The sequence below is a fragment of the Callithrix jacchus genome, chromosome 8 (assembly GCF_049354715.1).
Source record: "Callithrix jacchus isolate 240 chromosome 8, calJac240_pri, whole genome shotgun sequence".
Classification (NCBI taxonomy): Eukaryota; Metazoa; Chordata; class Mammalia; order Primates; family Cebidae; genus Callithrix; species Callithrix jacchus.
In genome coordinates, this window is record NC_133509.1 from 12,823,979 (window position 1) to 13,337,746 (window position 513,768).

Consider the following 513,768-nt stretch of genomic DNA (forward strand, 5'->3'; position numbering starts at 1 on the left):
CACGAGGATACTTGCTGGCTGTGAAACCTTCGATAATGTTCAGGCTTTCTGGGCACTGGTTGCTTCCTCTGCTAAATGGAAAACTATTTTACCTGCTCAAAGATAGAGGAAAGGATCAAGTGATCTCTTAAGGCTCTTTCAAGCTTGTAAAATATTTGGCTCACGAAAATTGAAACTGTAAAGAACCAACTGTGAGCCAGGCACAGTGGCTCATGCCTGTAATCCCAGCACTTTAGGAGGCTGAGGCAGGTGGATCACCAGAGGTCAGGAGTTCAAGACCAGCCTGGCTAACCTGGTGAAACCCCATCTCTACTAAAAATACAAAAATTAGCTAGGTGTGGTGGCATGCACTGTAATCCCAGCTACTTGGGAGGCTGAGGCAGGAGAATCGCTTGAACCCGGGAGGAGGAGGCTGCAGTGAGCCAAGATCCTGCCACTGCACTCCAGCCTGGGCAACAGAGACCCTGTCTCAAAAAAAAAAAAAATCTGTAGTAATAAAATCTGTAAAAGTCTGTAATAGGCAACAATGTAGGTGGCCACATGAAACAGAGAGGCAGGCAGAAAATACCTTTTCAGATACAGTGAGCTACCTGAGAGTTTACCTAACAATACTTTACAAAAAAGATAAGGGAACAGTTTTAGACCCCAATCAAGTAAAGCATTAATTATATATGGTGAGTTTGTCTCTTATGAGTTCACATTTGCAGAGACTAAATATGCAGAAAGTGGTATTTTGTAAAATATCTGAGCAGAAAAAAATTTATATATATGAGCAGAGAAGGAGTACTAGTCTAAGTTCGGCTCACAATCTCACAGCTAGGTGGCTGAGTGAGGTGGCTCGCTCCTGTAATCCCAGCACTTTGGGAGGCCGAGGCGGGCAGATCACTTGAGCCCAGGAGTTCCAGATCAGTCTGGCCAGCATGGTTAAATCCCATCTCTTCTAAAAATATAAAAATTATCCAGTGTGGTGTGGCATGCTCCTATAGTCCCAGCTATTTGGGGGGCTGAGGTGGGAGGATCACTTGAACCCTGGAGGCAGAGGTTGGATCTGAGATCACACAATACTCCAGCCTAAGCAACAGAATGAGACTGTCTAAAAACAAAAACAACAAAAACCTCACAGCTAGGAGGAACTGCATGGCATCGTCTCTGCTTTCAGTACTAGTAAGCAAGTGTCATCGCTTCATCTCTATTTTTTTTTTTTTTTTTGAGACTGAGTCTTACTCTGTTGCCCAGGCTGGAGTGCGGTGGCGTGAACTTGGCTCACTGTAATCTCTGCCTCCCGGATTCAAGCAGTTCCTCTGCCTCAACCTCCTGAATAACCTGGATTACGCCACCATGCCCAGCTAATTTTTGTATTTTTAGTAGAGACCAGGTTTCACCATCATGGTCAGGCTAGTCTTGAACTCCTGACCTCTCGATCCACCTGAATTGGCTTCCCAAAGTGCTGGGATTACAGGGCAGCATCTCTGCTTTCAACACTAGTAAGCAAGTGTCATCTCTTGATCTCTATCTCTATTTTTCTAAAGAGACCAGTGAGGCTCCATAAGGCTAAATCACTTGCCCATGGGCACACAATTGGGAGAAGCACAGAGTGGGGAAAAAAACAGTTCTCAGGCTTCCAGCTAGTTGTATCTTCCACTGCACCATTCTGCCCCTTCTGGTTTCTTTTGGATTGTCCACGGCCCTCCACTGTGCTTTGTTTGAAAAGCAACTGAGAAAATGGGAAACTGGTGGAACTGGGAGTCAGAGGACCTGAGCCCCTCCACCTATTAGTGACTGTGTGACCGTGGAAAATCATTTAACTTCTCTGAGACTCAAATTCCTCATCTGGGGCCAGGCGCGGTGGCTCAAGCCTGTAATCCCAGCACTTTGGGAGGCTGAAGCGGGTGGATCACGAGGTCAAGAGATCGAGACCATCCTGGTCAACAAAGTGAAACCCCATCTCTACTAAAAATACAAAAAATTAGCTGGGCATGGTGGCGCATGCCTGTAATCCCAGCTACTCGGGAGGCTGAGGCAGGAGAATTGCCTGAACCCAGAAGGCGGAGGTTGCGGTGAGCCGAGATCGTGCCATTGCACTCCAGCCTGGGTAACAAGAGCAAAACTCCGTCTCAAAAAAAAAAAAAAAAAAAAAAAAAAAAAAAAAATTCCTCATCTGAAAATAGCACCTCCCACTGTCACTGAAATAGAAATAAATTGAAGTAATTGATGGAAAGTGTTGTGTAAATGGTAAACTAAACTATAGCTATTTAAATAGAGAAATTTGACAGGGGCAGTTGCTCATGCCTGTAATTCTAGCACTTTGGAAGGCTGAGTGAGGTAGGATGATGAGCCCAGGAGTTCCAGACCAGCCTGGGCAGCATACCAAGACCCTGTCTCTATTATTTTAAAAATAGATAATAGAAGATGAAATAGAGAAATTTGTGTCTATTTAGTGAATTAATGAATTAGTGATTAGAAAACAATTATACAAAAAAAATTTTTTAATGAAAAGTGAAAAAAGCAGAAAAGAAAACAATGACACAAGATAAAAATGCTCAATGGATACATGGTAACAGCAGGGCTGCTATTAGCACACTTAAAATAACCAATGATCCTGTAATAGAAATGTCCTTTGTTTATCACGACGATCTAGCATAATATAATAACTTTTAATGTGTTTTTAGGAACACTCCCTAATGTGTAGATGGTCATTGTAAAAAGAACCTTTATACAAGGACAGATGTCTCTATCTCCCTCCATACTTTGCATTATCAATCTTTTTACATTTGTGAACCCAAATGGGAACAAAATGGTGTCCTGTTGTTATTTTAATTTGGATAATTCCTTTATCCCTAGGAATGGTAACTGCTTCCCACTGCTGCTCTTCTCTGGGTGCCTGAACATTCCTGTTTACCCCTTAGCCCAGCCTACCTGTCTGTAAGTAGTTCATTTTCCTGATGACAAGTGAAGCTTAGCATCTTTTCATCCTTTTATTGGAAGTGTAAATTGATTCAGCTTTATGGAAGGCTAATGGTCAGTACCAAGTAAAAAAAATATTTTTGAAGGGGGTGTCAGCCAGGCTGGAGTGCAGTTGCACAATCTCGGCCCATTGCAGCCAACAGCTCACTGCATGGCCTCCCAGGTTCAAACAATTCTCATGCCTCAGCCTCCCAAGTAGCTGGAATTACAAGTGTGCACCACTATGCCCAGCTAATTTTTGTGTTTTTTAGTAGAGACTGATTTCACTATGCTGGCCAAGCTAGTCTCACTATGTTGGCCAAGCTGGTCTCAAACTCCTGGACTCAAACAACGCACACGTGTTGGCCTCCCAAAGTGCTGGGATAACAGGTGTGAGCCACCATGCCTGACGCCACAGTTGTGGGGGGAAAAAAAAAACTTTTTTCTTAGATTTTTCAGAGTTGTAAGATGAGTGAGTCCAGTTGAATTGATCTCATAACTGTCACTAAATCAAGAATCAAAATCATTTTAAATATCTGCGAGTGTATATATGTATGTGTGTGTGTGTTTTTAAGACAGGGTCTCATGCTATTGCCCAGGCTGGAGTGCAGTGGCTCAATCTCAGCTCACTACTGCCTGAGCCTCCCCAGGCTTAGGTGATCCTCCCACCTCAGTCTCCCTGGTAGCTGGGACTATAGGCATGTACTACCATGCCAGGCTAATTTTTCTAATTTTTGTGGAGACAGAGTTTTGCCATGTTGCCCAAGCTAAAAAATCTAGACATTTAATATGTAGAAATTGACTGATTTTTCTTTCACTTTTTGTCCAGATATCAAATGGAGACAGATTGAAGTTCACCTTTCATGTCACTGGTTTTAATTCACTTAAGCAATTGTTATATCTTTTATTAATATTTTCAATTGAGCAGAGTCCATTTCAATAAGAAAGGCTTTCCTTTTTGGCACTGGCTTTTTTTCCTTGATCACAAAACTATTACATGCTTAATGTGAAAAAAAAGGAAAGACATTGAAAGCTACTAAGGAAAAAAAAGCAATCCCATCATCGAAAGTAAATACTGTTCACATTTTTTAGATATTTTTCTTTTTGCATATAGGTGTTCAAGGAATTGGGTTAACACTGTGCATAGAGGTTTGTGTCTTTGCTTTTTCAATTAACATTTTATTGTAAGCATTTCTGCACATCATCATAGGTTCTTTAAAAATGTTTATTGTGGCATGATGATATTCCAAAGTATGGATATACCATAATTTATCCCTTTATTATAGGAAATTTCACTTATTTTTTCTTTTTCTTTTCTTTCTTTCCTTTATTTTCTTTTTACTATTATACTTAACTCTGTGAAGAACATTCATGTATATAATTCTTTGCTTCCATTTTGATTATGCCCCTAGGATATATTCCAAGGAATGGAACTATAGGATTGTGTAGGTTATTTTTCACTTCTGCCCCCACCCCTACCACATTCTCTGCCTTTCTTCATTCCAAAGAATTACATCTCCAGCATTCTTTGACCCTTGGCTTGCTTGGGATTTAGTCAGGGGTGGCACTAGTCAGAAATCATATATGCTAGAAGAGAGAGAAGTCAGGGTATTTCCTCCTTACTCTCTTCCTGCTTTGAGCCAGCTAGCTGTTTACCCCTCCCATCCCCAACCTGGCCTCCTTTCTTGGGGGGTCCCGCCTTCACCATTCCTTGCTCTTACTGGATTCTGTGAGATCATTTCCTCCCTCTGTTCCTTTATCCCTAGGAATGGTAACTGCTTTCTGCTGTGGCTTTCCTTTGGGTGTCTGAACATCCCTGTTTACCCCTTAGTCCAGCCTACCTGTCTGTAAGTAGTTCTTTCATTAATGTCTCGTCATTGCCAGGCACAGTGGCTCATGCCTGTAATCCCAGCACTGTGGGAGACCAAGGCAGGCAGATAACTTGAGGTCAGGAGTTCAAGACCAGCCTGACCAACATAGTGAAACCTCCCTCTCTGCTAAAAATACAAAAATTATCCCTGGCATGGTGGGAGGTGCCTATAATCCCAGGTACTCAGCAAGCTGAGGCAGGAGAATCGCTTGAACCCAGGAGGCAGAGGTTGCAGTAAGCCTAGGTTGTGCCACTGCATTCCAGCCTGGCTAACAGAGTGAAACACTGTCTCAAAAAAAAAAAAAAAAGTCTCTCCATCGGAACCATCCTGACTCAAACCCTTTTTCTTTCTTTTCTTTTTTACTTTTTTTTTTTTGTTTGAAGATGGAGTATCACCGTGATGGCCAGGCTGGTGTTGAACTCCTGACCTCAGGTGATCCACCCACCTCTGCCTCCCAAAGTGCTAGGATTACTCGCAAGTGTGAGCCACTGTGCCCGGCTCTTTTTTACTTTTTCTTTTCTTTTCTTTTTTTCTCTTTTATTTTCTTTCTTTTGTTGTTATTATTATTTTTTTTTTTGACAGGCTCACTGCAACCTCAGTATTCTGGGCTCAAGTGATCCTTCCATCTCAGCCTCTTGAGCAGCTGAGACTACACGTGCGTGTCGCCATGCCTGGCTAATTTTTGTATTTTTAGTAGAGATGGGGTTTCTTATGTATATGGTTAGGCTTTGTGTCCCTACCCAAATCTCATCTTGAATTGTAATCCCCACAGTCCCCATGTGTCAAGGGAGAGACCAGGTGGAGGTTAATTGAATCATGGGGGCAGTTTTCCACATGCTGTTCTTGTAATAATGAGTGAGTTCTCACGAGGTCTGTTTTTTTTTTTTGAGCCAGAGTCTCTGTTGCCCAGGCTGAAGTGCAGTGGTACAATCTTGGCTCACTGCAACCTCTGCCTCCTGGGTTCAAGCATTTTCTTGCCTCAGTTTCCAATGTAGCTGGGATTACAGGCCTGCACCACCACACTTGGCTATTTTTTCTTTTTCTTTCTTTTTTTTTTTTTTTAAGTAGACACAGGGTTGGCCAGGCTGGTCTTGAACTACCGGCCTCAAGTGATCCACCTGCCTTGGCCTCCCAAAGTGCTGAGATTACAGGCATGAGCCACCACGCCCAGCAAAATCTGGTGGTTTTATAGGGGCTCTTTCCCCCTTACTCAGCACTTCTTCCTACTGCCATTTGAAGAAGGTACCTTGCTTACCCTTAACCTTCTGCCATGATTGTAAGTTTCCTGAGGCATACCCAGCCATGCTGATGTGTAAATCAATTAAACCTCTTTCCTTTATAAAATACCCAGTTTTGGGCAGTTCTTTATAGCAATATGAAAACAGACTAATACACCATGTTGCACAAGCTGGTCCTGAACTCCTGGGCTCAAGCAATCTATTCATCTCAGCCTCCCAGAGTGCTGGGATTATAGGCGTGAGCCACTGCTGCCAGCTGAAATCCTTTTTCTTTTCTTTTTTATTGAGATGGGATTTCACCATCTTGGTCAGGCTTGTCTCGAACTCCTGACCTCAGATGATCTGCCCGCCTTGGGCCTCCCAAAGTGCTGGGATTACAGGTGTGAGCCACTGCGCCTGGCCTGAAATCCTTTTTCTTTTGGGATCCTGACAGACACAGGGTTAAAGAGTATATATATATATATATTTTTTTTTTTTAGAGACGGGATTTCACCAGGTTGGCCAGGCTGGTCTCAAACTCCTGACCTCAGGTGATCCACCCGCCTTGGCCTCTGAAAGTGCTGGGATTACAGGCATGAGCCATAAACTTTTAAAATACATTCTTGATAGATACTGCCAAATTATATTTCAGAAAGGTCCTATTAGTTTACACTCCTTCTAGTAGAGTATGAAAGCCTAATGAGATAGGATCTTGAGGTTACAATAGATTTTTGAAGGCACTCAGTTTCCTGTTTGTTATTTAGTGCCTTCCCCTCTGGTGTCACTCATATACAGAAGGTTCTGTGTAGGCCATCTAAAGAAAAGTCATTCATAACACAGGTGAAAATATTGAAGTAAGCAATTGTGTATCATCTACAAACCTGAAAGTCTAAGTGCAAGAAGAGCCCCTGGATTGTGTTGTGAAAACAACTCTTTTGATTGATGTATAGGGAAGAACACATTCTGGCTGGGCACACAAATAGCATGGTGTGGTTTGGGAATGTCAGCTCACGTGCAGGTCACAGCTTAAACATTAACCCAGGAAACCAACGGGGACGCAGTGCTGTTACCCTTAAGGTCTTAGTACTCATGTTGTGGAAGAAGTCCTACTTCTAGTCCTGACTTTAAGAGAATAGCTTTTAGGTGGATGAATTATAAGAATGACAAGCCATAAAAACCTTCCCTTACTTCTTCTCAAATAGGAGGTAAGCACTGGCATTTTAATCAATGATTGCTAGAATGGGGCTGAGATTTCAGCTAAGTGATTCCCATGTTTATACTATAGCTGACTGGTAACACAGGTAGAAACATTGTGCTTTACCATTTCCTTTCAAAATAATGAGACACCTAGTGGACACAACATGAAAATACCATCATGGGAGATGGCGAATTCAATCAATACCCAGGTAAATAATATTTAATAACTGCCGAGTGTTTAATTCTACAAAAGTAGTTTGGACCAGATGTGGGGGCTCATGCCTGTTATCCCAGCACTTTGGGAGGCTTAGGCTGGCGGATTGCCCGAGCTCAGGAGTTAGAAACCAGCCTGGGCAACATGATAAAACCCTGTTTCCACAAAAAATACAAAAATTAATTGGGTGCGGTGACATGCGTGTGTGCACCTAGATTTCCAGCTACCTGGGAGGCTGAAGTGGGAGGATCACCTGGGGAGCCTGTGGAGGTTGAAGCTGCAGTGAGCCTAGGTCACGCCACTGCACTTCAGTCTGGGTGACAGAGCAAAACCTAATCTTCTTAGAGAAATACCTAGATCCAGAAATCAGATCAACCATTGACTCATACTGGATGATTAAAATATATTTCTTGGGGATTTGGCGGGGGGAAAAAAATATACACACACACACACACACACACACACACACACACACATATTTCTTGTCATATATTTTAAAGCACTCAGTAGTTTTCAAAGTTTTTGAACGCAGTTTCTTTCCATAACACTAAGTACATGCAATAGTCTCCCCCACAGGACTGTGGGCTCCCTTAGAAAAGAGGCCACACCAGTTTCCTCCCAGCACAAGCCTAGTGTGTAGTACATAAAGAATAAGGGTTTGGTAGCAGTTTGATGACTGAACTACCCTAATAGGTGGGATAGTTTCTGATTTTTTTCTAGGTGAGAAAACAAAAATTCAGGCCAGGCACAGTGGCTCAGGCCTGTAATCCCAGCACTTTGGGAGGCCGGGGGCGGGGGGGGCGGATCATGAGGTCAGGAGTTCGAGACCAGCCTGGCCAACATGGTGAAACCCTGTCTCTACTAAAAATACAAAAATTAACTGGGTATGGTAGCACGCGCCTGTAGTCCCAGCTACTCGGGAGGCTGAGGCAGGAGAATTGCTTGAACCCAGGAGGTAGAGGTTACGGAGAGCCGAGATCGTGCCACTGCACTCCAGCCTGGGTAACAAGAGTGAAACTCCGTCTCAAAAAAAAAAAAAAAGAGACAAAAAACTAGCCAGGCATAGTGGCACGCACCTGTAATCCCAGCTACTAGGGAGGTTGAGGCAGGAGAATCGCCTGAACCCAGTAGGCGGAGGTTTCAGTGAGCTGAGATCATGCCATTGCACTCCAGCCTGGGCAACAGGGTCAGACTCTATCTCAAAAAAAAAAAAAAAAAAAAAATTGGAGTCTGCAAGTCTTTAGATATGTTCTTGGGGCTCTGTGACTTCTCAAATTGAGAAATACTGAACCAGACTCCATGGCTTAATAAAGGAAGACATTGATCAGGTCCCACTCACAGTCAATGGAAGCTTCTATGACTAGATTTGTAGCACAAGCTTGCTGCTGTCTTTCTTATCTATAAGGAGTGGACTTCTTGTTTCAGGGCCTTCCCAAATCATGTGTTCAATTCTCTCCAGGAAAGGGCTGCGACTAGCGGTGTGGTTAACATTTAACTAATAATACTGATGTATGTTGGTTCAGCCCAGATGCTGGCAGCTTTTAATTCTCTAAACTCCTGGCCTGAATACTGGTCATGTTTCCTCAGGCTAAAAGCCAGCAAAAAGAATCACCTGGCCAAACATCCCCATTCAGCCTGCTTTCCTTAGAATGGTCTCCCAGGGGAGCTCTCTGGGCAAACAAAGCTGTTGACCTAGTTTGAAGGCCTGGAAAATCATCATGTGAGTCACTGGGACAACAGAGCAAAGTGCCAGGTCCCTGAGAAACTGTAAGCACAGGTTTCCGATGTCATCTGTGTCCTCATAGGCTGAGAGTAGGAGTCCCACGGCGGCCTGCCACTTTTCACCCAGCTCCTCCCAGTGGTTTCCAAGCCCCTTGGCACTGTGTATGGTGCCTCAGGGGCCCATTCATGTTTTCTCCAAGAAGGCTCTGTAAACAGCAACTTAGAGAGTGACAGCTCAGTTGTAGGAAACCAAAACAAAACCAGATACTTAGAGGAAGTCCTGTCGTGGAGCAAGGCCAAAAGCTCTCTCTGGGAAGGAAGTGCTGAAGCAGCTACAAAAAGTTTCAAACTGAAGACCAGGAATCCAGAGGCAGTATTTTAAAATAATACTCACACAAGCGTGGCAGGGCCTTGCAAAAGAGCACCTAGATATTACTTAAGGAGTGTTTTATAATGTTCTGAAGATGCTACTTCCTAAATTACACAAAGAGCTAGAGAAACTTAGCCAGAAAAGCAATGTGGCTAAAACTGCTGTTAAATTTAGAGGGGCTGGACAGTTTGTAGCCCAGATGTCAGAAAGAGTGCTAAAACCTCCGTGGGTCCTCATATAACTTCCCTGGGCATCAAGGACTCCTTGAGGCTGGGTATCAAAGTAGGGGCTTCTAATATTCAGGATAGCATGAGGGCAGGAGTACATGTTGACAGGACTAGGTGAGGAGAAAGTTTATCATGGTTTTTTTTTTTTCTTTTTGGATAACACTTGATTTTTTCAACACGTATACTAGGGTCTTCATCATCAGGAGGATGTGGATGTTTAACAAGTCATTAGGCTCAGGATTATTTATCAATTTACTTTTTGAGAGTGAGTCTATCGCCCAGGCTGGAGTGCAATGGCATCATCTCGGCTCCCTGCCACCTCCACCTCCCAGGTTCAAGCAATTCTTCTGCCTCAGCCTCCTGAGTAGCTGGGATTACAGGCTCCTGCCATCATGCTGTTGTATCGGACCGAGCACAGAAAGTCAAAACCAAGACAAAAGTATGCCAAATTGCAGGGTTTATTGCTGGCGACCACGGAGGACTCACGTCTCTCCAACCCGTGGCAGAGAAAGAAGGACGACAAGACATTTTTATACCCGCAAAACCACCTTGGGAGTGGGGGTGAAGAGTGGAGATGGGGATGAAAGGCTATAAATCACCTCCTGGGCAGAGAGGAGGTTGAGGGGGCTCTGGACATTCCAAGGGCTAGGGGACTTTTGTCATTCCGATTGCCACTTAAGTGGTTTACAGAAGTCAAGATAAACATTAGTTTATACATTATTTGGGCAGGTGTGGGGTCCACAGATTTTTTAGTTGCTTGGGGCCAGGATGGAATTATCTGGGGGTGCTTGTTCTGGTCAGTACCGGTAAACAAAGGCCAGCAATTCTGGCAATTACAGATAAGAGAAGGTATGAGCTTTACCTCTCTGCATTCTGCAAAGTCAATTAGCAGTTTACAAAAGCCAAGGTTAGCAGTCCTTGTGAGGAGAATAGAAACAGTTTTGTCTCTTTATAAAATGGCATTGTATAGGTTCTAACTCTAGGCCAGCTATATCACAATGCCTGGCTAATTTTTGTATTTTTAGTAGAGACAGGGCCTCACCATGTTGGCCAGGCTGGTCTTGAAATCCTGATCTCAAGTGATCTGCCCACCTCAGCCTCCCAAAGTGCTGGGATTACAGGCTTGAGTCACCACGCCTGGCCAGGCTCTGGATCATTTAAATTCATGTTTGGTTAGTGCTTTAAGACAGTGAGTGATTATTAAATTCCTCCCATTGTAGGCATGGCAAATTACATCTCCTTAATGGTTTTAGAGGATAAGCTTTTGTGCTTTTGAGCCTGGAAGAACCAGAAGACAATTCAGTCATCCAGTTTTGGTGTCTTTAGCCCCAATCTTCTCGTCTCCTCACTTCACTTCTTCTTTCCTTTTTCCTTTCTGCCTCTGTCAACTTCTGACAAAGCTGGTAAATAAACAGCAGATGTGCAGAAAGAGGGTGTTCACTTCCCACACTGGTGCTGTGCTGAAGACTGCTTCAGAGCCGCTGTCTCCTGGGCTCAGGCAAAATGCCAGCATCAATCTTTGTCATCAAAATCCCAGTGTCTGCCCTGTGTGCTGGGTGCCCTGCAGAGCCAGCGGACCAGCCCCAGGCATGCATTTAGGCAGAAGACTGAAGGGAGCACTAGAGAGAACATTCAGAATTAGACAATAAAGATAAAAGATGGGCAGAATCAGGTAAAAGTAAATATTTTATCTGTCTGACTGTGTCTTACTGATGCACACAGTAGTATGTCAGTAATGCTGTTCATTTCAACTTCTTCAGTGATGGAAATATTCTATATCCATGCTGTCTGATACAGTAGCTGCACATGGGTACTGAACACTTGGAATGTGGAAAGTGAGGATGTTTTTATTCAGTTTAATTAATTAATTTTTTTGGGGGGGGATGGAGTCTTGCTCTGTCACTCAGGCTAGAGTGCAGTGGTGCCACCTCAACTCATTGCAACCTCTGCTTCCCAGGTTCAAGCAATTCTTGTGCCTCATCCTCCCCAATAGCTGGGATGACTGGTGCACACCACCATACCTGGCTAATTTTTGTATTTTTAGTAGAGACAGGGTTTTACCATATTGGCCAGGCTGGTCTTGAACTCCTGACCTCAAGTGATCAGCTCACCTTGGCCTCCCAAAGTGCTGGGATTATAGGTGTGAGCCACCGCACCCAGCCCAATTTAATTTTAATTAATTTAAATGCAAATAGTCAGTTGTGGCTGGTGACTATTATATTAGGGACACTAATGTTTTGTTGTATGTTTGTTGTTTTGAAATAAGGTCTCTCTGTGTTGCCTAGTATAGAGTACAGTGCTGTGATCATGGCTCACTGCAACCTCCGTCGTCTCCTGGGCTCAACCTATCCTCCCACCTCAGCCTGCTGAGTAGCTGGGACTACTGGTGAATGCCACCATGTGTAGCTAATTTTTGTATTTTTAGTACAGATGGGGTTTCACTGTGTTGCTCAAGCTGGTCTTGTATTCCTGGGCTCAGGTGATCTGCCCCCCTTGGCCTCCCAAAGTGTTGGGAGTACCCTGACAAATGTACTCTATCAACGAAACTGGCCGTAAGTATACAGAAGAGGCAGAGGCCCAGGGAATGTGTAACTTTTCACAAACCAGGCAGCCCTGGACTAAGAATTGTGTTGCCAAATTGTTGCCGTTGCATGATGTCACATTCATAGCTCTTTTTACTTTTTCAATGTTTTCATTGGAATCTTCCACTTTTGTTCTGAGAAACAGATGTTGAAAGAAAAACTGTAGCCAAATTAAATTTAAAAGAGTTTAATTGAGCAAAGAACAACTTGTGAATCTGGCAGCCTCCAGAGCCAGCGTAGTCTCAGAGACTCCAGAGCAGCCACATGGTGGAAGATTTCTGGACAGAAAAAGGAAAATGACAGACAAAACTGAAGTGACGAACAGAAACAGCTGGATTGGTTCAGTGTTTGCCCTATTTGAACACGGTTCGAACAGTTGGCCACCCTGATTGGCCAAAACTCAGTGATTGACACAAAAGTAGACTACAGCCTGTATACAACTCCATTTAGGTAATAGTTCATAATATACAGGGAAACCTTTAGGCCGAACTTAAGATACGTAAGGAGGCAGCTTTACACTAAACTTGATTTGACACTGTTAAGGCAAAGGCTACCAATTGGAATTTCCAGATGAGAACACAGGTCAGACATGGGGCTCACGCCTGTCATCCCAGCACTGTAGGAAGCCAAGGTGGGAGGATCACTTGAGGCTAGGAGTTTGAGACCAGCCTGGGCAACGTGGTAAAACCCCGTCTCTACTAAAAATAGAAAAATTAGTCAGGCGTGGTGGCGCATGCGTGTCATCCCAGCTACTTGGGAGGCTGAGGCAGGAGAGTAGCTTGAACTGGGGAGGCTGAGGTTGCGCCACTGCATACCAGCCTGGGTGACAGAGCAAGACTCCTTCTCAGAAAAAAAAAGTGCATAATAAAACTCTGCTCTCTGGAAGACAGCAACTGCAGTATTTACCACCAGAGAATCCCATACATGCGGGGCACAGTGGCGCGTGCCTATAATCCCAGCTACTCGGGAGGCTGAGGTGGGAGGATCGCTTGAGTCCAGGAGTTCTGGGCTGTAGTGCGCTATGCCAATCAGGTGTCCGCATTAAGTTCGGCATCAGTATGGTGACCTGGAGCGGGAGACCACCAGGCTGCCTAAGGAGGATTGAACTGGCCCAGGTCAGAAATGGAGCAGGTCAAAACTCCAGTGCTGATCAGCAGTGGGATCGCGCCTGTGAATAGCCACTGCACTCCAGCCTGGGCAACAACAATAGGGAGACCCCTGTCTAAAAAAACAAAAACAAAAACAAAAACAAAAAACAGCTGAGCGCGGTGGCTCACGCCTGTAATCCTAGCACTTTGGGAGGCCCAGGTGGATGGATCACCTGAGGTCAGGAGTTCAAGACCAGCCTGGCCATCATCGTGAAACCCCATCTTAAAACAAAAAGCAAACAAACAAAAAAAACCAGAATCCCATACATGGCTTCCACATGGCTGTGAAGAAATGCTTGTGTCCTGCAGTCTCATCCTTTGACTGAGTCTATGCTTGCTACTCAGACATCAAGAGCATTTCAGCAGACCTCTGCACATCCATTTGCTTATATTTTCATGCCTATAATTATTTAATTACCTTCCTTTAGTGCCTATAAATAAGCGCTCTGTCATCTGAGAAAAGCCTTGAAAAAACAGGACCATAGAATTGATTTTATTTATTTATTTTTTTTAGAGACAGGGTTTCACCATGTTGACCAGCATGGTCTTGATCTCTTGACCTTGTGATCCGCCCGCCTTGGCCTCCCAAAGTGCTGGGATTATAGGCGTGAGCCACTGCGCCTGGCCCCAAATTTTATTTTTTTATTTATATTTTTGAGACAGAGTTTTGCTCTTGTCGCCTAGGCTGGGGTGCAATGGCACAAACTCGACTCACTGCAAACTCTGCCACCGGGGTTCAAGTGATTCTCCTACCTCAGCTTCCAGAGTAGCTGGAACTACAGGCGTGCACCACTACGCCCGGCTAATTATGTATTTTTAGTTGACATCGGGTGATCCGCCTGCCTCAGCCTCCCAGAGTGCTGGGATTACAGGTGTGAGCCACCATGCCTGGGCAGAAGGACCATAGAATTGAAATTCAGGTAGGAAAACCACTTTCCCATCTTGGCATGCACAACAACGCCCCCTGTCGACTGAAGCATGCCAGCTTAAAAAAATAATAAATAAAAGAGGAAGGAAAAAAACAAAACAAAACAATCCTTTCCACAATAACAACCAGCTTTTTTGAGGTATAATTGATGTAAAATAAATTGCCCTACTTTAAGTACAATTTGGTGAGTTTTAACATGCACATATGCTGATGAAACCACCATAGACAAGATAATGAATGTTTCTATCCCAGACAGCTTTTCCATTTCAGGGCAAACAGGGTGAGCACACCTAGTTCAATACTATGTGGTAAAAGCTATACCTTCCTTTTACAAATAATAGCCCCAGCCTCTGCAAGGCCTTGTTTATTTATGTATTTATTTAATTTAATTTTTTCTTTTTCGAAATGGAGTCTTGCTTTGTCATCCAGGCTAGAGTGCAATGGCACGATCTGGGCTCACTGCAACCTCTGCCGCCCAGGTTCAAGCAGTTCTCCTGCCTCAGGCTCCCAAGTAACTGGGATTACAGGTGCCTGCCACCACACCTGGCTAAGTTTTTTTTTTTTTTTGTATTTTTAGTAGAGATGGGGGTTTCACCATGTTGGCCAGAATGGTCTTGATCTCCTGACCTCGTGATTTGCCCATTTCAGCCTCCCAAAGTGCTGGGTTTACAGGCCTGAGCTACTGAGCCCAGACTTTTTACATTTTTTTTGTAAGAGATTTTTACATTATTTTGTAAGAGAGATAAGGTCTTCCTATGTTGCCCAGGCTGGTCTCAAACTCCTAGGCTCAAGTGATCTTCCCACCTTAGTATCCCAAAGTGCTGGGATTACTGGTGTGAGCCACCACACCTGGCTAAGGGCCCTCTTTATTTCATTGTCTGTTCTCATTGGAAGGAGAGCCCTCCATTTGATCTGCATGTGGCCTTTCCTCCTCCCTTCCAGTTACAAGGCTTGTCATTCTGTTTAAGGTCAACTTCTGTGGTGCTCTGGTTCTTGGCCTCTTCCACCTTTCTAGAGATTCCTTGTTAGGGAGCAGTCTCTCTTGTCTGCTGAATCATCCACTTATACACTAGCTCCTTTTCAATTGCAAAAACAAACACAAATCAAACAAACAAGATTAGTACCCTCTTTTTTTTTTTGAGACAGAGTTTCACTCTTGTTACCCAGGCTGGAGTGCAATGGTGCGATCTCAGCTCACCATAACCTCTGCCTCCTGTGTTCAAGCAATTCTCTTGCCTCAGCCTCCTGAGCAGCTGGGACTACAGGCGCGCACCACCATGCCCAGCTAATTTTTGTATTTTTAGTAGAGACGGGGTTTCACCTTGTTGACCAGGATGGTCTCCATCTCTTGAACTCGTGATCCACCCACCTCGGCCTCCCAAAGTGCTGGGATTATAGGCGTGAGCCACCGCGCCCGGCCAATGAGTACCCTCTTTCTGCCTCCCCCTTCCTGCCTTTAGGCACTCCTTGCTGTATCTCATACCTTCTCTTCTCAGCCAAACTTCCAGAAATAATTGTCCAAACTCATTCTCTCTCTCTCCATTTCCTCATTTCTCTAGCTCTCTTAAAGCCACTCCCGCCACCATCACCACCACACAGATAGTATTCTTGACTAGGTCACTCACTACTTCCCTGTTGCTAAGTCCACTGTGGACCCGATTCAGTCCTTATCATACTTAGACACTGCTGACCACTCTGTCCTTTAAAAAATAGCTTTGTTTTTACAAAAGCAATTGGTGCTTTAAAAAAAAAAAAGCAAACAATAAATAAAAGCATTAGGAGGCTCCTCCGTGGCTCACTGTGTGTCACTGCTGCAGACAGGACCAGTACTTCGAGAACTCTCAGTGGCCAGACAGCCACTCTGTGCAGCTGTCCAATTCACAGAGCAGCCCAGGAAGTCCCAGAAATTAGTCACTCTAACCTTCTAATTTGGGGAAATTCCCATACTTGCTCTATCACAGACATTATGGAAGCTATGGACAACTTTTTTTTCTTTTAAGATGGAGTCTTGCTCTGTTGCCCAGGCTGGAGTGCAGTGGCATGATCTCAGCTCACTGCAACCTCCACCTCTAGGGTTCAAGTGAGTCTCCTGCCTCAGCCTCCTGAGTAGCTAGGATTACAGGCGTGTGCCACCATGCCTGGCTAATTTTTGTAATTTTTAGTAGCGATGGGGTTTCATCATGTTGGTCAGGCTGGTCTCGAACTGCTGACCTTGTGATCTGCCTGCCTCGGCCTCCCAAAGTGCTGGGATTACAGGCATGAGTCATTGCACCCGGCCAGAAAAATTTTAAATACATGCATACATACATGGCTAGGCGCAGTGGCTCATGCCTGTAATCCTGATACTTTGGGAGGCTGAGGTGGTTGGATCACCTGAGGTCGGGAATTTGAGACTAGTCTGACCAATATGTTGAAACAATGTCTCTACTAAAAATTAAAAAAAAATTAGCTGGACTCAGGAGGTGGAGGTTGCAGTGAGCTGAGATATGCCACTGCACTGCAACCTGGGCCACAGAGGGAGACTCTGTCTGAAAAACAAAACAAAACAAAAGAATGAATGCCATCATCCGGAACCAGATGCTCTGGGGATAGGGTTGGCAGATTTTTTTTTTTTAACATGTAAAAATTATGTACATACATATATAAGCAAACAAAGAAGGGCCTAGATTCAGTAATTCTTCAATTCTGGTTCTAAGAGTGTCTTTCAATCCTGCCCTAGAGATGACATGGTCCTGGATCGACATAACTAGCCCATGTTGGTATCTTCGGGCAGGAAGCCAGTTGGGGCATGGCTTTCCTGATAGCTACCAGTTGTGTTCCCCTCCTGAAAGCTTATCTTTAAGAGAATGACAGGAGGGAAGCACACAGACATATGGGGTCTTGGGAGGCTGACCAAGTCATTTTAAAGGCTGATGCATTTTTAGACACATACAGAAAAATGGATTTCTCATGACCAATGTTTTTTTTACCCAACATAAAAAGGAAATACGGCCGGGTGCGGTGGCTTACACCTGTAATCCCAGCACTTTGGGAGGCCCAGGCGGGCAGATCACGAGGTCAAGAAATCGAGACTATCCTGGCCAACACGGTGAAACCCTGTCACTACTAACAATTAGCCGGGCGTTTGGCATGTGCCTGTAGTCCCAGCTATTCGGGAGGCTGAGGCGGAAGAAGCACTTGAACCCGGGAGGCGGAGGTTGCAGTGAGCCAAGACTGCACCACTGTGCTCCAGCCTGGTGACAGAGCAAGATTCTGTCTCAAAAAAAAAAAGGAAAAGTCACCTACAAAATCCTGTCACTCATAACAGCCATACCAATTTTAGTGAATGTCCTTTAGACAGCTTTATGCAGTAGATATACTTAGAGGGAGATGAATATAGTTTCACATACATGAGACGATAATTCATATGTTATTCTGTAGTCACTACATTTACTGAGACTATGCAATGGGTAGGTTTCCAAGTCAATAACCGTGGACTAACAGCATGATCGTTCATGACAACAGCTATTTGTAATACTTACAAACCATGATTGTAACAACCTTTCTCCTATCCTTAGCCATTTCGGTTGTTTGCATTGTTTGATACTAAAAACTACTCAGTGGAAAACATCCTGTGTTCTGCTTTTGTGCAATTTTCTCCTCAGGGTAATTTCTAGAAGTGGACTAGTTCTATACAATGGTGTGTCCTTTTTATGATACAGTTACCCAACTGTTTTCTGGAAATTTTATACCAATTTTTACTTCTACCAACACTAGATATAAGGACATGTTTGTCCCATTGTCAACAACATTGATTTTTATTGATTTCTGATTTTAGATATGGGTCTTGTAGTCTGATTCTGTTTTTGGACCAATTTAAATATTTTTCCTTCAATGACTTGGTTTATTTCATTCACACAATTTTTTTTTCTTTTTTTGAGACAGAGTTTTGCTCTTGTTACCCAGGCTGGAGTGCAATGGCGCCATCTCGGCTGCAACCTCCGCCTCCTGGGTTCAAACGATTCTCCTGTCTCAGCCTCCCAAGTAGCTGGGATTACAGGCATGTACCACCATGCCTGGCTAATTTTTTGTGTGTTTAGTAGAGACAGGGTTTCACCATGTTGGCCAGGATGGTCTCGATCTCTTGACCTCATGATCCACCTGCCTCGGCCTCCTAAAGTGCTGGGCCCGGCCTTCATTCACACAATTTTAATTGTTAAATGTGACTTTAGTTCTTTCTGTTTTGTTTTCTATTGTTATGCTTGCTTGGCATATCTGGTTTTTTATCTTTCAGTCAAGTAAATGCATTCTTCAGATTTTTTTTTTCTTCTGGTAATTTTGATAGAATTTTACCTGATTTTAAAAAGTTCTGGCTGGGCGCAGTGTCTCATGCCTGTAATCCCAGCACTTTGGGAGACTGAGGCAGGCAGATCATGAGGTAAGGAGTTTCAGACCAGCCTAGCTAACATAGTGAAACCCTGTCTCTAGTAAAAATACAAAAAATTAATTGGGTGTGGTAGTGGGCGTCTGTAATACCAGCTACTTGGGATGCCAAGGCGGAAGAATAGCTTGAACCTGGGAGGCAGAGGTTGCAGTGAGCCGAGATCGTGCCACTGCACTCCAGCTTGGGCGACAGGGTGAGACTGTGTCTCAAAAAAATTTTTTTTTAATTCTGTAAGTGGACATTTATGCCTGTCATATATACTTATTTTTTTCTCAAACAATGCAATATTTACTCCACTCTAATAATAATAGCTAACATTAACTGTATGTTTACGGTGTCTTCATCATAACCCTACGAAGTGGATGAAAATGTGTTTTCCTTCCTTCCTCCAACTTGCTCCTATCTCTAGGCCTGGGTCATCTAATCCCAGTGCTTTGTGTACTCCTAAAATCTCTTTGGCTGAGTGCGAGAGAATGAGACGGGAGGATCCTTGAGCCCAGGAGTTGGAGTCCAGCCTGGGCAAAATAGTAAGATGTTATCTCTATAAAAAGTAAATAATTTTTTTTCTTCAGGGTGTAATGGCTCGTGCCTGTAATCCCAGCACTTTGGGAGGCAGCACTCAGGAGGCAGGCATGAGAATCTCTTGAACCCGGGAAGTAGAAAATGCAGTGGCCCGAGACTGTACCACCGTACTCCAGCCTGGGCAATAGAGCGAGACTTCATCTCAAAAAAAAAAAAAAATACAAAAAATTAGGGGGCACAGTGGAGTGCGCCTGTGGTCCCAGCTACTTAAGAGGCTAAGGGGAGAGGATCACTGGAGCCCAGGAAGTTGAGGTTACAGTGAGCTGAGATAGTGCCACTGGACTCCAGCCTGGGTGACAAAAAGTAAGACGCTGTTTCAAAAAAATAAAAAGGGGAAAAGAAAAGAAAATCCCTTTGGAAAGAAAAGTCATACTCTGGTTGGGTCTGAGCTGAAGTAGCTCTCCCTTGCGCTACTGAGCAGCCATGATTGTCTCTGTTTAGAATTATAAAATGTCCCTCCTTCACTTCCATCCCCATAATCAGTGGCATCCCAAAGACACTGTTTTTTAATCAATCCAGGCTATGCTGGTATAGACTGCACATTCACTTGGGTAATCTCATTCAGTCCTCACAGCAATCCTGTAAAAATGTCTCTAATTTTCCACATTAGTGACAAGAAAGCTGAGGTTTGAAAAAATAGCTTGTGTGATGTGTCTTTGTGCTCAATACCTGGTAAGTGTTGTTAGCTACTGTCCTTTGACGGATCACCACATTTTATTTATTTACTTGTTTTCTTTCTTTCCTTCTCTTTCTCTATTCCTTCCTTTCTTCCTTTTTTTTTTTTTTTTTTTAAGTCTTGCTCTGTCACCCAGACTGGAGTGCAGTGGTGCAATCTTGGCTTCCTACAACCTCCGCCTCGTGGGTTCAAGCAATTTTCCTGCCTCAGCCTCCCAAGTAGCTGGTACTACAGGCATGTACCACCCCCACAACCCCCGGCTAATTTTTTAGTATTTTTTAGTAGAGATGATGTTTTGCCATGTTGGCCAGGCTGGTCTTGAACTCCTGACTTCAGGTGATCCACCTGCCTCCGTCTCCCAAAGTGTGGTGATTACAGGCATAAGCCACCAGCCTGGCCTACTTGTTTATTTAGTTATTTATTTGAGATAGGGTTTCCTTTGTTGCCCAGGCTGGAGTGCACTGATGCAATCACAGTTCATTGTAGCCTTGAACTCCTGGGCACAAGTGATCCTCCCATGCCAGCCTCTTAAGTAGCTGGGACTACAGGGGTGTACTACCACACCTGGCTAATATTTTAATTTTTTGTAGAGATCAGGTCTCCCTATGTTGCCCAGGCTGGTCTCAAACTCTTGGCCTGAAGGGATCCTCGTGTTTCAGCCTCCCAAAGTGCGGGGATTACAGGTATAAGCCACTGCATCTGGACCATATTTTTTTTTTTTTTTTTTTGAGACGGAGTTTCGCTCTTGTTACCCAGGCTGGAGTGCAATGGCGCCATCTTGGCTCACCGCAACCTCCGCCTCCTGGGTTCAGGCAATTCTCCTGCCTCAGCCTCCCGAGTAGCCGGGATTACAAGCACGCGCCACCATGCCCAGCTAATCTTTTGTATTTTTAGTAGAGACGGGGTTTCACCATGTTGACCAGGATGGTCTCGATCTCTTGACCTCGTGATCCACCGACCTCGGCCTCCCAAAGTGCTGGGATTACAGGCTTGAGCCACCGCGCCCAGCCTGACCACATTTTAAAAAATAGGATAAAGTAATCAAAACCAAGACAATCTAAAACATCAAATAAAGGTCTTCAGGCTTTTGCCAAAGAATATACTTTTTTTTTTTTTTTTTCAGATGGAGTCTTACTCTGTCATCCAGGCTGGAGTGCAGTGGTAGGATCTTGGCTCACTGCAACCTCCGCCTCCCTGGTTCAAGTGATTCTCCTGCCTCAGCCTCCTGAGCAGCTGGAATTACAAGTGCGCAGCACCACCATGCCCAGCTGATTTTTGTATTTTTAGTAGAAATGGGGTTTCACCACGTTGGCCAGGCTGGTCTCAAACTCCTGAGCTCAATTGATCTGCCTGCCTCAGCCTCCCAAAGTGCTGGGATTACAGGCATGAGCCACCACACCTGGCCCAGAATATGCTTTTATTTTATTTTATTTTATTTTTTTCATGTTTTAAAAAAGTGACATTGTCTCATTACTATCCACAGGTGGGGTCTGCATGAGGTGGTTGGTGTGCTGGGCTCAGGGGATAATCCGTGGGCTGTGGAGATGATGACAGAAAGGCTGGAAGGAAATGGGGTGGATTTGAAGGCCAGGCCTAAGGGGTCCTCAGGTCCGCTTCTGGGAAGGGAAAGCCTTGAGGCAAGGGAAAGTCATGGCAAGCCATAGCTAGGCCACCAATCAGATTAAGAAATTCTGAGAAATCTAGCTGCCCATCACTGTTGGTGTCCAGTTTCTTCATCAGGCGGTCAAGGACACTGGGGTCCTTCTGGTTCTTTGTGGAGGCAGCCAGTTCTGTATTCATGAAGCTCAGGAACTCCGTCTTGGAGAGAGTGTAGTTATAACCATCTTTTCCAGCATACTTCTGGAAAACAGCAATCAGGGACTCAATGCACGCTCAGTCTCTGTAGGGCTGGAGATTTTTGCCATGTTGGAGCAGAGCAAGGCATGCAGGAGGCCATGGCTGGGAATGGCACTGAGAGCTCTGGGCGCATGGCATGTGGGTCTGGAGCCTCTCCAGAATATGCTTTTAATTGGATGCTATTTAGCACTTGTCTCTCTGTTGAAAGAATTTCTATTTATGAAATATTGCTTAAAGTAACTTTTTGCATCATAGGATGATTTTACAACTGCATGCATCTGTCAGAATATTTTATTCTCTTTTTTCTTAATTTCTAAGGTATTATCAGCTAGTGATACTTTCTTTAAGCTATTAGCAGATTTACCAATACTACTTTTTTTTTTTTTTTTTTGAGACGGAGTTTCAATCTTGTTACCCAGGCTGGAGTGCAATGGCACGATCTAAGCTCACAGCAACCTCCGCCTCCTGGGTTCAGGCAATTCTCCTGCCTCAGCCTCCTGAGTAGCTGGGATTACAGGGACACGCCACCATGCCCAGCTAATTTTTTTTGTATTTTTAGTAGAGACAGGGTTTCACCATGTTTACCAGGATGGTCTCGATCTCTTGACCTCATGATCCACCCGGCTCAGCCTCCCAAAGTGCTGGGATTACAGGCGTGAGCCACTGTGCCCGGCCCAGATTTACCAACACTTCTACTAGTTCCTTTGCTCACCATTGCATTTGGCTCCCCCTTTTTCTTCACAGTTCAATTTCTTTCTTTCTGAACATATCCTTTAACAGCTCTTTCAGCAAGAATCTGTAAAAAGCAAACTTGGGCTAACTTTGGCAGCATGTACACTAAAATTAGAGCAATACAAAGATTAGTATGGTTCTGTGCAAAGATGACATACAAATTCGTGATGCAAAAAAAAATTCCTTTTTAAACAAACAACTATATAAAAAAGTGGGCAAAAGATATGAACAGGTACTTCTCAAAAGAAGACATTTATGTGGCCAATAAACATGAAAAAAAGCTCATCATCACTGGTCATTAGCGAAATGCAAATCAGAACCACAATGAGATACCATCTCATGCCAGTTAGAATGGTGATCATTAAAAAGTCAGGAAACAACAGATGCTGGAAACAATGTAGAGAAATAGGTACGCTTTCTTTTCTTTTTTTTTTTTTTTTTTTTGAGACAGAGTCTTGCTCTGTCACCCAGGCAGGAATGCAGCGGTGCTGTCTTAGCTCACTGCAACCTCCACCTCCTAGGTTCAAGTGATTCTCCTGTCTCACCCTCACAAGTAGCTGGGATTACAGGCACACACCACCATGCCCGGCTAATTTTTGTATTTTTAGTAGAAATGGGGTTTCACCATGTTGTCCAAGATGATCTTGATCTCCTGACCTCCTGATCTACCTGCCTTGACCTCCCAAAGTGCTGGGATTACAGGTGTGAGCCACCACACCCAGCCAGGAATGCTTTTACATTGTTGGTGGGAGTGTAAATTCAACCATTGTAGAAGATAGTGTGGCAGTTCCTCAAGGATCTAGAACCATCTGACCCAGCAAACCCATTACTGGGTATATACTCAAAGGATTATAAATCATTCTACTATAAAGACACGTGCACATCTATGTTTATTTATTTATTTATTTTTGAGACGGAGTTTTGCTCTTGTTACCCAGGCTGGAGTGCAATAGCGCGATCTCGGCTCACCACAACCTCCACCTCCTGGGTTCAGGCAATTTTCCTGCCTCCGCCTCCTGCGTAGCTGGGATTACAGGCACGCGCCACTGTGCCCAGCTAATTTTTTTTTGTATTTTTAGTAGAGACGGGGTTTCACCATGTTGACCAGGATGGTCTCGATCTCTTGACCTCGTGATCCACCTGCCTCGGCCTTCCAAAGTGCTGGGATTATAGGCGTGAGCCACCGTGCCCAGCCACATCTATGTTTATTACAGCACTGTTTACAATAGCAAAGACTTGGAACCAACCCAAATGCCCATCAATGATAGACTGGATAAAGAAAATGTGGCATACATACGCCATGAAATATTATGCAGCCATAAAAAAAGATGTGTTCATGTCCTTTGCAGGGACATGGATGAAGCTGGAAACCATCATTCTCAGCAAAGTAACACAGGAACAGAAAACCAAACTTCACATGTTCTCACTCATAAGTGGAAGTTGATCAATGAGAACACATGACACAGGGAGGGGAATATCACACACCAGGGCCTGTCAGCAGGTGAGGGGCAAGGAAAGGGATAACATTAGGAGAAATACCTAATGTAGATGGGTTGATGGGTGCAGCAAACCACCATGGCACATATATGCCTATGTAACAAATCTGAATGTTCTGCACATGTATCCCAGAACTTAAAGTATAATTTTAAAAAATTAAAATAAGCCAGGTGTGGTGGCTCATGCCTGTAATCCCAGCACTTTGGGAGGCTGAGGCGGGTGGATTACCTGAGGTTGGGAGTTCGAGAGCAGCCTGACCAACATGGAGAAACCTAGTCTTTAAAAAAAAAAATTAAATTAAATTAAAATAAATTCTATTCTGTCAAAAAAAATCATTAAAAAAAAATCCTTGAGCACCCCTAGTAAGAAAAATTTGAAATGAAGAAAAAACAATAGGCTGGGTACGGTGGCTCACGCCTATAATTCCAGCACTTTGGGAGGCCAAGGAGGGGGGTGAATCATGAAGTCATAAGATCGAGACCATCATGGCCAGAATGGTGAAACCCTGTCTCTACTAAAAATACAAAAAATTAACTGGGTGTGGTGGAATGCACCCGTAGTCCCAGCTGCTCAGGAGGCTGAGGCAGCAGACTCACTTGAACTTGGGAGGCAGAAGTTGCAGTGAGCTGAGATTACGCCACTGCACTCCATCCTGGCAACAGAACGAGACTCTGTCTCAAAAATAATAAAGTAAAGCAAAATAAAATAAAAATAAAATAAAGTCAATCTTTTTTTTTTTTTTCAGATAGGGTCTCACTTTGTCACACAGGGCACAGACTGGAGTGCAGTGGTGTGAGCACAGCTCACAGCTGTCTCTATCTCCTGAGCTTCAGCCATCCTTCTGTCTCAGCCCCGCCAAGTAGGTGAAATTACAAAAGCCCACTACCATGCCTGGATAATTTTGTGTAGAGACAGGGTTTCGCCACATTTCCCAGGCTGGTCTTCACCTCCTGAGCTCAAGTGCTCAGCCTTGGCCTCCCAAAGGCTTAATCTTCATTATGTCTAGAAATGTCTTGAGTGAGAGTATAGAAGTGTTTGGTTCTGTCGCTGTTCTCAGCACTTGGAAGGTGATAGTCCACAGTCTGGCCTCTACTATTGCTCATGAGAAGTCTGCTGTAAGTCTAATAACTGTCATGCCTTTGTAAGATAAGTTTATCATCTCTGGTAATTTTAAGATTTTTCTCTTTGACTTTGATGTTCTACAATTCCACTCTAATATGTTTAGGTGAGATGTGTTGTTATTTTCCTGTTTGGCCAGGAGACTTCTTCAATTTGAAAAACTAAATATTTAAAATTTCCCTCATTATTTCTCTAAATATTGTCTCTTTTTTATTTTCTTTATTTGTAACTTCTATTATATGGATATATGTGGAGTCTTCTCATTTTATTCTCCACATCTCTGGGTTTTTAAAAGTTTCCTTATCTCATTATCTATTTTGCTGCATTTTGTATGATTTTTTTGAATCCAGTTTCCGATTCATTAATTTCACTTTAGCAATGTCTAATATACTATATAATTTGTCTGTTAAGTGCTTTTCACAATTATTATTATTATTATTAATATTTTAGATGGAGTTTTGCTCTTGTAACCCAGGCTGGAGTGCAATGGCGCGATCTCGGCTCACCACAACCTCCGCCTCCTAGGTTCAAGCAATTCTCCTGCCTCAGCCTCCTGAGTAGCTGGGACTACAGGCGCATGCCACCATGCCCAGCTAATTTTTGTATTTTTAGTAGAGACGGGGTTTCACCATGTTGACCAAGATGATCTCGATCTCTTGACCTTGTGATCCACCCACCTCGGCCTCCCAAAGCGCTGGGATTATAGGCATGAGCCACTGCACCGGCTATTATTATTATTTTTGAGACAGAGTCTCACTCTGTGGCCCAGGCTGGAGTACAGTGGTGCAATCTCAGCTCACTGCAACCTCTGCCTCTTGGGTTCAAGAGATTCTCATGCCTCAGCCTCCTCAGTAGCTAGGATTACAGGCACCTGCCACCATGCCTGGCTAAATTTTGCATGTTTAGTAGAGACAGGGTTTCACCATGTTGGTCAGGCTCGTCTCGAACTCCTGACCTCAAGTGATCCGGCTGCCTTGGCCTCCCAAAGTGCTGGGATGACAGATCCCCACCACTGCTCCAGGCCCACAATGATTATATTTTTTTACTTCCGAAATTTCTAATTGGTTCTTTTACCATATTGGTACTTTTAAATATAGTGCCTTGTTTATGCCCTAAGGTATTCATTCCTTAAAGATTTTAAAGAAACTTCTTTAAAAATCTCTGTAGATTGAGAACGATCCAAGATGGCTGATCGCTAACGTTTCGGGATTGCAGCTCCCAGTGAAAGTGCAGAGAACGAGAGGATGCCACACTTTCAGGCAAATCTTTGTTGCTCACGGAGCAGAAGATTCCCAGTGGAGGAGCCGCACCAGTCGCCAGCGCGACTCTTGTGGCCGGCACAGCGGTTTTGCCAGCACCTTGGCACGGCAGCTCTTGGTGCAGAGTAAATGGGACTGGTTCCCCTTCTGACCAAGGTTTGGAGCTCAGGGAAGGCAGAGTCGCCTATTATGGACTCAAGAAGGAAGCCAGACTGGAGATTCCCGGGCAGAAAAGCACCATCAGCCTAATGCCGCTGTTTTGGCCGGTGCAGTGGGTTGCTCATATTTCGGCCCTGGGAACTAACAACTTGGACATCCACTCAGAGACCTAATTTGAAAGTTGGTAATTACAAAGACGACAGGTGAATAAATTTACAATGATGGGAAGAAACCAGCGTAAAAAGGCTGAGAATACTCAAAATCAGAATGCCTCTCCCTCTAAAGAGGATCACAGTTCCTCATCAACAAGGGAACAAGGCCTGATGGAGAACGAGTGCATCCCATTAACAGACTCAGGCTTCAGAAGATGAATAATGAGAAACTTCTGTGAGTTAAAAGAACATGTTGTAGCCCAATGTAAAGAAACTAAGAACCTTGAAAAAAGGTTTGACGAAATCCTAATGAGAATAGACAATTTAGAGAGGAATATAAGTGAATTAATAGAACTGAAGAATACAATACGGGAACTCTGAGAAGTATGCACAGGTTTAAACACTCGAATTGTTCAAGCAGAATAAAGGATATCAGAGGTCGAAGTCCAACTTAATGAAATAAAACGAGAAGACAAGATTAGAGAAAAAAGGATAAAAAGGAATGAGCAAAGTCTCCAAGAAATGTGGGACTATGTGAAAAGACCAAATTTACGTTTGATAGGTGTACCTGAATGCGACGGAGAGAATGAATCCAAGCTGGAAAATATTCTTCAGGACATTATTCAGGAAAATTTTCCTAACCTAGCAAAGCAGATCAATATTTAACCCCAGGTAATACAGAGAACACCACAAAGATATTCCTCAAGAAGAGCAACCCCAAGGCACATAATCGTTAGATTCACCAGGGTTGAAACGAAGGAGAAAATACTAAGGGCAGCCAAAGAAAAAGGTCAGGTTACCCACAAAGGCAAGCCTATCAGACTTAGAGCAGATCTCTCAGCAGAAACTCTACAAGCCAGAAGAGAGTGGGGGCCGATATTCAACATCCTTAAAGAACAGAACTTTCAGCCCAGAATTTCATATCCAGCCAAACTAAACTTCAGAACTGAAGGAAAAATAAAATGTTTTATGAACAAGCAGGTACTCAGAGATTTTATTACCACCAGGCCTGCTTTACAAGAGCTTCTGAAAGAAGCATTACACATAGAAAGAAACAACCAGTGTTAGCCTTTCTAAAAATATACCAAAAAGTAAAGAGCATCAACATAAAGAAGAATTTACATCAACGAATGGATAAAACAGCCAGTTAACATCAAATGGCAGTAATCCTAAATTTAAATCGACTAAATCCCCCAATCAAAAGATACAGCCAAAACCCAACTGTATACTACATCCAGACCCATTTCACATGCAAGGATACACAAAGACTCAAAACAAAGGGATGGAGAAAGATTTACCAACCAAATGGAGAGCAAAAATAAATAAATAAATAAAAAGCAGGAGTTGCAATTCTCATATCTGATAAAATAGATTTTAAAGCAACAAAGATATAGTGGTAAAAGGGTCAATGCAACAATAAGAGCTAACGATCCTAACACCCAGATACATAGAGACTTAGACTCAATGAGACAGAAAATTAATAAGGATATTCAGGACTCGAACTCAGATCTGGAACAAGTAAACTTAATAAATATTTATAGAGCTCCCCACTTCAAATACACAAAATATACATTCTTGTCAATACCACATCACACCTACTCATAGGTTTAAATGAAATATTGATTGGCCATTATTAATACCCATTTTTTCTTAGAATAAAGCAACATTTCCATTCTCTTTCCCTCTTTTTCTTCCTCTTTCTTCCTCTCCTTCACTCCTTTTTTTTTCTTTCCTTCTCTCACAAAAAAAAAAAAAAAAAAAAATCAACTTGTAGACCTCTAGATCCAGGTCGGCAATGTCTCTCTCACTACCTGATTTCCTTCCTTCCCTTCTCTCCCTCCCTCCCTCCCTCTCTCCCTCCCTGCCTCCCTCCCTTCCTCATTTCCTCCCTTCCTCCCGGAAAGAAAAAAAAACCTCTGTAGATTGTTCTATTTTGAGTTTTCGGGGTATATATTTTCTTGTTTGTTGTTTCTGCCTCACCCTCTTATAGTCTCTCTCCGTGACATCTCCTTATGTGATTTGCAATTTTTCACTTTGAGCATCTATGTGGCAGGATTGTTTCCAAAGGAGTTCTGTGTGCCATTTGAAGATGTTTCTAATAGGTCAGTTTCAAAATTTGCTATTTCCAAGGCCCTGCAAGTGTCACTAACCATGGAAGATATATATATATATTTTGAGATAGAGTCTTACTCTGTCGTGCAGTAGTTCGATCTCAGCTCACTGCAACCTCCTTCTCCCAGGTTCAAGTGATTCTCCTGTCTCAGCCCCCTGACCCCAGTGGCTGGGACTACAGGCATGTGTCATCATGCCCAGCTATATGGAAGAATTTTTATGTGAAATTTTGAGTTCAAGATTTCTGCATCAGATACAAAATTTTGAGTGTGTGTGTGTGTGTGTGTATGTACAAGTGTGCATGTGTGAGTGTGTAGTGCCTGCCTAAGGACATGGATAAATTAGTTCTTTATTTCCTTTTGCATTGTGTAGGTACAGAATTAGTAAAATGGAGTTCACGGTTTTAAAATGTCTCATTTTTCTCAAAGCTCTTTCAGCTCAATTTTTCAATTTTGTTTCAAAGTAGTAAAAATTGAGCATGTACTTTCACTCCTTTATGTCGTAAAAAGCAGGATTTGTTGTTTTAAATGAAATCAACAGTTCAATACTTGGGTACTTTTTTCATGCTTTCTCTGTTAGCTGTTTCTGTTTTCTCCTCCGGGATGGAAGGCAGTGAGGCTTGAAGAATAGACTTCTTGTCTACAGTTTACAGACTTTATTGGAATGCACTGTGAATTACCCTTATCAAAACATAATGATTCACTGCTTGTTGGGGAACTGGAAACTATTGATTTATGTTCTGCCCCAGGAGATATTGCTTCTCTTTGCTAAGGGTGCATTATAGTGTTTAGTTTGAGTTTGCATTCTCTGCCGACAGGCAGACTATATGCCTACTTTTAAATCCAGAATGCAAGAAAGTCTTCCTTAGCTCTGGCAGGTGATGTTTTAATACAGAACTGCATATATTCCCACATCTTTCCCTCAGATGTTAGCCCATTAGACCAAACTTTCCAGAAAATGACGGATTTCTTTGTGCAAATAAGGACGTCACTAACCACATGTCTCCCTTATGCACTTGAGATGTGGTCAGCTGGAATTGAGATGCATTGTAAGTACAAAATACACACTGAATAAAAAAAGATGCAAAATACACCATTAATAATTGTTATACTGATTACACGTTGATAATATATATATATTTTTTTGAGATGGAATTTCTTTCACTCTTGTTACCCAGCCTGGAGTGCAATGGCGTGATCTCGGCTCACCGCAACCTCCGCCTCCTGGGTTCAGGCAATTCTCCTGCCTCAGCCTCCTGAGTAGCTGGGATTACAGGCACGTGCCACCATGCCCAGCTAATTTTTTGTGTTTTTAGTAGAGACGGGGTTTCACCATGTTGACCAGGATGGTCTCGATCTCTTGACCTCGTGATCCACCCGCCTCGGCCTCCCAAAGTGCTGGGATTATAGGTGTGAGCCACCGCGCCTGGCCCAATATTTTTGATATATGGCTGGGCACGGTGGCTCACACCTGTAATCCTTGGACTTCGGGAGGCCAACGTGGGTGGATCACCTGAGGTCAGGAGTTCGAGACCAGCCTGACCAACATGGTGAAACCCAGTCTCTATTAAAAATACAAAAAATTGGCCGACATGGTGGCTCACGCCTGTAATCCCAGCACTTCGGGAGGCCGAGGCAGTTGGATCACCTGAGGTCAGGAGTTTGAGACCAGCCTGACCAACATGGAGAAACCTCATCTCAACTAAAAATACAAAATTAGCTGGGTGTGGCAGTGCACACCTGTAATCCCAGCTACTTGGTAGGCTGACACAGGAGAATCACTTGAACTCAGGAGGCAGAGGTTGCAGTGAACTGAGATTGTGCTACTGTACTCCAGCCTGGTGTCAGAGCGAGACACTGCCTCAAAAAACAGACAAACAAACAACAAAAAAAATGTGGTTTTAACTGGCAGCTCTGGCGTAATTGTTTTAAAAAGTGGCTGCAAGAAAATTTAAAATTACTTATGTGGCCTACCTTCTGTTTCTATTGGACAGTGCTGCTATAGAATTTCCTACAAACAAGAAATTCTCTACTAAAAACTTCTGTCATTTTTTTCCTATACTCCCATTCGCCAATTTTTTTACAATGTCATGATTTTTGGTATAAATTAATGCTGTACTACTGCAATCCAGGCAAATGTGCAGGGGGTGGTATCTCACCTGAGTGAAGTCCAAAGGTCAGCATATAGATGGACATTGAATAAAGTAAAACTTGCCCTTGGAAGTCTTTAGAAGGCCTCAAGCTGTCCCAATCTTTTATTAACTCTCAACCAGTTTTTCTACTAGCATTAGGGCAGATCATTGTTTTTTCAGATAGTATTACTAGTCGGAGAAGTACTTGGCTTGTGTTTGGTGCAGTATTATAGCGAAACACAAATCTGAAGCTCAGAATCCCCCTCAGCCTGGAGAGATGTCGACTGTGAGAAGCAGAAGCTTCCTGTGGGTGCCTGAGGCTTACATTTCTTGTTCACTTGGGGTGCACATTCACTGAGTGCCAGGGAGGAGGGCCTTGCCTACTCTGTTTATTTCTCTCTCCTATCTCCTATCAATTTTTCCGTTTCCCTAATTTTCTGTTTGCGAAGTTCCAATAGTTGGATTTGCATACTTTAGTATGTAACGATCTCGCTCTTCTCCAGACCCTGTAGATCTATGATTTGAAAGGTACCATTAAAGGCCACAAATGAGATTGCAAAGCAATGTGAATGTCCTCAATTCCACTGAAATGTACACTTAAACATTGTTAAAATGGTAAAGTTATGTTCTGTATTACTGGGCACAGTGGCTCACGCCTGTAATCCCAACACTTTGGGAAGCCAAGGCAGGTAGATGGCTTGAGTCCAGGAGTTTGAAACCAGCCTGGGCAACATGGCAAAACCCTGTCTTTCAAAAAAAAAAAAAAAAAAAAAATTAGCTGTGTGTGGTTGTGTGCACCTTTAGTCCCAGCTACTCAGGAGGCTGAGATGGGAGGATCACTTAAGCCTGGGAAGTCAAGGCTGCAGTGAGCCATGATAGTGCCCCTGCACTCCAGCCCGTGCAAGAGTGAGACCCTGTCTCAAAACAAACAAGCAAACAAACAAAAACAAAAGTTATGTTATATATTTTTTACTACAATTTTTTTTTTTTTTTTTTAGATGGAGTTTCGCTCTTGTTACCCAGACTGGAGTGCAATGTCACCATCCTGGCTCACCGCAACCTCTGCCTTCTGGGTTCAAGCAATTCTCCTGTCTCAGCCTCCTGAGTAGCTGGGATTACAGATGTGCGCCGCCATGCCAGCTAATTTTTTTTGTATTTTTAGTAGAGACAGGGTTTCACCATGTTGACCAGGATGGTCTCGATCTCTTGACCTTGTGATCCACCCACCTCGGCCTCCCTAAATGCTGGGATTACAGGCGTGATCCACCATGCCTGGCCAATTTTTTTTTTTTTTTTTTTTTGAGAAGGAGTCTCACTCTGTTGGCCAGGCCAGAGTGCAGTGGTGCGATCTTGGCTCATTGCAACCTCCGCCTCCTGGGTTCAAGTGATTCTCTTGCCTCAGCCTCCCAAGTAGCTGGGATTACAGGCATGTGCCACCATGCCTGGCTAATTTTTGTATTTTTTTAAGTAGAGGCAGGGTTTCACCATGTTGGCCAGGCTGGTCTCAAGCTCCTGACCTTGTAATCTGCCCGCCTTGGCCCCCCAAAGTGCTGGGATTACAGGCATGAGCCACGTGCCTGGCCTAAAATTTGTTTTGATGATTACTTCAGTCCATGTTACATTGTTGTGTATTTGATAACACATGGAATTTTAATGGGATCTCCTGCACTTTGCCACACAAAGCAGGATGGGAATAAAATGAAAAGACTCAATAATAAAGCTCTCCAAATGCTGTAGCTTTTATACAGTCCTCCTTTGCCCTCCAAATCAACTCTTACTGCCAATATTGGAATACTTAAAAATGTTTTAGTTGAATTATTTATGTCTTTGTCTTCCTTAGGCTACAAGTGGAAAAAGCTGAATGAAAAATGGAAGAGTTACTACTGAAATATTTACAGATGGAAGGATATGATATCTAGAATTTGTTTCAAACAGTGAGTATGTGGGTGGGGCAAGTGGCTGGTGATGTAGATGGGATAGGACTGGTAACAGGTTAATGTTTTAAGGTGCTGTGTACTAGTACATGGGGTTCATTATTTTATTCGGTCTACTTTGCATATGTTTAAAATTTGTCACAATATTTTTAAAAATTGGATAAATATACTACTTAAAATATGCATGTGTGAAGCAAAGACTGAAAGGGAACACAAAAAAATAAAGTTATGTGGGTTTAGAGTAGTTGAATTACCAGTGAATTACCTTTTAAAACTTTAATATTATTCTAATATTATCTTTCAATAAATAAAAATCCAAAGGAAAAACACACACAAAAACTCTTTGAAGGTAAGGACCAGTGGTGCTGGAGCTGGCTTGTATCAGCTTGAGAGAACTGATGGTTAAATTTTCAGGAATTTTTGCCTCCTTGCTAATGTTATGTGGGCAGCTTGAAATTGGCCATGGTGGGAGTATTTATACCTGTAAATCAGCAAATACTAGAAATCAGTACTCCCAAAAGCCAGTTGTTAAACATTTATCAATGCGGACTGTATTGTAAGGACTGTGTTACATACTTTTCTACCTCAAATTATCTAAAAGGTCCCGAAATCAGTGAGCAGGTACTTACTAATTTATTTTACACATATTTAATGAGGTTCTACCATGGGCAAGAATTTGTGCTAGGTACTTTGGGGGATACAAAGAGTTATTTTGGGAGGCGAAGGTGGGTGGATCATGAGGTCAGAAGTTCGAGACCAGCCTGACCAACATGGTAAAACCCCATCTCTACTAAAAATACAAAAATTAGCTGAATGTGGTGGTGCACGCCTGTAATCGCAGCCACTCAGGAGGCTGAGGCAGGGAATCACTTGAACCTGGGAGGCAGAGGTTGGAGTGAGCTGAGATCACACCACTACAATCCAGCCTGGGCAACAGAGCAAGACTCTCTCTCAAAAAAGAAAAAAAAAATCACAATACAAATATGGCAACTTTACGGGTGCTGAAGCAGGAGGACTACTTGAGGCCAGGAGTTCCAGACCATCCTGTGCAACATAGTGAGACTCCCTGACTCTATATTTTTTTTATTTATTTGAGACAGGGTCTTCCTGGGTCACCCAGGCTGGAGTGCAGTGGCGCAATCTCAGGTTACTGCAGCCTTGACCTCCTGGGCTGAAGCAATCTTCCCACTTCATCCTTCCAAGTAGGTGGGACTACAGGTGTGCTATCACACCTGGCCCATTTTTGTATACTTTGTAGAGATGGGGTTTCACTATGTAGCCAAGGCTGGGTTCGAACTGTTAGACTCAATCCATCCTCCAACCTCAGCCTTCTAAAGTGTTGGGATTACAGGTGTGAGCCACCTCACCCAGCCTGCCCTGATTCTCTTAAGAAAAAAGAAAACTTGGGGCCGGGCGCGGTGGCTCACGCCTGTAATCCCACCACTTTGGGAGGCCAAGGCGGGTGGGTCACGAGGTCAACAGATCGAGACCATCCTGGTCAACATGGTGAAACCCTGTCTCTACTAAAAATACAAAAAAATTAGCTGGGCATGGTGGCGCGTGCCTGTAATCCCAGCTACTCAGGAGGCTGAGGCAGGAGAATTGCCTGAACCCAGGAGGCAGAGGTTGCGGTGAGCCGAGATCGCGCCATTGCACTCCAGCCTGGGTAAGGAGAGCGAAACTCCATCTCAAAAAAAAAAAAAGAAAAGAAAAGAAAATTTGCCATTTAGCTACAAGGAATGTAGTTGGTGGATAGCCTCCAGCTGCTAGTGACTTTAGGAGCCATCTCAGCTTTCTAAAAAACACTGAATTGTCATGCCAGGTGTATTGGCATATGCCTATAATCCCAGCTACTCAGAAGGCTGAGGTGGGAGGATTTTTTTGGTAAGTGAGTTGTGTCTCAAGAAAACTGTTATTAACAAAAGGAAGGAGGTTGGGCATAGTGGCTCACGCCTGTAATCCCAGCACTTTATGAGGCCAAGGCAGGCATATCAGTTGAGGCCAGGAGTTCAAGACCAACTTGAGCAACATAGGGAGCCCCCCATCTCTACAAAAAATTTGAAAATTAGCCATTTGTGGTGGTGTATGCCTGTAATCCCAGCTGCTTGGGAGGCTGAGGCAGGAGGATTGTTCAAGCCCAGGATGTGGAGATTGCAGTGAGGAAAAATCATGTCACTGCACTCCTGCCTGGGTGACAGAAGGAGATGCTCTTTCAAAAAGAAAAAATGGAAGGAAACAAGACAAAGATGTCAAGATGTCAGCCACTAGTTCTATTTTTAAATTAAAAAAAAAAAAAGTTTTTTCTGGAAGGCCTAGCTAATGCAATAGGACAATAAACCTAACTTTTGAAAGAGTTTAAAAAATCATTATTTGGAGACTATTTGGTTATCTACTGAGAAAATGTCAAGAAAGAAAATCATATTAGTTCAGTAGGGTGGCTAAGTGGATATGTACTTTATATATGTGTGTATGTCTTAGTCTTTTTGTGCTGCTATAACAAAATATTGAGAACTGGGTAATTTATAAATAATAGAATTTTCAGTCTCACAGTTCTGAAGGCTGGGAAGTTCAAGATCAAGGGGCAGGTCTGATATCTGGTGAAGGCTGCTCTCTCTCCTTTTAAGAGGGCGCCTTGTTGCTGTGTCCTCCAAAGAGGACGAATGCTGTATCCTCACATGGTGGAAGATGAGAGGGCAGAAAGGAAGCAAACTCTCTCTGAAGCCTCTTTTATAAGGACATTAATCTATTCATGAGGAGTCCTTGTGACTTAATCACCTCCACAAAAGCTTCACCTTTTCATTCCACCAGAATGGGGATTACGTTTCCACATGAACTTTGGAGGAGACACATGTTCAAACCATAGCAATATGTTTATAAACACACACACACACACACACACACACACCCCTTACGCCAGTTAGAAAAATACTTGATTTACAGTAATAGCAACAGCTCTGAAATACCTCTGATAAAACTTAATCTAAAATGCATAAGACCTTTACAGAAAAAACAAAAATTTTGCTGAAATACATGAAATAAAACTTGAATAATAGACATATATTTATGGAAGGGAAAACTCAATATATAAATCAACTCAAAAATAAATCACTTCCTCACATAATATTATATTGCAATGGAATTCCAAAGAAAATCCTAATAGATATTTTAAAATTTGTCACATTGTTTCTAAAGTTCATCTGAAAACACAGATGTAAGATAAGCCTAGAAAAATTTGAAAGAAAAGAATTATGAGAAGCACTGCCACATGGGTAGAAAAAAAATAATAGAACAAAACAGAAAGTCCAAAAGCTAATCCATGTACTATGGATTCTTAGAGTGGGAACCGAAGATATAAAAATGGCATTTCAAAACAATGGGATAGGATGGGTGTGGTGGCTTATGCCCGGTAACCCCAGTACTATGAGAGGCTGAGACAGGTGGATCACTTGAGGTCAGGAGTTTGAGACCATCCTGGCCAACATGGTGAAACCCCATCTCTACTAAAAATACAAATGTCAGCTGGATGTGGTGGCACGCACCTGTAATCCCAGCTACTTGGGAGGCTAAGGCAGGAGAATAGCTTTATTTTATTTATTTATTTATTTTTTTGAGACGGAGTTTCGCTCTTGTTACCCAGGCTGGAGTGCAATGGCGCGATCTCGGCTCACCGCAACCTCCGCCTCCTGGGTTCAGTCAATTCTCCTGCCTCAGCCTCCTGAGTAGCTGGGATTACAGGTATGCACCACCGTGCCCAGCTAATTTTTTTTTTTGTATTTTTAGTAGAAACGAGGTTTCATCATGCTGACCAGGACGGTCTCGATCTCTTGACCTCGTGATCCACCCGCCTCGGCCTCCCAAAGTGCAGGGACTACAGGCGTGAGCCACCGCGCCCGGCCGAGAATAGCTTTAACCTGGGTAGTGGAGGTTGCAGTGAGCTGAGATGGTGCCATTGCACTCCAGCCTGGGCAACAAGAGTGAAACTCCATCTGAAAAAAAAATTCGCCTGGACCATCCAAAAGGAAAAAAATATTTAAAAAATAATAATAAAAAAAGAAAAAATTATATTGCGTAAAAAGGTATAAAAGCCTCATCCCAAGGCTAGCTCCCCCTGGTGGTGTGAGAGTTGCAGCACATTGAGGCTACAGGTGGCTTCACTAAAGTGCTTGGTGTCTGGCTTCACCCATCATGCAGCCGACCCAGGCTTCGCTCTGATTGGAGCATAATAGTATGTTTCTGAATCATGCGTTCTGCTGGCATTACATTCTAGGCCCCTCTTTGGAAATTTGGGGAGTAACTCTTTTCTTTTTTGAAACGGAGTTTCACTCTTGTCACCCAGGCTGGAGCGCAAGGGTGCAATCTTGGGCTCACCGCAACCTCCGCCTCCCAGGTTCAAGTGATTCTACTGCCTCAGCCTCCCGAGTAGTTGGGATTACAGGTGTGTGCCATCACGCCTAGGTAATTTTTGTATTTTTGGTAGCAACGGGATTTCACCATGATGGCCAGGCTGGTCTCTTAACTCCTGACCTCCAGTGATCCGCCATCCTCAGCCTCCCAAAGTGCTGGAATTGTAGGCATGAGTTACTGCGCCCGGCCTTGGGGATGTGAGAGATGGGAAAGTTTTTCTTCAAAGTTTACATTTTAGACTACATTATAAGGAGTTACAATCTCTTGCTATATGGCCATTATCCACTATTAGCATAAGCATATACCCATGTATATATATTTTCTAAATCAGCTCTGTCTTAAATCAGCTACCTTGGCTCGCTCTGGCATGGGCTGGGTAAGCTCCAAACCCTGGTGCATGCCATTCCTAATTTGGAAACCCTCCTGATCTCCTGACTAGCTTCCTCTTTTTCCTTGTCTTCTTCCTGCTTTCCCCCTTATCTATTCAGGAAATTTCCAAGTGTTTAGCCAGTCGGGTCAAGCATAGACCGTGAGGTCCTGTTCCGGCCAATGGAAACTGGACACAGCAGTAGGGCGATGGCGTCAAGTTATGAAAGTGATAAATGTCCCTGTCTCCTTTGTTCACGTGTGCTCTCATGGCAAGACTGCTGGCAAGCTGCACCCTTCCTGCAGGAAGTAAACTAGCCTTGCTGAGTGATCCATTGTCTCCGTGTTGATTCTTCCCAATGTTACAGATCCATGTCCAACAGGAAGAAATTCTGACTGTCAAAATGATTGGTCATTTAAAGGATGAGGGCCAGGGCATTATATTTCTGATAATGTATGGGCAAATACATTATAGAATTTTCCTACATTTCACACAACTTTTAGTGCCCTGCTCGACATTAATGTAGATTTTTTAAAAAACTTGTGTATAATAATTTAAACCTAGTCTCTCATTCCATTTTATGTATAAATATGAACCGCACTTTGGGAGGCCGAGGCGGGTGGATCACGAGGTCAAGAGATCGAGACCATCCTGGTCAACAAGGTGAAACCCCGTCTCTACTAAAAATACAAAAAATTAGCTGGGCACGGTGGCGCGTGCCTGTAATCCCAGCTACTCAGGAGGCTGAGGGAGGAGAATTGCCTGAACCCAGGAGGCGGAGGTTGCGGTGAGCCGAGATTGCGCCATTGCCCTCCAGCCTGGGTAACAAGAGTGAAACTCCGCCTCAAAAAAAAAAAAAAAAAATATGAACCGTTTTTGCATGGTTTTAATGTAAATGGAATGTCTAAATATGAGGCTAATGGGTAAATTGACAGAAAATAGTACTTAGCTGCATTTGGAACTTTACCAAAAGTTGTTCACTGTTTCAGAAATTCCTGTCTTCAACAACCAACACTTGTGGTATTTGAGTCACGGATTCAGCCCTGCATAATGCAATTCACACTGCATATTTTAACATCTCTGAAATCAGGATATATCCTACAATCAATGACGTCTTAGAGTCTATGAAATACACTAGTGGATATTAGTCTGCATTTGAAGCTGTTGTGTTGATTTCTTTTTTTAAAATTATTATTATTTTATTATTTATTTCTTTATTTATTTTTAAAGACGGGGTTTCACCATGTTGGCCAGGCTGGTCTTGAACTCCTGACCTCAGCTGATCCACCCCCCTCCCCAGCCTCCAAAAGTGCTGAGATTACAGGCGTGAGCCACTGTGCCCGGCCGATTTCTTGCTTGGATTCTTATAAAAACCTCCCAACTGATCTCCCTGCTTCCACCCTTCTCCTCCTACCATGTTTCCAACAGAGCAGCGGATTTTTCCTTTTAAAATGTAGGTCAGATCATGTCACTTCTCTGCTCAAAACCTTCTCATGTTTCACCAATTTACTCAGAGTACAAGTCTTACAATGGCCCGTGAGGCCCTTCAAGATCTGGCTTTTAAACTTCTCTGACCCATCTCCTGCTTCTGCTTTTATTTACAGTACCTGCTCGAATCCACCTCCCTGGTTTGCTTACAGACCACGCAGTTGCTAGACAAGATTCTGCCTTAGGGTCTTTGCATTAGGCATTCCACCTGCCTGCATACTTTCCCCCTAGATAATCTGTGTGATTCATTTCCTCACCTCCTTTAAATCTTTTATTTATTTATTTTAAGAGGGAGTCTTTCTTGTTCTGTCACCCAGGCTGGAGTGCAGTGGCATGATCTTGGCTCACTGCAACCTCTGCCTCCCAGGTTCAAGTGATTCTCCTGCCTCAGCCTCCTGAGTAGCTGGGACTACAGGGGCATGCCACCATGCCTGGCTACTTTTTTTTTTTTTTTTTGGTAATATATATTTTTTGTAGAGATGGAGTTTCACTGTGTTAGCCAGGATGGTCTCAATATCCTGACCTCCTGATCCTCCCGCCTCGGCCTCCCAAAGTGCTGGAATTACAGGTGTGAGCCACAGTGCCCAATCATCTCCTTCAAATCTTTGCTGAAACGTACCTTCTAGTGAGGCTTGCCTTTACTACTCTATTTTGAACTGCAACTCACTACCCAGCTCCCTACTGTTGTGAATTCTTAATTCCTTTCCCTTTTGTACTTTTAAAAAGTCCTAACAGTAATCACCTTCTAATGTAATATATAACTTATTTATTATGTTGATTGTTTGTGGTCTATCCCATACCACCCTGCTAGAATTTTTGCTCCATGAGGCAGAAATTTCTTTCTTTCTCTCCCTCCCTCTCTGCATTGTCCTGCCCTTGCCTCCCCTCCCCATCCTCTCCCTCTTTTTAAATTTTTATTTATTTTTATGTTTTTTTTGAGACGGAGTCTTGCTCTGTCACCCAGGCTGGAGTGCAGTGGTGTGATTTCAGTTCACTGCAACTTCCGCCTCCTGGGTTCAAGTGATTCTCCTGCCTCAGCCTCCTGAGTAGCTGAGACTACAGACGGGCACCACCACACCCAGCTAATTTTGTATTTTTAGTAGAGACGGGGTTTCTTCATGTTGGTCAGGCTGGTCTTGAACTCTTGACCTCATGATCCACCCACCTTGGCCTCCCAAAGTGCTGAAATTACAGGTGTGAGCCACCATGCCTGGCCCCTCCCCCCCCCCCCCCCTCTCTCTCTCTCTCTCTCTCTCTCTCTCTCCCTCCCTCCCTCCCTCCCTCCCTCTCTCTCTCTCTCTCTCTCCTCTCTCTTTCTCTCTCTCTCTCTCTCTTCATGGTCTCACTCTGTGGCCCAGCTGGAGTGCAGTGGTGTGATCTTGCTCATTGCAACCTTTGCCTCCCAGGCTCAGATGATCCTCCCACCTCAGCTACCTGAATAGCTTGGACCACAGGCATGCACCACCATGCCCGGCTTTTTTTTCCTTTTTTTTCTTGTATTTTTAGTAGAGACAGTCTTGCCATGTTGCCCATGCTGGTCTCTAATGTCTGAGCTCAAGTGATCCACCCACCTTGGGCCCCCAAAGTGCTGGGATTATAGGTATGAGCCACTGTGTCCACCCTAAGCCAAGGATTCCTGCCTGTATCCCTAGTAAATAGTGCCCAGCACATAGTAGGTGCTCAGTAAACATTGTTACATAAATAGTGATTCTGTTAGGTGCAAGTATCTAATTATTTCATTATGTTTTCTATTATAATAGTTATGCTCAAGAATTTACTTATTGTATTTTTTTTTTTTTTTTTTGTAGAAATGAGGCCTTACTACATAACCCAGGCTGGTGTTGAAGGGCTGGGTGCAAGTAATCCTCCAGCCTCAGCCTCCCAAAGTGCTGGGATTACAGGTGTGAGCCACCATGCCTGGCCATCAAGCATTTACTTATTGAAACACATATCACTTTATAATGCACTATTTTCTTAGTTATCCTTTATACTTATAACATTATATTAAGGCCGGGTGCAGTGGCTCACGCCTATAATCCCAGCACTTTGGGAGGCCGAGGCGGGTGGATCACGAGGTCAAGAGATCGAGACCATCCTGATCAAGGTCAACAAGGTGAAACCCCGACTCTACTAAAAATACAAAAAAAAATTAGCTGGGCATGGTGGCGTGCACCTGTAGTCCCAGCTACTTGGGAGGCTGAGGTAGGAAAATTACTTGAACCCAGGAGACAGAAGTTGCAGTGAGCCGAGATCGCGCCATTGCACTCCAGCCTGGGTAACAAGAGCGAAACTCCATCTCAAAAAAAAAAATAATAAATAAATAATCAATAATAATATTTTATTGATTATTTATTTATTAATAATATAAATATTATTAATTTATATAATATTTTAAAAATATTTAAATATTAATATTTAAAAATAATATTAATATAAATATTATATAAATATATAAAATCAATAATATAAATTATTAATGATTTTATTGATTATTTATTTATTTATTTTATTTTTTTTTGAGATGGAGTTTCGCTCTTGTTACCCAGGCTGGAGTGCAATGGCGCGATCTCGGCTCACCGCAACTTCTGTCTCCTGGGTTCAAGCAATTTTCCTACCTCAGCCTCCCAAGTAGCTGGGACTACAGGTGCGCGCCACCATGCCCAGCTAATTTTTTTTTGTATTTTTAGTAGAGACGGGGTTTCACCTTGTTGACCTTGATCAGGATGGTCTCGATCTCTTGACCTCGTGATCCACCCGCCTCGGCCTCCCGAAGTGCTGGGATTATAGGCGTGAGCCACTGCACCCAGCCCATTATATTGATTTTTTTTTTTTGAGACGATGTTTCACTGTTGTTACCCAGACTGGAGTGCAATGGCATGATCTCGGCTCACCGCAACCTCCGCCTTCTGGGTTCAAGCAATTCTCCTGCCTCAGCCTCCTGAGTAGCTGGGACTACAGGTGCGCACCACCATGCCCAGCTAATTTTTGTATTTTTAGTAGAGACGGGGTTTCACCTTGTTGACCAGGATGGTCTCGATCTCTTGACCTCGTGATCCACCCGCCTCGTCTTCTCAAAGTGCTGGGATTATAGGCGTGAGTATATTGATTTTTAAAGTATGTGTGCACTCACCTATGCAGCACTTAAAAGGTTCTCTAAAATGATGGCTGACATCTTTCTTTAGCTCTGGTGTTTTCCTATGTAACTTTTTCTAAGTGTAATATGTACTCAGTAGCTAAAATAGGATGTATGATATACACATGCCTGCATGGACATACAAGGACACACATACAATATATAAAATAAAGCAAAATGCTAAAGTAAATATCAGCAAGCTTGACTCCCAATTAAAAAAAATTATGCTTGCAGGAAGGTATATCATAACATAAGATCTATTGATAAGTCCTGATGGTAAAGACAGTGTTATGAAATGTTTGCTCTAATATGAGGGTTTGGATGTTACTATTGAGAGCCTCAGGGTTAGATAATTCCAGAAGGCACTCCTGGAGCTGTGGGTAGGGATAATCCCACCCAAACTGCCTGGTTGTTTTCTGGATGGAAGGGGTGGGTTGGTGCTGGGGAGGAAACCATAATGTTGGTGACCAGGAGGAAACAAACTGCACTTTCCAGGTTTACTGTACTTTTACATTGTCTGTGTTATTTGAATATTTTACACTGACTGTTCACTCCTTTTGTAACAAGCAAGGCCAGTAAGGTTTTTTTTTTAAACTCCTATAAGGCCAGGCACAGTGGCTCATGGCTATAATCCCACGCGTTGGGAGGCCGAGATGGGCGTATCATCTGAGATCAGGAGTTTGAGACCAGCCTGACCAACATGGAGAAACCCCGTCTCTACTAAAAATACAAAATTAGCCAGGTGTGGTGGCGCATGCCTGTAATTCTAGCTACTCAGGAGGCTGAGGCAGGAGAATCGCTTGAACCTGGGAGGCGGAGATTGTGGTTAGCTGAGATTGTGTCATTGCACTCCAGCCTGGACAACAGAGTGAGACTCCATTAAAAAAAACAACAACAACTACAACAACAAACCTCCTATAAAATATAGGAAACAGATAAACAAAAGAATGAAAATCACCCTAATTCTACTCTGCAGGAATAACCACTGCTAATATTTGATTTTTATAACCTTTTGTTTTCGGGCCTGTGTGGGGTTACATAGATATTCCAATGATGGCTCTGTATAATAGGAGTCATGTGGTTGGAGGTGTCAGTTAAGATTATTCTGGCAGCCACTAACATGTTGAAGTGGGAGAAAACTGAGGGTAGGGTTAGATTGTAACCGAACAGTGGAGAAGAAAATCAGACCAGAGCAGTGGCTATGGGAATGGAAAGAAACATACGAAGAGATATTGTAAAGAAAGGAATCGTGAAGGCCAGGCAAGGTGGTTCATGCCTTATCCCAGCACTTTGGGAGGCCGAAGCAGGCAGATCACGAGGTTAAGAGATCGAGACCATCCCGGCCAACATGGTGAAACCCTGTCTCTACTAAAAATACCAAAATTAGCTGGGCGTGGTAGCATGCATCTGTAGTCCCAGCTACTTGGGAGGATGAGGCAGGAGAATAGCTTGAAACTGGGAGGTGGAGGTTGCAGTGAGCTGAGATCACGCCACTGCACTCTAGCCTGGTGACATAGCAAGACTCCAACTGAAAAAAAAAAAAAGCAAAAGAAAGGAACCATGTAGGTGACTTAGTGGTTTGTATGTGTGAGAGAAGTGATAAAGATTTTTGGCATCTGAGTATTCCAACCCTGCATTCAAGAATATCAAAGATGAGGGAGGAGTTTCTGTTTTTGTGCCCTCCTTTTCTTTCTTGATCTTGCTCTCGTTCCAAAAAAACAATACAGCACACCTGTTTAAAATGTGAAATTAAAAAGTTTTGAGATATGTATACACCTGTGAAACCATCAGCACAATAAAGATAATGAGGCCGGGCGTGGTGGCTCACACCTGTAATCTCAGCATTTTGGGAGGCCAAGGTGGGTGGATCACCTGAGGTCAGGAGTTCATGACCAGCCTGGCCAACATGGTGAAACCCTGTCTTTTAATCAATCAATCAATCAAGCAAGCAAGCAAGCAATAAAGGTAATGAACATATCCATCATCCCTGCAAGTGTCAGCTGGGCTCAATGGCTCACACCTGTAATCCCAGTACTTTAGGAGGCTGAGGCGAGCAAATCACTTGAACCCAGGAGTTTGAGATCAGCCTGGGCGATACAGAGATCCCCGTCTCTACAAACATAACAAAGATTATCTGAGTGGGGTGGCATGCACTTGTAGTCCCAGATACTTTGGAGGCTTGGGTGGGGAGGATCACTTGAGACTGGGAGGTTGAGGCTGGTCTTGCCGCTGACTCCAGCCTGGATGATAAACCAGACCCTGTCTTCATACTTTGTAATCCTTCCTGCCTTTCTCTACTCTGTCCCCAGACAACCAGCAGTCTGCTTTCTGTCACCATAAGTCAGTTTGCATTCTATAGATTTTTATATAAATGATATCATACAATATGTACTCTTTTTTTCCCGTCTGGCTTCTTTCATTTTGATTATTTTTAGATTCATTCACATTGTTATATTTATCAATGTTTGTCAGTAGTTGATTCTTTTATTTTTCTGAGATGGAGTCTTGCTTTGTCACCCAGGCTGGAGTGCAGTGGTGAGATCTCGGCTCACTGCTACCTCCGCCTCTTCAGGGTTCAGGCAATTCTCCTGCCTCAGCCTCCCAAGTAGCTGGGATTATAGGCGTTCACCACCACACCTGGCTAATTTCTGTATTTTTAGTAGAGACGGGGTTTCACCATTTTGGCCAGGCTGGTCTTGAACTCCTGACCTCATGATTCACCTGCCTTGGCCTCCCGAAGTGTTGAGATTACAGGCGTGAGCCACCGTGCCCATCTAGTTGATTCTTTTTTGTTGGCAAATAAGTCCATTGTGTGGAGTTACCAAAATTTGCTTCTCTATTCACTTGTTCATGGACATCTGGGCTACTTCCAGTTTTTTTCTATTGCAAATAAGACTGTTATGTGAGAACTGCTGGAACCCAGGAGGCAGAGGCTTCAGTGAGCTGAGATCGTACCTCTGCACTACAGCATGGGTGACAGAATGATACTCTGTCTCAAAAAAAAATTTTTTTTAAGGCTGCTATGAATATTTTTGAACAGCTTTTTATATGGATATAGACTGTCTTTTCTTTTGGGTAAATACCTAGGGGTGGATTGATGAGGTTGTACAGTAATTATTCCCCTGTTCTAAGCCTCGGCTCCACATCTAGAAACGTCATCTTTATCTTTTTTTTTTTTTTAATTTATTTTACTTTAAGTTCTGGGGTATATGTGTAGATCATTCAGGTTTGTTGCATAGGTATACACATGCCATGGTGGTGGTTTCGTAGATCCATTGTCCTGTCATCTGCATTAAGCATTTCTCGTAATGCTAACCCTCCCCCAATTTTTTTTTTTTTGAGGAGTCAGTCTTGCTTTGTTGCCGAGGCTGTAGGGCCCTGGCGCAATCTTTGCTCACTACAACCTCCACTGCCCAGGTTTAATGATTCTCCTGCCTCAGCCTCCCAAGTAGCTGGGATTACAGGCGCCCACCACCATGCCCTTCAAATTGTTGTATTTTTAGTAAAGATAGGGTTTCCCCATATTGGCCAGGCTGGTCTTGAACTCCTAACCTCAGATGATCCTCCTGCCTTGGCCTTCCAAAGTGCTGGGATTACAGGCATAAGCCACCGTCGTGGCCTAAGCAGTATCGTATTTATCTTCTTTTTGCTCACCTGACAATTTAGTATTGTGGTATTTTTATTTTTATATTACCAAAAGGTCTAGTAATTTCTGAATTAATGATTAAGAAACAAAAATGAGACTATTAGTTCTTTTCTTTTCCTTTGAGTGAGCATGGTTCTTATCCACATGAGAGAGTGCAGGAACTTGATGGGGTCCCACAGTGCCAAGGCCAGTTCACGCCTCTGGGAGGCAGTAGTAAACACACAGCCATATACAGAGGCACATGGTGGGGGTGTGGGGAAAGGGGAGGAGCTGGCAATCAGTACATATCTAAAGAAATGACTCTAGTGGTGGGATTTCAGAGGCCAATGGAGTTGTCTTTCTGGGCTGGGTGTGGGCAAGGGTGAACAAGCTGATTTTGGTCTGGAAAGCCAGCCAGTCCACAGGAATTCTGGGAGGCTGTCAGGAAAGAGGCAAACAGCCCAGATAGACAGGGATCTTTTGAAGACTAAGGACCTCACAGGAGCCTGTCCCAGTCTTGCACCATTATCAGCCTCTTCATCCTAACCACCTTTTCTGTCTTTATTATGATTTTTTAAAATCTGGGATCTAAGTTCCTTTTAGCTTTCTTTTCTTTGTGGTAAAATATACATAACAAAATTTACCATTTTAGCCATTTAAGTGTATAATTCAGTGACATTAGGTACATTCACAATGCAATCATAGCCGTGCAATCATCACCACTACCTATATTCTTTTCTTTTTTTGAGATGGTCTCACTCTGTCATCCAGGATGGAGTGCACTGGTGCCATCCTGGCTCACTGCAGCTTCTGTCTCCCATGTTCAAGCAATTCTCGTGCCTCACCCACCTGAGTGGCTGGGATTACAGGCATGCACCACCACACCAGCTAATTTTTGTGTTTTTAGTAGGGACGGGTTTCACCACGTTGGCCGGGCTGGTCTCAAACTCCTGGCCCCAAGCGATCCTCCTGCTTTGGCCTCCCAATGTGCTGGGATTGAAGGCCTAAGCCACCACGCCTGGCCTAATACATATCTTTATATGTAAATATGTATATTTTATCACTCTTTAAGACTAGTTGATACTTTAGTGACTATAAACCAGGTGCGGTGGCTCACACTTGTAATCTCAGCACTTTGGGAAGCCAAGGTGGGGTGGATCACTTGAGGTCAGGAGTTCGAGACCAGCCTGGCCAACATGGTGAAATTCCATCTCTACTAAAAATATAAAAATTAGTTGAGTGTGGTAGCGCACGCCTATAATGCCAGCTACTCAGGAGGCTGAGGCAGGAGAATCACTGGAACCTGGAAGGCAGAGGTTGCAGTGAACTGAGATGGAGCCACTGCACTTCAGCCTGGGTGACAAAGCAAGACTCCATCTCAGAAAAAAAAAAAAAGAAAGAAAAGAAAAAAAGAAGTAGAACACTGAGATCTATTTAACAAATGGAAACCATTATGGGAGCATTTTGTGTCAGGCTGGTGGACTCCCAGGCTCTGCTTTATGGGATACTGAAGGGAGTAATGTCTGTCCCTGGACATTCTTCCTGAGACCTAGGGAGTGAGATTCGCTTTCTTCAAATGAGCTAGGACAGGGAGGTGAGGCTTATGGCACCCTGTCGCTTTCCCATCATAGGCTCCGGCCTGGCATCTAGCTAATACTGACAATAATAACTCATGACTCTCAACCTTCGTACTACTGACATTTTGGGCCATATAATTCTTTTTGTTGGGAAGGCTATCCTGCGTGTTGTAGAAGGTTTAGCAGCATCCCTGGTCTCTACCCACTAGATACCAGTAGCATCCCCTAGTAGTGACACTAAAAATGTCTCCGGATATTGTCAAATGTCTCTGGGGACAAAACTGACCCCTGTTGAAAATCGTTGCATTTGGCCAGGCGAGGAGGCTCATTCCTGTAATCTCAGCACATTTGGAGGCTGAAGTGGGAGGATTGCTTGAGCTTAGGAGTTCAAGACCAGCCTGGGCAATGTGGTGAAACCCCATCTCTACAAATAATACAAATATTAGCCAAATGTGATGGTGCACACCTGTAGTCCCAGCTGCTCCAGGGAAGGGGGTGAGAAAATTGCTTGAGCCCAGGATACAGAGGTTGCAGTAAGCTGATACTGCACTACTGCACTCCAGAGCCTGGGTGACACTGGAGACCCTGACTCAAAATAAATAAATAAATAAATGGAAAAAGAAAATCAATGCATTCATAAATATTTATTATATGCCATGCATGATGTTAAGAGCTATACATATGTTACTTATGTTTGTCCTTCATGTTTGTCCCCATTTTGTAGATAAGAAACTGGGATTCAGCAGGATTAGGTAAATTATTGAAATTGACACAGCTTTAGTGAATGTCTGAGCTGAAGGTTAAACACAGCCTTATCAGTCGTCACTTTGTTTTTAACAAACATGTAAACATGTATCTCCCCAGATGTGAAAGGTGAGATATACGTAAACATGTAAGCATGTTCCTCCCCAGATGTGGAAGGTGAGATATATTTCAGGTCTTGCTTCTCCTACATAGTCTAAAGCTATGGCACTTCTAAATTTGTGATTCCAGGCTTTTCATTAGAGAGTTCCTTTTGATTTTCTTAGAACTGTATTAGGGTTCTCTAGAGGAAGAGAACTAATAGGATAGGCATATATATAAAGGGGAGTTTATTAAGTAGTAGTAACTCACATGATCACAAGGTCCCACAATAGGCCATCTGCAAGCTGAAGGGCAAGGAAGCCAGTCCGAATCTCAAAGCTGAAGAAATTGAAGTTTGATGCATCCAGCATGGGAGAAAGATGTAGGCTGGGAGGCTAGGCCAGTTTAGCCTTTTCACATTTTTTTTTTTTGAGACAGAGTCTCACTCTGTCACCCAGGCTGGAGTGCAATGGTGCGATTTCAGCTCACTGCAACCTCTGCCTCCCAGGTTCAAGCAACTCTCTTGCCTTAGCCTCCTAAGTCGCTGGGATTACAGGCGTGTGCCTTCACGCCCAGCTAATTTTTGTATTTATAGTAGAGACAGGGTTTCAACGTCTTGGCCAGGCTGGTATCGAACTCCTGACCTTGTGATCCACCCGCCTCGGCCTCCCAAAGTGCTGGGATTACAGGTGTGAGCCACCGCGCCCGACATGTTTTTTTTTTTATAAAGATGGGGTTTCACCATGTTGGTCAGGCTGGTCTTGAACTCCCAACCTCAAGTGATCCGCCCGCCTTGGCCTCCAAAGTGCTTGGATTACAGGCATGAACCACCAAGCCCGGCCACCTTTTTACGTTTTCCCACATGCTTTATATTTGCTGGCAGCTGATTAGATGGTGCCCACCCAGGTTAAGGGTGGGCCTGGGCCTGCCTTTCCAAGCTCCTTGACTCAAATGTTAATTTCCGTTGGCAACACCCTCACAGACACACCCAGGATCAATACTTTTCATTCTTCGATCCAATCAAGTTGGCACTCAGTATTAACCATCACGCCATCTGTTTATATTAGTCATGCTTGAGACTAAACGTTATTGTTCTTTTTCTGTTTTGTTGTTGTTGTTTGTTTTAGGCAGAGTCTCCCTGTTGCCCAGGCTGGAGTCCAGTGGCACAATCTTGAGTTACTGCAATCTCTGCCTCCCAGGCTCAAGTGATTCTCATGTCTCAGCCTCCTGAGTAGCTAGGGCTACGGGCACAGGCCTGTAGCTAAATTAAAATACTTAGCTAATACAATAATTAGCTAAAATGCTAATTTTTGTGTTTTTAGTAGAGACAGGTTTTGCAATGTTGGCCAGGCTGGTCTCAAACCCCTAAGCTCTAGTGATCTGCCTTCCACGGCCTCCCAAAGTGCAGGGACTACTGGCATAAGCCAGTACACCCAGCTCATGTGATTTTTTGTTTGTTTGTTTTTTGAGATGGAGTCTCTCTCTGTTGCCCAGGCTGGAGTGCCGTGGCACAATACAGGCTCACTGCAACCTTTGCCTCCTGGGTTCAACCAATTCTCCTGCCTCAGCCCCCTGAGTAGCTGGCATTACAGGCACATGCCACCAGGCCTGGCTAATTTTTGTATTTTTAGTAGAGACGGGGTTTCACCATGTTAGCCAGGCTGGTCTTGAACTCCTGACCTCGTGATCTGCCCACCTGACTCCTAAAGTGCTGGGATTACAGACATGAGCCACTGCGCTCTGCCCGTTTGTTTTTTAAGAGACAGTCTCTACTCTATTGCCCAGGCTGGAGTGCCTGGCATGATCACAGCTTATTGCAGTTCATACTCCTGGGCTCAAACTTCTAGCACCAGCCTCCAGAGTAGCTAGGACTATAGGTAAGTGCCACCACACCTGGTTAATTTTTTCATTTTTTTGTAGAGTCAGGGTCTCGCTATGTTGCCCAGGCTGGTCTTGATCTCCTTCAGCTCAAGCCATCCTCCAACTTGTCCTCCTAAAGTGCTGGGATTACTGGCATGAGTCACCTTTCCTGGCCTCTTACTGTTTTTTATTCTCACTTCTCTTTTTCTATTACTCATTCTTTTCAATAGATATTAAACCTGACTATATGTGGTGGCTCTCCGACTGCAGGTACGTGCCACCATGCCTGGCTAATTTTTTTTTTCTGAGATGGAATCTCACTCTATTACCCAGGCTGGAGTGCAGTGGCACAATCTCTACTCACTGCAACCTCCGCCTCCCAGGTTCAAGTGATTCTCTTGCCTCAGCCTCCTGAGTAGCTGGGATTACAGGTGCCTGTCACCATGCCTGGCTAATTTTTCTATTTTTAGTACAGACAGTGTTTCGCCATGTTGGTCAGGCTGGTGTGGAACTGCTGACCTCATGATCCACCTGCCTTGGCCTCCCAAAGTGCTAGGATTACAGGTGTGAGCCACCATACCTGGTTATTTTTTTATTTTTTGTAGAGATGACGTCTGACTCTGTTGCCCAGGCTGGTCTTGTACTCCTGGGCTGAAGCAGTCCTGCTAGCTCAGCCTCCCAAAGGGATGACAGCTATGAGCCTCCACACCCAGCCTGCAATAGCCTTCTGATACTTATACTTCTAGTCCTTCTTTATGCCAGTCTCGTAGGCTACAGCCAGGTTACTTTTACTAAGACCACGTTTACTTCAATCACCCCTCTGTCCACAAATCTTTTTTTCACTCCCCCTAAAAATTCAGAGGGATGTGAATAGTGTTCCATGCAAAAAATATTCTGTGTTCTGGTGAATTTCGGAAACGCTGTGTGAGTGTCCTAAGGAAAAACTTACCGTAGGACTTACTTGACCATGTAGCCCCTCCTGCCTTTTTTTTTTTTTTTTTTTGGTTATTAGCTAAATTTAAGATTCAGTTCTTCTTTTGAGGAATACTATGTCCTTTTCAGAGTACACATTAAGAGTGAATGACTGAAGGAGAAAAATTGGTAATTCTTCTAGCATGAATGGCCTTGCTGAATACGCTCTTACAATCTAATTCCTCCACTTCAGGGGTCCGTGCCTCGTCCTCCTCCTCCTCAGTGTCTTCTCCGGTACCTCCTCCTCCTCCAGTACCTCCTCCTCCTCCACCTCTGGCCTAGGCTGGAGAGCAGTGGTACGATCTTGTCTCACTGCAACCTCCATCTCCTGGGTTCATCAGGCTGGGTTCCTGCCTCAGCCTCCCGAGTAGCTGAGATTACAGGACCTTACTATCACTTTATAGTGACAGAGAAAGCACTGAAATTGGCACTGTATTCATTTTCTATTGCTTCCATAACAAATTACCATAAACTTGGTGACTTAAAACAACACAAATTTATTATTTATAGTAGTGTAGGTCACAACTCTGACAAGAGTCTCACTGGGCTAAAATCAAGTTGTCAGCAGGGCTGTGTTGCTTCTGGGGGCCTTATGAAATAATCTGCTACCATGCCTTTCCCAGCTTCTAGAACCCTCCGGATTCCTAGTCTCCTGGGCCCCTTTCCTCCATCTTCAAAGCCAGCAAGGGCAGGTTGAGGTTTTTTTTTTTTTTTTTTGGATGGAGTCTCACACTGTCGCCTGGGCGGGAGTGCAATGGTGAGATCTCAGCTCACTACAACCTCTGCCTCCTGGGTTCATGGGATTCTCCTGCCTCAGCCTCCTGAATAGCTGGGATTACAGGTGTACACTACCAAACCCGTCTAACTTTTTTGTGTTTTTTTAGTAGAGAAGGGTTTTTAACATGTTGGCCAGACTGGTCTCGATCGAACTCCTGACCTCGTGATCCACCCACCTCGGCCTCCCAAAGTGCTGGGATTACAGGTGTCAGCCGCTGTGCCTGGCCCATTTTCCTCTTTTAAGGACCCTTAAGACAACACTGGGGCCACCCAAATAATCCAGGATATATCCCTAATTTAATGTCAGTTGATTGGCAACCTTAATTCCATCTGTAACCTCTATTCTCCTTTGCCATGTAACCTAACCTATTCAGTCTTCAGGAATTGGAAAATGGACATCATTGGCAGGGGTCAATATTCTGCCTGTTATAGGCACTCCTTCCCACAATTCTAAATTGAGAGTTTGCATATAGGAGGTAGGAGGTGTGACAATAATTGGAAAAAGGCTTTTCTGGAATTACAAAATTCTCTTCAAATACAGGGAGGCCCCACAGCATGATATCCGACAAATCACTTGAGTCTTAGTATCCAAATTTCCGCTAAAATGGAAATTGCCATCCTTAGCCCAGCATGTTAAATGAAATACTTATGTAAAAGGACTTAGATTAGAGGCCTACAAATAGGACTCAAGTTCTTGATGAATCTTGATGAGGAGGGTGGGCGAAGTACTCTAAATGTTTGAAAGATTTCCAGAGAGGAATGAGTGACAAAAGCGCCTACCCTTGCATGAAGCTGGAGGTAGAAAATTCCAGCAAAAGAAATTTTCAAGTTTCATTGAAGCTTCTGAACTAAGGTTTGAGGGACCAGGCTAAAAAATAGGCAAAGAGAAGAGGCTCAGTAAGACAACCCCCACCAAGTAGCAGACAGTACCTGAAATGCAGTGGGAAATTTGTGAGGTCTTCATAGGCAAGGGTTAAGTTTTACATCTCCATCTTAATTCTAGTGAAGATATATCATAGTTGTTCAATTACTTAGTGAACAAAAATGTGAATTAAAAATGTCAAGAGGGCTGGGCACGGTAGCTCACGCCTATAATCCCAGCGCTTTGGGAGGCCGAGGCGGGTAGATCACGAGGTCAAAAGATCGAGACCATCCTGGTCAACATGGTGAAACCCCGTCTCTACTAAAAATATAAAAATTAGCTGGGCATGGTGGTGCGCACCTGTAGTCCCAGCTACTCTGGAGGCTGAGGCAGGAGAATTGCTTGAACCCAGGAGGCGGAGGTTGCTGTGAGCCGAGATCGTGCCATTGCACTCCAGCCTGGGTAACTCCTTGTCAAGAAAAAACTATATACATTGTCAAGGAAAAAAATGAAGCAGTGCAGGTTCCACCGAGATTTGAACTCGGATCGCTGGATTCAGAGTCCAGAGTGCTAACCATTACACCATGGAACCTCCACGAATGTGTAGCTGCCTTGGGCTCACTAACCCTTAGAGAACCCCGCCCCCATCCACAAACTCTCCACCCAGAGGCGGTCTGGCCGGTTCCAGCGAGCCGCTTCCGGGCACGGTAGCTCGAGAAATGAGCAAGAGGCCACTAAGACCATGGTGAACTAGTAATTCTAGGGCTCAATTTCCCCTCTGAGCTTCTTTTAGCAGCGAAAGTTTGAAGTCTTAAGCCATGCGACTCTCGCGCACACCGCCCTTCTTGAGCTCAGGGGCGGGGCGCCGCCCCCGGAAGTACTTCCTCTTAGAGGCTGGGGCCTGTCGGAAGTGGCGCAGCTGCAGGGAGGGGCTCTCCACCCAGTCCGGCCGCTGAAGCTCGGCGTTCGGGTTACCCCTGCAGCGACGCCCCCTGGTCCCACAGATACCACTGCTGCTCCCGCCCTTTCGCTCCACGGCCGCGCAATGGGCACCCGCGACGACGAGTACGACTACCTCTTTAAAGGTGAGGCCATGGGCTCTCGCACTCTACACAGTCCCCGTTGGGGGACCTCGGACGCTCCCGGCGGACCCGCCTGCCGGCCACCCCGGCGCTGATATAGGCCTGCCTCAGCCCCTCCTTTCTGTGCGGTTCCGGCTCCTACCCAGCTCGGCGTCTTCTCCCCGCTCAGACAGGGGTCCGCGTCACTTGCCGCTCTGAGCGACCTCCATGGAGGCCTTCGCTGGCCTTAGAGCCCCTCCCTGCGTGTCCTTCCCCCGGTGAACTGCCTTCTCCCCACATCGTGGAATTCCTTTCCCCGGGTTCCACGGCCCCGCCGCTCCTCCCACCGTCTCTCTTTTTGGGTGTAGCGCCCCCTCCCACTCGGTGTACAACCTTCCCGGCTCGCGTCCTCTCTCGAAGCCCCTCTGACGGGTTCTTCGCTTCCCTCCTTGCCTTTCCTTCGGCGCAGACTCCCACTACAGGTCTTTTTCTTATCTGCCCCCTTTCCTCCCTCCCTTCGGACTGCCGCCCGCTCTTAGCTTCGCCCATCCCGGGTCCAGGACCCCGTAAAATGTGAGCGGACCGGGGGCCCCAACTACCAACCCCTCCCCCGCCCCGCGCCCTCCACCCCCACCTCTCGCCGGGCGGTTCTCGCGGTCCTTAACCTTCTCTGACCGCTCCCTCCCCCACTCCCCATTTGGCAACTCTTTCTCTACCTTCCCTCCCCAAATTGTGTTTAGAGCTCCCGTGTCTCCATTGCGACCCGGGTAGTGGGAGGGAGGGTAAGAGGGATCGCCCGTCACCCACGCGCGCACTTGTCGCAGTGACCCGGCAGGCTGACATTACTTCCCACCTAGCCTTTCATTCTCTTGCCTTCCCCATCCAGTAGCACCCAACCCTGGGTAACTCTTGACTCGGTTCGCGAGAAGGGTTTGCGGATGGGTGGTGGCTGTTATCCTTGCCAGACCTGAAGGCCCGGTTCCTGAGCAGGAAAGGTTGTGCGCTGCACAAATACTAGCTTGCTTTATCTCTCTGGACTGGTTGCTTCCTGCTGCAACACTGGGAGGATCCAACAGGAAGGGAAGAGCCCTAGTTGGCCACATACCTTTCCCAAAAGGTTGGGGGTGGGAGGAAGTTGTGTACTCTTTTGGTCACATTAGATATTTGTTATAAGATATGGAAACATGTAGGGTCCTTGGCTAAAACATAAAGGAGGGTCGGGGTGGTTAGAAAGAGTTGCTTATTGGTTGAGTCCGGAAAGAATCCAGATAGTTTTTTTTAAATCGACGAAGATAAAGGGTACATTTTTCAGTGAGAAGAGAGTACAGTAGATGCTTTTTTTGTTCAGTGAATGCGCTCTCACTCTGATGCTCTTTCTCTGCTCCTGAATTGGGAAGGTAGCCATCAGTAGCGTGCCGAACAAAGATCATTAGCAGTGAGGAAGAAGCTATTGCTATTAAAGCTTTACTGTGGAGGGTGGAGTTTAAAGAGTGTTAAGCATGGTGACTGTTGACTTTGCCATTGGGTGCTAAGAATGATTGACCAAACCAGGGAGGAAAGATTTCTTTGCTTTCCCAGTACTTTGCAAATCTTGTTATGCTAGCCTGCTGTCATACATACTCTTCCTCTGACCCAGAATATACTATTGTATAGGGTGAACACTTTCAGTATCCACCCTCACCCCCATACTGGAAAGTACTTTCAGGGTACTTAATTCATTTTACAAATACAAAACTGAGGCCTGGATTACAGAAAGTATACTACAACATACCTTTTGCCGAAGGCATCTGAGATGATGTGAAATTATTTGAGTCTTTTGAGGCTTTGGGGTTAAAGGGAGGTTTGTGTTTTAAAATATGTTGTGGTGGTAGTATGCCACTGACTGCCTTTGAAGTAATTAATTCAGAACAAAATGGACCCTCGGGGTATTTCTCTTGTTTGGTTTCAACTTGAATGTTGGTTATAGAAGGTCTATTTATTTATTTATTTGCGACAGAGTTTTGCTTTGTCGCCAGGCGCCGGGCTGGAGTGCAGTGGCCGATCTCGGCTCACTTCAACCTCCGCCTCCCGGGTTCAAGCAATTCTCCTACCTCAGCCTCCTGAGTAGCTGAGACTACAGCTGCGGACGACCACGCCTAATTTTTTTTTTTTTTTTTTTTTTTTAAAGTAGAGACGGGGTTTCACCATGTTGGCCAGGATGGTCTTGATCTCTTGACCTCATGATCCGACCACCTCAGCCTCCCAAATTGCTGGGATTACAGGCATGAGCCTCCACGCCCGGCTGGTCTTTTAATTTTTTAAGCAAAGAATGTTAAATATTCTAAATTGGCCTAAGGTTTTTCAACTTTTTGATTAGACCATCCTTCTAACAACGATTGAGAGCACTGAGCTTTGGAATCACGTAGACCTCAGTTTAGATCCTGACTCAGGTCTTAAATTTACTTTGTGACCTTGGAAAAGTTCCCTTTTCTGAGTCTCAGATATCTCATGTATAAAAAGAAAAATACCTGCCTCTTAAGATTGTTGTGAGAATTAAATGAGACTGTAAACTTTTAACCATGAGGACTCAATAAATAGTAATGTGAAAGAAGTTATTGTGGTTTTGTGTGTGTGTGTGTGTGTGTGTATTTTGAAACAGGGTCTCCCTCTGTCCCCCAGGCTGGAGTGCAGTGGTGCAATCAAGGCTCACTGCAGTCTCCACCTCCCCAGGCTCAGGTGACCCTCCCACCTCTGCCTCCCTAGCTACTCCCTCGCTCCTAGGAGTAGCTGAGACTAGAAGACTGGCACTACCACACCCAGCTAATTTTTTTTTTTTTTTTTTTGAAAGACAGGGTTTTGCTGTGTTGCCCACGCTGTTCTCACACTCCTGGACTTAAGCAGTCCACCTGTCTCAGCATCCCAGAGTGCTGAGATTACAGGCGTGAGCCTGGCCTTTGTCAGTTTTTTGAACCTTAAATGTAGTTTCAACTACAAGAGCATTTAAATATTATTAAAGAAACATAAAACCAGGAAATTCTAATGCATTTTATGTTTCCATGGATTATGATTGCATTTTATTGTGCATTTTGCTGTTTAAGATAGGGTGTTGAAAATTCTGCTGAGGAGGAGCTCTACTTTTCTTTTTTTTTTAAATTGAGATGGACTTTTACTCTTGTTGCCCAGGCTGGAGTGCAGTGGCGAGATCTCGGTTCACTGCAACCTCCGCCTCCTGTGTTCAAGTGAGTAGCTGGGATTATAGGCATGTACCACCACGCCCGTCTAATTTTGTATTTTTAGTAGAGGCAGAATTTCTCCATGTTGGTCAGGCTGATCTTGAACTCCTGACCTCAGGTGATCCGCCTGCCTCAGCCTCCAAAGTGCTGGGGTTATAGGCATGGGCCACCATGCCTGGCTGGATTTCTGTTTTTTTAAAGCTCTTACAGGATATGAGTCACTTTTTTTTTTTTTTTTTTTACTTTAATGCTGATTAGCCAATTTCTTATTTATACAAGTACCCTACTTTAAAGTGAAGCAAGAATGATTTTATTTTAAAATGGCTTTATTGTACGGAGATTTATTCACTGAGATAGACTGCAGCTGTCTCTACTTAGAAGATTTACCTAGCAAATGCAGTAGTTGAGGGAATTGGAGTTAGTTTCTAACTAACCAGTTGAAAATAAAGGGATATTTTGAGTAGTATGGGATGGAGTGGTTTAAATAGAAATGTAATGTGGGGGAAGCAGGACGGTTATTCTAAATTATGTATTTTTTCTTGAATATTAACCTTTAGTTAAGCCCAATAGTGAGACATTTCGTGGGAGGGAATTACTTTTATTAAACTTGACTTTTTATTTTTAAAACTTTAGTAAGTATTTACAAACAATATGGTTAAGGTCCTGTGGGACCTTATAAGTAAGCATCAGTTATAATTTCTATTTATAAATATTGTGTGGCAGACATCAATCTAAAGTTACATTTTCTGAAAATACCTTGTTATATAGTCTATTGCTTAAGACATTTTCTTGGCCAGGTGTGGTGGCTCATGCCTGTAATCCCAGCACTTTGGGAGGCCAAGGCGTGCCGATGACGAGGTCGGGAGATGTAGACCATCCTGGTCAACATGGTGAAACCCCGTCTCTACTAAAAATACAAAAATTAGCTGGGTGTGGTGGCTCCCACCTGTAATCCCAGCTACTAGATAGGCTGAGGCAGGAGAATTGCTTGAACCTGGGAGGTGGAGGTTGTGGTGAGCCGAGATGGTGCCATTGCGCTCCAGCCTGAGTGAAACTCCTTCTCAAAAAAAAAAAAAGATGTTTTCTTTTCAATCACATTGGAGGTCAGTAGTAATTAACCATCAGCTGATTGTCAGTAGAAATTATCAGAGGTACTTTGCTGCTTTGTATCTTGGTAATAGTTTTTCTTTAACAAGTTTTAGTTGAGCAACTCCAGATTCTGCTGAATCTGGAAAAACTTGTCTAGACTGGAGTCTTATTGTATGCATTTTTTTTTTTTTTTTTTAAGGCAGGCTTTTCCTCTGTCGCCCAGGCTTGAGTACCACCACCAAGTTTTTTTTTTTTTTTTTTTTTTTGGTAGAGACAGGGTCACCCTACACTGCCCAGGCTGTTCTCCAACTCCTGGGCTCAAGGGATCCTCCCACCTTGGCCTCCCAGAATGCTGAGTTTATAGGCATTAGCCACTGCGCCCTGCCTTGAATGCATTGTATATTAAAAACTTTTGAGCAGGTTGGACTATGAATATAGTTTAAAGAATAGAAATGTCTCCAAATTTGAAAACCAGAATGAAAATTCCCAGTTATTCTCTCAGGTGATAACTTTTAGGATTGAGGTACTGTCTTTGATGAATTGAATTTTAGTTCAGTAAATTAGTTTGCAAGAGAAAGTATAAAACAATGTGGTTGAAGAGGTAGAAATTTCAATTAAACAATGAATAATTAATATGTGTATTCTGCTTTTATGTATTTGGCAGCTTGATACTTAGGTATTTGTATTTAGTATTAGGTATTTGTAATGATACTCAACAACAGATGTCTAGTTAACTGTTTTTTTTTTTTAGACCCCACCCCTCGAGATAACTGTTTTATACTGTATAAAACATTCATGAGTTTTGAGTTATTTTCAGATTCGAGTGCTATTTTTTATGGTGTAAACATTAATTGGTTACATTAAGAAAAAAGTTCCTGGCCGGGTGTGGTGGCTCACGCCTGTAATCCCGGCACTTTCAGAGGCTGAGGTGGGCCGATCACAAGGTCAGGAATTTGAGAACAGCCTGATCAACATAGTGAAACTCCATCTCTACTAAAAATACAAAAATTAGCTGGGCGTGGTGGTGTGCACCTGTAATCCTAGCTACTTGGGAGGCTGAGGCAGGAGAATCGCTTGAACCTAGTAGGTAGAGCTTGCAGTGAACCAAGATTGCACTCCAGCCTGGGCCACAGAGTGAGACTCTGACACACACACACACACACACACACACACACACACACAGAGAGAGAGAGAGAGAGAGAGAGAGAACAAAAAAATAAGAAAAAAGTTTCCTTACTATCATCTTTATGATGGCATAAGGAGTTGAGATTGGTGAGATAATGAAAATAATCATAAGTTAAGAGTGAGGTCAAAAGGGAGGAAACCAAAACTTGAAAGTGCTGGTGTTGGCCAGGCATGGTAGCTCATGCCTGTAGTCCCAGGTCTTTGGGAGGCCAAGGCAGGTGGATCTTCTGAGCCCAAGAGTTTGAGACCAGCCTGGGCAACATAGCCAAACCCTATCTCAGACAATACAAAAAATTAGCTGAGCATGTTGGCATGTGCCTGTAGTTCTAGCTACTAAGGAGGCTGTGGTGGGAGGATCCTCTGAGCCTGGGAGGTCTAGGCCGCAGTGAGCCTTGCTTGTGCTGCTGCATGCACTCCAGCCTGGGCGACAGTGAGACCATCTCAAAAAAAAAAGAAAGTGCTGGATTTTTTTTTTTGAAACAAGTTCTAGCTCTATTACCCAGGCTAGAGTGCAGTGGCACAATCCAGGCTTACCTCAACCTCTGCCTCCCAGGCTCAAGCCATTCTTCCACCTCAGCCTCCTGAGTAGTTGGGACTAGAGGCAATGTACCACCATGCCCAGCTAATTTTTTGTTTGTGTTTATTTATGTATTTTTTGTGTATTTAATTTTTTTTTTTTTTGTATAAGTGATTCAAAGGCCGTTTCCTTAGCAAACATCCAGGATTTTGTACTAAGAAGCAACAGTCAATGTATCTTGTTAATCGTAGACCATAAAACAAAATAGTAGACTATTACTGAAACTGAGATTTGACTTCATAGCTGAACCAAGGTGGACCTTGGAAACTAATATATCAACTAACCATCCTGTAAAATTAGAAGTGCATTCTTTTGTACATAACTTTAATAACTGACATTTTCTTCTGTCAAATAAAAGCTTATAATGTATGTGTTTGCCACAGCACCGTTGACACCCTCTAGGTGACTCTCTAGTTAGAAATAACCACTCTTTGTGCTTCATTGGAGTCATTGCCTCCTGAATGATTTCTTGCTGAATCAGCTGACTGAGGAAGCCAGAAAGATATACGTTTGATAATGTACTCTGTCCAAGACTGTCAAAAGGCCAGCTTATATCTGCTCCTGTGGCAGAGAGGGAATGTATATGGACTCTCTTTGCCCTTTGTCCAGAGTTCAGTGAGGTCTCAGTTTTCACCTTTCTTTCTACTCTTACCACCAAATCCTGGTCTCTTTAGTAAGGAATGGTCTTATTTCTTGGCCTTATTTTTGTATGTTTGATTTTCTAGTCCTGGTGTCTAAATCAGTTAGCTAGTTTAGATAGATAAGAAGTCTTAGTAGTCAAAAGTAGGAATGAATATAATGTTTCCCGAAATGCTGATACAAATTTTTACAAAGGAAAAATGTCTGTCTCAGATTCTGTAAACCTGTGAACTCATTGTGAACTTTAAATTCAAAATAGAAAATGCATTAAAACAACGTAACTGCCTATTTGTCCATTGTTTTAAAAATTTTTTTTTTTTTGAGACGGAGTCTCGCTCTTGTTACCCAGGCTGGGGAGCAATGGTGCAATCTCGGCTCACCGCAACCTCTGCCTCCTGGGTTCAGGCAATTCTCCTGCCTCAGCCTCCTGAGTAGCTGGGATTACAGGCACGCGCCACCATGCCCAACTAATTTTTTGTATTTTTAGTAGAGACGGGGTTTCACCATGTTGACCAGGATGGTCTCGATCTGTTGACCTCGTGATCCACCAGCCTCAGCCTCCCAAAGTTCTGGGATTACAGGCGTGAGCCACTGCACCCGGTCTTTAAAATTCTTAAGTGTAATATCACCTTTGGTGAAAAAGAATCTCTATGTATTTAGTTAGCAAATAAACTGCCTCCTTAATAGAAATCACAGAAAGCAAATTCATCTAATCAAGTCCTATTTAAAAAAAAAATCAGGGAGTTATAAGTGAAAGTATATGCCCTCCTTGTTTTTTGTTCTTTTTCTTTTTTTTTTTTTTTTTTTGAGACAAAGTGTCAGTGTGGTCCAGGCTGGAGTGCAGTGGCACAATCTCAGCTTACTGCAACCTCGGCTTCCTGGGTTGAAGTGATTCTCATGCCTCAGGCCCCCAAGTAGTTGGTATTACAGGCTCCCCCCCACCATGCCTTGGCTAATTTTTGTATTTTTAGTGGAGACAGCCACCATCTTGGCCAGGCTGATCTCGAGCTCTTGGCCTCAAGCAATCTGCCCATCTTGGCCTCCCAAAGTGTTGGTATTACAGGCGTGAGTTACCACGCCCGGCACTTGCTTTGGTTTTGATTCACAGTATGTCAGAATTATTAGTTAGCTTCCTAGCTCCCCTGTTTATCCTTAGTGGGGTGGAGTTTTTGGCAGAGGGGGTCTTTAACTTTGTACCAATCTGATAAATCCAACTCTTAAGGTCATTTTAGTTCCTGTGATCTGTGTGGTGAAGTTTACAAACCCTATGCCTCATACATTAAATGTTTTTCATTTTGCCTCAGTGTGAGTCCTGAGGTCACATCCAGTCTTTGATGAAACTAAGTATATTCATTTTGTCCTTCGCTACCCACTAATAGCCTTTGTTGTTTTCCTGTCTGCTACATTTTAATACCATAAATTGTTCATTTACTTTAGGATTTATCCTTGATGTTATCTTCTAAAGTAGTAAGATTGGCGTAGCATTGATGGTAATTAATGCTCGTCATCAGTGCCAAGTGCATCTGTGATTAAAACTACATGTTTAAGACAGGGACCGTATCTGCGTTAAGCAGATGATGTGTAGAAGTCATTATGCAGGTAGAAACAGGCTGAAAAGATAAATTGGTTTTATTGATTGGTCAAGAACATGGGCTCTTCAACTCCCTGCCCCCATTCCTTTTTAAAAATCATATACCTTATTTTTCTTGCTTTATTTATTCTGAAGCCAGACTTCATTCTGTCGAAAGTATAGTGGTATTCTGAATATGTTGGCCTCATTCATCTGACATTAAGTTCTTTGTCTTTCCAGTTGTCCTTATTGGAGATTCTGGTGTTGGAAAGAGTAATCTCCTGTCTCGATTTACTCGAAATGAATTCAATCTGGAAAGCAAGAGCACCATTGGAGTAGAGTTTGCAACAAGAAGCATCCAGGTTGATGGAAAAACAATAAAGGCACAGATATGGGACACAGCAGGGCAAGAGCGATACCGAGCTATAACATCAGCGTAAGTCTCCCAGTTTTTAAGTTATGTGAAATGGGTTGCCATCAGGTGAATTAGTTGACCGTTGTTTTTTTTTTCTTTTAAGAATTCTAGTATTAGTAATCCTTAGAACTTTATTTATGAGTGTATTTTTAAAACTCATAATCCATATTTGAGTTCTTCTTGGTGTTTGTTTCCATCTTGTGGTGGTTTTCTAATATTAAATATGTTCTGCTTTCAGATATTACCGTGGAGCTGTAGGTGCCTTATTGGTTTATGACATTGCTAAACATCTCACATATGAAAATGTAGAGCGATGGCTGAAAGAACTGAGAGATCATGCTGATAGTAACATTGTTATCATGCTTGTGGGCAATAAGAGTGATCTACGTCACCTCAGGGCAGTTCCTACAGATGAAGCAAGAGCTTTTGCAGGTTAGTGATAGGAATTCCATGATACTTCTTACCATTGTGTCTTGTGGTTTTGATACCTTTCCAGTGAGAGTAATAGGTTATAATAGTTTCAGGAAGGTAAGCATGAATGCTTAGCAAGAATTGTTTTGAAAGTTTGTGATGACTGTATAGCTTTTTTGCTTTGAGTCATTTAAGTACGAATATTTTGCTGCCAAAAAAATGAATATAAACATTGTATTTCCTTTCTCTTTTTCTATTATGTTCCTGTGTTTACAAAGTGGGAGTGAAAGGTAGAGGCTCAGGGAATGTCAGGGACCAACAGGGATGCAGCTGCTTAGGAGCTATAACTTTTTGGCTTCATAAAGAATTCACACGTCTTTTGCCCCTGTTCTGGTAGGGACAGCGTGCCAGAAGACAACCTTGTGCATTCGTGCCTCATGAAAGTCTTACCTTTGCACTAGTATTTATGCTGTGAATAACTTTCTATAACAGTTTTTAAATTTTCCATGCAAGAATAGCTTTATTGTAAATAATATGACTACGACATTCTGACTGAATACTGTAGCTAATGTGGTTGGTGGGAGGATAGCAAGAGGTGGAAATAGCTGGGTATTTGATAAATTTTTACCACATTTTAGGTGGTATCATTCATTGCTAGTGAGCAGTAGTATTTAGATATAACAAGTATTTATTTTAATTAAGACACCAATGACAGTTTCTCACTTTTGTTTTGTTTTGTTTTGAGAGCCAGGATCTCATTCTGTCACCCAGGCTATAGGACAGTGGCACAATCAAGGCTTACTTCAGCCTTGATCTCCTGGGCTCAAGTAATCTTCTACCTCAGTCTGCCAAGTAGCTGGGATTATGGATGTGTGCCACGACACTCAGCTAATTGTTTTGTATTTTTTGTAGAGGTAGATTTTTGCCTTGTTGCCCAAGCTGGTCTCAAACTCCTGGGCTCAAGCAGTCTGCTTGCCTTGGCCTGCCAAAGTGCTGGGATTATAGGAGTGAGCCACCATGCCCAGCCCTCTACTATTTTTAATCTATTAAAGTGTAAATATTAAAGTGTAAGTAGGGTTGGGCATGATGACTCATGCCTGTAATCTCAGCATTTTGGGAGACTGAGACAGGAGAAACACTTGAGGCCAGAAGTTCAAGACCAGGCTGGGCAACATAGTTTAAGTAAGAAGTAAATAAATAAATAAAGTGTAAATAAAATGGTGCCCTTACTGTCCCAGAAGTTGAGACAGTAGATTTTAAAAAGTTCTGTTATTTTTCCTTTTGAGGGCTTGCATATATCCTATTCCTTGTTTTAACACTTGACAGCACTGAATTTTTTTTTGTCTTTTTTAAGACTGATTTTTTTTGTGTCTCCCCATAGAAAAGAATGGTTTATCATTCATTGAGACTTCTGCTCTAGACTCTACAAATGTAGAAGCTGCTTTTCAGACAATTTTAACAGGTAAGAGTTATATTTTCAGATTACACCAGTAGGAACTGGAAGTTTTTGGAAGCTAATTTAAACAAACTGATCAGTAACTGAACTATATAGTAGCTGAAAATGATGATCGTTTGAGAGCTACTGTAGCAAAAGCTGTTTAGAGTTCAAAATTATAACCCTTGCTCATTGAGCTTCAGTTGTCCCAATTCATCTGATTTATAGTGGAAAAACTTTTGAACAAAATTCATTCACTTCCATTATTACTTCAGTCCAGGTATTCCGTTGTTCATGGTCACAAACATAAAGTAATGTTTAAATGTACTTTTATAAGGTATATATTGAGATCTCAGCTATAGAAAGATATAAACGCCCTTTTGAAATTCAGTAAAGAAAAAGCTAGGGAAAAAATATATTTTAAAAAATTATAGTGACAAAATTCTCTCATGATGTATTATAGAAGAAAGGTATCACTTGCCTCTTCTATATTGTATCATGGGAGATAATTGGTAGATAAAAGCAGCCAATGATTATTACATACAGAAAAGTTTTAAAAAGTAGTGGGAAAGAGATAGAATTCATGCTGTTTTGGAATGTGAATGACCAGGTCAGCCTCTGAGATAAGAAGTGTTCACTCATATTTATTCTGACACTATTAGAATAACCAGATTATTAGTAAGATCAGTCTTAATCTTCTTTTTTTTTTTTTTTTTTTTTGATTAATCTTTCTAATGAGTACTTTGATGGGTTGTTTTTAAGTACTTTAAAATTGTATATTTTAAGAACTCATGATTTAAATTGTGGTCTTTTTTTAATTAAAATACATATTTTATTGTTACTATTAAAATATAGGTTTATATTTAAAAACATTTTGCGAAAATTACAGGAAAACTTTCACAGTGATTGCTAACAAAAACAACATTTGAAACTTTCCTACTGGTGTTATGAGACCATCTAGGAATTAAGATACATCCTGATAAAGAAAAAATACATACTCACAAATACAGATCTGTATAAAAATAATACACTCTAATTAAAGAGGAAACTATCAAAGAATGCAAAGATAGTGCAGATCAGACACTGTGCTGATTCATTACATCAGCAACTAAAAGGAGAAAATTATGATCATATCAAGGGATTTTAAAAAGATATTTAAGAAAATTTATTACTAATTTTATTCAAATTTCTAAGTAAATTTTTTAAATGTAAATATAAAAAGCCTTTCTAGAGAAAAAATAGCAGAAATTAGTCTTAAGATGGAACATAAATATCAATTTCATTAACATGAAGAACAAGATGAGGATGCCAAAAGTAAAATTATTCTTCAGTTCTTAAAAAAAATTTCTAGGGATTACAAAGAGACAAAAATAAAATAATTGTAGTATGTTTTATATGATTATGAACCTAAAAGGAATAGTAGAGTTGAGCTAAAAAAACAAAAATGAAAGTCAGTTTATGAAGGAAGATAATAAGATGATTGGATGCAAGATATACACAAAAACAAATCAAGTTATTTTCTATTTTTACAATAACAAATACAAATTTGACGTATGTATATTAAATTCACAGCATTAAAACTTCCTAAAAGTAATAATAAATATATTTGATAAGAAAGGTATTATGTAAATACAAATTCTAAATTGTATATTTAAGGACATAAAAATATTTGAATAATATAAATAATACCATTGATTTGGTTGGGAAAATATTATGTTTAACATGAATAATTATTCAAAGTGAATATATTTATAATGTTATTTCAATTTATATGTCTATACATTATTTCCAAATATACTATATTTTTATTGTGTAAGAGATAATTAAAATATTTTGAATGAAAAATCTCTGAAAAATACAAGAGAGACTTACAAACTTTTAGTATCAAACTACTAAAATTGGGTTGAGAATAGACACATATATAAGTATAAAAGAAATTAAAGTTTAAAAATAGTTCTAGTACTGTGTATTCATAAATGTATAACAAATATAGGGTTTCAATTATAATAGAAATTGACTATTTCAAAAGTAATTTAAATTAGTATGTAATAACAAGGGTTCTACAGAGATTTTCAACCATACTTCCTTAGTCTGCACACATTAAATTGTGGTCTTAATATATAATACAGTTTTACATGGCCGTGTTCTAAAAAGTCTATATGGAGATATGGTTAAATGAGTTTACAATGGGGTCCAAAGTCGCTCCGGCCGGATGTTGTGGTGCTTGCGAAGGCGAGGTCATGAGTTCAAGGCTAACCTGAGCAACCTTACAAGCTCACACTGATTGGCAAAAAAAAAAAAAAATGAGTTTACAATTATAATGTAACACGTTTTGATTTATTGTTTGTATGCAGCCCCTGTATTAGAGATTAACAGATTTTAACTTTAACATATTATCTTCTTTTACTGTAAAAATGTAAGAGTAAAGTCAAGGAGTTAAAATTTGGAAGCCTGACTTGGGTTCTAGTCCTGGCTCCTCCACTTATTAATTGTGTAATCTTAGGCAAGTTACCTAACCCTTTTAGGCCTTAATTTCTCCATTTGTAAAATTCATACATATTTTGAGGAGTTTTGTTAATTCATTTTTGAGAGAAGGCTTATATTTATAAAATCTTGTGATAGGATTTGGCTTTACTTTTGGGACCTAAAGGTTTTTTGTCTCAGTAACCCTCATCAAAGAATGATCTGTTACTGCCCTAGACTCCAAAAATGAGTACCTGTAAAGTACTCATTTTGAATACTTGTAAAGTACTTATCTACTCCTGTTATATGGAGAACATTTGGTAAGTCAGTAGCTAAATAGCAATTAAGGGATGAGAAAATTGGTTATTTATGGACCTATTTTATTATTGTTTTCTGTTACGGAAGAATAGTGTCTTTGGAATATAGTAGCTTTCCTTTAGAAGGTTCTCTGTCAAAGTTTCACTGCAGATTGTTTTAAGCAAGCAAGATTTGATTAAATTTGCAGTGTGTCTGCAAGTCCTTGTTTTCTTTATAGCCATTTGTATGGATTTCATTGAGTTAACATGTAGAGTACTAGATTGAGACCCAGGAGTTCTAGAACATTACATTTTTATCACTTTGCTTCTACTCCTTGTTTAGTTAAAATCACTGAACCTCCCTGTTCCTCATAGTCTTAAAACATGTGAATTTAATCACCTTATACCTCTGTGAGCCTTTTAAGGCCTCAGAAAATCTCATCTGAAAACACTTTTTATTCAGTCCTCATTGTTGGGATGTTTTTAATGTTCCATCATATCTCCTCTGCTGTAATTCTGGCCCGTTTATTCTGATATTAAGAGAAGATGAGCCCAAGTCTTCCACCTGTGGTTAATTATCTTATGCGTCGTTTTGTAACACTGAGCTTCTCATCCACTTAAACATGAACTAGTCAGTACTTAAAATTGAGCCATTTTGTCTTTAAAGATGAAAGCGGGCACGGTGATGGCACGCCTGTAATCCCAGCACTTTGGGAGGCTGAGGCAGGCAGATTGCTTGAGCTCAAACATCCTAACACGTGTAGAATAACACAGATGTCTACTGTCACATGCAGTGATCTCAAAAGTTCAAGACCAGACTGGGCAACATGGTGAAACCCTGTCTCTACAAAAAGACACAAAAAATTAGCTGGGTGTGGTAGTGTATGTGCCTGTAGTCCCAGCTGAGGTGGGAGGATTGCTTGAGCCTGGGAGGTTTAGGCTGCAGTGAGCTGAGATCATGCCACTGCACTCCAGCCTGGGGGGGCAGAGTCAGACCCTGCAGACCCTGTCTCAAAAAAAAAAAAAAAAAAAAAGAATAAATAAAGAGGATGAACATATGTGTATTTTTCTTAAAAATTTACTCTAAATTGAACTTTTGTTACTGCTTAATTGTTGCTTGAAAGCAAAGAAGAGTTTAGTTTCACTTGCTACCACTTTCCTTTCTATATTCACTATTTCCTCAGCTTCCTACATAAATCTCACTGTTGGTCTGTTGGATCAGAGATCACTACATGTGGCAGCAGCCATCTGTGTTATTCTGCAGGTGTTAGGATGTTTGTTCTAAACTTTTTTCCCCTTATATGCAAATGGAAGTATTAATGCATAGAGAAAATAGTAAAGAGTTCAGTAACTACATTGCACTTGATTCTACCTTAAATGTTAACAGTCTTAAGGGAGTATTTACATTGTATTTTGATATTGCTGAAAGATAAAGCTGAAAGCTTTACATTTTTTAAAAGTTGAAATGGGGTCTTACTGGGGTGTTGCTCAGTCTGGTCTTAAACTCCTGAGCTCAAGCCATCTGCCTGCCTTGGCCTACCAAAGTGCTGGGATTATAGGCATGAGCCACCATGCCTGGCCAAAAATTTTAAGTTGTAAAATTATTATTGGAAAATTGACATTACTTCAGAGTTAATTGTGTTGTCTATTTTAGTATAGACCCATGGCATTCTTGACACTCATGAATTTGAAAGTCACTCCATGAGATTTTTTGCTGATGGTATTTTTTTTTTTTTTTTAAGATGAATCTTTGCTCTTGTTGGCTGGAGTGCAATGGTATGATCTCTGCTCACTGCAACCTCCAACTCCCAGGCCGAAGCAATTCTCCTGCCTTGGCCTCCTATGTAGCTGGGATTACAGACGCCTGCTATCATGTCCAGCTAATTTTTTGTATTTTTTCATAGAGATGGGATTTTACCATGTCGACCATGGCTGGTCTTGAATGCCTAACCTTAGGTGATCCACCCACCTCCAGCCTCCCAAAGTGCTGGGATTACAGGCATGAGCCACCATGCCTGTCCGCTGATGGTATTTTTTTTAGAGGTAGTTTACTAGTATGAGAGTGAGACTGGTAGATTGCTCAGCCTCTGAATTTCAGTGCAGCTTTGTCTTTTCTCCTTAAGTTCACTGAAGGGTGTTTTTAATGCATACCTTTTACTTCTTTTAATTTCGCATTTTGACAGTTTCAAATTTAAAGAGGTTAAAATCATAGTATAAAGAATGTGCAAATAGTGTTCACCCATATTCCTCAAATGTTGATATTTTACCACATCTACTTTATTCTTTTCTCTCTCTTCTCTCTAAATGTATATATATATTTCTGCACCATGTGAGGTTAAGTGGTAGACATGATGCCTCTCATCTTTGAGTACTTTTAAGTGTATATTTGTAAAAACAAGGACAATCTCTTTTATAGCCACAGTATAATTACCAAAATCAGAGACATAATAGTGCCACATCAGTGTTTAATTACAAACCTTATTCAGATTTTGCCAGTTGTTCCAATAATACCCTTATTAGCCAAAGAAAGCTCAAGATTAGATCACGCATTTCATTCAGCACTCATATCTCTTTAGTCTTCTCTAATCTGGAATAGCTCCTCAATCTTTTGTTTATTGACCTTGACCTTCTGTAGTCCAGTTATTTTGTTGTGTACCTCAGTTTGGGTTTATCTGATGTTTCCTCATGATTAAACTCAGGTTATACACTTTTCACTGAAGCCACAGAAGTGTTCTCAGGGCACCATATTAGGAGGTTTGTGATAATGGGATGTCTTCTTAATTACTAGTGATGTTAACTTTGACTACTTGATTAAGGTGATATCTGCTAAGTTTCTCCACGTAATTAATATGTCCAGGATATCTTTTTAGTATAAAGACTAAATTCTTTTTTTCAATCCCCCTGAGTCGTGCTCTGTCAACCCAGGAAGGAGTGCAGTGGTGCCATCTTGGCTCACTGCAACCTCTACCTCCCAGATTCAAGCAATTCTCCTGTCTCAGCCCCGCGAGTAGCTGGGAGCATAGGCCTGAGCCACAATGCCCTACTAATTTTGTATCTTAAGTAGAGATGGCTTTTCACCATGTTGGCCAGGCTGGTCTCTAACTCCTGACCTCTTGTGATCTGCCTGCCTCAGCCTCCCAAAGTGCTGAGATTACAGGTGAGAGCCCCAGAGCCTGTCCTTATTCTAGTTTTGGTATGTCAGAAACTTTCCATGACAAAAAGTTAAAGAAAAAGAGACATATTAACTGAATTACTTACATTTTTTCCAAATTAAGAAATAATTTTTCAGAGGTTGAAAAACAGTAAGCTGTAGTCAACTGAATATGTAAACTAACAAAAACAAACAGCAACTGTTTCTTATACTCTTTTGGGGGAGGCGGGGAGTGGCTAAAACCTGAGAAGGTTGACAGTGGTTCAGATGTGAAGAGACATTAAGGAAAAACAACTAGGATACAATAAAGACAGGCTACAAAAATTAAAAAAAGGATATGAAATCTTTATTTAGATTCTTTTCAGTGGAAGAGGATGGGATGGGAGCGTGCCAAGGGTAAAGAAAAGGGTTTACCCTTCAGTCATTCAATCAGATGAGTGGCTAAGGAATAAAGATAATTATTATTTTTTTTAAAGATGGAGTTTCACCATGATGGCCAGGCTGGTCTTGAACTCTTGACCTCAGGTGATCCACCCACCTTGGCCTCCCAAAGTGCTAGGCTTACAGGCCTGAGCCACGAGCCTGGCCAGATAATTATCTTTAAGCTTTCTCTCTAATCTCAAACTGGGAGGCTCCTCTTCTTCAAGTGTAAATTATGTGTGTAGATTAAGATGAAATAATATGACCCACTCTTAAGTTTTAACTTTTTTATAAATTATTTTGAAAATTAAGTTAGGGGAACCAAAGCAAAATTAATATTCTTACATAAAAAACAAATATACGTAATACTGGAAGAGAGGGAAAAGCAGACTTCTCAAAGAATAGAGAAGTAAATAATTAAAGAGATCTCATTACAAAGCAAGAAATTTGAGCAATGTTGGTGTCTACAAATACAGCATACTGTTTCTTAGAAATGGATTACTGCTGCATTTATTCCAGTTACTAAAACGGAGGATGTCTGCTAATAAAAATGTCACCGAAGCAGTAAAGAGTGACTGGCTTTAAGAGGTTCCTGAAGTAATTTACATAGAGTCTCTTGTGGCTGGGCGTGTCATTAAAAAAAAAAACAAAAACCGATAAGAAAGTAGGAAGCAGGTAACATCTAGCTAGCTGATTAGAGAAGGTTATTTCATTGGGAGTTTTGTGGGGGAGGTGGGTAGGAACTTGCTAAACTAGATCTATTTCCTTCTTTCAAAGGCATATTCTCCTTTAGAACCAAATGAATGTAACAATTCCTATGCAGTTCTCCCCTCTACCCCCCCAAACCCCCACCTTTTTTTGGGAGAGGGAGTCTCACTCTGTTGCCCAGGCTGGAGTGCAGTGGTGTGATCTCAGCTCACTGCGACCTCAGCTTCCTGGATTCAAGCAGTTCTCCTGCCTCAGCCTCCCGAGTACCTGGGACTACAGGTGCACGCCACCACATCCAGCAATTTTTTGTATTGAGAAGGGGTTTCACCTTGTTGCCCAGGCTGGTCTCGAACCATTGAGCTCAGGCAGTCTGCCCACTTTGGCCTCCCAAAGTGTAAGGATTACACGCGTGAGCTATGGCACCTGGCCTTTTAAGAGGTACAAAGGATAGGTAAAAGGAAGAAAAATAATCATGCTTTATCAATCTTTTATCATTTAGATTTCTCTTGTAGGAGATCTAAATTAAAGTAAAATGGTAATATCAGATGGCTTTAAATATAATGAGGTAAGCTTTATTAGCTTTATTTAGCTAAATAAAAAGGACAGGCTGGCATGGTGGCTCACGCTTGTAATTCCAGCATTTGGGAGGCCAGGGCGGGCGGATCACCTGAGGTCAGGAGTTCAAGCCTGGCCAACATGGGAAACCCTGTCTCTACTAAAAATAATGAATGAATGAATGAATGAATGAATGAATGAATGAATGAGCAAGCAAGCAAGCGAGCGAGCCAGGCATAGTGGTGGGCACCTGTAATCCCAGCCACTTGGGAGGCCGAGGCTAGCGAATCGCTTGACCCAGGAGGTGGAGATTGCAGTGACTGGAGATTGTGCCATTGCACTCCAGCCTGGGTGATGAGTGAAACTCTGGTCTCAAAAATAAGTAAGTAAAATAAAAATAAGAAAAGGACATACGACTGTTTCTACTGTAATGGAAGTGTGGATCCAGTTGCAAAGTAATTCTAAGGCAGTTAAATGCAACCGTTCCAAATTAGGTAACGAGTTAAAATTTTTTAGTCTCTCCAAAAATTGTGAAATCAGCAGAGGCCTAAGATATTCCATTACAGCCTAAGGTGGACTTGTCAGATCTCTTGAAACCCAGTTCACCATACAAGTTTCTTTTATCGAGGCAGGGTCTCCCTCTGTTGTCCAGGATGGAGTATAGTGGCGCTATCACAGCATACTGCAGCCTCACCTCCTGGGCTCAAGTGATTGTCCCACCTCAGCCTCCCAAGTAGCTGGGTCTATAGGTGTGCCACCATGTCCAACTAATTTTTAAACTTTTTGTAGACGCAGGGTCTTGCCATGTTACCGAGACTGGTGTCAAACTCCTGGGCTCAAAGGAATTCTCCCGCACCAGCCTCCCAAAGTGTGCTAGGATTATAGGTGTGAGCCCCTGAGCCTGACTCATGTAAGCTTCTTGAAGGTAAAAAAAAAATACTCTAGTTTAATAAACTGACATGTATTTAAAGTATTGCCATTTGCCAAGAACAGAGCTACAACTACACCTAATTAAAAGATTCTCACTACTCTAATAAAATTAATACCTCAAAACTTTAGCCCCACTTTACAGAGTATATATGCTAAGTCAGGTAAAATAAATGGGGTCGTGGCTTATGCCTATAATCCCAAAGCGGGTGGATCACGAGGTCAAGAGATAGAGACCATCCTGGCCAACATGGTGAAACCTTGTCTTTACTAAAAATAACAAAAGTTAGCTGGGTGTGGTAGCGCAGGCCTGTAGTCCCAAGGTACTCTGGAGGCTGAGGCAGAAGAATCGCTTGAACCTGGGAAGCAGAGGTTACAGTGAGCCAAGAATGTGCCACTGCATTCCAGCCTGGCAACTAAGTGAGACTATCTCTTTCATTTTTTTTTTTCTTTTTTCTTTATGGTCCCATTCTTTTCTAAGAGACTCTGTCTGAAAAAACAAACAAACAAACCAAAAAAAACCCCAAACAACTTTCAACTACAGAATTAAGAATTTAGGCTCTGTGCCTGTAATTGCAGCACTTTGGGGGGGCCCAGGCGTGTGGATCACCTGAGGTCAGGAGTTCAAGACCAGCCTGGCCAACATGGTGAAACCCCATCTCTACTAAAAATACACAAATTAGCCAGATGTAGTGGCATGCAACTGTAATCCCAGCTACTTGGGAAGTGGAGGCAGGAGAATCACTTGAACTTGGGAGGTGGAGGTTGCAGTGAGCCAAGATCACGCCACTGCATTCGAGCCTGGGTGACAGAGCAAGACTCTGTCTCAAAAAGAAAAAAAAAAAGAAACGCAAAAGCAGAATAGTATCATGAAATCCCCTGTAGCCATCAACAACCACCAGCTAATAACCAGTCTTTCCTCTACCTCCTTCCTCCATTACTTTGAAACAAATCCCAGCTATTACTTCATTTCATTTGTAGACATTTTGGGATGTATATCTAAAAATTAGAATGTAAACTCATAACAAAACCACTTAATTGGCAATAAAAAATAGAAAGAAAGAAAAATTGGCAATAATTCCCTATCCTATTATCTAAGCAATATTAAAATTTCCTGTATCAACTTTTTTATTGACGGTGGTTGATACGTTCTCAGAGCAGCTCAAAAATATGCATCTTTCTCTTTTTTCTCTATAACTTTAAAAGATTTACAAGTGTTATGGAATAAATACAGTGGACACGAATCTTCCTTTGGAATCATCAGCTGTTAACATTTTGCCACATTTTAAAATCTTTCTGTATGTTTCACCTCTTATTCAGTCTTTGAAAGTAAATTGTAGACATTGTGGCACTTTGCTACTAAATACTTACACATTTTATCTCTTAAGAACAAGGTATTCTCAGTGGGCATGGTAGTTTACGCCTGTAATCTCAGCACTTTGGGAGGCCGAGGTGGGTGGATCACCTGAGGTCAGGAGTTTGAGACCAGCCTGGCCAACATGGTGAAACCCCGTCTCTACTAAAAATACAAAAATTAGCCGGGTGTGGTGACACAGGCCTGTAGTCCCAGCTACTCGGGAGGCTGAAATAGGAGAATCACTTGAACCTGGGAGGTGGCCTCCACTTACCTTGGCCTCCCAAAGTGCTGGGATTACAGGTGTGAGCTACCACAGCCCAACCTGGTTTACTTCTTTAAACAAAGATTGACTGGGTGAACCTTTCCCTCTGAAATGGAAAAATTTTTGTTTCTTATCTTACCCCAAGGGCAATTGTTAAAATAAGGGGTTGACTATAATCAGTGGCTGTTTGAAAAATAAAGCTTTATGTATTCTGTTTAATTTCCTTATGGTCTTGGATGCAAGTGTATCTCCTACCTCTACGTATCTTTTATCCTATTGATAGGTTTATTCACACTAAGTCTTGTGGTTTCTTTTTTCCTTCAGAGATTTACCGCATCGTTTCTCAGAAGCAAATGTCAGACAGACGGGAAAATGACATGTCTCCAAGCAACAATGTGGTTCCTATTCATGTTCCACCAACCACTGAAAACAAGCCAAAGGTGCAGTGCTGTCAGAACATCTAAGGCATTTCTCTTCTCCCTTAGAAGGCTGTGTATAGTCCATTTCCCAGGTCTGAGATTTAAATATATTTGTAATTCCTGTGTCACCTTTGTGTTTTATTACTTCCTACTTAGGAATTTTTCCATGTCTTAAGTCTTTTGATTTTAGCTTTATAAAATCATCCACTTGTCCCGAATGACTGCAGCTTTTTTTTCATGCTATGGCTTCACTAGCCTTAGTTTAATAAACTGAATGTTTGGATTCCTCAATTATTGTTTACTTTTCATCATGGAAGCCTGTCATTGTAGGACATAATAGAACTTGATCACTTGAAGCTCAGACCTATTGGTCTTGATCAAATCAAACTCAGAAGACCTTAGAAATAAGCTACCATTTTGCCACAGAGCAGCTTACAGGTAATACACTCTTCTCTCAGTGCAGTGTATATTTCCACAAATCTATGAATTGCCCTATAAACATAGCAAGATTTTGAGAGCTTGACAATTTTCCATTGTTCTGGACATCAATTTCTAAAATGCCTTAATGGGTTTATGTAGTTGAGTAAATTTTGTTTTTAAATTTTTGTAAGCGTCAAAGTTGATTAGAGAAGGGGGCACTTTTTCTGGAGAAGAATTCTCTTAATAAACACAAGATTGTTACGGTTTCATTAGTAATATGGTTATGGGGCCATAAGTTAAACAGTGCTGCCTGTCAGGCTTGAACTGGAGAGACTTGTGGAATTCCATCTCAGGTGCCTCTGTTGCAATGATCAGGCAGCCCAGAACATTTAAATGATCTATAATAATTTCCAAGCAGTAGATTATGTGGCATTTTATTGCTCAGGCAATAACTGGTTTAATGCTGGTAGTATCAAAATTTGAAGTGTTAATTTTGTCTTAAAACCTTCCAGTAAGTGAAATGCAACCTAGTTTTATCACCATATCCACCAGCAGGCATGGATAATTATTTTAACAATGCTAATATTTTGAGTTTTGCAGTATATTATGGAATACAGTCCAGTTAAATCTTGGTTTCAGTATGTCTAAAGAATACAGTGAGAGGTTAATTTCTGCTCAAGTGGTACCACTTAAAGGCATGTATTCTTTTAGTATGCAAAATGAATTAGTACCTTGAGTTTAAATAGAATGCATTTAGGCATTGTGGAGACCTGCAATAGTTTTCTTCCACTACATTGTTGAAATCAGTGAAGCAATTAGTTTCTCATTCAGAAATGTGCACACTGATACTTAGTTTTGCTTTCTCGTGGATAATATTAAGTACTTACTCTGCAGTTTTCTGGAAGTTGTGTCAACTGCAGTGATACTATTCAGGATGGTGGGAAGGGAAATCCCCAAAACTATGTATGTGTGGGCTTGCTTAGATTACTATATTTCATAGTTAATCTTTTGTCTTTTGCGGTGCTCATGATGTGTGGGGCACATGGAAGGCATTGCTGTAGTCAGTCATTTTGGTTTTCTTCTATAGCCATTTTATTATTTTAGTGTGTTGGTTATGAAGATAATATCTATTTGTAAATTGCTACTTTGTATTTTATGCATGCTCTGTAATTTGATTTTTTTTTTTTTTTAGTAATTGATTTGGAATATATTCACATTCTAATAAACAGTTATAGGGGGATTATTTCTAATGTTGTCAGATTACATTTTTCCTTTGAGTGCTTTGGATGCAGCTGTGGAATCCTGATGTAAAAGCATAGGTTCTTGCATTACTGAGTAAACATTGAATTGACAGCATCAGTGTGTGAATTCAGCTTTGATTTTAGACCTGCAGTTCAATTATGCTCTTCTTGGAAAAAGTATGTTCCAAAACATTAGGAAAGTAGTGTGTACTTTCATATATAACAGTGTCACCATACCCAGGAAAATAGTCCATCTCCATTTTATTGAAAGTTGGTGGTAAATTTTTTTACAAAGTAAGAAAAGAGAAAAACTAAATAGTAAATTGAAAATAAATAAAGTAACTTAGGATTTTTACCCCAGTGTAGACTTAAATGTTGCCTTGGGTATGGTTGGATCTTGGGAGAATTCCAAGGAATACTAAGTATTAGAAAATGACTTTGATTGCATTTTAACAATTATCTTTATTCTGAGTAGTATATTAGGAGACAAACTGTCTCAAGCAAGAAACAAAAAATTTTAAAATGTTGTGACAATTCAAGGCTTGAGGCAATTTAGAAGTATTTTGCTACTTAACCTCGATTTTCAGTTATTTAACTTTGAATTTTTTTAACCTTTTAGGTAGTCTTCTGAAAAGTCAGCCATAGTGCCTTGATTTAATCTTCTGTCATTGTTCTCAAATGCTATGATTTCTCTTTAATAGTAGTTGTCATTATGTAAGGGTCAGTTATTAGCCATTGCATTGAATATGCTAAATTGTAATTATAAGAAGAGGTGCCAGCTAGTGACCTTACATTAGTGATCTTTTAAGTTCTGAAGGGTTCTGCAGAAAATTAGACTTCGTGAGTTTGGATTGCCCATCAGAGCTAGCCACATGTCCTTGATCATTGAGAAAATGAATATCTTAATTTTTGTCTTTGCTGACTTGTATTTATAAAATACAAATGCTTTCAGTGGTTTGTGCTATTGCGATAATCGCTTCTGTCTACCTTAGAGAAGAAGCTGTACCATTTAGACAGTTTTGGCCAATACCAGAAGTGAAAGAATTCAAAGGCTGAGTGGACAATTAACAACTTATTCTAACCTGCTAGGTTTCAATTTTGGGGGCTTTGTTTTAACAGGAAAAAATATAAATTGATTTTCTTGATGTTTCACAGATAAACCCGGAAAAAAAGTTAAAAAATGAATTTTGTGAAAGGTTATGTATGGCTCCCATTTGCTGTGTAAAAGAATGCACAAAGATTGTGGAAGGATCCTTTTCCACCACATCATTTGATGGGTTAGTGCAACAGTCAGAGAGCTATGACACTAGCGCCAGAGAGACTTTTCTCCTGGTTGGGTGGTGCTGGTGCCACACTGCTTTCTGGGATTTGACAGGTCTTTCCTACTCGCCTCATACAATAGGCCAAATAAACTGGAGCTGTCATTCTAATGTTTTAAAGAATGATTGGGTTTCCCCAAACTGTAGGAGGTTGATGGTAACCATAAAGTGATACAAAGGGCTAATGTCATTACAAGTTATGTAAGGGAGATGATTAGGCTGAGAATCAGTATAATTGAGGGTATCTATTCTCCTGAAAGGTGAGTTGGAGAATAAAGAATATCTAAAAGGATGTTTATACTAGCATATATTAGAAAATATGGTAAACTATGTGGGTTAAAAGAGTGAAAGTAGCGGGTATAATATAGCACTGGACTGAGTAATGAAGAGTTTCTAGTCATGGCTCTTGTGGTCATTTCATTTCTGAGCCTCATTCTTCCAATTAATAGATAAATTCTGGGGTTCATCCCAACTCTAACTCTCCAATTCTGTGAATGAACGCTCTCTCTTCTATTAAAGTCAAATTATTAACATTCTAACTCAAGTTTAAAATTTTTTTTCCCTTTATTTTTTTTTGTTACTCAAGTTTAAATTTAATAGAGAAGTCAAAATGAGGTATACACTTTGTAGAATGTTTTTGGTCTTATCACAATAACTTGATTTAAATGCTACCTTTATTTCCATGTTTACTCCATTAAATAAGATGAAAGCTTTCAGAACATTTATTTGCAAAATGACTGTCAGTATCAACCATATTCATCAAAGTACCATATGTGCTGAGGGGGAGGAGCACTTGATGGGCTGCTTGTTTTATGGCTTTTGCTGTTAAAAAAAAAAATGCTGGCTTTTAATATGTACTTTAAAATATACTCATGTCTGGGAGAGAACTTTTAAAAACATTTTGTGTTTAATTTTTTTAAAATTATTTTTTTAATAGGATCTACAAGAAGGTAGATCAATCCTCAAGGCTAGCTATCCAGTAGAACCAGTGATTAAATCCAAGTGTATAGGTTTATGTGTGCGTGTGCATGATATATGTAGTATTTTTGGGTTGTTGATATAGTGATCTAATTATTAATAGTCTAAACATTATTTGAATTCAATTCTTTGACGTTTATTAATTATAGGATTGATAGTTCCTGACACAGGTGTGAGCACAAAATGTTGTGTGTGTTGGCTAACTGCTCTGTTACCAGTACCAGGGATGGTAGTGAGAATTAGCAGCCAGCAGGATTCCTTTACTATGATTGAATTGGTGGAACTTAACCTTGCTCCAAACCACATAATCTCTGGTCTTTTGAACTCCTATCCCAATGCGTAAATGTACTATTTTTAGTGCCTGTTCCCCTGTAGACAACCTCTTAATCTCTCAGCATACCATTTTCTCAGGAATCTCTAGGGAAGAGATACCGTTCCTTGTCATATCTTTTAAGAAGTTGCTGAGCATTGTATTAGCCTCTGTGCCAAAGTCTTTCATCATATGGGCCGAAGAATACTGCAGGTCATGCCTGAGACGGGACAGTCTGGGAAGCCCTAAGAAGCAACACTTTCCATAGGCTATCTCTGATGTGAAACTAATTCTGGAGGAGACAGTTAGGGTCCTAAGTTACTAGTTTTGGTTTACATTAGAGTGGATGCCTAAATAACAGGACTGTACAAAGTACAGTCCCCATGCTTTCTCTTATCCAAGGATCTGGAGGGCCATCTGCTAGGCTGGACAGTGGCTCGGGAAGCATAAGCTGGAATGAGGAGGGAATCTGACAACTGAAGCTAAAGACCAGAGCTTCCACTTTCTGTGGGGTTGGATTAGAGCATTGTTTAGTCTTTCTAGCTCTGCAAGCCCAGGGAAGAAAATACATAATCAGCACCCCACTAATCACCAGGGCTCTCCATTTATCTCTCCCCTTTTGTAATCACTACATTGTAAGATCCACAAGGGCAGGGAACATGCTTTTATCATACAGGTTGAGCATCCCTAATCTCAAAATTCAAAATGCTCTAAATTGGAAACATGAGCATTAACATGATGTCACAAATGGAAAGTTTCACACCTGACTGCATTGTGACCGGTCACAATCAAACCATGGGCATGTAACACACAGTTTATTCAGTGTTCCCACACAGGCATACAATAACCTTTTAATCAAAACAGCTTCATAGGTGGAGACTGAAAGCCAGCTGCTGGTGGTGTGGTGGTGGTTTAACTACTGGTACAGATACTCTGTGATGCTACTGTGCTGCTTAGTTACCCTGAACACGTTCTTTTTCACTGTATTAATGATACATTTTTTTTTTTAATACAGAGTTTCGCTCTTATTACCCAGGCTGGAGTGCAGTGGCGTGATCTGAGCTCACTACAACCTCTACCTTCCAGGTTCAAGCGATTCTCTTGCCTCAGCCTCCCAAGTAGCTGGGATTACAGGCATGCACCACCACGGCCGGCTAATTTTGTGTTTTTAGTAGAGATGAGCCTTCTCCATGTTGATCTTGAACTCCTGGCCTCAGATGATCTGCCCACCTCTGCCTCCCAAAGTCCTGGGATTACAAGTGTGAGCCACTGTGCCCGGCCAGGACACCTTTTTTTAAATTAAATACTAGTGTGGATGTGTAATAAGCCTAAGAAAATGAATTGCTTATTGGTAGCATAGAAATTTAGTGGTAGGAATGACGGTGTTGCAAACCTCCACAGATTGCCTACATGGGTGGCTGAGACAATGACACCTTTGCTTTCTGATGGTTCAGTATACACAAACTTTGTTTCATGTACAAATTTATTAAAAATACTGTATAAAATTACTTTTGGGCTGTGTGTACAAGGTGTGTATGAAATGCAAAATGAATTTAAACTTGGGTTCCATTCCAAAGATAGCTCATTCTGTATATGCAAATATTCCAAAATTTGAAAAAATCCCAAATTTGAAACACTTCTGGTTCCAAGCATTTTGGATAGGGATACTCAACCTGTATTTACATTCATAGTATCTCTCTCTCTCTCCCCTCGACAACTCCACGTCAGGACAATTAGGGAGGGCTGTCTAAAAGAGTGAGAGAGCTAATCTAGGGTTCATTCTGGTGTAGCTTGGGGAGCTATGAGAATTATTACTATTCAGATTTTAAAGTTGTTTTTTATTAAAAATTATACAGAATTATATTACAATTATAAGTATATATATATAATATTTAGATTATATACTCATATATAATCTAAGTAAGTATAAAAGTACAACGAACCCCCTATGTATCCATCCATGCGCCCATCATGGAAAGATTTTCCATCTCCTGTTGCTGTATATTGATTAAATGGACCTCTTCATTCTTCCCTCCGGTTAGATGAATAGCTAATGTGTCATTCCTGAGTCCACAACTTGTAGCAATTGGCCTTTAGTTACTCATAGTATTGAGTAATATTCTGAGACTTGCAGTGAATCATCTTACACTACTGTCGGTAAATATCTTTTTTAGTTTTAAAACTCTTGATTATGTTTTGTCTTTCACTGAGATGTCAACTCATAGCTCTTGAGAATTACCTATTAGTACTCTCTTCTGAATGGATCTTCAGAATATGAGGGTTATATACGTATGAGGATAATATACAAACCTTTGGAAGAATGAAGGAGGAATTTAAAACTTAATGATCCCAGTAAGCTACGTTTCAGCATCTGTATTATATTACAAAATTAATCCTCTTGCTGCTTTACCAGTTCAGTCACAAGTTTATGTCTTTAAAGTTCGTAAAACAGATGGACCTATAATAACTATACTGATTGATAACTTCTACTAGTGGAAAGCTGTTCATTGCATTTATAGAAATTAAGTAGCCCTTACACTGGCCCTTATACATTCTATAGAAGTACCTTTGTGCCTCTGAAACTGAGCACAAACTGTAATAGTTGGCTTTGAGTCCAAATATTTGTGAAAGCTGAGAAACCCTATAATTTGAGTTACTGATGTATATGAGTTTTTTTGGTGTTTTATATTTATTTCTTTTTTAAAATATATATTTTATAGATTTTAATATGAGATTTTAAAATAAGTTTTGAACATGTATAAAAATATGGTGCTCACATTTATTACTTTAAACAAAGAGACTCTTCTGTTAAAAATTCATTACAAGTTCTTCACTTATTTTCAAGCATCTATTAGAATAATTTTCATTCTTCCTGCTGCTTGAAGTACCCAAGCAGGATGTAGGTTAGTTCTACCCTTAAACCTAAGGTGTATATTATAAACAGGTTTTCCATTTGCAACACAACAGTACACATTCTTGTTAAATTAGTTTGAGAAGTGTGTTTTATTTTGTACAAGGTACAATCCCTCTGCACAGTGAACAAATATATTACAGATCTGTAACTTAAAGTATTGCCATTTCATAGTCATTAATGCTGTACAATAATGGTTTTTCTTTCATTCATTTTAATTGCACACACATGAATTTGAAAATTTAGTTTCTGAAAAATGACTGATCTTTCAAAGTCACCCATAAAATGCACAGTGCACATGTCTAGGGTGACCATGAACCTATTTGTGATGGTGTTAGAAGTTTCTAACAGTTGCTTTGTAAGATTGAAATATGTTATGCTTTCGTTAGGTGAAGGCAGCTATTGTTACCATAGATTAATCACACCCTCTGCCTTTCCCTTCTGCTCTGTATTGCCTAGTTTGACTTGTATTACATTTCCTTAAAAACTCATGGAATGCTAGAGCTGAAGGGTTATTAGAACTGTCTTTCTACTCTCTGCTTCTCCCCTTTTTTTTGCATAGAAAAAAAAGGAGCCCAGAGGGGGCAACTAATTTGACCAGAGTATCACTGAAATCTCTTGATTCAGTGCATTAGCCATTCAACCCACCTTTTGCTGAGTAATACCTTTGCCTAGAGGATAGTTGACAAAAGAGGCGAAACTTGAAGAGTGATGCTGCTTGTTTGCAGTTTGCCTGGCAGCAGCTATTATACATGCAGGATAAGGGAAGAAGAGAAAACCTGGGATTGAGGTGAAGTTCTCGCTGATCTGACTTCTTCATGCTTCATCCTTGCTTCACAAACACTTGCTGCCCTGAAATACTGAGGTAAGCCTCTTACCTATATCTCTTTCTACATATGTATGAGAAGTATTTACTTGGGTTTTACAAAGTAATTTCCTAGTATTTATATTTTAATAAGGCTTCTTTGGAAAGTAAGTTTACTATTGCTAATCAGTTGCTCCCATGCACACATGCAGCATTCATGTAAGTATTGTATATTTTCCTCTAACAGTAAAATTTGCTTATTCCTTGAGTGACGTGGGAAGGGGAGATGTACTCATTTATTTATTCTCTTGCTTTTTCTGATAATTGCCCAAAGTATTGTGTTCCATGACAGGCTTCCAATTTCTATCAAGGTTTCAGAATTCTCATATTCTCATAGCAATATTCCAGCTTTGCCTTTAGTTCCTCTTTTGTACATCGTTTTGGAACTGGCTGGACTGTGCCAGTGGATAGAGTGGTATAGGAGTTGCCATCAGCTTCCTAGGTGTGTCCTTTTCATTTGTTTGTTTTTCTTTTTTTCTTTCTTTGCCCTTTTTGTTTTTAATTCTTGTGAGAAGGTTCCCCCTTTTTTTTTGAGACGGAGTTTCGCTCTTGTTACCCAGGCTGGAGTGCAATGGCACGATCTCGGCTCACCGCAACCTCCGCCTCCTGGGTTCAGGCAATTCTCCTCCCTCAGCCTCCTGGGTAGCTGGGATTACAGGCACGTGCCACCATGCCCAGCTAATTTTTTGTATTTTTAGTAGAGACGGGGTTTCACCATGTTGACCAGGATGGTCTCGATCTCTTGATCTCATGATCCACCCGCCTCGGCCTCCCAAAGTGCTGGGATTACAGGCTTGAGCCACCGCGCCCAGCCGAGAAGGTTCTCTTTAGGGCCTGGGAGTTGACTTAATTTTGACTCATCTGAGCGTCAGTTTATCTATGTTCATAGTGGGAGGTATAGACATATCTGAATACTGGGATCTGGAGCATTTATTGTAAGCATACTGAGCTAGCTTAGTAAATAGTAGTTTAAGATAGAAGGTGGAATGCCTTCATGTCCTCATACGCTGTTTACAGTAACATTTTTACATCATGTTACAGCAACTGGTTAGAGTCCATTCTTTTCTTGATCATTTCATTTCATTCTGTTAAAGAGCATAATGTACTTTAAGCAATGTAAACTTGCCGTATCCACATTTGTCCAATTTCCTGCACACACTTAGGTTTCATACTACATCAGTCTCAGATTTATGAAGAACTACTTGAAAGCAGGTACTCTTGAGTCAAGGGGTGCTGTCCAAATAAAATAAGGAGGCCAGGTAGCAGTCTTTAGGGAAACTTAATCCCTGCCAGTCTGTGACTGCTTACTTAAAGGATCATCTTAGAGCTCTGTTGTACATGGAATGATTCAGGCATTAGATGGACTAAGTAGCTATGACAAAGCGTAGATGGACTAAGTAGATATGACAAAGGTACACACACACACAGTGCAGCAGTGTCTCTTTCAGTGTGTGTGTGTCTGTGTGTACCCTTGTCATATCTGACACGATAAGGGACACTGCTGCACTGTGTGTGTGTGTATACCTATCACTTGGGGCAGAAGAAAGTAATCACGGGGCAGAAGAAAATCAAGTCTTGTTTTTTAAAATGGAAGTTGTCAGCATTAGATTATATACTAGATACTGTAATCCTGGCTGTTGTAATTTGATGGACCAGACATTTATGTACAGATATTTTAAAACTGTTATTAGAACAGTTCATGTCTATGTATTAATTGTCTTCGATAATAAACCAGATGTTGATGGTAACAGCAACCAAAAGTACATATACATTTCAGGTGCTTTAAAGTAATCCTCTTCCCTCCCCAGTCACCTTTTTGTCCTAGGAAGGTTTGTTAAACCTACATGTTTTTTTAAATATTATGTTTCAGATAAATATATGTATATATATTTGTATCAGCTGTATTTAGCTGATGTTGATGAGTAGATGTATCTTAAAATCTTTTAAAAATTATATAATCCAGGGCATTTGGGGCTGAGTGGGTGATAAGATTTGCCTTTAAGAACACAATTCCTTGAATAGTTATCCCAGTCCCACCTGGACGCTCTTCTTTAGTTCCAGGTGAACGCAATAACTAACATGCAGCTGGAGCCAGTCTGTACCATTACTTCAAGGGATTGTCTTCTTTCAGAGTCAGAATATTCAGTGGAGCACACTGCCAGAGAGAAGCTTATCCCTCTTAAGATTGCGTGTCCTGGGAGGGCCCATTGGCAGGGCTCTGTCTTACTGGGAGGAGGTCATAATGACCAGGAATATGGCTGTTCCTAGGTAAGTCGTATGGATTCTGGATATAGCTGGAGTTATGACCGCGACCTTCTTGGACCACACTGACTGTGGGCTCTAAGAAATATAGTGAAAAATGAGTTCAGAGAACAGATTAGCTTTGGTTTCCTTGTTGGAGAGGAAGAGAGTTCTACTTAACCTGGGGAAAGGAGCTAGGGATTTATAAGTCTATGACAAATACGTGAGGGTGAGGAGTGAGCCTTGCTCAGGAGATGGAACACTAAGTGAAAATGCTGTCAAGAAGGGTTTAAAATATCCTAGAGGTAGGAGTCTTATCAGTGAGCTCAGGGACATAGGAAACTGGGAGAAGGTAGAAGGTGATTTAGAAACTTGTCAGTGTCTCCGCTTTTTTTTTTTTTTTTGAGATTCGTATCAATAGTTGAAGTGTGTGTGTGTGTGTATGTGTGTGTGTGTGTGCAAGAAAGGCAGCCTAGGAAAGACAGTTTACCTTAGAGATTCCTTAAAAAGCAACGAAAGAATGATATGTTGTCAAGACGGGGTGAATGGAGAGGGGTTGCTTTCACTTCAGATGCTGCACTGTTGCCCTAATTTCACTAAGTTACTTATTTGAGACACCTACCAACTTCATATATATTTTTATTAGATGTCGACAAGGATGGCCCATCTGTGTACGGAGACCCCATGTGCACAGGCGACTTCATTTCTACATAGCTGCTTTCTGGAAGCTTGCAGGTGAGGATGGGTGGGTCCTTAATTGTGGCGTAAGGATTTTCACTGCTATTCAAGGAACAAGTACTAGAACTGCACACGGATTCTTTCATGTAATCTGCAAGGCAAGAGAGATTTCTTAGGACAAGCAAGAGCACAAGTCTTCATGTTAATACTAGAAGCAGACTGCAGTCGAGTTTATGTGCCTTCGGGATCCTAGGGCTGGAAAAGCCAGGATAATCCAAGATTTATTTACTTATTAAATGTGTTGAGAAATGCTCTCCCAGGTAGGCAGAGTTCATTTTCCAAGGAGACTTACTTTTTTGGAGGACAGGAACATTTTTATTTTTAGTGATCAGGTATTCAAGATATGAATAATATGCTTTGACATGTATTATTTAATTTATGTAAATTCCTGGAAGGATTGCTGATGGTTACATTTTATGAGATGAAGGCTCAGAGATACGAGTGACTTGGCTAAAGTCACACAGCTAGTAAGTTAAGTAGCAGTGCCAACATTTGAATCCATGCCTTTGCCCTCCTTGGCCTGTGCATTTTCTGTGATATTCTTGTGAATTCTTCTTTTTTGAGATGTCTAGGCTGGTCTCAAACTCTTGGGCTTAAGTGATTCTCCTGCCTCAGCCTCCTGAGTAGCTGGTATTATAGGTACGTGCCACCACACCTGGCTTGAATTCTTTTCAGTGACTGAGAGGCTTAGGTTCAGAAGAAGAAGGTGTGTGTTTTAGCACAGATGTCAGCAATTTGACAGCCTATAAGTGGCAGACTCTTAACAGTATCCCTGTACTCCAGGAGCTTGTGATCAGAATAGGGTAGACTGAAGTGTACTTGAGGTGTAAAAAGCATGTCAGTCTTAAGCTAGCCTTTGGAAAGTTCCTGTTTTCTAGCAAACCTGTAACATGTCCTTGGGATGCTTATCCTGTTCTTGTGAATGCTAACTAAAACCTGTTTCAATCGTACCTTTCTGATACCAGAGCTCATGCTTCCTCGCCTGCCACCTCTCAGCTGTATAGTTGTACCATCCCCAAGACTTCACAGTACAAAAGGATGCAGACTAGTTTCCAAATAACTAGCTTCACTGGGGGAAGAAAGGTTCTTTAGTGACTGGGAGTCACAGAAGGAAAGGGGATTCCTTCTTTCATCCCTACTCCATTCTCCTTTTGGGGAAGATCACTGCCCTCTGCAGAGAGTCCCAAGCAAGGCAGGATTTACCTGGAAAGAGCAGTAAACTCTAATCTGGCAGCTCTGACCTTCACCTGTGAGGCTCTGCTAGACAAGGGATGCAGACACAAGTACTGAGTTGCTTGACTTGATAGTTAAAAGATGCTAAAAGGCGTCTCAGCACTACATTTCTGTGAAAGGTAGCGGATGGTGAAATTCTTGGATGATCAGTAGAACTACCACAGTTTACATTTTGGGCCGCTGTTTGTTTATGCTGTCTCCAACTTCTAAGAGTAATGAAAATGGTAAAAAGTGAAAGTGATAATATAATTCAATGGATGACTTAGATGTACCTTGGGACCCTGAAAGCAGAGCACTCCATATGGCTCAAGTAGCTAGATGTGTGCCACCGCAAGTATTCTTTTATCTCCCATGAAAGGTAACTGGTTGGAAGAGGATTTACTTTTCTGTTAAAGTAGGTTGTTTCAGCAGGTAGTATTTCCTCAGTCTTGGACAAAAATATGTTCACTCATTAGTTCTTTCGAGTGTTCACAACACTCTGTGGTATAGGTAGAGCAATAATTATCTCTCTCCTCTTATTGCTTATGAGGAAGTCATTGCTTATGAGATTTAGAGTGGGACTTGACTTCCTCAGGATCACACTGCTTATCAGTAGCAGAGCAAACACTGTAGAACCAGGCTCAGAGCACTTTCCATCACAACTTAGCCCAGAAGGAGTGAGGGGTGTTGCCTTTAGCCACATCTTAGGATTGTGGCCTCGTTAGCATATGACTCAAGAGAGGAGAAAACATCGTTGCTAGACATTGAATGGTCTCAGCCATCACCAGCAAGGCCTAAACGGAGGCTAGATAGACCCAGATGCTGGTTGAGGCTCATGTGGGGAAAAGTGGCTGTGGGCCCTTGACTGTGACCTGCCCAAGCCACATAAATTTGCCTTAGTGGGTACTTAGTTTTTAGTACAAGGGATTGGTGGTAAGTCCAGAACCCCAGCCAGCCTGGCCTATCTGTCCCACTTTGGGTTCTCTGAACTCATCAGCCAAGCAGTAAGGCACAGAGCTTCCGTTGTGGAAGCTGAAGACTAGTAGTATTTAAAGAAAGTCTGTTGCAGCTGTCTCAGCTGCGTATTTTCTAACATGAGGAATAACGATAGTTGACTTTATGTAGCACTTACAGTCTTCATTCCAATTAGGTCATTTGAAATTTGTTATATCGTGAGTAGGGCTGGGCAGAAAGAACTATTATTACTACTTTACAATGAGGAATCTGAAGCTCAGAAAATTTGCTAATATAATTCCTAATGTTAGTAACTAGTCAGGACTCAACCCCTATCTTCTCTTGATACCAATCAAGATGTTTTCCCTCACTACGTCTTGTTATCCATTGCCCCGTCCTTATCTCTAAAGGCAAACTGTGTCTGCAGCAGCTCCACCTTACCCTTAACAAGGAATGCTCTTCATCTGTGGGGCCAAGCCCAGCTGAGAGAAGGCTGAACTCTTAAGCTTTTTGTGGATATCCCAAGACTGACTTGAGTTACGGCAGTGGGAGTATCTTGAAGCTCAATGCCTAAAAGAACGTCAGCCAGTTGATAGTGCCTCTCTTCTCATTTTCACCAGAAAAGTCAGGGCTACTTTCAAGTTTTGGGGACTAAATTGTTGCCTCTGGAGCAGGGGATGATCCTAAATGGATAAAAGAGAAGTTGACGTTTGTGGGGAAGGGATTAAGCTCAGGTAGAAGTATCCTCCACACGGGCAGAGGATAGAGAAATGCATGTGTGTGTTGGCTGGGTGGTGAGAAAAGGGCGTTGAATTATGGACTAATCTGTATGCCGTCTACTGGGACTGGAGAATGGGGAAGGGCTAGGCAAGTTGGAAACTCCACCTCAGGAAGCCACTTTCTTCTCCAGCTGAGTCATCCACCTGCCTGCAAGAGGGGAGGGCAGGGTTGAGTGGAAGAATAACCAGCTGCTCTTAGATACTTCCTCATCCTTTTACAGCCCCACCCCTGTCCCTAGTCCCAGCCCTTGGGGCATTTTGCAAAGAGGGAGCATCAACTCAGGCTACCTAAGCTCTGGGAGTCACTCCTCCAAGGCTTGCAATTCACATCACGGTTGGCGGTTTGGTCCTGTAATGCCCTGACATCTCCTCTTATCTGGTTCCTATTTCCCCACCTAGTCATACACTATCAGAGACAGGGGGCGCTTCTGAGATGAACTAAACATTTTCATTTTATAAAGCATGCATTAAATCCAGAGGGAGGCAGTGACTTTCTAGGGCCAGCTTGTATGTGGGATCTGAACCCACTTTAGCTTCTAGGGGCATGCTAACCTCCACTAAAGCCTAACAACTGTTAGGGATAAACTCAGGCACTGAACATCCATCTCTTGCTTCTTGGCTTGTTACTATTAATAGAAGGCCACACTGCCTCTTCTCTTCCTGGGCCATAAATTAGCATCCTTATCTTGATTAACAGATAGGAGGAGGAGGAGGTCTCAGGGTCAGAACATTGGCTTTTTTTTTTTTTTTTTTTTTTGAGACAGGTCTTGCTCTGTCGCCAGGGTGCAGTGGCACCATCTCGGCACACTGCAACCTCCCAGGTTCAAGTGATTCTCCTGCCTCAGCCTCCCAAGTAGCTGGGACTACAGGTGCCTGCCACCATGCCCGGCTAATTTTTGGATTTTTAGTAGAGACGGGGTTTCACCATGTTGGCCAGGATGGTCTCCGTCTCTTGACCTTGTGATCTGCCTGCCTCAGCCTCCCAAAATGCTGGGATTACAGGTGTGAGCCACTGCGCCCAGCCAGAACACTGGCTTTAAGAAGTAATCAATATGTCATTGGGCTCCTAACCCGAAGAGCCCAAGTTCATGCAAAGAGAGATTTGGAAATTAGATGGCAAGGAGCACACAGTGGGGGAAAGCAGCAGCAACAGTGAGCTCAAGGATTGCAGCATCATAAAGGCGATGGAGAATAGCCAGGAGGATTCCTTCTTTAGCACTTTGAAATGCCTGACAAGGAACTGAACACCAGGCACTTTGTTCCAGGATCATTGTGCTGGAGTGAGAAAGGGAAATAGAAGGGTGTTCAGCAGTGTAAGCAGTCTCACTTAACCTCCAGGATGACAGGGGAAAGGGCAGGCATTGATTAAAGGCTTTTAGAATGTCAGAGCTTGAAGGGGGCCTTAGAGATGCTGCTAGTACAACTCCATCATTTTATAGTGGAAGAAGCCGAGACCCAGAAAACAGTGCTGTCACCTAGTTATCACCATACAGCAAGAACTACAACTCAAATTCCTTAACTCCTAGGCTAGGGCTTTTTCCCATTGAGTTCAGAGAACACTGAGACTCATAATTCTTAGTGGTTCTGATTTGGTTTGGGCCAATAGATTTAGGAACTAGTTTCATTTGTCTACAAACTAGTATATTAAATGTTTATTTGGGGGGCGTTAGCCAATTGGTGGGATTTATTCCATGTTTTGGTATTTCTGTAAAATTCTGAACGGTGACATTACATTTTCTCCTTTTCAGTTCTCTTATTCTGATGTATTGGTCCCTAACACCTGCTGGTACATTTGCTTACGTGGCTCTTTTTTACTCTTTAAAGGATGCTTATAGCCAGAGTGGTAAAATAAAATCTGGCTGCCTGCCTGCTGAGCTGTCCCTTGCACTCAGAGGTCAGATATATGATTCCATAAAATAGGAATGAAGAGAATGCTGAGGCAGAGACACTATTTTTCTGAGATTTGTTTTACATTTATGATTGTGAATCTGAAAGTGACCACCCTAATCACAATGTACAGGACAATACAATGCATAGGACAGTTGTGTGTTCATTTATCGAGGTGTCTGGGCCTGTCCAAGCTTATTCACGCTTGAGTCATGCATAGTCTTGAGCTAGAAAGGCTCTTAGAGATCTTTCTGCCCAATCCCCATACCTTTTTGAGAAAGAAACTGAGGTGCCAGGTCATAGTCATGAAATAGTAGAGCTGTTCTTTGTTTTCATCCTTACCTACTGTAATGGTGCTTCTCTTCATTTGGATGGTTTTAGTCAAAACTCACAGAAAATTGCCAAAATAATGTTTCCAAGGAAGTAATGTCTGTGGTCTGACTGGGAGGCTGGGGATGACCTTTTGTCCTCAGACAGTTCTCTTGGGCTGCACATACCCTAACAAAGGCCGATAGTGAGTCAGCCTCACTGCTCTTGTTCAGAACACAATACTCACCACCACCCCTACCCTGAGCTCACCCCCACATCTAATAACCATCTCCCCAAAAGGACTGTAGTCGACTAGCTGTTCTTGGTTAAGGAATGGTTGTGTCTTGATGTATGTAAGTCTAGGTCTGAAAGACTAGAATAATCAGGTATATCTGGATTAGTTTAGACTACTGGTTTCCACATGATAGTTGGGGAGTAAGCTTCATAAGGATACCAAGGGTGCTCTTCACAGATGCAGATTCCAGGGCCCCACTCTAGATCTGCATCAGTCTTGAGATGGAGTGTGAACATCTGTATTTTTAATAAGCTTTCCAGGTGATTCTGGTGCACTGTTAGATACAGGATATCCACTGGGACCTTTCCTGTCATCTCTCTTTCAGTTTAGCTTAAGCTCTTTTTTTTTTTTTTTTTTTTTTTTTTGAGGTGGTTTCTCTCTTGTTGCCCAGGCTAGATGGAGTGCAATGGCATGATCTTGGCTCACTGCAACTTCCACCTTCCAGGTTCAAGCGATTCCCCTGCCTCAGCCTCCCGAGTAGCTGGGATCACAGGTGTGTGCTACCAGGCCTGGCTAATTTTGTACTTTTAATAGAGACAGGGTTTCACCATGTTGCCCAGGCTGGTCTTGAACTCCCGACCTCAGGTCATCTGCCTATCCCTCAAAGTGCTGAGCCACCATGCCTGGCCTTTTTTAAAAAAAATTTTTTATTTTTGTTTTTAAGACACAGTCTTGCTCTATAACCTAGGCTGGACTGCAGTGGAGCAATCTTAGTGCTCCACTTCAGGCAATTCTCATGCCTTAGCTTCCCAAGTAGCTGGGATTATAGGTGTGTGCCACCATGCGCAGCTAGTTTTTGTATGTTTAGTAGAGACAGGGTGTTGCCACGTTGGCCAGACTGGTCTTGAACTCCTGACCTCAGGTGATCTGCCTATCCCTCAAAGTGCTGAACCACCATGCCTGGCTTTTTTTTTTTCTTTGAGACAGAGTTTCGCTCTTGTTACCCAGGCTGGAGTGCAATGGCACGATCTCGGCTCACCGCAACCTCCGCCTCCTGGGTTCAGGCAATTCTCCTCCCTCAGCCTCCTGAGTAGCTGGGATTACAGGCACATGCCACCATGCCCAGCTAATTTTTTGTATTTTTCGTAGAGATGGGGTTTCACCATGTTGACCAGAATGATCTCGATCTCTTGACCTCGTGATCCACCCGCCTTGGCCTCCCAAAGTGCTGGGATTACAGGCTTGAGCCACTGCGCCTGGCCTATCTGGCCTTTTTAAAAAAAAAAAAAAAAAAATTTATTTTTGTTTTTGAGACACAGTCTGGCTCTGTAACCCAGGCTGGACTGCAGTGGAGCAATGTTGGTGCACTGCAACCTTTGCCTCCCGGGTTCAGGCAATTCTCATGCCCAAGTAGCTGGGATTATAGGTGTGTGCCACCATGCGCAGCTAGTTTTTGTATGTTTAGTAGAGACAAGGTTTTGCCATGTTGGCCAGACTGGTCTTGAACTCCTGACCTCAGGTGATCTGCCTGCCTTTCGAAGTGCTGAGATCACAGACGTCAGCCACCACACCCAACCTTAGGCTCTTTTAAATAGACCTCTGAGACGGAAGGAAAACCCCATTACATTAGTATAATCTTTACAATATGCAAAAACACTTCCCATCTATGATTTTATTGGTTAATCATGGTAACTTTGTTAGACAGTAGGACAGGTATTAGACAATAGGATAGGCATTATTATCCCAACCTTGCAGATGAGGAAACTGAGCCTTGGAGAGCTCACAGTTAAGTCGCAGTTAATAAACAGACTGGCAAGTGACAGAGTTGCAAAGCCCCCTATTTCACATATTCTGGCATTTAAACCTAGGGCAGGACCTGACCTTTCATCTTTGGCTTCACCTGTAGACTTCTTAGAGGGATGATCCAGCTTGCAGTTCCCATGTGTTAGGGATTTGTCCTCTGCCTCTAAGAGCAGAGAAGCCAGATCTCTTGAGGTTGGAGTGCCGTACAATATTGACACTGCATATCATTTTCATTCCTCGTGCCCCCAGAAAGCCAGCAGGTGCAGGGTGGCATTCCTCACTAGTGCAACGACAGGAGGCTTCTGGGGCAGGTAGATCAACTTTATTTCAGATTTTATAATCAATTTAGCTCGTACTAATTGGTTGGATAATGACGCTTTACATTTCCGAAGACATTTAGTTGGCATCTATAAAAAACCCACAAGCATTTGCTAAGCAGGTGCAACTGAAATCGAAACATGAATTCATTATTATGATGATTGCTTCTCTTGGGCACAGCTACGCAGCAGCCCAGACCCTGTGGTCTTTTAACCTTTTGTGGGGGCAGGCACAAGCAATTTCTCTCACATGGAATTCCTGGCCATTTCAGATCTGTGCTCTATCTTGCTAAGCCCTTTGTAATGAGACATCAGGATCGGATACTCTACCTTTGAAGCCTTTGTCCATAACGTATGTGTTCTGACGTCTATCCATTCCACAAACACCTGTGTAAAAATATCATGTAAGGAAAGAAAATATGGGGGTGAGGTTTACTTAGACTGGTTGAGTTCTTTCTTCTTTTTTCTTGCTTTCCCCCCCTTTCTCCCCTACCCAGAAAATAAATAGTTGTTTATTGCTAGAAAATGATTCTGGGTTTAAGCTATCTGGAATTGTTCTGATTATAGGAATTCTTCAAAGGCTCATAAGCATTAAGGCGAGCTACAGCGACCCCTGGCATATTCAGCACTCCTTCCCTTTAACCTTCACCATAGGGGAATGTCTTTCAGGAAGTAGTAAAAGGCTGTTCTGATGCCACCTGGAGTCCCTGAAGGTGAAACTCCAGGCTCCAAGGGTATAGGATAAGGAATGAAGCAGAACCAGTTCTTTGCCTGAGGGCAGGCTGTATGACATTCCAAGTCACAGTTCTGTTGGAATTTGGAATGGGTTTGAAGACAGTATTTATCACCTCAGCAGCTCTGGTCCTCTCCTCTCCTGGATCCAAGGCTCATCTGAGGGGAGCCAGAGAGAAAGAGAGGGGGACAGGTGGCTGAGGTTCTTGATTAGTCATCTTTATATAGGACGTACAAGACACTTCCTTCCACAGCCAGTTCTCTTACTCATTTTTTGGGGTGGACCATTTATACATAATGTAGAGTTGTTTTTGAAAAGTATGACCAATGTTTTTAGCCCTAAGGATTTTTTTTCTATCATTTGGCTGTCAGTTTTTTCCTAGGCTCCAACAACACATGATGGCCCTCAGTCTCAGCCAGAGGCTTCAGGGACTAAGCTTGGGCTCTTTGCTGCTGGTGATCCAGAAAAGAAATTGTTTGACATGTCTAAGTTGGGACAGGAATGACTCTGGCTCAGTCAGAGCCATTTTACTTCCAGCTTTAACTGAGGGCACAGGGCCAAGCAAGGCCTGCAGCAAGTGCTTACTGAAATACAGCGTGACTCCCCTCGACTCTTCCCGGTTTCTGACAGTGAAGGCCAACCTGGTGCTGTTTTCATTCCTTCCTGTAGCTCTTACATAGTTGTCATGTTGAATTTGAAAGGGTCTACTCCCATCTGCCTACCTTCCACAGAATTACTGAGAGACATGGCAGAACCAGGCCCAAGATTTTCTTTCAAGTTTGCTTTTTTTGAGATGGAGTCTCGCTCTGTCACCTAGGCTGAAGTGCAGTGGCACAATCTCCGCTCACTGCAACCTCCACCTCCCGGGTTCAAGCGATTCTCTTGTCTCAGCCTCCCTAGTAGCTGGGATTACAGGCATGTGGCACATGCCTAATTTTTTTTTTTTTTTAAGTAGAGATGGGGTCTCACCATATTGGCCAGGCTGGTCTTGAACTCTTGACTTCAAGTGATCTGCCCGCCTCAGCCTCCCAAAGTGTTGGGACTATAGGCATGAGCCATTGTGCCTGACCTCAAATTTGCTATTTTTCTAAAAGGCTTATAGGAACCTGTGCCCTTCAGAATCATGACTGCAACTGTCTATATACAGACATCAGTTCAGCACTTTATACCATAGGAGGACTTTTTTTTGCCCTCTCTGAGGGAGGGGGGCTAGGCTAACTTTTCTTCCTTTTTACAGAACAGGGAACAGGCCCAAAGAGCAAGAGTGACTTGTCCAAAACCACACCAGCTAGTGAGAAGTTGAGTTACAGCTAGAGCCCGATCCCTCCAGCTATTCTTTCCCATTGGACACCAGCCTGCTTGGGTGTAAGACAAAAAATAACAGCGCATGGTGCTCTGGCCACATTAGTTAAAGAGTGAGATCTGTAAAGCTGGGAGAAATCTGGCCTAGCTCAGAGGACGTTCCCTTGTGGAAAGAGATATAGGGTGGTGGTGGTAGGGCTGTATGTGTGTATATGTTGGTAGAATGAGGGAGATTATAGTTGGTGGGGTTACTAAATGCCCTGGATACTGTCCAGGGAACCCACAGCTAAGAACACAGCCTCCTGAGTATAAGCCCAGGGTCAATGCAGCCCATGGCTGCTCAGTGGGCAGATGAATTCAGAACCTTCACTCTTCTTAGTGTTGCTGGGCCCAGGACCTGCAGGGATTGGTAGAGCAGCTCAGTTTCCTTAGAGTTCTAGAAACCAGCTAGAGCCTCAGGTCAGGCCCAGAGTTGTCTGGTATGCTAAGGCCCTGCCCCAGGGTGCCCTAGAGGAGCTACTTTGTAGGGAGGCCACATTCTCTGTTCATTCATTGCACTTATTCCTATGACACCTTCTGTAACTCCTACCCACATGTTCCCATCTCAGGGCTAACCTTCCAAGTCTCTTCTCTGTGTCTCTCCCAAGCCACCAAGTTTCAGCCCAGGCTGTACTCAGTACATGAATACAGATGATGCTGGTTGATACATCCTGTCCCAGCCTCTCCAGATCCCTGCTTGACAACCCTACCTAGTGATCTGAGAAAGCTTAGCCTGGGTTACTGGGGTTTCTGGAGTCTCTGGGAGACATTGGACTTAGTGGCCAGAGAGCTAACTCCCTGTTACCCACTCCAACAGGGCCCAGAGAACCCCAAAGATGTCACCATCCCCAAGTTATTTTCGAATGGTTTTGGGTGGTATTTTGTGGCCTGTAGGGAGGGCAGTTTTTTTGGTATCTTCTCCACCCCAGGCAGCCTGTTTGTCCACATCCACTGTCCACTATCGGAACAGAATGGGGAAGATCCAGACAGGTTTCCATCTTTAGATAGGGGATTGGGCTGGTAGACATGTCAGGAAGGAAGAGGGCTTAAGAGGGAGAGTTCTGGGACCATGAGGTAGGGGTAAAGGTGCAGGGATGGGGATTAGGGCAGGTGCTGGGTCTGTCTGGCATGAGAGGGTGGAGGGTAGGGCTGGGGTCTGACCTGGTGAGTGTGGCTCAGCGGGGCGGCTGAGTTGTCTAAGTTCAATGTAGAAGTCCTCGGGTGGGTACCTGGCCTCCAGGGCACTGATCTGGAAATGGGAGTCTAATGAGAGGAATGACAGGGAGGAGCCATTATTCCCAGGGCCCTGGTATGGCAGGGGAAGGGGTAGGAAGTACACAAGTGGGTCAGGGCCTCTGTGTATAGCATCCAAAGGCTCCAGGGCCAGCGGGGCCAGGGGGATCTTCTAGAGCCAAGGTCATCTGCCTTGTTTCCCTTCTCCCTCCCTCCTTCCCTCCCTCCCTCTGCAAGAATTAGTGCTCCTCCACCAAGGCGGAGGCAGAGGGAAGAAGCCCTTTAAAGGGGTACCTTGGTAGGGCCTGGGTCAGGCAAACATTCCTATCCAGATGGTGAGTGTGTCTTTTGCTTCCATCTGGAATCTCTAGATCCTGGCCCTGGTTTTCTCCCTTGTGGTCCCTGGGTCATAGCAGGGACTTATCCCCTAATATAGTAATGGGAGGGAGTCTTGGGCGTCATCTGCTTGTGACAGCCAAAATTTCTCCCTGGGGGAAACCATGTTCAGGACTCATACCCCTTTCCCTTTGAGCTGGGTCCCTCTCAATATGGAAGAATAGGGTGGGACATGATGGTGGGGACCAGACTCAAACCACTACTGACCTAACACGTTCACATAGCTGTAAGGGGTCCAGCCTGCTGTGTCTCTGTCAAGGGACTTGTTACTGAGCTGTTTGGAGAGTAGGAGAGCCAGTTAATATCTAGTGCCCCTGGTGCCCCTCCCCAGTCTTCACTTTGCCTAGCTTCAGTGCACCCACCCTGTGATAATCCTGATACACCTGGGTCCTAGGCCACTGAGAGAAAGGGGGAGCTAGGTGTCCCATGACAGGCCACCATGGTGTGGTAGGTGCCAGTAGGAACAGAACATTCCCCACTCAAGCTGTTGGGCTGAAGTGTAGGTTTCCCAGGCCTTCTGGGGTAGATTGAACAAAGCTGGCGGCAACAGAGGAAGCAGATTAGTTGCTGGTGGGGCTGAGCTTTAGGAGAGGGGCCTCTGTTGCTGTCTCAGCTGCAACATGAGGCCATCTCCAGCAGAGGGAAGTCTTGAGGCTGCCTGCAATATCACTGTCACCTCTGCCACCTGACCCTGATTTGGGCTGAATGTGAGATTTTCCTTTTCCTGTGACCAAAGGAAAGCTTCGGAACAGGGTGTCTTGAGGCTCACATTGCATTCCTTTCTTTCTCTGCATCCTCACAGCTGCCCTTCATATGATATGAGGCAAGGACAGTTATCCTCATTTCACAGATGGCTACCTGAGTCCTGACTTGTGTGCTTTGCTGGTGAACACACAAGGAGTCAGGGACAGAGCTGTGCCTGGAGCTCAGGTCTCAGCTCCCAGTGCCATGTCCTTTCCATGTCATCACAGCTGCCTGCCTCTGCTGCAGATGCCCTATCTGTTAGACTGAGGGATCCTTAACCACAGAAAGCCACTCTGGGTCCTTGGGCTGAGGCGGCCCCGAGGGTCACCAAGTTGGCTACTCTGCAGTAATTCTAGCCCCTTAGCAAAAGAGGGTGGCGGCTGAGAGTGGCGCTGGGGTGTTGGCTTGATAGTGGTTGCCCTTGAGGCTGTATAGTATCTGTTGCTGTTGCTGCACCAGGTCTGTGGCAGAAAGCATGGTCTGTGGGCTGGTGGTCATTCTCCATGAGACAGATAGGGAAGAAAGGACTCTGGGGCATAGCTTTGGACTGTGAAAGCCATGCTATTGGCCCTGAATGGATATTATGGGAAGCCAGGAGTCCCGAGATTCCCACTCCCACCATGGCCCCGCTCCCCACTGTTCTACGTCTAAGGCACAGGTGGGTGTCTGGAGGTATGCAGCATGAGCCTCTCAGACCTGCCCTTGGGGCTGTTCTTCCTCACTTTCCGTTTCCCACTGTGCCTGGTATGGGTCTGGGCACATTAAGGGAGCTCTCTAAATTATCTATACAAAGGTGCCGAGACATCCCTGCTCAAGGGCCTGTGACTGTAAGGAGGACATCTTGCCAACAGCCAGGGTTATGCTGGAAGCTGTCAGGGAAAGTCCTGTCCAGGAGCGTGCACACCTGCCGTGAAGATCTACAGAACTCACTGTCCATGGAACACTGGCTATGGCTGAAGTTTGGGTTCCACAGCCCTTGTGTTGATTCCGATTTCAGCAAATGATTATGAGTGGGTACTGATGACATGGTGTGTTCAGGTAAAAGAAACATTGTTAGGTGGCTATCTGAATAATAGTGGTTATTCTATAATATGCCAGTTAGACTGATTGTGTTGGTAGCACACTACAGTGATTTGTGGTAGGTGGTCTAGTGTTTGGATTACATGTTGACCTGTGGCAAAAGTGTCTACATGATATACATGATTCCATGACTTGGTACCAGCTGGTTGTGCACAGGGTGCAGGGGTTTATGTTAGACTGAGTGATGCTATGGGTGGTTTACACAGCACTGGGCTCCACGACATGCTTCAGAGTGTTTACATGTACCATGGATCACAGGGTTGCTTTTAATATGTTGGTCAGTTCTACATGTACCCTCCATGTGGGGGTGCAATTCCTTCCTGGGCAGAGTAGGGTTAAATGAGAGGGCAGTGGGGGGGGGGCTGGGGAGTCAGGGGCCCGGTACCTTGGTGGGGCTGTTCCTGTCCAGAGTGCTGGCCTGGCTGGTGGCAGGCCCCCCACACGCCAGTGCGTGGTAGCTGGAATTGGAAAAGCAGTGGGCATGGCTGCTACTTTGAGACAAATCTGGGAAGAGAACAAGGTGCCACATACCATCATACCCATGCACCTGGCATGAGATACCCCCAGTACTAATGCTTGGGCTGGGAGCCTTGAGAGAGCCCTGCAAAGACAAATAGCCAAGTACCCCATTCCCTACGCTTCCTGGCATCCACTACCACTACTGAAATCTGGAGAGCCTGATTTACTCTTTCCCTTATGCTGGCCCTCCCTGCAGCATTCAGGTTAGGCTCACCAGTGAAAAGGGGGGCACCACCAACTGGAGCCTGGATGGGGCATGTTGGCTTTGATAGCCTCTCATGTCCCTGGGTCCCTATTTAGGGCTAGGCTGACCCTCTCCTGCTTCCTTTTAGGGTTACATCCTGGTAATGAGATCATACAGAGAATCTCATTCTTCTTGACCCTGCCTTTCCCTCCAAAGGGAACCAGAACCTCCTCACAGGGCTGGGGAATACCAGAGGAATGGCATAGGAAACCATAGCCAACCTTCTCAGTATAGTCCTAGAAGAAAATCCCCAAATCTCCTGTGTGGGAGATGTCTGCTTTGGCTGAAGCCAGTGTGGCACGTAGACCAGGAGCTCCTTGAAGGCATGGTGTGCACTGGCCTGCCTCTGTCTATCCTGCAGTGCCTTGCATGAAGCTGGACACACAGAAGGTAGTGCTTGGCAGGAATGGGCTGAAGTGATCTGGGTTTTCTAAGCACAAGATGCAGGAGGCTGCAGATGAGCCATGTGCCATGGAGCCAGCTGGAGAGAGCTGTCAGGTTGTGCTCACCCAGACAGGCTCGGCCTCTTACGGCCCAGGGTTACACGGCAATTTCAGAGCATTTTGGCCTCTACTGTTTAAATATGAAGCAAAAAACCTTATTTCTAAGGCAGCAGTCCAGGGTTCAGGGGAAAGGAAGGATATCACCCAGCAGCCCCACCTCCACCCCACTCAGACTCCCAAATAAAATACCTGTTGGAGCTGTTCACCACATTGGTGGATGCACTCGGCTCTGGCACACTTGCCAGAGTGACATTGTCCAGACTTTCAGACCTCCCCCAAGTCAGGTACTGTCCTCTTCTGCTGTACCAATAGTGCCCTCCTAACTGGGAACTGGGAGGGAGGGTTGTCCTGAAGCCTTTACTAGGGAATCAGAAATGGACAGGCTCTGGGCAGTGGGCTCCAAGGTCTAGCTTCCTGAGGTGGTACTGACATCAGGTTGGGGAGATGGTTCCCTGGAGAGCTTAGGGAAGTGACTGCTTAGTGTGAGTGCTCCGGAGGCCAAAGCCTAGTAAGGATAGGGAAGCTCTGGGAAGGTGGGAGGAGGCTCCCAACCATAGCTGCTCAGAGCTAGGGACCCAAGAAACAATATCCCCTTGGAACTCCAGGTACCTTTCCTAGGTAGGCTCCTGCTCCCCACCTCCACTGTCACTCTAGGGGAGACTGAGCTTCCACATCCAGCCCCAGCAGCCAACCCGACAGGCACAGCCGTTCCTGGGCTGTGTGTGTATGGAGGGGAAGAAGAGGGAGGCCAGGAGCATGGCCCTTACCTGAGAGGGAGTAGTCAGTGCTGGTCATCCTCATAGCAGGTGTGTAGGAGACGCGGGGAGCTAGGTCTCGGCCCTTCTCTTTCTGCCGCCGCCGATGCCAGGCAAACAGGCCCAGCAGCACCACAATGAGGAATAACAGCAGCATGATGCCTGTGACAGCACCCACCGAGTGCTGCTCTGCACCCAGGGCTGGGCTGATCTTGGTGTAGGGATTCAGCTCCTCCATCATGAGGGCAGCTGCGGGCAGAGGGAGGGCCTGAGCCTGGGGCTGGCCTGCTTGCACTTCAGATCTCCTGGGGCTGGGCTCAGATGCCCATAACCCCTCTAATACTAGGAGACCTGGTTCTGGCATTGGCCCGATTCCTCAGTCCCTATGTGACTACCCCCAGCCCTCACCAGTAAAGGGGATGGAGTCCCAGGGTCATGACAAGAAGTGAATGTGACTGTGGCTGTGATTTTACTATGTTCCAAAAATGAGTTACAGATATTTACTCTCTCCGGCAGCCCTATGAAGGGACTAGTATTTTCCTTTCACAGATGAGAAAACCAAGTTCCCAAAAGGAATGTGCCCAAGATTACATAACCTGTAATTGGCAGAGTCAGGTTTCTCAGGAGTCAGGAAAAAAAAGAACACAGCCCCTCTCCCTGCTTACCAATTGTGTGGCTCAGAGTCCCTAGTTTGCTCATTTGTAGCATAGAACAATCATCTCACCCACCCCGGTGGTTGTGAGCACCAAGTGATAGACTGGCAAGGAAAGCTCTAAGGGCTGTGCTAGTATTTCCAGGATTACTGCCCATAGGACCCCTCTAGGTTATACATATATATATATATATAATTTTTCTTTATATGTGTGTATGTGTGTGCGTGTGCGTGTGCTGCCTGCGCCCTCCGTGCTGATGCTTAGTCTAGAGGGCTGTCCTGCCAGGCCCGCAGTGTCTAGACTCCTCCTTGGCTGTTGGCTGCTGGCTGAACTGAGCTGGCCAACATCCCTAGGGAGGTAAAAGTGCTGCATTATCGTTCTCTGATTTATCCTCAGAACGTAAGGGAAATCTGTCTTTTGGCTCCTTTTCTATAACGTGGATAATTGAGATCCCATTTTCATCCCCCGTCTCCTAGAACCAACATGTTTGCAGCACGTTATAAAGGGCTTTTATATAACAAAGCCAGCATTTATGGAGTGTTCACTTACGTGTCAGGGACCATGCTGAATCCTTTACTCATACTGTCTCCACAACTGGACCCTGGGACTCCATCTCCTTTAGGCACTATGAGGTGTCATCTGACTGCAGTGTTACAACCAAGATCGAGCCCCTATGAGCTCCTTGACCTTCAGAGTAATTGTGCGTCATGGGGGAAGACAGTGATTAATCTTCTCTTCCCACTTTGCACGTGGAGTAAGGCCTAGCAAAACAAAATGACCCACTCAACAACACCTAATGGGTAATGGCCAAACTAGAACTTGGCAGATATTCTAACTTGGTCTGGTGGCCTTTCCACAGTACTAGCTTGTGGTTACCCTTGCTTGGCTCATGGGAAACTTGCCAAGGATGAGCCCAGGGAAGCTGTGACTGAGGACTGCCTGCTCTTTATGTCTCTCCCGCACTTGGAGCCTCTGCAGCCCACCCTGTTCCTGCTGTCCTCACAAATGTGAATAAAGGGAGTTGTCATCAAATCCAGCTGTTCCAGTTGGAATCTCCCCAGAACCTCCATGGGGCCCTTTCCACAGAGCCAAGGGGCTCTGCCACCTGTGTATTACCTTGGTCACACCTGATTCCTTTGAAGCCAGGGCTGCAGTAACAGGTGCCGGTGACATGGTCACAAGTGGAGTTGTTCATGCACTCACATAGCTGCTGACAGCCGTAGCCAAAGGTTCCTGGGGCACATCCTGTGTGGCACAAAGAGTTAGGGTAGAGGACCCACTCACTCTCCACCCCTCCCATTCCATGTGTAGACAGCTATGGCAGTAAGCCTATTCCCTTAGCTCCTGTTGTGCTTTGGCTAGATACTTGGGGGTGGACAGAGCATTTATAGCACTGAGTGGGGGACACAAGGACTGAGGAGGAGAGAGCAGGGCCCACTTACCCCTACTTTCTCCTCATGCAACACATTAGAGCAGTATCTTCCACCCGCTAGGCCCTAATCTGAGTGCACAGGGACTTCAAAGATTAATTAAAAAAAGATCCTGCCTCCCACTATTTTCTCATTACCTGCTACGGCCTTTGCCCTGCCCTAAATGCCCCCCATCTCCCAACTGAAGGGAGACATTCTTCAAACAACAATGTAGGCACAACCTTCCTCAGCATTTTTCCTTGGAAGTAGCCCCCAAAGTCAAGGGTCCACGGGGTACAGAGCCCTGAGTGAGTGGCCCTTGAAGCAGGAGGCATCCTCTGCAGGAGGCGATGCAGCAGCATCACCCCGGATCCGGGGTCAGGGCAGCTTACTCTGCTCACAATGTTGTCCAGTGAAGCCTGTGCGGCAGGTGCACTTGCCACTGATGTGGTCACAGCTGGCGCCATTCTGACACTGGCATACGCGTCCACAGTCCTTCCCAAAAAATGCTGCTGGGCAGCCTAGAGAAACAGGATTTCCGGTCACAAGAGTTGCTGCTGGATGGGGACAAGGGCAGAGGTGTAGCGGGGACCAGACCTGTCTTCTTTTTTTTTTTTTTTTGCGAAGCGTGGGATGAAGACTAGAGCTGTCTCCCTGCTCAGGCTTTTCATGCTGAAGGGGTAGGGGCAAGGTGATCCTTGCCTTTCCAAGACAGAGGGGCCTAGGAACCACAGGCCAGGCTAGGGTCTCCTTCCTGTGTGGCCACAGGCTGTTCCTCCCCACTCTGGGCCCCAATGTCCAAGGAGGGTCTGGTCTTGGTGATTGCCGGGGTACCTTACAGCCCTGACCTTTCAGGAGTTTGGGCTTGTTCATCCCCTGAACCCCGTCAGGTCTGGAGCTGCCCCTGCAGAGCTCCTCAATTCTCATAGGGCAGGAGTTGGGTACCAGTCCTGGGGCCGGCTTCCTCCCTCCCTGCTGGTTTGGACAATGCCCCGTGGCCAGTAGGCCGCAGCATGGGATTCTAAGTGGCTGGGAGGCCAGGAGGTGGGGCTTACGCTGTGTGCAGAAGAGTCCAGTCCAGCCAGGGGTGCAGTGGCATGCCCCGTCCTCGACGCTGCAGCTTGCCCCGTTGTGGCAGCTGCATGTGTGGAAGCAGGCAGGGCCCCAGAACCCGGGTGGGCAAGCTAGGATGTGGGTGGAATGCAGAGGGTGAGGGGAAGGCAGAGGGGCAGACGGAAAGGGAGAAGAAGGGGGAGTACCTGTCAGCCAAGGTGCCACAATGGACCTGGCTGACATTTCCTGGCTTTCAGAGGCTTCACACACTGTTCCCAGAGTTCCTGCACTTACCTCTTGGTTTAGTTACCCAGGATTCCCATTAAGCCCAGGTTCTCTGCCTGTCTGCCCACTCTCCAAGGCTTTGATGATTGACTCAGCACGGCTCTGAGGGCCCCTGAGCCTCCCCTCTCAGGGGACTGACTGATTTGGAGCATGTGGGTAAACACTGTGGTTTACCATGTATGTACTGTGTGTGCTTTCCCCACAAGAATGGGCACTTCGCTGAGGCAGGAGCTTTCTCCTCTTTTAGCTGGTGGGCTCCCAAGGATGGAGCCTGTGTCTCCCCATCATAATAGAAACTCCTTCAGCCATCTAACTAGAACCTCTCCAAGGGTACTGGCTAGGTCTCACCTGTCAGACAAGGAGCTCCACAGGGTCTCTGTCCTTAGTTTGGGGGCTTCTGGAGATGGGCTGTTCCCTCCACATCAGGTTGGTGCACTTTACATGGCCCCTAGGACATCATTCACATGGGCCATCCAGAGGGCACCGTACCCTCCTGAGGTGGCTGCCCTGGCCCCGTCTCACTTCCCTACTCCCAAACTCAAGCACGCTGGTCCTTGCCCAGGTGTCAATGGAGTGTTAAGTCTCAGAATTCATAGCATTAATGGTACCATCAACAATATCAATTACCTTTAATATCAGTAATACCAATGATCCATCCTGATAATCCATCATGTTAGCTATAGAGCTAAATGGGGCTCATTCCTACATGCAGGAGATTTCATCCCTGGGAAGTGGAGGTACCAGGGCAGAGAGGTTTTGGGCAACAAAGGGAGAATTTTTGGGTCTGACCCCAGGTAGGGGCATTCCCAGATGGCAGCAGCTTACCCTGTGAGCAGTCCTTGCCAATCCATCCAGGGAAGCACTGGCAGGAGCCATCGATAGGGCTGCAGGTCCCGTTGTTGGCACAGGAACAGAGCTGGGCACAGTCCTGCCCAAAGTGTCCTCCAGCACACACTGTGGGCACAGGGCAGCCTGGCACCCGTCCTCCCACCTGTGTTCCTCTGACTTCCACCAACAGCCTCATCCCTAGATGTTCCCAAGCCAAAGCCATGATCACCCCAAGGTCATGGATCTGGATAGAAACTGCTCACCTTGGCACCCTCATCACCCTCCATTTGCACATGAATGAGTTGCCCCTCTCATGCCTACAGCTGCATTCTTCAGGAGACTCTATAATGATTGCCTTTGATTAAGAACAGCCTAAGGCCCATGGAGGTAGAATCACCTGACTTAGGTCTCACAGATGAGAAGTGGGAGGCTGAGCACTATACTTATGGACTCATAGTCCAGTGCTCCGTGTACTGTTCCACAGCCTTCTGCTTTCTATTACCACTTTCGCCAGCATCACTGATTCCACAACCACGAGGGTAGAGAATATATACAGCTGGAAGAAGAGGGACAAATGCTGTGTGGCAGGCATGCCTGCAGCTTGACTGTCAAGAGAACCAGCCCTGAATGTCCCTGCCTGCCTCTTCCCTCTGACCTGTTGCTAAAGCTTCTCAGCTTAACATCCTCCTCAGGAAAGCCCTCCTGAGCTCACAAGGCTCTCTCCACCACTGCTATTTCCAATTTGAGTCACTTGGAGGATTTTGGTCACACGACCAAGGAGTCACTCCTTGGTCCCTGGAGTAAGAGCTGGTTTCCTCAGTCAGGCTGCAAAGCTCTTTTAGAAGTAGGTTTCAGTATTCATTGAGCATTTAACCTTTTGTTTCCCCTGCAGTTCATCCCCCACCTGCTTCCTATAGCTTGAGCTCTCTAAAGCACAGCTTTCTTCATGGCAATCCTATGTCCTGCTCAGACAACCTCAGTGGGTCCCCATTGCTGCAAAATAAAGTCAGTCCTTGGAGATCAGCACAGAGGATTCACAGGAAGGTGTTGATTCTTGAAGAGACGTGACTTCTCCAGGACCCAGGTCCCCCACATTTTGGGCTGAAACCCTCTGCTTTACACCACAGTGCCTCATATCGGTAGTCCTTCCCCAGCCAGACTGTGGGCAGCTAGAGGCTGCGATCTGCATCTACTCAGTGCCTTTCCTAAATCTGATTAGTAGTTGAGACAAATGAGAAAGGTAGCATGGTGGACCAGACTCTCCAGTCCAAAGCCTTGGATTTAGGTCCAAGTTTTCTTTATGTATTCAACAAACATATACATGGCACTTAAATGCACCAGACACTCTTCAGTGTGCTTCACAAATACAGGCATACCTTAGAGATGTGGGTTTGGTTCCAGACCACTGCAAGTGAATATTGTAAAGTGAGTCACACAGAGTTTTCGGTTTCCCAGAGCAGATAAAAATTATGGTAACATTATACCATAGTCTATTAAGTGTGCAATAGCCTTATTTCTAAATAACAATGTACATGCCTTGATTTAAAAACATGTTATTCCAAAAAATGCCGACAAAGACATGAAGTGTGTACATGATATTGGAACGTGGCACCGACAGGCTTGCTTAAGGCAGGGTTGCCACAAAGCTTTGTTTTTTTTGTTTTTTGTTTTGAGATGGAGTCTCACTGCATTGCCCAAGCTGGAGTGCAGTGGTGCAGTCTCAGCTCACTGCAACTTCTGCCTCCCAGGTTCAAGTGATTCTCCTGGCTCAGCCTCCCCAGTAGCTGGGATTATAGGCGCATGCTACCTCATCTGGCTAATTTTTGTATTTTTAGTAGAGACAGGGTTTTACAGTGTTGGCTAGGCTGGTCTTGAACTCCTGACCTCAAGCAATCCACCCACCGTGGCCTCCCAAAGTGCTGTGATTATAGGCTTGAACCACTGCATCCGGCCAAACCTTTAATTTGTTAAAAGCAACAAATAAAATGCAGTTTCTGTGAAACACAATAAAACAAGGTATGCCTGTATTTAGTTCACTTAATCTTGGAATACTCTTATTATATAGTCTCATTATGCCTTATCATTAACTCTACTTTATAGATGAGAAACTGAGGCAAGTTAAGTAACTTGCCCAAGGTCACACACAACTAGGAAGTTGTACCACTGGCTAAGTGCCTTTGAGGAAATCATAACACCTGTCTTGGTCTCTGTTTCCTCATCTTTGAGATGGGAATGGAAACCCTCACCAGTTGTCCTAGGGCCATGGTTAGTAGCTGTGGCAGGCTGCCTGCTTCAGGGCCCTGTGCTTCCCTTGGCAGAAACCTTAGCTCCCCTCCAGAAAATTCCACTGCCAAAGGGTGACATGCATCTCACCTGTCTGCAGCTCAGGCTCCAGCTTTTTGAAAAGCAGGCGGCCCACCCTCTTCTTTCCTGCCACTGCGAGGTGCTTGATTTGGGGAACTCATCCCTCTGTGGGGATTAGGGTGCCAGAGCTGCTCTCCCTACCCCTCCCCCAAAACGAACTCTTGAGCTTCTCTAACAAGATGGTCTTATCCTTGAAGCCTTTCTCACATACGTGAGGCCAATGAATTTACCCAAAGATCTGCTAATACGATCAATCTAATACATTAATTGGTCGACTTCATAGCTGAATCAAGAGTAAGGCAAAGAGAGGGGCGGTGGACAGAATAAGGGTTGGTGAAAAGAAAACATCTGGTTATATTTAATCTATGTTTAATGATTCTGCATAAGCAGTGTCTGTAATTTGTAACTCGCTGGAAAGCCAGTCATTAGAAAGTGTCAGTTCAATTTTTTACAATGTTTGAGACTTAACCAGGGCAGTTGCCATTAATAGCAAACTCTGTTAGATCTATATGTGGGAAATACTCATTAGGCCAGTGGGCGATAAATCAGACAATGCAGCATCTGAGAGTTACTCCTCAGGCTACATAGGTCCTAATTTAGACCCAGACTATCTGTATTGATGGCCGGGTCTCCTGTGTTTGATAAGTAAACCTCAACATGTCAAGTTGTGATTAAACCGTCCTAGGAGGGCTGCAGGTAAATGAAACTGTCACATATGTTTCCCTGGGGCTCAAATTTCTCATGACCTCAAAGCATCATCTAGTAAACTTTTCACTCATACATATTAACAGCCCACACACTGCAAAAATAGTGCAGCTTAGCAGTGATTATTCATCAAAAAAATAGGTTCCCCTGGGAGGTAGTGAGCTCTCAGTCAACAGAAGTATTTCAGCAGAGTCCAGAGGAGATTTCTTGTATAGATGACCTTGAAGTTGCTTTTAGCCCTAAGTTTAACTTGTTCTAAGATCTCTTGACTCCTTTCAGGTTAGAATGAAAGTTTTGTAACCTTGTGTTCAAACCTGCTCTGAAAGCCCCGCCTACCTTTTGATCCCCTTTTCCCACCCCCAGCTACCATATTCATCCATCAGCTATTCCCTGTAGCATGCCCATGTGTCTGTGCTTTGCCTAAGCTGCTTCCTCTACAAAGAATGCTTTTCTTCCTTTTCCACCTTTTCTTAAAAAATTTCTTCTTCTTTTTATTATTTTTTGAGATGGAGTTTTGCTCTTTTGCCCAGGCTAGAGTGCAATGGTGTGATCTCAGCTCACCGCAACCTCCACCTCCTGGGTTCAAGTGATTCTCCTGCCTCTGCCTCTCGAGTACCTGGGATTACTGGCATGTGCTACCATGCTTGGCTAATTTTTGTATTTTTAGTAGAGACAGGGTTTCTCCATGTAGGTCAGGCTGGTCTCAACTTCCCGACCTCAGATTATCTGCCCACCTCGGCCTCTCAAAGTGCTGGGATTACAGGCATGAACCACCATGCCCAGCCGTCCTTTTCCATCTTTCAAGCTAAGGCCTAGCTGAAGTCCTGCAGCCTGGTCCATGGAGCCTTCCCCCAAATCCACACTGTCTTGTTTTAAGGAAGCCAGGGATGGCAATAGGCAATGATGTGTGGAGGCAGCTCCTACCTTCCCACTGGTTGTTCAATATTTGGGAATTTTGTAAATGATGTTAGACATTGGTACCTTGACATCAGCCATAGGAGGAATGTTCTATTTTAAAAATCTGCAAATGATACAAATCAGGGTTTTTTCCCCCTACAAAGAGCTGGTTTAGCAGAACACCAATATAAGCTTTATCTCTCTTTTCTTTTCTTTTTTTTTTTTAAGATGGAGTTTTGCTCTTGTTACCCAGGCTGGAGTGCAATGGTGCGATCTTGGCTTACCGCAACCTCTGCCTCCCAGGTTCAGGCAATTCTCCTGCCTCAGCCTCCTGAGTAGCTGGGATTACAGGCACCACTGTGCCCAGCTAATTTTTTGTATTTTTAGTAGAGACGGGGTTTTACCATGTTGACCCAGGATGGTCTCGATCTCTTGACCTCGTGATCCACCCGCCTCGGCCTCCCAAAGTGCTGGGATTACAGGCGTGAGCCACCGCGCCCGGCTATCTCTCTTTTCAACTGGTAAGTGGCAGCAGTTCTTGGAGTTGGTATTCTGAAGGATTCTGAGATCAAGTCAGTAAAGTGTATGGGGAGGGATTAGGGATGGTGGCCTGAATATGATGGGAGGAGAGCTTGGAAGTTACCATCTCCAGCCAAAGCCAGAGCCAGTTCCTCTGCACTCCCACAGCGTTCTCTGCCTTTACCCGTGGCACTTGGCAAAGACCACATGCTGCCACTTCTAATGCAGATCTCCTCTATGCTTATTTCACTTTTCATCCCTTTGGCATGCATGTTGGAACCAGAATTTGTTTCTGCCACTTGCTAGCTGTGAAATCAGACAAATCATCTCACCTCTCTGAGCCTGTTGACTGTGTTAGGGCCTTTGTCTCATGCCATGTGGGGCTCAATTCTCATAAAGGCAGCCCAATCCCTGAAGACGGAAGGAGCTACCTCCAGAGTGTGATGAAAATCTCCAAATCCCTCCACCCCTGCCACTTTCCTCCCAGAACCTCTCACCTCCCTGCCCAGTCCTTCCCACTGGAGACGTACCTTGGTTGCAGAGGGCTCCAGAGAATCCTGGGAGGCACTCACAGATACCGCTGACATGGTGGCAGGGCCCGCTGCTGTGCACGCAGAGGGGGCATGGCTGGGCGCAGCTGTGGCCATAGAACCCAGGGGGACAGACTGAGGGTGAAGGGGAGATGGTGGTCAGCAGCCCAAGGAACCAGCCTAGCTAGCTAGGTACCCATCCTAGCTACCCATCCTGTTCCACACTTTTCAAAAACATGGGGAGACCTGCGTCCTTCCCACATCTTGAAGGGCTCATCCCTTTCTGTAGAGAAGAGCTGTGGTGTGGCCGTGTTTCCATTGAGTAGCTGAGCTGGGTCCCAAACTTGGGGACAGAACAGCCAGTGCAGAGAGTGGGGAGACTAGAGGGAGGGAAGAGATGGGGGCTGATTCAAGAGCCCAGCCTCTCTCAGGCCAGGCCTAGTTCCAATTGGGGAGGGCAAGGGAGAATGAAGCCCTCTGAGCCCTTCGAGGTCAGGGGATCAGCCTTACTTCTCTGGCATAAGGGTCCTCGGAAGCCAGGGGCACACTCGCAGCTCCCATCCTCTGGAGAGCAGGAGCCTCCATTCTCACAGCTGCAGGAGACGGAGCAGTTGGGGCCCCAGCGGCCAGGTGGACATGTGCTGTCACAGCGGATGCCTGTGGGCCAGAGGCAGACTCAGGTCAGTGGTGAGAGAGGTGAGGGTGGAAAGAAGAATGGAGGTAAGGGGGACAGTGTAGTAAGAAGAGGTGGAGACGAGCATAGTGTATCCAGGAATGTGGAGGAGAAACCCGGCTGAGGCTTGGCTGGTCATGGAGGACTCAGGAAGAAATGATGTCCAGAGTTCTAAAGGTCAAGGAGGAATTGACCAAGCAAAGGACATTATATATGCAAACAACAGGAGGCAGGAGAAAGAATCATGTCTTGAAAGAAATTAAAAACAGCGAGTGTGGCTGAACCTACGATGTGCAAGAGGTGAGACTGTGGGAATAAGAAGGGACCAGATCACAAGGGCCTCTGAATGGCATCCAAGAACAGAACCAGGAGAAACCAATTATGGGCAAGTGAGTGCCAGCTGGGAGTGAGCCACACATGCCCACCCACGTTAGCTCAGGAGCCACTGGTGCTGCTGGGTCTCTGCCAACCCAGCCAGGGAGGGGCTCAGAGAGTAGGTGGAGTCATTTCAGATTCTTTTGACCAGAGTCCTCAGCGCACTATGTGTATCATTCATGCACACATACAATAGAAACCAGTGCTTTGCAAAATCACATTTACTGTCACTATGGATGATGGACTCTGATGTTTTCTCTGTACTATGATGTATTCGATTTCATTTTTTAAAATGCTAGTTGTAACCCAACAATTTGATTTAATGACCCTCAGTTTGACAGTGGCCCAGTGGGGAATGGATGGAATTTCTCAATAAGAAAAAGGAACAAAGTCTGTATAGTCTTTTTCGGCTGAGGCAGCGGAAATGTGTGTGTTAGGTTCTCTACAGCCTGAAGGCGAAGAAGGAATTTTAAAAGACCTGCGGCTGGATGCCCCAGCTATGGGGTAGGTTTTCTTCCCAGGCAGAAAGGCTTCCAGTCTGACATGCATTAGGGAAATGGAACACGTGAGCCCAGGAGACTGGCTTGGCTTCGGAAGGTGAATATCAGAGGCTCAGAGAGGGGCAGAATTAGTTGAAAAATCATGTCTGCCTTGTTATTAGGACAGGGATTGTGGGAAAGAGAAAAAAAGAAAGGAGAAAGACACTCATGCCCAGTGAACAGAGCAAGCTTTAACAGCAGCAAGAGAGCAGCGGGACCAATTTAGAGGCAGGTTGGAATTGTACAAGCCCACCTGGGCTGGCAGGGAGACGGGAGGGAGGGTGGAACCGTCAGAGAGGAGAGAAGGAGGGGATGCAACAGGCTTTACTCATCCTCCTGTTCCTCAGTCTAGCCCAGCATCTGTGCTTCCTCCCTATGCGGTCTCCATTTTGCAGCAGGGTAGAGGCTTCAGATGTCACTCTTTGGGAAATGGTGGTGGGTGGGTAGTTGGGGTGGCGGGTTGCAAGTGGTTTCCTCCCCAGGGAATGGGATCTGGCAGCCACATTTGCCATATTTTACCCATTGATTGGGGTCTCTCCCCGTGGTGTTTCAGGCACCCAAGAGGTGAACCTGGACAGGCATCATAGATTGATTAAAGGGAGCTTGGGAAAGTAGAAACCATGAAACTATTCAAAGTTTTGGATCCATCTTCAAGTGTCTCCTCTTCCTGGGCATAACAAAAGCTGTGATCTGACATAAGGCTTTTCTTTTTTGAAGACGGTCTCTATTGCCCAGGCTGGAGTGCAGTGGCGCAATCTCCGCTCACGGCAACCTCTACATCCTGGGTTCAAGCAGTTCTTCTGCCTCAGCCTCACAAGTAGCTGGGATTACAGGCATGAGCCACCACAGCTGGCCAATTTTTGTATTTTTAGTAGAGACGGGGTTTCTCCATGCTGGCCAGGAGGGTCTCAAACCCCTGGTCTCAAGTGATCCACCGGCCTCAGCCTCCCAAACTGCTGGGATTAGAGTCGTGAGCCACTGCGCCGGCCTAGGACTTCTTTTGCCTGTGGTTGTTGGAAACCCAGGATTCAGACCACAGGCCTAGGGACACAGCTGTTCCTTGGACTGAGGTAGAGCTTTGCTGCCCACAGGGCCTCCAATTCCACTGCACACCGAGCACTCTTTGCCAGTTGACCAGGGCACATGTGTCACATGTAGACACTACTCTTTCCTAAACTATAGGTATTACTGTATTCATAAAACACTGTATGCGAAAGCCCCACTGAATTCACAGCAGCTGGTTGCTATTGTGTTTGTCCCAGCCAATGACTATTAAAAGTACAGCTACTCTCACTGTGGAATCCCTAGTGTTTCCATGTAAAAAAGGGGCTCTCTTTTATGGAGATTGAGAGCCATGAGTGTACCATGTTTATTCTCAGACTGAAGGTGGCTGCAAAGTCCCACTGGGTTCTAGGACTTGGCAGTTACTATATTCTGGGCCTGTTTCTGTGGGAGTGGGGCTCCTGTTTGTGGTTCTTAAATATCCCAAGAGCTTCTTAGAGCTTAAGACATGGGATCTAAGGCCAGGTGCGGTGGCTCATGCCTGTAATCCCAGCACTTTGGGAGGCTGAGGCGGGTAGATCACAAGGTCAAGAGATCGAGACCATCCTGGTCAACATGGTGAAACCCCGTCTCTACTAAAAATACAAAAATTAGCTGGGCGTGGTAGTGCACGCCTGTAATCCCAGCTACTCAGGAGGCTGAGGCAGGAGAATTGCCTGAACTCAGGAGGCAGAGGTTGCGGTGAGCTGAGATCATGCCATTGCACTCCAGCCTGGGTAACTCCGTCTCAAAAAAAAAAAAGACATGGGATCTAAGTGGAAAGAAGGGTCAAGGATTTCCCCATGTGGAATGCCCAGTTTCAGAAGCAACTTACTGGTATGATCAAAGGGGCTGGCCTTGGCCTTGTGGGAGGCTCCCAGTTATAGCTTCTGAAGAAGCAGTTTCAGTTACCTTCCTGGGCCCCAGTTTTCCCCACAGTTGGATAGGGATAATAATCCCCCTCAGAGGTCCTTTCTTACTCTCGGGAATCCCCTTGCTTTATTTTCCAGGACTCCCCCTGACCCGCACATCTATACTGGCAGGTAAACCTAGGCTAGGAATCCATACATTATGAGCTCTAGTTCATGCAGTGAACCCAGTAGCCACTCAGCAGCCCATATCCTTCAGGGTAAGCTTAGGGTCCTCCTTCTCCAGGAAGCCTTCTTGGATGTCTGCCCAGGGAGACAAGCATCTCTTTGATAATCAGCAGCATACAGTTTTGTCTCTACCTGTTCCTTGAAAGCTTCATACACATGAGTCCTGTCTCTCCTGCCAGCAATTTGAAGACAGGGAACACAGGTTATTAACACTTCTGACTTTGCTTACCTAAGTGCTCCTCATGGACAGGATACCATCTTGGTCATTTTTGTATCTTTGGTGCTTAACACAGTGTTTGGCACACAGTAGGTACTCAGAAACTTGCTTTTTACCATTTACTGCTGAGTCTGGCATGGTGCTAGGCACAAGGTAGCTGCCGAATAAAGACTTGGTAATTGGCTTGAGTCAATAAATGCTAGTTGATTGAATAAATGGTTCCCCCTAAAGATACAGTTCTGAGTCTCTCATCCTATTGGCACTAATGTCCTGACAACTCCTTTTCCCTATCTGTGGCATGAGAAGGTTGGAGGAGATCATCTTTAAAGCCACATTAAGGGGAAAAACCATGAATGGTTATAGGCCAACTTCTTCCAAATTATTTCAGTAAACATTTAATAAGCGTATACTATGTGCAGGGCAAGATGAGTAAGACAAAACGCCAGTTGTCAGTAAGTGTGTGGCTAACGAGGGCAAGGGGGAGACAGGTACACAGCTCAGGGAAGCCCCAACCCTGTGCCAAGCCAAGGTATGAACAATGTGCCGGGAACTTGAAAGTTAGGCACAGATTATTTTTTTTAGATGGAGTTTTGCTCTTGTTGCCCAGGCTGGAGGGCAGTTGTGCAATCTTGGCTCACCACAACCTCCGCCTCCTGGGTCCATGTGATTTTACTGCCTCAGCCTCCCGAGTAGCTGGGATTACAGGCATGCACCATCACACCTGGCACTATTTTGTATTTTTAGTAGAGACAGGGTTTCTCCACATTGGTCAGGCTGGTCTCAAACAGTGATCCACCCGCCTCAGCCTCCCAAAGTGCTGGGATTACAGGCTTGAGCCACCATGCACAGCCCCAGGCACAGATTTTTCTTGAGGCAGAAGTGAGTGGGGAGGGCTCACTGAGTGGGAGGCCCTTCTTTGTCTCTCATTGGCCACCTTCTGCATGACAAACTTCAGGACATCAATTGCTTCTTTGAACCGTGGGGTGGCTCACACCTGTAATCCCAGCTCTTTGGGAGGCCGAGGCAGGTGGATCATGAGGTCAAGAGATCGAGACCATCCTGGTCAACATGGTGAAATCCCGTCTCTACTAAAAATACAAAAAAAAATTAGCTGGGCATGGTGGCGCACACCTGTAGTCCCAGCTACTCGGGAGGCTGAGGCAGGAGAATTGCTTGAACCCAGGAGGTGGAGGTGGAGGTTGCGGTGAGCTGAGATCATGCCATTGCACTCCAGCCTGGGTAACGAGCAAAACTCCATCTCAAAAAAAAAAAAAAAAAAGACTTCAGGACCACATTTGGAGAAATTAGGTTTAGAACAGCAGAGGCCTTGCGAAAGGTTGTTAACCAAAGACAGAATTTTTAAGCACTAGATGTCATTAAAATCTTCTTCAGCTTACGCAAAATTAAGGCAATGAAAAATTAAAGTGGATTTCCACTTGGCTCCTGCTGAGATTCTAGGGTGCCAGTGACCAGGGTGGAGCCTTATTCTGTACTGAGGAGCAGGAGCCAGCAGGGAAGGGGAAGCTAGGCCAGAGATACTGCAGAGGAAGCAGTGTCCCTGGCTCTTGGCTACTTAGAAATTTTCTGGTTGTGAACACAGGCTGTGGAGCAACCTGGTGTTAATTATTTATCTGAGAATCTATACTGCCAGAAATGACTGCATTTCTTTCTCTTTGCTGTTCATCACCTTGGGACGAGCTAGTAGGTTCACTCCTGAAATGCTCATTAAGCACTTCCTGTTTTGATGGCTTACACTTACTGAGCACTTACTATGTGCCAGGCACTGTTGGCACTTTATAGGTAGTAACTCAATCAAGCTTCAAAACAACCCTATAGTTGCAAGGATAATTATCTGTATTTTACAGATGGAGAGTTCACGCCCTGAGAAGTTAAAAGACTTGCTCAAGGTCATAAACCCAGGCAGTCTGGCTCCAGAGCTGGGTTTTTTAACTACTGTGTGGCAGGCAATGGATACAATGGTGAATAAGGCATCTGCCTCCTTAGAGCTGATGGCCATGTGAGGGAGGCAGATAATAAACAGTTATTACAATTGTCACTGAATTCTGATTTAAGTAACACAATAGGAAAAGTGTAGGGTAGAAGAATTAGTAAAGGGGATGCTTTTGTTTTGGCCAGGTCGGGGGTGGGCATCGTAGCAGGGAGAGCGCCTTCCCAGAGGAGGAAAGGTTTACACTGAAATCTAGTAGATGAGGAATTATCACGTGAAAAGAAGGGGAGGGAATGATCCAGGCAAGGAGGGAATAGCACGTACAAAGGCCAGGAGTCAGGAATGTAGTTGGCTTCCCAAAGAAGTAGACTATGGCCCTGGTGGCTGTAATGTAGTAAGTGACAAAGTGAGCAGAGCGAGGTGGCAGAGGCAGATCCTGTGAGCCCTGGGCCCGGTAAGGATTTAAAATTGTATGTAAGACTCGTGGGAAGCCATTGAGGCATTCTGAACAGGGACTGACATGGCAGATCTGGGTTTGAAAAAACTTTACTCTGGGGCCGGGCACGGTGGCTCAAGCCTGTAATCCCAGCACTTTGGGAGGCCAAGGCGGGTGGATCACGAGGTCAAGAGATCGAGACCATCCTGGTCAACATGGTGAAACCCCGTCTCTACTAGAAATACAAAAAATTAGCTGGGTATGGTGGCGCGTGCCTGTAATCCCAGCTACTCAGGAGGCTGAGGCAGGAGAATTGCCTGAACCCAGGAGGTGGAGGTTGTGGTGAGCCGAGATCATGCTATTGCACTCCAGACTGGGTAACAAGAGCGAAACTCTGTCTCAAAAAAAAAAAAAGTTTACTCTGGACACCAGGTGCAGAATGAATGCAGCTGGGCAAGAGCGGAGGCCGAGGCATTGCCAGATGTGGGATAGTGCCCAGCAGACTGCATGGTGGCAGTGGGATGAAGAGAAGTAGATGGATTTACCTTGTGTTTAGGAGGCAGGCTGACAGGATAGATATAAGGACCAGGATTCTTAGACTGGACTAAGGAGAAAGTCCCTTGTCCCCTTCTCCATCATATTCTCGAGATTGAGCACTTAAACCCACCATGTGTCAGCTTTTGACCTTCTACTGGAGTGACTACAGTGCCTTGGACACAGCTTATACCTAATAGATAGATATTCAGTAAATACTTACTTGACTTGAATGGAATGGAGAACTGGAAGCCAGAGCAGATATAGGGAAAGATGCATATTCAGGGAGCAAGAAGAAACATATTGAAGGAGGAAGAAGGGTCAAGACAATCAGAATACCAAGAACCCAGTTTTACAGTACCTGGGTGCTGGCACAGCAAGGGAAGGTTACCTGTCCATCCGGCCAGGCAGCAGCAGTGGCCTGTGACGGGGTCACACCCATCAGCATGGCTGCAGTCACAGTGTTCACTGCAGTTCAGCCCAAATGTGCCATCCTGTGGAGAAGACCAGGAGAGAGAAATGATCAGACCCAAACTTCCAGAGGTTTGTGTACTTCTACTGGATCTTTCTTTTAAAAATTTTTTACTTTTGGAGGGTCCAGTAGGATCTCCTGGATCTTGATGACAAAACTGAGCCCCAACCCCACAGGGATGCAGGGAGACTGGGGCTGGGGCACAATGGGGCCACGTTTTGAAAGTGGAGATCAATACAGGCATGAAAACACAGGAGTATGAGGTTCGGAGGGAGGGAGGTGATATTCTTACTCTACTTTTCACTGGTCAAGCTCAGAGGCCTGTCATGGCCATGAACTAAAATTCAAACTAAAATGCACTTTGCAGATTGTAACACGTTGATCACATGTGAGGAAAGACTATGATTTATCCTTTGTTGATGGGAAAGAAGGTGGTCACCAATTCTTATATGCTCATTAGGTATCAGGAGTTTCATATCCTCATTTTTCTTAATCCTCACCAGTTCCATGATATGATTCCATTATATTCCCACTTTAAAGATGAGACACAAAGTTAGAGAGGTGAAGTAACATGCTCAAGGTAACAAAGGCTGTGACAGAGCCAAGATTTGAACCCAAGATTGCGGGACTCCAAATTGCTCATTAAGGACTGCATTGCTCATTCAACAATAACATCCGTTGGTTTAACTTATTTGTATCTTTTTTTGAGTTATCGCCAGGCTGGAGTGCAGTCATGCGATCTTGGCTCACCACAACCTCAACCTCCTGCGTTCAAGCAATTCTCCTGCTTCAGCCTCCTGAGTAGCTGGGATTACAGGCATGTGCCACCATACCCAGCTAATTTTGTATTTTTAGTAGAGATGGAGTTGTTCCATGTTGATCAGGCTGGTCTCGATCAGGCAGGTGATCCACCTGCCTCGGCCTCTCAATGTGCTGGGATTACAGGTGTGAGCCACCATGCCCAGCCCATTTGTATCTCAGATCTATAAGATCCAGTGATTAAGTCTGGGTGGTTATTGTTGAACAGTGCTTGTGTTAGTCACCACACAGTCTGATCATAAAAATATAGGAAGCTGAGACATTACCAAGGAATGGCAACTCTCGTGGATTAGTAGGGGCTGTCTCGTAGCACTGTGTTACAACGGAATCTGATGCTGCATTTGAGCTCGAGTGCCAGAGTCAGTAATGTTTACCAAGAGCAGCAAGGGAAGGAAAAGTGATGCCATGTCACCACATCTGCCAGATACTTGCCATTTTATACATGAGAGGGATGAGGACCAAAGCAGTAAAATAGCCACAGAGAGCTCCGGACTAGGATTGTGACCTGAATCCGAGTGTCCCATCACCTAGCTTAGTGCTCTTTCCTGTGCACTCCTGTGGACAAACTAACACCAGGGAAATGGCGGGCATAAGGGGATGCTGAACCCCATGTGTCCCTCCCCATGTTGGCACTCACCGGGCAAGGCAGCTCACAGGTATCTCCCAGCCAGCCAGGGGTGCAGGAGCAAGAGCCATCTATGGGGCTGCATGCTGCCCCATTGGCACAGGTGCAGCTCTCATTGCAGTTCAGGCCCCACGTCCCACTGGGACACGGCAGGTTGCAGTCCGGGCCCTGCCACCCTGAGGGGAGGGAAAGGGACCGTCACTTCTCCATTCAGGTCCAGTGTGTCCTTTTACCCACTTTCCCCAGCTCTACACACAGCATCCTACCCAAACCACTGCTTTCCTGAGGGCTGGTTAGAACACACATTCCACACAGTCAGCTCAGAAATACAACAGAGCCGTTAGGAGAGCTGGGGCGAGAACCCAGGTCTCCTAGCTCTGGGTGCTCATGGTTTGTGCTGCAGGCAGATGATCCCATCTGGAACAGGCACCAGCTCAGGTGGAGAGTGCTGTCTCTACCCAGGGTGGAGTCTGGAAGCTTATCTCAGGGCCCTCTGTTCGAGGGACAGGCTGATTCTTCGTTCTTAGGCTGTTCACTGGCCTCTTTGTCTACCGTACCATTTTTCCCCTTCCCTGTTCTGTGACGGGGGCTGCCCCCTGCCCTGCAGGCTGCATATCCCAGGATCCCCCTCAGCTGGCTCCCAGCTCGGCTGCCTATGGGAGACCTGCCCACAGGCTGGAGGGCAGAAGCAGGAGAGACAGGTGTGTCCTCTTCCTCTTTCTCTGCCTGGGGCCTCTGGTGGTGGCGAAGCCCCTTTCTCCATGTCCCAGCTCCCACCAGGTGGCCCTCACTCCCAAGCTCTGGGAACTCTTCCTTTTGTCCCTCCGACCCTAGGAGTGATAGCAGCTTCCCCTACAGGTGTAATACCTGGGTTGCACACCTTCCCTGTGTGCTCTTCAGCTCTTCCAGCAACATTGCAGTGAATCCCCTCATTACATTCCTGCTACTGAAGTTCCTGGCATGGGTTTCCTTGCCTGGAACCCAACCAGTAGAAGCTCCCTGACCTTGCATGTGGGTGGGATTGGGGCAGCCCCACCTGAAACCCCTCGGCTGGCAACCCACCTGGGCAGTGTGCTCATGTGGGGGATGGGCTTGGGAGAGAGGGCCCATTACCTTCCTTGCAGGTACAGGAGCCATCTACTGGGGAGCAGGTGCCACCATTGTTACAGCTACAGATGGACGAGCAGTTGGGGCCGTAAGTCCCTGCTGCACAGGAAATGGCACAGACCTCTCCCTGGAAAGGGAGGGGGGAATTTTGGATCAAAGGTTGCTCCACGTTGGATGGAGGTAGTAGGCAGGTTAATGACCCCGCCACCCCCAACACATCCATGTCCTAACCCTTGGGATCTGCGAATACCTTACCTTACATGGCAAAAAGGGACTTTGCAGATGTGATTAAGGCCTTGGAGATGGGGAGAATGTCAGGGGTTATCCAGGAGGGCCCAATATAATCATGAGTCCTCGAGTAAAAGACGACCAAAGAAGGTAGGTCAGAGAGATAGACCATGGGAAGTCCTCCACCCGCCTGTGCTGACTTTGAAGATGGAGGAAGGGGCCACGAGCTGAGGAATGCAGTGGCCTCTGGAACCTGGGATCAACAGCCCCTTTACAGCTAGCAAGAAAATGAGGACCTCAGCCCTGCAACCAGAGGAACTGAATTCTGCCAACATGAGTGAGTGGGAAATAGACCCTCTCCTAAAACTTCAGGAAGGAACACAGCCTGCCGGCGGCACCTTGGCTTCAGTCTTGTGAAACCCACACCAGACTTCTGACCTTCAGGACTATCAGATAATAAATTTGTGCTGTTTAAAGCCACTAAATTGTGATTTTTTTTTACAACAGCAAGGGAAAACTAATATTATAACCCTTATCAGTTATTGGAGGGGTCAGGCCTCCAGACCACAACTTAAGGGTGGGCAAAGCCCCTGGGGACCTTGACCCCAAAGTCTGTATTAGGCTGAAGCAGCACTGAATCTAACCCTTTGCCTCCCAATCTTGTTTCTTACCCACAACCCCATGACACGAGTAGTAATATCCTATCCCCATTTGCCGGAGCCTCAGAGAAGTTAAATGTAAGTGACAGCTAATCATATGGAGTGCTTTCTTGATATCATGTACCGCACACATAGCATCTCATCTAATTGTCTCAGCCCTCATAGGAGACAGAAGCTATTGTCTCAGCAGTATTCTCACCTAACAGGTAACACAACTGCATGGAGAAGTTACTTCACTCTGCCAAGGTCACAGAACTAAACCCAGTTGCTCCTATTTGGAAGCCAGGGTGGCTGCTTAACCATTAGATTACCGGGGACCCTAAACTGGCTACCCTGCAAAGCATTCTGAGATGGAGATTAACGAGCTCAATAGTCCCGATAAGGGATCAGGGAGGAGGTCTGGGCTGAGGAAAAGTTGAACTGAGGCATAGTAACAGTAACCTCCGCTGGTCTGGCAGGAAGCTCTGAAGCTGAGACGACCCCTGGAGTGGTGCCGGGGGGGCAAAGGGAGGGAGATCCTTTATGCCCCCATCAATCACTGGCCATCCACTGGGGTGGGGGAAGGGGCCATGGCTCTTCAGATGAGTCCGCTGACTTGGAGGGCAATTTCTACAGAGGCCCTCACCCGGGAGCCACTAACCTTTCAGCAGCTGGGGAGGAATGGGTGCTTCTGTCCTGAGGGGTGAATCTGGGCGTCCATCTACGGGTAAGTGGGTGTGCTGTTAGCTCCAGTAAGGAATTTGGAAAAGGGGCAAGTTACAGAGTAGGGGGACCAGGAATGGAGGCCTCAGAGGCCTTGAGGGGTGGGAGCATTCAGTTAATCAGAGAAGAGTGGGGTAAAGGCCATCCAGGTGGGAAGAGGGGTGTGGACAAGAGCTCAGGGGAGTATAAGCCGGGAATGCTCTATGGGTGACTGAAGCAGGGAGTGAAGGAGATACCTAAAAGGGGATCTGGGAGCCTAGAATGCCAGGGGAGGGAGTTTGGGCTTTCCTCCCTGAGGTCCCTACTTAGGAACCTACAGTGGGGCTGTCTACACTGGAGCAAGTGGGCAGTGGCTGTTGAATTCCCACCTCCCGCCCCTAGGGAGTATCCCCAGCCAGGGTCTCAGGTCTTACACCTAAGCTTTCTATGGGAATCCTGGTAAAAAATCTGTCTGGGCTGAGAGACCAGGGCTTGTCTGGGCCCCACTAGCTGTGTGACACGGGGTAAGTAATGCCCCTTTCTGAGTCTCAGTTCCTCCATCTCTAAAATGACAGGCTTGACGCAAAGGAGCTCCCTTCTCAATCTAAGGGTCTAGGCCTCTGGCTTTACTCCCATGTGGGCCACAGAGAGACTAGAGGGTGTGGGTCTTTGCCACGGAGAGGCTCTCATCCAGCCCTTTTCTGCTTCTGTCCCGTCCTCAGGGTCAGGGACTGTGGAGTCCTTCCCTGAAGGACCCACAGTTCCTGCTCTTTCCCCTGAGTCCCCAGCAGGCCTGACCAGCTGGAGTTTGTCAGCTTTCCCATTACCCAGAAAATTTCAATTTCTCCAAGACGACAAATAGCACATAAGAATCTATTTGACCTCTGAGGGCCTTGGCCTGGGTGCAGACAGTGGGCACAGCCAATGCCTTTCCCTGCATGCATGAATCTGCTATCAGAGAGAAGCAGGTTCTTTCCCAGCATTCTCATTAGTGTCCCCAACCCTGATCACCCTGCAAGGCCTCGGGTTGCCTGTGAGCCCTATTGTGGGCTTGCCGATGGGGCTGAGTGCCCTGATCCATGGAACAGGATGCCGGGAGCCCAGCTTGACACATCTGCTCCCCACAATGCTGTGTCAGTTTCCTCCCAGAGAAGCTTACACTTGGTCTTTGTAACAGTCCTGGGAGGCCACTGGGCTGAGATGGCTTTCTGATTCTGAGAGAAGAAAAGGGAGACTCAGAGAGGGGCAGTGGCTTATCCAGGACCCCTGGTGTGTTAGTGCCAGTAAAGGTGAAGGAGAAAGAATCAGATCTTCCATCCCGAGAGGCAGCAGAGGTGAGGAATCAGAGGGTGGACTCTGGCACCATCCTGCTTCCACAGCTCATTCACTGTGATCATAGGCAATTTACTAAATCCCCTGAGCCTCAGTTCCCACATCTGTAAAATGGGAATTAAAATGTCCCCTTCTCGTAGGATTATTAAGAGTATTAAATTAGTTATTATTTGTGTAGCAGTTAGAATAGTGCCTGATAGGGAGAAAGCACTATACAAGCTACTAGTACAAAGATACAGTTATCTTTTAGCGAAAGAATACACAAAATCCTCCTAGGTTTAAGAAGGAAGTTCTAGAGGAGGAGGCAGGGTGGGTTCCCCTGGCAGGGGGGGCAGGTAGAGTCCTGACTCCATGTCCCTTGTTTACCTTTTGATCACCTTCTCTGGGCTTGGCTCCCTGTTCCCCCTCAGGTGACACAGGCTGGAACTTTTATCACCACACACTATGGGTATGGTCTTGGGGAACAGAATGTTGACTCCCTGAGGGCCACTGTTCCAAACACTCCATTTGTCAGTTCCTCTGATACTATGAAATATATATTAGGTTTTCATCCAGTTTCCTGCCAACCAACTCCTGGAACCCTTAGAATTTCCAAAGTGAGGTCATCTTGTGTGCTAATGATTGACTGATAGCTGCTTCAGGATAGGGGCTGGTCACTAGAAAGACCAAGGCAGATTAGAAAGGTTAGGACTTGCGGCCCCACCCCCCACTGAAGGAAGAGGGCATAAGGAAGAGGGGCTGAAGGTGAAGTTGACCACCAAAGGCCAATGATGTGACCAGTGATTCTCCATTAAAACTCTAAAGGACAGGATTTAGAGAGCTTCTGGATAGCTGAACATATGGAGGTTTCTGGAAGGTTGTGCACCTGGAGAGGGCATGGAAGCTCCACACCCCTTCCTACACCAGAGTGGGTGTACACACCCCTTCCTACATGTCTTGCCTTCTGCATCTTTTGTAATATCCTTTATAATAAACTAGTAATGTGCTTCCCTGAATTCTGTGAACCTATCTTGCAAATTAATCGATTCCAAGGAGGGAGTTGCAGGAACCCTGATTTATAGCCCGTCAGAAGCACAGGCAAACCAGCCTGGAACTTGTGACTGGCATCTGAAGACAGGAGGGCCTGAGCCCTCCACCTGGGGGATCTGATGCTGTCTCCAGGTAGACAGAATTGAAGGGCACCCAGCTGATGTTTGCTGCAGAACTGACTGTTTGCTAGTCTTCTGTGTTGAGTAGGAGAAGAGAAGAAACTCTTTGTGTTTTTTTCCACTCAGCTCCTAATAGCAAAAAGTCCCAATGGAGAATCAGATAGTTTCTAAAGTGCACAGATCTGCCCTGAAGGAATGTAACCTTCGCACAACTCGCTTCAAGCACTCTCCTCTTCCACCTCACTGTCCTTGCCCCCTGGCCTCAGCACCAGTGCCTACTGGATTCTAACTCAACAAGCACAAATTTTACACTAACAGTTAAAGTTTTTCTCAAATTCCCTAACTTCTAGCCTCTAATCTGAGGGTGAAGCCTGGTCTGTAATTGACTGGCCGGCCAGTCTCTGGTGATTGATGTTCAAAGCAAGCCAATCACCAGCCTATCTCAGACGAGACTATCAGCTCTGCCCACCCCGGGGCATCCCCTGGCCCAAGGTGTAGTGATACCTTTTTAATTTGGGGTACCACTAACAAGCAAGCCTTAATCATGATGGTCTGCATGGGACCCAGGTCTACATGGGTCACCATGTGCTCAGACTAGACTACATATGTCCGCAAGTGCTCAGGCAGCGGGTGTAGACACCTGTGTGTTTCTTTGGGTGTTTGTGTTGGGTAGGTGTGTGTAGATTTTCTCCTGGTGTCTTCCCTGACACCCCTCCCCAGCCCACCAGCCCTACCCTGGTGGGAACTGGGTGCATACATAGCAACCATCATCCTAGCACCCGAAGGTTGTGGTTGGCTTGGTGCCTTCCTCAACCTTAGGCTGTGAGCTCCATGGGGATGGATCTGATTGCATTCATGTCTAGATTCGCAGTGCTTGGGCCCCTGCTGGTACATAATGGATTCTCGATAAATGTTTAATTGAAATGAGATGTTTGTGTGTACTTGCTGGCTTCTACTGTGGACAGAACCAGAAGGACTGGGCACTTTCCATATGCTTTCTCTCGTATGCCAGGCAATTCAGCAAATGTTTGCTGAGTGAGGGCCAACTCTGAGCTAGCCATGTTGCAGGCTCCAAGGGCACAGAAGAGACTGGGACCCAGTCTCTGCCCTTGAGCAACTCCCAGGCAGTGTCCACACATTCATGCCCACATCCAGGTATGTTTCTTGTTTTCTTTTTTTTGAGACTAAGTTTTGCTCTTGTTGCCCAGGCTGGAGTGCAATGGCGCGATCTCGGCTCACTGCAACCTCCACTTCCTGGGTTCAAGCAATTCTCCTGCCTCAGCCTCCTGGGATTACAGGCGCCTGCCACTATGGCTGGCTAATTTTTTTTATTTTTAGTAGAGATGGGGTTTCACTATGTTGGCCAGGCTGGTCTTGAACTCCTGGCTTCAGGCAGTCTGCCCACCTCGGCCTCCCAGAGTGCTGGGATTACAGGTGTGAACCACTGCACCTGGCCCCAGGTATGTTTCTTTGTCCACTTATTTACGCTCTGCCTCTCCCAGAGAGACTAGATGCTTCATGAGACGAGGGACTTTATCTGTCTGCGTTCCCCAGTACCTGGCAGAGAGTATAGGAATTTTGTAAATAATGTGACTGGCATCTGAAGGCAGAAGGGCCTGAGCCCTGGGAGGGGCCCTGCACACACAGGCAACAGAATATTGTCTAGTCTGAGGATGAGCCCCATGCTAACACACTGACTGTGAGCCTCCATGGGGGCTCTTGTGAGAAGGAAAACCCAGGAGATCCCGGTCTATGTTTCCATGCCTCATCCCATTATCCCCTGCCCAACTCTGCCTCCCAGAGCATAAGAAGCACAGGCAAAAATTATCCAGTTGGCCTCTAGAGCATCCACTCAGGGAGTTAAGACCTTCTGAGCTGAACAGTTATTAGAGGTGGTCAAATCCACCATGAGCCAAAGTGGGCCCATAAGGCAGAGCTGGGACTTGCAGGTCTGTGCTCCCAGGGAACTGGCTGCAAGGGTTGTGCCGTCTACACTTGCCTCCCTCCAGCCTAGTGGCTGACCCAAACCAGCCCAGTTCATGTCAGTTGATCTTGTCACACACTGGAGGAAAGGCCAGGATGAGAGTCAGGGTTGTGAGCTGGGGAGTTTGCATTTGGCACGTCATGCGCTTTGCTTAGCCTAGCAACTCTGCCCACTCCCCCAAACAGACCTGTTCCCTAAGGCCCTTAATTGAGGTTGTTCCCCCAAAATCACCATCCAGAATTCCTGCTGGAAGTAGTCTATGTTCTCTTCTGGTAGACTCATGTGAATGCAAGGTAATGTATAAGACTTGGTTGATCAATCATCTGCAGCTATTGAAACCAGTCTCCCCAACTTTTCATCACTAAGAACCCTTTTTAGTATGCTCCCCCTAAAAAGCCCTCTCCATTTGAAAGACGCCGCAGTCACTCTGGGCTGGTGTCCAAGGCCAGTCACGTATTGGACAAGTACAATCTGACCAGTAACCACATGCCATGTGATGCCGGTGGCAGCTTCTTGTCCACCAACCATGACCTAGATATTCCTATGATGTCACCTATGACCAATCACAGCTTCTGAACAGCACAAACTAACCTGGGGTATCACAGAGTTAATTTAATTCTAATTAAAAGCAAAAGAAAAGCCTTGGTGTTTCAGTCAGCCTCATCACGGGTAATACAGGATTTCCCGTAGGTTTTGTGAACTGTTCCAAACTGCTCTTGGCAACCTGCTGCAGCCTTTACAAGTGTCCAGCTGAAGCCGGGTGCGGTGGCTCACGCCTGTAATCCCAGCACTTTGGGAGGCCGAGACGGGCAGCTCACGAAGTCAGAGATTTGAGACCAGCCTGGCCAACATGGTGAAACCCCGACTCTACTAAAAATACAAAAATTAGCTGGGCATGGTGGTGCGCACCTGTAGTCCCAGCTACTTGGGAGGCTGAGGCAGGAGAATTGCTTGAACCTGGGAGGCGGAGGTTGCGGTGAGCCAAGATCGTGCTACTGCACTCTGGCCTAAGTGACAAAGCAAGACTCAGTCTCAAAAACAAAACAAGTGTTTAGCTGAGAACCACTGGCTACGTCACCTCTAAGGGCCCATCTCTGAGTATCTTCTTGTCTGGAGTGGGGTTCTTACCAAAAGGGGTGAGCAATGGTAGGAGGCAGGGGCAGAGATGGGGAGCCCTCTTGGGCCTCTAAGAATCACACCAGCTGTGGTCCACCTGCTCTGCTAATGCATGGCCTGTCCTAATGGTGGGCACACAGCTGTCCTAATGGTGGGTAGAAAGCCCATAGTGCTGGAGCTGAAAGGGACACTGAGAATCATCTGGATCAGCTGCCTTGTTTTATAGGTGAGGAAACTGAGGCCAAAAAAGGGAAAGTGACTTGCCCAAGATCACATAACCAATGCAAGGTGAACACTCATTTGGAGCTCAAATCTCCTGGCTCCCATTCGATCACAGAACGCTAACAGCCCAAGTACGGGAATTCTGGGTTGGCCTGTGCCATCCCCATTCATGTGGAAAGCACACTTGCCACCTAAGCACAGAGCAAGACATCCAGAGAACATGGCCCTGATCTTGAGGGAGCACCCCCACCAAGGCCTAGATGCTCTGACCCTTTCTTAGCACCTGGAAATGGATGCTTGGGTGTCTGTCTTCATCTATCCCATCTCCCCAGTCCACACCACCCACAGGGCAGGTCCCCCTGCTTCTGCTGGGGATACCTGCCAGTCCTGTTCAGCATCTTCATTCTGTGAATGCAGAATGAATGTGAATCCTTCCTCCCCTCCAAAGGCCTGTTCATTATAGATGCCACATTGGCTATTAACATCTTGAACTTGATTTGAAAACACTACTAACAAATCCTCGATGCTGGTCCCACAAAAGATGCAAAACGCTCCTCTACCTTCCACCTGCCTCCATGCATAATGTGGTGGCACAGGCCCAGACCCCGGTGGGTAATGAGTTATATGTTCTATTAAATTTGTTTCAAATATTGTTTATTGGATTTTTCTCCCCTGCAATATGCTGCTTTGTAGTTTGGCCCTATTTGGGAAAATTAATCTACAGCTGAGCTTCTCATGTTGATTATCCATTTACCTTGCAATGAACAGGAGGTTAATGAGTATTTTTTGGAGGAGAAGGAGGATGGAAAGTGGTGGATCCTCCCTTACACAAAAGAGGGAGGCAATCGTGTGAATTTGTCTTCTAGTCCCCTTAAATATGCTCTGTAGGTAGGAGGCAGTGTACACGGAACGGAAATGAATTCTCTAGATCCGGGCCAAGGTGGCACGAGCCTGCCAGCCTGTGGGAGCTCAGCAGACACCACTCTGGGACCAGCAACGTAGGAAGTTGCCCTGGCTTACCTATCCTTTTGTTGGAGGAGTAGGTGGGATAGCTCAAGGCAAGAATGGGCCCTGGACCTGGGGTCCGAGTACATAAGTTCAAGTGAGGCAAAAGCACTAGCCCAAGGTGACTTCCTTATTCATCCATTCATTCATCCGTTATTCATTCAGTCTGTAAGTGTTTCTTCAGTAACTATGACAGGCAAGGCACTGATAGGCCCTGGGTCTTGCTAACCATTAATTACGCTAGAGTAGATGAGACCTAAGGTCCCTTCCAGCTCCCACACTCTTTTTCTTTTTCTTTTTCTGAGACTCTTTCTGTCACCCAGACTGGGGTGCAGTGGTGTGATCTCAGCTCACTGCAACCTCCGCCTCCTGGATTCAAGTGATTCTCCTGCCTCAGCTTCCTGAGTAGCTGGGACTACAGGTGTGTGCCACCATGCCTGGCTAATTTTTGTATTTAGTAGATATGGGGGTTTCAGCATGCTGGTCAGGCTGGTCTCAAACTCCTGACCTCATGATCTGCCCACCTCAGCCTCCCAAAGAGCTGGGATTAAAGATGTGAGCCACCACGCCTGGCCCTCACTCTTTAACTCTCCCCAAGCCCTCCCACTTTCAGGGCAGGTTTCCCTGTTACTGCTCCTTTGTGTCACCACAATTGTAATGAAATAATCATTTAAAAAAATTCGGCTCTCATTGACTAGATTGCACGTTCCTTGAGGATGAGGAATGAGTCATTCATGCTCAGTACACATGGGTTGAATTATTCAGACATTCAGGAAATGCTTCTTAAGTGCCAGTATGTGTCAGACACTGTGCTAGATCAGGGGATACACAGGCAACAGAACAGAGCTTGTCAGCACTGGCTAGTGACTAGACAGGGTGGGGCATAAAACAAGGCTGTGGCATGAGAGGGGCACAAGCTAGTCCTGCCCTACTTCCAGGAGTTCTGCAGGAAGCCTGAAGTGGCTCTGGTTGCTTCTGTTCCATCACTCCAGCCATTCTTGGGAGTTCCAGAGCAACTAATGGGGACTGCTTGGGGTGTCCAATGCCACATCCATGCCAGCAGCACACAAGAGTTGCATGCTTGACTATTTACAAAGCCCCCTGCCAGGCAAGTGCCTGCTCCTTGTTAAGCAGAATACCAGCCCTGGGCCGCTGCACTCTCCTGCCCATCCTTGTCAGTCACACCCCACTCCCAGCTCTAAGCACTAGGACAGTGGGAGTCCCAAGTGGGAAGCCTCATTTGTAATTTCCTAGGGAGAAAGAGTAACATGTGGCCCACGAGGCAAAGAGAGAATAGCTTGTCCAAACGGCAACCTCTCCAATGCAGAGCAAACCTCGCTGGACCTAATTAGTGCATCACTGATAAGGCAGCAACTGACGGCAGGTGTATGCTGGGGAAAAGAAACGCTGCATAAGCTATGAGGAACAGAGAGCCACAGGGACGAGAGAGAGAGACACGGAGGCTACTTGTCATATCCATCCTGAACCTGCCTCGCTGTGCTGAGGAAGAAATGCCCACAGCCTGTGGGGCTGCGTTATTCTGTCTGGCTCCCACTCAGGGGGAAGGAGGACAAAGGTTAGCACCGGAAGCCCCTTTAATACTCACTCTCACCTATGTTTGTCAAAAATGAATAGGTTGCCAGTGATCTCAGGTTACTCTGCACAGTTGTGTAGGATGTGCACTGCACAACTCTAGAGGTTTTATTCGAATGACAGTCATTACAGATTTGTGTATATATTACATCAGTTTTCTGGCAGATGTCAGTAGAATGTCTTGAGAAAGGGGTAACTTATTCTAATTTGCACAAATATGCAATATGGCTCTGATATCTCAGGAGGTCTCTTTGGAGGAGCACAGACGCCTTCCAACAGTTCCCAAACAGACACCAATACATTTCAGAGAGACCTCTCGGGGTGCAGTTGAGTCATGCTTCGAATCCCTGCAGTTTGGGAGGCCAAGGCAGGTGGACTGCTTGATGTCAGGGGTTCAAGACCAGCCTGGCTAACATGGTAAAACCCTGTTTTTACTAAAAATATAAAAATTAGCTGGGTGTGGTGGCAGGTGCCTGTAATCCCAGCTACTTGGGAGGCTGAGGCATGAGAATAGCTTAAACCCAGGAGGTGGAGATTGCAGCGAGCCAAAATTGCCCCACTGCACTCCAGCTTGGGTGACAAAGTGAGACTCCATCTCAAAAAAATATATATATATTTTTCAGGGAGACCCAAGAGGCAATCCATGTGGCCAAGGAAAGATGTTTTAGATCAAGTTCAGGCCATGCCACTTACTGGCTGTGTCATCTGGGGTATTCCTGGGGACTCAGCTGCAGTGCTGGTGGAGCAGTCTCTTTTCTCCTCTGTAGCCCCTTCTCCTTTCTAACTATTCTTCTTTCCTGAGATTCTCGACTGAGTTTAGAGAAGGCATTACGGGCTAATATGGGCTTACTGAGCAAACTCAGGAGAGGTATTTGTACCTTATCAGGAGACCCAGAATCTAAAATCTCTGGAGACGTTTGCACAGTACATGCATAATGGGCAGCCCTGGAGGAAACGGGGAGCAGGACTCTGGTCCTCACCACTGACCACACCCCTTCACCCCTCCAGACAGGGCTAGCCCAGTGCCTTAGGGCAGACACCCCCATCCCTAGTGCTGATGCCAGGACAAAGGAAACTATACTTTTCACACCTTCTTGATGACAGGCTTCTCCCAGGCATTTTTTTTTTTTTTTTTTTTGAGATGGAGCCTCACACTGTCATCCAGGCTGGAATGCAATGGCATAATCTCAGCTCAATGCAGCCTCCACCTCCTGGGTTTAAAGGATTCTCCTACCTCAGCCTCCTGAGTAGCTGGGATTACAGGCACCTGCCACCACACCCAGCTAATTTTGTATTTTTAGTAGAGATGCGGTGTCACTATTTTGGCCAGGCTGGTCTTGAACTCCTGACCTTGTGATCCACCCCCCCGCCCCCGGCCTCCCAAAGTGCTGGGATTACAGGCATGAGCCACCTCGTCCCGCCTGGCACTTTTTTTTTTTTCTCTGATTTCCTTTTGCTCGGTAACAGCACTGCAGGGAGAGAATTCCCTTCCTAGAGAGAGAACTATCCTAGAGAGGGGCTAAACCAAGGCCAAAGAGGTCAATTTGCCCTAAGTCACAGCATGGGAAAAGGAAGGAGCAACTGATTGCAAAGCTCAAGTTTTCTTCCCTAGAGCAGGCTGCCTTGACTGCACAGGCCGGAAGTGATGGGGACTCACGTCCTGAGCACCTGCAGCGTACCAGGCTTGCTACCAGGAGCCTGTGATATGCCATTTCATAATCTCCTGTCTTACCTGTTTGTTGTTAAATGTATGTAGACAGTGAATGCAGAAATGGCTAACAGGGGTGATGGTGGAAACTCTTAGGGGGCATTTGTGTCTTTTGTTGTTAGGAAGCTCCTGAAGTACAAAAGGTTTCAAGACTTTAGGGTCTAAAGCTAAGACGATGGAATAACAGGCAGTGGGAGTGAGTTCGTATTTAATAATGTATATCTTTTGAATGAGATGAAGCTGGTTAGAGTGATGATGATGCTGATGATGACGACGACCTCGGACACTATCAGCATCCCACACCCAGGCAGGCCCTGCCCTTATTTAGAAGGAAGGGCCTTCCTGCTGCAGCTTGGATTCCCCGTGCCTGGCCTCATCTCTCCCTGCTTCCCTGGGGCTGAGCCCTGTCCAGAGCTCTTGTGGTCCCTGAGGGGCTGGGGGTGAGGATGGTAAAGGTGACAGGGTTTTAGGGCATCTCCTACAGGTCTGTTGGGACCTGCTCCCTTTGGGAACAGAATGAAGCTTCCCTGCAAAGCCTGGGCCTCATTCTTCAGAGGTCTCTGTGCAAATTGATAGCATATGACTCTAATCAATCTATGTTAGGTTTCATGATTTCCACAGTGCTAAAAAAAAAACAAAACAAAACTTTTTTTTTTTTTTAGACAGAGTTTTGCTTTTTCACCCAGGCTAGAGTGCGATCTCGGCTCACTGCAACCTCTGCCCTCCCCGGGTTCAAGTGATTCTCCTGCCTCAGCCTGCCGAGTAGCTGGGATTACAGGCACCCGCCACTACGTCTGGCTAATTTTTGTGATTTTAGTAGAGATGGGGTTTCACCATGTTGGCCAGGCTGGTCTCAAACTCTTGACCTCAGGTAATCCACCCACCTGGGCCTCCGAGCCTCATCTCTCTCTGCTTCCCTGGGGCTGGCCGAAGCTGTGGCATTTTTGAATCTCAAAAAAAAACTGCCTCTAAAATTCTGGGAAAACCTATGTTGGGTGCTGGGGGAGGTCTTTCTGGGCATTTAGAGGAGTGTGTGTATGGACCATGGAGGCAGGGAGGGGCAGAGGCTGGCCACTTTCCCACATGCATGTTCTGCAGGCTGTTTTCGGTGAGCTTAAGAGTGTGTGTGCTAGCAGTGGTATATATTCCTGATGTATTTCATGTGATTAACACATGTGGGCCCTATGTGTGTCATATGTACTAGATGTACATGTGCTTCAATGGACTGACAGAAGGTTAGCGATAGGATTTGGGTCTGCTCTCCCAGTGTCCTGGTTTGCATGGTAGTTTAGAGGGGTCCCCACTGTGTGATCCATGTCGTACAGTATGTGAGTTTGGTATGTGTGTGTGATGTGTATTGGTGGTGTGACAGCTCAGGGGCAAGCTTAGTATCTGCATGTCAGACATCCAGGCTGATCCTGGCCATAGAGCCCCAGGGGTGATTTGATTATGGTGGCTTGGAGAATGGTATGGCCCAAAGTCAGGGAGGGGTGGGTTGAATCTATAGGGTGTATATGAGTTCATATTCTAAAAGAGCCAGCTCCCTGGGGGTGAGGGATGTGTAAGGTGCACCTGGGGCAGTGGCCTGCAGAGCCAGAGTCTGCCAAAAGTGATGGTGACAATGTCCCAGGTGGGATCCAGAATGTGGGGGACAGAGGGTCCTAAAGAGGCTAATAAGGAAAACTAGGGTCCAAGTAAAATGTGATGCATTCACATTTACTGACACTGTGCAGAGGACTGTGCCAGGCTTGGACAGGCTGGGGGTTAGGAGGTGGCAGGGTGGGAAAAAGAGTAGACACACAGGAATACACTGGACAGACCCCTGGAGCTTTCTGTTTAGTAGAGGGGAGAAAAATGTCCAGAGTGTGCCACCAGACTGGGGAAGTCCGTGTCCTGTAGAAAGGCTCTGTCCCATAGGGAAGAAAGCAAGGCGGCTTTAGAAGGAGCTGGTAACTGGAGACTGGAAGGTGCATGGGCAGGATTTGGCCTAGGGGAATGGAGAGCAAGGGCATTTGGGGGAAGGGGCAGACTGAACAAAGGTGTGGTGGTGGGGCCACATGTGGGTGGGAGGGCTGCAGGGTAAGGCAGTTTGGATTTGCTGGAGCTCAGGGGTTAGGGGAGGGTGATGAGGGGCAGCAGTAGGAGCCTGGAGGTCAGGGTGGGCCCAGCCAGGATGGCCTTGAGCACCAGGTGTCAACTTTGCTTGGGAAAGATAAAGGAGGGCCCCCAAGAGCAGGTGAGTGACTGTTTTAGAAAGGCATCTGGGCCCTTCCCCTCTGGCTGAGGGTCCAGACTCAGGGAAATTCAATTGCTGATTGACTGCAGAATCATTATAAAAACAATTATAGACTGAATATAAAGACAGCCTAGAAGTTAACACCAGAGAGGCTTTTACTAGAGAACAAAAAAGGAGTGGGGGTGGGGAAGGCGGCCTGTATTGTCCAGTGTCCTCTGGTCCATCCCCATCTCCAACTCCCCAACTCCTATAAACTATCAGGTCTTTTTTTTTTGTTTGAGACGAAGTCTTGCTCTGTTGCCCAGGCTGGAGTGCAGTGGTGCAATCTCAGCTCACTTCAACCTCCATCTCCCGGGTTCAAGTGATTCTCCTGCCTCAGCCTCCCGAGTAGTTGGGATTACAGTCACACACCATGCCCGGCTAATTTTTGTATTTTTAATAGAGTCACGGCTTCACCACATTGGCTAGGCAGGTCTTGAACGCCTGACCTCAAGTGGTCTGCCCACCTCGGCCTCCCAAAGTGCTGGGATTGCAGGTGTGAGCCACCATGGCCAGTCTCTTGGGTCTTTAAAGCTAGTTTCCTCTAGATTTTTCTGGCCCTAGAGGTTTCTTAGTCAAGTTCTCACAGAGTACCTCACCACACAGAACATGGCGCAGTGTGCCCCCATGAAGGCACCCAAACCTGGGAAGGGGCAGGTTTGAGGGGAGCTCAGGTCAAACTTCCCTGCAGGAAAAGGCGGTAGTGGCTTCAGGTCTAGGACAGACCCTGCGTGGGGCTGCAAGCCTGAGGCAGGAGAGGGGAGCAGGGTCCCTGAGGGAGATGGGGTGGGAACGGGTACCCTGAGGAGCAGTGAGGGCCTGGCGAGGGGCTCAGCCCTGGGCTGGGGCGTGCTGAGATGTGCCAGAGACTACGTAACCTTGCAACGCCAGTTTCCTTATTTGTAAAATGTCAGCAGTGACATCACAGTCCTCAGAGGGCAGTGAGAGCACATGAGATGGTGCTTATGAGTGTTTTGTATTGGAAAACAGGGATGCGGATGGACAGCATGTGACTGGGCACTCCATCCCCACCACCACCTGGGGAACAGACGCCTCCCCTGCGCTGCCTGACACGTGCCCGATTTCCCCATGGTTTGTTAGCCACTTCCAAGTTCAGCCCTCCTGGCTGCAGCACCCCCAAGGCCACGGTTAGGGTTTCATCCTGTAGCGGGCAATGAGGATCACTCTGGGTTTGCCCTCAGCTCACAGGCAGGGGCAGGCAGGAGTGCCAAGCCCATGGACTCTACAACCTGACTACTGGGTTCAGGTCCTGGCCCTACGGCTTTTTGGACCTTGTGCAAGGTGTTAACTTCTCTGTGTCTTAGTTTCCCTATCTGCAAAATGGGAATTACAGTAGTACCTTTTCCAAGGATACTGGTGAAGACGAAATAAAATACATAATGTTCTTAGAACAGTGCCTGATCTAGAGTAAGTGCTACAGATGCTTTCAGCGTTTTTATTAATACACACGACCCACCAGGCCCAAGCCACACTGCAGGTGCAAGCAGCAGCTACGATTCACCTGCTCTGTGCCAAACACTTCTGTGGCGCTTGCCCTGTTTCATGTCAAAACCATCCTACAAAAAAATCCACATGCAAGGTGAGCAAAGGGGGAACCTGCCCTAAGTCACCCAGGAAGAGAATGGCAAGGCTGAGATGCAAACTCAGGTTTCCCTGACTCGAAGTCCATGCTCTCCCCACTCTGCCAAGCAGCCTCCACTGAAGACGTGGGGAGTGATGGGATCCAGCATCCATTGAGCACCTACTACATGCTGGGGTGTTTTTTTTTTCGTGTGTGAGACAGAATCTCGCTCTGTCACCCAGTCTGGAGTGCAGTGATCTCTACTCACTGCAATCTCTGCCTCCCGGGTTCAAGCAATTCTCCTGCCTCAGCCTAGAATAGCTGAGATTACCGACGCTGGCCACCATGCACAGCTAATTATTGTATTTTTAATAAAGACAGGGTTTCACCATGTTGGCCAGGCTGGTCTCAATCTCTGATCTCAGGTGATCCAACTACCTCAGCCTCCCAAAGTGCTAGGATTACAGGCATGAACCATCGCACCGGCCTGCATGCTGGTTCTTATTCTGTGACATTACCATCTCCCTACACAGAGAATGCAGGTCAAATACAGCACTGTTTTGTCACACCCCTGCTCCAGATGGCAGTGACTCCCTCTTGCCTGCTGACTTAAGCATGAGACCCCGCCCTGGCACGCAGGGCCCACCTGCGCTGCTCCCACTCTTTTCCTTCCATTCCCTATGCCTTCCTCGACACCTGTGCTTCATGGCTAGGGAGCCCCTGCCTGGCTTCCCTGGGCCCGTCTCAGGGAATTAAATCTCCCTCCCAGAACTTTCAGGAGACGCAAGAACACTTATTTTTTAGTGTTTTTGGGAGATCACTTTTAAATAGATTTTGTTTTGTTTTTTGCATTTACCCCCATTGTTAGTTTTCTTATTAGCCCCACCTTGAAATAATTTATTCATGACCTTTTTCTGCAATATCCTTCATTTTCCAGACATAATCACATCTTCTGGCAGGAATCCCTTCCCCTCCTGGGGTTGATAATTACTCTTGCAGATGGGATTATTGGTGCTAATGACTAGGGGAGAGGTGGCTGGGAGGGGCCGGGCGGGGGCACTGAAGCTTGAGCACAAGGGTAGCGGGAGCTTTCTTTGTTCTAAACCTACGGATTTTGTTGGAGGAGTAGAGCCCGTGGGCTCTTCTGCACAATGAGGGTGCCAACCCTGACCCCGTGTCCTGGGGCTGGTTAAAGTTCCAGTGAAAAAGGTGTTGGGAAGGATGGGTAGAATCCCAGAGAACAAACTGGGGTCCTACAGCTCCCACTGCAGGGTTGTTGTGAGGATTAAGAAGAACATATAGAGAACAGAGTGCCTGGCCTAGGGCCCACTGCGAAATATGAGCCATCATCACCCTCATTTGGTTATCTACTTTCTCCAGACCTTTCAGAAAGGCCTCTCTGACTTGTGGCCCTATCTCCACCCTCTAGAATTGGTGAAGTCAGGCCCTGGGCGCTGGCTAGGACTGAGAGCCCGCAGAAGCTCCATCTATGCTAGAGACTTGGAGAAAAAGAAAACTGGGTATACTTAAACCGTAGATGCCTCAGATCTGCTCCAGCAGCTTTTTTTGCAGCACAGAGATTGCTGCAGCCACTAGGTCTGAGACAAAGTCCCAGCCCAGATCCCAGTAATGAGGGCACTGATAATAAGGACATCAGGAACATGACAGCAAGAGGGTGGTCTGATATGGCAAATGTTTATTTTTTAGAGTAGAAGAGTCAGCAGTTTTCCCTAATAAGCTGTACGGTGGGGTCCCAGAGGGGTAAGGCTGGACTTATCTTAGTGACATCAAACCAATTTTCCCTACTTTGCTCTGTGAATTAATTGACAACATGATTTAACCCCCTGGTGACTCCCCTCAGGCCCCCACCGACCTGCCACCCTCACCATCCCTCCCTGTGCAGGGAAATATCAGAAGGTAGCTGCTCTGGGTACAGCAAGCACGAGATGGAGGTGAAGGGGGAAAGAACAGTGGGCTGGGAGTCATGTCGCCTGTATTCCATCCCAGCTCTGTTAAGATATACTGTGTGACCTGAGGTAGGTTCACCTTCCCTTTCTGTCCTTGGTTTCTTTTGCTGTGCACTATGGAAGCACTGAGTGTTCTTCCACCTCCCCCATTATGAAAACCAATTCCTGTTTCACAGCATTACACATTGCACCTCGCTCAGTGGGCCCACCAACCTGGAGGGACTAGCATTATTAATCCACCTCACCGATGAGACACAGGCTCTAAGATGCTATGTTTCCTAAGGTCACACAGCTACTGAGTGACGGCTGTGGGATTCCAAGCCAGGACAGTCCGATTCCAAAGTCCATGTCCTTTTGCTTGCAGTCTTCTCTCCACAACCATATAATAAACCTCGACAAACATTTATTGAACACTTGCTATGTGCCAGGCTTTGTTCTACATATTTTATCTAATTCAATCCTCAGCATAGTGCCATTAATTATCCTGTTTTATTGATGAAAAAAAAAGGCTCGAGAAGCTTAAGTAACTCCAACAAGACCACACAGCAGGTGATAACAGAGCTGGGATTTGGGTGCTGAATTGAGTGTGTGTGTGTGTGTGTGTGTGTGTGTGTGTGTGTGTGTATCAATATTTTTGGACCCTTTCTGCTATTCTGCAGTATCTGTACTCCTCTGCTCACACAGGCATGGCAACTAGAGGGTGAATGCCTCATTCCCAGTGCCACATTCAGGAAAATATTTTACTACAATAATTGGGAAATTAGTCAATAGTGGGGGCTGAGGGATGAGAAGCTAGTTTTCTGTTCTTAGGGCTAACAGTCTAGATCTCACCTTGATGAAGAGTGAAACAATTAGAAGAGAAAATGCACATATATTATATTCATGTCACCTGGCTATAACTTTCAGTCTGCATTCTCCACCGGCTACACTCCTGTCACTCCCTAGTTCCAGCTTAGGAGCCACCCAAGAGGCAGACACGCACTCTGCCCAGCTGGGGGAGGGTGACATCTTTAAAGGACATTGGAAACCTTGGAGGGAAATTCAATCACTGCTCCACTGATCTGGATTTTCATAACTCTTGCCCCCCCTCTCCTGCCTTCCCTGGTCAGAGCAGCTGAGGTTTCTGTATGACCTACCAATGGCACAGAGAAAGGGGAGAAAAATGCAGAAACAAGTTTGTTCATTTGGGTGATGGAGTGCCCGCTCCCCTCGACAGCGTGCAGGGTTCAATAATGGCAGACAGGGCTTCAAAAAATTGCGGCATAAATAGATGAGCCCTTTAAGGTAATAGAAATGCTGTCATCCTGGGGAGAAATATGGACCCTGAATCCCATGGGAGGGGACACTGGGGCCCCTCTCCTCTGCTTCCGCATTTCCGTCCCCATCTCAGTGCAGCTGAAAGGGAGCATCTGGGCTGAGGAATGGCCAGAGGGCCCCTTATCTCCCAGCCACACGGGATCCATGCATCCATGTGGGAGGAGGCAGCTGTGAGGGGGTCTGAGAAATCAAGTCTTTGCAGCCCTGGCAGTGACCTCACAGATGGTTACTGCAGGCACCAAGGTGGCAGCAATTAGTGCTACAGCAGTGGAGGAGGCTCCAGCAGGCTGGCTGCCTAGGTGAGCCTTAATTAAGGAAAGGAATGCTGGTCAGCAGAGGAACATGGTGGGGCTGAGGAATCGGCCTTCTTCCCCCACATGATGAGGAAGTCTATTCTCGGTTCTGTGTCTGCTCTTGGGAACCTAGGAGCCCTTGGCAACCCTGCCATTCCCTGCCAGGGGAAAGATTCAACTAACTGCCTCCTTCCTCTCAACCCCATTTCCACCTCTACCCCCAAACAGGGCACTCAGGCCAGGACCAGTCAGCCTCTTCAAGTGAGTGATCCTTGGTGTAAATAACAGCAGCGGCATCATCAACAATAATAGCTGATGCTTGTTGAAAGATTACTAATATGAGAGACATTCTAAGTGCCTTATATGTGCTAATTAATTTAGTCAGCTCAATAATCCTATGAGGCTATGTTATTATTCCTTTTCACATATAAGAAACTAGCAGCAGGCTAGGCATAGCGGCTTGTGCCTGTAATTCCAACACTTTGGGAGGCCAGGATGGGCAGATCATGAGAGGCCAGGAATTCAAGACCAGGCTGGGCAAAATGGCAAAACCCCATCTCTATAAAAATTTACCTGGGCATGATGGTGTGTAACTTAGACCCAGCTACTCGGGAGGCTGAGGTGGGATGATCGCCTAAAGCCCAGAGAGGTCAAGGCTGCAGAGTGACTGAAGACTGCACCACTACACTCCACCCTGGGCAATAGAGTGAAACTTTGTCTCAAAAAAAAAAAAAAAGAAAGAAAAAGAAAAGAAATGAAACAAGGGGCAGGAGCACAGAGAGGTACAGTATCTTGTCCAAGGTCACACAGCTAATACGCAGCAAAGCTGGTATTTGAAGGCAGGGAATCTGGCTCCAGAGTCTCTGCAAACCACTGCACAAAATTTCATAAGGCAGAAGCTCATGCCATTGCTCAAAGAATCTGGAGATGGTGTCAGGGATCAGCTGCTCCAGTCCTGCTGCAGCTATCTGTTTATCTACATTTCAGAGAAGCCAACAGGTAGAGTCAAGTCCCAGCACTTCTGGCAAAGGCCCTTGGGACATGCCATGAATTTCCTTATTGTAAAGGAAAGGAGATCGAGACCATCCTGGCCAACATGGTAAAACCCCATCTCTACTAAAAATACAAAAGCAGCTGGGCATGGCAGTGCATGCCTGTAGTCCCAGCTACGCGGGAGGCTGAGGCAGGAAAATCACTTGAACCCAGGAGGTGGAGGTTGCAGTGAGCCGAGATCGGGCCACTGCACTCCAGCCTGGCGACAGGGCAAGACTCTGTCTCCCCCAACACCGCTAAAAAAAAAACCAGCCAGGCATGGTGGCACGTGCCTGTGTTCTCAGCTGCTCAGGAGTCTGATGCAGGAACGTCACTTGAGTCCAGGTGTTTGAGGTTGCAGTGAGCTATGACTGTGACACTGCACTACAGCCTGGCCAACAGAACAAGACCCTATCTCTAAAAAACTGTTTTGAAGGTATTTCGAGAGAGAGGCCACATTCACATAACTTTTATAGCATACTATTATAATTGTTCTATTATTATTACTGTTAATCTCTTACTATGCCTAATAAGTTAGACTTTATTGTAGGGGTATATATGTATAGGAAAAAAATAGTATATACAGAATTCAGGACTACCCACAATTTCAGGCATCCACTGAGATCTTGGAATGGATCCCTCATGGAAAAGGGGGACCACTGTACTGCGTTTGGGGGAAATGAGTCATGTGTGCTGCACAAGTTGTGGCAGGACTTTGTGGGAGATGAGATTAGGGTAGACTACTTTGAGGGCATGTTACAAAGGCCTGGGATTTGAGGTTTCTTTGGTGGGCAGTGGGGAGCCACAGAAAGGGCTGATGGGATGCTAACCTGCAAGTGGGTGGGTGGACAGCTCCACTCAGTCCCCTCATCCGCAATGCAGCTACTTCCCTAGCTCAGGAAGGTGGGAAGAAACGTCCTCACCTTCTGGATCAGGTCATCTTCCCAGAGACAGGTATTCCAGGACTCTGCTGGTCTGACCACTGTGTAATGTGACCCCTCACTCTGCCTTCTCCCATCCCTGTTCACCCTGGTGTTCTGTGTCTGGGTGAGGACCCTGGGTTCTCAGAAGGTCGGGAGCAGCTTTGAAACAGTGGCTCACGATGCTGTCCAAGGTGCTGAAACGATGCCATTTCCATTTGTCAGCACTCCCACTGGAATGACTAGCTCCCATACCACTGTTTCCGTTAGGCAGAGAATTTCATTCCCATTTTATAGATGAGAAATAGAAGCCCAGAAAGGTAGCAGAGCTAGAGCTACAAACTCATTTCTTGTTTTCTGGTCGAGGACTCTTGAACCGCACGGGGCCGCCATAGTGTAATTTACCAGTGCACACCTCAAGTGATTCTATCACTGCTGCTAGGTGAACATGTAAAATGCCCAGGTTCTCTTCCCACCTCCATCTCTATCTCCATTTCCCCAGATGTTGAGAGGCTTGTCCACCCCCACAGTGCTTCCTGAGACCCACCACTCAGGGTGATCCACAGGTGCTTGGGTGGACCTCGCTAGAACAGCAGCTGTGTATATTCATGCCTCTGATCCATTGGGTATCCCTGGGTACAACTCATCCCAACATCCTCCTGCTGGTATGCTGGGCATGGGGGAAGCAACATTCCCCCACTACTCTCATATCTTACCAGTAATTGCTACCATTTCACCAGGTGTCTGTTGTATTTCAGGCACTGGGTTTTGAACTTCCCTATAAAATTCCTAATTCTCACAAGCAAACTCTTGTTTTAGCAGATGAGGAAGTACAGTGTTAGGCAGGGTAAGTGAGTTGCCAGTAGTCAGTGTGGGGATTGGAGAGCTAGGATTTGAACTGAGATTTGTCTGGTTCCACAGTGATCCTTCAATCAAAGCTCATCAACTAACATGAGAGTTCAGTGTCTCCCACCACCATTGGCTTTGTGGTTCTGGGCAAGTCACTCATCCTGTTTAAACTCCAGCTCCTCATTTGCAAATTGCAGAAAGTGAAAGTGCACCTTCTTAGGGCCCTTGTGAGGCATAAGTCAGATGAAGCATGCAGCCAGGATTCAGTGAGTGTTCGCTGCGAGTGTGCATATGATTATTACTGGAACACAGGTTCCTGGATGGCTGGATGGGAGTCTGATTAGTCTTTCCACATCCCCACCTGGCCCCTATGTCCTAGCAGAGGAAATATCCAGTGTCCTGGGAGGGAAGAGGTGGTGTGTGAAGGCCAGCCCAGAGCCCCAAGCAGGGGCCTGCTTCTGCCCCATGTCCCTGTGCACTCGGGGGTGGGGACCACGTGGCTGGGGCAGGCATGTCACTGAGCTCACAGTGTGGTTCTGCATTACTTCATCAGCACTCCTCATGTGGATATTGAGCCCGAGACCATTCTCAGCCCCCAGAATCTGCTTTCATAAAGCTGCCCCAATATCCTTCCTAAAGACCCTGGGCAGGGAGAGCTGGGGTCGGAGGAGAGAGCTGAGAATGCGGTTTCACATCCACTCCATGGGGGCTACACATATCCAATAGCAGGCAAAACTGATTTAGTTCTCCCATCGTTCAGATAGGGAAATGGAGGTCCAGCAAGGTGAAGTGACATGCCCAAGATTACTGAGCCCAGAATGAAGGTCTCCAAACACCCAGAAAAGGGTTCCTTTAATGAGTCCATAACTGACTACACAACCTAAAATCATTCAAGGATAAAGGCAGGATACATACATTCACAAACTGACCCACCAACAAAGGCATTGCTAATTATTACCGACTGTGGGACATCTTGGGTCCAGTCTCTGCTGAGTCTGCTCTGCAGACTGCCCCCACTAGCTGGCTAATTGTGGGAAGCTGCATTCATTCAGAAGCTGGAGTGAGGGTGAGAGTAACGGCTTCCCCCTCAGGGCTCGGTGCACGCAGAAATGAGTCATGCTGGTTGAGAACAATGAACTGTTCTGTAATCACCTCCTGTAGTCCCTGCCCAGTGTCCAACAGAGCCCTAGAAGAGCCTTTCCAGGAATAATGAGGCTGGGCGGGAAGAGATGGATGGGAATTTACTGGGTCTCACCAGGGCAGCTTGACTCACAATCTGTCTTAGCCCTGAGCCCCAGGCAGGGGGGACTCCACAGTGAGATGACTCTGGCATGCACCATGTGCCCCAAAGTTCAAGGACAGGAAGTCATTTGCATCTCAGGTGCAAGGAAGAGAGGCAGTGGCCTGGCCACCAGACTGTTGGAGCACTGGGGGCAGTGGGCAAACAGATGCTAGCCTCCTAGGCCTTCCCAGGGCCCTGATTTTCCCTTTTTCTGAGGATCAGTGAGTAGGCAGGCAGCTGGGGATAAAGAAGGGCAAACAGGGAGGCAAGGCTCCCAGCAGATGCATAGACAACGTATATGACCAGACCGTACAACCCTCAGTGAGCTTCCCACGCCCATGTATGCACATATCTCCTTGCTCCTACTTTTCTCCCTTTTCCCCAGACTTGATCCACGGAGTCCATATAGTAGACCATCTTAGACGTTAATAGGTTCTTCTCTCTCCCTAACTCCCCATCCACATATGCCCAAAGTCCTAGAGCTATGCTAGAAGCCAAGCTGGGACAGGGGTGTCACCCATGAGCAGTTCGGTGCAGTCAGCTTCAGTCACCTGACCACTTGGTTATGTGAGATGTTTAATCCCAAACAATTATTCTCTCCTACCCAAATTCAAAACCCAGGGCACCTCCATTTTGCTGTGGAAATTACAGCAAAAATTCAGACCAACAAAGCTAAATTAAAGAGGAAACCAGGCTTCCTTCTCTTTCAAAGATGCCGAGGAATTCATTTTTATCGGCATTGGGGAAGTTTTATCTGCACTGGGGAAAGAGGAAAGGAGAGCTGAACTGTTTTTAAAAAAATCTTAGTAAAATGTTTTGATTTCAACAAATATATTTAGACTAGGTGGTGGCTCATGCCTATAATCTCAGCACTTTGGGAAGCCAAGGTAGGTGGATCACTTGAAACCAGGAGTTCGAGATCAGCCTGGCCAACATGACAAAACCCTGTCTCTACTAAAAATACAAAAATTAGCCAGGCATGGTGGCACATGCTTGTAATGCCAACTACTCAGGAGGCTGAGGCATGACGATTGCTTGAACCCTGAAGTCGGAGGTTGCAGTGAGCTGAGATTACACCACTGCAATTCAGCTGGGTGACAAAGCAAGACTCTTTCTTAAAAAAAAAAAAAAAAAAAAAATATATATATATATATATGTATAGATAATACTTTAAATATATAAAAATATATGTAATACTTTAAACACAGAACTGATACCCTAAATATATATAAATGCATATATATATATTTAAGGTATCAGTTCAACATATAATTAACATAACAAAATTATTGAGATGTTTTATATTCACCTTTTCATACTAAGTCTTGGAAATCCAATGTGTATTTCCCACTTCACATCTCAATTCAGAACTAGCCACATTTTATTTTGAACAGTGTTTTGTCCTGGGCCTTGCTCTGCAGACCACAGGCAGCCCATCTTTAAAAGACATTGTCACCAAGCAAACCCTCACTTGATCTACAAACAATTCCCTGCAGATGAGTGGATCTCCACCTTGGCGGCACACTGGCCTCAGTCAGACCATGCCTAGAGCAAATACATCAGAATCTCTGGGAACGGGGCCCTGGCACTGACGTCTATGAAGCATTCCTGGTGACTTCAGTGTGCTGCCCAAGTTGAGACCCGTGGCTACCTCTGAGCATCCTACTCAAAGTGAAAACCACTGACCAGCATTATTGGTATCACCTGGGAGCTTGTTAGAACGGCACACCCTCAGGCCCCATCCCAGACCCACTGAATCAGAACCTGCAAGTGAACAAGGGCCACAGGTGCTTAGAAAATTTACTACCGCCTGAAAAGCCTGCTAAAATGCACTCTATATGTCCCATCTTGACACCTGACAGCAACCTTACAAGGCAGGCGTTCCCTTTCACAGGTGAGGAAACCGAACCTAAGAGAGGTTGACTCATTGGTCCAAGATCACATGACTGGTGAGTAGGATAGCCAGGGTGCAACCCAGGTCTGGTTCCAAAGGCCACACTCTTTCAACTGCACCGTTGTATCACTTCCTACAGCACAATGAAACATAAGGCCACAGAGAAGCCCTGAGTGTTTGACTCCTTGAACCTGCTGGGCATGCCTTACCTTTGAATAGGATTCCACTTATAATGTCAAGTTCCCCAGAACCAAACCTCATAAAGACCACATAATTCATGAGAAAATACAGATAGTAAACAAACGTAGGGAAGATGTTCACTCTCCCTCATAATCAGAGAAATGCAAATTAGAGCAACAGTGAGGAGCCATTTTCTACCTATGTAATTAGCAAAAATTAAAAACATGTTAGCAAAGTTATTCTGAAATCGGTACACTCATACACAGTTGGTGGTGGTGTAGATTTATAGAACCCTTGAGCAAAGTAATACGGCTACATCCATCAAGAACCATCAATATATTATGCCCACTGACCCTGGGAATTCACCCTCAGGAAATAATTCATGAGAATGAGGACACACAGGAAAAGAAGAAGAAAAAAAAAAAGGAAATAATTCAATAGGCAGGAGGAACGCTATTTGCACAAAGATGCTCATTGCAACATTCACTGTGAACATTGGAAACAGCTTAATATTCAGCAGTAAGAGAATGGCTGAGGAAACCTGGGGTGCATCTGCTCCTACATGTTATACAGCCATTTAAAGTGATAATTAAGAAGCCCAAGCAGCAACACAGAAATGTGGGTGAAAGAAGGCAGAGTGCAAAACTGTCTATGTGTATTGTGTTTTTTTCTGATGTAAAATATTGTGTGCATAAGGATATAGGCAAGGAGGAGCTGGGCACAAAGGAAGGCAACCTTCAGAGCTGGGGGTGATGGGAAGACCCCTTCTCCTGTTATTGGTAATATTACAAACCCTGGCCCTTTGAGACTAGCTTCAGGGGCCCTCCCTTCATGGAATCTATCTCTGAGGGGGACACAAGGAAGCACCTGGGTGCAGGGCCACATTCCTGATTGCACCAGGAGGTGAAGGGAGCTGGCCGGATCGGGGGTCAGGAAGGCCATGAGAGGCCCCTCCCATCTTACCATGAAGCCTGGGGCACAAGTGCAGCCCCCAGTGATGCTGTGGCAGTCGGCGCCGTTCTGACAGGTGCAAGGCAGCTGGCAGCCATCGCCATAGTAGCCAGCAGGGCAGGATTCATTGCAGTGGCGGCCAGACCAGCCTGGCTGGCAGGTACAAGCTCCAGTTACTGGGTGGCAGCTGTGCAGATGAGAGAAGGGTGAGAAGACAGTTCGTTCTGGGAAGCAGCCCTGTCCCACCCCAAGCCTGGCTTGCCCAGGGTAGCAGGATCGAAGGACCTCTGGGATTGAACTGCTTACTGCCCTGTTTGTCAGAAGATGCTAAGGCCACATGGTCTTATTAGCACCCAGAAGCTGAGGCTCGTGGTGATTATATAACTACCCAGATGTCACACAACAAGAGATGACAAGATCAGGATGAGAACACAGGTCTCCTGACTCTCAAACGCATCTTCTTTATAATTCGAATACACCGAAAGCAAAACAGAGGGTGGCCTCTTTAGTCCCTTGGCTTATAGACTATGTGGTCCAAGTCTTCATCCATCCCTTACCCAAGGCAAATGCCTAGTGTGGGAACATCATGAGAAGGTAGCGATGATACCCAGTGGCTCTCCATATCGCAGGTGTTCAATGAATGCTGTCTGAGTGAAAACAAGGGCCAGATGTGGCCTCCCCTCTCTGGCAACGTCTGCCCTGGAGAGAACAACCTCCAACCTATGCTTTGCCAGGCTCTTTTACAGTGAGCAAGCTCTTCTCCATCTCCTGTCTAGGCTAGAGAAAGGACCTGGCATGACCTCCAGAGAATGGGGCAACCTCTAGCCAGCAGCCATCTGATCCAACAGCCCATGTCCATTCATGGTCAGCGGGATGCCAGGTGTAACCATGTGCTGCTTAGAACTCCTGCAGGAGTGTAATTGACCTATGGCCCCAGCTGCTGAGTCTGAAATCCAGAGGCCACATTTCCCCTGGGCCACTCCCAGCTGGAGCACAGCAGGGATACTACTAACGTGGGCACACTCTTGGGATCTGGGACTCCTCTGATAGGTACCTTGGCTTTAAGATGTCCCATCCTGGCAGACTTTCTTAGAACTGTGCTGTGGGTTAAGATTCTTCCTTCCTCCCTCCCTCCTTCCCTCCTTCCCTCCCTTTCTCCCTTCCTTCCTTTTTCCCTTTCTGTGATCTGACAGCGTTCTCAGCCTCCCGAGCTTCCTCCCCTCTTTCCCTCACAGATTCTTCCCCTAGTAAACCACTTGCCCTTGCTATCTGCTTCTGGAGGGGCTCAGAATAACACACCAATGAAGTGCTGGGTGGTAGAGACAAGCCTCGTAGATTCCCTGTGGCACTTGCCTCCCCGCTCTGGAGCCCAGTTCAGAGGATAAGGTCAAGAGAAACATGCCCTGGGCTGGCAGGGGGAACCTGGGGCAAGTCTTAATTCCGCTACCTTCCATGGGGCCTTGGCGCCTTGCCCCGCTGGGCCATGGGTGAGTCCCCAATGCCTGGCTCATATTCACTGCCCTGGTGAATATTTGGAAATGAATATGGCTTCCCCTAAATATAATTATTTTCCATTGATTCTTTATTCTTATCTGCTGACTAATCATCTGTCTTCTCCAGAAGTTTGCAGCTCCATGGCGGGGAGTCCTTTGTCTTAGTCCCTTCTCGGGGCCCAACAGAGTCCCTGGCACACTGGAGGTGCTTAATATATATTTTGAAAATTAATTAATGAGCAAGCTAATTGTGTGAAGTGTAGCCAAGCTGCTCCTCTTCTAGGGATCCTGGTTTTCTCACAGAAAATGAGGGGGTGGACAGGAACAGGCAATTCCTGAATAATAGGTGCAAGTAGCTAATCATCACTTCAGAAAAGGGTTTTCTGTCATTCTCATCAAGTCTAAACAGCAACTGGACACCACTTTTCCTGTATCCAAACAGCGAAGATGTTTTAAAATGCCGGTAAAGGCTTCAAAACAATCTGAGGTTACGTATCAAGAGACTTAAAAGTATTCAGACTCTGGTCTTGTAACTCCATTTCTAAGACTCTATCCTAAGGAAATAATCATAGTTGTGGAGAAAGATTTATGCACAGAGATGTTCCCCGAAGCACTATTTATAACAGTGGGAAATGGAAGCAATTTAAATAATAATAAATAATATGTGACCAGGCTATTGAGGCACCAGGCACTTTATACATATATTTCTAAATCTTCAAATAAGCCTGGGAATTAGGCATCTGAGCCTCTGTTTCACAGGTGGCATTTAGAGGTTATGTGACTTGCCCAAGGTCAGTGAGCGGCAGAGCTGGGATTCAAACCCAGGTTTGTCTAGTCATATTTTATTCTCTGCCTCATGCCACCTCTCCCCACAGGGCACTGGTTAAAGGAATTAGAGCATTCATATGAAGCAATGCTAAGACACACATTCATTTGCCTTTCAAAGTGTTGACTGGTATAAGATTAAGAAATGAGCACCCTGCATACGAAGCCATTTCTACCGATGCTGCATCTGTTGGCTGAATCAAATCTTTCAAATATGAAAATATATCAAATCTATGACAACAATATAGACATCGACAGATGAGCAAATGAAAACAAAGTGGCTTCTGTGCTGACCTCTGGATGGAGAAACTGATTCTAAGTTTTTTCTTTAAATGTCTATGTATTCCCTAACTTACCAAAACTGAGCATCCATTGTATTTGTAAACAGATGTAAAGCAATGAAAAATCATAAATCTATAACAAAGAAGAATGGGTGTAAGGGATGAGTGTTTGAAGACTTTCTGACCTTTACAGTTTGAGAGAAATTCCTTAAGCCCCAAGGCACTGGAAGGGGACACAGAGACTTGCACGGGTGTCATGGGGAAAGAGTGCCTCTTGGTGGCCCTGATGCTCTGCCAGATGGTTTTGGGGCACTGTTCTTTCTCTCTAGGTGGCACCTTTCCAAGAGCACCCTCTGAGGTTTAGGGTTAGCATAGAGAGACTGGCTCAGTCACGGTTGTGGGGACCGACATGCTTGAACCTAGGAATGACCTGACAGGTCTTGGCTGTAGCCATCAGCTCAGCCGAGCACTGGAGATTCTAAAAGGTCTCAGGCACCCTTCTGCTTCTTCCATCAATAGATCCTCCTGCTTTCTCTGCCTACAAATGGTCATGCTGGAGTTCACCCATTACACACTTTTACTTTGGTGAGGTACCACCCTGTGAAAAGCACACTCCACACACAATGAGCTGGCAAACGCTGACTTTTTTTTTCTTTTTTTTTGAGATCGAGTCTTGCACTGTCACCCAGGCTGGAGTGCAGTGGTGCAATCTCCGTTCACTGCAACCTCTGCCTCCTGGGTTCAAACGATTCTCCTGCCTCAACCTCCAGAGTAGCTGGGATTACAGGTGCCTGCCACCACCCCCAGCTAATTTTCTTGCATTTTTAGTAGGGACAGGGTTTTACTATGTTGGCCAGGCTGGCCTCGAACTCCTGACCTTGTGATCCACCCACCTCGGCCTCCGAAAGTGCTGGGATTACAGGTGTCAGCCACCACGCCTTGCTCAGCAAATGCTGACTTCTAAGTTCTCTCTGCATTTCCTGCTTTTGATCTCTGCTGCTGTCATTCTGACTACTCAGGGGTATGTCAGGAGCTAATCTTACTCTTTACTCTGAGAACCAGAAGGCTCAACACCAAATCTAAAATCATTCCTTTCCTTTTTTTTCATATCCCTACAATCCTATTTCTAGAAGTGGGATATTTATTTTCTTAATATGATTACTCATCTTACAGAAACTCTAAAAGTCCCTTTGAAAAGAGGATGGAGAGTGACAGCTGACAGTGATCATGATGGAGAGCTGTGATCGCTATGCCTAGAACCTTTGTCCCTCAGCAGAGGGACTTTCACAGCTCCTCTCCCAGGCATCCCTTCTTCCCAGTGGTGGTTCCCATTCTCTTGAGTCACATGGCAGGCCAGGGACTGCTGTTTTTGGCTCAGGCACATGTTACAATCACTGGTGTTTAGGCTGGTTCCATTCCATTTTTTTTTTCTTTTCTCCCATTTCCCCCAGACATAGATTAATCAAAAGTTAACAGGAGCCGAAAGCAGAACAATACAGGATTCCTTCCAGAGTGGATTTTTCTGCCTTTCTTTCAGCTGCTAAGAGATTTCTATCAATGCTCCATCTGTTGGCTAAATCAAATCTTTCAAAGGTAATAACACAATCATGGCTGCTGGAATTAGTCTATGACAATCCAATTGTGGAGGGGACATTTAAGAGCACTGACACACAGGAGCTTTCTTTCTCAAGGTTATTCCTGTATAAAGGAGGATGGTTTCTTTGTGTGTGCTACAAAGAGTTGATAAAGGGAATGAAGAGTTGATAAAGGGTTGGGGAATCTCACCAGCCACTTCTTCTTTCCCAGGGCATGGACTCAACCTCTGTGCAGCAGCCTTGCCGGAAGGGCACAAGCCAGAGTGAGGCAGAGCTAGGTGGAAGGGCTTTCTTTAGCTGGGGGCTGGCATTACCTTGCTGCCCTCGGAAAGATGCTCAAGACTGCACGCTGCTGTGGTCAGGGGTTTGTTGTAAGCTCTGCAGAAGGCAGGGAGCTTTGACGCTAGGCTTCTAGGGATCCCAGGTTCCTTCTCTGAGGGAGTTGGATGGAAGCTTCACTTTCAAAGACCCAAAGGAAAACATCTCCCCTGACTGGGTTAATGAAAAGTGACAGCAGACAGATTGGGAAACTTACGCAGAGAGAGGAGAAGGGCATCTATCAGGCACTTGCTTAGGCAGAGGTAGGTTGGAGGCCAGGACTCGGAAGTCCCAATCCCCACCCAGTACCTGAACTTTAACTGTGTGAAGATTAGAAGTCACAGATTCATTCCTTTGCTTTTCTTGCATCACAAGAGAAGTCTCTATAATAGGCCAAAAAAGGCTCAGGGGAAGAGAGGGGCTGCCCTCTGTCCACAGAGAGGAAGAGAGCTGTTTTCTGATGTCCATAAGAACAAGGGCAAGAGCAGCCTGACAGAGTTCATTTAGACCAGACGCTCTCAACCTCAGGGAATTTTTCCTGCCCCACCCCACTCTGGGATATCTGGCAATGTCTGGCAGTAGTTTTGGTTGTCAGAACTTGGGCAGGGGCAGTGGGATGCTACTGGCATCTAGTGGGTAGAGGCCAGGGATGCTGCTCCACATTCTACAAAGCACAGGACAGGCCTCGACAACAAAGAGTTACCCAGCACACGTTCATGGTGGCCAGGGCGAGACATCCTAACCTCAAGTGAACTTTGTGCCACGGGCTCTGTCACTGGGCCAGTGTGCCAAAAGAAAAGGGGAAATATGTATTTTTTAAAAAAACAGGGCTGACTTCAGCTAATGGGCAGAAGCTGTTTGATGAGTTGAGGACTCTTCTTACTGAAGGCGGCCTACTCTGTGCAGGCACCGTGCGGCGCTGAGGCTAGAGGCCACAGGGATGGATAAGCCAGGCTGCTGGTGCCCTCAGGGAGCCAGGCTGTGACAAAGCTCCCCTCAGACTTGGAGGAGACCGAGCTGGGGAGGAGACCGGCAGGCAAACTCAAGAGCCCCTACTCTGAAGAACCACGAATCCCTCCCAGTCCCTGAAACTTCATGTGCGTTTAAGACAGTAAAGCAAATAATCATCAATACTGGATGGGCTGAGATTAGCAGGAGAGAAGAGGGAGTCCTTCCAGATTAATAATGCATCGAGGACTCCTTCAGAGGAAGGATGACTGATACAGGGCATGGTTGCCCAGGCACAGGAGGAAAACAATAGCCCTTTAATTTGGGGCTCGATTGGGATTTCTGTGGCAGGGGCTCCCTGCAATAAACCCCAGCATCAGCCTTGCTTCCTGTCTTGGAGAAGGTCCTCCCCTCAGCTTCCCAGCAGGAGTGATGGATCCTGGAATATTAATATTTAGACACATAGAACAGTCTGAGCCAGCTACCCAGTCTCCTGACCGGCCACGTGGGACTTCTGTAATTAGCACCTTGGAGCTGCCACTCTGCTCCCCAGACCCAGCCCAGATGCCGCCTCCTCCAAGAAGCCTTCCCTGACCAGCATCACGTAGTTCTGAATCACAGTTACTTGGGTACATGCTGGAACCCAACAAGGCCAGCTCCATATATTTTATCAATTCTAAGAGGTACTTCTCCTCTACATTAGCAGGGCCAGCCCCATATATTTTATCAATTCTAAGAGGTACTTCTCCTCTACATTTTTACATCTCTGATATTGGAAAGATACACATATATATATATATTTCCTGAGACAGAGACAGACTGGAGTGCAACGGTGCAATCTCAGCTCACTGCAACCTCTGCCTCCTGGGTTCAAGCAATTGTCCAGCCTCAGCCTCCCAAGTAGCTGGGATTATAGGCACATGCCACCACACCCAGATACTTTTTTGTATTTTTAGTATAGAGGGGGTTTCATCATGTTGGACAGGCTGGTCTCAAACTCCTGACCTCAGGTAATCCACCTGCCTTGGCCTCCTAGAGTGCTGGATTACAGGCGTGAGCCACCGTTCCCAGCAAGCCCTACTGATTTTTGAGGTCCCTTCCAGCCCTGACCTTCTGCAGCTCAAGCCCCTACTTCTGCCCTAGTGGCCCTGTCTCTGGTTGGATGCCAAGCAAGCGGAGGGGAAATGTCGTCCAGGACAATGTGCTCAGAACCTGTGGCACCTGAGTCCTGCCATCCCAGCCCTCGGGGCCTTGCAGCTGTGCTCCACCCCGCCTCCTTGCTCTCTCCTTGCCTGCATGTGTGGAGTCTCGGTTGGGCACATTTTGAAATGCAGGCAGCCAGGTGCGGTTGGCAGCGGTGAGTGACCTAGCTCTGGGTATGCGGCCTTGGCTTCCCCTTCTTTTCATCAAAGTGGTTCTCGGGGCTCAGTGCTGAGGTCCTAGCTCTTTCCCCACCACCCTGCCTGGATGTTTGTGCTGGAGGCGGGGGGCCACATCTTATCAAGCCTCCTCTCTACCTGAGCCCACACCCACCCGCCACCCTTGTCCCATGCTCACCTGTTCCCAGTTCATACCTGATAGTGTTGTCAGCATCACAGGGGCAGGGGAGGGTGCAGCCTGGGCCATGCAGACCCTCGGGGCACAGCCGCTCCTGGCAGCGCGGACCCTTGTAGCCAGGCTCACACTCGCAGGCGCCCGTGGTGGGTGAGCACTGCCCCCCATTGTGGCAGTCGCAGCGCTGAGAGCACTGGAAGCCGAAGGTCCCGAAGGGGCACTCCTCTTGGCACCTATGGGATAGCAGAGTGGGGCTGAGGCTGTGGATCCTCTAGGATGCTATTCTCCTTGCCTTCCAGCCAGGCCTGGAATGCTCTGCCTTGCTCACAGCCTCCTCCCCCTTCTCTCTCCTCCTCCAGGAAGTATTCCAAGGTTTAGCTTGCCCCAGTCATTTCCCCAGGTCTCCTCAGTCGCCCCAGCAATGAGTTTGTACTACCATTTTACTAGCATACCCTAGTAGCTGGGATTACAGGCACCTGCCACCATATTTTGATTCCAAGCCTAATATTTTTTAAAAAATTAAAAAAGTTGTGGTGAAATATACAGGTTATGGTTTAAACAGTTCTCTCAAAATTCTCATTGAAACTTAACATCCAATGCAACAGTAGTAAGAGGTGTGGCCTTTGGGAGGTGATGAGGGCGTGAATGGATTAGTGCTCTTATAAAAGGGCTGGAGGGAGCAGGAAGCTCCTATTTTTTTAGAGGGGGGGGTTTTCTATTCCTTTCACCCTCTGAGGATACAGTCACCATTTTTGGAAGCAGAGATCTGAGCCCGCATCAGACACCAAACCTGCCCGCCCCTTGATCTTGAACTTCTCAGCCTCCAAAACTGTGAGAATAAATGTCTGTTGTTTATAAATTACTCAGTCTGGTATTTTGTTACAGCAGCATGAGCACACTGGGACAGTACCCAGTATAGAACTTACTGTTTTAACCACGTATGGTTCAGTGGCATTAACCTCATTCACACTGTTATGCTACATCACCACCCATCTCTGGAAGTTTTCCATCTTCCCAAAGTGAAACTCCTCACCCATTAAACAAAAAAAAAACCTAGGTAGGTTTAAAAACACCCTCCCCCTGCCCCCCTTTTTTTTTTTTTGAGATGGAGTCTTGCACTGTTGCCCAGCTGGAGTGCAATGGTGCAGTCTTCACTCACTGCACCTCCGCCTCCCAGGTTCAAGTGATTCTCCTGCCTCAGCCTCCCCAGCAGCTGGGAGTACAGGCACCCGCCACTACACCTGGCTAATTTTTTGTATTTTTAGTAGAGATGGGGTTTCACTATGTTGGCCAGGCTGGTCTTGAACTCCTGACCTCATGATTTGCCCGGCTCGGCCTCCCAAAGTGCTGGGATTACAGGTGTGAGCCACCACGCGTGGCGAAAAACATCTTGTTATTAAAATATGTTTTTATGTCTCTGAAATTAGATGTCTTATAACTGATGACATGTCATATTTAATTGCCAGTGTTTTTCATTCTTCCCAGCATGTGAAATAAGGATGCATCTCACGATCAGTGGCACCTTAGATTTGATGAAATGGGGTGATTTTGTTTCTATACAGCGTCTCTGGTTTTTGAGCTTTTTGGGCAGATGCACAGTCTCTCTTGTCCTATTGGGAGCTGTGTCTCCTCCCTGACTGTGGAATCTCCCTCGAGTAGAGAAAGCATCCTTCTTCATTGGACTATAGAATTCCCTGTGACAGGGGCTATTTTCCCTTCCTTGGAAAAGCGTTCCCTCAAGGCAGGGGCTGAGTCTCTTCCATCAGCCTGTGAGCCCCCAAGGAGGAAGCCTGGGACCTCCTTTGTGTCCTGTGCGTGTCTGGCCCGGAACTTGGAGCTCCCAATATCAGGATAATTATTCAACTTCATTGAACTCACAGCCATGGGTGTGGCTCCTCCGTAGGTGAGTGTGACCCCCACTGCTGACTGCCTGGTTTCCTGAACGTGCCTCAGTACTCCTTCCCCCTGCCCTGGGCTCTTTTCCAGGGGATGCAAACTTATTGTCACAGCAACTAGATCCGGATAAGTCCAGGGGTAAATCCAAGGCAATAAGAGGTAAAAGAGGTGGGGGGTGACCTCCTGCACTCCAAAGACAAATAGAAATGGCCTCTGGCCTCTAGGGTTCTCGGGTATCTTTGTCCCAGCACTGATTCAAGAGTGCGGATAATGGAGAACCAACCTAAAGCTCTGACTTCCTCTTCTTTTTCTTTTTCCTCTTCTTTTTCATAAAACGGGACAATATTTACTAAACCTCATCGGGTCGTATAAGAATTAAACGGGATACTGTGTGTAAACATTTAGAAAGGTGCCCAGCCCACAACTAGGGCTCGATTAGAAAAGTTAGTGATTTTCATAGGACTCAGGTTAATATTGTTTTTCACACTTCTTAGAACAGAGCCCACCTGACCTTCTGGCCTTAAATTCAGGCATAAAAAAGCCCAAGGGGAAAAATTCTAAAATGCTGATAGAGTGGATTTGATGAATTGGTGTTTTAATTATGTTTCCATTTTCCAGGTTTTCTGTGTATCTTCTACAGTAATCAGAGGAGAAAAGCAATTTAAAAAAATGCAGCTCTAACTTCTTTGTTATGAATTTGGAGGATCATGGGGTGGATTCTTCTTCCACAGACTAGGCAGGGAGATTCTGTGCCTGGGTGACCTCAGTTGTTTACGGTGAGGGTGAGTGGCCAGATCCCTGAGGATATGGCAGGGCCAGCTAGCAAGTGTGTGGGGGACGAGGGGAACCAGTGTGTGGGCACTAGCCTTGGCAACTTGAGGTATCCTTGGCAACTGGGATATCTTTGTCTCTGTCCTCTGCCTTCGTTGCTCTGTGCGCACAATGACAAGGAGAAGAGGACAGTGACTGGGCTCTGGCCTTGAGTGCTTCCTTCCCAAGCAGATGCCCCAGTTCTCCCCTCTCAGAGCCACTGTGGCAAAGGAGTGATCCAGCAGCATAGAGGGGCAGAAGGGATCATGATGATAACGCCCCTGGGCACTGTAGAGCGAGGGGCTTTCAGCTGCTTAGGCTCCAGAGCCTGTCCCCAGCCCATGAAGCACCAGATATTGTCATCACCCTCGCTTTGACATTAAGGAGGCTGCCAGCAGACAAGTGAGGCAACTTTTCCAAGCTCATGCAGCCTGTGTGTGGCTAAGATGACCCCAGATTGTCTTCCTGCAAATCTCTCTGCGGGTCAGCCAATCTGAGGCCTCATGAAGGAAACGAGACCAGAAAAGAGAGGGACGAGGAGGCAGGAAAGAAGGTGATGTCTGGAGAAGGAAAAGTGGAAGACAGAGGAGAGGAGAGAAACTGAGGCAGAAGGGGAGGAAAAAGGGCAGCTGAAGACCTGGATAATCACTATCTGAATTGCCAGCCCCTGTTCAGCCTGCAAATCGATTTCTCCGGAAGTCTCTGTGCTTTGTTGGCCTCAAATATCTCAGATGTCAGGTGAAAAAAACTCCAGACACTTCCTGATCCCTGTTTATTTTCAAACATTCCTGCTCCCTCCTGCTTAGCAGGACCAGGCAGAGCCCTGAACCCTAAGCTCCTCTGATGGGCAATTCCCTGGCCCACTATTTTTTGGGGGGGGGGGGGTGACAATCTACAGCCCCAGAAAAACAATCTGGAAATGAAATATTGACAACCTAATTCATTTACATAATCAGCCTCTTTTCTTTTTCTACTCACAATTTAAACAACTTATTTATTTAGAGATCAAGCAACGACGGCTAATGAATTTTACACAAAGCATGCTAATAACCAGGCCTGTGGAACAGAAGGGTAATCACAGCAGGAATTAGTTTTCCACTTAAACATCCTTTCTTTGCACCATATCAATCTAATATGTCCGATACTGCCATTAACAACCAGATACATTGCTCAATTAAATTACAAAATGAGCTGCAAAGCCCTCGTTACATTTCGCGTTTAATTTGCACTGGTTTCTTCCTATCCGGGGAGGCCTGCATTATTACACCCACTCAACTTTAATATGCTCGTGATGATATGGGGTGGGTTAATGCAGCTGTCACCTACGAAATTAATGGAGGCAATTTTACAAAATATTAAACACGAGGCAGCCCATTTAGGTGAGAAGCCCAAATGCGACCTGGCCTCCCACCGAACTCTCCTGTGGTTGATTGGCAAAGCTTGCCAGAAGGCCCTTCGGCTTTAAGGCTTCCTCTCTGCCCAAGATTATGCACCAAGCTCCAACAAGCAGAGATTTTGGATTCTCTCTCACTCCCGCTCTCTTTTTTTTTTTTTGAGATGGAGTCTCGTTTGTTGCCAGGCTGGAGTGCAGTGGCACAATCTTGCCTCACTGCAACCTCTGCCTCTCGGGTTCAAGTGATTCTCCTGCCTCAGCCTCCCGAGTAGCTGGGACTACAGGCACTCGCCACCACGCCCAGCTAATTTTTATATTTTATATAAAATTTATATAAAGACAGGGTTTCACCATGTTGGCCAGGATGGTCTCAATCTCTTGATCTTGTAATCCGTCCGACTTGACTGCCAAAGTGCTGGGATTACAGGCATGAGCCACTGTGCCCGGCCGTGGATTATTTCTCTACTTGGCACATTTTGACAGCGAAAATCGAGAGCACCAATGAGCTAGGGTCTACTGGTGTAGAGTCCAGCTGGCTAGAGCCCTAGGCCTGCTCATTTCCAACAACAAGTGGGCAGTTTGCACTCTCATGAGAAAGTGGTCTGACAAAGGAGTCATGTGCTGGCTTGAGGGTCTTCCTGGTTCCAGTCCATGCTGGCTCATCCTGAGCATTTCCTGATTTAGGGAGATGGTGAGGACGGAAACATGCCTTTAGTGTTTCAGTCCTCCCTCTCAAGGCTCAGGGAGGGAGGGGTCCTCAGATGCCAGACCCCATGTTCTATGCTGGGGAAGCTTATGTAGATGAACACTGGATCACAAAGAGATCAGATCTGGCTTAAAAGACTTCCAGCTGGAGGTAAATAAGCCCAAGGGTAATGGACAATCTCTTTTCTGGACATCACTAAGGATTCGGGGCTGATTACAGGGAGAGCCAGAGGAGCCCCGATTTTGTCTATTAGAGATGGAGGGACTCATTGGTTAACTCAGCCGTGATGCCACTCAGGCAGGGAAGGATGAAAAATGTTCCCTCATTTTGTCCGAGGAAAGTATACAAATCCAGGAGCTAGAAATGAAACATGGATCCCCACGGAACCAGGCAATGGGTGTGGGGGCCGCCTCCGTGCAGCCCTTCTCTCTGTTTGAAGAGACCCATGTGGTCAAGAGTGAGAGGAAGGAGACTTGGCCCGGGTTCTGTGGGTTTCAAATATCTTTTTCCAGCTCCCTCCCCACTCACCCTCACACACGCTGGCTGCCTGCCGTTTGTCCCTGTTCCTTTGCACCTGCCCTGTCAACATGGGATTCCTCTTCCAGCTGGGCCACGTGTGCACGCACAGCGATTGCCCAGTTCCATGTGTTTTGGTTATCCACTCTGCAAGGCTGGTTTCATTCCAGGACATTAGTGCCCTCCTTCAGTCTGCGGTTAGGCTGCAGGCCTTCAGAGGATGTAAACGGATGCCAGTATCCTTTTGTTGGAACGCAAATTAGGACTAAAAATCCCCTTCCAGAAGAAACCATGCAAAACACGTGAAGTGATTTTGTCCTCTCAGCTTGCTTGGATTATCTGTGCCATTGCCTCCTCCATGAGTGTAAAGAGTAGAGAGTGGGGGCAGGTGCTCACCTCCTTCCCCCAGCTGAGCCCATGCAAATTCAGGGCGGGGGCCACTAGGCTAGAGAAGAGGGTGTGCTGGTGTGCTCTGCAGGCCGAGGGCAAGGAGGCATCAGTTGCTGGCTCTTCCTGGCAGGAGAGCTCAGATGCTTTCTGAGAAGGAACTGGAAGGCTGACAGAGAGGGCTATGAGCTGTTCTCTACAAGGCTTCTGTGAATATGAGCAAAATGGACAGCAAAGACAACAGTTAACGCCATCCTTACCTGTCCCCCATGTATCCAGCTGTACAGTGGCACTGTCCAGTCACGTGGTCACACTGCCCTCCATGGTGGCAAGGACAGTCCTGGCTGCAGTTCTGGCCAAATGTCCCTGGTGGGCAGGGCTGGGCACACACTGCTCCCTGAAATAGAGATGGGAAGACATGCATGGTGGTGCTCCAGAGATGCTAAACTCTCCTGGGAATGGCACAGCTGCTGTGACCCCAGGGACCACCCGACTTCCCAGAAGAAGTACAGACAGCTGCACACCAGGGCTCCAAAGCCCTCCTCTTAGAGGGAGGCTGAGGCCAAATTGCTCATCCAGTTATTCAGCACTGTTTAGGAACTAAGTACAAGGCAGTAAGTACTCTCACATGGGTACACAGTAAAGCACTGAGGAGGCTTCGCTGCTGCGGAGACATGCACTTTGCTCGACTTCTTTCCCAAACCCAGCAGCCATGAGAGTTAAAGGGGTAAAGGTATAAATCTACGAGGAAAAGAGGAAGAGGAGACTAGAAATGTCACACACTGGAAGATGGAAAAGCAGGTGGAGGGGCGCTGACTGCTTTGCTTTCTACTTCCCAGGCAATGCGAAGTGCCTGCAAAGGGAGTGTTCCAATGCTGGGCAATGAGGTCCTTTGTAACCTCAGAAAGCTCAGGAATCAGAGACACTGGGACCCTCTGAAGGGGAAGGTGCAGGTATGATGAAAACAGGACTGTCTGAAAGTTTATAAAATAGGGAATTGGATGCCCAATCTCTGCCCCACCTTGAAGAGCCAGGTGAATTGCCCGCATCTTTCAGAGAGGTTGGTCTCACAGGCTGTGGACAAGGGACACAGGCACAGAAGAAGGTGGGGGTAGGACTCTCCTGCTGCTTTCTCCCCCACTGCGCTCCCAGAAGGCTGACTGAGGGACTGGACTCCCTGTGGCAGGAGGTTGGAGGATTCCTTTCTAGGGACACTGAGGAGCTCAAGAGAAATGACCTAAAGATATTGATAGTTGAGGGTCCCATCAGTCAACATCTCCCTCCACCCCCAGGTGTCCAATTAGCTTTTCTGAGGCTTACTGTGAAACATGAACAGATGGCCAAGGCTCACCAGATATTTGAAACAGGCCCTCACATGAAAGAGAAACACTGAAATAAACAAATAGACAACAGGAACACAGAGGAAATAAGAACCATGCCTGGAGCAAGGAAAACCTAAAAAAAAAAAAAAAGAAGAAGGAAAAAAGCCTCTATCTTAATTAAAATGAACATGCTCAAGTAGCTATAAGAGAGTATTGCACCTTACTTTTGCACTGACCTAGTAGCAGAAAAAAGTAACAAAAAAAATTTAAAAAAATAAAAAAGAAAGTATCGTACCTATGAAAAAATAGAGTGCTATAAAAGAGAATATCACAGAACAGAAAAGAGGTCTTGAAAATTAAAAATAATACGAAGGATGTTAAAATGTTGCGACAGAGTATAAGGAATCTCCTATAAAGTACACAAGAGACCTGTAATGCCAGCACTTTGGGAGGCAGAGGCAGGTGGATCATGAGGCCTAGAGATCGAGACCATCCTGGTCAACATGGTGAAACCCCGTCTCTACTAAAAATACAAAAAATGAGCTGGGCATGGTGGTGCGTTCCTGTAGTCCCAGCTACTCGGGAGGCTGAGGCAGGAGAATTGCCTGAACCCAGGAGGCGGAGGTTGCGGTGAGCCGAGACTGCGCCATTGCACTCCAGCCTGGGTAACGAGCAAAACTCCATCTCAAAAAAAAAAAAAAAAAAAAAGTATGAGAGAGAGAGAGAGAGAATATTTAAAATAATAGAGAAAATATAATGAAATTAGAGGACCAATTCAGGTGGTCTGACATCTTATTAACAGGAGTTCCAGGCAGTAGAACAGGAAAAATGGAGGTAAGTAAATTAATGGAAAATATAATAAAAGAAAATTTCCCAGAATGGAAGGATGGAGAACCTGGGTTTCTGAACTGAAAAGGCCTACAAAGTCTCCAGCAAGAAAATGAAACAAGACCCGCATCAAGCCATGTTATCGTAAACTTTTATATCTCTACGGATAAAGAAATGATGTTAGAAAGAGGAAGACAGGCTGGGTGTGGTGGCTCACGCCTGCAATCCTAGTACTTTGGGAGGCCAAGGTGGGAGGATCTCTTGAGCCCAGGGGTTGGAGACCAGCCCCTGGTCTCTAACATCTAGGCAACAAAGCAGGATCTCATCTCTACAGAAACAAATAAAAATGAAAATAGAGAAAAACAACATACAAAAATCAGGAATTAAAGGTTTTAGACTTCTTAACTAGAAGCCGGAAAACAATGGAGCAATGCTTTAAAAATCCAGAGGAAAAATATGATTTCCAACTTAGAATTCTACACCCAACTAAACTAACACTCAAGTGAGGGATTCAATAAAGACATTTTCAGATTTGAACAGCCTCAAAAAGTTAACCTTCCATAAACACTTTCTCAGAAAGCTACTGGAGGATTTTTTTTTCTATCAAAAAGAATTACCCAAGAAAAAGAAAGGCATGAATTTCAGCAACTAGGGACTCTAACAGAAGAGGGGGTGAAAGGAAGTCCCAGATGACAGCTACGCTGCAGGCCTCGAGAGCAAAGAGTTCAGACTGGAGCAGAAGATGCAGGCTTCTATGAAACTTGCCTCAAAAACAAAAGCAAAAACCGGAGAGTTTCACTCTTGTTGCTTATGCTGGAGTGCAGTGGCATGATCTCGGCTCACCACAACCTCTGCCTCCTGGGTTCAAGCGATTCTTCCGCCTCAGCCTCCTGAATAGGTAGGATTACAGGCATCTGCCACCATGCCAGGCTAATTTTGTATTTTTAGTAGAGATGGTGTTTTCTCCATTTTGATCAGCCTAGTCTCGAAATCCCAACCTCAGGTGATCTGCTTGCCTCGGCCTCCCAAAGTGCTAGGGTTACAGCCATGAGCCACCACACCAGGCCAAACAGAGAGACTTCTGATGCATCTGACTTTACTGAGAGGAGCTTGAGAGCTCCATCAGAGAGTTTTAAGGATAAATTAGTAAAAATACATGTGTATATTAACAAATATTAAAATATAATTTAACCAAGCTGGGCATGGTGGCACCTGTCTGTAGTCCCAGCTACTCAGGAGGCTGAGGAAGGAGGATTGCTTGAGTCCAGGAGTTCAAGGCTGAAAGTGAGCTATGATCGTGCTTGTGAATAGTCATTGCCCTCCAGTCTGGGTGACACAGCCAGATCCCGTGTCTTAAATATTTTTTTCAATAACTGAACCACAAACTGTAATACAACTCCATTGGGAGGTGTGGGAGAAGAGTTGTTTGTGTTTGCATGTGTGTCTATGGCTGAATCTTATTCTATGTCAGGAAGTCAATGGATTCAATGACTAAAATGGAAAAGTCAGGAAACAGCTATAAAGGATGTTATGTAGAAAAATGGAGGGCGATTCCAGAGAAATACCTAAAAGATTTGAGAGTAGTTGCCTTTAGGGAGTAGGATTTGTAAATGGAGTAGGAACTCCCTGGCCCTTCAGTATTGCCTTGTGGTATTTCATCACTTAAAATTACACGAGTCTTAGGTCTTTAACTCACAAATCTGAGCCTGCTCTTGACTCCTGCTGCCCTTCCAGCCCCCCACACACCCAACAGTCATTTCTCTTCTGGAGATTAAGGATGTTCCTCCAATTAATTAATCAATTAGTTCAACACACAATTATTAAGCATCAATAATCGCCAACCCTGCAGAAGCTAGTTTATTTAGGAAAATTCTGCCAGACCAGAGTCATCTTTCAAGATCATTCAATTTACTTGTAATGAGTTAAACAGGAGGCCGTCAAGCTCAGACTCTCCATCCACAAGTCAGAGGTAGGGGAGCTGAGGGGAGGGGCTGAGACGGGGAGGGGAGGGAGGAGTGAGGGGCAGAGGCAGCCAAGGACAGTGTGAGAGACAGAGAGAGAGAGTGTGTGTGTGAGAGAGAGAGAGAGAGAGAGAGAGAGAGAGAGTGTGTGTGTGTGTGTGTGTGTGTGTGTGTGTGTATGAAGAAGGGAGAGAAAAGTCACTCAGGCCAGGTGCAGTGGCTCAGGCCTGTAATCCCAGCACTTTGGGAGGTCAAGGCAGGTAGTTAAAACACAAAAATTGGCCTGGCACGGTGGCTCAAGCCTGTAATCCCAGCACTTCGGGAGGTCGAGGCGGGTGGATCACGAGGTCAAGAGATCGAGACCATCCTGGTCAACATGGTGAAACCCCGTCTCTACTAAAAATACAAAAAATTAGCTGGGCATGGTGGCACGTGCCTGTGATCCCAGCTACTCGGGAGGCTGAGGCAGGACAATCGCTTGAACCCAGGAGGTGGAAGTTGCAGTGAGCTGAGATCGTGCCACTGCACTCCAGCCTGGGCAACAGAGCAAGACTCTGTGTCAGATAATAATAATAATAATAATAAAAGTCACTCAGAATAGGGGTCCCTCTTCCTCCTGGAGGTGGTGGGGGTACCCCAGGCATGGCAGGGGCCTGTCTTTCTCAGTGCACAGTATAAGTTCTAGGTATTCATGAGGGAGGGAAGTCCTTCTGGCTTCTGTCTGACTCAGTCTTCTACAGTCCTGGGCTGGATAAGGACACTCTTGAAAAAACATTTTTTTTTTTTTTTTTTTTGAGACAGAGTTTCGCTCTTGTTGCCCAGGCTGGAGTGCAATGGCATGATCTCAGCTCACTGCAACCTCTGCCTCCCAGGTTCAAGTGATTCTCCTATCTCAGCCTCCTGAGTAGGTGGGATTACAGGCGCCCACCACTACGCCCGGCTAATTTTTGGTAGTTTTAGGAGAAATGGGGTTTCACTACATTGGCCAGGCTGGTCTCGAACTCCTGACCTCAGGTGATCCACACACCTCGGCCTCCCAAAGTGCTGGGATTATGGGGTGAGCCACCGTGCCCGGCCAACATTCATAGGTTGAAGTTTTAACAACCTCCAGTACCTCAGAATGTGACTGCATTTGGAGCTAGGATCTTGCATAGGTAATCAAGTTAAGATGAGGTCATATGGGTGGGCCCTCATCCAGTGTGACTCATGTCCTTACAAGAAGAGGAGATTAAGACAGACCCAGAAAAAAGACTACATGAAGACACAGGGGGAAGATGGCCATCTACAAGCCAAGGAAAGTGGCTCAGAAGGAACCAACCCTGCTGACACCTTGATCTTGAACTTTCAACCTCCAGCATTGTGAGAATCAGTTTCTGTTGTTCCAGCTGCCTAGTCTGTGGGACCTTGTTATGGCAGCCCCAGAGGACTCATGTATTTGCCCTGTGGTCAGCTGAGTATGTATCTCCAACTGTAGTGGGATCTTGGACTGCTGTGTCAAGTAGAAAGTTGGACATGGGGTAAGGTGACACTTTCTGCTCCTCTCAGAACTGGTTAGACCAAATGGCTTTGTCAAAATCTGGAAAACAATCACACTTTAAAAGGATCTTGGCTAAATGGAACATATGAAGAGAAGAGGCCAAGATGGGGAAAGGACGGGAGGCTGTGCTGGTTCCCCTGGAGAGGAGGCACCTCAGCCTCTCCAAGCACCTGAAGGCATTTCTAACGACCAGTGATGCTCCAGGGTGGCATGGACACCCTCAGGGGACTGTGAGCTGTGGTTGGTGTGGGTGCTATGGAGGTGATCTAGGCCACAGGCCTGGAAGTGGGGGCTCCATGAATCTTCCTTCTCAAAGTTGAGTACCTGTGATGCTATATAGCCTCAGCTCCTAAACCTCTGCTTTTTTTTTTTTTTTTTTTGAGATGGAGTCTTCCTCTGTCACCCAGGCTGGAGTGCAGTGGCACAATCTTGACTCACTGTAACCTCTGCCTCCTGGGTTCAAGTGATTCTCCTGCCTCAGCCTCTGAATAGCTGGGATTATAGAGGCCCACCACTACCCTGGCTGACTTTTTCTGTTTTTAGTAGAGATAGGATTTCACCATGCAAAACCTCTCTTCGGCCCTCTAGGATAACTAGTTCTATTTCCCAGCCCCTCAGTCTCCTCTCTTCCAGTCTCTTTTCTGTGTGTGCGTATGCATGTGGGCACACACACGCTGTATCCAGCCCCCAGCATCAGACTGGGGACTACTACGGGTGTGGAATGTCAATCCTATTTCCTTGTCCCTCTATGTCTCTAGTGCCCACTCGCATCAAACTACTCACACCTGGCTTCTCTGCTTTGCAAGGTCTCAGAGTTAAGAAAATGAGGGGGAATGATTCCCCAGGCTCTTTTGCAAAGACCCCTACTGAAACAGGCTTCATGTTGGGCTGGCAGACCATCCTGTGTGCATGCTCAGGGCCTGGTGGCCAGGAATCTCTGGGGAGGGGCCTGGAGGACCAGAGTTCCTGGCAGCTCCTCTCTCCAGTTCACACAATGGCCCAGTCTTTGGGGAGGTACATGGTGCGAATCACCAATCTTTTTATCTCTGAGTTGGAAAATGTGAGGTTGAAGTCACAAAGGGCCCACTGTGTGACTGTGGGAAAGTCAGGCACCAGAGGATGCTAAAGTGGGGAGCCTTCTTCCCAGTATCCATTCCTTGGTCCCAGCTCTCCCTGGGAAGAGCCTCAGGCATGAGTGTGACTTCATTATACGGTGACTGTGCATGCACAAGGGGTATTAATAATTCATACAAATCTGCAAGTTAAATGCTATGTCAAAAATAGAAATGCAATTGTCTACAATAAAATTAAAAACATAAAGTCCTCAAGTCCAAAGGCTTCTATTGACAGAGTTTCCTGTCATCTGGAAGAACAAACCTCTCGCTGTGCTGGGGAGAAATACAATCCCTGCATGTGCTGGCTTCTCACCTTCCCCCTCTTTGACCACCAGAGCCTTAGCAGTGTCTCCAGAGAGGCCTTTACAGGCACGGGGATGCTGTGGCTCTGTTCTCCCCAGCACGTCCTGATCCAACCTCTCTGCTGCTGCTGGGCCTCTGAGGACCCGGTCTACTGGGTGAATTTCCGAAAGCTGGTTGGAGATGAGAGGGTCTTTCTAGAGACTGGTTTAGGGTGGGAGAAATGGGCAGGTATGGGAGAGGTGGCGGCAGTCCCTTTTTCCTCCTCAGAGAAAACAGACAGATGGACAGACAGATGCCAAGGGCTGGGAGTCAGGAGAGCTGGACTCTAGCTCCACCTCACTCCTAACTACCAGTGTGGTCTTGAACGGGTCCCTTACCCTCTCTGAGTCTCAGCGTCCTCATCTGAGAAAGGAAAGTACTGACAAACCAGGGGGGTTCAAATCTCTTAAAGCTGGGAAACCCTATTTTTACATGAAATCTTACCTAGAGCACTTCAAAATGTAAAATAGATCGAATGGAGAGGTGGGGGTGGGGTGGGCACCAGAGTCCTCATGATTGGGCTCTTGCCCCCATTCTCCCTCAAGAAACCCTAGGGTTCCGTGAAACACAGAAGGAAATCCTATGGTCTGGATCCATTTTTTCCAAATGCAGACCTGCAGTCAGGACTGGCTGCCTCAGAACCACCTGGGGAGCTTATTAAAAATAGAGATCCCCCAGTCCCAGGAGGTCACAAATGGAGCCTGGGAATCTGCATTTTAACCTCCGCCACCCCCATGTCAGCTCCGGTGTACAGCCAGGTTTGGATACTGTGGGACCAAGTGGTCCCCAAGGTCCTTTCCTGCCCTAAAAACATTCTGACAAGACTGTGCCTGCATTGATGGGCCCTGCAGGTGTCCTCCCGTCTGTCCCTGTGACCTCTGCATTCACAGCCTCCTAAAATATCCTGCTTCTGCTCAACAGCCCTGTCCTCTCTGGCTTTGCAAAGCCTCAGGCCACAGGGGAGGTGTCGGACTGTGTCGCTGAGCTTCCCCTGAAATGGGGCGTGTTACTGGAGAGTCCGAGGCAGGGACACAGCCCAGGAAGGTCAGCTCCAGCTGACTCACTGCCTCTAACGACTTGGTCTGCAGGGGAGGCGCTGATAGACAGGGTGTGTTGGCTAAAGGGAGGCTTGTAGAGGATCTCTGGTACCCAGGGACAGAAGTGAAGCCATCATAGAGACCTTCAGAGTTTGCAAAGGACTTCGGACATGCACAGCCTCACCTGAGCCAGCCACCAACCACGGCAGCCAGGCAGGGCAGGGCTCACTGGTGGTACATCAGTGTTGTACTTGGGGAAGCGGAGTAATTGAGGCTCTTTTCAGGGTTAACATTGGATGTGAGACCTGAATTTAGACCCATGAGGTTACAAATCCCTTTCCCACAATGGTTGTTCCCAGAGGGGGAGACCTGGGCTGCTGAGGCTGCATCATATCACCTGCAGCACTTGCTAAAATACAAACGCTGGGGCCCACAGAATCCGAATGCGTGTGTGCACGAGTACAGGGGGTGACGTTAGATAAACTCAGGTCATTCATACCTGCTGTTTCTCTTCTTTTCCCAGCCTTTTCTGCCACCTCTGGCCCAGGACCCAGGGCAGCTCATGTGGGTGTTTACACACAAAGACAGCCAATCTTACAAGAATTCAATTTCTTTGCACATGAGACCACAGGCTTCGAGAGGTGAGGAACTGGCTTCAGGCAACGCAGCACTTACAGACGGCAGACCTGGGATTCAAAGCTGTGTCCATGGCACCACTGGCAGCATTTAGTGATGCCCTAACGTGATAAATAGGTGGGAGGGTATTCAGAGTGGGAGAAGAATTCAGCCTTTTTTTTTTTTTTTTTTTGAGCCCAGGCTAGAGCACAGTAACTCAATCTTGGCTCACTGGAAACTTTGCTTCCTGGGTTCAAGTGATTCTCATGCCTCAGCCTCCTGAGTAGCTGGGATTACAGGTATGTGCCACAACACCCGGCTAATTTTTGTATTTTTAGTAGAGATGGGGTTTTGCCATTTTGGCCAGGCTGGTCTCGTACCCCTGACCTCAAGCAATCTGCAGGCCTCGGCCTCCCAACGTGCTAGAACTACAGTCATGAGCAGTGTGCCCAGCTGATTAAGCCTTTTAAGGTTTTCGTGAGTGACAAATGCTCAGCCCTCTTACAGTGCCCCACCCAGATCCTGTGGGGCCACCTACCGTCCAGCCTGGGGGGCAGGCACACTCGCCAGTGATGTGGTGGCAGGTACCTCCATTCTGGCAGGGGCAGCGCAGCTCACAGTGAGCTCCGTGGCTCCCAGGAGGGCACAACTCCTCGCAGCTGCATGGAGAAGCAGAGGTGTTAGACACAGCAGCATTCAGATCAGGTGGCACGGTCCCAGAGCTCCAGGGTTCCCTAGGAATTCCTTCATAGTCAAAGGATCTGTATTAGGCACATCAGCTGAGCTGCAATCCTGCTCCCTGCCAGGAGGGGGAGGCAGGGCTCTGACTGAACACACTGGAATGGAGGGTGCGTCGGCCAATACTTGTGGGATGACTGAGGTGTTCTTAGTGTCAAGAACAGTGTGCTGGGGAGGAGGCGGAGGAAGGCTTCCCTGGGAGGAAGACATTTCACTTGGGCCTTAAGGTGAAGTTAATTTCACCAGGAGAATGGAAGGAAAGGCATGCCAGGCAAAAGGAACAGCACGAACGAAGGCACTGAGAAGTGCTCATGGATCCCATCTTCAAGAATCCACCTAGACTCATAGAGGCGAACAATCTGGAGCACGTTCCTTCCAGGCTCGGGAAGGCTCCCAGCTCTCCTGACAGGCTCATGTGCAGGGCGCTGTGGAGGTGTGGGGCAGGGTTTGCACGGGGTCCTGGTCTTGGGCCTTCATCCAGTGGCCCTGGCCTCTAGCTCACTAGGACTTGGGAGCTGGCCAGACATCGGGTCAGGGAACACCCTCCATGGATGACGTCTCTGTGGTTAGAGTCTGTGGCCACCCCTCAGGATCTAGGCTGTTGGAGGGGCCACAGAGCCTGTTACGGGGTTGGGAGGAGATCTTCAGTTTCCTGTCAACACTACTCTCTGGGGAACTAGAGTAGGGGGCTGTTTGGTGTGAGAAACAGGCGGAGTAACCCTCCCAAATCTGCAAATAGTATCTGACCTCTCTGTCCCAAATGCCCTAGAAAGGAAGGCCCCAGGTGAGCAGCATCACATGGGGTAAGGTCAGAAGAGACTTCCAAGCTAAGAGCTGCCTCTGCCAGGAGGGGCCTCCGGGGAGGGTTTTAGGGAGGGCTCACTCCAGCAGTCTCAGGAAGGACCAAGCAACAGGGGCCTGGAAGGCAGGAATCTGAGACCTGCGTGGGTGAGTCCTGGGCATTTAGACTCACAGGAGATTTCACAGCCAAGACTATCCTGACTCTCCTGGTCCCACCACACGGCTCACCCACAAGGAGGCCTGGGGCGGGGCCTGGAGCGGCTGCCCTCAGGGCAGCTGCAAGCCCCGCCCCAGGGCCAGCTCCCTCCAAGCCCCCCACCCCTCAAGGCCCACTGCATTACTCACTAGACGCCAGTATAGCCAGGCGCGCAGAGGCACTCGCCGGTGCGGGGGTCACAGCTGGCGCCGTGGCGGCACTGGCACGGCAGCTGGCATCCCTTGCCGTGGGTGCCAGGTGAGCAGAGCTCCTCGCAGCGCCATCCATGGAAGCCGGCGGCGCACACACAGGCGCCTGTGATGGGGTTACACAGGGCGCCATTCTGGCACTGGCACCGGTTGCTGCAGTGGGGGCCCCAGTGGTCGCTGTCGCAGCCTGCAAGAGAAGGGACAGTCAGGGATTAGGAGCCCTGCAGGCTCCCCTTGGGGCAGAGGCCTGTAACGGATGCCCATGCGGCCTTCCCAACTTTGCAGCACTCCTCCCTGGACAGGGGGCAGCAAGGGGTGCCTGGGTGGAAGCTTTGGCACCTCATAACCTCCACGAGTTCTTCCACCAAGTCAGGCAAATCCGTCACACAGGCTAAGAGGGGCAGAGGGCTTGTTTCCTCAAGGCAGCTTCAGAACCCATCTCCCGGTCAGGCCATGGTCTTCCAACCAAATGGCTGTTCCAAAGCCCCCTCTCCTGGCCACAAGCTGTTGACCTCCCTCCGTCTCTGCTAAACTCTTAGCCGGCTGCCTCTCTCTGTTCCTTTCTGCCGGGCCCTTTCTTTTCCCATCGGCCACACGTTTTCTCTGTGACTCTGCCCCTCTTCCTGGGGCCGGCCGGACCTAGCCGAGGCCAGCTCCCACTTCTCTACCTTTCCTACCCCTTCTCCCTCTTCCCCACATGCACTGGTTTTCTCACCTCATGCATCTCACTCACTCTCTGGGAATATTTCCTGCCCCTCCCTGGCTCTACCTCCCTGTCTCCCTTTTCATCTCTTCCTCATGCTTCTTCCTTTCAGTAATGCCTACACCCCCTGGTTGCTTCAGCTTCAGTTCAATTTCATTACTTTCCAAGCAGCTCCTTCATTACTTTCCTTCAGAAGGAGCAGGAAAAAGAAATGCTTCCCTGGGAGGTAACAGACAGCCTTCAAGATCTTAAATGTAATTAAATGTTTCAAAGAGTGGCAGCTGAGCCAGTTTTGCAGAAATTCACACTCTAGGGCTATGGAAAGGAGCTGAATAGCAGAGCCCCAGATAGGTCACCCCGCCTGCTGCCACCTCCCACCCTGATCCTCACTTGATGTGTATGGGACACACAATAACACGATGTCCTCAGCTACAGCCTCATTCCCCCAAATTCTGGGGTGGGAGTGGGGTGTGGAATTCAGGCATGGACAGGCACACGTAACTTTACATTCTGGGAGAAGTTCGATGAAAAGAATGATCGCTCCCAGCTAAGAAGATCAGGCCAGACTTCCTAAAACAGAAGCCGTCTCAAGTGGGCTATAAAGGATGTCTCACTTGTCTGCCTGATAGGGTGAGCGACCATCTTGCTTTTAGCACTGAAAAGTTCCACGTTCTGGGAAATCCCTCAGTCCTGGGCAAACTGGAATGGCCAGTCACCAAGATTATCTGTTGCTCTGTGTGCTCCAGGTTTCTAGGGTTTAGAGGCTCAGAGAGGAAAGGGGGTAGGTGAGTGGGAATGGGAAGGTGTCACTGGGGTAGGCACAATATAAGCAAAGACACAGTGGCATTCAAGTGTTGGGGGTGTACAGGGGTACAAGGTTCCAGAGTGGCCACTGAGTGCATGTGGTCTTTGGGGGCTGAAGGTTGGTGGAAGGATCACTCCACAAGCCCTACCAGTCCCCTACATGTCCCTCCCACCTACTGGCCAAGGTCAAGTGGTGAATGTCATGGAGTCTGCCCATCATTGTTGAGCAGACAGAACCACCGAGGCCTGGAACGCCTGTCACCCTATCTTGGTTCATTCCTTCTTCCTCTGTGCCCCAAATATTCACACACACAAACTGAGCTATCAAATTATGAATGAATCTCACCCTATATTTTCCACTTGGTATTACAGTGAGTAAGGCAAACATTAAGTCCATTCACAGCTACAGCCTCCACTCACATTGAAAAAGGCTCACAGACGGCTGGACGCTGTGGTTCATGCCTGTAATCCTAGCACTTTGGGAGGCCGAGACGGGTGGATGCCTGAGCTCAGGAGTTCAAGACCAGCTTGGGCAACACGACGAAACTCTGTCTCTACTAAAATACAAAGAATTAGCTGGGTCTGGTGGTGTGTGTCTGTAGTCCCAGCTACTCGGGAGGGTGAGACAGGAGAATTGCTTGAACCCGGGAGGGAGAGGTTGCAGTGGGCCAAGATTTCGCCACTGCACTCCAACGTGGGCGACAGAGCAAGACTTTGTTTCCAAAAAAAAAAAAAAAAAGGCTCACAGGACTGGGGGTGACTGAGTATCCAGCAGTCCAGCACCTCCCACCTCATCCTCTCTCTGCGACACACAATCAGTGAGCAGAAGGACCAGCAGCATTATCTATGGCACCGTTTTCCTTTTAGTTGTCAAGAACATGGAGTTGAATTCACACCGTTTATTGTCTGTAAGATGTGACTCTAATATAACAATGACAGCCACATTTTAAAAGCTCCCTGTGCGCCAGGCACCATCCTAGAAGTGTTACATACAGGACTAAAACGTAGCCCTCACAACAACCATCTAAGTTAGGTTTTCTTATGTTCCCATGTCACAGATGGAGAAATACAGGATCAGAGAAGTTAAGTGACTCCCTGAGGTTACAGCAAGGGCAGGCCCAGGTCTCCTGGTTCTAGCTCTCTCCACTGCAGGTCATGTGACACTTTCTGGAGGGGGAGTCCAAAGACTGAAATTTAGAGGCGGCCTTGGGGACAACAAGGTGGCAGCCACAAAGCACAGGTCGGGGATGCCTCAGAGACTGGCCAATTCTCTGTTCATCACTGTGAACCATCTCAGGATCCAGCACAAGGAGGTCCCTTCCTTTGTTGGGGCTGCAGTTACTGCCCTGAGACCTTGGCTCTGTATGAAACTGTTGGAGCCCAAAGCCAGTTTGTTCTTGGTGCATCCCAGGGCGTACAGTTACCCTCTGCTTATCAAACAACCTCTGTTCTTTCTGGTGCAGCCAAAACTCAGTAGGAAGCAAAACTAGCCTTCTGATAAGGAAGCTAGAAAATTGTCTTAAAGTCCACATGGTAACACTTGAGTGTTTTCATTCATCTGCTTGTCCACTCAAAAACATTTACCAAGGACCTGCTAGTGCCAGAAAGCGCCCTGCCCTGTTGGGGTGCACAGCAGAGTAAGGGCAGAAATGCTGGAGTAGCATTCATGGTACACTACGAAAGTGCTCTAATATGGGTGACTCAGGGCATTATAGAAGGGCATGGAAACACAATTCTATTGAACCTGGCACTCTGCTTCCTCATAATACAGACTGGCATGTGAGTGTGTATGTATATGCACATGTGTATGTGTCTGCATTTTTTTTTTTTTTCTGAGATAGAGTTTCGCTTCTGTTGCCCAGGCTGGAGTGCAGTGGTGTGATCTCAGCTCACCACAACCTCCACCTCCTGAGTTCAAGTGATTCTCCTGCCTCAGCCTCCTGAGTAGCTGGGATTACAGGCGCATGCCACCATGCCTGGATAATTTTTTTTTTGAGTTGGAGATTCGCTGTTGTTACCCAGGCTGGAGTGCGATGGCATGATCTCCGCTCACCGCAACCTCCGCCTCCTGGGTTCAAGCAATTCTCCTGCCTCAGCCTCCTGAGTAGCTGGGACTACAGGCGCCTATCACCATGCCCAGCTAATTTTTGTATTTTTTAGTAGAGACGGGGTGTCACCTTGTTGACCAGGATGGTCTCAATCTCTTGACCTCGTGATCCACCTGCCTCAGCCTCCCAAAGTGCTGGGATTATAGGTGTGAGCCACTGTGCTTGGCTAATTTTTTGCATTTAGTAGAAACTGGGTTTCACCATGTTGGCCAGGCTGGCCTCAAACTCAAGATCTCAGGTAATCTGCCTGCTTTGGCCTCCCAAAAGCCACAGTGCCTGGCCAACATCTGCATGTTCTATGGGGCTCCTAAAAATATGTGAGCAAGAGCTCTGTGTCACCGTAAGAAACCATGGAAATAGGAAACGTGTAGACAAAAGAAAAAAGGGCCAAGCAACTTGGAGCCATTAATATAGGGGCAAATAGCCTGTCATATCCAAATTGACAGGAAGAAGTTACATTCCTTCTCTGATTAAGGAAGCAGAGAAGTGTGTAATTCATTCCAGAGAAATTCCTCCCCAGAGCGATTAAACGGAAAAACAATGTTAGGGTTCACAGGGATAAGCTTCAGTTATCTAGAAAATTCACTTAAAACACCTCATTCCCCAGCAATGACAGAGAAATGAGGCAAGCGGCAGCGAGTCAATTATCAGCTCTGCTGAAGGTGACTGAAAACTACCGTTGTTATAATTACAAGAGGACTTTGCATTGTTTCAGAGAATTGCGAACTTTTACCAATTTGGCCTTGGAATGTCACCCCTCACACATTTCTTTTTTCTGTCCCAGACTCCCCTTCCTAATTACATTGGACTTTGGCTGATTTTTTGGTTTTTTTCTTTCTTTTTTGAGATGGAGTCTCACTCTATCACCCAGGCTGGAGTACAGTGGTGCCGTCTCAGCTCACTGCAACCTCCCTCTCCTGAGACTCCATCACCCAGGCTGGAGTACAGTGGTGCCGTCTCAGCTCACTGCAACCTCCCTCTCCTGGGTTCAAGCGATTCCTGTGCCTCAGCCTCCCGAGTAGATAGAATTACTGGCTGATTTTTTTTTTAAGTGGCTAGATCTTCTCTGGGCAGCTTCTAAGGGCTAAAGGGCACTGGGAAATGCGTGGCCTGGCTTGTTCTGTTCGTTGAGGCCGGGCAGCTCACCTCCTTCCCTTCTGACCATTTCAGAGTTTGGGGTCTAGGGTTAGTGTGCCCCTGGGTCCCCATAGGGGAAGAGGCTTCACCACTGTCTTCATCACCAACAGGCTCTCACATTTGTAACTCCAGTTGATCGGACAGTTGCTAATGCCACGTCATGAGATAAAGTGCAAAGTGAATGTCTCATTTAATTCTAACAACCCATAATAACAGCACCTGCTGCAGGTGGACACGGAACGCTGACAGGCAGCCTGGGCCGAAACAGTCACCCTTGAAAATCAACAAAGAGATGAGAACAGAGACTCATTTTCCGCAAGTGCCTGATTCAGGAACTGCTTTAAGTGTGAATGGTGGGCGTAGGCCCTAGGTTTTCCATGACTGGCCCTACTTCTCTAATTTTATTCTCTTCAGTTAAGATTATCTATTGCTGGCCCGGTGCGGTGGCTCAAGCCTGTAACCCCAGCACTTTGGGAGGCTGAGGCGGGTGGATCACAAGGTCAAGAGATCGAGACCACCCTGGTCAATATGGTGAAACCCTGTCTCTACTAGAAATACAAAAAATTAGCTGGGCGTGGCGGCGTGTGCCTGTAATCCCAGCTACTCAGGAGGCTGAGGCAGGAGAATTGCCTGAACCCAGGAGGCGGAGGTTGCAGTGAGCCGAGATTGCGCCATTGCACTCCAGCCTGGGTAACAAGAGCAAAACTCCGTCTCAAAAAAGAAAAAAAATGATTATCTATTGCTTATTCAGAATTTTTCTATTGTGGTAAAAGACACATAGCATAAAAGTTTCCATTTTAATCATTTTTAAGTGTTCAATTCAGTGGCATTAATTACATTCACAGTGTTGTACCAACTATCACCACTGTTTCCAAACTTTTCCATCCTCCAAATAGAAAAACTTGGTAACCATTAAGCAGTAACTCCCTAGTTCCACCTCCAACTACCCTGGTAACCTTTAAGCCTTTCTTTTTCCTTTTTCCCTCCCTCCCCCCTTCCTTTCTTCCTTTTGTTAAATGGAGTCTCACACTGTCCCCCAGGCTAGAGTGCAGTGGTACAATCTCTGCTCACTGCAACCTGTGTCTCAGGTTCAAGTGATTCTCCTGCCTCAGCCACCTGAGTAGCTGGGACTACAGGCATGTACGGTAACACCCAGTTAATTTTTCTAGTTTTTTGTAGAGATGAGGTTTCATATTGACCAAGATGGTCTCGTGGTCTCAATTGATCCAGCTGCCTCGGCCTCTGAAAGCGCTGGGATTGCAGACATGAGCCACCACATCCGCCCTCTTTGTCTTTATGAATTTGCCTGTTTAGATATTTCTAGATTCTAAATGGAATCATACAGTATCAGTCTTTTGTACCTGCCTTATTTCACTTAGCATAATATTTTCAAGGTTCATCCATGGTGTAGCCTGTGTCAGGACTTCATTCCTTTTTATGAGTAATATTCCACCACCTTTTGCTTATCCAGTCATCTGTGGATGACACTGAGTTGTTCCACCTTTTGGCTATTGTTACTTATATCCCAGTGTTGACTGTTGTATCTTTTTGATACTTTTATCTTTTATCCCTGAAGCTAATTCGTTAAAGGGACCCAACTCAACATGTTTTGATGCCTCTATGGACTGGACTAGGAACAACAACGGGACTGACACTGCTTTTCCACCTTCACTGCTGTATAGGAAGGTGCCTGTGTCCGGGCTGTTCCATTAGCCCTGGAGTCTCTCTGGGCTGAGGAAGAGAGGAGCTAAGGGGTGTCCTCGTTTTGTGATTGCCCTTTACTTTCCCCCCATCCACCATCTGGTCCCACCCAGCAGCCAGCTCAGTGGGGCACAAGAAGACCTGTCAGCAGTGCTGATGAAGGTGCATGGCCAGCCCTTCTCCCAGCTACCGAAGAGCCCCCTCCCAGTTGCTTACTTATAGGATTCACTTCCTCAGACTGTGGTTCTCGGCCTGGCTGCAGATCAGCCTCACTGGGGCAGTTTGAAGAAACACTCTTGGCCAGGCATGGTGGCTCATGCCTGTAATCCCAGCACTTTGGGAGGCTGAGGTGGGTGGATCACCAGGTCCAGAGTTCAAGACCAGCCTGACCAACATAGTGAAACCTCATTCTCTACTAAAACACAAAAAATTATCCAGGCATGGTGGCACACGCCTGTAATCCCAGCTACTTGGGAGGCTGAGGCAGAAGAATTGCTTGAATCCAGGAGGTGGAGGTTGCAGTGAGCAGAGATTGTGCCACTATATTCCAGTCTGGGCAACAGAGCAGGATGCTGTCTCAAAAAAGAAGGCCAGACCGGAGAAGAGGGGAGAAGAGGGGAGGGGAGGGGAGAAGAGGGGAGGGGAGGGGAGGGGAGGGGAGGGGAGGGGAGGGGGGAAGGAAAAAGAAACACTCTTACTTGGGCTTTACCCATGGCTATTCCGCATTAATTGGTCTAGGGTGACCGGGCCCAAGCAGAGGTCCCTTGAAAAGCTCCCCAGGTGAGATCTCTTTCTTCCCCTGGTCTCTGTTCTCACTGGTCCTCTCAGGGAGATACACAGAAGGATGCTGGGCCGGAGGTGGGATGGGAGAGAAGGTTAGATAATTTATCTTGTATTCCCATTCCATAGACAGGAATCATAAGGCCCAGCAAGGAGGAGGAGTCGGCCTCTGAATCAAAGATCAAGGGTGGAAACGAACCTGGAAGCCACTGCTCCTGAGTTGCCCCAGCTTGTACTGAGGCCTGGGCCAAGGCCCCCACCTCCCTGTCCTCCCCAGCAATGGAAGGGCCTGATGCAGTGAGGGCCCCTCCCAGCAAGGTCTGTGGGACTCATTCTCCCACCCCACCTGCAGAAGCAGCAGTGAGAGCTGACAGGTCACGGGATTGCCCCTGAGTTTACAAGGCAGCAGGCAGGGAGGCAGAGATAGAGCAGCAGCCGCCGGAAACCATTCCAGCTGATAAATAAAGTGACTTCAGGGAGCGAGGCCATTTGTCAACAGACTTGCCCCAGTCAAAGCACAGTCAAGTTCTCCAAGGCTGAGCCCCTCCACTCTTTCCAGGCCTGAGCTGCAATTCTGAGGGAGCACTGAAGGATGGGTCCGAGCCACTGCTGGGCATGCTTGGGCAGCCTGCTTCTCTCTCTGGGCCTCTGTTTCTACATCTGTAAAATGACAGGTTTGGATCAGTGGTTCTTGCCTGGGGTAGGTCACCTTCCCCAAGACAGCATCTGGAAATGGGAGAGGGGAGGTTTAAGTTGTCATAAATAACCCCAGGGACAATCGTACATAATTTAGAACCGTACCCTGGTTGGGTGCAACGGCTCACACCTGTAATCCAAAAATTTTGGGAGGTAGAGGAAGGAAGATCACTGAGATCAGGTGTTTGGGAACAGTCTGGACAACACAGTGAGACCCTGTCTCTACCAAAAGCTAAAAATATCCAGGTATGGAGGCGCACACCTGTAGTCCTGGTGGCTCGGGAGGCTGAGGTGAGGGGATCACTTGAGCCTAGGAGGTCGAGGCTGCAGTGAGCTATGACTGCACCACTGCCCTCCAGCTGTGCAAGAGTGAGACTCTATCTCTAAAAATAAGGTAAGTAAAATTGAACAAAAATAAAAAATGCCAAAGGTGTCCCCATTAAGAAATACTGGGCCAGATGTGGTGGCTCACACCTGTAATCCCAACACTTCGAAAGGCTGGAGGAGGAGGATAGCTTGAGTCCAGAAGTTCAAGACCAGCCTGGGCAACATGGCAAAACCTCATCTCTACAAAAATTATAAAAATTAGCTGGGTATTCCCAGGCACAAAGTATTAAAATTATTTTGTGAAGATTGGTGGTTGTATTAAAAAAAAAAAAATTAGCTGGGTGTGGTGACATGTGCCTGTAATCCCAACTACTCAGGAGACTGAGGTGGAAGAACTGCTTGAGCCTGGGAGGTGAGGGCTGCAGTGAGCTGTGATGGCACCACTGTACTCCAGCCTGGGTGACCCAGTGAGACCCTGTCCCCAAAAAAGAAAGAAACACTGGTTGATAAATGCTGGAGACTCTTCAAGTCTCAGTGATTCTGTGTCCTGTTGCTAAATGTCCCCAGTTGAGAAAGAGGCCAGAGGGCACAGGGGTAGGAGGTGTGTTTGTATGAAAAAGAAAAACCCGAGGTGGTTACCCAAGCTTTGAGCTGAGCTATCACTCCGTTTCCTATCCTTCTGCCACTTAGATTGTTGGAATTAAATATTAATAGACCAAGGTAGAGTAAAACCCAAAGCTCCTGACACAGTCCCTAAGCCTAGAAGATGCTGACAGCACAGGATTATAATGATGTATCATGAGCTCTTGGTGATCTATTTATTACAGCTGTTACTTACCTGATGTTACTTAACCACACTCTCCGTACCTCCCTTAAACCTGAGGGGAGTCTGGGATTCACAGAGGCTGCGGCTCCATGCCCCACCTGCCTCCTAGGGTGGGAGGGATAGAGGAGTGAGCACAGGCATGTGGGGAAAACCCTACCCCTGAGAGCTTACCAGGGACCACCTGCATTCTCCCACAGGTTGTTTCCTTTAATTTTCGTACTAATGCTGTGCCAGTTATTCATACCCTGCCTCATTCCAAAGATGAGCTCAGTTAAACCATGTGAGATGTGATCATAACTCCATTTTCCAATGAGAAAACCGAGGTTCAGAGACATTCAGTAACGAAATAAGGGCTTCTCAACCTCAGCATATTTTGGGCCAGAAAATTTCTTTGCTATGGGGAACCATCCGGTGCATTGCAGGGCATTCAGTGGCATCCCTGGCCTCTACCCACGAGATGCCAATAATATCCCCTGACACACACACACACACACACACACACACACACACACAAATTAACATCACCTGCTTGTGAAGGCGAAGTTGAGAGTTATATATTGGCTTTCTTTACTGCTAGGCTTTAGAAGTTATCTTGTGTGCCCTCCACATTTTACAGGTCAGGAAACCGGGCCAGAGAGGCCGAGTGACTTGCCTGTGACTACACAGCTAACAAACTGGAGAGCTGCATTGGATACTAGCTGGCCATATCCACCAAGGGCTCTTTGCATCCCCTCACACCAGCTATCGTGAGATGTCAAACAATTTTCAAGCACCTACCATGTGAGCGGCTCAGAAGCCTACAGTCAGTTTGAGAAACAGAAAAGCAAATGGGAAACTGTCAGAACGTGGGGTGATTCAAGGGGCTCTGGGCTAGCTGCCTGCTAAAGCTGGGGGTGTGGCCGCTGTCAGGTTAGACACAAGGAGGCCTGAGAGCCAGCAGTGTCTTGGGCTGCAGGGCAGGAGGAGGAACAAAGGCCATGGGTACATTCAATGCCCTGAGCAAAGGCAATTGCTCCAGCTCATTACCTTCCTCATCTCCACTACCATAGCCTCCACCACAGCTCCAGGCAGCCAGGTCCATTTCAGCCAGGCACCTCACCCTTAACATTTCAGGAAGGAGTGGGGAAATTCAGAAACGGTTTGATCAGAGCCATCCCTCTGCGGATGGCTGAACCAAAACCAACACTGGGCCCCTGCTTCAAATATGGCCGTGTCTGCTTGGCATTGCACCATTAGGACCCCATTCCTCAGGGGCTGCAGGAATCCCTCTTAAAATGCAAATAACCCCCTGCTTGTGCCTCTGTGTGTGGGGGAGTCAGCCACATCCTGAGGCACTATCGGCCATTAATATCTCAGTTATCTGTTAATATCCAAGTGGCAATGAGCAGATCTGGAAGTCAGATTCTGCAGGGTATGTGTATGTTTATTAACCTGCTTTAGGAGGGAGGAGATGGGAAAGTCAAATTCATCAACTTCAGGGTCTTTATCAGGGACTTTTTTTTTAATCAGCATCTGCTCCGGATGTAGAATGCCACAATATTGTGTGGACAGATAATGGGAAGGAACAGTAGGTGTGAGAGACTTTACAGACTTATGATCTTGTTCAATGTAAGCCACACTGCTCAGGATGGCTATAGTCATCCCACTTCACAGAGGAAGGAGCCAAGGGCAGGTGTGGTTAGGTGGCTTGCCCACAACCTCGAAGCGAGGGTGAGCTCTGGCCTGTTCTGAGATGGGCCACTTAGGGCTGTAGAGGCATTGCAGGGCTGGAGCATTGTTTTTTTGTTTTTGTGAGACAGAGTCTCGCTCTGTTGCCAGGCTGGAGAGCAATAGTGCGATCTCGGCTCATTGCAACCTCCGCCTCCTGAGTTCAAGCAATTCTCCTGCCTCAGCTTCCCCTCTAGCTGGGACTACGGGCACATGCCACCATGTCCAGCTAATTTTTGTATTTTTAGTAGAGACAGGGTTTCACCTTGCTGGCCGGGATGGTCTCGCTCTCTTGACCTTGTGATACGCCCGCCTTGGCCTCCCAAAGCACTGGGATTACAGGTGTGAGCCACCTTGCCCGGCCTGGAGTTCTTTCATACCTTGTTCAAAAGGTCTTGACACCCAGAGAGCCAGATGATCCATCTAAGTCCCCCGTGAGAGGCAGGAGAAGAGCAGGACTCCCAGAAGTCCTGCCAGGTCTCCAGACCATGCTGATCACAGAGCTCCCGGCAGGACCACCCTCCAAAGCACTGTCCCTCCCTGCCATTCTAGAGTCCAAGTCAGAACTCACCCCCAGCCTCTGCCAGGTGGCATTTATCCCAGAGGATAAATGCACCTCAGTGACCCCAGCACTTTCTCCTCATACCCTACAGCAACAAGGTCTGTGAGGCTCGGGTTGAGAGCCAAGCTGCAGTGTGCTGCCCTAAAGGGACCCAGAGACCCGGAAAGCTAGCTATCCTTAGCTCTGCTCAAAGCTCTCCCCTCCACCCACAGGCTTCTAATGAGGGACCAGCTCCCAGCGGCCCAGCTCCTTCTGATCTGCTTGCATCACTGCCTTTGAAGCTTCCCAGCCCCAAAGACCATTTATCTCCACAATTTGCCTAGAAAGCCTCATAAATCATGTCTGCACACAAAGGAATTACCACTTTGGAAGAGCCTTTCAAAGGCAGCTGCCAGAGACAGGAGGGCCAACCTTGTTGGCCCTGTACCCTCCCCCATGTGGCCCCCTTGCTTGCCTTTTGGGGTCCCTGAGCAAGTCCCAGGCTGTGTGGGGGGATCAAGGGGAATTTGGTGACGCTTCCCCAGCCACGTAGGCTCTGACAGACGCGAATTCACAGGAGTGGGCAAGGGCACTGGGAGGGAGGCGTGATCTGTCTCCTGACATGACCATTTCCCCATCATTCCCCTTCCCCATGACTTCCTTCAAACCATGAGGTTTGGTCTGGAGGAGGGAGCCTCTCTCTGGCTCTGTCATGGGCTGTGGGCAAGGTGCCACCCTTCCAGACCTCAGTGTCCACCCCTTGGCAAAAAACGGGATTAGGCCAGATGACTGTGTGTGAAGCTGTGCCCGTGGAGTTCGGAGGAGTCCTGTGCTGGGAGCGGGGTTGGGCTGTGACAGGGACCCTGGAACTCCCATTTCCAGGGCTCCGGAGCTGCTGTGTTTCTGCTGGATTCTCATACAGGGACAAAGTACTAAGCAGCTAAAAGTGGGAGGGTGTGTGAAAACCTAACTTCTGCCTTTAAATGTCTGTTTCATTCCTTTTACACTCAGAAAGTTCTTTTGTAGGTCTCACTGAGGAAGTTCTTGCTGGAAGTGCTTTCTTCTCTCTCTCTCACTCACTCACTGAGCGGCCACTTCAGGGCCCAGCAGCGATGGATGCTGGTAGGGAGGCAGTAGGAGTGGTACGCAGGGTCTCTGTTCCTAAGGGACTTTCTGCCTGGCACTGTGGGCCATGCCCCCACAGAGTGAAAGGAAGCAGAGACAGGAGCAGTGGAAGTGGAGGCTGTGCAGAGGCCCGGCTCCCTGGTGGGCCCACAGAGCATTCTTGAAGACCTGCCATACCTTTGCCCTGCTCATGCTGGAGCTGGGGGCCTTTCTCGCTGGGGTGGTGAGGGGAAGGAGGAGCGGGGAGAGGTGAAGGAAGCTGCTCCAGCAGTTTATCTGGGGGTTCACAGGCACCAGGGAGAGGTGAAGGAAGTCAGGGTGATTTGGACCTGGGCAGCCCGGCCTGAGCGTTAGCCAGAAGGGGCCGTGGCCACAGGACAGGGCAGGAGGGACCTGGGATCCTCCCTCTTGGTTGCTTATCCTGGGGGTCGATGCTGTCCCCCAAAGGCCTGGCGGGAGGCTGTTCCCACCAGCAGGTCCGCCGGCTCTGCTGATCGTCCAGCAGCATTCACACCGCCACGGTTCCACAAGACATTCACAGCTGAGCCACCTTTTATTTTGACAAAGGCAGGAGCCAGCCGGTGCTCCTGGTGCTTGGAGTCACCTTGGCCTAGGTCTACTAAGCACTGATCGGATGTGCGTTTTGAACTTTCTACCCCCTGTAGTTGCCAATTCTGCATGTACTGCTCCTTTAGAAATAGGTTAAACTGAAGCAATTGATGGAAGGAACTCTACAGGCCTTGTTTTCCAAAGAAGAGTCTTGTCTGGAGGAGCAGGTATAAGCCTACCTAAGCATATCATAAACTGTTCAAAAATAACTCAGAGCCAGTCTCGTGCGGATGGAAATGTCGTGCTTGAGTCACATTCTGCTTAAAGTTGTTAACAAATACAAATCAGTTAAAAAAAAGGAAAAAAGAACTGATTGGATTTAGGGTCCAGACCGGGTGGGGCTTAACTGCAGCAGCCAGAGATCACATGACACGAGAAAGGCTGGGCTTGCTGGAGGTGAAAGAGCACTGGGAGCTTGGGGTGGCGGGGAAGCGGTTCATCTACCCAGGAGGGCCTTGTGTAATAAATGGGGTTTGATTTGGGATCTTGAAGGAGGAACAGGATTCTGATGAGTGGGAACACAAGGGAAGACTATCTGAGTGGAGGGGCTGGTAAGAGCACAGGGAGGGGGCATGCAGGGGCGGCAGGGCCGGCAGGGCAGCCTGGAAAGGCAGGTTGGCAGTCCGGGTGGGCTGCAGAGGGCCTGGGAAGCCTAGACCAGGAACGAGGGCTAAACCACTGCTTCCCAAACTCTCCATGGGGGAAGACCAAGTGTCTTGTTTAGAGTTTTCCAGTCCAACACATGGTCCTCGCTGAGCGTGACTGCCATGATGTTCATACGACCTGGGACTCACCACGAGCGTCTGACAACACTCAAGCTCGTCTACACCCTGCTCACTGAGAGAAGCCCTGCAACCAGCCATGTGCATGGCCGTGACGGCAACGTCAAAACTGCTATAAAGGTTGCTAAATGTTTACTCTCAATTTCTTACTTACTTCGTCATTGGCCAGTAATAGCCTCTGGACTGCATGTCTAGAGAACGCACTGTGAATAGCACTGGGCCAGGTGCAGGTTGGAGGAGAGGCGAACAGCCCATCAAGACAGGTTTGCAGGTCGTTTTACTCCAGCTAGGCATGATTCCTGTCCTTTCTGTCTCCTTCCTGTGGACTCCCAGAGGCTGTTGTGCCACCTAAGGGACCAGGCACTTGGGGACGATACATATAACCAAGGATATTCCAATGGCCTCCTCACTGGCAGAGCTGGGCAGGCACCAGCTGCCTGGTGCCTGGTGCCTTGGCCCCTGCTGGCTCTATCCAGGATGTCCAGGGCAGTGGCAGCGAACACATAGTGAGCCCTACTATATGTGAAGCATTGTCTGAGCGCTTTACAAGTAGTATCTCACTGTATCCTCCCAACAACCCCATCGTCTCCATTTATAGATGAGCAAACTGAGGCACAGAGAGGTAAGGGACTGAGGAGAGCATCCAGACATCGCTAGAGTCCCGGGGAAGCCTCTGCCCTTCCTGCCTCTCACCCTGTCAGGGAGTTGTGGATGCTGGGGTCCTAGTCCAGGCCCCTCTGCTGACTTTCTGTGTGGCCTTAGGGAAGACACATCCCCTCTTTGGCATTTAGTTTTCCATTGTAAAATAAAGGCCCTAGCATGAGATGCTCCTTGAGATGCCTTCCATCTCCCAGAGTCACCTGGGGGAATCTGTAGGGCAGGGATGAGAAGAGCACGTCAAAGGGGGAAAGCAAAGTGTGGGCGCGAATGAGTGCTTTCACTTCTGCTCACGGCTGCCACTGAATGATGGGCAGAGATAGAATTTCCAAAACCATACAGCAAATGAGCATTTCTCTCACTATGTATATACAGCCATTCTTCTAAGTTCTTGTACAATGAACTTACCCTTTAAATGCTGTAGGAAACTTGCTATTTAGAATAAGCCTGTTTATCTCTAGCGCCTCCCTGCAACCACCTGAGATGGAGTCTTACTCTGTCGTCCGGGCTGGAGTGCAATGGAGTGATCTTGACTCATTGCAACCTCCGCCTCCTGGGTTCAAGCGATTCTCCTGCCTTAGCTTCCCAAGTAGCTGGGATGACAGGCATGGGCCACCACACCTGGCTAATTTTTGTATTTTTAGTAGAGACAGGGTTTCACCATATTAGCCAGGCTGGTCTCGAACACCTGACCTCAAGTGATCTGCCCACCTCAGTCTTCCCAGAGTGCTGGAATTACTACAGGCATGAGGCACCGTCTATCATACTTTTGAGCTTCCACAGCACCTCTATGTTACAGATGACCAGAGCAAACAGTGGCATTCTCACTGCTCAGATGGATAGCCTGGGGCCCAGAGAAGTGAAGCAGCTTGCCCGAGGCCACTGGTCGGGTGAATCAGAGAGTTGAGACCACAGGTCCACCATTCTCCACAGTGCCACCTCCCCAGTGGAGTCAGGTCACATGGGCCCCCCATCGGCAAGAAGCCACATCGCTTTGGGACTGGGGACCTCCTCCTCAAGTCTGTCTTGCTGTTTGCCTTATTCATGTCACGGTCCATTTGTCCCCAGGCAGGGAAGAAACTTGAGAGCAGCTCTCAGCAGGGCCTGCCAGTCAGAGGACACTCTATCCATCACTGCTGGACAATGACCTCTGGTTTTCCTGGAGAGAGGAGTCCTGAGAGCGAGTGGCAAATGGCCATCCTGTCTACTGAGATTTATTATCAAAGGATGGGCTGGCTGCTCCCGGGATCTGCCAGGATGAAGCCGAAGAACGACACTTCTGCTGCGGCAGGAGGTTTGCTTGGCTGGTCATTTGTTCATTCCCTCAACAAGACTTGATTGCTTTCCCACTATGTGCCAGGCCCTGGGGGTGGAGTGGGGAATCAAAGCACCATGGTCCTGTCCTGGAACTCACAGCCTGGCAGCAAAGTGAGACAGTAAGTAAACCAAGCCTTTATTTCGCTGCTCAAACACTATGTCCTTCGAGTCTTCTTGGATTACTCTTTCCAAGCTCTCTCCCCTATGTCATGGATTTTTTTTTTTTCTTTAAAGCACTTATTCTATCTGATATGATGTAGTCACTTCACTATATTGTCTATTTTCTTTCTTTCATTTTTGAGACAGAGTCTCACTCTATTGCCCAGGCTGGAGTGCAGTGGCGTGATCTCGGCTCACTGCAACCTCTGCCTCCTGGTTTCAAGTGATTCTCCTGAATCAACCTCCCAAGTAGCTGGGATTACAGGTGCACACCATCATGCCCAGCTAATTTTTTTGTATATTTAGTAGAGATGGGATTTCACCATGCTGGCCAGGCTGGTCTCAAACTCCTGACCTTGTGATCCACCCGCCTTGGCCTCCCAAAGTGCTGGGATTACAGGCGTGAGCCACCACTCCTGGTTATTTTCATCCTTTTATTTATTGTCTGGGAGTCTTACTAGAATGCCAGCTCCACGAGGGCAGAGGCCTCTGTTTTATTCGCTGTTATATCCCCAGAACAGTGTTTGGCATATAGTAGAGACTCAATAAATATTTGCTGAATGAGTGAATACAATAACAAGTAAATATGTAAGCTGCAGTAAGGGTATGGAGCGATAAACAAGAGCTTGACTGAAAACAATGAGAGGGACTTCCTTTCCGTTGGGAGGCCAGGGAGCCTGAGGAGGTGACCTGGACACTGAAAACTGAAGAATGAGAAGAAGGCCACCGTGGGAAGAGCAGGAGGTAAGAAGTGCCTTCCAGGAAGAAGAAAGGGTGGGTCCTGCGGTGGGGAAAGGCTCGGAGGAGTCAAGGCAGGGGCAGGGGTAGGGGACACTGTGAGGGAAAGATGGCTCTAGATAAAGTAGAGAGGGCTGGTGATGTGTGGTCGTGGCGGGGAGCTGGGATTTTAAGAGCAATGGGAAGCACTCTAAGTGTGCCATCATGACTGCACGAAAGCAGGACTACTTCCCTGTGGCAGGACTTGCAACCCTGGTCTAAGAGGGAGACGGTCCCTCTCTGCAGCTCACCATCCCTGGTAGGCCACTGCCTGCTGACGTAGAATGAGAGAGAGAAATATATGAACGTGAATGAATGAGAGTCTTTCCACTCCTCACATTTGTTCATGACACCGCCCAGGGCCAGTGAGATGCACTCCCTTGCCGGGTAAGACACAGCCCGGGAGGGGATATGGGAGGGGCCGGGCGAGGGCGGGAGAAGCAGATGGGGCAGCTTGGTGCATCCAGGAGATTCAGGAAATGTGCTGACAGCTGTACACAAACTAAGACTTCCTAAATTACAGTGCCCCCCTTTAGGAGCGGCGGAGGCTTCACTAAAAGAATTCCCCTCACTGTTATGTATGTCTCTGGGTGCCAAGCAATGACTCCCATCCCTGAAAGCGGGTGCTGTGTTTGCCAGAAGCTGGAGTTGTAAGAGAGCAGGTCATGGTGGCGGTGGGTCCCTGAGTGCAGCTGAGAGCTGTGGCAGGAGGTTTGGGGGTGTGGGGGGGCCAAAGCCATTCTGGGAGCTGATGACCCCTGTCAGTCACCCAGCAAGGAACACAATCAGCACTTGAGCAAATGGGGTGAGATTAATGACCCTCAGGATTTCTCACGACCACAGGCGTGCCCTGTGACAGCAGGAGGCGTCATTAAGTAGGACATCCACATCTTACACTGCTGGGACGTCCTGGGATCTTGGCTTGGGACTTTGGAGGGAATCTAATGAGCTTCACTTAGAGAAGGGGCCCTGGCCTCAGCACCCCCTCATTCTGTCTAATGGGGCCTAGCCTCTTCCAAAGGGGCAGGGCGGGGCAGGGCAGGGCAGGGCAGGGCAGGGCGATGAAGTACAAGTGGTACTTAACCCATTGGACCTCCGGGAGACTATGAAGACCACCACCTCAGTTATCCCAGTCAAGGGCAAGGAGGCCAGGCCATTTATCCATCAACCTCTCTATCCTGTCCTTGGAGAAGGGCAGCTCAGGTGTTGGGTCCTCCCCACTAGCTCTGTGCCCCTCTGTGGTGGCAGATGCTTGTTGGGGGCAGCCTTTGGTGTGTAAAAGTGAGCACTGAGGAGTCTAGGGAATCAAGAGCATTTGTGGAGGCTGAGTACGTGGCTCACACCTGTAATCCCAGCACTTTGGGAGGCCAAGGCAGGAGGAAGGCTTGAGGTCAAGAGGTCAAGACCAGCCTGGACAACACAGTGAGACCCTGTCTCTACAAAAGTTTTAAAAAATAGCTGGACATAGTGGTACACACCTTGAGTGCCAGTTACTTGGGAGGCTGACATGAAAGGCCTGCTTGAGTCCAGGAGTTCCAGGTTGCAGTGAGCCATAATTGCGCCACTGCACTCCAGCCTAGTAACAGAGAGAGAACTGTCTCTTTAGAAAAAAAGAAAAAAGCCAGAGTACCGGCTGAAGGTCCCGTCTGTTTTGTTCCCTACTGTATACACAATCCCTAATGTAACATGCTGTCTGGTATGTATTAGGGGTTGATATTAATATTTGTTCATTATATGAATAATTCATTTGCAAACTCCACATAGGAAATGATTAGAGAAGCTAGGGAGAACAAAAGGACACAGTCCTCAGGTCCTCACCACCTAGAGTGGAAACGCTGGTGGCACGATTCCACAAGAAAAAAAAAAAATGGATCAATCACACTAAAACTCGAGAAGCGAATGCCCCCAGGAAGAGAAGGCACTTGAGATAGGAAGAGGAGGACTGTCTCAGGGCTGGGAAGGCTTTAGGAGGAGATGGGACTTGGTGGGGCCTGAAGGGAGAGTGGGTTTAGAGAGCATGGAGTGGGGCGTGGGAGAACAGCACAGGCAAAAGGCTGGAGACAGGAATGGCATTACAGGTGTGCTGGGAAACACCTGGGCAGGAGACTCTGGATGGAGAGTCTCTAGGTTCTCTAACCTGTCGGGTTCAGAGTTGACACGTGGGGACAGAAATTTGACCTCAGAGGATGTCTAGAAAGAGTTAGGATTGGGAGCAGCCGCAGCCAGTAGTGTGTGTCAGTGAGTGCATGTCGGAGAGGCTCCCTGCTGCCCTCAGATGCTGCTGGGAAGGCTGGAGTCCCCTCAACCCCCACCGCCCACATCCACATGCCCCCATGAAAGTTTCTCTATGTCTGTTCTATGCAGTGCATGACCTGAACATCTGTACCTTGTGGCTGTCTGGCTGGTATAAGGAAGGGAGGAGACAGGAATAAGAGGTGCGTAGAAACTGAGGAGAAAGAGACTTCCCCAGGCTGGAAGGATTGGGAGCCCCTCAGGACTCAGGCCTCTGCACTCCAGAGTTGGGTAGAGGATGCTGTCACAGCCAAGCATCAGGTTCCCTGGAAGCTGAAATACTACAAAGGGGGTTGTCATTCTGCTGCTCAGCCCCACTCTGGGAGGATGGGGCAGGGGCTGAGTAGCAGCTTCCCTGATGTCTCTCCTCTCTCTCTACCTGTCTCTATTTCCATCTCCTCGGCCTCACTCTCATTTTCACCTCCTTTACTCTGCCCCACTTATCTTTCTCTCTCATCTCCCTCCTGTCAACAGCTGGGTCCCCAAGATGTGGAGGTGGGAGGACTAGGTGAGGCTGTCCCAGACTGACATGCCGGGAGATGTGGGGGGGTAGCTGTGGGGGACTGTCTGAACTGGACGTTTGAACCAAAGGGGGTCCCAGTGGGCCTCCCCAAAGTGTGGGGTTTTCTTTTTTTTTTTTCCTTTTAAAGCATTTCACTTTCAAAGGAAGCCAGGCCCTGAGTGAAAGGAGCGAGATACACTCGGGCTCACAATCAAAAGGCCTTTGAACCTGGGCTGAGAGCTCTGCGGTCTCCTCTTCTGGGTCAGGGCCGGCAGGGGGATGGGGGACCGTCAGTGCCTAATTGGCAGCTAATATGAATACTGGGGGTGGGAAATGGAATCCCTTCCCCTCACACCCCAACCCCAAGCAAGTTGTTGGGGATTGGGTGAGCATAGATCTTTTTGACTCCGTGTAAAAGTGGATTTATTACAGGTTTTCTTGCCTGCATCTTGGCAGTGGGGAGACAAGCTTCTGGTGCTTAATGAGCTCATGGCTCAAGCTGTCTCCAGCTGCAGAGCTCGCAGAGGATTTCAAGGCAAAGTTAACGCTGTAGTTAGTTCTAGCTGGCTACCCGTCATCACTCAGGATCAGGAGAGAGAACAATCTTATTAAAATGAGCAAACAGCAGGCAGGCTCCTGGGCAGAGCTCTCTGGGGTGGGGACAGGGGTGGGGTCTGGTCACTCACAAAGCCAAGGAGAGCCTCAGACAAATTTTTGCCTCATGGTTGAAAGTGGACCAAGGAGAACTTGGAAGTCACTCCCGTGGAAACCCGGTCTGGGCCTGAGCCTGCGTCTGGGCATTGAGGTATAGGAATTCAGAGCATGAGCTGTGGAGGCCAACGGACCTGGGTCAAGTCCTGCTTCTGCAGGTGACCCTAGGCAAGGTACTAAAACTTGTTGTGCCTCAGTTTCTCCCATCTGTAGAATGCAAATAATAGTAGCACTGACATGGTAGGGTAGCTGCAGTAATTAAATGATTACACAGTGATTAGCACAGTGCCAAGCACATGATAAACGCACAACAAATTGTAGCAATTATGATTATGAAGGACCAGGGCTGAGCAGGCTGTTTGCAGACCTCAGAGTCAAGAGTTCCATAGGTGACTCAGAGAGGGTGAGGAGGATGTAAGTATAAAGTATTAGAACTGCAGACACCTGAGGAAATCAGCTAGTCTACTTCTCCCTTTTTGGGGTGAAGAAGCAGAGGCTTAGAAAGGGGAAATGATTTTTTTCAAGGTCACAGGATGAACAAGGGCTGAGCCTAGAACAGTTCTCTTAAGTCCAGGGCTGCATCTTTCACATACACACACACACACACACACACACACACACACACGCGAGATGGAGTCTAGCTCTGTTGCCCAGGCTGGAGTGCAGTGTGCCACCTTAGCTCACTGCAACCCCCTCCTCCCAGGTTCAGGCAATTCTCCGGCCTCAGCCTTCTGAGATTTGCTGGGTTTATAGGTGCGCGTCACCACGTCTGGCTAGCTTTTGTATTTTTAGTGGAGACAGGGTTTCACCATATTGGCCAGGCTGGTCCCAAACTCCTGACATCAAGTGATCCACCTGCCTTGGCCTCCCAAACTTCTGGGATTACAGTCGTGAGTCACCATGCCTGGCCCAGGGCTATTTCTATCACAGCATCTGAGCTGAACCACAGTCCTAGACAGCCCCCTGTGCTTGTCTTTTCCATGCCATGCACCAGTGAGTTATGGAGGTTTCCTTATTTGTCATGTTTTTCTCAGGTCTCATGCAAGGAAATTTTCTATGCCTAGGGGTGGCTGAACGGAGGACGGGGAGGAGAAGCTGGCCCAGGATAAGCTGCTGAGACCTGAGAGTTGCCTTATCTGCCAAGCAACCCAACAGCACCAGGAGAAAGAGCAGCCGTGGTGGCCACAGACTGTTGTCACAGGCTTCCAAATCAGCGCCCCACTTCCAGTCTCTTCCCTCACCCCACCTCTGCCCACCCCAGAGTGGTCTTTCCAAATGACTAATATGATGAGGTCACTGCCCTGCCAACAGCCTTTCTGTGGCTTCTTCATGAATCAAGGTTCAAATCCAGGTGCACGGTGGCCTGGCATTCAAAGCCCTTAGTGCTCAGGTCCAGCCTCCCCACTGCCCAGTCCCTTCAGTCACCCCTTCATGCCCAGGTTCCTGGCAGCCCCTGCCTTCCTGTGCCTTAAACTTTGCCAAAGCTACTCCTCCTGCTCCACCTCCCCCAGTCCTGCTCCACTTTGTCCCATGCTAGATCCCCCACAAGGTGAGTCCATTTGATTTTCCTTATTATTCAGTTATCTTGGCCTTGACTCAAATTTCTCATATGGAAAACAGGGTAGGCTGAGGAACTGTTCCAGTGGTGATTTCCCTGATATTTCTACTTGCAAAAGGGTGACTCGGTATCTTGGAGCTGAGGGAGAGAGCTAAAAAGGCAGAGAAATAACCTAAACACCTGTAAAACGAACATACCAATCCGTGTCCCGCCCCACACTGAAAGCTGGCATGAAAGTAAAAAGAAGGCTGTGGAAGTGCTTAGGACCACCCCTGAGCTCTTAAGTCCTCCCTCCAGGCCTTGTTTTCCTCAATTGTTAAATGAAGGGATTGAAAAAGGAGGTCTCTAGGAACTCTTCTGTCTCTGACATAACCTTCTGGATGAAGGGTCTTAATAGCCATACAGACGACCCCTGGGGAGAAAGAGAGGGAGGACAATTCAACCATGGAGGGGTACAGAGGGGGCTTCTAATATTTTTTGTAAAATTTTCTTTTTTTAAAAAAAGGATCTTGCTTATAGCCATTACTGGAAAAAAATAAAGAAAATGAAAAATAAAAAGAGAAAAAAAAGAAAAAAGATCTGGGGCAAAAATAGTGAATATTAATATTTGTTCAGTCTAAGTGGTGATCATGGTTTTTCATATTTTCTCTATTTTCCTGTATGTCACAAATATTTAGTAATTTTAACAAGAATTTGGCGAGCCTCCTTCTCAACAGTCACTATTCCCTGACCTCCTGCACTTCCAATAGGAGGTACTGTCTCTTAAGTGCAAACTATGCATCAAGAGAAAGGACTGAATTTGAGGGTGGTAAGATCCCCGCTGCACGAGGTACTCAAGCAGAGGCCAGACAGGCAATAAACATTGTGGGAGCGAATTCTACAGTGGGAGAAGGTTGGACTCTGACCTGAGAGGACCTTTCCAATTATCAAGCCTCATTCTCAACACTCACGGTTAGTATATTTCTGCAGGCAATGGGACCTGGGATGCTGTCCTTGGTGCTGAATTCTGCAACCTCTGCCTCTCCGGTTCAAACGATTCCCCTGCCTCAGCCTCCCGAGTAACTGGGATTACATGTGTCCGCCACCAGGCCTGGCTCATTTTTTGTATTTTAGTAGAGAAGGGTTTCGCCATGTTGGCCAGGATGGTCTCGATTTCCTGACCTTGTGATTCACCTGCCTTGGCCTCCCAAAGTGCTGGGATTACAAGCATGAGCCACCGTGCCCAGGGCCACCAATGAATTTTTTGAACACGGACCTTAGAAACTAGAACAATAACCTTGTTACTATAAGACATGAATTAAGCCAGACATGGTGGCACATGCCTGTAGCCCCAGCTACTTGGGAGGCTGAAGCAGGTGGATCGCTCAAGCCTAGGAATTCGAGGTTGCAATGTGCTATGATCATGCCTGTGAATAGCCTCTGCTCTCTGTCTGAGGCAACATAGCCAGGCTTTCTCTCTTACAAAAGAAAAAAGATACAAATTAATGTTTTAATTTCCAGGACATCCTGGTGATCTAAATGACAGGAAGGGGTTCTGGCTTTTGTTCTCCTGAAACTTCTTTTCCCACCTACATCTTTTGTTAGTGGGTGTTTGTCCTTTCCTGACATTAAACTGAAAAACACAGAACTGGGAGCCAGAAAGCTTAGGACTCAGGCTTAGTCACTGATAGCCTTTGTGACCCAGAGCAAATCCCCTCACAACAGCAAGTCTCTGATTCTTCGTCTGCTAAGAGGAGATCATTTTACCAGGTGATAGAATGCTTGAAAACATGCTTGTGAAAACACTTAAGTGCAATACTATAATTAGACATTGGCAATACTGTTCTGATTCGTGCTCTAGTCAGTATGCAGTGAAACGATCTCTCAAGGTGGGAAGCAAAGAAGGCAGTGTGTATGGAGGCTTGAGTTAAGCTGGAAGAACACTTGAGAAGGTTTTAAGAAAAATGATCCAGTTGGCTTCCCTGTGGGTAAACAAAAACCTTTTCAGATGGTGGCTGGTGACATTTGCAAGCATCACAGACTTTCAGAGTGGAGGTGGGCAGTGACACATCTCTAAGTGGGAAGGATGATGTCACGGTGTTCGTACTCATTGAACTGAGGGAGAGTGTCATCGTGTCCAGGAAATGGGGTCCACCAGGGATGGCATAAAGGGCTAGAAAGCTGAGTGTCAGAACCCACACTCCAGTCCTGGCTCAGCCACCAACGCGTACACACAGTGAAGAGTAGGTGGACTCAAGTCCCCGCTTACCCACTGACTAGCTGTGGAAAGTCATTTCACTTCTCCAACCCCTCTGTTTTCTGTAGTGGAAAGCAAGTTTACTAAAGCCTGTCCACTGAAATGACAGTAAGAGTAAAACGGAATCAGAGGACAAAGGGCTTGCTAACCAGAGGCATATATGATGTCTGGTATTTATTCTCTCTGAGCCTCAATATTCATCATCTGTAAAATGGAGACAATAAGGCATGCTAACCTCATAGAGAGGTAAATGGGATAAAGATGAGATGAGTAACACATACATCCTATTTATTGTTGCTGTGATGGAAGAGGAGAGGCAGGCTGGGACTGACTGGGGAGAGACGGAAATCAGGAGCTCTGGTTGCTATTCTAACACAGGGCCTCTAGAATGAAGAACGGGACTCGGTCCCTGCCGGCTCTAATGTTTTATGCACCTAGGTACCAGGCTTTCTCCCTGAGTCCCCTGAACTCACAGAGCTAAAGCACTGCTGGCGTAGCGCCCCCTGAGGAGGATGGGGAAAAGCCAAACCATTCCATTTTCATTTCATCTCTGCTTGGCAGGGCCAAGCATCAAGGTCTGGAAAGTACACAAACTTTCTCGTTCCCCACTTCTCCACGTGTGGCTGAGCTCTAAGGGCATGACTCATACCTGGTAGGTCCAGAGATTCCAGACAGAGACTCTAGGGCTGTGAATTCCAAATCATGGTATTTTGTTGAGCTCCCTGCTCTGGCCTGGCTCGCTCTCTGCTGCTGGCATCCTCGACAGGAAAATTAATTGCTACTGTCATTCTGCTTTTTGTTCCAGTCTATATCCCAGGAATAAGAGATCCGAATGACATTAAATAACCTGTGTATAAAAGCCCTTTCTAAAGAGCAGAGCAGCGAACATGGAGAGGTGGGCTCTATGACTGGGAGAGAGCCAAGGACAGCTCCTCACTGGCAGCCCCTCCAGTCTCCAAGAAAGGGGATCCTACACATGTGGACACATAATGGAAGGGAGACCTCCATGCTTTCCCCAGGAAGCAGAGAAAATTGAGCCTGTGGATCCAATATTGCAAACAAACATAAGCCCCTGCTCCCACCCCGCCCCGACCGAGGTGCTCACCTCATCACATTCTTTCTATTAGCCTGGTTCGAATTCTTCCTCGCTTGGCTCAGTGGCTAACAGCAAGGCTAATTCAGGTTCAGACTCAGTGGCTGCACGCTGCTGACCTGCCTGCGGCTGAGGGTCCACATGCCAGCACTGAGTGTGCTAACTTAGGAAGGCTCATAGGTCAGCACAGGTGAGTCACCGGGCACTGTGGCTAGCCCTGGCTATCTCCTTCTGTTGATGGCAGTGTTTACATGCATCACTAGCAGCATGAGGCTCATGCAAAGTTTAGCCTTAAGCAACAGCCAAGCCCATACTTGAGACAAGCTCAGGAAAATAAAGTCACCCACGTCTACCACGTAGCGCATTCCAGAGGCAAGTAAAACGACTTCACCTAAATCCAAATATTCTGATTCCCTGCTAGGTTCTCCTTCTCAGGGAAAAGTTGGATAATTTCCAGGTGTCCATGCCAGGGTACACATCAAACAAAAGAAATGATGGCACAGGCCAGGTGTGGTGGCTCATGCCTGTAGTTCCTCCATTCTGGGAGGCTGAGGTGGATGGATCATTTGAGACTAGGAGTTCAAGGTCAACCTGGGCAACATGGAAAAACCCTGTCTCTACAAAAAATACAAAAATTAGCCAAGTGTGGTGGTGCATGCCAGTGGTCCCAGCTACTACTCCAGAAGCTGAGGTGGGGGGATGGCTTGAGTCTGGAAGCGGAGGGTGCAGTGAGCTGAGATTGAGCCACTGCACTCCAGCCTGTGCAACAGAGGCAGACCCTGTCGCAAAAGAGAGGAGAGGAGGGGATGGGAAGGGAGAGGGGAGAGGGGAGGGGGAGGGGAGGGGAAAGAAGAGGGGAGGGGAGAGGCGAAGGGGGAGCAGAAGCAGGAAGGGGGGATGAGAGGGGAAGGGAAGGGGAGGGGAGGGGAGGGGAGGGAGGAAGGGGAGGGAAGGGGAAGGGGAGGGGAGGGGGAGGGGAAGGGAGGGAGGAAGGGGAGGGGAGGGGAGGGGAGGGGAGGGAGGAAGGGGGAGGGGAGGGGGAGGGGGGAAGGAAGAGGAGGGGCAAGGAAGGGGAGAGGGGAAGGGGAGGGGAGAGAGGAGGGGGAGGAGAGGAGAGAAAAGATGGCACAGAAGGCACATTCTCACTACCCCTTCACCCAGTCAACGACTATTTGCTGAACATCTACTTACTAAGTGCCTGGCACTTATTTAGGCACTGTGCTGCTGCAGGGAAGGGGCGAGCAAGGGTTGGGTGTTAGAAAGAAGCATAAAGATAAACATATCAAGCACGGTGCCTGGCTGCAGGGAGCTGTGGCATGGTTGTCAGGTTTCAGTCCTTCTCTGCAGCACCTCCTCCTGCCTCTTCCAAGGAGAATGGATGCGACAGTGAAGTGTCCACCATGGCACACCAAGAGCCAAGGGCCAACACAGGCTCATACACTCAGGCTGTAGAGGTGACAGGAACCACACACTTCACTGTGGCCCGTGGTTTTCATTAAGGTTTTCTTAAAATCAGGGAACCCTGCCTTCTAGTCAAACTTCATATAGAACCACAAATATAAGATATACGATGGTAGAGATGTTCTAGTTGAAGCAGGGACAGGAGTCAGGAAGGGGTCCCTGATTCCTACCCTCTCGGTCCCTCCTTCAACCCTTCTTCTGAGCACCAGGGGAAAACCATCAATTTTCCCAGTGTTGCTTGAGCACTGTGCTAGGTACTAAGTCATTAACAATGAAACACACATGCGTGCGCGCGCGCACACACACACACACACAATCACAGCCTAGTCTAACTTCCTTCTTTTAAAAATGAGGATGCTCTTGCCCCCAGGAGGGACAGTGACTTGCCATGGTAAAGCAGTTGTAGTGCATGGTGGTTTATGTGTACAATTTCATTACTTTGGGAGGCAAAGGTGGGAGGACTGCTAGAGCCCAAGCTCCAGATCAGCCTCGGCAATACAGTGAGGCCCTATCTCTACAAAAAATTTAAAAACTAGGCAGGCATGGTGGCATGTGCCTGTGGTCCTGGCTGCTCAGTAGGCTGAGGTGGGAGGATTGCCTGAGCCCAGGAATTCAAGATTGAAGTGAACCATGATCACGCCATTGCACTCCAGCCTGGGCAACAGAGCAAGACTCCATCTCAAAAAAAAAAAAAGAGTTAAAGGGGCTATAAACTAGGTGTCTGGAGTCCCAGTCCAGTGCTCCTTGTTCTATATCATTCTGCCTCTATCTTACAACACGCCTTCTTCTGTTCCAGCCTGCCGGCCAGGTGAACTGGAAGCTGCTGAAAAGGATAGCAATGTAACCTCAAGTTCATAAAAGCTTTTCATTCTTATATTCTAGGAGGAAATCCCTGGTTCACTGGAGTCTGTCTACTTATGTTCTTAATTACTTGCATGTACAAGATCTTGCAATCTGTGCCTGGGGACTCTTTGAATTGCAGATTAATATTCAACTAGCTGGAACGATCTTCAGGAGGAGGCTTGTGGTAATTAAGTTGGTTAGAGAACACGTCAACCTTTTTTTTTTTTTTTTTTTTTTTTTTAAACAGCACGTGAGTGCTATAAGTTACCAGTAGAAGAAAGACCAGTCCCTTAACAGTACTTCTTGGGAGCCATGGAGGTGGGGAGGGTGCGGGGGAACACATATCATTCTGGGAAGAGGAAATGTCCTTAGGGACATTTCCTAGTGGCTGGGAGGCTCTGCCAGGCTGACTCACATCTATGACTCAAGACGTTATTTTCCCCAAGACCCAGTGACCCCTTCCTGGGAGGACAGGTGTCTTAGGGTGAGTAGTATTTCAAAAGCAGAGGCTGGGGCCACTAGGCAGAATCTAGAAAGGGAAAATGATGAGTCACATATGGTTCTTTTTTCTTTGGAGACGGAGTCTCAGTCTGTCACCAGGCTGCAGTGTAGTGGCACAATCTTGGCTCACTGCAACCTCTGTCTCCCGGGTTCAAGTTATTCTTGTGCCTCAGCCTCCTGAGTTGAGTAGCTGGGATTACAGGTGTTGGCCAACACACCCAGCTAATTTTTTTGGTATTTTTAGTAGAGATGGGGTTTCCCCACGTTGGCCAGGATGGTCTCGATCTCTTGACCTCGTGATCTGCCTGCCTTGGCCTCCCAAAGTGCTGGGATTACAGGCATGAGCCACCGAGCCCAGCACACATATGATTTTGTAAAGAAAAGGCGGGTATAGGGGAAGGAGCCTTGAAGGACTGTCCAAAGCTGTAGGTATCTCAGAAAATACTTCCTGGTACCAGTACAGATCATCTTCATGTTTTAGACTGGGTGCTCTTAGTGTAGTGTTGTGTATGAAAAACCAGCATGATTCAATAGAGCAGGCGTGTCCAGTCTTTTGGCTTCCCTGGGCCACAGTGGAAGAATTGTCTTGGGCCACACATAAAGTACACTAACACTAATGATAGCTGATGAGCTGAAAAAAAAAAAAATCTTAAAATCGTTGGTTTTTTTTTGAGACAGCCTCACTTTCACCCACGCTGGAGTGCAGTAACGTGATCTCGGCTCACTGCAACCTCTGCCTCCCGGATTCAAGTGCCTCAGCCTCCCGAGTAGCTGGGATTACAGCTGTGCGATCCCATGCCAGGCTAATCTTTGTCGTTTTAGTAGAAATGGGGTTTCACCACGTTGGCCAGGCTGGTCTCGAACTCCTGGCCTCAAGTGCTGGGATTATAATCGTGACTCACCATGCCCAGCAACATTTCATAATACTTTAAGAAAGTTTATGAATTTGCGTTGAGCCACATTCAAAGCCATCCTGGGTTGCATGTAGCTCATGGACTGCGGGTGGGACAAGTTCTATTGAATAGACTGCAGGGTTTGTCACAAGAGATTTACTACTAATGTAGTACCAAGCTGGTGAATAATTTATTTTTCATACTAAATAACAAAGTGTCAATGTTGGATGTGCAGGATAACTTCCCTCTCTCTCACTTCCTGTCTAGATATTTTCTTAAATGGGAAAGAAAGCATGGGGTTCCAGCACTAGGAGCCACTGAGGTTACCTATAACCAACAGCCGACTTAACTGACCCCCAGCCACGTGGACAGGATGTGCTACTGCATCTTGATGGAGTAAGGATTGAGAAAACCACTTTCAAGCATGGTATAAAGTCCACTCCTGTCAAGTGGGAAGCCATTGGGTGTGGCAGTGGGGAGAGGGGTTAGGTGCTGGGAGGGAGTTCCCCAGCCAGAGCACTGGGGACCATGGAGGCTCTCTACATGGCAGCCACACTCACTGGCACAATACGGGGGTGCGTGTAAAGGGAGCCCGGCAGGAGCAGTCACAGGTGGTATCCCAGAGCTGGTAAAGAAATGCTGGGTGGAGCAGGAGCTGCTCTGACCCTCCAGGGACACCCGCCTCGACACTCGGTTGTGAACCTATGTCCTCAGTGATCGCTGTGCCCACATGTGGCCACTGTAAGATTTCAGAGGATCCTGAGGGATCACTGAGGAGGGAGGGGAGAAGGAAGGTGGCATAGGGGGTGGGGCAGGTAGAAGGAATCCTGGTCAGGGAACCGCAAGGCCTGGCTCTGGCTCCCTTCCTGGGTAAGCCATTGCCCAGCTGCGGGAGTTGGACTAAATCACTTCCCTCCTTCAGACCTCAGTGTCTTGGTCTGTAAAAATGACACCGGGAGAAGAAAATGTGACATGTGGAAAGCCATGTGTGACTACCCACTTGTGAACATAGAGGAGTCAGAGGCAGAACAACCTCGGATTTGGGAGCCCTCGTCTTCCCATGCCCCACCTCCAGCAAGGCGCATGTGACCCCGGACAAATCACTCGGGTAAGTCATGTCCCTCCTCCAAGTGTTGGTCTCCCCATCTGAAGAGGATCAGAATAGCACCTGCTTCGAGGATGGTCACAAGGATTAGAGAAAACCACACATGCAGAGCGCACAGTGCAAGCAGGGAGAATGGAGCCCTGGGGAGTTTAGCAATGATGATGATTACTAAACAACCTAAATGGCCGACAATGAGGAACTGGTTAGGCAGATTATGGTATATCCACAGAATACTACACAGCCATTCAGAAAGAAAATTTTGCACAAATTAAGGAACAATTATGCCATGATGTTGAGAGAAAAAAGAACACAATAGCACATAGCTTATGTATACGTTATGGTAAGATGATATATGCACGTGCATAGCCAAGGTGGGTGCATCACCTGAGGTCGGAAGTTCTAGACCAGCCTGACCAACATGGAGAAACCCTGTCTCCACTAAAAATACAAAATTAGCTGGGCATGGTGGCATATGTCTGTAATCTCAGCTACTCAGGAGGCTGAGGCAGGAGAATCGCTTAAACTCAAGAGGCAGAGGTTGCAGTGAGATTGCGCCATTGCACTCCAGCCTGGGCAACAAGAGCAAAACTCCATCTCAAAGCAAAAAAAAGAAAAAAGAAAGAAAGCAAAATAGGGCTGGGTGGGTGAGGTGGCTATAATCTCAGTGCTTTGGGAGGCCAAGTGGATCACTTGAGCCCCGAAGTTTGAAACCAGCCTGGACAACACAGTGAGGCTCCATCTCTTAAAAAAAAAAAAAAATAGGTGAGGCACTGTGGCTTACACCTGTAATCTCAGCACTTTGGGAGGCCAAGGTAGGTGGATCACCTCCGGTTGGGAGTTCAAGACCAGCCTGACCAAATGGAGAAACCTCATCTGTACTAAAAATAAAAAATTAGCTGGGTGTGGTGGCACATGCCTGTAATCCCAGTTATTTGGGAGGCTGAGGCAGCAGAATCGCTTGAACCTGGGAGGTGGAGGTTGCAGTGAGCCAAGATTGTACCACTGCACGCCAGCCTGGGCAACAAGAGTGAAACTCTGTCACAAAACAAAAAAAACAAAAAACAACAAAGAAACCAAAAACACCAACAAAAAAATTAGCCAGGCATGGTTGGATGTACCTGTAGTCCCAGCTACTTGGGAGGCTAAGGAAGACTTGCTTGAACCCAGGAGTTCGGGACCGGATTGGGCAACGTCGTGAAACCTGATCTCTACCCAAAAAATTATAAACATAAAAAGAAGAAAGCAAAATAATGAGCAGAAATATATATTTCTCCTAAAATTCTTACTCCTAAAATTCTTCTTTTTTTAGTTAAAAAGTAAAAGTATTAGGTGAAATGCTACTTGGGGGCCTCCAGCTCGGGCATTTGGAGGCCCAGGGCTCTCTCTGCTCCCCAGTGAGTGGCAGGTGCTGGAGCTAGGCTCTTGGTGTGCGGGGGAGTCTGGGACTCACATGGGAAGTCACCCCAAAGCTAGAGCCAATGGGATGTCTTCAAGCCTGCCCATGCAATGTCAAAGCAGCCCAACTGGCTACTCCTTTGCTTAATTTGTGTCAATCGATTTCCTATTTTTAATTAATAATTCTAATTACGATGCAGCAAATTCACCCAACGGCCACGACTGCATTAATCAGGGTCTACTGACTGGGCCTGCAGAGTTATCCCACGGTTTCTGACATTATCGATTTCCTGTTGGGAACGAATAAGAAAACACACGGAGGGCAGCTGCAGCTGTCATCTCTGTGCTGCCCACAGCCCTAAACTGGGCCCTGAAGCACCTGCCCTCTGCTCCCTCCCTGCCAAAAGCTGCAGCCATCAAGGCCACCAGGCGGCAGCGCTTCCCCTAGGAGCCTGGGGGAGGTCATCCCCGACCTTGCCAGCTTTCTCTAGGAAGCAGGGACGGTGATCATGACAGGCCAGCCCCCACACAGGGGTTCTGCAGTAAGGGCCAGCCAGCTGGACGGGGCTTAGTTTGGAACTCTGCTGCTGTATCAGTGGGTGGAGATTAACTTCCATCTCATTGTCCCTTTTGTAATAAGAACCTTGGAGAGTCTCTTCTCTCGCCCTGTCATTTTACAGATAAGGAAAGCAAGGCCCATGGAGGAGCAGGGTCTTGCCCGAGAGAGCTTGTGAGTCATTGCCCAGCTGGAGCTGGAACTCAAGTCTTTGCCCTCCATGCCCTTTCCCACCCACATGGAAGCTGAGCTGGGGGAGACTGGAGGGCAGGGGCAGCGTTCCTCTTGTTCTCTGGCCTCCAGTGTGAGTCAGGGAAGCCTGGCGGTGCCCAGGTGGCCTTGGTGAGCCAGCCCTGTCTGCTCTTAGCCTCACTCTCCCACTCGGGTTCTGTGTTTGCTTTTCGGTTATTCTTTGTTTGGGCCTTGAGAATTCAGGCCTCCTACTCCCAGCCCAAGTCTCCAGGCCCCCACACTTGCTCTTGATATCAACATGGCTACTTACTTTTCACACCTGCAACCCTGAGTCCTTGGAGATCCAGAGGGAGCCCCCATTTCCTGAGTGCCTTCTCTGTGCCGGGCACCTGACATGCACACTCTAATCTCCACAGCTCACTGAAGAACACTTGTAGGAGGAATCTGAGGCTCAGAGAGATCAATTAACTTGCCCTATCCCCACAGTGAATTGAGGGCAAAGATAAGAAGCTGGGCTGTCTTCCTCCAACACCCATCATGATTCTTTTGAAGGAGAAAGAAAAGAAAGACACTTAAGGGCCATTAAATAGTGGGGACAGTATCGGATGCATACAGTCTCATGACAATGCAGAAGGAACACCCCCATCAGTCAAGAGTGAGACTTTGCACCTGGCGAAGGTGGGAAGAATGGGGAATGAATAAAATTAGTTCCAGCTGGACACAGGCTAGCTTAGGGCAAGTGAAGGCAGAGACGGACTGAGGCTGGAGGAGTAGTTAGGGGTCAGATCACAGAGGTTTTATCAATTTAAACAGGAGAGTCTGAACTTCCTCTCTGGGGCCAGGCTTTGAGCAGAGGAGTGCTATCCTCTGGGTGGTGGATCTGGCACTGTGATCTGATTACAATGGGTTTGAGTGGGAGAGGCCAGAGGAAGCACAGAGGCCATTAGAAGTCAGGCAATGGTCCAGGCAGAAGCCAAGGAGACCCAGAGCCAAGGCACTGGTGATGGGGATTGTGGAGAGAGAAACATGAAAAGCCGAGGGGGGATGATAGCCCCTGCAATAGTGTGACTGTGGGGACTCCCAGACCTACCTGTGTCTGTCATTGGATTAGGGTCCACAGTCATCCAGTATGATCTAATTTTAACTGGATTAGATCTGCAAAGACCCTATTTCCAAATAAGGTCACATTCACAGGCTCCAGGTGGACACTAATTCGGGGAGACACTACTTGATCCAGTATACCAAAGGATAATATATCTGTCCCTTAGGGTGGCTACTTCCTAGGGCTAAATGAGATTTGGTTATGTAAAACAATGACCTGGCTTCCCCTGTTCCTCTTCCAGGCATTGAGTTTGCTCCAGAATTCCGAGCCAGAAAGCCTCAGAAAGACTATCTGTAGAAACAAATCCAGGAGGGGAGTGACAGGCACCAAAAACTGCTTTGAGATTCCCAGGGCACCCCAGAGAGTCCTCATCACTCAACAAATGTCCTGGGGAGGCATCTCCAGGGATAAAGAGCACCCTCCTCCCACCCCACCATCCCCCAACATGGAGAGGCCAGTTTCTGTGGGAGGCAAGAAAATGAAAACAGCTGCAAACTCTGCTTTCATCATCACGGGCTTCCTGTCACCACCACTGCACCTGTAGGAACTTGCAGCCAGTGACGGGATGAACGATGAAGTCAAGCAGCCCTCCCCAGAGAAAATAACCACATAGAGATGTACGCTTCACAGCTGCACTTCCCTTGGAAGCTTCCTGTTGCCAGCTCTAACCCAGTCAGGGATGTGCTTGTAGGCACTCAACATCCAGCTCTAGAGGTTTTTTTTTTTTAAAAAAAAGGCCTGATTTGTAGCATTTGCCAATTTCCTTAGTGAAAGTGGTCCCACCATGATTGCTTTCAAGCTTATCAACATGAAGTAACAAAGCTCGGAGGTGCAATGTGCACACTTGGCTCTCATGAGCACCATGACAGCACTGCAGAGGCCATCTGTGGACCAGGGACCCACGCGGAGAGGTCTACATATTCAGGTCCCCTCTCCCCTCACCAGCCATTGTTCTTTTGGATTAGTCACCTCTCCAGTGGTCATCAGGTAACTGGTATGAGCTTAGAGATTTCAAAGCCCACTGTAGGAGGGTGAGGTTTATCTGGGCAGCTGCAACGACGCAAAAGTTGCTCTGGACTAGATGTGAATCCAGATTTCGCGACTTGCTAACTGTATAACCCAGATATGCCATCTAACCTCTTGTTGCATGCTAAGCACTCATCTCATCATTCATTCAACAGTTTTCGACTATTCGCTGTGATGGGGTTATGGGGAAATTATGATGAAAGATTAAACAGCCCTTGGGTCAGAAAACTCAAAATCTGGTGAAGAAAGTCATAAAAGTTATAGAACCATGGGGTAGGTGTAGTTTGCACATCATGAAAAGGGAGTAAAGAGTTGAATGAGAACACACATAGCAAGCTCCCAACACAGTATCCAGAACAGAGTAGGGGCTCAGCAAATGTTTCTGGGAATCTAGGAAAGCAAACCTGTGGTGTGTAATTGGATTAATTTATTCATTCAATAGACAGCACACACCTGTCCTGGGAAAGCACTGTGTGAGGAGCCCTGGGAACTGCAAAATGGCCACCGGGCTACAGCCTGAGAGGAGGTTGGAAAGTTTCCACCTTTCCCCTGCCCTGAATCTCTGCTCATCCACTGATGGTCTTCTTTTCCCTATGCTACTGTGGGGGTGGGGTGGTGGGAATTGGTGGGGGCTCTGGTAGATTCATCAGAGCCTGGCCACTTGGGGTGGCTGGGTAGGCGATGGGATGGATGTCGTTGTGAGAGGAGACAGACCCTTCCACATTCCTAGGTATCAAATCATATAGAATGGGAGAAGGCAAAGAATTAGCTATTTATAGAATTATCTTTTCCTTCTATTTAACTAATTTTAAAAACCCCACTCAGCTTCAGTAGTCATCATCATATGGCGAATCTTGTTTCAACTATATCATGCCCTCCTCCATCCTGTGGTTTATTTTCTTTCAATGATCAATCAGGATAATTCATAGAAGAGGATCAGTTATTTGCGACCAGGTCATTACTCCAGGTTTGCAAAATAAGCTTCCTCTCTAGTACTTTTCCTGCAATATTTGTACATTGCCACTAGAGAGCAACAGCGTGCCTCAATCACATGGTTCAAAGAATTTTATGAGATCAGAATTACAAGCCTGAGTTTTCTAATGACCACAATCTGTCATTCTATTCTAAAAGAAAAACAAAGACTCCTTTCCATCTATTCAGTTTTTTTTCTGGGATCAAGGAGTTAAACAAAATTTAAGCACAGTGTCTCCTCTTAGAAACGCCCTTGACAACCTGCAACACTGACAAATTGTCTCTGATCCAAACTGCCTTCTTTTACAAAGCTTCCAGCTACAAATCCAAGCTGACAGCTGCATATCACCTTCAAAACAACAAGTTTAAGTGAGTTATTATTTGTAAAGGCCTTAGAAGAGTATCTAGCACATAGTGCTATACAAGTATCTGAGGTTTCCTTTTATTCACTTATTATAAATGTAAATTCATTCAAATGCTGTGGGAATGAGCAATGAATGAATCTTCTCTATGCTTGTTTACTTGTCTGCTCCCTGTGAATGGGGAAAGGGATGTCTATGGAGACAGGAGGTTGTCCCAAAGTTGGCCTAGCTTGGGCAGGGACTGATTTCCCTTCCCCTCTGACACCTCCATAGGGGAGATTCTGAAGCTCTTTCTGGTTCATCCATGGTCATCTGACTCAGAGCAGGGCCAAAGCTGCTAATACAGGGATCTCGGACAGGGTTTTTTTCCTCTTTCTTTCCTTCCCAAGTTAAGCCACGAAGAGCTGCTGGAGAAGCACAGCCCCGGTGAGTGCGATTGATTGAATTATCATAAGCAATAGGGGACAGAGGAGGGGGAGGCCACACAGGCCAGCCCATGGTTACTGTAATGGAGCTGCCATCTGCAGACAGACAGCAGCATATCAGGCCTGGCAGAGACGGTCAGGATGACAGGCATCCTGGGAGCCACCTCAGGGAACTGCTGGCACCCCTGGGTCCTCGGGATACTACTAATGATGGTGACAATAGGGACTGCGGTTAACTGAGCACCTTCTGTGGGACAAGCACATTTCATCCTCTAGCATCTAAATGGGTATGACTGTGCCCACTTTTCAGAAGGGACAACTGACCAAGCGCCAGATGACTCACTCAAGGTCACACAGCTTGTGAAGTGAAGAACCTGGATGGGGCCAGGTCTGTCTAGCCGCCATGTTCCCTCCCATAGCTGGTTTTTCTTACCATCCGTACCCAGAATCCTCTGGCCCTGCTGGTCTGACCCATCCTTCCTCCTCTCCCAGGATGCCTCCCCCAGGAGGTCCTCGCTTGCCCCCTGGTGTCTGAGGGTCACCCCTTTCTCCTCAGGACCCACAGGCTCGGCTGTACTTCCTAGAGGGTTCTGGGGAGCTGAATCCCATAGGCTCTTTGCTGACATCTTCGCTCCAGGCACAGACTGACAAGGCCTGATGGCTGGGTCCACAGAGAAGTTTCCCAAAGGGAGCACTGTGGCCTAAGAGTGTGTGAGCAGGCGTGCTGGCAGAAGCTGACTTGTCAGGGGCCTGTAGAGCACAGGAGGACTGGGGGCCTGACCCAGGGGCTGCCAGAAGAGAGAGAGATGAGAGGCAGGCCCTCAAGGACAAGACTTGAGAGGGTTTCAGGGAAGGAGCGGCTTGTGGGGCAGGCAGAGAGCCTGATTGTCACACTTCAGGAGGGAAGCCAGGTGGGCTTGAAGCCAGAAACAGTCAAGTCGTGAATGTGAGAGGAAGCAGGGAGGAAAGGCACTAGGGCATCAACACATGTGACAGGGCAGTCCTACCCCGGAGGGTCCCCCCAGCCTCAGGAAGCAGCAGGGCAGCCCACAGGATGAGGCTGGCTGAACCACAGAGCTGGGGAGCCTCCCATGGGTGACTGACTGTCTCAGGGTCTATGGAGCCCCCAGCACAGTTCAGAGTCTGCCCCTCCCATCTCATTCCAGGCACTAAGCAGGGCACAGGCCAGCCAGCCAGTGGCACTGCCCATTTGAGAGAGTCCTTCCACCTTGCCCAGCTGTGCTTTTCAGGAAAGGTGACACCTGTGGCTGGACTCCTTCCTCTAGGCTCTCCCCTTAACTCCTCCCTGTGAAACAAGAGGGGATGCCTACATGCAACCCAGGGTTGCCTGGACCCAGCCCTGCTGTGGTATCTGTGCGGTGGGTACAGAGTAGGGTGAACCCCAAATGCCCACTCCAGGGCAGGGAGTGGGGAGAGACCGTGCATGACCTGTGTGGAAGAGGGTGCCCGCATGCAACTGGTGAGTATGTATGCGAGTGACAACTGGTGACAGTGAGACCCATCACCGGGTGCCTATGTGTGGGTGAGGGTGTCCACGTGTGCGAGTGTGCGCCTGTGCGTGAGACTCTGTGTGTGACTGTGTGTGGAGTTGCAGAATGGTGCTGAGTGTGAGGTTAGGAAGAAAAAGAGACCTTCACAGATGGAACCAAAGAGGTACTGAGGCCAAAAGAAACATTTGGAGAGAGGCCCTGGAGAGAGGCCAGAGGGAGAGAGCGGCCAGAGGGAGAGAGCGGCCAGAAGGGGAGAGAGTGGCCAGAGGGGGAGAGAGGCCACAGGGGGAAGAGAGGCCAGAGGGGGAGAGAGGCCAGAGGGGGAGAGAGGCCACAGTGGGAGAGAGGCCAGAGGGGGAGAGTGGCCAGAGAGGGAGAGAGGCCAGAGGGGGAGAGAGGCCAGAGGGGGAGAGAGGCCACAGGGGGAGAGAGGCCAGAGGGGGAGAGAGGCCACAGGGGGAAGAGAGGCCAGAGGGGGAAGAGAGGCCAGAGGGGGAGAGAGGCCACAGGGGGAAGAGAGGCCAGAGGGGGAGAGAGGCCAGAGGGGGAGAGAGGCCACAGGGGGAGAGAGGCCACAGGGGGAGAGAGGCCAGAGAGGGAGAGAGGCCAGAGGGGGAGAGAGGCCAGAGGGGGAGAGAGGCCAGAGAGGGAGAGAGGCCAGAGGGGGAGAGAAGCCACAGGGAGAGAGAGGCCAGAGGGGGAGAGAGGCCAGAGGGGGAGAGAGGCCAGAGGGGGAGAGAGGCCACAGTGGGAGAGAGGCCAGAGGGGGAGAGTGGCCAGAGGGGGAGAGAGGCCAGAGAGGGAGAGAGGCCAGAGGGGGAGAGAGGCCAGAGAGGGAGAGAGGCCAGAGGGGGAGAGAGGCCAGAGGGGGAGAGAGGCCACAGGGGGAGAGAAGCCACAGGGGGAGAGAGGCCAGAGAGGGAGAGAGGCCAGAGGGGGAGAGAGGCCAGAGGGGGAGAGAGGCCACAGGGGGAGAGAGGCCAGAGGGGGAGAGAGGCCAGAGGGGAAGAGAGGAGGCCAGAGGGGGAGAGTGGCTAGAGAGGGAGAGAGGCCAGAGCGGGAGAGAAGCCACAGGGGGAGAGAGGCCACAGGGGGAGAGAGGCCACAGGGGGAGAGAGGCCACAGGGGGAGAGAGGCCACAGGGGGAGAGAGGCCAGAGGGGGAGAGAGGCCAGAGAGGGAGAGAGGCCACAGGGGGAGAGAGGCCACAGGGGGAGAGAGGCCACAGGGGGAGAGAGGCCACAGGGGGAGAGAGGCCACAGGGGGAGAGAAGCCACAGGGGGAGAGAGGCCAGAGGGGGAGAGAGGCCAGAGAGGGAGAGAGGCCACAGGGGGAGAGAGGCCAGAGGGGGAGACAGGCCAGAGGCCAGGAAGCCCGAAAGAGATGTGTAGAGAGGGAGAGAAGAGATAGAAACAGAGACACTGAGGTGAGGAGGAGAAATGCAGAAAGAAGAGAGATGTAGCAGAGAGGTCAGAGTCACCTGCACTGCTCCCTGGATGGGGACCTCTCCGATGGCTTTGGAAGGTCCACCTGACAGTGAGACCCATCACCGCAACTCCAGGCCTGTGGGACTCTCTCTGGCTCCACACTTTAGCCTTGGTCCCTCGTAAGTGGCCAGGCCTGTGGGACTCTCTCTGGCTCCACACTTTAGCCTTGGTCCCTCGTAAGTGGCAAGGGGCAGGGAAGCCGAGGGAGAGGGGAGAGGGCAGTGTGTGTGGATGGTTTTGGTGACAGGGCCAGTGAGTGGGAACCATGAGCCTGACCTCCTTGCTGTCCCTTCCCTTCCCCACCCTCAGTCCTTCCAGAGACCACAGACAGCACTCCCCTTGCCAAAAACCAATCCTGACATGACATCCTTCTTCTGCTGAACAAAGTCTAATTTACTTGGGGAAAAAATCCTTCTGTGGCCCCCAAATCAAATCACTCACCGAGGGAATGGGGTTGAAAGGAACCGGGGGAAATAAATGTATTCGGCAAGTGTATTTTTATTCCAATAAAACTTGATTCAATAACTCCCATGAATGTTTCATTTGCAAGAGGCTGCCCCCTCCTGCGGCCGTGCTGGTCTCAGGCCAATTTTGCCCTCCCTCCCCTGGGGTGGCGCAAGCCTCTACTCCAGGAACCCAGCAGCTGTGAGGGAGGCTGGGGAAATGCAGGCCCCTTCTAGCCCCTCAGCCAGCAGCAGACCCGCTCCTCCAGGGGGCTTGGCACTGTTTCCGGAATGGTGCTGAGAGCTTGGGATGGAGAACTGGGTTGGAATACTGCCTGCTGGGTGACCTTGGGTATGCACCCTCACTCTGAGTCTGTTTCTTCTCCCCGTCTTATGACATTCTTACGAGGATCAATAAAGACACAATGTGAAAAACCTCATCTGCATCACTTATATCATCTTTCCCAGGGACTCAGAGCCAGAGTGTGGGTTATCCAGGAACTTTTATCCCTCCAACAAGCTACCCGCTTCTGGCTCTGGGCTTGTCAGCTATTTCCACCTCTACCCCTTTCCCTGCCCATTCCAAGACGGCTCATGGCCATTCCGGCAAGCACACGGAGGTGGGGCTGTGACAGAGCTAAACTGGGGAGGGATAACAGGCAGTCATTGTTTTGTCAGCATACAGGCACCACCCCCAGCTCAGGTCCTGTAGGCAGAAGGCAGGAGGCTGATTCTACTCTTGGAAAGCACGTGGCCCCAGCCCCTAGGATTAGATCTTTCAATTTCCTGCTCACAATGATTGGTTCTGGAATGGGCATGTGACCCAATCTGGCCAATGGGATTCAATCCCGGGACACTTACAGGAACTGGGTAAGTAGGGCATTCTCTTCCACTTGGGCGTTAGTTAGGCTGGGAGAATGTGGCCCTGGAGCTGCTGGTGTCTGTCTCTGCTATTACTTGGGAAGAGAAGACTTCAGAATGAAGCCAACACAAAGGGAAACAGAGGCAAGGTACAGATAGATTGCTGACGTCATTTGAGCCCGTGACGTGGCTGGGCCTGAAGCAACGTCCACCTCTGTTCTTTCCAGTTACAAGAGGCAATAAATCCCCTTTTCTGCCTAAACCTTAGGTTGGGTTTCTGTCTTTTGCAATAAAGAGTACTGTATAATGGTATCGGAAGCCTGTCTTTCCAATTCACTAATGAAATCTTTCTTCCTCCCCAGGGAAACGTCAGGGGACAGAGTCGCATTAGAATGGAAGAAATGACGGGACTTCCTGATGGCTGGTCCCAGTTCCCTCACTCCTGGAGATACCTTTAACAATTCCAATGCTGGCCAGGCGCAGGGGCTCACACCTGTAATCCCAGTACTTTGGGAGGCTGAGGTGGGTGGATCACGAGGTCAGGAGTTTGAGAGCAGCCTGACCAACATGGTGAAACCCCATCTCTACAAAAATACAAAAATTAACCAAGAGTGGTGGTGGGCGCCTGTCGTCCCAGCTACTGGGGAGGCTGAGGCAGGAGAATCGTTGAACCTGGGAGGTGAAAGCTGTAGTCAGTTGAGATTGCGCCACTGCACTCCAGCCCGGCAACAGAGTGAGACTCCATTTCAAAAAAAAAATTCCAGTGCCATCAGAGGCAATGATGTTGGGTCCCCACATTGTCCAGGAAGGCAATGGTCCTGAGAAATTCTCAACCTCTCTTGGGGAGGTGGGGCAGGGCTCTGCAGGGACAACGCTTAGGTAGCCCACCCCACTCCTGTTGCTTGATATTGTCATAAGTCAATCATCAATTACTCAACAAAAGTGTAGAGGAAGATTGGGCTCAGGATCAGGAAGCCACGGGCAGGCCGTATGTTCCTCTCAGCCTCAGTTTCCCTGTCAGTGAGACGAGAAGCTTCGACAAGATGAACTTAAACGCAGCCCCATCATCTTTTATACGTATGAGTCTTTTTTCTGTTTTAGACACTTGGAATAAAAAGGAATCTTAACCCTACAATCTCTTTGGGAATAGAAGACATTCTATAAATAATGCTGTCTTGAAGGTGAAGTCTGCAATAGAGGAGAATTGGCCAGGGTGGTCTACAAGCGCCTTCCTGGCTCTGAAAATCTGAGAAGGAAAAAAAAGACAGAAATTCAGCGCCCAGTGCCTGGGGCTAAAGCCCAAATGCTTTTCTACAAGAGGTTTTGGGTCTGGAGGAGTCTCCCAGATGCCCCTGCCCTTCCATGTTGGTTTGGCAAAGTGTGGAACTAAGACCCAGGTGGGTTGGTGTGAGCTGGACATCTCAGGAGCGGGAGGGAGCAGAGAGGGCGGGGGGAAGAGTGGCACTTGTGGGGAATTCCTCCTGCTCTCTGTTCGCTATTTTTTCCACTTGCAAGAGTTTGCAAATTTCAAAGTGGTTTCTGGCAAGAGAACAAAATGTCTCTCCAGAATTCAAGGATGACTTGTGGCTGGAGCTGGGGGACATGGCAGTCCAGGGAAGGGCTGGCAGTGGGAAGAACAGGCCATATGAGAGCTCTTGGGTCCCCTGGGATTAAGCGGATGGGCATGATCAGGAGGCTCTGTCTAGCCAGGCAGGTGGTGGGTCTGGAGGCTCCACAAGGTCTAGGAATAAGGATATAAAGATCCCTGCAATGAGAACAGAGTCATGGATGGCTGAGCTCAGGGCTCCTTCCCACATGCAGGCAGAGCCTGGACAGGCAGCCAGGACAGGTGTGGACCCTCAGGTCTGCTGGCAATTGTATCAGATGAGCTCTTGGCTCCATGTAAGGTGGTGTAGTCACTTCCTGTGAAGGGTGCCCAGTGTGACCTCTGGGCCTACCTGCCGTGCTGATGGTCACGCCCAGTGTGACCTCTGGGCCTATCTGCAGTGCTGATGGTCACGCCCAGTGTGACCTCTGGGCCTATCTGCCGTGCTGATGGTCATGCCCAGTGGTCTCAGGCAGCTGTGCCTTCACCACACTGCTAGGTCTCAGACGTCTTTAAGGATCTGATGAGTGTGGACTGTCTCTACCAAAATTTGCACACATGCCCGCATGCACACACATGATTTTGCACAGAATTTCAAGGAGTTCACAGTCATACTGCGGCCCAGTGCATGCACTCCAGGCTAAGCATTTCTGTTTGGGCCCAGCACTTTGGGATGCTGAGGCAGATGAGTAACTTGAGGTCAGTAGTTTGGACCAGCCTGGGAAGTATAGTGGGACCCTGTCTCTACAAAAATAATTTTTTTTAATCAGCTGAGATATGGTGGTGCATACCTATAGTTCTAGCTACTCAGGAAGATGAGGTGGGAGGATCTCTTGAGCCTGGTGTTGGGGGTGGCGAGTGGGGGTCAAGCCTGCAGTGAATTGTGTTCCCACCACTGCACTCCAGCCTGGGCAACAGATCAAGACCCTGCCTAAAAAAAATAATAATAATAAAATTGGCTGGAGCAGTGGCTCATGACTTTACGTAATCCTAGCACTTTTGGAAGCCGAGGGGGGTTGATTACTTGAGGTCAGGAGTTTGAGACCAGCCTGACCAACATGGTGAAACCCCATCTCTACTAAAAATACAAAAATTAGCCAGGTATGTTGGTGGGCACCTATAATCCCAGCTACTCAGGAGGCTGAGGCAGAATTGCTTGAACCCGGGAGGCAGAGGTTGCAATGAGCCAAGATCCTCCCACTGCGTTCCAGCCTGGGCAACAAAGCGAGACTCCATATCAAAAAAATTGTTTGAAGTTCTAGGTCCCTTTGGGCTCAGAGAAAAGCCCAGATGGAGATTCTACCCTTTCACCATCCTCTGAGTAGAGGCCAGTGGCAGCTGCTTCTTGCTCTGAATTCCAGGGTGCAGTAAAGTGCCCATCAGCTCAGGGCCTGGGGCTGGAGCCTGCCTGGAAGAAGCACAGCTATACCCACGAGAGCCTCTAAACATGGCCCTGCAGGGTAACCCAGTCTGTTGGAGGCCCAGCTGGTGCTAGAGGCTGGAACCATGTGCCCCAGCCACATGCAGACCCAGTGAAAAGGCAGATGAATGGATGGTCAGGTGTGAGGAGGCCAGCCAAGGCACCCTGCCAGGGAACACAAGGCATCTGTGTGGCTTTGTAAGGCACTTTATGAATCCCTCCTAGCTGGCCTTTTTGAACGGAGACGCTTCTGAAAGACTCACAGCCCCAGCCGCAAAAAGGCTCCTCTGTCTTTGCTCGTTGCAGAGTCTGCAGAGACCTGAGTGGGCTCGGCGTGGCCGTGTGTGTGTGCAGAAGAAAGGCCACTGGATCAATGGGCTGGATTACAGACGCTGCTGCCATGGGCTGATAATTGCGGTGAAGCACCAGTTGCTCAGACCAAATGTCCTTCCCCTGCACTGTGGGAGAGTGCCAATCACAGGGGATTAAAACCAGCTGGGGCACGGCCCTGCGGAGAAAGACTTGAGGCTAGGCTGGCAGCCAAGAAATGGGGTTTGGGATGGTGAAGTGGGAGGAGGGGAGCATACATGGCTGCCCGTGGTAGGCTGAGGCTGGGACCAGGGCAGGGGGAGGCTGAGACAGAGGGGATGGAGGGCACCAGCAAAAACCAGGTGGGTGAGCTGGGAAGCGGGAAAGAACTGCAGGCTCAGGGCGGGGCTGGCTTATTGGGGGAGCCCAGAGCCGAGTGAGGAGCCAGACTCCAGATCTTGCTGACCCAGCAGTCTCTCCACTCCTGGTACCCAAAACAGAAGCTGGAAGAATTTTAAAAGCCACAAAGGCCTCTGTTTAGAGTTCAGGTGCTTTGTGGAACACAGCTGCCCAGAACATGTCCCTCCATGGGGGCAGCCTCACTCATCAGCTTTGGAATTCTGAACTGCAGTCAGCCCTGGGGCTCCCAGGGGTGCCCTCACACCCTCTCTCTCACCTGACCTTCATTCAAGCCTGAAAGGTGGGGATGTTACGGTTAGAATCTCGCAGGGGGAGGACACTGAGGTCTGGAAAGAAGTGACTTTCCCAAAGTCCCACTGCTGGCCAGAGGCACTTCCATCAGCTTCCGTTTCCTCGTGTGGGAAACAGATGTGCTAATATCCACTTCAAAGAAGTAGTAATAACACATTTACTACATGTCAGGCACTGTGTTAGGGCTTTAACATGCACTAAGTTGTGGGGTCATTTCCAAAATGTTGTAAGGCTGGTAATATTGCCCCATTCTGCAGATGTGTAAACTGTGGCTCCAAGAGGTGAAATAACTCATTCAAGGTCACTGTATAAGTGGCCAGGCCAGGATCAAAACCCTGGTGGCTCTGGCTTTGGAGCTTGTGAAAATCAAATGTGAAGGGGCTCTGTAAAGTGCTTTGTGGGTGGTAATTATCAGGAAGAGGGCAGGGGCAGGGGCAGGGGCACTGTGGGCGCAGGGAGAGGAGGATAAGCAGGATCTCAGTCCCTCCCAGTTCAGCTAAGAGAGGCCAGAGGTGAACTGGGTCCTGCTGAAGGTGGACTGGGCACCCATTTGGGTGAAGTGGGGGCTGTGGTGTCTGTTGGCTGGGGGAGCATGGCTTTGAGCCTCCCCCATCCCTGCTAATGGCCTTCAGAGGAAATCATCTGCACGAGATCAAAGCTGGCCTGGAGTGAGCCCCTCTCTGGATAATGAAGATGAATTCTGGCCAGGTCTGCCCAGAAAGAATGTTAACTAAATGAAGATGACAGTGCAGTGACTGTGGAGTTTGTATCAGGGCCAAATTGAACTCTCTCTTCCAGCAAGTCTATGCAAAGCCTGGGCCAGTGCCCAAGAGAGGGGAAAACACACACATGCATTCTCCTCTCCTTGCCCCCTCCTTGAAGTCCCCTGCCACTGGCAGCCACCCAAGAGAGGTGCTGGTCCCATGCTGATTCCTGTGTGGGGGGCTCCATGCGGCCCACTCTTGCTTGGTTTATTGAAACTCATGCTGGGCCCCTTGTCAGCCTAGAGGCAGGAAGGAAGGAGGGGGACCGGCTGGAGAAAGCTCAAATGGGAGGGACTTGATGCAAGGAGGTCCACTACCTCTCCTATCTTTACCCTGAGGACAAGGGTAGCACAATAGAGTCAGACCTGGGTTCAAATCCTAGTGCAAGGTTCTTTAAACTGACTGAACCATGGACTACACCATAGTCAAGCCATGGTGACCCCTGTGACCCACATGTACACCTCCAGATGGTCTCCTGGAGCCAGAAAGTGTAAGATAACAGAAAAACAGCAAAAGGAGAAGAACAGCTTGCTCCTGCAGTGTCTGATTAACCGACCCTATGACATTCCACCATTGTTCCTGCCTCAACTGATAAGTCAACCTTGTGGCACTGAACCCTGTGGCCTGATTAATTGACCTTGTGACATTCTACCACTGTTCCTGCCTCAACTGATCAGTCAAACTTGTGACACCGGACCCTGTGACACCACACCCCCAGCCTGCAAAAAAAAACACCCTAAACTGTAACTTTCCATTACCTATGCCCAGCCTATAAAACCAGCTCCTATCCTACCACCCTCTGCTGACTCTCTTTTTGGACTCAGCATGCTTGCACCCAAATGAAACCTTGCTGCTCACACAAAGCCTGTTTAAGTGGTCTCTTCAGTGTGTGCTTAAAAGTCAACTGACCTTGAGCTAAAACCTAAAAATCTCCAGGCCTCAATTTTTAAATCTATAATTGGAAATGATGATGAAACCTGCCACCCAGATCCACTCCTGTTAGTGTTTTGAGTCCTTAGGAATGGACCATACCTCCTTTTCCTGCAGGCCTCTCAGGGCATTCCCCTGTCTCTTAGTTTGTTCAGGCTCCCCGAAGACTGAGTTTGGGTTTGCAGACTCACACTTTTGTGAACTTCTAACCCAGATCCAAGCTTCCCAAGCTCTGGGGCCCAGCATCTCTAAACCCCACAATGATGGGGAATTTCTGGCCCACCTATATCCTGAAGATGACAATTAACAAGGCCTCCCAACTGTACAGCATTGAAAACTTAAAAGGAGAGAAGGGCAGGGGAGTCAGGAGAGAAAGGGCTGACCAGCATCAGTGAGAACCTTCTGGACTAGGGGTTCCTCACCTGGGTGACACATTAGACTTACCTGGGGAACTTTAAAAACCTCAATGCCTGCTATAACAGACTACCTGAGACTGGGGGGAAAAAAAATCTCAATGCCAAAGCCCCACTCCAGAATGTGATTCAGATCTCCAGAGATGGAGCCTGACAGGGGAATCCCCCTGCCAGGTCCCCCGCACCCTCGCCCCGCTTCCCCAAAGCTCCCCAGGTGATTCTAATGTGCAGCCAGTAATGCAGAAGCTGTGTAGAGAAAAGGCTTTCCGAACTTTAATGTGCGTGAGAACCACCTGGGAGGTCTTGTTAAAATGAAAATTCTGATTCAGGGGTTCTGGGGAGAGGCCTGACACTGTGTATTGCTAACCAGCTCAAGGTGGTGCTGATGCTGCAGGTCAGGGGACCACACTTTGAGTAGCACTGCTTGATGACGGGACCACGGCTTTATCATCTTTGTTCACTGCCAGCTCTGAGGCTTCTCAGGAAACGCTCCTGGAATGAATGCACACGTAACTGAGACAGCGCAGGATGTGGAGCCTGATGACCGGTATTTGAAGCCTAGCATTATTGCTCTAGCTATGTGGATTTAGGCAACGTACTTATCAGCTGCGGCCTCAGGATCTGCTTCTGTAAAACAGGTATGCTTTTACTGCCTCAAGAGCCTTATAGAATCACTGGGAGAATAAAATGGTATCATTTATATGAAATGTAAATAGAAAATATCCCTTTTTTCTTCTTTTAGGAAGACACATATCCCTCCCGCAGTGATGTCCTGGTACCTCTGATCTGCCTGATTATCTCTGGCAGCCCTCATGCACCAGCACTCTCAGGCCTGAAATCCAGTGGGCACTGGACATGCTAGCTATGGAGACCCTCCTGGGTCTCCCCACCAAGCTCCAGGGCCCTGGCCAGGCCAGCAAGCTGACTTAGAAACAAACACACTTCCAGACTGACTAGCACACAAAGATGCAGAAGACCCAGGTTCAAATCCTGACTCAGCCCCTTCCAGCCACAGGCTGAGTCCACACTAGGGTTCCAAATAGCTCTTGTAAACAACTAGCCTCCAAACCACCCTCCTCTGAGGCAGCGCTGGGCTGTGGTGCCTGGGTACCAGTGACCACGTCAAGCTGACCCCACTGGCAGAAACCATCCCACGCAGACAGGGTCCTATGATAAGGCAGGGCCACCTGGAACACATTGTGCTCCATCTCTGTGCACCATACCATTTGTTGAGATATAACGGGTGCCATGCATTCTTCCCGCTCATAGCTTCCCCCTCTGCCACACTGCGGGTCCGCTTCTTGTTCTATCGCACCCTATCTCTGGGCTGCGACTCGGGCAGCGCCTCAGAACCTCCCGAGGAGTCTGGAGCTTCAGATCCGCGTCCCTTCCTTGATGATTCGGATTTAGCAGATCTTGGATGGGGGTGGCAAGAATCTAACTTCCCTTTTTCAGCTCCCAATGGTTCCGACGTGTGATCAGGGCTAAGGGCCACTGCCCTCTATGCCCTCCTCCCGCTGGCCTGACGTCGTCTCGAGAGGACTGGGCTTAGGATCAGAAGCCCCAGACTCATGTTCTGACTCTGCACCTTAAGCTGTGACCAAATGGGAGTCATTTAACAGACTTGGGCCTCAGCTTCCTCATCTGCAAAATGAGGATAGTGAAGACAATTGTCTTGGAGGAATATTCAGGGTCAAAAAAGACCGGCTGGGCGCGGTGGCTCACACCTGTAATCCCAGCACTATGAGGGACCAAGGTGGGTGGGTCATGAGGTCAGTAGTTTAAGACCAGCCTGGCCAAGATGGTGAAACCCCATTTCTACTAAAAATACAAAAATTAGCCAGGCATGGTGGCGGGTGCCTATAATCCCAGCTGCGTGGGAGGCTGAGGCAGAGAAGCACTTGAACACGGAAGGCAGAGGTTGCAGTAAGCCAAGATCACGCCACTGTACTCCAGCCTGGGCAACAGAGCAAGATTCCATCTCAAAAAAAAAAAAAAAAGATCGAGAGGAAAACCGTCTGACAAGATGGACGTACTAAACAGATGCAAGGTCTCTAACAACTGTGACGTCAGCATACCCACCAGGCTCCTGTCCCTGCCTCAGCTGCCTCTTACTGGGTGCGGTAAGATATCTCTGTACCCCGTCTCCTCTTCCTGGCAGTCAGTTGTGTCCATGTTTATACTGGACTGTGAGCTTGAGGACAGAGACCTCACCTCATCTCTGCAGCACCTAGCACAGACCCTGCCACACAGTAAGTATCCACTAAAGGCCTTTCATAACACAGAAAATGTCTGTCCTTGCTAGAAACCCAATAAATGCAAATTAACACAACACGGAGGTCCTATTTTACACTCCCTAGATTAGCAATTTAGGGAAACAAATGATAACATGCACCACTGACAATGTTATATCGAAGCTGGTACACACATTACTGATGATGTTGAAAACAGGAATGATAGAATGATCATTTTGGGAAGCAATATGGCAATATATCAAGGGTCATAAAATGCTCATTCACTTTGACCCGGTAATCCCACTCATAATGTTGTATCCAGTGGAAATCATTCAAAAGAACAAGTATTTATATGCATGAAGGTATTCATTGCAACATTACAATGCCCCCAAATGGAAAACAACCCAAATGGTCAACAACAGGGGAATTGTTGAGTAAATAACGGTATATAAACCCAATGAACTATTATGTAGCCATTTAAAATATTTATGAAAACTATGTTATGTTGAAGAAATGCTTATGGTAAAATGTGAAATAAAAAACAATGTAAAATTACATGTGCATTATAACTACGTAATAAAAATGCTGACAAGGATCAGAAAGGACTATGCAAAATGAAATTACTGTGTTAAGGTGGCAGGACTCCAGGTGATTTATTTTTGTTTTCAAACACTTCCTGTAATTTAGTTCTAATGCCATTTTCGCAATGCAAAAGTTAGGTATCCAAATAATAAATGTTTGTCAAATGAATACAAGGAGAGGAAGAGAGAAGAGGGGAGAAGGGTGAAGTTTGGGGGGCTCTGAATCCATCCCTGCCTCTATCCCAGAGTATCTTGAAAGAGATGCTGAAATGAACAGTTGGATTCTGGATGGAGCTTAGCCTTAGAGAAGTGCCACGAGGCAAACAGAATTGCCTTTTTTGGGGGGTGCCCTCAAATGATTCTGGGTACTTGTGGGAAGAGGCTGGATTTTCTCAGAAGCCCATGCTGCCCTGTGGTGTTCTGATGGGGGTTGAGCCAAGGAGGTGTCCAGAGGATGTTCACATTCAAGGGCCTCGTGGCCTTCGAGGTCTTCTCTGCTGGAGCCTTGCAGCAGAGAAGGAGGGAGGCTGAGCCTGGGTGAGGAATGAGAAACCTTCCTCTTCATACTGCCTATCCTGACCTCTAAGCCTTTGGAAACTATACATCCTGTGTGCCTGAGACAGTCCCAGTTTTTACCTGCTGGTGTGACATAATTATTAATAGCCCTCTTTAGTCTCAAAAGTGTCCCACTTGGGACATGGTCACATTACTCAAACCTCTTTACAGCAGGAAAAGAGGAGAGGAAACCTGCTCTGTAACTGATGAACGGTGGTGTGACAGTGGGGTCTTTCTCCTGGGGGGCCCAGACCCAGAGATGTCAAGAATTGCTCTAGGTGGGCTCTGGGCTACCTGCCCTCCACTCATGACTTTCATGAATTATCTTTGTGCTGGGGGCTGAGTGGGGACCTCCATGCCTTCCTCTCCCCCTCCCTCCCAGGCCTTCCTCTTTGTTTTTAAACATTTCCTGTAATTTTGTTATAATGCCATTTTCACAATGTAAAAGTTAGGTAGCCAAATACTAAATGATTGTTAAAAGAATATGGGGGGGGCGGGAGAGGAGAGAGAGAGAGAGAGAGAGAGAGAGGGAGAGAGAGAGAGGGAGGGAGGGAGGGAGGGAGGGGAGAAGGGTGATGTTTGAGGGGCTCTGAATCCATCCCTGTCTCTATCCCAGGGTATCTCGAGACAGATGCTCAAATGAACAGCTGGATTATGGATGGAGTTTAGCCTTAGAGAAGTACAAACAGGCAAACAGAGTTGCCTTGTTTTTGGGGGGTGTCCTCAAATGGTTCTGGATACTTTTGGGGAGAGACAGATCCAACATCAACACCCCTCCTGGCTGGGACTTCCTGCCTCCACTGTACCTATTCCTTCCTGCGCTCCTCTAGGCTGAGCTGTCCCTTTCCCTCCTCTGGTAACAGATATTTTCAGTTTTAAACAAGTATTTCTCCTTGTCTCCCCGGCACCAGCTCATCCTCTGCTGAGGCAGTCCAACTCCATTCTCTATTCCTGGGGACATTTTTCATCCGTCCTTTCTCCAACCAATGTTATCTCAGCGCTAAGCGGGATCATAATTCTGCCCAATGTCACGGGAATTCTCAGCAATCTTGCTTCTGACAGTGATAAAGTCCTTCAGACTCAGACACCTGAGCACACACAGACAGATACAGACACGACTTTTCATGTGCCCAGGCCACATGTCTGCAATTCACATGCTATGTACATGCCACATGCAAAATGGCAGGTATTCACATGACACATCCAGCCCACACCACATTTCCACATCACACGCAGTATACATATACCAAAAGCTTCACAGGTAATGTCCACCCTCCATTGACTTGTGCTATGACATAGAAGACACACGACATATCCCATACATGTCGTATACATGCCTCAGACCACACATCCATTACACACCTCACTCACACACACACCCCTCAACCTTTTTTTCTTTTTTGAGATGAAATCTTGCCCTGCTGCCCAGGCTGCAGTGCAGTGGCTTGATCTTGGCTCACTGAAACCTCCACCTCCCGAGTTCAAGCGATTTCCTGCCTCAGCCTCCGGAGTAGCTGGAGGCAGGCACAACCATGCCCAGCTAATTTTCATATTTTTAGTAGAGACAGGGTTTCGTCATGTTGGCCAGGCTGGTCTCGAACTCCTGACCTCAGGTGATCCACCTATCTCGACCTCCCAAAGTGCTGGGATTACAGGTGTGAGCCACCTTACCCAGCCACCCCTCAACCTTATATACAGGCTTTGAGGCCCCTGCAGTGTCAAGATCCTGCTCAGGGAAAATGTTTAATTCTTACCACAGAGGCCATGTCCCCCCACCAAGCTGCACAAGGATTTCAGCAAGGAACATTCATTACTGCTAACGAGCATTACATGCCTAATTAATTCCCAGGCTTGGTCTGAGCATTCAACCTGGGGCCTGATTTCCATTAAGGGAAAATAAAAGGGAAATGTAAAAGGGCTCATATGCTGTTTAGCAAGATTTAGATCCTGCCTGCACTTGCCCATTCTGTCCCCAAATCCCAAACCACTGGGATTATCAGTCTGATAGGAGAAAAGTAAATAACCCTGTCCCAGTGGAGAGAAGCAGGGTTTCCTTTCTGAAGCATCAGGACCAAATTCCCTCTTTTGAAGGGTCTGTGTTCTATCCAAGTAAAGGTCCCTTCCCTTTTCCCAGGAAGCACAGCCCATCCTTGGTTCTCACTAATTAACATTTGGTATGCCCCAGTGTGTGTTCCTAGATGTTTGGCTGATTTGCTCATTGGCACAGCCAGGACCTTCTACACCCAGGCTGGTTTCCCTCTGTGAGATACTGCATAGAATATGCAAGGATGTCGCCTTGGTCGGGGAGGGCCTGGGTGAAGGGTTAGTAAACTTGAGCTCTTTCAGGCAAATGTCACTTTGAGATCACCACACACTCTCCCATGGAGCCTGGGGTTCTACCTAACCCAGCACCAGATCACAGGTGGAGCACAGGATAGCCATTTCCCATTTCAGGTGAAGTACAGTTCTTACATTCAGGAATTTACACGGGGGCATGGAGGGGTGATGACATCCGTAAGGCGGTGAGGAAGAGTGGCGAGGCTGAGCCTGGGCAGAAAGCCAACCTGAGCTTAAATCCACATTCCGCTACCAATTCCGTGTGTGACCTGGAGCAACTACCTGTCTTCTCTGTTTCCAAATGCGTAAAATTAGGTTATGACAGTACTTCCTGCTATGGTTTGAACGTGTCTCCCAAAAGTTCATGTGCTGGAAACTTAATCCCTCTGCCCACATCAATTGAATAATGCTGTTATTACAGGAATGGTTCATTCTCTTGGGAGTGGCTTTGTCATGAAAGTGAGCTCTCTGGTATTCATGCCCTCTCACTATGTGATGCCCTCTGCCATGTTATGATTCAGTAAGAAGGCCTTTACCACAGGGGTCCCCAAAACCTGGCCATGGTCTGTTAGGAACCAGGCCACACAGCAGGAGGTGAGCAGCAGGTGAACAAGCATTATCACCTGAGCTCTGCCTCCGCCTCCTGTCAGATCCACAGCGGCATTAGATACTCACAGAAGCACAAACTCTCTGTGAACTACACATGTGAGGGATTTAGGTTGCATGCTCCTTATGACAATGCAATGCCTGATGATCTGACATCGAACAGTTTCATCCTGAAACCAACACTTTCATACCCCCTAGTCCATGGAAAAATTGTCCTCCATGAAACCGGTCCCTGGAGCCTAAAAGGCTGAGGACTCCTGGTTTATCACATGCCTGTGCCATGCTCTTGGACTTCCCAGCCTCCATAACCATGAGCTAAATAAACCTCTATTTTTAATAAGTTACCCAGTCTGTGGTATTCAGTTATAGCAACAGAAAACAGGTGATACCAGAAAATTGATACTGAAAAGTAGGGTGGTTGCTATATAGCAGATACCCGAAAATGTGGAAGGATTTTGGGGCTGGGTAATCGGTAGAGGCAGGAAGAGTTTTGAAATGAATGCTGGAAAGCAGCTGCATTGTTGTGAACAAAGCATTAAGGGTGATCCTGCTGAGAGCATGCATGGCAAAGGCCACTCTGACAAAGTCGTAGATAGAATGAAGAAACAAGGTACTGGAAACTGGAGCAAAGGCCATCCTTGTTATCAAGTAGCAAAGAACTTGGCTGAACTATGCTTGTGCTTGAGAAGATGACGGAAGAGAGAATTTGAGTGTGATGAGCTAGGGAATCTGGTGGGAGAAATACCTAAGCTGCAAGGCATGGAGCCTGAGGCGCGGCTGCCCTGAACTGACCACACTGAAGTAAGAGAAGAAAGAGATGATTTAAAGGCAGCATTTATGATTAAAAGGGAAGCAGAGAAGAATTATCTGAAAAATTTGCAGCCTGGTCATGTAAAGAGAGAAAGGTGGGTTTTGGAGATGGCACCCAGGTGTGGCTAAGAGATTGTTCACCGAAGAGATTACCATACACAGAAGACACCAAGACGATAGGGAGAAAGACCCTGAAGAACATCTCAGAGATTTCTGAGGCTGCCCCTCCCATCACAGGCCCCGAGCTCTGGAAGAGCAGAATAGTTTCAGGGGAAGGGCCCAAGGGCCCCCTCGGTAGGTTCCATGGCCAGTGCCACCTAGGGTCTCTGCTCCCTGAATTCCAGCACAGCATACTGCTCCTTGGCTGACCCAGCCATAGCTCAAGCAGGCCGAGGTGCAGCCTGGCCATCACTCTGGAGGGAACAGGCAGTGAGGCTTGGTGGTATCCATGTGGTGCTAATTCCACAGGTCTGCAGAGTGTGCACACTGGGTGGGGTCACAGTGGCCTCCTCTAGATTTCAAAAGATATAGCAGGTGGCCTGGGCCCCCAGGGAAAGGTTGATCCTAGCAAGGCTATGCGGGTGGGGCTGCCTGAGGCCTTGGGGGCCCAACCCCCACACCAGTGTATCCAGGTTGCAAGACACGGAGGCAAAGGAAATTATTCTCCAGCTTTAAGACCAAAGATGGTTTTCCCCGTTTGTTTTGGATTTGTTACTCCTTTCTTCTTGCCAATTTCTCCCTTTTGGAATGGAAGTGTCTGTCCCATGCCTGTCCCACTATTGCATTTTGGAAGGAGATGACTTGATCTCATAAGCTCACAGCTGGACGGAATTTACCTCAAGATGAAATGTGCCCTGAGTCTCACCCATATCTGATAAAGATGAGACACTGGACTTTGGACTTTTAAGTTGGTGTTGGAATAGCTAAGACTTTGTGGCTACTGGGATGGAATGAATATATTTTACATGGGAGAAGACATGAATTTTGGGGATCAGGATGGAATAATGTTTTTTGAGACAGAGTCTCACTGTGTCACCCAGGCTGGAATGCAGGGGTGCGATCTGGGCTCACTGGACCCTCTATCTCCCAGGCTTCAATTGATCCTCCCACCTCAGCCTCCCGAGTAGCTGGGATTACAGACACATGCCACCATACCTGGCTAATTTTTGTATTTTTTTGTAAAGATGGGGTTTCACCATGTTGCTCAGGCTGGTCTCGAACTCCTGAACTCAAGCGATCCTCCCATCTCGGCCTCCCAAAGCGCTGGGATTACCGGCCTGAGCCACTGTGTCCAGCCAAATGCTATGATTTGAATGTGTTCCCTAAAAGTTCATGTGTTGGAAACTTAATCCCTCTGCCCTCATGAATGGATTAATGAGTGCTCTGTGCTCATAATGAATTAATGGATTAATGAGGGCTCTGCCCTCCTGAATGAATTCATGTCACTATTGCAGGAATGGGTTCATTATTGCGGGAGTGGCTTTGTTGTAAAAATGAGCTCTCTCGGGCTCTCTTGCCCTCTTGCCATGTGATGCCCTCTGCCATGTTATGATGCAGCCAAGAAGGCCCTCACCAGATCCCAGTGTCATGTCATTGGACTTCCCAGACTCCAGAACCACAAGCTAAATAAACTCCTTTTTTCAGTGATTCCTCGGTCTGTGGCATTCTGTTACAGCAACAGAAATCGGACTAAGATAATACCTCAGGGAGCTGTTGTGTAGTTTAAATGAGCTGAGGTACATAGAGTGTGTAGCAACGTACCTGACATAGAGTAAGAACTTCGTAAGTAGAAGTATGGTAGTTGTTTTATTAGTGCGTATTATTATTTCCTCTAATATTACTGTCACTACAATCACTACTATTACTACTACTACTGCCACTCTAACGGTCCTGCTGTGTTTAAACTTCTCAGTGTGGCAGTAACACTGCACAACGTGACCTCATCTGCTACCTTCAACCTATATTTCCCCAACACGATCTTGCCTGACGTCGACTGATACGTCACACACATTCCCATCTCCGCGCCTTTGTTCGTGAGGTTCCTGGCCTGGGAGACCCTTCTTCCCCCTTTACCTAGACAAATTCTATTCCTCCTTCAAAGGCAAAGCTTTTATCTAGCTTCCACCATGAACCACACCCTCCAAATGCAAAAACTGAGGGTCCTTCTCTAGCATTTCTAAGGTGTTTATTGTGACGATGAAATGTTTTAAAGACACAAAAAGTGATGGAACAGCCATGAACCCACCACTTAGATTAAAAAGAAGACAAATCATCAGTACAAACTAAGCCTCCTGTGTTCACTTCCTGAATGTGCTTTTCTTTTTCTTCCTAGAGTAACCAGAATCCTGGATGTGATGTTTGTCACTGCCATGAGTATCTTTCCGTTTTTAACACACACGTGTATATATCCACTATCAATACATACTATAGTTTTGCAGGTTTTTCAGCTTCACATCGATGTACTATGAATCTGTGGCTGATGTCTTGTGTCCTCTGAGCCACAGCCCCCCAGCCCACCTGCTTTCGGCATAGCTGTGGGGACAGCTCAGAGCACCCCACCAGGGGCCTCTCTCCTTTCCCGAGAGAGGCTTGGGCTTTGTCCCGAGTTCCAGGAGGCTGCTCTGCCTGTGTAAGCACAGCCAGAGGGACCAGGAGCTGGCGTTCCTGAGGACAACCTTCAGCCAATGGGGGATAGGAGTCAGTGATAACCACCCCAGGTCTGTCCTTCTGAGGCTGTTTCTCAAGTCCATGCTGCATGATTCCTCAGAGGGACTCCAGCTGCCCTCAGCAGTGACCTACTCAGCCACGCACCCTTTACTGGCTTTCCCCTTCTCTATCCTGTCTTCCTGCTCCCTCCTTCTCCTTCCCAAAGCAGCTCCCTGCACACTGGTTCTGCCTTTGGGCACCCAAGCCAAGGCAGTGTTGCTTTTGCTCTCGGCATTACTCTGCAGAATTATCCATGTCACTCCATTCATTCATTTTCACTGCCACGCTGCAGCCCGCAGGACTGAATACATATCCCCTTTCCGGGTGATGCCCATTTGCACTGCTGCCAGTGTTTTGCTATTACACACAGCGTTGCACTGAGGTTTCCTGTCCAGGTTTTCTGACAGCCTCGGTATTTCCTATTGGCTTTTTGACATCGAGTCACACCTGCCTTGACTGTCATTTCATCTTTGGAGTCATGTCTTCCTAACTAAAGGCAAGCCTTGGAAAGTAGAGGAAGGAAAGGGGTGGGGAAGCAAATTAATTCACCAGATAAATTGAGCAGAGAGCTGGGAGCCTTAAACATACCTTAAATTCAGTTTGGTACCCAGCTTGGCACCCCCATCTACTCTGAAAGGACCACTCATTCATTCACGTAGGAAGTACATACGCGCCAGGCACACTAAATGGGATAACAGGCATCCATCAACTTCCCTTTCCCCTAATTGCTCCCTGCATTTTGGCCTTCTCCTTTCCTCTTCTCCCTCTTTCCTTCTTCCCTGCTTCCCTGGGGATCCTCCCAGGTCTCAGGGACTCCTGCAGAAAGGGAAGCGCAGAGGCAAAGGCCCTGTCCCTGGCTGGGCTGCTATCCTTGCCAGCAAAAACCTGCGCTGTGTCTTAGAACATCATCCTGGTAATGACATTTCATGGCCTGTTACCCTGCACGCAGATGGCCTGCGAGTGGTGGCTCCAAGTGCTGGTTGCTGGTCAGGCCTCGGTGATACTGGGAGGGCGACAGGGAAACAGTCCTCACAGCACCCGGCCCTCCCATTACATCCCACCTGCTCTGGAAAGGCATCCCTGCCTGCCCCAGGCACCAAATCCTATAGGATGCAGCATTTCCGTCTCACTCTTACCACGAGTCAATGAACTAATAAGCATTTACTAAACACCTACCATAGTTGGGATAAATAAACCCATATCCACCAAAACGAGTCTGTCAGTTTTTGTTTCTGAGCTCTGCTGCTTTCTTAGTGGATGGCTTCAGGCAAGTGACTTAATCTTTCTATGCCTCAGTTTCCTCAGCTGTAGACAAGAACGGTCCCAGCTTCATAGGGTTGTCGTGAGGGCAAAAGCAGTAACCGTGTGCAGGTCCACAGAGCAGCACCTGGCATGTAGTAAGTGCTCCTTGAGGGTGAACTCTTATAACCTAGAAATTCTCCTGGCCCCATCATGGGGTGGGGTGAGGGCAAGTGGGTAGAGAAATGCAAGCAGCTCTCAACCCCATCCCGGGCAGCTCTCTTCCATCAGAAGAGGACTCTCCCACCATCCTGGCAGCCCTTGGCAGGGAGGAGTTTATTTCCCTTATTAGACTAGATTTTCCTGAGGAAAATCATCGTCCTCCTTAGATTAGAGGCTCTCCAGCAGTAGGAACAATGCCCTCACCAGTCTGGCAGCTGCCCCCTGTGTCTAGCCCAAGGCTCCCTCCCTGGAGCCAGTTCTTCCCTGGAAAAGAGGTGATTGGAACAAGGACAGGAGGCACCCCCAACTCTGACATCCCCATGGCCACATGATACCTGGAGTTTTGAATAATTAACAGGAAATATAAAAACAACTGCTTGAAACACTCAAAAAAATTTTATTATCAGCTAATGGTAGCACTTACCAAAGTGGTTTTATATGTAATAAAACTTCTTTATTGTTTCAGTCCTGACTTAGGCAGAAAAGGAGACAAGCCCAGAGCCAGGGAGAGCAGAGAGAGGAGTAATTAACAAGATTAATCACAGAAACTTCCTAGGAGCACCAGGAATGATAAATTGAGGCGCACACCTGGCTTTTTTTCAAAGTTGGGGTGACAGGGAGCAGTGCAATTTCTGAGCCTGTGTTTGGTGAGACGTTGATACTTTGGTATGGCGGAAACAGCAGGGCTCAGGGGAGAGCTGGATTCTTCTCCTGGTTTTGCTATCTGACCATGGGTATGTCACTTCCCTGCCTCTGACTCTGTTTCCTCCTCTATAAAATCGAGGGGTGGTTAAGGGAGTGGTGCCCCAGATTCTCTTCAGTGGCTAAGGCTTTCCATCTTTGTGATGGTACAATCTATTTTTCACTCTTTCTCCTTCACACCAGGGATGATAAGATTATAGTTTTTTTTGGTAGCACTTCAATTTAAACAGGATGTTCGAGCACATCCCATAAAAACATGGGAGGTGTACCAGGAGAATTTTAACACCTCCATTTCACAGATGAAAAACTGAGGCCCAGGCAAGCTAAGTCCCCATTGCTTCAGCTACAACTGCTGGCAGCCCAAGGTCACAGCTATGATGAAACAGACGCCTCTAAGTCCTGTGTTCCTCCCCCCACCTTATGATGCCACTTCCTAGGGCAGATGACGGGAGATTGAGCCAAGTTCACGAATCCAATGACCTGGGTCTCACTGGCACCTGGATCCAAAGCGGTGGGGGCGGGGGTGGTGGTGGTGGGAGAAAAAAGTGGGCATGCCAGGGAAAGCTTGGTTTAACCACACTATGGTCCCCAGACCAGCAGCAGCAGCGGGCTGTCTCCTGTGAACTTGCTGGAAACCCAGTCTCAAGCTCCACCTTAGCCCTAGTGAATGAGAAACAAATGATAAACGGGTCCATTTTATACAGGGTATTAAGGCAATTACCTATGTCATAGAGTTTTAGGGATGCCAGGGATGGGATGCATTACTCCACCGAAAACCATCTCCCCTGAGCAGATAGGAGGAGACAGAGGAATTTCCATTCCACAGCAAAGATGCCAGCCAGGATAAATGCTCCCAGCAGTGGACCTGCGGTGACTGCCCCCCCGCCCCTCCCCCAGAGGCAGCAAGAGAGGCTTTGCTTAGAGCAGGCAAGGAGGGGGGAAGGGGGAAGCGGGGAGGAGGGGAGTTCAGTATTTCTTGGTCTCAGCCTAACTCCAGCCCAGAAGCCAGTCTCCTGCCTATGGGAAGAGGGAAGAGGGTGGACATTTGTATTTGCTCCCTAATGTGCTGAGCTGAGTCAGACCTTTCACTGTTATCCTTTCATTTGGTTCTCACTGATGAAAGGTAGGTGGCATTCCCCCTACTTTACAGACAGAGAAACAGACCCAGTGAGCCCAAGTGTACTCAGGCTGTGTTAAGTGGCTGCACTATGGTTTAAGTGTTAACCTAGGCCTCCAAGGTTTCACCCCTCTCACCCCTGCTCTCCCCACTGAACTACATCCTCTGGGAAGCCAGGATTGTCTCAAAGCCTGGCACCTCCAGAGAGGGCAGAGGTGAGCCATCTGGCTGAGGGTTCTGATTCTGGTCAGAGTTGGGGTGACAGCCTTCTCCCAACTCTACCTCAAAGCAAGTGTCAGTTACAGTGTCAGAGCTGCTGGTCTGTCAATGATATGTGCTGGGGTTTAAGAGACGAAAACGGCGGCTGGGCGTGGTGGCTCACGCCTGGTAATCCCAGCATTTTAGGAGGCCGAGGTGGGTGGATCCCCTGAGGTCTGGAGTTCAAGACCAGCCTGGCCAACACGGAGAAACCCCCGTCTCTACTAAAAATAGAAAAAACTAGCTGAGTATGGTGGCGCATGCCTGTAATCCCAGCTACTCGGGAGGCTGAGGCAGGAGAATTGCTTGAACCTGGGAGGCAGAGGTTGTGGTGAGCCAGGATCACGCCATTGCACTCCAGCCTGGGCAACAAGGGCAAAACTCCATCTCAAAACAAACAAACGAACGAGATGAAAATGCCACATGCGGTATCAAGGGCTTACTGTCCAACTAGGGGGACAAATGTAACCCAGTCAAACAGTTCCCAATGGCAGACAGGAAGTGGCTAGGAACCAAAGGGAGTGGTCTAGCCATCCAGAGAGAGGGAAGAGAGCTGAGTGTGACCTGGAGAAGCTCCCGAGGGCTTCCTGGGTGAGGTGGCAGGTTACAGGTTAGATCTCTGCCACTCAGATTCAGCACCTGTGGCGGTGGTGGCTGCAGGAAGTGAGGCACTTCAGACTAGCTCTTCATCAGGGCACCAAAACAATTCCAGGTGTTTCACTAATGCATCCATGGCCTCTTTCTCACATAATAATGGTCTTTTAATGACACCCACTAATGCACATTAGGTAACCAGGAAGTGTATTTCACAGAGATGTGTTCTCAGTCCTTCAGGTAGGACCCCCCTCAAGCCCTTCAAGGTGAGGCAGGTGGTCTTCCGTGGGGGTAGGAGGAAGGTTCAGGCCAAGAGCTGGTTACGTGGGCACAGAGGTGGCAGCTCTAAATGGGGAGGGTGAAACCAGTGGATGAGAGGGGAGTGGAGGGCATTCTAAGGCATGTCGCTCACCTGGCTTTCAGAGCATCACGGCTGTCAGCGTCACTCACCTCCATGCCTCAAACCTCTACTAGACTGAAGCTCCAGGGAACAGGAACAGCATGCATGATTGTGTATGTTGTGCACTGCTCAAGGCGCCTGGCCAAGGGGAAAATGGGGCTGAAATCCAGTCCTCAACTGCCCTAGTATAGAGTCGCATCCATTCAGAGGAAGGACTTTTTTTTTTGGCAGTTTTCACAAAGAGGCCACTTAGGCTGGCAGTACCCCTTCCTGAGACCATGCCTGCTTGGTCCTGGCTGTATCTGTCTCTCCATACGTGTTTAGTGCATCAATACATGAAGGAAGATAAATGCATGAATGAAAATAAGCAAGAATCCATCAATGACTGCATGGCAAAAAGAACTCTTTGACATGGGCAGGTTCGTTATTCCCATTTGGTAAATAAGAAGCTGGCTTTTAAAAATCGGGGCAGGAACTGTGGTTTGTCCTTTTCTTGACAATTTCCTTATTTTACAATTCTCCCTGCCTAAGCTAGACGCAGCTCTGAGCGCAGAACAGATCTCTGGTAAGTTATCAACTGGGCAAGAGATAAACCTTGTTTATTAAGGCCCACAGACTGCTGGGCAGAAAATGCAAGCTCTCTGCCCTAAGCTCCCTACAGAACAAGATGAAGGACTTCTCTGGACCCCAGCTTTCTTGTCTGTAGAGAGGGGATACCCAGAACCTCTTGCTCACAAGGTTTCCATGACAGCGAATGGAACTGTGCATGAGAAAGGGTTTTGTGCTCCACAGTAAAATGCTCCCATGCACTGAGGGTCACCCTGCGCTGCACCTTGCACTAAGTGCCTCGGATGTCGTATTCAAAGGTCGGCAAACTGTGGCCTGTGGATCAAATCCTGCCTGCCATTTGTTTTTGTAAATAAAGTTTTATGAATCACAGGAGGCCATTCTTTCCTATGCTATCTTCGCATGTATCTGCTTCTGCTCTCCAAGAGCACAGTGGAATCGTTGCAACAGAAACCTTGCATGTAGCCTGCAAAACCTAAAATATTTACTAACTGGTCCTTTACAGAAAAAGTTTGCTAATCCCTGTATTAACTCATGTGAGCCTTCTAACTTCCCTCTGAGTTTAGGGTTTACAATATCATCACCCCCATTTTAGAGATGAGAAAACTGAGACCCAGAGTAGCTAAGTTACTTGCTCAAGGTCACACAGCAGGGAAGTGGCAGAGCTGGGATCTAAACCAGGGTCAGTGTGAGTTCATGCTCTTAAAAATCAAATCATCCTGCCTCTCCTGTCCCTTAAGCAGCTTTTCTGATCGTAAAGGTTCATTTACAAGGTCCTAGACCCCAAGGACAAGGAGGGCTCTAGGTCAACAACTTAGAGCCAATTAGAAGGAGGTTTTTTTTTTGTTTTTTGTTTTTTTTGAGACAGAGTCTCGCTCTGTCACCCAGGCTGGAGTGCCCTGGATGCCCTGGAGCGATCCTGGTTCACTGCAACATTTGCCTCCCAGGTTAAAGCAATTCTTGTGTCTCAGCCTCCCTAGTAGCTGGGGTTATTGACGTGCACCACCACACCTGGCTAATTTTTCTATTTTTAGTAGAGACACGTTTCACCATTTTGGCCAGGCAGGTCTCGAACTCCTGGCCTCAAGTGATCTGCCTACTCTGACTTCCCAAGGTGCTGGAATTACAGGCATGAGTCATCATGTCCAAAGAATGCACAGATTTCATTACCTGGGGGACGTGGTCAGGGCTGAGCTGTGAATGGAGGCCAAGGAAGGCTCAGATAAACTTCTGGGGAACAGGTTTTTTTCCAGGGAGCTCAGAGCACTCGGGGGAGAATAGATGTTTCCCAGAGCTGCTGTAAAAATACACCACAAACTGGGTGGCTTCAAACAACAGAAATGTATCAACTCGCAGTTCTAGAGGAAGAGGTTCTGAAATCCAAGCGCTCAGGGACATACTCCCTCTGAAACCTGTTACAGGAGCCAGTCCTTGCCCCTCCTAGCTTCCCACTTGCTGGCATCCTGGCCTCCCTTGGCCGGCGCTGCAGAACTGCAGGCTCCACTTTGACCATCTTATGGCATCCCCTGTTTGCATGTCTACACGGACTAGGACCGCAAGGCATGCTGGTGCCCAACCTCCTCCAGTATGACCTCATCTTAATCTACCTGATGACATCTGCAACGACCCTACTTCCAAATAAGGTCGCATTCAGGTACTGAGGGTTAGGACTTCAGTATATATATTTTTTAGAGGAGACATAATTCAGTCTGTAACAGGGAATGTGTCAAAACTCTGAGGGTGTCTCAACCCTTCCGCGTCAGGGACCCAGCTAGAGAGAGACTGGGTCTGAGTCTTACTCCCTCTGACTCCAGCAGGTGCAAGCACATGGTGGGTATTGAACAGTGGCTGGCAACTCAGTGGTCATGTCAAAGTGCCCCTCAATGCCACTGTCAGAAATGTAACAGGGTCACAGGGCTAACCAGCTCTGTGGGTCCTCTTAGGCTGAAATCAGATGCAAATGAACTGGGCCTTGCCAGGCTGCTGGGGTGCCGGGGGTGTCCTGGCAGACTGAGCTGGACCCATCTGCTGTCCTGGCAGGACTTTCGAGGGACGTCTGGGCAGAGGCCATGCTAATACCACACCGCGTGGCCCAGCAGCCCTTCGCCTGTGTGTTTGCACAGCGAATGTAATTATGCCCTCGGGATGTTGACACAAAAGAAGCCATATTTGAGAAGGTCTTATCAGCACCAAGAGTCCCAGAGGACAGCAACAGAAAGCTTTTCACACACTGCAATCTAAGGAATGTCCTACCCAGAAGAGCTGGTTCTGCCGAGAAACCAGACTCTTTAGGAGCTGTGTCGGGGCGTCTCATGGTCCCACACAAGACTCTGTCATTTATTTACTCAACAGACACACGCAGTTTCTAGTTAACTGAGCACTGGGGATTTGAAGATGAAAAAGACCCAATACCAGCCCCAGAGTGGGAAGGATGCAGAGAAATTAGTAACCACACGCTGAAATATTTACAGACCAACTAACATGATGCCTGGGCCGGGGGAAAGGGAGTAGGGTAATGGTGACATGAGAGTCATTAGGTTCTTCTTTTGCTTTTGTATATCTTTGAAATATTCTTTGAAATATTCCTCAATAACGCTTTTAAGAAACAAAAACTGAAAAGACACAAGGGGTGCTTGGTGTAGCGGGGAGTGGGTGGAGGAAAGCTTCAAGAATGCTTCCTATGGGAGGCAGTGATCTGGGTCTGATCTGGGAAAAGAGGGGAAACTTCTACCCTTGGGGAGCCTGTACAAAGCAATGGACATCTCTGTTACGGCAAGGTGATGTGGAAGGAAGACAGCTACTAGCATCTCCCAGACCTGAGCTCGAATCCCATCCATAGATTAGGGAAAATAATACATACCTTATAAGCTGGGCACGGTGGCTCACACCTATAATCCCAGCACCTTGGGAGGCCAAGGCGGGTGGATCACGAGGTCAGGAGTTCAAGACCAGCCTGACCAAGGTGGTGAAACCTGGTCTCTACTAAAAATACAAAAAATTAGCTGGGTGTGGTGGCAGGTGCCTGTAATCCTAGCTACTTAGGAGGCTGAAGCAGGAGAATCACTTGGACCTGGGTGGTAGAGATTGCAGTGAGCCAAGATCTTGCCACTGCACTCCAGCTTAGGCAACAGAGTGAGACTCTGTCTCAAAAAAAAAGAATACACACCGTATAGAGTAGTTGTGGATGCTAAGGAAGGTAATGGATGAAAAGGGGCAACACAACAGACACTGAACTGTGATTATTTCATCCATACTTTTACCCATTAGTCCGTCCATCATCTGCTCATTACCACACTGTGTCCTCTCTGTGCTCCAGTCTACACTGTGAACTCCTTCAAGGCAGAAAGGGAGAATGCACATCTTCCTATCTCTGATGCCACACAGACGGCAGCACCCCAGGAAGTGCCCATACATCTCTTCTCAAGCGTAACCAGGTGATGGGATGTCCTCTTACTTCTGCATTAGGGGGTCACTTTTCTTAGAAACTGAACTGGGCTAGGCGCAGTGGCTCACACCTGTAATCCCAGCACTTTGGGAGGCTGAGGTAGGCAGATCATGCGATCAGGCGTTCAAGACCACACTGACCAACATGGTGAAACCTCCGTCTATTAAAAATACAAAAATTAGCCAGGCATGGTGGTGTGCACCTATAATCCCAGCTACTCAGGATGCTGAGGCAGGAGAATCACTTGAACCCAGGAGGTGGAGGTTGCAGTGAGCTGAGATCGTGCCACTACATTCCAGCCTGGGCAACAGAACAAGACTCTGCCTCAAAAAAAAAAAGGGGAGAAAGAAAGAAAGAAAAGGAAAAAGAAATTGAACTGGCCTGGTGGCTCGTGCTTGTAATCTAAAGATTGCTTGAGTCCAGGAGTTTAGACCTGCCTGGGCAAGGTAGCAAGACCTCATCTCTAGAAAAGAAAAAGAAAAAGGCACAGGTGTGGTGTCATGTGCCTATAGTTCCAGTTACCTGGGAGGCTGAGGCAGGAGAATTGCTTGAACCCTGGAGGCAGAGGTTGCAGTGAGCTGAGATCACACCAGCCTGGGCGACAGAGTGAGACTTTGTCTCAAAAAGAAGATTACTGTATCCTTATTTTGCAGCTGTGGCAACTGAGGCTCAGAGAGGTGAAGGGACCTGCTCCAGGTCACATAGCAACTAAGTGGCAGGAAGCTGACTCCCCCCCTCTTTCTTGCCTTATTTTCTTCTAGCTTACGACCTCCCCCTGCAGCCCTTTACATACACCCAGGATCCCAAATCACCAACTATCCAAACTTCCCAAATATTCTACATAGCCTTTGAGAGTTTCTCATCTAACAGAGAAAACCCACCCCACACTCAGGAAGCCCACTTCCAGAAGGGTGGGCACCCAGGCTGCAGTGTGGGCACCTCACGGGGTGCAGTGGTCAGGCTTTCTCTAGAGCTCAGCTGAAACTAAAGGGATGGCAGGGCTGGGAGGACGGTCAGACTGTGGGGACAGGCACTGATGAACATCCTGCAGATTCTCTGCAGCTGCTGTGGGCAGAGGGCCTCAGCTCTTGGCTAAGGCTTCTCGCACAGGATTAGACTGAGTGTCGAGACCCTTGTTTGCTTTGTTCTTAAGGGTTTTGTTCATTTGTAGCAGACACTGTGCCCACTTCAAAAGAGAGAGCCCAAAGCTCCGACGAAGAGACACAGCCCCTAAGCCTCACCACCCAGCCAAGCCTGACTTTGCCGGCCTCCATATCTCTGCCTAAGCTGTTCCTTGTCATAAATACCTTTCCCTTCCCTCTCTCGAGGCTCATCTGTGTGCAATCTGCCAGTTCTCCTCCTCACCCCACTCTCCAGCATCACTGTGAGGAATGAAGACAACGAGGGCAGGGAGGTCCCCAGGTTCTCCCTGCAGGTGACACGCGGCCCTTTTGTGAAGTGATATTGTCAGTGAATGCACAAAATCAATACATGTGGATTTCAGTGCATCCCATGACGTTTACCTCTCAGCAGATTATGAAAAGCTGGGTCAAAAGGGAGCCACATCAGGTGTTGTGCTGATTTCTGCCTTTTAAAGGAGGACCTAGCAGGCAAACATCCTCCCCACGGATGAGGGATTCAGTGAGGTCCTCTGCAAGCACCTGCTGTGTACAACAGGCATTTAAAAAGCTGCTGGGCAGTCGTCCACAGCGTGCCATAGTGAAAAGAGTGTTTTTTTTTCTCCCTGAACAACCACAAGTGGGGCTGAATCCCAGCTCTCCCCTTTCCTAGCTGTGTGACCTGGGACCAGTTACTGAACATCTCTAAACTTCTGTTTTCTCCACCACTTCCTACTAGGCAAGTTATACATCTCCTCTGAGCCATGGTTTCCTCATCTTCAAGATGAGACTCACTCTACCCTCCTCATGAGCTTGTATTAAGGATCAGATGAAATATGAGCACACACCTCCGACCCTGGGAATAATAAACACAGACTCCCCGGTCTCTGTTATGGCCATGAATAGCCTGTTCTATCCCATAAAGATTAACACCTGGTGTCTAGAATAGATACCTTCCTCAGGTCCTTTTATGTGCTGTTTTTAATTCCTTTCTTCCTGGCCCACAAACTCCATCCAAACCACCAGTGAAGCTGTTTGAAAACGTGAGAACAAAAGGGGCTGGCAGCAGGCAGGAGGCCCGGTGGGCCTGGGCGAGTCTGGGCTGAGCGGCTCTGGCAAGATGCCAGCCAGGCTGCCTGCTCTGCAGGGATGTCCCCCAAGGCTGGGGCTGAGGGATGGCTCCTTGGCCTACGTGCCCTCCCATGGGGCAGAAATGTGGCCTGAAGTTGAAGGTGCCACACTGGGCCTCAGGTAGAGGGGAGGCCTGAGGGGACACTGTTACTTCCATGGGCTCTGGGAGGAGTGATTTTTTTTTTTTTTTTTTTTTTTTTGAGACGGAGCCTCTGCCCAGATTGGAGGGCAATGGCATGATCTCGGTTCACCGAAACCTCTACCTCCCAGGTTCAAGCAATTCTCCTGCCTCAGCCTCCCCAGTAGCTGGGACTACAGGCACACAGCACCATGCCCAGCTAATTTTTGTATTTCTAGTAGAGATGGGTTTTCACCATGTTGGCCAGGCTGATCTCAAACTCCTGACCTCAAGTGATCCACCTGCCTAGCCTCCCAAAGTGCTGGGATTACAGGCATGAGCCACTGTGCTCAGCCAAGAGGAGTGTTTGTTTTCCAACTGCTCATAGAGAAGCCTCACAGGATCAGGGGTTAGAGGACCCAAGGAAGAGCTCTGTGTCTAAGCCTCCTAACCCTGCACTATGTCACCAAAGGGGTGACCCAACAGGTGTCCTTTTCTGGGAAGTTCAAAGAAAAGCAGAAATAGCCACTGGCATGGATTTCAACAAGGGACAGATGGTTTCCCTCTGCAGCCCGGGGGCTCTGTGGGCTCAGCAGCCATGTGAGCAAGTCTGCTTCTGAACCCCGGCACCCTGCCTCCCCACCCACAAAACACCTGCCCCACAGTTCACTCTTGATGACCAAGGAAAACAACACACACACACACACACACACACACACACACACACACACACACACACAGACAAGACATCTTGTGGGCTGGTCTACAGAACCCCAGCACCTGGCCTGTGCTGGCAGGTACATTGAACCTCCTGCCCACCCTACCAGCCTGGTGGGTGGCAAAGGAGGAGGGACCTTCTGAGGGTCCCAGATGGGAAAGTGAGTCCACAGGGGGGCTAACGTGCCCTACAGGTGACATCGTTAAGTTCTAGGCAGCAGCAGAATTGACAGATAAAATCCTAATGCTACCCCTTGTAGAAACTTCTGGGAGTTTCTTCTTCTGAGCACTCCACAGGCATTGTCCCCTTCAGACCCCACGACAGCCTGGGGAGGGGCATGAGAGGAAGGGCAGAAGCAAGCTGGGGCCAGAGTGGGCCTTCTGGGGGAGGCAGCCACAGAGCCCAAATTGCATCCCTCAGCCCTGCGAAGTCACAGCATTAGCTGGACTCAGCCCTACCTTTGGAACTGGTTAAGTGCTGGCTCCCAGACGGGCTATTATTTCCTAGACTGACTGCAAACCAGGTGAGGAACCGCTCATCCTCAGGAGGGTGGGATCTATACCCTATTATCTTCCTCATCACAGAAAGCCCGTATTCTAGGTCCCAGCTCTGGGTTTTAAATTGCATTATTCCTGGGGCTCCTGGGCCAGGGAAGGGGTCGGGGTAGGGAAGAGAGGTGACAAAGGAGGAAGGCTGGTATGTTCATAGTTCTAATTTACTGATAGCAATTAGCTTCCTAAAATGGCTCACCTTTCAACCTTCTGCCTGCCTTCACTGGGGGAACTATTGACATTTAGAATGTATCTGCAAGCCAAGTGCCGCAGTGAGGGTGGCAATGTTTTTTTAATGGGGACTTGCGTCTGTGGCAGCGTTCTCCCCACCTCATTTGCATACTTTACAGGGTGTAGGTCGAGCTGCATTTTAACAGGTTTGCTGGCTTTCTGGAAAAGTGAGTGCCAGTGATTATGGGAATTATTATACATGTGGTTTCCAGATGCATCTGTTTTTGCATCCTTACACCCTCTCTCTGCCCTGGGACAGGAGGCCGAAAGAGTGGCATCTGGGGTGGGGCCCAGAGCTTCATTCCCTCAGGATCTAAGGGGCTAAAGGGTCCTTTTTCCCTGCCTGCCTTCTGGCCAAGAATCCAGCCTCCTCCCGGAGCAGACAGTGCCTTCCAATGGTCATGGTGTCTAGCCCAGCCAGGGCCTCTCCACCTCTGTAATCTATTCATTCATTCATCCATTCATTTATTCATTCAAGCAACTAATATTCATCGAGGGCTTCTCACGTGCTGAGCACTGTTCTAGGTATTGAGGATGCAGTCAAGAATTACACAAATCCAGTCTCTGCCCTCCTAGAGCCTACATTCCATGTTAAAATGCTTTTAAATATAATTGAGACAGGCTCTCACTGTGTTATCCAGGCCAGATGACAGTGTGTGATCAGAGCTCACTGCAGCCTTGTGCTCCAGGCCTCCAGCGAGCCTCCCGTCTCAGCCTCTCGAGTAGCCAGAACTACAGGTGCACCCCACCACACCCAACTAGAGCACCCACATTCTGGTGGAAAAGAGAATAAATAAAATAACTAAGTGCAATATGTGGAATATCAACTGTACAATGTGGGAAAACAATATGGTAGGGAAGGGAAAGAGGGGGCTGGGATAGAGACCTACATTTTTAACAGTGTCAGGAAAAGCCTCAGCAAGGACACATTGGAGCGAAGACTGGAAGCGAGCAGCAAGCCATGTGGAGGCGGAGGGAACAGACAGTGCAAAGGCCCTGAGGTTCCTGAGGGACCTGCCATGTACAAGGGACAGGAAGTAGGTCAGGGGGCTAACTATGAGCAAGAGAAGTGGGCAAGGATCACGTGGGGCCTTAGACACCCACATGGGGCTTTGGCTCTTACCCTGAGTGTGATGGGAGTCACCGGAGGCCTGGTGTGACCTGACGTTTTAAAAGGCCCACTCCGGCAGCTGCATGGAGAGTAGCTATTGGGGTTACAGCGAATAGATGGAGGGCAGTTAGCAGGCACTGGACGTCATCCAGGCAGCAGGTCATCACAGCCCCTGGAAAGTCCATACATCTTCCCAGACAGGACCCGTCTTGACCATCAGAAGGGTCACACATGATCTCCTATGTGCTAGGGGTCAGCCAAGCACTCACTCCGGGATTGTTGGGCCATTTCAGAGGCTGGCACTGCCGTCTGGAGACTTAAAGCCTATCTTGGGGCAAGAAGATGCCTGAGTTAAAAGATAATTAGCGTTACCTGGCAGCATTTGCTGAAAGCACTTCCCAAGGGAATGACAGAGGAGCCTCCAGTTCAGGCATTTTCCCCGACAGATACAAGCCCCAAAGGACAATCATTACAATAAACACTATGCCTCCTAGCACTTGACCATACAACATGCTTTCACTTACATTATTCCACGGGAGTCTCACAACCACCCACAAGTTAGGTATTATTGTTTTATTATCAGTATTATTCCCTTTTTGCAGATGAAGAAACTGAGGCCTCAGCTGGGGAAGCAGAGAGGAAGTACAGGGAGTCAAGACTGGAAGATGAGTGTGGGTGGGAAGAAGGGTGGACCCCGGAGAGTCCTGGGTCTCATTGCTTTTTATTCTCCATGCCAGACAAGCCCACTCAGACTAAAGAGGCTGGGATGGGAGGCAGGAAAAAAGCCCAAACTTTCAGGAAGGAGACTCTGAGACCTGGTCCATCCTAGCTCAAACACCCCCTTTTCCCACAGAGAAGTCTGTCTCAACTCCATCCAGGGAAAAAAAGCAGAGGGAGGACAAGAGATGGCTCATCCCAAGCCTGCTCTCTCTCTCAAAGCTTCTCCCTGCCCAGCCCACTAGATCAGAGTTCTGCCCCACCGCCTCAGGTTCGCCACGCCTGAGTTGTTAAATGAAGGTGCTGGTGGCAGCCATCCCATCTGCAGGGGTTGGAGTTTCTGGGGCATAACTCAGTGGCTCTGTGGCTTTGTGTGGCTTCTGCTCTCACAGTTGACTAGGGCTTAGAACTCACAGCGGGAGGGAGGGAGGGAGGGAATGACCGGGAAGGACTCGCTGGTCATTTTCAGCATCTTGGGAACCTGCTTGCTCAGGTGCTCATTTAGAGTCCAGAGAGTGAGTGCTGTGCAGTCTCATGGAACTTCCTTGGGAACTTGAGCCCACATTTATAATAGATTTATAAGAACAGTGTAGACATGTTTGCTGTTTTTTCAGCCCCTCCTAAGTGATGCCATTATGGTGGCCATAACTCTTATTTACTCCATCAGCAGGCTGCTGGCAACGGCACAAAAATAGATTTGGAGAATTTATCTCATACATGCATCATGAGGAGGCAACAGAGGCGCACAGGTGAGATTTATGTGGGCGAGGTGAGCATCCATCATCCCCACTTTCCCATTAACGCTGCTCCTCAAAGAGAGGCATTAGCCTTCTTAATCAGAGCAAAGTAATTGTTTAAACTTCCTCCCGGCATCGGGCTCATCTCTCCTCATTGCTCTCCAGGTGAGGCTGTGCCGGGGAAGGAGGGCACCGAGTTCGCTTTCAGAGAACAGCAGGATGGATGGTAAATGATGATGGTGAGATGACAGCCCAGCCGTCCTTGTTACTTTCCCCGTTACTCCGGTGTGGGCCACAGTCAAGGAACTCCACAGACGGGACGCCTGGGTGTTTGGGAAGAGGTCTGTTTTGTGACTTGTAAGAGCTCTGAGAAGCACACAGAGGTTCCCATCTCCAAATACACCAGCTTCAACCCTGATTCACATCCTGGGCTGCGCTGTGACTGCGTTTCAACTTGAAATGCCTTTTCTCCTGTCTATTCCAGGCCTGCCTGTTCTTCAAAGACCACATCAAATCATGGCTGTTTCCCCGACTGCTGAAAGAGAGGGCTAGAAGAAGCTACTCTGAGCCTAGAGAAAGAGGGTAAGGGAACCAGTCCCTAAACCACCATCATCCCGGCCTCCCCTCAGTGGCTGTGAGGCTGCAGTAGGGGACATCTAAGAACTTTCTGAGACACTCCCATCTTTGAACGACTAAACCATGTTAGAAGGTTCTCAACTCTGGTTATGTATTGAAATTCCCAGGAAGCTTTAAAAAAAAAACCCAAAGCTTAGCCCCACCCTTGACCAAATAAAGTAGAATCTCTAGGGAGTGGGTATCAGTATTTCTAATGCTGAGGCGATTCTGATATGCAGCCAGAGCAGGAAGAATCAATTTAGGATCTTGATGACCCAGTTTATAATGACTATGGTAAATGCCGAGTGGATGGACGCATGCGTTGATGGGTAGATGACCCGGCAGGTGGACAGGTACGTGGATGGACAGATGGATGGATGGATGCATGAGTCGCAGGGTGGATGGGTGGGTTGGTGGGTGGGCCAGTGAATGTGTGGATGATAAATGGATACTTCCTTGTAAACGTTCGCTACTTTCAGTGGATTAACCTTGCCTTCTCATTAAGACTGTGAGCTTCCATAAGGCAAGGATTTTTCATATCCTTTGTGTTTTCCGCAATGCTTAGCATATAGCCAGATATAAGTGTGCAAAGGAGTGCTAACATCCTTGCATGTTAAAAACCCTAAACTATGAGGAGATGGAAGCTTAAATACTGCATCTTCATTGATTGCAACTTCAGTCCCATTAACCTGCCTTAGATTTCTCATGCTGTTAGTAGCAATATGGCAGGGTCAAGTGGCTCGGCTAATTTTGAAATGTAGTATACATAGGGGAATGGGGCTGTTATTATCATCTTCATTATTTAGTCTCCCAACTCCACAGCAGCTTTCCCAGCCTCCCTTGCATTGCCGGTAGTCGGCGGTCATCCTGCCTTCGGTGATGTTTCAGTTACCCCCCTCAGGGCCCAGGCCTCTGCTCTTGGAGACATGGTCCAAACCCTTTGGGGACCCCTGAAACCTAACACTGATCCTCTCCATTCCCAGCCAGGGCCAGGACTCAGCTCGCCCTCCCCTGGCCTGACAGGTTTTTTTGTTTTTTGAGACAAGGTCTCACTCTGTTGCCCAGGCTGGAGTGCAGTGGCGTGATCATGGTTCACTGCAGCTTCAACCTTCCTGGGCTCAGGTGATCCTCCTACCTTAGCCTCCCAAATAGCCGGGACTACAGGTACGCGCCACCAGGCCTGGCTAATTTTTGTAGAGACAGGGCTTTGCTATGTTGCCCAGGTGGCTGGTCTTGAACTCTTGAGCCCAAGCAATCTGCCCAGCTCTGCCTCCCAAAGTGCTGGGATTACAGGTGTGAGCCACTGCGCCCAGCCTCCCTGACCCGTCTGATCTCCAGTGGAGGCCTTGGCCTTTCTCTTGCCAGTTCTCTCCAGGCCAGCATCCCCGCCCTCTTGGGTCCTCAGTTCCCAGCTCCACTCAGCTCCCTGCAGCCTTCCTGGCAGTGCCGTCTGGCCCAGCCCTGTCTCCTAAGTGCCTGCTTGACTGGGTTGATCAGCAGCTCCTCTCCACTGGACGAGAGTCCACCCTGCACTCCACCCAACGATGTGAAACACAAAAGTGATCAGGTCCCCGCTTGGTTTAAAATTCTCCGCAGGCTCCTCCATGAGAGCTTCTCACAGCCAGATCCTAGCAGGCCCCTCCAGGGTCAGCTCCAGCCCCTCACCTCTACCTGCTGGCACAGACTCTCCAACATCCTCAGACCACCTGGGCCCTTTCCCAACTCCCAGCCTTTGCATGTGCTGCCTCCAATTGCCTAGAATGTCCCTCCCCCACTCTGGCTTCTTCGCTTGGCAAACTCCAGCTCAGTTTTAAAAAATAGCCTCCAGGGATATCTGGATGAAGATTTTCTCCACTGGCCTGGGGAAAGTGAGCAGCCAGGAAAATGGAGAGAGCACATGTTGAACACTTGGGTTGCAGAGGTGTTCTTTTAAAAATATCTAAAGAAAGGCTAGATAACGGAATTAGGGCCTCACTCCACTATATAAAGTCTTCATTTTATTTTATTATTTATTTATTTTGAGACAGAGTTTCGCTCTTTGTTGCCCAGGCTAGAGTACAATGGCACGATCTCGGCTCACTGCAACCTCCGCCTCTTGGGTTCAAGTGGTTCTCCTGCCTCGGCCTCCTGAGTAGCTGGGATTACAGGCATGGGCCACCACATCCAGCTAATTTTGTATTTTTAGTAGAGACTGGGGTTTCTCCATGTAGGTCAGGCTGGTCTCGAACTCCTGACCTCAGGTGATCCACCCGCCTTGGCCTCCTAACGTGCTGGGATTACAGGTGTGAGCCACTGCACCGGGTCATAAAGTCTTCATTTTAAACACACAGTCATTGAGGGGTGCCCTTAAATAGGGAACTACTTTGAGAGATTTGATGCGGTCCTCGAACTTGAGGAACAGGCAGGATTATGGGGTGGTAAAGAGATGATTAAAGAAGGAAAGGAAGGAAAGAAGAGAGGGAGGGATAACCAAGAGAAGAAAAGAGGATGAAGTACAAGAGAAGGGAAGAGTCCTCAAAGAATATGCCTGTATCTCAAGATTATAAAAGAGGATACTCTCTTTTTTTTTTTTTTTTTTTTTTTTTTGAGATGGAGTTTCACTGTTGTTACCCAGGCTGGAGTGCAATGGCGCGATCTCGGCTCACGACAACCTCTGCCTCCTGGGTTCAGGCAATTCTTCTGCCTCAGCCTCCCGAGTAGCTGGGATTATAGGCACGTGCCACCATGCCCAGCTCATTTTTGTATTTTTAGTAGAGATGGGGTTTCACCATGTTGACCAGGATGGTCTTTATCTCTTGACCTCATGATCCACCTGCCTCGGCCTCCGAAAGTGCTGGGATTACAGGCATGAGCCACCGCGCCTGGCCAAAAGAGGATACTCTCTAGAAACCAGCAGTAAGCACAGATGCTATTACTGGTATAGACATAGAATCTGGAAAAGTGAGTACAGGCTTAGAATCTGAGTGACTGGGTAGCCATCCCTCCTGTATTGAACCATACAACAAAGACTAACCAAGTTAGCTCTTGATAAAATACACCCACAATTCCAACAGAAAGTGCTCAGTGCCCTTAGACAAGATTCATGGTCAAACTGTACCAGTTTAGCTATGGTAAGACTGCACACTACGGAACCTTTAGATTATTTCATGAGATGTGATGCATAAATACTCTGAGCCATGGACACTAAGGATTCAATGAAACTATTGAGATTCATCAGCCCGGATAAAGCTCATATAAAGTTCATGTTCTTTAGCTAATGCAGCTTTCAATTATACTCACCTATTTTAAACTGTAAAAGATGTAATGTTAATCAAACATTTAATTCGCAAGTGTTTTTCTTCGTAAATGTCACGTACAAGGAGATATTCAGACGTGATCCACAACATAATTGCACGAGGGTGCCTCGCTGGGTAGTGTGTGTTTGCTCTGGTGCGTCAGAGTCGGTCGTGGAGAAAGAAACAGCCTCTTTGGTTCTGTGCCTTTCTTTTCTTATTTCAGAGCATATAGCGTTTGCAAAATAAACCGGCTGCTATTTATAATGTTTGGTAACATTCGGGACTCAACACAATTTTCACAGTAAAGATCTTGTCCCTGACGCAAGCTCTGTAATTCAAGAACCAAGTGAATGGAAGGGACCGACTTGTTGTTCAATTATTATTGAGGCATAAATCACAACGGTGGGAAGCCTCACGCGGCCACGCTGCTTAGGTTTTACATACAGAACAGTCTCAACATGATTTGGGAGGCTCTGCAGAGACAGGTGGGGGTGTTCCCATCTCTTTCCTAGAGACTGGCCAGGATAAAAAAAAAAAAAAGCCCCAAATTCCAGAGGCAGGAGAATGGGCTTTCTAACCATTGGAACGACGCTGGATGGAAGGCTTCGGGAAAGCATGGAGGCAAATGTCTCTGGTAGGGTGATCCAGGCCCTTAGTAAATGAAATGTGGTCGTAACCCTGCAGCTTCAGCACAATATGTGAGCATGTTAGAAATGCAGAGTGTCGGGCCAGGCGCAGTAGTTCACGCCTATAATCCCAGCACTTTGGGAGGCCGAGGCAGGTGGATCACGAGGTCAAGAGATCGAGACCATCCTGCCCAACAAGGTGAAACCCGGTCTCTACTAAAAATACAAAAATTAGCTGGGCATGGTGGTGCGCGCCTGTAGTCCCAGCTACTCGGGAGGCTGAGGCAGGAGAACTGCTTGAACCCAGAAGGTGGAGGTTGCGGTGAGCCGAGATCACGCCATTGCACTCCAGCCTGGGTAACAAGAGCGAAACTCCATCTCAGGAAAAAAAAAAAAAAAAAAAAAAAGAAATGCAGAGTGTCAGGCCCCACATTTCACCTTCTTCCCCAGCTACTATTTGAAATCTGCACTTTAACAAGACTCCCAGGTGACTGGTGGGTGCATTCCAGTGGGAGAAGTGCTGGTCTAGTTAATGCCCCACCCAATCCTGCCAATCCCTGGAAGCATCTGAACCATTTGATTTCTTGCTGTTCTGGGCCTGGAGAGAAAAGGGAGGGGCTGTAGAGGGGGCAGGGTGTGGGGTGGTGAAAGGGACAAGGACTTAACCTTCTGAGCCTCATTCTGCCCTTGTAGAATGAGAGATCAAAATACCAGCCCCAGTCAGCAGTGCTGCGATGATTATAAGAAGACAATGTAGCCAGAGGGCCCAGCCCTGTACCTGATACACTGGGTACCTAATAGCTATCGATTCCCTACCCACATGAACCGATATGTGGCCAGCTATGCAAGCCAGAAACCTGGCCCACCCCGATCTTCAGCATAGGTCCTACAACTCGTAATTCAGGCAAAGGCATCTTCGTCTCTTGAGAAGAAAGGAAACAAAAGCCAGAGAAGAATGCAGGACTCCCTCAGTGGTATGAGGCTACAGGCAAATAACATAGAAAGGTAAGCTCACCAATAAGACCTCACCTACCGAGAAGGGGATAAAGAGAACTAGTCTAGGCCTTAGGAGGCTGGAGTTCAAGAACTGACTCAGCCAGGAGCTTGCTGTGTGACCTTGGGCCTCAGTCTCCCGCCTTGGGAAACTGAACAGGGTGGGATTCATCACTCCAAGGCCCCCCCGCCCCTGCACCCTGTCATTCTCTGATTCTGCTCAGGGATGCTGGGAGCAGCTTGTGCCAAGCTGCATGCGGACTTTTCTCACTGGGAAAATTAATTCAGTCCTCAATGTTGCAGTCTATAAATTACGGGCCAATCTGTTTCAGAAATATTAAAGAGAATTTATAAATTGCCCCTTCCATTCAATGCTGCAAAATAAAGATCTTGGGGCCTTCAGATGTTTATCTTACTTAAAACCACAGCAGGAATCAATCTCCCCCAGCCTTCATGAACGAGAACATCATTTCAGGTGGCGGTGGGGAGGATGTGGCAGGCTGGCTCTCTCCTCCCATTCCCCAACTCCCTGCTTTTGAGAATTCACTTTCCAAAATTCAAACTGGAGACTTTTGGTGAAGCAAAATGAGGGTAGGGAGTCGGGAAGCTTGGCTGGTGGCAGGCAGCTTGGGCTGGGAAGATTTCCTTGGGCAGCTCCTGAAGGGCAGAGGGCAGTGGTGCTGGCTCGGGGACCCTAAGATCAGGGCTAAAGAAGTTAAGGTGTCTTTTGCAGTAATTGATTTTGACAGCATAACAAGTTAATTCGTCACTGTTTTGCAACTTCCTTGAGAATGCATCTGTAAGCAGAGTCCCATAGGATACCTTGTAATCACTTGTAAACTCAAATTAGGTCTCCCAGTTAAATATTGTTGCTACCAGGTAGAGCTGGGCTCCTACAGTGACTACAAATGTGCTGCTTTCACCTTTTCTATTATGTCAAGGACAGGCTCTGGCTAAAAGGGATGCAAGCATATGCACGCTGAGTTACAGGCTCCATAATCAGAGTCATCACACTAACTGGAAATACCTTTCTGGGAGGGGTGGAAAGGTGAACCGACCCTTTAAATACACATTTATTCTCTCCTCCATTACTAGGATTATGTTTAGGCTCACTGACATTTCATCATAAAAAATGAAACAAACTAGGATTCATAAGACCTGCTCAGGGCCCAGCTCATAAGTAGAATTAATACCTGAACGAAAGCCCCTTTCCGCAGGGTCTTCCCAATACATTATGACAATAGTTTATCCAGGACAGTTACTTTAATGCCAGGCTGTAAAGATGAAGTCAGGTGGTAGCTTTATTTCCCAGGAGTTAACTATTAATTGCTGCACAAAAAGAATACAGAACTGACATGGGGAACAAATATTCCAGCTTCCTGCAAAGTGGAAAGAATGCTTTAATATTAGCATCTCCACGATAGGGTGCACATTGAGGCTTAATTAAAATGCACAACTGTTCTCTCGTGTTTTTTTTATTCTTGGTGGCTTCAATGAGATGGGCTCGCAGATGGGAGCCAGGGCCACGTCCCTGCAAGACGGGCTGACAGCCCTTGATAAAGCACCACCTCCCAGCAGTATAACAGGGCAACGGCAGTAAATGGATAATATCAGAATATAGGCTGTGCGGAGGCAAATGCAACTTTACCTAAGAGCCTTAAAATGTTTTAACCACCATTTCCATCAAGCCTCGAAGTTTGAAATGTGGCACTAAACACACTTCTTTGAGAAGCTGTTTTCTTCCCACCCCAGAACTAATAAATCCAAAAGGACTACTTAGGCTAAGACAAGCCAGGAGCTGAGGAGGCAGTTCCAGGAGCTGTTGATGACATTTCTCCAAGGGGTTGAGGCAGCTTTAGGATGGGCCCCGGAGCAGCGCCACAGTTGGGCAGAGACAGATCTGGGGAACAGGTTTCAGGGCTGGGGCATCCTAGTTATGTACTTCCCCCAAACTCCCCCTCCACAGCTCTAGAGGCTCTGAGGAAGGGATAAAAGTGGCTCTGGGGACCTCAGTCACATTCCCTCTCCGCAGGGAGGCACCAGGGGTCCCTTCAAGCTATCCTCCCTCTCTGGGGTGGCCCTATTCTGGTGTACCCTGCTCCCTACCAAGGAGGAGGAGGTGGTCCTTCCATGACATGCAATGCTGATGCACACAGAGATGTCTGTCCCAGTCATGAAAATCCCCAAATATCTCCACACTAGCTAATAAAGACCCACTACCCTGACCCCGGTAGTGCCTTGAGTCTCCCCACTACCCTCACCACCCCAGCCCCTTCCCTGGGACCTCCCCCTCCACGACTCCCAACCACTTGGCAATTAAAGGGCTGATTCTGCTCCCACTAGGGGCCTGAGATAGAGTGGGTCAGTGGCCCCTCATGGTATCCCAGTGACTGCTGAGTATTTGGAATATCACCCCTAGTTACCCTGGAGGGGCCTGCTCCAGATTTGGCTCCATTTAAAAGCCATTGCTCTAAGCCCCTTAATTCACATGGAGGACCAATGAGAGGGTGTGGCTTGGTGGCACAGCCAGGGTGAACTGGCCACAGGGAACAGGCCAGAGCTGTTCCCTCCCCTGCACCATTCGCACCACTAGGAAGTTCTCTACTAGCTCTAACCCAAGTCTTTGTTGCACTTTCTCTGGTTCAGTCCTGCCAGCCTCGTTAGAGCCCCGCTGCCCCTTCTCACAGCCCTTGGCATTCCTGCAGAGGAAGAAAGGTGCCGAGCTCAGCAGGTCCTCATTCTGCTAATTGGGTTTTAATGGTCCTAGGCAGGGGAACACAGGCTCACTGGCTGCCATATTTGCCCCACAGTCCAAGTGGGGATGTTAGGAAAAGCGGGGTGTGTGTGGCTTAATGAGCAACACCTGCAGCCCTCATTACCCACGTGCTTCTGACTCAGCAGAACTCCCAGCCCTCCCGCCCCTGCCCAGTCCCCGAGACCCCCCCCAAGCCCCACCAATCACAGGGCTAGCCAACCACTCGCCCCAGGTTCTTAAAGCCAGAGAAATATGAGCTGTGCCGGCTCAGAAGTGAAGGGTAGGTGGGGAGGAGGAGAGATCTCGTGATTCCCATTTGTCAGGGCCAGGAGAGGACCAGCACGTCCCAGACCCCCCAGGGACTTCCCTGCCCACTCTGTCTACAGTAGAACCCCTCCTTCTAGAAGAAGCCAGGCTCCCAGGCAGGGAGCTAATGTGCTGATTTATTTGCTAATTATAGCAAAACAAACAAGCTGGAAACTAAGGCAGATCTGTCTTGCTCAAACAGCAACCAAACCTACCTGCCCAGGGTTCCTGGGAAGGTTGGGCAGCATGGAAGGACAGGCAAGTGTCTGAGGGGAACCTGGGAAGGGACAGGTCAGGGGAGGGAAGCATTAGGATTGTGGGTTGGGGGCAGGCAGGGGCACTGAGGGACAAGAGAGACAGAGGGATGGACAGGAGGGGGATGAAGAGATGAGGGACTGGGAGATGGGGCCCAGGACAGGAGACACTGAGAAAGGGGACTGGGGATGAGGGCTAAGGGGTCAGAGGGATGGGGATGGAGGGCAAGCAGAGGCAGGGAGGTAGAGGACAGAGAGAGATATAGCAAAAGCTGCCCCAGAAGTGGTGGCAGACGGAAGAGATGGAGCAAGCACCAAAGCCTAAGGTCAGGAAACACAAATCCAGTAAAATCCCAAACTCCTTTCCATGCCCTTGAGACCCTCAAGCCAAACACGGTCTCTCCCCTTGCAGAACCAGCTCTGCCCAGCTCCTGCTGCTCTAAGCTGCCGCCCACCGTTGAATGACGCATGTTCCAGCCTTTCCTTGTGCAGAAGCCTCCGCGGGATGCAGCCTTCTGTCTCTGCAAGACCTGCTGGAACTGTCTTCTTCCTTTATCCATGTCAAAGGACACATCCTCTGTGAAGTGGACCCTCCAGGCAAATGACCCTCTGTCCACTGGGAACCCCTGAGGCACTTGGCCCACCCACGGCTTCAGTTAACCCAGGGTGTCTGTCCTTCCCTCTAGATTGTGAGCTCCTGAGGAGAGAGTCTAGAGTGTTCCAGTGTCCTCAGTCTAGAGTGTCCCTTCATCCCAGTGTCCTCCCCGCACCGGCAGCACTAAGTGCAGGAAAGATCTGTGCAGCTGAACTGATTGTGGACAGAGACCTCAGAATTATGTGAGGGAAACTGATAACAAATGCGAGGATATGACAGTCTAAAGGGACAGAAACAGAGACCTTCATGGGGCCTGGCATCTGTAGCTTGGAAGCAGCCTGGGCAAACCCACCTGCTGTGCCCAGGGCCTGTAGCACTGGCTCCTAACCCTCCTGAGGAAGCCTAGGGCTGGGCTGGGGACTGGAGGGGCAGGGTCTCCCCAGCCAGGGCGAGGGTAGCAGTGAAGATGGGGAGCCCAGTTAGTAGGAGGAGCTGGTTACAGAGACTGGGGCCTCAGGAAGGACTCAATCAATGTGACTCCCAGGAGCCTCACTGAAACGTGGTGACCAAAGGCTGCCACCTCAAAACCTGGGGACCTTCTGGATCTGGGCCAAGGGGTAAGCCCCAACTCTGATCAGAGGGCCAGGGAGAATGAAGCTGCCCCACCTGACTTCACAGAGCAGGAGCTGAGGCCCAGGGAGTGCAGGGACTCACTGAAAGCAGTCCCAGGCATTCTGGCCAGGGCAGTTTTCCCACCTCACTGACCCCATCTCCTAACATGGGGCTGGAAAGGCTTGACCCCCCAATGCCAGCCTCAGCCTCCTTTACTCATTCATTCCCACTCCTCTTGAGTGTGGGGCATGGCTGCAGGCACGGGGAGATCCTGGGGAAGGCAAGAGGAGGCCCCACAGCCAGGTGATAGCTACAGCAGAGACAGAAGGCAAATGCATGGCCTACTCAATAAGATGATCACAGACTGTCATCAGCGCCTGGCTGGTGAGTGGGGACACAGTGCATGGGGGAGGGGGTCCTGGAGCCTCTTTGGTTTTGGGTTTTTTTTTTTTTTTTTTTTTTTGAGACAGGGTCTTGCTCTGTCACCCAGACTAGAGTGCAGTGGTACGATCATAGCTCACAGTGGCTTCAAACTTCTGAGCTCAAAAGTCATCCCACTTAGGCTTCCCAAGTAGCTCAGACTACAGGCGTGGACCAGCATGCCCAGCTAGTTTAATTGTTTTGGAGAAATGGGGTCTCCCTATGTGGCCCAGGCTAATAAACTCCTGGGTTCAAGCGATCTCCTACTTCAGCCTTAGTAGCTGGTACTCTAGGTGCACACCACCACGCTTGGCTAATTTTAAATTTTTTAGTAGAGTCAGAGCCTTGCCCAGGCTAGTCCTGAACTCCTAGGCTCAAGCAATGCTCCTGCCTCGGTCTCCCCAAAGTGCTGGGATTGCATGTGTGAGCCACTTTGCTGACCTGCAGCCTCTTTTTGGTCAGGTGATCTGGGAAGGCCTTTCTGGGAAGGTGTCATCTGACACATAAGTGATCGAATGTCACCTCTGCGAAGAGCAGGAGGAAGCTCCTTCGAGGCACAGGGAGCAGCAAGTAAAAGCCCGCAGTCTGGAAAAGGCTTGCTGTGGGACAGGAGGCGGCAGCTGAAACCCACTCATGAATTTACAGTCTTGGCCTTCAAACGCGAGGAGAAAAGGGAGGCTGGTTTGGGACCCAGAGACAGGTGTGACAGATCGTGTCAGCTTGACCAGGAGTTTGGATTTTTTTTTCTAAGGACAAGGGGAGCACTGGAGGATTTTTAGCATTCATTATTTGTCCAAGCAACACTGATTGAGCACCTACTGTGTGCCACACACGGCTCTAGACACTGGGGACTCATTGAGCAATCCAGCAGACACAAATCCCTATCCTCACAGAGCTAGTAATATTCTAGTAGGAAGAGACAGAACAACTGTAACAAATGAATAGATTGTGTATCATGATAAAGAATGTTAAGTGGCATGAAAAAACTGTGCAGAGAAGAGAATCAGAAATACCGTGGGGAAGGAATAAGGGTGAGACTTTATAATTAGAATTTCAGGAAAGGCCTCCTAGGCATGTGATATTTGAGGAAAGGCTTAATGAATGTGAGCGTGATGAGCAGATCCTAGGGTGACCCCCATGTGTGTCCCCTCCCATCTTGAGTATGGGCTGAAGTTGTAACTTGCTTCTAACTAATAGAATATGGCAAAGATGGTGGGCTGTCCCATGTTAGGACATGAGGAAGGCTCTATTTTGCTAGCATGCACTAGAAAGACTTTTGTCCCTTGCTGGCTAAAAGTAAGTTGCCATGTTGTAAACAGGTCAGCGGAGAGGGCCACATGGCAGGGAACTGTGGGCGGCTTCAAGGACTTGTCAGCCTCCTGACTGACAGCTTGCAGGAGGACGGAGCCCCAGTCTTATGGCTACAAAGAGACAAATTCTGCCAACAACCAGAGGGACCCTGGAAACAGGTCTTCCCTGGTTGATTCTCTGATGAGACTGCAGCCCACTGACACCTTGGTTGTAACCTTGTCAGACACTGAGCAGAGAATCCAGGTAAGCTGTGCCCAAACTCCCGACCCACAGAAATTATGAGATAATTAAATATGGGTGTTTCATGATACTAAATATGTGGGAATTCTTTCTACAGCATTAGAAAGCTACAAAGGTGAGACGGTGAACTATATAGATATTTGGGGGAAGACAATAATCACAGGCAGAAGGTACAGCCAGTGTAAAGGCCCTGGGGCAGGAAAAGAACCCTATGGAGGTCAGCATAGCTGGAGCAGGTATGCAAGTGGGCAATTACAGGAGATGAGGTCGAGTGGCATGACTGAGTGACACAGAGGGCTGTTTTTGTTTGTGAGAGTGAGATATTTTTGTTAAACCATCCCTTTAAATTATGAAAAAGAGTGTTTTCAGATGTGAGTTTTAAAAATCTACAAAAACAACTAGGTCAGGTATGTGTAGTCTCAGCAACTAAGATGTCACCGAACCATACTTAGTGTTAAAAACGCATATTTTCACTGCTGTGAAATTTCTCTTTTATTCAAATGCTAACAAGTTACATAATTTCAAAAAAATGGCTCTGCACCGAGACAAATTGATACTTTTATTTGTAAACACTCCAGGACAGGCTTGAAGCTTTAAATGTCATTTCTAAGTGGCCCCTGGAGGATTGTGAGCAGAAGAGGGATGTGATCTGACTCATATTTTAGAGTTCACACTGACTGCTGGGTAGTGAATGGGATGGAGGGGACAAGGGCAGATGCAGGGAGGCCAGGTGGGAGGCAGTTACACTCGTCTTGGTGAGCAGTAAGAGAACTTGCTGGCCGGGAATGGTGGCTCATGCCTGTAATCCTAGCACTTTGGAGGCTGAGGCAGGTGGATCACAAGGTCAGGAGATTGAGACCATCCTGGCTAACATGGTGAAACCAATCTCTACTAAAAATACAAAAATAAATTAGCTGGGTGTGGTGGCGCGTGCCTGTAGTCCCAGCTACTCTGGAGACTGAGGCAGGAAAATCACTTGAACCCAGGAGGCGGAGGTTGTGATGGGCTGAGATCGTGTCACTGCACTTCAGCCTAGGTGACAGAGTGAGACTCTGTCTCGGAAAAAAAAGAATAGAGAACTTGCCAGGGGTCCCTCCCGATGAATCTGCCCTAGCTCCATCTCTGATGAGCCCCTGGGGTGGCCTGCAAAGGCTGGGAAAATGATACAGCCTGGCCCTCATTCTTGGGCAGCAGAAATTCCAGGCCAGAGTTTCAGCCCCAAACCATGCCGCATGAGCACCTACTGAGTGTATGCACAGCCTCTCCCCACAATTCTTCATTGTAAGCTGCCTAGGTACAAGGACCCCAAGTGGGGCTTGGGAGAGACAGACACCAAACTATTTTCAGGGAGCCTTTTTCAATTAACCCCCCAAACCTGGAGTATTTCTTAGCCTGCAAGCTCTCTACACTTGGGAGTTATCTTTTTATTTTTTATTTATTTATTTTTTTTGAGATGGAGTTTCGTTCTTGTTACCCAGGCTGGAGTTCAATGGTGCAATCTTGGCTCACCGCAACCTCCACCTCCTGGGTTCAGGCAATTCTCCTGCCTCAGCCTCCTGAATAGCTGGGATTACAGGCACGCGCCACTGTGCCCAGCTAATTTTTTGTATTTTTAGTAGAGACGGGGTTTCACCATGTTGACCAGGATGGTCTCAATCTCTTGACCTCGTGATCCACCCGCCTCGGCCTCCCAAAGTGCTGGGATTACAGGCATGAGCCACCGCGCCCGGCCTGGGAGTTCTCTATAAATTTAGCATCAGTCAGACTAAAATCGATGGAAGAAGGGGATAAAGGGAAGAAAACAAGTATTTATTAAGAACCCACTCGTTGTCAGGCATTGCTGGGAGCATGCATTTCTTAAGGGAAGCTTGTGACTGGGTACCACCGTCCTCACTCTTTCCCTAATGAGGAAACAAGCTCAGAAAAGTCAAGTTACAGGTTCAAGGTTGTACAGAAACTGTCAACTCTGCAGGTGGGATGTGAACCCAGTCTGTCCAACTCCAAAGCCCATGTTCAGAACTTACCACCACACCTGCCACCTAGCACTTTGATGAAATGCCATAGCAACAAAACGACACTGGCCAGGAGCGGTGGCTAGCACCTATAATCCCAGCACTCTGGGAGGCTAAGGCAGGCAGATCACTTGAGGCCAGGAGTTTGAGATCAGACTGGCCAAAATGGCAAAACCCCATCTCTACTTAACATGCAGAAAATGAGCTGGGCGTGGTGGTGCACGCCTGTAATCCCAGTTACGCTGAAGGCTGAGGCAGGAAAACCACTTGAACCCAGGAGGCGGAGGTTACAGTGAGTCAAGGTTGTACCACCACACTCCAGCTTGGGCAACAGAGCGAGACTCTGTTTGAAAAAAAAAAGAAAAAAGGAAAGAAAACACTGTATCAAACACCTTCAAATCCCATCAAATAACACATTTTCCCCAATTAATACTCACACCTGAATTCCAGGACAATTAATGAATTAGGGCCATCTCTTGGGTGGGGGTTTGTGAGATGATTTTTTTTTTTTTTTGAGACGGAGTTTCGCTCTTGTTACCCAGGCTGGAGTGCAATGGCGCGATCTCGGCTCACCGCAACCTCTGCCTCCTGGGTTCAGGCAATTCTCCTGCCTCAGCCTCCCGAGCAGCTGGGATTACAGGCACGCACCACTGTGCCCAGCTAATTTTTTGTAATTTTAGTAGAGACGGGGTTTCACCATGTTGACCAGGATGGTCTCGATCTCTTGACCTTGTGATCCACCCACCTCAGCCTCCCAAAGTGCTGGGATTACAGGCGTGAGCCACCGCACCCGGCCGAGATGATTTTTAAATGTTTTTTTTTTTTAAGTGCTATTATTCTATTATCTTATAGACAGGGTCTAGATTCTTCTATCAGACTGGGAGCACTGTGAGTCAGGGCCTGGAGCTCCCACCCCCAACCCGGGAGCTTCTGGAGGGCGCCAGGTCTCTTCCTTCTAAGCTTCCTTCCTCCTGGTCCATACACTGCCATGTCTGTAAGCCCTGATTCACTAGCCCTTGTGTCCATACAGACCCAGCAGGTTTCAAAAGCATAGTCACAGCTCAGAGGCAAGAGGGGAAGCAAATGATGCCATGGGTGTGGCAGAAGGGGGATGCACCCATTCATTGTCAGAGCACACATGCCCCCACCATCCCACCAGAGCACCTCATATTCTTTGGCAGTTATCAGAAAACAGGATTGAAAAATGAAACTTTGCAGTATATACAGTAAGCCAGGAAATGATGCAACGTAAACCAGGAGTCTACTTATTCTGTGACAGTGGAAAAAAAAAAAAAGATCGAATTTATCTCCAGGAGTAAAATAAAAAACAAAGGGGAAAACGGCAAGTGCCATCTCCTAGCAAACTTCCCGTGGCCAAGTCAGACAGGATGCCACTGCACTTTGGTGTACTCTGCTCTGTGTCTGGATCTGAGGGTCCACTGCATTGAGGTCCGCATGGGTTGGGGGATGGGTTAACTAATTTGCAAGTGGTGTTTCCCCTGTGGAGACTCAGACCAGTTCCCCTAAAAGACACAGCCCATGGCTGTGGTCTTTGGGCAGGTGGGGGTGGGTACCAAGGCGCCCTTGAAGTCCCACTGCTCAGCAAACATTTCCTGGGTCCCAGAGGACACTGCAGAGTGTGGCTTAATGGCCTCCCGAGGCTCTTTGCATTATTGATTGCAATACCTGCTTAGAAGCTTGAAAATGAGATTTTTTTCCCCCTATTGATTTTCCCGTCTTTTCCACTTGGCAAACATCAAGATCTCCCCTGACTTCTCACTGAGGAGGGTACTTAAGGAGGGCCCGGCGAGGTGGGGGAGCAGTGGGGTTTCCCTCACCTTCCAGAGAACTTGGACAGTGTCCACCCAGGTGTCCTGCCTCAGAGGGGCCGGGGCCTGGGCTAAGGGCTATGCCGTGGCCGCGGGAGGACAGTTTTCCTTGTGTTCTTGCAGAGGCACCCCAAGTTAACAGGATTTGAGGCTTGAAAAAGCCATTTCATCCATCTCCCGGTTCAGATGGCTCTGAACAGGGACCCAAATGGACAGCAAACTTGAAGGAAAGGCACTGGATAGTTCTGTGGGTTTGGCCTCTCTGAGAATTTCCCAAATGCCTGAAGATGAAGCATGAAACTTGAGGCTTCTGACAGCTCAGGAATGAGATCATAAGCAGGGCACCCAGGACATTTCCCTGAAGGCAGAGGCAGGGGAGGCAAGAGGAGGCTGAGAGATGCCGGGGTCTCAGGGACAGGGAAGCATGGATCTTAGGGTCCCAGCACCAACATCAGAGCCCACCATTTGTTGCTGACCTCCCTCCCCACCATCCCCCCATGGCTCGCATGCTGAGATCCATCTAAGGCAGCGTTTCTACAGGATTGCTGGAAGCCCAGGGGGAATCTATAAGAATTTTAAATTTTTTATGTGCCTATTTCAATGATAACTTTAAAAATAACAAACATCAGCATGTTGTGCAAGGCCTGGAAGATAACACGATAACTGAGCATCAAGCTGTCCTCCCTGGCTGCCGGCCCCGTGTCTATCTGAGGTGGGGCCCCACTGTACTGTACATTTGGACTCCCCGCGTCCAGATGGAGACCCTGCTCACTACAGGACTGTCTGAAATGTACCCGCTGCACTGTCGTCACACCAAGCTCCACAGCTGCGAGACCCTGCCATATCCCTAGTGGGGCTGGGACGTCTCTGGATGCCAGCCAGAGGGCTAACCCCACCTCCTGAATGCACCTTCCTGATCAGCCCACCAGGCTGAGGCTTGGAGTCAATCCCCAAAATCAAGCCCCACAGAAACTAACCACTGTGTTTCCATTTCTCTGCAGGGAGGGTGGGGTCAGATGATGCTCTGTGGCCCCTGCAATCAGGAGGGAGTAGAGGCCCCAGAAAGGGGAGACACCATCTGCCTGCTGCCCACAATCTGTGTGAGGGTGGAGCCAGTCTGCCTGCACCCAGCTGCACCACCTTGCTATCTCTCTAGGCTTCAGTTTTCTCATCTGTAAAATGGGGATCATGGTCATCCCTAACTCCCAGTTTTGATGTGAGGATTCAATGAGTTAATACAGATAAAGTGCTTAGAACAGTGTCTGGTGCATCGCAAGTGTGGGATGAATGACAGCTGTTACACAAGGACTAGATGGATGCATTAAGCTTCACCCAAGTCTAAAGTTTGAGGACATCTGAGAGCCAGTCTCGGGTCTAATGTTTGACTAAATCCCTGTACATTGCTACTGCAGTTAATATTACTCCCACAGGCCACCAACAGTAACGGTGCTTCATACCTCGGTAAAATGCATTCCTTCCTATCCACTGTCTACATCTGTCACCTTATTAGAGCCTCGGCACAGCCCTGGAAAATGAACATTACTGTTTCCATTTTACAGATGTAGAAAATGAGGCCCACACAATTACAGGACTTGCTGGAGGCCTCAAAGCGGTTTTTGGATCATAAAAGGGACCAGAATCCGGTTCTCCTGCTGCAGCCTCCTCACCTTCTCGCCTCACCTTTCCCTGCAGCATCCTACCTGTGGCAGGTGGGACCCTCTGCCTTTGGCCAACCAGGCCTACAGTACCTGAGCCCTGAGAAGCTCCTTTTCTGCTCACTGAGGCTCCCACTGTAGGGAGGAATGCCGTCAAGTAGCCTTTTATGGCTCCCATAACCATGCTAAGGAACGTCTTGCTAGCAGCAGTGGCTCGAGACAGATTAATGTCTCTGTGGCCCTAACACTTCTCCAGCCCCCCCTTGCCTGTCAGGTCATTACTGGCTGGTTTATAGTCATGAGGCCCTTTTCCAGTCCGCTAAACGGTTTGCATGATAAAGAGAACTCAGGGCCAAGCATTCCAAGCTCCTTTCCTCTGGTGTGGCTGGCAAGGGCAGGGCAGTCGAGGGCATGTATGGTTAGGGACATGTTCTGGAGTAAAAATGCCGACACGCCACTGACTAGCTAGTGGCCTGAAGCCACATCCTTTACTTTGCTGAGCCTTGGTTTTCTCATCAGTAAAATGGGAGTAATAACAGTCTTTAAGGGTCGCTGAGGATCAAGTAAGCTAGTTCATGGGAAAAAAAACAAACCCCTGGTATTAATACGTAGTTAGCAGTCAAGTCATATTAACTTTATTTTTTTTTGAGATGGAGTCTCGCTCTGTCACCCAGGCTGGAGTGCAGTGGTGTGATCTTGGCTCACCACAACCTCCACCTCCCGGGTTCAAGTGATTCTCCTGCCTCAGCCTCCTGAATAGCTGGGATTACAGGTGTGCACCATCATGCCCAGCTAATTTTTATATTTGTAATAGAGACTGGGTTTTACCGCGTTGGCCAGGCTGGTCTTGAACTCGTGACATCGTGATCTTCCCGCTGTGGCCTCCCAAAGTGCTGGGATTACAGACATGAGCCACTGCGCCCGGCCTACTCTTATTATCATCATTATTCTTAGAAACTGAGAGCCCCAATAGGGTACGGATCCTGTCCTGCGCACTGCCTGGCACACAGTAGGTACCTGATAAATGTTTTGTGAGCAAATGAAGAATGGGAATTTGGAGCTGGATATACACACAGGGCTTCTCTACAGTGGCACTCCTGCCATTTGAAGTGGGATGACTGCTGTAAGCGCTGCCCTCCACCCTGCAGATGTTTAGCAGCGACCCTGGCTACTACCCTCCACATTCCAGTAGTGCCCTCCCTCCACAACTGTGACAACCAAAAACGTCTCCAGACATTGCCAAATGGCCCCTGGGGGACACTTATCCCCCATTAAAAACCGTTGATCTTGTGACATCTAATACCCTTATTTGAAAAATGAGGAAGTTGAGGCCCAGAGAGAGAAAGTGACTTGACCGAAACCGAAAAGCAAGTTAGTGGCAGAGCTGGGTTCAGCCCCAGGTGTCCCAGTTCTACTCCAGCTCCTTCCACCTGGCCCTTGTCTTTGATGGCCCACTGTCCCAGCCTCTCCCATCAGGCCATGGGCTCCAAAATGGAAGAGTCTGGTTGCTGCTGCTCTGTTCTTCAGGTGACTGAATTTGGGGAGGTCATCCTGAAATGAGGATGCTGGTCATGGAGGAGACTGGGTAGCCAGTTGTGCAAAGTCACCTACCCTGGGGACAATGTGCTCACCTACCCTGAGCACAACAATCTCCGTGGTAACGAGGCACAATGCATGGGTGAAAAACAGTGTCTGCCTGCTCTCAGGTGCCCCTCACTCACAAATTCACTCATCCAATGTGGGCCTCTACTACAAGCCAGGGACTCAGGGGTGAGACACCACGGAGCAGCAATGTGCTTGGTCACAGTCTGAACTCAGTCCTGCACCTCATGGCTCCTTACCCTCTCTCAGCCTCAGCTTCTGCATCTGTAAAATGGGAATGATAATGGTATCTAGTAGGATGATACAAAAGTAATTGCAGTTTTGCCGTTAAAAGTATTGCAAAAAAGGTAATTAAAGACTACAAGGGCAAATATCCCTCACCATCCAAATCTGTTTGGTCCTGAGCTCAGAAAAAGAGAAGAAAGTTGTCACCGTGAGTGATTAATCCCGAACTTTATATACGATGCTTTTCTCTTTCTGAATTTGAGTATCAAGGGTTTGGATGGGCAAATTCCTGCATCCACCATGAAGTAAGGAATAGGGATTTGCCATGAGGATGAAATGAGTAACCAGCATGGACTGAACACTTTAGCAAGGCACTGTCTACGTGCTTACATGTGACACCTCATCTAACTCAGACAGAAACCCTGTGAAGAAGAGGATTGGAAGGAGAGATGGAGGCACAGAAAGTCATATGCCTTGCCTAAGGTCCCACAGTTGGGACCATGGTGATGCTGGGAAAGGACCATCCTGCCCTCAGAACCTGTGCTCTTAACTCCCACAGGGTCAGCATTTAGCCCAGACTGCTACTGCTTCTATTACTAGGGTATTATCCCAGGTGATTGAAAGGTTTGGCGATCCTGTCTTTAAGGCATTTAATATTTTTCATAGAAAAACACTGGGATGAAAAATGCTACTGTTCTAAAATAGAAATTGGCAAAGTTTTTCTACAAAGGGCCAGAAAATAAATATTCTCTGTCTTTTGGGCAAGACAGTCCCTGTCAACACTACTCAACCTTGCTGTTACAGTGACAAAGTAGTCACAGGCAATCCAGAAATGAATGGGCATGGCTGTGTTCCAATAAAACTTTATTTATAAAAGCAGGTAGTGAAACACACTTGGCCCATGGGCCATAGCTTACTGACTGCCATTCTAAGGGAACCGGTTTAATTAGGAAGAGTGGCCTAGATTCCTCTTTCCCTTTTCTCCACCCCAAGGGAAATGACCCCAGCAGTCTGGGGAGGACAATCAGGGAAAGACTAAAGTGAAAGTCACTCTGTCTGGACTCTGGGGCGATAGTCTACTCACCCAGAGAGTTGGCCCTGAGGTTGCCCCACAGGCAATGAGGGCTGGGGAAGCCCAGCTTGAGTAAAAAGCCTCGGAGACATCAGGTTTAGAAACAGAGTCTAGGAGCTAAGAAAACTGTGTCAGGCTCAGCTGCCCTTTCAATCAGAGCTCACAGTGAGCAGCCAGAGAGGTGGGCTCTGGAAATTTCTACAGCACACCTGACCTGGGCATTACCTGCCCCACTTTACACATCTCCAACCAAAAGCCAACTGCACAAGCCTGTCCTGGCTAGGAGGCCGGTGTCCACATGAAAAACAGGACCAGTTTGGCAGGAAAGGATTAAGCATTAAGCCTTACAGAATCACCAACGAACAAGCAAAAACGATGCTCACCAACTGTCCGCTGAGAGGTCTGCAACCCTGCATTCTACAAGAGGCCGGCTCTGGTGGTGGTGGTGGGGAGGGGGTATCTTTGTAGAACACCATTGACCGAATCTGCAGAGCTAGCTAGATAGGTAATACTGCTGGGCTAAGGTGAACATCTGACACAGGCATGCTCTTTCAAATTAATCTACCTCTCCCTGCAGCAGCTGGGGGGCCTTGGCTATATCCCATCTCAGTTTCCTCATCTGTGGAATGAGAATAATTTGCAAGGCTGTCGGGAAGTGGGGGGATTAAAGGAGGCCAACCTCTGTGAACACCCAGCCCAGAGCCCACCACATAGTAATGCTTCATAGCATTCATCTCTTTCCCTAGACTTTAGGGTAGTCAAGTAGTTTTAGAAACCAAAGGTTAGAGAAAGATTTTTAAAAGGAAAACATGGAATTGAGAGAAAACTATGCATGAATTTAATCTCCTCACCCCTCAAGAAATAGAAATGGCTCTGATTCATTTTAGCTATGGCGTATCTTGGTGGGACTTAGACACTGTGTTGTCCCATGTCCTTCATTCTATTCTGTGCCTGTTCTGTGCAAAGCATTGTATGGACATAAAGCAGGAGGTAAAAACTCCACCCAAGACCTACCTTATAGAACTGTCCTCTCCCTCCCCGCCCCACCTCCTGCCCTGTACACAGGTATAGGACAGCACCTATGTCATCTTCAGGCCCTGATGACTGTGCCTGTCTCTCTCCCCTAGACTAGCTGACATGGTCTCTGCAATGCCCAGCCTGGAGTCTGCCCACCAAGAGTCTCCACACTGGGGTGCAATGCCAACCTCAGGTCATCAGCCAATCAGCTTCCAAGGTGCACGCAAAGCCACTCTATTTCCTGGTTGTTCTCTGCAACCCCTGGCTGTGACCCATGTCAAGAGAAGTTTAGAGCTGAAAGCAAACGCGGAGAAAGTGGCCCTGCCAATCTTTATTTGCTAAACAAATTGTATTGACTTATGAAAGAGAACTGCTCATTTCAGACCAGCCTGTGTGGTGTGTGCTCCCCCCAGAGAGGCCCTGCAGCTGCATCGGGGATCTGTCATTTCTCATGATCTGTACCATCCAGGACTCGGGTTCCCAGTCAGGGGTGTGACCCGGAGCTGGGAGACATGCAGTACACAAAAGAGGAGAAACCTCAATGCTTTCCTTTGGTAGTGGCAACAGCAAGGAAAAAAACAATCCGTGCCACTCATCTGCTGCCAATTATTAAAAGAAAGCTGGTTCCAACTCCGAATTCCTCCTCCCTGCTTGTAATTCTTTTGCTGATGAGGCAATATGTGTCATCTGCATTTCTCTGAGAAACAACTCCGTTCATTCTGGTAATTAATAGGACACACACTCCCACCCAGCACCAGCATCTGACAGAATAAATGAGCACCATTGGGACCCAGGCGCTGCTCAGAGCCCACAACTCCGGCCAGAGACTCCCTTCTGGCGCTCTGCTCTCTGGGAGCCCTTCCCTGCTCATCCAGGCAGGAAGGGGCCTGCACCTTCTCTGAGCTTCCAGCACGATGCCTTTGTCCCCAGCCACCCTGCCCTACAGTTCCTTGCACAGCGCATGATCACAACCACTAGACAGAAGGCATTGTGAGAGCAGGACCGTGATCATCCATTTGTAAATCCTCTGCAGAGCCTGGCAATTGTCCCCTGAGTGTAAAACAAATTCTGTTCTGCTGAGTCAAAAACAGACCAAGAATGAAGGTTGACAAACACACAACTCCCCCAGTTTTTGGCAAAGTGGCTCCTCGCATTCAAGTCTTGGCTCAAATCCTCCCACCAGCCCCCACGGGGGTCTTCCCTGACCACCCCACCTATCACTCTCTTATTTTATTCTTAGCATTTATCACCAATTCCAACTACCATGTTTATTTACATTCTTGTCAATTGCATTTCTGTTACGGGTAATATCCCGGAAAGCATACACCTTCTCTGTCCTGTTGACTGCTGAACTTCCAGCATCCAGAACAGGTACACAGTAGGCATCTGATACAGATTTATTAAATAAGTGACACGTATTCCTAAGTGAGTGAATGAATGTAATCAGCACTATAAGTCCACTTTACCCAAGCCTTCTCCCTGCTGGTGTTTGGAAAACCTTGGGAAGCTGGTCTCCTCTGAGCTCCTCCTCAGGCAGCCTTTGCTAGCTTTGCAGAGCTTGGGTAATCATCATCCGGCCCTCGTGCAAGCTGTAGGGTCAGGACCCCGGAAGGTTGCCTGGCTCACTCCAGCAGCGGCACTAGAACCTCATCTTCCTGAATTGCTGTTGCCCCACTGTCTCTCCCTTGCCCTGTGGACCCTTTGATTTAAGGTGGCAACTTTTGCAAGGGAACAGCAGAACCTTAATAAGAAATCGGCCAGGGCTGATGGATGGTAGATAGTTGGCACCAGCTTCAAGGTCAGGAGGAGTTATTTTAAACTATTCAGATTTACTAGGAAGGGAACAAGTCAGAGGAGGATTTAGGGGCTGGCCTCCTGGCAAGACATGTGGCCATGTCCCTGAGCAATCTCAGACAGACACCTCCTGTGCAGTACACCCCTACCTCCGCCTCGCCAGCCTGAGATGAATGGTGAGGCCTCTGGCATGAGGAATTTATTGGGAGCTGGTCAAATAAATCTGAAGTCTGGGATATGAGCAGAATCATGTTCCCCTTCTTTCCTGCTGGAGCCCTTGCTGAGGATGGGCGGTGGAAGGGGCTGTCCCTGAGAGGCTGTGCCCTTCCTTGCGGGCAGGCTGTCTCCAATCTTCCACAGCTTCCAGGAACCCAGCACTTCTAAGCTCCTGGGAGTTAGACCCATCTCTTCACTCCATTTATCTTATCTCCTCCTGGGCACTGCCATCCAGGGAGCATTTAACCATCTTAGCTTCAGTGCTGCAGCGTACAGGCCTGTGCTATTTCATTGTCTCTTCTCTCTCATCTCTTTTTCAGAGTCTAACAGATCAATCTCTATCTATTTTTCAAAGCCCATCATGGTCCTCACCTCCTCCAGGGAGCCTTCCCTGGTTCCCCAGGGAGACATAGGGTGAACTTGGGCTCCTCTCTGTGGCATGAATATTTAGCTGCTTTTTATGGCAGAGTTGGGTGGGCAGCCTATTCCCTTGCTGAGCTCCAAATTTTCATTGGTAATGTACCCCTTGCTCCCCTCCCATTCCACACCCCACACCTGGTATTGTGAGCGCTCAGTAAGTATTTGTTGAACTACATTGAGTGAACACCTAAGTTTAGGACAAGCCAATGCGTTTTTTTCCCCACATGAGCTTGGGTGCCGGACAGGTGGACAAAGAGGTGTCAAAGGTCTTTTCTTTGGCATATAGATGTTTCAGGTATTCTTTAAAGTTTGAATAAAATTAAAACAACTGTAGTGTATCCATCAGACAGATCTTATCCTCCATTTTTGCTACATGTTTTTAATTTAGATGAAAAATATTACATAGTTGAAATTCCTTGTGTATCCCTCCCTATCCCATCCTCTGCCTCCCCAGAGGTAACCTAACTAAGCCTGACTCTGGTTTCGTGTTGATCCTTTCTATGTCTGTATCTGTATTTGTATTACGTACGAATGGACCGATAAGTAATATATTATTTTGCATACTTTTAAACTTACATAAATGATACCATATGCTATGTATGTAGCCCTCTCAATATGATTTTTTCACTCAATATGATAGATTTGAGATTCATCCAAGTAGAGGGGTATAGGGCTAGTTCATTCATTTTAACTGCTGTGGAGACTCCATTGAATGAATGTATTACAATGTATCCATTTCCCTCTTGAGGGACCTGAGGCTTTCCACCATTATGAAAAATAATGCAGGCTTGTGCCTGTTGGCCAGGCTCTCTGGAGCAGAGTTTTGCAAACTGTGGTTGTAATCCAGAGGAGAGTCATGAAATCAAAATAATGGGCCATGACTACCATTTTTAAACGTTAAATGGCAGAGATTTTTAAAATATCCAGGTGTGAAAACGTATGTGCTAGGACATGACATGAAATTAATTTGAGTCTAGGTTGTGGTAGCAGAAAGATTTGAGATGCATGGCGTCATGGGGTTGGAATTATCTCTAAGTTTATTTAAAGTTACCAAACTGATCCCTAACCTGGTACCGCCAATTCACACTCTCACCAGCATCATTTGAGAGTAACCATCCTCTTGTGTCCTCACTAACACATGGTATTATCAGGAATTGATTTTCCTCAATCTGTTGGGGGTCATAAGGTGGCATCTTAGTTCTAATTTGCATATCTTTGATTCCATAAAGGTATGCCCATCAGAATATGCTAAGTACATGTTTATGTTCTTCACCAGTGTTTGAATTGGGTTTAATCATATTCATTTGTAGGACTAAAAAATATATTCTGGATCTCAGTCCTTGTAGACTGTAGGTATTGCAAACATCTCCTCCCTATCTACAGCTTGCTATTTTACTTAGTTTAGGGTGTCAAAAGGCCTTTGCTAGCTCTGGCATCAGGATTCACAATGAAGCAAAAGGTAACCTATGTGAGAGAGGAACTCTGGGGCAAGGCCTTTCTGCATCCCCTGAATATATCAGGCCCCTAATAAACGTTTGGTCACTGTAAGATATTCACTAGAGAATCCTATCAGATTAGGCCAGCACAGATCTGGGCTTGCAGCAAGGGCTCTGTGGAGACTTCATGATATGGTTTTGCTGTGCTATGAGAAAAGATCCAATGTCCAGCAGAGAAATCAGAAGCAGGATATTTTCACTGCATAAAGAGCACTGGCTTTATGAAAGGAGTTCCTGCAGGATGCTTGTAAAATATGAGCGGATTTCACTCAGAATTCAACTCACATCCAGTGTTCCAGAAAGCAGACTGGGCTCTCCAACGGGTGGCCCTAAGCCTCTCGACTCTCCCCATTTTTGTGAGCTTACAGCAGCACAGTGATCCTTCATATTTTAAAGATGGGACAAGAAAAAAAGAAATATCTTGCCCCAGATCACACTGAAGACAGGGGACAGAGTGAAGCCAGATCCCACAGGCACCGATGGCTAGGAGAAAAGGGTGGGACCCAGGACAGTAGGTGTTTCCAAGCAAATTGACCCCTGAGCTCTCAAATATAGGAGAACCAGCCAAGCTACCTTGGGAAGGAGCCCATCATCTAGCTTAAGGGTAGGTTTAATTCCAAATCGCTACGTGTGCATCCATGGAATACAGGGAATGAGACGAAGGGCAACAGTGATATTTGGCAGGCCCCCAGAGAAGGAATAGGAACAAGAGCTTCTGTGACTCAAAGGTCATTTGCCTGGGCTGAGAGCTCCTTGGGGCAGGGGCAAGGGCAGAATCTGATTCACCTCCACATGCCCAGAACCTAGCAGTGTCTGGCACATGGAAGGGGCATCAGAAATGTCTGCTGAGGTTGGGTGCAGTGGCTCATGCCTGTAATCCCACCACTTTGGGAAGCCGATGTGGGTGAATCACCTGAGGTCAAGAAATTGAGACCATCCTGGCTAGCATGGTGAAACCCTGTCTCTACTAAAAATACAAAGAATTAGCTGGGCATGGTGGCACATGCCTGTAATTCCAGTTACTTGGGAGGCTGAGGCAGGAGAATCACCTGAACCCAGGAGGCAGAGGTTGCAGTGAGCTGAGATTGCACCATTGCACTCCAGCCTAGCCAATAGAGTGAGACCGTCTCAACAACAACAACAAAAGAAATGTCTGCTGAATGAATGAATGAATGAAGAGATGGATATATGCATAGATGGACATACGGATGGAAGAGTAAAGGGATGGATGGATGAATGAACAGACTGATGGAGACTGATGGACTGATACATAGTTGGACAAGGGGCTCACGGTTGGAATGGTAGGCAGGATGGATGGATATGTTACTCATCTGGAAGGAAGATTGGTCTCAAAAGATTTCTTAAGCAGGCAGCCAAATCTGAGAATCCTGTCATGTTACTAAAGATCTTTGTAAAAAAAAAAAAAAAAAAAAAAATACAAAGTGGCACAACTATGAGAAATAATTGCTTCTAATTGAGCTGAATTATTCTGGCCATATAGTAGACATGTTTTTATAGCTTTATTAATTATTCAGTTTGAGGCCATTTACCCAGCCTGCCGGAATGGGCTTTCCTCATTAGAGGGTGACAGATTCCTCAGTTCTGCCACTGCCTCTGTTGCTGTGGCACTGTTTAACAGTGACTGTCTGCTTTGGGGGCAGCACTGGGTCTGAGGACTGGATGTGGAGGGCATGGCACTTCCTCAGAGGCAGGCTTGGAGTCAGAGATGTCAGGGGGCAGTAAGGCTGTCCCAGGATATCTCCCTGGCCGCCCCAGGAAAGGCAGAGGGGGGTCAGGCCAGGACATGTCCAACCTGGCCTCTGGGTCATCTTCTGCCCAGATCCATTCACCAACTCTTAATCGCGGTGACCTCCCCCAATGCAACCTGCTTCCTTCCCAACGCCAAGAGAGCCCGCCGTACATTCTTCAGTAGCCTCCAGTCAGGGATGGAGGAAGTAGAACATTGCCCAGCTGGCCAGAGGGACTGGCCAGGGCTTGAGGGGCAGATCAGAGCCTTCAGCATCCCCTCTCTTTCCATATCTAGGCCCAGAGCTGGTCACATGCTACTTAGCAGAAGAGTGAGAGAGCTGCCTACCAGGAAACACTGCAGAGTGACTGGATGCAAAAGAGGTCATGGGGCTCCCCATGCCCACAGAATGTCAGAGCTCCTCAGGCTGCTGGTGTGAGAGCACCATGCCATCTGCCCTGGCCCACCAGTCCAGCCTAGCTCCCACTCCTCTGGCTCCCTCCGCCTCAGCCAGACTGACCTGCTCAGCACTGGCACCTTTGCGATGTGGGTGGACCTGCCTGGAGCACTCTTTTTCTGTATCTGATGACTGAAACCTCACATCTCATCCTTCTCTGAGCTCTGCTTCCACCATCTTTCTAGCATCTTTCCCATCTCTCCTTGGGATACGATCTCTGCTTCCTCTGAAGGACCAATTTGACTCCTGGCCTCATATTGCAATTCTTGGGGCACGTGTCTGGCCCCCTACTCCCCATCGGTGAGAAGCATTGGAAGATCACGTGATGTGGCTTTGAATTCTCTCGAGCATCCAACCCAGAGCCCCATAATCTTCCCTAGTCCCACTTCTACCTCCAGAAAGAACAAAAGATGTGATAAAACAGAAAAGCAAGTCCACCAGATTCTACAGAATACTGGGCTTGGTGCCTTCCATGTGCCAGGCAGCAGGAGGGGCCCCAGGTCAGAGAGAGAAGACGTGGGTCCTGCACGAAGAGGTCTCAGGGGATAGGAGTGCAAACGAGAACCATCCAGGGTGGCAGGGACAGCATGGCCATGTGTACAGTTGAGGCCCCTGGCAATCAGGGAGCCTTCACAACAGGGGGGCAATTGTGCTGGGCTTCGATGGCAAAAGATCAAAGGGTCAGTGGATGAAAGAGGGCAAGGGTGGGAATGATGGAGGGGCGATGAGGCTGAAAGCCAGGCAGGTGCCAGATCCAGAGGGGCCATGAAGTCCTGGCCAAGGAGCTGGGCACTTCCCGGCAGGCGATAGGGGGCAGAGACAAGGATGTGTCCCAGCTGGCATTTCTGCAGCCTCCCCACTTCCCAAGTGCGGGAGGGGCTAGGGAGGGAAGGCAGAGGGTGTCAACCAGAGTTTCAAGGGTGGTCTCCAGGGACAGACTACCTGAGTTCAAATCCTGCTGCTGCTGCTTATGAGTACCCTCAGGCCAGGTACTGAACCTCTCAGTGCCCATGTCCTCCTCTGAAAGATGGGGATAAGAAGAGTGAACTGCTTACTACAGGACAGTGTGTAGATTAAGTGCCAAATGAGTTAGCAGAGAAACCTAAGGAGGAGCAAAGCCCGGGTCTCCTTCCCTGTGAGCCTCAAATGCCATCTCCTCCACAGCCCTGCATGGTGGTAGAAACACGCCCGAGTGGAGAGCTCACACTTGGAGGACGACCCGACTTCCCGGGCCTCGGCTCCCTAACCACACCTATGGGGCCGCGTCAGGATGAAAGGAGGTCTGCAGTGGCACGAGGGGGGCCAGGGCTGACTGGCGCTGACCTCCTTGGGGGCAGGGCTCCCCCATCACCAGGCACCTCTCTGGCAGGGATGAGATGTACCTTCTCCCTCTCCTTCCCCTCAGAGTTCCAGGCACATCCTGCAGGCTGCTGGGAGTGGGGCAGTTCGTCAGCTTCCCCCTGGAGGCCCCGCCCACACGCTGCCCCTGGAAGGGCAGGTCCTTTTCATGCCTGTGTGGGGCTGGAGAGGGGTATCCGCCTGGCTGCCAGCATGCACGATGATGCCAGCTGGGCTCCTGCCACTCTCTTCTGCTTGTCACATTCGAGGTGGGATCTCCACCACCCTCCCTCTTGCCAGTTCTCGAGATTCCCTGCGTGTCAGTTATTTATTAATTTTGTTCTCAGGGAGCAGATGGCCTGAACTGAGTTGGACAGAATGCACCTCCCACCCCACCTCCAACACCCCGGAGCGCTCGGCTCACTCACAGACCACAGGCTATCCTGCTTCTGGCTTTCTGGAATACAAAAATTCCCTTTCAGTAGGGGCTACACGTGCCAGGGCCCTGCCTCACCCCTACCTCCTGCTCAGATGTGACTGGCCCCAAATCTTTCCTGGTCTGAGGGGCAGCAGGGAACGGGTGAAACTCTGGGAGGCTGCCCTTTCTCAATGACAGAGGAGAACAGTGGCACCACACTGCCCCCTGCCCCATGACCTGCCTGCCTTCCTGCCTGTGAAGGACAGGGGCTGAGGACAGAGCTGGGCCCTGGGATTTTCTTGGCGGGACAGTGGAGGATTCTCAGGTCTCCCATCCTTTCCTTGTGCTGAACCCCTATCGACTCCAGTGGGGATGGCACCAGGTTCAAGAGGGCAGAGACACCCAGAAACAGCAAATGAGACACGCGGTTTTACTGGGGCTTACGTACAGAGGAGAGCCCAGCAGTGGTGGGCCGGGCAGAACTGCAGCTGCTTGTAAAAGGCATGCAGCTGGTACAGCATTTCAACTTAGCACCTTAACAGGCTCCACCTGGGAATCTTCACGCCCCCCGATGATTATCCCCCCTCCCCCGCCAAAACTCAGTGCTCAGCCCCCTGTACAGCCAATGTTCCACCAGACAGGCCAACAGCTCAGATGTTCCTGATAGACAAGGACCTAATCTCCAGGTTGGCCACGCTCAGATTCCCTAGCTCAGAACACACATTCAGGTGCATCTGCCACACAGGGCCATTCTTGGGGTGCACTCAGGTGATTGCTATCAGGTGTGTTTACCTGGCCCCAGCATCATAGGAACATGAGTGGGCAGAATGTAGAGATGGGGTGCGGAGGACCAGCTGCCTTTGGGCCTGAGTTCTGGGGTCTCCGTGGGCTTCCCCTACCCAAGCTGATCCTCATCCTGACAAAAGTCTGGGCTCCCATGAGGGCGGGGCTCCCCAGCACCTGCTTCCTCTCCTTTCCCATTTCTCCTAAAAGGCACTGTGGAAGAAAGGGAGCATGGGAGAGAGGAGACTCACCTCTCCACTGGCTTCAAGAGCGTCACCAAGGCTGGAATGCCTCAAAGAGGAGGCAGAGGCTGGGGGATGCAACAGCCAACGGCAGAAAGATGGACATGGAGGCAGGCAGACCCAGGTTGCTGCTGTCCCTCCCCTGCAGCCAGCAGCCTCCCAGGACTCAGAGGCTGGGCTGGGCTGTGGTCTCTTACCTGTCTCATGGTCTCTTTCAGGCTCAATCACAGGCTCCCCACAATTGAGTCTGCCCTCACACTTCTGAACCCACAGCCTCGTGGAAAGTCTCAGACAGACCCAGCCCTGACAGTCACCAGATGTGGGACCTCAGGCCATCACTTAACCTCTCTGTCCCTCAGATTCTCCTTCTAAAACGGGGACTGCAGCATACACCTGGCTCCTGCCTTCCACCACCTCCCATGATGGCTTCCCCAGGCCATCCAGGTCCCCCCCTTTCATAAAAGCAGAACCTTCCCTCTCCTGCCTCGTCCTCCTCTCTGTGCTGGTGGTTCTGGCTTCTGCTCAAAGTTCTTGGAAGAAGGGGGCTATGCTCTCCCCACCCCTGAATTCCCCATTCAGTCCTGAACCCCGGGCAGTGTTGACCTTTAAGAAGTGCTCGGCAAATATGCATTAAGGGGAAGTCAAGGATGGAGAATACTGAGTCGATGAGGCCTGCAGTCCTGGCTACTGAATTCTCTTTTTGTTTAGAATTAGAATTCCAGGGTGAATATCAAGTCCTCTTACTCACAAACCTTGAAAAAGCATTTGCTGCCATGTATACAGCTCCCTTCTGTCCCTGTCACGGTGACTGCACCCCAGTGTGCAGGGCTGACACAGAGCCCACTGTCCCGGGGAGGCCCACAGGCACACCAGATGCCAGCAGAAGGCGGCCCAGGCGGGGCTTCGAGGGGCCGCGGGCTGGGCAGAGCCGCACATGAGGAACAGCAAGTGTAATTGCTTTGTGGTGATTCATCTAAAGTTGCTTTAACCTTGACAGCCAGCTCGCCGCTGTGAAAAAACAACTCGAGAGTGAGCTGCGGCCTCCTGGCTGGCACGGCACCCTCTGTACACCCACTGTGAGCGTGAGCTATACCTGGACGGGGGAGGGCTCAGCAGGAGCTCCCACCGGAAGGGGGCCAGAATGTGATCACAAGGCTGCCCCATCCCCCTCATGCCCCACCTCCCCACCTCCCATCTTCTCCAGGTCTGGGAATGAAGAGAGAATCAGAGTGGCCAGGCACCGGGCAGGGAGGGGAGACGTACTCCCCGGGGCAGTGGGGCAGGCAGTTACCAGGGCCTCAGATTAGGTGAGCCAGTCCTGGACTTTGACTCCTTAGAAATAGAATATCACGAGCTGTCACGGTGGAAACAGTCATGCTCACTTTCCCCCCCTCCCTTTTTTTTTTTTTTCTGAGACAGAGTCTCACCCTGTCATCCAGGCTGGAGTACAGTGATGCAATCTCGGCTCACCGCAACCTCCACCTCTTGGGTTCAAGCAATTCTCCTCCCTCAGCCTCCCAAGTAGCTGGGACTACAGGCACCCACCATCACCCCTGGCTAATTTCTGTATTTTTAGCAGCACAGGGCTTCACCATGTTGGCCAGGCTGGTCTTGAACTCCTGACCTTAAATGATCTGCCTGCCTCAGCCTCCCAAAGTGCTGGGATTACAGGTGTGAGCCACCATGCTCTTCCTACTTTAAAGATGAGAAAACTGAATCCCATGGAGAGGAAAGGATCAGGGTCCCCCAGGCAGAGGTGGAACAAAGCCAGCCTTCCTGTATGTTAAGGCACAGGACTTCTGCTATGAACTGAATGTTTAAGTCCCCGCTAAATCCATGTCAAAACACTAATCCCCAATGTAGTGCTGTGTGAAGGTGGGACTTGTGGAAGAAGGTCATCAGTCCCCTTAGAGGGAGGACACTGATTTAAAGAAGAGATGTGAGGGACACAATCCCTTTTCTCCATGCTTGAGGACACCAGGAGAAGGCAGTCCCTTGCCAGAAATGGAGTCAGCCAGAGCCTTGGTCTTGGACCTTCGAGTCTCCAGAACTGTGAGAATTACATTTCCATGGAAGCCACCCAGTCTATGTCATCCTTGTTATGGCAGCCTGAACTAACGAAGGCAACTCCCATCAGGGGCAGCATGGAGCAGAGGGAACAGTACAAGTTCTGGGTTCTGACCCCAGATCTGCTGCTTGTTAGTTGGGTGAATATCAGAAGTGCCTCCACCTCTCTGAGCATTGACTTCTTCATTTGTGGAATAGAATAACATATGTTCTCTCCAGGCTGCTGGGCAGATGAAATGGGACAGTTGGCTGGGAGCAGTGGCTCACGCCTGTAATCCCAGCACTTAGGGAGGCCAAAGTGAGCAGATCACCCGAGGTCAGGAGTTCGAGATCAGCCTGGCCAACATGGAGAAACCCCAACTCTACTAAAAATACAAAATTAGCCAGTCGTGGTGGCACATGCCTGTAATCCCAGCTACTCGGGAGGCTGAGGCAGGAGAATCTCTTGAACCCGGGAGGTGAAGGTTGGGTGAACTGAGATCGTTCCATCACACTCCAGACCAGGTAACAAGAGGGAAACTCCGTCTTAAAAAAAAAATGAAGCCGGGCGCAGTGACTCACACCTATAATCCCAGAACTTTGGGAGGCTGAGGCAGGTAGATCACAAGGTCAACAGATCGAGACCATCCTGGTCAACAAGGTGAAGCCCTGTCTCTACTAAATATACAAAAATTAGCTGGGCATGGTGAGCGCCTGTAATCCCAGCTACTCAGGAGGCTGAGGCAGGAGAATTGCCTGATCCCAGGAGGCAGAGGCTGCGGTGAGCCAAGATCGTGCCATTGCACTCCAGCCTGGGTAACAACAGCGAAACTCTGACTCAAAAAAAAAAAAAATTAGCTGGGTGTGGTGGTGGGCACCTGTAGTCCCAGCTACTAGGGAGTCTGACACAGGAGAATCGCTTGAACCCAGGAGATGGAGGTTGCAGTGAGCCGAGACTGCGCCACTGCACTCCAGCCTGGGTGACAGAGCAAGATTCTGTCTCAAAAAAGAAAAGGGTGGGGGGAGAGTTTACGTGAAGCATTTGCACACAGTGGACAGTGGGAGCATGAAGCCCCATCACCTTCCTCCTCCGAAATGTGGCCCCTCATCACGCTTCTTTCTTCCCTCCTCCCTCCCTCCCCCCTCACATTCATTCTCCTTAAGCCCTTGCTGGGAAGGAGCCTTTAAGTTTTGGCAGTGGCCCTTCCCAGCTGACCCATGTGGTAGGACACACACGCCCCCCAATCTGGCCCTGCCCATCTCCTCTTGGTACCTCTCACCCATCCCAGGCCAGGGGCAGGAACCCAGGCCCACATCCTATACCTTTGCTCTGCCCCATGTCCTGTGCTACCATGCCGTGGTGTTGCCATTTTCATGAGTGAGTGTCCAGCGACCCTGAGACAGACATTCCCCGATGTACTTTCCAAGTCAGGCAGCTGGCAGGGTCGACATCCCTGGAAATCTCCAATCCCAGTGCCTGGCCTGACCTGCAGGCATAGGTTTTGGGGCTATACCCCCAGGCCTCCCCAGGAGCAGGGTCATTTTAGGTATGAAGGTTGAGATCGTCTTTTTGGTTTTTCAATAAATGCCAATTGTACATTTCATTCTATAATAAATCTGTATTTGTTTTAACATAAGGAAATGTCTAAACTATCAGGTAACTAATGTGCCATTACGTGGTAAAAAATTTAAACCCTATAGCTTCAAGAGTCTCTAGCAAAAGTCTTTTTAATAAATAGTATCGGGGAAACTGGATATGCACATGCAAAAAAAAGAAACTGAAACCTTATACAAAATTAACTCGAAATGGATCAAAGACCTAAATGCAAGAGCATAACTATGAAACTGAGAAGAAACCACAGGGGAAAAGCATCATGACATTGAATTTGGCAATGATTTCTTGTATATTAAACTAAAAGCATAAGCAACAAAAGAAAAAACAGTTAAACTGTACTTCATAAAAAAAAAAAAACTTTTATATATCAAAAGACATGATCAATAGGCTGAGGCAGGAACATTGCTTGAGGCCAGGAGTTTGAGACCAGCCTGGGCAACATAGTGAGACCTCGTATCTACAAAAAAAACTTTCAAAATCAGGAAGGCATGGTGACACATGCCTGTAGTTCCAGCTACTCAGGAGCCTGAAGCCAGAAGATGGCTTGAGCTTGGGAGATCAAGACTGAAGTGAGCTGTGATTGTGCCACTGCACTCCAGACTGAGTGACAAAGTGAATTCCTGTATCTAAACAATACAAATTTTTAAAAAGGACACTATCAACAGAGTGAAAAGGGAACTCAGAGAATTGGAGAAAATATCTGCAGATCACGTATGGTCATGCGTTGCTTAACCATGGGGATATGTTCTGAGAAATGCACTGGTAGGTGACTTTGTGGCTGTCCAAACATCACAGAGTGCACCTGCGCAAACCTAGCCGGTATAGCGTACTACACACCTAGGCTCTACTATCTAGGTTTGACTACCATTGTACATGAGATTAATCGGTCACTGACCCAAACGTCATTATGTGGTGTGTGACGCTAACAAGTGGTTAATATCCAGAATATAAAAATAATTCCTATAACTCAACACAAAACAATCTGATTAAAAAACGGGCAAAGGGATAGGGGATCATGTTGGATGGGAGACAGGACTAGATCGCAGCTCCAGACAACGTGGAGCCTTGCACTGTGAATTTTAGCTCCAAGTAAACTGCAAGAACAAGCCAGCAATCCCGAGAACAACCCACAGACCCTCTGAAGGAAGCAGACTGCTCATGCAAGACCCGAGAGACACCCCAAATACTGTTAGTGGGAGCACTTCCCCACTGTGGAATTGGGAAAGGGAGACCCTCCTCTCCCGAACACACCCCCGCACTGGAGAGGCTGAAGTCTGTTTGTGGGAGAAGTTTCTGACTTTACCGAGAGCTGAGTCAAGTTAGAGAGCCCAGCAAAATACAAGGGTAAGGGAAGCAGCAGAAAGGCTTGGGGGTCCCCAAGCAACCCATTCCTGTCTGGCACCACAGGGATCCATCAGGAGGGTGGCCAGAAGCAGGGGATAAAACTCCGCAGGGAGAAGGAATTCTCTAGCTAGAGTTTGTAACAACTTGAACCGGGAGAAGCCTCCAGGCCAGAACTTGGAGGAGGTCTCGAATTGTGCAGACTTCACAAGGCGGGGAAGAACTAAAGCCCTTTTCTTTCCAGGCTGGGGGCAGATAGCCTCAGGCAAGTGTTCAAGCCCCTCTCACCCTCTGCCTGGAAACAGACTCTGGGGTATTGGTGGGGGGACACGGTGGGAGTGAGACTGACCCTTTGGTTTGTGGTTTGCATGGGAGCTGGGTGAGGCCTGTGCCTGCTGCCTTTCCCCCACTTCCCTGACAACCTGCAGGACTCAACAGAGGTAGCCATAATCCTCCTAGGTAAACAACTCCAGTGACCTGGGAATCTTACCTCATCCCCCACAGCAGCCGCAGCAAGACCCACCCAAGGAGATTCTGAGCTCAGACACACCTAGCCCCACCCTCACCTGATGGTCCTTCCCTATCTATCCTGGAAGTAGAAGACAATACAATCTTGAGAGTTCTAGGGCCCCACCCACTGCCAGTTCCTCTCCACACTACTACAGCTGATGCTTTCTGGAAAGCGCCACCTCCTGGCAGGAGGCCAACCAGCACAAAAATAGAGCATTAAACCACCAAAGCTAAGGACCTTCACGGAGTCCACTGCACCCTCCACCACCTCGACCAGAACAGGCACTGGTATCCATGGCTGAGAGACCCATAGCCAGTTTATATCACAGGACTCTGTGCAGACAATCCCCACTGCTAGGCCAGAGCCAGGTAGACTTACTGGGTGGCTAGATCCAGAAGAGAGACAACAATCACTGCAGTTCAACTCACAGGAAGCCACATCCATAGGGAAAGGGGGAGAGTAATACATCAACGGAACACCCTGTGGGACAAAAGAATCTGAACAACAACCTTCAGCCCTAGATCTTCCCTGTGACAGAGATTACCCTAATGAGAAGGAACCAGAAAACCAACCCTGGTAATATGACAAAAACAAGGCTCTTCAATACCCTCCAAAAATCACACTAGTTCACTAGCAATGGATCCAAACCAAGAAGAAATCCCTGTTTTACCTGATAAGGAATTCAGGAGGTTAGTTATTAAGTTAATCAGGGAGGGAACAGAGAAAGGTAAAGCCCAATGCAAGGAAATCCAAAAAACGATACAAGAAGTAAAGGGAGAAACATTCAAGGACATAGATAGCTTAATGAAAAAATAATCGAAAATTCAGGAAACTTTGAACATACTTTTAGAAATGTGAAATGCTCTGGAAAGCCTCAGCAGTAGAATTGGACAAGTAGAAGAAAGAAATTCTGAGCCCAAAGACAATGTCTTTGAATTAACCCAATCCAACAAAGACAAAGAAACAAGAATAAGAAAATATGAACAAAGCCTCCAAGAAGTCTGGGATTACGTTAAACCATCAAACCTAAGAATCAGTGTTCATGAGGAAGAAGAAAATTCTAAAAGCCTGGAAAATATATTTTGGGGAATAACTGAGGAAAACTTCCCCGGCCTTGCGAGAGACCTAGACATCCAAATACAAGAAGCAAAAGGAACACCTGGGAAATTCATTGCAAAAAGATCTTCACCTCGGCACACTGTCATCAGGTTATCCAGAGTTAAGACAAAGGAAAGAATCTTAAGAGCTGTGAGACAGAAGCACCAAGTAACCTATAACGGAAAACCTATTGGATTAACAGCCGATTTCTCAGCAGAAACCCTATAAGCTAGAAGGGATTGAGGACCTATCTTCAGCCTCCTCAGACAAAAAAATTATCAGCCAAGAATTCTGTATTCAGCAAAATTAAGCATCATATATGAAGGAAAGATACAATCGCTTTCAAACAAACAAATGCTGAGAGAATTCACCATTACTAAGCAACCACTATAAGAACTGCTAAAAGGAGCTCTAACTCTTGAAACAAATCATGGAAACACATCAAAACAGAACCTCTTTAAAGTAGAACTCACACAGGACCTATACAACAACAATACAAGTTAAAAGGCAAAAACAAAAACAAAATCAAAAAGTACACAGGCCACAAAGAGCATGATGAATGCTTTTTGTAACACTGAGTGTAAATGGCCTAAATACTCCACTTAAAAGATACACAACTGCAGAATGGATGAGAACTCACCAACCAACTATCCTCTGCCTTCAGGAGACTCACCTAACACATAGGGACTCACATAAACTGAAAGGGGTGGAAAAAGGCATTTCATGCCACTGAACACCAGAAGTGAGCAGGGGTAGCTATTCTTGTAGCAGACAAAACAAACTTTAAAGCAACAGCAGTTAAAAGAGACAAAGAGGGACATTATAGAATGGTAAAAGGCCTTTTTTACCTGATATTGTCCAACAGGAAAATATCACAATCCTAAACATATATGCACCTAACACTGGAGCTCCCAAATTTAAGAGACAATTACTATTAGACCTAAGAAATGAGATGAACAGCACCGCAGTCATAGTGGGGGACTTCAGCACTCCACTGACGGCACTAGACAGGTCATCGAGACAGAAAGTCACCAAAGAAACCATGGATTTAAACTACACCTTGGGACAAACGGACTTAACAGATATACAGAACATTTCATCCAGCAACCTCGGAACACACATTCCGTTCAACAGCACATGGAGCTTTCTCCAAGACAGACCACGTGATAGGCCACAAAATGAGCCTCAATTGAAGAAAACTCAAAGTGTATCAAGCACTCTCTCAGACCACAGTGGAATAAATCCGGAAATCAACTCTAAAAGGAACCTTCAAAACCATGCAAATACATGGAAATTAAATAACCTGCTCCTATATAAGCCCTGGGTCAAAAATGAAATCAAGATGAAAATTAAAAAATTCTTCCAGTGACAACAATGACACAACCTATCAAAACCTCCGGGATACAGCAAAGGCCATGCTGAGAGGAAAGTTCATAGCCCTACACGCCTACATCAAACAGACTGAAAGAGTGCAAACAGGCCGGGCGCGGTGGCTCACGCCTACAATCCCAGCACTTTATAAGGTGGGTGGATCACGAGGTCAAGAGATCGAGACCATCCTGGTCAACAAGGTGAAACCCCGTCTCTACTAAAAATACAAAAATTATCTGGGCATGGTGGCGCGTGCCTGCAGTCCCAGCTACTCGGGAGGCTGAGGCAGGAGAATTGCTTGAACCCAGGAGGTGGAGGCTGTGGTGAGCTGAGATCACGCCATTGCACTCCAGTCTGGGTAACAAGAGCGAAACTCCATCTCAAAAAAAAAAAAAAAAAAAAAAAGTGCATGGGCTGGGCGCGGTGGCTCACGTCTGTAATCCCAGCACTTTGGGAGGCTGAGGTGGGTGGATCACAAGGTCAAGAGATCGAGACCATCCTGGTCAACATGGTGAAATCCCGCCTCTACTGAAAATACAAAAAAATTAGCTGGGCATGGTGGCGCGTGCCTGTAGTCCCAGCTACTCAGGAGGCTGAGGCAGGAGAATTGCCTGAACCCAGGAGGCGGAGGTTGCGGTGAGCCGAGATCGCACCATTGCACTCCAGCCTGGGTGACAAGAGTGAAACTCCGTCTCAAAAAAAAAAAAAAAAAAAAAAGAGTGCAAACAGACAATCTAAGGTCACACCTCAAGGAACTAGAGAAACGAGAACAAACCAAACCCAAACCCACCAGAAGAAAGAAAATAGCCAAGATCAGAGCATAAATGAAATTGAAACAACAACAAAATACAAAAGAAAATGAAACAAAAAGCTGGTTCTTTGAAAAGATAAATAAAATTCATACATCATTAGCAAGATTGACAAAAGAAGAGAGAAAATAACTTCACTAAGAAATGCGGCAGGAGATATTATAACTGACACCACTGAAATACAGAAGATCATTCAAAGCTAGTACAAACCCACCTTTATGCGCAGAAACTACAAAACCTAGAAGGGATGGATAAATTCCTGGAAAAACACAACCATCCTAGCTTAAATCAGGAAGAATTAGATGCCCTGAACAGAACAGTAAGTAACAAGTAGTGAGGCTGAAGTGGCAATTTAAAAATTACCAACAAAAAATAGTCCAGGGCCAGACAGATTCACAGCAGAATTGTACCAAACATTCAAAGAATTGGTACCAATCCTTTTGACACTATTCCACAATATAGAGAAAAAAGGAACCCACCCTAATTCATTCTATGAAGCCAGCATCACCCTAATACCAAAACCGGGAAAGCACATAACCAAATGCAGGGCATGGTGGCTGGCGCCTGTTATTCCAACACTTCGGGAGGCCGAGGCGAGTGGATCACTTCAGGTCAGGACATCAAGACCAGCTTGACCAACACAGCAAAACCCCATCTCTACTAATAATACAAAAATTAGCTGGGCATGGGGGCATGCACCTGTAATCCCAGCTGCTCTGGAGACTGAGGCAGGAGAATCACTTGAACCTGGGAGGCAGAGATCGCACCACTGCACTCTAGCCTGGGCAACAGAGCAAGACTCTGTCTCCAAAAAAAGGAGGAAATTATGACACATGGTATGGCACAGATGAATCTTGAGGACATTATGCTAAGTCAAACAAGCCAGTCACGAAGGGAGAAATACTGTATGATGCCAATTACATGAAGCACAGAGTAGTCAAATTCAGAGAGACAGAAAGCAGATTGTTGGTTGCCAAGGGCGAGGGGAGGGGCAGTGAGTGTTCAGTGAGGACAGTTTCAGCTGGGGAGGGTGAAAAAGTTCTAGAGATGGATGGTGGCGATGAATGGACTCATGACTCATGTTTCCAAACTGCATTTAAAAATGTTGAAATGAGTAATTTTATGGTATGTATCTTTTATCATGATTTTTTTTCAAAAGAATCTTTAGCAAACAGTTTGAGAAGCACTGACCTTAAGGCTCCTGGACTAGTATAGGAGCGTGGGCATATTTTGAGCTGGTTAACATTCTATTTTAATCTGCGGATAGCTTACAGCCAAGTTAGCCTTGGGTCCCACACACTATTCACGATAAGAACGCACTGGACTTGGCAGAAGCTATGGCTGATGGTGGCCCAGCTTGGTTCTGGCTGCCTACATCACTCAGGGCTGCTCTGCCATCCTGCCTTTTGCCCAGTGTCTGGGACGTAGGGAGCAATTCCACAAGACAGCAGGACAGCGTGCACTGGGTTCTGACCCTGTCCCAAGCGCACGGATAAGACCAGTCAGGTGGAATACGTGACAATGTGGGAAAGAGCAGGAAACAGAGGAGCAGGCTTCTCCCTCATCTCTACCCCAGGCCTTCTGGAGGGGACGTCTGAGACCAAAACCGAAATACCATTCTGTAGCCTGGAACCCAAAGTGCAAAGCACCCTGGGAGGGGAGGCACAGAAGCAGGATCCAGGAAATACAATAATCAAATCATACAATGAAAGCTTAAATTTCCAAGTTAATTCTTGGGCATCATTTATAAAAATTAACAGGGCATATTTAATTTAGGAATTGGCTCATGTCCTCTTTACAGCTGAAATCTCATAAATGAAATATGCTGGATCGTTGCCCAGTGCGGAAATAAAAGTTATGAATAATGTTTCTATCTCAATCATTGTCAGTGCTTTAATATTCCTAATTACTTTAAAAAGCTAGACATTCGATATAGGAAAACTTTTTTCCTTTTTATCTCCACTTGTGAGATTAGTGCAATTTAATAAGAGTCACTCTTTCGTCTTGATTCAGTATAAACTGACATTTCATCCTTTTACTCTTCATTATTATACGGGATGGAGGTTTATGACCAAGCAGGCAGCCACTCCGTTTCCCCTTAGTGGTACGTCCAGCAGCCCAGAATTATCCCACAGTTGGTGTGTCAGCCCACCAGGCAAATCAGTATCACCTCTCTTCCTTTATGGAGAATAAATTAGTCCAGACCTTAAAAAAATTCAGCTGTAAAAGAACAATGAGAAGTCCCCACCCCCACCCCCACCGACACCCCCAACCTAGTACTAGATTTATCCCCTTCACTGCTGTCAAGGTCATAAATCCCTTGGCAGCCACAAAGGGCAAGGTAGGGGCAGGCAGTCAGATGATGGATCTTCATAACCCTCCCTGCCACTTCCAGGAATTTATCCTAAGAAGAAATTGGGACAAGTGGATAAAGATATATGCATAAGAAGAATCACTGCAGCATTTTAACACACAATCCAAAAATCCCTAAAAAGTCCAAAAAGTGTTTTTAAAAATTCAGCACCAAAATCCATTTAGAGGCAACATCTACATGAACCTGATGTGAGGTTATATGTTGTCCTTAAGTCACTAGATGTGATTAGTCATCTGTCACTTCAGAAATATCACTTTTACCCAGGGTGCTGCCCGGACCCCACCGGGTCATAGGTCACACATAACATACCCACCATATGCTTTCTAAACTCTGAAAAATTCTCAATTCTGAAGCCAACAGGCTCCACGGATCTTGGATAAAGGATGGTGCACCTATGATAGTGAAGAATCGGAGATAACCTAAATGTCCATCACCAAGTGACTAGTTAAATACACACGGTAATCCACAGAATGAAATTCTGTGAGGCCATTAAAAGCCTAAGGGAGATGCACATTTATTGACAAGAAAATGAGTGCATAGTATAAAGTGAAATTTAAAAAGCAAGTGATAGACTAGCATACATATTTGATCTAAATAATAAAAGACATGTCCAGATCTGAAACGACAGGAGGGATAAGCACCCAGATGTGCAGTGGTGATCTCCGGGGAGGAGAGTCTACATTTTTTGTCTACACTTCTGCTACAGTTTTTCTTTTTAACATGAACTGGTATAACCTAATAACCAGAAGGAAAAATACAAACAAGAATGATGCTTTCAATTAAACAAAACCGAAGCTTCTCTGAAAGGGTGTCACACGTACAGACCCCATTCAGAGACCACACGGAAGTGAGATTGAGACACCTGTCTCCACAGATTGAGGCCCACTAAGACACTAGGGGCACTGCAGAGCGCACACCGGTAGACAGAACCCCAACAGCATGTAGCAAGCAGCCTCAATTGCTTGGCGGAAAGCTGGTAACAATTTGTGTCCCATGGCTGACCCCCTCTATCTCCACAACAGTACCTCAGGGCCACATCTTTTAAGTAGAGCTCAGCTTCCCCTGTGAACAACCACGTTTTCTCATGACAGATCCATTTCAACCTTGGGCTATATTAACAGAGGTTGAGCATTCAGAAGGAGGGAGAATGTAACAATTAAGAGCTCAGGTTCACGACGTAGGTGTTGGCTTGGGTGATAGCCTCAGACTTACCATTGACTAGCTGTGTGTCTACCGGAAGTTCTTTAACCTCTCTCTGCTTCAATTTGCTCCTTTGTAAAATGGGGCTAAATAACACTTCCCATGCTGTAAGCAGGTGGTGAAAATTAAAACAAGTAGATTAAAAAAAAAAAAAAAAGGCACTCAGTGCATAATGAAATTCAGTACATAGTCATGACATCCACTGTCATTTTCCATACTGGTCACACCAAGCTTGCAGTTGTGCGGTCAGATCTAGGCGGGAGCATTTAAGAGGAATGAAGGCCACAGCCAAGGGAGAGATGCCAGATGGGAAAAGCAGTCCCGATGACATCATGTGAGAAACCAGGGAGCTTGGAGAAGAAACTCTTGTGGAGGAAAATGATCACTATCTTCTAATACCGGACAGATCAATTTCAACCTTGGGCTATATTAACAGAGGCTGAGCATCCAGAAGGAGGGAGAATGTAACAGACTCAGGACATGAGTGTTTGCTTGGGTGACAGTCCCAGACTTACTACTGACTAGCCTCAGTGGCTGTTATTAGCTGCTCTGAGGTGACCATTTCTATACACACAGACTTACTCTTGTCCAGTGAACTCCTTAGAAGAAATTCCATGGACAAGAACCACCATGGTCATCCATCACCCTGACCTGGACTTTATTATGAGCAAGAACTAACCAGTAGGAGCTAGAAGGTAGATTCCCTCTGCAGAGAAGGAAAAACGTTCCAATAGTGAGAATGGGATTCCATAAGAGGTAGTGAGCTCCTCGTCAGTGGAGGTATTCAAGCGGAGGTTGGAAAGCTCTTAGCAGGGCATCTAAATGGTCAATGCTCTGAATGATATTGAAAGTGAGAATCTATGAATTGCTTTAATTCAATGCTGTCGTCCCTCAAACAGGGTTGGAACCCCTTTTAGAACTTCCCATGGGTTCAACAGCACATGCCTTTGAGTAGACCCAAGAGTGCTGGCTCCTCAACCCATGAGGACGGTTGTAATTGAGAGGAGAGAGCTTTCAGGTTGCTTAGCACCAAGTCTGGTGACTGAATTGGGGGCGTTAAATCAGACAGCCTAGTTCTGTGCTGTGAAGTAACAGGTCTGTTTCCCTGCTTCCTTGGTAAATTCACTCTGGGGACAAGTCATACTCTAAACTGCCTAGTCCTGTTCATCAAATGCCACCTTCGTTCCATCTCTTCCATTAGGCCGGAAACCCTGAAAAGGCCCAGACCATGTCTAAAAGACCCTCCAGGGTCCTCTCCGCGGCCTAGTACAGTTCTGAGCATAGAGTGAGTATTGAATACACTTGCCCTCATGGGTGATTTCCATACACTCAGGGCCTCAGGGGACTCTGGCTGTATTTCAACCTCCAGTAAGCTGCCCTCAGCATTAGAATCCAGCAGCAGCAGGCAGACCCGTCCCAGCAGGGCTGACCTAATCCAAGTCAGATATCCCCTCCTCAAAGATTTCTTGTAAGCCAAGTTACCCAAAACAAAACTCAGATAAGCGAGGAAAAGCCCAGACATTTTACCCATCGTGTTTTTGCAGCTCAAGTCCACAGAAAGACTGGCTAGACATCTCCCTTTATTTAGCTCACCCATGCCTCAGTTTACCTTTCATCGTCTGGCCCTGTTTCTCAGTCCTGGCTCACTCAAAACAGGACAAGTGGAAGGAGAAGGCCACTGTGGTCACTGGAGATCCCAATACACTGGGGGGTTTCTTGGGTACCTCAGACAGATCATGGACTCCCTGAGCCACGATAATCACCAAGGCTCAAAACGAAACCACATACTGGTTTTGGCCAGAACATTCTCATGCACTGCGTAGACAGAGAGGCTCCAGTCAAGGCCTTTGAGGGGAAAAAAATAACTAGATGTTTCCACCGCAGCAGAGAGTAGAAAAGGGCAACGCACCACACTGGCTAACATGGACCCAACATTCTCCTGAGTTTTCGTAACCATGGTAGTCAGGTATGGGAGGGGGAACATGGAGGTGACTCCCCGAGATGGGTGAATAATGGGGCTGAGATCCCTAGTGGAGCCGCTTGGCTATGTTATCTACTCAGGTCACCATGAGAAGACTCCATGCCAACTCAAAGCAGGAAGAAATTTGAGCTTCAACGTTAGTCAAGGCCTCTCTGAATATCAGTTAAGACCACAATACTAACCACCCCTTGACTGCATAATGTGCCAATGGATAGGTGGTCATCTGCAAATATCTGGGGGCAATAAACCAGAGGAGGAGGAGGATTCGTCTTCATCTGGGTTCTTGGCACAGAATTCCCTGAACAGCTACCAGTTATGCCCCACCCTCTCGGTGGCCAACTCCACAGTAGAGACAATGCACCATGCCACTGTGGGTCACTGGGCCGGCCCCAAGAACATCACCTCACCCCAAGCTCAGTAGGAAGGCTTCCCTGGGGAAGGTGAACCAACTGCACACAAAAATGTAGGAACACAGGGACCTGCCCCCCACGGGTGTCCTGTTCTAATTTTGGGGACACAGATATCTTAATGCCCACCAGTCTCATAAATCAGTTCCCCTGAGCTTCTGCGGGCACTCACAAAACTGAGTGCTTGGATTAGTGAACCTGGGGACCAGGGCTGGACAACGGTGACCTCTTGGGTGTGTACTCCTGGGCACTGGGTCAATTTCACATCAACCATCAGAGACCCTATCTAGACACGTTCCATCAAAAGTCAGAGTGGTCCAGATGACCCAACAATTCCCTATATACACAACATACAATGCCCCCCCCAGAGCCCCACAAATCAGCACCCCTCCAGCGCCACCATGTTCTCACTGCAGGTATACCTCCTCCTGATGTTCGCACGGGCTCAGGCAGGCCATCCCAAGTCACCCCAGCACAACACAAAAACGTAGCAGGCACACACCACAGCCCACCCCCCTACCAAGTCAGAGCCAAGGGGCCTCCTGACCCCCAAACGCCAGACTCACCGCTGGAGCAGTCGGGCCCTCCCCAGCCGGGCTCGCAGTGGCAGGTGTCCGGGGAAACGCAGCGGCCGTGCACACACTCCTCCGTACACAGGGCTGAGGGGACACGGGGAGAGAGAGAAAGAACCAGAACAAACAGTGAAAATCAACCATCTGGTCAAGGAGCATAATCTATTTTGTCACAACTCCCTGGTGCACAGGGACGCTCAGAACACATCACCAGCTTGGGGGAAAATCAAGCTACACCTGACCTGAGTCATTTAATTAACTTCAGAATGCATCCTACAAGAGTACATTTCATCCCAGCCTCATTTCCTAAAATGAAACTCCAAGATGGAGAAGGGGTAACTTTGTTGGCTTTTTGAGACCATTTCCTCCAACATTTAACAATAGAGACCTCCACAAACCTCAGCTCCTAAACCCACACCCCTGCTCTTTCCCCATCTGCTCAGGAAATGACCGGTCCCTTGCATCTTGCGCTTTCTCCAGTTTCCTTCTGCAGAGGCCTCAAAACGTATCAGCCTGCCTGAAAAGAAGGTCCCTTCTCACTTTCCCTCCCACCTTTCTGCCCTCCTCCCCAAATGTCCCTATTTTGGGGCTCTCAAATGTCAGCAAATCTGCAAAGTACACACATGCAGAGGAAGCAAAGCAACAGCTAATTATAAAAAAGTAATTAAGAAAGACATCCACGATGATGATAATTGTAATTAGAAAGTAGCTGGCAATTTCTTATCACGCAGTTGAATGCTGCAGCCTCCTGAGGTGGGAGGTGACAGCGGCAGGCAGTTCCCCTCAACCACTCTGGTGCTGGGGGTTTACTGACAGCAGTTTGAGGAAGGGAAATTATTCTTCTTTCCTTTGACAGAATCCACATTTCCTGAAGGTCATCTTTTGCTCCTGAAAGATCTGCCCCACCATCTAAGCCATCAGCCAAGGATTACAGAAAGCCCCCATGTGCCGCCCCTCACCAAGTCGGAAAGCTCAGGGAATCAGCAGCTCCCATCAACCCTGTCAATTTCTTAGACGAGATCTAGATGAAGGTCCCCCGCCTGGCCCACCCCTGGAAAGCAAGAGACTTCTCTCTGCCCAGTAGTGGCCTGGGCTAGAGTAGCAGATGGCCCCCTTTGGTGGCCTCCCACCCACTGCCTGGCCTAAATCCCCTCTGGGAAGATGTTGGGTTAGACAACAAGGCTCATTTTATGGCTGGTGTGATCCTCCAGCCCTTCTTAAGCACAGAAATTGACCCTGAAGCTGCTGTCTTAGCTTTGCCCAGGCCCCCTAGAATGTGGTGTGTCTAGAGATCCAGGACCTTCTGATGGCTACAAGTAGCCTTCAGGGAGGGTTGTGGTACTTCCCCAGCGCTGGAGCCCTGCTCACTTGCAGCCCTGGGAAGTGGCTAGCGCAGCGCTGGAGAACCCACTGGGCCTTGATTCAGGGGGCGAGCTCTCCTTAAAACCACAATGTGCTGCTCACATGGCAGCTAGCAAGACTGTCACTCCTGCTGCCCAGGCTTCCCCTGTTGCCACTGGACTTTCCAAACAAGCTCAAATGGACCAATCCCTCCAGGACACACCAGTGTCCATCCTCTGGCTCCCCATGGGATGCCAGTCCCTTGGCCCAGCCAGCTCCCAGCCCTGGCCTCAGCTACTGCCTCTCCCTCATCCCCACCCCCAGAGGCTGAGATCCCTGCATGCTCTGCAGCTGGGCCCATCTGTGTTACAGCTCCTCACATTAGCTCAATGACTCCGCCAACTGCATGCTGACTGCGGAGAGCAGGACCTCAATCCCTGGAATCTCTGCCAAGGGTGATGAAATCAAACAGTGACTTGCAAACCTGCTGAGCGTCAGGGCTCGAAGAGACCTCCGAGAAAATCATGCCCTGGCCCTTTGTGTTCTACCTGGAGAAGCTGAGACATAACGGTTCACAGCCCCTTGGGCAGTGTGTGGCCTCTCAGCCAGGGAGGAAGAAGCTGGGGTTGGGGGGGCTCCTGGAGACAGAGGCCTCTGAAGATGGAGAAAGCCCAAGGCTATGAGGCCTTCACATTTTGCTCAGGCTGGACATCCTCCCCTGCCCACACGGCTCCGGCAATTTCAGCAGAGGGGTGCTGTGACAGGCCCCCAAGAGGGTCAGTGGTGACCTGAGCCAGAGGGCGGAGGAGCTGCTTCAACATGCTCAGCAGGTTAGGGACAGGGTAGAGGGTGGGCAATTTGAGAAGGCAGACCACCTAGTGACCTGCCTGCCCCCTGTCCCTGCCCCTAGAGACCCAGCCCATCCGCCTACCTCCTGCGCCCTCTCCAAGCTGGGACAGAACAGCCTTCTGGTGCTAAGCAAGCTCCACACTGTACTGCCTTTTCCCTAACCCCAGAGACGTGCAGGACAGTCTGCGGAGCACCGTCCCTCACACTGCAGTCACAGACCCTAGCTCAGCCCTGTGTCCGGCCCCTGGACCCTGGTGAGGACACTGCCAAGGCAGAAGCTTCGCAGTCAGCGTCTATGCTATGCATGGGGGACGGTCTCCCCACAATCCCTTAACTTGACCCCAGGATGCAGGTGCTTCTCCCTCCCTCCCTCATCATCTGGTATTTTGCCTGCACTGTTTGCTTGTCAAAACCTCAATCCATTCATATTTCATAGGTGTTATTTAGACAGTGTTGTTTGAAGCATGAAATATTGATAGCAAATACCTGAGGGTCAGACGCCACATTTGGCAATTGGGCCAATGTGTGTTTGGACACCCAGTGGGGAGGGGCCAGGGGTGCTGTGGGGAGAGTCTTCCACGGAGGATGGAGGTGGCCATCCCCGGTGCTGGGGTGGCCGACCCCTATGCCAACAGCTGGCAGCCTCTCTCCAGAGGCCTGGGGTTACTCAGCTGCTGCTCCTAGAGTGTGTGGGTCCCCTAAGCTCTTTCAGACCGCGGACCCCATGGCAGTGACTGGCTGGGAGGGGCTGGGTTAGGGTGCTGCCACCGTGGCCTCCTTCCTGGAAACTTACAACTCTAAACAGGGCGTTTTGTCAAGTCCCTCTTCACACTGCTGCATATCCACCTGCTGTCATGGAAAGGGGACTGGATGGGCTCTGACAGCACTAGCCGTGTGATGGTGCCAGCCACTCCTGGCCCCAACAAGAAATATGAACTGCCCTCTGACCACCCTGCCTTAGTCCTGCTTCTGACCTCCCTGCATGCTAGAAGCCTTCTCGGCAAGCAGCAGGACGTACAGGGGTTGAGAGCAGACCGCACCCAGAATGCCGGATCTGGCCCAGAGATGCGCCTTGGATGAGTTACTCCATCTCCGTGTCAGCCCCATCTGTTCAGCTGGGGGACAGCGGCAGGATGGGCCTCACAGGCTGTGTGAGGACTGAATGAATTGATCAAGCACCCAGAGCAGATCAACTGAAAATGCCATTTAGAAAATGCCATCAGGAGGCTGAGGCAGGAGAATTGCCTGAACCCAGGAGGCGGAGGTTGCGGTGAGCTGAGATCGCGCCATTGCACTCCAGCCTGGGTAACAAGAGCGAAACTTCGTCTCAAAAAAAAAAAAAAAAAAAAAAAAGAATTGCCATGTGAACCTTGCTGTTCTTAGCAGCATCTCCTAGGTCCTGAGTACAGGCTCCTTGTGAGGCCTGAGCCTCCTTCATCCTCCACTCACTCCCACCCTTCATTGAGGTCCTGGACACATGACAGGTGGCCTTCAGGGACCTGCGAACAGATCCCTGGTTGGGGCAGTGCTGCTGGAGGGCAGCGCCATCTCCAGCCCTGGCAGGAGAGGCCAAGGTGGTAGACATTGTGATGACCTAAGTTTAAATTCCACATCTGCCAATGACAATTACAGTTACAGGATAATAAACAATTAACCTTTCATGCCTCAGTTTTTCTGTCTGTAAAATGGGGACAATAGTAGTGCCTACTTTACGGGTTGCTGCAAAGATTAAAATGAAATAAAACATGTAAAGTTCTTACACCAGTGCCTGGCACGTAGGCACATAGTAAGTACTCAATAAGCATGTGATGCAATCACCATTTCGCTCTCACACTCACTCCTCTCTCTCTCTCTTTCTCTCACACACACACAGTGGGTTGTGGACTCAATGTCTAACACAGCTGCCATTTGCTGCTGCTTCCTGTGCACTACCATTTCCTGAGAACCTACTATGTGCCAAGCCTTAGGGCTTTGACACACACTCCATCAGCCTCTGGCATAGGCCATCCCAGCACACACTGAGGGAGCTAACTATGTCGGTACTACCTCTTTTGAGGACCTCCAGCTCCTGGGGGACAGAGACTGCTTCCCACTCATCCTTTTTAAGCCCTCATGGTTTCTGGTACACAGTAGGTGCTCAATGCTTGTGAGCCCCACACTCATCCGCCCCAGCAAAGAATACCACACAGCTCACGTGAGAAAGGCACGCTTGTTTTCCCCAAGCTCAACCTCAGAGCTCGATCACAGAGAAGTCACCAAGTCTGTGGACCTGTCTCTTGGCTCAGGCTGTTTCTGGCCCTGTGGGACCAGGTGACCAGGGGTTGTGAGGATGGTGGTGTGGGGCTGCAGAATCAATCCAGCCTTGGGTGTCAGGGGGCCCTGATTTGTGTTTACAAGTGTCTCTCTCAGTGATATCATTAACTCACCATCCTCTCTGGGCCCTGCAACCTCACTGACAAATCAGGATTCAAGCAGACAACGTTTTAAGTCCCATGTAGCTAAGAATCCCTCCATCTGTCCTCCCGCCCACACACTCCAGGACACACCTGGATTGCTGCCATTGCTCTGGTTTCCCTTCCTGGCCCCCAAACCCCAGCCCCTTTCTATCACAGGAACTCCTGGTTTCTTTCCTCTGTTGCTTTGGAAACGGCACTGGAGGAGGAGCCAACTCTCTGGCCTCGGTCTCTTGTCCACAAAACATGGGCATTAGAGCCATCGTCCTTAAGGGCCTTCCATGGCTGACATCCCTTGATGCTTCTCTTCTGACTTAGGGATACACTGACTCCAGCACACGCCACCTTAGAGAGCTGCAATCTTGAAACACTTCCACCGAGCTCCCTAGCCCTGGCCACCAAAGCTGGGCACAGCCTCCGTCATCCAGCCCCACCACGAAGCCAGGAAGGGTGAGGTTCCTCCAGCCACCCTATTGCACATGATGGAGGGTGAAAGATTTTTCCAGAAGAACCGCTCCACCCCATCCACAGGAACGATGACCAGTCCCTTCTTTCTCTCGATCTCCATGGCACTCAGTGGAGGGTGGCTGCCCATTTGGTGGTGTATAGCACACCTGACCTCCTGACATTTCTCCTTTCAGTGTTAGTCCAGACCATTATTGGTCAGGACCAAAAGAACCCCACACTAAGACCCCTGACCACCCTGGTCCCACAGGGCTGAAAATAGCCTGAGCCAAGAGTCAGGTCCAGAGATTTGGCACTTTCTCTGTGGCTAAGTTCTGAGACTGAGCTCGGGGAAAAGCAACATGCCTTTCTTGTGAGCTTTGTGAGGGTAAGCCCAGGGTCTGAAACATCCCTGTATCTCCCCATGGGCCACGCATTACAGATATTCCACATGTGGCTGTTGGTGACTCCTCCCAGCGATACTCACAAGCCAGGGAGGAGGATCAGGAGGCAGAGGGTGAGATGAGGTGGGGGACAGGAAGCTGTTCAGCCTGGAAAAGGAAATACTAGATGGGGGCAGGTCATGGTCAGCTGACCAGGCTGAAAGCCCGATAGAGATGCTGGAGCCATTCTATCCCAGACAGAACAGGGACCCAAGAAAGCAAGTGACAAGGAAGCAGATATCAGCCTAACCCAAGACAAGACTTTCAAACACTTGAATGGGTCCAGCATCTCACAGGGCTGTTGTACACATAGGGAGCAGACGACCAGGCCACCACGATCGCGCCAGGGATAGAGGACTGACATGCGCGCTCTGCAGAGCGGGTGTACACTGCCAATCGTGGTGGATCCAGCTGGCTGACTATTTTTGTAAATAAAGTTCTGTTGGAAGGCAGCCACACCCAGTCGCTTACACACTGCATACGGCTGCTTTTGCACTACAAGGACAGAGTTGAGTGGGTTGCCACTAAGACTGACATTTTGTAAAGTATAAAATATTTACTATCTGGTGCTTCATGGGGGAGACAGCCCCCATGAAGTAATTCTGAGGTAGAGGGTTCCTGGTCTGGTGGGAGACAAGACTGTAGGACATGGAAAGTTTCTTCCTCCCCTTCCTCCTCTATCATGTACCTACTCCCTGGGTTGACCAGATGGCAAAACAAGGCCAAAAAAAGGCGCTCAGAAAATATGAAATAATGCCAGCCCTACTTTCTGAAGTGGCACCCCGGATCTACCCAAAGGAGCAAGGGCTGTCAAGCTGGGAAGCAGAACCTTGCAGCAGCCGTGCACGCTGACTTAGCACTTTATTCCACCCCTCTTTCCTCCTGGGGGAATCTGGATGACTTAGCAAACATTTGTGTTGCAGTCGACGGTCTTATTCAGTAGACACTAGGGACCATGCGGTGAGTGACAAAAGGAAAGAAGGCACAGATATCCAGTGTATCTGTCTGTTACTAGAATTTCATGGGAAGAAGTAATTAGGGAAAAAATGCCGATAGAGATGCTGGAGCCATTCTATCCCCGACAGAATAGGGACCCAAGAAAGCAAGTGACAAGGAAGCAGATATCAGCCTAACCCAAGACAAGACTTTCAGAACTCCTTTCTGCCCCTGGCAAGTGCACATGCTAGAGATTCTCCATTTGTCCTGCTCACACCGTTCATCTCCTCCACCTTTCTCTGTGCCCGGAGAAGCTGACCTGCATGGGTGGCTTCCTCACCCTCTGGCTTCTGGATGGGTTCAGTCAACAGGAAATAGCAGCAGGAGGCGGGAAGGCGGGCAGGAGGCCAGGCTGGGGCATGGGTGGCGATGGTTCGGTCCTCCTCCCCTCCAGCTAAAGGTTCCAGGGGTTGCTTCCCGTCCGGGGGTGATTGTGGCTCTCCTCCATCACTAGCCTTGAACGCTGCACCGCTTCCTATTGGTTTTCCTTAACCCTTCCCCTGACTTTATAAATCATTTTATTATTAAACTCTCCTCACTGATCCTCCTTACCATGCCATCTTGGCTGGGACCCTAACTGGTCCAGGAGCCAAGCCGAGGTTTGCACCCACACGTGTGATGCCAAAAGCCTGCTCTCACAGGGTGAGATGAGTAAGTTCCAGCAGCAGCAGCAGCTCTGTCAGTGACTTGCTGCGAGACCTTAGCTGAGCCCCTCCCTCCTCGGGGTCTGTTTGGGTCTGTCTGTCTGAAACGAAAGGGTCAGATGACAGGATCTAAATGTTCCCTCCAGCTCTGGGAGTAAAGGGTTCCACAAGAGCGACCGCCAACTTTTTTGGCTGATTGATTCAAGCTAAGTCTGAGAGGAATTTGTTCCACAAACACAGACACAGAGCTTGGCCCGGGAACAAACGTGTTCAGAGGGGCAGATGGAAGGCCAGGGCACCAGTCCTGGGGCAGCGGGTGAGCTTACATAAGCAGGCCAGGACCCAGGGTGGTGATCTTGGCATCAAGCAAAGATGTGTGTGCGTCAGACTTGGGGTCTCCTCTGCAATCAAGCTGCTCAGACGACAGTGGCCCTTCCCTGACCAAAGGTGGCCCCATCTGCTGCCCCTAGCCCATGAAAGCCCCCTGAATCAATTCTCCCTTCTATCTGCCCTCCACCCAAGATGACCTGTAAGTCCCTGAGGTGTCTGTGGTCATATATCTTGCCTGGAAGTTTGCAAATAGTCTTACTAGTTAATGGAACTATAAAAATGAAAAGGTCAGGATAAATAAAGACAACTTCCATGCCCCCTGGCCAACCAGCCTGACATTCAGCTAAGACCAAAGACAGCTAGGGGGTCAGAGAAAGGGTGGTAGCCTCCCAGAATCCTCTGGGCCAGCACCTCCAGAGCTGCCCCAAACCCGGTCTCCTCAGTGCCCCAAGGCAAATTGATCAGTCCATCGTTAGCATTCCTGGCAAGAGCCTCTGATCAGGTTGTCATTGGATTCTGCTTAGAAATAAAATGACCTACAGCCAAGTGGACCCAAGTGCCAATTCTGAGGTGACAGGCTTAGCATGAGTGATTCTGCCATGCCCAAGGTCACACAGCCCATGTATACGTATTAGTGTGTGTCTGTGTCGGCAGCGGGGCTCGGGGAGTCACCGAGGGGGATTCTGAAACGCTTCAGCAGACACACACCACTCACTCCTCTAGGATCCCAGTCCTCAGTCCCCTCCATAGCCGGGAAGAATCAAAATGGCTGGTCCTTACTCTCAGCCCATCTAGAGTTGGCTTCTAATTGCTGTGGCCACATCTGGCTCCCAGATATGAAAAGGCAAGTCTTCTTCAACAAGCAGCACTTCCCCAGCAAGGCTGAGATGCTGGAAGGACATTAAGAGCCAAACACTCTCCTGAGCTGTGGGACTAGGGCCTGACCCCCACCCAAACTGCCGAGCTGGCCCAGAGCTACTCCCCCACTACTTTTTTTTTTTTTTGATGAGATGGAGTCTCACTCTGGCATAATCTTGGCTCACTGCAACCTCCGCCTCCCAGGTTTAAGCGATTCTCCTGCCTCAGCCTTCCAAGTAGCTGGGATTACAGAGGCGCACGCCACCACACCCAGCTAATTTTTATGTTTTTAGTAGAGATGGGGTTTCACCATGTTGGTCAGGTTGGTCTCAAACTTCTGACTTCAAGTGATCTGCCTGCCTTGGCCTCCCAAAGCGCTGGGATTACAGGTGTGAGCCACCTCTCTGGTCCTCAGTTTCCCCCTCTGAAGAATGGCTGCTGACTTGGTTATTGCACGGAGCATGAGGTAACTGATGCAAAGTCCCTAGAACAACAGGTTAGTTATACCTGCTGCTTTCTTTTAAAAATGCTGCTGCTGCTGTTATTAATATTCCTCTTCCTAGGACTGGGCTGGGGAGCTGGGCACCGTGGCCGCTGAGCACGTGGAGGCGAACAGTATGGCCTGCATTACGCAGGGAGAGGGTGGGGAGGGAGGAGCACTGGTGAAACTAGAGGGGCTGGGGCTGGGAGTGCAGAAGGAGACGCCGTCCAGGGTCAACTCACTGGTGAATGATCATCTACCCAGGGCGGCCCTGGGCACAGCCCTTTCCGTTTCTGGTCCTCAGAGAAGAGGAGCATGGAATGAAAGAAGACCCAGTCCCATCTTCAGGCCTTTTCTCTCACAGAGCCCCAGTGGTTGTGCTTCTGGGGGGGAATGTGCGCTTGCACCCCAGGGTCCCCCTACCCCCGCACACCCTCTGCTCATTCATGCGAGTACCAGGCATGTGTGCATTCACTCCACTGCGTTTCCCGGGCACCCCCTGTGGGCTGGCCTCTTTGGGCAGGGGTTAGAGAGGAGTTCAAAATGCAGAGGGCCAGGCCTTGCCCTACGTCCCGGTCTTCTGGGCAGTGAATCCTCCCCCTACCTGTTCCTGACCCTTCCCCTAACAGGCAGGGGCCTGGAGTGCCACAGGGAGAATTCCCTCAGGCACCCCATAGAGAGCTGTCCAATGAGGGACAAGGGCTGCACCCCAGGTCCCGCAGGTCAGGATGTAAGTCGGAGAAGACCCGGAGCCAGGCTGTCTGGATTCAAGTTTGGGTTCAGCCGCGTCCCAGTTGTAAGCAGTGCGTTACTCAGGCAGGTTATTCAACCACCTTCAGTCCTTTTCACCTGCCACATACGGACAATGGCCCCTTACCTCCTAAGTTCATTGCAAGACTAAAGCATTAACCCCTGTAATCTGCTTAGACCGATGCCTGGCACGTGGGAACCTCACTATTGTTTTTCAAAGTCATTCCTCTGAGCACTCACTCAGTCCGAAAGCTTCTATTAAGCACCTACTATGTGCCAGGTACTGTGCTGTGTGCCGGGAATACCATAAGCAAATAAGGCAGTTTCTTTTTTTGTGGCACCAACAACTTGATGGCAGAAAAGGGAGAAAGCACCTGAATGAGTGAGTGGGTAGGTGGGTGAGTAGGTGAATGAGTGGGTGGGTGAGTCAGCCAGTGAGTGAATGGATGGGCGAGTGTGTGGGTGGGTAGGTAGGTGAGTGAGCACATGAGCCAGTGAGTGAGCAGGTGAGCAGGCAGGTGGGTGAGCTGGTGAGTAGGTGAGCTGGTGAGCAAGGGCACTGAAACATGACTGGTGCTGAAATCATAGCCAGTTCAGAGAGCAGGAGGGGCCCTGAGAGAGCAGACACTTCTTGCACATGTCAGGGGACAGGGGAAGATGCAGGAAGAGCTTCACAGAGAAGGTGACACATGTCTGCATGACTCCTTCACTCCCTTCAGCCGCTACTCACTTCCCGAGCCTGGCACTCCCTGACAGCTGCCCTCTTATCTTAGGCAGTAGAACTTCAGGTTGTGAATGAGCTCCTGCCCTCCCCACACTGGGCCTTCAGACAGCCTGAACTCCATCCACCACCTGCATCTCCAGCTCCCCACCACTTACTTGTGTTTACATTTCATATAAACTTGGATGCCACTTCCTCCAGGAAGCTTCCCCTGATTGCACTGCCCACCCCCTCCCCCTAGGCTGAAAAAGGGCCCCTCACTGCTCCCACCATATCTGGTTTGCCCCAAAGGCCACAGCACTAACTTCTCTTTGATACTTGTTGGTCTTCCATACCCCCATGAAGGCAAGGAAGGGACTATGTCCCAGTACCTAGCATGACGCCAGCATATTGTGGGTGTTCAATAAATATTAACATATACTGAACAAATGAGCATCTGAATCTGCAGAGGCTCCCTCTCCCTCATCAGGACCCTAATTGTACTAATGTGGGCCACACCCATCTGGTTGGAGGTGAATATGTAATTAAGCTATGAGACCAGGGCCAAGCCAAGCCCCAAATCCCTAGATGGCAAAACGCTCTTTAGAAAAATTCCAGTGACTTTATGAACCGACACTTCTCAAAAGACACCTATGAGGCCAACAGACATATGAAAAAATGCTCATCATCACTAGTCATTAGAGAAATGCAAATCAAAGCTACATTGAGATACCATCTCACACCAGTTAGAATGGCGATCATTAAAAAAATCTAGAGACAACAGATGCTGGAGGGGATGTGGAGAAATAGGAACACTTTTACACTGCTGGTGGGAGTGTAAATTAGTTCAACCATTGTGGAAGACAGTGTGGCGATTCCTCAAGGATCTAGAAATAGAAATTCCATTTGACCCAGCAATCCCATTACTGGGTATATACCCAAAGGATTACAAATCATTCTATTACAAAGACACATGCACACATATGTTCATAGTGGCACTGTGTACAATAGCAAAGACCTGGAACCAACCCAAATGCCCATCGATGATAGACTGGACAGGGAAAATGCAGCACATAAACACCATGGAATACTGTGAAGCCATAAAAAACGATGAGTTTGTGTTCTTCGTAGGGACACGGATGAACCTAGAAACCATCATTCTTAGCAAACTGACACAAGAACAGAAAACCAAACACGGCATATTGTCACTCATAGGTGGGTGTTGAACAATGAGAACACATGGACACAGGGACAGGAGCATCACACACTGGATCAGTTGTGGCAGGGGGAGGCTAGAGGGACAGCAGCGGGTAGAGAGGGCTAACGTGGGGAGAAATGCCGGAAGTGGAGGAGGGGCGAATGGAGGCAGCAAACCACTTTTTGTATGTACCTATGCAACAACCCTGCATGACCTGCACATGTACCTCAGAACATGTGCATTAACTGTACTTAAGATACAATTTAAAAAAAAAGAAAAATTACAGTGACTCTCCATCAAAGCCTAGGGTCTGGCCTCCCCAATATGAAGCCCTGGGGGCCATCTGTCATGAAATGCCAGTGTCAGATTACAAAATCCCCTGAGGACCTCTCTTGTAATGCTAATCACCCCAAGATATTAGCCTGCCTCCCCTCAACATGGCTTAATAGTTAATAATTGTTTATTAATTAAAATTGTCAACTTGTCAGAACATTCCTATTGGGATCCCACATAAAGGGATCACGTCCAACCACTGGGCCTGATAAAAGCTCCCGCCGTGCAGTCAATTCCCTTAATTGATGCTGCCGGCTCGGATCTGCCCGTGGCCTGCTCCTGGTACCCCAGCCTTCCTTGTTTTGCAAAGGATTTTCTCACCCTAGCTGTTCGAACCACCAATCCCATATCCCTGCAAGGAGCAACAGCTTTTCAACTTGTTAATGATGCTGGAGCATACGGCTGAGTCAGCAACCCCCCTACACGCCACCCAAGAAAATATTTTTCTGGGTCTTTTCTTCCCCATTTGACAGATGCCAGACTTTCTCCAGAAAGACACATTCCAACTGATTGATTTTTTTCTTTGGGAAATTGATCCTTACCACCTACGAGGAAAGCAAAACACGAGGCTTGTCAAGCATTTTTTTTTTAAATGCTCTGATTTAAAAACCCTTCCCCTGCTTCTGCCTTGCAATTTGCGTTCCCCAAAGGAGCTGGCCTCTCCTCAAGGAGACACAGGACAAAGTCCCAGAGGAGATGGCACTGGGAGGATGGACAGGAGGACGGATGGTGCCCACCACCTGCCCTCCATCAGGGGGGCCCCAGGCAGAGAGAAGTGGTTAGGCACCTGGGCTTCGGGTTGGACAGACCTGGGTTTGAGTCCCAGTTCTACTGGCCTTGAGTCAATTAAAATTACCTGACATCATGAACCCTTGTGTTCACCATATGTGAAGTTGGACTCATTGCATTATCCAGATAAAGGGCTGTGAGAGGTAAATAACACATGTGAAGTGCCTGGCAGAGGGGGCTCCCAGCAAGGACCCCAGAAATCTCAACTCTTCCTATTATCATGGGCTTTGGGGAAGGTGGCACATTTGTGAGTCCCAAGCATGCTGAATTCAGGGACTTCAGCAGACTCAGAACCAAGCTTCTAGGGACAGAAGGGGCCAAGTATTAACACAGTCGCCACTTCCACCACACCCACACCCCCTCCAGTGCTGGCAGCCCCTCGCCCTCATCCCATGCCAAACCTCTACCCAGATGCTTCTGCTGGCAGCAAACACAGGCACTCTGTTCCAGCCTCACTCCATTGTATCTGAGTCCTCAAATGAGAATGGCTCTCTCCAACCCCGGGGCCTTTGCACGTGCTATTCTCCCCATCCCCCACCCACCCCTCTTCCCACCTCCTCACCTGGATAACTCGTCTCTCAGGTCTCACTTTAAATGTTCCCTCCTTTAGGAAGCTGTCCCTGGCTCCCCTCAATAGGTTAGATGTTCATCACATGTGCTCCCCTAGGGTCTGCCCTACCCCATCATAGGGTCACATGTCACTGTTTTTGTTTGATTATCTTCAACTCTGAAAACGGGATGCTGTTTCTCTTGCCATCTCCTCAGCACCCAGTTCAGTAGTGGCACACAGCAGAAGCTTAATAAACATTTGCTGAATGTGTGAATGAGCAAATCAATGAAACCCCTTTCAGTTATAAGCAGCTCTGATTACTACAAGCTCTTTGCTTCACTGAGCTGAAATCTGCCTCCTTGAACTTCCACGTATCACTGCCAAAGTCTCCCCTTTCCCGCTCCCCAGACACATTTCATTTTGATTCCACGTGACAAGCCTTCAGGGGATTTCTCTCTATTTGGATCTGATAGAAGTTAGAGAGTGACAGGAACCCACGGTTTCTGAGCGGGGTGCGGCAGGGACAGTGCTCACCCGTGGAGAGGTGTCCTTCCTCCAAAGTTAGCCTTTTGTCCTGGGGACTGGCAAGGCTGCTGCCCCATCCTGCTCCACGAAGCTATCACTGCCACATCCCCAGCAGTGACCAGCCCATGGTCCCACTGGTTATAAATCTTCTTCTAGTAAGAAACTAGGCCGGGCGCGGTGGCTCATGCCTGTAATCCCAGCACTTTGGGAGACCGAGGCGGGTGGATCACGAGGTCAAGAGATCAAGACCATCCTGGTCAACACAGTGAAACCCCATCTCTACTAAAGATACAAAAAATTAGCTGGGCATGGTGGTGCGTGCCTGTAATCCCAGCTACTCGGGAGGCTGAGGCAGGAGAATTGCCTGAACCCAGGAGGCGGAGGTTGCGGTGAGCCGAGATTGCGCCATTGCACTCCAGCCTGGGTAACAAGAGCGAAACTCCGTCTCAAAAAAAAAAAAAAAAAAGAAACTAAATCAGGAGCTACTTAGCACCACTGATTTAGCACTTTAATAAATGTAACACAAGGCGGATGTGAGAGGCCGCTGTTGGTCACCCCTCCACCCTGCCCCGCTTTCCCTCCCAGGACCTCTGCCCAGCCTGCGGGCCCCTGACATCCCTCGCAGTCCCAGGGAGTTCGTGCTTTTATGGATTCGTTGAGGTGAGGATGGGCAGGCACTCTGTTCTCTCCTGAGCATCTCACCCAGGGGTCTGACTATGTCTTTGCGGAAAAGCACCCCCTCAATATATCTGAACTTGGACAAATGTGTAAAGTCATTTACTGCAGGACTGTTTGCAACAGCAAAAGCCTAGAAATAACCTAACTTTCCATACTCAAGGAAAAGGGTAAACTGTGGTACGACCACACAGCGGAATACTATGCAGTCACAAAAAGGAATCAGAGAGCGCTTCAGATACTGAACAAGTGCACAACCCTAGAGCTAAAGTGAAAAAAAAGTACAGAGCAGAATTTAGAATATGCTACATGTGTGTAAGAACGCTAAAGCACAGGGGATGAATACATGTTTTATGCGTATACAAGGAAATATACACATCTCCAGAAAGATGCCCAAAACTGGTACCACTGATTTCCTCCAGGAAGGGGGGTCTGGGAGAAAATTTATACTGCACCCCCTTTGATAACTGTTAAAGTTTGAACCAGGAGAATGTGTTACCTGTGCAGAAAATAACCATTAAAACTACAAAAACCCAGATGCCCATCGATGATAGACTGGACTGGGAAAATGTGGCACATATACACCATGGAATACTATGCAGCAATCAAAAACGATGAGTTCTCGTCCTTTGTAGGGACATGGTTGAATCTGGAGAACATCATCCTCAGCAAACTGACACAAGAACAGAAAATGAAACAGCACATATTCTCACTCATAGGCGGGTGAGGAAAAATGAGAACACATGGACACAGGGAAGGGAGTACTACACATCGGGGTCTATTGGGGGGAATGGGGAGGGACAGCGAAGGGGGGGGAACTGGGGAGGGATAGCCTGGGGAGAAATGCCAAATGTGGGTGAAGGGCAGGAAGGCAGCAAAACACACTGCCATGTGTGTAGCTATGCAACTATATTGCACGTTCTGCACATGTACCCCAAAACCTAAAAGGCAATAAAAAATAAATAAATAAATAAAAATAATAAATAAATAAATAAATAACTACCAAAAAAAAAAAAAAGGCATATTTTCCTGAAGGCCTCTGCTCACACAGAAACGGTCCTCTGATAGAAGAAACACGCAGCATCTGTAAACTTACTAATCTCAAGTGAGTGTAACTGTTACTAAGGCAGAGCTCCGAGGGAAGGGGAGTTGGGACTGACGAGCTTTGAGGAAGGTTTGCGCCAGTCAAGGGCCCAAACCTTGGCCACTGCCTGAAGGTCAGTTCTGATGCTGAGTTAGGGCCCGAGGCGTCACCTCCCCGGCCATGACCTGGTCTCTGTCACACCCTGCGCAGCTCAGCGCAGCACAACAGCAGGTCCCTTGAGGCCGGCAGAGCAGGGGCGGTGGCAGCTGCAGCGAGGTTCTAGCAGCTGCTGGTCTCAGCACAACGCCCCCAGGTGATGTTTGCTCCCGTAGCACACTCACAGCAGAATTGATTTCTTCCAGGAAGACCCCGGTTTTCCCTTATCCAACTTTCATCAACCTACTCTTGCAAGATGCCTTCTCCCTTCCTTTTCCTATTTTTTCTTAATTCTCTTCCACTGCTCTCATTCACTCTTTGACCTTCCCTTTCTCCCCTTCCTTCTTAATTCACAGCTCTGCTCTAAGCCTCTCCCTGGGGCAGGGCCAGGCACAGAAGCCACAAAGCTGGCCCCCTCCTCCCTCCCTCCCCCTTTTCTCCTCTCCTCTCTTCCTCTCTCTCTTCCTTTCTGCAATGTCATTGTTGGTTCTTCATCCAAGTCTAGTCATTCTGGCCCTTTGCGGGGTTGGGGAAAAGGGAGGGAGAAAGAGAGGAGGGCAGAGGCTGCAGGATGTGCCAGCTGGCCCTGTCGTCTCAGGGAGAGCCCCCCAGGGGAGATGAGAGTCAGAAGGATGCAGGGAAGGGAGCTGATGGGACCCCCGACTTGCCCAGTATCAACTCTTGAGAAGCCACCGCAGCCCAGCAGAGAGGAGGGTGCCAACACCACGAGCATCTTTGGGTCCCCAGACCCCTTCCTTTCACCACCCACAGTGGAGCACATTCCCTGTCAGAATGCTGGGCTATCTCCACGCTGCTCCCATCCACCTTCCCACCTTCCTTCCAGGGGCAGCCCCTGCCCCTGCCCTCAACATATCCTGCCCAGGACTGCAGCTGGTTGCCCAGCTGCCACCCTCCTCTGCATCACAGTTCTGGTGACATCCGGCTCCTGACTAGTCTCAAATTCCTCAAAGTGGGGAACCGGGTCCTATGCCCTGCTCTCTTCCCCCAAGCCTGACCTGTCACCTACAGTTACATGGGGAAGACATTTGGCAGGTGTTTGCAGAAATGAAGAAGAAAAAGGATGGAGGGAAGGAAGGAAGAAAAGGAGGGAGGGACAGAGAGGGAGAGGAAGGAAGGAGGGAGGAAATGAGGACAGACAGAACAGGTTTCTGCCTGTGAGTCTTCAGAGCATATAATAGCTGCTGTTCATCCAGCGCTTTATCATTTCTAAGGTACGCTTAGGTTTGTCGTTTCATTTGTTTTCCCAACTCCCCTAAGAAGTAGGAGGCAAGACAGGTCTGTTGTTGTCTCCACTTCAGAGATGGGAACAGCGAGGTTCAAAGACATGAAGGACTTGCCAAGGTCATCCATGCCGGATCTGGTCCCCAGAACTCCTGGGATGCCCCCTGGCACTTGGCACAGCCTCTTTCATTACCTGTAGCATTCTCTGGGCCTGACTCCTAGAGCAGCTGGCACAATTAACTGCCTCCTGGCATGCTGGCGGCTCATCTAGTGGCCTAGGCTATCAGCCACTGAAGGGAAGAGACCCCTGTCTGCTGTCCCTCCCAGTCCACAGGCGCAGCCTAGAGCCTGGCGTTGCATAGTGGCCGGTGGACCCTTACCGGTCACTAAGAACCTTAATCGCTGCCAGGTCCTGCCGTAGAGAGCTATGCCGGGATGGGGGCCGGGGAGCCTGGGCTTCATACCCCGCCCCAGGTGAGTGAATCCACAGTGCTGCTGGCGTCTCTGGTGCCTGGGAACACACGTGTCTAAAAACTAGAAAGCCTGAGAAGGCAGGACGATTATTTTTTCCTGGGGGCAGAACAGTAGAGGAAAGGTGACAAAGAATTCAGCCCTTTAAACACCTAACTAATGTTGCTTCTTCCACCCCTGCCCTGAGCACCTACAGAGGGCAAGAATACCACACACTCCGCAAAACAGAACATTTCACCAAAGCGACAAAACACCATCATGCCCAGAGTGGCACGTGCGGGTTGCCATGGAGTCTGACGAGTCCCCGGAAGCCAGCAGTCAGGGCCGAGGCCTGTGCGCTCCCGCAGCTCTCTACACACCCACGTGCAAACACAGTCCAAGGCTGACGCCCCACATTCTTCCAGGGCCAGAACTAGGGCCCCCGGGAGGGCAAGATCACCTAACGCAGAGCTGGGAGATCTGACTGTGTGACCCAAGTGAATGTCACTTCTCAGAGCTCCAATTCTCTCATCTGGAAAATGAGGGTGATGAGGCTTTCCTGTGCCACAGACAGCGTGACGTGCACGTGTGCAGGTGCTTTGCAGAGAATACAGAGTGTGGTAGGAGAGTCGAGTGGTTAAGACTATGGGCTCTCGAGCTGGGGTTCCTGTGTTCGAATTCCAGCTCCGGCATTTATAACTAGGCAACCAGCTAGTTACTAGGGCAACTCACTCACTGCTGGATAAGACAATTCCCCACGTGTGTGAGAACAAGTAGCTGACAGGCACCATGGGAAAAGGTGACTGTGGCCATGGCAAAGGGAGGAGAAAGGGTCGAAGGTAACCAAAGGGGAGGACTCAGGCACCAGAGCAGCTTCCGCCTTCCCCACATGTCACATTTCGCAAAGGCCCCTCTTTCCCACGATGTCGCTTGCTTTTCTGCTCCCCTCCCCACTTGCAGTTGAAGAGTCAGGATGATTTGTCAGATGAGAACATGAACAGATGAGAACGCTAAGCAGCTCAGAGTATGTAGGTGAGTTGCCCAGGGTCACACAAAGGCAGTGTCACAGCCAGAAGCCAGTATAGCAAAGCCCACTTCGGCCAGGCACCGTGCAAGGCACGGTGGGTACCAGAATGTGCCACAGTCTTAGCTCTAGAAGTCACATCCAGGGAGGGAGTCCAGAGACGGAGTCAGAGTCAATGAAGCATCATTGCAAAGCAGGAGTCCTGTTCCCACAAGGCAAGGGTGTGAGCCCCAGGGGAGTGAACACAAAGGGCAACAGTCCCCAGGACACAGCCTGGCCGGCCCAGGGCCAAACGTTGCTATCTGCAGCCACAATGATGGCGGCACATCCCTGAGCCCCTGCTCCAGGCTCTGGCCTGCTTTGGCTCTGGTCTAGCTGGTGATGCCATGGTCATAGGTTCTACTCTGGTGGGAGCCCCCATGGGATCTGGCTGCACCCACTTCTTCCATTCCATCCCTGCCACCTCCTCCTCCACTCTCTACCCTCTGGCCACAAGCATCATCCGGTTGCTTAGAAGCACAAAACTCCTTTCCATCTCAAGGTCTTCATCCATTCAATTCCCCCCACCGGGAGCTCCCTCCCCAACCCCAGGCTTTACATCTGAACCCTTCAGGTCTCAGCTCCACAACCCTTCCCTGACCCCCACCCCACCTTCCCATCTGAAGGAGTCTCCCCGTTGTATTAGCTCTCAGCACTCGATCTTCTTTTCCTCCATGCCACCCATTGAAAATGTCCTTCTCAATTTATTTGGGGATGGCTATTAACAGCCTGTCTCGCTAGGCTGTCAGCGTCATGGAGACAGACACCTCATCTCTTTTGTTCACTCCCAACATCCACCTCCCAGGCCCAACACTGAGCCCAGAGCACAATAAGCACTCAATACTGACTGCCCAGATAAAAAAATAAGATGTTGTTTAGCCATTTGCGTGGCCCTCTTGTCTGAAAAAATGCAGTAATTACTGTCAGAGGGACACCACCAAAATAAACACTTCCCTGCCTCTCTGCCCCCTTGGGATTAAATGCAAGTACTATCTTGTACTTCATGTAACAAAGTAAAAATCTGACTCCCGTTAGATCCCACACTTAACTTTGTTAGGTGGTAGGCAAGTGCCGTCATCCTTGGCATGACGCCCAGGGAAGGGATTTGCTCAGCTTCACACAGACATTAACAGAAGCATGGAGAACAAAGTGGGGCTGTCACCCTCTGCCCTGATCAAGCCAGACCTGCAGCCCTTTTTACATTCAAGAGGGAGAGCCTGGGAATAGTGACTTGCTGAGCTGAGAGTTCCCTCACAGCTGTGAGTGAAGGGTCATGTCTATTTTATAAATTCCTGTCTTGTCAGCACCTAGCCCACAGCCTGGCACATAAGAGGTGCTTGAAAATCCATTGTGAAAGCAACAAATGATGTTGCCCTGGAAAAGAATACCTAGGTTGGAAAGGGCACAGGGAGAAGGGAGACAGGTTTCTAAACATCTGAAAAGCCACCATGTGAAAGAGGGAAATCATTTCCGGGACTGAAATAAACATCTTTCTTTTAATAGTCCAGACTCACATGGGCTCCCTTAAGAGATAGTGAGTTCCCTGTCAACCAAGGTAATCAAACTGAGCCTGGACAAGCATCTCTGTGGCGGTGACAGCAGCAGGGCCTCCACATGGCACCACGCTGTGAGGCCCATTTACATACCAAGAGTGGGAATGGCGGCCCAGAGGCTGGGGTAGAAATTAGCATCCAAAGATCCGTGCCTGGGTTCAGAGAGCTGCAGGGTCCCTCCTAACTCTGAGAAAGTGTGATTCTCTCGTCTGGGTGCAGAGAAGCACCAGGATTCACCCCCATGTCTCCTGATTTGCAGCCCAGTCCCATGGACATGAGCCCTGGGGTTTCGGATCAGAAAGTCTCAGGACTCAGCTTTGAGCCTCAGCTGCTCCATCTGACTCCTGGCCTTTGTTCTCCCAGTGACTTTGCTGGGGGTCAGAAAACTGAACCTCCACCCATAAACCTACCCTGATGCTCACTGTCCCCTTGGTACATCTTTCCTTTCCTCCTCCATTTGGGCACAATCTCACTCACTCGTCCCCAAGTCTAGCCTGGGGTTGCTGGGGCAGCTGTCTCCCTGAGAGCCATCTCCCAGGTACCCCCACCTTCCCCAGCACATGGGGTCCTTGTGCAGAGGGGACAAAGTGCGGCTAGAGGGGACTCAGCTGGGCCCAGAGACAAAGGAGAAGGGAGAGGTGGCCGCTGGGGGCTGAGTGCCAATCCCGGCTGTCTCTGAAGGTCTGATGGTCTGATGTAGCTGCCTCCCAGCCTCCCCTCTCAGTGGGTACAATAAGAAGACTCAAACGGTCTCCACCCAAAGAAAAGAGAAATTAATGAAGCAGCAGAAAGTGGGGGTGGCCGAGGGGAGGCCAAGCAGGAAAGTGGTTCTTATCTCCAGCCAGCTCGGCTTCCGCGGTCAGAGGCCATCGCCACATGACACCAGCACAAAAGGTTCGATGGGCTTCGATCTGCTAGCTGGTGCCCAGGGCCATTTCTAGGGAGCGGGAACTGAAAGAAAGTGACACCCAAAGACTGAATCAGCCTTTCTGCTGCCAGAGATGAAGGAGCAAGGCTCCCTGGCTTTTCGGAGAGCTACTACTTGGATTTCCGCAAAGCCCCTTCCTGGTAGACACTGAAATGGTTAATAAACCCTGCTAATTCTTGTTACCCCCACAGGGACATAGAGACCTTCAGACTCAAATCCTGCCTTGGGGACCTTCAGACAACTCCAAAAAGGAGGCACGGGGGTGAACAGGTGACAGTGACATAATGCCACACAGAGCCCAGCAGATGACTAGCAGGGGCACCTTGAGTCTGCTCTGGGCACCTGAGAAACAGCAGTTTTTTCCGGATGGGGAGATGGTGGCCTTTAGGCTGCGCCCCATCCCCACAAGCCAGGGAATGAGGAGCCAGGCTGGAGCCATGGGCTGCACTCCTTCCCGCTGGGACACGCTGGTGCTGGGCTTGGGCAACCCACCGAAGGCCAACCTGCTCAGAGCGGCTGTGATGTCTGGATTGTGGAGACTCCAGCTGGGATGTCCTGGTAACAGAAGGTGTGATCAGACTGGGGGACAGAGCTGGCTTCAGACAGATTAACTTTTGTTTTGTTTTGTTTTTTTGAGAGTCTCTGTCACCCAGACTGGAGTGCAGTGGCATGACCTCAGCTCACTGCAACCTCTACCTCCTGGGTTCAAGGGATTCTCCTGTGTCAGCCTCCCGAGTAGTTGGGATTACAGGCTCCTGCCACCACACACACCAGCTACATTTTGTATTTTTTAGTCGAGACTGGGTTTCCACCATGTGGGTCAGGCTGGTCTTGAACTCCTGACCTCAGGTGATCTGCCCACCTTGGCCTCCCAAAGTGCTGGGATTACAGGCATGAGCCACCATGCCTGGCCCAGATCAAGTTTTAAAGGTAGGAGGGCACCAGTATCCTTCATCTGTGTCACTCTCTATCCATCCAAAGGAGCATGAAGAGAAACGTCACCTCCCTGGGAAACAAAACTACATTTTAGCAGTAGCCTTCTGGAGACCAGGAAATCACCCAGTGGCATCTCCCTAATGGGAAAATCTCAGGCTTGTCAGTGGGAGAGATATTGAGAGGTCCTGAGACAGCAATTTGTACAATGCCTTTTTCCTCAAAAGCAAGAAAAAAGAAAAAGAAAAAAAAATTTAAACAATTTAAAAAGCATACTCTCTGCTAACACCACATTCACAGATCTGCCTCCTTCCAGGTTTCTAGGAAAGAGACTTGGCTTTGGAGTCAGACAGACCTAAGCTTGAATCCTGTCTCTTCCAGTTCCCAGCTCAGTGACCTCTGGCCAGTCACATGACCTCTCTGCGCTTCTGTCTCCTCCTCTGTGAACTGGGAATCACAGGACCCACTGTGAAGCACTTGGGTAAGAATGGAAGAAGGCAGGCTGGGTGCAGTGGCTCACGCCTGTAATCCCCCCACTTTGAGAGGTTGAGGCGAATGAGTCACCTGAGGTCTGGGGTTTGAGACCAGCCTGCCCAATATGGTGAAACCCTGTCTCTACTAAAAATACATAAATTAGCTGGGCATGAAGACACATGCCTGTAATCCCAGCTACTGGGGAGGCTGAGGCAGCAGAATCACTTGATTCCGGGAGGCAGAGACTGCCGTGAGCTGAGATGGTGCCACTGAATGCCAGCCTGGGTGACAGAGCAAGACTCTGTCTCAAAAAAAAAAAAAAGAAAAAGAATGGAGGAAGAGCACGCTTCATGGGGCCTGGCACGCCACAAGCCCCACCACCTGTCTCTGCTCTCTGTGCCCCTGGCTATGCAGCGCTCACTCTGGGAGGCCACGAGTAACTACAGGACAAGTTATCACTGGGACGAAGACAGTGGAATACACCCATCATTCCAACCAGCTGGGGAGGCAGGGAAGGGAGAGGACCATTTGGGGAAAAGGATATTAACGGTTCCAGCCAACAGGAGTCCCTCATCACCTTTAATTCTCCCAGAGGAAGCCTGTCCAGGTTGAGTTATCTTCTGTGGGAAGGAAAAGCGGCTCTGGCCCTTTTAACCTAACACGGATCATAGAGCAGAGAAAATATAACAGCCCCAAACCACTAAGCACTCTTCAACTAGATTTTCTCAGCCCTGCCAGAGGCAAACGGAGGCTGCAGCTAAAGGAATGACATGTGTATTTTCTGGAGCAAGTGGAAGGCCCACCTGCCAGGCAGAGGCAGTGGGGATCCCCAGGGAGCTGGCAGGGCATCTGCCCTGGTGACCTCAGAGACAGGCCCTGGCCAGGGCAGACAGGCTCAAGAGGTGGCTGCCGAGTCAGGGTCGCTGGGGATGGATAGCCATGCAGTGGGTCAGCGCTCAGAGCATGGGGACATTTCATCTATCATCGACCCACTTGACTGCTGTGCTGGTAAGTTGCTGCAACATATGCATGAAAATCGCAAGTCTCGTAATTCACCCAGATGGTGGAAGTTCCCAAATTGTTCCTTCTCGAGAGACAGCTGTTCCACCACTGGGCCATATGGCTCCCCTTGCTCTGTGCTCTGCTCTGGGAAATAAACCACTTGCCACGAGCAACTGCACACATCTTAGAACCGTCTCTTGTTCTTAGCAGGTAATTAAGACCTCCAGCTGAGGCCGCCACGTTGTACCACGCATGGTTTGTACACATGTCAGAAGCTGTGTTTTAAAACTCCATTAAGGTAAATACAGGAAGCTCGTGGGTTGAGGCATGCCGGCTTTGCTTCCTATTCAGAGGGAACCTCTACCATCACAGATTCAGAAAAGGAAGATGCCCAGAAAGTCAGCTAGCCATTTCTCAGGCAGGGCTAGCCCTCACTGCATTCAGACATGCCCCATAATGCTGGGCTCGAAGCGACCCTGAAAGGTCATGCTATTTGCCTGACAGAGGCTTGGTTCATTCCAGACACACAGAGACACGCACATTTCACCATTTGAGGTATAAGGTTATTAACCACTAAGACCTGGGCCTTAGAACCACACCAGCCTCCTCAGTGGAAATCAAGAGCACTGGCTGCCAGAGACCCTGCTTGTCACAGGTAGGCTTGGCCCTTGGACGCCTCTCTGCAGTTCTGAATAATTGTTTCTCTCTGGGACACCTATGGGCTGACGCCCAGGTGTCATTTTGATGATACAGATCTAAAATTTCTCTTTGTTCTCTAGGTGGAAGTGGCGTGATCTGTGCACATCCTAGAGCAAACAGAGCCGTGAGCAGGCTTCTCCATTTACCAAGTCGAGCTCCTGCACCGCATTTCTGTGATACGGACTGTGAGCTCAGTGATATTTACTTACTGTTCTCTCTAACCAGTTTAAACATTTTCTTTTTTTTTTTTTTTTTAGAGACAAGGTCTCACTCCTGGTCTCACTGTTGCCCAGGCTTCAACAGTGGTACCATCACAGCTCACTGTAACCTCCAACTCCTGGGCTCCAGCAATCCTCCTGCCTCAGCCCCCCAAGTAGCTGGAAATATAGGTATGCACTACCACAATTAGCTAATTAAAAATATACTTTTTTTTTTTTTGTAGAAATAGGGTCTTGCTCATATCAGATCCCAAGTTGCCTGAGCTGGCCTCAAACTCCCGGCCTCAAGCAATTCTCCTACCTCGGCCTTCCAGAATGCCAGAATTATAAGCAACGAGCCACCACACCCAGCCTCAACATTTTCTCCAGGTAGTCAGGGAGGGGTCCTCTTCACCCTCCAACCCTATGCTTATGCACCCAGGGTTCCTTTCCAGATCTGAAAACTTGATTCCTTTTGCCCTTGGCCTAGCAGTCCATCTGTCTCTGCATTATCCTGCTGTACTGGATAATAAGTGTTGACACTTAGAAAGCACTTACTGTGTGCCATAACCTTTGCAAGCGTCTTACATGAGTTTCTTCACCTCATCTTCCCAGTAGTGGAAAGCACTATTATCCCCATTACACAAATGAGGGAACTGAGGCACAGAGGGAACAAACAATAGGGTTCCCCAGACCAAGTTCCACCCCAGCTGCAAATAAGAACTAGAATAGGAACTGAGTGGGACAGATGGCCGGATAGGGGATGGGGTGACCACACACAGCGGGGGTCAGACCGCCAGCTGCAGCCGTATCCCTTCAGCTAAAAACTGTCCATCCTCAACCTCCCGAGATGCCAGACAAGTACCACCGTGGAGCAGCTAAGTCTGCAGCCCACTGGCTGGAGCCAAATGGTTATTATGAGCATGAAAATGACGCCAGATACCTGGGTTTGACTTCCAGTTCTAGTGCTTCATTCCTGTGTGACCTTGGGCAAGTTACACAACCTCTCTGTGCCTCCATTTTCTCATCTATAAACTGACAATGTTAATAGTACCTACCTCATAGGATTGTGAGGACTAAATGACTTAGTAATGAGGCCTAGAATATAGTCTGTGCTATGTAAGTGTTAGCTATGTTGATGACGAGGAGGAGGAGGAGGACGGAAAGAATAAGAGGAGGATGGTAGAGGAGAAAGTGGAGGAAGAGGAAGAGAAGAACATTGTTATTTCTACTGCCAGCCGGTCAAGGTGGGAGTAGTCGAGGCTGGTGAGGACAAAGCCCCATCATATTCTCTCCTGTTTTGTAGATGAGGAAAGAGAAACTCAGAGTAGAACTGCCCATCGAAGTCATTCAGCTGGTTAAAGCGCAAGGCCGGGCTGCAGCCCAGGATCCCCTGAGCTAGAGCTGGACACTCCACTGCACAGACCCCCAGCCAGACGTGGGGGCCCATTCTTTTAAACTTAAGGTCCTGGCAGTCCCAGCGTTTTCTGCCATCAGTGCCCTGGAAACCCAGTTCCACTGCTTCCTGGCTATGGGCGTTTAGGCAGATTATTTCACTCCTGTCTCAGCTGTCACATGTAGAGAGGGAAATACATTACTGTGGCTGGGTGTGGTGGCTCACACCTGTAATCCCAGCACTTTGGGAACCTGAGGTTGGGAGTTCAAGACCAGCCACACCAACATGGAGAAATCCCATCTCTACTAAAAAAAAAAAAAAAAATACAAAATTAGCTGGACATGGTGGCACATGCCTATAATCCCAGCTACTTGGGAGGCTGAGGCAGGAGAATCGCTTGAACCTGGGAGGTGGAGGCTGTAGTGAGCCGAGATCACATCATTGCACTCCAGTCTAAGCAACAAAAGCAAAACTTTGTCTCAAAAAAAAAAAAAAAAAAAAAAAAAAAATTACTGCAAATCCACTGTGAGAATAAAATGAGATAACATATGTGAAGACCTGACACCAAAAATGGGAGCCCCTCCCTTCTCCCTCCCTCCCTCTGTGAAGGCAAATGTCCTCCAGGAAGGTCTTTGTCTAGAACGTGCTCCACATGGGGCTGACGGGTCCCAACAAGCTTCTCTATCTTGTCTGGAGCTACAGGTTTCACAGTCCGGTCACTGTTAGGTCACTTTTCCCCTCTGCCCACCCCAGCCAAGCAGTGAAGTCCCGCCCCCCCCCCCAGTTAAGTCTTTAGAAGAAACTGTGAAGGCCTGTGACAGCCTGTTTGGGAATGCAGTCTAGGAAGAAATGGCCCTGCCCTGGGGAAGCCTCCCACACACATGAATCTACGTATGTCCACCATCTTGAAACAAACTAAACGGCATTTCCAAGGATGTTTCATGATTCTTTTCTAATCAGTTTGCCTCTCTTTGGTTCTTCCTCTGGTTAAGGATGGCAATTGCATTTTTCCATTTTAAACCTCTCCATTGGCCTTGGGTCTCATATAAACCTTGCCCATTGACTTCAAAATGAGAAAAACCTCTACAGTCCCCATAATTTGAACTCATTTCATAGAAATTCAGAGCTGATAGGTTTTCTTACATTACATGTCAGAAGCTAAGACCCAAGGGAGGTGGAATCCTGCATCCATTCACACAGCAAGATGATGGCCAGACAGGTCAACTCCATCGCTGAAGCCAGGTCAGGGTACACATCTAACCGCACCATGGGGGTTTCAAGCTGGAAGGGGGTGGCTCCCAGCTAGAGGCAAAACCTGAGTCCTCTCAACCTGGGTTCACTGGCTTCCTGCTACTCCTCAGAGCCAGAAGCCAGCCTGGGGGAGGAATCTCAGACAACAGTGCTGCTGAGTGCCTGGGTGCCGCAGAAGCCCCTCCAACCAAAACTGTCCCATCAGGCACCAGATGGCATTTGACTTTGGGGCTGAAGACCTCAGTAGATTCAAATCTGGCAACCCACGGAAAATGTAGCCCCAAACCTGGATCTTGCCTCAGGGGATTTCCCTGCAGAGATGCAATTAAAAAATGGGGAGCAAAGGAGAAGCATGTGCTCTGATTAGGAAAAACAAGGGCGGCCTCTCCTACAAAGCCACAGGGCTCGTCCCAGCGCTTGCACCTGCTCCTTGATTCTAGGGTCCAGATAGAAGAAGGAGCCCCAAATAAAGGAAAGGAAAAAGCAAGAGGAGGAGGAAGAGAGAGACAGAAGCAGGAGAAGGAATCTCTGCCTAGCCTCCCTTCTGCAAGGCGGGGCCCTGCCATGGTCCCCTCCCTGGCATTAATCCTCTTGTAGTGCTTTATACAAGTCCACTATGCAAGAAGAAGATTAAAAGGGACAGGCAGAACAAAGCATCGGTCTCTCTAACAAAGGCCCCTCCACTTAGTAAATTAGGAGCTCTTTGTACCTGACACACTTTTAAAGGGAAATCTTCAATTACCATGTGCTGGCAGGGCTGGGCAACAAAAGGCCTGTCCAGTGACTTTATTCTCCAAGCCCTGAGCAGGCACTGAAATGGTTTTATGTAATAGAGATACTAATCTAGTCCATATAATTTTGAGCATCCTTTATGGAGGACTGAAGGGCGTTTGAGCCCTGCGGCTGTTTCAGAGAGAATTTCTGCAGCTTATGCATTTACCTTGCCAAAAGCTTAGCTGAGCAAACAAACAGTCTGCTAAATCATACTTGCTCTTGATTTACTATCAGGCCTCCGTAGTTTGTTCGGTGGCTGGAACCTTCTGGATAAACAGAGGCCAAGGCTATAGTCCCTGCACCTGGCCACCCCAAAGGGCTAGGGGCTGCCTTTAAGTTGTGGCCACTCTGGCTCCCAGATTTGGGAGTTTTCCTCTTTCCAGACAGTGCAGGGTGAAGGCAACCAGAGAGGCAGTCCTCTGGCCAGGGGAGGAAGGAGGCCTCCCTGGCTTCTGCCCTTGAAGGTTCCAGGTCTGCCTCCATTGTGGAGATGAGATTGATGGTGTCATTTGGCTCCCCTTCCCCACCGCACCAGGAGCAAAGAAGCGATTCTGGCTCCCTTGGTGACAATTGAGCACCACAGGCTGCTTAAAACGGGGAAGGAGAAAGGCGAATTGGAAAAGAGATGGGGAAGGTGACTCTCAGGAGAAGTGAAGGCGCAGACTCTTTGAACATGTAAGCGTGAAGTACTTGGTACACAGGTTACGGGGGGCTGCTTTGGGGCAGACATGTAATATGCACATACGGCAATACGTGCAGAACATACATGTGCACATACATGTAGGGGGAGTGCTTTGCACACAGCAAAACCCAGCTCTCATTAATATACATGTGCGTATGCAGAAATAAAAACGATGCTTTCGTAACACCTTGCACATGCCTGGCACCATTCTGAGCTCTGTACTTGCTTTCACTTAATCTTCCCATTGATGCCACAAGAAAGGTACTATTGCTACCCTTTTTTACAGGTGAGTAAACTGAGGCACAAAGAAGCTAAGTAATTTGCCCAGAGTCACACAGGCAGTAGGCAACAGTCTGGCTCTCGGGTATATGGTCTCAGCCTTGATATCAGCCAGTATGACGTGCCTGCAGAGACTTCCCTCATGCGGGTTGGGAGCAGACTCTGCACATTCAGACTCACAATCCCATACGTACCACAACAACACACAGCCAGACACCAGAGCAGATGTGCCCCTTCATCAGGGGTCCAGACACATCACATCGGCAGGGTCAAATGAGGGATTCAAGTTCAACCAAGACTAGGGTGAAAGATATTGAATGGTAAAATATTAAAATATTCCTGTTCTCATTCGTAAATGGTTGCTTACCCTTCCAAGTCCACCACCTTCCTATCCAGCAACTACAGGGTTAACAGCTAGCCACACAGGTGGCCTCCAGGACCTCCTCCATTCTGACTTCCTGACAGGAGTGCCAAGCCTGGAGTTCAATGTTTCTATTCTTACCCCCCAGGTATAGACAGGGAGGGGACAGTGGAATGCGTACCTGCAACAAGGGACCCTCCTCTCAGGCTCTCCACTGGGCTTGGCCTCTGTCAGGTCAGCATAGTATAGGGAGTGTCCAGCTCCCCAGCCGGTCTCCACACTGCCTACCTGATGGGCAGCTGAGCAAGCCTCTTGAAAAATAGTTCTCCACCAGCCTGGCCAACACGGCAAAACCCCACCTCTACTAAAAATACAAAAAAAAGATTAGCTGGGCATGGTGGCCCATGCCTGTAACCCCAGCTACTTGGAAGTCTGAGGCAGAAGAAATGCTTGAATCTGGAACGCGGAGGTTGCAGTGAGCCGAGATCGTGCCACTGCACTCTAGCCTGGGCCATGAGAGCGAAATGCTGTCTCAAAAAAAAATAAATAAAGATAGGTCTCCAAAGACATTGAAGTGGCCACTGGGAGGCAGTGGGAGGCTCTGAGCTGGCATTCCCACCCTCACTGAGGCCATCAGCAGCCTCCACCAAAGAGCAAGCATGAGAGGAGATTTGGGAACTGGCATGCCCCTTGTCCACAAAAGCCCATTCTCAGCCAGGAGGGAGGAAGGCACGCAGCAAACCAGGAGGCACCTTGTGAGGAACTGCCTCCTTCCTCCCACGTCCCTCTAGTCACGGCTGTCCTAAGTCCTGGAAGCTCAGCTCTAACCTAGAGGTAACCTCCCGGATTCTGAGACGGTAGGCTCAATCCCCACAGAGCCCCAGAGCAGGGTCCCCAGACCCTTCACACACATGTGACACAAGTACAGATACCAGAACTCTGACAGGGGCTTTGGAAACCTGAGGTCTCGGAGGGGAGGGTAGAGGAGAGGGGAGGGCCCTGAGCAGTCCTCAGACCAAGGCCCTGTCTGAAGCAGGCCACCCTCCACTCCAGACTCTCAGGATCCTGCCCAGAGACTACCCTTTTGGGTGTCCCTCGAGGGTCCCCTAGAAAAGCCAGCCCACGCAGCCTCCTAGTCAACCAGCCTGCAGGCTCCTGTGCTGGGCACTACGGATACAGAGGTCCCACGTTCTGAGTCCTCAGGAGCTCATGGCCCAGTCAGAGAAATGATAAACACGTTGACAATGGGATCTGCGGTGAAAGGGGCTGCAATCGAGACAGGGCAGTGAGCGGGGAGGGAGGGGCTGAGTGGGGCTCCCAGAGAATGTTAGGCTGAGCACTGAGTTTTCAAGGACCACAAGGAAGAAACCGAGAGAGCAGGACTGGGGGTTCAAGGAAGCAACTGCAGCCTCCGTGAAGCCCCAGGGAATGAGAGAACGTGGAGAACCCCGGCACCTAGGTGGGACACAGAGGCTCAGCAGTCAGGTAGTGGAACCCTGAGGAGCAAGACACAGAATAACAAGTGTCACTCGAAGGACCCTGGGGAACGCACCTGGAGTGTGAAGCCCTGGACGGCGAGAAAGAAGAAAATGTCAGAAACCACAGCAGTGGGGCAAAGCAGAAGTAGAGTGGATTGGAGGTGCCTCCATTTGCCAAGGCTAGTTTCTGTGCCCCTACTATGTGCCTGGCCACTGTAGACTCTACAGTGATCTCTGTTGAGTGTATAGTTCCATTGAGGAGATAGAAATTTTAAAAATGTATATTCTGGCCGGGTGCGGTGGCTCACGCCTGTAATCCCAGCACTTTGGGAGGCTGAGGCAGGTGGATCACAAGGTCAAGAGATCGAGACTATCCTGGTCAACATGGTGAATCCCCGTCTCTACTAAAAATATAAAAATTAGCTGGGCATGGTGGTACGCGCCTGTAGTCCCAGCTACTCGGGAGGCTGAGGCAGGAGAATTGCTTGAACCCAGGAGGCGGAGATTGCGGTGAGCTGAGATCGTGCCATTGCACTCCAGTCTGGGTAACAACAGCGAAAGTCAGTCTCAAATAATAAAAAAATAAAAATGTATATCCTATGCCAGGTAGTGATAGTGCAAAGAAAAAAAAAGGCTAAGAGGGTAGAGAACGATGTCAGGGAGGAGGCTGCCGTTGCAGATGGGGCAGTCAAGGAAGCCTCTCTGAAACAGGGTATTTGACTGAGTGAAATGAGGAATGGGCCATCTGGTGGCACGTGGCTCTCTGAGGGAAGAGCATTCTGGGCAGAGGGAATGGGAAACGCCAAGGCTTCCTGTGTGCAGCAGGAGCCAGGAGGCCAGTGTGGGAGGCACAGAGTGGGAGGAGGTGGGTCACAGAGTCAGCTGGGGCCAGGCCTCGTAGGGCTTGCAGCATCCAGCAGCAAACACCCAGCAAGGACCAGACATCCAAGGTATGAATTCAGAAGATGAAAAGGGGGCCATTGGCAAGTTCCCAGAAAGAAACTGGCACTGAGACTGGCTACTTCATGGGCTTCAACTGGCCCAGGAAAACCCAGAAAGAAAGCTTACATAAATGCCTGACTGCTCTGACACAACCAAAGGCTTCCCTTCAGAGGCTGCCCAGCACGGATGGCAGAGGCTTAATTACAGCCGCAGCTGGTGATTAAGAAGCGGTGCCTCAATCCTCCCACGGCTGCATCAGCACAAGGGGCCCCGCTGCAACTCACTGCAGGTGGGGAAAGTCCTGCCGGAAAAATCTAGAGCCTGGCCAGCAAAACCCAGCTGCCAGACCCCACGTCTTCATCCCCTTGACCAAGTCCTTGAGCCAGCCGTCCATGGCTCACCCATAACCTGCCTTTCTCCACCTTCGCGGGTGGTCCACGCTGCTGCCCCCAGAGCAACCGCTCCCTGACACCACCTCACGCCATCACTTGCTACTTAAACCCTTCAATGACCTCATGAGATTGTCCCGACAGTGTCCTGACCCCGTCTGTTATCTCCCACCTCTCACCTTTGCTCAGGCTGCCCCTCTTCCAGAGAATGCCCTCCCTCACAAAAGTAAACCAAGAACAGCAGCTAAGTTTTACTGAGCTCCTCACATGCCACGCCCTCTACTAAACAGCATGAGCTCCTCACATGCCACGCCCTCTACTAAACAGCATGAGCTCCTCACATGCCACGCCCTCTACTAAACAGCATGAGCTCCTCACATGCCACGCCCTTTATTTGTAGCAACTCGTTGAATCCTCACATCAGCCCCAAGAGGTAGATTCCCACAGGCTCTGTTTTACAGATGAGAAAGCCGAGGTACAGAGAAGCAAAACAACGTCCTCAGGGCACACAGCTAACAGGAAGCGAGTGGGCTTCTTGCTCAGGCCAGCTGAGCTCTGAAGCTAGGTCTTACCCACTGCCAGTCTCTTGTTCTCCCGGTGAGCTCCTACTCATCTTTCAGACTCAGCTCAAAACTCACCTCCCTGAAGGGGTTTTCCTTGACCCCCTTTCCTCCCATCTCTAAATGAAGTCAGTTGCTTCTCCCTACAAGGTCTCTCAGTATTTGGGGTATGCATCTCTTTCACTCACTCACTCACTCGATTGAGTGATGGGTCAGTACTCGGCACTGGACACCATGCCTGGTCCTGGGGAAAGCCTTGTAGAGACTCGATCCCTCTGCCTCAGGAACTCACTTCTGCGTGGGAGAGATGGACAGGCACAGCAGCTTCACAACCAGCAGGACCAGGGTGCAGAGGGGCCCAGGGCTGGCGGGGCAAGGGAGAAACAGGATGGTGGGTACAGAGTACGTGGACCAACCACCATGTGGCCCCCAAACGGGAGTTCCAGGATGGAGCAGGAGGAATCTAAAAAAGACATTAACAGCAAGGGGAAGCCAGAGACCACCAAGCATTGTGGGCACCCAGACTGTGAATTCACTTTTTCAACAATCATTTATCAAGGGCCTGACAAGCACTAACAAGTGGACAAGGACAAATCTTTGGTGGTTTGGTTTCTCACTGCAAATGAATTAATTGGCATCAGGGGTAAGCATCAGTATTTATGAGTTTGGTCAGTGCGAATCATCACCTGGAGCTCAGCTACTCTGAACATTCTAAATCAGTCTTCTAAGCCTGCAGACTGGGGGCCAGAGCACAGTAGTTCCATTAACCCTGACCACTCCCTGGGGATCTGTCGGGGGTGGCGGGCAGCCATGCCCTCCTTGCCTCCCTGTTTAAACTGTGCTTTTCCTACTGTGATGGCCTCTCTCTCACTAGACCATGTGCTTCTTATTCATCTCTGCATCCCGGGATCTAGGAGTACCTAATAATAAATGGTGAAGGATGGATGTTGTTCTTCTAGGCAGCAAAGCTCAGCACCAGGTGCTGGTGACCCAGGGGAGTGGCATCAGCACTGTTTCTGGTGACGGCAACAGGCAAGACTCCTTGAGGATCCTCTTAGAGGTCAGCAGGGAGTTCTTTTATATAGTAGCTAGGGAGGGGCAGCGTTTCAGACAGGCCTTACCACTCCTCATATACCCTTTCCTCCACCCCCATGCCCTCTTGCCACCTTGATCCTGGCACCTATCAAGACCCACCTTAGCAAAACTGAGCTAAAATCAGTACAGCTTCAGTCCCCCGTCCCCCTCCCAGCCTCCTCGCCTGCCCTCTTGACTGACCCCACTTCTCTCTTCTGCCCACAGGTTTCTCATACTGAGAGCAAACCCACTACAGGAGGGTAAAGAACAGGGTTTGAAGTCGCACCCATCTGAAATCCGGGCCTGCCACTTATCCACGTGGACACGTCACTTAGCCTCTCTGAGCTTCAGTTTTCTGCCCCGTGAAAGGGCAGTCATAACAATGCTCACGTCTCCAGTCTGTACTGAGCAGTTGATATGCTGGATGTGAACGCGCCGGCTAAACCACCAGACATTACACCACATTATGGTTCAAAGTTAGCAATGGGTCCAAGAAGGCACTGAATTAAACATCACAGGGGCTGGTTATAAACCCCTCCCAATTCTCTCTGTAAAACAGGGTCAGTTCCGATGACATGCAGAAAGTGCTAATGAAGCCCTCATGCTACAAAACTGCCCCCAAAATATAATAATGTTTTTAAATGCATAGCGAAGCTCTAAGGGGAGCAAGGTAAATTCGTAAGTGTAGGGGAAAGGGGGAGTTTATGAGAGAGCAGAACGTGAGGTGCTGAAGCCAAGGTAGCCCGGGGAACATCAGACCTGGCTACAGCCACCACCCCACCCCCAGTGCAGGCTGGGAGCCAGGGACTTAACACCCACACAAGGGCAGACTTGGCCTTGGAAGGCGCCAGCTCCATGCAGGGGAGATTAGAGCATGCTGCCCACCAACCTAGAAATAAAGCAAGGTATTCTGGATGGAGAAAAAGTCTCCCACAATAAACAGAAAAAACAGGAGAGGGAGATAGGCAGTGACTGCTGAATGGACATGGGGTCTCCTTTAAGGGTGATTAGAGGTGGTATTTGCACATTGTGAATACACTAAATGCCACTGAATTGTGTGCTTTAAAATTATTTTATGGTATGTGAAATTCACATTAGTTAAAAGAAAAAATCCGGTCCTGGTGGCTCATGCCAGTAATTCCAGCACTTTGGGAGGCCAAGGTGGGCAGATCATGAGGTCAGGAGTTCGAGACCAGCCTGGCCAACATAGTGAAACCCTGTGTCTACTAAAATATAACAAATTAGCTAGGTGTGGTGGTGGGCACCTCTAGTCCCAGCTACTTGGGAGGCTGAGGCAGGAGAATTGCTTGAATCTGGGAGGCAGAAGTTGCGATGAGCCAAGATTGCACCATTGCACTCCAGTCTGGGCAACAAAAAGGAAGGAGGGAAGGAGGGAAGGAGGGAAAAAGGGAAGGAGGGAGAGAGGGGGAGGAGGGAGAGGGAGAGGAGGGAGATGGGGAGGAGGGAGAGAGAGGAGGGAGAGGGGGAGGGGGAAGGGGAGGAGGAGGAGGGAGGGGGGAGAGGGGAGGGGGGAGGGGAGGGGAAGAAAGTAAAGGAAGGAAAGAAACCCTAAGCCTTTACCAAACACAGCATAAAATCCCAAACCAGGTTACCAAAGAGTGATCTTGAGCCGGGGGAAACCTGAAAATGCAAAACTAATGTGTAAGGTCCTTGTACAATCTGGGGCATAAGGGAGGGAAAAAAGGGCTAAATTCATAGCAGAAAAAAAAAAGTACAACCTCTACATGGAAACAATCTGCTATAATGGAGAATCAGCAGGCACCACGAACAGGAGAATTGATACTCTAGGAACTTGAGCTAATAGAACTAATAGCCTGAGATAAAACTATCTGAAAGAGACTATAAAAGAAATATGTTTAAAATAATTAGAGCAATAAAAGGAGGAATGGAATTCATAATGGAAGAATAGGATGCGACAGAAAAAGCACATGCACATCTGAAAAAGAAGCAGTAGAACTCCTAGAAATGAAACACGAAAGTGAAATTAAGACAAGAGCAGACAGGTTAATTAGCAGAACTACAGCATCTAATAAACACATCTAAGGAAAACGTCCAAGGTGCAGCATGGAGAGATAAAGAGATGGAAAACAAGAACTTAGAGACAGAGAATGGAATGAGAGGGTCCAATATATTGGAGCTCCAACAGGAGAAATTAAGAGAATTTAAAAATTTTTTTTGTGTTTTTTTGTTTGTTTGTTTTTGAGACAGAGTTTCGCTCTTGTTACCCAGGCTGGAGTGCAATGGCGCGATCTCGGCTCACCGCAACCTCCGCCTCCTGGGTTCAGGCAATTCTCCTGCCTCAGCCTCCTGAGTAGCTGGGATTATGGTCACGCGCCACCATGCCCAGCTAATTTTTTGTATTTTTAGTAGAGACGGGGTTTCACCATGTTGACCAGGATGGTCTCGATTTCTTGACCTCGTGATCCACCCGCCTCGGCCTCCCAAAGTGCTGGGATTACAGGCGTGAGCAACCGCGCCCGGCCCAAAAGAAATTTTTTAAGAGGTATGGTTGACAATTTTCCAGAATTAAGGACACAAATCTTTAGCTCAAAGAAGACGTATACCTCCAAGATGCAAACAGTAAATACAAACAAAAAACCCCACACCCAGACATATCCTAGTGAAACTGCAGGGCAGCACAAGGCAAGTCCGCAACACAGTGGAACACCACTTCCCAAACGCCTGGAAGAAAGCGACTGAACACCTAGAATGTCACAGGCAGCTTAATCATCATTCAAGAACCAGGGCAAAATCAAAGCATGAGACAAAGCATAGGAACGCACAGACCTTCCTGAAAGAACTCAAGATCTTTTCAGAAGAAAGAGACTGAACCTAGGAGAGTGATGTGAGAAGAGAGGATACGCAATGGAATTAAGACACAGAGGAATTCAATTTAAACGTAAACACTAACGGTGCAAAGCAACAGCAATCATGAAACAGGAGTACCTAATTCCATGATATGCCGAATTCATGGAATTAAATCTTACACTGCCCACCCCCCAACCCAAATCCCCTCCCCTCAACTAGAGTCCATCCATGAGGCCAATCCCCAGACCCTCAGCTGCTGGCTCCCTTGGCCACCATGTGCAGACTACCCCCTAGGGTTGGCACAGTCCCCTTCTCTGGAGCCAACCTATGCGCCCCAAGCCAGCCAGGCCCATCAGCTGCATACGTGCCTAGAGTTTCTGGTGAATCCCGTGGCTTCTGGATCTCAGGAAAACCACACTGCAGAGGGTGGCCTCTGGCATTCCAAGCCACCACTTGAGAGGGCCAGAAGATGTCACCTGGAACTTTCACCTTCGCCGTGGGTGAAATCTATGTTGACCAAGATGAAACAGGAGAAGGGGGACTGGGCAGATAGACCCCTCACTCCTTGCCCGCTACAGTGAGGCATTTCTCCCTGCTGTCCTGCTAAGTACTCAGGAGAAGCCCGGAGTACTTAGGGGATGCACCTGTCGGGCAGCCTGCTGGGCCTCTTTGCAATGGAGTTGCAAACCAAGTCAGTAAAGAAACTATCCCAGTGGGTCTCACGTGTAGTTCCTAGTGCAGCAGGATCACCTGGGAACTTGTTAGAAATGCAAATTCTCGGGTTCCACCTCAAATCTTCTCAATCAGAGACTCATGGGCTGGAGCCCAGCAGTCTGTGGTATAACAAGTCCCCCAGGTGATTCTGATTCGGCAGCTCTTGTGTGAGACTCCCTGGAGCTGAGCATGCAAAAGCTGTCTCTTATTATTAAGTGCTTACCAAAGACACCTGGATGCATTGTGATTTGTGAGCACCTCCGCCATCTGTATGGGACTTGTGATAGAAACTAATACCACTCACTCAATGTTTCTGACCCTCTGCCTTCAAGACTAGCTAGAGCCCTTTTCTCTCTACCACAGCAACCAGGAACATTCCAGAGTCGCTGCTCCATCAGCCTAGGTCCTGGGGTGAGGCTGACAAGGAGCAGGCCCTAGCTAACCCACAGCGAACACGTAATATGAACAAGAAATTAAACTTCGCTGTTTCAAACCACCGCGATTTGGACATTGTCTGCTATTGCAATATAACTGAGCGTGCTCAAAACTCAGCCCTGATCATCTGGTTTGATACGGGACTAGTATTTTCAAAGAACAGAGCTTCCCAAAATGCCTCAAACTCTACCACATAAGCAACAGTCTGCTTCTTCAAGACATAAAACTAGCTCTATCTGCAGAGGCAAAAATGCCTCCATCCTGAAAGAAGGAGAAAGAAAGGCAAGCTTGGAGGGAGGGAGAAAGGGAGGGAGGAAGGCACTTCTTCCCAGTGATCTCTAGAAAATGTCTCATACCTGATGACCAAAGTGAGCCAGGACTCAGCTGTAGCTGTAGATAATGGGAGCAGAAAGAGGTAGGAATTGGGCTGGGGTGGGTGGGAAGTGCTGGTACGGATGGTTTCAGGAGGGCTCCCAGATGAGAATGGCAGTTCAAAGGCAGAGGAAATTGTACAGAGGACAAGGACAGTGCCGCCCTGAATCCATATTGAGCTCTGTGCTTTCCAGGACACTCTGGGTCCCTGTTCCATCTCTTCCTCCTTCCACACACAGGGATGGTCCATCCTGTGTCACAGCTGGTCCAGAGAGGCAAAGAACCACCTCAAGACTGCACAGCAAGTTGGGGGCTGAGTCGGGGAAGGCTTTGACACCCGGGCCTGCTCCTTGTCAGCCTGCAAGAAACAAGGCTCCCAGAAGGTGACTCTGGAGGGAGGATGGCATGCTCCTGCCCCAGGCACAGGTGATGTTCTTGTGCAGGGTCCAAAGAACTCTCGGTATCTGATGGGTTCTCAGCAGGTTCTGGTGAAGTTGTGGGTTCTCAGGCCTCTGAGGGATGAGGAGGTAGAAGCAGGAGGGGGCAGGGCTGCAGGGCACCATCTCCTGAATGCTCCCAGGCTCACGAGCCTCCCGTTTGTCCCCCAGTGCCCTGAGGCCATTCTTCACCCACTCACTACTATTTCTCCGTCTCACAAGCTCCCTCACCCTGGGGTCTCCATTCTCTCAGGGGCAACTGACAAAGTCCAAAGCTCACGTGGGGCCGGTTGGTGCCCCTTCCTTTTCCTCCCATCACAATATAAGCAGGAACGAGAGGATGCTGGTAACAGCTGAGCCTGCCCCTCCAGATTTCCGATGGTAACGTCTCAAGCCACAGCACCTGAGACATGCCCTTATTTCGAGATAGGGTCTTAAAAGGTAATCAATTTCAAATGAGGTCATTAGAGTGAGTGCTTATCCACTATGACATGTTTGCTCATAACACGGGAAGGACACCTGATGTGAAGATCAGAGTCCTGCTGCTGCAGCCGAGGACCCACCAGAAGCAAGGAGGGCCTGGGACAGACCCTTCCCTCAGCCACAAAAGGTAGCATTCCTGCCAACACCTGGATCTGACTTCTGAGCCCCAGAAGTGGGAGACAATAAGCCCCTGCCGGCCAAGCCGCCCAGCCTGTGGCACTGTGTAACAGCTGCCCGAGGCAATCAATACACCTAACCCAGCCACCCGCACCTCCCGCCGCAGCCCAGGTCTGCCCTCTGGGGTCTGGCCAGCCTCCTCATGGCCCACCTCCATGCCTTTGCTGTTGGGGTTCCCTCTCCCACCCACCCCTGATGGTGTCATTGCGTCCCTCAAGATCGAGCTCAAAGTCCCATGAAGCAGGTGGCAGCATTCTCTCCCACCTTGCTCATCTGTCTCTGTCTAGCCTTTTTCACATCCAGTCTCTGGGCTGTCACGAAATGATTTTGCTGAGTGTTAGTCCCGCCTTCCCATCATGAAGGTGGATTCCACAAGGGGAGGGGCTATTAATATTTCTAACTCTTCTATCTCACGGCACAGTGATGTGGGTGGGCTATAGTAGGTGTTTAAATACTGGCTTGAAACACCTTTCTAGTATACCCTGTAGTATACCCGAAGTCCCCTCTGTTGATTAGGCTGCAAACTCCTTGAGGGCAGTAACCATCCATCATCTGTATCTAGGTCCCCCGAATCTTGTGTAGCAGGAAGTAACACATATGTATATGCTGCAAGAGTAACGTGAACATGCGGGCAGAAATTATTTACCATGCATCCAAGGGGCCTGTAAGGGTTTCATGGGATGCATGAACCCAGTGACCTTGAGCGCAAAGCACTTTGTGTGTTGGTATGTTTATATAGGTACTATGCGTTTTCCCAAGACAGGGTCCATGGACCTCTGAGCAACTAAAATAAAAGCCAGGACTGAAACAACATGGAGCACCAATGCCATGGAGGAGGAAACTGACACTTATTCAGCCCCCAACTCTGTGCCTGGTGAGCACAGGTGGTACTGCTCCCATTCTACATGAAGGAAAACTGAGGTTCGGAGAGGTCAAGCCTTGCCTGGGTTCATGAAGAGACAAGCGGCCTGCCCAAGCCATCCGAGTGCAGAGACTCTGGAGCCAGACAGCCTGGATTCAAATCCAAGTTCTGCCACTTTCCAGATGTGTGCTCTTGGGCAAGTAACATTAAAAAAAAAAAAAAAAAAATTGGTGTGACTCAGTTTCCCTATCTGTCAAATGAGAGAAATAAAGATACCTACCTCCTAGGGCTATTGGGAGCAGTAGATGCATCAGCATATGTAAAATGATCACAATGGTGTCTTGGCATATGGTGGGTGCTGGGAAGACAATGAAGATGAAGAAGCTGGCAGTGGCGAAGTAAGGTTCGAACCCAGGCCCCTGTGATTCTGTGTCATCACTACCAGCACCCAGGGTGCCACACATCCCATCCCCTGCCAGAACTCTCCTGTGCCCTCCTAGGAGAAGCCTTCCATCCTGAAAGTGGCTTTTTGAGCTTGGTTTCCTGGTGGACCGTCCCAGGGTCATCTACCCAGAAGGTGGTGGCCGGTGGTTATGTAAGGAGTAGGTCAGAAGGTATAAACTGCCTTTGCCAGTCAGCAAGACGGGGCCTCCTGTGCGATCAGGACACTTAGCACTTCTGCCCTGCTCTTCATTTTCCAAGAGCTTTGCCACTGTTCGCTAATGGAAATTAGAAAGGAAATGTGCTCATCCATTCCTGGAGCTCTGTGCTGACGTCCAAACTCCCTTCTTCATTTCCCTGAGTCCATCACTATGCTGTGAGCTTGGGTGGGCCGCTTACTTCTGTCCCTGAGGCTTTTTGAGTCCCACGTCCTGCCCCTGGCCTGACTGCTCTCTACTCCATGCTGACAGAGCAGCAGTTGTAAAGCCTTAGTTCTGATCTCGCATCTACACCTGCATCTCCTTGGTCACCCCATCCCAGGTGAGATGCTGACCAAGGCCTCGCCCTAGCTCAGTCCTCTGTCCTGCTCCTGAAAAACGGCCTTTTAGGTGAACCGCTTTGTATCTTTCCTACAAAACCATCACTGTGGAACCCATCGGAGAGTACGTTTTTCATTCATTCTTGTAATGCAATTAGAATTGAGTTTCTCCGGCACTGGGGGAGATGTAACAACAGTAGGGAAAATTGTCCTCAGATTCCCAGCATCAACACACCCACTCTGCCCAAATTTTCCCTCTGGTGTGAACCCTCTCTACCCACTTGAATGGCAAAGAGAATACTAACATGGAAAATCACACTCCAAATGAAGAGACAGAAGTTCTGGGGGTGGAATCTCTTCGCAGTCATTAAATCAGGGTCTCCCGGCTCCTCTGACACTCTCCTGCTACAGAGGAAACCTTCCAAGGCCCGCTGGAAAGTCCACTGGCCCCCTTTCACTGGGTCAGAGGTGAGTGGAGAAAGAGTCCCTTAGAATCTGAGAAGGACCCTACAATCATTCTCCCAGAAAGGTAAGTGACTTGCCGAAAGCCCCATAGCTGGGAAGCCCAGCTCTACATGCTCCTGCTCCGGGGTGCCTCCAATGCACTGCACTGCTCCCCTCCTAGAGGGCCTGCAGCTGCCAGCAACTCAGCTCTTGTCTTTCTCAGGGGACACTAAGCCTTGCATTTTTGAGCTGCTCTAGACAATAGAAAAAGAGGCAATGTTTGTCTTTCATGCACCCATCTCTTCTCCAGTGCCCTCCAAATCCTTTTCGGAAATCTTTCCAGCTCCTGGAACCACTCCCTCAAGGTCCATCTCACATTTGCCATCCTTTTCTTACTGTGGCTTGACATCCAATAACCCAGACTTCCTTCTGCCCTTTCCCATTTCCACCCAACCAACTGTCCATCTACGTACCCATCCATCTCTCCTTCCATCCAGCAAAGCCGTCTTGAGCACCTGCACACCTTAACCCTGCGCCAGCCACCCAGCACTTCTCCCTCGATCCTCAGAGTGCCCGCTCCAGAAGAAGCCACTTCTCCCCTGTCCCCCATCAATGCCTTGAACTGACCGGCTTCCACCTACCCTGTAAGGAGGTTGATCTGATGTCCCAACCCTTGCTACTGTATTTGCACCAAACTCATTATTCCTTCTGAGCACTGGCAGCAGGCAGGGACTTCTGGAGTCCTGCCGCCTAGGGAGCCGTGGACATCAGCCCCACCTCCCCTCCCCTCCTTTCCCCTCCCCTCCCTTCCCCTCACCAAGGCCAGAACAGCCACAGCCCCTACGTACGTATACAGAAGTCTCCGTTCTCATAGTAGCCAGGGCAGCACTGGGACCTCCGCCGGTACATGGTCCGGAGGCCTCTCCGATATGCCGTCTTATAACTGATCCTAAGGCACAAGGGAGAAAGCCACTTGAAAGTATTGAAAATCAATCACTCCCCTTTAGAATGATATTTGTGTTAAGCTATATCGGGGATGCCATTCAATAATTACTTTAAAATGCATGGCGGCTTCAAATATGAAGGAACACAATAAAAAAATCGATAGTGGGATCTGGGCTGTTGTGATACAGAATGTATTACTAACACGGCGCTTACTAAACCTGCTGACTTTTCCCCAGTCACTTCTAAATAGAACGGCTGCAGAAGATGCTTTCTGGGGTGACATTGTGGAGGGCAACCGTGAACTTCTCCTTAGTTCCCGAAAACACCCAGATTCTGGGCTTGAGGAGCCCATGGGGTGACCTGGACAAGAGTCAGGCCCTGAGGGTTTCTGTGCCCGCCCCTCCCACCCCTCTAACAACCCAGACTGCTCACAGCACCCTGAGTATTGGTCCCCCCCAACTTGGAGAACTGAGGCAGAGTCAGCAAAAGGACCCTCTGAGTCCAACTCAGTCCTGGAGAGTAGATTAACTTCCCCCTCACCAAAAATAACACCTCTGGGAGAGGAGCCTCACATGCCATCCCTGGGAATGCCCTGAACTGACCCCTCACTGATCCCTCATTGATGATCATCAATGCCTTGAACTGACCGGCTTCCACCTACCCTGTAAGGAGGTTGATCTGATGACCCAACCCTTGTTGGGTTGATGACCCAACCCCAATGAACTGATCCCTCATTGATGGGGGACAGGGGAGCTGCAGAGGAAGGAGCTGAGGCCCGTGGAGTCAGAGCACTGGGGGTCAGACCTTACGCTGACACAAGTGTTAAGACTGGGTCCCATGCCAGAGAGACTGTGAGCAGCACCTCACTCCGTGCCCTGCGGCAGGCACCATGACTCTCCCTCTTTATTTTATTTCTTTCTCTTTTAGAGCTTTTATTCTTGTTTTCTTTTGTGTTCCTTTCCACTCTCCACCCTTTGTTTTATGGATAAGAAAACTAAAATCCCTGAGGTTCGTAACCAGCACAGCCACAGTCAGGATTCAAGCCTAGCTCATCCCGTTTCAAAACCTGCCCTCTGCCAGGTTTCTCAGGGTAGTTTCTGACCTTACAGGTGGCCATAGTGAAGGAGTAAGTAACAAGAAATACTGAGTCCTCAGAAGGGAATCAAAATGGGGTATTCACAGGCAAAGCCCCTTCTTCACGCGGAGAATCAAAGTGAGAGAGATTTGAAGCAGCCGCAGAGACCAGAGAGAGGAAGTGACCTGCCCAACGTCACGGAGTGTAACCTGGACCCAACCCCAAGTCCCTGGGCCTTGAAGCCAGGCCTCCTTCCACTTATCCATCAGCACCCAAGGGGAGCTTGACCTGTTTTCTGTTCCTCAGCAGCTCAGCAGCAGGGTCGGGTCATCAGAGATGCCTATAGCCTGCGTTCCATGGAGGGCCAGCCCAGCTTGGGAAGAAAGTCCTACAGTACAGGCTGGGACAACCCTCCCATGCCTTTAAGCCCTCACTTCATGACAAATGACAGTGCAGAACTCTGGGGAAATCTGTGATATTTGGGAATGTCGTAAGCTAAGGTCATTCAACTTCGTCAAAAAACCACAATGGAAGGAGAGCTAGCCTCAGAGTAAAGCTGCTTCCCCAGCACTGAAGGCAGCTCCCGGCAGTTTCCGGGGTTATGTAAGCCTCTCAGGTAAAGAATGACTCAGAGTCCACTCTGAGGTCATCCAGCCGGTTCTCCCCACCAAAACAGGATTATCCCAAAGCCCCACAGTTGGGGGTGGCCGAGGCATCATGGAAGCCCCTCAGGGGAGAGTCGCCACCCATTGTTTCTGGCTCACCCATCCTTGTTTGTTCCTGAGCAGGTTGGAAAGCAAGAGAGGGAAGCAAGGCTAGGTGCCAGGCCGCTCTCAGGGGAAGGATGCTGAGTTAGAACATGCCATTCTGCACCAAAGCAGACGGATGGTGCAGCTGTTAGCACACACACTCAGGTCATCAGGAAAGCTGCAAGGCAACTCAATAATTTAGCAAAATAATTCATGTTCTAGGATTACAGCCTGTTTTAATGAGCAGCCACCACCCCAGTGGTGATGGATGGCAGCCCTAGCCTCCAAGTACCCAAAAGAGCCACACCTCAGAGCAAACTTGGCTCTCATACTCGGCTTGCCAGGACTCTGGGACGGGCAGCACTACTATCTCTGCCTCTGCCTTTGACCAGGGCCACGAGCAGCCAGCTCTGGCAAAATTAGGGGTGGAGGGAGGGAGAGAGCATTTAGTCTCACCTCCTCATTCCACAGTCAAATGCTAGAGGAAGGGGATGCAGTAATGGCTGAGTCGCTCCTATTGGACCACCTTTCTGCAAATAGCAACTATAAAATCTAGGGGAAATAACAAACAAAATAACTACCTGAAGGCACTTGAGGGAGGACAAAAGCAGGAAGATCCTGGAGGCAAGTGGACATTTGAGGGCAGGGAAGCGCTGGGTAAGGTAGTGTAACAATACTCTGGGCAATTAAAATTCAGATAGCAAAGACACAACCTTGCTTCTTTGAAGAACCACAGGACGAGTCCAGGGTGGACCCAGCAGGTGGCAAGTGAAAAGGGAAATGTTAGAAAGGCAAGAGCCATGAAGAGGGAACCCTACAATCTTTGTAAAATCCCTGCCCAAGTGTCTGGCCACTGATTTATGCTTACGGAGGGCAGATTCCAAGCAGCCTAGCCAAGGCTCAAAATATTAAATTTTCAGAGTTTGGAATCTGTGTTTAGCCAGGTAACCAGGCCGCTAAGACAAACAAAAAACAACAACAAATCAGTTTCTCCGGAGGAACATAACAGAATCCGGTCTCCGCGACACGTCATTCATAAGGCTCAGTATACAATCCAGTATTACTGGGCATATAAAGAAACACACTACCCGCACAGGAGAAAAAGCAACCAATGGCTGGACGTGGTGGCTCACGCCTGTAATCCCAGCACTTTGGGAGGCCAAGGCAGGCGGATCACAAGGTCAAGAAATCAAGACCATCCTGACCAACATGGTGAAACCCCGTGTCCACTAAAAATACAAAAAAAAATTAGCTGGGTGTGGCAGCACGAGTCTGTAGTCCCAGCTACTTAGGAGGCTGAGGCAGGAGAATTGCTTGAACCTGGGAATCAGAGATTGCAGTGAGCCAAGATCGCACCACTGCACTCCAGCCTGGGCAACAGAGCAAGAGTCCATCTCAAAAAAAAAAAAGAAAGAAAAAGCAGTCAATGAAGACCAACCCTGAGAAAACCCAGATGTTGTAATTAGCAGACCTGACAAGAATTTTCTTTTTTTTTTTTTTGGAGACGGAGTTTTGCTCTTGTTAACCCAGGCTGGAGTGCAATGGCACAATCTCGGCTCACTGCAACCTCCGCCTCCTGGGTTCAGGCAATTCTCCTGCCTCAGCCTCCTGAGTAGCTGGGATTACAGGCACGCGCCGCCATGCCCAGCTAATTTTTTGTATTTTTAGTAGAGACAAGTTTTCACCATGTTGACCAGGATGGTCTCGATCTCTTGACCTCGTGATCCACCCATCTCAGCCTCCCAAAGTGCTGGGATTATAGGCGTGAGCCACCGTGCCCGGCCCAGACAAGGATTTTAAAGCAGCAAGTATAGCTCTGCTCAAGGTCCCACAGCCAGTTAGTAGCAAATCCTCAAAGAAAACCAGGACTGCGGCATCTGAGCACACAACAAACTTTCTCACCCCCGTGGCTGCCCAGCATGATCCCTGAGTCATCCCCAAAGAGGAACCGGGCTCACAGGGGAAAGCAAAAGAAAAACATATGGAATCAACAGATATTCAGCAACTAGGAAAAGGACCCACCATGGGGTCGCTCCCTATTCCACTGTTCACCTTTCAACAGCTGGCCTCTGACCCTTCAGATACTGTCACTTCACATGTGACTGATATCTCACACTTTCCTCCATTTTCCCCTGTGTTTTTCAAAGTAAATTTCACATTTCTGACCTTCCTGGACACTGCAGGGTAGGTAGAATAAGGATTATTAGGGAATCCCAAAATAAAGTATCTTTCCTAGGGTCACCCCCTAAAGCACGTTCTTTCTTCCTTCCTCTTGCCTCTTCCTTAGTGACGTGATAACATGGCATGATCTGCAGGAGGGCTGCAGACAAGGGTGTTGGACTGCCATGTGCAGTTGTCCATGTTGAGCACTGCCAAGGGAAGCCTGGCCAAGGTGCTGAGAGGTTGCTGGATTCTAGCCTGCAGTCTGTTCTTCAAGCTGGATGCCTTGATATGGGGCTACCTTTGCTCGGGGGGCTGTCTTAGGTTCAGTTCTCCCCTAAAGGCAGACCCTGAGAAAAGGCTTATATAACCCTGAGAGGCTTCAAGAATAAGTAGTTTATTTTGGAGGCAATCCTAGGAAGCACTGGTAGGTGGGTGAAAAACTGAGACAGGGAAGTAAAGGCAACCAATATACAGTATATTACTGAGCAGGTTACTTCTATGGGCAACTGGGGTTCCATCCCTGGAGACTTCTAGGATACATGTAGAACATGACTAAGAGACGTTCCTACCACCCCAAGAATGAGGAAGTTGGGGTAGTTATCCACCAACTCCCCATCTCCCCATCCCTGTAGAGGGGTGCCCTCAAGAGCATTAACCTCAGCGCTTCCGGCCTGTACTACCCACAAGCTCTTTCGGCCAGAAAGAAGCCATCAGCAGAGCATCTTGGGTGTTCAGTGCAGGACCACATCTGCTCCAGAGGCCTTTTTCTAACTTGCACAGAGGCAAGCCCTGAGAGCCCAGTGCCTTTTCCCTGCCCCGTCATCTGAGAGAGGTACTCACCGGTGCCTGGTGCACTTGAACCAGTTGAGGATGTCTGTGCATCGCGTGTAATAGATCTGATCGAAGGGGTGCGCGTACGATTCCTGGACAGTCACGGCGTAGCTGAGAAGCAGACGGGAGACGGGAGCTATGATTGGCACTTGGGAAGCTGAGCTGACATTCCGCAGGGCATCTGAGCCCACAGCCCCGAGGCCAAGCTCCACAGCCAAGTGTCAGGAGGCTCTGACCTCCCCCCTCCCAACTATCCCCCTCCTGTCCTGAATGCCCTCACATTCTAGCCTCCCCGACCCCCCAGGTTGGCCCCAGGAAACATCCCTTGCTGACCGTTGGCCCAGATCATTTTCTAAAATTTTAGTTCATTTGTTCATTTAACAGAGAGTGAATAAAGAAGGGAGGGTAGTATTATTCTGTGAGCCTCTGGAAGGCAGAGCCATCAAGTTTAAAAATACTTTATATGTTTCTTCCTATCTTTATGGTTTTGAAAGAACCTGCTTGGAAACTGGTCTTTGCAGCAACTCCGTGAAGTAAGTGGCCCCACTGTACAGAGGAAGAAACTAAGGCTCAGAGAGAAGTGGCTTACCAGCTCGCACTGCCGTAAAAATCACTGCTAACATTTATTGAGCACCCCATGTCAAGTGTTTTTTAATCCATGAAATCTTAGGCAGGTGGAATTCTTCTCACTTTACAGATCAGGAAACTGAGCATCAGAGGGCATAAGTGGCTTCCACAAGCTCCCCGGTTACGTTCTAACCTGTTCTGCCTCTAGTATAGCTGGGGGTACATTGAGGTTGTGTCCCTGATCGAAGTGGTTTCTTGTCATCCTGCCTGTTAGCTATAAACCTGGACCAGCAGGTGGAAGCTGCAGGGAAGCAGATCTCAGCTTAACCAAAATAAGCCTTTCTACCTGCTGGCACCTGGCAGGGGTTGCATGAAATGACATTCAAGCCGGGATGCTGAAGTGAGGACTCACGAGATCTAAGGAATTCATTTCTATGTAGGTTGGTATTATTCAGTGTATTCCCCAGAAGGCTCGCTGACCTGGGCCAGATGGCCGGGTCCAGGCTGTAAAAGCACGTCTGCCTTGCCGGAGGAAACTGTCTTGGTTAACTTGCAAGGTGGGTGGGCAGGCCAGCTCCCTAAGTGGGTCCGCAGCAGGCTCTGATGCCAGAAAGGTCAGAGGTCTGGAATCCAGGAGGAGGCCAGAAGCAGTCAATATGGCTCAGAGACCTGGGCAGTGGGAAATTCTGTTTCTCTGAAGCACTGGTGATGTAAGGAGGGCTCTCGGTGTGCCCCTACCAGCTGGCACACCTGAGATGTGCCTCAGAGGCACACATCTAGGAAAAAACAGCCCAAACCCTGTTTAATCTCCAGGCTTGGGGAAACTGAGGCAACATGACACTCAGCCCAGCCACCCAAAGTCCTCTTCCAACTCTGGGATCGTATGATTCTTTGTTCCAATACATATCCTGAATACCTCACTTAGAGCAAGAGGATGAATGGGGAGCGGGCATGGGGCCTGGAGTCCAAACACGGGGCAGTGGGAAGGGCAAGTTTGACACCTGTTGCCTGTCAGCGCCATGCCCTGCTATTTGACTCATCGAAGCCGCTGTTTCCTCACCTGTAAATCTAACCAGGTTGTGTGGTTAGTGTGAGGATTAAAGGAAGGCAGTAATATTCTCTCTCTCAGGGCAGTGGGGAAATAAAACAAACTGTGCATGTAACATGCTTCAACAGTAAGTGTTTAATAGATGCTGACAGGCAATGTTCACCTCCGGTGCTGGGCGCTGAGGAATCTTTCCTCCCTGACCAAGGTGGGGGAGAGAGGGAGCAAGACCAGCCCACAGAATGGACTCCCCACCTTTGTTAAGCACTTGCGGGGTTCCAGCCTCCCTTTTCAGCCCTGATATGGACCAGGGATGTCAGAGAGAAGCGCAGCAGAATGCTGGGGGGGCAGTCCCGGGGCAGGGACCGGGCTCTACAGGATGCCCTGGGCTGAATGAGTCTGGCAACGAGGCCTTGTAACAGCTCCAAGTTCTCTGACCCAAAGTGTGTGCCCCCGGTTTCATGGCTGGGTGGTTAACACTGCTCATTTGCCAACATGCTAATGAGGGGCCAAATTAATCTTGAAGAGCCAGGCTTTACTAGCCAGGAGAGGTCTTTACACTGGGTTTTATGGTGGAGGGGCATAATTAATGAGGAGCCGCCAGAAGCACTAATCCAGCTGGGAAATTCTCCCTAAGTGGTCTCCAGGGGCGGGGGTATGTTTCTGTAACAACAGACTAGATCCGTCCACACATAACTTACAACGGAGCTCAGCTGAAACGACTGAACACAAAGCACCCTGGTGACACCAGGCATCACCCATAAGACTTCCTGCTTGGGGCCAGAGAGGCCCAGAGAGTTCCCAGACCTCATTCCAGCTGTTAGGGTTTCACTCCTTGTCTTCCCTTCCAGGCTGTAACCTTGGCTGACAGCCTAAGAAGCCTGGAATGCCAGCTCAGTTCAGCTCACTTCAGACCATTTTCACATTCCAAATGTATTGATGTTGGACGGGTATAGAAAATTAGTGAGTACCAATGGGACTCAGAGAAAGAGGGAAGGCAGAGGGGCCCTGCCTGTGGGGGAGGCTCCCTGGAGAAGAGGGGCTCTGGATAGAGCCACTGTGGCAGGCAGAGGTGAGCAGCTGGAAAGGAGGCACTCTAGAGGCTGTGATGCCACAGAGACAGTAGCAGGAAGCAACTGTGTCTTAACGGGACCAGACGGATGAAAGGGGTCCTCTGAGGCTGCAGTCCAAACCCACGGAATCACGTGGGGCTCTTCCTGATGCCTCTGACCCACTGGTAAATAAAGGTTTAAATTCACCAAAGCCAGAGCAGGCAAGGGGCCTGAGTAACCTCAGAATCACATAGAAAGCTTATGAAAAATGCCAGGCACAGTGGCTCATACCTGTAATTCCAGCACCTTGGGAAGCCAAGGCAGGCAGATCAGAAAGTCTGAGACCAGCCTGACCAACATGGTGAAACCCTGTCTCTACTAAAAATACAAAAATTAGCTGGATGTGGTGGCAGGCACCTGTCATCCCAGCTACTCGGGTGGCTGAGACAGGAGAATTGTTGAACCAAGGAGGTGGAGGTTCTGGTGAGCCGAGATCGTGCCACTGCACTCCTGCCTGGGTGACAGAGCAAACTCTCCCTCAAAAAAAAAAAAAAAAAAGAAAGAAAAGAAAGCTTATGAAAAATACAATATTGAGTCAGCAGCATCTCTGGAGACAGGCTCCAGGAGACTTTTTCATATGCACCTCCCATGAGTCTGCCGTGTACTAAATAAAATCCATAACCAGTTCCTGCAAAGCCAGAGTTGTCCACAAGAAAAGACAGTAACTGACAAGTATGGTCCACAAAGCACTTTCATGAGACGGCTGCGCTTGATCCTCCAGCGAGCCTGTGAGGCCAGGGTAATGACTCTCCCCACTTTACAGAGGTGGAAGCAGGCTCAGAGCCTTTCAGAGACTTCCCCAGAGTCGCACAGCTTGCAGGTGGAAAAATCCAGATGGGAGTGAACTGAGTCTTCTCATCATGGATCTTATTTTCTTCTCACTTCACCAAAAAGGGGCACACGCCTTTTGCTCCATCCTCAACTTTGTTGGGACGCTACATACAGGGTCAGGTCCCCGGGGATCACACCAGTGCAGACACTGTCCCTCTGTCCCCCAGCTAATCCCTCCTGACCCACAAGTGTCCAGGCTACCCCAGAGCCACATCCTGCCTTTCCCTGCCCCAGGGCTGGGCTCTCCACCCTCATGGGCATGAAGCATGGACACTCCCCACATCCCCCACCCTTCTTCCTCTACCATTCACTTCTCCCATAAGGCCCTCATCTTAATTTTATTCATTTGATTTATTAACATCTAAGTGGCAGAGTCGCCCTGGTCAGCATGGCCAATCAATTCCAGGGTTTAATTCGGTTTTTCCTGATTGGGTCTCCGGTCACTGTCTTTCTGCTCACCAAAATCAATACTTTAACCTTGTGCTTCAAAGTCAGGCCGTCTGCAGAGACCAGGCCCGTTCCCCCAGGACTCAGTGCCACAGCTGGAATGCAGCCTGCTCCTGTGCTGCAGCCTCAGCCTCCCTTCCCCAACAACACCCTACCCCCACCAGACCAGAAGTAGTAGGACCCCATCACCTGTCCTCCTCAGGCAGGCTGCTGGGGCCACACATCCAAGCTGCCACGTGGCTGCCAGTGGAGACCAGGAAAGGCATCGCAGCCTCAGAGAGCATGCCACCTGAGGCCGCGGTCCGCATCCCCCCACTTTCTGCACCCCATCTGGCTATGGACAGGGTGAGCCCCTCTGGGTCTCTACTTTCTCGTCTGTGCAGTGGCTGAGAAGTGCCAGTGCTGGGAGCGGGTCGTAGCTGCAGTGAATGTAAGTTGCCTCCACCCTGACCTTCTGGAATCGACACTGCTCTGTCCTGTCTCTGGGCATCTGGGCTGTCTCCCCAGCCAGGCTGCAAGCCCTTCGAGGCCAGCTCCCCTATCTCCTGACTGCCCGCGTCCCTTAGTGCCGTCCCCAGGGTGATCTCCCAGAGACTGCCTGGCCATCTGAGGCCTGCGCCTTACCTTTCCCAGTGGCTGCACACGTTGGGGTCCTCAGGGTTCAGGGCAAGGGTGGCTTGCAGGAAGGAGAAGGCCACGAGCCCCGTCAGGGAGAGCACCATCCCGGGCCCTGCACGGGAGAACAAAGGAGGCCGCGTCTGTGATCAGACCATGTTCCTGGCGTCTACTTAGTTTTGCATCTTGTGGGTAATGAGCATCTGATAGCTCGCATAGCAGGCTTTGACTAACACTGTAACCGTTCACCAGTTCTGAGTAACAGGAGAGTGGGAAGCCTGAGTTAGGGAAAAGTCCAAATTCCAGTCCAGAGGTTCTGGACGTTTTTTTGGCTCAGGGACTGCTCTGAGAATCCAGTGAAAGGTATAGATGCTCTCCACAGAAAAATGCCCATGAGTGCAAAATTGGCTGTAATTGCAGGGTGTCCTCAGGCCCCCAGGTCCATCCTTGGACCCAAGGACCCCAGATCTGGACTGCTTTAAAGGGAATGCCCTCTCCGTTCCCTTTTCCCTCATCATTGACACTCTTTGCCCATCTACTTCCTTTCCCTACTCCTTCCTGGCAAGAAGAAAGAGAGAAAAGATCTCTTATGTGGACCTGGGGGCAAATAAGCCAAGAAAACCCTGAGCTCTGGGCCCACAAGCCACGGAAGACTGGACCTTGCTTCTTCTGTCTCCTATGGGATATCAGCTACTTCTGCCCAGAGTGACGTAGTCATCAGGTGTCATTCCCACTATGGGATGCCAGGCTTAGACCACCTGGTAAGGGACCTTAAGGAATCAGTTCACAGGCTTTGATCCAGGCCCCTGAAATGAGAGCCTACGTGGGATGCCAACTCCCTTGCTTCACTAAACTAGGGGTCCCCGACAAGGGGCTCTTCACAGAGGGCAGACAACCTTTCGGGTGGGAGTGGCTGAAATGCCTCCTGAGGTTCCTTCCTGTCCTGGCACGCCAGGACTCTGTGGTCCTCCTGCTCAGAGAACTTCTAGTCCAACGCTTGCAACCTGGTGGGTCGCTGACCTTGACGGGTGCAGAGGCGCTGGAATTCATATGCACCCAAACATCATCTGTAGACTGAATGAACGCCGTGACTCGGAAAAACAGAACTGTTTTTCATGTGCACATAGACGCTATCGTGATTGATTTAAAAGCTTTACTGAATTCAGAGTCGCTTTTCTTCTTCATCAGCAACACTAAAAATTGCAACTTCTAATAACTGGGGGTGCGGGTGTTACAGAAAATATTTTGACATTGGAAAGGGGTCACAGGCTTGAAAGGGTTGGGGATCTATCCCACTGGCCCTGAGTTCTCAGATGAGGAAGCGCTCACCCCACTCAGCAGAACAGATAAAAGCCGGCATGGATTTCACGGACACCCCCATTTGTACCCACAGGGAAGCTAAATGGAGTGCCTTTCTTCTGAAAGGTTAAATACTCTCCTCCCCTCCACAATAATTTCCTTATTAAACTCTTTCTCAGCAGCTCCTTCAAAGATAAACAAATTGTCACAAATTCTGTATAGCCGTGGGGGGTCTAAATTAGTGATTAATGAGGTGTTTCTGTTTGAGATCTGGAAATCAGCTGAATAAAATGCAGATTTAGCCAGATTTCAAATGAAAATCAGAAGGAGGGGAGCAATTCCGGTGTTTCTGCTCAACGGGCAGAGTCCAGCAGTATGCAAAGTGCAGACGCTCAGAGCTCCCCACCCGCTCCCCCGGTCCACTCCCCCGACCCCAGAGACCCAATCAGCACCTCAGAAGCCTCCACACAAACTGGAGTCTGTACAACACCAGCGATGCAGAGGAGCGCAGCCATCATTTCAATCCATTCTCCTCTGGGAGATTCAACCTAGAGCAGAGAAAGAGCCTGCCCAAGACATGGCACTGAGTTTTGCAGAGAGTCAAAAGTGGAAAAAGCATCTTCCTCCAAGTGGGGTTTGGGCTAATCAGGCATCAAATAAAGAAATAAACAATGGGACACAGAGCTCCAGAGGCGTGGAGTTGATGCCAGCTGTAGAGGATATCTTGCCTTGTCTGGGTTCTCTCTGTGGCCCGGACTCATTACTTGGGCCGCTCCTATAATCTCCAGCATTCTCCCAAGCGAACCTCCTGACAGCATCTTCAAACTTATTACACCAAGAGTATCAAAAGATGAGGCCACCTGGACAAGAGAAGATTGTTCCTCTGGTCCCTTTTGACCCACGTGATGGGATAGAGAGGTAACTTGGATCGTTGCTGTAATTTGTGAGATTTTAAAATCCTCATGAAAACCTCTTTCTCTCTGAGTCAGGTCTAGACAGGACAGTTTCCCTGACTTCTCCTTGCATGGAAACCAGGGCACAGAGAGGGTGTTGGAGGTTTGGATGTGCACACGGGAAGTAGAAATGGATGGACTGGGGGAGCACAAGGAAGTAGCCATCTGGCTGGCATATAGACTAATTTAGACTGATAGTCTGAGACCCAACTTCCACTCCTCACGCCATTAGAGTGCACATGGCAAAATGCGCAGAGCAGAGGGCTTCCCGGGATTCACACTCCAGCTCTGAACAGAAAGATCCCTATCTGAGGCCAAGTCTGCTTCTGTGGCAATGGGCAGGGCAGGAAGGACACCCAGCCTGTAGAGTGGAAGACAGGACTCCTCTAATCTCTCTGCTTTCTTCTTTCCACCTGGCCCAATATGAAATATGCAATCTTAACATGCATCCTCCTTCCCTGGGTTAGGCTGGACTTCTTTCCTGCTCATTGTCCCCTCCCAGCCTCACTCACACTGCTCCTCATCCCCTAAATGCTCTTCATCCTTAACTCTTCGTATCCAAATATCATCCACTCAAGGTGCGGTCAGGTCCCCAGCCCCCTCACCCACTGCAGGGCTTGGCACCTACTGCATTCCAGGCATGCCGCATGCATGTCACTGATAGCCAGGGCCACACAGTCCAGCAAGACCAGTTTGCATCTTGCACTGACATCTTTCCAGCGTGTTCATTTTATCTTTCCAATGTGATTGGAGGTACCCTAAAGGTGAGGTCGAGTCCTAGGCTGCCCTTTCAGGAACTGATTTTAGAAAAAGTATTTCTGGCAGGGCGCAGTGGCTCACGTCTGTAATCCCAGTGCTTTGGGAGGCCAAGGTGGAAGGATCACTTGAATCCAGGAGTTCAAGACTGCAGTGAGCCGCGATTGCACCACTGCACTCCAGACTGAGCAAGAGAGTGAGACAGACCTCCGCTGGAAAGAAAAGAAAGCAAAGCAAAGAAAACAAAAAGAAAAGAAAAAGAGGGGGGGGAGAGAGGGAGGGAGGAAGAAAGAAGGGAGGGAGGAGGGGAGGAGGAGGGAGGATTGTCTCCCACACTTCACTCAGGCATAGTGAAGAAAGGAGCCATCACCACGTGGGGGCAACTCATCCCCATTAACTTTAATGGGACTTTCCTAGGATCTCTCTGAGGACAGATCCCAAAGACATATGCTTATGAGATGACTGAGGGAAAATCAATCCTGCCGCAGTGGTCATTAGGCCGACTCCATTCGGAGTGACAGAGGTTAACATATTGGGCACCGTCTGATTTAGGGCATTAATAGTTAAATAAGAAAATGCCCCTGGTTTCACTTTAGGGGAAGAGTCCATGTAAATAGATCCACCAGTTCCCTTCCCTCTTATCTACATATTAAGGAGCAGCTTTCCTTATTGGGAACCATGGCTGCTTTGCCCCCGATAGGCTGGGCAGGGGGAATAAAGGGAAGAGAAAGTGCCCAGGAAGTGTGCATCTCACACCTGCACACAGGGTGTTGTCAGCCCACGTGGCCATCCACAGGCCACGGCCCAAACTGAGCTCTCCTGGAGCACCACCTGCCTGGGCCTGGGCCATGCTGTGGAGAACACAGAGAAATAAGGTGCCATCTGCTTCGGTGCAGGACGCTTGAAGCAACAAGTGATGCAGTCCCTTTGGGGGAGCTGTGAAAGCCTCTGCGGAGTGGGTGGGACTTGGGCTGGATGGCATTTGCAAAGGCAGAGAGTAGGAAAAGGGCATTTCTGGGGCAGGTCCAGCCTACGCAGTGGATGGAGGCAGGAATGTGCAGGGACTTTGGAAGGACCAGACAGCAGAGACTTTGCCCTTCAGCACAGTCGTGGGCAGTGCGGGCATCTCTTAAGGGCATGCTCCACAGCTGGGTTCTGCGGAACACAAGCCCTGTGAGACATGGACAGAAATCTCTCAGACGAGGGTCTCCAGGGGTGAATAAGCTCAGGAAATGCCGCACGCTATGTCCCCCTCCTAAATATTCAGCGTCTAAGTATTTTCTCACAGCTTAGACTCTGAGAAGACCCAAAATAAAGAGAACACTTGACTTTGTTTCACCCAGTATTTCCCATGGAACTCTTTCTAGTAACACAGCTCTAAGAGTGGCGCTCCTGATGATTCCGGCTTAGGAAACTCTGCTCCCCTCCCTGAACGCTAAGTCTAAGAAAAGTCCTGGTGGATGTCAAGCTGTGTCCTGAGAGTCTGCACTCACTTGTTTATTCTAACACCCGAGGGCCTCCTGTGCCTGGCACCTGGTGTTAAGGGGAACTGCCACCGGAAAGCGTAAGGGATACTGACATCATAGCAAAGGATCCCTCCTGGCCAGGGCTTCTGCTTCGGCCGGGGTTGGCTTTGCTGGCTGAGTAGATCTGAAGATGGCAGCATCCACCAGAGGCCCCTGCCTCTGCTGGGACCCCGCCATCACCAGTGCCAGCACCTGTGGAGGCTGATCTCTCTCCCCGTTGGCAGCACACACACCTGGTCAGACACTAGTTGCTCACATTAGCCAAGATGCATAAACTGGGGAAAAGGGCAGACAGACAGATGGCCTCCGCCCTGGGATCAGCTGCTACAGCCTCAAGGTCCATCTGTGCAAAAATCCTACCTCACCTGCTTCACTTCCACCACTGGTTTCGTCCTCCTGGCTGTGCCTAAATCTTGGACGCTGGAGCCTGGAGCCTGGCCCATGTGCCTGCAACCTGCTCTCTGTGCGTCCCAGTCCATCTTCCTGTGATCCTTTTCTTCTCAACATATTTGCACTGGCAGCAGGAGTGGCAGCAGTCAGATACTATTTTGTGGGCCCACGGAAGTTCCCACTCCCACAACAATGGGGATCTATTATAGTGGCTGCTTAGAATGCTGTGCTGAGAAAGTGGGGCTGAATGGGAAAGCATGCCAGGATTGATTAGTAATGCCTGTCTTGAGCTGGGGGGGGGGGGAGGGACAACACAGGTACCATGCCTATATTGCTGAACAGGTGTTGCCACTTTGGAAACTTCTCCCCTCCTATATTACCACTTAGGTATGGCCTTGGCTCTTCCCTCTGGACCCTGGGGCCTAAGGATCATTTCCTTCCCCTTGTCCCACGCCACTAGAACACAAACTTCATGAGGGCAAGGGTTTCCATCTGTTGTGTTCATGGCTATGTCCACAGCCCCAAGATCATTGCCTGCACATACAGGGACTCAAGACACCTTTGTCAACTGATTACTGAGTCTACACCCAACCTCCACCCCAACCTCTCATCCATCCTGAGCCTCAGGATCAGCCACATTGCTAGTGTCTGATGCCATCTGCTGCGGTGCAGGACGCTAGCCCTGTGAGACATGAGAGAGGACACAAAAGACCCGTCCCAACAGCAGCTCACATGGCACAAGGCATTCCGTGTTGTGTGAGACACCAATCTGGTGGCATCAGATACTGTACAGTGGGCACCCAGGACATCCTGAGAGCAATTCAAAGACTCCTGCCTGGACCACCCCGTCAGCACCGGCACACGTCTGCTCCCCACACCAGCACAAGCCAGGCATTGAAGCCCAGGCAATAGCTGGAGCTGCAGTTGGGGACTGGGTGTTCCAGATTCCTCATAAAAAGGCGCTTTCAGGTCTGGGAAGCGGCAGAAGCAAACCCCAAACTGGCTCTGATGAAGCAAACGCCTCATACTCCTCCCGCCATGTGGGTGGAGAGAGAACTTTCTATCTTCTATTTATAGAAGATACACACATACTTCTCTCTTTTTTTTTCTGAATAAAACAAAAAGCCAAGTTTGCACACAGTGGGGCAAATGCCAAGGTTATCGCCCTGTCTAGCGGCCTTCCCCTTCCTCTGGCTGTGCTCTCCCGGCTGGCTCCCAGCCCCCAGCCCCCTCCATTTACTGGCCTTGCTAGGGCCTGATTAGTGGGAGATGAAAAGAGGCGCTGGATCAGCCCTGGTAATTAAGAAGCTTCGTCCTTTGCCTTGATGAAGCCTCCTGGCCTGCAGCAATCCCACCAGGGGTTCAGTTTATGTTGAATGCTTTCTAATCTTCCTGTACTTAAAAAAAGAAAGTTTTAAAAATAAATCCACAGCTCTTAATCTCCAAAAGAGTGATTCCCTGACTGCAGGAGCCGAGCAAAAATTCTCAGTGCCAATGAGGAGGCCCTGCCAGGTGCCTGCCCCTGGGATAAATCAGAGGGGATTGGAGTCACCTTCTGAGACAAGTTAAATGTCCGGCTCCACCACCCTGATAAATTCTGCTTTCTCCTTGCCCGGGAAGCCTCGGGCTGCAAATCCTGAAAATGGTACCACGAGGCTTGCAGCCACCATTAACCAGGGTCAAATGATTGTCCCGTCCCTTGCACTCTCAAGCCTGGCAGAGAGCAAGTGGCCCTGACATTAGTCGGGCCCAGAGAGAAATCATAGCCTACCCTGGAGCAGAGCGGTAGAAACCGCCAGCCTCCCTCCCCCAACAGGTGCAGCCTCTGAATTCTGGGCTCCCAAACCGCCTCCCCTCTGCCCCAACTCCCAAGCAGGCACCCCCAGCCTCCAGCCCCTCCGAAGATGAAGGGAGAAAAGTTACCTGTGTTCTTAGGCCATTCCACTTCTCACACAACAATGATCTCCATCTTTCCCTTTCTTTGCAAATCAGGACACATTCAGCTGGCCTGATGGATGCCTGCCTGTCCCCTCCCCACCAGCCATCTGCCCACTCCTGGCCTTCTCAGCCACCCTCTCCCACCTCCTCCCAGGGCTGCGGAGTTCTCATAACTGTAGGTGTCCCTCATGCTTTGCATTATATCATGGTGACATCCATAAAACTTCTGAGGACAAGTCAGCCTCCCAGGGCCATTCAGCTCCATGGGGACTATATCCCCATTTTTGTCCCCCTAAATGAAACATTTCTTTTTTTTCTTTTTTCTTTTCTTTTGAGATAGAGTCTCACTCTGTCACCCAGACTGGAGTGCAACAGCGTGATCTTGGCTCACTGCAACCTGCACCTCCAGGGTTCAAGCAATTATCTGCCTCGGCCTCCCAGGTAACTGGAATTACAGGCATCCCTCCACTACTCCTGGCTAATTTTTTTGTATTTTTAATAGAGACAGAGTTTCACCGTCTTGGCCAGGCTGGTCTGGAACTCCCGCCTCAGCTTCCCAAAGTGCTGGGATTACAGGTGTCAGCCAACGCGTCTGGCCAAGAAAACATTTTTTAGACAACAAGGGGCAGTCACAGGGGTCCAGAGGGAAGAGGGCACTGAGGGAGGGAGTCCTGGAGAATCCCTGGAAAGCTGAACTGTGAATGGGAGCTGATCTATGAGGATAATGGGCTGGATAGCAAGCCACATAGTGTCAGAACTGGCACTGAGAAAAACCTGGGAACATAATGGGTTCAACACCTCATCCCCCAGAAGGGGAAACTTCCCTGAAAGGGAGGTGACTTGCTCAAGGACACATAACTTGGTTGCACATAACTTCACGTGAAGGGAATGGTAGAGTCTGCCTGACCTGGGTTCGAATCCTTGCCTTCCTCACTGTATAACCCAGGAGAGTCATTTACCTGCTCCGGGGCTGAGTGTTTCACGTCTTGCACATTAGGGAAGACCAATTTCGCGGACTGTTAAGATAGTAAATGAGAATGCAGGGAACACGCTTGGCTCAAGGTCTGGCACACAGACAGTACCCAGCGAACTATCAGTTTCCTTCCCATCCACACCCTTCACCTCAAAGACTCTTCTAACTGTAATTCTAGAGTTTCTAAAGAACTGGGAGAAAAAAAGATATTGACAGAAAAATCCTCTGCTGGAGAATCTAGGCGTGGCTGTATGTTTTAGAGGACTCCTGGATCAGTCTTAACTGTATAGTTATCAAGACAGATCTCATCTTTCATCCATCCCTTCAGCAAACATTTACTGAAAGCTCACCCGTCACTGTGACACAGAGAAGACTCAGGCGGCGCCTGGCCCAACGGCCCTGAGTGCTTGCTGCAGGGTGGTGGGAATGGCTAGAAGAGGACAGACCCAGGACGTGGCTTAATTCAAAGCACCAAGGCCTCTCCCTGCAGGAAGCCTCTGGCCCGTGTGATGGGAAATCAGAGGACTTTGCAGGGATTGATGCTAATGTCCCAGCAGGTCCCCTGCACGTTGAGTCTGGCCCATCTCCATTCCAGATGCCTCTGGATCCACCCTCGATCAGGGCTGCCTCTGAAGGGAGAGAGAACCTTTCACAAGCTCATCCAGCCTCCCAGGGCTCAGAGAGCCGTACTTCCCCTGCCCTTGGATCTTCCCTGCTGAGTTCAAAGTCAGTACCAGTTCCCCTCTGCCTCCTAAGTTACTACCTTGCTGTGTGGCCTGGGAAAGGTTGCTTAACCTCTCTGAGCTTCATTCTGCTGGCACACAGGGCTGGAGCCGCACTACATCGTCTCTGGAGCCCTTTCAACTCTGCAAGCTCACCTCTGAAATATCTCCCTTCCCTGCCCTTCCCCTCCTTATTTTCTCCCTCTCAACCCTTGCACTTCAGGTTTGCTCCATCTCCCAGCTGCAAGGAGATAACGCAGAGGAGGCAGCAGAATTCGATTCTAGTCTTGGATCCTGGAAAACTCATTTAACTGCCCTGAGCCTCCTTTGCCTCTTTTAGAAACAGGAAGGACACGAGAACAACAGTTTCTTGTGAGGATGAAACAGATAATGCAGATGGTACCCTGCAAACTGCAGCCCAGTTTGAGGTTACACGGGGTAACACGGAGATCAGTATCATCGTGATAGTCGGGGCCCTCAGTGGTTGCCCACCTCTCTGTCCGATCCTCAGGCCTCTAGTCCTGTGCTCCATTCCAGCCAAGAGCCTACACCAGGACAGGCTCTCTCCCACCACAACTCAGGGGCTGCCTCTCCCCAGTCAACAGGTCCCTTGAATGTGGAGATAAACAGAGGAGCCTGGCTGACAGCCCACAAACACAGGCATCAGACGAGAGGAGCCTCTCCAGGTTTCCTTAGAGCACCTTCCTGACGGTCTTAGGCCAGCGGATTCTGAAGTCAGCAAACCAATCGTCTCAGAGTTTGAAGTGCTCTACACATGTTCTGAAAAGAAGGTTGGCAATAGAGATAAACATGTTTTAACGTATAGCTTTAACCTAGCCTTCCATTTCTGCAATTTCGTTTTTAAAAACTGGCCGGGACCAAAGACAGGTTCAAGGATGTTTGTTGCATTCTCTCTTGATAAAGAGATATTTGAGCCGGGAACAGTGGCTCGGGCCTGTAATCCCAGCTCTTTGGGAGGCCGAGGTAGGCAGATCACTTGAGGTCAGGAGTTGAAGACCAGCCTGGGCAACATAGTGAGATACCATCTCTACAAACAATACAAAAAAAAAACACACACACAAAAAATAGCCGGCTGGTCTATGCATGTAGTCCCAGCTACTAGGGAGGTTGAGGTGGGAGGATTACTTGAGCCCAGGAGGTTGAGGCTGCAGTGAGCCCTGAGCACCCCAGCCTGGGTGACAGCCAGATTCTGTTTCAAAAAAAAAAAAGAGGGCCGGGCACAGTGGCTCACGCCTGTAATCCCAGCACTTTGGGAGGCCGTGGCGGGTGGATCACGAGGTCAACAGATCGAGACCATCCTGGTCAACATGGTGAAACCCCGTCTCTACAAAAAATTAGCTGGGCACGGTGGCGCGTGCCTGTAATCCCAGCTACTCAGGAGGCTGAGGCAGGAGAATTGCCTGAACCCAGGAGGCGGAGGTTGCAGTGAGCTGAGATTGCGCCATTGCACTCCAGCCTGGGTAACAAGAGTGAAACTCTGTCTCAAAAAAAAAAAAAAAAGAGAAAGAGACATGTTTGCTGCAGCACTGGAGCAACCTACATGCCCATGAATGGGGCCTTTGCGAAATAAATTCTACCATGTCTATGTAACTAAATATTATGCAATCACTAAAAACGTTGATATGGAAAAGTGTGGAAGCCCATACACCAGCACATTAATAATATTGCTCATCTTTCAAGAAGAGGATGGAAGACTTGTGCTTTTTTTTTTTTTTTTGAGATGGAGTTTCGCTCTTATTGTCCAGGCTGGAGTGCAGTGGTGCAATCTCGGCTTACCACAACCTCCACCTCCCAGGTTTAAGCAATTCTCCTGCCTCAGCCTCCGGGGTAGCTGGGATTACAGGCACGCACCACTAAGCCCTGCTAATTTTGTATTTTTAGTAGAGACGAAACTTCTCCACGTCAGTCAGTCTGGTCTGGAATTCCCCATCTCAAGTGATCCTCCCCAACCTCAGCCTCCCAAAGTGCTGGGATTACAGGCATGAGCCACAGTGCCCGGACAAGACCTGTGCTTTCTAAATCAAACATTTTTGTTACATTAGTGTTTCTTACAATGATCATGATGCTACAGTCAGAAAAAAAGATATTTTAAGATTCATATGTGTAAGTTCACTGACGTGGGAAGATGACCCTAAAGTCTTCTTACGTGAAAAATGCAGGTTACAAAACAGCATGAACATTATGATCACATTTATATAAAGTGCATGTGCCTGGGCATACGGTGTGCGTGTGCCAACATTGAGTGAGCAAGGACAGAAAGATGTCCAGAGGATCTTAAACATGTTAACAGAGATGTGTGGATGATAATATTGTAGGTGACTTTTCTTTTTTTTGAGACAGGGTCTCGCTCTGTCACCCAGGCTGGAATGCGGTGGCATGGTCACAGCTCACTGCAGCTTTGACCTCCCTGGACTTAGGAGATCCTCCCACCTCAGCCTTCCGAGTAGCTGGGACCACAGGCATGCTGCACCACACCTGGCTAATTTTTTCTTTCTTTTTTTGTAGAGACGAGGTCTCACTGTTGCCCAGACTGGTCGGGAACTCCTGGACTCAAGTGATCCTCCAGCCTCAACCTCCCAACGTGCTGGGATTACAGGCATGAGCCACCGTGCCTAAGCAATTTACTTTCTTCTCTATACATTTTCAGTATGAGCAGCTCTCAATTTTAAGATTTCAAACACCAGGCAGGCATGGTGGCACGTGCCTTCAGTCCCAGCTACTCAACAGGCTGAGGCAAGAGGATCTCTTAAGCCTCGGATTGGAGGCTGCAGTGAGCTACGGTCGTGCCACTGGGTGAGATCCAGGCTGGGTGAGATCCAGGCTACGTGAGAGAGCAAGATCCTGTCTTTAAAAACATGTTTTTTAGTTTTTTTTTTTATAAACTACAATAAAGCCACCTTCATTTTGAAAACCAAAAAGGGAGAGCCCCATGAGCAACTCCTCCACAGTTCACTCTCCTCTAGACCCAGATTCTCCCCCACTGTTCCTTGAGGCACATTTTCCCAAAGAGCAGGGGTCCACAGAGGGTTTGGGCCCTAAGCCTGCTTCCCCTAGGGACACAGGCCGCTTGGGGGAGCCTCCCAGTCAGCCCTTGACGCCATGTGGCTGGGCGAGATTGCCATCACAATGGTGTGGCATGTGTCCACGCTGTGCCGGTGTGGCATGTGTCCACGCTGTGCCGGTGTGGCATGTGTCCACGCTGTGACGGTATACTCATGCTGTGATGAAAAACATTATGCCGGCTCGAAGACCCAAAATGATCTCATGACACAGAAAAATAGATGGATAATGCATGATTTTGTCAGCTCTATTGAGAATAATAAATGAGTCAGGCATTCAGATTTTTAAAGCAATTTATTGAGGCCCTTTGTCCATGACACTGATAACTTCTGGCTTGCAGCCCAGTGGGGTCATGGCCGGCACTTTGCCTCCCTCCTCTGCTCTCACACTGGCTCTGCCCCTCCCTGGAACAGCAAACACAGGGCGCCTGGGATCTCAGCGGGTTTCTGGGTCCTAATCCCAGCTCTGCCTCTTACCAACTGTGTGGCCTGAGGATGCTCATTTAACCTCCAGGGGTCCCGGCTTCCTCGTCTGCAGAGTGGGATGAGTAATAAACCTGACGCCCAAGCTTGAGATGCCAAAGAGACACAGGTTATGGGAAGGGTCTGTGAACAGCACGGCCCTGGGGAAAATATCAGCACAGCTGGGTTTGCCGTTGTCCTCTCTGATGGGGCATAATGTGTGCAGTACAGACACTGTACACAGATACAGAGCTGGGATTAGGACCCAAAACCCCTGGGTGCACAGGGTGAATGATTGTATTAGGGTCCTGGGGCTGATTAGGACTGCCTCCTTGGGGTGGGGCAAGTCTGCCAGAAGGGAAGAAAGGGATGGAAAGTGAATTTCAATAAGTTTGCAATTTGGCCCAGCCCAGGCCCTGCTGACCTGTAGTCTAAGCTAGTGAGGATTCCAAGTCTGGACCAGAGGCCAATTTTTGGCTGCACTTCTGGCCTAGGCTGTGTCTGACAATCATCTCACAGCCACATGCATTTGCAATCAAACAGTTCCTCTGAACTCTAATTTCCTGGAGGAGCAAGAAGCTCACCCACCTTCCAGAGCTTCAGCACCCTATACACCCTCCCAAAGGAAGGACGCACTAAGAAACGGTACTGTGGCCCATCAAAATCTGTCCGTCATCTCCCCAGGTTTAATTTGCCAAATGGCACATAAGTCCCAGAGTCATTGTGTGCCTGGCCTGATTATTCATTGTTTATTTCAGTATTTTCCAGGAAATTGTTCATTAAGGATAAAAGCACCTGCTTACTGTAAGAGAGCATTACACAAAGACTCTGCCGTGGGGGCCTGGGAAGAGCATTAATTAATGAAGTGAAACCGAACAAACATGCTATAAATTAAAAGTCTAAAAAGAAACGCCTGGCATTTAGTGGATTATGAGAGAAGGATGAAATGAAACATCATATTTTTAGACCACAGTGAAGTAAAAAAAAAAAAAAAAAATGGGAGAGAGAAAATTATAAAAGGTGGCCAAGGTAACCATCTATTTCTGGAGCAACTAAAGCCTGTGCTTCCATTAAGGGAATTATAAATCAATTCTGTTTTGTCTGGGGGCATATACGTACTGTGTATGCTAAATTAAAAAGCTTAACATGGCAGCGTAGTTTCTTCTGAGGGTTCTGTGGAAGAATGCCGACCGAGGCATTTAGGCTTGAGAGAGAAAAGGCAGGTTATGAGGAGGAAGTCAGGGGGACTTGAGCCATGTCACTGAGTCAGGCCCAGCAGGGCACAGGCCACCCCGAGCACCAGTATCAAGAGAAAACATAGCCAAACCCCAACTAACTGGAGCCTTCGGTTAACTGGAAGGTGGCCAAAGCAGCCGGCCACGCTCCTCGGTGCCAGTCAAGCTCCATCGTCACCGGCAGACTTCAACCAAAGCCACTGAGGGTTTTTTTTCTCCCTCTCCTGAAAAGCAGCTTCCAGGGCTAGCTCCTGATAGCACATTCAGCCTAATTCCTCTCCCTTCATAGCCACACTCCTGAACAGGGACAAGGCCTTCAGAAACCATGATCCTGAAGTCATGCGAAGTCCCGATACATCCAGAGACATTAGATTCTATTCCTCAGACTCCACTTGGCCGGCAGTGGAGGAACAGGGCACAATTGCAAAAGCGTTTTGGTAACAGGTGTTGGAACCACCTTTTCTGCATAGCTTCCAACTCAGTAGGGAATTTCAGAAATGCGAATCGCCCATTCCTTATTCCTGGAGGCAAAACAGAGGCAGGGGCAGGTTTCCGGCCTGACTCCAGCTTCTCTCAGTTGCTTTCTGCTCTCTCCTCAGGTGGGCCTGGCCTGTGAGATACTAACCCTCAGTACATTGAATCACCCCTATGTAGAAGGCGGGACGCTTGCGCCAAGTCCAAACTATGCTTCCCCAATGTTCTAATTCTGTAGTGTGCCCACAAATTTCTAAATTTGCCATAATACATGCAGGGACTCAATAGAGTAGGAAGAACGGGAGGCAGGCCAGATGCTTGCGAAGCCATGGGAGGCCTCTGACACAGGTATGTTTGGCTGTGCCAAGAGAGAAAGAGGAGAAAGAAAAAGGAATGGGGGTGGAGAGTGAGGCGGGTGGGAGGCCAGTCTGGCAGGCTTAAGAGAGCAGGCATCTTTGGACCTGGGTGTGCACAGCTGGCAGGAAATGGGACTGGAAGTCTGAGCTCAACTGGGCATTGGGTACTAATGCCATATTCGGGGACTTGAGAGCCCTTACTAAGAATATTCTGTGAGTATCCCTTGTTGGATTAGGACCTAGATGTAGACTCGGTTGAACACTGAGTGTGCCATTCACTTATCAGCCACTGTGCACCTTACTGAGCACCAGGGCAAAGCAAAAATGGATGGTTCCCAAGAGCTTGCACTGTGCCAGGTGCCGGCCTTGGTACACGGCCAGTCTCAGTCCTTATGGTAAGTAACTCCATCCGGTAGACATTGTGATCTCCACTTGCAGGTGATGAAATGCAGGCTCATGTGGATGGCCTAGACACAAACTCGGGGCTACCACTATGTCTAATGGCATGTTTCCAGGACGTCTCTGTCCTGCAGACTCAGGGGTGTGTGTCTGTGTGTGTGTGTGTGTGTGTGTGTGTGTGTGTGTGTGTGTGTGAGAGAGAGAGAGAGAGAGAGAGAGAGAGAGAGAGACACAGAGAGAGAGACAGGGATAGGCTCATCTCTTTGGATCAGAGCTTCCTCCATGCACACAAGATTGGAGCAGAGGAGGGAGGACATTATGCTACTGTGAGAAAGGGACTGGCTTGGAACTCAGAAGACAAGCGCGGGCTGGCTGTGTGACCTTGGGGAGGAGGTCACCTTCTTGGTGCTTCATTGTCCTCTGTTAGCTGAGAGGAGGATTCTGTAAGCCAGGGTTTCTCATCTGAACCACAGCACCCAGGACAGGATTAAAGGACAGTTTTCTCAGTTCTCCCAAGGATGCTTCATAATCAGCACTATTCTAGATGCACAAGAGACAAGTTAATCTACACACGGTGGGCACCTTAGGACACGAGGGTAAGATTCTCTCCTGAACTTGGCTGAGAAGGAACAAAGTGACCTCTAAGGTCCCTTTGGCTGTGACCTCAGGAAACGGGCTGTAGATGAGGATGCCAGACATCCTGAACCATGTTAGGTCACCATGTCCTGTGTGTATATCCCTCGTGTCATCCCTTGGCCCAACTATCGTATTTAAATAAGCCGATCGTGCCTCAGTTGTGGTTTGAGGAATCGAGGGAGGAGCTGGAGATAGGGTTCCATGGGGGATAAGTCCTACTCCTCACTCCCCACCCTTAGGGCAAGTAGTGGTGGGGTGGGGCAGCAATAACTGGGAAGACATCTGAATAGGAAAGGTGAGCTTCGAGATCAAGAATCAAGCATGCGATCCCCGAGCGCCTCCCCTACCTTAGAGGATGTGGAGTTTATTACACGACAGGCCAGTTCCCCAGCGAGGCAGCACAGTGGTTTGTACCCCAGGAATAAGCAATGCCCCATCCTTTTCTGGGCTCTATCCAGAAATACTCTAACAGCTTAAAAAGTAAGAGCACTCCTAGACCGCCTTAATTTTAGGCTTTGCTCATGGAGCCCTGGAGATGGGAACCGGGAAGGGACAGCAAGTTGTGGAATTCTGCCACCACCTCTGCACCGCGCTCGAGAAACAGCAGTAGCCGTGGCAACATCTTTGCATCAAAAAGGACATATCTAGACAAACAGGCACCCGCCAGACTCTGGATCATTCCACAAAGTGGAGATGGGGATGAAATCACCCTGAGGGAGGAAGGCAGAGGAGACATTTATTTCAAGCCAATTTCACCCACTGTGGAGCAATCGCTAAAGCCAAATGGTGGGGCTGTGCATATATATGTCTCAGTGAGTCAGTGTGGGAAGAGTGAGTGAGCCGGCACGGCCGCCAGCCTGGCGCAGCTGCTACAGGGAGGCCTGTGAGGGGACAGCATCTGCTGACGAGGCTGTCTGAGTCCGAGGACAGCCTGAGCTGAGCCCCCAGCCAAGGGCCCGGAGAAACAGGCCAGCAACAGAAAAGCACAGAACTGGGTCTCTTGCCCCAGACTGCCAACAGTCAGCGGTGTGACCCCGAATGAGTCGCTGCACCTCTCCGGGCTGTTCTCTGATGAGGAAGATCTAGAATCACTTCTCAAGTGGGTGGTCTCACTTGAGAAGAGGACATGGGCCTGAAGGCTTGAGTTTTCCAGCAGCCCTCACCAGCCATGGGACTAACAGAAGAACCTTAACAGCTTCTCTAGGCCTTAGCTTCCCCATTTATAAGAGGAGCTGACTGACAGTCCTGCAATTCGAGAGCCAAATCAGGATGCTGGCTCAAGTCTCTTGCAGCTCTGGCAAGTTCTCCAGTGATTCCGAGCAAGCGGACGTGAGCAGGGAGGGGTGCCTCCTAGTGCTCACAGCACCGCCACAGTGCGGTATCAATTCGATAGCTAACCTGTGATTGGGTCAATGAATCAATGAACGAGTTCCTGTTTCTGCAAAAGAGAACTGAAGATGGGGGTGGTGGGAACAGACTTGCCCAAGGTCACACAGCTAATCACAGCAGAGCTAACCCCAAATCCAGCACTCGGCCCACTCCACCGTGCTCTTGAGAAAGGGAGGGGAGGCCCCGAGCAGCACCTCTGGGTACACTAGGACAGGCTGAGGCAGCCTGGGGACAGGGGATGGGGAGATTCCCCCTGGAGCATGGTGGATTAGGCCTGCAAAATCCACCAGTGCCTCAGTCTACTGCCTGTTCAGCCCATTCACCACGCCCCTGGCCCACGGGCGCTTCTCCTCCAGGGTGCAGAGAGAAGGCTGGCTGCCTGTAGCTAGTCAGGCTGTCTCCCTGCCACCTCCTTCAGGCTTTCTTGCAGGTATTTACTTTCCTTCTACAAAGATGTACACAGAGGAGGCAACTAATGACCGAGGCAGAGTGGGATCCCGCAGGAAAGCTTCTGGAAGTTGACTTTCTTCTCTCCAGGGACCCCTACTGGGAAGTCACAGCCTGATCCTGTTCTGCTCTGTCTACCTACTACTTTTCTGGGCCCTCAAAAACTGTTTTCACCAGCCCTGTCTCCCCACGACTCGGGGGACTTCAGCAGAGACCATTTCTTACCTTTTTTTGTTTGTTTGTTTTCGAGATGGAGTCTCACTCTGTCATCCAGGCTGGAGTGCAGTGGCGTAATCTCAGCTCACTGCAACCTCCCCCTCCCGGGTTTAAGTGATTCTCCTGCCTCAGCCTCTTGAGTAGCTGGGACTACAGGTGCACGCCACCACACCTGGCTAATTTTTCTATTTTTAGTAGAGATGGGCTTTCACCCTGTCAGTCAGGGTGATCTTGAACCCCTGATCTTGTTATCTGCCCTCCTCGGCCTCCCAAAGTGCTGGGATTACAGGTGTAAGCCACTGCGCCCAGCCCATTCCTTACCTTCTAGTGAGCTTTTTACAAAGCACACCCTCATCGACCGTGTCCTTTGATTCCAGTCGAGTCTGTTACAGATGAGGACCCCGAGGTGGGACTCGGGTAGGGAGTTTTAGTGGCAGAGTGGGGACTAGGAGGCGACAAGCCTTTCCTCTGGGTCCTCCTCTGTCCAGGAGGAGTTACAAAGGCAGAAATCAAGGCTCTCCCATCAGAGAGCTCAGGGCAGAGGCTCAAGGTGGGGCCATAGGGACGGGCAGATACTCCTGGACAGACAGGACATCTGGCTCCCGCTCTCAGCACATACGGACACTAAGCCAGTGTGCCCACCCAGGCTGCGCATTAGAATGGCCTGAGGAATATTTTCAACTCTCAACGTTATGACCTCTTTCCCATCCAACTAGGTGGGAGGAGTCAACTAGGTGTGGGTGGAGCTTGGGCATCGGGGTTTTTAAAAAGCTCCCTAGGTGATTCCAGCGAGCAGCCAAGGTACAGAACCACCCACCAGGAGCTCCCTGAGAGCAAGGGCATCAAGATGAAAGCCCACCAAGGGGATGGCCTTGTCCTTTCTTTGTCTCTTTGTTCCTTCCCACCCCACAGCACAGGTACCCAGCATGGATACCCTCTTCCTGCCAATATCCTAGCTCTTCCCTGGAATCACAAGTGTCTCCCAACCCATCGAAGTATCACTGGGTGGCAGAAATATGGGTTCTCTAAGCCATTATTGAAGTTGCCTGTCACATCCAAAAGGCCAGCGAGGCCCAGGTGAAATGGGAAGGCAACGTCACTTAACAGGAATGCCCACTGACCCCTGCCCTTAGCAGCTATACAGCAACAGGCACAGGGCAGGGAGGCTTGTAGCTGCCCCAGCCACCCCGGGGCCAGTACAAGTGCCTTGGGCACCAACCACCACCACCTGAGCCCAACCGCAGACTGCCAATGAGCAAACCTTTACCTGCGCCTCTGCAGGTAGGTGCTCTAGCATCCATGGCAGATCCCATCTGTAGAGGCAAACCTGTTCCTCTGTCTCTCTCCCCATCTATCTTCTCAGCCGTTATCTACTGAGCCCCTCTGATATGCCAGGCACTACAGACATAGCAGTGAACAAAGTGGGCACTGTTTCTCCCCACAGAGCTCATCCACTGTAAGCCCCATTATACAGATGAGGGGACTGAGGCTCAAAGAAGAGTGACAGCAGAGCAGGGGTCAAGTGAGAATCCATGGACAGCACCGCTGTAGAATACCTGCCCAGGTCCTCCTCTCCAGTCCCACAGTGAAAAGCAGCTGGATCCCCCTGCAAGGACAGGAGAGCAGAACTCACTTGGCAGAGACCCGAGCCAAGAGCAGGTCTGAGTTTCAGAGCCCCGAGGTCCCCACATCTGACGGTGTCTCTCCTCCCTCCCGCTCCCTCTTCTAATGATAACTCTGTGAGCAGCAATGAAATTCACCTTAATAAGCACTCATTAGAAATATGCTAATGGGGAGGAAGCTGATATCATATGCCCTGAGACCCAAAGGGAAAAGGAGGTTAAAAAAAAAATTCAATATTGAGGTTTGTCTCATTTCAAAGCCACTTTCAAAGTGGCCATAAATCTTCTGTGAGACGTGACATAACGAGGAGCTGCCAGCAGCTCGGACGTTAGTAATTAGCTGCAGCCAGGTGCCGAACTGAATGCATTTGGCTTTGGAGTCCTTACTACAGGGAGAGAGAGGGAAGGTGCATAGACTAGAACCTGGGTACCATCCCCAGCCTCACACCTGCGCATCTAGGAGGGTAGGGGGCTGGGCTGAAGCTTGTGTCTATGAGAAGTTACAATATGTGCCAGAAAGGCAAGGCTCAAAAGCCAGCGAGGCTTCACCAGGCATGTGGCCCTGGGATGTAACCAAGCCTTGGTTCCTAACAGAGATGGGGAAGAGCACACGTGCTTTGCTGGGTCTCCGGCAGGACCATGTCAGGGAGGCATCTGGCTGTGGTGATGTGGTTAAGGAAACAGGCTCTGGAATGACAGCTGCTCTGAACCACAAACCATCTCTACTAATTACTAGCTGAGTAACTCCGGACAAACAACTTAATCTTGCAGGGGGGCTCTGTTTCCTCACTTGCAAATGGAGACAGCAATTGTATCCACTGTGAAAATTAAATGAGATAATTACACATGGTATCTGGAACATTGTAAAAACTCAGCAACTGTAGCTGCTATTACCATTGGGCGCACAGTCAACAGAAGCGACTGTTGACGCTGCTCTTCCTTCAATTCCTCAAACCTCTCTTCACAGCCACACAAAAAAGCCCCTGGGTGTTGCGTCATATCCCTGTTTGGTTTTTCATTTGCTGGGTGATTTTGGGAAACTGACTTAACTTCTCTGATCCTTAACTGCCGGTTCTACAAAGTGAGGATGATAATTCCTGCTCTGATCTACCTCTAGGCTCGTTGTAAAGATCAAAAAGATAACGCAAGTGAAAGTGCTTTGAAATGTATACTAAATGATACATGTTCAGGGAATTATCCTCATTCACCTCCAGCAGGAAGGCTGGTCTAGATGCTGTGGTTTGCCTCCCCTCTTCCGGCTGCAAGGGACTCTTTCTCTTGAGACTTCACAGGAAGAGTCTACATTTCTTTCAGACAATAGTGTCAGCAAACTACAACTTTTACCTCTTACAGATGTCTAACTGAAGTTCCCAGGAAGATGGAGACAAACCAAAGGCCACCGATTGGATCGGATGGCCTCATGATCTGGAAAGGGGTGTTCTTCATTTCCAATAAGACACGGATCGGTGAACGCCTTCCCGGGGCTCTGCCACATGTGATTCCCCACGCACGCCAACACCTCCCACAGGGGTCTCTACCCGGATCAATGTGGGGACCCTGCTGAGCACAGGTTTGGATGTTGGATCAGTGTCAAGTTGTCATGAAGTATCTGGGGCTCACTCTCAATTCTGTCCCGATCTCACTGTGGACAGCAGCCCGTGGGCAGGCATCAGTCCAGAAGGGCACTGAGTAGCTGGAAGGCAGTGGGGGGCAGAGGGACAAGACGGGGTCCTTAGCCTGGGTCCTGCATTGTCTGCCTTATTTGTGAAGGTGGGCACCTTCTCATGGGGGCGTCTCATTGCCTCGCCCTTGTGCCTGCTCTTTGCCCATCTCCTCTGCCTTTATTTTCTCTAACTGTTTCCATCGGGTTCCCATACTGCTCCCACTTGCACACTCAGTCCCACTCTGGAAGCCATTCTCTCCAAGGCAGGGATAATGTGGACACCATTCCTCATGGGGGATTGGGAGTAAATCGTAGCCCGATTGTAGCTGCTAGCTCCCTGGATTGTCCCGAGTCTCTTCCACTGCCCCTGACACCCAATGGTGAGCCTCAGGCATGTCATATGCTCCAAAGCCCCAGTCTAATTTTGTCATCCCCCTCCCCCAGAGCCCCAGTCCTTATCCATCTGGCTCCCACCCTGGTCCCTGCTCCTAAATTCTGACTCCTGATCCCTCCTTAAGTGACACCTTACATGGTGGCCCAGCCCAGGGCCCTTGCCAGCCTCCTCCCAGAGACTAAAGCCATGCCCTTCATCCAGTCATTCACTCAAGACAAAAGCACCTACTAAGTACCAGGCATCAGGCAAGGCCCTGCACATGTAACACGTCAAGTCACATTCTAACAGGAGGCAGAATAATATTACCAGGAAACCACAGCCCCTGTGGTTTGGGATCCTCCCCTTGGAGACCTAGACTCCAGGGCCATTGCCAAGGATGCTGGGAGGAACACTGGCCAGAGGAAGGGGCCCAGGTGCTGAGACCTGAGGGAGGCAGTGCTAGCCAGGTATGGCAGCAGTGCTCCGGGAGGAGTGGGTGCCAAGGCCTGGAGGCGAGACAGAGCGGGTGCACTGGGGCAGCACAGGTGGCTCTTTCTAGCTGGAGCAGAGTTTGAGGTACCTGCTGAGCTGGAGGGGGCTCTGCCCCAGAACACAACACACCTTGTGAGCCAGAACTGTTCTCAGATACATGGGCAGCCATTCAAAGGTTTTAAGCAGGGGACCAATCTGGCCAGAACTGTTTTCAAAAGGTCCTTTTCTGATTAAAAACTATTTTTAAGTGGAAGAAAAGTGAATGCTCATGAATAGGGGAATGATGTAATGATGGACATCCACGTCGTGGACGATTTGGCAGCCATTAAGAAGAATGCATGGGAGCGATACTGGCTGACTTGAAGGGGCCGCCAGGAGGTACTGGAAAGGGGGGAAAAGGCAGAAGCGACCTAGTATAGTCCTGTTTTTATGAAGCCAACAATTGCCTATAGATGTGTACATGTGTGCACGTGTGTGTGCATGCCTGTATATGGCTCTTAGTTACATGATACAAAGGATACACAGCAGGATGTTGACAGGGGATAAGGACATGATGTAGGGGAAAGAAAGAAGAGAGGAAAACTAGGAAAAAAATGTTTAAAAGACCGAACTGAAAAACGAGTTTGATACGATCCCACTTAAGTGAGACAGTTATGCAGAGACCTTCAGGTCGTACCTGCCCCAGCCGATGGCCAATGCCCTTTCCCAGCCCCAGAATATCAAAAGCAGTTAGGAGAAAGAAAAGTCGGCACTCTCCCACTGGCTGAGATGAGGAAAGAGAGATCAGATGGGGGAGGGCAGGGCTGGGGCGGGAAGAACCGCAGGAGGCTGCTGCAGTGGGCCTGGGGTGCCATGTCCCTCTGTAGTCAAATGTCCAAACACTCCAGCCAACACCACGTCCACCTCAGAGGCTGAGTTGCAATTGGGCCGCACATGCCCTTCGGTCACTGTGTCCTTGGCCACCTCACGCCTGCCCACCCAGACCCCGCTCTCTATCAGCCTGGGCAGTCTCTCCACATCTGTCCTGGCCCAGCTGTTGACAAGCACAGGGTTGGGGATGGAGTGGGAGGGGGTAGGTCTGGTGCCAGGTCCCTGGTCACCTTCCCTCCCCACTGGAGTTCTGGGGTCTGACATTCCTGTTAGAGCAGAGGCTGCTTAAGGGAGGAACCATCTCTCCTGCCGCTTCCCTCCTCTAGGGCCTCCAAAATGGCTGATTCCTGGACATGGCCCTGCCACTGAGTAGTGGGAGGACCGTGGTCAAGCCAACCACCTCACCATTTGGGTCCTCAGTCTCCAGAGCTGAAAGGAGATACTGAAAAGACCAGATAAGAAGAGGCGGGGTAGATACCCAGGACGGGATGGAGTCAAGGGTCAGTGCCCGGCAGGAGCACATCCAGCCTTCTGCTCGCCCTTTGTCCCTGGCTGCTACTCACCAATCCTTTCCAGGCCCTCATCTTCCTTTCCTGCACAACCACAGCCATAGGCCCAGGTGCCCTGGAGATCCACTCACTAGCAGGGAGCTTCTACAGGCAGCATCATAAACTCCAGAAATGTCTCAAAGGCCACACAGAAGGAAAGTCCTCTGTGGCATGGCGGGTCATATCCCCAGACAGCCTAGATGGGCGTGGTTTCTGATTCCGCTTCCCTTGTGGCCTTGACCATCACTTGATCTCTCCAACCCTTGGTTTCCCCTCTACAAAGTGGGAATATTAACAGAACCCACTTCAAGGAGTTGTTGTGAGAACTGAATGAATCAATGCATGTCATCAGCCCAGCCTGGGGAAGAAGTGCTTCTAATGATTACTGGCGGTGGTGTCCCTGGATCTCTTCCACCTATTTTTCCATTCTCACACCCCCCTCCACCTCCCCAGCAGGTACCTTCCTGAGCTGGACAGACCCACCCAATCTTCCCCTATCCCATCAGCATCACACGGAATACAAAGCACAGGGATTCAGACAAAACGACCTGAGTGAGAAGCCGACTGTCATGCAATTTACAAAGGTTAATTGCGGGATTCAACAACAAGAGGGAAGGAGCCTGGCCCACTCATAAATACGGCCGATTAAGAACAAGCATCACTTAGTAATTATGCCACTGATAGAAATATACCATCCACTTGGCAGCTTTGGAGCCCAGTGAGGAGGTTCGCCTGAGACCCCCGACGATGGCCACATCAGGGCTTCCCCGCACTACCAGGCCTCACCGGAGCATCACCCAGCACTGGGCTTTTCAGGATTAGCAAGTGGCCTTGGGCCTAGAAGAACGCCCATCCGCTGCTCCCTGGAAGCAGTGCTTGCTGGACCCCTCAAGCTGTCCATTGACAGCATCTGACTAATTAAAGCGAGCTGTTACATCTCACTCCTTGACTCAGTCCGAGCTGTGGCGGGAGCCTGGGAGAAGCAGCCCCCATGTCCCAGCTGGCTCCCCCTTTCATGTGGCTCTGGGGAGACAAAGCTTCTCTGATCCCTTTGAAAGCCGAGGTCCCACCAGCCCCGGAGCAGGGAGCCGGGCCACCCAGGGGAGAACAACAGTTCAAAGCCAGCCTGGCGGGCACTGTGGGGTCCAGTTGGGATCAGGAATAATTAGGGCATTCCAGACCATAAGAATCAATAACGTAATTAACAAATATTGTGCTATGCCTCAGAATCTTGCTACGAATTATGCTGTCTTTGATCATACAATGTTCCCTGACTGTTAATGACATGTAATATTAATTACCAGAGAAAGGGAACTACTCAGAAGGAAGACTTCCTTGGAGAATATTACTATTCTTTGAGGAGTCACAGAGCCTACAAGGGGGACTTTTTCCCCTGGGGTGCTTTTCCCAACAATTGTGATGACATTAACTGCAGTCAGCCCACTCTCCTTGTCCACGGGCAAGCAGGCCAATCCCTTAAGGAAAGGGTGACTTACACTAGTAGGCATGTTAGAGAGACTTATTAGCTGAATGAATGAATGAATGAATGGGTTCACCTGTCTGTTAGAATGTTAGCATATGAGCTCAAGAACAGTCTTTGAATCATTATCTAGTCCAACCACCTCTTTTTTCAAATGGGGAAGTTGAGGTGTAAAGAGAAGAAAGATCACACCACAGTACTCCAGCCTGAGTAACAGAGCAACGTCCTGTCTCAAAAAAGAAATAGAGATAGGGGGGAAGGAATTTTCCAAAGCCACACCCCTTGCCAGTGACTACGGGTGAAAACTCAGGTCTCAGACAATCATCCATCCCCTTGCCACCAGGATGGGATCGCACTGCTTAGTTCTTCTGTGGAAGGTGAGAAAGATTCAAAGGGTAAGTAAGGAATGTTAAGGGACAGGAGCTGGGGAGGTCCCCTTTTTCCTCTAAATACATTCAGAATATTTCAGGAGTGTCCCCCCTCCCACCTTTGACCTACTTGGAGATACTCCTACAGGAGAGGAATGTCCTGATCAGCTGAGATACCCCCCCCACCTCCCCACCCCACCCCCCCACAAAACACAGGCTGCATGCTGGAAAGCCACAAAGCCCCGACCAAAGTCTCCTGCCCCTCAGGCTCCTCCCTAGGCCAGAAGGGAGGACAGAGCAAAGAGAGGACCAGCATGACTTTCCTCCTCAGCACCCGCAAACGATCCTTGCCTGCTCCCTGCACTGCTTGGGGCTGAGCCACCTTGGGGCGGGGGGTGGAATTTAGGCTGTGCACCTGAGGGAAGGCGGGGATGAGGGAGAGAACTCTGAGGGGTGGGGTTGAGGGTGGGGTTGGGACACTGGCTGCAAGTCCCACTCTGCCACCAGTCACAGACAGATCCCTCCTCTTCTCTGGGCCTGACTTTCTTAATCTGTTGAGGAAACTCACCATACCAGACAATCCCTACATCTCCTTCTGGGCTATATCCCTAGGTTCTGAAATGACGGGAGAAATCCCAGTCTCCTGATCTCCTAAGGAGTCCTCAGTTTCCCTTTCTGCTTCCTAGAGTAAAGACTTCTCCCAGGAAGAACGGGTCTTTAGCTCTGGTTGACTCCTGTTTCCAGCAGACAAGATCTCCCAGTAGCTGTGGGAGGGTCATCCCCAGCTCAGGAAGCCCCAGGCCCATTTTCTCCTTTTTCCTGGGAGCCAGAAACAAGCTCCCAGCTCCATTCACAGCAGGACAGACCAAGAGCCCTGGGAGGGCAGGACAAGAAGGGGAGCAGGGCTGGCTGCCTCCCTACCCTGCTGTTGCCCAGATGCTCTTCATCAGTGCCTGGCTCCCAGCCTGAAAGCAATCACAGGCATTGAGTGGCACAATGGCCCACGACGGGGCAGGGGGCGGGTGTGCAGGCAGATGCTGCAGCACTGCCCCTCACCCATCCCACCTGTCCAGCTCTGGGTTCCAAGGCCCCAGCCTCGGCAGTCTCTCTTCCTACTTCCTGGGTTTTCGTTCCAGGAGCTCCAGCACCACCTTGCCCACCTGCTCCTCTAGCTCCCAGCCCCATATGGGCACTGCCAGCTTCCCCAGGAAACACAGGCCCATCACCAGAGATGGACAGATAGTGTCTCTGTATCCCCACTTACAAATACAAGTCTCACCTTTCCCTCAATGCATCCCTAGTGACCTCAGAGGGTAGAAAGGGCAAGAAAGAGGGTCCCTGGTTCCAGAGACGAAGATAAAGAGTGTGAGCAGCTCAGGAAGGAACTGGACATGGATCCCAGAGTCCCCGCTCCTCCTTGCCCTTCCTCCCACCGATTCAGGACTTCGCCGTGTAAGTCACCTCTCACATCACCTTCTAGGCTAAGAAAACAGAAATTATTCTGCAAGTCACTTATCCAGAAGCATGATATCTGACCCTTGATATCTGACCCCTGACATCTGAAGGGCCTTGCCAGAGGTCCCCTGTGGGCAGGACAGGGTTTGTCCCCCCAAACACCGCCACTTGGCCCAGTGGGGGTGTGACCATGCTTCTCTCTGGGCCATTCCTGCGGATGAGGTCTCCATGGAGAAGTCTGAAACCTCCCTTCCCCTGACTGGAGAATGCAGAGCGAGGGGGGCACATTCTGCCATGAGACCCTCCCCCCACTGTCCTCCCACTGCGGCCTGTGGATGCACATGGCCAGATGGCAGTGGGCGGCTAGCACTCTTCCTGGGGCCAGCCTGCCCAATTGGCAGTGATAATGCAGAGCCCAGGGCATGGCCCCAGGACTGGGCGTGGGAGTGTATTCAGGCTGGAGGAGTCCATCCCTCCCCAGCAAAGCCCCTGCCTGCTCACATGCAGTCCTCCTGGCCTTGAGCACACCACCACACCGGTCCCCACCTCCAAGCCCTCTCCCCTGCCCTCTGCTCCTTCCCTTCTCCTCCAGGACCCTGCTCCAACACCTCCAGCCCCCACCCTCTGTCCCCCAATGGAGAGCCTCGAATGGACACACCGACCGTTCACACCCAGTCCTTTTTGCTTCCCACCCAAACTCTAAACTCCTCATAAAGGGTCCTGCTTTCTGTGGCTCCCACACTCCCCACAGCACTAACAGAGCTCACTTGGAGCCAAACAGGTGACCCATAAAAGCTCTTTAGTGGATGGGGCCGTCCCATCTCAAGGCCATCTCTCCTTGGCTTACCCATTGCCCATGAGAGAAAGCAGCTCTGACTCAGGATGTGATCCAAAGAAGCACTTCCTGCTCCCTTTGACCCTCATACCTAACACCCAGGTGTGCCCAGGCACAGAGAAGCCACTTCTCAGCAGAAGGCACCCAGAGCATGGCGAGTGACAGGGTCTGCGGCTGTAGCATCAGGAGCCTGGCTCCAGCTCTGGGTCTGTCTTCCCACTCTGCTCCCTCAGCACTCTGCTGCTTCTCTGAGCCTCGGTCATCTCACACAACAAGGTAGCAGACAAGGTCACACAGGCTGGTACATATTAAGCACCTGGCTGGCAGTAGGCCCTCCCCAAATGCGGCTCCCCTCATCCTCCCACTGGCTGGGTCTGTGTTCCAATCCAGGCCCCAGTGATGGGTATCAACAGCACGGGGGGAAAACGGGGTTGCTGCACAGCTCCCTGAGGATGGCCACCCCTGCAGCTGGGCTGCCACTAACACCCCCAGTGGTCTGCTTCTCCAAAGACAGGCAAAAAAAAACCCTTCTCTGACACCCACCAATGAGCAGCTTTGCGTGAGACAGGCAGCCCAGCAGTGCCAGCAGGCGTGGCTGGAGTAAATGATAGTGTAACCCTTGCTACCCGAAACAACAACATCATAACTGTCAGAGCAATTTTCCACATCAGTAGTTTAACACCTGAACTGTTGCTGCACTCCTTTCTCCCCCCGCCCTCGCGCTCATCCCTCACTCGCTCGCCCACTCTCTACTCTGCTGCACTGAAGTCTGCCCAGCTCTCAGCCATCTCTTCCGGGACCTGCAGCAAACAGCACTTGCCCCTCGAGAGCAAAGGGGCTGTGAAATTAATCAGCACATGGGCTCTTTGGAGGAGAGAGGGAAGGAAAAACCCAGGGGCTCAAATACCCAACCCAGCATCTGTCAACATCTGGGTTATAAATAACCCAGGGATTTAGCAGTGATTCCAACGTTAGATGCCTCTAACACCCCATCATAAAGATGCAGCTGTTAACTTTTATTTACTGGGATTGTATTTATTTTCCCAGAATAAAGGCAAAGTGCTGGAGGGACTCACAAGACAGAGGCACCTCCAAAATGCTGTCCGTCTGTTGGAGACCTGCCAGAGAAAGACACACACACACCTGGGGTGGCAGTCAAAATTTTTAACGACTGGGTGGGCAGAGGAACCAACCAGCCACCCTCCTGTTGATCCAGGAGGTCACCCTTCCAGTTGATGACCCTTGGTGGGGTCTCAGCGGGGGAAGGGAAGGGCCCAGGTGACGGGGAAGCAGCTACGTTCCAACCAATATGCAAGTGTTGCAATATTTTTGCAGTCTTGACACATACACCTTCCTCCCCCGGTTTTTTCTCTAGCAAGTTTTTCCCCAAGGAACCATCAAGTTTTCTGACAGCCGAAAATATCCCCTTCAGGGGAAACCGAGGGCCAAATTAGAATCACAGAGTCAGGATGTCAGAGCTGGAAGGGATCGTATTCAGATGCTCTTGGCCAAGTCTTCAGCTGACAAATGTGGAAACTGAGGCTGCTCAAGGTCACCATGTGACTTAGGAACAGGGACTGAATGGGACCCCGGCCCCTGACTTCCTGGTGAGTCCTCGCTGTCCTGGCTCTGTGTCTCAGTGTTGCAAGGTCACCACCTGTGCAGTGGATGTCCAGTCATCCCAGTGGGTGAGGAGGCAGGTGCACGTGGTGATCCCATCAATCCCCGCTGTAGGGAAAGGCTCAGAGGCAAGACAGGAGAGAGCCCTCAGCTGCAGAATCTGCCTCAGAGTGGGTGGTGGGAGGGGAATGGGGCAGGAAAGAGGCTGGGTGGACCCTAAGACACAGGGTTTTATGAGCCTGAGAAAAAAATACACCCTGAATTTAGGAAGTGGTGCAAACAGAGGTGAAGGGGTCGGGGTCAGGTGGGTATTCCCTTGTTGGCTTCCTCCAGTCTCCTGGCCCTAAATAGCTTCTATTATATGGGACCACTCCCAAACTTGTCATTCAGGCTGGGCTTTGTCCAGAGCTCCAGAGTCAGGTTTCTAGCGCCCTACTCAATCTCTCCACGTGGATGTCTAACAGAAACCCTGGATTTAACATGCCCCAAACCTGATCTCCCCCAGAACCCTGTCCCTTTTTTTTTTTTTTTTTTTTTGAGACAGAGTCTCTCTCTGTTGCCCAGGCTGGAGTGTAATGGCATGATCTCAGCTCACTGCAACATCCACCTCCCAGATTCAAGTGACTCTCCTGCCTCAACCTCCCGAGTAGCGGGGACTACAGGCACACACCACTATCCACTGTCCCCGGCTAATTTTTTGTATTATTGGTAGAGATGGGGTTTCACCATGTTAGCCAGGATGGTCTCAATCTCCTGACCTCGTGAGCCTCCCGCCTTGGCCTCCCAAAGTGCTCGGATTGCAGACGTGAGCCACCGCACCTAGCCACCTGTCCCTCTTTCAGCCTCTCCCATTAGTGACGTGGGCCAAGAAACTTAGCCTTGATTTTTCTTTCTCTCACCTCCCGTATCCCAACCCTCAGCAAATTCTGTCAGCTCCACCTTGAAGATAGAGCTTGAGTCTGTGTTCTTCTTCCCCTACCTCCACGGCTCACAGCCCGCTCCCGGCCACCTCAGCTCTCACGTGGATTACTGCAACCACTTCCTCGTGGGTCTTGTTTCCACCCTTGCCCCTGAGTCTGTGCTCACTTTTACAGTGAGCCCAGCTCTTCCAGGCATGTGGTGGGAGAGGGTTATGGTCCTCAAGTGGCAGAGACTCACCGACCCACCAGCCCAGGACTTGCTACTTCCCACCTGGGACCCTGTGGAGAAGCTGCTGAGTCGGTCTTCAGGGAAGGAAGTGTGGATAAATCAAAGAGTCTTGGTGGCCACACATGTACTTGGGAAACTATCTGATCCCCTCAGCCAATGTGGCCTGGAGTCCCAAAATTTCCAGGTTGGCAGGGAGGTCAGAGGCCCCTGAACCAACTTCCTGCCCAGCACACAGGTCCTCTCAAAGCAGCCTGGAAGATAACCTCCAGCCATAGCCCAGACACCTGCACTGCCGCGATCTCCCCTACCCCTGTCTGGTTCTCATAGCTCCCAGCACCTTTCCACATGCTGGTTCTACTGTACTCTGTGGAATGTTCACAATTAAACATCAGTTCCCCTTCTCACCAGCATGGCCTCCACAGAGAGCTCCAAATTGCAAAATTGAAGCCACCAGCACCTGGTGGATCATCAGTCCCACTTGACCCTTCCAGGGAGCCACACCTTCATATCCCAAGCCTGTTCTTAAAGGCAGCTGGGGATCCAGTGGCAGTCCTTGTGCTCATCCACCACCCCGTGTCAGGGACCAGACCCCGAGAGGAGGGAGAAGATGTCGATCCCCAAATCAAGGCTCCCACCAGCCCCTCTGTTTGGGGTCTTCTTTCCTCTATGGCTGTGTGCCCCGTCCGTGTCCCCTTCCAGTTCCCTCTGCCTTCGTTAACCAGGGCTAGACACTAAAGCCGTGCATTTAAGCCCTCCCTAGTCTGGTGAACTCACAGCTGGACTATCTCTGGGTAGACCACACCTCTGGGTGGCATCCAAACTGAGAGGACTTTACCATCCCAGGCCAATTCCCTCTATACTGAGAGAACAGAGCACGGCAAGAGGAAATGACTCGCCCCAGGTCACAGAGCAAGGCGGAACCCTCTAAACCCCAACCTGTCCCTTCCTACAGGCCTTGGAACCCTGAGTCAGATGCTTCCAGTATGAACAGCCGCCCACCAAAGCGCTCTGTCCTTCATTGACCATGCTTTAGGGAGAAGCCTGGACTCAACCAGAGCCCCACTCCTCCTAAACCCTTAAAGTTTATGACTCTCCAGCTGTAGAAGTGGGACCAACACCTTACTCACAGGTTTTAGAGGAGAATAAACAGGAACAAAGACGTGCCCACAGCTAACAACTCCTGGATCGGAATGAACGTGTAATTGACAACCCACACATGGACGACAATACCTGGGCCACGTCTAACGACATTTCCACAGGCAAATGCAGCCAGCCTCCCTCCTCACTCCTGAGGGAGCCATCCCACACATGTTCTCCTGACCACAGCTAGCGGGATGTTATTAATCCTTTGACAAGAAAATCAGCCCTGGGCCAGGCGCAGTGGCTCACGCCTGTAATCCCAGCACTTTGGGAGGCCGAGGCAGGCGGATCACGAGGTCAAGAGACTGAGACCATCCCGGTCAACATGGTGAAACCCCGTCTCTACTAAAATAAAAAATAAAAAAAATTAGCTGGGCATGGTGGCGCATGCCTGTAATCCCAGCTACTCAGGAGGCTGAGGCAGGAGAATTGCCTGAACTCAGGAGGTGGAGGTTGTGGTGAGCCGAGATAGTGCCATTGCACTCCAGTCTGGGTAACAAGAGCGAAACTCCGTCTCAAAAAAAAAAAAAACAAAGAAAAGAAAAGAAAATCAGCTCTGTTCTAATTAGTCAAAGTAAGCAAGGGAGTGCAAGGTCCTGACGTGCCATCATCCCACACGCCCCATGTCAAGGCAGCCACAAAATCCTGGATCACAACAATCCCATTGCTGATCACAAAGGAACCAACCTGGGGGGTGGAGAAAAGGGCACCTACTATGTGCAAGGCTTTGTGCCAGTTATTCTCTTTAGCCCAACAGCACCCCTGGGTCCAGAATCCCCTGCCATCTTTGTCCCTGTCTCCTGCACTACTGTCATTAAGAGGGGACATTGTTAGAAGCACTTAAGCAAGACTCCCAGCCCCCCAGCATCTGCAGGACAGATGCCTGACAGAGGAAGATAAATATATTTATAATATGAAGCAAAGGGAATAACAAAGAGTGTATATAGTTGTCTACGACAAAGCTGACAAGCCAGGGCCAGCAGCTTTAATCAGTTCCCAGCTGAGCCCAGGAAATCTACATGAGCACAGCTCTGACCTTTCCGGCCGATTTCTAAAGGGAAGGTTAAAGTTTTGCTGCGAGGTTTTTTTTTTTTTTTTTAATTTTAAATGAAAGAGGGGTGTAAGGTTGTATATATGTGCCAACTTCTGAGGTGGTAATAGGAACACAGGCACAGGATTTTATTTTAAATTAATCTGTGAATGCACCTCCTGCTGTTGCCTCTTGAAATGTTTTGTTCTCTGGGTGAGACACGGCGTTTCCCATTTGTCAGATGAAAAGTTCACTTCCCATTCGTCGTTCAGACTTGCAAATGGGCTGAAAATGTGTGTGGCTGCAGATTCCCAGATTCGCTTTTGATTAATAAAAACTGCTGGAAAAGGGACTAAACATTTAAAGTCATTTTCACCCCTCTAAGCAGAAGCACTGCTGGCGACACCTGCAAGTCCTGAGCTGGCATCACCCACAGGAATTCCTCTTCCTATGTGCAGAGGGGACAGTCAGGAGCTTTGTGTGGAAAGCTAATGCAGTTTGGTTTAATAGGAGTCAACCATTTAAAAATTCTCCTAATGAAAAGGAAAGCTTCACCAGACCACAACCCCCTCTTTCCATCAGGCGGAAGCGTGTGGACTCAGCCTCAGCACAACTTCCTCGGAGCCTGCCTGCTCTGCCCATTGGGCTGAGAACAGTGCTGGTGGTGCCAGGTCCTGAAAACATCTGGTTGCCTTAGGCACAGACAGCCCTGTGCACCGCCCCCCCCAGGGTCCCAAACCTTGCTGCACATCAGAATCATCTGGGGTTGCATGGAGGATGCAGGGTTCCTGGGTCCCCGCTCAGACCCACTGATGGGAATGTGTAAGCACGGGGCGGCCCAGGAAGCAGGATTTTTGAAAGCTTCTCCAGAATCCTGATAAGTAGCCAGGCGAGGGAAGCATAGGCCTCAACAACCCCGTCACGGTAAAAGCAGAAAAATCACTGGCTCTCAAGTATTTCCTTCAGCTTTGGATACCTGAAACCTCTCACTTCCAAGGCCTGTTTCCATAGCATCCACATGAACCCACATTTTAAAACAAGCCAGACGACCAGCGTCCAGTCTCCACCTGAGAGCTCCAAGTCCATCATGCAGTAGCTTCTGAACGCTGCGTCTTCAGACAAGCTGAAATTGCACCTCTTTTAAAGTGTCCTTACTCTTTTTTTTTTTTAAGTGTCCTTACTCTTAAAGGGACAACATTTTAAGTTGCCGTTTACACCTCCGTCCCTATGAGGTCCAAATGTTTGCTTTCAGAGTTAATCTTCCTCTAGACCTTCCATGTGCCTGAAGTCAGCTTGAGTAATACTGATTCTAAGTCTGTCAGGTTGACAAGATGTTTTCACAACCATGATCTCATTTGATTTCGATCGTCTCACAGTTGTTGCTGCCTCCACTTTCTAGATGAGAAAACCGAGGCTCAGAGAGTTTAAGAGATTTGCTCAAAGTCCATGGAGAACTGTGGGGCCAGTGGCCAAGGGCACCTTCCACAGCAAGGAGCGTTTCCCCCCTGATGCATGAACCTGCCCTACTGTGCCCCAGCCCAGCTGCTGCAGAGCTCTGCTTGAACATGTCCAGGGATGTGGAGTTCACCACTTCCCATCCTCAGGTAGTGGGAAACTATGTTGTACAGGCAGGGAACTCAGGACAGCATTAGCTTCTGAGGAGGTGGGGATGGAGGCATTGGGGGCTGGTGAATTAGTGACTCACACAATGCCCACAGGGTCTTGTCTTCCACTTGATGGCCAGTGTCCAGCTGTGGTAGCACCCACTGAAATAAATATTCTCTTCCCATCCTCTGCAGCAGATCTGTACCCAGGAGCCACAGAGTCTGGGGAAAGACCAAGAACCTCCAGAAATGAATGACCCATTCCTAGTCCTGGGGTCTGGGCCTTTTTAAGGTGCTTGGAATCCATCATTTTATAGATTAAAGAAGAAACGCTTTCAGGTTTTTCAGCACCCTGACTTGGCCTACAATAGTGGTCATTCTAGACACACGCTCTGCACATCCCAGACTATCATCCCCGGCCATAGAAGGACACTCAGTGATCTCACAGCACGTGGGCGGATGGGAAGGGCAAGATTCAGGAATGAGCATTAGTGCTAGAAGGGCCACAGTGGCACTTACTCCAGACCACAGGGACAGATCTGGGGCCTGGGGACATGGTCTTGGTACAATGGTACCTTCTGGGGACCTTTTGGGGAAGGGAGATACTGAGGAGTTGGTAGAGAGCCCTGGTGGGAAGAATGGCCAGGACCTCACATCTGGGCTGGATTCTCAAAGGGTTTATTGAGGGAAGCCGGTGAGGCCCTTGGAGAGGGTGCAGTGGTCACCACGACACACATGGGCTCCACAGCCCGTCGGAGTAACTGCGATTCTCCTAGATTAGGACAATGCAGGAAATAGCATAAGAGGTCTTCTGAAAGATTATGACGACTCTTATGATGTGGTCATTCCCTCTTTACATTTTTCTTTGTCAATGGAACTCCAATTTGTCCATGTAATAGATGGAGACTCTTTCACCCCAGGAGCCAGCCCCAGCCCCAAAGGCTGAGTTAAGACTGGAGAGCTCATCCTTCTTGGGTAGCCATGGTGTAAGGATGGGCACATGTTCCTGTTTGGGAGGAGAAGTCGGCTAGAAAGGGCTTTGTTTCCCAAACAAAAGGACAAAGCCTTCTGAGGAAAAGCTCTCTCTCTCTCTCCCTCTCTCTCTCTCTCTCTCTCTCTCTCTCTATTACATTCTCTCACCACTTTCTGCCTAGAACGTGGATGTGACACCTGAGGGTGCAGCAGCCACCTTGTGATCATGAGGCAACAAGCCAGCATGCAAAGGGCAGTGGCATCAAAGGAGATAAAAGGCCTAGCTCCCAGTGACGCTGTGGAACCACTTCATCAGTATCAGACGCTCGACCTCCAGAAATCTTGCCATATGAGAAAGAAATACCCCTACTGGTTTAAAACACTCTAGTTGGTGGGTTTTACTCTTCCTGACTTGCAGCTGAACTCTGTGCTAACTGATATCATAGCCATGAGGTCAAGGCAGAAGAACAATTCCTAATGCTATTCATTCACGCATTCAGCAAGTGTTTATTGAGTGCCTACTACATGCCAGGCACTGTTTTAGGCCCTAAGGGGACACATACACACACACACACCCTTGCCCTAGGAATTTATTCCTGCCCTCCTGCTCTATTCTACTAGGGAGGAAGAGGTGGTTAAGAACACAAATAAGTAAATGACGTATCTGTTATATGGCGATACGTGTAAGGTGAAAAATAAAGCAGGAACGGAATCGGGAACGCCAGACCTAGAAGCAGGATGGTGGCTTAAACAGAGTGGCCTGGAGGACCTTGCTGAGAAGCTGAAATCTGAGCCCACAGCGGCGAGGGAGAAGCCACGCAGGGATCGGGGAGGCATGCCCAGGTGTGAGGAAGAGCAGCCTTGGTGTGCCCACAAGGACAGCAAAGCCACCTGGAGGCAGGCCTGTGGCTCATGACATGAGGTCACAGGCCTAGCCCTCAGCCCCAGGTTCTTCAACTTTTTCTCAAAGACTGGGACAAACACCTAAAGTACAGGCTCACGGATCCTCGAATACATGAAGTCAGATGGGATCAGATGAGGATCTCTGAAGATCTTGACAGGCCGGAGCAATGCACTGAGCGGGAGGAGATGAAACATAACAGCAATAAATGTAAGGGGCTATGCTTTCCATCCAACAAATCAACGACAGCCCTGTGTGGGCGAAGACATGGCAGCCACATGGGGAAAGAAAGCTCAGGAGCGCTCTCCGGCAGGACGCCAGCAGAAGGATGTGTTCATGTGAGAAGCTGATCACACATCTCTCCTTCTTTATTTTTTTTGAGACACAAGTCTCTCTCTGTCACCCAGACTGGAATGCAGTGGTGCAATCTCAGCTCACTGTGGCCTCAACCTCCCAGGTTCAAGTGCTCCTCCCACCTCAGCCGCCTAAGTGACTGGGGCTACAGGCATGCACCACCATGCCTGGCTAATTTTTTTTTTTTTTTTGGTATTTTTTGTAGAGACAGGGTTTCACCATGTTGTCCAGGCTGGTTTCAAATTCTTGCGCTCAGGCAATCTGCCCGCCTTGGCCTCCCAAAGTGCTAGGATTACAGGCATGAGCCACGACGCCCACCCACCATCGACTTCTTAATGAATATGACTTAAGTGAGGATGGGCACTCGGAGGGACACACGCTCATTCTCATACTTCTAGGCACTCGGTAAGCACCTACTATGCACCAATTGCAGTTCTGGGAAAACAGAAGTGCCCTCATGGATCAGTGAGCCAGCAGTTACACCACCAGCGGCTGTCAAGTTTTTGAAAACAATCCACGACGAAAAGTATGCTTTGCATCATGGCCCACTACACACCATGACATGTGTGCACATACACATGGAACTGAAAAAATGCTCCAAGATGCATTATTCCTCTTTACTACCGGGAGACAATCTAGTATTTTCTGTTTTTCTGAGATGAGTTGAGGCCACAGAATGAGCCTATGACCCACTTGCTGCCAGTGACATGAAAAACACTGAACCATGTGTGCTAAGTACCACCGTATGCGAGAAACAAGTGCTAGGGAGCAAAGGCGGGATCAGGGACAATCACCCTGAGAAGTAAGGTTCGAGCTGAGCCCGGAAGAGGGGCCTGGGGACAACCAGACAGCTTTAAAAAAGAGGATGGTCTGATGGCAGTGATGGTCATGAAACAGTGTGAATGGACTTACTGCCACCAAACTGTACGCTTAAAAATGGCTCCAATGGGCCGGGCGCGGTGGCTCACGCCTGTAATCCCAACACTTTGGGAGGCCAAGGCGGGCGGATCATGAGGTCAAGAGATCAAGACCATCCTGGCCAACATGTTGAAACCCCGTCTCTACTAAAAAAATTAAAATTAGCTGGGCGTGGTGGTGTGCTCCTGTAGTCCCAGCTACTCGGGAGGCTGAGGCAGGAGAATCGCTTGAACCCGGGAGGCGGATGTTGCAGTGAGCTGAGATCGCACCATTGCACTACAGCCTGGTGACAGAGAAAGACTCCGTCTCAAAAAAGAAATGGCTCCAATGTTAAATGTTATGTTACGTATATTTTACCACAATATAAACATTATTTTGACTTTTAGAAAGAGAGAGAATGGCCCACAATTTAAATGCCTTTAAATAGGGTAGTGTTGTGTGTTGCTTTAGGAGTATTATACAGCACTGTAAAATAAGAAACTAACCACAACAAAAACGACATTGTGCCAAATACAAGATGCTACAGACAAACAGTGCTTAGTGTTTGATGCCACTGGTAGGAGGTTCAAGAACTGGCAAAAGTAATCCACGGTGATAGAAACAGAAAGAACAGTTTCCTCTGGGAGGGAACACGGTATTCGTGTGAAAGGCATGATAAAAATGTCCTGTATCTTGGTCTGGGTGGGGGCCACACAGGGGTATCAATCTGTAAAGATTCCTGAAGTGTACTTTACAGCTAATAAGTTGTAAGGAAAGGAAAAGTAAGAAAATATTTCTCAAGGAAAAGAAAGGAGAAGCAAAAAAAACAAAAAAATAGAATTACTTCTCAGGTGGAGGTTAAGTTCAAAAGTCATCTCAAAAGGGAAACATTGCATAGCGCCAAAATCACCCTGGCAAATTCCCTAAATCACGCACAGAGATTCGTATGTATGGGTATATTGAACCTGCAAGGTACTGCTTATATACCCTGAAGTCTGAAAACCACCAGATTCCACCAAAGCCTAGAACAAAGAGAATATGGAGGCCCAGATGCCGGGGCCTGTGACCCGCAATGTCTGCAGTTACACTACACCCATGTTGGAGAGCAGAGGGCGGAGGGGAAATCTGGAGCTCCTGTCCACCCATCCTGCTTTAATATGCAGCCACCACAGGCTGGGCGCAGTGGCTCACACCTGTAATCTCAGCACTTTAAGAGGCAGGCGGATCACAAGGTCAGGAGATGGAGACCATCCTGGCCAATGTGGTAAAACTCCGCCTCTGCTAAAAAATACAAAAGAAAAAATTAGCTGGGCGTGGTGGCGCACACCTACGGTCCCAGCTACTCGGGAGGCTGAGGGGGGAGAATTGCTTGAACCCGGGAGGCGGCGGTTGCAGTGAGCTGAGATCATGCCACGGCACTCCAGCCTGGTGCCTGGCGACAGAGCAAGACTCTTGTCTCAAAAAAAAATAAAAATAAAAATTCAGCCACTGCAATATGTTTTGTTCTACAGAATTGATTTGTGAGAATTAAACGAGCTGGGTTCTGAAGCTAGCAGAGAAGTTGCACGTAACCATTACTCTATCTTTAGGCTCCTTCTGTTTTGCCCCAAGGAGAATAAATAAGGTGGAAACCCTAGGAAGACCCATCTCAGCTTGGGAGAAGAAAGGGCTTGTGAACTGAAGCGGAGGAGCTCTCCAGTGATGGACTGGGCGGGCAGACAGTGAGTTCTCCATCAGGAGAGGGAAGGCACAGGCTGAGAATCTGCCACACCAGACGACCTTTACAGGCCCTTTCCTGCCTGCAACTTCTGAGCTGGCTAACTGTCCTGGCTCCCCGTCCCGGGCATGTCCCCTCAGCTCACAGCTGCCTTGACAATGAGACGTTGAGCTGGCTGGAGGAATCTGCCAGAAACTCCAGGTGGCTGTCCTAATAGAGGATTGTTCTGCCACCCCTGAGGATTTACAGCCTCCCTTCTGAGTTATGGGAAGGCGGGCGGAGCCTATAAAAAGGATCCGTCCTGGCTGTGCACTGTGCAGGGCATCAATCAGCGCCAGCCTGGCCACCAGAGCGGAGTGAAGATCAGTCCGCTGGGCCTCACCTATAAATCCTCCCCCCAGGTACAGGAGGGGCAGATGCGTCATATTCAAGAAAAGCTTGTGACATCGTTTTAATTCCAGAGATGTGGGTGGAGGGCGAGAGAGAATGAGGAAGAGGCACCCCTAAATGTAGCCTTCCTCTGAACTGACCTCGCACCCAAGACCCCAAACCTCCCTCCCGCCAGTTCCATCCCTAAGCAAATGGTGTTGAGTGAGCAGATGAGAAAATGTCTATGTGGGGGCTGGGTGGCTGGATTTGCAGGGGCCGGGTGGGGTGGGGGCCAGTGTGACCTGAACAAAGCTAAACCAGAGGTGGGGACATCACACCCATTTCTGGAGGCTGGGTGTGCCCTTCCTCCATCTTCTATTAGTGGCAGGAAGGACTGATGGCGGAAGTTCAATGGACGGACAGAGAAGGGCCAGGCCGCCCTGGACTCAGAATTGTTACACTTGGCACTTTTCACATCACCACTGTGCCAATGGAGTTGTGCAGCAGACAGCCTGGAGAGCTGCAGTGAGGGGCCTTCTGATCTACATCACAGGTCTTTCTTCTTGAGAACAGGGCACTTGCCGGGCACAGTGGCTCACACCTGTAATCCCAGCACTTTGGGAGGCCGAGGCAGGTGGATCACGAGGTCAGGAGATCGAGACCATCCTGGCTAACATAGTGAAACCCTGTCTCTACTAAAAATACAAAAAATTAGCCAGGTGTGGTGGCAGGTACCTGTAGACCCAGCTACTCAGGAGGCTGAGGCAGAAAAATTGCTTGAACCCAGGAGGCAGAGGTTGCAGTGAGATGAGATTGCACCACTGCACTCCAGCCTGGGCGACAGAGGGAGACTCTGTCAGAAAAATAAATTAAAAAAAACAAAACAGAAATAGGGTAGTGGAGAGAATATTAGACCAAGAGTTAGCAGACCTGGGGCCAAGTTCTAGCTTCACCCTGACTTGCCATGGACCCTGGGCATTACTTCTCCGAGCCTTATTTTCCTCACCTGTAAATGGGGACAATAATCCTATCCCACGGGATCTTTCTCACCAGGTCTGGCATGTCTCCTGGGGGACTCGTGGAGTTTTGGACAGAGGAACAGCTTCTTCTACACATGGAGCCTCCAGGGTCCACTCAGACCCCAATCCCAGTTCTGAGCCAGCCTTTAAAAATTACCATGCTACCTTTCCCAAAGACACTCCCTCCTGGGACAGAACCTACAAGAGCTGACAGGATTTATAGCCATGCATAAGGTGCCCCATAATTTCTGAACTAAAAAGCAGTACATTTGTCTGACAACCAGAGAACATTTGAAATTGGAACTGTCCCAGAAACCCAGGGCCATCTGTTTGCCAGTTCCAGGCAGGTGACTGCAGCTACTAACAGCTGTCCCCACCAGGGAGGGGGCACAGGGGCAGGAGGTGTCACCGAGCACAGGCAAACGTCAGTGGCCAGACTATCTGCACCTGGCTGGGAGACAACAGGACAGCAGGTTGCCCTCTCTGAGCAAGCCAGGCTCATCTCTCAAACTAGCACAAACCCTACGACCTACCCCTCACACCACGTTAGAAACTGTATTTTCCAAAAGTTCACATTTTTCAGGAATCCAGGCTCAGCTGCTGAGAGAAATAAACCAGAAGTGAAGTGGGGTGGCACAGGGGCCTGGACTCGGCATCTGGCGGGCATGGGTTTGAATCCTGCTCACACTACCCTAAAACCCATGACCCTGGGCAAACTATAAACCTCCCCAAGGATCCGGTCTGTCATCTGGGAAATGGAGGAGAAGCCACCGACCCGCAGGGTTGGTATGGAGGGGAGAGAGTACACGTGAAGTCCCTGGTATACAGCAGGTGTCCACAGGGTGGCTGACCTTGTCAAAAACTTCAGACCATTTTATTCAGGCGATTAGGGGCCATAGGGAACTAGTCACCACCAGCAGCACGGAACAGAGAAAAGAACATCTTTTTAAAAAAAAAAAAAAAAACTCTTGGCTGGACACAGTGGCTCATGCCTGTAATCCGAACACTTTGGGAGACCAAGGCAGGAAGATCATGAGGTCAGGAGTTCAAGACCAGCCTGGCCAACATGGTGAAACCCCCTTCTCTAGTAAAAATACAAAAACTAACTGGGAATGGTGGTGGGCCCCTGTAACCCCAGCTACTCAGGAAGCTGAGGCAGGAGAATCATTTGAACCCAGGAGGCAGAGGTTGCAGTGAGCTGAGATCATGCCATTGCACTCCAGCCTGGACGACAGAGAGAGAGACTGTCTCAAAAACAAAAAAACAAACAAACAAAAAAAAAACCTCTCTCAATGCTTCTCTTTCCCCCTTCCTCTCTCATTACCTCTGCCCTGTCCTGGCTCTCACCCGTTGTCTTCTGGCCCCTCCTGATCCCTGGGCAGCCCCTCTTGGGCCTCACCTCCCCCTGCCCTGTCTGTCTCTTCTTCTCTTCTCTATTTCCTATCTTTTCCCTCTCCCTCATTTCTCCTGCCTCCCAGGCAGGTGGGGGACTTATAAGGAAAAGGCAGAAGAATGGCTCCATGCTCCTTTCGGAGGCCCCCGTGACACGAAATGAAGTGAAGACCAAAGGCAGGGTCTCCCTCCCTCCCCTCTCCCCACCGTGCCAGGCCTTGCCCACCTTGCCCAGGCTCGGCTCTGCTCAGGAATGGAGGTGGACTCCTGCACCAGGATGGACCGTGCCTGCAGCAAAACCACTCCAGGTGCTGGGTAGCCCTGGAGTTGAGCTCTGCAGAGCAGGAGGAGGATGTCACAAAACCCGTCCAGCTGCACACATCGCTCCCATTCCCTGGGTGATCTCATCCATCCCTGGGCTTTAAATGTGATCAGTACATTGACGGCGCCCAGAGTTCTATCATCAGGGACCTTGCCCTGAGCTCCAGATCCGTATCACCAACCGCCAACTTGACAGCGTCCCTGGAACGGCTGGCAGGCTTCTCAAACTAAACATGAACACAGTGGAACTCTGTGCCCCCTTGCTCTCCCGGCCCAGGGTTTGCCACCTCGGAGAGCTCACCACCATTCATACTGATGCTGGAGTCACACTGATTCCTCACTCTCCCACCTCCCCGCATCCAGTCCATCAGCAAATCCTGCTGGCTCTGCCTCCACCATGCATCCAGAATCCCGTAACTGCTCAGACCCCAATCCATGCACCAGCCTCTGTCACCCCAGGAGCCCCCTGACTGGCCACCTGTATCCCCTCTTCCAGTCTACCCTCTACCCGGCAGCCAGGGAGAGCTTTAAAACTCTAAATCAGATCACACTGCTCCACTTCTGAACACCGCCAGTGTCTTCCATTCACAGGTGGAATAAACCCAAACTCCTCACTAGGCCCAAAGGCCCTTCACGATCTGGTCTGTGTCCTCCCTGGCTGCATCTCCCTGTTCCCTTCGCTCCAGCCTGATGGGCCTCCCGTCTGTTCCTCCATCAAGCTTGTTCCCAGCTCATGGCCTCTGATGTGCTTCCCTTCTGCTTGGAAAGCTCTCCTCCCAAATCTGCCTCTGGCTGGCTCCTCCTCATCATTCAAGTCATCGTCTCTGAAATGCTCTCTGACCCTGTCCGCACTCACTTTGGCTTCCCAGGCCCTGGCATGCCACCTGGCTTATAGCAATCTTGGATAAATGAATATCTTCTAAATAAAAGGACAGTGAATGAAGGTTTAGATTCTTACAGCTAGAGGGAGGAGAACACAGCAGGGTCAGGCCAAACTGCCCCTCAGGATGTGACTTTCAGATTCCCTGCTCCTATCCTCCCTCCCCTGGAGACGTTCAGCTTGGTCATGGCCCCTGTGGTCACAGTTGACGCCCATGGCCCCAGAGGGCAGTCACCATGGAGCTGAACACCTTGATAAAGACAAATACCCCCAGGGTGATGGACCATGGCTCCCACCCTGGGGGGAAAGAAAGAAACTGCCCAAGCCCAGGGCCAGCCAGGGCAGAAGTTGTGCCCAAGATAACCCAGAGGGGTACCCCCGCCTACCCTCCTGAGGTTTCAGAAATCCTTGGTCCCCATGCCCAACTGCTGGTTCATTTTTACCGGTGAAAGAAGACCTATGGATAGAAGGAAGAAATGTAAAAGCTGTCTGAGATTACACAGCTGGGAACTGGAGGTGAAACCTCCATCTACAGCCCTAACATCCAGGTAGGTCAGACTGCACTGATCTGCTCAAAACATGGGTAGGTTTTGCCCATACTGGTGCCTCTCAGCCTGTTTGTGAAGCCAGGGGTAAGGGGCAGCAGCTCGGACAAGGCCATTACTGGCCTGGCCTCAGGAGATGCCTCCTTTCCCCGCTGAACCTGCCCTGGGCAGGCAGCACACTGCAGCAGCCTCCAAGACTGGCCTCCCGCATTCCCCTAGGCCACGTTCCTCCAGCAGACAGAGTGAGCTTCAGAGAAATCACAGCTGATCTTACTGACACTTGCTTATAACTCTCTTCCACCTATCAAACCAAAATGCTCATGGTGCATTCCAGGCCTGCCAGCTCCTACCTGATGGAGCAACCTCACCTCCAACTGGTCTTCCCCTCACTCACCACATTCCAGCCACTGTTGCCTTCTCAGCCTTCAACTCCCCACACGGCCTTTGCACATGCAGTTCCCTCTGCCTGAAATGCTTTTCCCTTAACTCCCCTGCCTTGGTAACTGTTGCCTCTCCTTCTGCTCAAATGGTTATTCCTCTGATGCCCTCCAGCCCCACCTGAACTATCAGGCCTGCCTGCTGGATGCTGTGTGACCCTGTCCTCTGCAGAACACCCAGAGTTGTGTGTGGTTGTGAGATCAGTGATGATCCGCTTCTGTACCATCCAGCACAATGGCCACTGGCCACCTGTGGTTACTGAGCACTTGATGTAAATGTAAGTTACAATTCAGTGACTTGCAGATGGGGCAGATGGAGAACACCTGGGGAGGGAAGCAGCCAGTCCAAACTGAGATTGCTGTTGGTTTCAAGTATCTCATTCATTTCATATATAGACCACACGTTGAAGTGATAATAATACACTACCACTTCGGATACACCGGCTTAAAGAAGATATATCATTAAAATGAGGCCCGGCACAGTGGCTCATACTTGTAATCTCAGCATTTTGGGAGGGTGAGGAGGGTGGATCATCTGAGATCGGGAGTTTGAGACCAGCCTGGCCAACATGGTGAAATCCCATCTCTACTAAAAATACAAAATTAGCTAGGCATGGTGGCATGCACCTGTGATCCCAGCTACTCAGGAGGCTGAGGCAGGAGAATCGCTTGAACCCAGGAAGCAGAGATTGCAGTGAGCCGAGATCGCTTTACTATACTCCAGCCTGGGCAACAGAGTGAGACTGTGACTCAAAAATAAAATAAAATAGGCTGCGCATAGTGGCTCACACCTGCAATCCCAGCACTTTGGGAGGCTGAGGCAGGTGGATCATGAGATCAGGAGTCTGAGACCAGGCTAAACATGGTGAAACCCCATCTCTACTAAAAATACAAAAATTAGCCAGGCGTGGTGGCGCGCACCTATAATCCCAGCTACTCAGGAGGCTGAGGCAGGAGAATCACTTGAACCTGGGAAATGGGGGTTGCAGTGAGCCAACATCATGCCACTGCACTCCAGCCCAGGCAACAGAGCAAGACTCCATCTGAAAAATAAATAAATAATAAAATAAAATAAAATTCACCTGTTTCTTTCTACTTTTTAAAAGAGGTTGATAGAAGATTTGAAATTCCACGTGAGCTCGCATGTGCCGCTGGCATTGTATTTCTGTTAGACTGCGCTATCTGGTCAATGCTGGCTCCATCACCCCAGGCCTCTTCTGTTCCGCACCATGTGGTCTCACAGAGTTGCACAGACCGCAGCGTCCTGCCCGTCACAGGCACTCAATACACATTCGCTGATGGATTAAATGCCAGGCTGCCCAGCCTGATTTCAGGAGGGGAAATGATGCAAATGAGCCACCTGAGCTCCCTGGCTTCAGCCCCCAGCCCCCAGCCCCCTCTCCTCCACCTTCTGCCTAACAAAGACCCAGGCCCAGATGTCTAGAGTCGAGAGGCTTGGCCGGGACCAGCAAAGCCAGATGTGCAGGGAAAGGACAGTCCGGACACTCAGTGAGGGAGAACAAAGTCAGTTTCTTTCTTTCTCTGTCTCTGTCTCTGTCTCTGTCTCTGTCTCTGTCTCTGTCTCTGTCTCTGTCTCTCTCTCTCTCTCTCTCTCTCTCTCTCTCCTCTCCCCACTAAAATATCATTTCTCATGGTTTGGAATGAAACCCATTATTCCCAATTAACCTGCCGTGAACCTGCAGTACTTGCTGGCTTGCCCATAATTATTCATCCATAGTAATAGCTAAAGTAAATTCTGGCCGTCTCAGCGAGCACTGACATCTCCTTTGGGAAAACTTTCAAAGATGCCACGTCCTTGGTTCCTTATCTAAAGCTTCCCTGCCCCATTTTGTTTCATTTTCTGTTTTACAGCTAATCCTTGTGAAGAAGGCATCGCCGACCAGGATAGCTCCATCTGGACCCTGGGGTGTTGGGTGAGACGGCCTACACTGCCGGGCTCCTTCCTACCCACAGGCGGAGCAGGACCACCGCGGCAGCCGCACCATCCCGGTAGGTCACACATGCACAGTTTGTCCAACTGGCCAGTCCTTCTCCAAGCCCCCTTCGCTCTGCCATCCCAGGAACTGGGCTTCACAAGCCCACAGAAACTGTGCATAAAGTGTCCTTCTGCACAATTTATTTTGGGTTGTCAGATGTAATTTACTAAGAGACCGTCTGCCCAAAAAAAATGCAGAAGGAAACCTAACTTGTCATTTTAAATTAAGTGTGGCTCCTTTTGTTCATCTTTCTACCTAAAAGCCTGCACTAAAGACAGAGTAGCCTCTTCCCTTTAATCACAATAATAACAGCAGCGGGAAGAGGGCCTGAGGCAGAACCTGGGTGTGTGTTAGAAGAGATGGGGCAGCTGGAGAGCACCTGGGGAGGGCAGGGTGCTGCCTGCCTCCTTCCTGACACCCCTGAGCCTGCCGGGGATGTTTCCAGAGAGGAGAGCCCTTCTGGACATTCTGCATTTTCAGAGGAGATTGGCTAAGCAGGTGGTGGGTAGGGTGGGGGAACTGTGTGTAAGCTCACAGCACGCTCTCTTTGAGGCCATTTCTTTCTGCCATGAAGACAGCAGAGTCTCTAGCGGAAATTTACAGGGTGGACAGTCTGAGCTGAATCCACTCAGTGGCTGTGATGGGTTCAGGCCCCAGCCTCCTGGCCTACCCGGGCATGCCATTTGACCTCTCTGGGCTTCAGCGTCCTGTGTGTGAAATGGAGGTCAAATCCTTCTTGCCAAGTTGAGTTGAGTAAGATAATTTTTTTGAAAGCAACCAGCAGCTTGTGAAGTTCTACACGGATGTAAGGGGTTCTTACTACTGTCATCATCCCTTATAGCATGGGAGGGGGGCCTCCGAAGGGGACACTGTGGTGTCCCTTCCCCCATTTGCTGTGAGGTGGGCTGCTGAAGACCCCCACTCCCCATCCCCACCTTCCCTCCCCTCAAGCACGGCCCTCAGCTGACTGCAGCCCCTGTCCAGGAGGTGGTCAGTTCCCGTTCCTGACAGCTCGCGGGCAGTGACTGCCTAATGCCAGAGGCTGGCCTTCTCCCCACCAGGGCACCACTCAGAGGTCCAGCTCAGGCTCCAAGACCCTCCCCCGTGGGACTGGCCAAGGCTGGACTTGATGGACGTGAGGCCACGTCCTCACCCAGCTCCTTCCTCTTCCCGCCCTGCCTCCATCCCTCCCTTTCAGGTTTCTTTCTGAAAAGCACCCCAGGAAGCCACAGGTCCTGGAGCCTTGTCTCAAGCTCTGCTTGAAGAAGCTGCTGAAGAGGCCTCCTGTGTGGTGAAGGCCACTGTTGCCACTGTGGCTCTTGCTGGAGTCACGGTGACCACATACCAGCACAGGATGCCATGTCCCGGCAGGGGAGGGAGGACACCAGCGTTTCTGCCCGACCCGCAGGCTGGGGCAGGTATCTACTCAACCACAGGGGCTATGAAAAAGACAGAGGAGCGGGGAAGCCGGGACTGGGAGGAGAGCTGGGCTCCCAGCGGTGGGGGCAAGGCCCTCGCCTCTGGGACGCTGGTCCTGGTCCTGGTCCTGTGACTGCTGACAAGGCCCTTGCTGCAAGCACTCCGGATTCCAAGGACAGAGAGGACTGCAGGCTCCTCACCCTATGTGGGGCTGGGGACAGTTCTGGGTGCAGGGACCCAAACCACTGCCAAGAGCTCTGCACTTGGGTGAGGGTCCTCGAAGAGGGAACGGAGAGGTAGGGGGAGGAGGGACACCTGCATTCTGGGTCACCCTGTGCACGTCTCCAGACGCTCTCTCTACCTTGTCTCTTTTTCTAACACCACACGGGGACTCCCCCCACACCACTGCTCCCCAAAGCCAATCTGGGAGAACCCCCACACAACGCTCCCTCCTGCCCAGCCCTTCAGACTCACTACCACGTGCATCTTCCTCCCGCTCCCCCCACCCCAGCACCCACCCTCTCCCAGCTTCACCCTTCGTCAATAGCTCTTTTCACAAGGTCGTCATTACCCACTAATTGTCCAAAATTTCATTCCCTCATCCTTCTTGGTTAAGGATTGATTTAAGGAATGAGTTCAATATCCCCGCCGTCTCCAAGTGCTTATTAATTCCCGGCGCCTCCAGCTCCCTGTGCAGAGCCTGGCTCACCTCACACCGCTTCGCCCCACACTGATTGGTAAAGCCCCGGCTTTTAGGCCTGCAGGATGGGAGGCCTAATGTGCACTAATCTATCATTACTTCACGCGGCTGGCAAAGTGACGGATGGTGGCGGTGGACGGCACTGCGAGGGCGACGGCCCTCCGCCTCCTCCGGGACCAGGCTGGAGTTGCAAGTTTGCTCGGCGGGAGAATGACCGCCACCTTTAACAGGGCAGGCCGTGGAGGCACTGTCTTGCAAGAGTGGAGACCCAGGACATCAGCAGGAATCACAAACTGCCTCCTCTCAGCCTGCCTCCCTCCAAGAGCTGGAAGGCCACCTAGTCCATTGCCTCATGGGCTAGGTATTGTCCATTCACCCCTCCCATTCATGCCCCTGCCTGCTCTGTGGCCTGGCAGGCAGAGCTGTGTGGACAGCATCAAGGGGCAGTCTTGCCCTCTGCTTCTACTTGCATTCAGCCAATGGGGAGCAGCAGCAGATCAAAGGGAGGGGAGTGAGGCTGGGTGTTTGCTGGACTGGGCCTTCCCTGCAGGGCTGCCTCAGGCTGCCTGTGTCCTGAAGGTCACAGCTCCCATCAGGTGATCCTCCCTCTCTCCTAACACGCCCTTCCCTCACCCGTTCAGGTCTGAGACCTCAGCAGTCCACTGTCACCCACTTCTGGGGCTGCACCACCCCGTACTTCTGCACCCCATGCTTCCCCATACTCTGCCACATCTTTGTAAAAGTCCCTTTATTCTACTCCCATCAAATTACCCAGCTTTACTGTGCCATCTGTCTCCTGCTGGAACCCTACGAGAACCAGGCAGGATGGCTAGCAAGGGTACCCTTCCTGCAGTCCAGGAAGTAAAAATCGCATTGCAAAAAGTTCCTTTGTCTCAGTGCTGATTTTTCTTTGCAGCACCAAGCATCTGTTTCCAACACTGACCAATACCTCTCGTTTTACCAATGAGGAAACAGGCTCAGAGAGGACGGGGGCTTTCCCTAGGTCACACGCAGTCACAGCAGGGCTGCTGCCAGAACTCAGGTCTTTTGACTCTGTGTGTAATGAGACTTCACAGCCTGACTTTTCTGTATCCCTTTTCCGTCTCTCCTGACCACAGCACACATCTCTTTATATGAGCTACACTGGGAGAAGCATGTTCAAGGTGCTTTCGGGGCTCAGAGAACCTGCCTCTGCCCAGAGACAGCAGAGTCAATGCACCTCCAATGGCCCCTCTGCAGCACCTTCCAGGTTCTGGGGCATGCCCCTTTCCATGACTCTGAAGCCTGGAGCAACTTTTCTTAGTCTTTGTGCCCCCTCGGGCAACAGTGCACCAACTCAAAATGCCAAACCCTAGATCATCTCTACCACAAGCAAACCCCAACCAAACCAACAGAGCTGGGGTCCAAGTTTCCACCCAAAGCCTCTCCTTTTTACACAAGTCCTTCATAACCGAAGGTGATTTTTTTTATTATTGTTATTATTATTTGAGATAGAGTCTCACTCTTATAGCCCAGGCTGCAGTGCAGTGGCGTGATCTCGGCTCACTGCTACCTCCATCTCCTGGGTTCAAGCGATTCTCCTGCCTCAGCTTCCCAAGTAGCTGGGACTTACACATATGTGCCACCGTGCCCTGAAAATTTCTTGTATTTAAAGATGAGGTTTGACCATGTTGGTCTCAAACTCCTGACCTCAGGTAATCCACTTGCCTTGGCCAACAGAAGGCAATCATTTAGTCAATAAACTTTTACTGGTTTCTCCCATAGCTGTGAACTGCCCTCCCCCCCACCACCATTACCCACCCTTTCCCAGGAAGGAGACCAATGAGATCCACAGGGACAACGAAGCTATTCACGACGGGTCCAACCCACCTTCTCCCATCACAGGAGCCATTCATTACAGGGAAAAGGCCGTGCCACCTGCTTCCTGCAGAGACCACCCTTGGACAGTTTGCCACAAAGCAGCAGCCCGTCCTGGCACTCAAGCCAACATTCTCTTGGATGGTCGGGTGCCTCTGCTCCAGAACAGTCCTCAGAGGGGCTGACCCCAGCTTCCTCTACAGCCTGAGACACATGCTTCCCTATGTCCTGTCTCTCCTTAGACAGATCCTCTCCCTGTGCTTCAAGGCACCTGTGATGGGTGGTCTGCTCACGGCTTTGTGGTCTACTCTTGACACTTCATTCTGGCTTGATCTCAGTTATTTCATAGGGATTGGGAACCCAAGAAAACTGCCAAGTCCACATATACCTGGCCCAGATCTAAAAGTCATCCGCAAATCCTATTTCCATGGTCACCTTGAGATGGAATAGGCTATCACCCATAAAGATTCCTCACATGGAAGGGTGAGGCCGGAGATTGGAAAGGGGCTGCCAAGAGATAGAGGTGGGGCCATTCTATTAAAAACCTCTGCGAATAGGCCTAAGTCTACCCCCTCCAAGAGGGGAATTAAGCATGTGCCTAAGACTTAATCAAGAGAAACTCACCCTGGTGAATTGAGGCATGGTGTAGGGGAAACCTCTGGGCTGGGGATCAGGAGACCCGGATCCTCACTCAACCCTGCCACTGAGCCCTTCTTGCCTCCTGGCCTCTCCTGTAAAATGCGGGGTTGGTTGGATCAGATGAGCTTTAGTGCTCTAAGTGATAGGACTCTGCATTTTTCCGGGGAGAAGGAGAAGCAGTGGCCTTGAATCCTGGTACTGGATTCTGGATGATCCCAACCCCATAATGCCCTTGCTAAAATAGAGCCATAGGAAGGAAGCCCAAGCCCATCTCTACCTGTGGGGCTATCTCAGCTGCTGGAAGGAGCTGCTCTGAAGAACTGACATAGTTCCTTCCAAAAGGAGTCAAAGCCCCCAGTCCTCTTGAATTTGTAGATACCTTTGGGTAATATGGTCTTTTTTTTTTTTTTTGAGATGGAGTTTTTGCTCTTGTTACCCAGGCTGGAGTGCAATGGCACGATCTCGGCTCACCGCAACCTCCGCCTCCTGGGTTTAAGCAATTCTCCTGCCTCAGCTTCCCGAGTAGCTGGGATTACAGGCGCGCACCACCATGCCCAGCTAATTTTTGTATTTTTAGTAAAAACGGGGTTTCACCTTGTTGACCAGGATGGTCTCAATCTCTTGTCCTTGTGATCCACCCACCTCGGCCTCCCAAAATGCTGGGACTATAGGCGTGAGCCACCACGCCCGGCCCAATAAGGTCATTTTAACAAAATTAATTCTTCCAAATCATGAGCGTGAGATGTCTTTCTCTGTGTGTGTGTTCTCTTCTGTTTCTTTCATCAGTGTTTTGTAGATTTCATTGTAGAGAACTTTCATTTCCTTATTAAATCCGCTCCTAAGTATTTTTTTTGGTAGCTATTGTAAATGAGATTGCTTTCTTGATTTCTTTTTCAGCTAGTTTGCCACTGGTGGATAGAAATGCTACTGAGGTTCGTGTGTTGATTTTGTATTCTGCAAAGTTACGGAATTTGTCAGATCTAAGAGATTTTTGATGGAGTCTTTAGGTTTTTCAATATATAAGATTACATTGGCTACAAAGAGTGACAATTTTACTTCCCCTTTTCCAGTATGGATGCCCTTTATTCCTTTCTTTTGCCTAATTGCTCTAGCTAGGATTTCTAGTACTATGTTAAATAAGAATGGTGAAAACATTCTAGACATCCAATGCAATCTCTATGAAAATACCAAAGACAGTATTTACAGAAATAGAAAAACAATCCTAAAATGCATATGGAGCCACAGAAGACCCTGAAGAGCCAAAGCGATCTTGAGCAAAAAGACAAAGCTGGGGGCACCACACTACCCGACTTCAAAATAGACTACAAAGCTACAGTAACCAAAAAAGCATGGTATTGGTATAAAAACAGACATATACACCAATGGAATAGATTAGAGAACCCAGAAATAAATCCATGTATTTGCAGCCAACTGATTTTCAACAAAGGGACCAAGAACATACATTGAGGAAAGGACATCCTCTTCAATAAATGGTACTGGGAGAACTGGATATCCATTTGCAGAAGAATGAAACTAGAGCCCTATCTCTCACCACATAGAAAAATCAACTCGAAATCTATTGAAGATTTACATGTAAGAGCCAGTACTATAAAACTACTAGAAGAAAACATAGGGGAAATACTTTGGCATTTTGATCTAGGTGAAGATTTTGTAGGTAAGACTTCAAAAACACAGACAACAAAACAAAAATAGACAAATGGGAATATATCAAACTAAAAAGTTCTGCACAACAATGGAATCAACAGAGTGAAGACACAACCTATAGAATTGAAGAAAATATTTGCAAAATATTCATGGGATAAGGGACTAATATCCAGAATCTATAAGGCACTCAACAACAACAAAAACCACACATAATCCCGTTAAAAACCGGGCAAAGGTTCTGAACAGACATTTCTCTAAAGAAGATACACAAACAAGCATATATAACGATGCCCAACACCACTAATCACCAGGGAAATGCAAATCAAAACCACAATGAGATAGCATCTCACCCCAGTTAAAAGGGTTATTATCAAAAAATAACAAATGCTGGTGAGGATGCAGAGCAAAAGGAACTCTTATAAGCTGTGGGTGGGAATGTAAATGATGACAGCCATTATGGAAAACAGTATGGAGGTTGCTCAAAAAACTAAAAATAGAACGACCATATGATCCACCAGTCCCACTGCTGGGTATTTATCCAGTGGAAAGGAAATCAGCATGTTGAAGAAATACCTGCACTCCCCCGTTTAGTACAGCACTGTTCACAATAGCCAAGATATGGAGGGTAGGGAGGCTGGGGTGCGAGGCGGGTAGAGATGTCTGCCAGGCACACCCTCTTTCATACAGTAGCCTCATGTAGCTATTTATACCTAAATTCACCAAAATTAACAAAATGTAAAACTCAGATCCTCAGTCACACTAGTGACTCAGCCATGTCTCAAGAACACAATGGACACTCCCGGCTAGTGGCTACTGCAATAGACAAGGTTGACAGAAGACATTTCCGTCACTGTAGAAAACCCTTTGGACAGTTCTGGTCTAGAAGCTAACCTTTGTTTCTGGAAAGTGCTTCACTTGATTTCCAGATTTCTTCCTGCTGCCGAGTCAGCCCATTTACTCCAGTCCTCCCTGCTCTGGGGAAGGTCTGAAGAACTGACATAGTTCCTTCCAAAAGGAATCAAAGCCCCCAGTGCTCTTGAATTTGTAGATACCTTTGGTTTTAGGATGAAGCTAGGCCAGATGAGCACAGGGTAGGGGTTCTACGTACCTGAGAGATGGCCTTGGGTGTTTCAGCCACCTACCAGATCCTGACAGGAGCAGTCTAGCTGACCAACATCTGGCACCTGAGAGAAGTTCCCCACAGATCCTAAGCTTCAGGCAATGACAAAGTTCACAGGCCATGGCTAGGCCTGCCCACTCCCTCCTTTACCATGTGATCTAACCCCTGGTAACTCCCACCTTTCAAGGATGCTACACCTTGGATGGGCAGTAGAGGAAAATGAACCAGAGACCATTTTAGGGGCTCCAGGATTTGAGACATTTCTGCAGACATGACCAAAGGGAGCTCAGAAAACCCCAGAGGTTATTGTTGGGTCCTCATCTTCCCCCAGATTAGTCATATATGTGGCTGGGAAAATCCCCACAAGGAGTTAAAAGCCAAGAAAATAACTTTGCTCTGATAGCATAGACGCATGGCAGGGGTGGGGTGGGACAGTGGGAACCAGACAGCTAAATGGGTTATCCAGAAATTACAAGAGGCTTTAAAAAGTAGAAAACGTACCATATGTCAAGCCTATAATGTATAGACAATAATTATTTTCCACTGAATTTTTTTGTGTTTAATTTTGTGGTGACTCTCTCCTTTTACATCACGTATTCAGCAATCACTCTTCTCCTCGCTTCATACGCACAGTAATCTTTCTCCTCCGATGTCACATATTCAATAATTCCTCTCCTCTGGTTTCAGGGGGTGGGGTGAGGGGAACGGCACATTTTAAATTAGTAACGGCTGTGTTTTTGTTTTTTTTTTAATTTTACCTCCACCAAAGCACTGTAAATATCATGAGCTCCAAAAAGGCAACTTGGAGCACAGCACCCTGTCTGCTCCAGTCCCCAATTGCATTGCCTTTTTCTCCATTTTTTTTTTTTTTTTTTTCTTTGAGACAGGGTCTCACTTTGTCACCCAGGTGGGAGTGCAGTGGCAGAATCACAGCTCACTGCAGCCTTGACCTCCTGGGTTCAAGCAATCTTCCTGCCTCAGCCCCCAGTGTAACTGGGACTAGAGACATGCACCATGAGGCCCAGCTAATACTTTTAGTACAGATGGCGTTTCACCATGTTGCCCACACTGGTCTAGAATGCCTGAGCTTAGGCGATCCTCGCTGCCTTGGCCTCCCACAGTGCTGGGATTACAGGCATGAGCCACTGTGCCTGGACCTTCTTTTGCACTGATTGGCTGATTGATTCAGGGTCTCACTCCGTTCCTAGGCTGGAGTGCAGTGGCACAATCACATCTCACTGCAGCCTCTACACCCCCCACCGCCACTCCACTCAAGCAATCCTCCCTCAGTCCCCCAAATAGCTGGGACTACAGGCTAACCGTGCTCTGCTAATTTTTAATTTTTTTGTATAGGAAGGGGTCTCATGATGTTGACCTGGCTGGTCTTGAACTCCTGGGCTCAGGCAATCTGCCCTCCTTGACTTCTCAAAGTGCTGTGATTACAAGAGTGAGCCAACACACCTGGCTCTCCACTGCCTTTTGGAGGGCTTTCCTCCTGTGACAGGATCTGCCTCGAAACCAAACAGGCCAGAGAAGGGAGTGCTGGGCAGCTGTCCAGCTCCATCCCTATTAACACAGGACGTGAGGCTTCTAAATGAAAACTTGCTCTTCCTATTAATATCTGTTTGCAATGGGTCCACCCTGGTCCGTTTAGGTTAGGGCCAGCTCTCTTTGTTGCTGTCCATGAGGCTTTAGCACCTGAACTCCCCAGATACTGTTTGGTTCTTGCCTTGAATGTGGCATGCACAGCAGTCAGAAAAGCAAATCCAGGACCTAGGTAAGGGAAGCAGGTGCCTTGGGCAAAAGCATTTAAGGAAGCCCTCACTCTCAGGTGCTGACCCTGCATTTGCAGACCCTGAGAGTGAGCGCCTCCTTAAATGTTGCAGCCCTAGGTGTCCAGCTTGCTTCACGCTGGTCCTGGGTCCCAGCCCTTTAGAGGAACCAACCCCTTACTTGTCTGAAAGTCAGAAGCAAAAGAGAAGGGGGATTGACACAGTATCAAGAACAAGTGATTCGAGAAAAAGATTCATTAAAATGCTTCGACGGACTCCAAACTCTGAGAGTGTTTTTTTTTAATAGAGAGGAACTTAGCAGGAAATCAATCAACACACATGCTGATAACACATTCCATGACAAAAAAGAAACAAAAATCCCATAAATTCCTGTAGCCTCCGGATGGCCAGTGTCTACCGCTGCTAATTAATTTTCCAGAACTTTCATTCTCTGGATATCTAAAAACAGGGTCAATCTGTCAGCCCTAGGAAGCATCATAGCCTGCTCTAGGAGGTTTGGTGATTCTGTTATGTTTCATTTTGTTTTCTGTTTTTGAGATGGAGTCTCCCTCTGTCACCCAGGCTGGAGTGCAGTGGTATGATCTCGGCTCACTGCAACCTCTGCCTCCCAGGTTCAAGGGAAGTCTCCCCTCTCGGCCTCCAGAATAGTTGGGATTACAGGCGTGCACTACCATGCCTGGCTAGTTTTTGTATTTTTAGTAGAGACAGGGTTTCACCATGTCAGCCAGGTGGGTCTTAAACTCTCGACCTCAGGAGATCCACCTGCCTCGGCCTCCCAAAGTGCTGGATTTATAGGCATGAGCCACTGCGCCCGGCCAGAGGTTGGTGATTCAGGAACCTCTCCCACACATGGGAGGAGGGGAGCAGAGGAGCCCAAAGCAACTCGCAAATCTTCAGAAACAGGCTCCCCACCTGTGACACTCTGAATCTCCATTTACCCTGAAGTGCTACCTTGTCCCTGAGACTGCTCAGACAGAGAGGAACGGCATGCAAGAATGTAGAGAGTGCAACCAGGGCCAGGCGCAGTGGCTCACGCCTGTAATCCCAGCACTCTGGGAGGCTGAGGTGGGCGGATCACCTGAGGTCAGGAGTTCGAGACCAGCCTGACCAAAATGGAGAAACCCCATCGTTAAAAAAGGAAAATAAAAGAGTGCAACCAGGAAAAACCTACCTCCCTGTCTCAGTTTCCCAAAATGCAAAATAAGGAGACTGTACTCAACCCAGTTTCAGATTCCCAAACCCACATTACCCCACCCAGAATTAAAGCCATGTGGATACTTACCTATGAACGCCTCGAAGACAAGGATTGTCTCATCTCTGCATCCCTACCCCTGCCCCCCAACACACAGTGCCTAACACCCTCTCACACACAAACGGTGCCTAATAGAGGGCTGCCGGACTGCTGTCTCCTACTCTCCTGGTCCTGGCCTATTCCCACCATCAGAACCAGCCAGGGGTTTCCCAAGCCCTCACTAGCTGGGGGACCTATGATCCGGAAACCTTGTTCCCAAGAGTCCTTCTTCCTGCCAACTCTATAAGCTCATTGGTATCTCCCAAAGGAACAAAAAGAGGACAGAGCTCTGACCCTGAACGTTAGCTCCACAGTTGAAAAATTCAAAGTACAACTCCAAATAGCCCGTGACTGATAGTCATCTTCTGCACTCTGAGCCCCAGAGGAACAAGCAAGCCACTGCTAGCCAGGGCCCTGCCCTGACCCCACTCTTCTGAGAGAATGCGAAGGAGCTAGAACATTTCCCAGGACTCCAGAGCAGATGGGTGAGCAGTGAGATTCCAGCCAGCTGTATCCGTAGGACCTGAGGTTTGGTCACCTTCCTGGGTGGCCTTCTTGAGAAAGTGATCCGATAAACCAAAGACACTCCATGTCCCTTCTCAGGGCACCTCAATGCCACACACAACCCCCTCCCCAAACCCCATCCTGGGCCAGCCCCAGAGCGCCGAATGCGGGTGCTATTTTCCTTCACAGTGACCCGGGAGCCTCGCCTCACAGGCGGAAGGACACGGTCTCATCCCCCTCCTGAGAGTGGCTTGTAGTCTCCTTTTTTATTCATTTATTTATTTTTTTTCTGTTTCCTCAAACAGTATGTGCCTAGAATGAATACCAGGCTCTCCCTGGCAGGAAAAAGGAGCATGAAGGAGAAACGTGAGAGCGGTAATCCATTGTAACACTTTAGGGGAAACTGCAAGCAATTTCCATTCTATTGATCCTCCCTGGGCATCAAAGCCACACTGAGTTTATTTGGAAAATTAAATTCTGGAGCATGTAGCATGAGGGGGCTCTAGTTAAGTTGTCTAGCTCTACGGCCACCATTTAATTACATTCTCACTCTACCTCTCCATTTAAACACAGCAGAGGAACGGGGCTCCCTGGTCCAGGCCTCCTAATCGACCCTGGCTGTGACCCTGTGCCCACAACAGAAAGTCTCTTGCATCTCAATTGCCCTCAGCTGACCACTCATCAGCTCCTCGGATGCGCTCATTTACATCTTATGTGATTTTTTAACATAATATATTCATTAAAATGTAAATGTTTGCCAAAGTAACCTAATTTGAGGCATTTGCTCCTTTTCCAAAGGGAAGATTTCCATCTTAACAAAAATCTGTTATTATTAGAAACAAAGTAACATTACTTAGGCACAAATTAGATACAATGTGTTATTCATTTGGGGAAGAAGCTAGGAATCAATGTCTGATTGGAGTTATCTGTTCTTATCAGACTTTGAAGGTTCACAGAATTTGTGTTGTCGCTGCTGTTGTTGAGACAGGTCTCACTCTGCCGACCAGGGGCTGCAGTGCAGTGGCACAATCACGGCTCACTGCAGCCTCAACCTCCCAGGCTCAGGGTTTTCTTGTTTGTTTTTCAGAATTCAGAGGTTCACAGAACAGGAAGATTCATGCACATGTGCAGGTGCTCGCGCACACACACTCTCACACACCGGTGAGCCCGGCCGAAATTTGCCAACTTTTTCTATTCTCTTCCACTATAACTTCTATCATCCCAGTTTCCTGAATACCAGGGATGTAGGATGCCAATCTTAGAACAAAGAATAGTCCTTCATAGTGAATGAGTTTAGCTTCATGAACTCATCATGCCATTCTCATTTTCCTAATCTCATCTGTGGAAACTGAGCTACGGTCTAGCACAAGTCTGCAGACCACCCTGGGGAACCACAGGCATAAACTAATTTTTCTTAATTAAATTTTTATTTAGGGCCGATGCTGGGAGAGGGGCGCCATGTCTCTGTCACTTATCAGCCCTGGTAACTGAGAGCAAAGCTCTTTTCACAGTGGTCCAGAGGAACTGACCTCCCATCCCTTGAGTTCCATGAATGCTAATCTGTTTGCTCCTAAACGACGAAGGTTCCACTGAAGTTCTCCAAGAGGAATGTCCCCTTGGGCAACCAGCCAGACCTTCTGCCCAAGCCTCACCAAACCAGCACAGAGCCTGGCATTTGGTAGAGTCTCATTAATAGTTGCTGAATCCCACTGAAAAGTCATCAGGCAGCCCTCTCCCTCACAGTGGAACTCCTCCCATATTTCCCCAGCCTCTTCCCCTACAGGAACCCCTTCTAAGGAACCAGGAGATGAAAATGGGAAGGAAATAGACCTGCCCCACCCCCCCCCTTTTTTTTTTTTTTTTTTTTTGAGATGGAGTCTCATTCTGTCACCAGGCTGGAGTGGCTCAATCTCAGCTCACTGCAACCTCTGCCCCCTGGGTTCAAGTGATTCCCAAGTGCCTCAGCCTCCCAAGTAGCTGGGATTACAGGCATGCACCACCACACCCAGCTAAGTTTTGTATTACTAATAGAGATGGGGTTTTACCATGTTGGCCAGGATGGTCTTGATTTCTTGACATCGTGGTCCACCCATCTTGGCCTCCCAAAGTGCTGGGATTTCAGGTGTGAGCCACTGCGCCTGGCCTAGACCTGCCTTTTGACGATCTCAGGACCAACAGCAAGCAGAGTCCGCCAGTCTTCATACCCCTCCACGGGCCTGCTCCCCATCCTCTCACAAGACCCGAGATTCCTTTAGAGGAAGTAACTTGTCCTGCCAGTTGTAGATGTCACAGGTAAGCAGGAATGGCAGACAGAGCCACAGTGTGTGCCTATCTGATCCACGGGGCCCGCACCAGAGGGAACATCAGCAGTATTTGACAAGCTGACCAACTCTTCCAAGAATAGAACTGTCATTAAACCAACAGGGAAATCATTACCTGATCTATAAATGATTACACAGGAGTAAGAACTGTCACTTCCTTCTGAGGAGTTTGCAGAATTGGGATTTTAAACAGACCTGCAAACTGGTGCAACCCTCAGCTCCCTGGAGCAGCTGGTGTATTATTCACAAGGAGAAAAAAAAAAAAATCAGAAGTTAAGGCACTTCAGGAGCTCAAGGGAAAAGAGAAGGTCTTAGGGACTCTGACTATCAAACGATTTCAGGCCATCTCTGGTGTCAGCTACAAACTTAACTCAAAGGAAAACATAACTACTCAGATCTTCTGCCTGACAGTTTGGAGGCCTGCAGCCTCCATGGTCTTTCCACTTGCAAAATGAGCAATGGGAGTTAGGGCTGCGGGCAGTGTGGGTCATTTAGTCTAAGACATTTCTTTCGCAAAGACAGAGACTCAGGTTCCGCCCACAGGGATGAAGCCATTTATGGTAGAGAGAAGCTGGAGACATCTTTAGGTGTCCCTCACTCGTGAGGAGTAGCAGGCAGGGACACGCACTATGCAGAACAGAGCCGCGCACTGGATGTACGCAGAGCAATACGGTTGATCACAGTAACGCCGCGCTGAGTGACAAAGCCGGAAATGAAAGATTTGTAGCGCAATAAAATGTATGTTAATTTAAAACACACACACAAAATGACACTACATATTTTACAATGATACACTACGTGCATATTTCAGAACATATTCCAAACACTTCAGAGCGGTATGTGCGGGAGTGCGGAGAGGAGAAGGAGAAAATACAGAAGGTGGCTGGGCGCGGGGGCTCATGCCTGTAACCCCAGCACTTTGGGAGGCTGGTGGAAGGACCACCTGAGGTGAGGAGTCTGAGACCAACCTGGCCCACATGGTGAGACTCTGTCTCCAGTAAAAATACAAAAATTAGCCGGGCATGCTGGCTCATGCCTGTAGTCCCAGCTACTCGGGAGGCTGAGGCAAGAGAATCACTCGAAGCCAGGAGGTGGAGGTTACAGTGAGCTGAGACTGGGCCACTGCACTCCAGCCTGGGCAACAGAGCAAGATTCCATTCCCCCACTGACACTCCCCGCCAAACAAAACAAAACAAACCAAAAAAAAGAAGATACACAAGGGATGCCGTGAAGCAAGAGAAAGGCCATACAAGAGCTTCCCATGACAACAAGTCATTAACCAAATGTCATTGCCCAACTCCCTGCACCTGAAGCCCATAGGCGGAAAGAACGTGAGCTCCCAAGAGCTTAGGACAGGGCTTCTGAGACACCCAGGGGGCTTGGGGGCTCGGGGATCCTGTGAAAATGCAGATTCTGAGTCAGGAGGGCTGCAGGGTGGGGATGGAGCTGAGGGTGTGCACTTCCAACAAGCTCCCAGCGAGTCCAGATGCTGCCGCCCCATGGACCTCATCTTGCGCTGCAAGGGCTCAGGAGACTCGACCAAGATATAAATTGAGCAGTAAAGTCCAAGTAAGACTCTGCATGTCTAATATGGATGAATCTCAAAATAATTATACTGCATGAAAGAAGACAGGCCAAAAAAAAGAGTACATATTCATAAACTATGCTTCCATTTATATAAACTTCTAGAAAATGCATACTAATATATAAAAACAAAAGGCAGATCAGTGGTTGCCTGGACATGAGGCCGGCGGACAGATGAATTAACAAATAAAACTCTTGGGGGTGATGGATATATTCATTATCTCTATGATGGCGATGGTTTCCTGGGTGTACACATATGCCAAAACTCATCAAACTGTAACACTTCAAATACGTGCAGTTTAATATGCACCAATTATACCTCCACAAAACTGAAAACAAAAAAAGAATCTAGGTGGCCTTCCTCCCCACGCATCCCACACTGAAGATGCCTGTTTCCACTTCAAGCTGAGCTGAGTTGTTTTTCAGCTAGCCCGTAGTCTCCAGGGCTGTACCCTTCCCCCTGCCTCTTCCACAACTCCCACCATCTCGCCCAGGCTGCCCTAGGAATCTGTGCCCCGATTTCACCCTCACCCTCCACTCCCCACCCATTCTCCACAAAGCAGTCAGAGTGATCTCATTAAATGACAGGTCTGACCACAGCGCTGGCACCCCACACCTCCCCACTCTTCCCCCAAACCCCAAGCCACCCCCACCACTACCTGCCCACCCCTACCTTAAAATCCTTTGAGATGGAATGGTATAAAGACCAAAAGGTACACCCTGTCCTGGGTGCCTCCCCTTCAACCCCTCTTTCCACCCCTCTCTTCTCACTCTCCACCCCTGCCTCACTGACTTTCTAGAAGTTCTCCCAAAGCACCATGTTTCCATCTGCTCAGGATCTCTGTCCATAACTCCCACCCCCAACCCCTAGCTCTTTCCTGGTGAACTCCTACACATCCCCCATCCCAGCTCAGCTGTCCTTCCCTCAGGAGTCTCCCCATCTGCTCCCCAGCTCACCCTAAACCGGGGCAGGCACCTTTACTTTCCATGTTCCTAGAGCCACGTTCCTTTCCTTCCAAGCACTCACTCCATCTGCATGCATCTGTCCCATGCAGCCCCCCACATGAGTGTTTCATTCCTGCTGTCTCTTGCACTGTACAGTGCTCCCCAGAAAGGGCACCGGATCTGTTCTGCACCCACCACAGTGCCTGGCACCCAGGACGTACCCCATACATATCCGTTTGTTGAAAGAATGTTTAGCGAATCCTCCAAAGGGGCCATTGGTCATTCCTAAGCAATGACACCTCTAGGATTTGGGGAGGGCAGCTCATTTACACCCCTGCTCCCTGCACCCTACTCCCATCCTGCACTGCCCCCGCCAGCCCCTGCAGCACCAAGTTCTGCAGAGAAGACCTACATCCTGCCCCTGTTCCACCAAGAACTCCTGTCTCCCTCCCGTCTACCCTGATCCCTAACATTCCTCTCAAAGCCGCTTTGCATAAAGTAAACAGCACATTTGCTTTTGCAGGTTTTTTTTTCTTTCTTTCTTTCTTCTTTCCACAATTTCAACACTGCTGTGTTTTGATATAATCGTTTCCTTTCTGGGCTTGTATCCCAAACTCTGGCAGTGCCTTAAGAGTAGGAAGATAAGTGTCAGAGGACAATCTGGAGCTAGACAAAAATGCCCTCCAGTGGGGCACACGCACTGGCCTGAGGATGTGAGTCCACCAAGCCTTGGTCTTGCTCCCCAGACCCTCTCAAAGACTCAGGAGATGGAGGAGATCACCCCAAAGTGTGGGGAGGTGTTAGGGGAGGCGTCGGGCAGCAAAGACACCAGGATGGCAAAGGTCGGGGGGCAGCGGGTCAGATGCCCCGCCAGCAGCCAGGCACCAGGGAGACAGAACACCAGAAGCCGAGCCCGGCAGCAGGCTTGGTCCTCCTCAGAGGCTCAGAGGCCTGGGCAGTCCTAGGAATTAAAGAGGCAGGACCAGGCAGGGGCTCAAAGGTCAAGCACAGAGCCAGGCACACAGTTCAGAGGGTCCAGAACTCCAAGCTGCTAGCTGCCTTCAGTGCTGCCCTTCTGTGTGCCATGGCACTTGCTCATCCTTTCCCTGCCTGAATCCTACTCAGGCATCAGGACCACCTCAGCAGCTACCAGGGAGAGGTGGGGGCAGCCCCCCTGACCTTCCTTCACAGGGTTCAGCTTCACCTAGACAGATGAAGGCGTGGAAAGGAATGGATGTCCATGAACCCAGACCCATGCTGACGAATCCCCATAATTCTCAGGCTTCTCTACCATGGCAGACGTCACTGGAGAAGGGGAGGAATTTAACAGCACAGACCCTCTGAGAAGCAGAGAGAGTGACTCGTGATGACCCACACCTGGGATCTGTAGTGTGGCCCGGGGGCCTAGTTTTTGAAGAGCAGCCAACCCCTGGGCAGCCAGCAGTGGCTTCTGTCTGCTCTGCCCCGGGCTAGGCCAGCAGCCTCTGGGCCCTCTCTGGCGGGGGCTGGGACCTGAAGCCTTAGAGGAATCCCTTCTCTGCCACAAGCCATTGGAATGTGCCTCTCTGAGGAAGGAGCTGGCATCATTCTCTGAGGATAACAGTTTCCAGAAAGGAGACTGTGGGACAGGAAAGAGGCCAGCTACACATATTAGGAGATTGTCCTAAAGAAAAGACACCTGGCAAGTGCCTAGGTATGGCCACACTCCCTGTGTCCATCACCAAGCGGTCCTGATCCAGCTAAGCCACTCACCCCTGCTGAGCCTCACCCGCTCACTCAGCGGACAGTGAATCAAATGCAGAGGCAAATTCCCTTTGAGCTAACCACAAAATCTAACTGAGATTGTGGTCTCTATGGCACTTTCTCTCTGTCCTATTTGGCATCAAAGAGAGACATGATGATCCTCATTCACAAAAGAGGAAACTAGGACTCAGACAAGTCAGTACACTTGCCCAGGGTCACAGAGCTATCGATGGCTGAGCCAGGCCTTCTACTAGAGGAGCACCGGCTTTGCGGTGAATCCTACCTACAATTCAGTCTTTGCTCTGCTGACTACCAGCTGTGTGACCTTAGGTGCATTATTTAACCTCTCTGAACCCCAGCTTCGTCTCTTAACAAATGTGTTCGTTATGATCTATCTCTCAAAATGCGAGGAAGGAGGAGCTAAGATGAAATACCTGAGAGTGATGGTGCATGGAAGGCAGTTCATGTTCGTTTCTTCACTCCAGTTCCAAATCTTAAAACATATTGTTCTGGGACAATTCCAAGATGGAGGTTACAAAGGACTTTCCTGGGGAAAGGGAAGCATTTCTCGAGAGAAACTGGAAGCGTCTGGCCAAGATTCCAGTCTTCTGTCTTCGGTGATGTCGGCTCCTTTGTTCCCATCCCTCTCTCTGAGAAAAGACAAAGTGTGGGCCTTCCCAGCCACCTGTCACCTCTTTCCACACACACGGAACCCTGGCTCTCTGTCCGCTGGCACCCACCTGCTCTCTGAGTCTCAGTGGCTAAGCCCAGGCCTGCCTCTGAGAGCGGAAGTCCTGTTGACATCCCCAAGACTGGCCACAGCTGGAGCTTCAAGACCAGGGGCCACCGGGAGGGAGGCTGCCCTTCACACCCCGACCTCTCGTTCCAGCAGGAAGGCTCTGGATGGAGTTGGTGGCATCACAACAGTCTCGTGTACTCACATGCAAAGCACGGTCTCTCCCGCCTGGGACTCATTTCCCCTCATCCACAACCCTCGGAGGGGAGGAGCAAATGGAACAGAGAGAAAAATGACAAGAGATTGGCCAGGGTCGTGGGGCTTGATCTCGACAGCCCAGAGCTCAAGCTTCAGTCCGTTTCCATGTGCAATTCCAGCGTCCTGGAAAAAGAGTCTCTCGTGCTTCCCGAGGATCCCGTCACCAGCATCATTCCTAAGCCTTCCCTGTATCAACGTGAACTCCATGATTTTGATAACTGAACTGTGCTCATGTAAGAGAATGTCCTTGCTTTTAGGAAATACACATTGAAATGTTTAGGGGTAAAGGGGCATCCTGTCTGCAATTAACAAGCAGTTCAGACTCACATGTGCACACACATTTCCAACCTCGGCACTACTGACGTTTTGGGCTGGATAATTCTGTGCTGGGGGGAGCTGGAGGACTGTCCTGTGCACTGTCCGGCATCGAGCAGCATCCCTGCCTCTACGTGGGAAATGCAGCAGCACCCCCATGCCCCATCCTTACCCCAGGCATTTGAAACAACAAAATTGTTCCAGAGATTGTCAAATGTCTCCTGGGGGACAAAATTGCTTCTTGTTGAGAACCACTGGGGAGATATATATGAGACAGAGAGAGAGAGAGGAGGGTAAAGAATATTAAGAAATTCTCGGTGCTGCTTTTGTCTTTCCTGTAACTTTCCTGTTAAGTCTGAAATAATTTCCAAATAAAAATTGTTAAAAAAATAAAATGTTATGAACACTTACTACCTGAAAAGAAAAAAAGGAAGAAAGAAAGAAAGAAAAAAAATAACCTTGCCAGATTACAGCCTTTCTCTGTCTGCCCCAAAGCCCTGACTCCCTTTGCTCACAGGTCAGGGATCCCACAGCGGAGGGCATTTAACCTCCGGTCAGAGCCTGCTAGGCCTTCCCACACACGTGCTCACGGAAACCCCACACTGGCTTGGTTCTGGTTTCGCCACTCTGCAGATGGGGAGCCCAAGGCTTGGAGGGAGGGTCCACCTTGCCCGAGGCACTGCAGCTGGAAGCACCAGTAGATGCCAGTACCTGAACCCAGTGTGCAGACTCTGGCCCTCTCCTCCCCTCCACCTACTGGCCTTTGTCTACCCAGTGAGGACAGAGACCCTCTGGACTTTTTCCTAGCCGCCACCGAGCACCAGGTACCAAGCACTGAGGAGACACCGTTGCAGAAAATCGGAAGTTAACCACAGCACAAATTTTTTCCTTATCCTCCTTTCCTAAAGGGGGTTGCCGGGCTGGACAAAGTTGCCTTTCAGATGCTTCCCAATCAGCAGATTTTGCCTCCTACCTTCGCCTTACAAGCTGTGATGATTCTGAGTGGAGCTGGCTAGTTGCCATTTAAAGCAAATGGGTTATCCAGGAAAAAGGAAAAGAAAAAAACTTTAAACAAACAAATAATCCCAGGAAAGCCATGGGGGAGGAGGGATGGGGAGAGAAGAAAAGTAAATTGCACAGATGCAAATTAGGATTATTTAAAAATTAAAAGTTACTTTAAATTATTTAACCTAATTACTGCCCCATTCTCCCAGGGAGGCAGTCACTTGTGTTCCGTGGAGCGCAGAGGATTAAGCCGAATCCTCTGGCACTAGGGAGGGGAGGCCAAGGAATCCAAGCTTCAGAAGCCCTCAGCCTGCTGGGGTGGGATGGGGGTTAAGGGGAGGGGGATAGATGCCAGTGGGAAGGGGACGTGTCATGAACATAATGAATGTGGGTGTCATACTTCATGGTTTACAGAGCACCTGCTCCTTTTTAATCCTCACGACCGCTGGAGGGGCCCCATGTTGCTATCCCCACCGTGCACATGGGAAGCTGGGCTTTAGGCCCAACGTCACACAGGTGATAAGCAGTAAACCCAGGCCTGGAGCCCTGCCACCCTGGGCCCTGCAGGAGCCCTCTCAGCTCTGCTGGGCTAATCCCCAGGAAGGACAATGAGAGGAGGCGCAGAAGAGGGTGCCACTGGAGTCTCATCCTGCCTCTGCTGCTTCCCTGCTGCATGACCTTGGGAAAGAAACCTCACCCCTCCAAGCCTCGGTTTCCTCATGGAAAGGATGGAGATGGTACTTCCCACAGGGCTGTTTAGAGGTTTTCGGGGGAAAAGATATCTAAAGCCCCTGGCACTTAATAGGTACTCAAATAATGGGATCTTAGAGTTCCAATGAGCAACAGGGGAAGATGAGGGACATTAAATCCCTACTCGAGGCCAGGTGTGGTGGCTCACACTTGTAATCCCAACACTTTGGGAGGCTGAGGGGGGCGAATCACAAGGTCAGGAGTTCGAGACCACCCTGACCAACATGGCAAAACCCTGTCTCACTAAAAACACAAAAAATTAGCTGGGCACGGTGGAATGCTCCTGTAATCTCAGCTACTCGGGAGGCTGAGGCAGAAGAAGTGCTTGAACCTGGGAAGTGGAAGTGCAGTGAGCCAAGATCGTGCCACTGCTCTCCAGCCTAGGCGACAGAGCAGGACTTCATTTCAGATAGAGATAGGTAGGTAGGTAGGTAGGTAGGTAGGTAGGTAGGTAGGTAGATAGATTAGATAAAGATAGATCAGATAGAGATGATAGATAGATGATAGATAGATAGATAGATAGATAGATAGATAGATAGATAGATCCCTATTCGAAAGTAATCGTATTCTTCTCAGGAGGCTGAAACGGAGGATCACTTGAGCCCTGGAGTCAAGGCTGCAGTGAGCTATGATTGCACCACTGCACTCCAGCCTGGGTGATAGAGTGAGACATTGTCTCCAAAAGCTAAAATAAAAATAAAGTAATTGTACAAAGCCCAGTGACCTGTTAAGCTAGTAGTTCTCAATGGGCTGCACACTGGAATCCTCAGGACGTTCTGAGAACTCCTGCCGCTCATACGGTCCCCTGAGCAATCACATCCGGATCTCAGCATGTCTAAGGCTCTCCGGGTGACTCCAATGTGCAGCCACAGTTAAGGACTTGGGTGCTAATCTGTCTCCATTAGGATATAACACAATGGCATGGATTATTCTGCACCTGGAAGGATTTAGGGTAGACACTAAATGGGGCTTTTCTCTTTTTTTATTTTTTATTTTGTAGAGGTCTTGCTATGTTGCCCAGGCCGGTCTCAAACTTCTGGCCTCAAGCGATCCTTCCACCTCAGCTTTCTGAGTCACTAGGATTGCAGGCGTAAGTTTTTCTGGAAGCCAGGTCCAAGGGAAGACATAGAGTGTTTACGGGGATTGGTAAGAGCAGAACTGAGCCCTTTGTGACCAAGGAAGGAGAAAGGAGCAGGGGGTAGGGGGCCTTCCAGAGGTCTTCCCCAGACACATTTGAGACTAAACCAAGCAAGGTCCCTAGTAGGTAGAAAGGGTAAGGAGTGGGGGAAGAGGGTTTGTGGGTGACCAAGAGATAGCACTCCTCAAAATTGCCACACCTGTCTGAGATCCTGCCTACCTGAGACCTCCAGAGGTGACCTGACAGCCTCACCCCACTGTGAATCTCGGAATACACATGCCCTCCCTGGCACCTCCATTCACCCCCCGCAGCACACTGAGATTCACAATACACTCCACGCTGTGTCAGGCCCTAGGCACTACCAAGGGCTTCAATTTTCTTTTTATTAATCCAGGAAGGGTCTAATTTGCATTATATTTGCATAAATTTGCTTGTTTCCATTCAAAAAAGACCCCAACTCCAAGCAGGTGAGATAAAATTAATTGGCTTATTTATTGTCCCTCCTGCTGCAATTGTATTCCAACCTAACATCAGGCTTCACGGAGTGTTCACAGGGGAGGCTTTATTATAACACTGCAGCCTGGAGAGAAACTGCTGGAGGTGAGGACACAGCCCAGCTGGACTTCCAGGGATGGAAGAAAAGCATGTTTCTCCCCCCAGATCAGGCCAGACTTACGATGCAGGGCTGCCTCTGAAGAAGGAACAGAGTATCCCCAGCCAAAACAATAAAATAAACAGTGAAAACCCTACTTTGCTGTCCCATCCTGCCGCAGGGACCACGGTGAAGTCTAAGCCCCCGCTGGAGGAAGAGCTGCTCTCCAGGCTGGTCATTCAATTGATTATTGACACATCCTCAAGGCCAAAGCACAAAGGATCCGGCTGACTTTTAAGGTCCCTCCTGACTCTAAGCTTCTATACAGGGGTTTCAACAGCTGCTCTGCAGCACATAGTTGAGTGGGAAAATCCATTATCTTAACAGCTGGCACCAGCAAGCCTCTGGGGGAAGAAAGCCTTTGATATATACTGGCTTGGGGACCTGGACCCTGAGGGTGGGGGGTGGGGGGGTGCTAAGGCTGGCAACCACAGAAGGAGCAGCACTGAGGCAGTGCCAAGGCAGGGTTCTCATCCGCTTTCCTCCTGAGGGGAGAGGAAGGCAAGACAGGGTGGGGCACAGGAGCAATGAGGGGTGACCACTGAGAGTCCCGGTATTCACAGCCGCAGCGCAGATCAAGCCATCAACCCAGTTCAGATGCTCCCTTGAGGAGGGCATGGGAACAACACTTTCTTATCCAGATTTCAAGGGGACCCCAGTGGATGCCCGGGTTACAATCTTAATAAAAAGACCTACTACATAAATGGTAGTTGAACAAATATTGAGGGCTTACTCTGGCCAAGGCATTATGCTAAAATCTTCATAATGGTCGGGTGAGGTGGCTCACACCTATAATCTCAGCACTTGGAGAGGCCAAGGTGGGCAGATCACTTGAGGTCAGGAGTTGCAGACCACCCTGGCCAACATGGTGAAACCCGGTCACTACTAAAAATAAAAATTGGCCAGGTGTGGTGTCACACACCCGTAATCCCAGATTGGGAGGCTGAGGCACAAGAATCACTTGAACTGGTGAGGTGGAGGTTGCAGTGAGCCAAGATCACGGCATTGTACGTACTCCAGCCTGGGTGACAGAGCAAAACTCCATCTCAAAAAAGAAAAAAAGAAATCAAATAAACTCTTCGTAACAAACCTAGTATTCAGGTGTTATAATTACCCCAATTGGCAGATGAGAAAAACAGGTTCAGAAAGGCTACATAATTTGCCCAAGGTCACAGGACGAGAAGGTAACAGAGCTGGGATTTGCCGCTGAATCACCGCTATAACACGATACCAGGCAGGCCTCTCGGCCATCCCACAAACATTGGAGATGAGGAGCCAGTATTTCTGTGAATCTGATTCACCTAAAATCACCAGCTCATAGGTAGAATCTTCTGATTCCTGGTGTGGGGCCCTTTTCACTGTACCATTTGCCTCCGTAAATGTCACCAACATCAAACTGTTCTATAATTTGGTACTAGCTATTCATTGGCAAAATGGTACCTGGCAGTGGTGCGATGGAGAGGAATGGGTGTGGGCTGTGGTTCACAAAGACCTGGGTTCTGATGCCAGCTCTGTCACTTCCCAGCTGTGTATACCACAGAAGCTACTGAGCCCTCCCTGACTCTGTTTCTTCATCTGCAAAATGGGAGAACACCTCCTACCCACTGACCTCAGAGGACATTGAGCATGAAAGGGTTTTGGTGAAGTAAAAGCAGGGCCCTAAGTCCACGGGATTGGAACACACAAGTTTAAACTGGGAGGAAGGCAGGGGAAAGGCTGTAGGGTGGCCTCCTCGACCCTGCCAGGCTCACGGGAAGAGTTCTAGCTCTCACAGTGGACAATCGCCAGATCCCGCCATCCCAAGCAGGGACCCTCTTCAGAAAGCCAATTTCCACTCCTCAGAGGGACCACGATCCTACTCTCTCTCCCCTATGAGCAGGAAGGGGCAGAACTACAACCCCCTTGCACTTCCGCTGCTGCGGAACCTGGCTCTGCACGCTTTGGGCGGCCTTCACAGCCCGTGCCTAACCCTGGGCCACCAAAAGACATTGAGAACTTCTGCTTCTCTCCTCTGCCTTCTGATCCAAAGAAAGACCCAAAGGCTAAGACATGCCCACAGTTTCCCTCACTCAGAAAGGAGTTGGCTTTGGAAATGAGCACCCCGCTTTTCATATCTGGTGGACGCACGGTGGACAATGGCAATTACTCACCACTACCTCCACCCACTGGGCCCCACTTCACAGAGGAGATAAGCCTTGTTTTGCCAGAGACACTAGTCTAATGAGGGAGACACAGCCCCTGTCCCTAGAGAGCTCCCAGTCTGAGAGGACACACAGCTCCTACCACCCAGGGAACTACCAGTCCAATGGGAGAGACACAGCCCCTGGGCCCAAGGAACTCCCAGTCTGAAAGAAGAGACAACCTCTGCCTTCAGTCTCTCCCTTAGCTGATGGAAGAGACTCAGTCTTTCCTTGCCAGAGACACTGGTCTGATGGGAAAGACCCAGCCCCCACCACAGACAGCTCCCAGTCTGATACAGGATATGCATCTCCTACCGAGGGGAGCTCCCTGCCAGACAGGAAGACCCAGTTCTTGCCCCGAGAGAGCTGCCAGCCTGATGGCGGAGCCTCAGCGCTGCGTCTCTGTCGTCTCTGTCGGGAGGAGTCCCCAGTCTGATCCAGGGCCCTATCCCAGAAGACAGTACCCTCCAGGGATCCTTCTACATGTCAGTTAAACCAGATATGCAGGAGAGTGTTTTCTGATTGTTTTAGAAAGAAGCAGGAAGATAGAGAATGAAAGAGGCCAAGAGGGCAGTGGGCAAACCCCTCACTAAACCATAAGTTGGCTTTTTCAGAGGGAGACAAGGCCCTGACCTCCTTCTGTGTCTCTCCTGTTCTAGTCCTCAAACCCACATTTAACCTTGAGTCCCACTAGATGAGTCAGGTCATGCATTCATTTGAGTGGACAAGTGCGGATTTCATCTGAAAAATAAAACAGTGCCCCTTTGACAGATGGGCACGATCACTCCACACACAGAAGCCCTGCTGAGAAACATGCCTGGGAGGTCCAAGGGGTGGGGAGACTTGAGACTTGAGACTTGTTGGTGCCCTGCCCACCATCTTTCCCGACTCCTTTATCACCAGTGCATCCTTCCCAGATCTCCTGGAGACCCTTTTAGTATCTAATTTGCCCATCCCCCAGCTGCTGTCTGCTCGGGAGCCATGCTCCAGTGATGGAAGCTGCCTTCAATCGAGCCCATCCCTCCCCACCCCATCCCAGTGTAGCCAGCAACTTACAAGGACCAGGCACAAAAGCTTAGCTCCCTTCCTTCAAGACAGAGACCACGGTGCAATTTCGACCATGGAGCTGCCTTGCAATCAGGCTGGACAAGACCTCCTCGCTCATACTCCTCTCCGGAGAGCCTGCTCAATGCAAAACCTGCTCACAGATGCCTGTCTGAAGCTCTGCGTCTCAGGAACCCACCCCAAGACACCACAGAAAGAAAATACCGAGTCAGAAAACCCGGACTCAAACAGTTCCTTCTTAACCTGCTAGGTATATGACATAAGGCAAGTTACCTAACCTTGCCAAGCCTCAGCTTCATCTTTAAAATGGGATGATAATAATGACATATGAGAAAGTAAAATTTGCAAGAAAAAGTCCAAATTAGCATTTGGAACAGTGCTGGCCTTAACGAAAGGGAGGGGCATAAATCCGTCCAAAACATCCCTCCCCCACGGCCCATTAATTACCCTTCAGCCAGAGAACTGCCCATGGGTCAGTAACCAAGGCACTAGCAAGGACATTCCCAAACATTCCAGTCTTCCCTAAATTGGGAAATATTCACTGGAATGAACCAGACCATCCCTGGATCGATATGTCCTTAAACCCAGTTCTATTTTCAGATTAGTACCATGTATTAACAAACTCTCAGTATACAAAGGCCATATATTTAGAACCCATGGTAAATATATTATTTTAACATTTCATGAAGTCTCCTAGCTACTTCTAGGTATGGCAAAAGGCCTGTTCTCTGACCCTAAACCCACTGTGAATCTCCACGTTGTGCTCACATTCCCCCTCTAGACGCCTGGGCCCAGACTGAAGCAGACTCATCTGTGTTCACCCCGCTGCACAGTGACTGTCTGGACCCTTTCAAAGCTCTCCACTCATTCATTCATTGATGCAACAGAAACCTCTTCAGCACCTACTAAGTGCCAGACAGTGTGCTAAGCACAAGAGGTACAACGGTAAGTAAAGTAGGTGCAGACCCTAATTCATGGAGATCACAGTCCTCCGGGAGAGGACTATAATAGCATAATTATAGAAGTATATAAATACTAACTCTAATGCATTTACAGTTGACTCATGAACCTCAAGGGTCCACTTACCCAGAGGTTTTTTCTCCCCAGTCAAACACAGATCAAAAGCAGTATTCGTGGGATGGGAAACCAAGGACATAGAGGGCTGACTCTGTATACATGGGTTCCACAGGTTCAATTGCAGAACCTGAGTATGTGCTGAATTTGGTATACGAGGGAGTCTGGAACAGTATACGTCCCACATACACCAAGGGAAGGCTGTATATTAGTTTGCTCACACTGCCGAGCCCACTACTAGGTATCTATCCAGAGGAAAATACGTCATTATACAAAAAAATATGCTTGCACACACATGTTTACAGCAGTACAAATTTGCAATTGCAAAAACATGGAACCAGCTCAAATGCCTATTCATCAATGAGTGCATAAAGAAAATGTGGTGTATATACCATTGGAATACTACTCAGCCATCAAAAGGAATGAAATAATGGCATTTGCAGCAACCTGGATGGAGCTGGAGACCATTATTCTAAGGGAAGTAACTCAGGAATAGAAAACCCAATATCATATGTTCTCACTCATAAGTGGGAGCTAAGCTATGAGGACTCAAAGGCGTAAGAATGATACAATGAGCCGGGGCGGTGGCTCACGCCTGTAATCCCAGCACTTTGGGAGGCTGAGGCGGGTGGATCACGAGGTCAAGAGATCGAGACCATCCTGGTCAACATGGTGAAACCCCGTCTCTACTAAAAATATGAAAAATTAGCTGGGCATGGTGGCACGTGCCTGTAATCCCAGCTACTCAGGAGGCTGAGGCAGGAGAATTGCCTGAACCCAGGAGGCGGAGGTTGCGGTGAGCCGAGATCGCACCATTGCACTCCAGCCTGGGTAACAAAAGCGAAACTCTGTCTCAAAAAAAAAAAAAAAAAAAAAAGAATGATACAGTGGGCCAGGAATGGTGGCTCATGCCTGTAATCCCAGCACTTTGGGAGACCGAGGCAGGTGGATTACCTGAGGTCAGGAGTTTAAGACCAGCCTGGCCAACATAGTGAAACCCTGTCTCTACTAAAAATACAAAATTAGTCGGGCGTGGTGGCACACATCTGTAGTCCCAGCTATTCAGGAAGCTGAGACAGGAGAATCACTTGAACCGGGAGGCGGAGGCTGCAGTGAGCCGAGATCACACCACTGTACTCCAGCCTAGGCAAGATAGAGCAAGATTCTCTCTCTCAAAGAAAAAAAAAAAAAGAAGAAGAAGAATACAATGGACTTTGGGACTCAGTGGAGGGGGTGAGGGATAAAAGATTACACACTGGGTACAGTGTACACTGCTCAGGTGACGTGTGCACCAAAATCTCAGAAATCACTGCTAAATAACTTATTCATGTAACCAAACACCACTTGTTCCCTAAACACTATTGAAATTAAAAATAATTTAAACAAAAATTAATGTGGTTTCTAAAATAAATAAATAAATAAAATAATGCAAAGCCAAGCTTTTTTGTTTTTGTTTTAGGGACGGGGTCTCGCTGTGTTGCCCAGGCTGGAGTACAGTGGCTATTCACAGGTGCAATTCCACTACCAATCAGCACAGGAGTTTTGACCTGCTCAGTTTCCGCCCTGGGCCCGTTCACCACTCCTTAGGCAACCTGGTGGTCCTCCGCTCCTGGGAGGTCACCATATTGATGCCAAACTTAGTGTGGACACCCGATCGGCATAGTACACTACAGCCCAGAACTCCTGGGCTTAAGCGATCCTCCCACCTCAGCCTCCCGAGTAGCTGGGACTACAGGCATGTGCCACTGCGCCCGGCATGCAAAGCCAAGTTTTGAACCATGCGGTGGCTCACACCTGTAATTCCAGCACTTCAGGAGGCCAAGGTGAGTGGATCACCTGAGGTTAGGAGTTCAAGACCAGCCTGGCCAACATGGAGAAACCCCGTCTCTACTAAAAATACAAAAATCAGCCGGGCATGGTGGCACGTGCCTGTAGTCCCAGCTCCTCGAGAGACTGAGGCAGGAGAATCACTTGAACCTGGGAGGTAGAGGTTGCAGTGAGCCAAGATCACGACATTGCACTCCAGCCTGGGTGACACAGCTAGACTCGTCTCGGGGCGGGAAAAGGAATTTGGGACATTATCCTAAGTGCGGCAGGAATTATCAAAAGGTTTTAAGCAGGGGTAGGAAGAGATCTGTAGCAGATTTCTGGTTAGAAAGGCCACTCTACCTATTTGGGTGCAGACAGGTTTAGAGTGAGAAGAACGGCTATTTCGTGATTTCCCTAAAGCATGGCATTTACTCCATCTACTTTCAACCAGGAATTACGGTCACTAAGACCAGAAACTATTGCCTTTGGCAACTGTAGGTGTATCATGGCTCAAAGTGGTTTCCTAAAGAGGAAATGATTAAGGGGGAAGGTGGAGGGGTCCTGGGAAAGAAACATGACAGTCCCCGAGTAAACACGCTAGAGACAGACGACAGAACTCTAAACACAAACCAACGGTGTTTGCTAACAGCACGTCCTTATCCGTGGAATGCTTTAAGCGATGCATCTCGTTTATGTGAGTGTCTAGGATTGCTTATGGTAAATAAATATGGAAATCTACACATTTACAGAGCATGGATCCCTTTTGTCACATAAGCTATGTAACTCTGTGAGTATACGCTGGAGATTTTTCAAAACTAAAATAGCTCTCTTCTGTGTGAGTAATGGAGCCACATACTCAGATACCTCATATGTAAATCCGGGCAGGGGAAGTTCTGATGGGAGGAAAAAAGACTTGCTGAGATGTGCAGTGGTCCCAGACCTCCGTCTGTTTCACTTGTGCTTCCTGATTACCTATATCCTTGAAATTACTTAGTAAAGCTTAATACTGGGCAAGGTCTCTGGTTCATGAGAGTCTGATGTGATCATCGAAGGCTTTGTGATGTCTCAGCAGGACAGTATATTCACCTTCAGATCCAAGTTCATTAAATGCAAATTCTCCCTGACTCTGGGGCCACTGTTTTCAGGGAGCTGATGTTTTTAAGTTCCAACTATATCTATACAGCCTTCAAAATTTCTCTGTCCTTCACCGTGTCCTGATGGGTAGCTTACATCCTAGCAGCATTTCTTCCAATAAGGACCTCTTTAACGAATTCTCCCGAGCCACCCACTTAACAAGGCTTCCAGGTTTCAAGAAGTTTTGCCCACAGAACAAGTCACATGTATCAAGAAATATAGTTGAAAGTTGTGCACAGCGGCGCATGCCTGTAATCCCAGTTACTTAGAAAGCTGAGGCAAGAAGATCGCTAGAGCCCAGGAGTTCAAGACCAGACTGGGCAATACAACAAGACCCCATCTCAATAAATAAACACATAAATAAAGAATTGAAATCCTTTTTCCGATTTTAATAAAATCATAGCTACCAGTCAAGAGCTCTGACCAGCGTGAAGACCACCTACCATGTGAACTTGACAGTGTAAAATGAAAGCAGAGAAAACCGGTCCCTTGACAGAGATAAACATTCAATAGTGGCAGGGAGAGTCCTTTGGAAATTCTGGGTACACGTCTTAAAGTGACCTGGGTCGGAAACCCCTGCTGTGTATCTATTTATACTCAGACAGTTCGCCCCCATCTACCATTTCTCTGATCACGCACAAAGCTCTTCAGTTTCCCCCATAGCTGTTTGTTCCCACCTTGGTACTTCACCACCATGTGATCTCAGCATCACCACCAAGCCTGAAGCTCATTCGTCAAAGTCACTTTTTCTTTGTTTGTTTGAGACAGAGTCTCACTCCGTCACCCAGGCCGGAGTACAGTGGCGCAGCATCAGCTCACTATAGCCTCTAACTCCTGGGTTCAAGTGATTCTCCTGCCTCAGCCTCCCTAGCAGTTGGGACTGTGGGCATGTACCACCACACCCGGCTAATTTTTTGTGTGTTTTTAATACAGAAGGGGTTTCATCACGTTGGCCAGGCTGGTCTCAAACTCCTGACCTCAAATGATTCACTCACCTCACCTCCCGGAGGGCTGGATATTACTGGCATAAGTCATCATGGCTTCCCTCTTTTTTGTTTTTAGAGACTGTGTCTCACTCTGTGGCCCAGGCTGCTCTCAAACTCCTGGGCTCAAGCCATTTGCCTGCCGTGGCCTCCCAAAGTGCTGGGATTACAGGCGTGCACCACCACAACCAGCCTGAATACTGATTTTTAAATCACATGTAAAAGTTAAATAATCATCTCTGGAGTAAGCTACTGGGTGTGACTCTGAATTCACCCAGAGCTCCTTTCTCTCCATCTGGTGGTCTTCCTAATTGCACTGGGGCCCCACAGCCTCTGCCCGGCCTGGCTCAGCCCCACCCTTGACAGCAGGTGTTCTCCAAAGGGGCAGAGGGATCTGTGGCTCGCAAGGGGCAAAAAACAAATCTCCTGTGTGTATTATTTTCTCTAAATGGAGAAAAATAATTTCATTAAATATTTAGTGTTCACTGGTAAGTACTACATACATATCCCATGGACACGTTGACGTATATTGGAGTGGAGTTCAAAAGTACTGTCAAAAAGAACAATGGATAATCCAAAAAATGCAGAAGGCGCTGCTGAAAATCTTCTCCCTCCCAGTCCTAGTGCCCTGCGTGTTTTTCTAGCCTCCATGCCCCTCAAATCTCCACTCTGCTGCTGTTTGCTGTCAAACTCTGGCTTGCTCTCCTGCTTTGGTGTTTCAGAGGCCTCAGTATACTGTCTGGCCAGCAGTTGGGCCGAGACCCTGCTCCCCAAGCCAGCCAGAGGCTCCCACAGCCAGAACTGGTTCCTGGGCTCAGAGCCAAGGCCTAAGCCCCAGGTCTCTACTTATGTGGGTAGTTGTGTAGTTAAGATACACCAACACTACCAAAAAAAATTTAAAAATTCACTGGGCATAGTGATGCATGCCTGTGGTCCCAGCTACTCAGGAGGCTGAGGCAGGAAGATTGTTTTGGCCCGGGAGGGTGAGGCTGCAGTGAGCTGTGATTGCACCACCGCACTTCAGCCTGGGCAACAGAGTCAGATCCCATCTTAAAAACAAAAAAACAAGGCCAGGCACGGTGGCTCATGCCTGTAATTTCAGCACTTTGGGAGGCCAAGGCAGGTGGATCACGAGGTCAGGAAATCGAGACCATCCTGGCTAACAGGGTGAAACCCCATCTCTACTGAAAATACAAAAAATTAGCTGGGCATGGTGGTGAGCACTGTAGTCCCAGCTACTTGGGAGACTGAGGCAGGAGAATTGCTTGAACCTGGGAGGCGGAGGTTGCAGAGAGCCAAGATCCCACCACTGAATTCCAGCCTGGGCAACAGAGCGAGACTCTGTCTCAAAAAAATAAAAATAAAACAAAACCAAAACAAACAAAAAAGACACACTAACAATGTGAAAAAGTCCCTTGAAATATGATAAAATATAGTCTAAACTAGAAACAATCTAAATATCTACCAGTAGGGGTCTGGCAAAAAAAAAAAAAGTATGGTGTATCTCCAAGCTGATCTATCAGCAGCCAATTGCAACCTTCTAATAACATTAAGAAATTCTCAAGCTATAAGATGAAATGCAAAAGCGGACCTATACACAAATCTATATACGGTATAATCTCAACTATGAATACATCAATATGCACAGGAAAAAAAGCCTGGAAAGAAACATTCCAAAATGTTGCCAGAGCTTTCTTTGCCTCCTTCACCAGTTCAGCGATTCTCCAGTGACGCTCCTTCTGTGTGTGGCACTGAGCTAGGCCCTGCTTTATGGAATCACAGCTGATTTTGGTTTTCTACTTTATATGTTTCTGGGTTTTTGTAGTTTTCTACAAAGAACAAGTTTTGACCAGGTGCGGTGGCTCACACCTGTAATCCCAGCACTTTGGGAGGCGGAGGTGGGCAGATCACCCGAGGAGTTCGAGACCAGCATGACCAACATGGAGAAACCCAGTCTCTACTAAAAATACAAAAAAAATAGCCGGGTGTGGTGACACATGCCAGTAATCCTAGCTACTTGGGAGGCTGAGGCAGGAGAATAGCTTGAGCCCAGGAGGCGGAGGTTGTGGTGAGCTGAGATTTCACCATCGCTCTCCAGCTGGGAAACCACAGCAAAATTTCATCTCAAAAAAAAAAAAGAACAAGTTTTATTTTTACATTTACACAAATAAAACAGAACCAAACAGTGGTTTTCTTATGATAGCTTATACTGTGAACTCAAAGACTGTTTTGAAATCCGAATTGTATGTATTGATTCCGCTTGCTTACATTCTTTCACTCCTTGTAAAAATCTCTAGGGGATAATCAGGTAGGGTTTCTTCCAGGGAAATGATGATACTTTTCCTAGGTAGTTATTTTCCCCTAGTAATTCAGGGGTGTTACCTGGTCATCAGTTACCCTCTACCCCACGCCTTAGTTCCAGGGAGGTGACACGAATGAGAGAGCCTAGGCTAGACAGCACGGAGGCTGTGACAACAGACACCTCCATCTCCACTGGAACAGTAAAAAGAGATTATACTCCTACATGAAGGAGTGAAGTTAGACTTAAGGCAGAACTTTCCTATCAGCCTGGCTGTTAAACCACAAAGTGGGGTGATTCCTGACTCCGGAGGTGGGTGCAGAAGTGGGTGGGGTAAGAGTAAGCCCATGCTGAGGACGGGGTTGCTGAATCACCTCTGAGGCTCCTCCCAGCCCTAAAATCCCAGGATGCTTCATGGAGTCTTGGGTGAGGTCAGGCTATCCTTAGAGATCACTGCCAATGAGATCCAAAGCACCCCTCAGCTCCCCCCACTGCCAAACAGTATTCAGACACAAGCCCAAAGCCAGATGGCTGGGCTGCCCCTGCAGCTACACCTCATCCAGAAGGTGGGGCGGGGGGTAGAGTCAGGACCATACAGACACTATGTGACTCAGGATCATAAGGAAAGGGTCTCCAAAGGACCAGCCCTGGTGTGTGATGACAGGCCATGACCAGAGGTCCTCACCACTTGGGTTATTAGGTACCCGCAACTCTGCAGACCCCAGTGAGGTCCACGCTTCTCTGTCATCCCACCCCAAGCCCAGCTACCCCATCCTTCTCGCCCCTTTCTTCCTCCAGGCCTCAGCCTCAGGAGCACAGCCCCTCCTCCACTGTTATCTTTCCCACTCCCTCCTCCTGCTGAATGTGGGGCTGGAGAGGCTGTTCCAAGGGTGCAGAGGAAGCCCCTACCCACAGTGGTTCTCAGAAGTTTGTGGGGTAAGGAGGAATTGACACAGGGTAGGAGACACCAGGTAGATAAAATGGCAGGATGAGGCACACGGCACCCAGGGGTGCTGAGGCCAAGCAGGGCTAGACGGGGTGAGGCTCACAGGATAAGGGGGTGATGGAGGAGCTGCAAAACCACAGCTAGAAAGGAAAGTGTAACAAAAGTACCACTGCGACTCTGCAGTGATGCGGAACACTGTTCTTCCATCTAATGTCTCCACACCCTCACGTGTGGCCTGCGATTAGAAACCTGCCTCCAGGCCAGCCGCGGTGGCTCACGCCTGTAATCCCAACACTTGGGAAGGCTGAAGTAGGCGGATCATGAAGTCAGGAGTTCAAGACCAGCCTGGCCAATATGGTGAAACCTCATTTCTACTAAAAAAAAAAAAATTAGCTGGGCATGGTAGCGCACGCCTGTAATCCTAGTTACTCGGGAGGCTGAGGCAGAATAATTGCTTGAACCTGGGAGGTGGAAGCTGCAGTGAGCCAAGATCACGCCATTGCACTCCAGCCTGGGCGACAGAACAAGACAATATCTGAGGAAAAAAAATCTGCCTCCAGACTTAGCTCTTGATCCTGGAGGGGGGCGGCATGGCTCCCAGGGAAGAATTCCAGGAAGAAATAGCAGATGCGGAATGAAGCCATGGTAAGTGCTGAGACCCCCAATGTACATACACACACACGCACACACAGTGATACACACACACTCATCACATATGCATGCACTAATACCCTATATGTGCACACCCACAATGCATGCAGACAATTATGTGCATAAACAACCCCAAATGCGTACACACACCACACACACAGCCACCACCCATTAGAGTCATCAGTGCCCAGTGCCGGCTTGGCAGCCCATTTGGACCCCTGTGTTTTCACAATGAAATATTCAATGGCAGTGGAGAGCAATCACACCCATGGTGAGCGGGCACGATGACCGTCCACATTAAGGCTGGGCTCCGTTCTCCTCGGTAATAGCCACTCAGGCAGAATGAGGAGTGAGCAGCACTCCAGCCCCTCCAGAGGGAAGGAGCCCACTGCAGCTGGCCTGGCAGTCTGCTCTGCAGTCTCCACCACCCCCAGGGGCAGCCCTGGCCCCAGCATGCCTGCCTCTGCCCCACCCCCAACTTCCCACAGTGTCTCTGAGCAACAACACCCTGATCCCCAAATGCCCACTCATCACAGAACGTCGAGGAAGTCCTTCCCTTTCTGAAAACTTCCTTTGTGCCTGTGGCTGGATTTCCTTCCTGACTGGTCAGTTTCTTTCAGGGCTGCCAGGCAGGACTCTGCTCCCCTCTCCAGAAGCTCTGGCCTCCACGGGCAGGTAAGTACCCTCTCAGAGGGCCTGGCCCATTTGGCACCGAGGCAGCATACAGAAAGCAGGTATGAACCATTCTTTCAGCCATGCTGACCTGGTCCTTTCACCCTCCAGGGCCTGAAGGGACTAGCCAGCGGCATCCAGCTGTAAGAGAGGTGCTATTCCTCCACCTGCAGCCCACACCTTCTGTTGGCTACAGAAAGCCCAACACAGAACAGCTACCGCACCGCATCCTCAGTTCACCGTCTGAGGAGAGGGGCTTCCAGAGCCTGGGCTCACAAATGTCAGCCCCAGTACTCACAGACCTCAGCCCTTGCCCCTGTGCCCACCCCAGAAACCCCAAAGAACCTCTACCATCCCAGCTGCCTGAGCCCGCGCACTCAGCCACCCCAACACGGGGCAGGAACTGAGACCTTTGTGGAGATTGGACAGCACTGGTCCACTGATGCCAAGGGCCCACCTCACAGGGAGGCCACCATGCAGTACACACGGGCATGATACATCCTTTGCAGTAAAAGGAAAAAGTCACTTTCACTTGCACCCGCTACTCCGGCTTCTCAAGAAATAGCACGGTCAATATTTGTTCTTTCATTTGGAACTGGCAACTGAGGTTTTCTTGTCAGGCTCTGGGGTGCCAGGGCAGGAGCTGGTGCAGAAGGTCTAAATTGTCCTAAATATAAACTCTGAGTATGTGAGGATGACCTCTCAGGCCCTCTCCTGTGCCACAGCTTGCCTGCTTACAAGAAAGATAGGATCCTGGCTGGGTACGGTGGCTTACACCTGTAATCTCAGCACTTTGGAAGGCCAAGGTGGGCAGATCACGAGGTCAGGAGATCAAGACCATCCTGGCCAAGATGGTAAAACCCTGTCTCTACTAAAAATACAAAAAAAAAAAAAAGTAGCTGGGCATGGTGGTACATGCCTGTAATCCCAGCTACTTGGGAGGCTAAGGCAGGAGAATTGCTTGAACCAGGGAGTCAGAGGTTGCAGTGAGCTGAGATCGCACCAAGGAACTCCAGCCTGGCGACAGAGCAAGACTCTATCTCAAAAAAAAAAAATATATATATAGGATCCCATGGAGAACTCGGACCAGAGGGCCCCAGAGAGAAACTAAGTCAGGCAGTCCCAGCTTTGACCCCAAGTACCTGTGCTCCTTTCTACCCTCTCCACCAAAATTAGCCAAAACAAAACTCTCCAAAGGTCAGAAACCATCCCAGGTTAAACAGACAAAGGGACCAAACAACCAATGCAATAGTGAATGTCTAAAGAGACATTTGGGGGACAATAGACAAAATTTTAATATGGATTAGATATTAGAAAATATTAATTTTTTCAGTTACAATAATGTTCTTGTGATTATATAGAAAACTGTGGGGATTTTGGGAGATATATGCTGACACAGGAGTGAATATCTTGATATAATTTATTTTAAAATGTTTCTGTGGGCTAGGTGTGGTGGTTCACACCTGTAATCCCAGCACTTTGAGAGGCCAAGGTGGGAGGATCACTTGAGCCCAGGAGTTTGAGATCAGCCTGGGCAATACAGTAAAATCTCATCTCTACTAAGGGTGAACACAAAAGGTGCTGCCCAAAAGATAACAGTCAGGTGCTGTGGCTCACACCAGTAATTCCAGCACTTTGGGAGGCTGAGGCAGGCAGATCGTTTGAGCCCACAAGTTTGAAACCAACCTAGGCAACGTGCCAAAATCCCACCTTTACAAAAAGCACAAAAATTAGCCGCATGTGGGGGCAGGCACCTGTAGTCCCAGTTACTCAGGAGGCTGAGGTGGGAGGAGATTCCTTGAGCCCAGGGTGGGGACAGAGGTTGCAGTGGGCCAAGATCGTGCCACTGCACTCCAGCCTGGATGACAGAGCAAGACCCTGTCTCAAAAAAAAAAAAAAAAAGAAGCAGCAGTTATAAACAATGTTTCCAGGTCTCACGGTACTAATAGCAAACCTAGATTTTAGCTGCTGAGTGACCTGTGGTAGAAAAGGCATGTGTGCTGAAGTCAGGACCCTGGGTTCAAGGCCAGTCCAGCCCCGCCTGCCTGCCTGCCTGAACCTACCCTCTCTGAGCCTCAGGTTATTTATATCTGTAAAGAGGGAGTAATAAGCCATCCTCACCAGCTCATGAGAACTCAGTGAACTTGCACATGCAGAAGCACAGAGCACCCAGGGGCCTCCATCAACATTCATTCTCGGACTTTTCTGCATCTTCCCTATTTGGGAAGACCACCAGTGTAGCAGGAGACAATGAGATTCAAAATTTAAGGAAGGATTTCCACTTCCAGGAAGATAAAGTAAGCACACTTTTCCCTATTCCTCCTGCTAAGCACAGCTAAAACCCCTAGGCATTACATGTAAAACAAACATAAGAACACTGTGAAAGACAGAGGGAAGAAGGCAAAGCAACTGGGAACCTTAAGACCCAAGGGGACCAGGTGCAGTGGCTCAGGCCTGTAAGCCCAGCACTTTGGGAGGACAAGGCAAGCAGATCACAAGGTAAGGAGTTCGAGACCAGCCTGGCCAATATGGTGAAAACCCACCTCTACTAAAAACACACAAAAAAAATAGCCAGGTGTGGTTGCACACACCTATGATCCCAGCTACCCAGGAAGCTGAGGGAGGAGAACTGCTTGAACTGGGGAGGCTGAACAGTGAGCCGAGATGGCTCCACTGCACTTCAGCCCTCCAGCCTAGGCAACAAAGTAAGACTCCATCTCAAAAATTAAAAGACCCAAGGAACAACATGGTGGTATATGGCTTTTTGCTTTTTGGTTTTTATTTTATTTTATTTTTTTCTGGCTTCATATATCCCAGACTTGGAGCTGAAGACACTAGCAACCTAGAAATGCCAATAGCCGTGTATACAAAAGCACCAACAAAATTCTGCTCTCTCTGGCCAGAGGACTAGGAAAGGGCAGCTTAACAATACAAAAAACTTTTAGACAATAGCCACTCAGATGGACACAGAGGCTCATGACTAAAGTTCCAGCACTTTGGGAGGCTGAGGCAGGAGAATCAGCTGAAGCTAGGAGTTTGAGATCAGCCTGGGCAATACAGGAAGACCCTGTCTGTAAAAAATTTTAAAACGTAACCAGACATGGTAGTACGTGCCTGTAGTCCAAGATAACTTGGAAGGCTGAAGTGGGAGGATCACATGAGCCCAGGAGTTTGAGGTTACAATGAGCTATAATTGCACCACTGCACTCCAGCCTGGGAGACAGAACAAGATCCTGTCTTAGGAGTTGTGGGGATAATAGCCACTCAACTCTAGCCAAACACCAACTGTGGGCCCACAAGCAAAGGCCAAGTGGGAAGCCCAGACTTCTTCTCAAGGTTGTGTAATGCACTTCAGCACACTCATGGGGGCATCAGAGAAGGCCAAGAAAGGAGCTGAGATTTGACCTTCTCCAGCTGGTAACGAACTGCCCCCTGCAGTGTCAGTGGAGACCATGTGATGAGGTGGAACCCCTACTCCTGCTCAGCTGGCACAAGTAGGAACCCTCACTCTTGGTGTCGATGGAGGACAAGTGGGGAATATAGATTTCTACATGTACCTGCCAGTAACAAGGCAGCCCCACCTCCTTTCCCTGCCAGAGTTGTCAGACAAAGTCAACTGACACAGAGGTTTAATTAAGATACAGAGTCTCATATTACAACATGAAAATGTCCAGGTTTCAATACGAAATCACTCACCATACCAAAAGCCAGGAGAATATCAAACTGGATGGAAAAGAACAATCAATAAATGTGAACTCCAAAATGACAAGAGATGTTAAAAATTATCTGACAAAGATTTCAAAGCAACCATTACACAAATGTTTCTTTGGGAACTTATGAACATGCTTGAAACAAATGAAAAAAACAAAACAAAATAATAAAAAAAAAAAAAAACCTCAGCAATGAAATAGAAGGCATAAAGGATAAAATGGCCATTTTAGAATGGAAAAATATAACTGAAATAAAAAGCTCAGTGGATGGCCTCAGCAGCCAAAGAGAGGGGGCAGAGAAAAGCAGCAGTGAACTGGAAGACAAAACAAAGAAATGACCCATTCTGAATAACAGAGAGAAACTAGACTTGGAAAAAAAAATGCAGCTTCAGGGGCTTATGGGACTATAACAAAAGATATAACATCTGTGTCATCAGAAGGAGAGGAGCAGCAGTGAGGAGAAGAAGAAAAGAAAGCAGGGCTGAAAGAGTACCTAAAGAAATAATGCCAGAAAACCCCATCGATTTGGCAAGAGACACACACTTACAGATTCCAAAGCAAACCCCAAACAAGATCAACTCAAGGAAATCCATTCTAAAACACAGTAAGTACACTTCTGAAAACTAAAACCAAATTTAAAAAAATCGAAAGCCGCCAGAAATTATTTTTTAAAAAATTAACAGAAATTCTGCAGTTCAAAAAGTACAATAACCAGAATAAAAAACAACTCACTAGAAGCCAAGAGCAGTGGCTCACGCCTGGGAAGTCAAGGCAGATGGATCACAAGGTCAGGAGCTCAAGACAAACCTGGACAACATAGTGAAACCCTGTCTCTACTAAAAATGAAAAAAAAAAAATTAGCCAGGCAAGGTGATGCACACCTGTAGTCCCAGCTACTTAGGAGGCTGAGGTAGGAGTACCCAGGAGATGGAGGTTTCAGTGAGCCAAGATTGCACCACTGCACTCTAGCCTGGGCAACAGAGTGAGTCTCTGTCTCAAAAATTTAAGTTTTTTTTAAAAACTCACTAGTGAGGCTCAGCAGCAGATTTGAGCAGCCAGAAGAAAGAATCAGTAAACCTGTAGATAGCTCAAATAAAACTATCTAGTCTGAATAGAAAAGAAATAAAAAAGAATGAAGAAAAATGGCAGAGCCTCAGAGATCCATAATATACCATGAAGCCTGTCAATACACACATAATGAGAGTCCCAAAAGGGGGGTAAAGGCAGAAAAAATATAGAGAGAAATAATAGCTGAAAACTCCCCAAATTTAGTGCAGAACATTAATTTACATATCCAACAAGCTCAACAAATTCCAAGTAGGATAATCGCAAAGAGATCCCCACCTAGACACATCATAATCAAACTGTTAAAAGACAAAGACCGAGACTCTTGAAAGCAGCAAAAGAGAAGCAATTCATCCCATAAAAGAGAAGCAGTTCCTCCCATACAACAAAACCCAATGAGATTATCAGCTGTTTTCTCATCAAAACCATGGAAGCCAGAGGCAGTAAAATGTATGTACTCAAAATGCTGAAAGTAGAAGCTAGTCAACCTAGAATTCTATACCCAGCAAAACTATTATACAAAAATGAATAAACTAAGATATTCTGGATAAACAAAAACTGAGAGAACTCATTACTAGCAAATCTTCCCTACAAGAAATACTAAAGGAAATCTTTCGTGCTGAAGTAAATGAACACTAGATGAGTAACTTGAATCTACATACAAAATAAAGAACATCACTAAATGTAACTACATAGGTAATTATAAAAGACTGTATAAATCTATTTTAATTGTAACTTTTTTCACCTATACGATCTAAAAAACAATGCCAAAAGCAATAATTACAAATACACGTTGATGGGCACACAACGTATGATGTAATTCTTATGACAATTAATGCATAAAGAAGAAGGAGAGGCCAGGCGTGGTAGCTCATGCCTGTAGTCCCAGCACTTTGGGAGGCCTAGACGGGATCACCTGAGGTCAGGAGCTTGAGACCAGCCTGGGCAACATGGCGAAACCTCGTATCTACTAAAAAACACAAAAATTAGCCAGGCATGGTAGTACATGCCTGTAGTCCCAACTACTGGGGAGGCTGAGGCAGGAGAATTGCTTGAACCCAGGCAGTGGAGGTTGCAGTGAGCTGAGATCATACCACTGCCTCCAGCCTGGGCAACAGAGTTAGACTCTGCCTCAAAAAAAAAAAAAAAAAGTGGGGGAGACTAGAACTATATAGGAACGAAGTTTGTATACACTATTGAAATTAAGCTGTATTAAATCTATGTAGAGGAAATATTTAAGACAATTATATTACACATGAGGAAGATTAAAGGGATATAAAGAGAGATAAAGTTTCTATATTTCATTCAAACTGTTAAAATGACAACACCAGGAAAACCGTCATAAATATTGTGTATATAATGAAATACCTAGAGCAACCATTTAAAAGGCTATGCAAAGATATACTCAAAAACACTAAAGATAAATCAAAATGGAATTTTAAAATATTAATCCCCAAGAAGATAGGAAAAAGAGGGAAAAGAAAAACCGAAATAACAAAACAGAAAACAAAAATAAAGTGGCAAATGGAAAACATACCAATAATTACATCAAATGTAAATGGTCTAAATACACCAATTAAAAGATATATTTTAAAAAATAGAATTGAGGGACAGGAGAGGTTGAGATTGGCAAAGTGGATTTAAAAACATGTCCCAGCCACGTGGCAGCTCACGCCTGTAATCCCAGCACTTTGGGAGGCTGAGGCGAGTTGATCACCTGAGGTCAGAAGTTCAAGACGAGTCTGGCCAATATGGCGAAACCTCATCTCTACCAAAAACACAAAAATTAGCCAGATGTGGTGGTGAGTGCCTGTAATCCCAGCTACTTGGGAGGCTGAGGCAGGAGAATTGCTTGAACCCAGGAGGCGAAGGTTCCAGTGAGCAGAGATCATGCCATTGTACTCCAGCCTGGGTGACAAGAGCGAAACTTCATCTCAAAAAAGTAAAAAATAGGCTGGGTGTCGTGGCTCATGCCTGTAATCCCAGCACTTTGGGAGGCTGAAGTGGGTGGATCACGAGGTCAAGAGATTGAGACCATCCTGGCCAACACGGTGAAACCCCATCTCTACTAAAAATACAAAAATTAGCCAGGCATGGTGGCACGTGCCTATAGTCCCAGCTACTCGGGAGGCTGAGGCAGGAGAATCACTTGAACCTGGGAGGAGGAGGTTGCAGTGAGCCGAGATTATGCCACTGCATGCTAGCCTGGCAACAGAGTGAGACCCCGTCTCAATGAATAAATAAATAAAAGTAATAAATAAATGTCCCAGCTAGAGTAGCTAAGAAACAAAACATAGCAATGATCAAACGCTGACAAGGACATGGAGAAACTATATCACTCATACATTGCTGTTCAGAATGTAAAAGGCTACAGCTACTCTGGAAAACAGTGTGGCAGTTTCTTTAAAAACTAAACATGAAAGTACCATGGGAGCAGCAATTACAGTCCTTAGCATTTATCCCAGAGAAATGAAGACTTGCATTCACACAGAAACCTATACAAGAATGTTGATAGTAGCTTTATTTGTAACAGCCAAAAGCTAGAAATAACCGGAATACCCTTCAAAGAGTGAATAGTTAAGCAAACTAGGGTACAATCAGACCATCAAATACTATTCAGCAATAAAAGGAACACACTGTGGATAAATTCAACAACCTGGATACATCTCCAGAGATTTATGCTAAGTGAAAAACGCCATTTATAAAGGTTACATACTGTAGGACTCCATTTATATAACATTCTTGAAATGAGAATATAATAGAAATGGAAATCGGATTAGTGGTTGCCTAGGGTTTAGGAAGGGGTAAGGGTGGGAGGGAAGCGGGTGAAGTTATAAAAGAACAGGAGAGGTCCTTGTGGTGACAGAAATGCCCTCTCTTTTTTTTTTTTCTCATTGGTGTCACTCAGGCTGGAATGCTGTGGCGCAAACACAGTGAACTGCAGCGTCCATCTCTGGGCTCAAGCAATCCTCCCATCTTAACCTTCCAAGTAGCTAGGATTACAGATGTGTACCACCATGCCTGGCTTTTTACTTTTAATTTTTAGTAGAGATGAAGTCTCTCTATGTTGCCGGGCTGGTCTCAAACTTCTGAGTTCAAGTGATCCTTCTGCCTCAGCCTCCCAAAGTGTTGGGGTTACAGGTGTGGGCTACCAGCCAGGCCTGAAAATGTTCTGTATCTTGACTACGTTCATGTCAATATCCTGGTTATGATACTGCACTATGGTTTTGCCAGATGTGACCACTGGAGGAAACTGAGTAAAGGGTATCATTTCTTCAACTGCATGTGAATCTGCACATATCTCGAGATAGGATTTTATTCAAACGAATGTAGAGGCGCTCACTCTCAGGTGTGCGATGGTAGGATCAGCACCGGAGAATGAGTCCTTCCCTAAGTGTTAACCCTAAGTTCCTTGCCTGTCTCACTCCAGTCCTAGCTTTGCCTGGGAATGACGGCTTCTTAGACCCACTTATCGAGATTCTAGAACCAGAGGAAAAAAGTTTGATCGCGAAGGGGAGGGGGGCAGGAATCATCTCGATGCTCCACCACCACCCACCTCCCAACTACCCCAGGCCAAGTATCTTGCAGTGTGAAAGCTTGGTTGTATGGAGGATTCTGAGTAAGGAAGCATGGGTGGGACGATCCCCCGCATTCAAGGGAAAACCAGCTGCATTCCACAGAGACAGGGTTTTAAAGGGGAGAGGGACTTTCAAGATCATCTGATTTTATGTGGGGAAACTGAGGCCCAGGAAGAGAGGCTACTCTCCCAAGGCTATATTCCTCCCTGGAATTCTCACCACAGCATGTCCTCCTCCTGAGCAGGAAGCACGTTAGAATGAAAGGCAAACACGGCGACATTCCTGCCTTCTAGGTAATTCCCAGCAATGAATATCGCCAGGGACACTGGACTTGAGGCCCCAGGACAAGGGGAAGAAGCAAGTCACAGAAGGCAAGAAAAAACTGGCAAGGATGAATTTAGAGTACAGTGTCAGCCCTGCCACAGCCTCCTGCCTCTAGCCTGGTCTGGACCAGCCGCCCTCCTAGGAGAGCAGCTGCCTACACCCCGTAAGAAAGAAGAGAGGGGCCTCGGCCCTCCCAAAGGCCACTCCAAGGTGCACCTCACCAGAAACCCCTGGGTACCTCCTCTCCCGCTGCCACCATCCATTCCCCTGGAGGTATCACACACATACTAACTCATTTTCTTTGCATTTTTTCCTAAGACAAGCCTCTGCCATTGGCCATAAGAAAGAAAATCATCCAATGTGAGCTGCACTCAAGGAAGCCAAGGGTCTCCCCGCAGTCAGTGCTCCCTCCTCCCCAGGAGGGGCACCTCCAGGCACAGGTGGGGAAGCCAGCCCAATCACGTGGCTCAGTGTCTCATTCTGATTGGTCAGTGCTACGATGCGCTAATCGTCAACTATTTTGACTATGACACTAAGACACTCTCCAGACCCACATGGAGCGCGAGGAAGTCTCATGAAAGTAGCAGCGCTCACCTCCCCTGGCTATATTCAAAACGGTACGCTAAGGCTCATTTCATGTTCCCTTCTCTACGTAACTACCCCTGTCAGAGAAGTCGGAGAAAAACATACTGACTCATTACCCCAAGGACCCAAATCACAATACAGACCCACAGCGCAGACTAAAAATACAAAAATTAGCTAGGCGTGGTAGTGCACGCCTGTAGTCCCAGCTGCTCCGGAGGTTGAGGCAGGAGAATCACTTGAACTCGGGAGACCTAATGAAACAAAACAAAAAATCTCAAGACTCAAAGAGACCATGAAAATTTCTCTCAAAAGCATTTAGCTGAGCAGAGTTTACTGAAAGAGCCTGTTTACCGAGGCATGGGAGGGACTGTGGGAATCCACAAGCGATGTGAAAACACTCAGGACTCTGCAATGGTGGGAAGACACCACCACGCCGAGTCCCGAAGGGCAAAGAGAAGAGAGAAGCAGAAGGGTCACAGGATCCCAGCGAGAACCGGAGCTGAGAGCGAGGGGGACTGTAAGGTCGCAGCCACTGCCAGAGGGAGGCAGAGCCCAGGCAGGGGGACACTGTAACCTCCCTCTCCTCCCACCCACCAGTCTCCCCCAGGGCCTCCCATTGGCCAAACCCAACCCAAAGGCAGAAAGCAAGGAAGCCCGCTCAAGAGTGAGCCTCTCCAAGGCATACAGCAGGGCAAGGAAGGGCAACAGACTGGGCACAGTGGCTCACATCTATAATCCCAGCCCTTTGGGAGGCCAGGAAGGGCAGATCACAAGGTCAGGAGTTCGAGACCAGCCTGGCCAACATAGTAAAACCCCATCTCTACTAAAAATACAAAAATTAGCCAGGCATGGTGGTGCACACTTGTAGTCCCAGCTACTAGGGAGGCTGAGGCAAGAGAATCGCTTGAACCCAGGAGGCGGAGCTTGTGGTGAGCAGAGTTCAGGCCACTGCACTCCAGTCTGGGTGACACAGCGAGACCCCATCTCAAAAAAAAACAAAAGGAAGGGCAACAAACGGCAGGTGCCAGGGAGCAAGTGGCAATCAGAAAGACCCAAAGAGATGGAGGGCCCCTCTCACACACAGCCACTCATACACCATGGCCAAACCCCAGGCCCAACACAGAGGTGGGACTCAGTACACACCTACCATATCTCTGCCCTCTAGACTGTATTCTCCCATCCCCCTCAGCACAGGCTAGGTGCATCCTGGGGCAGGTAGAGGGGGTGACTGGCCGCAAAAGGGGAGCTAGGGTGCCCTCCCTGGCCCTGTCATGGGCCTCTAGGAAAGAGAAGATAAAGGAGGCTTCTCCTCCTAGCATGACCAAACCCTCACCCTGCAGAGTCCTAGAGCCAGGCTGGGCTGGCCCCTCAGTCTGCCAGGAGTCCAGTCGTGAAGGTAATTACATTTATTTTCCTCCTCTTGGCACAGAGCCCCCCAGTAACACAAGAATGTGCTTCCTTCCACCCCCACCGCCAGCCCTTTGCCTGGCCTCTGTCCGCACACACGGCATCCCCACGTCAGGGCCCATCCCCAGAGGCTTGCTGGCAGACGTCCTGAGGTGGCAGCCAGCACAGAGTCCCCACTGCTGGGGACTTCCTGCCAGGGCCTCCTCCCAACCACATAGGAGCACCAGCAGTTGGGACTCAGGTTGAAGGCTCCGGCAGTTTACCTTAAGCCATGGACCACAGAAGGTATCCAAAGGGAGAAAGAGCTGCGGGGTGCGGGCAGGGGAGGCAGGGAGAGCCAAACTGTGTGAATAGGGTGGTCCCCTCGTGCCCCTCCCGGTCTAGTTCTGCAGATCTTCAACGGAGGGCCAAGAAGCTGTTTGGTGATATCGGGAAATTGTAGACAAAGGGCAAGCAGAAAGAAGACGCCACAGGAGGTGAGGCCTGCAAAGCCCCATGCTGGGGAGCCCCAGCTAACTGACACCTGAAACCGAAAATCAAATCTGCCACCTCATCCTCTCCTGCTCTCTCTGACCCCTTCTTGTGAATAAAATAAATGAAATCAGCCAACTAGATACTTAAGATCAGAGCTCACTGAAGCTGAAAGGGATGCCAGAGATGAGGCCAACCCTTCAATTTATGGATGAAGAGACCCTGAGAGGAGAAGCAATGTGTCCAAGGTCACACAGAAAGATGGTGGCAGCACCAGGGCTGGCACTCCTCAAGTGTCCAAATACTGAGCACCTACTAAGTGCTAGGGATTCTTCCAGATGGTAAGGGCACAGCAGTGAACAACAGACAAAATTTCTGCCCTCGTGGAGCTGACAGTCTCCAACAGAACTTTTCATCAGATATCGATATAGGCACTCCTGCTTCATGCTGATTACTGTTTGCATGATAATCCTTTTCCATCCAGGAACTGCATTTTTATTTTATTTTATTTTATTTTATTGGGTAGAGACGGGGATCTCTCCATGTTGCCTAGGCTGGTCTTGAACTCCTGGCTTCAAACAATCCTCCCACCTTGGCCTCCCAAAGCACTGGGATTACAGGTGCAAGCCACCATACCCAGCCTTGAATTTTTTTTATTTATTTTTAATTAATTTTAATTTAAATAACCACATGTGGCCAATAGCTACAACATCTGTGCCATTTCAGAGGATTCAGCTCTACAAGCTCTCCCCACCCTGCCAGGAGCTAAGCAGACCAGCGCCTCCACCCAGGGCAACAATACCAAGTGACTACTCCACCAAACTTTCAGAGGCCCCAAGATGGCTCCCTGACCAGAGAAACATACCCCTTTTGATAAAGGTGAGGAAATGCTGCAACCCTTCTCCTCTCCCTGAGACCTCAGAAGTAGTTACATATGCCTGGGGAGCAAAGGAGACTGAGAATGAGCCGGCCACTTCCGAGGACAAACTCCATCCCTGTCCTTGCTGCAGGCGGCTTCCTGCTCCCAGCCTGCCCCTCCCAATTCTGGTCCTCACGCTGTAGGGAAATGACTCTCCCAATGTGTTCTGGGAGGTCTTGGGCAGGGGGCAAGCCCTTGCTTTCCTCTGTTGGCCAAGGCCTGTACAGCAGCAGCTGGAATGACAGACACAGCAGAAGAAAAAGGGGCAGGCCTCCGGGAGGGGAGAAGTGGTGGTTTGATTAATTGAGATTATTATAGGTAGAGCCGGCCAGGTGGGATCCATCACTGCCAAGAACTGTTAGGCAGAGCCACCTCCTCTCTCCTGGGAGCGCCCACACACCCTCCTTCTCATTGCATCATCTTGTGCGTGTGTATTTGCCATCTTACCCTGAGAACGGCCTCTCCTCAAAGGAACTCGGGATGCTGCGGGCATCCTTGCCACATACAGGGCACAGGCTGCCCCCTTCTCCTGCAATAACACCGCATCCAAGGCCCAGTTCAGAGCTGGGGAGAAGGAGTGTGTGTGGAAAGAAGACGGCAGGGGTAGGGGTAGGGGTGGGATGGGGTGGGGTGGGGTGGGGTAGGGTAGGGTAGGGTAGGGTAGGGGTACAGAGAAGGAGAAAGAAAAGGATTGGTACCCTGAGTCAGCAATGGTCCTGCATGGCAAGGGCTGAGGAGCAGGAGGGAGGCAGAAGCATATGGAATGCACAGGGAGAAGGGTCCTGGTGTCCTCTTTACCATTAACCTGTCATCTGGAGCCTAACGCCTCCTCCCACACACTCATACATGTTCTCAGCAGCCTCTGCATTCAGACCACAAAGCTTAACCTGAGTTCTAGTCTCAGTACATTTCACTCTTTATCTCCTGGGCTCCTGACAGTATCCCAGAAGCTTTACCTTCCCTCAGCCATCGCTTTGTATCTTTGCACTGGTCTCTTAGACCTGAGCTTAGGGGGCACTAGAGCTGTGAGCCCAATGCAAAGAGTGGGGAAGAGAGGAGGAGAAAGCACAGAGAGTGGAAATGCCCCCAGAGGGACCACCTGAGCCCTGGGAGCCTCCACATTACACAGAGCACACCTCCACTTTAATTTACACACCTTATTTCATTTTCTTACCAAATACACTGTCACAATAATCCAGGAGCTGATTCAATTCAGGCAGAGTTGCATAGATGACATCAGAAAATGACTGATAGTCTTGATGCGGAAATTGCACTTATCATACAGACAAAGTGTGAAGACATACACTCAGGATCAAGGTTCTGTCTGTACCAGAGTATACAACTGACCTGGACCTCCCCACCCCCAAAAATGAGGCATCAGCGCAGGTTCAAGACAAGACTGGAACAGGAGAGTCAGCAGAGTCGGGGGCCAGGAAGACCGATGGTTTGGGATAAACAGTTCAGTGAACATTGGGAGGAGATGCTCTCCAGACACCAGGCCACAGCCTCCATCTCCACTGGCAGGAGGGAGAGAGGGCTGCACCCTGAGAGGGCCTAAGAATGGCTCCACATTGGAAATTCATGGCAAATTGCTCCTATAATTTACTGGTCCGGCTGGAGAAATGCATCTTTGAATTTCAGCGAGAGACTTTGAAAATCTTTCTCACCCGAGGCTCTCCAACCCAACTGAGATGAATTAAAGGGAATTATGCACATAAACCCCACAGATCAAGGGGACACCCACTCTCCTTCAACTGCCTGCAAGGTGATTAGACAGAGTTCATAGCAGAACAGGCGCTCAGGCTGGAAAAATAAAAGAAGATAAATTTGAAATGCAGAGATTGATGGCTTCTGTCACAAAGTCTCTCCAAAGCCACAGTCTTTAAATTGAAATTCCCATTGATGCTGAGGCAAAAGTGGTAGCTCAATGACAGCTGTTGGCCTGGAGGTGTCTTTGGGGGAAAGATTCCAGACCCACTTATACACAGTGTCCAAGCTTGGGGGAGTACAGCCATCATGTAGGGGGATCTACATCCCAGGGAAACGGCTGTAGTTCTAAGGTATACCCTATCGTTGCCCCAAGCCGGAGACACTGAGGCACAGAACTGCAGAAGAGTCAGGTCACACCCAAACTCCCTGTACCCAGAGACCTTCCTAATCTGGGCCCTGGACCTCTCACAGTAGTACTGTGCCCAGTACCCTGCACACAGCTGGTACTCAGCCATGTTTGTGGAAGGTAAGATGATTTCTGCCTCCCAGGGCCCTGCTGAGCAACTCACCCCAAGCTCCTCCTTCTCTGGCATAGCACAGGTCCCAGGCAAACCGAAAAAGGGAAGCAGCAGAGAGGCGTCCGGGTGCTGCTCAGACTGTGGTCCAGCCTGGAAGCAGCTGACAGTCAGAAGTACAGAAATCTGGGCTAGATTTCCTAACCCAGAAACAGACGTATCTCAGGCTGGGGTGTTTCGAGAGAAAGGAGGAGGAGGGATGTGTTGTTGAAGGGTACAGGTACAGGATGCTGCCCCGGTCCCCCTTCAGGACAGAGGCACTCATTCCCAAGTCACTCTCTAGAATTATGTCTAGCCAGAGACAGCCACTTGGCTCAAGGATACACCCCAAACCTGAGGGCGGCCACCTCCAATGCCTGATTAGTTGGCTAAATGGAAGGTGCTTTCAAAGGCCTGGCCCTCTTGCCTTGAGAGACAGCAATTCTTCAGGACCACCTGCTGAGCACCCCATGGGTCTAGCTGAGGCCTTTGCTGCAACTGCACTCCGGCTCAGCTTCCCTTTCTGCCCCTTTTGTCTCCCTCACTTCCTCCAGGTGTTGATCCCAAGGGCACTCCCTAAAAATCTTGCTGCATGAAATCTCCACCTCAAAATCTATTTCTCAGGGAACCCAACCTAAGTCATGTCTAGAACAAGACAGGCAATTATGAGCTATCCACAGAAGGTGCCCCCCATCCCCCGCCGAGAGCAGATGGTCCAACTCTGTCCTTTCACCGATAAGGAGCCTGAGGCCCAGAGAGGGAAAGTGGCTAAGAGAGAGGGTCCGCCTGCTCCCTCTCACACAGACCAGGCTTAGCAGGAAGATGAGTGTGGAGATGGGCCCCTTTGGAAGTGGTGTTTAACCAACATCTGCTTCACAAAAGGACAGCTATGCAGGTGAGGCTCATGATGAAAACTGACTCCCCATGCCTCCCAGGTACAGAATTTGTTATCTGAGGTTAAAAAGACCATCTGTGGCCAGGTGCGGTGGCTCAAGCCTGTAATCCCAGCACTTTGGGAGGCCAAGGCAGGTGGATCATGAGGTCAACATATGGAGACCATCCTGGTCAACATGGTGAAACCCCGTCTCTACTAAAAATACAAAAAATTAGCTGGGCACGGTGGCGCATGCCTGTAATCCCAGCTACTCAGGAGGCTGAGGCAGGAGAATTGCCTGAACCCAGGAGGCGGAGGTTTCGGTGAGCCGAGATCGCGCCATTGCACTCCAGCCTGGGTAACAAGAGCAAAACTCCGTCTCAAAAAAAAAAAACCCATCTGTATCCCCACTAAAGTGTGGGACTTCCTTTGCAGATGTGGCCAACATGCAAATATGTGTTCACATCTTCCAGGGCAGAGGTACCTGGCTAGGGAATTACTGCCAGCCAGGAAAGGGAGTTTTCATGGCTAGAGGAAAGGCAGGCCCTGATGTCATGGGTACTACAGAATTTGAGGTGACATGAGACCGCTAGTCTCTTCTCATCTCTCACGTCAGACCCAAGGGGACCCAGAGAAGGGAAGAGATTTGCCTCTGTCCACCCAGCCAGTCCCTGGCAGAGCTGCCTCTAGAACTCGGGCCTCTGGACTCCACACTTTCCCGGGAACCTTCCAGAAAGCTGAGTCCCCAAGCATCCCTCCCCAGAGAGAGACTTGGGCCTCAGATGAGTAATGGAAGAGGGTCAGGGCCCTGTCCCTATTCACCCAGCGTCTCTGTTATTTTGTGGGAAATTTGGTGCCCTGAAGCCAATAACTTGCTGGGTGATCTCTCGGCAGCTCTTGGCACATCTCCCCGGCCTCCTTCTCAGAACAGGGCGTGGGTGCTGCCATTTTACAAGATTTATTGGGAGCCTCTTTCTTTCAATGAAGGAGAGAGATACTTTCATTGGCTTCAGCTGGGTTGTTACACCTACATGTTACATACATGTGTCACAATCACCTATATGTCCCCCAAATTTAAAAATGTGGGAAAATCATCCAGCATTTATATTGATGTGGTTTAATCCCTAGGGGAAGAAAGGAACAAAATGAAAGCTAACTGATGAGTTGCCATTTTAAGACACTCGGTTCAATTAAGCTAAAAGCCTGCTCCCGGGGCCACAGCGATGGTCCCCGAACGCTGCCAACACACCCTCATGCCAAGGCAGGGCTCATGGGCCCATGGCCAGGGCTCCCCAGCAAGCGTCATCATGCTCAAAAAGTCAAAGAAGAGACCCTGCAATCTGCCCCCGAACCTGATTTTCCCATTAGGACCCCCTCCTCGGATTCAGGCGTGATCCCTGTGGCACCCCGCCAATCAAACCCTCCCCGCTCCAGGGAGTCTCGTTCAGAGCTGCAGGCACTGAGCGAGGTGAAGATTCCACTGCCAAAATGTTTTTCGTTGTTTGCCTGCCTGTCTGCTTGCTTCATAAAAGGTGGCCCCTTGGGAACAGATGAAAACAAAACAAAACAGAAAAGGTGGTCCCTAGTGGGAAGCCAGGGCCTGTTTTGCCACTAACCAGCCTGTTTTCAATTTTCTCATCTTTTTTTTTTTTTCTGAGACGGAGCCTCACTCTGTTGCCCAGGCTGGAGTAAGTGTTGCGATCTTGGCTCACTACAACCTCTGCCTTCTGAGTTCAAGCGATTCTCCTGCCTCAGCCTCCCGAGTAGCTGGGACTACAGGCGCATGTCACCACACCTGGCTAATTTTTTGTCTTTTTAGTAGAGACCGGTTTCACTGTGTTAGCCCAGGATAGTCTTGATCTCCTGACCACATGATCTGCCCGCCTTGGCCTCCCAAAGTGCTGGGATCACAGGCGTTAGCCACGGCACCCAGCCTTCTCATCTTTAAAATAAGAACATACTTGGACCATGGAAACCCGGATGTGAGCCCCCATCTGTTGATTGCTTGCAGTGTGACCTCAAACCAGTCCCTCATCTTCCCTGGGTGTCAGATTCCTTAGCAGTAAAATCAGCCTGAAGTGCCTGTTTACCCCACCATACTGAAGATTTAAAATGTTGGGAGCCAGCCGGGCGTGGTGGCTCACACCTTTAATCCCAGCACTATGGGAGACTGAGGCGGGTGGATCACGAGGTCAGGAGTTCAAGACCAGCCTGACCAACGTGGTGAAACCCTGTCTCTACTAAAAATACAAAAATTAGCCGGGCGTGGTAGCGCCTGCCTGTAATTCCAGCTACTCAGGAGACTGGATAATCACTTGAACTGGGAGGCAGAGGTTGCAGTGAGCTGAGATTGCACCATTACACTCCAGCCTGGGCGACAGAGCAAAACTCTGTCGCAAAAAAATAAATGTTGGGAGAGAAAAGATAGCCTTTTCAATAAATGGAATCAGTACAACTAGATATCCACAGACAAAAAAAAAAATGAACCTTAACCTCCACCTTATCTACATATATAGATAGAGACATAGACATGTCTATAGAGAGAGATGTAATATTTATATATAAAAATGGATGGGACAGGCGCGGTGGCTCACGCCTGTAATACCAGCACTTAGGGAGGCCGAGGCGGGCGGATCATGAGGTCAAGAGATTGAGACCATCCTGGCCAACATGGTGAAACCCATCTCTACTAAAAATACCAAAATTAGCTGGGTGTAGTGGTGCACGCCTGCAGTCCCAGCTACTCGGGAGGATGAGGCAGGAAAATTGCTTGAACCCAGGAGGCGGAGGTTTCAGTGAGCAGAGATTGCGCCACTGCACTCCAGCCTGGCGCCTGGCAATGGAATGAGACTCTGTCTCAAAAAAAAAAAAAAAAAAAAAGGACGGTCTTAAATGTAACATGTAAAACCTTCTAGAAGAAAACATAGGAGAATATCTCCTACGGCAAAGAGTTCTTAGACATGACACCAAAAGCACGATCCATAAAAGAAAGGATCAATAAATTAGACCTCATGAAAATTAAGTGCTCTGCAAAAGACACTGCTAAGACAATGAGAAGACACTCTACAGAGTGGGAGAAAACATCCGCACATCACATCTCCAACAAAGGAGATGTTGCATAAAGATCTCTCTAAACTCTACAGGAAGAAGTCAAAAAGTCAATTTTAAAAACGAGTGAAACACTTGAACTGACACTTCACCAAAGAAGATATACAGATGGCAAATAAGCACATGAAAAAAATGCTCAGCATCATCAGCCATTAGGGAAATGCAAATGAAAACCTCAATGAGATCTCACGCAGAATCTCATATCAGCATAGCTAAAGTACAAATGCTACCACACGCACTGCTGGGAAGGTTGTGGAGAAGCTGGATCACTCATACGTTGCTGATGGGAATTTGAAATGGTAGAGCCACCCTGGAAAACATGTTGGCAGCTTCTTAAAAAATTAAATGTGCTTGGCAAGTGGTACTGGTGTTTGCAAAAAACAAAAATGGGCCGGGTGCGGTGGCTCACACCTGTAATCGCAGCACTTTGGGAGTCCGAGGCAGGAATTCGAAACCAGCCTGACCAACATGGAGAAACCCCGTCTCTACTAAAAATACAAAAAATTAGCCAGGTGACGCATGCCTGTAATCCCAGCTACTTGGGAGGCTGAGGCAGGAGAATTGCTTGAACCCGGGAGGCAGAGGTTGCAGTGAACCGAGATCGAGCCACTGCACTCCAGCCTGGGGAACAAGAGCAAAACTCCATCTCAAAAAGAAAAGAAAAGAACAAAAACAAAACAAAAAAAACATGCACCTACCATACAACCCAGCAATTGCACTCTTGAGCATTTATCCCAGAGATAATCTCATGTTCACATAAACATCTACATGAGAATGTTTATAGCAGCTTTATTTGTAAGAGTCCAAACCTGGACACAGCCCAGATGTCCTTCAATGGTGAATGGTTAAACCAGCTGCAGTATATCCATACCATGTATATTCAGTTAAATAGTGTTTCCCCAGAATTCATGTTCACCCGGAACCTCAGAATGTGACTTTATTTGGAAATAAGGTCTTCAGATATCACTGCAGTTACAATAAGGTCATACTGGATTAGGATGGGCCCTAAGTCCAATGGCTGGTGTGCTTAGAAGTCCACATGAAGACCCTGTGCCAACAGAGGCAGAGACTGGAGCAATGCACCAAGGCTTGTGGGAAGCTGCGGCAAGGCAAGGAGGGATTTTTCCCTAGAACCTCCAGTACCTTGATTTCACAGTTCTGACCTGGAGAACTGTGGGAAAACAAATTTCTGCTGTGTTAAGCTCTCCCCACGTCCCTCCTCCATTTGTGGTACTTGGTTATGGCAGCCCTAGAAAATGAATACACCGTGAAATACTACTTAGCAATAAAAATTAATGAATTGATGGCACAGCAATCTAAGGAATTACACTGAGTGAAAAAAAAAACCCAATCTCAAAAGATGACTGGATGATCCCATTCATAGGACGTTCTCCAACTGACAAAATTAGAGTGACAGATCTGTGGCTGCCAGCGGAGGAGGAAAGGTAGGTTATGACTATTAAGGAGTAGCGCAAGGAGGTTTTTTGGTCGTTTTTTTGCTTTGTTGTGAGACAGGGTCTCACAGTCACCCGGGCTGGAGTGCAGTGGTGTGATCTCGGCTCACTGCAGCCTTGACCTCCCAGGCTCAAGCCATCCTTTCACCTCAGCCCCCCTGAATAGCTGGGACTACAGGCGTGTGCCACAACGCCTGGCTAATTTTTTAATTTTTAAAGAGACAGGGTCTCACTATGTTGCCCAGGCTGGTCTCAAACTTTTGGTCTTAAGTGATCCTCCTGCCTCAGCCCCACAAACTGCTGGGATTATAGGCATGAGCCACCATGCCCAGCCACAGGAGTTTCTTAGAGTTTTAAATCAGCAGTTCTGATTGTGGTAGTGGTTACATAAATTAATGGATATGACAAAATTAATAGGACTGTACACTTCCCCCAAAAAGTGAGTGGATGTAAAAACTGGTGAAATCTAAGTCAGGGCTGCGGTTTAGTAAATGGTGTTAATGTCGATTTCCTGGTTGGGGTCATCATCAGGGCGAAAGCTGGGTGAAGGGTACCCAAGATCTCCCTACTATTTCTGCAACTTCTATGTGAATCTAAAATTATTTCAAAATAAAAAAAAAATTAAGTGGAGGGAGGATTCAACATGTTTTATAGATGTAAATTAAAAAGGGTTACCTTTCAAAGGTGGCTCCTAGCAGGCTCTGGAGTCAGACCCACCCAGGTCAGCATTTCAGCCTCATCACCTCCTAACTCTGTAGCGTTGAGCAAATCACTTCCCTTCTCTGAGCCTCAGCTTCCTTGCATGTCAATTCTCACACAGGAATAATGACACATGGTGCACGTGTTACCTATGAGATAATATATGCAACAGCACCTGAAGCGATGGCTGGAACACGGATGGTGCTAAGTAAATCTTAGCTTCCGAATTTATCTCAACCAATGCCACGCCTCCTCTCTGTTCACTCACCTGCCTTGTATTTAGTCCCACTCTTCGAGGTCAAACAAGGTTCTCCTGGGAACCCAGGTTTCTCCAACAACCGAGCCTTCCTAGGTCTCTGCATCTGGGCCAACAGAAAGGCTGGGCTGTCCCTGAAGCTCAGACTTCCATGGAAACAGCACCTGCTATGGATCCCCAACCAGGCTCTGCAAGGCCATCCAGCCCTCAGTTAATAGAGTACAGCTAATGACTCTCCCCTGCTCTAAGACCCCATTTACCATTCCTCCCTTCCTTCCTCCGTCATTCTCTAGCACCATTCCAAAAGGTCTTGCAAGCAAGAGTCACTCCTTTATGAGCGCAAAGAACACTTACAAAGAAATTTTTACACATGTGTCATACCTCCTTAGAGCCCCAACAAGACCCTAGTTAGAAGCAGGGCAAGTGTAAGAATCTCAGTTTTCCAGATGGCAAGAGGCACACTTTGGGGAGGTGGGTGAGGAATAGGAAGGAGGAAAGGGAATCAACACAATTATAGTCAGCTGCTGTGGGCCAGGCACTTATTTTCCTTCATTTAATTATTTCGATTGTGATGTAACAATCATTAAATCTCCATTCTGCAGACAAAAAAGCCTTAGTTCAGAAAGACAGCAGAGCACATCCAAGGACATCCAGCCAACATGGGCAGAATGGGGATGCCAAGATCCAAGCTTCCCTGACTCCAGGGAGGACAGGGCACCTTCCTTCACACCAAGCACAAAGCTCTCATTCATTCATTATCAAGGAGCAAGCGGAAACCCTGCCTTCCTTGTGGAGTCTTCCTGAATTGTCTGCACTCATGAGTACCCTGGCCCCAAAGACAGGAAGGTCTTCAGATGTTCCTCACTCTACCTCTCCAAAGGAGGCAACACATTCATACTGTGTCACATTTCCACTATAAACATGGAATTCCCTGGAGTTCCTTTGCCTGCCTGGGCCAGTAAAACCACCATCCCTCAACCTCACCCTCTCCATCCCTCCCACAGCCCCTCCAACTCTAGAGAGCCAGATTCTGTTCCATATCCCACAGGGTCCAGGCCTGGGGAGAGGCGCCTCAGAAAACACTCCAGCAGACACCAAGATCCACAGAGGAGAAAGTGCTAGCCTGAGTCCCACGGTGGGGTCACAGCCAGCAGGACCAGCCCCCAAGCCTCCCGACTGCATTCAGTACACTGCTGTCTTCCTCTCTCCAACTCTCCTTGGGAGAGGGCAGCCTGGGTCACACGCTCCCAGCCATTCCAGCACACCTGCCTCCCTCCCACACTCCTGAATCCTGCCCGTCCTTCCGGCCCCAGCTCAGTCCTGCTTCTTCTCCCTTGAAAGCTTTCCAGATTATTCTAGCCTGCAAGGGTCCCTCCTTGCACTGACAGCCGCTTCTACCCTCCAATGCCCTTGGCATTACAGAACTCAAGTAATTCCACAACCATCAGGGACCTCATTCACCCTTTCCAGCCAGCCCACCAGCTCCTAAGGACTCAGACCATACCACCCTCCCCACAGCCCTGGCACAGCTGAGCACTTAGAAGGCAGAGAGGGCCGGGCACAGTGGCTCACACCTGTAATCCCAGCACTTTAGGAGACTGAGGCGGGCAGATCACCTGAGGTGGGGAGTTCGAAAGCAGCCTGACCAACATGGTGAAACCCCATCTCTACTAAAAATACAGAAAAATAGCCGGGCATGGTGGTGCATGTCTGTAATCCCAGCTACTCGGGAGGCTGAGGCAGAGAATCACTTGAACCCGGGAGGCGGAGATTGCGGTGAGCCGAGATCACGCCATTGCACTCCAGCCTGGGCAATAAGAATGAAACTCCATCTCAAAAAAAAAAAGAAGGCGTGAGAAGTGGGGAGGGAGGGGGAACAGACCTTTCTTTATTTGGGCATATGTCACTCCAAATTCTGTCCATATTTTGTCTCATTTGTGGGGGACTCCCTTATCTTTTTTCCAAATTTTATAGGATTTAACATTTTCCCTAAAGAACAATCTCACAAGCTCTCTCTTCTTACTATAATTTTGCCTAACAACCCCCTGAGAATTAAACTTTGGGGTAAAATTCCACTTTTGAGACTTGCTCCCCTTGTGACTAATTGAGATGCCAGGATCCAAGCTAGTCTTCAATCCCATTAAATAAAGCCACATAAAAGCTGCCCCGCTAACAGCACTTTCCTGATCTCCTCAAGCTGGCCGGCATTACGTATTCCTAATTGTGCTTGTTAAAAAGTGGATTTATGAATCCCAATTAGGCCGCCTGCACTTACGCGGCAGCAGCTTTCAGTACCACCAAACCTCCCTTCTTCCCAAGATGAAATTATTTTTGGTGGGTGACAGGATAATTACTAAAACATAAAAGGACCCACCCGGTATCACAGCAGCAGCTTCAGCAATTCTGTTAGGAGGCCTCGAGGACAAGCAGGGTTTTGATGGGAAACTGAAGCCCAGGCTGAGCTTCCCCAGCTCCGAGAGCCTCAGCACGCAGGTGTATCTCCTGGCTCCTTGTCCTTGGACCCAGTACCAACCTGCAGATGCCCTGCCTCGCCCTTCATCCTGCTCCTGATTTCCCAGCTGCTCCCCAACTATTCCTTGGGCCTTCTCCACAGCCAATTCTTCTGCTCAAAAGGCCTTTCCCCAAACCTACTCTCCCTCATCTCCCTTGAAGTCTCAGCTCAAATGGCCCCTCTTCCAGGAAGCCTTCCTTCCCTGACGCCTGGTCAGATCTACTCACCAGCAGCCACCCACAGTCTCTTGCACCTATTGCTTTTCAAGCACTTATTGTATTTCTGACTCCTTGAGTTTGCCTCCTCCACAATGTCTGCCTCCCACACAATTAAGGAGCCACAAGCTCCCCAAGGGCAAAGAGTGGTTCTCATTTATCTTGGCTTCCCCACTGCCTGGCAGGTAGGTAGTAGGCTGGCTCATTCATTCATCTTCTTAGAACCCAAGTTTAAAATGAGCAAAGGATTTGAATAGACACTTCTCCAAAGAAGGTATATAAGTGACCAATACGTACATGGAAAGATGCTCCACACCATTGATCCTCGGGGAAATGCAAATAAAAACCACTTTGAGATAACATCTTCAAACCCACCAGGACAGCTACAATCAAAATGTCAGGTAATAACGAATGTTGATGAACATGTGGAGAAACTGGAACCCTCATACACGGCTGGTGGGAATGTAAAATGGTGCCGCCACTTTGAAAAACAGTTGTGCGGTTTCTCAGATGTTAAACATAGAGTCACCATCTAACCCAGCAATTCCACTCCTAGGCATGTACCCAACGTAAACGAAAATATGTGTCCATGCAAAAACTTGTACATGAAATTCATAGCAGCATTATTCATAATAGCCAGGAAGCAGAAACAAACCAAATCTAACAACCCATGAATGGATAAATAGAACGTGCTGTATCCGCGAAGTGAAATATTACTTGGCACTAAAAAAGGAATGAAGTACTAGCTAGTTCAGTTCATGCTACAACATGGATGAACCTTGAAAACCTGCTAAGCAAGAGAAATCAGTCACGACCACATGTTGTATGACTTACCATTCCTCCCGTCTTTCCTCCAGCCTTCTCCAGCACCATTCCTGAAGGTCTTGCAATCAAGAGTCCCTCCTTTATGAGTGCAAAGAACACTTAGAAAGAAATTTTTACACATGTGTTATACCTCCTTAGAGCCCCAAAAAGACCCCGGTTAGAAGCAGGGCAAGTATAAGAATCCCAGTTTTCCAAATGGCAAGAGGCACACTTTGGGGAGGTCGCCATTTATATAAAATGTCCAAAACGTGTAAGTCCATAGAGACAAAAGTAGATAAATACTTGCCAGGGGCTGGGGGAGGGTGCAGAATAGGGAGTGACTGATAATGCATATGGGGTTCCTTTTTTGGGGTAATTGTGGTGACGGTTGCACAGCTCTGTGCATATACCAAAAACTGTTGAATTGTACACTTTAAAATGGTGAATTGCAAGGTGGGTGGATCACTTGAGGCCAAGAGTTTGAGACCAACCTGGCCAACATGGTAAAAAACCCCACTCCATCTCTACCAAAAACACAAAATTTATCCAGGCGTGGTGGCGCACACCTGTAATCCCAGCTACGTGGGAGGCTGAGGCAGGAGAATCACTTGAACCTGGGAAGCAGAGGCTGCAATGAGCTGAGATCTGGCCATTGCACTCCAGTCTGGGTGACAGAGCAAGACTCAGTCTCAAAAAACTGTAAATAAAATAAATAAAATAAAAAATCAAATGGTGAATTGTATGGTATGTGGATTATACTTCAATAAAGCCGCTACAAATCTTTTTCTTGTTTTAAGTAATTTGGGCACTCACTGTGTGTGGAGCGTGTGGGTTCATGAAGGACTGAGCCTCAGCGGCCGAAACTCCTGTACATCCCCTACTCAGAGTGGCTGAATGTTGGGTATTCTTCCACTGCTACATCCTCCCTCCAGATGTCAGCCCCAGGAAGGACGGTACAGGTGACTGGCCTCTTTTTTTTGGTCAGTCATGTTGAGGGAAATTTAATTAACAACAGGAAAGTTTGCTACTTCAGGACATAATATAGTGTAGTGGTTACTGCAGTCTCTAGAAGACCACTTAGCATCAATTCCAGCTCTGCCTAATACCAGCTCTGTGACCTTGAACAAGTTACTTCACCTCTAAGAGCCTTGGTTTTCTCGTCTGTAAAATGAGAGGATAATAAAATTATTTACCTCATAGTGATGTGTGGATAAAAGGAATTAATGCATATCAAGTATATGGCCAAGCACGGTGGCTCATGCCTGTAATCCCAGCACTTTGGGAGGCAGGGGCGGGCAGATCACTTGAGGCCAGGAGTTCGAGACCAGCCTGGCCAACATGGCGAAACCCCATTTATTTTTCTACTTAAAAAAAAAAAAAAAAACTAGCCAGGAATGATGGCATGTGCCTGAAATCCCAGCTACTTGGGAGGCTGAGGCAAGAGAATAACTTGAACCTGGGAGGTTAAGGTTGCAGTGAGCAAAGGTTGCGCCCCTCCACTCCAGCCTGGGCAACAGGGTGAGACTCCATCTCAAAAAAAAGTACATATAGAGTACCTGTCATAGCGTAAGTGCTATCTAAACATTAGCTGTAATATTTCCCTAGATAGGGGAGTGAATCTCATTAACTGGTTTAGCGATGGGCGAGGCCTACAGAATGCATATTCATCTCAATCAGCACCCCCAAGCACTCATTTCTCCTTGGAATGCACAGTTCTTTCCCCCCACCTTCTCTCTCCTTAGCCCAAGCACACCAGCCCCTTTCCTCCTGGGAGCCAGGGTCTTGCTGGAGAATAGGCACAGGAAAGAACGCGGCATGTGTGGTCTGGCCATTCTCAAGACCCTGAGACAAGGAGTCCGTGTGCAGCAAGGCCCGGGCTGGGCAGAGCAGCCAGCCAGAAGGGCCCGGCCCTGCCATCTGCTCTCCCAGCCAAGGTGAGTGGCCTGGCATGGATTCACACTTGGTCACGGGCCAGCAGCTCTACCAAGTGCCCATTAGGGAGCAGAGCCAAGGCTCAACCTGCAGGAGCCATTTCCCATCATGGGGAAGAGGCAGCAGCCCTGCCCGAAAAAGAGGCCTCTTCAGCACGCTTGCCCACCGTCCACACTCCATTTCGCCTGAGTGGCAATAAAAACCAACTCTCTGGCCAGAAAGGCAATGGCTGAGGATGCTGTTCTCTGTAGGTAATATGGCTTTCATGAGCCCCAGTGAGGAGTGGGGAGATCAGCGCTCAGAGGGCGGTGCCACCCTGTTGCTTACCAGGCTCCTCAACTAGATCTGGAAAATTAACATGCTTCCTAATGATGCCCTTTGGAGGCAGGAACCGAGGGGGCTTAACCCATCTAGTCACATCTGGTGGACGTACTCACACATGGGCACTATGTTTACAAGCACACGCTCACATATGGTCATGCACACTTGAGCACACACACACATAGGAAACAGCTTACATACATATGCAATCATAGACACAGGCACATACCCCCATGCACTCACTCACACACACACACTTACACGAACACATATATACTCATGCGCAGGTATATGTTTACAAGCACACGCTCGCATAAGATCACACACTGAAGCATGCACACAGCTTACATATCTACATGGGCACATGCAAACGCACTCTCATGCACACATTCACCCCCCCCCACTGTCATGTCCACACCCACACTCACACAAACACACATACACACAGCAGTCCCCCTTATCCACAGTTTTCCTTTCTGCAGTTTCAGCTACTTATGGTTATCCACAGTCCAAAAATGTTAAATGGTAAATTCCAGAAATAAACAGTTCGTAAGTTTTAACTTGCATGCGGCTCTGAGGAGTGTGATGGGATGTTGTGCCTTCTCACTCCCTCCAGCCTGGGACATGAATCGTGCCTTCATCCAGTGAATCCACGCTGTGGACGCCCCCTGCCCATTAGTCACTTAGTGTCCATCCTGGCCATCAGATCAACTGTTGGTGGTATCTCAGTGCTTGTGCTTGTGTTCAAGTAACCCTTGTTTAACTTTTTTTTCTTTTTTGAGATGGAGTCTCACTCTGTCACCCAGGCTGGAGTGTAGTGGTGCAATCTCGGCTCACTGCAACCTCCACCTCCCGGGTTCAAGCGATTCTTCCGCCTCAGCTTCCTGAGTAGCCAGGATTACAGGTGCCCACCAGCACGCCTGGCTAATCTTTGTTTTTGTTTTGTTTTTTTTGAGACGGAGTTTCAGTCTTGTTACCCAGGCTGGAGTGCAATGGCGCGAACTTGGCTCACGGCAACCTCCGCCTCCTGGGTTCAGGCAATTCTCCTGCCTCAGCCTCCTGAGTAGCTGGGATTACAGGCACGCACCACCATGCCCAGCTAATTTTTTGTATTTTTAGTAGAGATGGGGTTTCACCATGTTGACCAGGGTGGTCTCTATCTCTTGACCTCATGATCCACCCGCCTCGGCCTCCCAAAGTGCTGGGATTACAGGCGTGAGCCACTGCGTCCAGCCTAATTTTTGTATTTTTAGTAGAGATGGGGTTTCACCACATTGGCCAGTCTGATCTCGAACTCCTAACTTCAAGTGATCCGCCCACCTCACCCTCCCAAAAGTGCTGGGATTACAGGCATGAGCCACCGCACCCAGCCCCTTATTTTACTTAATCATGGCCCCAAAGTGCAACAGTAGTGATGCTGCCATATTGTTATAACTGGTCTATTTTATCACTTAATGTTAATCTTTTACTACACCTAATTTACAAGTTAAACTTTATTATTGGTATGTAGGCGTAGAAAAAAACTTCATCTATATTGGGGTCGGTGCTGTCCACGGCATCCACTGAGGGGCTTGGAACATGTCCTCTGAGGATAAGGGGCGGCTACTGTGTACTCACACCCTCACACGGGCACACAAACACACGTGTTCACACACGTCCTTTCGAAACATGCACACACACACGTACCCAGAGGCAGCCCTCCAGCCTGCCGGGCTCCAGGCCCTGCTGAGAGGACAGGTTGCAGGAGGCCAGCAGTCAAGTCATAAGACGGTCTTCCCATGTGCCAGGCTCTTTTCCTCCTGCAGAAAACCACAACCTGGGCGAGATTCTCAGGAAGGTGGCGTGAAGCATGGAAACACAGGCCCTCGGAGGCCTCTGAGAAGCCTCATTCTGGAAGACGTCTCCGAGGATCCCCACAGCCCATGGGCTGGACTGCAGTGGGGCAATCTCGGCTCACTGCAACCTCCGCCTCCCAGGTACAAGGTAGTAATGCTACTACCTTGGGAATATCTTTTATTAGGTCAACAGGAAAGACGCTGGGGTTCTGCGGTTCATGGAGAACGCCTTCCTCCAGTACCATACCGAGTCCCTGCTGTGCTGCCTAATGGCAGGACTATCCTGAGCCTCAGTTTCCTCCTGGAGCTGCTGGGAGGATTAAACAGGATAACACATGGGAATTGCTGAGCCGAGCGCCTGCCATGTAGAAAGCCCCAGTAAATTATAGCTTTTATCCTCAGCATTATTATTAATATTGGATATTAATAGTAATAAATCCCATAGCAATCCTCTGAGGTATTATTTTCCCCATTTCATACAAACGAAAACAGAAGTCCAGCACTTCCAGTGATTTGTATCTAAGATCACAGGCCAAGTGGGAGAACTGAACTTGGGCCTTCCTTCTAACGCCAGGAATTCCTTCCACTTCTCTATGCCCACCACCCACCCGCCTACCCGCTCCTCCTGGGACGGTTGGGACGGGGCCCCACGCTGAGCTTCTCCCAGCTTCTCACCATCTCCTGCAGAGAGGGCAGGAAGGGAGTAGAGAGGAGAAGGACAGCATCTTTCTTCCCCAGTTCAAGCCATGGAAGCGCCAGGCTTCCGCTGTTTGGGACGTGCCCTGAAATGGCTGTTATCTTATATTTCTTTGTTTTTGTTTTTGAGACAGAGTCTCGCTCTGTTGGCAGGCTGGACTGCAGTGGGGCAATCTCGGCTCACTGCAACCTCCACCTCCCAGGTACAAGTGATTCTCCTGCCTCAGCCTCCTGAGTAGCTGGGATTACAGGCACATGCCACCACACCTGGCTAATTTTTGTATTTTTAGTAGAGACGGGGTTTCCGCATGTTGGCCAGGATGGTCTCAATCTCTTGACCTCATGATCCACCCACCTCGGCCTGCCAAAGTGCTGGGATTACAGGTGTGAGCCACCGCGCCCAGCCTGTTATATGTCTTTGTCCCCAGTCTGCCAATGGTCCCCAGGAAAGGGCCACCCCAGCCCACTCAGGCAGTAGATCCTTTTATGGTTCAGATACTGTCCTCTAAGACTAGCTGGGCCCAGGCATGCAGCCTCTGGGTGCTCTGGCCTTCCCGTCAGACTCCACCGCCTCCCCACCCTAATGACACTTGCGAGGGGGCTGCAGAACCCGCAAGCTCAAGAGCTAGTCCAGGCTCCTCTTCCTGCCCTAGCCCTAAGTTCACCTTGTGACCGTGGGCAGGTCATTTTCTCTCCCTGGGCCTCGGTGTGCTCTCTGCCAAATGCGGGGTGGAAAGGTTCTTTCAGTTTTAACCTCTTCTGAGGCTGGAAAGCTGCAGAGAATCTCAACATCCAAGGGCGGCTGGTGGGGAAGGTCCCTGGAGACCAGGGGAGCCGAGTAAATCATATCACAGCAGGAAGGCCCTTCAGAAAACACCACACACAGCAGGCGGGCGTTCAGTCAATAGAGACGGAGCCCTGCCCGAGGGCTCACGGAAGCCTTGTCCCCACCACCAAAACCTCGGAACCGGCCCTCCACAGACAGCCAGACGCTCTTCCTCCTCCGCCAGGTTTCCTTTTAGAAGGAAAGCTTCTACTTGTGGAAGGCTATGGAGCCCCAGAGAAAGAGGTAGCCAGGGAGAGGGGGGTGCCCATGCACACACACACACACACACGCACACACGCACACACACACTCAGACACACACACACACACACACAGACTGCAGAGGAGCCACACCCAGCAGGAAGGACAGAAAGCCAGGCCAAGAGGCCTGCAAGGGTGAGCTCCTGGGTCCCAGCAAAATGGGGAGGCCACCACTCAGCTCCCTTGACTGCCGTCAGGCAGAAATGTGGGCCTGGAGTTGCAGAGCTTCTCCAGGAAACTGGAGATACATTTTTTAATGTAAAATCTTCTCTTGGCTCACATGTTTTCAAAGCAAAATTCAAGCCAAACTTATCAGTAGCCAAGAGAGAGCTGTTTGTTCCCCTACAAGTTACAATCTGGGACTGAAATTCCATCTCCTACATAGACAATTCAGTGGGGTGACAGTTTTGGTGGCACTTCCAAGGCTGCACTCTGAATCTCTGAGTCTGTCTCTGCTCTGGGGAAGGAAGAGGAATGGCAAGGGTCCCACAGGGAAGAAGGGCCCTTGGCAAAGCCCAGGCAATAGAGAGAGATGGGCAGTGGGCAGCAGCTGGGTGGAGGGCCCCAGGACAAGGCCACAGACCTAGCCAAGATGGGAAACTGGAATTTAGGTGATTAAAACGAGGGATCCCGATTGGACAATGGAGCTGGCCTCAGAAAGGTTTGGGTTATTCTGGATCTGTATGTTTGATCCCAAGCTCTGTTTGTTTTGAGGCTGCATCAAATTCTGTCTGAAGGTTGCAGTGGTGAGAACTTCCTGTCTTGTTGGGAGGTTGCTGGCAGCAGCTTAACCTCCTACAAGAAAGGGAGGTTCATGTCATTCACTAAAGCCCAGAATCTGTCCTCCTCAGGAGAGCCGCATTGCTAGGGTTTAGGCGGCCGTGTCCCGTCCTGGAAAGGGCATCTCGTCCCTCCAGCTGCCTCTGAGCCCAGACAAGCTCTCAAAGTAGCCGGGCAGAGTGGAATTTCTCCAATGAAGGAAAGCCTCCAGCTACATACTCCCTGCCTTCTGCTTCTCTCCTTCCCCGAATTCCTCCAGAATTGCCTGCTCCCCCTTGTCTGGCAGCTGCCCACGCTCCACCAGGAACTGTGAGGCTGTTTTTCAGACCTTCTGTCTTACCTCTTCCACTAGACTGTAAGCCCTCTGGCAGCAGGGCTGGGTTATGAACGTATTTCCCCTCAGGGCTCAGCCCAGCTTCTTACAAATGGAGATCTATAATATCCACATTACCGGGCATTTTGGGTGATGTGACTAGAGACAGTAATGAGAAATTATAAGCATCCTAATCAGGATGACAGATGCCTTACATCTGTGCAGCACTTTGAACCTTAGGAATAAGAATAATAAGGTTAATAATAATAATGATAGATGTCTTACATTTGTATAGCACTTTGAAGTTTGCAAGGCACTTTGATAGACTTAATTTCACAGCGTCTTCAAAACCATCCTTATAAAAGGGGGAGATGAAACAAGATAGGCCAAATGCAAATAATTGCTGAAGCCGGCCACAGGCATGGGAATGCACTGTACTTTTCTCTCTATCTGGGGTCTCCAAAATTTTTCATTGTAAAGAGTTTTTAAAAACCCAGTCTAGGCTGGGCGGGGTGGCTCATGCCTGTAATCCCAGCACTTTGGGAGACAGAGGCAGGTGGATCACAAGGTCAGGAGTCCAAGACCAGCCTAGCCAAGATAGTGAAACCCCGTCTCTACTAAAAATACAAAAATTAGCCAGGCATGGTGGCATGCACCTGTCATCCCAGCTACTTAAGAGGCTGAGGTAGAAGAATCGCTTGAACCCGGGAGGTGGAGGTTGCAGTGAGCCAAGATTGTGCCACTGCACTCCAGCCTGGTGACAGAGCAGGACTTCATCCCCCCCAAAAAAAACCCACTTTAGTATGTAAGTGCTGTAAGAGGCATTATTAAAGCAGAAGAAATTAAAACCCAGACTTTTAACTTGGCTTGGCTTGTCCAAGTTACTCAGCTTGTGTGGACCCACAGAACCAGCGTTCCCGTTCCTGGCCAAGTGCTCTCCTTCCTACAGCAGCTTTACCCAAAGTGGGTCCCACAGCACCACTTCCTTAGGATGTTTTTTTTTTTTTCCTGAGACGGAGTTTCCCTCTTGTTACCCAGGCTGGAGTGCAATGGCGCGATCTCGGCTCACTGCAACCTCTGCCTCCAGGGTTCAGGCAATTCTCCCACCTCAGCCTCCTGAGTAGCCGGGATTACAGGCACGCGCCACCATGCCCAGCTAATTTCTTGTATTTTTAGTAGAGACGGGGTTTCACCATGTTGACCAGGATGGTCTCGATCTGTTGACCTCGTGATCCACCCGCCTCGGCCTCCCAAAGTGCTGGGATTACAGGCTTGAGCCACCGCGCCCGGCCCCCTTAGGATGTTAAAAGGCTTCTATGGAGAGTAAGATCCCGTGGTGAAATAAGTTTAGGAAACGCTGGGCTAAAGAAAGCAATCCGATCCATTTCCCATGGGCTTTTTGGAGCCTCTCTAGAACATTCTGCAGAACCAATGATCCTCAGAACACAGGCTGGGAAATGCAGGCTGCATCAGACCTGCAGCTAAAGAGCCCTACTCTGTACCCCAACCCCCACTGCCCCTCAGGGCAGGGCTTTCCAGGGACCAGAACCCTGGCCAAGTGAAGTCTGCATGAAGGGACGTGCTGCAGATGAGCCCCGCGGGGGGTGACAGAAGTAGGACACATAATCTGCCCAGGGAGAGGGGACTATTATAGGGCGTGATATGGCCTCTAGATAATGGTGGGGTCAGAACAGGAGTTGTCAAAGATACCACAAAGGCACGTGACGTCCAGCCTCCCAAATTATAGCAGGGCCCCATAAAGTTTCATTCTGGAGAAGGAGAAGAGTTGTTTTTCCGACACAGGCTGCGCCTGAGCGCTCTGCAGGAACAGATGCTCTAACCCTCTCCTGAGCCATGAACTGAGCTGCTGATTCAAACTCCCGCCCCTCCCTTCCTTGCTAATCCTCACCCCTGGACCCTTTTGTGCTCACACCAGCTTCTCTGGCAGCTTCACAGGCCCTTTGGGCAGCTATAGTGATGCTTAATCACTAATGAAGCATGAGTTTTCCATCTTCCTCTCCACCCTTCTCCCCCTCAGTAGCGATGCCTTGGGTCATGGAAGAGCAAGTAAGAGAAAAATACAATTTGCTTTGTGGAAGCTGGGAATACATGTATTTATTATCCTCAAACAACAACAGCTAACCCTCACCGAGCCCTCACTGTGTGCTAGGCCTTGTGCTGAGTGTTCACCCACTCTCAATCCCCACAGCCCTACAAGTTAGGTTCTACTTCAAGCCCATTTTACAGATGGTCAAACTGAGGTACACAGAAGCTGAAGGATTTCCCCACATTATCAAGATGATGAGTGGTAGAGCTGAGGTTTAAACCCAGGCAACGGAAGTCCACCGGCGCTGCTCAGACTCCAAACCCCTCCACCAAGCTGCCCTCAGCAGGTAGCATAGGCCAGGAGCCTGCAGAGCTGAACATCCCCCAGAGGCAGGTTTCAAGAGTCAAAGGCAGCCCTGAGGCAGCCAGCCTGAACACACCAAGACCTACAGTCCGTAGAGACCTTCTCCAGCAACCCCAGCAACCTCCCAGACCCACGGATTAACCATTTCCCATCATCTCCCAGCCCTGGCCACCAGCCCTTGGGAGGCCTCTACATGCAGCTGGACCAGCCCCAGTCAAGGCAGACAGTCAGATCTAGAATCAGCTGTGCTGTGAGAGACTCAGCATTTGGGACCTGAACCCTGGCCTTCATTTTCCGCTTCATGATGCCACCCCCAAGAGAACAGACCCTGCTTGTTCTCTTTTATCCCTAGTCTCTGATTAGGGTCATGCACCAAATGAAATGAGTGCCCATGAGGGAAACGGAAAGGCAAGGGGTTTTATGGAGGCCTACCGTGCGCCAGGCCCCGTGCCAGCCGGTGCCATACTTACCTGCCTTATTTACTTAACTCACCCAACAACAGTACAAGGTGAGTAAAAGTGTCACCACTTTACAGAAGAGGAAACAGGCTCAGAGAGGTTAACTAGCCTCACCAGCGTCACACCACCAGGTGAGTGGAGGACCCAGCGGAGGACCATATGAAAGCCCAGGTTACCAATGGGGTCATGACAGTAACACCACCTCAGTTTCCTGGTGTTAACAAAAGCAGGTGTGGCCCTAGAGGAAATAATACTGTCTCCATTTTACACAGCACTGCTACCCAAACAGGTTAAGCCGCGCGCTCAAATCACTGGGATGTTCACAGTACCAGCACCCGGCATAGTGTAGACTACGTACCAGCCATTCTGCTAAGCACGTAGCATACGTGTCACATTTCATTCTCACAATGCTATAAGAAAGTACTGTTATTATTGTTTGTTTGTTTGAGACAGAGTCTAGCTTTGTCGCCCAGGCTGGAGTGCAGTAGCGTGATCTCGGATTACTGCAACCTCTGCCTCCCAGGTTCAAATGATCCTCCTGCCTCAGCCTCCCAAGTAGCTGGGATTACAGACATGCACCACCACACCCAGCTAATTTTTGTATTTTTAGTAGAGATGGGGTTTCGCCATGTTGGTCAGGCTGGTCTCGTGATCTCAGGTGATCCGCCTGCCTCAGCCTCCCAAAGTGCTGGGATTACAGGCATGAGCCACAGCGCTTGGCCAGAAAGTACTATTATCATTACTCTCACTTTACAGATGGGGAAACTGAGGCTTAGCACGCTAAAATGAACTACCCAAAGTCACCATAGCAAATGCCTGTCCAGCAGCCACGCCTCTTTCCCCATTCCCAGAGTGCCCCACTTCTGTCTACGTGCCCACTTCTCTCCAGCATGACTCAGGGAAGCATGACCCAGTGAATCTTCCTTACTCTGACCCAGTCATGGTAGTCCCTTTCATCATGCTAGTGATTGGTTTAGGAAGGAGCATGTGACCCAGTTCTGGCCACTAAGATATGGGGAACGCCGGCAGAAGGTCTTCTGGGGAGTTTCCTTGCTCTTAGAAAGAGATGTCCATTAAGAGAGACAGGCAGCCCTTTGTTCCACTGGACATTGTCATTTCTTTCTTTCTTTATTTTTTCTTGTGAAATGGAGTTTTGCTCTGTCACCCAGACTGGAGTGCAGCGGCGCGATCTCAGCTCACTGCAACCTCCGCCTCCTTGGGTTCAAGCGATTCTCCCGCCTCTGCCTCTGGCTAATTTTTATATTTTTAGTAGAAATGGGGTTTCGCCATGTTGGCCAGGCTGGTCTTGAACTGCTAACCTCAAGTGATCCGCCCACCTCAGCCTCCCAAAGTGATGGGATTACAGGTGTGAGCCACCCTACACGGCCATTGTCATTTCTGAATGTAATGACTGGAACTACAGCAGCCACGTCACCACCATGAGGCGCTATTGCAAGGATGTGCTAACATTCTGAGAGGAACAGCCAGAGAGGTGGAAAGGAGCTAGATTCTTATTACTTAAGCCTCTGATGTCATGCTTTTCTGTTACTTACAGCTTAACTGATAGAGCCAAAGAGAATGTCAACTTCAGTCCTCTGGCTATAGACTCAAAGCTAAACCATTTGAGTCCAAGCCCAGAGCATGTATCTAAATGCTACGCTGAAGACTGGGTATCAGGCTATCGACCTAGACAGACCCCTCGATCTTGGGCCCACCTGGTTTACCTGTACATAGAAGACACAGGCCAGGGCCCAGGCCCAGGCCCACCACCCAACCCTGAATACAATCCCTGAAGGACAAGGATGCCAGCCAGGTCCCTACAATGGAATGCAGACGTCGTACAATGGAGGGAAGACTCTGTAGCCAGCCCCTGCCCCTTGGGAACCAAGTCTCATTTCATTCTCCATTTCCACTGCGTTCCTCTGCTGCTGCTCCATAAATCTCCAGTTCATTAATCCTTTACACGAAGCAGTCGGTGCAGGATCCTGATTTACTCCCTGTTCATAAAATGCAGAGAAATTAAAGATGAAAATTACCCAGAAGGACACCAAGCCTCCAGTGGGGAGTCCCAGAGCAAAATCCCTGGCCCCGAACCAGGTCGTCTCTGCCCTTCCCACCTTCGGGACTCAGGATCTGGTGATGTCATTTCATTGTCCTCATCCCACAGGAAGCAAGGGGCTCTTTCCTAAGCTTCCACACCCTCCACCCCTACTCTGCACAAAGCAGGAAAGGGGGCGCCACCCTGTCCCTGAAAACCCATTTCAAAGTCTCCTATTTTTGAAGATTTTCTTTTCTTAAATCCCTTGTGCTACACATGGTGTGGGGTGGGGAAGGTGCAGAGAATCAAGTTGGGGACAAAAGTTAGGGAGCTAATTAAAGCAACTCAAAGGTCAAAAGACAGCAGGGCTAGCTGGCTTATGCCTACAATTCCAGCAATTTGGGAGGATGAGAGAGGAGAATTGCTTGAGTCCAGAAGTTCGAGACCACCCTGGGCAACATAGGGAGACCTCATCTTTATAAAAATTTTAAAATTAGCTGGGTATGGTGGCATGCACCTTTATTCCCAGCTACTTGGGAGGCTGAGGTGAGAGGGCTGCTTGAGCCTGGGAGGTGGAGGCTGCAGTGAGCCACGATGGCATCACTGCACTCCAGCTTGGGCAACAAAGTACGACTCTGTCGAAAAGAAAAAAAAACCCAAAACGTCAAAATCTGTAACAAATCCAGAGACGTGACCGAGAGAGAATGGAAACTGACTACCCACCCAGGGGTCTCAACTGCCCACATCATCCTCATTTCTCAAGCCTCAGCAGCACCACTACGCCCCAATACCCGCCAAAACCCTCCAGGCACTCAGAGCAACGATGTTCTCTAAACTCCAGAAGAACCTGGGTCCCCCTACAAGATCCTGGAAGCATCTCAAGACTGCCCAGGCTCCCACATCTCATGCTCCACCCCAAAATTGCCTGCCAAATCCCACCTCTTCCCTAGAGGTCAAGGAGAGCCACCGGCAGACATCAAATCTCCATACCGAGGACAAGGACTATCCCAGTTCAATGTGACAACAAATCTTTAACCCCACTACATGCCAGGGACAGAACTGGGTACTGAGTCCCTGTTTGACCAAGTCCCTCCTCCTGAGGCTCTCCCTACAGTTTTGAGGTTATAAGACTGTAATAAGTACAGAGAGTCAGGAAAACAGAAAGACAAGTCCCTCACCCCACCAGAGGGAAGGGAGTTCAGGGAAGGCTTCCTGGAGGAGATGGTATCTGGGTTGAATTGTGGAGGATGCGTAAGAGTCAGCCACACAAGGAAGGTAGGAAGGGTGTTGTAGCCGGAAAACAACATATGCAAAGACACAGAGGTGTGACACAGCACTGCGTTCTGGAAGCGGGAGGACCAGAAGTGGCTTGGTGCTACCCAAGCATCAAGTGCAAAGTGGATTATAGAGGACGGGGTGAGGCTGCTGGGCCTTGACTCTGCTAATGAGTTTTGACTTTATCCCGAGGGTAACAGGGAACCGTTAAAGGGTTTCCGACAGGCAGGGACATGGTCCAGTTTGCACTTTAGAAAGATCCTCTGGGTGCCACAGCTAATGTGGACCAGGGAGGAAAAAGCATCACAGGCAATAGGGAGAAGAGGCCCAAGCCAAGGCAGAGGACTCCTGAGCAAGCAGCAGCTCTTCAGTCTGGGGGCACAGGCTGGGTCCGCCCTCAATACCATTCAATACCACCAACGCCATGGATAAAGTCTGGATGGGACAAGGAAGAATGAGGGGGCATCCTGAGAGTTCCATGGGGGTGTGGAAATGGCTGTGCTGGAGGGAAGAAAAGCAGCTCAATCCCCAGTCCTCTGGCCCACAAAGGGTCCCCAGTGAGCCTCTGCACCCCCTGGCTGCACTGGCTCTTCACGGGCAGCTTCTTCTCCCTGCCTCCTGCCCCAGCTCAGCACCCAGCTCCTCTGCCTGTCCTGAGTTGGGGAGGACACAACCTAGTCCATTTCCTCCATGTAAGAACAGGGGGGCAGAGCAGCTGAGCCAAGATGGGCAGCCTGCTGGAACACCCTGGGAAGAACAAGACTGCTGTCCCCACCATCTCAATCTCCATATTCACCTCAAGCATTCTGAGGCCCTCCATGTGCCCAGTATGGGCGGCATGACACTCCCTCACCCAGTACCTCCTTCCCTTGTCCATTGGCAGCACCATCCACGCACCCCCAGCTGTCAGAATCCTGGTGCCTGCATGCTGACACCCATCACACCTCGTCACCCTAGTTACTGCGTGTGTCCATTTCCACCAGACACAGTGCCTCATCCAGGGACCACGTTATCTTCACTCCCAAGTCCAGTGCTCTCACGATTCACAGAAGGGCCTGGGCAAAACGTGGAGGAACAACCTCCCAGGTGGACTCTGCCGTGTGGTCTTCTTCTCAGGGCGCCCCGTCTATCAGAGAAGGTGTGTCCCTGATGACAGTGGGGTCCACAACTTGTCTCCTTCCAACTCACTCCCCACAATAAAAGACCACCTAGCTGCCAAAACGATACCCTTAAAATGGACGGTCTCACCGTTTCACCTCCAAGTAAGGGCATTAGCAGCATGTGCTAGTGCCCAGCATCTGCCATTATTTCCAATTCTCAAATCCTCCTGCAGAGTAGTGACTATGGCTGCCATTTTACAGGGTAAGAAATGCCAAGCCCGCCTTCCAGGTCCACTGGCCTGCGGAGAAGCCAAAGGGTATGAGCTTGGGCAAGTGGGGCCGCTCTCTGGCCTCTGTTTCCTGGAGTAGTCTGGGAGAACGGAATGAGTAATCCTTGAAGACACTGGCTCACGGCCATCTCCCGCCGGGCCCAATGCTGTCTGGAGGGCAGTCTGCCACACAGCAGACGCTTCCTGCCTCCACCGCCCCTTCCCATGGGTGCCCGGGAGAGGACCACTCCTGAATGATAAGTGAACCAATAAATCAATCTTTTATCTAGGTAGGAATAAATGATAACAGGAAGCTTTTGGGGTTGGTATCTTCTGCGGCATCAGATGTATTTTAATGTCATTAATTATGTATTAAGTATTTGAAAGGAAAAGACATCAGTATCCTATAGGATGTATTTGCATGGTAATAGAGGATTGATTAGACGCAGTATCTATACTGAGGCTACTGGGATTCAGATCCTGAGGCTTCGCAGTGGTGGTAAATCACAGCCACAGAAATCTCTGCAATAGTAAATAATAGTATCTGAATTGCTGGAGGGACTCTCAGCGCCTGCTGATGAGAGCTGGGCCACCACCCAGCCAGGAGAGAGTGAGTAGGGCCAGCCCCGCATCCCCACTGCTGCAAGCCCAGTTTTCTGAGTGGCAAACCCCCTCCCCAGCCCAGCGCTGAGGTAGGCCAGAAACACCTGCCCACCCCAGTTCACAGATGCCCCAGAGAAACACTGGAAGCTGCTTCCTAAGCCTGGAGTTTGCTCATGGCTTTTTGTGCGATTCCCTCAGGGAGTCAGATGCTCGCGTAAAAAGAAAATGCATGTGTTGCTTCTCAAACTGCAGGTTGTATGTCCCTTTCAATGAGGAGACGGGGAGGGTTGGAGGAGCCCCACATGCACACTCTTGGGGAGATGAAGGCCACCAAAATCCCTGTAGTCGGGAGCCCAGGAGCACCGCCTGGAGGCAGTAGAGACGGAATCCCACCTGCGCAGCGGTGACAATAGTGTTTCACTGTGTGCCAGGCCGGGTCTAAACCCACTGCATGATTAACTCATTTAAACTTCACGGCAGCCCGTGAGATAGGGTCTATCACAACCCTGACTGTACAGGTCAGGAAACTGAGGCAAGGGTGTCTCTCCTAGATACCAGCATGTCTCACACCCTCCCCTTCTTCAGGTATAAGTTCAAGGCCACCTTTTGATGGCAGACCTTCCCTACCACTCCATTTAAAACTGCAACCCCACCCCCACCCATCGCTCCCTCTTCACCTTTCCTCCTTTTTGCCACACCGCTTGCGACCTTCAAATAAACCATCTACTAACTTATCTGCTTAGAGTCGGGCTTCCTCCATGAGAACGGCAGCTCCACAAGGGAAGGGGTTTGTGTCTGTCTTGTACTGTTCACTTCTGTATGCCTAACAGCAAGAACAGAGTCTGCCACACAGCAGGTGCTCACTAAACATCTGTTGAATGAGTAGAGGTTGAGTCAGGTTGCCCAAGATCACCTGCTTTTAAATGGCAGAGCTGGGATTCAAACCCAGGCACTCCGGTCTCTGACCCAGTGTTCAGAATGATCTCACCTCACTCAGGAAGGACACTCTCCACTCTGATTAAGACCTGTAAGGCTGCCATGGGGGACCCAGCCTCCTCACTGCTGAATGAAACTCCATAGGTAATGGTGAGCTAGGAGCCTTTCTGTTCCCCTGAACTGAGTTAGGAATGCCGGGTCCTCTGGCAACAGCTCTCATCTGACTCTTTGTGAACAAAGACCTGCAGACCTGAGCAAGGACCTTCTCCAAATAACTCCTATCATTATTGAACACTGAGAAGTCTCTCACCTGCTCAAGAACTGCTGATGGCTCCCCACTGCCTGCACGGGAAGGCCGAGACCCCAGCACCTGGCCCCAGTTGTGAATTGACTCATTGATTAACAATGGCTGAATCAGACCCTACATATGCACTTTCCAGATTTGCTTGGCCCCACCTGCCTCCCAGACCAAAACCTACCTTCTGGCTGGAGAGCTAGGCCACGACCGCCCACGGTCTCATCTAACACCACTGGCTGTCCCAGCCTCCCCCAGAGTGAGGGCCAGGCTCTGGCACAGTCTCTACTGCACCCTCCTCAGAAGCCACAGCAGCTCCCATGCCAGGGTATACCCACCGGCCATTTGAAGCACTGGATGCTCTCACCACTTCTGGGCCCAGGTGAGGCACCATGCCACAGGGCACGGGATTGGGCTTCTCCAGAGGCTTCCCAACAGGGTCAGGTGATATGACCCAGAGGTGCAAGGGAGTTAATGCTCCATGGGGAAAACCTGGACCAATGAAATGCCAAAGAGCTAGCAGGTAAACTCCAGCCCTCGTACCTGCAGCCCTCTGTTCTGAGTCACAGAGGCTCCACTCGGCCTAACAGGAGCCATCCCTCATGACTCAGCAACCAGCTTTATTTTCTCCCGAAGTGGTGGCTGGCGTTCGCTTTTCCTCCTTCTTTGGCTCACTTTGCTCTCTCCTCCCCCTCTCCCTGCTCTGAGCTGCACCCCAGCCCCCCAATAAAGCACCAGCACGAAGCCTTGTCTCAAGCTCTGTTTTCTGGGGAACCCAAAATCTGCTCAGCTGTGGATGGGCCTCGGTGTCCAGCAGGGCCTTGCTCGGAGGAAAGACACACAAGAGAAGATGAATTACTTGACTTTGAGAAGATGAGATTGTGCCAACCCTGGAACCAGGGGACAGTGGGGATCTGAATTTTTGGAGAGACAGACAAGGATGCACCTGCTTCCCAGGATGCTTTTGCAACGCTTCCCCTGGTGGGAAGGCAAAAGCAGCCAAGCTCCCCTAGAGCTGGACTTACAGAAAGGCGGGGAAGGGGCTCAGGCCTGTTGCCTGTCACGTGTCTTGAGGTGCTTCTGGTGAACAATTTATACAAAGCAATAAGGACTACACAACGGAACCTCTATTTCCGAATATGCACATGGGGACTAGTAATTCGGACCTTCACCAAGCCTTTGTCTTTGCTATGTTCCAGGCACTGAGCTAAGCCTTTTACCTGCCTTGGTCATTCGAGTTTCACAACCCTATGCATTATTAATCTTTTTTTTTTTTTTTTTGAGACGGAGTCTCGCTCTGTTGCCAGGCTGGAGTGCAGTGGTGCGATCTCCGCTCACTGCAACCTCTGCCTCCCAGGTTCAAGAGACTCTCCTGCCTCAGTCTTCCCAAGTAGTTGGGATTACAGGTACCCGCCACCACGCCCGACTAATTTTTTGTATTTTTAGTAGAGATGGGGTCTCACTAGGTTGGCAAGGCTGGTCTTGAACTCCTCACCTTGTGATCCGCCCACCTCAATCTCCCAAAGTGCTGGGATTACAGGCGTGAGCCACCAAGTCCGGCTCTTATTAATCTTAAGTACTATTATCACTCCCTTTTACAGATGAGAAGCAGGGTACTCAGACAGGTTAGGCAGCTGGTTAAAAACCATGTAGCTAGTTCATGGCAGAGGCAGGACTCAAACCCACATTGAAAGAGGTGATGTCTTGCATGTGATGACCCATAAGGAAGATACTTTTTGGGTACAGCTCTCCTGGAGAAGCTTTTTGGATTGGTGTCTTTCGTGGCATCAGAAATATTATTAAGTATGTATTATGTGTTTGAAAGGAAAAGACAGCTTTGCCTCCTTTGTTTCCCATAGGCCAGCCCAGCCCCATGGCCTCTCCCCAGCTAGGGATGGGTATAGAGACACTGAAACATCCATGGTGGTCCTTCCCCAACAGGGGTAAGTCATAGGGGCTTGGCAAGCAGGCAATAGGCACAAGTTGGACTGTGTTATCCCTGACTGTGACCTGCCCTCTTGGGATCTGGGCCGAACCAACTACCAGTGAGTAAGAAAATCTTCTCCTCTCCCAGCTGCTCCTCCCAGGGCCCAGGGTTTCTACCCACTGAACTAGGTGCTCTTCATGGCAGACTGTCACAGTGTCCCCCACACTGGAGACCCAGGGAGGAGGGGCTGATGGAGCAGCAGAGGCTTCTGGGGCTTCTATCCTGCCCTAGCCCCCCCAGTTCTGGGAGGAAGGTCTGGACCAGAAAGAATAAAAGACAGAAAAATTCTTAATATAATGACCTTCAGGAAGAGTAACTACATTTTACCTTGAAAACTGCAGAACTGAAAGCACAGTATGTATAGACAATGCAAATGATATGCAAACATGAATGCAAATGGACCGGGGACCCTGCCACCGTGGAAGCATTCTTAGGCCCTGTGTTCCTCCAGAGGGAGGCAGAGGAAAACGAACAGAGGGCAATTAGGAGGGGCTCTGGAAACTGCAGGAGTTTTTCTGGGGGGAGGGGATACCATAGAGATCTTAGAGGGGACCCAGGTCCAGGGCTCCTGTGCACTGTGAAGCTTCCCAACCCCCCAGAGATCTCTGGGCATACCGGCCCTGCAATACACACACACACACACACACACACACAGCACTCAGGCAGTCATGGAAACACTGACACATAGAGACACAGCTACTCACAGGCGCAAGGCACCTACTCGACCCAACACACAGACACAGGCACAAAGACATACACAGACACACTCCCATCCCTATCTACACCACCACACAGAAATACACACATGGATAACAGCAGACACACACACACACACAGCACACAGAAACACACCAACCCAGACACAAGCGGAAACACAAACATAGCCACAGTGACCACCGCAGCCAGTCAAATAACGCTATCTGGAAAAGAAAAATTTAGACACCCTGGATGCCTAGTCTGTGCCAGGCATGGTGCAGAACATTACACTCTCATCTAGTCTTCATACAGCAGCATTAACAAGTGGGGGTGGCCAGACATACTAGCTCACACCTATCATCTCAGCACTTTGGGAGGCCAAGGCAGGAGGGTCACTGAGCCCAGGAGTTTGAGAGCAGCCTGGGCAACATAGGGAGACCCCATCTCTACAAAAAAAAAAATTTTTTTTAATTAGCCTGGCTTGCTGGTGCGCGCCTGTGGTTCCAGCTACTTGGGAGCTTGAGGCCAAAGTATCGCCTGAGCCTGAGAGGTCGAGGTTGCAGTGAGCCATAACTGTGCCACTGCACTCCAGCCTGAGCAACAGAGTGAGACTCTGTCTAAAAGGCAGGAAAGAGGGAGGGAAGGAGAAGAAGTGATTGATTACTGGCCAGGTGCAGTGGCTCACACATGTAATCCCTGCACTTTGGGAGGCAGGCAGATCACCTGAGGTCAGGAGTTTGAGACCAGCCTGATCAACATGGAGAAACTCTGTCTCTACTAAAAATACAAAATGAGCTGGGCCTGGTGGCACATGCCTGTAATCCCAGCTACTTCAGAGGCTGAGGCAGGAAAATCACTTGAACCCAGGAGGTGGAGGTTGCAGTGAGCTAAGATCACACCATTGCACTCCAGCCTGGGCAATGAGGGCAAAACTCTGTCTCAAAAAAAAAAAAAAGTGATTGATTATCTAAGTATTATCCCTATATTTACTGACAAGGAAAGGAGGCCCAAAGATGAGCTGACATGCTCATGCTTACCCATTAAGCAGCAGGAAAAGGCAAGTGAGAGACCCAACTCTTGATGATACCGCAGTGCCGCACCACGCCCTGCTGCACTCCTCCCCACAGAAGTGGGACAGAGAAGTTACTGTCAACTCCTTCCTCTTCCACCTCGAGGTCCTCTCCCACCTGGCTCCCTCGGGGGTCCTGCAGCCCTTCTCCATCCTGCCCAATCATGCCTGTGGCCAGAGGGTACTCTGCAAGACAACCTCACATTAATTTTGGCCTATGTATAATCTAGTTTAGAAATCTACTGAGAGAGGAAGGAAATCATTTATTTCAATGGAAATGGGACACAAGGCTGAATTTTCAGTTGCCGCTTGTCTCTGGGTGAATGATCATAATAGAAGAATGACTCTTTCCCCAGAGTATACATACTTTAATGTGCTACCCTGCCCACCCCCTTCTACATACACACACACACACACACACTCAAAAAGAAATGTGCTTTTCAGAGCAAAGAATGAATAATAATGTCACCCTGTGCGAGATGCCAAGCCTCCGGATCTCAGTTTCCCCATTTCCCCCTGAGAGCAGGAGAAGCTGATTCCTGGGGCTGCTGTCTGCCCCACCCTGCATGTTCCCCGACAGTATAAGGGCCCCAGACTGACAGTTGCCCATGGTGTTTCCCAGAACTGTCCCCTGGCGTTGAGGACTCCCTGCTAATGCTGGAATCAGAGAGGGTCAAAAGCCTGGGCCCTGGCCAGGGAGGCAGGACAAGGTCAGCCCCAGCACTGGGGTGAGGACTCGCCCATCACCCCTGGACCTCCATCCTGCCAACCTGAGACGCACTCCATCCACTTGGTAACTTGAATATCCAGGGGTGCAGAAGGAAGGCCAGCTGGAAGGAGGGGCAATCTTAAAATACAACAAGGCCATGACCACTGGAAGCGAGCTGGAAGAGTTGTGAGATGCCAAATTGTTGGCTTAGAGTGTATTTTAGGGCCTCACACTCCCTTTCCAAATTAATATTCATGGAGACTGGCATGCCATTTATTTGCATATGTAGATTGCTGCTCATCCTCTGCAGGAGGAAAAAGAGTTTTGGGGTGTTTTTATTTATTGTATTTATTTTAAGCTTGGATGATAAACCAGGCAGGTCAGGCAGGCGAAGGACAGGTTCCAAGGACAGGAGCAGGTTTTAAATCATTTTTGCTCTGAGGAAAGATAGGCCCTAGATACACAGGAGTAAGTCACCTCTACCTTGACCTGCAGAATCAATTCCAAAACAGTCCTTCTGAGGTCATACCATGAAGCCCCTACCTCAGGAAGCATGGCCGCCTCACGTGGTCCCACATGGCCTCTAGAAAACCAAGCCTTTTGTCACTCAAGGTTACTAACCAGCAGGAGGCAGGCATCAAGTTGGGCTGTGACTTGGGCCAAGCCACTTCAACTCTTTAAGACCCCATTCTCAGGACAAATAACCTGCTCTAGAAAGTCATAAAACACAGTCTAGCCGGGCGCGGTGGCTCACACCTGTAATCCCAGCACTCTGGGAGGCCAAGCCGGACGGATCACAAGGTCAAGACATCAAGACCATCCTGGCCAACATGGTGAAACCCCTACACATACAAAAATTAGCTGGGCATGGTGGCATGCGCCTGTAGTCCCAGCTACTCGGGAGGCTGAGTAAGGAGAATTACTTGAAGCCAGGAGGCAGAGGTTGCAGTGAGCAGAGGTTACACCACTGCACTCTAACCTGGTGACAGAGTGAGACCCTGTCTCAAAAAAAAAAAACAGTCTAGAAAATAAATGCACCTGAAAATTACTTGCTAAACCTTGAGACCCTAACAACAGGGGTCTTTGTTAGTCTCACACTTCATCGCTCCCACAGTAAATACCACCTACTCCTCCCAGACACCCTCAAAGAAGGCTCTATGTCCTGCCCACAGTCATGCAAGGTCTTCTGAGGATCTGAGGCCCATTAGTAAGTCCTCTCCTGCTCTTCACTGACTCTACCCCTCTTTTCTGAACCAAGTAACACATCTTACCTGCTCCGCCAGAAAGCTCAGAGTCCACTGCAAGAATCCAGAGGTTCCTGAATTATCCCAAAGTCCTGGGGATGCAGCAAAACATTGGGACACAGTGCGACACAAGGAAAAAAAAGACTGGGAGAAGAGGCACCCACAGGTCAGGAGAACGTATGCAACAGAAGATGTACGTAATAGAAGCTATCTTCCTGCCTCAGCCTCCAGGATAGCTGAGACTACAGGCATATGCCACCACGTCTGGCTAATTTTTTTTTTTCTTTTTTTGTAGAGATGGGTCTCAGGAAGATGTATGCAATAGAAAACATAGACGGAAGAAGACGACGCTGCCCCTCACTCCTCTCATGCTGAGTGAGTATAGGAAGCCACCCAACCCTCCCAGAGCTGTGCTTTCCTCATCTGTAGGGTGACACTAAGAATCCCGACTTCACAGGCTGGTTACAAGGCTCAGGTAAAATCTTTTCTAAAAATCACCTAAAGTAGTACCCAGCACCAAGCAGGAATTCATTAAATTTAGTCCGTTCCTCCAATTGAAGTTAAGAAAAAAGGGTGAAGATGAACTGATTTCTCAGGTAAATGATCTATTCCTGTGATTTATTCATGCAGTAAATACTGAAGTGCTATGTGCTTGCTGGACATGACCCTGGATATAAAGACAGATACACCCACCCCCCACCTTGGGTCCCAGGGGTCTTATATCCAGTTGGAAAGACAATAAACATACTGACAAAATGGTATGGATGACACCAGCAGTACACTAAGTACCAAATTTGTGGTGTGGGCAATAATTGCTACAGAAGTTTGGGGGAAGGAAAGATCAATGCTTCGAGATCACTGTGGGCTCCAGTAGTGAGAGGAGATCTCCTGAGGATGCAAGGCTAATGCTGGTCTTGAAGGAAAGGGTGATTTGGATTAAGCACAGGGAAAGACAGGACTTGAAGCTGAGTCAGCCACAGTGGTGAGCCCTAGCAGGGAGCAGGAAAGGACAGGGGAGGCAGGATGCAGGCAGATTGTCGAGACTTTCAACTGTCTATTTGAGGAATTTGGGCTTCATCTGGTAAGAACTGTGGGAAAAAAATGTGAAATAATGAGTTGATAAAAACAATGATTTAGGCCAGGCACAGTGGCTCACTCCTGTAATCCCAGCACTTTCGGAGGGCAAGGTGGGAGGATCACCTGAAGCCAGGCGTTTGAGACCTGCCCAGGTAACATAACGAGATTGATCTCTACAAAAAAAGAAAAAGAAATTAGCCAGGCATGGTGGTATATGCCTGCAGTCTCAGCTGCCCTGGAGGCTGAGGCGGGAAGATCGCTTGAGCCCAGGAGTTCAGGACTGAAGCGAGTTATGATCGTGCGACGGCACACCAGCCTGGGCAAGAGTGTGACCCCGGCTCCAAAACAAACAAAAAACAATGCCTCAGTATGATCTGAAGGGAAAGAGATGGGAGGCTGGAAAATGGCTCCAGAGCAACATAAGGGATTTGCAGCCATGGATTCTGGACTCATTGCAGAGACTCCACCTCTGCAGTAGAATTTGCAAAAACTAACCTATTTACAGAGCCCCCATAGACTACTCCCAAAGACACATGTCCCCACATATACCCATGCACTATGCTCTGAGGATGGCAGAGTAGAAGGCAGTGCCATAACCTGGCATGAGATGGAGAGGACCTGAGCGAAGAGGACGTCTCATGTCAGAAAGGAGAGAACATATCCAAGAAACATCCTAAAAACAAAAGGCAACTGAGTGCAGTAGCTCACACCTGTAATCCCTGCACTTTGGGAAGCCGAGGCAGGTGAACTGCCTGAGATCAGGAGTTCAAGACCAGCCTGGCCAACATGGTGAGACCCTGTCTCTACCAAAAATACAAAAATTAGCTGGGTGTGGTGGCGCATGCCTGTAATCTCAGCTACTCAGAAGGCTGAGGCACTAGAATCACTTGAACCTGGGAGGCAGAGGTTGCAATGAGCAGAGATCACCGCACTCCAAGCTGAGTGACAAGAGCAAGCCTCCGTCTTAAAAAAATTAATTAAAAAAAAAAGGCAAGTCGATGCGTGAGTATTGCAAGCAGAGGGTATGGAAAGGGGGTGGCGGTGCACGCTCAGGTTTTGAGCCCAAACATCTGAGAAGATGGTGTTGCCAGCAACAAAAGTGAAGAATCCAGAAGGGGAGATGACTTGAGAGGTGAGAAAACATGAGATTTCAGTTTAGGCATACAGGTTTCATGATGGCGGCCAGGCATCCAAATACTGCTTTTTTTTTTTTTGAGACGGAGTTTCGCTCTTGTTACCCAGACTGGAGTGCAATGGCACAATCTCGGCTCACCGCAACCTCCGCCTCCTGGGTTCAGGTAATTCTCCTGCCTCAGCCTCCTGAGTAGCTGGGATTACAGGCACGCGCCACTATGCCCAGCTAATTTTTTTGTATTTTTAGTAGAGACGGGGTTTCACCATGTTGACCAGGATGGTCTCGACCTCTTGACCTCGTGATCCACCTGCCTCGGCCTCCCAAAGTGCTGGGATTACAGGCTTGAGCCAAATACTGCTTTTAATAATAATATCTGCTCAAGGCAGTGGCTCACACCTATAATCTCAGGACTGTGGGAGGCTGAGGTGTGTGGATTGCTTGAGCCCAGGAGTTCAGGACCAGCCTGGGCAATATGGCAAAACCCCATCTCCACCAAAAAACAAATATATATATATACAAAAAAATTAGCTGGGTGAGGTGGTAACACCTGTAATGCCAACCACTTGGGAGGCTAAGGTGGGAGGATCATTTGACCCAAGAAGGTCCAGGCTGCAGTGAGCTAAGATTGCAACACTGCACTCCAGCCTGGGCAACAGGAGTAAGATTCTAGCTCAAAACTAATAATAAAAATAACAATATTTTAGGAGTTGAAACATGGCTTGAGATACAGAGATTGACTGAATGGTCCCATTTTACCACTGAGGAAAAAAAAAAAAGAGGAAGCAAGTTTGGTAGAAAAAGTTTATAACCTACCTGTACTTAAGTGCTGAAGTTTCAGAACATGCACCATAAACCACCTCCTCCAGGAAGCCCTCCCTAGCTACCATGGCTCCTATTGATGTCATGCTCCTTCTATAGCGGTGGGTCTGCATGTCATGATTATGTATTCTCCAGTTCTGTTCTCTATTTGATGGTCTTGAGGGTCTAGTCCTCACATATTCCCTGCATTAGATGATTATAAATTCTTTGATTCAGAGATCACTCTACAAATAATCTTCTACTCTCTTGTACTAATCAAGTATAATTATGGAGCCAATTCAGATTTACCTTCCCAATAAATCCCCATCCTACATTCAGTAAACTGAGGCACAAGAGGTGAAAAATAGGCCTTAAAAGGAGTAGAAAGATCATTCAAACCCATGTCTTGAGCTCTATGGCAGTTAGTTGCTCCTTTCACCCTTCCAAAAGAATCCTAATTTGGATCCTCTCTGAGGCCCAGTACACAAATCAAGATTGTTCTAGGTCAAGCCAGGTGCTGTGATGTGCATCTGTGGCCCCATCTACTCAGGAGGCTGAATGAAGCAGGACAATCAGTTGAGCCCAGGAGTTTCAGGCTGCTGTGAGCTATGATAGTAGCACTGTATTCCAGCCTGAGCAACAGAGGGAGATCCCTTTAAAAAAAAAAATTGTTCTAGGTCAATTACAATGATTTCCTTCTCTTGCCTGTGGTTGGCTTAAGCGTGACACATGATTCACAGATCTGGCCAATAAGACAAAAGGGAAAGTCTGCTGAGCGGCTTCTGGGTAAGAGTCCCTCCTGCCTTTCTGCCTCTGCTCCTGATTGTGGGGCTCTAACACCTAGAACTGTTGCCTCTGTCTTGTGATCTTGAGAACAGGAAAGATGAAAAGCATCCAAATCTTTGATGATGCTGTTGAACCACTGAAAGAACCAACTATAGGGAAGACATGGCTCAGACCTCCTGTTATGGGAGCTACTAAATTCCTTATTGTTTCAGCCAGTGGAATTCAGCTTCTCTGTCACTTGCAGCCTTCATTCCCATTCCAATCAAGGGCTTTCATCACAATGGATACCTGAGCTAACCATTATAAAAGATATATAACAAGTAAAAGTCCTGGCTTCTGCTCTCACTGTGCCTATCCCAAGGTTAGACAGTCAATAAGTATTTATATTTGATTAATTGATCTTCCCCTTGCTCACCAGGTATAGGGGATATATTCCCTGAAGGCATCTTTCTTCCCTTTACTAAGCCTCACTGTTTCTAAGTTTCAGCCTCACATTTTGACTGTGGTCTCAACGTTACTGACCAGGTCCTTCTCCATGGTCTCCTCCCACCTTTGAGGATCAAACTAAAGCAAGGTACTCACACTTGGCCCAGAGAGACCATTGGCGAAACTCCGCATTCCTAAATATTTGTTCTTTGAAATGTCTTTCAATTAGATCTCACCCAAATGTTTGAGAGTCAGGCTGAATTCCAACTTCGTGCTCCAGAACAGACATGTTGAGCCTGCATAATTACTGCAGCCAGCTTTATTTGCTATAAAAACATGGATTTTTGCTCCTTCTCAACTGTAAAATAATCGATAAACAGAATCCAGATGAAAAATGCTAGCGTTTAGGAGAACAACTCTTTTATGGTTCTTTTCTTTCGGGTCTAATTAACACATCGGGGATGAAGTGTGCTGTTACATTTACCCAACCAGCTATGTTGAAACGCAAACTCTCCTCTTCCTGCTGAGATACAGCTTCATATCAGAAATACAGGAAGACAGACAGACAGAGTTTCAAAACGTTTTGAAATGCTCAACAAACAGACCTGTGAACCTGTGATGTGGACTTCCTTCAGCCCCTCTCCGTTCACACTGGCTGTTCAGTTGTTCCCTCCCCACCAACCCCTGCCGCTTCCTTAAGAATACATTGCATAGTTACTGTCAAATGAAATAGATAGTCCCATTAGCAGGAGAAGCAATCACTCTGACTTTCAGTCTTTTAAATGAAGAAGACATGTTTTTTTTGGACAGTGACCACCCAGACCATGAAAGTTTCATGAGGGGCTCTCAGAGTGGATGACACCTTTTCAATTATAACAGTGCTATAATAAACCCCCACAGAGCCACCAGGGATGGAGTTTACATCCAATACATGACACCTATTTATTCCCTAATTATATTGCAATATATTCTCTCTGTGTGTGTGCTGATGAAGATAAAATATTCTTTTAATTCTATGGCCTCCTGGGGGGTGAGGGGGAGGGGATGCACATAGCAAGCAAGTCCTATGAGTTCCTAGAACTAAATCACAGCCTTCATTCCAGGCTCCCCAATTTTAAGATCTAAAAAAAAAAAAAAAAAAAATTCACTTTCCCTTGTTCTACCACATTGGTTTCCAAAGTGTGGTCTCCAGAACTAGAGCATCAGCATCACCTAGGAACTTGTTTAGAAATGCAAATTACTGGGCTTACTCCACACCCATTGAATCAGAACGTTGGGTGCATGGCCTAGTAACATGCGTTCTCACAAGCCTTCCACACTGAAATCTAAGCATCGCTAGTGTGCCAGGAAGAAATGCTTTTCTAGGAAGAAAAGATCAGCATTTTAAATTGAATCGGGTATCAGGGACACCTGGATTCTATGCGGGTTGGGCCCCTCTTACTGCACAGCCTTCCCAATCTGCAGATTCAGGCCTCCATTTACCCATCTGTATAACGGAGCTCCAGAGCACAGCTGTGGATGCTGAAATTTAAGAGGGACATGGTTACCTGGCACCAGTCTCTATGGATACCTAGCAAGATCATAGTTGCCAACACTCACCAGCTCCCTGCCGCTGTACCCTGCTTGGCAGCAGTTCTTGGATGCTGCGTCTAAGGTCACACTGCGGCTGCCTCTGGGTTACCCCCGGCAACCAGGAGCTAGGGTCATGGGCAAATTGCACAGCCAACAGCTTCAAACCTTTCACCTTGGAGCCTTGAACCACTAGAGGGGAGGTTCAGAATTCTGTTATATTGTCCCATTTTAGGACTTCTTCAGACATCATTTCTGTATTTGCCTCTGTTCTATAACTAGACTTGAAGCCTATGGAGGACAGAGCTTAGAACGTCAGCATCACAAGGGATGGGACACTTCCTGTCTGATTCATCGCTGTATCCCAAGGGCCTAGACCAGCACCTAGCACAAAGAAGGACAAGAACTATTTGCTGACTACATGTTCCTGCTTTTCATTTCATTTTAGCTACTTCAAGCCCGGAACACTGAAGTAGCTAAAAGTTATGGTTGGGAAGAGGCAAAAGGGCTGGGCAAGGTGGCTCATGCCTGTCATCCCAGCACTTTGGGAGGCTGAGGCAGGAAGATTGCTTGAGGTCAGGAGTTCGAGACCACCCTGCCCAACATGGCAAAACCCCGTTTCTATTAAAAATACAAAAATTAGCCGGGTGTGATGGCACACACCTGTAGTCCCAGATACTTGAGGCTGAGCCTGGAAAAATCACTTGAACCCAGAAGTCAGAGGTTACAGTGAGCCAAGATCGTGCCACTGCACTCTAGCCTGTGTGAGAAAGTGAGACTCTGTCTCAAACAAACAACAAAAAAGAATGGAAAAAAAGGGAAGGAGCAAAAGAATGAGAATGATTGAAACCCCTGGGAATCATGAGAAAGAAAAAAAGAAGCAAAAGCCAGAATACTGCCCATCTGACTCCACCACCCTTGGCTCTGACTTGGGGCACTGACTTGTCAGCCACTTGCTCACCCTAAGTCTAGGCCTAGAAGACTTCTGGGGCGGCGTTCTAAGCTTGCACTCTTTGAGCAACTGGCTCTTCTAGCTTCCGTAATGATTCTCACTCAGGCCCAGTGCTCATTGGCCCGACAGTGCTGTGCTTTGACCAGCCACTTAACCAGCTTTCCTGCCTCCTTCTTAGGACGCATGCCCAGTGTTCTGACAACCGTCTTTCCCCACCTGGAAACCTACTGAGAATCAGCTCCTAACCTTGCGTTCTCCAGGGACTATCCATAATCCAGCCCCTCCCGAAGTGATTTCACCTGAGAATGCCGACTTGCACTCGCTTCCTTGACTACAAATCAATGGCTCCTCTTTCCCTATGAGTAACACCTGATGGGGCTGAGCCCTCTGTGTGGCCTCCATTTACCCCCAGGGCCCGGTGCAGGGACAGAACAGGTATGCAACAGACTGTCACAGGAGTGATTTATCCTGGGAGATGCTCTCAGCACAGCATCTAACCTGAAAATCCAGAGACAGATCCTTTGCCTCTAACCTCATACACACCCAGGCCCGGAGCCTGTCAAAGACGTGCAGTGGCCTGACTGGGAACACCTGCCCTGTGCGAAGAAAGCTGTAAAGTTCGTGTGGAGTACTAGAAAAGGCCCTGACTGGAAAGTCAGGAGACGGTACCTCCTCTTCCTCCGCAAAGCAGCTCTACGCAAGGCTTTTCACTTCTCAGGACCTTAGTTTGCTGATCTGTGAGTGGGAGGAAGTGGCCAGATTGCAGTCCTAGACCTGGAATTTCTAACGGCTTACACAAAATGTGAGCAACGGAGAGAGGTGGTGCATGGCGTGTACCAGGAAAATCCGCCAGAGGAGCAGAGGATGCTCACCGCCTGTTCAACGCCCTCGGGGCACCCCGCCCAATCTGCGGAAAGGGACCCTCTCCGCAAAGCCCCGAGTTTGATCCCACGAAACCCCCTAAACCTCTGAAGAGAATTTCCCGACAGCATCCCAACAAAGAGAGCTACTGGACCGGGGCTCCGCTGGCTCCGAGAAGCCGCAGAGGTCGGCGAATCCTGCACCTCCGACTCCGGGAGCGCGTGAGACAGAGCCCCCGGAAGGGCTCCAATTGCCCCGGCCTGCCGCCGCGTGCCGCCCCCCAAGCCTGGGCTTTAACCCCTGTTTCCTCGGCAGAGCGCAGGAGGGGCGCCGGGCACGAGGACCCCTGCCCGAGCGAGCCCAGATGGCCGGGAGCCCAAACCATCCCAAAAGCCTCCTTCAACCCGCCGAAGACCCTGTTCTCTCGGCTCTTGGAGGGATGGAGGGTGGGCGATCCTGAAGAGGACCCACTTTGAAATTTTTCCCGAGAGCATCACCACCCGGGAGACAGTCACACTGGCCTCGCAGCGCCGGCTGCGGTGCACGGATCCGGAGATGCGGCTGCCGCGGGATGGAGCCAGCGAGTCCAGGTCCAGGAGAAGCCGCCCGGGCTCGGGGGCTCCGGGGAGTGCCATGCGGAGGCTCGGCGCTCCCGGGCTCAGGACAGGAGATGGCTGCGTCCCACTCACCAGCCTTGACGCCCGCGAGGAACGATTCTATTTTTAAGTCGTATTTTTTTCTAACAAATTAGGAAAATAAACCAAGTCCAGGAGGAAGGCGGCTGCGCTTGGCAGCTCCAAGGAGCCACAACCACTACCCATTTCCCCACCTCCAGCACTACCGCCCACAGCTGGGCGAGAAGTTGGGAACTTCGGGACCACGCTCCAGGCGCGCGCGGAGAGTGACTCGCTTCTCCTTTAACTTTGGGAGCCAGGGTCGCCGCCGAGGGCTGGAAGGCCATCCAGAGAGCCAACCCACACGGCCGTCCGGGTCTTGGACTTCCCGGAATAGTAAGGGCGACGGGATGAAAAATAAATAGGGGGGTACACATTCTGTTTCACTTCTCCCCAAAGCAAAAGCGTGCGTGGCACCTGCTCGGGCTTGGCGACCATGAGGAGCACTGCCGGCCACTGAGGGCAATCTGCCGCGAGGAAAGCGCCGGTGCAGTACACGCAGCCCACGCACCCGGGGCGGCTTGAAAGCGGAGTCCCCAGACTCAAGAGGGCGGGCGGGCGCCATCCCCGGGACACCCGCGCCGCAACGCTGCTCTCGGGTCTTCCCCCGCACGTGGAGACGCCGCGGACGCTGCATACCGACTGCGGCGGGAGGGCTGTGCCTGCCTACACCGAGGCGCCCCCACGTCCAGCCCGAAACCCCTGGCGCTCCCGCAAGCCCCGGCATCCACTTCCCGCGCCAAATTTGGCTTCGGCAGCCGGGACCCAAACTAGGCGGCCGGGGATCCACGGAGCTGGTGGAAAGTTAGTCGCGGGGCTGCAAAGTCCCCTCCCCGGGGCCGGAACCCCCACTCCCGTGTCCCCTGGTGCCCCTGGCGTCCGAGGCTCCGCGTCCTCGCGGTCCCCACCGTCCCCACCCAGCCACCTACCTGCTCCGGCGGCCGGCCACGGGCTCGGCCGGCCAGTCGCGCGGTCCTGTCCTCCGGAGCCCGAGCCGGGCCAGAGCGCCGGGCAGGAGCCGGAGCTGCGAGCAGCCGGGCGGCGGGCGGCCAGCACCGGGAGCTACTGAGCGACTGAGCAAGCTAGGGAGCGGGCGGGCGGCTGGAGCCGCGGCGGCTGTTGCTGAGCCAGCCCCCACCCGCTTCGTCCCTCGGCCCCTCCCTCTCCTTCTCGCCCAGCCTCCCTCCTCCCGGCTCGCTGCTCCCTCCCTCCGCTCTCTCGCACACCCCCCCCCTCCTTTTTCTCCTCTTTCTCTCTTTGGTCCTTTCAGCCCCTGCTGCTTCGCGCGCGCTCGTCCGTTCTTTTTCCTGTCTTCAGTCTCTCTCTTCAGCATGCCTTTGGATCCCCCTTTTCCTCCGATTCAGCCCTTTCCAGCATCTCACCTCATTCCTCCCCACTTTCTTTTGCTCGTTTCTCTATTTTCTTACTATTTCCTTCTAACCTTCTCGCGGGTCTACTCCCCCTTCTCTTCCCTACTCTGCCTTTCCTTCGTGCTATGGTTGGGAGATCCCGGGCGTGGGAGTAGGGGTTCGGGGGGGTTAAAGGGAGCCAGGGGCACCCCCCCCAGGCCGTGCTCCTAACAGGCCGAGGACCGAGAGGGATGGGCAGGGCCGGAGATAGGGACTCAAGACACAGGAGCTCGAGAAATGTCTGGGCCGGGGAAATGGCAAGCAAAGACCTCAAAATGTTAAGACCCAAGTCGGGCTGAGCCGTGCCTGGTGAGATGAGTAAACTGAGACCCAAGGAGAAGAGGACAAGGGACTTGCCTTGCCAAGGTCTACTCCAGGCAAGGTCGAGACCCCCACTGCTCCTTGCAGCCTGGGACTGGGCTCCTGCGCTGATGCGGGGAGTGCGAGGGCACCAGAGTCCGATCAGCTGGTTCCCGTCCCTTTGCCTGCCCTGCGCTCAAGTCCCCGGGGCCACTGGGAGGAAGCCTTCCCCCGCCCCCTGCGGCAGCGCCTGGGGCCACCTGGCTGCCCCTGGACACTCCTAGTGTGGCTGAGCCGGACGGGGGTAAAGACCAGGCTCTTACCTCCCACCCCTCTCCAGGAGAAGCAGACTCCCGCTTACAGGGGGTGGGAATGATAGCAGGGTACTTTGCTCGTGGGGTTTGCCTTCTTTTGTCCTTGAACTAAAACCGGAGCGGGAGGGCCCAGGCTTGGAAAGTGGCCATACACAGGTGGAGAGAGGAATATTTACAAATAAAGCAGGCCTAATGCCTGAGACTGGGAGCTGTGTGTCTGCCCGTGCGTCTGCGCACCTAACCCTCCCGGGCCTTTCTGGGTCTGATGGGGCTAGTCCCTCCCCTAGAAGCTATTCCTGGCACTTCCTCATTTCAGCCCCGTGGAGACTGGTGGAGAGACGTGGAGTCTCTGTTCCCATGGAGTCCACCCTGTGGCCCCACAAGACCAGGATTCTCCTAGTTTCACCCCTCATTTCCGGGGCCAGAGTTTGCTCTCCTTCTGTGCTACCAACCAGAAGCAGAACCTCCACTCAGCCAGCCCCTGGGTAAAAATCTACTTTGGGGTGCTGGCAAAACTCCGCACAATATTCTATTCATTCCTCACTTAGGGATATCAAATCAAGTCCATAAAGCCCGGCCTGGGCCTCTGTGGTTCACACCACAAAACCAGAAGAAACATCTGCTCAAGGCTGGGACTCGGTGAGGCACGTGGAGTGCTCACAGAGTCCGCAACTGAGGGTGAGTGCCACCTTCAGAGCCTCCCTGCCTCACCCGAGTCCCGACTGCAGGCAAATCTTAGGGCTGGCATCATTTCCCCACCTGACTATGAAGAGGCTGAATTAGATGTTCTCTAAGATTTTCTCTAGCTCTGAGGTGCTACAGTTTGTAGATATCATAGACGCCAAATGTGTATGCCTGCTCCACCACTTACTGTGACACCGGGCAGTCACTAACCTGTTTCCCTATCAGTAAAATGGGAATGATGACCGTACTGTGAGCTGTGTGAAGATGAAACCACATAATGCACCGAAGCACAGGTCCTGGCGCAGAGTAGCACTTGACTACCATGAGCAATGAATACTGTACAAGGTAGGATTTCGCATATCTTTCCTTCATCTTCACATTTCCATTTTCATTATGAGTTGCAATTACCCCCACGCCCCACCACTCTCCCGCTCTGTGGTAGCCATCCACTTATAAGTCTTGGACTTCAATTCTGATAGGCTTAGGAAGGTAGACAGGACTTCCTGAATAACAATTTCATCCCATCTCAATGACCAATAAAGAGGAAGCAACTCCCTCCCCCTTCTCTTACACACTCACACCTGCCAGGCTTGAACTGTGTGTCTGAGGATTGCTGGCTCCCTCCACGCTGGGCTGGGGATTGGCTTGTTTTCTGCCACACTCTAAAAAGCCACACCGATCTATAAAGCTGCACCTTCCCTACCCAGATGGCAGGGCTCCAAGGACACATGTCCCAACAGAGCCAGAAACACTTTTAGCAAACATCTCTGAGGTTGGCTCGGGGTCACATGGAGCCCATGATACATCATTCATTTGTCAGTCTCTGAGTGCCTACTTACAGGAGGCACCACTCCGAGCAGCCCACTGCCATGTCCACCTTCAACTCAGCTGCAACAAGTTCATTTTGGAAGCTATGCCATCTAAGACCATGCTACTTATTGAAGGGCATATTTGAGATAAAAATCCACTATTCTATGCTATAAGTCCTGCTATCAAAAAGTTTACATACCTGGTTGATCCTGCCAGGAAAAAAAAAAAAAGCTTACACACAAAGGTCAGAAGACAGGAAAGAAAAAAAAAAAAAGAGTGGGGGCCTGGAAGAACCAAGGATTTGAAGCCTGAGTTCATATGTGACCACAAGCCAGTGCAATTGCACCCTCTGCACACTTCAGCCTGGACAGGGGTGAGGAGTGAGGAGGCCAAATCTCCTGTGAATAAGGGAGAGGACCTCCTTCTCTTAGAAATAAATTATCCCAGCCTGGCGCAGTGGCTCATGCCTGTAATCCAAGCACTTTGGGAAGCCAAGGCAGGCAGATCGCCTGAAGTCAGGAGTTCAAGACAAGTCTGGCCAACACGGTGGAACCCTGTCTCTACCAAAAATACGAAAAAATTAGCTGTACGTGGTGGTGCAGGCCTGTAATCCCAGCTACTCAGGAGGCTGAGGTGGGGGAATTGCTTGAACCAGGGAGGTAGAGATTTCAGTGACCCGAGATCACACCACTACACTCCAGCCTGAGCAACAGAGTGAGACTCAGTCTCCAAAAACATAAAATAAAAATAAAAAAAGAAATTATCCAAAGGCTAGGACACTGGACGGAGTGTCCAAGGCTCAGGCCACAGTGGCCTTCCCTTCAATTATGTGTGCAGGCAGGGAATTCTCTTTGTTTTCCTTCTGTCTCCCTCCTTTCCTTGATGAGAGATCACCTTTCCCTCTCTACTTCCTGCAGAACTCTGACTCAAAGCCCCAAGCAGGAATATCCACAAAGCAGACCCAGGGATGACTGGAATTTGTTGAATGACTGAACGATTTCAGAACTTGTGGGATCTTTTAAACCTTTAAGTGGAACATACCATGTCAGAGTGCTTGAAGGGGGAATGTCTCCCTCCCCACCACACTAAGTATTTGGGGTCAATACCAGGTCTTATTTACCTTCATATCTGATACAAAGCCTAGCATAGGGCCTTGCCTTGTTACAAGAGTAAGTAAAATATCTATAATTTATTAATATGATACATGAAATTATTTAAACTTGATGACAATTCTGTATAGTGGGCATTCTTATTTCCCTTTTACAGAGGAAAGACTGAGGGCCAAAGAAGGTACCCTGGGCCACAGAGCCAGGAAATGACAGAACGTGAATTTGGACTCAAGCTCGTTCAAAGCTCTTTTCTCAATGCTGTAGTGTCTTGTGCTATGGGACTGAGACTAAGGCAACCTAGGGAGACATTCACTCTCAGGGACCAAGTGCACGTACACAACCCTGAAAGTAACCTTCAGAAAATGCCCCTGAAGAATTTCAGAGAACTGTGGGACCCCATGGTCCTAGCCATCAATGAGGTACAGAGAAGAAACTATTGCACAACCAGTATCTAAGGTAATTCACCAGCATTACATCTGCTGATAGAACATACACTGATATAATCTACGCCAAACACATCTGCAAATGTAACCACACACGACAATCCTGCCCAGTACACAAATTAGTGGGAGAAGACAAGCCAACACACCTACGCACACACCAATGCAACCCAAACGTCCCCCTGCACACACAAATAGAACACAATTCCTGCACTCTTTTAAAAACAGGGCTGGGAGGCAGAGGATGAAAATAAGACCCAAGTGGCACGACTGTTTTCACAAGCTTTTTTATGAACCCACAACCACCAATCGAAGTCTTGATTAACTTGCTTGTATTTATTAAATCATGTTCAATATTTAATAACTTTGAATATGGATTGAATATTTAATGAGATTGGTGGAGATCTATTTGTGTATATACATCAGAAGTGCCAATTGCTTTGAATTGAGAATTGAGTCTGTGACTCATTCTCAGAAGCTGGTACTGGAGATCTCTCCATTCTTCATTTTCATGGATTTATTTAAATTATAGGTTATCATCATGACATGATTACACTATTATTTATTATGGGACTCCACCATTATAACATTGATAGGCAGGACCAGAAAATGTGGCATTTAGATACTGAATTTCCTTGCATCCAGGGAAACCTGGATTGGGGTCTCTTGGTTGCCTTCCTCCATGTTTACTAGGAAAAGGGGCCAAATATGACACTGTGAAATGCATGCTGTCTTAAGCCCTCAATCCTCCTACAGGTATAAGATGATCTGGCACCAATTTCTGTGTTGTACTCTGTCCAACACCAATTTGTCCAAAAGAAGAAGCTCTACTTTGTGGACTGAGGACCAGCAACATGAATTTCTGAAACTTTTTTAACAGAAATAAGAGAATCGGATGCAAAATGCAATTTTCAGAGGCATCATGAAGATTCGTGAAAGTCCTTGGAAGATTTGAGATTCAAAAGCTCAATGAATAAATTTAACTCTCCATATGTGTGGATTTTACATAAGGTACAGTTATATATTAATGATGTCCTCTGCCTAATAAGTGTTTATAAAATGTGGTTTGTTAGGAGTCAAAGTTAAATCACTGGAGATAGTCCTTGTGGCATAGCAGGATATAAACTGCTTACTCACGAAAGAGAGCGGATGCATTTTCCATCAAATACCTCTCATCACGGACATACCTTCGTCATATTCTGGTTTGCTTTGATTTGGGGGCCAAAGCAGATGTAAAGAAATGCTACCACAAGAATAATGACACCACCATTAGGTGGAGAGTAGCCTTCTGACTGAAATCAATGTAATCATACTTCTTCTATACTATTTTATAGGTATATATACAGGGTCTCACTCTGTTGCCCAGGCTGGAATGCAGAGCTGTGATCATGGCTCAGTGCAGCCTCAAACTCTTAGGCTCAAGTGATGCCCCTGCCTCAGCCTCCTGAGTAGCTGGGATCACAGGCCTGGGCCACCAAGCCTGGCTAATTTTTTGGGTTTTTTTTGTTTTTGTTTTTTTTTGGTAGAGACAGGGTCTCACTTTGTCGCCCAGGCTGGTCTCAAACTCCTGGCCTCAAGCAATTCTTCCACCTCAGCCTCCCAAGTGCTAGGAGTAAAGGCGAGAGCCACTGAGCTCAGCCATTGTTTTCATTTTATTTGCAACAATTAGAAAAATTTGCACCTCTAAACACCTTTCTTTCATCTCCTCACCTTCGATACTCTATCAACTTTTAAATTGAATTATACCTATACCACACCAATTTATTTGCCCATTCTCAATCCCTCATAGTGTTCTGGGCTTCCTGACCTTTTTTTTATTTTTGAGATGGAGTTTCGCTCTTGTTGCCCAGGCTGGAGCGCAATGGCGCAATCTCGGCTCAGCCTCCCAAGTAGCTGGGATTACAGGAATGCAGCACCACGCCTGGCTAATTTTGGATTTTTAGTAGAGACAGGGTTAGGGTTTCTCTATATTGGTCCGGCTGGTCTTGAACTCCCAACCTCAGGTGATCCGCCCACCCCAGCCTCCCAAAGTGCTGGGATTATAGGTATGAGCCACTGCACCCGGCCGTGCTTCCTGATCTTATTTCTGCTGTTCTCAGAACCTTAATGCCTTTCCCATCCTCTTTTAAACTTGGCAAACTTGTCTTATCCTTTAAAACTCTGCTTATCACTAAGGCCTTCCTTAGTGCCTTTACCCTACCTGTTTACCTGCCCTGGTTGGCACTTTTCTCACTGCAGTTTGATCATATGTTCACAGGTCTACCTGTTACCATTGTATGGTCAATACCATAGTCATTTCAGTATCTCCAGTGTCTTGCACAGGGCCTGGTCTAACAGTGGGTGGGTGGATGACGGATGGATGGACTTGGAAATAAAAACATATGGGTTTTATTATACTTGTGGCTCTTTATCCTTTGACTTGGGTTGAGCAGGGTGCTGGAGTAGGAGCCATCTTATTTTCCAGGAAACTTATCATGCCATTCATTCTTAGACTCAAGTCAGAGCTCAAAGGGATTAGCTACTCCTCTGTTTTACAAATAAAGTCATCCCCCTGATGGTTGCTCAATAACACATGTTTTCATTCAACAAACATTTAGGAAGTTCTTACTATATGCCAGGCTCCCTGCTTGCTGCCTTGACTCACAATCCAAATCGCTAAATCAACCCAGGTGGATTTCCCGGAGCAGGCAGCATCCAGGAACAGCCTCTTCTCTCCAGCGCTGTTGGCAGGTTCCTTGCAGAAACCAGCTGACTTACAGGGAAGCAGAAGAATCTCCTCCTCGAGAGGGGGTCTTGGGACTCTGGCCTAGTGGTAGCTCGACTCGGCAAATTCTTAGCTTTTTTTTTTTTTTTTGAGACGGAGTTTTGCTCTTGTTACCCAGGCTGGAGTGCGATGGCGCGATCTTGGCTCACCACAACCTCCGCCTCCTGGGTTCAGGCAATTCTCCTGCCTCAGCCTCCCGAGTAGCTGGGACTACAGGCACGCGCCACCATGCCCAGCTAATTTCTTGTATTTTTAGTAGAGACGGGGTTTCACCATGTTGACCAGGATGGTCTCCATCTCTTGACCTCGTGATCCACCCATCTCGGCCTCTCAAAGTGAATTTTTAGCTTTTTATAAGCACCTCAAATCCTTTGTGGAAGTAGGTAGGGTATCAACGCAATTCTCATGCATTAAGCAAAATATCCTCCTCTTCGTCAGCTGCCTCTGCCACCACTCCCTTCTCCACATTTATTCTCCAGCAATGCTGAAAGAGGCTTGTGGGCCCTGTCCCCACGAGAACACAAGTTCCGTGAGGAAGGGACTTTGCTTTCTTGGCCATTATATATCCAGCGTCTAGAACAACACCTGGATATAATAGGCCATCAGTGAAAATTTAATGGATTGGTTAATGAATGGTATATCATATTTTTGTCTTTGCTTCTGTGCTTGGAATGACCTCTTTCTTCACACTAACTCTTACTCATCCAGCAAGACTAAGTCAGGTATATTCTCTCCTAGATAATCCTCCCTGAAGCCCCTGGGTTGAACCAAACACCCTTCCTCTAGGTTTCTTGGCACCATATGCAAAGGCCTGTCTCTTTGCACTAACCACAGCGTACTGCATTTATCTTTTATGTGTCTGTTCCCCATACGAGACTTTGAGCATCGTGAAGACAGGAACCATAGGCTATTCATCATCATACTCTCCGCTCCTTGGCAAGGTGTCCGGAACACAGAAAGCACTCTATAAAGATTTGTCAAGTTGTACTAGGCAACCCCAAGTAGATGCAGATTGGGTCACACCAAATGTGATTGCTGATTCATGTGGTCATTTGGCAAATATTGACTGAGTGCCTACGATGTGCCAAGCACTGTTCTTAGCCAATGCTAAGCCAAATACACAAAAATAATAATAAAGTGGGTGCTTGTCAGTTAGACACAACCCAGGTATTTTACCAGGTCAGTTAATAGCTGTGTCGAGTCAATACGAAGACTTTTAAACTTCAGCTTTGGCTATCATATTATTTAAGCCTAGACAGGAAATTCAGGGTTCGAATAACTCAATGCTCTCTCTTTCCTGGGCTTCATGTCCACACCTACATGATGGACAGAAACTGTAGTCTCCCATGAGATATTTTGATATATGTTTATACAGGATCCTCCGAAAGTCCTTGCACATTTTAACATCATAGCAATTTGCCTAGAAACACTTTACAAATTGCTTTAAGTATTTCAAGGCTTAGAAAACACAATTGCACAAAATGCCTTTGTATTTAAGATCTCACGATAAATAAAAAATTAAAGTCCAATCAGCTTTCGATTCAGTTGAGATGCAATTTGCCTTTAAAAGCCATGTATTGATTTCTTTGATCATACCCACGACCTACGTTACATTTAATACACTTTTATTGACCCCTTTTATTGTGTCACGCATTGTAGTAGGCGCTAAAGAAAACAAAGATTAATAAGATGATCTTGACCTTTAAAGAGCTCCAAGTTTGGTGGGGGAGCTTGAAACACAGCTGACTCACTGTAACAAGTGAGATTGAGAGATGTTGCAACCCGGGTATACACAAGATGCTATGAGAGCATGGAAGACCAACACGTTCATTTTGTCTGCAAAGCTATCAGGGAAGGTTTGATAAAAGTGGTGACACCTTGGCCAGGCGTGGTGGTCATGCCTGTAATCCCAACACTTTGGGAGGCCAAGGCAGGTGGATTGCCTGAGGTCAGAAGTTCGAGACCAGCTTGGCCAACATACTGAAACACTGTACTAAAAATACAAAAAAATTAGCCAGGCATGGTGATAGCATCTGTAATCCCAGCTACTCAGGAGGCTGAGGCAGGAGAATCATTTGAACCCAGGAGGTGGAAGTTGCAGTGAGCCAAGATCATGGCATTCCACTACAGCCTGGGCAACGGGAGCAAAACTCTGTCTCAAAAAAACAAAGTAGGGACACCTGAGCCAAGCCTAAATAGATGAGTAGAATTTGGCAAACAGTGAAAAGAAGGTAAATGACAGACGAGAGAGAGGATAGTGACATGGCACAGTGATAGGAGGCATATGGCACACTCAAGGGAGATATGCCATGGGCAGGTAGAGCCAGGAGAGAGAGGAAAAGGTTGGAAAGGTGACCTGGGCTCTGATGGAGAAAGATATAGAATGATAACAAGGTACAATTTTATTCTGGAGATAATGGAGACTATTAATAAAGCATCAGATTTTTTAAATTATATGATGCCTTTATGCATCTATTAAAGACATATGTTCTAATACTCTGTCACATACACATAACTGAATAAACATCAATACCATTTGATGTGATTTGGCCGTGTCCCTGCCCAAATCACATCTTGAATTCTCACATGTTGTGGGAGGGACCGGGTGGGAGGTAATTGAATCATGGGGGGCAGGCCTTTCTCATGCTGTTCTCCTGATAGTGAATAAGTCTTACGAGATCCAATGGCTTTATAAAGCAAAGTTTCCTTGCACAAACTCTCTCTCTTTGCCTGCTGCCATCCATGTAAGACGTGACTTGCTCCTTCTCGACTTCTGCCATAATTGTGACACCTCCCCAGCCATGTGGATCTGTAAGTCCAATTAAACCTCTTTTGTTTTTGTAAATTGCCAAGTCTCAGGTATGTCTTTAAATGCAGCATGAAACCAGACTAATACACTATTTGTCTTTTATGAAATGTCTACCCTGTACCAGGCAGGTGCCTTGCCAAGTATCCAATAGGCATTGTTGCATTTTATCTTGACAACAACCCTGAGATGTGTCATGATGCCCATTTTACAGATGAGGCACTGGAGGCCAAGAGTAGTTAAATTTCTCAGCTAGTCTGTAGCGGACCTGGAACTTAAATGCAAACGTGTCTGACTCCAAAGTCCATGATCTTAACTTTTTGGCTGTGGCTGCAGCTTGTACAAACAATAAACAGATTCACAAATTAGAGGTTTACATAACATTCTTTTTAGCCTTAGAACGTATCAAAAGAATGGCCGGGTGTGGTGGCTCAAGCCTGTAATTCCAGCACTTTGGGAGGCCGAGACGGGCAGATCACGAGGTCAGGAGTTCGAGACCAGCCTGGCCAGTGTGGTGAAACCCCATCTGTACTAAAAAGTACAAAAACTAGCCAGGAGTGGTGGCATGCTCCTAGATTTGTAGAACAAATCTTACAGAAATAATCAGAAATTCACCCAAAGATGCATGTATAAAGGTGATTATTGCATAACAGGGAAAAGTTGAAAGCAACCTTAGTACCCAGGTTTAAAAAGGGTCCCTTATAAAATGGTGTATTATTTAATCATTAAAATTATAATTCTGGCCGGGCGCGGTGGCTCACGCCTATAATCCCAGCACTTTGGGAGGCCGAGGCGGGTGGATCACGAGGTCAAGAGATCAAGACCATCCTGGTCAACGAGGTGAAACCCCGTCTCTACTAAAAACACAAAAATTAGCTGGGCATGGTGGTGCGTGCCTGTAGTCCCAGCTACTTGGGAGGCTGAGGCAGGAGAATTGCTTGAACCCAGAAGGCAGAGGTTGTGGTGAGCTGAGATCGTGCCATTGCACTCTAGTCTGGGTAACAACAGCGAAACTCCATCTCAAAAAAAAAAATTATAATTGCATGGGATAGAATCACATAATCTCAATCCGTAAAGAAAAAATGCACAGTAAAAAAAAATGAAAAAGAAACATTTCAAAATGCAATTGGCAGTGGCCTCTGAGAAAAGTTGGAGGTGATTTTTTTCCCCCATGCATTCCAAAATTTCTACACTTGAACACCTCATTCTTGAAATTAGGAAAAGATACAGTTAAAAAAAATAATCCATTCTGTGTCAGCTGGGTCAGCCCGGAATTGTCAACAGCATGAGAAACGTAACAGCAAAATCACCTCCCTGCCCCTTGACCCTAGGATGTCTGAAGATCAAAATATTGACGACGCTGGCGCCCTGTCAGTGACACCCAACGGTTCAAATGCAAATCATTTCACTTACTCGTAGTCACTCAGGTATTCAAAGAAAGCACAATAATTCATCTCACTTTGTTTTCTTTATACTGAAAACTTGCAAAAATTCATTTTAAAATCAAAAATATAAATTGCAATTTTCTTGCAATTTGTTAAAGTAACACATTTGTTAAATGTTGTTTGTTCTTAGCCTGACTTTTAATTCTTCAGGGGAGGAGGAGGAAAGGAAGAGAAAGAACAAATCCGAAACTTGGGGGCCCAATCTGGGTAACCGACTGTCTGGTTCAGTGCTGAACTCACTGACTTTGGGGCTCTCTCAAAGGAATTAGAGTTAAGCTAATAACCCAATTTGGAATAATTTAAAGCTCTTTTTAGGGAAGTTTTTTACTCAATTGGGCTCATTATGCATAGGTTTAATGCGTAACATTTGTTCTTGAAAGCTAACATTATTGTTGGCAATAAAGATAGGAAGTGGAAATAAGTTTCCAATATGTAAAGCAGATTTATTTCTCGTTTCATATGGACTTGTTCCGGGTCTCTGCGTATGAATCACACGGTGCTCCCTGCAGTAAGATGCTGTCCATGCAGTTGGTTATGATAAATGGCCTGTAATTGTGAATCTGATATTGGTTTTCAATATCGAATTTATCATTCTGTCCTTTTAACAGCTATTAAATATTTTTAAGAATTTATCCATTTGCCAGATCCACCTGTGATTTTTCAATATGTAAAATTTATTAGTTTCCTAGTTTTTGGGGATTTTAATGGCCGACAACATCATTAATAATGCTGAGTAATGGAGCTGACCTCTTTTAAACCTCGTTCCCTTCCACTACTCCAGGACACCCAAATTGAATCAAAATGGATTTGATGTGGGAACCCAGAAAGAAAACGGCAGTGGTGGGGTGCCTCGAAATGCGGCTGGTGCAGGCCAAGCCACACTGTCCGCCCTGAGTCTTCACCTCTGAGCCCCCGGCAGAGAGAGCCAGGCGTGGGCTGCCTGAGTCTTCCCAGCCTCCACCTCCTCCTCCCAATGAATGAGCCAGCTCGGCAGCCTTCCTCACCCTCACCTGCCTCAGTTTCTTCGGTATTGGGTGATTGATGGAAATAATAACGCTGCTTGCCTGACTCCCTCACAGACAGTGCTTTGTGAATTAATGAAAGCCCGCAGACTCTGCACGCAGAAAGCCCCCTCCCGGACAGCTGCGTCGCTGCCCTGGAATTCTCATGAGCTGTGGGGAGGGATCCTTGCTCTTCACTGTGAGGACAGTGCCACCAGAGGCTGAAAGAAATCAGGCCGTGTGGCCTGGCCGGGTGGCTTACACCTGTAATCCTAAATCTTTGCAAGGCCTATGCAGGAGAATCGCTTGAGGACCAGCCTGGGCAACACGGTGAAACCCTGTCTCTACTAAAAATACAAAAATTAGCCCAGCATCATGCTGCAGTGCCTGTGGCCCCGCCTACTTAGGAGGCTGAGGTGGGAGGATCACCTAAGCCTGGAAGGCGGAGACTGCAGTGTGCTGTGATCATACCACTGCACTCCAGCCTTGGTAACAGATCGAGACTCTGTCTCAAAAAAAAAAAAAAAAAAAAAATCAGGCTATGTGGAACGACGGCAGAGCTGGACTTCCCCTGACCACCCATGTATGTTGCCCCTGAACTGCATGAAGCTAGCTCAGGGTCAGAGCTTTGGGTTATACCTTTGCTGATGTTTTGTTTTGTTTTGTTTTGAGACAGTCTTGCTCTGTCACCCAGGCTGGAGTGCAGTGGGACATTCTTGGTTCACCATAACCTCAAACACTTGGACTCAAGCAATCCTCTGACCTCAACCTTGCAAGAAGTTGGGACTACAGGTGTGTGTCATCATACCAGCCTGATTCTTTTTATTTTTTGTTGCTCAGGCTGGCCTTGAACTCCTGGCCTCAAGCAATGCTCCCACTCCAGCCTCCCGAAGAGTGAGGATTACAGGAGTGAGCCACGGTGCCTGGCCTTTTGTTTTTCTTAAACCCAGCCTACAAGGCTACATCTCATGGCTCCTGTAGCACTCACTGTGTTAACTGGACACAGGCACACAGACCTACAGAACTGAGTTCTCGAGGTCAGAGAACATGCTGACCCCCAGCCACGGGGCTTCCCTCAGCTGGAGGCCCATAAGAGCATGGAGCCAGAGCTGTGCACACATGCAGAAGGACAAAGAGCCTCAGGGCAGGCTGGGGGAGTGGACAGAAGCTTCCCTGAGAGGGGGACCCAGCTGAGTTTCCTAGTCACCCTTCTCAGGGTGACTTCATGATAAGCAGCCCCCTGCTGCCTCCAACCTGTGGATAATTGAAAATTAACCACCTCCCCTGAAGTCTAATTTCATATTCTTGGGGCAGCATGATCGACTTCCAGTCCAATGGAAATCTGTTTCCTTGGAAGTTTCGGCTATTCAAGGATTATGGGCCAAGATCAAACCTATCAGAAAAAAAGCCTGGGGCTGTCAATAGAGTCACTGACAGGTGAAAAATTCCCAAAGGGCTTCTGAGTCAAGAAGAGACGTGATTTCTACCAAAAGCCACAGGGCCACCTGGTTGCAGACCGAGTCTAGGAGGCAATATCGGATAAGGTGTCCAGTTCAGACCGAAAGCCAAGTCCCCAAGCTCCCTCTGCAATGCTCCTTCTGCCCTTCCATGACACAATTTACAAACTGTTAGAAAGGAAGACATGCCTTCCCCAGATCCCAGACATTTCAGAACCTTCTGTAGACTCAGCTTTTACTACCGAGGTCTTTCATATACTTTTCGTGTCAACGGCTAACAGCAAAAGGTAATTTTAACCTGACAAATGTTTACTGAGGACCTATGAGTGCCTACGTGCTTAGCACTGGGTGAACCGCTGTGGAGACACACACAAAAACAAATAACATCCATTCTCTGCCGTCAGGTAGGCCTGGTAATGGCACTGCACTTAACAGTCAATTATGAAACATTTACTGCATGCCCAATGCTGTTGCTGGATGCTGCAAAGGACAGGATGAAAGGAATCATGCTCAATCCCTTCCCAAGGAGCTTACGTCATTAGAGAGAAAAGCTCTTCATATACAAACCATGACGACTCATAATGAAATGATCAGTTGTGTGGTGGAGGCAATGAGTACAAAGAATTGGGAAGGATCAACGAAGGCTGTAAAAAATCAAGGTAAACCTTATGGAGCTGGAGGCGATGGAAAGGGATCATGAGAGAAGGCTGGGTGGGGACAGAGAGGATAGGACAGACATTGTGTGTGTGTGTATTTGTGTGTGTGTGTGTGTGTATTTGTGTGCGCGCACGCACGTGTATGTGTGTTGTGAAGATTTACTATCTTTATCATTCAGCCTTCAAATATCTGCCCACCCTTCCAGGTACTCACTCATATATATCCTACAAAAGAAAGGGTCAACAAACATTAATGGAGAACCTGCCTCACGCCAGGAGGCATTCTGCACTTAGTATTCATTACCATATACACCCTTCCCAACCACCCTGCCGAGCAGACATCCTGTCCCTTTTTCACAGAAGAGGGCCCCAGAGTTCAAAGGGTAAGCCACTTGCCCAAGACTGCATTACCAGCAATTGGCCAAGCTGGGACCCAAACCAAGGTCTTGGCCTCCAATGCTCATATTTTTTTACCATTGAATCACATGGACTCTAGGAAGAAGAAAGTGGCAGTACCCCAAGAACGCAATGCTGGACCAGAATCTAAAAGGAAGAGGAGGAAGGGAAATGGAATACAACGACTGCCCGGCTCGCCAAGAAACAGCAGCTAGACCAGTCGCCTTCAGGGACAGCCACCACTGCATTCCCCTGGGACACTTCCTGGAGCTGCCGTCCCAACTTTGACTTCCCACCATGATGGCGGCTACTTATGGCAAAACACCCGTCCTCCAGAGGACATAGGGCTCTTTCCTGCAGCAGCTGGAGTCCCCACTGAGGCTCCTTGTCCTTCATCCAGAGCCAGGCAAGCTTAGTTAATTTGGTGCACAGTCTCGGGCCATCTCACAGCTATGTCACCTTCCAACATATTGGAAGGAAAAACTCTCGCCGAATCAGAAAATATATCTTTTCGGTATGTAAATGGGTCCTGTTTTAAACCAAAATCAGTGGAATCAAATAAGAAAATAAGACCCAAGTATACCTCCCACTGTCGTTAATTATGCACTAGAGGGGAAGGAAGAAACTCTAGTATAGCTTATTTAAAATGTGCAATCCTGAAGTAAGACCAAAAAAAAAAAATCCAAAAAAAGAGAGAGAATAATTAAAATGAAGGTATCATTATTGTTTCTTAAAGGATCTCATTGCACAGAGGGGTCTGACTGACAGACAAGACACGTGGGGTTCTCAGAGTGACTATTCTGAAGATGAATATGCAGGAAGTCCTGGCCTCTAGGACCTCTTGCCTACCTCCCACAGCCTTTCCAAGCAACTGGGAGAACAGGAAAAATACCGAGGGGCAGAGTCTGCTGGACAAGGACCCTGCCCCTGAGCACGTTAATGTCAATCAAAGGAAACACTGAAGTCTCTGAAGCTCCCTTGGCTACAGGGGGTGAAACTGCTACATTTCTATTGTCATCATTGCTATGGCTCTATTATTAACATTCATCCAGTACCAACATTGTACTTAGCACAGCACAAAGTGTAAAGGAAGATGCAGCGTCTGCTTTGAAAATAAACATCTACCTACAATCCCAGCACTTTGGGAGGCCAAAATAGGCAGATCACCTGAGGTCAGGCATTTGAGACCAGCCTGACTAACATAGAGAAACCCCATCTCTACTAAAAATGCAAAATTAGCCGGGTGTGGTAGCGCACACCTGTAATCCCAGCTACTTGGGAGGCTAAGGCAGGAGAATCACTTGAACTCAGGAGGCAGAGGTTGTAGTGAGCCGGGATCATCCCATTGCACTCTGGCCTGAGCAACAAGAGTGAGACTCCATCTCAAAAATAAAAAAAGGAAAAGAAAAAGAAAATAAACATCTAGGCCCCCAACCGATTTGTGCCCCAGCAGAGGAACCAGCCTTTAGCCACTCAAGGACACTCCACAGCCCCACCTCCACCTCCACCCCCACACACTATGTCTCCATTTTCCTTGGGCTACCACTTTAGGTTTTCTGGAATCTCATCAGTGTTCCCAGGCCCTGGCTGTGTTGCATGGCTCTCAACTGGCCTCTGCGGCCAACATCAGGGTTCAAAGAACCGGGCAGAGAGCAGAAACAGACGGGGACGACCAGGACTCTGCGATGGAGCTAGAGCAGACAGGGCGCCTGGGGAAAGACAGCAGCCGCTTTCTGATGACTGGCATGTGACTCAAACTAAATGCTTCACTTCATGTCACCACTCCACTGATCCAGTCCCCTTGTTTTTCTTATCACCTCATTCTGCGACCTCACACTTTACGAATCCTCTCATATACTTTAAAACTCAAGACCCACACCGTAGTAAATTTTATCTGTACAAGTCTTTGGAACACAAAAGCATTGACAAGTGTCCACGGCCATCTAAGAAATGTACAAATATTACATATACACATCAGTTCCTCAAGCAAAAGTCCCACTTCCCACTGCCAAATGCTATGTTTTACAGCAGCTCTGTGAGATGAGTGAAGGCGTATATTTCACCAGAGTGAGCCACTTTTTATAGAGTGGGGGGGTAAAAAAAAAAAAAGAAACTCAAACACTTTTATTGCTTTCTAACCAACAGGATTTCTCAATGCAAATGAATGAATCACCTTTGTGACGACTGGCTGCCCGAGTTTCCTTGTCACACTTGGACCGGGCTCAGTGGATGTGACTTGCATCCTCATGAATCCAAGGCAAGATAAAGGACTGACATTGCTATGGGTGAGTTATGAGATTTGTCTTTATCAGTGAAAATAAGGTCATAACGCAGCCCAGCCATCGCCTATTATATGTGGGTTGCATCTACTTTTCTGTATAATGTGATCCTCTGTGCGGGGTGATATGGAGAAGCCCAGTGCAGAAATTAGCAGTTTTTTAAAAGCTGCGTTAAGTCTTTAAGGCCACCAGGGTAGCTTTTAATGCCTTGCTGCCGCTCATCAAGAGACACTGGTCTTCTTTTGACCTGTATTTTGACGACGTTTGGTGGAAAAAGTAGCTGGGAGGAGTCTCCTAACTGTATTTAAAATTAGAGGCTGGGTGCAGTGGCTCGCACCTGGAATCCCAGCACTTTTGGAGGCTGAGGCAGGCGGATCACTTGAAGCCAGGAGTTCGAGACCAGCCTGGCCAACATGGTGAAACCTCATCTCTACTAAAAATACAAAAATTAGCTGTCTCCAGTTCATGCCTCTACGATGACAAAGAAAAGAAGCAACAACAGTCATGCCAAAAAGGGCTGTGGCCACATGCAGCCTATTTGCTGCACAAACTGTGCCCAACGCGTGCCCAACGACAAGGCCGTTAAGAAAGTTGTCATTCAGGGCTGGGCGTGGTGGCTCAAGCCTGTAATCCCAGCACTTTGGGAGGCCGAGGCGGGTGGATCACGAGGTCAAGAGATCGAGATCATCCTGGTCAACATGGTGAAACCCCGTCTTTACTAAAAATACAAAAAATAAGCTGGGCATGGTGGCGCATGCCTGTAATCCCAGCACTTTGGGAGGCCGAGGCGGGTGGATCACGAGGTCCAGAGATCGAGACCATCCTGGTCAACATGGTGAAACCCCGTCTTTACTAAAAATACAAAAAATAAGCTGGGCATGGTGGCGCGTGCCTGTAATCCCAGATACTCCGGAGGCTGAGGCAGGAGAATTGCCTGAACCCAGGAGGTGGAGGTTGCGGTGAGCCGAGATCGCGCCATTGTACTCCAGCCTGGGTAACAAGAGCAAAACTCCATCTCAAAAAAAAAAAAAAAGAAAGAAAGAAAGCTAACCAATCATGGGATTGAGTTCCTGGCAGCTATTTCTAAAGAGAATGCATAACAAAACCATTCATTCATCCCTCACCTGTTAATTGTGATTTAAAAACTAAGATCAGCCATGCATAGTGGCTCACACTTGTAATCCTAGCACTTTAGGAGGCCAAGGTAGGTAGATTGTTTGAGGTCAGATGTTCAAGACCAGCCTGGCCAACATGGTGAAACCCCGTCTCCATTAAAAATACAAAAATTTGGAGGCTGAGGCAGGTGAATTGCTTGAACCCAGGAGGCGGGAGGCTGCAGTGAACTGAGATCACCCCACTGTACTCCAGCCTGGGTGACAGAACGAGACTCTAAATTAATAATAATAAGATAATTCAGCATTAGCTTATGGAGTGATTTCTCTGTTCGAGGCACTGTGTGGACCTCTGAAGTCTCAGTTCTTCCAAAAGCTTGAGAGGTGCGAACATGCTTTACATTACAGAAGTTCTTTAAGAGGAGAAGAATGATGAGGAAATTCATAGGTGTTTTCTGAAACACTGCACAAGTTGACACTAAATCTCATGAAAAATGATGCTTTTGATGTGCAGGATTTTAGAAGACAAAAATAAAAGATTCAAGATTCTGACAGTGGTTTCTCTGCCACACAGCTTTTGGTCTGGAATTTGCACAGTTGGTTTTCCTGTAGCTACTTCTGCAAAAACAAGTGCACCTACTCACTGTCACAACACAGTAAGCTAAATTTTCTCAACAAATATATCCTTTGTTCTCTTCCACAGTAACAACAAAGGTTTGAGAGTCAGCAGAGGGCAAGGGGCTGTGGGAAATACAGAAAGAAAACAGACACAGGTCTCTATCCTGGAGGAGCTCAAAAACGATTCACTAAATAAATAATTATTGAGCATCTAGTATATGTAACGGCTTTACTGGGCTAGTTGTTCTTTTCAGACACAAGCAAATTCATGGGGAAAAACAACTGAGAGCCTCTCCCCTGAAATATACAAAGAATCTAACCCATTCATTCATTCAACAAGTGTTTATTGAAAACCTAATACAGTAAGTGTCAGACATTGTTCTAAGCCCTGGGGAGCAGTAAACAGAATAAAGTTCCTGCCCTCATGGGAGAGGGACACCCAAATCTTACACCCAATGTGGGAGACAGACAATAAACAAATGCACACATAACATATGCATATCTTACACATAATACGCATTTATAATGAGAAGAGCATAATACAGTGGATTCTGTATCCCAGCTGCCTCGGTTCAAACCCCACCTTTTTGTCAATTACTAGCTGTTGAACTTTAGAGAACTTATTTAACGTTTGATGTCTCAGTTTTTCTCATCTGTAAAATGAGGATAATAATAATATTACCTAATCCACAGAGGTACTGTTAAGATAGTTATGTCAATATATGTAAAGTGTTTAGAACAGTAGCAGGCACATACTTAGTACTATTGTGTGTGTGATTAATATAAATTCTCCACTTATCAGGTAGAGATAAGATAATGAATTAAAAATAAAGGGGCCTGGTGCAGTGGCTCACACCTGTTATCCCAGGACTTTGAGATGCTGAAGTGGGAGGATCATTTGAGCCCAGAAGTTTGAGACCAGCCTGCATAACACAGGAAGACCCCATCCCTACGGAAAAATAATAATAATAATAATAATAAAACCTAGCTAGGTGTGGCACTACTTGGGAGGCTCAGGTGGGAGGATTTCTTGAGGCCAGAAGGTTGAGGCTGTACTCCGTGATTGTGCCACTGCACTCCAGCCTAGGGCAACAGTGCAAAACCCTGTCTCCAAGTAAATTTAAATAAATTTAAAAATAAAGAAGGACATAGAGATGATGGGGGTGCCATTTAGATTAAGTGTTAGGGACGGCCTCACTGAAGGAGAGGACATTTGAGCAGAGGTCTGAATGAAGTGAGAGCACAAGTCATGTTAATAACCAGAGAAAAGCATTTTTTGGCAAAGGGAATAACAAGTGCAAAATCCCTGAGGCAGGGTCATGCTTGGAGTGACAAGGAACAGCAAGATGCTAAAAACGGCTAAAGCAGAGGGAGAGCGGAGGAATGGCAGGAAGTGAAATTGATGAGGGAAAGCGGAGGAATGGCAGGAAGTGAAATTGATGAGGTAGCTATGGGCCTGGTAATAGGAGGCCTTGCAGGCCATAGTAGGGATCTCATTCTAAGAGTAACGAGAAGTCAGTGGAGGGTTTTGAGCAAGGGAGTGACAGAATGTATGTTTTAAAGTCTTCTGTATATGGTGGTTTCTTTTTTTTTTTTTTTTTTTTTGAGACGGAGTTTCGCTCTTGTTACCCAGGCCGGAGTGCAATGGCACCATCTCGGCTCACCGCAACCTCCGCCTCCTGGGTTCAGGCAATTCTCCTGCCTCAGCCTCCTGAGTAGCTGGGATTACAGGCACGCGCCACCGTGCCCAGCTAATTTTTGTATTTTTTAGTAGAGACGGGGTTTCACCATGTTGGCCAGTCTGGTCTTAGAACTCCTCACCTCATGATGCAAAGTTCTGGGATTACAGGTGTGAGCCACCACGCCCAGCCCTTTTTCAATTTTTAAAGAAACCACCATAGGGGCCGGGCACGGTGGCTCACGCCTGTAATCCCAGCACTTTGGGTGGCCGAGGCGGGTGGATCACGAGGTCAAGAGATCGAGACCATCCTGGTCAGCATGGCAAAACCCTTTCTCTACTAAAAATACAAAAAATTAGCTGGGCATAGTGGTGTGCACCTGTAGTTCCAGTTACTTGGGAGGCTGAGGCAAGAGAATCACTTGAACCTGGGAGGCAGAGGTTACAGTGAGCCGATATCGTGCCACTGCACTCCAGCCTGGACGACAGAGCAAGACTCTGTCTCAAAAACAAAAAACAGAAAAGAACATTCTGACATATGCTATAGCATGGGTGAACCTTGAGGACACTATGCTAAATGAAATAAGCCAGTCACAAAAAGACAAATACTGTATAATTCCACTTATGTGAGGAATTCAGAAGAGTTAAATTCATAGAAACAGAAAGAATACTGGTTGCTTGACCTGGAGAGAGGGGGAAATGGAGTTACTGTTTAATAGATACAGAGTTTCAGATTTGCAACATGAAAAGCATTCTGAAGATTGGTTGCACAATAATGTGAATATACTTAACAATACTGAACCACTTAAAAATGGTTAAGGTAGCTGGGCGCAGTGGCTCATGTCTGTAATCCCAACACTTAGGGAGGCTGAGGTGGGTAGATCACCTGAGGTCAGGAGACCAGCCTGGCACAGATGGCAAAACCCTGTCACTACTAAAAATATAAAAATTAGCCAAGTGTGGTGGCACATGCCTGTAATCCAGCTACTTGGGAGGGTAAGGTTGTAGTGACCCAAGATTGTACCACTGCACTCCAGCCTGGACTACAGAGAAAGACTCCGTCTCAAAAAAAAAAAAAACAAAAAAATGGTTAAGGTGAAGCCAGGCACACACCTTTAGTCCCAGCTACTTCAGAGGTTGAGGCAGGAGGATCACTTAAGCCCAGGAGTTTGAGGATATATGTGCTACAATTGCACTTGTAGATAGCTACTGCACTCCAGCCTGGACAGCATAGTAAGACCCTGTCTCTAAGAAAAGAAAAAAGACCCCTAAGCCACTGGGCATGGTGGCTCACACCTGTAATCCCAGCAATTTTGGGAGGCCAAGGCAGGTGGATAACCTGAGGTTGGGAGTTCGAGACCCAGCCTGACCAACATGGAGAAACCCTGTCTCCACTAAAAATACAAAATTAGCCAGGCGTGGTGGTGCATGCCTGTAGTCTCAGCTACTTAAGAGGCTGAGGCAAGAGAATTGCTTAAACCTGGAGGGGGAGGGGTTGCGGTGGGCTGAGATCATGCCATGGCACTCAAACTTGGGCAACAAGAGAGAAACTCCATCAAAAAATAAAAAAGAAAGAGGAAGGAAGGAAGGAAGGAAGGAAGAGAGGGAGGGAGGGAGGGAGGGAGGGAGGGAGGGAGGGAGGGAGGGAGGGGAAAAAATGGTGAATTTTATGAGTATTTTACCACAATTTTTACAAATCTGGAAAATAGATGGTGACAAGTGTGGAATTAGGGAGACTCCTTAGATGATTTAGTTATCTATTGTTATGTAAAAAACGAACCCTAAACTTAGTGGCTTAAAACAACCACCATTTTCTTATCTCTTATTATTCTGCAGGTCAGGAGGGCTCTGCTAGGTGGTTCTTCTGCTCCATTGGGGGATGTACAGTAAAAAGTTGGGCTCAGCCGGGACAGTGACTCTCTCACTCCATGCAGTCTGGGGCCTCTTCCCCTTCACATGGTCTCTTCACTTGGTATCTCCTGCAGAGATACTGGTACCGACACTTCATACAAGTAGCTCAGAGGTCTCAGAAATACAAAATCCTCTTGATACTTAGGTCAGAAGTGCACAGCATCACATCCTCCACTTTCTACAGGCTGAAGTGAGCGGCAGGTGAGCTGAGATGCCAATGTTAAGTCCTCAAAGGAGGACTGCTTCACTGAGGACCATCTTTGCAGTCGAGTCATACAGGAGGCAATGGCAGCCATCCAGGTGACAAAGAACGAAGGCATAGAGCAGGATCATAGCAGCGAAGATGATAAGAAATGGTTGATTTGGAATGTATTTTAAAGATAGAATCAGTGAGATTTGCTCATGGCTCAGATATGAAGTAAAAGGAAAAAAAAAGAGTCAAGGATGAGTCTAGGTTTTGGGCCAAAGCCACTGAATTAGTGGTGTCGTCAGGCATTCAGTGAGGTGGCAAAGCATCACCGGGGCAGCCAACTTAAAGGAGCCTTGGAATCAAGTCCTTCCTCTTTTGTTTATCCCCAGATTACCTTCGTAACTGGATTTCTACTTCCTGATCTGAAACATGAGAATGGTGATACCTGCTTACCCCATCCTGTAAGGTCACCATAGGATCAGATGAAATCTTATCTATAACAATAGTTGTCTTGAGTTTGTTGCACATGTAGTGGCCACAGAAAAACCTCCACCTGAAATTCTGAAATCCAGTTCCAGTCCCAGGTCTGTCTTAGATTTGCTGAAGGAACTCAGGCAATTCATTGAACCTTGCCTTGACTGTCCCTTAGCTGTAAAATCAGGCAGGCCATTATATCTGTCCTGCCTATGCTAAAGAAATTTTCATGAAAATTACTCACAAAAACATAAAACACATTTTTGAAAAGGCATAAAATGGCAAATAAAAAGGTCTTATTATGGCATCGCTAATTACAAACCCAATATCTAGGCTTGGGGAAAATAAAATCCTTGGAGTCTATAAAATCCACCCATTCTCATGTGACCCAGGGGTTCCAGGCTTGGCTTATGCAACAGCCAATGGGAGAATACCATTCAGAGCTGCTGTAAAATACAACCCATAATTGCAAGTCAATCACACACATGGCATGAGGGTTAGCGAGTTATTCATCATAATGGAATACAGATAACAAGCTTATATTTGCAGCACTTTGACTCTAAGGGAAATTGTTTTGTCGCTTGATTTTTTAATGCACTGGAAAACTAACGGGTGAAAGTACCAGGTCACGTCACAGAAGCAAAGAAACCACAGTAGCTAAGGGAATAAAAGCCCAAATAGACATCTCTCTTCAAAAGTGAGTGTGTGGGCCGGGCACAGTGGCTCACGCCTGTAATCTCAGCACTTTGGGAGGCTGAGGCGGGTGGACTGCTTGAGCCCAGGAGTTTGATACTAGACTAGGTTACATGGTGAAACCCTGTCTTGAGAAAAAATACAAAACTTAGCTGGGCATGGTGGTGCACACCTGTAGTCCCAGCTACTCTGGAGGCTGAGGTGTATCCTTTGAGCCTGGGAGGTCAAGGCTGCAGTGACCAAGATGGTGCCACTGCACTCCAGCCTGGGCAACAGAGTGAGACCCTGTCTCAAAACAAAACATAGAAAAATGTAATGTGAGTGTGTGATATGTGGGGCCAGGCCACGTTCTAGAACCCAGGGCAAGGACAGCAGGACAAGAAATTCAGCATCTCCAGTGGCCACAGAGAGTTTTGGGTTTTAAGGTCTTATCTGAAAGACACCCACACACGAAATAGCCTGGTATTCAATTTATTCTCTGTAGAAGAACAAAAGGCTGAGTCAATCTTGGTTTCGGAGGCAGTTGGGAACGACTAAACCATCCCCTTCAGGCAGGAAGCACATATATGCTAAAGGACAGGGAAAGCAGTCATCTCTTTCAGAAAGAGTGCTTCTGTTTTCATTATCATTTCAGGCTGTAGTCAGTGTTGAGCAATAATAAGAAACTGGCATGGGGAAAAAATGCACCCAAATCACAGGCGTACACAATAAAAATGCTATTATAGACTTCTGCGAATATAAATAGTTTTTTAAACGAGGCTGCTAAGACTGGCGTCCCAGACGCTACCTGAGAAAGTCATGTTTATATATTCCAGCAGTCGCACCAGTCGCCAGTCTCGGCCTGCAACCCACAGAACGGGCTGGGTAATTCTTTTGGAATGAATATCAATGCAGACAGGTTGTGGGGCAAAGAAGGAAGACATGGATCGAAGTGGACAGAGCACAAAGGGCAGAGAAAAGGGACTTGATGCTCAACGGGGAGAAATTGAAGAGGACAAAGGAATAGGAGGAATAAAAGGCAATAAGGACTGGTTGACTGGGCATCCTGTTAAACTACACCGCCTCAATGGTACCTAAACACAGGCTTCACTTGGTGATTTGTCTTTGCGTTTAGCAACGATCCCAGATGGTCAGGGTGCAAATTTCTTTGCTTTCTTCCATACTGGTGAAGGCACTGCCATAACTAATGAGTATTCAACAGAAGCATAATAATGCTGGCTTTATCAGAGTTAACCCATGTACACATGAACTCATAGATGTCAAGGGGGCCTAGTCCTAGTCACACAAGGGGGGCATATTGGAATTCCAGGTGGAGGTCAAACGTCAGTGAGTGATGTAAAGTGAGCAAAAGGAAGGACTTCCTGACAGTGGGGAGCGGTGAACACAGGAGGCATAGTCAGAAGATCTGGCGGAATCCCAGGGCTGTGGGTCTGCCCAAAGGAGCAGATATAGGCTAGAGTAACCTCTGCATTCCCCATTCCCTTTTGAATATCCAGGTATAGAACACTTACTCAACTGGGCAAGGATGCTTGGTGGGTGGTCTGTTGGACCTGAGACTACCGACCACCAGCTGGAGAAGGCGTGGGGGGCTTGAAGGTCTACTAAGTGAGTTTCAGCATCCTCAGCAGGTCTTATCAGGCACTGGTTTTGAGTCCTTAGGGCGTGAATAAAAAGATGAACACAAGCAGCCAGCAGTTGAGAAAGTGGGACCAGAGCGGGATCGCTGCCATCTGGAGGCCCCATCAGGGCCTCTAAGCAGGACTCAAATCAGTGTGCTCTTCTTGCCCCTCCCGGAGGACCTCCCTCCACACTTGGCTCCTTAAGCCAGTGGCACCACCCTCATCCTAGTTTCTGGCTCTAGACCTAGAGCCATCCCTGCGCCATATGCTGTTGCTGCTGCTGCTACTGCTCCCCTGCCACTCATTGCAATCTGTCTTCCACCAAGTCCTTAAGACTTCTCTCCCCTCCATCCTTTCTTTTCAAGCCCTTCCGGCCTATTCAAGCTGAAGTCATTTCTTCTCTGCAGAAGCTTCCCCTTCTCCTCTCTTCTCCTTCATCCTTCCAGATCACCCTGGCATCAATTCCAGATCGATCTTCTAATACACTACTTGGATTATACCATTCCTCTGCTCAAAAACTTTCCAGCGCTCCCCATTGTCTACAGGACAAATCCTGTCATTCAAGACTCTCCCCAGTTTTCTAACCTAACCCTCTGTCACAGCCAGAGCCACCTTCCATTTTCTCATTGCCACACAATCTGCTGCTGTTAGAATTTCTGCTCTGCCTAGACTTGGTTAATTCACCATCTCCACTGCTTGGCCTCACCCTGCCTGAAATATCTCTTCCCTGAATGCACAATACACTTGGAGTCTCTACCGTCCTTCTCACTACCTGTGACATCTCATCTTTTTTACATAACATCGTGCTATTATTTAACATTTTGCCTCTTTCCAGATCCACAGCCCAGTCAGGTTGAAATGTTTTTGGTCTGCAAGCACCATCCAGGGTTTAACTTTGTATGTGCCCCATCCTAGCATCCTGAACAGAGTAAGTGCTCACTACGTATTTATTAACTTAAGAGGAGGAGATCTTACGAACATTCTTCACTGACTTCCAAAAGGCTTTAGCCCCCATTGAGGCAACACACCCCATGACCCAGGGCAAGCATCCCACCTCCTCTGACTTTTACAGCTCAGCTCCAGTGAAAAATTCAAGAGCTTTTCTGGGAACGCCTGCCGCGAGTCAAAGTAGCTGCCAGCAAAGAGATTTCATGAAGATCCCAGGTTTTAACCCAATAAGGTGGAGGCTAATTCTGGCTCATGACTCATTAATCTCCACAACTGCGGTTAGGAAGACAGGCCCTGCCCTCACATTGCAAAAGCACATCCTTTACCCCCCAACAAGTACACACATGCGCCACTGTGCGCAGACATAGGCCGAGGCAACATCATCATCCACGGCACAGTTTTGAAACTTCATTCCCCAGTAACCCGTGGAATTGAATTTCTGACATCCGAGTGCGTACACGGATGTGCGTTTTCCACTCCTCATTTAGGCAGACTATAAAACATCACTGTAGAGACGTCACCCATTGATGAACAGGTTGCAGGCTTCAAGTTCGTTGGTTGGCTACTTGGAACTTAGAAATGTTTCTCCCTGAAAGCAAGAGTGCCTGGGTTTTCCAGCCAACCTGCACAAACCCATTTAACCCTTAATGTACTGCATTATAATACCACAAGGCGATTTTTATTCTATTCATGAGGGGTTTGCAAATGTGAATGCCTGAAGTGGCCAGGTGGACAATACATAAGCAAGGAGAGTCAGACCAGGAGCATAGGGTATGCCAGCACTGTCCTGCACATGCTGCCTCTAAAAGGGGCCACCAGCCACTCCAGGCTCCAGCATCAGATGGCTGCCCAGGGAGAATGCGGACCCAATATGGCACACCAGGAGAAGCCAGAAACCAAATTGTTATGTGAGACAGTTGGCAACTAATTTGAAAAAATTTTCAACACAGTGCAAATGAAACAAGATCTATCAGTAAGCTGAAATTGGCCCAGGCTTGCAACCTCTGCTCAATAACGTTGCTTCTGTGGAGAAAATGCATTTTAATTTCTACCAGTCAACACCAGAAAAGCATTTTCCCATCAGGCGCGGTGGTTCATGCCTGTAATCCCAGCACTTTGGGAGGCCGAGGCGGGTGGATCACAAGGTCAAGAGATCGAGACCATCTTGGTCAACATGGTGAAACTCCATCGCTACTAAAAATACAAAAAAAATTAGCTGGGCATGGTGGCGCGTGCCTCTAATCCCAGCTACTCAGGAGGCTGAGGCAGGAGAATTGCCTGAACCCAGGAGGCAGAGGTTGCGGTGAGCCGAGATCGCGCCATTGCACTCCAGCCTGGGTAACAAGAGCGAAACTCCGTCTCAAAAAAAAAAAAAAAAGAAAGAAAAGCATTTCCCCCTCTTCTGGCCCTTCCTGGGCACTATCCCCGAGGTAAGGCACTACCTTGTGTGAGAGAAGGCTAATGTCTCTGTGGTTTCAAGAACCCAAGGCCCCCTCACTGAGTTTGAGGACGTGGCCTCTCCACTTCTTCCTCATGTGTCAAGGTCGTGGGTCCACGGGGTGTGTGTAAATTAGGGCCCGCCTATGTTCTGCTTTTGTGGTGGTAGTGGGGATTTATTATTGCTCTACAGTTTTTGTCTCTGTTTGCTTCTGATTATAAATGTTACATACGTTACCTACCAGCACATTTGGAAAAATTTCCCTCCTAAAAGTAATCACTCGTTTTGTGGTTGCTGCTGTTGTTGTTTTTATAGACAGAGTCTGACTCTGTCACCCAGGCTGGAGTAGAGCGCAATCTCAGCTCACTGCAACCTCCACTTCCTCCGGGGCTCAAGTAATCCTCCTGCCTCAGCCTCCCGAATAACTGAGACTACAGGTGTACAACACTATGCCCAGCTAATTTGTTGTATTTTAGTAGCGACGGGATTTCACCATGTGACCCAGAGGGATCTCAAATTCCTGAGCTCAGGCAATCCACCCAACTCGGCCTCCCAAAGTGCTAGGACTACAGGTGTGAGCCACCATGCCCAGCTGTAAAAGGAATCACTGTTGATGATTTATTTTTTCACTTTCTCCTTTTAAAAAGTTTCTCACGTTATACAAGTGTCGTGTGTTAAATGATGCCCCTGCTTTAAACACCTGTGTCCACATCCTAATCTCTAGAATCTATGGCTGTGACTTTATTTGGAGAATGGTCTTTGCAGATACAATAAAGTTGAGGATGTTGAGATGAGAAAGTCACCGGATTCTCCAGGTGGGTGAGTATCTTTATAAAAGAGAGACACACAGACACACAGAAGAGGAAGAAGCAATGTTACCAGGAAGGTAGAAATTTGAGTGATGTGGCCACAAGCCTAGGAGTGCTGATAGCCCCTGCATCTGGGAGGGGCAAGGAACAGGTTTCTCTTTCACAGCCTTCACAGCCCTGCCAGATTTTGGACTTCCAGCCCCCAAAATTGTGAAAGAATTAAATTTCTGCCTTCCCAAGTTGTGGTAATTTGTTATGGCAGCCCAGGAAGCCAATACAACAAGTAATACCTGATAAATGCAGAATGTAATTAATTCAAACAATATAGGATTACACAAAGTAAAGAGAGAGATAGTCCCCTACATGCTGCACACGTCCCACTCTATTCCCCCATGAATAGTAACTGTGTTTAGGCCTTTTACTATGGACTTCACACACACACACACACACACACACACACACACACACATGAGAGAGAGGTTTATATATATTTTGTGTGCTTTTAAATGAATGAGATCATAGTATTTTGCTACTTGCTCTTTTTAAAATTCAGTATTTATTGGGGATATTTTCATGTCTGAACATAAAGATCTGCCTTATCCTCCTCATTAACTGCAGTATATTCTATGAACATAGCCTATGTCATTGTTTTCATTAATTCTAAACTTATAAATGTAACAATATTGCAATAATAAATCAAAGTTGACTCGCTTGGCTACAGTTGAAGCTATTTCTCCCCTTTTCAATCCACACATTATAATATGTATCTGTGTGTTCACCAAGGATTTCTGGCTCTCCACCTGCTGCCATTGGAATTGGGTGTGCCCAAGTGACTTGCTTTGGCTAGTGCTGTGAGCAGGCGACTTGTGTCATCTCCAATGGGAAGCTTCTGCTCAGTTTGCCTCATTCTTTTTCCCCTGCCAAGCAATTGCAGAAGCACTGAGAGGGTGCTCACCATCAGACCAGGTCTCCTGATGAGCTCGACAGAGCAGAGAGACATATTGTGTGAGTGAGGAATAAACCTTTGTTGTTTAAAACCACAGAGACTGAGGACTTTTTGCTACTGCACTATAACCCAACCAATCACAACAGAGTATATAACTGATGTCATATATATATATAGATAGATAGATAGATACAGATATATAGATATAAAACTGAAGAAGGCTCAATGCAAGTATCTTGACAGAGAAAAGTGTGGTTTCTTACAGCCTGCTCAGTATTAATCAACAATATTACTTTGCTTTTTGTTTTGTTTTTGAGACAGGGTCTCACTGTGTCGCCCAGGCTGGAGTGCAGTGGCTATTCACAGGCACGATCCCACTACTGATCAGCACAGGATCTTTGACCTGCTCTGTTTCCAACCTGGGCCAGTTCACCCCTCCTTAGACAACTCGGTGGTCCCATGCTCCTGGGAGGTCACCATACTGATGCTGAACTTAGTGTGGACACCCAATCAGCATAGCACACTACAGCCAGAACTCCTGGGTTCAAGCAATCCTCCCACCTCAGCCTCCCAAGTAGCTGTGACTACAGGCAAGCACCACCGCGCCTGGCGGGTTTCTTTTTCTGAGACGGAGTTTCACTCTTGTTGTACAGGCTGGAGTACAATGGCACAGTTTCAGCTCACTGTAAACTCTGTCTTCCAGGTTCAAGTGATTCTCCTGCCTCAGCCTCCCAAGTAGCTGGGATTACAGGTGCCTGCCACCATGCCTGGCTAATTTTTCTGTTTTTTTTTTTTAGTAGAGACAGGGTTTCCCCACGTTGGCCAGGCTGGTCAGGAACTCCTGACCTCAGGTGATCTGTCCACCTCGGCCTCCCAAAGTGCTGGGATTACAGGAGTGAGCCACCATGCACTGCCTGAGACAGGGTTTCACCATGTTGCCCAGTTTGGTCTGGAATTCCTGGGCTCAAGCAATCCACCCACCTCAGCCTCCCAGAGTGCTGGGATTACAGGTGCAAGCCACTGCACCCAGCATCAATATTACTAACAGTACAATCTTACTTCCTATTTAGTCATTTCTCCTTTTTACATTTTCATTAAGATGATGAACTTAGTGACAAAGGAAATGAAACACCACATTTTCAATATCACAAATATCACACTAGCCATAAATCAATAAATGTGTTTGGTGAATACGCAGGTTCATGGCATTGCTTTCAAGTCTAGTAAATGCCGCTATGCTTGGCGCCTATTAAAAAACAATGGGTTTCAGGTTGTTTTCTGCAGTTTCATGTATATTTCAAATGCTCTGTGTGCTCAAAGAACACCCCTTCTCTCTTGCCCGATTGGCAGGTGCTGTTAGCTGCACGGAGGAGGAAGTACTGTTCTCTGATCAACAGTGATGCCTCAAGCTGATTAAAGAACATTGTTTGTAGAACTGGAAGGGGATCAAATGCCTTCCGTTCTCCAAGTCAGAAAAGATAAGGTCCTGCAGCATTAAATGGTAAACATGACAAGAGCCTTATGGTCTCAGTGAAAGATATCTAAGATCCAAGCCATTTCTCTCCAGGGAGGAAGAATATTTTTTAATGACATCTCTTAAAATGTCAGATTTAATAGGAAAAAAAGAGTGAAAAGGAAAGCCCTCTGCTTCCCCCACCCAAACACTGCAATCAGAGAAGGTTCCTTAATCACAGCTCTGACCCTGTTGCAATTCCACACGGAAGATGAGCAGCGAATACCCACGGGCTCCCACTCTCCTAGGCTTGATCACAGCAGCCAGACGCACAATGATGGAGGCCTCTGATGATGATGACATTTTATTTAAAATTCAAATCTTCACAAAATGCCAGGCTTGCCATCACCTGGTATGACGAGTCTTTAAGAGAGGATCCTAGCCTGGAAGATGTAGCCTCACTCCTCGCAGGTAGGAACTGAGGGGTGGAACAAAGAAGAGCGTTCTCACCCACAAGACCCCCCAGCCTCACTGCCCTCTCCAAGTGGGTCTTGTTTGTAGGACTGGAATGGGATCAAAGTGCCTTCAGTTCACTGCCCTCTCCCCAAGTTGAGCTTGTGTTAGCAAAAGCAGCTGGGCACCATACAAGGATTTCTGAGTGAATTCTGGGCCGTGTAAATCAGTGCTACTGAAGATGAACATCCTGTGGGCTAATATATATTGGCAGAGTTCTGTGCCCCTCAGCTTGAACAACTGAGGCAGCATTAGCCATATTTACTTTTGTCTAGCCTCTGGATTACTAGCCTGGTTCCCCTATTCCTTTTTTTTTTTTTTTTCTTTTTTGAGACAGTCTCACTCTGTCATCCAGGCTGGAGTGCGGTGGCATGATCACAGCTCCCTACAACCTCTGCTTCCTGGATTCAAGTGATTCTCATGTCTCAGCCTCCTGAGTAACTGGAATTAGAGGTGCAAGCCACCACACCCAGCTAATTTTTGTATTTTCTTTTTCTTTTTTTTGAGACGGAGTTTTGCTCTTGTTACCCAGGCTGGAGTGCAATGGCGGGATCTTGGCTCACTGCAACCTCTGCCTCCTGGGTTCAGGCAATTCTCCTGCCTCAGCCTCCTGAGTAACTGGGATTACAGGCACGTGCCACTGTGCCCAGCTAATTTTTTGTATTTTTAGTAGAGACGGGGTTTCACCATGTTGACCAGGATGGTCTCGATCTCTTGACCTCGTGATCCACCCACCTCGGCCTCCCAAAGTTCCGGGATCACAGGCGTGTAATTTTTGTATTTTTAAAGAGATGAGATTTGGCCATGTTGGCCAGGCTGGTCTTGAACTCCTGGCCTCAAGTGAGTCACCCACCCTCGGCCTCTCAAAATGCTGGAGCCTTTTTTAAGAACATTATTTATGCTGCACTCAAATACTTAACAAATACCACTGTTTTAAATATAATTTATTGAGTTAAAATGATTATTATCAATCATGGTAGGCAGAATTCTGAGATGGCTCCCAAAGCTTCCTGTGCCCTGGCATACACATTTTTCCTATTCAGTTAAATGCTAATCCTGATCAGTAGGCCGGATCTGATAAAGTGAGGCCATAAAGTGCCTGGCTTCCTCTGATAAAAGAGACTGGAAGTGTGAGAGGGCATGGCAAGGATCTGCAAGTGCCTCCAGGAGTGTACAGCACTGCTGGCTAACAGCCAGCAAGAAAAGTGGCCGGGCGCGGTGGCTCACACCTGTAATCCCAGCACTTTGAGAGGCCGAGGCGGGCGGATCACAAGGTCAACAGATCGAGACCATCCTGGCCAACATGGTGAAACCCCGTCTCTACTAAAAATACAAAAAATTAGCTGGGCACGGTGGCGCGTGCCTGTAATCCCAGCTACTCGGGAGGCTGAGGCGGGAGAATTGCCTGAACCCAGGAGGCGGAGGTTGCGGTGAGCTGAGATCGCACCATTGCACTCCAGCCTGGGTAACAAGAGCGAAACTCCATCTCAAAAAAAAAAAAAATACAAAAATTAGCTGGACGTGGTGGCGCGTGCCTGTAATCCCAGCTACTCGGGAGGCTGAGGCAGAAGAATTGCGTGAACCTAGGAGGCAGAGGTTGCAGTGAGCCAAGATCACACCACTGCACTCCAGCCTGGCACCTGGTGACTCTGTCGCAAATAAAAAAAGAGAACTGCAGCCCCGGCCCTACGACCACAAGGAACTAAATTTTGCCAACAACCACGTGAACTTGAAAGAAGACCCCAAGCTCCAGAAATGATTGCAGCCTAATCAACACCTTGATTTTGGCCTTATGAAACCCTGAGCAGAGACTCTAACTCGGCCACGCTCAGATTTCTGATCTACAGAAACTGAAATAGGCCAGGCATGGTGGCTCACGCCTATAATCTCAGCACTTCAGAAGGCTGAGGCTGACAGATCACTTGAGCCCAGGAGTTCAAGACCAGCCTGGGCAACATGACAAAACCCTATCGCTACCAAAAAACAAACAAACATTAGCCGGCCATGCTGGTGTGTGCCTCTGGACCCAGGTACTTGGGGGGCTAAGGTGGGAGACGGCTTGAGCCGAGGAAGAGGAGGTTGCAGTGAGCTGAGACCATGCCAGAGCACTCTAGCCTGGGCAACAGAGCCAGACTCTGTCTCAAGGAAGAAAAAAAAAAAAAAGAAAAGAAAAGAAACTGTGATACAATAAATGATTACATTTTAAGCTGCTAAATTTGTGGTAATCATGCAATAACAGAAATCTAGTACAATCACATGTAGCATATTTGCTCTGGCCTAAAATGGAAAGAAAGGTAAGTACAAATGAAATGTTAAATTGTATCTCTCATTCTTCTTCCTTTAGAACCAGATACAAGATAATAGAATGTCTTTTCCTTTATTTATTAAATAATAAAATTTAAATTGACCCAGGTGAAGTGGTTCATGCCTATAATCCCAACACTTTGGGAGGCAGAGGCTGGTGAATTGCTTGAGACCAGGAGTTCAAGACTAGCCTGGCTGATATGGCAAAACCCCGTTTCTACTAAAAATACAAAAAGTAGCCAGGTGTGTTAGCATGTGCCTGTAATCCCAGCTACTTGAGAGGCTGAGGCAGAGAGTCACTTGAGAGGCCGGGCATAGTGGCTCATGCCTGTAATAGCACTTGAGGAGGCTGAGAAGGTCAGATCATGAGGTCAGGAGTTTGAGACCAGCCTGGCCAACATGGTGAAACCCCATCTCTACTAAAAATACAAAAATTAGCCAGGCATGGTGGCATGCACCTGTAATCCCAGCTACTCAGGAGGCTGAGGCAGAGAATCACTTGAACCCGGGAGGTGGATGTTGCAGTGAGCTGAGATTGCACCACTGTACTCCAGCCTGGGCAACAGAGCAAGACACTGTGTTGAAAAAAAAATTCGATTAAAAAAAAAAGAGAGAGGGAGTCATTTGAATGCCGGAGGTATAGGTTGCAGCAAGCCAAGATCACACCACTGCACTACAGCCTGGGTGACAGAGCAAGACTCTGTCTCAAAAAAAGTTAAATTGAACATTTTAATACCTCTTTCAGATTTATCTAAAACCTAGAAGGTTAGACTCATTACTAAGTACTCCTTATTCTCTTTGTCATTTTTCATAACTTTCCTATTGTAATTATAAGGTTTCAGAATTCAGTTTATCAATATAATATGTAAAATGGGATTCACTTTCCCATGTTCAAACACACACAGTAACAAAATAGTAAAATAAGCCAGAAGACTATGTAATGCATTCATGCAATGAAATAACTATATTCCGTGACTGGTAATAGAAATCCTATAAGATGGATGAAAACTTAATTTCATCAAATAACATTAATACAAAAAATTTAAATGATAATAGTAGTGTTTCTATTTTGGAATTATAAATCACTATTCACATCCCTGAATTTTCTTCTAATTTGCTTCAAGACAAGACTTGTATTTTTCTTTTCTGTATTAATCACTGAAACTTAGTTTCTAATTAGTTTTGGAGCATCAGAGCCTTTCAGCTCCTTGAATAAAGATATGGTTAAAATTCTAAAGTTTTGTTTGTTTGTTTGACTCAATTAATCGGATACGTTTTAATGCCAAGTTTCCAAAGACACAGAGACTTCAGCCAAGGCACTCAAAAAAAAAAAAAAAAAATCAGTGAAGCAGCGCCCCTTAATGGTAGAAGGACAAAATTATCGGTACGGTAAAGATTTTGCTGAGGTATACAACTGGTGAGTGCAAAATAATTTTCTGTTTAAAAAATTAGAAAGAGTTAAGTAGAACATTTTAGAGTAATCATTGAAAAGTGGATTATGGGGATTCACAGAGTGTTTAGAAGGCCAAAAGGGAGTCATTGCATCGGCTGGGGAAAGTGAAAATCAAGGATTAACAGCCTTTAACATGTAGGAAATTAAATTATCCCTAATACAATACGAGTAGCAGAGTAATCTCAACAGCCATTTGTCCTCCAATGACTCTTTCACTGAGATAAAGTACAAATGAAAGCAAGCTGATTTTGTAGATATATGGGTTAATTTCAGGTACAGTATTTACATGACTCTTTAGCATCATTGATTCATTAATATCAATACTCAGCCACATAAGACCTACCAGCCATCGTTTACAGTTGCAATCACTAATGTTCAGGGAAATGAGGGAAGTGGTAGAGTCAATACTTGGATGTCATTGTGTCCAGTTCTGTAACCCTGTAACTGGGTTCCTCCATGGTCCACCACATAGAATGAACCCCATTGTAATACTCCCCTTGTTTGCTAGCTAAAAGGTATACAGCTAAGTCATTACTGTGTGAACTCTGTAGCCAAACTGCTTGGGTTCAGAGTCAGGTTTTCTGTAATCTCAGCACTTTGAGAGGACAAGGTAGAAGTATGCTTGAGGCCAGGAGTTTGAGACCAGCCTGGACAACATAGCAAGACCCTATCTCTACAAAAGAACTTAAAACCTTAAAAAACAAAACAAAACAAAACCTGGCTTTGCTGTACATTGAGTGTGTAGCCTGTGGAATCACTTCAGTTTATCTCTACTTCAGTAGAAACAGAGGCAACAGTAACACAGTCAGGACATTGTTTTGAGGATTAAATGAGAAAACACAGTAAGTGTTTGGAGCTCTGCCTGGCACCTAGCAAAAGTCTGAGAAACCTTAGTGGTAATTAGCTGATACTGCATAGATGGACACATTCTTCAAAGCGTAGCAAACCTTGGGTTCTGTTAACCTTAGGATACATACCAGCTATCAACAATGGTGAACTACTTGGGAGGAGCAGGCTTTGGATGGACATAGAACTTCAACATTTGTATTTGGCATACTTCAGTACTGTTTAAATGTGTTACGACATGTATGTTATACTACTGTAATTTTAAATACATAAATACAGACTATTTCAAAGCTTGCTTCAGTAATCCACTCTGGCCCTTGGAGTTCACTTGCTGGAATTTCTTTTATACATTTAACCGCCCTGTTCTCTTAGAGCTTTGTGAAGATGCCCTACCCATCCCCCAGGCTAATTTTTTGATGAGACATTTTGGTTACAATCCAGTGGTTGCCGATGGCTACACTCCAACAGCACATCTGCAAGAAGGCATGTCAATGCTACAAACTCCTCTGCAGTGTAAGCACACTGGTGCTCAGCCTGAAAACTGAAGTCTGGGCACGAAAGACACCAAGTCACGGTCACAGATTTCCGTTGGCAACAGAGTACTGAAAGCTGTCACAGCATTCTTCTGTCTAGATGTCAGGCTGTCCATCTGCATTTGGACTGACAAGGAGAGGGAAAACTGAAAGGAGAACCAACCCCCAGGCAGATTTCCCAGTGTTGCACTGTAGCCGAGACCAAACCAGAACACGGCTGGACACTGATGCTCTCCCGCCCCCTAGAGAACTCTGCGATTTAGACCTGCTCTAGAAACCTTGAGCAGCTTCTAGCTGGGTGTGGTGGTGGGTGCTTGTAATCCCAGCTACTTGAGAGGCTGAAGCAGGAGAATCGCTTGAACCTGGGAGGTGAGGGTTGAAGTGAGCGGGGATCACGCCACTCACTCCAGCCTGGGTGACAGAGTGAGACTCTGTCTCAAAAAAAAAAAAAGAAATTTTAAGCAGGTTCATGAGGACATGTAATATCTAGTGAAGGATTTTTGAACAAATAGCCCTACAACTCTTGGACAAGTTCCTTAACTCCTCTATAAAGAGAGTAATTAGTTAGGGGGATGATAGGTGCTGTAACAAAAGTTTAGTTCTCCCTTACCAGACTCCACTGTACTGGGCACTGTGGCTCACGCCTTTAATCCCAGCACTTTGGGAGGCTGAGGCAGGCAGATCACCTGAGGTCAGGAGTTCCAGACCACCCTGGCCAACATGGTAAAACTCTGTCTCTACCAAAAATAGAAAAATAAACTGGGCATGGTAGCACATGCCTGTAGTCCCAGCAACTTGGGAGTCTGCGGCAAGAGAATTGCTTGAACCCAGGAGGCAGAGGTTGCAGTGAAACGAGATTGCATCACTGCACTCTAGCTTGGACCACAGAGTGAGACTCTGTATCAAAAAAAAGTCCACTGTGGATGTTCCTGGGCCAAAGGCAGCAGCAGGGCTCAGCTGTGAACAGTCCTTCAGGGACCCAAGTTGGTGAGGGGTCTGCCCTCTCTAATGCTGGCTTCCAAAATCCCCTGGGCATTGGTCTCCAGCTGGTGGAGCAGGAAAAGGAGCATGCATGGGAGATTGTTACGGGCCAGGCCTGGAAATGGTGCCATTATATTCTGCCAGCTAGAACTCAGTCACATGGCCACACCTACCTATCTGCAAGGCAAGCTAGGAAATGTGGTTTATCTGTGTGCCCAGAGAAAAAGGGGGCATGGATTTGGCAAACAGAGAGCCAGAACCAGTCTCTGCCACAAGAAATCACATATTTACACTGAAGAATTGTAATAAAGATTAGAGATAATGTGGTGATGTATCCTTGGCCTATGGGCCCACAGAGGTTGGGAAAGACAGGTCAAATGTGAAAAGAGGTGAGCAGTAGAACGCCCAAGCAGAGATGAGACAATAGGCTAAGCTGGAGTAGTCACAAGCAACAAAGCTTAAGGTACTGGCAGAGCAGACTGACTCATTTAGGGATAAGGGATTTTCGCTGGGGCACTCAGGTAGGCACTGATGCTGCTCACCAAAGGGTTTCAGTGTTCTGCCTTCAGGCCATGAGGAGGCACGCACTTCCTGCCCCACCCACTCCTATTCTGTGGTTAACAGGCGGAAGTGAAATGCCTAACTTCAGACTGAGCTTTTAATTGCTGGGATGAGGCTCCCTGGGGAACCTTTTTCCTTTGCCAATGGCCACAGTCTGTGTTCCAGAGGGGGCCTGCTCCAACAGCCTGGGTCCTGGAAAAGGGCACAGAGCAGAGCCTCTTGGTGCCTAGGCAACATCTTGTCACTAAGATTTTTTTCTTTCTTTTTTTTTTTTTTTTAAGAGATGGAGTTTCACCCATCAACCTTGACCAGGTTGGTCTCAAACTCCTACCTCATGATCCACCAGCCTCGGCCTCCCCAAGTGCTGACATTACAGGCATGAGCCCCCTCACCTGGCCTTTTTTTTTTTTTTTTTTTTTTAGACACAGTTTCGCTCTTGTTACCCAGGCTGGAGTGCAATGGCGCGATCTCGGCTCACCGCAACCTCTGCCTCCTGGGTTCAGGCAATTCTCCTGCCTCAGCCTCCTGAGTAGCTGGGATTACAGGCACACGCCACCGTGCCCATCTAATTTTTTGTAATTTTTAGTAGAGACGGGGTTTCACCATGTTGACCAGGATGGTCTCGATCTGCCGACCTCGTGATCCACCCGCCTCGGCCTCCCAAAGTGCTGGGATTACAGGCTTGAGCCACCGCGCCCGGCCACCTGGCCTTTTTTTTGACGATATTTTGCTCTTGTTACTCAGGCTGGAGTGCAATGTCACAATCTCGGCTCACCACAACCTCTGCCTCTCGAGTTCAAGTGATTCTCTTGCCTCAGCCTCCTGAGTAGCTGGGATTACAGTCATGTGCCACGATGCCCAGCTAATTTTTCTATTTTTAGTAGAGACAGCCTTTTACTGTGTTACTCAGGCTGGCCTCGAATTCCCGACCTAAGGTGATCTTTCCACCTTGGCCTCCCAAAGTGCTGGGATTATGGGCGTGAGAGACTGCACCAAACCAAGTCACTGAGATTTTTAAAGTTGTATATTACCGCAGCTTAAACTGGCTTATTCTTACAGGTATAGACACCTTTTTTCAGCCAAGAGGCATCAGCTTGCCTGTGAGGGAAACCAATCAATCAACAAAAAGGCACTCTTGTCCATTTTAGTTCATTAGTTCCAAGAACTAAGGAATCATGCTTTTTTTAAAACATCATTTATACATCATTGCCAAAATGCAAGCAAAGGAAGTGCTTAACAGACCTTGAATTATTTAAAATACTAATAAAACCAACTTTCAATAGAACCTCAGACACTCTCTTCGTTAGAAGATCATTTGTCCCAATTTGAAGAAACTTTCAAGCTACCAAGTTACTAAAGAGCAATGTTATGAGCAGATCAGTATCTAATCAACACCCCCCTCCATAACCTGGTATCATCA

The 513,768-nt window shown here is 48.2% G+C and overlaps 2 protein-coding genes, 1 long non-coding RNA gene, 1 other non-coding gene and 1 pseudogene across 40 annotated transcripts; 2 read left to right on the forward strand and 3 right to left on the reverse strand.

Moving 5' to 3' along the window:
* Nucleotides 1-21,462: 21,462 nt before the first annotated feature.
* LOC100385612 (protein S100-A11 pseudogene) lies at nucleotides 21,463-22,110 on the reverse strand (annotated as a pseudogene).
* Nucleotides 22,111-53,480: 31,370 nt separating this feature from the next.
* Nucleotides 53,481-53,552, reverse strand: TRNAQ-CUG (transfer RNA glutamine (anticodon CUG)). The gene has a single exon. It is a non-coding gene; the product is annotated as a tRNA-Gln (tRNA).
* A 350-nt stretch (nucleotides 53,553-53,902) lies between these two features.
* Nucleotides 53,903-76,772, forward strand: RAB11A (RAB11A, member RAS oncogene family). Its single transcript, XM_002753256.7, has 5 exons — nucleotides 53,903-54,045; nucleotides 62,534-62,729; nucleotides 62,947-63,140; nucleotides 64,501-64,581; nucleotides 75,018-76,772. Exons 1-5 carry the CDS (start codon nucleotides 54,006-54,008, stop codon nucleotides 75,155-75,157), a joined length of 651 nt encoding a protein of 216 aa, XP_002753302.1. The 5' UTR covers nucleotides 53,903-54,005; the 3' UTR covers nucleotides 75,158-76,772.
* An 8,429-nt stretch (nucleotides 76,773-85,201) lies between these two features.
* Nucleotides 85,202-474,473, reverse strand: MEGF11 (multiple EGF like domains 11). 37 transcript variants are annotated; one of them, XM_054239353.2, is made up of 27 exons: nucleotides 474,328-474,473; nucleotides 439,258-439,430; nucleotides 338,284-338,389; nucleotides 333,667-333,768; nucleotides 328,743-328,843; nucleotides 286,831-286,923; nucleotides 169,887-170,133; nucleotides 168,541-168,661; nucleotides 159,506-159,642; nucleotides 153,558-153,770; nucleotides 146,536-146,710; nucleotides 120,312-120,432; nucleotides 119,211-119,374; nucleotides 117,674-117,776; nucleotides 110,933-111,079; nucleotides 110,423-110,557; nucleotides 105,405-105,533; nucleotides 104,297-104,425; nucleotides 103,634-103,762; nucleotides 102,949-103,077; nucleotides 101,192-101,428; nucleotides 99,544-99,662; nucleotides 97,542-97,608; nucleotides 96,867-96,968; nucleotides 93,962-94,018; nucleotides 86,020-86,226; nucleotides 85,202-85,496 (listed from the first exon to the last, which is right to left on the reverse strand). In XM_054239353.2, the coding sequence occupies exons 3-27, from the start codon at nucleotides 338,379-338,381 to the stop codon at nucleotides 85,336-85,338; spliced, it is 3,423 nt and encodes a 1,140-aa protein (XP_054095328.1). In that variant the 5' UTR covers nucleotides 338,382-338,389; nucleotides 439,258-439,430; nucleotides 474,328-474,473; the 3' UTR covers nucleotides 85,202-85,335. The 37 variants fall into 37 exon arrangements, 34 of the variants coding, with proteins under 34 accessions (XP_054095328.1, XP_035114816.2, XP_035114821.2 ...); XM_035258925.3 differs by lacking the exon at nucleotides 439,258-439,430; XM_035258933.3 differs by lacking the exons at nucleotides 85,202-85,496; nucleotides 439,258-439,430 and adding an exon at nucleotides 89,187-89,228 and having other exon boundaries at nucleotides 86,019-86,226.
* Nucleotides 210,082-213,774, forward strand: LOC118144789 (uncharacterized). Its single transcript, XR_004729547.3, has 4 exons — nucleotides 210,082-210,237; nucleotides 210,591-210,750; nucleotides 211,330-211,625; nucleotides 213,561-213,774. It is a non-coding gene; the product is annotated as an uncharacterized LOC118144789 (long non-coding RNA).
* Nucleotides 474,474-513,768: the final 39,295 nt, after the last annotated feature.

Coding starts and splice junctions, on each gene's coding strand:
- RAB11A (XM_002753256.7), top strand. CDS start 54,006: ATGGGCACCCGCGACGACGAGTACGACTACCTCTTTAAAG. Junction 63,141..64,500: donor TGAAGCAAGAGCTTTTGCAG/GTTAGTGATAGG, acceptor GTCTCCCCATAG/AAAAGAATGGTTTATCATTC. Junction 64,582..75,017: donor TTTTCAGACAATTTTAACAG/GTAAGAGTTATA, acceptor TTTTTCCTTCAG/AGATTTACCGCATCGTTTCT.
- MEGF11 (XM_035258925.3), bottom strand. CDS start 338,381: ATGGTGCTCTCCCTGACGGGGCTCGTGGCCTTCTCCTTCCTGCAAGCC. Junction 328,844..333,666: donor TTCAAGTGCACCAGGCACCG/GTGAGTACCTCT, acceptor CTTGTGCCTTAG/GATCAGTTATAAGACGGCAT. Junction 97,609..99,543: donor ACAGGAACAGCCCCACCAAG/GTACCGGGCCCC, acceptor CTCTCCAAACAG/CTCAGTAACAAGTCCCTTGA.